The sequence below is a fragment of the Oryzias latipes genome, chromosome 13 (assembly GCF_053564925.1).
Source record: "Oryzias latipes strain Hd-rR chromosome 13, Olatipes_Hd-rR_3.1".
In the NCBI taxonomy this organism is placed as follows: domain Eukaryota; kingdom Metazoa; phylum Chordata; class Actinopteri; order Beloniformes; family Adrianichthyidae; genus Oryzias; species Oryzias latipes.
Genome location: NC_136249.1, coordinates 27233861 through 27694467, shown reverse-complemented (window position 1 = coordinate 27694467; position 460607 = coordinate 27233861). Strand labels below are relative to the sequence as shown.

Here is a 460607-nt window from a genome sequence, read left to right as displayed (position 1 = left end):
CCACCCCCTCACCCTAATATGAGGTTATATAAGGAAGGGGGTAAGTTGGGGACAGCTGGTAGACTGTCCCCCGGTGGTCAAACAGCCGTCCCCCAGCCCACCCCCAGCAAAGGGGCCAGGGCCACCCAGCCCAGGGGCCCACCCCCGGAGGCGCCGACACCCCAGGCCCGGCACCACCCACCCCACACAGAGAGAGAGGAGCCAGAAAGCGTCGCCCCCCCCCGGAGCAAGCCCAGGCCCCCACCCCCAGACGCCGGCCCTAGAAGAGCTCTGGTCAGGCCTCGACGGGACCGAGGAGGCCAACCGGCCGAGGCAACCACTGATTGCCTCAGCGGAGACCCCGACCCGCTAGCCCCCCCGACCCGTACTAATAATGGGCCCCCCCTCCCCCCCAGAACGCCCCCCACAGGACAGGGCCGACAAGCCCCCCACCCCACCCCACCCCAGACCCCGCAGCCGAAGCGGGTGACACCCAGAGCGACCGGGGGCCCCGAGAGGGCTGTCCCGTCCCGCCCCAGAGCCAGGGAAGGGCCGATCCCAGCCCCAGGTGCAGATGGGCAGCCCATCCGGCGCCGCTGGGCCCCCCCCACCCGAGCAGGGCCCCCCGCCAACCCCCCCCAGCACAGGCAAAGGGACCACCCCCCCAAGCCAAGCCAGACCACCACCCCACCCCCCCACCACGCACCCCCACACCCAAGCCCAGAGGACCACGCAGCGCCCCAGCCCGCCCCACCCAGGCACCGGACCCGACCCCCCGACCAACGGAGCCCCCCACCGCCCCCGCCAGGCACCGGAAGCCCCGACCCCCACCCCATACCACGGCAGAAGGGCAAGGAGCAGCGACGACCAAGCCCCCCACCCCCTAAGTCATGGAGTCAACCACAGGAGACCAGAGAGACTGAATTCTTTCAAAGTTACTTGAGATTTGGGCTGACATTTTTTCCAAGCTGATATGATCAAACAGCAGATTTCTGTGTTGACTTATGTTTATATTTTTCTTGTTTTTCCAATTTATTAAAATAGTTTTTTTGGCAATACAAAGAGTTATGAAAATGATAGATGCTAATCCTTCTTCTATATCGATGGCACTCATGTCACCAAGCACACAAAGTGACGGTGAGGCAGTGATTGAAACCTTAAGCCAGACTGATAAATCGGCACATACCTGCTGCCAGAGAGCCTGGACAGGAGTGCAGAACCACAGTGCATGCATGTAGCTGTCGGGTAGATTATTATCACAGTGCTCGCAAATGTCTGAGTTACTGAGACCCATCTTGAACATCCTCTGTCCAGTGTAGTAAATTCTGTGAAGAGTTTTGAGATGGATTAGCTGCAGATTTGGACTTTTTGTCAGTTTAAAGGTGTTTAGACAAAGTTCTGACCAGAAGCTTTCATCTGTGCTGATGCTCAAATCTGCATCCCATTTTTTTGTTGGAAGGGCAATATTGTTATCTAAATTACATAAAAGTTTGTATATTTTGGAGAGAGTTCTATACATTGAAAAATTAATCAGAGTGGTAACTACATCTGGTAGCTTTAAATCGTCGTCTTTAATTTTATACTTTTTAGTAATACTTGATTTAAGTTGCTGATATTCCAAGAATTTATTTATTCCATGTTTGTCCTGAAGTTCCTGGGGGGTTATGAATCTTCTATCAATAATTACGTGCTCTAGTTGTTTTATGCCCCCTGCTTGCCAAGCTGGGAAGTGAATCATTTTTTTGTTAATAAGGATGTCCGGGTTGTTCCAGATGGGTGTCATTTTGCACGGTTGAATTGATGATTTTGATATTTTGAGAAATTCCCACCAGGCTGTTAAGGTGGCATTTATATTAATGCTTTTGAAACAATCCTGTTTTTTAACTGTTTGGCTAATAAATGGTAGCTGTGACAGGTTGATCTTTCCACATAACGCCTGTTCCAAGTCTAACCATGAGTTGGTTTCTGGATTATTTTTTAACCATTTTAAGATGTATTGTAATCTATTTGCAAGAAAGTATTTGTGGAAGTTAGGTAATTCTAATCCTCCACAGTTTTTTGCAGATTTTAAAGTTTTTAGACTAATTCTTGCAGGTTTGTTGTTCCATAGAAAGCTTGATATGGATGAGTCTAATGTTTTGAACCATTTTAATGGCGGTTGTGTGGGAATCATTGAGAAGAGATAATTAACCTTGGGTAAGATTTTCATTTTAACCGTGGCTACCTTGCCCATAAGGGACAAAGGCAGGTTGGTCCAGCGTGTTAGATCGTCCTGTATGCTTTTCAGTAATGGGGTGTGGTTTAGCTGCACCAGTTCTGATAGTTTGGGGGAAAAGTAGATACCCAGATATTTGATATTTCCTGTTTTAACTGGAATTGTGAGTCTTTGTTCCATATTCCTGTTGAGTGGTAATAAAACAGACTTATTCCAATTAATGGAATAGTCTGATATGGAGGAGAATTCATTTATGATCATTGCTGTTTCATTTACAGAATGTAAATTCCTTAAAAACAGTAATATGTCATCCGCATAAAGACTAATTTTATGATGGCTGTGTTTGGTTTTTATTCCTATAATGCTCTCATTCTGTCTTATTGCTGCAGCTAAAGGCTCAATGAATATAGCAAAAAGAGAAGGAGAGAGTGGGCAGCCCTGTCTGGTTCCTCTTCCAAGAAAAAACCTGTTTGAAGTCTGTTTATTAGTTCTAACTGATGCATTGGGGTTGTGATATAATATTTTGATCCAATTGATGAATGCTTCTCCAAAACCAAACTTCTGGAGGGCAGCAATAAGGAACTTCCAATTAACTCTGTCAAAGGCTTTTTCAGCATCCAGCGATAGTACCGTCATTTCCTGGTTTTTAATGGTGGCAAAGTCTATTATATTAACTAGTCTACGGACATTATCATCCGAGTGTCTGCCTTTGATGAATCCAGTCTGGTCGAAGTGAATTATGTGAGGAGTGATTTTTTCTATTCTCTGTGCTAGTGCTTTGCAGATAATTTTTACATCTGCATTGATTAGAGAAATAGGGCGATAGCTTGAAGGACTAGTGGGATCTTTGTCTGGTTTTAGAAGAAGAATTATGTTGGCTGAGTTCATGTTAGGTGGCATTGATTGGCTCTCATTAATAGATGTGACAGTTTTATAAAATGTTGGTGCCAGTTGTTCCCAGAATTCTTTATAAAACTCAGCAGGAAAGCCGTCAGGCCCTGGTGCTTTACCATTGGGCATAAGTAACAGAGCTTCATGAAGTTCAGACAACGAGAGCGGAGAGTCTAAATTTGTGATTTGATCCTCATTTAGCCTGGGTAGGTTTACATTATTAAGAAATGAGTCAATACTTTGCTCTGACGGATTGATCTGCGGTGTGTACAGGTTTTTATAAAAGTTTTCAAATGCGTTATTAATTTTGACCGGGTCATGGGTGACATTTCCTGTTTGGTCCATAATAGAGGTGATTGATGATTTTTCTCTGTTAATTTTAAGCTGATTAGCCAGAAATTTGCCAGATTTATTAGAGTTTTCAAATCTTTCAAGTCGTAGCCTTTGTATTTGAAATTGTGTTTGTTTATTAATGATGTCATTTAACTGCAGCTTTAAATTTTTCAGATCTCTCAGAATGTGTTCCTGTGCAGAAGCAGCATAAGCATTCTCCAGGGTTTTGATTTTATTTTCTAATTCTAATAAATCTGCTTTCTCTTTGCGTTTTTTGTGCGTTGAATAAGAAATGATTTTCCCTCTCATGACTGCCTCTGCTGCTTCCCAAAGAACGCACGGTGGGATGTCTGGAGTATTGTTGAAGTCTAAGAAGGTTGCCCACTCTTTTTTAAAGAATTCAAGAAATTCCTGGTCCTTTAACAGAGACGTATTAAACCTCCAGGTTGTACCAGAGGGTGTGGATTTTTCCCTAGAAATGTTTACAGAGACTGGTGCATGATCACTGATAATAATTGGATGGATATTGGAGCTTTGAATATTTTTTAAAAGAGAGTTACTGATTAATAAATAGTCTAAACGGGAGTGTGAATAGTGAACTGGAGAAAAAAAGGTGAACCCTTTAGTGTTTGGGTGACATGAGCGCCACGCGTCGCAGAGACCCAGATCATTCATGTACTGCTTGAGAATACTTGCAGATCGCCATGTACGCTGATTTGCTGCTGTGCTGAGTCTGTCAAGTTCAGGGTCCAAAACAAGGTTGAAGTCTCCTCCTATAATGATTGTGGAGTCAGAGTGGACTGAGAGTGAGGTGAAGAATCTGTGAAAGAAGGAAGAGTCGTCAACATTAGGACCATAAACACTCACTATACAATAGTCCTTATTCTGAATGGATATATTAATGATTACAAATCTGCCTTCTGGGTCAGTAACTGTATCCTTATGAGTAAAATTAAGATTTTTATTAATTAAAACAGCAACTCCTCGTTGTTTGGAGTTGTAACTGGCAGAGTATATAACTGGAAATTGTAAGCAGCACATAAGGTGATCCAAAGAATTTGATAAATGGGTCTCCTGCAGTAGAGCTATATCTGCTTTTAGACCATCCAGGTGATTTAACACTTTCAGTCTCTTTGGCTCAGAGCCAAGTCCACGCACATTCCAGCTAACGATGTTAAGACTGTTCATAACTGCTCTGACTGAAAAGGTGTAGAGTTAAGTAGTGCTTGTGTACCAGTCCGTGTGCGCGTGCCCGTATTGAGAAGCGCTGTGCGCGTGAACGTTTTCTGGCTATGTGAGCTGCGTGTCGCGTGCGTCCTATGAGAGCCTGTGTGAGGTGATTGCAGTATGTCGGCGTGTGTGTGCGGGATCGCATGTGCACGCCCCTGTGTGCGCTTGTGTGTGCGCGCGCCCGTTCCGTGCATAAATAAATACTTACCGAGGATGAGTTGCTTCCAGGTGATTTACATATAATGAGGGGGGAGAGGGGGGGGGGAGAGTAAAGGAAAGAAAAAAAGAGATAGAATGGAAAACGAAAACAACAACAAAACAACAATAGAAACATCAGTGGGACTGAGGTGACGAAAAAAAAAAAAAAGACTGTTTTCCTGAGATCGAGGTGTGGATTATTGATGATCCTGTTTTCCATTCATTGAGGTAAATTTAGCGGGTTTCTTCTGGGCAGCGCAGATGTTCTCAGCGCGGATCTGAAAGCCTTCAGCACAGCCAGGGGGTGATCTCCGGGTCCCGGAACAGCCGGCCGTCCACGTAAAGTTTGTCAACGGCCACAATCGCTCTCGAACCAGCAGCAAGATGCTTCCTCCTCAGCGGGAACAGGATCTTCCTTCTACGGAGGATTTCTGCCGGGAACTGGTCATTAACGCTGTAATGCGTGCCTCTCAGTTCCCGTCCGCGGCCCTTCACCAACTCCTTCTGTTTGAAATGTTCGAATTTAGCCACAATGGGACGCGGGCGCTGGTGGTCGGACCTTCTTCCTCCGAGGCGGTGAACCCTGTGGAAGGAGATCTTCTGCACCTCCTCCTTGGGGAGCTTCAGGTGGACCTGTAAAAAGGATCTGACGGTGGCCTCGGGGTCTTCTCCTACCTCCTCTGGAACCCCCGCGACCACTAGATTGTCCCTCATGCTCCTCGACTGAAGATCCAGGAGGGTTTCCTTTATGGATCGGTTCTCCTCGGAGAGACGGGCGGTGTCATTGCTCAGGGTCTTCACGGTCTCTCTGAGGGCCTGGTTCTCCGCTGCAAGCTCCCGCACCTGCTGCTGGCTGAATTCCAGAGACTCCCGCAGACCTTGAAATTCTCTATGGAGGATCTCCAGCAAATTGAGGCGGCCATCAAAGCTGGAGAGCTTTTTGTCAATCGAATCCAGGATATCGCTCATTCCGCTGCCCGGAGAGGACACAGCCCCGGGAGAGTCCTCAGGCCGTTCACGCTTGGCGGAGGGGGTGGTGGTGGCGGTTCTGGGCTTCACCATGTTGCAGGTATTAAAACACTCGTCAATGAAATTCTCCAGGTCCTCCAGGCTGACAGAAGCTTAATACTCTTAACAGGTTGTGTTAGTTAGCAGGAAATATTTTAATATGGCGGAAAAATGAAACAAGATCGAAAATGTTTGTTCAAATGCTTACGCGCCGCCAAGTCGACTCACCACACTCGTCTCGCTGGGTCTCGCGATACTACAGCATCACACTCTCGATGACCAAGTTTTAAAATCGGCAACACGTAGCGGTCAAATCTTGTTATGTCTTCAAAGAGCCCAGAGTCTTTGTCTGTCTGTCCTGTAAATGTTTTCCAAAATGTCACCAATTTTGCAATTACCATGCAAACTGTAACTTCTATGCATTGTGTGAGATGAAATACAGAAGGAGAAATCTGCTTCCATGTTTCAGTGTACCATTTTAATGGTAGTTTGTGGATTTTACAAAAATTATGTTTGTTTTCATTGATAAAAATGTATATAAATATAATTTAAATATTAAAAAATCTTAAAACACAGTAGACTCCCAACCTGTTGTATTATACACTGAAACAAAGACATGACATGCCTGTTGAATATACATGTTAGGTTACAGACTATAACATATTTTTTAGTAAAACAATAAAATTGAATTAGGAATTCCCCCCCCAACCACATGTTGAGACACACGCATTTTTAAACATTTATAAGAAAGAAGATTTTGCAAAAAATTGCAAGATGAATGGAAATGATTGCCTGTAGCTCTGAATGATGTCAGCTTATTGTAATAACAATAAATGGGGGGTGCAATAGCTATTCTAACCTGCTCTGCTGAATAAATAAAAGTTTAATTTGCAGATTTGTTTTCGTAAGTGTTGCATGAAACTGAACTCATACTGGTTATACGTTTGGGCACTTTTAGGAGCCATTTGAGAATTTGGGCCTCCAAGGATGTGCCTGGTTGGACAAAACAACATGCACATATTTAGATGTCATCCTGCAGCTGCACTTGGACTTTTGACTTGAGTCACGGAGGTAAGATTATTCCAAAGACAGTCTGATTTACTCAATCTTTGTGTTAACAAGAGAGAACAAAAAAGTATTTGAATAAACTGGATAAATAATTTACAACTGCACAATTTTTCTGTTAGATTTGACGATCCATTTACAGTACAGCAAAAATGCAATTTAACCTAGTTCACTGGTTACAGTGGTGTTAAAAAATAACTTCATTATTCTTTAGTTTTTGTGGATCATTTTAATTGATAAAAAAGCAGAATATCTGGCTTTAATACAAATAAAAAACGTCTTTATTTGAAATAAAAAAATAGATATATTCCAAATTGTTGACTTGAACCAAAAGCAGTGTGACTCGTTTCACTTTAAGACTGGTACATAGATCTGCATGTTTTACTCCTTTGCAGGAAAGCTGTGCAACAGCAAGAATGGCATTACTGATCATTCCAAACATTTCAAGGACAGAAAGCTTCCACATCCTCGGATTCCCCGGACTTTCCCCGCAGTACTACGCACCCGTGTCAGCTTTGTTTTTTTTCATCTACCTCACCACTGCAACAGGGAGTGTTTTCATTTTAGCATTGGTCATCTGTGAGAAGTCACTTCAAAAACCCTCATACCTTGTCTTTTGTCACTTGGCATTGAACGACTTGACTTTCAGCACTTTCACCATCCCAAAAATCATAGCAAAGTATTGGTTTGCCGACAGCGACATTTCATTCAACTCCTGTTTTACGCAAATGTTTATGGTCCATTATTTAGGATCCGTGATGTCGTTCCTGTTGTTGGTGATGGCTTTGGATCGATTCATTGCCGTGTGTATTCCACTGCGATATCCTGTGCTAATCACAAACAACATCATATCTGTGCTCTGTGGATTCGCCTGGTTCATCCCCGCACCTTTGATGATGACGATTGTGCTCCACGCTCTCACTTTATCCTACTGTAAATCAAACATCATCGCTCAGTGCTACTGTGACCACATTTCTTTAACAAATCAGGGATGTGGTGGAAATCTAAGGGAGGTTCAGGTCACGGCTCTCTGCATTGCCATGTTATGTCTTTTGCTGCCTCTGGCATTCATATTGTTTTCTTACGTGTCTATTATTGTGGTTATTTTGAAAATGTCCAGCTCTTCAGGCCGCAAAAAAACCATATCCACCTGCACCCCACAAATCTTCATTACTTGTCTTTTCTACCTCCCTCGGTGCTTCGTTTATGTTGCCAGCACTGTTGGATTCTCTTTTAGTTTAGATATTCGTATTTTGTTGATACTGCTGTACAGCCTTCTTCCTCCTGCACTGAATCCACTCATATACTGTTTCAAAACCAGAGATATTAAACTGACTTTACTGAGGAAACTGAAAATGTATAGGGTTGCAATAGAGATTCAAATGTTTGCAAAGTAAGCTAGGTTTTAAAAAAAAGTAACTTGAAGAAATGGAACAAAAATGTGTTTTTCTTAGAATTTCTTATTGCTATATAGACAAAATTAGAAAGAAAAATGTTTTAAAGTGGCACAAATTTATGCCTAATTCTTATTCAATAATTCTAATGTATTTTTTGTCAATTTATAGTATAAAATCAAGGGACCACTGGTGAGTTTCTTTATCTAAATTTGTTGACAAGGACTAAAATGGTTGATGCGTGTACACATAGAAGATGTTTTTAAATTTGTGCAAGTATCGTTTTGCCACATCCACTACAAAGTACACACGTTTTGAAACTCTTTTTGTGTGTGCAGCAAAAAACGGAAACCATGACAAATATTTCTAACCTTGACTTTTTTTTTCATTATTTGTGTGTTACACCTTTGATTGAGGAAGGAAACATAATAAATTCAAGGACTAAAAGCTGATCATATCTTTTTGGCAAAGAAGACCTGAAAAAGAAGGCTGTGGTTTTTTGACATGTGATCGTGCATTAAACAGCAGTGTGAGGTGGTGCTTTCTGTTTATAAAAGGGTATTATTTTACAGATTTACTTTTTAAACAGCTTTTATGATCTCTTGTAAAACAGTTTTCCTTCTAACATGTAGTGCCTTTATCTGCTGTTTTCCATTGTAGCATCTGAAAATGACTGGGTTGTTTTTAGAAGCTGATGAGTGATTTTTTTTTTTTTCCTGTGAAAAAATGTTTGAGTGGAACCAAGTTATTTGCCGTACCTTCACCTACTGCTATTTGCTAGATAATAAATCTGAGAACTCACTTTACCTTTCAATGTTTTATCCTTCCAACAATGTTAAACATGTAAAAAATTAAAAATTAAAAAATCAAAAACGTGCTTTTACATCAATCAACCACTCAAAATATGCAGCAGACCAATAGAAGTAACGTGAAATTAATATTCTGACAAAACAAATAGCTGACTCCTGACTTTGGAACAAAGTTTCAGATGTTTAAACTTAACAAACTTCTTTATTTTGTAGGAATGATTAACTCAGGGCTTCTTTGTGTGAAAGCACATGACATATTTGCAGACGAAAAGACAATTTATGTGTTTAAGGTAAAATTGGTTGAAAATAAAAATACTTTTTCAAAGACTGACTTTTTTTTTTAATCTTTAGAATTCCAGCAGTACGTTTAGAAGGGAAAAATGTTGAGATATTATTTAAATAAATAATGGTATGATAATGAGCTTCATTGGTGACTTAGCTTTTTCTGAAATGTGAACCCTTTTCACTTAGAAAACTTAATTGACTTTACCATAAAGTAGTCTAATTAAATTCATAAATAAATAAAAAACAGTTCTTATTTAAAGGCCTTGGTATCCATACCTATTCAGAACGTGTGCTTCTTGTAGGAAGCTATAAGATAAAATTCTGACTCCATGAACAGATGTTAGTTAAAATGTTAAAAATTAGTCAACCATTACGGCCTAATGCAAAAATGTAAAGGCACACTTGCAGTTAATTATGTGCTACTGATTATTTTTCTCCATAATTTGCTCCCATAAGCACTCCTTCAGGTCTTTAGCCTACAGACCATAAATTACTAGCTTCACCACAGGAGGACCAAGATGACAACAATCACACACTTAAAAAAAAACTCCAACTGATAATGGACATATGTTAGGGCTGTGGCCGTATTTGCTTTTGTTTTGTTTGTTTGTTCTGTGTTTTGTGTATTATTTCTGTATCAGAGTGGGACTTGTGTTTTTTGTGGATCTTTGTGTCTGTTGTCTGATTATTTTCAGGTGTGGTGGAAAGGGTGTGGCCTCCCATTGGACCAGCTGGTGGAGGCAGCCTTTAAAGCCACCATTCCGACATCCAGTCGGTGGGGGAAGGGAGCCTTGCTGCAACAGTCTCCACTGCAGCTTGGCCCGCTTCTCCGCTTGGTTTTATGTCTTCTCCGCTTGGTTTTATGTCTTCTCCACTTGTTTTAGTTTGTGTTGCACTTTGTAGTTCTTTGTAGTTTGTAGTTTTGTCTGTGCCCACTCTGTTTAGTCCTTTGGTTTATAGTTATGTTTTAAGTGAAGCTGTAGGGGTGAACTGCCATTTTGTTTAGTACATGTTTTCTCCTGTTTTTGTTAGGTTAGGGAGGTTAGAGTTTTGTCTTTGATTTCCCTTTTCTTTTGTTGCAGGTAAGATTATATGTTTCAGTTAGTTGGGGTTTTGTTTGTTATTTTGGCCTTGGTTCACCCTGAAGCCTTTTAGCTTCACTTTTAGTTATTGTTGGATTGTTTGTTTATTTGTAAATAAAATTTGGGTATATTTTTATGGAGACATTCGTTTGGTGCTTTTTGTTACAGTTCATTTATTAGTTAAATCTTTACTTTTTTTTATGTTATGCCTTCCTAGGTACCCCTAGACACAAAGGGGGCGTAACATAATTGGGGGCTCGTCCGGTCCGGGATTGTTTGGAGACTTTGGTTAACAGTTTTTCTTTCTCCTTTTTGGCGAAGACCTTGGCATTTGATGTTTGTGACCTGTTTGGCTGTGAAGGCCAACGGCATTTGCAAAGAGCAGTTGTCTGAGCTGGAGTGCTCCAACTCTCAGGCAGACCTCGGCTGGAGGCATCGGTTGGAGGTGGTGTAGGCGACAGTGTAGGAGTGGAGGCTGCTGCAGATGTTGCTAATGCTACTAACCCCGCCCGGGCGGAGGCGGGTGCGGAGGTTCCTGTTGCCGTAGCCGGTTAAGGAGGGGGGCCAGACCCAACTGTATTCTTCCAGACTGGGGTTGCCACAGAGGATGTCCACTGCTCCAGAAGGGTTGTGAGTAAATCCCTTGCTCTTACAGAAGTCAACAAACCGGCATAGTTTGTAACAGCACTTTTGTGTGCATTGGGGTTTCTTTGGTTTAGCCAAAATTTGTGAGGTTGGTGCATTAAGCACATTAATAACATTTTGTGGGACAAAAAAAACTGTTAACCAAACTTGCGTTAAATTTTGTTTGGTGCAACACTTTTGTTTTGTTTGGCTAATTTTGAGTTAGTTTTGTGTGACTAGTTTTGATGACTGGTCTTGACGGGTGCGTGTCTTGCGGGGCGCGCACCCCGAGTTGACGGGTGCGTGTCTTGCGGGGCGCGCACCCCGGGTTGACGGGTGCGTGTCTTGCGGGGCGCGCACCCCGAGTTGACGGGTGCGTGTCTTGCGGGGCGCGCACCCCGAGTTGACGGGTGCGTGTCTTGCGGGGCGCGCACCCCGAGTTGACGGGTGCGTGTCTTGCGGGGCGCGCACCCCGAGTTGACGGGTGCGTGTCTTGCGGGGCGCGCACCCCGAGTTGACGGGTGCGTGTCTTGCGGGGCGCGCACCCCGAGTTGACGGGTGCGTGTCTTGCGGGGCGCGCACCCCGAGTTGACGGGTGCGTGTTCTGCGGGGCGCGCACCCCGAGTTGACGGGTGCGTGTCTTGCGGGGCGCGCACCCCGAGTTGACGGGTGCGTGTCTTGCGGGACGCGCGCCCCGAGTTGACGGGTGCGTGTCTTGCGGGGCGCGCGCCCCGAGTTTGACAGTCGCGTGCCCAGAGGGATGCGCGTCCTGTGTTTCGGTGGTGTGTCTTGTGTAGTGCCTTAGGTTTGTGTGGTACATCTTGTGTTTGTGTGGTGTGCTCTGTGAGAGCTACCGCTTTGTGTGTGCTCCACTTAGGGTAAAACTTCTTTTTGAAGAAGTTTTATTTTGGGTAGGGGGGTGTTAGGGCTGTGGCCGTATTTGCTTTTGTTTTGTTTGTTTGTTCTGTGTATTATTTCTGTATCAGAGTGGGACTTGTGTTTTTTGTGGATCTTTGTGTCTGTTGTCTGATTATTTTCAGGTGTGGTGGAAAGGGTGTGGCCTCCCATTGGACCAGCTGGTGGAGGCAGCCTTTAAAGCCACCATTTCGACATCCAGTCGGTGGGGGAAGGGAGCCTTGCTGCAACAGTCTCCACTGCAGCTTGGCCCTCTTCTCCGCTTGGTTTTATGTCTTCTCCACTTGGTTTTATGTCTTCTCCACTTGTTTTAGTTTGTGTTGCACTTTGTAGTTCTTTGTAGTTTGTAGTTTTGTCTGTGCCCACTCTGTTTAGTCCTTTGGTTTATAGTTATGTTTTAAGTGAAGCTGTAGGGGTGAACTGCCATTTTGTTTAGTACATGTTTTCTCCTGTTTTTGTTAGGTTAGGGAGGTTAGAGTTTTGTCTTTGATTTCCCTTTTCTTTTGTTGCAGGTAAGATTATATGTTTCAGTTAGTTGGGGTTTTGTTTGTTATTTTGGCCTTGGTTCACCCTGAAGCCTTTTAGCTTCACTTTTAGTTATTGTTGGATTGTTTGTTTATTTGTAAATAAAATTTGGGTATATTTTTATGGAGACATTCGTTTGGTGCTTTTTGTTACAGTGCATTTATTAGTTAAATCTTTACTTTTTTTTATGTTATGCCTTCCTAGGTACCCCTAGACACAAAGGGGGCGTAACAACATACAAAACACCTGGGGAGACAGTAGATAGTAGAGCTGAGCTGTACATGCAGCGGAGTGCTGCATGTACAGAGATGTTTGACAGTTCTTTGAGCCTGCTATCTTACTGCTCAAAAAATGCCAGCTGGGCTATCATTGCACTCACAAAAGCAGGAAATCAAAGGGGGCCAATCAATGAAGGTAAGCAATTTAGAATTAGTAAATATCTGAGAGCGTAACTGCTAAATGCTGCTTGAAGGCCATTAAGGGTCCAAGTATTGGTCCCCCCTGTGCCGGTCCCAACCCCACCAATACCTGTTTGGGTCCACTTTGATACAAAGGGGCTGTGGTATTTTATCTGTGGTAAAGTTTTTGCCCTCTTTAACATCACAAATGGATCCTGTAAAGCTGCAAATGGCTCTTTGTGCAAGTCCCACATCAACTTGCACTAATTTAGCTTTTTTTGTTTGTTTGGTCAAATTCACATCAAATGATTGCAGCACATGAGCAATGCTGTTCATGGGGAGAAAAGGACACTCACTTCACAGTGGCTGAGAGGAAAAGGCTCTAATGAAATAATGCTAATGCATTATACATCTCAGAGGACTAAACAGCTCCACTTAAAAAACACCCCTTTGAGCACTTTAATTGATTCAGAGCAGAGTGTGTTAATATCCCCTGTGTTTAATGGAGGTCTCAATGCCCTTGTTTAATTTTATCAGAGTTACTTTTTTTGCAGGGTAGAAAAAACACCTAATTTTGGATGCAAATGACGAGACTTTGCTTCATTTATTCAGAAAGTGTGTTTTAAAATAAAAAAAGGATAAAGACAGAGAAGGTAAATGACCTGCAAGAGATGAATGCTGTTGTAATTTGTAGAATAGCAAAAGGATATTTTGTACCTTGTAAGTTTAATTGAAGCAAGCATTTAAATATTAACAATACTTTTGTTTGAGTAAGATATAAGAATAAAGTTCTAATTCTTAAATAGAATATTAAATTAATATTTATTTCTTTTGTTAGTGACCATGGTATAAGCGAAGTGTGCATTATCAGAAATTGACGAACTTCGCTGAAGCAACCTTCCAATGTGAAATGCACACTTCGTCAGCCATTATCCCTTACTTAATATAACAATTTTTTATATTAGTCAAGTCAAGTCAAGTCAACTTTATTTATAAAGCACTTTTATAAACACTGTTAAGCACCAAAGTGCTTAACAATGCAGAATAATAACAAAACAACAAACTAAAACAAACAGAATAAAATCAATAAAAAGCGATACATTAAATAAAAATACATAAAACCAATAAAAATAAATTTATAAAACCAATAAAACCAATAAAAACATCAACTCATACTGAGTTAAAAGCCAGGGAGAAAAAGTGAGTTTTTAACTTGGATTTAAAATCATTCAGTGAACGGGCCCGCCTAACCTGCATAGGGAGTGCATTCCACAAGCTGGGGCCAGCAACGGCAAATGCTCTATCCTTATTAGTTAGGTTTAAATCAATTTAAGCTTCTTTGCCAATATAGGGCTACGTTTTGAATGTATATTTTAAAGTAAATCAATCAGTTTAGCATTGTGTTTTAAAAAAAAACACAGAAAGATGCAAATATTTTAGGAAACGGCTGAACCATGCATTGAATGTTCATGCAAATCAAAATATTCTACAATTTTTTAGATTCCGAGTGTGTTGTGTTTTTATCACTTTGAACATAAAACTTCCCTCAAATGTTTTTAAATGCACTTTATAGCTTAACGTATCACAAATACAAGATTACAAATCTTATTACACTTCTTTAAGATACTTGCATTAACTTGATTTAAGTTTTCTGCCATCTAGGTACAAAATTATTTTTTTCAAAAAAACAGCTTGTAAAAGTTACATTTTACAACATATTTTATATCAATTGAACTATGTAATTCTTTTTAGTCCGGACACAAGTTTACACAAGGGTTCTATTGTTCCATTCTTCTTATTTTTTTTTTTTTTTGCTTGTTTACCAACTTTGATTAGTTAAAAGTATATATTTAAGTCCATTATTAACTTATAACTGTCATGGTTTGAGTTTGTTGTGTCTTGTTTTTTCATTTTAGTTCTTGTTCTGTCTTGTTTGGTTCTGTTTCCTGTTTTATTTTGAAAGGTTTCCTGTCTTGTCTTGTTTCTTGTGCTTTACTTCCTTTGGTCCCCATCTGCCCTGATCGTGTTCACCTGTGTCTTGTCTGCCCTGTCTGTATTTAAGTCTTGTCTCTGCCTTCCTCCTGTGCTGGTCCATTAACTTCTGGTCGTGTGTTTAACGTCTTCATGTGTCTTCGTCAGTTCATGCCATGTTTCATGCCACGCCACAGTGAGTTTTTGTTTTGTCATCCTGCTCTGCAGCGCCTTTTGTTTGTTGTTTATTAAACCCCCTGGCCTTGGAACTGTTTGCCTCCCGCCTCTGCGTCTGGGTCCTACCGGCTCTCGAGCCACCCCCCGCACGTGACAATAACGAGGAGAGACTTTGTGTTTATCTTCAAAAAATAACAGATGTTGGTATTAGCAATAACACGTTTGATAGTTTTGGCAGGTTAAACATTATTTAAAACATTGTGAGCAAAATCAAGTTTTCCAAATTTCATCTACCTTTTTTAATTTAATGTCAAATGTAAAAATTTGTAAATCACTTTTTAGTTTTATGTTTGCTTGGTTTCATATGTTTTTGAACTTCAAAAGTACAGCTTAAACTGTTATTTAAGCAGTTTTGTCCTTGTTTTTTCTGGATGTTACTCTTACTCCTATCTATGTATTTTTTTTCTCCTTACCTCTGTTTACTTATCCAACCTTTACCAAACATTAAACGTAACAAAGAAATTGAAAAATAACATTTTGTACAAAAAGTATACTTTACAATCAGATTCTATGAAAGCAACTACAATCTCTGCAACAGGTTCATCTCCAGTCCCTGACAAAAGTCTTGTCGCTTATCCATTTTGTAGAAACAAAAGCGTATAACCTCACTTTTAATGAATCCATTGGTTTTAGAAATGTCTCATATGAAAGCTAAAACCCACCCAGATTATGTTCAATATACTAAAATAAAATTGCTTCACTGAAGAAAGATTGATCATTTAATGAACACAGGTCACATTTTGGCAAGACAAAAGTTTAGTCGGCTTGTCATATGATACACCCAATCCTGGATTACAGCCTCACCTGTGATCAATTACTGATCAATTAGTGGGTGTGTATAAAAAACACACCAGGCCTTCACATCAACTGCAACTTGACCTCTGACAACATGCCTAAGATTCACCCTGAGACCAAAGCGTTGATTATCAAGAGGCTGAAGACCAGATCCACTGTTGAGGTGGCTGACACCTTCAATGTGTCTCAGCGTCAAGTACGAAGAATAAGAAACAGATTTGAAGAGACTGGAGATGTTTTTGACAAGCCCAGGTCCGGCAGACCCTGCAAGACAACTGCTCGGGAGGACCGTTTGTTGGTTGGAAAATCCAAGGCCAGCCCCTTTTCCACAGCAGCAGAGTTCCACCAGGCCTGGTCACCTCAAGTCCCTGTGTCAACCAGAACAGTTTGTAGAATTCTGTCTCAAAATGGCCTCCATGGTCGAATCAGTGCCCAGAAACCAGCACTAAACAAAAGGCAATTGAAAAAACGTGTGGCATTTGCCAAGGCCCACAGCCTGCTAAAAGGATGGATGCTGGAAAAGTGGCAGAAGGTGGATTTCTCAGATGAGTCTTCAGTTGAATTACATCACAGCCGCCTCAAATATTGCAGGAGACCAACTAGAGCCCGCATGGACCCAAGATTCACCCAGAAAACAGTTAAGTTTGGTGGCGGAAAAATCATGGTCTGGGGTTACATCCAGTATGGGGGTGTGGGAAACATTTGCAGGGTGGAAGGCAATATCAATAGCCTAAAATATCAAGAAGTATTAGCTATCTCTTACATTCCCAACCATAAAAGGGGTCAAATTCTGCAGCAGGATGGTGCTCCATCGCATACTTCCATCTCTACATCAGAGTTCCTCAAGGAGAAGAAGATCAAGGTGCTCCAGGACTGGCCAGCCCAGTCACCAGACATGAACATCATTGAGCATGTCTGGGGTAGAATGAAAGAGGAAGCATGGAAGACGAAACCAAAGAATCTTGATGAACTCCGGGAGGCATGCGAGACTGCTTTCTTTGCTATTCCTGATGACTTCATCGATAAATTGTATGAATCATTGTCAAACCGCATGGATGCTGTCCTTCAAGCTCATGGAAGTCATACAAGACATTAAATATGGATCTCACAGTAGCACTACTTAATTCACTGATGTTATGCAACATATTTTTGTTTTTGAAGTAAATTATTTGTTAAATTTTCTCATTACTCTCTGTAGGCAACAAAGCTTTAGTCTTGCCAAAATGTGACCTTTCTGTGTTCATTAAATGATCAATCTTTCTTCAGGGAAGCACTTTTATTTTAGTACATTGAACATAATTTGGGAGGGTTTTAGCTTTCAAATGAGACATTTCTAAAACCAATGGATTCATTAAAAGTGAGGTTATATGTTTTTGTTTCTACAAAATGGATAAGCGACAAGACTTTTGTCAGGGACTGATGCTTTTGACACAAATATAAGGTACTATGACTGCAGCATGTATTGACCCTTGTGCTATCCTAGGCACTTTAACATTGGGAGTTGGGTCATCTAGACCCACTAGACAGTGCTCTGAACCTTTTTTCTTCAATGATTTGTGATCTTCACTGGTGTCCATGGATTACATGAAATCTTTCCACCTTTATCCACCTTTGTCATGGTAGGGAGAACAAGTCAATGTAAAGGTGGGGTCATCTAAGATAGCACAAGGGTTAAGCCTTATTGTAAGCACAATGTGGGATTGCAGCACCATCTGTTGGTCAGTCATTTGACTCAACAGAAGTGGGCTTTGGGCGTAACAAAACATATGTATTGTCACACAATTCAGATAGAACTTTTATTGAACGCACAATGAGGAAATTGTGTCATGTTCTGCTTGTGATTTGTTCATTCTCAGTCTTTTTCTTTGGCTTCTGTGCAGGTTGGAGGTGACTCCGCCCTTTCTCCAGTGGAACCTGTTAAGCAGTCACAGTTGCCTGCACTTTAGTAATTAACCACTGTGCATTTAAAGAACTCTGCCAGAGCCTTCAGTATTGGCTTGTTCTGCCTCCTGTCTAGTTTGTGTTACACTTTGTTTGAGTATGTAATTTGTGATTAAATCCTTTGGATGTTTCTACAAACAAGCGTGTGGCTCTTGCTTGCTCCTAGGCTTTCTCCTGCTTGCCAAGCTGTGACATACTGAAGTTAAATTGTCACATCACTGCCGCAGTTGAAGCTTTCACGACTTTAGCAGCTGACCTGGAAAGAGCCACAAATTTTCTCTACACTGACACATATCAAATGAAGGCCACCATTTAAATGAACTATATTCTGGAATAAATGTATATTCTGAATGGCACATAACCATACATATATGCTCATTGGATTATCTGACAGGTGTAATACCAAGACATAAAATTGATCAATTATACTTGTTTTATTCGGAATTTTGTCTGATTTTAAGATTTTATTCTGGCAAGTGAAAAAAAGTGAAAGAGGCACACTCACTGTAATTTCTGATGCTTTTATGGCAGTTGATCGACATAAATGGTAAATAATTTCTTTTTAAATTTTGAACTCTAAACTTCAGTCCAAATTTAGTTAGTCCGAATGGGGGACACCAAACCCATTTTTAATAAATTACAGACAGAACCATAAGTACAATGCACAAAACTTAACAGAACCACAATAAATTGTTTTCTTTCATTGTCCAAATCAGTGGAAAAATTGAGTATATACTAGATATATTATTTTATGGTACATATGGAAGTACAGTAGGCCTCCTCCCTGGATTCTGTCTTTTGGCTCTGGAAGCAGAACCAGTCAAACGTGGGGCAAGCATGTATTTATTTGTCTGTTTTTTTTGATCATTCTAATTTAACAGATACAAAACTTAGATACATTTTTAAAGAAATATATTTTTACTCCAGTTCAGAAAGAATCTACATATTTTGAACATGTTAGATGAAAATGTAATCCAAAGACGTTTGCTTCCTGTGTGGATGAAATGAAATCCACTAACTTAAACAGAAAATAGAACAGAACATAAGATATTTGGTGCAGATATAGTTATAGCTCATTTAAAATTATAAAATGGGTGTGGCAGTGATTAATACCATCACAGGAACAAAATCATGTCAAGAGAAGAGCAGCCAGCATACTCCAAGGGGCAGACTTTACTCAGAATCTAACACAGCAAGGGTCAAAAACAAGCAGCCTAGGAACATGAACAAGGCTAGGCCTTCATCAGAGAGCACCACAATCTGCCAGAAAAGAAGACAAAGTGGTGAGCTTAACCCTTGTGCTATACTAGGCACTTTAACATTGGGAGTTGGGTCATCTAGACCCACTAGACAGTGCCCTGAACCTTTTTTCTTCAATGATTTGTGAACCTCACTGGTGTCCATGGATTACATGAAATCCTCTTCACCTTTATCCACCTTTGTCATGGTAGGGAGAACACGTCAATGGAAGGGTGGGGTCATCTAAGATAGCACAAGGGTTACATAGAGCAGGCTCTAGCTGCACTAAAGAGTGTAATTGGACAGAATCAGGTGAGAAGTGAGCAGGAGTAGGGCATGTGTGTCACAAACCCAGGTGTGTGTTACAGAACCTGACAATTACAGTGTCCAAGATTTGTGACTAATGTGGCCTAGTGGAGCCTGATGTGACACAGGCAGACCCTGTTGTAACAGTGTGTAATGGGGTGGAGCTTGTGAAAAAACTGTTTTTTTTGGATGTGTAGCAGTGATAGAGTAGAGCTTTATTTTTTACTTGCCCTCCATACTAATGTTTTACAAGTTAAATTAAATAGTGTTTCCTCGGAACGTAAGAGTGAAAGTTAAAAAAAATAAGGTAAAAGACTAAAATGCTAGATTAAAATAATTAATAATAAAATACAAGTAAAACAACAATAAATCACAGAACTCTCCTGACCCCCAAATACTTTAACCAGTCAACATGCCTGTATCTAAATGTCCAGTTAAAAGTGAAAGAAGTGATAACCTATTGTGTCATTGGTGAGACCAAATGATTGGGTTGAAAACAGAGGCTGTGGCAAACTAGTGTGACAGCGGTAGCTCTTCTAGCCAAAGTTTGTCTCTAAAAGAGACCAAACTGTAACTTCGTGTAAGGGAGGGAGCTGTGACAAATTAGTGTAATGTTGCAAATTAGTGACCCAGCAACATAGTGTTACAATCAATCAATCAACCAACCAACCAACCGACCAACCAACCAACCAACCAACCCAACCAACCAACCAACCTCAGTCAGTCAGGCAGTCCGTCCGTCCCTCCGTCCGTCAATCAACCAACCAACCAATCAACCAATCAAACTTTATTCATAAAATAGCCCTTCTCATGCAGCTCGAAGTGCTTTACATTTAAAAACAGAAAACACACAATGTTGCAGTAAAAACCCAACCCACTGCCCTCCGTTAAAACAAATGACCCATGGCCCCCACGTACAAAGAATAATGACTATGTAACTGTAAATAAATGAATGCATAAATAAATAAAGAAGCAAGGGCTTTGAAAACAGCTAGCAAAACAGCAGATGACCCTTTAAAAATGTGTGGTGGTAGAGTTATTGGCTGTGACAAACTAATGTGAGATTAATCCAGACACAACTAGTGCTACAAAGGTGGGTTCTATAGCCAAAAGCAGAACTGTTGGAACATATCGTAAAAGGGGTGGAGCCTGTAACAAAATTGGTGTAAAACTATTTTCACACAAGCATTTCACGGGCATTTAGCCCATGTTGTTCACACTGGACAAGCAGGGAGGGCTTTTTCTTCTTTTTCTACTGTTTATTGGCACATGTCCGCTGTCCGCAATTTGAAGGCACTTGGTGCAAAAAGTTGAAGCAGTGCAAATCTTGGGAGTTGGGCATGAAAAGGAAACAGTTCTGTTCATTGCTAGCGTCCTTACAATGGCGGACATAGATAACCATCATGTCAGGAGAATTGACTTAGTTTATCTTATTAAAAAAACAAACACAGATGTTGTCAGGCTCATCACTGTGTCTGGGTTCACCAGATAAACCAACTACTCACTGAGTTTGGTGAGTTTCCAAATCCTTGAATGGTTAAAGTTTGACAGTATGTTCAATGGGCATGTGTTTTGTACGCAAAGCCCAAAAACGGTCAACCCTTCAACACTGTGGATGTCGCCGGCAATACCTAAATAACACATGCTCTTTGACATACTGTTACTCCTTGACTATTCACGCCATTAACGTCAATCAGCTATGTCATGGAAAGCGCAAAGCTGCTCTTCTATGCGACAATATCCACTGGATTTATCTTAATTGCTCAATGGTTGGGGAGTTACGGTAATCAAAGGAATGAAGGGTTAAAATGAAGACAAACCTGGTTAAAAAAAAAAAGTTGCAACCTCATCTCATGGAGGTTGAGGCAATGTTTGACTATCCTAACTGTGAAGGAGAATGTGACAAATTTGTGCGTCAGAGGCATAGGCTGTTAGAAAGCGATGTAACCGAGGTGAACTTTGTGAAAAACTCATGGGATGAGGGAAGTGAGGTTTTGACAATCTGGTTTACCTGTAATTAAGTTTTGTAGGGGAGCATGTGACTCAACAGATGCTTGGGTGCAAAAGTGAAACAGCAGTGGAACTTGTAACAGATGTGACCAGAGTTTGTAGTAGCACGGTTTACAATAAAGGCTACCGGTTGCACCACTACATTTGTCAGCTAATATAATTAACTATTGATTTCGTTCTTACTATTACAGAATGTTAAACGGGATCTGTTACCATGAACTAATTAAATGAACTGTCCAAACCAAGGGCATCAATAGGTGGGGGACAAGAGGATAAGCAATTATAATTGGCTTAGTGTTATTTTTTCTTACTAGGTCAGTTCCATTGTGAATAAACTAGTGAATAACTAATTACTATGTTAAAGCAATGTTCCCAACACTAGATGAAGTAAAAACAGTGGTAACTTGGTGTTAAAATTTCTGTTCCTGTTACTATGTGTTCCAAGTGTGGCAGAGTTTGTGTCCAAATTTTGTGACAGAGTGAGAGCGCGTGGCTAACTGTCGTGACAGAGGTTAAGCCTGTGACTGAATGCTGTAATAAAAGCGATTTCCGTGAAAACTTACTGTGAAAGCACTTTGTACAAAAAAGTAAAGATTAATTTGCTGGGTATTACTTTGGCAAGCACCACATTAATACCATGTAATCATGTTACTACCATCTAATATCCATGTGATAATCCTCTTCTTCCTATCCTTTCGGCTTTTCCCATTAAGGGTCACCACAGCGAATCAACTTCCTTCATTTAATCTTTCCTCTAACACGAGCTACCTTCATGTCTTTGTTCTCTGCATCCATAAATCTCCTCTTTGGTGTTCCTCATGACCTCTTGCCTAGCAGCTCTAGACTCATCACCCTTCTACCAAAATATTCACTGTCTCTCCTCTGGAAAAGTCCAAACCATCTCAGTCTAGCCTTTAACTTTATCCCCAAAACCTCTAACCTGTGCTGTCCCTGTGATGTGCTCATTCCTGATCCTACCCATCCTGGTCACTCCCAAAGAGAACCTCAGCATCTTCATCTCTGCTACCTCCAGCTCTGCTTCCTGTCTTTTGCCACTGTCTCTATAGGCCAAACAGCATGACTGGTCTAATCACAGTTTTGTGCACCTTTATTTTCATTTGAGCTGAAGCTCCTTTCACACCGTACACTTTTCTCCACCCATTCCAACCTGCTTGCACCCGTGTTTGATTTCTTTTTCCATACTGTTGACCCTGGATACGTCAAATCCTCCACCTTTCGTCTCTTCTCCCTGTAACCTCTCCCTTTTCCACTTGGTCCCTCTCATTCACACAGATGTTCTCCATCTTGCTGTAGCAGCAACGTGATAAATGGCTTAAGGAAAAAAGTAATGACATTTCTAAATTGAAGGTTGTAGTTGCAGATCATGAATGTCCTCATACGTCTTCTGTTTTATGGCACAGAAAAGGATTCAAGCAAAGGACCACGTTTCCATTGTTGGATCATATTTAGTTTTATTATACAACTGCACATTATTTGAAGGGCTGTTTTTTTTTATTCTAATGTATATCTAAAATCAACAACAGTCTAAAGCTGGAGATGTGCATGCCTGTTAGTTAACATTTATGAACTTGAGCAAATGACTGATGTCACTGATGGCATTAGAAAGCATCCTTCGACAACACAGTCCGTATTACTAGTCAAAATCAAAGTTTAGGAGAGAAAAAAGAGCTTTGTAACTCTAGAAAAGTCATCAGTCATATGCATTGCATGGTGTCAAAACACTAGCTGTTTACAGCATCATGAGTCAAAGCCCTGCGAGGTTCATTACCAGAGTGAGAGAGGTTTGAAAATTCCTCTGGGGACCTGGTTGTGACACATCTTAACTGTCAACACGCTGTAAACAGAGGGATCATTAAACTAATGAGTAAAGTTTAAAAAACACAGTAACCATCTTTTGGTAACCATAACACAGTAAAGTGTTGTCTTTGCAAAGTTACAAAGTTCAGTTTGGCATTGGATCCTCTGATGGGTGATGTCAAACTGGCAGCAAAGCTGTCATTTAGATGTAAACATCAATGTTAATTAAGGATAATTCTGTGTTTTACAAATTTTGTATACATACATTTAAAAAAAAACTGTAGATGACGCTGAATCACCTTTAACTTGGACAGGCAAAACCTTGTCACACAAAGTCTCTTTTAAAAACCCACTCTAATGATAATAGTGTTTTTGATGTTTTTAAATATCTTCTTGTGGCATTTTTCTCATGATGGAGGGCATATATTAAGAACATTAAGCAGAAAATTGCACTTTTCAGTGCAATTGCATAATTTTCAATCACACAGAATTTCTTTCTACAAATTGGTGTGTATCAGGAGCAAATTAAAAAAAATATCTATAAAAATAATTTGCATTAATTAGAAAATATGCTGGGCGGGACCAAAGCTCCCTGCTCCGCTCCATTCTGAGTAGACGACTATATACATGTATGTCTTGTTTTCCTCGTCTGAGGTGACATCTGGCTCAATACTGTACAACTGGATAGCATCAATATTGCTTGCTATTTTTGTTGGACTGGTAACGTTGGGTTGGGGTTATGACAGGCTGCAAGCTGTAAACAGAGAGCTCTCAGTCATGGGAAAAGAAAGGAAAGGAAGGGGGGGGTGCTCCTCACCAACGGTCACAACTCACATGAATTTCTATTGAAGGCTACAGAAACTATTTCCCTTTTTTCATTTTGGCTAAAAATGGCATAATCATAATTTAAATCCCACAGGCAAAGCTTTTTAAAATAGATCAAACGATGATCGAAGTGAGTCTTTAAACCACAAACAAGAAAATGCAGTGGTAAAAACAAATATTTGACTCAAACAATATAATGACTCAAACAAAAATATTGAGCTCACAATTAACAATGTAATGGAAATCAATCCAACTGTTCTAACTAACGAATTTAACCATTTTTTCATTAACTCAGTTAGGGGGATAACAGAAATGTTTAAAGCACCCACTCTTACTGCCAGACCTATTGATCCTGCAGAACCTGTTTTGTCTCTACGAGAAATCACAGAGCTGGATGTTGCTAAAATCATTGGCTCATTAAAAAATTTGAAGGATGTCCATGGGCTGGACACAAATACCATCAAACTATGCAAAGAATCCTTATTTTACCAATAACACATATGGTCAATTTATCATTTAAACAAAAATGTGTGCCATGGTCTTGGAAAATGGCTACTGTCACCCCAATTTTTAAGTCTGGTGATAGTTCAAACATAGCCAACTATCGGCCGATCAGTATCCTTCCTGTGGTCTCTAAAGTTGCTAAAAAGTGGGTAACAAAACTGATAAATGAGCATTTAAATAAAGACCATTCTCTTTTACATCCAATGCAATTTGGTTTTCGTGAATATCACTCAACCGAGTTTGCAAACTGTCTATTTATAGAAAAGATCAAACGCATGTTGGATTCTAATCCTTGCGTCGGCACTATATTTCTCGATCTAAAAAAGGAATTTGACACAGTGAATCATGAGATTCTTTTGTCTAAATTAACATACTTTAACTTTTCTATGGATGCAATTCAGTGGATAAAATCATATCTAGAATTCAGAAAACAGTGTTTTTGTATTAACAGTGTCAAATCAACTCTCTTAGATGTCCCTGTTGTACGGTGGCCCAGAAGGGTCACAACACAACACATTAACTTTACACACAACACATTAACTTTACACACAACACATTCACTTAACACACAACACATTAACTCTACACACAACACATTAACTTAACATACAACACATTAACTCACAACACAACACAATAACTCACAACACAACACATTAACTCACAACACAACACATTAACTCACAACACAACACAATAACTCACAACAAAACACATTAACTCACAACACAAAACATTAACTCACAACACAACACATTAACTCACAACACAACACATTAACTCACAACACAACACATTAACTCACAACACAACACATTAACTCATGGCCCAGAAGGGTCACAACACAACACATGAACTTACCTCACAACACTTTAACTCACAACGGAAGTAAAGCAGCAATTGAGGTGCTTTTATCATGAAATTTCCACTGGGCTGAGCGGCTAACTACCTATAAGAAAGTAATGTCACAGTGAACTGTGGAGGGAGCATGATTTTTCTACAAGAGAACCTAGCAGCAGTGTTGCCAGATTGGGCGGTTTTGGTTCTAAATTTGTGGGGTAAAAATGGCTTTAGCCGGGTTTTCATAATTTGGGCGGTTTTAGGGTCGGTTCTGCGTTTTCCCCCCCTCATGAATATATAATAGCGGACTACGTTAGGCCGTGTGGCTGTGAACTTCTATGTACTGAAGCTCAGTAAACGCACCAGGCAGAGATGCTTAACGGGCTCTGTCATCTAACCTGTTGTTGGGGGGGTGCAACGCCCCGCCTCTTAAAAATTGTGTTCTTTAAAGCCTGACACTGCGGCTGCGTGTGGGATGACCCACCTGCTAAATTTATGGTCTGATCGCTACATGGATCGGTGTCTGTATTTATCAATCCTTTTATTATTAGTCTGAACTATCTTTTATTTTGAAAAATCATCGGATCGGGTGCTAAATCAGTCCAGTAGGGGGGAAAACTCAACGAAAGCTGTGTATACTTCTTTCTCCTGATCTAATAAAAGGAGGACAGTATTGAATATTTCTTCAGCGGACCGGCCTTCTTTCATTCATTGTGTGTGTGTGCGTGCGTGCGCGCGCCCGCCCGCCCGTGTGTGTGTTTGTTGGGGACCGCACGTGCATGTGTGAGGGGAGGGAGCGGAAGAAAGGAGAGGAGCGTGCGTGCAGCGACAGAGAGGGGTGGGAGGGAGGAGTGTGCATTCATATTGTGTGTGTTCAGAGGAAGCAGAATCGTAATAAAGAGAAAGTTTCTGGCAACACTGCTGCTAGCTTCTCTTGTAGCAATAACATGCTCCCTCCACAGCTCACTGTGACATTAACTTCTGTTAGGTAGTTAGCCGCTCAGCCCAGTGGACATTTCAGAATAAAAGCACTTCAATTGCTGCTTTACTTCCGTTGTGAGTTAAAGTGTTGTGAGGTAAGTTAATGTGTTGTGTTGTGACCCTTCTGGGCCATGAGTTAATGTGTTGTGTTGTGAGTTAATGTGTTGTGTTGTGAGTTAATGTGTTGTGTTGTGAGTTAATGTGTTGTGAGTTAATGTGTTGTGTGTAAAGTTAATGTGTTGTGTTGTGAGTTAATGTGTTGTGTGTTAAGTTAATGTGTTGTGTGTAAAGTTAATGTGTTGTGTTGTGAGTTAATGTGTTGTGTGTTAAGTTAATGTGTTGTGTGTAAAGTTAATGTGTTGTGTTGTGACCCTTCTGGGCCACCGTACTGTTGGTCTACCACAGGGATCAATACTGGGGCCTTTATTGTTTACTATGTATAATAATGATCTGCCAAACACATGTGGTAATGTTGAATTTCAAATTTATGCTGATGATGCTGTCATCTTCACTAGCGCAAAAATATTCAAGAAGCAGCCTCTATTCTTACCTCAGCTCTGGTTCCTGTAAATTAATGACTTTCTAAATCTTGCTTTCTGTTAAATACAACTAAAACTGTTTGTATGATGTTCACTAAGCAACCATTGGACATCACATATTCAGGTATATTTTTGGAAGGACAGGAACTAGAAATTGTATCTTGGTGTGACACTTGATTCAACTCTGAGCTTCAAGAGCCATATTAAAAAATTATCGAATACAGTAAAATTCAAATTGAATAATTTTCAACAAATACGACCATTCATAACACTTGGAGCTGCTAGAATGTTTTTGAATTCAATTCCATCACATATTGAATACTGTATTACATGTTGGTCCTTGACAGGTGTACGAGCAAACGAGCAAAACCATAGAATCACTTTATAAAAAATCACTTAAGGTCTTAGATAGAAAACCAATGTCATTCCATGTTTGTAATATCTTGAAAAAGTACAAGTTGTTAAGCTTTGAGAATTTTAAAAAATTTAAATTGGCTTGTTTGACGTACAAGGCGTTACATGGACTTTTTCCGCTTCCCGTGTCTGACTTTTTTTTTAAAAAGGGCTCACAGCGCTCTCAGGACTAGGGCCTCGTCTCGAAGGGACTGTGAGGTTCCATACAGAAAAACAGCCTTTGGACAAAATGCTCTTTCTGTAAAGGCCAGTAAACTCTGGAACAGTCTTCCACTGTACATAAGGGAGTGTCAAACATTATTGACCTTCAAAACACAGCTCAAGCGGTGGCTGAAAGCAAACCAGTCCTGTAGCCACTGACTTTTGACTCTCATATTGTAACTGTGACTCTGTCTTTTGTTTTGTCTTGTTTTATGTTTCCTGCCTAAGGATTATGGATGCAAATTAGCATCATTGCTATAATCCAGCATGTTTACGCCTATCATTGTTTGGTAGATGTTCATTAATGTGCACTGTCCCAATTAAATGAAGCTTAAATAAATAAAAAATAAATATTTACACTTTCCCTGGTTTGTGTTTTAATGATCAAGTGACGCAACAATAAAAATGAAAAATTTAGTACATTCTTTTCACATCTACTGCAAACATTTAAATTTAAATTTGATACATGTTGCCATATGCAGGTGTATTCCTGCTTTTTTGAACAACAAGTGTAACCACAGAAAAAAACCTGATGTGGGAACTTGATCTTAAGGCTCAGATTTGAGTATTCATTGTTGAGTGTCACACGCAGCTACTCAAGACTGGATTTGAGACTTGTGAACAGTGTTCGTTTATTGACTCTGTTTTCAACACAGGTGTAAATAATCTCCATAATCTCCATAATCTTTGTCTGTTAGTCTCTGGGCCAGTGATATCCTGTGTGCTTAGGAAAAGCTCAGCCCAATGATTAATAAACCCCTGAGTCTAGAGACGCTGATGCTGGTTAATGGCAAAATCATTCATCCATCCATCCATCCATCCATCCATCCATCCATCCATCCATCCATCCATCCATTTTCACATCTCGCCATATCTCTTTTTTAGTCACTGGGTTGCTGGAGCCTGTCCTGGCCACTGTCGGGCAACAGCGGAGTACACCCTGAACAGGTCGCCAGTCTACTGCAGGACACACAATAGCTCACACACACACACTCGCACATGCATTCTTAGGGACAATTTAGAGTAAGCAAGTAACCTATAAAGCATGTTTTTGGACTGTGGGAGGAAGCTAGAGTGCTTGGGGAAAACCCAAGCATGCACAGGGAGATCATGCAAACTCTACACAGAAAGGCCCCAGCCAAGATTCCAGCTAGAGCCTTCTTGCTGTGAAGCAGTTCAATTCAGTTTTATTTATATAGGCCAATATTACAACAAAAGCTTTCTCAAAGGACTTCATACTCGTAATTGTATATTAAACATAAATCATGAAGTCATTGAATTCAATAGGTAATGGCTAAACAAACTAAACAGACTAAAACTAAACTGGGCACTCCTGCCCTTAGACCCTCCTTCTCAGGTAAGGAAAAAATCCTAAAAAAATAAAAATAAACCCCAGGGATATCCTCTCCAAGGACAGACATGCGATGTAACAGAGAAGAACTCTTTAGAGCAAAAGTGCTCAAAATTAGGTGGGGTATATCAAAATTAAGAACAGAGCAATAAACCAGTACAATTATGGAATACAGACAGAAACTTAATGAAATGATTCGACTGAAGTGTTTACCTCCATATTTTAATTAGAAGAAAGGTAGTTTTTATTTTTTTTAACTTGTCCTGTCCAACAGCTGGGCAAGCAGATTAGAACTGAGGGCCTCTTGTGTTGGACATATTTTACTTTAACAACAGGGGTTATTAATCTTCAGACAAACCAAAGGTATGTCTGAATAAACCCCTTTTGTAATTGAGTCATTCAATGATGTTTGAAAACTTTGGTGTTGGACCGGACGGAAAAGGAAAGAAGGGAAAAGGAGAGAGGGATGTTAGAGAGGGGGGGTAGGAGGGTGATAATAGGAGAGGGGGGGGGGGTAAGACCATGAAGCAGCATACAGCAACAAGTTTACTGGTTGTTTATCATTACGGTAAGGTTCAAATGTAGTACAAAAAGGGCGGCGCCTGTCCACACACTCAAATGTTATAAACACACCTGCTAGCTGGAAAAATGTCCACATGTTAACATGTACACAAAACAGATAGTGTTCACACGCATACTTATGCCTTTCAACCAACTAGTGTGAGATATTTCATTCAATCACGCAAACTGTTAGTGCAAAGGTGAGCTAACACCTGTGCTCAGGTGAGTGTTTATGTTCTTCTAAAATGGATGGTGGAATGTGAAAAGAAGGTGGGGCAGTGCCCAGCCATCCGCACACCAAGGCCCCCGCCGCAGCAGCAAAGAGAGCGCCGCCCCAGCCCAAACAGGAGAGCAGCCCCCCCGCCGCGCCGGGAGAGCCCATAGCAGGGCCCCACCCGAGAAGGGCGCCCACAGCCCCAGACGAGTACCCCATCACCACCCAGGAGTTCTGGGCATCCCCCCGCCCCAACCCCAGGTACGAGCCAGGAACCCCCAAGGGAGACCCACTCCGCCCTCCAGGCAGCTACCCACCCGGCCCACGGTTGGTCCAGGGAGGTTTTTGTGGATTAACAGCTTGTAATATTTAACCTTTTTTAATGCAAATAAATTACCAACCTTAACATATTTTTTAATTTTAGTTTTTTAATTAATGCACAACATCAACACAAAATCTTGACCTTTACACTTTTAAAGTTATTTTTGTTCTTAAAGAAATGAAGTATTCCATTTCTCTCTTCAGTTTATTGTATGTTTTCACAGTGAATTTGTAAAGTGTCTACATTTTAATTCTACTCATTAACTTCATCTGTCGCCCTGGGGCAGTTTAAATGTCACAGTAGAGCAGCACGACATGTAGAGTAGTTTTATTACTTGCTTGTGCTCACACTTGGGCTGTGTCTGAATTCCCAAGCTACCCCCTAACTACAAAAAAACGATATAGTGCGAGACTATGTAATGCCCTGGATTTAAAAGCAATTCGGACACCATGCTCACTTCTTTTTTTTTTCCTTTAAGCAGCAAATATGACGTCATGGATTTCACAAAGTAAAAATCTTACTGATATGAGCATTTTGCAACAACTGTTTATGAGTGCACTGAGTTCTGAAGATGAAAATGTTGATAGCTTATAAAAAAAAAAAACATTTAAATACGTTTTTTTTGCAAAAATTGGCCAAACGCAATGCATTGTGGTTAACATTCGCCAATGTAGTGAGCATCGATGCTCACTGGTTTTTCACAGAGACCTCTGGGAAATTTCTAAGGCACTCGATTTTGGAATTGTAGATTAGGACAGCACTACAAAATGGCAAACGCCCTATATAGTGCACTATGTAGTGAGTAGTGAAGGAATTCAGACATAGTCTAGTTTCTGTTCATTCAGGTGTGTCCATTAAGGTAATTAGTGTCCTGACTGTAGCCACTTTCTCCCAAATCTTCCAATTTGTCTGTCATCACTGGTTTCCATCAGTGCCTTTTGTTGATGTAGACATTACTTTTTGTTTCTTATTCTCAGTTTCGATTTTTCTTTTTATCATTTAATTATGCTAAATTTTGTTTTTTTGAAAGCTGGTATTGTCAAGGTAAAGCAGAACACCTTTATGAACCTTAAATAGCAAGAATTAAACAAATTCACAGTTTCTTTACTTTAAGTGTGGTCGAAATGGATGCTAGAGTAAACACTGAATAAACGATAAACAAACAAAAAATGATAAAAAGAAGTGCAATCCCCCTAGATGTAATGAAATGAAAGGGTTAAATAGCATCAATTATAAGCCCAAATGTAATCTTTTCAAAGCTCTAAAAGTTATTTTATGTCAATTACTCCTGAATGACAATTATTAGGTCTTTAAAAAACTGCTTAACTAAATTGTTGCTGCTCAACCTTTTTTTGTTGTTGATATTTTTAAAAAGTGAGCCGCCCACCAAAAGCTTTAGAGAAAAAAAATACTGTATGATCACACACGTTTTTATTTCAAGAAGCCTTTCAATAAATATCATGACACAGTTTTTACATCGTTTACACATACAGAAACAAATATGATTAAAATGAAAAACATCTCCTTTCGTTCTAAAAACTCTGAATTCAGGAATGGCTGGACTAGAGTTCTTCACTGGTTACTTCTTTTAGAAAAAAAATCCTTCTGATATTAAAAAAAAATAGTATTTTTATTACTTTTTATGGATTAAAGATGGCAATAAAGTCAAAATAAAAAAGCAGGCAAAACCCATCGCTTAACATTTGTGTAGATGGCGCCCTCTTGTGTCGATATTGATTTTGGTCAAAATGAAAATGTTTTTGTACTTTGCATTGTAAGGTCCACATAGTAATTCATAAGTACATTTAGTATAACAGGGGATGGTTTGTGTTTGTTTATTCAGTTACAAAATATATAGAGACCTACGCAAAAAAGAAATAAGAACAATAATAAAAAGGTAATGATAACGAACTATAACTACTGCACACATTAACTAGAGAACATTTCCAAAAAATAGAGATTTTTTCAAAGAGAATGCAGTATTTGTCTTTGATTTTATTATTTTTATTCCAATAATAATAAAAAAAAAGAATTTGGACATTTGAACTTTTACAAAAAAAAGGCAAACAAGAGAAAAATAGCATATTTTGCAAAGATATTACATCAAGAGAACATTGGTTTCAAAGGATGCACCCCAATCCTAAAAAACTGCAAAATCTTTTCTCTGATTTCTTTGGTTTTTAGGCCGTAGATGATTGGATTTAGAGTTGGTGGGAAAATCAATGTAGACAACCCCATGAATCTTCTTAAATGAGGAGAAATATTTTGCAGCCTGTGTGATATAATGGTGAAAAGGCCTAAACACTCTAACAAGAGAAAAACAACTAGATGTGTGGCACACGTCTGCAAAGCCTTGGCTCTGGTGTCCGACTGTTTGGATCGGAAGCATGCAATGAGGACGCGGAGATATGTATAAAAAACAATTCCATTTGCCACCGCTTGTGAAAGAGCACTGATGAAAAGCCCATAAATATTATTAATGGTTGTGTCACCACAAACCAAACTCAAAAGGTTTGGGTTATCGCAGTAGGGGTTACTCATTTCGGAGCGGCAGTTGTTGAGACGCAAAAGCAGGATGAACAACACACCTATTAAAACTAAAGAAGATGACCACACAAGAGCAATCAGTTTCATTATGTGAGCGTTCGTCATGACAGTGTTGTACTGCAAAGGGTAACATATGGCGAGGAATCTATCATAGGCCATGGCAGACAGATGGAACACAGTACCTGCCGCATAGACGTGGATAAAGAAAGCTTGAGCCACACACGCCGAGTATTGAATCCTTCTGCTGTTGGTCAGGATTTCTTTGATGAGCTGAGGAAATAGTGCTGAAGAACCGATGAGGTCATTGATGGGAAGGTTCAGCAGAATGAGATGCATGGGCTGATGCAGAGATTTATTGAGCACAATGGTGAGAATCAGAGTGAGGTTACAAAACAGAATAACCATGTAGCTCAGAGTTGCAAAAAGAAATGCAGGGACAACACTTTCTGCGGTCAGATTAAACCCACTGAAATGTATAACGGAGGAGGCGTTCATTTTTTTGTCAACACAAGTCAAATGCAACTTACAGCATTATAACCTGGACACACATAATAATTTTACCCAGCGTATAACAGTAAACAACAACACATCAAGATATCATATGCGTCATGTACAGCACATTGTACATACCTCAGACAAAAAAATACTTTGAACAACGTCTTCATCAAGGATAAATAGTGACCAGTTCTGTTGCAGACAACAAAAAACTGGTAATTTCAACTAGGAATGACCTCCTTTATATATGTCACCTTTTTTCCCTGACAGCCTGCTCCTCTCTTGAGTATTTTAAGCTCCATCTTCCACGTGCTACAGTTGATGATTTCCCTTTTTTTTTTAGGAATACTGTACATACTGATGACATGGGGCAAAAAACAACATTAATTGTGGCCACAAAATATATGAAACAATGTGAACGAAATAGTCATTTGTGGCCATGAAATTGATAAATCATACATACGAAATACCCAAACAGATCAGTGCACCTTTTAGCACATCAATTTTTCTTTCAAAAATAACACAAATTGAAAGTAATCTGTTTATTTGTGGGGGGGGGGTTTCAATAGAAATTTGAAAAAAAAAGTAAGTTATTCAAGTTTATTTCTATTTCATTTTGTTTGACAGGGAAAATCAAAACATTATCAGATATCTTGCTCACAAACCTGTAACCAACCAGAATCTGGATTCCGCACTTTTCGGCACTCATAATACCATATATCCTGACAATGGTTTTCAAAAAACACTAAAAATGTGATTTTACTGATGACAAAAAAATGACCAGCTGATGAGTCTTCCAATGTTGCTGCACATTGAGGAAACAAGTACTCAAGTATTCAGGCAATGAAAAAACATTGATTTTATAAATTTGCGAATGTCATTTTGTCTTCATTTATAACACAAGATAAAAACAGTATAATTATTTTTTATTCTATTACAAAATTGTAACCTAACCAACTTGTTTTTATGAAAGACATGGACAGAAATACCAATGATGATAGTAATACTGCTTGTCTCTAGACATCTGGGTGATAATATCAAGCCCACCTTTGGCTGTATAGCAACTGGCTCTTAATATCTTGTTTTCGTGGGTTAAAGGAGGATATTTTTTTAAACTAAACTGATGTATATTTGACACATTGTGCTTTGCAAGGATTGGTTGTGACCCTTCCCTAATGCCACACATGCTCACTACACTTCTACATCTGTAAGACCTGTTAGGACCAGTTTGCGACACAGACTGGTTCTTAGTAATTTGGCAAACATTCACACAGCCTTAGAAGAGGCCTAGGCCTCAAATTTTAACACTTTTGCGGCAACAGTTTATTTAATATTTGCACCGTGTGACCGGACAGGCTTCGTAAGCATAACCCAACAGACAGATGGGGCCACTTCTGGCCAAATTGCAGCAAGGCTGGCATTTGTCTGGGCCAGACAAAGTAAAACGTGTCTTAAATGCTTTTCTGTGTCTCTTTACGCGGCATGCGCAGTGACATCTGCATCTGAGTTACACACGTTATAAAGCACACACGGCACGTCTCCTTGCAGCATGCCTCCGCCGTACCAAAGTAACAAGTAAAAAGTGTTGTTACCGACCTTCAAAACTGATAATCGAAAAAAAAAGTTTTACAAGTTACCTGTCCCAATATGGATTGTAAAGTGCAGCACTAAGTGAGATCCAAATTCAATAACTCCTTCAAATAAGTATGTGCGTGGGAACGTTAGATGTATTATGTCCATTATTATGTATTATGTTTTGACTTTATTATTGGAGCCAAAAGGTATATTTGTAACATTTGAATGTGTGTATGGACAGGCCCCGCCCCTTTTAGATTTGTTTTACATCTAAACCTGATGTCATAGTTATAAACTTGAATCCGGTCCAACAAAAAAACTGTATAATTAATATAAATAAAGTTTAGTCTAAATTACAAAAGGGGTTTATTCAAATATACATCTGGTGTGTCAGACGATTTATAACTCCATGTTGTAAAAGTAAAATATGTCCAATGCAAGGGGCCTTCAGCGCTCATCTGTTTGCTCAGCTTTTGAACAGAACAAGTTAAAAAAATAAAAAGAAAGAAATTGAATTGAATGTACATATTGCATCTTGTTGACGACAATATATTTTAAATTTCCATTGTTGAAATTGGACGTCTTGGCTTGCTTGCACATCTGGAGTTTTAAGATATAAAATTTGGATCACCCTATGGAAATTAGTTACACAGTGAAAGTGCATTATGACTTTTGACAGTGTAAAAAACATTTATTTTTTCTTTGGGGCTTTTTGCTGAGTATTTACAAACAGTATGGATGATTTTAAATACTTTCCAACATCATACACATACACAAAATTAATTTAAAGAAACCACAACTTTATTTTTATTTTTGATAAATCAAAAGCCAAATGATGCCCAAGGGTGGCTATGACAACCAAAAGAAGGAAACAAATATCAAACTCTTACGTGTGTAGTAACAAGTGTGACTTGAACTTTGAAGTTAACTTTATCAAACCCTTATAGTTTACTTCCTAGGTTTTAATTTATGTATAAATGTGTATAATTGGGAGAGTTCCGTCATAATTTTGAATCACTTTTTTTTTCTTTCTTTTCTGCAAACCATTTTGTAACAAACACATTATGCTGTTTTTAACAAAATCCGATCTATTTATGAATGTATGTCTGTTTCTAGAAATATTGAAATACAAATTTTGGTCAAAAAGCATTTCATTTGTTTAATTATTTATTTTTATTTTATTATGGAAACACCATTCAGGATGGCTGTAATAAAACGACTACTTTGTGAAGCTAAAGTTTCTTTTTAAAAACACTACCATACACTGCCTCAGTTCCCTGGTTCTCAGACCATATATTAACGGGTCCAAGAAAGGTGGAAAAATTAATACAGAGACTCCCAAAGCCCTTCTCAGGAACGGAGAAGCATTTTCAAAACGATGAGAGATTAATGTGAAGGTTGTATTGACTTGTAAGACAAGAAAAACAACTAAATGTGTGCTACAGGTCTGAATGGCTTTTTTCCTGCCATTTGTATTATTCGTTTTAACACATGTGAACAGGATCTGCGCATACGTGTACAATATTAAAATCAGCGGAGCTCCCATATCAAGAATTATAGTAAAAAGCCCATAATAGTTGTTCAATGTGATGTCACTGCAAACCAGTTTAAGCAATGATGGATTGTTACAGTACCAATCTGCAATGTTTGTGCGGCAAAATTTAAAGCGGGCTAGAAGCATAAACAAGGTAAACATCAATGCAAAATTAAGGAACCAAATTAGACAAATTATTCTTAACAAGTTTTGGGAGTTCATAACTGCATTGTATTTTAGAGGAGAACATATAGCCATGTATCTGTCATACGCCATCGCAGTCAGAAACATCAAGTTTCCTGTGCCGTAGAAATGAACAAAAAAAGCCTGAGTGATACATGCCTCAGAGGAGATGAGTCTATTCTGTGTCAAGATGCTAAAAACAAGGTGAGGAAAAAAAGCTGTTGCTCCCACAATGTCACTGACTGGTAAACTAAACAGCAGAATAAACATAGGTTTATGGAGCTTTTTACTCACAGCAATGGTTGTTAATACCAGCAGATTGCAAAAAACAATAATCAGATAGAAAAGAGTCCCAAACACAAATGCTGGATAAATATATATGGATGAAAAACCCAGTGAAGACAGAGTCAGCAAAGTCTCAGAAGAAAAGTTTGAAAACATGACGATCCAGTCTGACTGCTTTTCTTGATGAAAGAAAGTAGCTGAAAAAAAAGAGGAAATGTTTGTTAATTTATTTTGATTGGGGTTTAGTTTATAAAGTGTTCCAATAAATAAAAAAAAAGAAGTGTAAAAAAAACTACATGTACTTGGCTGCGCTCAGAGCATCTGTGAAGTCTTGTGGCAGCGCAATTGATCATGCTCACCCATGCTATAATTTATCCCATTAAAATATTTTCTATATAAAGGACTGAGGTGACCCATGAGATGTGAGATTCTGTCCTTTGCTTTTCCCAAAAGGGTTAAATAACAAGTGATGTAATCACCAAAGCTTGTCCAACTTAACTACGTAAGCTGCAGCAAACCCACTTTGACAAGGGTGAACAATTTTGTCTGACCTATGAAACAACAATTTATAAAAATTGTGCTACAATCAGAAGTAAAACTTTTCCAACCTCATCCTGTCTGTGCAACTGCAATATGGATTGCTTTTAACTTTTTTATTTGATGTAATCAAATACTATCAGGGGTGTCAAACTAATTTTCACCGAGGGCCACATCAGCATAGTGGTTGTCCTCAAAGGGCCAGACATAACTTATACATGTAACTAAATCTAATGAAAAATATATATAACTACTCCTTAATGTTAAATAACTCATTATTTACTAATTATAACTTTTCAAAGTGACAATTACAGTTGCGTAGAAAACATATGTTTGCTTGTTACTCTAGCATAAATCCTTTTAGATTTTGTCCGCTTATTAAAACCCACAATAAAACTGTCCAAGTGAATGAAGAAAAATAACAAAAAACTGAGCTAGAAAGAACACGTAGTACATGTGTTACATTTTACAAAAAAAGGCCTTGCATCCAACTGATTGTTTGAACAATTTCTCTGCATTCACACATAAGACCTGCAAACACTGAATAATTAAAACTGCAGCTACTCATAAATAACATGTAACCAACAAAAAAAAATTAAATTAAAACTTTTATGCTTTCGCGGGCCACATAAAGTGACATGGTGGGCCACATTTGGCCCCCGGGCCTTGAGTTTGACACATGTGAAATACTTGATCATTTTTCACGTACATGTCAAAGGTTTCTTGTGTTTTTCGCGATCTTTGTTGCTTCTGTTCGGGCACAGCTATTTTTAATTTATCTTCAATATTTAAACAGCTGTCAGGATCACTGGTGTTAAAGGGATCTATTTGTTTCCTGTGTGTCAAGCTGGCCTCTGATAATGATAATGTCAGGTGTCGGGGCCGCCCTCGGACACCTGCCAAACGATTGGGTCATGCACACCTGTTCTGCATCTCATCAGACAACCTATTTCAGTCCATCCACGCCCTCCAGCCATTGTCAGTTCGTCTGTGGAAGAATACACACATCTCTGCTGTTGCCTTGCTGGAGCCAAGTCAAGCCAAGCCAAGCCACAATAAGCCAAATTAAGCCAAGTCAACTCAAGCTAAGCCAAACTCAGCCACACCAAAATCTTTTGGATTCTTCTCCTCTACGCTATCAACCTCCCCTAGGTAGAACTGCTCTGGAGCTAACCACCTCCCAGTTTCTGCTTCATCTGATCAGCCATCCACGAGCATTGCCAACCAGTTCCTCCATTTTTATGTTCAATAAACTGCACAACTTCTAACCAAATCTCTGTCTGCTATTGGGTCCAGCGGTCCAGCTTATTCAAAACATAATTGATAAAGCGTTTTGTGGAATCTGACCTTCCTGCATGCCCCCCCCCCCCCTTTTTTATTATTATTTTCGTCACATTCTTCATACATATATTTTTTGTGCTGGGTCACCGTAAAACTGGCTTTTAAGGTTGTGTGGATTACATGCCACTCTAATCCAGAATAATACTTCTATCTTTTTTACCTTCTTTTTTAACTAATTTGGACAATATGTTTTAAGATGCATGCCTTTTGTCTTATTGTTCTAAATTTACTGTTCTCCACATTCAGTAATTAAAGACTGTCTTTTGTATCAAAATTGGTCAATACAATATTATACTCACTTTTAATATATACATTAAGGAGGGATTTTTTTCTCATCAACCATAGTCTTCATTTCTCAGGAGGATCTTGAGTGCAGTTATCTCCAACCTTTTTATCAACATGAACTAATTTTTCAGGTAGCAATACTTTTACAGACAAATTAATGTAAAAGAATACGCCTTACCATTTTACTGATTTAAATGGTAAATGGCGCATAGCCTGCGTGTTTTTGAATGGTGTGAACGCAGCTTAAGAGCTATGTTTGTGATGCTGCAGAAAGTCATCCTTCACAAATAGGTTGTTGGTACTTGATCTCATGACCAGTGATTTTTTTAGACAGAAGGATTAACATATCGTTTTATTTTTTCAATAAAAACACATTTTTATATTGACAATAGAAATAGTTTTTATTGTGGTTTCCGTGCAATCAATACCAAAGGATGAACAGATTCCTTTATTAATATTAACAATTACTGTATGTTTTGTATTTTTGCTTATTAAATGCCTCCCTGCTGAACCACAGCTGTAAGTATTACATTACCATCAGAGTTAACTATATTTAATTTAATATGAAAAAGCATTTTATATAAATGATCTTGTTAAAGATGCGTCAGTTTTTAAGTGGGTAAAAACAACTACAAAAAATGACTCAAGTTTATGAATAGATAAAACAATACTCTACTGAAGACACATCTTTATTCAAAAACAGACTTTTTCTATCAAATAAATTAAACACAACAAAGTTTGAGTCCTAAACACAGCATTCAGCTATCACCTTACTTATGTGAAAGATATACAGTATTTCCCGCACAATAAGTGGCTCCGGAGTAGAAGTGGCAAAAGCTAAAAAATGCAAAATACAGAAGAAGAAAAAAACTTAAATAGGCTGAACTGCAGTATGTCTCACTTCTGGGTAAAATTCATTTAATGAAATGAGGGACTAAAAATTGACATTTCATCATGAAAGGCAATTTATTAAATTAGAATTGAGAACAAAAGACTGAATATGTATACAACTTGCTAATGTAACACATTTATGCTTATTAATCTACAAGAATCACAAATTCACAAGTTAGGTGCATAAACATGCTCATAATTCAACCTTTACCAGTCTAAACTCAGTCACCACATACATAATGCAGACATAAAAAAAGCCATAACAGGGTTTAGGAATACCTATTTAACAATTGGAGAAATCAGCAATGAAAAAGTTTTGGTTGAACGCTTTATAGCTAACATATTCACTGTGTAAAGGAGATGGTGGTCGATATTAGCTCACAAAGAACAACAACAGAAAAAGACATTAAAAAGGGGCTACTTTGTTGAACCCGCATTTCTTCTCAGAAACATTATTATACATTGTCTCAGTTCTCTGGTATTCAGTCCATAAATTAAAGGGTCTAAAAAGGGAGGGAAAAGTATAACAGAGAATCCAAAAGCCTTTCTTAAAACTGTTAGTTTACTTTGACTTCGATGAAGGATGTAAGCAGCATTTGAATTGATCTGCAACACAAGAAACACGAGCACATGTGTACAACATGTTTGAAGGGCTTTTCTCCTGCCATCTGGGTTATTTGTCATCATACATGTGACCAAGATCTGTACATAGGTGTACAATATAATCATCAATGGAACCCCCATGATAACAATTAAAGTAAACAGCCCATAGTTGTTGTTCAAAGTGATGTCACCGCATACTAGTTTGAGCACTGATGGATAGTTACAAAATAAATCTACAACATCCGCCCTACAAATTTTGAATCGAAACAATAGCATGAACAAGGTGAGTATCATTGACACATTAAGAAACCATACCAAAAAGATGATTCTCATTAAATTCTGGGAAGTCAATATTGAATTATAGTTTAAAGGACAACATATAGCGATGTATCTGTCAAATGCCATCGCACTGAGGATTATCAGATTACCTGTGCCATAGATATGAATGAAAAAAGCCTGGGTGATACATGCCTCAGAAGAAATGAGTCTGCTCTCAGTAATAATGCTGAAAAGAAAGTGAGGGAAAAGGGCCGTTGCACCCACAATGTCACTGATTGGCAGATTTAACAGCAGAATAAACATAGGTTTGTGGAGCTTTTTACTCACAGCAATGGTTAACAATACCAGCAGATTGCAAAAGACAGTAATCAGATAAAGAAGAGTTCCAAACACAAATGATGGGTAAATATATGTAGGTTGAAGGTCTAGCGATGACAATGTCAATATGTCCACAGAAGAAGAGTTTGAAAGCATAATTCTGCAGTTTATCCTGTAGCTTCTTCTTCAGCAAAAAAGCCAAGTGTCAAGTTTATCAAGTACCTTTTGATGAGCAATCTTTACCTAAAACAAAAGTTTAGTAAACAAGAACCTGTGGAAAGAAAATGTGTTCAATAAAAAAACTGTTGAGTGTTTGTAATCTTGTAAAGGAAACCTCAAGCCAAATGTTTCACATTTATGACAGTTAATTGTCAGAGTACCAGTGGGTTCTCACCTGTGGCAGTTTGCTGTCTAGTTCACACCAACACTGACTGACTCACTTTGAAACATGCTTTTATACTGGACAAAGTTGACCCTTGAGACTTTATGTGTGAGGTCACTGAGTAGCCCACCCCAGAAAAACATCTATACATTTAATGTAATTAACAATTATATTTGTAAAGCATATTTTACTTTCAAAAGTCTACATATATTCACTCAAGTCATGGAGCACTATTTTTTGTATAACATTCAAACTAATAAACATGAATTTCAGGAACAGCACAAACAGGAATAATTAGCTTGTTGTTTATGTTGGTTTTGGAGTTCACTTGCTGATCACATCAAACAACCAAAATAAAAACAGCCAAATCTGAGTTCCTGCATGGTTGAAGCAATGCCAAAGTTTTCCCTAAATCAGAATATTAGTGTTAGATTAGCACACTTTCAAAAACTCACCGCTGCTTACAAATTTTAGGCCTTACCCTCAAATCATGGACCTCTCTCCACTTCCTCTCGTTTACTTAACAATACAACTGGATGCCTCCGACGTGCACATCCTATTTAATGTGAATGCAGCATAAGTTTTATGTTCTTTATTCATCCACATCAGTCAGGAATCACCATTGTCTGTATATGAAAACTGGACTGAGTGACCCCTCCCACTCACGAGTAGACCTATGCACTTCAACCAAAAAGCTAAAATCCAACTGACTTCAATTGAGAAATGAGCAGCTCAGTAATTTTATTTGTCAGAATAACCTTTCCTGGTCTGCTACTTTTTTGTAACATATTCTTTTTTTTGTAACATATTCCTGCTAATCCTATTAATTTTTCTTTAGAGCAAGTTACACGTAACCCTTGTGGTATCTTAGGCACTTTAACATTGGGAGTTGGGTCATCTAGATCCACTAGACAGTGCTCTGAACCATTTTTCTTCAATGATTTGTGATCTTCACTGGTGTGCATGGATAACATGAAATCTTTCCACCTTTATCCACCTTTGTCATGGTAGGAATAACACGTCAAAGTAAGGGTGGGGTCATCTAAGATAGCACAAGGGTTAAACAAAACAGATGCGTCAAAATATATCGGTGGTCTCCCTCCAACATTTGATTGATGTGTTCTCCTGAGCTGGCTTTCTGATGGTAGAGGTGTGGTCTTCCAACTCAACCCTGATTGGCGAGAGTGGTTGCCACAGAAACAATGATTCAAACCAACTGCTTACTGACGATTTCTAGTGCCAATGTTGTGACGTTAGTATCACAAAAACATGCCAACTGACTGGACTTCATTTCGTTTGAACCAGAAGCAAGTCAAAATGTTACTGGTGAAACCACACTCGCTCGATCCAATTCTCAAATTCAGTAAATGACAAAAACAACCAACATCAAAGGTCACTGCTTAAGTGCCTCAGTGACTTTTATTTACCGTGTTTTTCTAAGTAGAGGTTGCGTTTATTTGGCTGCTCCGACTTTAACTCTGGAGCAACTTGTGATCTGGAAAATACAGTAACCATGGCATGCCAAAAAGGACACAACAGTTCATTGCATTTGACCCCTTTTTTTTATTGAAAGTTACTTACATGAAAATGCTTGCATCACATTAAATGGAATTTCTGACTGTCTGAAGAAAAATACTTTTTTAAGATAAAGAAAATAGAAATATAGAATAATTTTGGGAAATTTGCTTTAAGCACAAACACCCTTCATCTCACACAGAACATTAAAAAATAGCGGGTCGGGGTCTCCGCTGAGGCAATCGGTGGTTGCCTCGGCCGGTTGGCCTCCTCGGTCCCGTCGAGGCCTGACCAGAGCTCCTCTAGGGCCGGCGTCTGGGGGTGGGGGCCTGGGCTTGCTCCGGGGGGGGCGACGCTTTCTGGCTCCTCTCTCTCTGTGTGGGGTGGGTGGTGCCGGGCTTGGGGTGTCGGCGCCTCCGGGGGTGGGGCCCCTGGGCTGGGTGGCCCCGGCCCCTTTGCTGGGGGGGGGGCTGGGGGACAGCTGTTTGACCACAGGGGCACAGTCGACCAGCTGTCCCCAACTTACCCCCTTCCTCATATAACCTCATATTAGGGTGAGGGGGTGGGGGGTCTAGCCTGCGATGCGCCTTGGGGGGGGGGTTACTTGGCAGTGGCCCCCCTCCTATGGTTGCCGTATGGAGTGGGCCCCCCTTTTTTCGGTTTTATTTGCACCTTAGACATGTAGGGTCCTTGGTAGGGGGGGTGCTTGGACATCACTGCAAGCAAGCAGCAGATATCCTCCTGGCACCCTACCCCCCAATTTTAACCGCACCTTAGACATTTAGGGCCCCTTGGTGGGGAGGGTGGGGGGACATCACTGTGAGTAATCAGGAGATGTCCCCTTAGTGCCCTACTCGCCAATTTTAACTGCACCCCCCTTAGTACACACACCCCTCCCCCTTCAATATATACATTCCAACATAAACACACACACATGCACACACACACCCTCTCAAACACACATACACGCACACACATTTTGCAAGGAAGGGGGGGACCTTGGTCCATCTGTCCCCTACCCCTTCCCTGGTGAGGGGTGCGGGCCCCTTGGCGATGGTGGTCGTGTCCCTTGGGTGCCGGCTCCCTGGGCCCGGCGGTGCTCTCTCCGCACGGTGGGGGGGTTATATTACACCTGAGCCGGGGGTGTTCGTGTCCCTGGGGGGTGGGTCCTGGTCCTTGCCCCTGAGCGCTGGGCCCCGCCAAACTTCCAACATGGCCGAGCCTGGTCGGGCCATATTTATAACACCCCTTGTGGGCCACCCTTTTTTCCCCGGGCGGCGGGCCCCTGCCTTGCTCCTCCCTGGACCAACCGTGGGCCGGGTGGGTGGCTGCCTGGAGTGCGGAGCGGGTCTCCCTTGGGGGGTCCTGGCTCGTACCTGGGGTTGGGGCGGGGGGATGCCCGGAACTCCTGGGTGGTGGTGGGGTGCTCGTCTGGGGCTGTGGGCATCCTTCTCCGGTGGGGCCCTGCGTTGGGCTCTTCCGGCGCGGCGGGGGGGCTGCCGCTCCTCCTCCTTCTTTTCACATTCCACCATCCATTTTAGAAGAACATAAACACTCACCTGAGCACAGGTGTTACCTCACCTTTGCACTTATAGTTTGCATGATTGAATGAATGAAAGATTTCACACTAGTTGGTTTAAAGGCATAAGTATGCGTGTGTGAACACTATGTTTTGTGTACATGTTGACATGTGAACATTTCTTGCAGCTAGCAGGTGTGTTGATAATATTTGAGTGTGTGTGAACAGGCCCCGCCCTTTTTGTACTACATTTGAACTGTACCGTAACGATAAACAACCAGTAAACCTGTCTGCTCTATGCTGCTTCATGGTCTTACCCCCCCCTCTCACTATCACCCCCTCTGACATCCCTCCCTCTTCTTCCCTTCTTTCCTTTTCCGTCCGGTCCAACACCAAAGATTTTCAATCATGGTTGAAATGAATAAAGTTTGGCCTCAATTACAAAAGGGGTTTGTTCAGTCACACCTTTGGTTTGTCTGAAGATTAATAACCCCTCTTGTTAAAGTAAAATATGTCCAACACAAGAGGCCCTCAGCTCTCATCTGCCTGCCTAGCTGTTGGACAGGACAAGTTAAAAAAAAAAAAAAAATAAAATAAAAAAAAAAAAAAAAATGTAACAGAATCAATATTCAGTCATATCATGCTGACTTATCGGTAATATTGCTGTGTTTATCAGGGTCAGGTTAGGGTCTGGTCCAGTGGTGATCTTTTGTGAGAATGACGCAGAATCGGTCCTTACGTTCCCCGGCACAAAGACCCCTGTCATGTCAGTAACTGTCTGGTCACCAACAAGTTTGACTTTCTATCCTTGAACTTCGGTTGGTTCCTGCGATGTCGCAGTCGTTCTGTCTACTTTAGGTTGCAGTTGATTTCTGTTTCATCTGAGAACTTCTCCTTTACTTCTGAGAACTGTCATGGTGAATTGGACGAGGCAAACCCAGGCGCTGAAAACCCCCGGAAGGAAACTCAGGCGAGTAGCGATAAGCAAAGTGTCTTTAATTTCCAAGCAGGTAATAAACAGTTCAGGTTGTTTGATACTTCTTTTTAGCTTGGAGATCTGGAGGGGTGTCGGTGTAGCAGCAGCTCGTAGCGTCTTGGGAGCTAGGCTGAGAGCGTGGCATGGCTGGAGCGGACCGAGACGTGCGGTGATGATCACTGCGCACTGCCTGATGTCTTGGGACCCGTGGCGAGCGAGGAACGTGGCGAGACTTGAGGCGTGACCGGAGCGGAGCGAGCTGAAGATCTACCAGGTGAACACTCATGGATTTGGAAACCTGAAGGCGGATCGATAAGCAGGGTAAGTAAAAGGCCAGAACATGAATCAGAGCAAGAACTGCGGTTCAGACATGCACCGAGGTAAGCAACGGACTGGCGATGGATGCTGGGCTGGATCTCCTTATGAAGGCAGAGAGGTGATGAGCAGAGTGTCCACAGCTGGTTCCAATCTTCAGGTGCGCAGAGAGGGGGGAGGGGAGGAGCACTGACAGGCCACCATGACAAGAACTTCTCCTTCTCCTGACTTTAAGGGATATTGGACCTGGAATGATGACTCCAGAAACCCACCTGGGTCACCTACCTGTAGTGCCATGCTAGTACACCAGTTCAATCAAGATTAAGCAGGTTAAAGATTAAAGTCCAGTCACGTTTAAACGTGTCGTTTTAGGAAGAGGTCAGCAGAGGAAAGCCCTATCTCAGAGCAGGGTGTGGTGCAATGTTCAATTCATTCAATTCAATTTTATTTGTATAGCCCAAAATCACAACAACAGTAAACTTCAATTCAATGTTTTTTCTTTTTTTACTTCAATTTTTTTTTTCTTCAATGGCCCTGTAGGGGCTCCGTAGAATTCAATAGAAGAATATTAAACTTTAACTAAACAAACTAAACTAAACTGGCATCCCTGCCCTTAGACCCTCCTGCGTGGTAAGGAAATCTCCTAAAAAAAAACGGATTCCAGAAAAAACGAATAAACTTCAGGGGTGCCCACATGCAGGAGAGATCCTCCCCCAGGACGGACAGGCGATGTTCCAGAACTCATAGAGAAGTATTAACTTATCCAATTCTACAACTACTGTAAATACTTAAAGTCCAGCAGAGGAGTTTCATCCAGATGAAGTATTATTAGAAGTAATATTACAGCAAAAACAAACCACAGGTCTCCCAGCTTCTTCACAGGCTGTCTTTAAATCTGTAGATCTTTCATCCAGACCTGCAGTAAATGGGTTTTGTGGACACTATTTGGTACTTTGTGTTCAGGAAGACCTTGAGCTGAACAATGTGAAAATGGGTTTGTCCAGTAAAAATGTGTACCAAATAATAGTAAATAAGGATTTTGTGACTTAACAACGCAATGTAGTGAGTTATTGAATCATTCAATGCAGGTATACAAGGCTGGCTCCCCTAAAATGAACGTTGTAAATTAGGACCAGTCCTTTGTAGGTTTACTCATTTGTTGCTGTTTACTCAGCAATTCCAAAAGGAATCTGACGATTAAAACCAGGAGGTGAACAGTCAAGTCAAAAAATAATTCAAAAAGTCACTTGATAAGTTGTTTATAGTTTAATGGAATGCACAACTATGACTAAACATTCACATCAACTTTTGATTTGATTTGATTGGGTTAGTTTTAGCCTTGACAACAACACAGTACAACTAATTCACTGAGATATATTACACTCATTACAGAAATAAAGAAATACATTGATTAAAAAACAAATATAAACAAAAAAAATTACATAGATGTAAAAAGAAAATATATGTGTCTCATAATCATAAATAACGTCAATGTTTTTATTGAAAGTGTTCACAGCTAATTCTAGTTTTTTAAACTCAGGTACAGCCATGCATTTTTGTGAATGAAAAAAGACAATTTTAAATTAAATGTTATAATGGACATGGTTTTTTACACAAAGTGCAAAAAAGTGCAAAAAATGATTTCTGACTAATTTCTGTAGTAAAATAACGTACATTACATTATTGCATTACATTACTTCAGAGATGTGAATTGTAATTACATAAAAAAATTAAGGCTGGAAATCTTAGATTACTCTATTCTTAAAGACTCCCAGAAGGGTTTTTCTTATTTCGCTTGTGTAAAGTCCATATACTAGTGGATTCAGAAGTGGAGGAACAAGAAATATCAGCATCCCCATTATCTTTTGCAGGTCTGCTGAGACATCTTTGAACCTATGGGATAAAATTGTGAAAGTTCCAACAACTTCAAAAATAACCAGAATGACTAACTGTGCCACACAGGTGTGGACAGCTTTGGTTTTGGCTTCAGATGTCCGTGTGGCCAAACATGTGATAAGTATTTTGACATAGGAGTACACCTGAATGGATATACTTATGGCTTGTATGACGGCTGTGTTAAACAGTCCTGTGATATTCTGAACTGCTGTGTTGACACATGTCAGCTTAAGGAGGGATGGATTGTCACAGAAAACATTCCTGATGAGAGCTGTGCACCTCGGAAGCCTTGCTTGCAGGGAGAAGAGTAACAAAATCAAGACAAAATCGAGGCCCCAAACTAGAGTAACAATACCAGTGACCATTCTTAAGGTCATAATGGAGCTGTAGCGTAATGGCATACAGATGGCAACGTAACGATCAAAGGACATCGCTGCAAGAATAAACAAAACGGCACCACCATACATGTGAAGCAGGAATGCTTGTAAGACACACAGAGGATAGTAAACATCATTCGTCTCTGTAACAATGTCTGAGAGCACTTTTGGCATCATTGCAGTTATACCGATCAGATCGTTGAGGGGTAGACTGAACAGGATGAAATACATCGGCTTGTGAAGGTTCTTCTTCAGAATAATCAAAGTCAGCAGCGTCAGGTTGCAGGACATTCCAAACAAATAAATTGCAATGCCAAGAAGAATTATGGGATACTTTCCTCCAGCTGGAATAAAAAATGTATCCATGGTTAATTTAGAATAGAACCCAAAAGAACTGTTTTCCATTTTCATTTAGCTTCATAAAAAGGAAAAAAAATCAAAATAGACATTACTGAAAATGTTTATAGCCTTCGCAGAAACAACATCTACTGTTTCTGTCCATGCAATGTTGGCCAAAGTGATGAGCGCTGCTCTGGCCATCTAGCTTTATGCCATTTTGATTCCCATGATCATTGGCCTCTGGGATTATCAACCAGTAAGAAAAACAAGACAAGTCAAATTAGTCTTAAGAATCAAACTTTTGTTTCATTAGTTTAAGTCTTTTATATTGTGTGCATAGTTTTACATTATTTCCAGAAGTATTTATTTAAATTAGGAATATTGCATTATTATTAATATAAATATTATCATTATTATTACATGCAGGACACATTTAATCATTGCAAATTTGCTTATTCAAAGTCACATAGTCAGTATTTCATCCAAAGTCCTTAAAGCCAAAGAGCAATTACATTTTGGCCTCCTTAAACTTTTCCCCACATGATACTGACATTTGGGTTCATTTCTTCTGAAAGTAGTTTAAGAAATATCTTCTTATAACTAAAAATAAATGAGCTTGATCTAAAGTTGATTGTTTCGGACCACAAAGGAGGGACAGTTCTGTGCAGGTTAGTAAGACAGAGAAGGTACGGATGTGCAACAGGTTAGGGTTCAAGGACAGGAGGGACACATGCCGACAGAGTGACGGAAAGAGCTGATGAATCAGGAAAATGTTATAGAGCACAATTGAAAAAAGGTGACTGGTGGGGAGGAGGAAGTAGCAAAGGTCAGTAAGGATGAAGGGAGGAAGACAGTGAAGAGGATGAAAAGTGGAAAGGCTGTGGGTCCTGACAACATACCCGTGGAGTTCTGGAAGGGTTTAGGTGGGTTGGTTGTGAAGTTTCTGACAGTCCTCTTTACAATAGATCTTGGAGAGTGAGAAGATACCTGAGGAATAGAGGAGATGAGTTTTGGTGCCCCTTTTTAAGAGGGATGCAGAGGTACGCAGCATTGTGAAATAAAATGGATAAATCACAGATTGAGGTTATGGAAAAAAGTGGTGGAAGAAAAAGCTGCATTGTCTCTTTGTAGATGTATAGAAAGTTTACAAAAGGGTACCAAGATAGAGAGAAAAGCCATGTTTTCTTTGTTGATATGATTCATTGATTAAATGATTTACTGAAATGGACATGTAAGAGCAGTACAGTAAATATGGTAATAAACTGAAGCTGAGGTTAGAGCTGCCAAAATGGAGCCCTCTATGGAGACCAAAGAGGAAATTCCATTGACTGTATGTAGAGAACTGGACCGAGCAAGTGTGACATAACCCATTGAAAAAGACTTGTCTCTGGCTTCAGCGCAATGAAGCCAATTCAGTTGCTATCTCTCCGTGATACGGACATCACCGTGTTTTAGCCAGACTACAGTGATTGGTGTGAGTTGGTCTGAGTCAACGTTTCAATGGCAACTGCTGTCTCCAATCAGGAGTTTGTCAATCAAATGTCTGAGGTGGGGGCCAGAGGGCACCACATACTTTTACTGAGGCATCTGATTGGTCAGTTTATCACTCGAATAATTTACGATAAAGAAAAAAAAAGTTAGTATTAGCAACAAGATGTTTAAAAAAGTATCAGAACAAGAATGGTTATTTTGACAAGTGTAATGACTGGGTAATAGCTGTTTATTTTTCAATAGAAGTCTATGGGATTTTGGCTTCTTGGAACCAGCTGGTAGTTCCTGTTTGGAACACGAGGCAGGAAGGGTTAAACAGACCAGTTTTCATATGCAGTCAATGTGAGATTCATTGGAGGTCGTAAAGGAGGAAATGAGGATAGTTAGTGTGAATTACAAGGATGCAAAAGGTGACTAGCTGCTAGGTGAAGACGGACGGTTTGCTGTGGCAGCGCCTAAATGGAGCAACTAAAAAAACCTCAGCTTTACTGTCAAAACACTGAAAATTTCTGCATCAGCTTCTACTCAGTAAGCATCCTTGATGTCAGCTGCATTGGTCAAAAGTTGGCAACGTTGGCTTTTTAAGGCAATCGCTCATTTTAATGACGAAAATAAATGAAACAAGCAATGGTGCTTGGGAAAAGGAGAAAAACCTCATTGAAAAAACTGCAGAGTAAGGTAGAGTCTTACGTTCTTGAAAAAGCAGATAAATGTTGTTCAGAATAATTAAACTAAGATAAGTGTCCTAAGTTAAACAAATAAAGAAAAGAAGAGTCTTATAAAAGTGTGGGTTATGCAATAGCAGTTAAGCCAGAAAAACTTGCTTACATTTTGCAAACCTAGTTGCAGTTTTTCAGAATTAATTCACCAAAGTTTTGAAAGTGACATTATATATGACTCTCCTAAACTAGATGTGAGTTTTGTGTTTTAAAATTGCACTTGAAAGACAAAGGATTACATCAGCCTAATGTCACATTATTTTGCAAGAACGCTGATAATAATGAGCCCCTTTGAGATGGCCTTAGATAACTGCTAATAAGTGTTTCACATTTTAATTAATCCCTTGACAAATAGCAGTCCTCCAGTTGATATTGTTGCTCCGTAATACTCTTTGGGGAGAAACAAATGTTTACAGGGCCAGTGCAGTTTTAAATAACACAAAAATAAAAAATAAATGAAAAAATTCACCCACATTTAAAGTTAACTTTTGTAAGTAAAAGATTTTTTGTTTTACTTGATGGTTTGTCTTGAATGTCTTAAAACACAAAGATCAACATTATTTTCAGTTTAAACTGTACTATTTCAAATAACATGTTAACTTATGACCGGCAGGCAGAAATAATTTCAAAAAAGAGCAGTCAGTGGTCAAGGCAGACCTCTGGGACACTTCCACAGAGAACAGTTATGCTAATAAAAACTAATGACCCCCCTGTGAGAAATGGACATAGGGAGACATTAATCTGAAATCCTAATTGTTTTGGATTGTTTGTGTGTGTTGCTCTGTCCTTAAATGGTGTGTTTGGGGCCTTTTCCATTGTGTTCAATAAGCTCAAGTGTCATTTTAATTCTGTTTCTACAAAAGCAAAAAAAAACAAAAAGCTTTAGACTCCACTAAATTATTTACTACCATTTCAATATCATAAAATTATTTACTGCCATTTCAATCTTACACGTAAATCTTCATACAGCTTTTATGATGTTGGTCTAAATATTACTCTTTTGCTTGACCCAGTTTGAAACTATTGTGGCAGGTTTAGCTCTTCCTTTATTTGACACATGGAGAGTGGCTTTCTAAGCATAAGATTGTTCATGATTTTTTTGTTGGGTTTATTCAGTAAAATAGCAACATTAAAAAAAAAAATAGCATTAAGGCAGCTTGCATTTAAAGTTAACTAAAAAATAGCTAATTTGCACATGGATTTAATGATTTTTGAGGTCTTTACTTAATCACTACAGCCATTTATTAAAAAGGACATGGGGAAAAAAACTTTACTTTTTTTTAAAGATTTTTTACACTTAAGTAAATTTTAGATTCTGAAAGCAGCAAATAATAAGAAGCAGTTGTTTTGTATTTCAGGAAATCCAAAATATCCAATGGGATATTTGGGATGGTTCAGAAATCTGCATTGTTTAAACCAAATTACATTTAATCTATACATAAATATGACAGATAGGCAGGGAGTAGATTTGTCCCAGTTTACATTTGACAAAATTATTTTATTGTTAAAAGTTTTTCATGTTGAGTTTAGTCCCTTCACTTTTTGTGTCCCAATCCTTTTTTAAATATTTTTGTGCATAACTATATTCCATCTAACTATAAGAAACTGTCTAAGCAGCATCCCAAGAATTTGAAATGAAACTAGGTAAGTGTATTTGTACACACATTATTTATGAACACATGTTGTCGAAAGTCTGATTGAAAAAGTCGCTGATTTTCAATATAATTTTATGCAATTAACTATTAATAACTTTGACTTAGTTTTAAATGAAAAATAACTGGCTTTAATTGTTTTTCCTTTCTGATTAGTCACTAAACCCAATTTATTATGATCCTATAATCAACTGCCTTCTGCCAGAAAATATAATAACTTCACTAGCTTTAATCTTACAACCTATCTTATCCTATAGATATCACACATTTTGAATTATTTATATTTAAAAAAAACAGTCTTGTTTCATTTTTACAAATCAACAACTTTATACTGGAAATGTATTTGCTGCTTTATTATCTATGCTAAAAACCACTAAATACATAAATGTTCAGCCTTAATCATGGGACAGACTTTAAAAAGTCTGTTTGTTAAGATCTCAAAGGTTCTCTCTTGTAAAAAAAAAAAAAAAAAAAGGAAAGGAAACCAGAATCTGACTGGTAACGCAGGAATCCCTCCTTCATTGGAATGCTATATAACCGTACTGACGCTCAACACAGAGGCTTTGTTCTCGGTGTTGTTGACTCCATGCACACATGTTCAAAGAAAAGGTGCGTGCGATCTATAACAAACCTTTTTACTATAGTCAAAGTGGGGCAGGCAGGATTTGAATTTCCGCTGCCAACAACTTGCAAATGAGAAAAAGACATCAGTTTTATTTTAAAATAATCAGCTTGTGTTTAAGTGAACTTGTTTTTAGCATTTTTGTCTGTATTCCATACTTGAGAAGACTCTTTATTTTTTCTTTTGCAGATATTTTAACCAACGAAAAAACAATGGAGGAAAACACATCCGTTGTGGGAGACACTTTGGAGATCCAGGGCTTTGACATTTCTCCAGAGTTGACGTTTCCTCTGTTTTTCCTCCTTCTGTTTGTTTACTGCTCTTTGCTTTTGTCTAACCTCGGCGTTCTGGCAGTCATCATCTCTGAAAAGAGCTTGCACCAGCCCATGTACCTTCTTTTTTGCAACCTGTCAGTCAATGACCTGATCGGTAACACAGTCCTGCTGCCTCAGTTGATGGCTCATATCCTCTCTACAGAGCGCTTCATCACATATAGCCAGTGTGTGGTTCAAGCTTTCTACAGCCACACCTTTGGATCTGCATCACACATGATCCTTGTCATCATGGCCATTGACAGATATGTGGCCATCTGTCACCCACTGAGGTACAGCTCGATAATGACTACCAGAGCTGTTATTGGCCTGTCGGTGGTTGCATGGGGGTTTTCTTTGGTGCTCGTGTCTGTGCTGATAGGTCTCACCGTGAGGTTGACCCGTTGCAGGTCAGTTTTGCAAAACGCCTATTGTGACAATGCTTCTTTGTTCAAGCTCTCCTGCGAGAACGTGTCCGTCAACAACATCTATGGACTCTTTTTCACTGTACTGCTGTTCACGTGTTCTATGGGAGGAATACTTCTCACATATGTTAGGATAGCTGTCATTTGTTGGATGAGGAAAAACAAAGAGTTGAACAGTCGAGCGCTGCAAACCTGTGCAAGCCACCTGGTTCTTTATCTAATCATGCTGTGGTCAGGGTTTCTGACCATCATCCTTCACCGTTTCCCAAATTATCCGGATCTAAGGAAGATTGCCTACATTTTATTTCATGTTGTTCCTGGCAACCTAAATCCTATTATTTATGGAATGCAGACAACATCATTGAGGCAAAAAATTACTCAGCTACTAAGGAAAATGGTTTTTACTTTTTAGTTTTCTGACAAATACACGAACAGCATCCCTGAAGTCATCTTCACGCAGTGCACTGAGTTAAAAAAAACAAACGGTTTCTTCAAAGTCCCGTTTAGAATGTATTTAGGATGCCACAATTGCCAATAAAAGAACTGAACCTTATGTTATGTTATTGAACCCAATCATGGAAAAAGTGAATTGTTGCCTTTTTCAGGCCACAGACCGGTTTAATGTCAGACAATATATTCACAGACCGTTATAAACCGGGCCAAAGTTTGCGTTTCATCTTTTTAGGCTTCCAGTTTCTAAAAAAGAAAAAAAAGAAAAACTGCTTTTCAAATTGAAATGCTACTACAAGAAATTTAGTATAAAAATTTCGGAAAAAGTTAGTAGATTTTTTTTTTACAGATGACAAAGATTCAATGAAAAAGAGTTGTTTGTGATTTGTAAAAAAAATCCATAAAAGCATTATTACAGGTTTTTTTTCCAAAGAACACCATTATAAAACTGAAAACCTTAACTCAAGTCTCAGATAATCTTTCAGGGCAAAATGATTTATCATGTTTGCTTTTTACATAAATCCCAATTGACTGTCTATTTTTAACAGAGGAATTTTTTTTTCCAAGTTTCTTAACAGATGTCTGCATATAATTATCCCTTGCTGTAGAAAAATTCATAAATGTCCTTTTTACAAGTTTCCACACATCAGAAACAACTTTATCTGATTGAATCTTCATTCACTGCGGCCCAGTACCAAGTGGCTCACAGACCGGTACCACTGAATTCTTGCACCGGTACATATGTAAACACATTTTTACATTAAAATATGTATGTTGTGCTAAATTTAAGAAGAACTTGTATTGTTTTATTACATTACAATTAAAGTTTTTTGTCATTCTTACTTGCCTATTATCAAATTAAAATAAAAGATTATTCGGAATTATTTATTTTTCATTGTTGTTTTGTAAAACACATCATATATCAAAACCCAAACAAAACTGTGACCAAAAATAATTGAGGTTTTAATAAAGTCCTAGGGAAAGTAAATTGTTGCATTCCTAATATTTATGCAGAGTAATGAATAATTTAACAGACTGAAAAAAATACCTGGTAAATGCTTGTTGTCATATTATTGATGAACTTGATGCCAGATATTTTTCCTTTAATGTAGTTTTATGCGATGGCAATAGAGCCGGTTGCTGTTTTATCTCATTCATCTTCTTCCGTTTGTTCCCTTTCGGGGTCACAGGGCTGCTGGAGCCTATCCTGGCCACTTGTGGGCAAAGGCTGTTGCAGGGTAGAGTGTCCACAATCACACACCCACACACTCTCACATTCACACCTAGGGACAATTTAGATTAACCAATTAACCTATGAAGCATGTTTTTGGATGGTGGGAGAAAACCCACGCATGAACGGGGAGAACATGCAAACTCCACACAGAAAGGTCCCCTGTTGATGTTCTGGTTCAGGTCCCCCAGCTTGAACTGAGGGCCTTCTTGCTGTAAGGCAAGAGCGCTAACCACTGCGCCACCGTGCAGCCCTGTTTTATTTTTATTTATTAAAACCAGAAAACACTTTCAGACAACCAAGTTAAGGAAAACTTTATTGATTAGACAATAGATTTTTAAATGCTGGGAAAACAATGTTCTTCATGTTGATTAATCACTTTTTATAACACCGTTATAACCGTTTATAACACTATTAGCCTGATTATGAAATGAGAATTTAGACAGCCTTTCCCATGATGAGAAGGCTCATAAAAAATACTAATATAAAAAACATCCACATGAAGAAACGATCTAGCACTTTGGCTACTTTTTTCCATTCCCCTGTCCTTTTCTGCGTGGCCCTCTGGTCTCTATAGTAGTTGGCAATGTATTCAATATCACGCAGCAGCAGATGCTCGTCACTGTGTCTTCTGCAGAACACATCTCCATCTTTTTTCTCTTCGTCGCTCACTCCCCCTTTCCTGCGTCTCGTGTGAGCACCTGAATCTTCACAGTCTAGACTCATGAAGACGCCACTCTGCCAAGGACAGTTGTTGGTTTGGTTCTTCCTAACTGAGCTTGATAGACTGGTTAACTGATCGAGATCTTCCTTTCCTTCAGTGATGATGGAACCTGCTGTCTCCTGGCCTCCATCTGCTTTGGAAACGCTCTCCTCCCTGCCTGACCCCACCTGCCCATTCATGGGGCTGTTTTTTGCACACGGAGCTTCATGCTTCTCCGGCTGTGACATCATGCAGTTTTCACCAACTTCATACACAAAGCACACCCTGGCCATGTACTGCAAAATAACCTTTTTGGCCCACTTGGGAACAGGCTTTGCGTCGGGCCCACAGTGGTGAATATTCATGATGAAGATGGTCAGAGCTGTGGAGGCTGTGATCATGGTCATCGTGGCAATGTAGTATTTCCCTGTTGAAGTACATGAGTCAGAAATTAAGCAGAACATGAAATCAGTAACAGAAATGTCTGCTTTTTCAATTCTCACCAATAAGCGGAACATTCTCTGAAGGTGGCATGATCTCTGCAACCAACAGTTGAAAAACGGTGAGTGCCAGCATTACGGTGACACCCAAAGATACCTTCTCCCCGGAGTCAGCTGGTAGGTAGAAGCCCAATGGAGCCAGAAAAGAGATCATTACACACGGTATCAGAAGGTTGAAAACATAAAAGGAGGCCCGTCTCTTTAGTTTTAATGTAAAGGTCACATCTGGGTACGGGTCAGCACAGCAGCCATACAGAACAATGTTCTTCTTCGCCGGCATGCCAAGCACCTCCCACTCCACATTCTCCACCAAGTCAGCCAGGTCAGCACTCTCCATGGCGTTCTGGATGTCGAGCTGGTTACCGTTGTATGTCCAGGAGCCGTAAGTAAATCTACACTGCTGGGCGTCAAATGGAAAGAAAGATACGTCCACTTTGCATGAACTCTTGGTGATATATGGAGAATCCCACATCATCTGGCCGTCGTGCCGGATTACCACGTTAGTGTCCATGGGACCGGTGAAGCGATCATCTGCACTGAACAAGACAGACAACCGGTTTCACAAAACTACATTAGCCTCACGGCAAATCTCCGTCCGTTGGCATGCCCATGCAACCTTAACCCATTACTTCAAAGAAATGAGAGGAACAGGAGAGGAACTGTAGAAAAAACATGACAGCTTACAAGGGAAACACTCTCCACCTGTGTGCAAAATGAACCATCAAGGAACCTTACATGAGATAAATTGAAGATGAATGGATAATGTAATAATAAACCTAGAGTTATTCTTCATGTCACTTTTGTGCCATGATGAGACATTTAGCCTCAAAGAAGTTAACCAAGTAACACAGCCAGCTTAAGGGTTAAATGTAACTAACTTTACTTTCTTTTCCAACTATTCTCTTGGCTGAGTAGCTCGGTTGGTAAGGTGATGGACTAAAGGCCCGTACACACCGGGACAAATATTCGCCAGCCGTTATTCGCCAGCGTTTTTCAAGACGTTTTTGTGTTCACACCCAGGTGATTTTCGCTGACGATGAGCTGAGCGAACATGCAATTTCATTCCCTGACATTAGATGGCGCTTAATGTAAAACAGAAATACCCCTGTACACAAGGTGGCGCTGCGCAACTTTACGCTTCTTAAAGTCGCTTTTCACTCAGAAGAAGAGAGCAGGTATTTACGCGTTTGTCAGAATCAAACAAAGAAAACAAGAATATTTCCAGCACCAGTAGCTCCAGTTCCAGCGATGAAGAAATTATTGTTCTGTTGAATGATGAAAGACGCCGGAAAAGACGTCGATTTTGGTGACATCCCATAGTTACGAGAAGAAAAGAACATGGGGAGTTTTATCGACTGGTACAAGAGCTGAAAATGTATCATGAGCGTTTTCGGGGATATTGTAGAATGTCCATCAGTGAGTGCATCTTCTTCGTCTTATTTCTTCGCGGCAGTGTAGACGCTACTTGGCGTATATCTTCTTCGCCGTGACGTATGTGTCCTCAGCAAGACAGTTTTGTGTTTGAGCGCCCCCAAGTTGTGTTTTACTGTAACTTCAGAAGCTCCAGACACGTGTGCAAAAGCGCCATTCTCATTGGTCGTATAGTTTTCGACGCAGCGCGTCAAACCAAAAAAATGAACCCGAGGTGTTTTTTAAAAAATGAGGCTTTTACGCGTGGCGTTTTTTGCGTCGGTGTGCACACTCACATTGGTGCACTTTGTTTAGTCACGAGGCGTTAAACGTCGGCGAATATCACGCGCGAAATTCGTCCCGGTGTGTTCGGACCTTAACACGCAGGAAACCAGGGTTAGATTCTTGGAGGGCAATGAACAATGGCAAATACAATGGCAATTACCATATAAATGCAATTACATATCTTCTGATTTTGCATATCAATGGCGGGCAAATAACATCACCCAGTGAGGGCCCTTGGGCAAGACCCTTAATGCTACTGCCTTCCGGGCGTGGGTCTCCTGCAGCTCACTGGGTCAAATGCGGAGAACAAATTTTGCACACCTAGGTGTGTGACAGCTAGTGGGACTTTAACTTGACTTTAACTTTAAAAAATGTGATGCAGATGCTGTGTGGTTCCTCATCTCCTACAGTAGGTCTCCTCTGTCTGACTCCTACTATTGAACAAAAATAACAAAGGATATGAGTATGGATATATTTATACTTTCATAATTTAAAAAAAATGATCAAGCAAATTAATTTCAGAGATTTTTTCTAAATCCCTCAGTAAAATTCAAGTAACACAACAACCATTGTTTTATTTATATGATTCTCTTGAAAAAAAAATTCTGTTTTTAATTGAAATCAAGAGGCATACTTATTTTTTTTAAAGACCCACAGAAAAAATAATAAAACCAACAGTTCCATGGATAAGGAAGCCTAACAAGATAGCCGTTAAAAAAAAAAAATCCATGGAATGATTGGTTATTGTATATTTTTAAAGCTGATTTAAGACACGGGTCGAAACCAACCATTGTTTTATTTATATGATTCTCTTGAAATTACTTTTTTTCTGTTTTTAATTGAAATCAAGAGGCATACTTATTTTTTTTAAAGACCCACAGAAAAAATAATAAAACCAACATTTCCATGGATAAGGAAGCCTAACAAGATAGCCGTTAAATAAAAAAATACATTGAATGATTGGTTATTGTATATTTTTAAAGCTGATTTAAGACACGGGTCGAAACCGGCCTGTTAACATTGTGTATGGTAACAGAAAGCTAACACAGGAGGAAGGTTAAGGAATATTCAGCTCATAACTTCAGAGGAAATTTTAAACAATGGCTGGAAAACAAACTAACCCAAATGAGACCTACCTGTTATACAGAACTATATCTGGTCTCCACACGTAGCTACCTGGTATACGGATGGTATCAAGCCCATCGAAATCCTCTTTATTCCACTTGAGATGGGCATCAAACCAAACTTGCCGAATCCATAAATATGCAGTCAAGATTTGGTTTCTCTCATCCTGAAAAAGACAAAAAAAGTCTTAATATAATAGAACAGGAAACTAGACAGGAAGATGTCATTTTGATGTGAATGACTGCATCAACTTTTGCATGGATTTGCGTGTGCTGTGGTGTTACCATGTCAATGATTTGTGAGAGTGTGACCTGCAAGGTCACGTTAAGGATGATGTTTGTGTCCTCCACAGGTATGAGTGCCTTAGTGTAGTTTGACATCAGATCAGTCAGGAGCTTCTTAGCATATTTTGCACGTGCACACCAACAGGCTACAACCACAAGAGAAGAAATACATGTAGTCATGTTAAACAAATGGACACATAAACGTTTAGTGTTCAAGTCATTAAAAAAAATGTTGCTTTTCTTGACCGCAGAGCCAGAGTAGAGGGTCCTGCAGAGTTGGGTTAGGTAGAAATGTGACACAAACAGTGAAAAGCATGACAGATGGCAGGGAGAAAAAATAAAACACAAATCTCTGAGAAGAGATCATCTGCCTGTGACACAAGCTGCTGTGTATGTGCTGGGTAACATGTTCGCTTTGAGTGATGGGCGGAAACACAGACAATGTCAATCAAATGAACTGAAACACTGAGTTCAATCATCTGAAAGCAAATTAAACAGGGATTATAATCCATGAACAGTGTATTACATCATATGATCTATTAATTCCATCTTGTTTTTTTTTAACAAATTAAGTTAGGATTTTGTACTTGTGTTCATAGTTTTGTCACACAAATTCAGTCTGAACATTTTTTTTTCAAAGAAGCTAGAATTTAAATCATTGCGATCACTACGCCTACTAAACAAAATTGAATGTTTAGCAGTTAAATAATGCTCACATCTTCTTTTCTTCTTCTCATTTTTTCATTGAGCGTCCTTTCAGCTGTGGATGTGTAAAGCCCAGATGTTATACTCTAATAATTGTAGTCACTGGGCATGGGGATGGGGCGGGCATGCCTGTGGGATCAGAGGAAAATCCCAAAACAAGTGCATGGTCATAAGTGTACAGATCCTCTGCAACAGTCTCTGTGAATGAGCAAACTGAGAACAATGTGGAATCTATTCAGTTCACATTCAATGAACTGGGGAAGTGTGACTCTCACAACCAGTTAAAGAAAAGAAAAGAAAAAACTTAACTTAAGTTTTGGTCATTATTTCAAACATTAAATAAAGATATAAACTTACTCGGCATGACAATGACGCACAGAAACCAGCAAAACACAATTGTCCATCTTCTCATTTTTATGCAGCAAAGCATTTTATTTTACAAAAAGCAATGGATTTACAGAATCAACCCGTGTATAGGAAAGAATGTGCTGCAAGAGTGTACGGACGTCTGATCCCATCGAACGCGTTGACGGGGGGAAATGGGCGGGGCTTTGGGACGACGGTGCGCGCTTTAAGACTGTCATTACGCACGCAAGCATGCCATTACTATACCCAACAATAAAACAGCAATACAATACATATATAAGGTATTTATGATTGAATGATACAACTCTAGCTTTTGTTTCAGCACCAAGGAGAGCGCGCGGCTTCAGACAGACACGTGGTCTTTGCGCTCTCATCCCGCAGTTAACGGGTCTTCAATAGCTTGCGTGTCTTATTTTGCACTTGAGCTATGTGTTGTAAAGTTTATGAGTCCCTGCAACATCATTACTCATAACTGTACATTATTTTTCTTCCAGGTGCTTGGATCACCCCCTCCCCCCCTCCATCCTCCTCCTCTTCCTCCGCCTCCTCCTCTTCCTCCGCATCCGCATTTTGTCATCAGCTGATTCCATTCCCCTTAAAAAAATGTTGACGATCTGAAGATCTCGGAAAAATGGAACAATTCGTTTTCTCTTCACTAATCCTGCAGGATCTGGAATATTCTAATAGACGATGCATTGATTCGGCGTTTTCGTTGTAAAGAACGCGCGGCTGGGGTTCACAGCAAACTGGGTGAGATAAGCAGACTAGGTTCGCATTTCTTACTTCCAAACACCCTTGATCTGTATAACAAACTTGATTTAGAAATATTTTCTGCCTTTCAGTCAAAAATGCTTCAAGGCTCGGGTGTTTTGCTGCAGGAGAGGCCTCTGGACATCAAGGTGTCATTTAGTGCATGTGCTTTGGGAACTGTGTCCCTGCCACTGCTTGGACTAATAGCATGTGTTGTCATATCCTCCATCTTTCATTTTGAAGATGCTACCGGCACACATTGCCAGGTAATTTACAAGAAAAACCCCAAAGCTCTGAAGACATGATTTTCATGGAGATTTGGTCGACTGTAGCTGTTTTTTTCTGTAAAGGTTTCATTCTTTTTGATTTTTGCCATAGTTTATACATGTATACAGTTTCCCATTCTTGTATTTTCCAGGTTCCCAACTACCTGCCATCTATCAGTGCGGCAATAAGCTTAAGTCCTGAGTGTTACATTTGGCGTTTCTGCATTGGACTTCACTCAGCACCAAGGCTCATGGTGGCCTTCACCTATTTCAGATTTTACAAGATCTGCTTTGACACCAGGTTCCCTGAGAGCCCACTGAGCTGCTTGAACCTGGCCTTTTCCATCTTCGAGAACATCGGTCTCCTGCTCCTCACTTATGTGTCATCCAGTGAGACGTACTGTGAGTCATCAGGATTGTCTTCACATCCTTGGAGAGTAGAAGAATTTGGGAATTTTAGATACTAGCTGATGAGTGATGATGAGTTTTGGATATATAATTTGCTAATTTCCCATGCAAAATCTTGATCACCAATTTGGAAAAATCAGGAACTGTAAAGTGTGGACTAACTTAGAAGTCGGCGGATTGATTTCAAAAGTTTTCTTTAATGTTTTAAAACATATTTATTAAAATACTTTTGATGATATAGTATTCTATCTTATAGTGTGGTGGTCTTTCAGGAATGCTGTTTCAGAGTGGGATGGATCTCCAGGTCCACCACATATAGTATACGAAAAAGTAAAAATTTATAATTACTAAAAATAATTGGCTTTTACTTTTACTGGTCTTTCCCAACATAAAGGTTTGTTGTAAATTTCTGTTTTTTGCAAACTTTATTGAGTTTTGTCAAATAAATTTGTTCTTTATTTCTGGGTTAAAATAATTTTAAAACAGTAGGGTTTTTGAGATATCTCCTGTATTCTGATAAGTGCAGTTTTGGATGAAAGCAAAACACAGTAGACTTCAAAGAGCAAAGATATGCAGGAAGATTCAGGCTTGTTTCATTTTTTTTTTTTACTTCTTCATTCTTTAGGAAAATGATTAATTGATGAAATTAAAATAATTTGTAAATACTTCCTTAAAAGCATTAAGTGTCATTATACCTTTTTATAATTGGTAATTAATTTCAATTTGTGAATGGCAGACATAAAATAAAAAAGAATTGCCACGTTTTTTTTCCTTATCAAATGATAAAAACTCAATCCAAACAAACAACGAAAGGAGAATGTTCAGACTGTTATCTCCAACAAGTGAAGAGTGTATGCAGCCATGCAGATTTTTATCACATATGTTTTTGAGTCAGCGAGCCCTCAGAGAGAGCGGTAGAATTATAAGACAAGCACATGTCACCTTTGAGATATCATCTGAACATGAACTTGAACAAACAGCACCAAAACAAACCACCATTGTGATGTGTGAAAGAAACTACAAAAAAGGTTTTTGGCAAGAAGTCATCCAACCTTGTATAGAGTTTGATATGGGCTGGTCATGGTAAAATATGTATGGTTTTGAGTTTGCTATGTCCACAATGAAAGAAAAAGTTGTTTGCATGTGAACTGTTAAAACTGTTCATTTTGATTAGATAAATATCGCTAACAACGCTGATCTGAGCATGTTTTCTACTTTCTGTTTGTCTGATTTGCTTTTCAGTTGTGCACAAAGAAGGCTTTGTCCTGTTCATTGTGAGTTCCCTCACCTACATGCTGATAACCTGCCGTTTATGGAAGTCTGTTAAGAGGTATTCCTTAAATCCTGAGGTAAGACATAACACATAAATATATTCAACTGAAAACTGCCCTTAGACCGTTTAAATGTATTATTTCTTTGTTACAGGATGCAAAATCCCACCACTGGAAAGTACGTCTGCTGCTTCTCAACCTCTGCTTCTATGGCTTTGCTGGATTTTTTTACTGGAAGCACAATGTGTACTGTGAGTCAGGAAGTGAGTACCATCTCAGTTCTTTTATAAGCCCCATGACCTTAAATTTATGGGACAAAGTCCTACTCCATGCAAAACTTTTATACATGTCTCCTTGTGTTGGCAGGTTACACTTTTTTTGCCCTGTTTGAATATCTGGTGGTCATCTCCAACATGGCCTTCCACCTTACGGCTATGTGGGACTTTAAGAGCCAGGAGATTGTGATTGTTTCCTCGTCAGATAACAAAAACTTCTGACCAAAGCCCAGTAGGCTGGATGCTCGGTATCCAGCTGCTGAGTCACCTGATCACAGCAACTGCTCAGCTCAAGAAGAGGAGGATGGGAAGGAAGACCTGTTCCACATATCTCCATGACAGCACGCTTCTCTTGATGCTTGTCAGGACACATGAATAACACATACACTTGTTGGATGTTTTTAAATTCAATGCAATAATTTGCAGCACATGCAAATAACGATGTGAACTATTATAGGAGTATTAAATGTAAGCCCATGGCTGATAGTGGAAAGTCGGTCAAGCAGCAGGACATTTGCCTGAAGCACCAAAAAAATCTGCATCCTCATAGATCTTCGTGTGATTTAGCCTTTGGAAACCATGCATTCATAGTTTGGACTTCAGTAAAATGTTGAGAGGCAAATGTTTTGCAGAGGCGCGCACAAAGCTGAGAAGCCTTATTGTGAAGAAAAATGGGTAAAAAAAAAAACAATGAGTGGAGGATGCATGATGAGGAGAAGTGTGACCACATGACCAGATGTGTGTTAGAAATTACATTGAGATACTTTAGATATGAGCATTTAATTGTGATCAATTGTTTTTTTCTATTACTAAATTGCATTACATGTTAAATGTAACCTAGAAATTCATACATGTATTTACAAAATCACAATTACAAAATACATTTTCAAGTTTAATTGAAAATTCAAGTTTCAAAGGGTTGAAGACAGAAAATGACCACAAAAATAGTTTATTCTGTTTTTTTAAAAAAAGATTGAAATATGATTCAAATTCAAATTTAAAATATGATTTTCCAATGGTTCTATCTTCTTGTTATTATTTATTTATCTTTTTGTGAGAAAATCTGGGTCCTGAACCATCAAACCAGGTGACCAGCTCAGTGGCCTCGAGGTAGAGTGTCCGCTCTGAGACTGGTTGGCCAGCAGTTCAAATCAAATCCAGAAAATGGGATCCATTTGGGACAGTCAGCAAAGTTGGATTGGAGGGGGGGGGGGGGGGGGTTAAACCACCAAAAGGTTCCTGGCTGTGTCTGTAGCTCACCTCTCCCCCAGTGGTCAAATGCAGAGAACACAGCTGATGAGACATTAAGTTTTCTGTGTGTATTTGTTTGTAATAATGGATTGGATTTATCTGTGCTTTTCCAGACGCTCAAAGCGCTTACAGTGTGTCCATTATTCATTCACTCCTCATTCATACTTGGGGATGGTAAGCTACTGATGTAGCTACAGCTGCCCTGGGGCAGACTGACAGAGGCGTGACTGCCAGTTCACGCCTACGGCCCCTCTGACCATTCATGCACATTTACACACCAGTGGAGCCACACTGGAGGCAAGGATGGTGAAGTGTCTTGCCCAAGGACACAACGACAGTTGGCTGGGGGGAGCGGGGATGGAACCACCGACCCTTTGGACGACCTGCTCAACCGCCTGAGCCACAAACTAACTACTGTTAGTTTAGCAAAATGAACAAACTTATAATTGCAAACTTTAACCTGGTCAAAATGTTTATTGTCATTAAAAAAAAAACTCACTGTCATTATCAAATGTATCGCTGGAGCTTTTTTAAGGTGGATCTGCTGACATAAATGTGGTTCTTAATATTGCTGATATTTTTTTTTCTTTGTGCCCACACCTTTAGTGATAACCAATAGCAAGAAGAAAATGCTAAATGTTGTTCATTAAGTATCAAGTCTGATGATTTAATAAGCCATTCCAGCGAACATTTTACTGTGTTTATACACAATTAAATGCTGTATTAAATGATTAGTTAAAAAACTGTGCACTCCTTTCTCGTCTTTTTTATTTTTCACACATTAATTGCTTTTTTTAGTTTAATTTTTTTCACTATGGATTCATGAGAATTTCTGTTTTTATATTATAAGACTTGTCTTCTGCTTCTACTTTGACATGGTGCAATAAATTGAATGTCAAAAGGCTTATGTTAAAAGTTTCAATATGTTTCTTGGTTTTGCTGCATTTAAAGATCTGAAAATTGGTCACTTTGGGAATGGTTACTAGAGCTAAACTTACATTAACAGCACAGGATGATTGTGTGCTCCTATGCTGTTCTCAGCAGATTGTTAGCAAAGAAGCTTGCTTTAATTTATTATGAAATGTTGAACATTTGTATTCATTTGAATTAAATCAAATTTTTTGTGCCTTTTCAATCATAAAGTCTAACAAAAGAATGATGGTGCAATGGATTGAAACAATAAAACAACTTTTGTTTCTCGATTGACGTGTTGTCTGGGCTCTTCAATTCAGTCATCTTAAATTGAGATTGCCTAAAAAAGTCCATAAACAAATGTGTGTTTTGTGTTGGTATTTCCAGCTGGAAAACTAGTAATTTAAATAAAATTAAAATAAAAAAAAGTAACAGCAACTGGACAATTCAGAAGCCAGTTTAACAAAAATTGTCTTGCTTAGGGATGCTAATCTTGTGTAAATGTTCTGAGTAGATGTCCTGTTTACTTTGTGTGTCTCTGTTTTTAAACACTTAAAAAAATTAACACGTTTTTAAGTCCTATTTTATTTGCTTTTTTGTAAACTGCTTTGTGCTTCATGTGAATGAAAGGCGCTATATCAATAAAAAAGTTTGAAGTTGTAGATAAGATGTGAATAAGGGTGATGCCCAATCTTTTTGTACTGTACGTTCTACTTCTTGTCCATTTAAAAGCACAGTCAGATGCATATAAATTATTGTTTTGCAAAGCTGAGAAGCAACTATTTCACAAGTCACAAATAATGTACATTATCGAGTTTTGGCATGGTGGCATAGTTACTAATCATAAAAGAAAGTATTATTTTCAATGGCTAAACAGTTGAACAAAGTATTTTTGGAATTTTCTTTAAAACTTTAACATTTTTGGATTTACACAATCTTTTATTTAAATATTGTCATTTTAAGGAATTATTGCTACTACTAGCACTTATTTCATTAGTTTAAAATAATTAATTCAGGCCATCATTAATGATTTGTTTTTTGGACCGTTGCTTTAAATTATCTACAGTAACCATTATTGAAAGTCTGTGTTGAGAAGGTTCTACTCTGAATACAACCAAGTAAATGACCGTGTACATCCACTAGAGAGCTCACTTCAGCTCTTATTTTGGTGAGTTCCAGTACTCATTCCAAACGATAGGGGGCAGCATCGGCGAATGACGAGCACTGACTCTAACGTAGAGCAAGACGCGCTCGCTGCGGCTTTTTCGGTTGGATCTGCTGGTCGGCTGTTGGGACTTCGTACGGTAGGTGGAGTTCGCTTTGCTTTCTGCTCCGCGGGACCAGGCTTCTGCTGCGATGTTGAATCGGAGCTGAAATAACATACTTCCTGACTTGGATACATCAAAGGTAACGTTTCCCCTCGTGTTATTACAATTATTTGGTAACGTTACCCGTATACCGTTAGCCTAGCAGAAACGACAATTCATTCTTAATCCTGACTAGCTGCAAGCCAGTGGATAGAAATTTTGGGTCAGAAAATGCTTTTTTGATGGCTGAAACACGAAAAACTAAAGGCCTTATAGAAATGTGATTTTTTTTTTTTAAGTTTCTATCATATTCCCTAAAATTTTGTCACTATTTTGCTGACATCCTGGCATTTAGCTAGCTAGCTTTTGCCGATACTTGAAAGCACACGTTTTGGATGGACCGGGCTTTTCTTATCAGTTTCTTATAGTTTCACACATTGAACTGACATGTCTTTTCAGGCCTGTATTTTTTTATATTTTATTTTTTTTAGCGCTTGCGGACAATTAAAATGTAAGACTTTTCATCTGGGAGTCAGCAAGCTAACGGCACTGTGCGGCGGTTTTTGTCCAGGAAGAGAGAGCGAGGGTAGACTGAAAAGTGATCTTTATGTAACAATTTTTTTTCTTCGACGGAACACCGACATATTTTCTTCTGCCAGCTTTTGATTAAGGACAACAGCTTTCTCCAACTTTAAGCCTTGTTATTGCCCGCTTACACGAATATATTAAAAGTGTTTACACCTGGTCATGTACTTTAGATCAACAAGTAAAGTTGCTAGTGTTTTAACCCTTGTGCTATCATGGGCTCCAGCCAGGTGACCCGATCCTTACATTGACGCGTTATCCCTACCATGACAAAGGTAGATAAAGGTGGAGAGAATTTCATGTAATGGACACCACCAGTGAAGATCACATATCATTGAAGAAAAAAGGTTTAGCACACTGTCTTCTTGTGGGGTCTAGATGACCCCACACCCAATGCTATAGTGTCTAGGATAGCACCAAGGGATAAAGACAGACGGACACAGAAAGAAATATTATAATAGATTCATAGATGTAATTGTTTTTGGAGATGCTGTCATTTAAACTATAGGCTTTACACATGAATACTGACACTAGTGGGTGGCAACTGTTATTGTTATTTCCTTTTCCTGAGTCAGCTGGTGCAAAAAAGCTAATCTACTCACCATCTCAAAGATTATAAGAAGGTCTGTCTTAATTAATGTGAAAATATAATTCATGTTTTTATCTATTTTACCCTTCAGCTCATTCTTAATGGTCACATAATGTTCTTTCTGTCACTCTAGGCATGGAGCTCCACAAATCTGTGACCTTGTGGGTGTTTTTTTTGTGCTTGATTGGAGAAAGCAGGACTGAAAAACAAGTGGACGGTCAGACATCTGATAATGGTTTGTCAGGTAAGTCGAAAACTCTTAGTTTTATTTTATCATTTTTATTATTTAGTTATTATTTTTTTATTTGATTTAGTACACTGTACTACACTGTATTTATTGACAGAGTACTACAGTCTCTGTCACATCTTTGTGATTGTACAGGCACTAAATCGAGCCGCGCTGAGAATAGTACAGCTGGCATTTGCCAATAAGCCCTTGTGCTTCAGCTTGGAGCAAGCCACCAAGTCCAGCTGAACTGGTGTTTATTCCACCCAATCATATCAAGTTTGTCTGGTAGTAATAACAGGATTTCATTAAAAAGAAAAGGTTATAGTGACGTTTTTATCAATGTAATGGCACCTTTTTGTTTTTAAACCTAACTCCTTTGGCTAAATACCGAACATTTTTTGGCAATGTAAAGATTTTTATTTTCAGATTTGTCCTCAATGGTATGTGAAACAAATCTTTGTTGAAATGCGGATAAATAATTCCATTTTTCAACGTATTGACAGTGACAGATAGAAGTTAAACTCACTCATCAGTCAAGATTTACATGTTTGGATGATTTAAATCCTTTTCCAGCAAGGCAGTAATTGACTTTATTTGTTTTCTGGACTTTACAGTTAACATTGAAGGTGCAAAAAAGAGAAGTCTTAAAAAAAAACAGTAAACCAAGCATTTACCTTTTGAGTTTTACTTGAGCAGTGGTTCTTGTTGTAAGCTACGTTACTATTAGTTCTTGCACGTTTGCTCAACGTTATTATTAGTATTTGTTAGCGTTGAAACTCCATCTGAGCCACTTCTGCAGAGTAGTCAAAGAAAACCTCAAAATCTGGGGTCATGAGTCTGAATAAGATGTGCTTTAAGTTTTGCCGAGTATGAAGCTGTACATTATTGTTAACTAACTTCAGCTAATCACAACTACTAAGTCATGATTTGGTCTCATTTACTTGATGTTCACGGGTTTTCATAAGGAAAGGGCTTTTATAACTCCTGCTTTAAAAAAAAAGAAGAATTGCTAGTAGGTAAATTTCTTATCTTGCATCATCAGAGGTTTTCAAGCCAAATATAAAAAGGTTTATTTTCGATTATGAGACTGTTGCAGGTGGTTAATTTTACACCCATTTTTTTAGTTGTAAGCATGTAAAGTGAGCAAGTCATTGCTTTTGTGGTATGTGGCTTTGCTGGTTTGCTAAAGCTCAAAAGGCTTGCATGAAAGAAAAAAAGAAAAATTGCCTTTTGCTACACGGAAGTTCAGGGTGTGTTCAGCTTTTCCCGGTTTTGGTTTAGTAGGTTTGCTTAAAGCTCAATTGAAATGTTTAGACGGAAAATGTTTGACTTGTTTTATTACTGAATGAAAGTAAAAGGTTTTGACGTTACAATCCGACACCGTACATCCTGTTTTGCCATTTTAACTCTCGTAGTCCAAAGTTTTTTTAGGTAATCAGTTGGAAGAAACATCACACTTTAAACTTTCAGTTTAATACAAACCAAATTGTTTCAATTTTTGAGCGGTTGGTAGTGATCATCTGCAGCTAATAGTCGGTATCTGCAGTGGTTTTGTGCATCAAGGCTTAATCATTCATGAAAAGGGAAGTGGAGTTACATTGAAACAGAAGTAGACTAACTGTTGTGATGGATTTCATTGTGTTCATAAAAAGCATTTACTTGGGAGGTTCTTGTGCTTGAGTTTTAACATCAATTCTTTTTAATGCTTTAATACATACTTCCATGGCATAATAAACCATAATCACTTCATATGTCTAATACAGCTAATTTGTCAAGGATTTTTTAATTATTACATATACCGTATGTATATGTAAAGTGTGGTTTTAAAATGTAAAAAAAATTAACATTTCGATGGGAAAAAAAACGAACTTTAAAAAATTAAGGTCATAGAAGTTAGACCTGATTTCCTATCATCATATATATATATAAAATTTCATGACATATTTAGTATTTTGAAAGGGGGAAAAATTTGTTTTTGTAAATAAAATACCTAAATGTGCTATTTAGTTGCAGGGAGCTTCTGATACAAAGTGATGCGTTGGGGAAAAACCTGAAATGAAAGATTTCCTTCTAAGGGGAGTGACACTTTTATTTTTGATATGCTTTGTCAGGAAGTTCTGCTAATAATAAACATTAGATAGGAAAGCACCTAAAGAGGAGGTACCCGCTGAATTTTAGAATCAACTGTCAAATTTGAATCATTCTCACTAAGAAATTGTAAATACATCCAATTCACCAGTTTTTTCTTTTGTCATTTTTGCAGAGAAAATGAATCAAATTATTAGCAAGTCGTAAAGCAAACAAAATCTTAACATTTCTATACATTTAAAGAGGATTTCATCTAAAAACAATATATAATTTAGTCTTTCCTTAAAGTCCCACTCCGTTCATCTTTTGAGCTATTTTAGAAGCGTTCCCGGTGGTCTGTCGGGGTGTATTCAGACCGGACACATTTGGTCAGCTTAAAGTGAACCAGAGTGTGTTTTTCCCGATAATGCAGAACACATTTTCAGTCTGAATACTCCAAGTGGACCTGGTCCGGGACCAAGAATCTCTCTGATCCATCTTTCCAGGTGGTCTCAGTTCGTTTTCAATCGGACTGAGCTTCTTTTCGCTCTGAGATTCCTCAGTCTTAATACAATCCAACAACTGAACCAAAACAGCCACCATAGCCGACATAAATGGATTAGGAAAGAAGCAACCAATGAGCCACAGACGAATATAAAGCAATGATCATCGTGCTATTAAAGAGAGAAAAGGGTCCAACTGTTTATTTGTTATAACGTTTATTTATTTTAACACAGCTGAAAATGCTTCTTACATGCTTTTCTGTCTCTCATTACACAGCATGCGGCCGTGACGTCATCCTAAAGGCTACCTTGTAGTTCCTTATCAGGATCTTCTTAAAAATGATACCCTAACACCACGGCGATGAGACACAGCCACTCATTAAAGTGTCATCGGATGAATGCAGGCTTACCAAAGCAGCTTTTATCATGATATATGAATAAATGTATTAGAAATGAAATTTTGAGTTTCTTAAATATGTCCTCCATCATCACAAGAACATGTTAAAAACACAAAATGTCCCCTTAATATGCATTGTAAGGTTAGACTTGGAATGTTACTAACATCAGATTTTTGGGTGAAATCGTTTTTTTTTTTATTTTATTTTAACAGCAAGAAAATTGCAGTCAGGGAGGCTCCACAAAGGACTGCTGCGAAACAAAGGCGACTTAAAGACCACAAGCTTCGATTGATTTAGTCAAATTGTTTTCAAAACAAAGGAGATTCAATCCCAAACTGAGTGACACATGGGAGACGAACTCTAGGAGTGTTTTCCTCTTTTTTTTTTTGGAATGCATGACATATTCATCACTTCAGCAACCTGTTGCCTGGTAGGAATCCCTGATGTCCTTTTTTTTTCTTCTGCAGATTTTTGCCGCTTCGACGAGCTGCTGTGCAAAGACGAAAATGCTCGCCTAAGCTTCGAGGCCATCCGCAGCATTCATAAGCAGATGGATGATGACGCTAACGGCAACGTAGACATAGTGGAGACAGACGGCGTAAGTACCAACCTTTATAAACTAAGGCTGAGCATAGGCTGCCTCGATGTATATCATTTAGCCTCAAAGTCCTGACTTATTATTTTGATGATCCAAACATCATCTGGATGTAATCTCATAAACTTCTTGTATTTGGTTGATTTTTTTTCTTTTTTCTTCCCTGTTACTGCTTTACTCCCTCTTTTGCTGAGCTGTTTTGTCAAATAATTAACCAAGTTCTCATTAACTCTAGTTGTGAGTGGTGTTCATTTTCCATGTTATTTCCGTGAAGGGTAGACATTGAATGTAGTGTTTTCAGTGTGCTATTTTACAACAAAAAGAAAACATTTGTGTTTGCGTTAGGCTCTCGGACAACAGGTGAGAACGTGTTAAAGGCCCTTCAGTCTCTTTCTTTCCTCCTTTAGTGGGCATTTTCTTTGGTTTAATTTTTGTCATGAGGTCCAGGCCAGACCAAAACAGAAAACACTATCACTGCAGGTGCAAGGCTTTTATTGGAAACGGTTAAGAACAAACATTCGGCAAACACAGAAATTATGTTTGCTGTAATAAATACATATTTGAGGGAAAACCCTGAAAAGATGAAGCTCATTTTGTCACCTTATGACAACGCTGCATTTCCAAAGGATACAAGCTGATTCTGATGCAAGTTAATTTTCTCTAGTTCTTTATCAAAATGTCTAGGGGAGAGTGTAGTTGACGTCAGTTCATTGTTAAAAAAACAAATGACAGGAGCTCCAGTCATGAAATGCGTCCGTACCTGAATAGTTGCTGTGGTCTCAGGTGTCTGAGAATTGAGGCGTCATCCAGAAAAATATCGGCGGTTTAGAAATTAAGATTGCAAAATGTGCTGGTCTCTCAAAACTATGCAGCATGAATGCATATTTGAGATTACATCGCTGCAAAACAATTGAGTGCAGATCTGCGGATATGCCAGGAAACAAGTTATGGTTTTAAGGAGTCAGTCATGTGTCTGCATTTGCAGCATAACCCAGAAGGCTGAAGGCAGAATGACCTGAATGAAAAGCTACCAAACAAAAGAAAGCGTGGTTGTGTTGCAAATGTTTCAGGAGTTGGTTTGAGTCAGCTTTTCCATTAAATGATTAAACATTTTCACCTAACGGTTTCCCTTGTAAGGTAATGACCCTGTCATACGCACCAGGAGGAACCGCAATGTTTTGATGACTGTCACAAAACCAGTCATTTGATTTGTTCATTTTGAGTATTTTTGTGTTCCCTCATTGAATGCGAGGGTTATGTTCTAAAAATAACTTGCGGTTAGTGAAGTCTGAGAATGAGCATTACAGAGGATTTAAGGCTGAAAAACTCCTCACTACACACTTCTTGTTTAGACTTTCAAAGTTCAAACATTCAAAGAAAAATAAGTCCAGGATTGTAGAATAAAAATCAAAGATCTGCTCACATTTAATCATTTATGTAGATTTGGCAAAGTGAACGGATTCTGTATAGGAGTGGTCCCCAACCTCGTTAACGCCACGGACCTGTATGACATCACACAACGTTTTCACAGACCATTCTTTAAGATGTAGGCGGATGATTATTGTAGCAACGCTACGCTGACAGAGGAACAGAAACATGTCAAGACGAACACTGAGCTTTTATTTTGACATGCATGACATTGTACATCGCACAGGTGTCATCATCCTCTACCCCAGTGTTTTTCAACCAGTGTGCCGCGGCACACTAGTGTGCCGTGGGAGATGGTCAAGTGTGCCGTGGGAAATTGCCCTCATTAACTGATCTAAAAACATTTCCCATCTCCAGGATTTCAGCTCTGTGTTTATCCAAACAGGCCCTGATAAAACACTGAGGAGTTAGGACTATAGAAGATCGTAAAATACTTTTTCTTTGCGTTTATTTTATTTTATTAAAGACATTTTGATAAGAATGACGTACCGCGATTCAGCTGTAGCTTCGGCTGTATTTTGGAAAAGTCCCGTCCCTTTAACTGTCTCCACCAATCATTCTTGGGGAGCTTAATCACATGTCATCAGTCTGACCAATCAGAAGTGGTTAAAGTCTTCACTTCCTTGTCCCGATTTAGCTCATAAAGTCGCTCAGTTCTAACAAAAATACCAGCTAAAGCTCGTCTTTAGCGGTGTAGCTTTCCACAGAATCCGGTGTCAGACCGTGGAACAAGTGAACAAAACAATGAAGCTCAGAGACGCGATCTTCGGCCGTTTTATGCACTACATCTCCCATGATGCATTGGGTTGTGAGCACAAGGAGATCTGTTGTTAAACGTCTTGAAACCAACGAACACACTTCAAACAGTTTTTAAATCTTCTAACTTAACTTTTATTGCATCTTTTAGAAAAAAACAGCTGCAGTTTCCAGCTTTTTCTGCAACAATTATCTCAAAAATGCATGTGAGACTGTGGGGGGGCTGTAGATCAATACAGACTATGAGTTTCTCCTTTTTTTTTTTTTAATTTTTGGATGCTGGTGTGCCGCGGGATTTTTTTTAAGGTTAAAGTGTGCCGTGGCTCAGAAAAGGTTGAAAAACACTGCTCTACCCTTCCCACACTCGTGGTGCCAAAAAGAAGTACTGTCTATTAAAAGTAGCTTTCTTTTTTTTGAAAGTCGAAGGCTCCTCTTCTCTCTCCTGGCTGGGCATTTTCCCCTTGGGAAAGAAACTCTCCAAAGACGTTTGTTTTTTACTTGTTAAAGCTTCTGGGTTTTATTTTAGCGGTAACCTGTCACGTGACCGAGAAGAGCGCCTTAGCCTGCATCAAGAGTGACGGGTGCTACAGAGAATCGGGCAATTTTTCAAAATAAAAAATCTTTCAGATTCCAAAATAAATAAAACAGAAGTAATAGAAGTTATTTATTCTTTCTGTGCGGCCCGGTACCAAATGACCCACAACCCGAGTGTTTGGGATCGCTGCTGTATAGGACACACGGCATGGAGGAGAAAAGAGCGAGGGAACACTGTATGTCCATACCAATGACCATATTCTCCAAACTGCATCAAAACAGTCTATGTATTTGTGTCATTATTCTTAAGCAAAGTCATGTGGAAAATGTTCACCCTTTTTGTCTTCATTGTTCCTGTGTTTTTTGTGTAACAAAACCTTATTTACCGTTTCCAATGCCTCCATCTTGTAGTTCCTCAGAGAGGATCTGAACTACCATGACCCCAAGGCGAAGCACAACACCTTCCATGGTGATGACCAGTTCATCAGTGTAGAAGACCTGTGGAATGCATGGAAAGGTTCTGAAGGTAAGCCGGATAAGCAGAGAGCTTCTTCTTCTTCCTAAGTATTAGCTTTAAACCACTAGATTTCCTTTCATTCTTCACATTGCAAGGATGAAATCAACCAGTCTCTTGTATTTGAGTGACTGTCTTAAAATGCAACAGTTTAATTGTTTGGATCTTCTCGTGCCATAGATATATATATATAAGATTAATTTATATTCTGTTGTTTCCATTTACTATTATTTTCACATCATTACCATTATTATAACTATTTTTGCACATACACTGGTATTGCATGTATATTTACCAACTCTTTACCTCAAAACCACAAAACCATTTACCAGTTCCGTTTTAAAAAACACCACAGGGTCTGATTTTCCTTTTTTGTGTCACAAACGTAGCCTGTGTTCCAACTCATAGTCGCTCCAGTTGCACATATCTGCATGCTGCAACTTCTCACTCTGCCATCAACAGCATACGGCCGCGGACTCCATGTAGTGCAAAGAGTCGTTTATCAGCTGCAGATAGCTGCTGAGAGGAGGTCATTGAGTCTGTCGACACAAAATTCACAGCCACACTCCTTCTTTTGACTCGACCAGTTTGTTCTGTTGTTTTGTTCACAGGAGCTCTGCTGTATCTGGCACATGTGTCCTTTCACGCTCTTTCAACCAACGACTTTGCCTCCACATTGCCTGTTGTGCTAACCCACTCTTCTTTGCAGTGTCATGGTGAAACTCTAGGGGTTTTACAAAAGCTGAAAAACAGATTTTCTTTCTTCAGTGGTCACATTTGATTTATGTGGGTGTTTTTTGTTTTTTTTTTTACTTAAAAAGCAACGGTAGAGGTGAGGCTCCATGCTAAACAGGCTTTCCAGTCTCATTTGCATTTGAGTTATTGTGCGTTATATCAGTATTGTGTTCATGTTTACGTCTAATTTATAGTATATTCATATACTTTGATTTGACAGATTTTTATCGTAACCATTGATAAACGTCCTATAAATTTGAAGCAGCTGAGTACTTGTGTAAACATAAAAAACATAAACAGAAAATCAGTCATAAAATGCAATAGCTGATTGCTAAACTAAATTAAACGGACTAAGCAAAACTTGGCATCCCTGCCCTTAGACCCTCCTTCTGGGTGAGCAAAAACTCACAGAGAAGGTAACTGCAGGTCACTTGCTGCTGGATCACAAAAAGAGGACAGAAAGTGCACAGGGTTTTAATGTTAAACTCTTTATTGGTATGAGACTGTTCTGTACATCTGGTAAGCAAATACTATTAGACTTGATTTGTGTTCATCATAAATAATTAAAACAAACTGCTTGCTGCAGTTTTTCTCACTGCACTGTAACTTCAGTAAGATTCTTTTGTTTTGAAATGGTCAACATTCTTACTTGTGTCCCCTGATCAGTTTCTTTATTTTCCCATAGTGTATAACTGGACAGTGGATGAAATGGTGAAATGGCTCATCACTTGCGTGGAACTACCACAATATGTGGATGCATTTCGGAAGATGAATTTTAATGGAAGTACCATGCCAAGGTAAGATTCAACTTTCCTTAAGTAGTTGCATTTTCATTCTTTTTGATTGCCTTCACTTTGCCTCATGAGCAGGCATGTCCAAAGTCCGGACCGTGGGCCCAATTTTTACCGGCCCACAGGCTTCTGTCATAAAAACGATAACATGCAGCCCCCAGCACTTTCAAAAACTGTGTACAATTTCTTGAATCTGATGGGCCAAGTTGTTATAAGATAATGTAAACTTGTGGCAACAGCCTGTGGCTACTTGACCTTCAGAGCCTTACAGGTCAAACGAGAAAAACAGATTGGTGTTCAGGGCTCGACATAGCCATTTGCATGCTGGCCTGGTCCTGTTTCTCGAGCAGTACGGACCACAAGACTTTATTTTTCACTTGTCCGCTCAGGCCACTAAAATATCTAATGGCTAATATATTTTTCACCTTTTTCAATAAAGCATATTTTGCGAAAACGTGTAGATTTGAAAGTTTTGGGGTCGCAGTGTGTGCGGTTTCAGGCCAGTAACTTTCAGGCAGGACCAGTAACTTTCAAAAACTACTGGCCCTGTGGGCCAGTGCAAATTTCTGGGCTATGTCAACCCCTGGTGTTTTTGCGATCAAAACCAAAGTGGGTTGTACTTCTGGAGAAGTTAACTGATTGTGTTGTTTTCCTGTGATGATGATATACAGTGAGCATTTATTAGTGAAGAATATGTAACATTTTATATGAACCAATATTTCATGTTGACAAAAGGTTTTTTTCCCCAAGCCCGACCACTCGTTGGAATTAGAGGATGTATCACGTAATGACCTTACACACATATAGTGACACAGAAGTAAAGATTGATTGCACCACTTGCTACTTTCTTCATACTTCCTGTAAAATGAACACACATTTGTTCTCTTTCAGGCTTGCTGTAAAAAACACCACCCTGACACTGTCTATTCTGAAGATTTTGGATCGCAGCCATGTCCAAAAATTACAGCTAAAAGCCTTAGACACCGTGCTTTTTGGAGCGCCCTTGAGTAAGTAAAAATACACAGTTATCAGTTTTGCCCTTCTGACATTTTTATGTCCTCTTTGTCTTAATTCAAATAATCAAGTCTTCAAATCCTATTTGGTTTATGTATTTAAAAAAAGATATAATTTTAATATAGGCTGTTATCAGTACAGTTTGAAATTTGACATCTATGGCTATGTTCACACTGCAGGGCTTAATACTCAATTCCGATTTTTGAAAGAATCCGATTTTTTTGCAAGGCCGTTCACATTTCCAATTAAACCCGAACTTTTGTGATCTCCTGTGTGACCGTGAAATGATCCAGAAGTGACCCGCAGAATAGTACTTAACGGTGAACGACATCACTCGTTGTTTGTGGAAGTAGCTAATGTTAACAATGGATGTAACAACAGTGTGTCAACAGCGGCGATCTTTTTGCATTATTACATTTATTTTCACAAAGGAGCCAACACTATTACAATCTTCCCATTTTAAGAAGGCATTGGAGCCAGGATCGTCTGTACCCACTGTTGTGGAATAGGGATGTTTATTTGCTGGGGCCGCGCACACGTGTGTTTAAGAGAGAGGAGAGAGCGCGTGGATGAGGGGGGGGGGCAGCGGAAGTGTGTTGGGGGCGCACATTCATGTTGTGTTACGAAAGAAGGAGAACGGTAAAAATAGAAGGAGGAACTGCTATTGACTCTTTATTAACCTGCTCCGGGGAATCTGAGGGTCCGAACGGGGAAGTGAACCCTGGAGGAGGATCCGCCTTCAGCACTGGAGAAGGTCTCCCCCACGCTCCTGACCACGGTCGGAAAGGGAAAAAAGTTAACGCGGGAAAGGTTCAACACCACGGTCGGCCATTTCGCTGGAAATTTTTTCAAAAATCGCCGAGTTGCGATAAGAGCCCTTGAGTTTGGCCTGAATAGAGCTGTCACCCCAAATGTGAGTCATATCAGTGACCTTGCTTCCCTTCCACTAACTGGTCTCAGCAGCATCGTCCGCCAAGGTTGATGTTTATGTTCCCGTTTCCGCCTACTTCAGCGCAGAATTATAGCGTTTGTAGCGTATCAATGACGTACGAGTCGGGTTTTTTGTGGAGAGAATAGTGGCTGATCCACAACCAAAATCTGTTCTGCAGTTGAACCCATTAATAAGAATTCTTGTGATACGCGGTGAGAGAAGCTTTTAGTTAAAGACCATTTTTAGTCCCGAAATTTAATTTAGTCATTTGGCTTAAAAATAAGCAGTTCATGTCTAATTTTAGTCTTTTCAGTGCAAACGAAAACACAGCTTTAGAATGAAACGAGCAAATGTTCATAGATTTTTCTCCTGTTTATGATTAATGAGCAGTCTGTAATGTCTCGACAGCAGATCAAATGTTGGTGACTTTGTTCCTATTCTAAAAAGTTACCGTTGACGTTTTAGTCCCAGCTTGTTGGTTGGCAAACATCCAAAATGACCTGCATCAACAAGAGAAACACAATTGCTCACAATGGGGGTTTTTGGCTGATACAAGGAAGCTTTCAAACTCAAATGGTGCGCCACCACTTCCATCCACAGCAAATCATTTGCCGTTAAAGAATGTTCACTTAAGTTCACTGGAATAGCCTGTGTGGAACTATTCTTTTATTTTCTTTAGACATAAATTTAAAAACATCTTGATTTATTCTCAATGAATTCCATTTGATTGTCTCTTATTTCCATCAAAAAAAGGATTCAGCTTCAGTTCGTCTGCGCTGTTCTGTATTCCTGACGCATCCCTCTGCACTCTGAGACAAGCAAACACTCCTCTTGCTCTATCTCTGCACCACGTCTGCATTCACTTGCTGGTAAAGATTAACAGCCCAATGAATCTGCTGTGTTTCTACACTTGAACTTTTATTCTCTTATAGTAACTTACAGTTTTATCATGACTTGCCTTTGATTTTTTTTTGACGAATACTTCACAAAATATTTGACTTGAAAGACTAACAGAATAATTTAGGAATCATTTTAAGATATGTTTTTATCTGCTGTGTTGCTGCTTTTTGACCTTATTACATTTTAAGTACATTACAAAAATGTATTTATTTAGTAGGTGAAAAAAAAAGTCCTCCAGTTTTTTGATTAAGCAAAACGAGATTGAATGACCCTTTATAGATAGTAGGCACTTACACTAGAATAAGAGTGACACACCTTGTAGCCATCTGTATTTGACGTGTGCTCTTGTGGAGACTTGTTAAAAAACATCCAAACAGCCACATTAGTCTGGTCCTGACAGCTTTTCAAAGTAAGAGCTTCTTATAAATCATAAGGGTAGTTAACAGATGACTCAGAAGAACAGCCTTTTGAGACATCTGTGACATTATGTTGAACCTAAAATACCAGACTGTTGTAGTTTGGTTTATCTAAACATATTCACAGTCTGAAAATGACAGGTTTTATGGCCAATGAAACGTTTTTCTGCACTTTTGTGGCTGTTATTGTAAATTACATAATAGGTGAATATTGTTGATGGAATATCTTAAAAAGGAACTTTGAGAGCTGTCGCCCTTTTTTTTTGACGGATATAAAGCAGATCTCCAATAAATGCATTTTTGCATCTCTACTTGTACCAAGAGCACTTAACAAAAGCACTTTGATACTTACACAAAACAATGATACTAATTGCAATTGAATTGACATATTTGCCTTCCTTTTTGGACCTCAGTTAAATTGTTGTAATTTTAGTACAAAAGGGGAGTTTTACAGCTTTATCTTGAAGAGTTTATTTATTTATTTATTTGATTTTATTTGTATAGCCCAAATTCACAACAAGCTTTGTAACGATAATTGAAAAAGTAAAACATAAAATCATAAATAAATACTCGCAAGAGTAAAACATGTCAAATGTGTTGGGGTTTTTTAAGTCATATTTTGTATATCTGTAATTTCTGTGTTCAAGTCATCTTTTTAAATAATGCTAAAGCAAATCATTGATTCCTTTCTGTTGATAACTGAATTTCAAGTTGGTAAATACATTTTGTTGGTGTTCTTTAGTTGTTTGCTAAAGACTACATGTCCCTTTAACAGTGAAATCAATGGGACTTTTCTTCACAAAGAACCCCATACTCTTGCTATTCTCGATATATTATTATTTTTTTTTATACTTTATTTTCACTCTTTCTCTCTTAATGAATGATTGGTACAGGTCTGTTCACATGAACTGACACCAGTATTTGCTCTACCGTCACTATTTGCAAACCTCACGGGTATCGGCTTGCTGTCCCTCCTGTAGCTTTGGTCAATATTGTTCTAAGAAAACAAACGTGAAGGATATTTCTGTGCTGCAATCAAACAAGCAAGGAAAACTGTTGGCTAACGTGTCACACTAAGTTCTGACTGAAAATATAGGAAATTTAGAACTAATATTATCAGATATATAGAGGACATACTATAACTTAACACTGCAGAATTAACTTGATCATTACTTGATTTTGGCAACATGATGGAGATATAATTATTAAAAATCCATTTTATAAACAATCGTTTACTGATGCATATAATTTGACTGAACTTTCTTTGGTACCAGCCAGATCGAAACAAATACTAGTTTTTATACCTTTTTATGACTTATTCAGTTCTTTATTCGAAACTGTTGCTTGCTTTGAAACATAATTGTTTATTGTGTACTATTTATTTATTTTTCTTCTTCAGTGAACAGGCACAACCACTTGAAGGACTTCATGCTGGTTGTGTCAATAGTAATTGGAATGGGAGGCTGCTGGTTTGCCTACATACAGAACCGCTACTCAAAAGACCACATGAAGAAGATGATGAAAGATCTGGAGGGCCTGCAGAGAGCTGAGCAGAGTTTGCATGACCTACAGCAGAAGTGAGTTCTATTTTTTTTTTTTTGTCACGCATGGCAGTTGCAAGGGTTGAACTGTTTTCAGTTGGAATTTCTAATTCTCTCAGTCTTAAGCTAAATTCACATCCCACTCGGTAACACTCGTCAGGCAGCCACCTTCAATGAGAAGTCTATTTCAATGTGTTTTGGGCTAGTGCCATCAAAATTCTCCCATTTATGTGTCACTACGCAAGTTTCTACAACCCAAAACGTGTGGCCATTTAACACGCGTTGAAAGTTAAACCAGGTTGAACTTTGATCTATCAGGGACTCGGATTTGGTAGTGACATGTGGATGGTGTCCCTATTATGATTCATGGAAATTCCAACCGTTTGAAAATTGATCATGGAGAAGAAATGAATAATTGCGGTTAATAATTGTCCGGCCGGAATTCTATGACACCAAGTATGTGAAAGAAAAAATCTGGAGCAAAAGAATTTGCACCATTTTGTACCAAGCCTCTTCCAATTGTAGTGGTGAACACGACCTAGTAAACCGTAGACAAGAAGTAGAAGCCATAGTATCTGGTAGCGCTAGTCCAGTGTGAACAGTAATTGCTAAATGTTCATTCAAGAGTGCGCGTTTAACACGCTATTGCATCACATGCCGGGTGTGAACGTCTCATTAGCCACACTGCTTTAGCAACATATTTATTTATAAACACCTTGTCTTTTATCGGATGGACAGTAAGACTTATATGAATGAATGAAAGAAATGAAAAGGAGAGTGGAACGTCACGCTTGGCAGTCAAGTTGAAATTGGAACAAAACGACTGGGGGGCTTTGGCAGCAGGAGAGCTCCTGAAGTGGCCCCATGGAAAGACTTGAACCTCTGGAAATGTCATGTTTTGTTATATTAAAAACAAGTGAGAGGCCCTTTCACTGTCCAGGGAGGGAGCAGCCATAGGCTTTCCAATATGACTGTGACATTCTTGGCAAGCCTCCTTGACTCTCCTGAGGGAGAAGTGTGCCATTACTCTTATTGCTTTTATCTGGCACATGGCTTAATGTTTATATTCAGTAATGCTACAGGAGAGAATATTATAGAGAAGACTTTTCAACCTGATGAGCTCTGATGGGCAGTTATACTCCAGTGTTTTAGTTCCACCCCATCTGATCGCTTATTCCTAATACCTGATTATCAAATCAGGAAGTACTTTGTGAACTGGGTCAGTGTTCCTCTGTTCACATATTTACTTATAGCAGAGCTGCATGAAAGACTTGATTAAATGATTTAAACTGTGTTGTGGTTGTTGTCAATTTGCTGAGGAGAGCAGAAACTCGATTCTGCTGATCCCCATCAACTTTTAGCTTTTTGTAGAGCGTTGCAGTGCCGTTTATCTGCACCGGTGTCATTTCACTGCATTTGAATGTTTGAATCTGCCCAAAGGTGGAGGCTCAGAGACGAACATGAGCTTTGTTTTCCTCAGACAAGGTGCAGCATGATATAGAAAAAGAGTGGGATCATTTCTTGGTGCAGTTTTTTTTTCTTCTTTTGAGTCAGCAAAGGATCCTACTGACATCCGTCAAGCCTGCTGCTGGAAGCAGATGGTGCTTATCTGATCAGTCTTGTTGCAAATATGTCTTGTTCCTGTTCATCAGATTTGTGTGTCTTAAAGGTTGCAGTTGTGGTTCTGATGCTGCAGTCAAATGTAGGTCACAGGTTAGCATGAAGAGACCTGTATCTCTTTCCAGCCTGTGTGTTTTGGAGCCCGAGTGGAAAAAGATCTGTCTTCAGTGTGAGGCAGAACCTTTCTTCCTGATCCCTCCGACCAGCTGCTCTCTTTCCATACCACGGAGCTGAGCCTGTGGTGGCATCGAGTAGCCTGGCTCAGACATGGCTTCCGTGTTGGGGAAGGTGGGAGGAGGCTTTGACGAGGACTTTCTAAGGCGCCCGATGCAACTCTGACACATTGACATTGTGAGGAAATGGCGATAACTGTGGCTGCTCAACACGTCAGCTGTACAGCTAATTCTACCACATCTGGATTTCCTGATAAAGGCTGATGACACGCAACAGTTGGAAAGCATTTTGGTCAAATGATTTTTACAGGAAATCAGCCTTTTTTTCACTGTATCTCTAAATTGCTAGTGAAATAACAAATATTTCTCTCTTAAAAATACCCAAACATCAGAGGACAAAGTTGAAGGCATGTTGTCTGGATTGTCCTTTCTTCTGTTACCTGTGCTGCATTAGTATGACTGGTGGAAAGTGCTGCCCCCTAGTGACTAGTTAGTGGTATTAGTTTGAGCTTATTTTTTATGTGAAATTAAAAAATGATTCTGTCCAGTAGCAGGCAACATAACATTCCAGTTAGTTATGGTCTCGCTCGTTAGGCCTTCTTTCAGTTCTAATAATAGCGGGTCTGCTCCAGTGACAATAATAATACCGGGCTTGTGTAAAAATATCTCTGTTAGAAAGGCACACACATGCTGCGGATGCTACACAAGCACAGAGAAGCACAGGGTGCTGTTCTAAAGTTACACACTGACAGCTGCTTCTGTTCTTGGCTTGAGTTGATTGTGACATGTCAAGCAAGTGACCGCGGTTCTTGCTTTCTGCGCGGTGGCCATTGTTTCCGGTGATTCGTGGCTGATTTATTCCACCAGTGGCACACACATGCTTGAAAACGTAATGTCTGTCTGTAGGATTTTAAACTGTCAGTGTAGCTTTGTTTATTTATGTAACACCACTTAAGACCCACTGTCTTGTATATTGGATTTTTTTTGGGTGTTTTTAGCAAGTTTAACATTGCATTTCTGAGTATGTATTTACTCAAATCGTTGTGAACCAGGATCAGAAAAAAATACAGTTTGAAAAGAGATTGTATTTGTTATTATGGAAAATACAGTGGGGGCCATAAGCTCTCTGCTCTGTTCCATTCTGATGCATGCACTTGTAGCTGAGGGGCTGTAAGCTAGTAGGAGAGTGTGTACACGAATGGGTGACGGGAAGAGGAGACAGGGTTGCTCTGCTACAACGGTTCAGCCCACGACTCAAAGGCAAATTTCTATATAAGTACTGCCGCTCTGCAGACTCTGTCGGTCTTTAATAAAGACCTGCATTTCGAGACAAAACTCACAGGAATGGTGGAATACCAGTTTTAACTTTGTGCCTCGCCCTCTTCTAAGGCTGCAGATTGCACAAGAGGAGCATCGGACAGTCGAAGTGGAGAAGGTAAACCTGGAACAAAAGCTGAGGGATGAGATAAACGCTGCTAAGCAGGAGGCTTCACGACTGAGGGAACTGAGAGAAGGGACCGTAAATGAGTTGAGTCGCCAAAAGTATGCGGAGGAGGAGCTCGAACAGGTAATTTTCATACAACATATATATATATATATATATATAAATATATATATATATATAAACTGAGTGAATTTGGCCCAATGCCTCTCTATAACAACCTTTTCATCAAACATGTTCTTTTCAGTTTTTACTACAGATATCATTAGCACTCCCACTGAGGTCAGTCAGAGCTTGAAAACCACAACAAAGCCCACACCAGTTGGCAAAGCTCATCTGTTTTTGGTTGCAGAATTATCATGCTCATCAAATTCAAATATTTTCATCCTTGAGATTTTTCAGACAGAAGCAAACTTGATGTCTAGAATTGTATCATATTTTACAGGGATCATAAGTTCCCCAAATAACGATAAAAGAAGTCAGTGGAATTACCTCAATGAAACTCTTATTTTTCATGCACGTTTATATATATTAACCTTAAAGGACTTTTTATAATTTCCTTCCTGTTGATTACAAAAGGAGGTTTGCTGTATTTTGTGATAGTGCTGGTTTCTATTTTCTGTTCTTTGAATGATTGTTTGTAAATTCTTTCAGGTGCGTATGGCCCTGAAAAAGGCAGAGAAGGAGCTGGAGTCCCGCTGTAGCTGGTCACCACCCGAGTCTCTCCAAAAGTGGCTGCAGCTCACCCATGAGGTGGAGGTGCAGTACTACAACATCAAGAAGCAAAGTGCAGAACGGCAGCTTCTCATGGCCAAAGAAGGGGTGAGTGTGCTCATCTAGTGGACTGATGATGTTGACGCATTGACTGTATGACCTAGTTGTAAACATTTTCAAAGCATTTAAGGATCATTGTACAAAACAGATCCGGTACATATCAACTAGTATAAGAAAGTAAAAGTTTTCTCTTGTTCTCTATAGGCAGAGAAGATAAAGAAAAAGAGGAACACTCTCTTCGGGACCTTCCACGTGGCTCATAGCTCTTCACTGGATGACGTGGACCACAAAATCTTGGCAGCAAAGTAGGTCAAAACAAACAATTTTACAGTATATAGCCGTGGTTCAAATGTATGTTCCGTTCTCACTTCTTTTCCCTCAACTCTCTCCTGCTTTCTAGACAATCCCTTGGTGAAGTGACAGCCGCTCTGCGAGAGAGGCTGCAGCGCTGGCACCAGATAGAGTTCCTGACGGGCTTCGCCATCGTCAACAACCCCGGGCTTTCTTCGCTGATCGCGGCCCTCAACCTTGATCCCACCTTTATGGGCGGCAGGGCCACACCTCAGCACTTCCCCATGTCCGACGACATGGATGAGCTGGATGATTGCGTCATGCCTGGAATTCTACAATGTAAGAGTTCACCAGAACCTGTGGGCCACTATGTTGGGATAAACAAACAAACGTATAAACATTCGAAGACTATGCTGGAAAAATAATCTCAAATAACAAGTAAATAAAAGCACACTTGAAAATGTTCTAGCTTCACTGGTAATGGGGGCTGCACAGGTTACAATTGTAAAATAATTACGCATTTGTTTAATTCCAATTGCCAAAGTGTCTTTATCTTACTGATGCAATTTTTAATGAGTTCCTTTTTTTTTTTTTTTGTTATTTTGTTTTTTGATACAAATGTTTTGAGTCTGCTGAGACTGAAGTTTTCTGTGACTTTACCTTTGAGATTAAAATGTCAAGACAAATGCATCTTAATGACAATATATTTTTGCAGAAATGTTCAGGTTTTTGTCGCATTCTTTACAAAAGTTCTCCATCTGCTTTCATAACAACCTGCAGAAAAAGAAATGTCAATTTAAAACCTCCTAATCAGGTTTACTATAAGCCATTATGCACAAAAACGGCCATTGAATCGTAAACGCAAAATTTCAAATCTAAACATTGAGGGAAAAAAATCATGTCTTCAAGATTTGTTGTACAAAATCTGAATTATTTCCATAACAAACCTGACTCACTAGGTCGTAGTTTGACTAACTGGAGGTGGAAATGGTGCTACAGAATCCTTTTCCAGCTGGAATAGTGAGTGAGCCTTTTAATCAACATTAATTCCACCTCCTATCTCACTCCCCTCTCCTCCTCCTCCACCACCATTTTGCATTTTGGCTCCCAACACTGTCTCACCGGACTAACCACAGATGGCGGCCAACATCTGGAGCGGCGAGCCAGTGACTTGTGGTCCACTGCTTCAGACTGTACCTACATAAGGAAATATCGTGGTTGGCTTTTTATTTCATGCCCTACTTCTATCCTTAGTCTGTCTCTCCTATAACTAAGCTTCACAGAACTCTAACATTTGGTAACTCTCCAAAAGCCACAGGAGCAACCAAAAACAAATGAGGTTTCTACATGTAGAGGGGAAAAAAGGAGATTTTTTATCTTGGTACTTGGACCTTTACCACACATCCTTCTTCCTTTGTATCTTTTTAGAACCCAGTACATTGTACCCACACTAATTTTCTTCACTTTAATGTAACTTTTCTCAAAAGCGCATGCTCTTTTTCTTTTAGTTTAGGATTGAGTTTATTCATGTGGTAGACTTTTTCTGTAGTGATTGTAGTACAGTATCAGTAGATATAAATGAGTCTTTTTATTATTACAAAATTAGGTTTAAAATTAGACAAATTAACTTCTAGGATCTAGACCTTCTCCTACGCTATGTCCCAATTTCCTCACTACTCCTGAACTCCTGAAAGACTATCTAGTGCCCTGGTTACTTTGGACACATGCTCACTACGGTGTTTTGTCACCCATTCCCCAAAGTAAAAACCTTCTAAATATTAATGTTTTACAAAGTATATTCATGGATCCATTGATTTTTATTCATTTATTTATATTTTTCAGTTGACAAATTGTTCAAGCGCAATGCATTGTGGTCCATATTCCCTTATCTAGTGAGCATCGATGCACACTTTTATGTAACGTATTTAACTTCTGGGAAATTTCTAGGACACTGGATTTTGGAATTGTAGATTTGGGCACCCCCCCAAAAATGGCAAACACCCCACATAGTGCTGTGAGTAGTGAAGGAATTCGGACACAACCCTAGTCATCCTTTCCTCGGTCCTCCCATATCACAGACGTCCCTCAAGTGGTTGGTAATGTTTTCGTTTTGTGCCAACAGCTCCCAGTATGGTGTCTCTGCGGAAACCCCACATTGATCCCCAGCTGGCCGCGGGCTCCCAAAGGTTGGTAGAGAGTTCCCTGTTGGGAGGGCATCATGGAGAGGGTACCCCCTATCTTTCCCGGGCTAAAAGCACCTTCAGACAGACGCGCAGCCAATCCTTCGGGCATGCAGAATGCCTTCCTCTGACTCCTCTCTCCTCGGCTGTTTCTCATCCATTGGTCATCTGTGCTTCCAGCCCAAACCCTCAGTCTGTGCCATCTTTGTCCTCTTCCTGCTCGCACAGCTCTGCTGTTAGCGGCGCCGTCTTTCATTCCTCCCACATGCATCATGCTTCTTTCCAGCCCATGGACCGCATTCCCGATTTCACGTTTTCAGACGTGTCCAAAGAGCAGTCCTCATGCAACGACAGTTTCGGGTATTCTCATCTCGCCTCATACTTTGCATGTGGGTGCTTTTTCACTCCATCCTTTTTCCTTCTATGAACTGTTACACTTTGCAAGCTGCTGACTTTTAACTTCAGCATGTTTGGAGCATTTCTGATGTTTGCCTTCAAAATTAACAAGTGTGGAGTTCCACTATCCAGACTGAGCTGATGGAATTTGTGGCTGATTGTGGACGACATAGAGCATGATTGGCCTTTGTCATGACGATAAAATTGATATCTTTCATCTGTGTATGTTTCCCCCTCACAGAGACCTAAATCGCTCCGACTCCGATTCCTCACTTTCCCTCTCCCATTTTGGTGAACGGTTGTCCTCCGCCAGTTCCAGAGGCCACCACGTCAAACCCGTTTCTTTCATGCACGGCCATGCAGACGACACTGTGTCACTGCACTCCTTGAGTCACAACGGAGGAAACCGCATTCTGGAGGAAGCCGCCAAAGAGACACTCTGCGACAGTCCAATTCTCATGAAGAAATTTTACGACATGGAGGAGTCGCCCAGCCTGGGGGACATTCACAGCTTTTCAGAGTCGTCCCGCTCTTTCAGTCCTAACTCTACCGATCCTGATACACCATCGCCATCAGGAGGGCAGATCGGGATCATAGGGGCCAAAGGCAGCACCCGCATCCCACAGTTATCCTCCAAGAAGAGTCCTCTGGAGGAGGACAGCGCCTCAACGGGAGATGACACAGATTCCAATGCTAGTCGCAAGAAACTCCCCTTCAAGATCTTTAAGAAACCAAGAAATAAGAACTAAACTCTATGAACTAAGGGATGTCAGAGCTGCTTGACTGTATTTCCTGTCTAGTCTGTTGGTGTCTTGAAGTCTCGGACGTCAGTTTTGGTCAAATGGTGGCACACATTGTTACCATTGCGTTCAGTTGTAGGTTACACCTGCTTTGTGGGAGCAACCAGCTGTTCTTCTCGAGCTGCTTATGGGGGTTATTGTTGAGTTTGAGGACAGGGAGCAGAACTGTACATTTGAATGAATGTAAAGTATTATTTATTCCTGCAGATTCCAGTCTGAACAGTTTTCCCTCCGTTTTTTCTTTCTCATTCTGAAAGCTATAGCAATTTTTTGCATGTCTTTCACTTTGGTTTGACTGCTATGCCAATGCTCGTGGTGTTTTGTTTTTTCGTTGTTTTTTTTGGTCGATAACCTGCTTAGAAAAACACTTGATGTTACTTTAATGTGTACTACCTATTCTACAAAACCGAACTGTACGTGTACTTCCCGCTTTCCCCCTTCCTTTTTTTCTTCTTTGATGGGTACAAGTTTATGTTTCTTTGTGTTTGCAAAAAAAACAAAAATTCAGGGGAACTTTAAACAGAGCAGTGATGGTTAAACACACACACACACACACACACACACTTAACTGTAAAAGTATTATTTCAATATTGGCTTTTTAGCATATCGGTAATCTAAAAAGCACACCATTTTGTAAAGATGAAAGCAGAACAATCAAACAGAAGATTTCCTTTTTTTATTCTACGATTTTAATTGTTTTTTATTTCATTAGCTATTTTTACATTTACCAACTGCATTGAATGATGTACAACTCTTATGTAAAAAGGTACATTTGAAATAATGGATATGGAAATGGATAAATAAGTAATCAAGGATGTCCTTTTATTACTAAAAGAAAAAAGAGAGATAATGACATAGTTTTTGTTTTATTATCCCCCCACATTTTTCAGTTTGTGCAAAATGTTGAAAGTCAAATTAGCCTCTTCTCTCCCTTGTGTAGCTGTTTGCGCTTTACTTTTAAGTCATAGGTGGGTATTAAAAGCTGCACAGCAGGTTGTCGGTAAGGGCTACAGTTACAGAGAAAATCTTTTGTGCAAGTTAGAACTATTCAAGTTTAAACCACTTCAGTTTTCTTAGAAGTTAGGAAAGGAAAAAAACAATTAACAACAAAAAAATAAAGTGCCAAATTCCCGCCTTTGTCAGAGGCCTTTCTATTTGTCGTGTGTCAACCCCCTTGAGCCAATTTTAAAAAGTGCAACATGGCCAGTACTGTAAACTTCATTGCCGAATGTTCTATGGTATTTTTTTTTTTTCCTGTAATGGTATCGTCAGTAAAGCTTGTTTTCATGTGTTGCAGATGATTCCTATCTTTGGGTTTCAAAAGAAAAAGGATCTTGTGCCAGTTTTTATTGAGTTGCTTAATTTAAGCACAAAACTATGCATATGTAGTTCTAGGCTATGTAGTAGGGACGCCAGTACTTTTAGGGTGCTCCTGGTAAATGAACAACCAAAAAGTGCTGCAGAAGACACAGTCGTCTCCACATTGCATCATAATGTAACAGGTGGTCAGAATGTAACAGACATTTAAGAAACCAGCGAAAAAAGAAAAAAAAAAGACAAGTGTCCTACTACTTTTTTTAAACTCCTTTGTACCATATTCGCACGACGGCTGTAACACAGTGTGTGTGTGTGTGAGAGGGCGTGAGTGACGGTCTCCTCCCGGTATAATGCACTGTAATGTTGATGCATGTCAACTGTCCTAATGAAACCTGTCGCGGGTTCAAAATGGAGTTGAAGGCTCTTTGACTTTTTGCTTCTTTCCGAGCTTCTATTTAAAGATACAAGCAAGTATATTTGTACAGAGAAAGTAATTTTGCATCTACTGTGGTGGTTTGGACTTTAATGGCACTCCTGCATGAAAGCAATAAACTATTTTGAATGAAAGATGGACCCGTTTGTTTTCTATTAAACATGCAGTTTAATGCTTTGACTGCACATTTGGTTGGATCTGTAATGCAGCAATTCTGTCTGCTCATTGTCTCCTTCCTGATCTGTCTATGTGGTAAGTGGGTGTAGTGTTGTCTAATATTTACTTATGATTTACTGTAAAGGAAGTGGAGCAGGACCTTCAGGATCTGTTTCAGTGAAACCCGAATACCTTCACAGGTGTAAGGGAACACTCTGATCATGGCTCCTGATGCAGATTTCAAAAACATCTGGCTGGTTTGCCTCTGGATGCAGGTCGGAGGAGATCTGGTTTATCATCTCATCTGTTTTCGACAGATTAGCAACCGCTTGCATGTCTTCCTTCTGTTGCAGGTTGTTTGGAGTTTAGATGAAGTGGTTCTTCTGAATCCTCCAGAGGAGCCTCTCCCAGATTATCTGTTACAGATACTTTACTCCTGTGATGAACCTGCAGCAGTGCAACTGGATTGTATTGTATCTTTTGAAATTGGCACCGTCTCCACATTCTTGCTAAGGAATTGGAGTTGCGTCCCCGGAGAACGCGTGATAAAGACAACGAGGCTCAACCTGCCGGACTGGTTGGTGTATCAAGCGGATGGAGTGGTTCCAGATTCCCAGTGGGTGCTGAGCTGCATCCTTCGCGCCTCCGTCAGGAGCAGAGGACTGAGCGATTCTGAGAGGTCTATCAGGGCTCAGGATGTGGCATCTGTGCAGCCTAAGCCCTTCTTCAGCCGACCATGTAAACGCCACAAGCTCTGCTTCGCATGGTGCAAACAAATGCTGCAATTAACTCCAAAGTTTTTACAAAGGCAGTGTCCTTTTGAGCAAGGTAAGGCTGTGGAGGTTAACCTAAAGCTGCACATGGGTCAAAATGAAGTTTTGAAAGAACACCTAAAAGATTTAAAGACCCACTCCAATACATTTTTTACGTTTTAACATGTTTTTTGTAGCATTGCACCAGTAATGTTAGGGTGGGGCTGTGAGGGGCTTTAGCAGGAAAGTGTAACAAAGGGATGATGGAAAATGAATATAGGCTTCCTTTGTGCCAACTCCTCATAAATCGGAGGCGAATTTCTAATGAATTACCGCCACTCTGTAGAAACCCTGTCCTAGAAAACAAATCAGGTTATTTTTTTTATTTTCAGCTCAAATCTGCATGGTTAAGATCAAAAGATGATTGGAGTGGGTCAGAAAAAAAGCATGTTAATGAATAAAAACTAACACAAACATTGTCATAGAAACAGTTCAAATCCTGACTACCATCTTTGCCTCAACTGGAGAAAACTTTGGGGTAACAAAGACGCTGGAGCCCTTCAGGAACGAATTCCTGGAATACGTTCGACTTAAGAATAACTTGTTTCCATGGTAGGAAAAACAAAAGTGTATGTAGTAGTGCAGAAGTCATTGTCTAACTTTCTTTTTTTTAATTACTTTGCAGGTGTATGATTTCCTTTTGGATTTTTCTGACAAGTCACTGCAAGCAAAACCTTTGTGGTCTGTTTTACCATATAGATTCCCAAAACAACTATGTCACACCAACAGTTTTACTCAAACAAACAGGTAGAAATGCAACTTTAATTTGACTTTTTTAAGATGTATGGGCCAATTATCCATAATACTATATAAAACTGAGACGCATTGTCTCATTCGCTACACAAATCCAGGCCATTTACACATCCAGATGAATGGGGAGAGTGAGGAATCATCCGCGTTTCTCTCCTTGTTCACTGTGCCTTTAAACCAGTGGTGCCAAATCAGTTTGATGTTGGAGGGAAGGAAAGTGAGTTTCTACAATTTTGCTTAAACACCTGACACGTGTCGGATATCAATAGAAATGCTGTCGTTTCAGGTGAAAGTTTCCATGGCGTGCTTGAACAGAACCATTCAAGTATCAGAACATGTGTAAGTGGATTTTTCCTGTAAGAGTGACTCAGCTGTTATCAGGAAAAGAAAATCCCCCCACCCTGATGTTTGGACATTCTCCCTAACAGGTTTGGGCATGCCATCTTGTTTGATGACACAGAAGGATACTTTGTCGTGGGTGGAGGGAAGTTTATTCAGGGTGCAGAGGGCTATTTTGGACCAGTTGTTTACAATCGTAACAAAATATCGGCCCAGAAACAGGTAATACTTCAAATATTTTCACTTTTTCTTCTGTCTTTTAGTTTTGTAAGTGGTTGCATATTTTCTCCTGTAGTCTGAGACAGTTATTCCAGATGTGATAAAGAGTTTGAACCTGACTGGATGGCTTCAGAGCTGTCAAGAATTTCGAGAGGAAATGGTGACCAAGATTAAAGGCTTTTTACTGAAGAAAAAGCAGAGAATAGGTTTGGGTAAAAGGTTTAGATGTCTACTTGATATCGGTGAAGTTATTATATCAAAAGATTGTGACTCTTTTAATTTTTCAGAGACTGGTTTTGATATTTCTCATCCATGGATGGGAAAGAAAGAACTTCCACCAAACTCACAGTGTGAGCCATGGGAGAAAACCGCTCCTCACAGAAAAAAAGCTGTTGATCTGGCCATGTTATTGGTTTTTAAATATGGTAAAGCCAACTAAACAGCTTGAATTTGTAAAGTCAGCTGCCTCTTGTTCCATTTGACTGTAAAATCTGCAATTACAGGAGAAAAAGTGAGCCTGGAAGCTGTCAGCAAAGCCCTGTACTCCTTATCAGTTCAGAGGCTGAGCAGAGCAAGCAGCATTGCAGTGGTCAGCAGAATGTTACCACTGCTGCTCCAAGCCGGCTGCTTGGGTGATAACGGAGCTCTACACATGTCATCTGTGCTCTACAGTGCGGGACTGGGAGTCCAGAAGCAACCCGTGAAGGTTTGTTTCACTGAGTCAGCAGAAGGTTCCCTCTGCCTGCAGTGAACTTGTGCCGTTCATTATCACATGTCTCTACGTTTCAGGCTTGGCTGCTCGCTCTGCTGGCTGCCCAGAAAGATGACCGGCTGGCACTGCTGCATCTTGGGTACATGCATCACCAGGGGCGGCACGGTCTCCCAAAGGACCCTGATCTGGCCTATGCCTATTATTCAAATATTGCAAAACAGACCACTTTGGACCGCCATAATCACACACTACAGCAGGTAAACCCAGAGTCTGACGTTTTGTGGAATTCCTCCTATATGAAGCTAAGAGGCGTTAGAGCACAAGACGTAACAAACTGGGTCAGAACGAATTAAAAATTATTGTTCAACTTATAAAAGACTATTTCATAATCATTTAGTTAGTCTTTCTTATTGTTTTGTTATTGCCTGATCACATAAATACTTAGTGCTTTAAGATTTGTGCACTTTTGTCTGAGAATTATGAAGTTTCATGTTTGAAACATGTTTGTACCTTGCAAAAAAAAAAGTCCAAATTTCTCATCATAACTATTCCCTTTAAAAAAAAGTTCATGAATTCTGTCATTTATTACACCAGTCAGTCACATCCTGTCAGTCAGTCTGTCTGTCTCTGTCTGTCTGTCATTACTGTAGAAGGAATAATGTTGACCTTTTCTCTCTACATATATTTCTTTTTTTTAAAGTCATTTGTTGAGGCTGTTTATTTGAACAATGAAGAGGCCCTGAACCTCCAGACCAGAGAAGACCATCATATTTTTCAGTGGCTAAAGCATCAGGCTCAGAGAGGAGCAGCTGACGCCGAGGTACCAATTGTCTCATCCAGTGACTATTTCTATTTTTTAAAACTCTCAAGATATACCTTCTGCAACTGTCTTAAAACGTTTTAAAATGTTGCTGTGTTAAGATCAAATGTGCTTTTACATTTTTGCCAGCATTAAGCAACAAAGACAGTACGGTAATTCAATATACTGGTTATTTTAGTTAACTGTGTCTAAAAAGCCTTTTACATGGGCATAATCTTTAAATGCTACTCTAATATACGAGGTTAACTGTGGTCAAATATATTCATTTCACACTGAAACCTTTTGTAATAATTCAAATTTATGGCAAATTTGCACTCAAATGATGGTAAAAAGATCTTATTTGTGTTTTAGCAAACAATTGCCCGGATGCTGTTTTGGGGTCAGCAAGGACTGTCTCCAAACATCCAGGAAGCGGTGAAGCACTACAGAAGAGGAGCTGTCCAGCTGGAGGACCCCGTGTCAATGTACGATTATGGGATCGTGCTCCTGCAGGTTAGATTTCATAATGTTTACACTGAGGACACACACCTTTGTAAACAGTCTGAGTAGAATAATGTTTAGGGATGCGGCGATATCATTTTTTTCCGTCCAATACCAAGAACCGATATTTCCCCTGCAACTGTGGCCGATATTTGCAGATACCAATACATAAGTGTCTACAGTAACACAAAGTTTAGATTTCCTTCTTGTTTCTTTATTAGAAATTCACACCTTTACTTTTACTGGTCAATCACATTGTATTTGACCTTTTTAACACACAGCAAAGGATCTCATAGGAACAAGTATCACTTTAAAACTTTCATATAAATATATATGAAAGAATTCAGACCATTTATTGAATGTTGGACATAACTGTAAACCATAAGCTCCCCATTGCCAGGGATCTATTAGGAACAACATGTGTCCCTATCAAAAATAACATTTACTTGAAAACAGGCAATTACTGGCAATCACTGTAAACACAAGCTTCCCAATCCATATGGAACAAGTACCGGTATTTATTTAAAAAATAAAGTGTTTCTGAAAACAGTCAGAAAAATATAGGTAGATTTTTTTTTATATTGGACAAACTCAAATTATGCAAATATCGGCCGACACTGATACTTGATATATCGCCCATCTCTAATAATGTTCCTATTTTGGTATGTAGGGTCATGGAGTTGACAAAGACATCCAAAAAGGGCTCACTTTTTTAAAGAAATCCATGGACCAGGTAGGGTTGTGCTTGGATAGTTTAAAGCTTTATTGAGAGTTTCACTGTAAACTGATGCTGAATGTTTTGTGCAATCCTTTTTTCTGAAAGGGTTTTGTTCCTGCAATCACTGCCTTAGCTTGGTACTACGAACAGTATGAACATGACTACAGGAAGGCGGTGCAGCTGTGGGAGAAGGCTGATCTGCTCGGGTGTCCCGATGCTGCTCTGAATCTGGGTGTCATTCATTCACTGGGTCTGTTCCCGGGGAAACCTGCTAGTCAGGTTAGCTCAACTGTCAAATTAATTTGGACTTCACTGTGCCTCACAAACTAGTCTTTAGTTTTGGCGATTCAACTATAACTTATGGTTTCCACAGTATATGGCGTACACATACTATCTGAAGTCTGCAAACAGAGGACAGATCAGAGGAGCAGTTCACCTGGCTGAAGTCTGGGCCACTGGGATACCCGGCAATGTGACCAGACGGCCGTCTGATGCAGTTTTGTTAGCCGCTTGCCTTTTTACAAAGTCCTTATATGCATTTTTGTTTTAGTTGGAGCTATAGTCTTTTTTTTCTCTTTCACTGACTGCAGGTGGGTTAAATGGGCAGCAGAACAAAATGGATATTTGGGCAGAATCTTACGGAAAGCACTTGATTCCTATCTTTTGAGTGACATGTATGTTTTTATTGTATTTTGTTTTTCCATTCATAATGCTAAAATGTGGATGTTGCATTAAAATGACTCTTGGATGTCCTCCACAGGTTTAGCTCTCTTCTGTATTACGTGATAGCAGCTGAATCAGGATATGCGCCAGCCCAGTTTAATGTTGCATACCTTTGTGAGCAAAATGCGGTGAGTTAAAGACATGAAGATCTTAAAAACATACAATTGGACACTTTTTTCTACCTAGTTTTCTATGTGTTGCCTTTAGGGGCGTTTTCTGGATCCTGCTTTTGCAAAACATTGTATGTGGACTTATTACAACTTCACAATCCAAAGTGAAAACTCTGACACCTATGGTAAGCCTCAAGCTACGGACACACCGGGCATAAAACACACATTGAAGAACGTGCTACACACGGGTTCTTGAACTTGAGTATAGCCCATGATTTTACACTGCACAAAAAGGGAGGGGCTTCTTCTTGTTTTTCTACTGTTCATTAGCATGTCTGCCACAACAGTTGGGAGAGGCTTGGTGTGAAATGTCAAAGCAAATCTTGCTCCAGGATTTTTATTTCACAGCCCTATTACAATATATAAAAGTCTTCTGGCGGGGCACGAACCGCAATTATTCATTTCGCTTTTGTGATGGATTTTCAAATAGTTGGCATTTCCAGGAATTAAAACAGGACGCCATCCATAAATCACTGCCAAATACAAGTTCCTGATTAGTCAAAGTTTGAACTGGTTTAGCTTACAACACTCATTCAATGAGTGCTTTTTGTTCTTAGGGCCTCAAAATGGTCGTAAAAAACTTGCTATGTGTGAACACAAGAGTTCTGAACATGGAAGCCACAAATGTGCATTTTGTGTTATACTTTTATATGAAAAGTGCTTTATAAATAAAGTTTGATTTGATTTGATTTACGTGCGTTTGCATACATTTTTCAATGGAAGTGGCCGCTTGAACGCAAGTTGAATGAAACTTTAAGCTTCAGTCAGTTTTTTATGAACGTGAAGGCACTCTAAGTGATTTTTATTTTCCTGTTATCTCTAGCGCTCATTAGAATGGGAGACCTGTTGTATGAGGGACATGGCAGCAGAGGGAGAGACCTGTTCTTTGCAGCACAAATGTACACACAGGCAGCCCTAAAGGGAAACCCACAGGTCTGCTCATGGCTGGGTTTGTTGTTTATTTCAAATTTGTGTTTAAACCAGAACCACAAGCAACTACCCAAGTCATACTTTTTTCTTTACCTCCAGGGCTGGTACAGCCTTGGCCTGCTTGCTGAGGACGTGTACAGGCTGCCCCTTTCAATACTTTCTAAACTTGGCCTGTCAAAGTTATACATGGCAGACAACAGTTTACTTCAAACCGCTTTGTTTCAAAGGTGAGAATCAATATCTTTGGTGTCTGTGCTTCAAATGATTTTAGTAATTAATTATGTATGAAATAAGGGAATCATTTCTTTTTTAAAGGTGCAGAGACTCCGACATTGCAGATTCATATCTGCCTTGCAGCCTGGCCCTCTTCAAAGTGTTTTTACAGTCGTTCCAAAAGGAGTACAGTGATTCTTTTAAGGTATAACTCCTCAGTAACAATTCCTCTAAATAATATCCTCCATAGCTAATGGGAATATACCCTACCAATATTCATCTTAACAGGCATGTCAGTACAGAATGTAAAAAGCTGAGATTGTTTGTGTTTTTTTCGGCAGTTCTTGGCTGCTGTTGCCGTTGTCGCTGGTCCAACAGTACTCGTGATCATTGGAGCGCTCAGGAGACGTGTTTTGTCTCTTAACTAGAACAAATAATGGCATCCCAGTGTGTGAAAAAAGCCTACTGTTATGTATTTTTTTTTTGTAGGAGTTAATAAAAAAAAAAGCTTGTTCTCGGAAGAAAAAAAATGTCTCTAGTTAATTCAAATGTCAAAAGTTTGAGGTATTTTTGTTTGTCATTTTATTTCTTTAACGTATGATAGAAGATGTTCACTAAAACACAAATAATGTAGGATATTAGGTGAGCCCTTTAAATTTATAATTAGTCAATCTGGCTTTTCTAAATGCAGCTGACAACAGTCATTGCATTGTTTGGTGACATGATGAGTTTCCAGACTGAACAGAGATTAGATGAATATCCTAGACCAGAATGTTAAGGTAAAGATCAGAACGATTATGAGCACCTTGAAGTTCCAGTGAATACAACTACTGTGATTTTTCCAAAAGTTCCACAGAACTATAATTAACCTCCATGGATGTGGCTGCAAAGATTTGTTTAGAGATCAAGAGAACAAGCCCTTTTTTTTCTCAGCTTTTTCAGTCTGAGCATCTGTGGCGGTCATTGAAGTTGTTGGCAGAAGGTGGAGCTGGTCTTATCAACAGCTGTTTGGTAAGAATCAATTTGGATGGCAAAGATGAGAGAGATAGCTGCTTGTGAATGGTGTTTGCTTGCCTGCTAAGTATATAATTACCTGCCATAAAAATACAGTGTGGACTGTGGAGGGAGATAAAGAAATGTGTTTGGGTTTTATTGCAATGCTCTCTCAAAAAGGGAATTACAAAGCTGGGGTGCAGTGGAGCATATTCATTTAATTGCACGTTTATTAGCTCCCTTTCTTTTCTTGCAACAGAGATATTGTAATTGGGTGAGTCCGTTTTTTAAAAACAAGAGGACCAACAGAGAGATTGCTTTGCAGGAACAACCTCAGAAATGTATTGGAAAAGTGAAAAGAAGAGATTAAAGAAGAAGATTTAAAAAATCCTTCATGTGACAGTTAAATAGAATAAAAAAAAATGTGTATTGTATATTTATGAAAATGCTTCAATCCCTTTGAGTTTGTTGGAGTTTATACAAGTGTACTCCCACAGTGAAGCCTTCAGCCTCAAGCATTTTATGGGGCTCAAAGCATGTTGTCCCAGTGACAACAACAAAAATTGAAATTTGACGCTATTGTCTCAAAACATTGGGGTTATTTTTTTCAATCCAATTATTTGGTTTTTCATGTTAGTATAAATTTTTGGCTTACTTTTTGGAACAATAATATTTATTTGGGTTGTTTTGCTTTCATTTTAACCCAATTTATTTATGTTTAACCCAATTTATTTTGTTTTTTCCCCTGAGTTTTTCTTCTTATCCCTAGTTAAAATAATGCTTTCAATACTTGGGGTTTTTTAACTATGGAGTATTTAGCTGGAAGTCTCAAACCAATATCCAACAAAATGCATCACTATATTGTTTTTTTCTTCTCAGCAAGGCACTCAGATATTCAGAGACAGCAGTCTGAAACAGCCAGTAAATAATCGTGGAATTTGGATGAATTGGTGAGGGATGTAGCATCTTATGGTCTGTTCATTTGAAACAGTTTGCATGATTCAAATCAATGAACAAAAGAGCGAACATGAAAAATCTTTGCAGGATAGCAGATTTGCCTTCTTTCCAAATGAAACTGAAATGTGGTGTTTACATTCAGCCTGTGGTTTGGTTGATGCAGACTCTCCTGGAAGACATCCAACAGGATGTCAGGATTAGCTGCTCCGGACCATTAATTTATCTAGTTACCCATTGACTGAATGTCCATTGAGAATGGGAGTCGTATTGATACTCATCCCTGAAATCATGTGTCTTTTTACCACTGAATTCCCCTAATAAGTATTAACGTTTCTTTTTATCGTTGAGTTGTGGCCAGCTGGGTTATTGATCTTTTTGTAGCTTTTATTTTAAAAAAAACTGGGGAAAATATATATTTTTTCCTACCTGTTGGTTTTTATATTATATTCTTTTAAATTTGCTGAAACACCACATATCAAAACATGTTTGGTTGCATGAATGCATTAATTAAATGTCCTATTTTTCATGATTTAGTTATTTGTGCATAAAATTGCAGGAACACAAGTGCAACAGGGAATATTAATAAAAATCTTTTCTTGCAAGAAGTTTCTTTTGATAGTGTTTTTGCTTTTCTTCATGCATAGCTTTTCTTCATATTTTGCATACATATATGTGTACAAAATTTTATTCTGTGATCTTAAGATCTATTTTTTCCCCAGCGATCTCCTAAACCAGGGGTCTGCAACCTGAGGCCGCGGCGCCACATGCGGGCGGCTCTTTTATCCCTTCATTGTGGCTCTTTGGCTTAAGAGGAAAATGTTAATATAAAAAAAATTAGCCAGTTAGGTTAAGCACATTCAAATTTAGGCTGCACAACAGCTTGAGTGACAAGGATGATGGTGCACTAAAGTCATTAGAATAGAACATTTCATCATTTACTTGTTTTTTTCCTGCATTTCAAATTCAAGTAAAGCAGCTGTGGCAGGAAGATCTTATTGGGCAAAGGATGTATTTTATTTTAAAAGGATCTTGCGTGTGCTGCTGTCAAATGTAGAGAAGTTTAAAATCAAATAGTTTTGTAATTTAGTTTTTGTAAATATTTAAAATCTCAATTTTATGATTGTATTGGCTACATAAAAATAAAAGGTCAGGTGGGAGGTGGCAGATCACGCTGGACTTTGGTCGAACTGGCCCAACTGGCTCTTTTAGTGGTAAAGATTGCAGACCCCTGCCCTAAACTAAGTTTTCAACAGAGCCTCCTATAACAAATACCCAATGTAGATTAACATCCCAGTAAAAATTTAAGATTGAAACTTTAGTGAGCGCACTTCATAACCAATGGAAAAGGTCAGAAACGAAATTAGGTAAAATTACACCAGAGGTGAGATTAAAGAGTGTAAGAACAGGAATTTAAGGAAAGTTAATTAAGCATTAAAACAAAGGATTCTCCTGCTGCAAACCTAAAAATGACAAACATTTTAAATGTTGCCCATTTTTCAGGTGTAAGATGTAGGAATTGGTGGTTTAGAGGACCCAAATACAAGAGATAATGACCTCTGGGCTGGAACTGAATTTAATATGGAAACATGACAAAAAGCAAAACTTGAATCTAGGCATAATAAATCAAAATCCCAAATCGAGGCTGGATTTAAAAAAAAAGGGTTAAATAGAAAAGGATCTCAAAGGGACAATGGCTCAAATAATGAGGAGTAATTAACAAAGTGAAAGCAGCTGTGATGAAGGGCAACTAAAGCATGATGGAGGAAGTTCAGGAGCAGAAAACTAAACAGCAAAATACATGAGCAGAAATTAGCCCAATTAAAACAAAAAGGATACAAAACTTCATGTACCTTTGCATATAAATGTAAGTACAAGTAGTTTTTTCCTCTTCTCTTAAAATAAATTTGCATTTCCTCCAATCTTTCCTTTTAAAAAAGCCGGGAGAAAACAATTAGTAAAACGCTTTAGTTCACCTTTTGCTGAAACTTTGTTGAAATCATGATCAACATTTATTTCACCTGTTGTCACTAGAGCCTAAAACTCAACTAAATTAGCTCCTATTAATGTTTTTATTTTATTTTTTAAAGCTTCTCTCATGTTTCAGTGTAAGAATTGAGCCCTGAACATCGCAGATCAGCATGAGCTATTTTGCTGCCTTTGGGTCTTGGCCTGTTTTAAATTGATTACATTAGAGTACAGTAACTTAAAAATAGTGTTTGGATAAAAATCTCTGTCTTTTTAGTGAGATTTTGTAAGGTACTTCCTGTTCTCTTTCTTGAATGCAATGTTTCAGTGGGTCAATAAAGATGTTTTTTTTTTTATTTCAAATTATTTTGTTATCTGCAGGAATAATGTGACAGGTGCTACTCTGCTTTGACACTAACAGACTAGCTTATTTCTAATAATATGTAAAAATAATTATATTTGTAACAAATAATCCTTGAGTGTGTTTAAGATAGGTGTTGGGTAATATTTTTACATCCAAGTTGATTCTCCTGCAATATTTTTTTACTCGAAACTAAAAAATAATTGGCTTTAAAAATCATTGAAAGCTCTAAAAGACAAGATATAATTTGATTTTAAAGCCATTTATGTGTTACAGTTAGCAGTTATTCATGGAGGAGCTTTAAAAATCTCTTGTGCCTTAAAAGTCAGACATTTATTCACTTCCTTGATACACTAGATGGCAGTATTACTTTGTTTTAAGATTTCCCTTTTAACTAGATTGTATCTTGAATGTATCAAATAAATCCATGGATCATTTCAAAGGGATGTTTTTATAGTATGATATATTTTAACGTTGGCTAAAATCTGTAAAATGTGTTTAACTTAACTGTCTTCATCTCCTATTTTTGAGAAGTTGCACATATCACTTGTGTCACATGTTTTTTTCCAAACATGAATAAGGTCCAGTTTTTATTATCATGAAACCAAAAAATCTGATTATTCTTCATGGGCTTGAAGAATCCTCCCATTCTCATCTGAACCCTCATTCCAGTGGTGTTTCCTTTTTTTTATTTTTATGAAAGGCTAGTCTTCAAGTCCTTTAAGTTTCATTAGTTCAGACACGTCTGTAGTCAGCTGAAAACACCCAAAACACAGCAGGCTGCAGCTCCATTACTGCACAAGCGACATCAGACAGCCATTTTATGAAAACCCCCCCATTTCAGTGACTTAATTTGGGACGCCCAGTTGCACTTGTTTCTTTTGTCAACCTTTATGCCACGATAGGAAAAAAGAGAGATTTTGTGACGGTGTTTATGTCAGACTGGTGCTGCAGGTCTGAATTTTATCTGATTTCCCAACGTAAAGGGTCACCAAATATACCAGAGGGCCATAAAATCTATGGAAGGCTGTTAAAAGCCACAGTACATTTATTACTACGTTCAGCACGAAGCGGGTGAAGCCTCACTGGACTATGTCAGTGTCTCACCCTCCACACACACCGCAGGGCTCATTAAGTTAACTATCTGCTTTTATCCTTCTACTAGCTGCACCTATTTCAAAAGTACCATCACTGTGATGTTAATATTTACTTACAGAAAAATATGTCTGAAAAATATATATTTGGTGAGTGAAGTCTTTGAGTTTAAGAACTTAAGTTTGTCGTTTAGAGGGAATTTGAAATGCAGCATCCAAAATGACTTCATCATTTTCACACAAACCTAGGGGTTATGGCTAAACCAGGGGTCTGCAACCTGAAGCTCCTGAGCCACATGCGGGCTGGTCTTTCATCCCTCCATAGTGGCTTTTTGGTTTTGAAAAGAAATGCAAACAATAGAAAATTAAAAGTTTGTAGTATTGGTTAATTTTTATTTTTTTCGCTTAGATTTTTCAGATAACAGTAAAATTATGGTAAATTTCTAATCTGCTGTCAGAGGTTTATTGTTAAAATACCATCATCTCATATCATTTTCATGGAGAGATTTTTTAAGAATTGAATTTTATTTACGATTAACCATTTGTTTTCCACACAACCAGAATGCAGAGTCCACATTGATCCTGAAGACCCACAGTGTGAACGCAGCATTAATTCGAATCATAAACGTCATATGAAGGTGTGTTCTTGTTTAGGTTGCACGATGTATGAATCCAAGAGGTACAATTTCAAGTTGACCAATGGTCTAATCATAAAGAATTAATTCTACTATCAACACCATAAGGAGAAAAATATTGATGTTGCAGTTTTGGATTAACACGTGGGTGAACCCATAAGGACTTAAGAGAGCTTCAAGCTCTACCTTGTCCCGCCTAACTGGCATTTGTGAAACTGTGCTGAGTCGAGCAGCATTTGCCCCAGTCCATCTGTGTTTCTGTACATGGAATGGGGGAGATGGGCCAATAAAAACACAGTTGACAGGGTAGTTAACCATGAAGGCATGACCTGGCTTGTGGCACAGGCAGGTCAAACTGCACCAACCCTCCCTGTAGCACTACAATGAAAAAAAGATATGGTAGTACCCAGCTATGTCTGTGGCTCTCTTTGGATCCCAAGATTCAGATGCAGGAGAATGTCAGGGGGCCAGAGGCCAGGCAAATCAAAGGATAACTGGAAATGGATGAGGTGGAGAACGAGTTTAACTGCACTGTGGCGTGATTGCAGCTGACAGTAACCATTTGGCTCTCAATTTGGAGTCAAACCGGAAGCAGCTGTCTCTTCTAGTGTTTGTAGGATGTTGCAGTCTGCTTTTTTTCTTTCAGTTGACATATCCAGGAGAATTGATGTTGTTTTGAAAATATGTTGTAATTTGAAGTTAATATTGGACAAGGAGAGGAGTATAGAATTTTAAAATTGACTTTGTTTAAGCTCTATGTTCACTTTTTTTTGTTTTGGTTGAGTGATTTTGCTCTGCTGCTGAAGTAGGGCTGGAGGTGACCTTGTATTCACGTAGGTCGTCCAGTGTTTTGAAAATGGGCGTGGCTTCATGAGTGGTCTGCCGCCTTGACGTTGGCACTTTTGCTGTTCTTTCAAATGACGACTGTGGGAGGGCCTTTTGGCGAATGTGCCAGTTTCATCAAGTGTGTTGCAGGCTGCCCAGATTAATGGGGCCAAGAGGTGATTATGCAGGGCTGTACATCATGTCTGTCTTCCTGTCTGCTGCTGTTCCTCCTGCCAGTGATTCACCATAATAGTGTATCTTTCAAAGAATTTATCAGAAAAGATCACTCTGTTCTTCGGCATGAAAGACATCTGTGCTTCCTCTATATTTGTGCAATCTGAGTAATTTTTCATTGGATTAAGTAAGAGTTTGGTTAAAAATATCCTAAATGTTCTGGATGCCAACTTTACTAACGGAAAATTTATATTTTTAATCTAAGCCATATTTCTGCTTGTTTTTACAAGTGTTTGCAAAACTGTGGCAGGGTTTTTTTAAAAAAAAAAAAAAAAGAAAACACAGCAACACAAATGCAAATATTCCTTTATGTTTACAATGATGCTACATTTAGCACAGTTCTAAAACATTGTCATATCAATCAATAATTCAAACGTAAAATAACAAACTGCATGTCTGTTCAGCCATCCAGATGCATTGGGTTTTGCTTTCTGAGCTGATGCATTAAGCTAGGTTAACACCAGCCATGTGACGGGGATTTCAGAACATGTTAAACACGCGTTCTTTAGCCTGTGGTGTTCACACTGGACGGGCCAGGAGGGGTTCATTTTTCTTTCTACTTTTTACTAGCGCATGTCCGTCATCTACAGCTCTCTTCCGAAAACATTGTTGGAAGAACCCAAAAGTCTTGATAACTAACATTATTTAAAATAAAGTAGTGTTTGTTACAATACGAAAGACTTGATGTCATATATTGCGGCTAGAATATATAAACTAAATAAATCTATAAATTCCATAAATCAAAAGGGATGCCGTCCATACGTCACATCAGAGTCCCTGATTGGTCAAAATTTGACCTGGTTTAACCTTCAAAGCCCGTTCACTGGACGTGTTATTGAGCTCGATAACATTCTTAAAAATGTGCGTAGTTAGACGTGAACGCTGACGTTTTGATCGCAGAAGCCCGAAATGTGCATTTATGCACAAATACATAGACCTTTCATTGGAAGTGTGTGCGTGAAAGCGTGTTGCAGAGGGCGATGGAATTACAGCTTCAGGGAAATTGACAAAAAAAGGAAGATTTCCTGCAGTGCACAAAGCTTGATCAAGTTTTAGACTTTCTCTATTTCCTTTCTCAAAAACAAACTCTGGTTAATTTCAATCTGGTCACTTGCATTTTTGCTTATTCTTTTCTTTGAAAAAAATCTAAACTGTTCGCCGATCACTGACTTTAATCATTTCAGAACAGACCATGAAACAACTGTCTGTAGCATTACACAAAATGAACCACAAACGCATGCACAGCCTCCCTGTCTGCTGTATAGTTTTGTGTTTTTCCTCCTCTACCAGACCCTCCCTTCCTTTTCACCATGGCGCAAAGAAAGAGACTGAAGTGCATCTGCTTCGGCACAGACCAGAGAAGCCAACATGCAGCTTCTGTTCGGTCTGGGTGGCGTGCTAAAAGAAGAGCTTTTTAACAAGGACATGTTTTTTAATGCAGTATGTGGCAGCTGGTGTGTGAAAAGAGCTGCTTGGAGTGTGGTGGATTCTTGAGAAAGAACCTGTAGAATTTGGCCCAACAGCACAAGAATTGTGCAAAAATAAAACAACTTAATAATAAAATGAGCAGATTCACTTTGAACTAAAGTATGAGTTTTGCAGCTTGTGATTAGATTCCAAGAGTGTGGTTGATGCTAAGGTCTTTAAAGCTATATTTCTATAAAATATATAGTTAATATATAGTTGCTATCTTGGCAACGGAACTGTTAAATTCTAAAACCAGAATTAATACTTTTATTGCACAGGTTTTTTTTTTTTTTTGAGTTGTGCTGTTTTCTAGCAACAACTTTTAAAGTCCAACAGAAGTGAAACTTGTAATCTCCAAATTGTGTATTTCATTTCTGTTGGTCTCAGCTGCATACAGCTGCCTACCTGCAAAATATTTCTGCTGCTGCATGCTGCGAGCCCAGCCAATGTGGGGGACATATTAATCTTCCCAGCAAATCATCGAATGCGCTGCCTTGTTTGGAAACGGACGATGAATCGCGCTTGTCACAGCAGCTGCGCACCTGCTCTGAGTAGGTTAAGAATAACAAAAGATGAAAAGTTGGATTTTCCTATGGAAAAAGAAGGCAGAGTACAGGTTGACGATGTTTAAGGAAAATATTAAGAGGTCTAGTAAATATACTAGATCTGAAGACAATTTTCCAGCTTGTACAACTGCTAATAATGTATTTAGGACAAAAAAATATTTAATCAACGATTTGTATTGAAATAATTTAAAGATTTGCAGAACTGTCAGTAATGTTGGGCATTTTAATGCAATATAAGGATAGTTCAACACATACTATAACCTGTAGCATCTTTTTACCCTTTCTGAACTACACTATTTAAAGTGTTCTTGGGGATTTCATGTGGTGATATTATTAATTGAATTATTCAAGTGCATTTAAGCCTTGCATTAATGCATTTTTTAGGAACAATAAAATTGAAATTCCAAGTAGTATTGTGTAGCTATGTCTATTTTTTTTTTTTATGAAAACAGTGCTTCAGCTATGTTTCTCAGGTCTCTGTTTTTCTCTCCACAGTCACAAATATCAACTACTTTGTTATTCCCAACCTTAGGTTTGCCATGACTAGAAACAGTTTTCTATATGACCACCAGGGGGAGCTTACACTCTTGACATTAGTCTGCAAAAGCCCCTTTTCTGTCATTTTGCTGCACATCTTTCTTCATGTTCCCCCAGATAGCCCTTTTATAGGCTTTATTTTAATCTCTGCCTTAAAAGGTCATGCTCTGTGCGCTATATTATCATTGCTTTTCTCTGTTTTGTCACATTAGTTGTAAATGGTTTACTAGGCTCAGACATCAGTGATTAGTTTGCTTCGGCACAGAGTCACTGAAAATAATGGTTTTGCTGAACAAGACCATCAACAGCAGTTGTCAATTGAATTTCACTACATATCCTACTCCATCTTCACTCTGGGCATTCTCGTCTCTGTCTTTTCACTCACTCCATCCTGGTTTCCTGCTCCAACTCTTACCCACCACCACCCCCACTCCCCACCCTGGCTGTTCTCATGCATTTTCATCCCCAGAGGTGAAGAGCTGAGTCTTGTAATTACCCAAGTGTCTGTGAAATGAATCATTGGGCGACTGATTGAGCTGCATGATGGGAAACATCCATCCTGAGTAGTTTGACAGAGTGTTCTCAGCCCACTGCCCCATGCCTCTGCTGATGCCCAGGGCTGGCATGAGTGCATACTCAATAACACTGCTGAGAAAAGCGAGGTGCGGTCTGCAACTGCTACATGCTGCCAAAGCCAAAGCAAAAGTCTTCAAACACCAGGATTATCCTGTTTTTTTCTTTTTTGTAGTCTTGCTTCAAAAGACATTTTTAATGTATTTGCAAGTGTGTGACCAATATAATGAGCTTAGTCTGATTAATCCCTTTACTTTCTAAATATCTTTTTAGTTTATTATTTTACAAACACCAGGTTTTCTTTATGAAGCTTATTGTTTTTTTTTGGGACACCCTCTCCCAAAAATAAGATAATGATCTTTAAGAAAATGAATACCAGCTTTTTAATCATTAGTCCAGTTATGTCTGGCCTCTAAAGAGGAACTATAGTGTCTGAGAAGTGGCTTGTTTCATTCCTGTTGTTGGCCAGTCTGACTACAGTCTTTATTTACCATGAGTGACTAATCTACATGACCTCACAGGAGTAAAAAATCCCAATTATTTGCATGAAATCAATATTTCTCCATATTTTCACAAAACCACATTGTGTTAGTAAATTATCTTCTATCACAAATGAACTAGGACACAACCAAGAAACAGAATAATAAAAATACAAAAACAAAATTACTCTCACTGTCTTAACCTAAATGTTTTGCGTTGCTCAAGCTGTTTTGCATAAAAAAAGTTCCAGAGTTCAGAAAGCTGGAATTGTTTCCTAATCAAAAGAAAAAGATACTAATTTGTTTGTGTACAAAATCTGTCTCCTTCCATTTTTTACTACCCAACCTTAAAAAAAAAAAAAAGATGCACATGCATTCTAGCTAACAAAAAATTCTTTTGCAAAAAAACAAAAAACAAGAAACGGGCCAAGTATCAAACAACAGCTAATAGAATTCTGCCTCAAGGTCAATGCTCTCTTAAAATGAATTGGGCGAAATTGACTTTACATGCGAGAGTAATATTTATTTAATATTTATTTTATTACAGATGAGCATAATCTCTGACACTTCTGTGTGACATTAGACCTGAATTTGTGAAGTGAGATCTAGCACCCTGAGGAAAATCTATTTTTTGATAAATCTTTGCTTGTGGCTGTTGAATATTAGCAAACGTTTAGGTGGCAGGAGATGATTCTATAATTGTAAATTCAATGTATAGTGTATTTAAAAGGATTTAACATGCATGTAAACAAATTGAACAAAACCAATGGTCTAAAAGATGGCCTTCAAAAAATATATATTTGTATGGATTATATAAAAAAAAAAGAAAAATAACTAAACCAAACGCAATTTTATTAATGTATAAAATCCTTGTGTGTGCTCCTTGAGAGGCTCATGAGATTCATGCCCTGCTTTCAAAAGTGCAAGTGTCATAAATGAAGAATAGACTTGTCTCATTCATTTTCCAGTTGATTTATTAACCAATAGATCTTGAACATCACTGTCAAGACAACACCACACATGCAACAAAACATTATAAATGATCATAAACAGCATGATAGTTTGCTTGGGGAAACTAACAATTTTGACTTCCTTACATCTATGCAGGTAATAGTTTGCCTTGCACAGTGCCGACTCCGTTTAGACTTAGTCTCATAAACTGGTAAATCATTGAACAGTATGCAAGCAAATCGCAATACCTTTCTCCAGCTGTAATTATCACAGTGTGTCACTTCCAGAACTTTAGATTTGAAGGATCTTTTTTTTCTTTAAATGAATTATTGTGCACTTCTTTGCAAAACTTTACACTTGTAATTCATTTTTTATTTCAGAGCCATTTACTTACTTTTTACTAAAGTTTTGTATGAAACAAGGCTGATCATACACATCAGCATTGCATGTGTAAAAAGCTAAAGGGAAATTTAAATCATTTTACAAAAATTACAAAATTATATAAGCTTTTTGTTTACACATTTTTAACAAATAAGCTGTCAAAACTTAATGGGCTAATCTCTACTTTTATTACTCAAATTGTGGTTTGTTTGTTTTTTCTTCCTCCACTATAGTTTCTGTACCAAAATATTTGGAACCGGAACAAAAATGTAATCTGCATGGGAATGGAAAAATTCAAAACACTATTCAAATAGTGCAACAGCATAAATTGTAACAATGTTGTGAATTCTATGTGTAGGATGGCTGTATATGTTCCAAACAGAACTTTTTATTTCCAGGTGAATGCGTACCTGCATTTTTGTTTCTTAAATCGCAGGTACGCATTATATTTATTTAATTTCATGGATGGTAAATTAGGGTTATTTTGGAGCTGAAGTGGTTTAATGCGCGTTTGCATCTATAGGCATCAAGAAGTTAACTTGAACCTTTTAGAACTTGAAACCATCATATTCCATGACTTTTTATTGGAATTTAAACCACATAGTGCCATCTTGATGTATTCATTTTAACCAATCTTTTCTGTTTGATTCATGTGCAAAAATGAATGCTAAAATGCATCAATTAAGGTGCAGGAGAAAAGCAATATGGAGAAGTAGACATTTTAAATAGTTTGTACATCCAGTTGCTTTTGGAATATGGTCAATAGCATGGACAAACTTGAAGGAAAATGTACCAATTGTGCTTTTTTTTTGTACAAATGATTTCAAGCCACTTTTAGAGATGGAACTGTACTATCCATTTCAGTCATATCTGTGCTCCTCTGCCAAGCCTAAACTCTGCTTTTAAAGCTTTTATGATCTCAAAGCTCAGTCCTCTGGTGCTTTGATGCTAGCTGTTCACAGAAGTAAGGACTGAGAGACAGACATAGAATGACAAGAGCTCCACTTTCTGACTGGCAGAAGATCAGAGGCTTCATTCTAGGGAGAACATGAGTGTGTGACCGTCATTAGGACAGGGGAAATATGGCTGCATGCGCTTGATTGTTTAATTAATCTTTGCTTTGTGGCTAGCCAAGCCAAACGGACAAAAACAAAACAAACAAAAAAAAGCTTGGGGACAAAAGTTTATGCTCTTGGCTGGAATTCACTCTCAGATAAGTTTCCAGCTCATGAGATGCTGCTTAGTTTCTGTCACTGTTTTCTTTGTTAAACCAGTCTGTCCAAAGCTGAAATTTATCAGAGGCACAAAAACGCAACATTTCTTTTTAGAATTACATTTTTAAGCAAATAACTCATGCAGTGTGCACCGAACATCCCAGCAGCAATGTTTTGTGATGCTCTCTCGACGGTTGCTTTTTTTTCATCACGTTGCTTTCTATTGAAAGTAGAGATCATGATTCAAGGCAGCACTGGACTATCACTAAAAGAAAAGTTTGGCGGAACATGGGCCAGTACACTTAAATAACATATTTCAAATACAAGTGGTATTGTGCTTAGTGGTCTGCATTTTTCTATATGTGTGACTCTTTAGCGGGTACTTTAATTTCCTCCCACAGTCCAAAGACATGCATTGAAGATTAACTCTGGAAAACATATATGGAAATTGCAGAAACACGTTAGATCAGCAGCAAAGTTGTTCTCCCTGCTAAACAAAACAAAACTGCAGTTAAAGTCGTGATCCTCTTTTGATCTATTTTAAAATAGTTTCCAGTGGTCTTTTGATCATGATTATGCAGATTTTAGCCCAATTTAAAAGCAAACTGTATTGTAGGACTTAGTTTCTGCAGAGCGGCAGTAGTTCAGAGTTGTAGGCGGGACTGTTGGTGTGGAGTAAGCCCACCTTTACTTTCTGTCATCCTTTTAACAGCTCTCACAAACCCAAGCTAACAATAACGGTGCAACAAAAATGTCGAGCAATGTTGAAGCTATTCAGCTGCACAGTTCTGAGCCAGACGTCAGCTCAGACGAGGAAAACAAAGACGTACACGGATCTACTGGTCTGCAAGTGAATGCGTTAGAATGGAATGAAGCAGGGAGCTTGTGGTCCATTGATTGTAGCTACAACCTTTTTCAATGGCATTTTTTTAATTTGCACCGGACCACGATTTGAAAACAGAAATACCCAGAAATGCACTTTTCCATTTAAGTTTCTTGAACTATGTCCTCCACTATGGGAAAAGTGCCACTAGAACATGTTAAAAACACCAAAAAACATCTGATTTTCATCAGACTGGGTCTGTAAATCTCAAGTTTTCACACCTGAAGGGAGAATTTCTTCTTTGCATCTGACAGTTCCAAGAGGGGAAATGATGTGCTCCATATTTAGAATTTGTACTAGGGTCCCAAAAATGACAACTACCGGTAGATAGTTTGATATTGTATCAAGACGGTTTTGATATCCAGAACCTATGCATACCTTTTTCAAAAACAAACCAGTGAAATCTGACCTAGTCCTCCTAGTCCAATAAAGTTTACATATTTACCCTGACAAACGGAGACAGATTTCTTTTTCATTTCTTTTTTTTCCCTGACAGTTTCATAACCTCCCTATGTCTGCAGCTTCTTAAACTTTAAGGTTTTAGTGGCTTATTGTGGGCAGTGGATTATTTAAATTCCAGTCAGCTGGACCTTTATATAAATAGGCTGCCATGAGCATGGTACCATGTTAGACTGGTTATATTCTGTAAATTGTAGCTTATGTGTGAGCTGTATGTTATCTGACTTTAACTTGCAAAAAGCTAAAGTCACATAACTGCGACATTCAGTTTATGCTGTGATCTCTGAAATGTTCCACCCTGTCAAAGCCTTCATTAGGAAGTAAGACATGCAGATTTACTGTCTGTATCTTAACTTTTTTTTGTTTAATCTTAAGGAAATTGTTTATGGAGTTGATGTTGTGCATCTCTTAGCCTTTGTTCTAATGTGTGATCATGCATAAGACGCACCTGAATTTGGACACATTTGAAAAATGGCCAACCATTGGTTTTTAAGGTCTTCTCCATGGCAGTCATTTGGAATCTGGAGCTCTTTTCTGCCTTCTTCCGCCTTTGCAGCATCTTTGTTGCGATTCTTTTCTGTTGTGTGAAATGACGTAATGTTTTGTTCTTTCACACCTCTTTTCACACAGCTGAATTGGAGGTGGAACAGGTGCTATATGAAAGAGTAAGACATGATGTTGTAGCAGATGTGTGATGCTGCTATGGCAAATGATGCTGCCTAGATTCCCTGTAAAAGATGTAGATATGTAGAAATGTTACAGACGGTCATTGAGCAGATTTAGCAGTACACTGCTTTTTTTAATGTTTGTGTAAGTGGATGAGGCATTTCTCCAAAGTAAGACACATGGAGGGAGGGAGGGAGGGAGAGAGAGAGATTTTCTTCAAGCTGTTTATGAACTGTTTCAACTTAAAAATGAATTAGACATTTTTTAAGTAAAAAAACATTTCATTGTTGCTGGGTTTTTTTCATCACAGCAGGTTTTCTTTTGTTACCAACTTGTTTTGAGCAGCAATTTGGTAAAACATGAATAAAAAAATTAGAAAAGAACCTTCTTTATACCCAGGAGATTTGATTGACTGCCCCTGTATGAAACACATTATTAGTAATGATTATCAGAATTGTACCACCAGATTGATTGGAAAGAGAAACTGCAATTCATTTAAAAGTAATGGTCTACTTTTGGCTATACTGCAGATAAAGATGAAGCTGACGTGTTCTCTGCAATCCTTCTGATTGGTGGGATCAGATCTACAAAGAGTAAAAAAAAACAGGTTCCTGGGTAGAACTTACGTAATTGTGTACAAAGAGGGCTCTTTGACTCAATTGTTTTTCGTCTTTACACAAACATTTTTTATCTTTACAGTTTTGACCCAAAGCTAGGGAAAGGCTAAAAATGTTAGTGTGAAGGTTCACAATTAGTCAATGGACAAAAATAGGTGTTTCTTGCAAGATCTTTTAATATTGTTTTTTTTTTGTAGTTTTTTTCTTTTTAAAGAAAGATAAAAAAGGTACAAAAACAGAAAAGTTTCAAAACTGAAGTAATTTGGGCCCAACTGAAAACATAACTAAATTAAACAAAACAAGTGGGACTAAACTGAACAGGCCTGACCAGACTTGGCCATTACACTGACACACTGGGGAAGCTTTATAGACAGGGACAAACCATACTAGACACATGAGGGAGGGGAAACTAACTTATTAAACATTCAAACTAATTAATCTGATTACAAAACAGAGAAACAGAAACCAAACAAAATTCATATGATGCAAAAGTATTCTTCAACAAAAAGTGGACTAAATCATTTCATTTAAATAAGCTAAATAAAGTCCATGAGGAGAGTTGGCAACCCCTGCAGTTCCCCAGTGGAATTTCCCAATCTCCTCTGCTGATTACTATGGATGGGCTCACCTGAGATGGAAACTCAGAAAACAAACAAAAGTGAATAAACTACTTTTTCTCACTTAAAACAAATTAATCAAATGTGTGCACCCATTGTTAATTTATTTTAAGTAAACAAAGTAAAAAATGAATGTTTTGAATTTAAAGAAAAATAAAGCAATACTCACACCTATGTGGTGGTTTGAGGTTGAACCACCACAGTTAGGGTAAATCAAAACATCTGAGTTAGAAAATCCACTTCCAAAGGCACAAGCCACAACTTATCAAAAACATGAATTAGTTGGCAATTCAGGCAAAGCCAGAGACTACGGTTTGTGGGATTGTAAACTACTGTACACAGTAAATAAGGCTGCATTAAAAGTGTTGGCAGGCACTTGGCCTAATTTGCACTGACATCTCTGGACTTTCAGTTCAAAGACAATTATTTATTGTCAGCAATAATTAACAACATTTAACAAATAAACGCTCCGCTTTTTTATTTTTTACTTTTTACTTTTTATTGCAAATGGCAGCTAATTTGAGAATGATTCCCAGTGATCTTGATAAATTAGCAGCACAGGGATGTTGAACTCTCTTTCCTGTCACACGCTGCAATCCAGTGCTTTTGAATGTATCAGCATTCTGGCAGCAAAAAGGTCTGGCCATGCCAGAGAGATGACTATGTGATGGATATACCTGACTGTTGTCACACCTGAACCTCCTTCCAAACACTTTCAACAGTTTTTGATACATTAGGTGCAGAAAACATAAAAGTATAAAAAAAACGTCTTTGGTAAACTTTCTTCTTTTGAAACTTGATATTTTCTCTTCTGCAAATGTTCATTTTTCTCTAGATTACATTTTTGGTGACTGAAAATGATTAAAAAAAAGAAAAATTTGTTTCTCATTTTAATTATGAAGCTTCTGATGATTATTAGATGCAATATTTCTTTGCACAAGATGAGCTACACATGACATTTTTCATATCGACTTTGTTTCCAGGCAAACAAAACATATTGTCCACAATGCATTGGTTCTTGAAGTGCTTATGAGGTCAGATAAGATCTGTGATATGTCCCACAGAGTGTAATATCACCACTGCACCATTGCTTGAGTAGCCACAGACAGAGATTGGAGCAAAACGCCTGGAAGGATAAGCCTCACAAGACAGTTTGAGACTTCCAATGTCACAGAATTGGTACCAATATATTGAATTTTCAATAGGAAAAGAAACAAAACAGAAAGTAATAAACACCATAGGCTATGTTCCTATAAGCCAGTATATATGACTTGTTCCCCTCAACAAGAGCTGAGGGCACATGTGTGTACATTTGTCTGTAGGCTATGTAGTAATTATAACCTGGGAGAGGCTAGTCCTGCTGCATCAAAAAATGTCTCTAGGTTTGCATTTATTCTGATATAAGTATAAATTATTTTCCCCCTTTTTTTTTTCCTCACTGGTTTTAGATTTACGTGTGTTTTATTTTTGTTTTTTTTAACCACAGCAAAATGCTAAAATGAGGCCCTAAACATCCTTTGGTGTATAAATTTGTGTAAATTAAATGAGCATAAATGAGTGGGAGTAGCTTTAATGCAGAGTGCAAATGTTCTTCCTCACAACAGTCACTTTTGCCCGGGCTTGTCAGTGTAGGGTTAATGAAATCCTGATATCAAATATCACAAAAAAATTAAGGGCATTATTTAGCCCACTTGGTTTTCATTTAATAAGCAGATTTCTGAATAAATAAATAAACCTTAGAACTGCGAGCAAAGACATTAAAAGCTGTATTTAGACCCAAAATGATTGGCCTTGAGAAAAGACAAATGTGAAATATCCTGCTTAATTTGAGATTTTCTTAAAGTATCTTAAAACAAGCTAAGGCTTAGTTACCATGTGACCAACACATATATGCTGCCACATCAAGATGGGTTGGAAAAAAATGCATAGTTTTAATTGAGTCAACTAAACAAGGGTTCAAATCTCCCAGGTGACCCCTCACTGGAAAAAAAAACTGACCCCTTCCAAGTCCCATCATGACACTTCTTACTTGTATTTAACTTTTTTGGGGGAGGTGTATGTGGTTTCTAATTCTAAAGCCTCATTATTGCTGCCATTGTTTCATGCTGTTTCAACATAATTCATTTTACTGCTCTATGCTTATGGGCTTGGAATGTTCCTAGGTTTTCTAAATTAAATGCACTATATTAATTTTCTAAATTAAATTATTTACTTTTAATGTGCTTTTGTTTTTACTAGTTTTGTTGTGATTCATGTTTTATCTGAACATCCAGTCTGGATGGTGTTTGCAAGGCTTTGTTTTCCTGGATAATTTCATGCTTTAATTAAAATTCAATTACAATTATAATAGAATTAGGAATTTACAGATTTTTTTTTTTTTTACTGTTTTATTCAATTTATGTGATGTTCAGATGTTTCATTTTGCTTTAGGGAAAACAGTAAATGCCTTTTACCATTGATTAAACTGAATCCATTGATACTGATGATGAATGGACAACATTGATAAGGAGTGTGTTGTCAGTCATGCTAATGCCTTGTATCAGAATTAACACCCAAAGCTTTAGTCTGCTTCTCAAGACTTTATAGAATAATGATATCATATACACTTAAACACAGTTTGTTTTTATTATTCAACAGAGCTTTTAAAATGTCAAACTCATCACAATGCTGTCTGTATCAGAAAAAAAAACAGATTATTCAGTCCAACAAGACTTTATTGTAACTTGACGAGCTCTTTTCAAATAATTATTTAGATTGTATTGAAGTCAATGGGATTAGATATCTGAGAGACCAAAATATTGCAAAAGTAGCATAATAGCACCGCTTTCATGCTTCAGTAGCTGTATAAAACACCACACTATCTTGTGCTAAACAAGTAGAGAATGATTTTTGTATCACAGTAAATATAACTATGGAGTTTTTAGTTTAGTTCTTAATACATCTAGGTGAATGTTAACAGAAAACCAAAGTCCCAATAGGGCCAGATTACTTGTTTGTTTTTTTTTGGCTTTAAGACAAACTTGAGCGGATTTGGGCTGCATGAAGCCATGCTGATCTGTAGTAATATCAATGCTCTGTGAATGTGTAACCCCCCCCCCCCCCCCACACACACACACATGAGATTTTAAAGGCACTGATTTATAGCCTTAGATAGATGATTATCACATTTTTGCTCTAACCAACTTTCTCAAATATTACACATGTTCTGGTGGGAAAGAACAAAAAGAATCCAAAGGGAGTGTAGAGGTGGAAGTAGAATAACATTACTCTCTGAAAGGAGCCCCTGTAAATGGAGAGCATTAACACAGCAATGATGTAGGTGCACTAAACATTTAAAGCACTTTGTATTCTGAACTAGATTATTTTTATTTGCACATTTCAAAATCAGTCCTCCAACCCTATATTGAGAAAGGAATTGATGTTTAAGTACTTGAATATTGTTATGCCCCCAATGCCCCCCATCTACTGGCCCAAAGAGGACGCACCGCATAAATAAGGCCCTCCACTCTCAAAAGACAGCACACTTAAAGCAGGTTAAGAGATTTGATTTTGATTGAACCCATAAGAGCTAGAGTACTTACTTCAGAGTGGACCAAGACCAAAATAACAAACAAAAATTGGCCCACCTAACAAGAACCCAAATCTTGCAAACAAACCAAAAGACAATCGCTTGCCTCCCTAACATAACAAAAAAAAAGCGAAAATAAAATAAAATTCAAAATAAATGGTAGTCCACTCCTACAACTCTAAACTCCATAGAGTTGGTTTTAAGAGAGGTGGGAGATGTCAAATGAGCCTCCTTGGGTCTCCTTCCTGGTTCCATTTATAGCAGGTGTGACTTCCGGCAGCCACTCCACTCCTGGTGCTGAACCACCGCACCAATCGCAGCCCGGCACCTGCACACTGACATTTGCACAGAGGAAAAAAAAGGAAACCACAAAACGGAAAACGTCCTGGGACATAACATGTATGCATCTAGTTAAAGGAGACCCTCTTTTTTTTTCTTCTTCTAAATTTAAAGTTTTATTTATTTTTTTTAAATTTCGTTTAAATGTCAAAACCTGAATTTTCAGGTGGTATTGCAGTAAATAAAGGGAGTTCACAGACCCTGGAAAATTTGGGTGTCTGTACTATTTTGGGGTAGTATTCAGATATAAAGTGCAGCAAAACCTTTTCAAATTTTTCAACATTACTTCAATGAGACATTAGAGCGGCTGGATGGCTCCGTTGACTGCGTGCAGGACTGGAGCATTGGAAACCAGGACTTATTTCCCGTGAACGCGATGAGCTGTGCCGGTCCCCAGCCCAGATAAAATGCAGGGTTCTGTCAGGAAGGGCATCTGGCATAAAACTCTCTGCCAAACTGAGTGTGCAATTCAGTGACAGCTGATCCACTGTGGCAACCCCTGAAGGGACATGACAAAAGGTGAACAACAACTTATAAGAGACATTAACGGAAGCAGTTAACTTTTTCACCCTCATGAAAGACATTGTCTTATTTAACTTTGTCTAAATCATTTTAGTAGGAATTAGTGTGCAATTAAGAAAAAAATATGTGAATACAAAATCTAAAAAAAGGAAGTTGAGTCTCTTTACTTTTCTCATGTAGCCTAATGCTAATGCTCTGCCGTTTGTCAATGGTGGCTGGTTTCACCTCTAAGCAGTGAGTCAATTACAAGGCAGCACTCGCTTCTCTCTTTGTCTGACTCATTAAATCAAGCTTTTTAATTGAATACTAGTGTAAAGGTATAACATATTAAGATAAAATGATCTTACAACTGAACCATGCGTTTTTTTTCAAAGTTCAAGCATTTGTTGCATGGTTTAGTTGAAGATCTTTTTATTTTTCTTGCTCCTGTCCTTTATGTGATCTTTGCACTCCTTTCAAACAAATGGTAACTCAGGTGCGTCTCCATCTTAGAGCTCAGATTGTTTTGGCAACCCCACAGTTCATAACCTCGTGTTAAGGTGGGGACTTCACACCACAGATATCCTGAGGCGACCGAGAGGATAGGTTTCAGCTGCCAATCAAGGCAGACAACACAAAATAGAATTTTGGGATCCATGATTTCTGTCTAGATTTTCTTTGGGATCAAGTCTTTACTGTTCCTGTTTTTTCTTGAGGAGGAAGTAGATGTTTCTTTAGTCCAGATGAGTTAAATTGGATTAGTTGAGCTACAAGCATGAAGTGAGTGTTCAAAATGATTAAGACTAAATTATAATGGTTACCGCAGTTTTGGCAAACAGCAACTGCAGTGTAATTTTGCAAATGAAAACACCAACATGGATCTCTAGGTCTCAATCAGCATAAGACTCATAATAACCGCTTAAGACCTGAAATACAAATGTGTAAAAGTAAAATAATCAAGAATGAAGGATCTTTATTTCTATAGTATTTTACATTAGCACACCAAAGTGCTTTATATTAAGAAGAAAAGTAAAAGTTGATCAAATTAAGCAGAAAACTTTAAAACTGACAGCAAAAATATAGGACAATAAATTACATTTAATGCAGATAAAAAGTAAAAACAGATTAATATATTCCATCCTAAAAAATGTTTTTGTTAAGGTTTTCCCTTATGTCTTAAGTTGTGTGGGCACGCACACATACACACACACACACACCCACCCACACACCTACGCACAGTCAGAGACACACCCCTACAGACACAGACACACACACACCTACACACACACACACACATATATATATACGTACGTACACGTAACAATACATATGTTCCAACTACTGATTTTCCCTTTAGTTTGTAAGCAGAAAATATAATAGTTTAGTATTGTAAACATCATAAACAGTCAGTGGTTTAAGAGTTAGAAGAAAAATCCTAATTTCCACCCTCCAATCTTACATTATTTTTATGCATTAAATATTTAATTATTATTCACATAAACACAGAAGATATGATAAAATAATTAAAGAAAAAAAGTGGCAATGTATCAATAATATCATGAATTAATAATTGTTCATACATTGTTCCATTAGGCTTCTCCCTGTTCTAATTTCCAAAATTTTCTACCTATTTCAATATTTTACATTTTAAGGTAAGTGAAATACAATTCTTTATGTAATTTGCTCCCATACAAATCTCTTTAAGTGTGAACTCTGTCTATACAAAAACTGCAGATATGTAGATCTGGGATTTATAGACTTACTAAAAACGGTTTTGGCATTTAAACCCCATTCCTGACCTCTTGCTCTTGTGCAAAATGTGCCCCATGCCAAAATCCAAGATGGCACACGACTGCAGGATCATTTGATCTGAGGCAGTGACGCACATGTCAGGTATCTGCTGTGCATCCTATGATGTTAGCATAGATGCTCAAATGAAAATGACATCATCTCACACTATGCAGCTCGTGTGAGTTTGTCCTTACTCTGCTGGTGACCGTCCTCCATTATTTAATTCCATATTCAGTTATATAATATGACTTCTTTTTGAAAATGTAGCTTACAAGCTGAAATAACATTAAATATAGCTCACGTTTTTTTTTCCTACACTTTAAATTATATTTAACGACATGTCCACAAAACATACACAGTAATTAACATTTGAAAAAAAATAATCTTAAAACAAAGACGGAATGCATATATTTGTTTGTTTGGAGTCTCAGCAGGATTCTTTATGACCGCGAGGCACTTAACTTTGTGTAAATGTCTACAGAATCATCACTTTTACTTGCTCATTAATTGCCTAATTACCTCCCAACTGTCTTTGTTTTAAATAATGACTTTCTGACCAAGAAGGGCAAATCTCCCGGCTGCTTTCTAAAAACAACTATCCATTTTTCGCTCAAGCATATATAAGATTCATGGTATTAGCAGCTCATTTAACCCTAGTTATAAGCTGAGCTTTGTTTGTTGCACTCTATTGTTCCACTTTGTAGGCCTGTCTAATGTCCTTGAATTAATTTTGGCTGATTTGTCACTATGCAATGCTGTTTAATTAAAATAAAAAGTTCTCTGTATTGAATAGGATCCTGTATTCAAAGTTGAACTTTACCATGAACAGGACATTTTTTTAAAGACCCACTCTGATTAAATTTATTTTAAACATGTTCTTGTGGCATTTTTCTCATGATTGGGGAAATTGTTAAAGAAAATTAAACTTAAAATTGAATTTCTGTGTTGTTTTTATTCTAATTGTTGCAAATCAGGCACAGACAAAAAAAAGAGTATCGGTGACATGGAGAGCTTTCTGCTCCACTCCATTCTGATTCAACCGCTTGCAGATGACTAGATCCATACATTTTTGTTTTCCTCGTCCTGACTTTCATCTGGCTCTAAACTTGAACGGCTGGATAGCTCCAATACTGCTGGCCATTTTTGTTGCACTGGTAATGTTGGGTTGGGGCTGTAAGCTAACTGTAGATCACGTAAACGGAGAACTGAGGAACAGGGGATGGGGTTGCTCTGTGCCAAGAGTTGCTCCTGTCCACAACTCAGAGGTGAAACGCCTAATAAACCCCTGTGCAGAAACAAGTTTTTTTTGTGACTAAACTGCACATTTATAATTTAAAAGACACTTAAAAAATAGCTTCAAAGATGATCGATATGAGACTTTAAGAGGCCAAATAAATATACATATTTAAATTTTTTAATGCCAAAAACTATAGAAAAAGCAAGACTGATTTCAATGTCTGTTGATTTTACAGGGAGATCCTCACTTTTTCTTCATTTGTGTTTAACCCAGACAAGGACACGCAGAGAACAACAGAGCAGAGAGACAGCAGTTTGATCATTATTCCAATTCTGTCATTTGCTGGTGTCGATTCACCCACCTTCTAATGGATGCAGCCCAAAGTACCCCCCAGTGATAGCCTGTTCAGTGTGCCAATCCATACACTACATCTGAGAAGGTTAAATAGCATTCTTGAAACTGTTACCATTGTTAACTGAAAAAATTCAATTATATTGCCCACTCATATGGAACTGCATGAGTAATTCTAACGATGCTCATACAAAAAAAAGTTGCCTCGGAGCAGACAGGGCAGCAATTTGAGAGAAGCTTCTTGTGAAACAATAATCACAATGTCCTTGTGACCTCTGTGTTTGTCACCTGCTAATCATTAAAGCTTTTTACTTTGGAGCCAGGCCCCAGCTGCACACATGTGGCTCGATGCAGGGATCCTCCTGTCCTTTCTTGTGTTTGACACATAAGCTCTGTTGGTGCCAGATGAGCTCTCACTGAAAGCTGGAAGTAGGTCCGGTCAATCCTCACGAGTTCACCTGTCAGCCTCCGTTTCTTTCTACCATCTAAAGCAATGCTGACACTTCCTCTATTCCTCTCCTCTACTACTCTATCAGTCTTTCTTCTGTCCTTCACATCCTCACTGACTTGTATTACCAGTACACGAGTAATGATGGAGCAGAAACAAGATCCACTGAAACTATTTACCAATTATTTTCCCCTGAACTTTGTGGCTCTAAATTAAGAATATTGTTATTTTAGACTTGGCACTTCTAACTACAGCCATGTCATGCCTACTGACAGGAAGGGCCACATTATGAAACTGCTGTCATAGTTGTTTTCATTCTGAGACATGGCACATTGGACTTTTTTCTTTAACCTAAAATTGAGTAAATATTACTGCTGCTTCCGAATTGGAAAAAATGATTTTATATTTTTCAATATTGCGGGAGAAATATTTTTTTTAAATTTTTTTTTTTTAAACAAAGCAATCTTTAGGGACTCTCTAAGTTTAGGTCCCACTCCGATCATCTTTTGATCCACTCTAAAAGAGTTCTCAGTGGTCTTTTAATTTTGATTGTCATTTTTAGGAACCCTGTCTTGTTTTCTAGGACATGGGGGTAAGCTCTAATATAAAATTAGTTTGTTGTTTTATATGAGTTATCTTGTTGTACAGCAATTTGTGTCACCATGTATGAAAAGTGCTACACAAATTAAGATCGATTGATTGAAAGTAACAAAAAAAAGAAAAAGGTGAGCCCGAACATCACAGGCTCACACAGTTAAAAGCCGGCAAACAAGAATAAACTTTAAATGCAACAGCAGTATATCTTTAATTGACCTAAAATGTGTTTCACTTTATAAATGCAAAAGGAACATCGTTTTATAGGACAGTGTACATATTTAAGCTACTATAATACATAGTAATTAATCAGCTCAGGCTTTTTTGAGTTGGCTTTTGGGAGAGAAATTTATAATTGAATTAGCCTTTACATGAGTGTGCGATTCATCACAAAAACATAATATTGGTATATCAGTTTATTTATTACTAGGATGAGGATTATTAGTCAGAAATTGAATTTAGGAATAAAAATATATATATATATATTTAATGTTGATAATTATACATATACATCATAAATTATGGGCTACGCAAAAGAATCATTGCACTTTACAGTGAATATTAGGAAATTACTTCTTTGTGTACGTGTGTAAATGAGAAACATGGAGCTTTGCCATTTAATTGGTCAACAACTTTTCACTTGATTTATGTGTGCTGTAAGAACCGGTATCCTTTTAGACCTAGAACAATCTAAGGTGGCAATTCAGTAAAAGATAGCATAGCTATTTATAACGTGCATGTTTCATAGGTATTCTGCTTCGGTCTTCCAAACCCATCTTGGACATCCTATCTTAAGCCACTTGTTAATGCTAATAGCTTGCTGTTTCAGTGATTACTACCCTGAGTTGACTTTGTCTCATGTAAAACCCCATCTCAAGGATTGACCAAGGAAGATTTAGTAAAGAGCAAAGCGGTCTTTAAAATGAGTGAGTGTTGGAAATGTGAAGACATATCTCTACACTCAGCCATTTGGCCTGGGACTGGAGAAAGGTGAACTCTGGGGTCCTGTCCATTTGGAAGACTGACAGCATAATCAGAGTGATCTTAATCACATCTGGCTGTCTAATTAATCAAAAGAAGTGCTATCGTTAAATTGCATCCCCCTGTCCATCAGTGCTTCAGTACATTTGTGTTATTAATTTGGATAACCTTCAAAGAAAATTCTTTCAGCAAAAACGGTTTCCAATTGATCTATTCTAGGTTTAAGTTTCAAAACACTTTATCGTACAAAAAGTGTATCTGACTCTGATAGAAAAAAACAGTTTTTTGACGGTATGCCAACAATTCTGTAAAGGCTTTGTGCTTTGGATTAAATTAGATAATTTAGGCATATTTTGGCATGTGTCCCCATTTTTACTTCTCTTTTTTGCTTACTCTTGTTTCGGATGGATCGATCCGAACTAAGTCTTAGAACTGAATGCCTCTTTGGTTTCTGTTTAAACCTATGTGTTGACGAGGCCATTTTTTAGCCATTTTTGGGTTGTTTGAAGGTTTTTCAGTTTTACTTCGGAACATTTCTGGGAGCTAATTGAGTTTTTTTTCAACAACACGAGATTCTCCTAATTAATATTTATTAATTGTTTTTCTCTAAATGTTTTTCTTTAGCATTTAAACAAATTGTTAGAGCTCAAGTTTGAAATTTTACCATAAATATTTTTTTTCTTTCCCCGCAAATGAATATTGGCCAAAAGTATTACCGGTAGTTATCTGCCTCTTTCACTACTATTAATAGCTATCAATATAGATCCTAAAAAAGCACATCAGTCACCCCATTTTTATGCATTGTATTTATTGGGAATTTGAGAATAAATCTTGATTATAAATTAAAATGTAGACTTCTTGTGGAAAAAATATTTCAGTTGATTATTGTATTAAAGAACTTGATAAATGCTGATGAGGCACCCCCTGTCTCATTTTCTTCTCTACGAATTTCAGCTTTACATCTTCATCCTCACTTGCAATCTTCCTCCTGAACAATACCAAGAAGGAGGGTCTAAGGGTAGAGATGCCCAGTTTAGCTTATGTTATCATAAAATTAATAAAATCAAAAATAAAAACAAAAACCAGCTATATTACATTTCAGCTTTTAACTACTGGTATGTAAAACTTTGGGGATGAAAATCCCAACATATCAGCAGTTTCTGAAATGCTCAGATCACCCGGTCTGACCCTAAAGTTAAGTTAAAGTTGAAGTCCCACTAACTGTCACACACCTAGGTGTGCAAAATTTGTTCTCCGCATTTGACCTATCCCCTGGGGGAGCGGTGAGCTGCAGACACGCGTCCAACCCCTTAATGTTGGCGTTGGGTACCATTTTTAAAGTCTTTGGTATGACTCGGCCTGGGTAGGAACCCACGACCTTCAAGTTACAGGGCGGACACTCTAACCACAAGGCCACTGAGCTGGTCTTACAACCATGTCATGCTCAGTCACTTCAATCACCTTTCTTCTCCATTCGGATGCTCAGTTTGAACTTCATCATTTTGACCATGTCTACATGTTGCATCGAGTTGCTGCCATGTGATTGGCTCTTTAGATATTTTTATAAACGAGCAGTTTGACAAGTGTCAGTGAGTGTAAGTTAATCTAGTCAACTCATTCAAAGTAGTTCACAATATTGTTTAGTATTAGCATAAAACAAAGCTGCAACTTTTTTAGTTTGTTGAAGCAGAGTACACATCACTTCTTGAGGCTGCGGCGCACGGTCGCCAGAATGCTTTGATGGTGCGGCTTTGTGCTAAACCAAGTTGAAGCATTTTGACACTTTTTCTTTAACATAAAATTGGTTCAAGGTCAGTTAGCATTTTTTTGCTGATAAAACACTAAAAATAATGAAAAATAAAACCTCTTAATCTGCTAATAATCAAGTAACATGGACAACATTTCAGTTGGCTCACTAAGCCTGGCATAATAAAACAATAAATAATAAAACCTTCTTAATTTAGTACAACACGTGGTTGACCCTTTCAAAGTAATCATAATGGTATGCAGGAGGGATGCAACGATTCACTTTCTCCACGATTCAGTTCAACGGTTTAACATACAAATGATTTTTAATCCAGAATCTTGGCATCACTACTAAAATGCCCCAACTTTAAATAGGGCTCTAAATACAGATAGGCCTACGTAACCAGTAATACCTAGCTTATAAAATTTCTTTTGTTTGCTAATCTTGTAGTAAAGTCATATTTAATAAAATAATTGTCTTGCTTTGGCAGTTGATATCACATAATACCTACATTTAAATTAAAAATGTTTTTAAAATTATTTATTACAATTTACTGCATTGAAGTAAGACACATTCTAGTTCAGAAAATAATGTTGAGCTCAGCCTTTCACCCTTCAGCTTCCAACTGCATTAACACAATACACTAATATTATGCTGTTGGAGAAAATGTTTTTTTTTTTTTTTCAACTAGTGTTGACAGGTTAGTGCTGTGGAAAGAGGTTCAGCCAAGGACAAACACACAGCAGGCTCACTGATGAGCGTAGGCTTGCTGCCAGAAATGACCATGTGATCAGAACCTAATCTTCAACATCCTATTCAGCACCACATCACCGCAGCCATCTAGGTTATGAAACGACAATGCCCAGTTTTGTCTGATTTATACTAAATGGCATTAAAAGTACATTGCTGTAGCTTAAACAGAAAAGGTCTGCAGCTATAAAAGAGATAAACTACAGTCCAATGAGCAGCTATAATAGTAAGTATGCAAGTTAACAAACTTTTTGCAACCTTCAAGTTAAACTCATAAATGCCAGCTAACTGTCACTCGTGTCAGCACAGCCCAGGAGGTGGACGATATATGTCATCCCAACAAAATTTAAAATGTGTTTTGAGGCCCCCTAGTTGAGTGCCTGCCATTCTTTCTCATCCCCAGGCAGATTTAATGTCCAGCACTACTCCCAAGAGCAATGAGCCACCCCAGCACATCAGGGCCACGCTCACTCAGTCTCTCTGTCTTTTCTGTCTGTGTGACTGGACCCAGGTGGGGGTACTGTAGAGCTGAACCTTGAATTTCGCTAAGAACATTTCTGTAGGTCAGTGCTTTGACCTTGCTTTCCTGTTGAAGGCATCCGAATGGGAATACTATTTAAGGATCCACTGCTGTATGTACAACAATGCTGTTTAAAGTAAACAATATGCTCCATTTCCTTAATAGTCATACTGAATATCCTTATTTAATATTCATAGATTTTATTTTCCATTAGTTTATTTACTTTAGAGAAACATTTAACCTGCAGGTTCATAAAGATTGGTCTACCAAATATTTGATGTATGTTTAAAAAAAAACACCTGTCACTTCTAACATTTTTCAAAGTGAATACATATCTAACAATGCATATGATGGCATTTTAATAGGAAAATTTTTTGTAGAAAATGAGCTTCTAGTGTATTTAGAAGTACAGTAAGTATTGCCCTTCTTTAGCTAGACTTGAAGCATAACCTAAAGACAATTTGTTTTATCCCATTATGTTATGAATAGACTTGAAACATAAAATGGGATTTTGAATTGGCAGCCTAGCACTTTGCACATACTGTTTCATAACTATAATCATGTAAAATGACTTGAATTGATAGCATATCTTGTTTAATCTCATAATTTCCAGCATAATAATTTATTTCATGCTGTGCATCATTAAAAGTGAGTATATTTTGATTACAAACTGACTGGTTGCAGGCTGTTTTCTTTCTTTTACGACAACCAATCTTTAAGAAGAAAAAAAAGATTCCACAAAAAACATTATGGAAGAATCTGGATTTGATCCCAAAATGCTTCCCTCCTGCCGTTTTTATGAAGTCATGTTTTGAACCGGATGTAGGGGGTAAATTTCACATTGACTGCTGATTGAGCTCATTCAATTTGCAGTGGTAAAAAAGGCTGAGCTGTAAACATGAGAGACTGTATGGATGCTGGGCTGGCAGCAGCAGTGGAGCCTTACAGAACTCAAATATACCTGTAATTCTCTGGAAGGTGATGGGAATGTTGCTGATGATATAAATTAATGGTTGTGAAGAATTTGGAGCCTGCTAGTCTTTGCAGGCAGTGGAGGAGGATCTCCATTTGAAGACTCCTCCAAGTAATTGTGTTGGATTTCATTCCATGTATGCACTAAGTAATGCAATGGCAAAGCTTTGCGTAAGTTTTCTTAACAAAAGCTTTCTTTGCTGATCACCTTTAGCATTTTCACCATTTGTATTTGAGAGTAAATTATTGCAGTACAGCTACTTCATGTTGTAAGAGCAGGCATGTCTTTGGACTGTATACAGCTGATGATCGATTGGGCAGCTGTCTAATAGTTTGCAAATGTACAGTATTCAAATGAATGAGACTGTGCAGCAGCCTGAAGCGAAACCAAGCTAATGATTTATGTATAGTTGCACATTGATTTCAGTCCAGCCCATTTCTCACTTTTCCATAACATTACCTACCATAATTTCTTCTTGATCAATCCTGGGATTGGAAGGATTGTATGGGAGGGATGAAGCTGTTCACATGCACTGCATAAAAGTAATGGAAGAAAAGACAATCGTAATGTATGTAAAATTGTGAGTTAAATCAGGGAAATGTTGAGGTAAAAAATAAACGGCAAAGACATTTAATCCCACATAATGATTTTTAATTCAATGTTGGCCTCATTTAAAAGCTACCGACACGCATCAGGAATTTGATATCCATTCTTTAACGCACTTTTGGCCCATGGTGCTCACATTGGACGCACAGGGAGGGGCTTCTTCTTTTTCTTTTGCTACTGTTCCTTAGCACATGTCCTCCACATCCCTCCTTTGCTTGGTGCAAAATGTGAAGCGATGCAAATCCCGCAAATCTTGCTCCCAGCTTTTTCTTTCCCAGTTCTATGCCAAAACATTCTGGCGGTGCATAAACCTCCAGCAGAAAACCGCAATTCATATTTTTCTCCTCCGTGATCAATTCTCAACTGATAGCACTTCCGTGAATTATTGTAATATTGAGCTATGCAAATAAAATTGAAATTGTTTTTGAAACTTGAGCAGCTAGTCGTAAAATTGAGTTTTTAATGTGGAAGCTCGAAATGTGCATTTACATAGACTTTTCATTGGATGTGGCTGCTTGAACATGCATTGGTGAGGGCAGAGTGATCGTAGCTCAAAAGTTTAAAAGGAATATAATTTAGAAAATGGCAACATTTCCATTAGTTTCAAATTTGCGTAAATAAGAAAATCGCAATGTGCAAGGGGAGCAGCGGAATGGTCACTGCATGTTGTCATTTAACATTCAATTGTGTCTAGCAGTTTCTAACAGTGACTTTTATTTTAAGATTGTGGAATCATAGTGACCTTTATTTGCAGTGAGAAATTTTAGTAGTTTTGTGTAAAAGGGTATATTCTTCTGTTTGCTACAACAAACAGATACTTTTGCAAACAGAAGTAATACTGTGCTAGCTAGACCAGAACATCTATGCAGGTGCTCACTATACTTTAATATTGACATAGTATTTTTATGTACTGTCTGAAGTGAAATATTGTTTGCTTTTAAAGACTCTTTAGAGACAGGCTTTTGGTGGCTTTGTTTGGTGTCAGGGAAGATTAGGAATTCTCACCCCATTACCAGTAATGGTTTAGTTTGGTCCAAGACATCCAGTAAAGCTTCAGGGTGGGGTTTCGCTCCCTCTAGAAAACTATATAAGCATAATGCTGTTGCTTTTTAGTGCCTGCATTCCAGTTTGCAATGCTCTATTAGACAAAACATCCATCTGCCAACATATTAAAAATGCTCCATGCAGGTTATTAACATGCCCTTGGCGAAATAAAGGTTTAGCTCTGCGAGGCAAGCATCCCCATAAATCGCAGAAGAGACATTTTTATTACAGGGTGTAAATAGAAGTTCGTGCCATATTTATGACAAGCATCACTAACTCATTCTGATTCTTATTACTTTTCACTTCCTTGACTTGTGAGGCCATTCCCGACACATTCTGTGTACAAGTTTACGCTGAGTTAAGGATTGATTGTAAAGGAAATTCTTCATGTAATTGCCCCTTCAGCCTTCAATTCTTTGGTTATTCTCTAAGAAAATGCCCCTCTCATCTAATTTAGTGTGATGTTTTATAGAAATGAATTGCCTAATAGACTTGTTAAACTAATTGATAAATGTTTTCTTTCATATGTTTTAATGGTTGACTGTAATTAATGTCTTATTATTTTGATAAATTGTGCAATAGTTTATCTAAAGATATTTATGTAATATAATGCACTAATGTGATGGGAATTCAAAATAAATAGGAGATATTTTTATGTTTTGCTTTAGCAACAGTGACTTTTATATTAATATGGGGCCTGTTAAAATCTTTTTTTTTTTTACTTTAAATTGTATAATAATGTACATTCCTCACAAAAAATACCTAAAAGAGGTATTTTTGTTCCGTTCACACATTTCTGAATATTCCTCTAAAAACCTGATTTCTGAGCATCAGCCACTCCCAATCCACAAAAACGAGCGGATTCTCACGTTCATACGTACGAAAATGAGGAAGAACCCCTTTCAGGAAGAGTCTGGACTGCCAACACCGCCCCCAGGGTAACACACACCCACTCTCTCCAGGGAGCTAGCGGTGAGCGGCAAAACATTCTTTTTATACGCACAACATGCACAGCCATTTTTGCAAAAGTTCGGATGTTGTTTGTTTTCATGGGCGAAACGCAGACACACTGCAAAGGCCGACTCTAGGTTGACCTCATGAAACGGGCGGCACCCACACGGAGCGAAAGGCGGTGCCTCAGATCGAGCTTTCTTACTTTTGGATTGGAAAAAGGGCTCATATTTCATTTAAGAAATTGGAGGAAATATATTATGATATAAATGGTTGTAGTTTACTCTGAAAGGCTTAAAAAAACCTGCATTTTTAAGGACTGATGTATTTAAATCAGTGGAGATAGGTTATAAGAATTATTAACCAAATCAAATTATTTTTTTTTTAAAATGATGTATAATGATAGATTAAACAGAATTTATATACATGGTATCTTAAATTAGCGATATCAAGTATTGTATACAAAATATAAAGTAATTTCTTGTCTTTCTTTCATTCAAGTTGCCCTGTGTTGGTAAACGCTGTTATTTATTAACATCCCAAATGGGTTTTTAGAATGGAAATAGACAAAGAATAAGTCAAATGTTTTAAATATTCTAGGTTAAAATCATGAACTTATGATTTTCATCCACTTTGAAATGTGACATTTATACTTGATTCAAAAAGCAGATATTGTTCTGCTTAAAGAAAAAAAGGCTTCTTCTTTAAATCTTAAATATTACCTTTTTGCAACAAAAAAATGATCAAGCCATCATTGCGGTCCAATGTTTAAAAATACTTTGAATTCTGCAAGGCCGTGTGACCACACAGTGTGGTGGAATGGTCTAATAATGTTCTGTTTGCATTATTTTAATGTGGAAAAACGGTGGGCTTAACTTTAGGGAATTGAAATGTAGTAGGATTTACCATCAATTCTTGTTTACTTGTTTGTTTATTCATATATGTATCTGAAACTTGATTATCCTGCAAAAAATTTGAGGAATCTGGAAAACTTTACCTACAATGTTCATTAAGCAGTTATTTATCTGGGTGGATTTTTGGGCTAAAGAATTCCTAGATTCATTTTTTTTCTGTTTAGCGAATTGTTCAAAATCCACTATGAATCATAACAGAAACTAGTTATGATATAGATGAAGTTGTATAGTTTACATGAATTGTTACACCCCTTATATAGAAAACATTTAAGCTGGTTTTAATGTAGTCTTAAAACAAAACCGAAACAACACTTGACTTGTAAAACTGAAAACTTTTTACTTTGCTTCTGGTTTTTCTGGTGACAAATTAGTGCGCTAAATCCAATAACTCTGTACCTTGTCAAACATTTTATACACATTTAACACGTCGCATTGCTTTTTTCTTATACAGTGTGGTTGAGATTCACACATTTTCTCCTTTTCAGGTTATTTAAAGTCCTACTTCAGCATTTCAATAGATTGAAGCCTAGAACTCGACAGCACATTGATTACTTTCTGTTTGAGGCACTCTGCTGAAGATTAGCTGATGCACTTCAGATTGTTCTCCTTCTACTTGACCCAATTTCAGCTAAATGTTTCTAGAGTTTAATGTGACTCTAGAATTATTTAGTCTGCAGTGGAGCTCATGCCAAACTTTACGGTGAGGTTCTTGACAAGTCGAAATCTTTTTTTTTTTTCATTGATCACATCAGGGTTTGTCTTGATAAGAATATATTTTTACTATGACTCAATGGTTTACATAGTCCCATTGATTCAAAATTTGGTCACTCATATTTTTTCCAACCTCAACCTTATTGCCATGCTGTTTTTGTGGATGAAAGACTTTTTTTTTTTTTTTTTTTTTTTCTTTTTTCAAATAATACATTTTTTATGATCGAGGGTTAAAATTGATGCTCAGTCTTGGGGAAAATAACAATCCTCTATTACTGGACTCCACTTCCCAGATTGACTGGTAAACAAAAGAGGTGTTATTATGATGAGTTATCCACAATTTTCTCATTCGTATTTGCCACCATTTCGGCTTTTACAGTGTTTTTCACACATGAAGACGATCATTTTGCTAGCTTAGTGGCTTAGTGATACTGTCTGTTCCTCTCATGGAACATTATTATCACTAATTGTTTCCTACTAGTTACCCTTTTTCTAGTCTTTCTTATTTACTTATTTGAATTGGCTGGAAAAGTCATAATCAGCTTATACTTTTCAACGTTTAGTTGCCAGAAGCCTCTTAAGGGATGACGATCCATTTCATCTAAAATGCCCCAGAGTCATTTTCTTAGAAGTGCATGAAAGCCTTGAATTGGCAAAGTAAAGTGTGTCAGTTCTGTTGTTTGTTTTGTCTTTAATTGTTCTTTTTATTATTATGTTTTTCTCCCATCTTCTTCATGTCATGCAGAATTTTGGGTCAGGAATAATTCTGCCAAATTTTACCAAATGGATTAACTTGATTCAACAATTCAGAAAAAGATTAGTGTTACTGTTCACTGTATTTGACTGATGCTTTGACAGTTGTTCTCATTTTAGTGAATCATCATTTGAATGTTGGTAACTAGAGGGCAGCTTCACAAACGTCATTTCAAGAGACAGAAAAACCATGAATGCTTCTCCATAGCTGACTTTCTAACTATGCCCTTGTTTTGTCCTGGGACACACATGGGCAGAGTAAATGGGGATGGATGGTTGGATTAGGAATGCCGGCAGCGTGTAGATTATCCAGTATCTGGGCAGGCAGATGCGCAGAGAAGAAAATGACTACAAAAAGAGCCAGATCTCCATCAGGGGATCAATTCATGGTGCTTGGTCTGTCACTTCCTGTGAAAAAGCAAATTTCATGGTCTGTTTTCGAGAGGCTGTCGTCGGAAAAACATCAACAACACACTTTCTCTGTGCGTTTGGCTCTTTTCCATCATCCTTTCCTCCCTATTATCCTGTCTTTTTTCCTCAGCATCCACATCCGTACTTTCAGGGAAGCTAAAGTAAGATGTGCAATGAAATGTGTGCACATGCAGCTGTACTTATGACACACGACCACACGCATGAAATAACCTATATTTGCTGAGTATGTTGAATGTCTGTGTGTAAATTTTTTAAGAGGTTTAGCAGACAAGAGCTGGAATGAGCACTGCCGTTGGCCAAGTTTCCCAGCCTCGGGCCTCTTGCCTCATTCCCACATTTTGCCCAGTGGATCTTCATCCTTATCACTGTCCTGCACCCTGTCACTGGTGAAACTGGGCTCCTCTCCTGCTTGACCACATTTATCCAGGGGGTTCTTGTCTGGAAGTGATAAGCTGACAGACTTACCAGTATGGATGTTGGGGTTCCCGCTTCCTCTCCTTCCCCCAACTCTCTTCCTCTTCACCCCTGCCACATCAGTGTGTGGATTGTTTTGGGGATAGAATTCAACTATGTGCCTTTTCTGCAAGTCTGACTTCACATTCAAGTTGCACAAATCGCCACCCACACCTTTTGGTCTCGACTTCTCTTTTTGAATTTAGGGCTGCATTAAATGAACAGATGTGCAAAGAAAAAGCTTGAAAAAGTGATGAGAGTGGTCTCTTTGGGATTCAGGCAAGACAAGCTGGATGCTATTTTCAGGTATACCTCGCCAGATTCTATGAACTAATTTTACAAGAGAAAAAGCAGAAGTCGCACTCTGCTCCTTCTTTCAACAGATGACTGTGCTATTTATAGGTATTTTTTTTAGTCTGGTTTCATCTTTGGATGATTAATATTTCGTCAGTTTTCCGCTTATGAAGGAGTTTGTATTACTTGTTAGCTAGAGATTTATTTTCATGGAAAAATGGACATCAATAGTATTTCATTTGGAAGGAAAATGACCGTCCTGATGTCACAATTAGCATAAAATAAAAAAAAAAAACTGTTGTCATATCATCATATTTTCTTTTTGCCTTTATTTTTCAATAGTTTAAACCAAATTTGCTTAGTTGCAATGATGGACTTTATAATATTCATCATAAACGTACACTGCTGTGCCTGGGAGTCTCATCAGAATGGACTGCCATACCTTTGTAACAGTAAGAGGGAATGGTTGTTTATCTGTAATTGGAACTGGGTACTGCAGACGTATGCTAATATCTTAAATAATGCATACAGGTCTTTTGAGTTTATGCTGAAGATTAAATAAAACAATAAGGAAATGATCAACATAGAAAGTTGGTTGGGTATTAAATGGGTAAATTCAAAAACATTTTTAGAATTAAAAAAAACTGCACTGTGTATTAAAATATATTGAATTTTGTTTTGTTTTAGATCTCGAAGAAAATATGAGTAAGGTATAAGAGGCAGAATTATATCACTTAAAAATATTTCTTAGTTGCATTTTAATTTGGCTGGGGTTTGTTGTATTAGTTTCTGATTAACAACATTTGATTAAATATCAATTTGTTTGACAGATTTTTATTTTAAGTTAATTTTGTTTGGTTACAAACGTGTTTTTAAAATAACCAGAGACTTTAACTAAACAAAGGTTGAACTTGAGGGATTAAAATGACAAATTCCCACAAAATAAACTAACAGTAAAACATTATTAAAAAAAATATTAAAACTATTGTTATTTAATAATTTAATGCCTGACTTTTATTAAAATATATAAAAATATTTCCAATGTTTTTTTTGGTTGAAGGTGTTAATTTTAGCAGTCCTGGATTTCATGGTACACTGCAAATTAGCGGCATACGGCATGATGGGTTAAAAATGAATGAATGATGTATTTGATGAATCAATACATTTGATGAATTTTTTTTTTAGAGCCATCCTTATTTCTGAATTGAAACCTTTTCTTTAATTGGACTTTCACAAAACCGTTGCTCTGGTGCAACTGTAAAATGGTCAACCTTTGATCTGAGGATTGCAGGTTCGGATTCTGCCTTGCCTGTTCATGTTTTGTAGTGTCCTTGGGCAAGACACTGAACCCCACATTGGTACTGGTGGTCACAGGTTGGCATCAAATTGTTATATGTATGTAATGAGACAGTGAATGGGAAATGTTCTCGGCTTTAAAGACCCACTCTGATCATCTTTTGATCTATTTTTAAAGTGTTCCCGGTGGTCTTTTAATTATAACTGTGCCACTTCTTAGCCTAAATAAAAAAATGTCTAGGACATAGTTGCTGCAGAGCGGAAGAAGCTCATTTGAAATTCCTCTCTGGGTTCTGTGTGGGACTGTTGGTGTAGATTAAGCCCACCCCCTTCCCATCACCTGCATGTTTATATGCTCTCCCGCTTGCTTACAGCCCCTTGCAACTCCAACCTAACCGGTGCAACAAAAATGGCAACCGGTATTTGAGGTATTTAGCCGTTGCAATTTTGAGCCAGATGACTGCTGAGTAACACAAAGACGTACACGGATCTACAAGTGGATGCATCAGAATAGTTGCCATTTTAAGCTTAATGTTCTTCATATATGATGAGAAAAATTCCACAAGAACATGTTAGAAATACCAAAAGCACAATTTTCATCAGAGTGGGTCTTTAGTTAAGAATGAAAAGCACTTTGAGTAAAGGCCATTTACCATTTATTAGGTTAAAAAAGGTAAAATTCTAAAAAAATGTTAAAGTAAATTTGCTTTACTTGTCAGAGCAGCTTTGTTTGTACTGTTATCAACTTTTTATAGCACATATGTGTCTAGTTTTTTATTGTAAAAAGTATCCAGGGACTCTTGGAACATTTTTTGACTTCTTTAAGCGGGAAAGGTTGCATTTTATAAGAGCTTTTTTATTTGTTTCCTTTTCTTTTCCCCACTTGTTCCAGTTTTCTCTGGTCTTTCTCTAAACTCTTAAATTCTCAAGTGTAACACATCCCAGTGCAAATTCCCTGCTGAGAGAAAAAACAATACATTTTTCCAGATATGCTCTTGTATTTTTTCCCTTTTCTTACCAGGTGCCATTTACACCGACTTCCCTCTCAGCTAGTCTATACTGGTTGACAGACTCGGTCCACCACACCTATAAAAACTCTTTTCCAGAGTGCTGGCGGTGGAGTGTGCTTCCACCTCTTATCTCATCAGTGATGTGCAGCTGTAAGCAAGACGGGGCGCAAAGGAATGAATTCCCAAAGAAACCTCGAGTGAGGAGAGCAGGAAATAATTCAGCAGCCGCTCCAGCAGGAGCAGCATCAGAAGGGGTGGCAGCAGTGAGCGTGAGAGAGATGGAGAAAGGAGAATGTGTGTGAGAGAGAGGATGCCTGTGGGAGAGCGAGTTCCAATGCACTGTGGCGAATGTAGCTGAGCTGTGCCGTCGCATGGCGAGCTGTGTGTTCCCGTCTGCTTACTGCGCGCTCTGGTGAGGCAGAGCTTACAGGAGGAGAGATGCCGCTTCCCTCGGATCACCAGCATCAGTGAAAACCAGCACCTGACCGGGGTATCACAATGCACCATGGTAGGTCGAGGGACCCCTTGCTGACACCAGCGTGACTGATTATGACAGCCCACGCGTGGGTTACCAGGCGCCCCAGTCGCGCCGCTGTAGAAGGAAACAGAGCCATGTGAAAGTGACTTGGCTGCCAGCAACTCTTGGACATGTTTTCCAGGGCAAACTCTGGATTTTTCTCTGTGTTTGAACTTGTTTTTTTACTTTTGGTGCTCTCTGGATGCCCCAAACTCACCTGTCAGGCGAGGAATAAAGGCAGATGGAACAAGGGGGGTAAGTAATTATTGACAACCACTATTTACAATTTCATAATTCATTTCTTGTCATTAAATCTTTGCTTATCACAGCACCTAGAGGTTTATATGGATTTATGCATTTTGTTTTCTTCCTTTTATGAGCTTTCTTTGTATGATTTAAAGTATTTTTTCTAAAAACCTATGTGCAGAAAGTTTTTCTGACCTTGCAAAGAGATGAGTTGTCTTCAAATTTGACTTTTCAAAGTTACTTTATTTCTTTTTCTGTCAAATAACAATAATTTTGAAAGAAATTTTCAAATGTGTTTATTTTGCTTCAATCTTGGTGTCCTGTTGCCGTGTTTTGGTAGGTCAAGATCTAAGTTAAATTCTCGCTCTGTCTGCCAGATTTATAGCAAAAGAATATATTCATCTTTGCTTCCTGGATTCTTCGACTGATTGTTTGTCGGTTAGACATGCCAGCAGTGTTTGTGAACTGTGTTTTTATGTGTAACACACTAATCATCATTCTTGAAGGGAGGTGTAAATAATTCATCTCAGCACCTCCGTGGGAGCGGCCCTCTCTCCTCTCTTGTAGCATTTAATCCCCTTTGTCGGATTAAAGGAACCTCTAATCTTGGAGCCTGTGCTCAGTGAGAAGGCTGAGATACTCCCTGCAGCCTATCGGTATTGTTAGCACTTAAGGCTAACACTCAGTGGGATGTGTGTGTCTTCAAAGAAGCAGTGTCACCACCTTGATCTTATTTAATGATTCCTCCCTACTTTGCTCCTGTGCTTCGTCTCCTACTGTCCACTTTGAATTTCTTCTCTTACATTTGTCTCATTTTTATGTATAACAGAAGAGTTGCATCCAAAGCAACCACTTGAATGTACTCTCAAAAATCTTAAATTATTTACTAAATCTTCGTAAAAGTCAACATTAGAGATATTTAATTTTTGTGGTCTTTCAGGTTTGGTTAAACTAATGTGAATATCATGTAGTGATGGTTTTATAATTGTTTTTGCAAAACTATCCATAAACCATTAAAAGATATGGAAAAAATAGGATTAAAACAGGATGTTACTGTAATGCATTTTCAGTCTAAGCTGAAATCAACATTTTTATAAAATGGAGGCCAATGAACCTTATCAAATAAATGAAGCCATAAAATGTGTCCAAATGTGTTTTCATCTAAGCAAGTCCCTGTAGCATCATATTTTAAATTGAATTGGTTCAGTTAATTATATTTTTTTGTGTAAATATGTGTTTCACATTAAGACAAGATCTGTATAAGTTTCACAAACATATCGGTATTTAAAAAGTGATTTTTGCAACAGCACAGTGACACAGAACCTTTTTCACCAATGACATTTTTTCATACACACATAATTGTTAATATATTTTGTAATTTGCCATTTTTATGTGTTTCTTATCAGGCACTGGCCAGCTAAATTTAGATGCATGAGACATCTGTGTGTGCCAAACAGTACAGTGCATAGTGTAGCGGAGCTTTAGGACCGAAGCCTTACAGTGCTGAACTGTACATTCTATTCCATGAGAAAGTGTTAGCCTTGCACAGAACCAAGAAGCCTTTCGCAATGATGATCAAAAACCCATATGAACAGTCCACAGACATTTTCCAAACAGCGATGTTGTGCAGCCATAACCCATCCAAAAATCTATCTTGGGATGATCAAACACCAACTCTGGCGGCTAACAAGCCCATCTAGAAAAGGATTTACTTCATCACAGAGAATGAAAGAAAAGGCATTGATTTACGTAACATCGCCCTAAAGATTTAAAAAAAAACTTTAAAAAGGGGACTTTTTGAAGAAAACAGTTCTTAAAACTTCTTTTGCCATGTAGTACAAAAAAAACCTCTGAATGTAAAATTAATATTTGGTCTAACAATACTTAAGTCTGAAGTTTGAGGAAAGCGATTAGAATTACGAGTACACCATGGAAGCATAATTTGAAATGACTTTTATTGTTTATATCTGTTGGAAATTAAACTTTATTCTACTTAACTGAGATATAACATTTTGGTTTACATGTGTTTACACTAACCAGCCACTTTTTTTAGGCATACTTGTCAAATTGCTCATTAATGCAAATTTCTAATCTGTCAATCACTTGGTAGCCACTCGATGCATTTAGGGGGCCAAACATGGTCAAGACGGTCTGCTGCAGTTCAAACCGAGCATCGAAATGGGACACTGTAAACAAATGGGCTCCACAGTCTGCAGATCTCAACCCATTAGAGGGTCTTTGGGATGTGGTGGAATGGGAGATTGGCATCATGGACGTGCACCAGATAAATCTGCAGCAACTGCATGATCCCATCATGTCAATATAGACCAACCTCTCTGAGGAACGTTTCCAATACCTTGTTGAATCTATGCCACCTGAAGGCAAAAGGGGTCCAACGCGGTACTAGCAAGGTGTACCTAATAAAGTGGCCAGTGAGTGTATATGTGCAGATAGAGGTAATGACCGTTGAATCTTGAGTCTTTAGTCCAGGGGTGGAGAAATGGGACTGAAAGGTGTTGGAAAACTAACAAAATCTGTCTTATTTAAGCTGTCTTGAGTAGCTTTATCTGTATAATGTTTCTCTGAGCCAAACTAATAACTTAGATTTGGTAAAAGTTAAACTCTTGTAATCCTTCTAAATTTACAGAATTTGACCTTACTAATTGTCTTACAATGTAAACAAATCCAGCTAATCAACTCTTTTGCCTGTTTTTTTTTTCTTGGTTAAATCCTAGATAATTTCTTTTTCATATTTTCATCCCACCCTACAGAGAAAGCCTCCACAGCTAATATCACACAAGCGTCCAGATCATGTGCAGCAGAGATGCAAGCGAACAACAATAGGGGAGAAATTCAATTGCTTGTATTACGATCCCATCTAACAGCAGTGAATGGTAATATGGAGACTGTACCTGGTGAGGAGGAGCCAGGGCTGTTTTAATACATAACTATGAAGACAAATGATACTTGGACTGGCACTGCTTTAGAAGCAGTGCCGCTTTTGCAATGGTTTCAAAAAAGCGGATTTACTAAACAAACTCCCGCTGTGGCAGTTGTCATTAGAGTAATGGTAAAAAGAAGAGAGCAGCACCTCAAACAGAAATAAAGCTCTTATTTCAGTCTTGCCAGCAACTGAGTTTCTGGCTATCAGAGATATGAATCAGACCAGGACAAAAAGAGGAATTAATCACTTCCTACTCGCAGAGAAAACGTGTAGTTTACCTCAGACTCAGACTGTTCACATTAAAAGTGCATCTTCCTATACTAAAAACTAAAATTACACAAAACATCAGGAAATAAAATGAAATCATCCCTTTTGACTGAGTGGTTGGCCAAATCATAAAATTGTAAAAAAAAAAAAACTAAGAATAAAAAAATAAATGTGAATGGTTCAAATGGTGCATGTGAAGTTGGGAAGCCTGAATCTGACATATGCTGCAAACATGCACTCAAGACGCCAGTGCATGCCATAGATTTCAATTTTACTCTCTACCTGAACATTATTTCAACTTCCAGATGAAAACTTAAAGCTATTCCCCAAAAATGTAGAGAATGTCATAATGCAGACTTACTTTAGCACTGATACTTAAAACGTGCATTCTTATAGGAGGATGACTTCACTGAAAATGGGGCCTAAAAAAGGTTCAGACACAATGTTAAAAAAAGTATCTTGCTATTGCTGGCACTTTTGTTGGATGCACATCTTTGATGCACATTTCTTTTTATCCACCAGCTCACAAAGGTTTAGGTTTAGAGTTTGGCTTTTTTTTTTTCAAGGTCATTTGTCATTATTGATGTATATCAGAACACCTACATTTAGGCTTTTCAACACATGAGTGCTAACACTTTAGAAAAGTTAATAAATACTTGTGAATTTTTTTTGTTCAAGAGCAGGGAGACTTTTGTTGAGAATCAATGTCACCAGGCCAAAAGTTAAACCGTCTCTTGAAAGAGACAAATATGCTGACATTTGTAAGTATTTCTGGAAAAGCCAACACTGCACTTTTGCCAAGTGCTAAGAGATGAATTGGGTCAAAACCTTTGCAATGGCAGAGCAAGACTTTTTCTTTATTTCTTTTATTTTTATTTTTTTGTTATTCAAATATGAATGTAAACATGAATCCTTTAAAGGTTGATGCTGACCTGGCTTCTGACAAACCAGATCTTTTTACAGAAGACATTGTGGAGTTTGGGCATTTAAGGTCAAAGTCCAAGACATTGACTTGGACCCAATAATCAATATATTTATCAAACTTTGTGGTACAGTTTGGAAGGAAATAATTGTGGTTTGACATTAACTTGAATATTCACGTTTTGTGTATGTCTGGTCCATTGTGGCAAAAAACCTTTACCTTTAAGCTCAGGTGCTTCAGAGAAACTTGAATGTGGAAGCAAAATTTGTTGGGGCTGTATTATTCCTTCAGTTTAAAGGAGATTTCTGCTGAGTGCCCAGACTTCCAAAATAAAACTACTTTTTACCTGCATTTAAAAAAAGTGTATTTAAAAAATTGAAAAAGTTATGAGTCAAATTCATTATTTTGAAAATTATTTTCTTGCATATTTTTCAGATAAATGAAGATTCAGTTTCTGTTTATATTTCCTAATTTACATTTAAGTTAAAGTTCCATCTTTGTTTAGTTTAAATCAAAGTTAAATGTTTTTAATGATCAAACAAAATGCATGTTAGAATGAACCTCGAAGTTTGACATTTATATATTTGAATCAAATAGTGTTAATTGGAAAAGTCAATAAATTTGGCATCTGAATAAAAACAAATGTTTGTATTTTAGCAATAAACCCAGCTGTATATGACATAATGAAGCTTTATAGCTGTATTTTTTCCAGCAAGAAAATCCTCTGAATTGCGCCGAAACTTTTTGAAGCACAACAATTTCATGCTCCTGGAGTGGCTCTGTTATAACTCAGCTGTAAGACCTTTTCAGAATCTGTAGAGTAAGCTCAATGTTAATGTCAACGCCCACATACACTTGTGGTTTTTCCAAGAAAAAGTTGGATGTTAAATTGCATTGTTTAATGTGCTGTATCATTTAAAAAAAATGTATATAATGTTCTCAACATCATAGACCAAATATTGTAAACACGTGTTTTTTTTAATGTTAAGAAAAACACTTTTATAAATAAAATTGTGGTAGTGCATCAACAAGGTCATCTAGTGACTAAAGTAGCTTTTCAATTACAATGTAATCACCACACAAAAGGAAAGCAACTTGTCAGCATGTAGTTTCCAGTCCAATTAGGTAATTAGACTTTTTGCCACTTTGCAAATTGAGGAGAGTATTATGAAATGTACTTGCCCTATATACGCCTACACCAAGTTAGATTAAAAGCAATATCTCCAGATTGGAATGTGTGGGTGAGAACATAGCTACTGCTATGAGGCTACATTAAGATAGACTAAATATTTCTGCTCTGCAATTTAACATACTGCAATTCTGTTATTGCAATAAACACTACTTTGACATTACACACTCTAATAAGTAATGTGTTCATTTTAGCTTTGATTTTTAGCTTTTCTTTTTTTCAGGGCTCTCCGTCTAGTTGGCATTGTTTTGTTGTGTAATTCAAACTCAAACGGTTTTCTTTTTCTACAATCTCAACCCAAATCAAGACTTTTGTTTAATAATAATCAACAGCTGTTAGGAATATTTATATTTATATGTTGTGATTATCTGTACATATTAATCTTTTGTGAAAAGTAGTTATTAGGCATAATAATGATATAATAAAGATCATAATAGTTTATAAATTAAAGAGGATATTTGATTCTAGAAGTCTTGTTTGTGATGATCACACTAATAATTACTGACCAGGCAAATGACTTGATTAGGCACATGTTTAGTTGGTTAACTGTGTGTTCATTAATTCCTTTATTTTACTTGCTGCCAGATTCTGATCTATTTTTTTTCTTCACGATATGCACAATTTAATTTTAGCATGTCATTTGTATACATACCTGGAGGAGTCAAATTGACAATGAAAATGTGATAATCAGAAAGAAAGCTGGTCCATATGGTACACTCTTATCTGGTTTATATTTAAAAACTATATATATGGTTTGTAATGAAGTTACTTTTAAACTTCCTGTAATTTTAAAAATCTGACCTGGTTTGTTTTTTGTGAACATGATAGTGCAGCAATTGTGGCATTTGTTTTGCTTATGTGGGAACTAATATCAGCTATATCTAATAGTACTCCATAAAGAAGAAACAACAGTTTTCTTATGCAATTATTCCATGTGCTTGCTTAGTTTATACCTGGCAGTTGTAAAACTATAACATATATCTGGTCAAGGTAGCCACAGCATAGAAGGTTTCAGCTTTTCAAGGAGGAATCAACTGTTGATTCAATATTTCATTATAAGACAACTTCTGTTGGATTAAATATATCCAATTATCACATCTACCTCTCATTTTCAAAAATCAGCATTTGATTGAGATGGAAAAAAGCAATTTTAGCTGCAATCTTAGTGAGCACTGAATCTTAGGTTTGACTCTCCCTTGAAACCAAAACATCTTAGCTTACATTTTTGACTATTTTGTCTACTATATAGGTCCGATCTTCAGTTACTCATTTCCTTCTTGTTTCCAAAAACTATAATTTCTGTTTTGTTGTTTAACTGAAGAAAGTTTGATTACATTCAGGGGTTTACCTGCTCTAATCAAGAACAGAGTCTATCCTCAGCTATTAAGCTGAGTGTTGTCTGATCAACTGTCTAAACCTTATTTGCATTGAGCATGTATGGGCATTGCATGAAACAGCATAGGCCCAAAAGTAGAACGCTGAGGGACTCCACGTGACATGGATACACTCTCCAATTTATGATCACCAATGGAAACAACTTAACCCTTACCTTTACAGAGCTGACCTGACCAAACAGTAGACTGGACCTGGTAATCCCACCTGCTGTTCCAGCTTGTCAAGAACGGTTATATGGTATCACAAACACAGATAAAGGGACACATCAGCTCATCTTCGTCTCGACTCAGTTTAATGTCATTTAGCACTTTAACAAATGCCATTTTGGTAATGTGGTGATGAGTTGGGCAAAAATTTGTTTTAGAGACTGTTTTTTCTTTAGAAAAGGAAGATTGGAATTTGGCCTGAACTACGTCCGATCCAAGCTGCTTTTCTTCAAAGAGGATTTAGAGTTTTTTTTTTTTTTTTTTTTAAATAAATACTTGACTGAAGCAAATAGTTAAACATTTTCAGAGCTAGTTTTCTTCAACAATTACATTTTTTTTAAAGGAATTTGGTTGACAAATTTTCCAACTAGCATGGCGAGGAGGTTTTGCTTAAAAATCCTCAAGTGTTTTAGCACTCATTCCAGTCAGTACTGATATTTTCACCAGATTATCCCCGCCAATATGCAGCTGATGTCTGGTTACCTTGTTTGTGGTGGATAATTATGTAGGAATTTCCCTGGTGGACAAGAGAACACGACCTCCTGCTCTCCTTACAGGTCTCACTCGAATCGTTTGTTGCTGAGTGTAAAGCAGCTGGGATGAGAATTAGCACCTTCACGTCTAAACCCATAGTTCTCAGCTGAAAAATAGGTGGAATGCTCTCTCCAGGTTAGGAATGAGTCACTTCCCCAGGTGGAGTAGTTTAAAGTATGCTTTGTTCAAAAGTGAGACTGGGCGATGGATTGGTGTGGTAGCTGCACTAATGCAGAAAAAAAACCCTGAAAACATTGCTTTCAATTTTCTGGTAAATGTATATTTTATCATGACCTATGGTCACAAGCTGTGGATTTGTACAAGCTGTCATGTGGCCATGGATACAGGTAGCAAAAATAATATTCCTTTGGCGGGTGATTGGGGTCTCCCTTTGAAAAAAAAAATGTTTGAAAGCTCAGCCTTGTGAGAGGAATTCATCTGAGCTGGTACTCCTCCACACCAAGAAGAGCCCGTTGAGATGGTTTAGGGTTAGAGGATGCCACGTCGACACCTTAATATTGCATGTGGGCTTTATTTTATTTCTTTATTTTTGCACATCTCTGTTACTCAGGTGAGGATTGCTGCCGTGATGACTGTGGTGGAATTCTACCTCAATAAATGTTTCATGTAGAAACAGCTGATGCGGCACAGATCCGATCTAGATTCCAGAGGACACTGACATTTCCTTTTAAGCATTCAGTGTTTATTTTGGAGAAAATCTAAATTATTTTACAGCCTAGGAAAGAGTACGATCCTGTGCCTACTATTTTTTTCTGCTGTTGCCAGGAAGATGACGCTGTCGTGGTCAGGAATGGCGAGCCTTCATGAAACATGGCAGAACTACGTCCCAGGAAGCTTTTTTAACTTATCTCTGACTCTGCCACACTCTTGCTCCCTTTTTCTCTCCATATACCTTCTTACCTCTCTTTGCTCTCAGCAATAAAAATTTAAAGAGATAAGAAGCTTTTTTCTATTTCAGGGTCACCATTAGCTTGAATAATGCATTTACAAGAAAAGAGTAGCTTGAGTTCTGTGGCGGATAGAAGCACAGTCTTCAATTAAATTATACATCATTATCACAGCTGGCAAGCCTAGTGCGACGGGACCTTCTCCATCCTACTCTAAATGTTCCATGTTTCTGTCTTGTCCAATATTGTGTGTCAAGCAACAATCTCACCATGTGCCAGCATAGAGGTGGGATGCAGATAGTACCAGTCATGCTAGATGTGGCACACTCCCCATATGGGAGCATTCTACGGGGACACATTCTCCAGATAACTGAATATTTCTGCCTCTGATAGTCACATTCCTCCAATATAATACATGTTTCTTTACAAAAAGACACATATAATTATTATTAATTCCTGAGGTGTATTACAGAAGACATGCTGTTAAGGAATGGAATTTGCATCGGCATTTAAAAAATAATATGTTTTCTGATTGCCAACTGGTCAACAGTTCACCTGAAAATAATTTTTAAAATGTATTTTTCTGGGATAAACAGTATCATGGCATTTACACATTTGCATCTGGATCACATTTCCTCTAATCTTTCCAATTTAACTTTGTTGTACCAGACTACACTTGTTTGAAAGTTTTATCCCAGAACAATTACATCCTAGTCTGGCTAATTTTGCTTTATATGAACTGTCTGGATCAAACTAAAACTGTAACAGTCTTAAATTATTTAAGTGAACAACCCTTTAGAAATGAACAAAAACGTATGACTTTTCCACAGAAAGGACTTTATCGCATAACAAAAACAGTAGTTTGCATCTTATGTAGACTCTCTATTTCTAGACAAAGAGGACCAAGCATAACGAATGACTGTGTAAAACAACTCCAATACATCCTAATGTCTTAGTCACGTGCACCCATATGTGGGTTGACCGACACGGGTGCTGTGGCCTTTTGGGTTGCCCGGCCTACAGAGGGAGGAGCGCAGGTGTGTCTTGCAGTTTCCTTGAGGCTAGTGCGGCCACCTCAAGAGACACCATGAAAATGGAAAGTATCAGTGATGCTATACGGTGCCTCTTCACGCAACACACTAATTTCTAACAACCAGGCTGCCACTATGGAGTGCCCACTTACCACCTGAACAGCACGAATGGGTTTAGGTGGCGAAAAAAAAAATCTTCATGAGCTCATGGGCTCATTGAGTGATCTACGACTTTGGTATTTCATGCGGGACACCTGCGTGCCCCGGATAGATTTGCCTGCAGGCAGCCTCTTTCTACCTGTGTTGTGACTAAAGCATAAGTTGATAGTAATAGTTAATTTTACAAAAACATGTTAAGATGTACTGTCTGCCATAGCAAGAATAAAAAAAAAAAAAACAACTTCTGAAATAAGTAAACGGTATTTAAAAAAAATAAATACATATACAGGCCTTAACAAAGTCAGCAGAAACTACAGATTTGAACCTGAATTTCTTAATGTATCTAAACAAACAACATATTTCCCAAATATGAAGAAAAATGTTCATTCATTAAAGACAAATGTTCCCCAAAAAAAGCGTCTATTTTTAGAAAGTTGCTTTTAGAAGTAAGAACAAAATGTTCCATGCGATGTGGGTGTTTCCACTGATTACGAGACCAGCTCAGTTCTTTCTCATAGCTGCAGGCATGGGAATTGAAAGTGGGCTGCAGTTTGCCTGCATGGATGTCCAAGCAAATGCTGAATGTCACTTTTGGCCTCAGGAAAGAAGCAAGAAGCTTTTGCTTTGTGTGGACTACTTGAGTGCAGTATTTATATAAAGCTCTGGATTTTAAATGCTGGATTAAGGTATCTACAAAGGCAGACTTTACGTTCTGCTTAAAGATGTGTGCTATGCTGATTCTGCCTGTTGCCCTTATTAAGATGTCACTGAAATACCAGATGGCAGAAGTTATATTTAAATATTTTACTTTAAAAAACTTCTTGACCATTTAAAGAACTGGTTTTAGAATATTGCGTGTATTCCGAAAGTGTTTGGGTTTACTTGGCCTAACACAATAGTACCACAAAACATTACTACATATCCCCCATAGTCCACAAAAATTGCTCTCTTCAAGCTAAAGCAGAGCGCATATTGCATTGGTTCATGCAATGACACATGAGTATTTCCATTTCAAATGTATGTTTAAAATCTAAGGTCTGAAAAAAGATTGTTTTAATTATCTATTGCAATTTAAATTAAATACTTAGCAGCTACCATTTCAATGATAGGTCATGAGTTTCGAACTAGTTTACCTTTTTTATTTCATAAAATGGTATCTCATCGTGTAAATGGATAATCTAGTTTATCTGCTGAGGTGTTTTCTGCAGAAGCATATTGAATTAGGAAACAAAAAAAGACAATGTTATTTGCACAAACATGTGACCAATCACAAAACCTGATGAGAATTCATGTTGGCCACATGTAACATGAGCAGCCAAGATGCACATTGCTGCATTGCCCATACGTATTCTAACCTCAACTCTAACAGCAATCTGACCCTGACCCTGCTTTAACTATGTGCAAATAGTCACTTCCAATTACATGGGAATTTTCACTTATAAAAAATACATACACTGGTGGTTTTTATTCTCATTTTTGTGTTTTTCTTCATTTTTTCAGGTTTTTCGTGCTAATTTTTTTACAAACTAAAAAACCAGAGAGCTGCAAACGGACTGAAGAATAAACTCATCTGCTAATGAAAACTATGAGATGAACTGCATTTAAAAGTTGAAAAGCCACAATGTTATCTCATTTCAGGGTCGAAGATTCACTTCTATTTTCACTTTCCTCTAAATCTGATACAGGACTGCTGTCCCAATCACATCTTTTCTTATCATGGAGTTGTTAGTCTCTTTTACTGGAAGGTAGATGTTAAAAGTTTCAATGCTTGAATAGACTGATGTCGCCCCGTGACACCCAGCTGGAAACTTTAAGGTGTGTGTAGAAATAGATTAAAGAATGAGTGAAAAAACTAGAACAGTCGAGCTACATCCTCTGTCTTCTGCCAAAAGCTTTAAGCTGGAGTTTAAAGGACAATCTCTAGTGTTATTACCTGCCCTATATTAGTGCTGCGTTATTAACATTGTCCTTAGCCCACTAGTTAATTAACCCCAAAGACCCTAATTTACTGACGAATAATGCATAACAATGGATTAACGTTCTATTTTCATTACTAAGAGTGACTGATTAAAATCACAGCTGTGTTATCAGTCATGTTTGAATATTATAATATTATCAGTGACTTGCCATTGTTGAAGTATTACTTTAGGTGAACTCTAACTTTCAGTAATTTTTCTATCACTGACAGAGCAGAAACATGAATTAGATTTGAAATTATAAAACTTTAAGCCTCCATGTTGTCTCTGCACATTTGAGAAGTTGAATGGTGTCTCTTTATTTTTATTGCTGTGCATGAAAGAAAAAATCAGTGTTTTAGCCAAAGTTCCTAAATTTTACGCAAACCAGCCATTCTAAAAGATGACCTGGTGAAACGTGGCCGCTTGCAGCAGGGAGTAATTTCCTGTTGTAAAATGTAAGATTTTGTTGAAAAACCAAACATTTACTGTCTGGTTTCGGGGATCTTTGAAAAGTATATTGCTTGAACTCATATGTATGACAACTGTGGGGGTGGGTTGGGTCAACTTGGAATTTTTAACAGCGTAGACACAACAGAGCTGTAACTTTTACTTTGAAATTCCTAATAGTGTGTTGCCTTATTGAGTTGGGCAAAGCAAACGCTAGTTTCAATTTCTTGTTAGGATTTTTTTTCCATTCAGAATTAAATGGAAGGCTTTAGAGATTTCACAACCATTGTGTGTTGATGATCTTAACACTGTCAACACAAAAACATGGCGGAAAATCTTCAAAAAAATATATTGCAACGGTTGTTATAGTTAAAAGCCATATACAGTCCTCTTTAAAAACAAATGCTAACTGTTTGGACGTGCATAAACATCTTCAATGTTCCTTCAGTTAAAAGAAAAGGGGATTGTATAGCACTTGCATGTGTTGGTTGCTGTGATGGCCATATTTTCTTTGCTACTTTGCTGTGCATCTTGTTATTGTGAAGTCACATGTTGTTTGCCATTATTTCTTTTTGTGTTGTTGCATTAGTGAGTTTATTGTCCAATTTATCATGTTGAGCCCGCCTGCCACGGAAAATCTGCTTCTCTGAATATGCAATGGCTCTACTTTGCCAATACAGTGAGCCGAATATTAACAAGTGGTCTATGCAATCTTCCAGCTGATGCCCCGCTAAGGTTCTCGAGCACGATTTCCTGCAGAGATCAAAATAATTTGTAGGATATTAACCCAAAGGCATTGAGCATAAAACAAAGAGATTCACAGGATATTGCTTTACCTGCCACAGTCCTTTCTGATTAAGTCTATAATATGTGTGAAATAAGAAAATGTTGAATCGCTGTGAACTTCAAACTAAGGTTTCTTTTGTGAGGTAAATGCTCCAGCTGAGGTTTCTTGCATTTTGCTTTCTGTGGGGTAGGTGGCTGTAATGTAGTAGCAGAGTAAAGGCAGTGGATGCTTTGAAAGATGAGTTGAGGGTCTACACACATTGAGGTTGGATTAGGAGTTTAATGGCTGGTAAAATTGTGGCATTTTGCCCAAGGTGACCCCTGTGGAGAAGTGATCATGGCAAAGCAAGATGAAAAGTGAAGGAATCTCTTCTTCCTCATTTTCAGATAGTTGTCACCAGCAAAGGCTCTGCCTCCAAAGCCCAGGGCATGTAATCACACTTTCATTGGCTCTTGGAGGACTGGATCATTCACTTAAAGAATTATCTCATGTGCAACGCCAACCATAGTGTGGAGAGACCTGCATTAAAACTTGAACTTCTGCCTTGCTTTGGCTTGAAAATCCCTTTTGTGTATATTTTTTTTAAAATAAGTTTGATCTGAAGTATATAATGTGCAGCCAGCATTCAAATACCAGATTATTTAAAAGTGAAGTCCAGCGCATTCCCACTTGTGTAAGTTGCAGAACAAGGCCGTGAAAGAGTGACAGCATCAGCATGCTAGTGTCTAGGTATACTGCCAAGCAGCCTTGACATCATTAGCTCAAGTGACACATTAAGGTTCTGTTTGCCTTGTAATTTGTTTTGTCTGTCACTTTGATGGATGTCTTGTTTGCCGGCACTTCCTCACACTGTGGAAAATGGAGGCTCGAGGACATTGTTAAACGAACTTCAGAAAAGAAGGCAGAGGGCATTTGTTTTCTTCAAACAGGTTGTTTGGGTTAATGGGTGTGAATGCAACTTTTTATTCACTTTTCCCCATTTTAGCCATTGGATAATTGAAGGTGTAAACGAACTTGAAGAGCGGATCAGGGCACCTCCACAACTATAAGTGACCTGGAAATGTAGATCTGGGTGACGTTTTTTAACAAAAAATGACTCCCACTTTATTAGCTGCTATTTGAAGCCTTCAAAACCAAATGTGCCTTTTTTTTCCCCAAGAGAATGCATGTTGGAAATGTCAGGCAGTACCCCCCAAAACCATTTATTCATACTAGAGATTAAACAGACAAAAATCAGGTAAGTGCATTTTGTCACACTTAAGGACGTTTAGAGGTGTGCCAGAGCACAACCTTGACTGCCTCTACTCAGACAGGTCACACTAATGGCAGTATGGGACAGCTGGAAATTTCATTGTCTGACCACTCAACCTAAGCTGTACCTATAGAAACCCACCCAAGTCAAGTAAAGAAGCATTTCTGCTCTATTACCAACTTAGCCTTATGAGGCACGTCATCGGTACAACACCTGTAATCTCAGTGTGTCTGAGGGAGCAGAGGGGCAATCAACACGCTTTATTTTGCTCTCAAGTCAAAGATTTCCCCACAATGAGAATGTGTAGCAGTCAGTTGACTGCCAGGCTTGAATTACCATGGCCTCGAGATTTTGATTTTGAAATCAGCAAAGGGTGTGATGAAATTTTACCAATTGAGGTTATTATTAGTCAGTAAGATCATTACAATGCAGCATTTCTCAAAGTATGCGTTTATCCTTGAGGGACAATCAACCAATTAGTGCCTTTAACACCATCATCCCACAACAGCTGCTGGAGAAGCTGAGGCTACTAGGCGTGGACACGGCAACCTGCAACTAGACACTCAGCTACCTGACAGACCGGCTGCAGACAGTCAACATCGGCAGACACACATCCAGGCACATCTCAGTAAGCACGGGCACACCTCAGGGGTGCGTCCTGAGCCCACTGCTCACGCATGACTGCACAGCTCGATACAGCACCAACCACATTGTTAAGTTAGTAGACAACACAACAGTGATCGGTCTCATACGCGACAATGACGAGTCTGCTTACAAAATGGAGGAGGAGCAGCTAGCAGCGTGGTGTAAATCCCATAACCTCCAGATCAATGTGGACAAAACTAAAGAAATGGTGATTGACTTCAGGACATCTAGCAATCACCCCCACTCACATCTAACCATAAACGGTGTGGCAGTGGATAAGGTCGACAGCGTCAAGTTCCTGTGGGTGCACCTCACTAACGAACTGTCTTCCTCCACCAACTCCACAATGGTCATCAAAAAAGCACAGAAGCGTCTCCATCCCCTCCGGAGACTCGGGGAGGCTGGAGTTCCAACACCTCACCTCATCACCTTCTAGAAGGGCACCATTGAGAACATCCTGACACAGAGCTTCACATCCTGGTTTGGCAGCTGCAAGGTTCAGGAAAAACAATGTCTCAGAAGGATTGTCCGGACTGCAAGCAGGATTGTTGGTGCACCTCTCCCGATCCTGGAGGAGTTATACGAGCAGCGCTGCCTACGCAGAACAACCTCCATCATGGACTGTTCATCCCTCATCATGGACTGTTCTCCCTCATTCCATCTGGGAGGAGGTTCAGGAGTATCAGCTGCAGATCCAGCAGGATGCTAAAAAGCTTCTTCCCACAGGCTGAACGGACTGTCCTCCTCATGCATTCATGCTCTCACAAACTCCACTCTGCAATAAGATCCAAGGATTACCCCCAACCCCCCACAAAACCCGAAGACTAATTACATGGACACAGACTCTAGCAACCCCCCCACAAACAAGACTGCTGTTAAAAGCACAGTCACTTTCACACTGAATGCTGGTCTCTATTCTATTTTATTTTATATTTTTTTTATCTTATTCATTTCACTTAATTTTTTTATTCATCTTATTTTTTAATCTTGGATTGTTATTTTTTTTTTATTATTGCTTCTTTTTTGCACTGTCATGCTAGTGAGAAACATCTCGTCTCACCTGTATATTTCTCTGCAAATACTGTGTGGAATGACGTTAAACAAATCTTGAGTCTTGAATCTTGAATTGGCACTAAAATACATACAAAGCATCAGCTTTGAAATAAAAATATTCTAAAATGTTCTCTTTCAAAAATATTTATTTTCAATCAAAATTTAAGCACGTTTTCATCCAGATTCCATATTATTTCATGTTATTCCAAATAAACTAATATGAGAGTAGTATTTCTCTTTTTTTCTACTTTATTATTCTGTCTGTGTTTTGTGTTCTTTTGCTTGACTTTTTCTGAACACGCAACTGTAAGGACACTTCTGAAATTTTGGTTGTGCATGTAACATGTTACTTTGACAATAAAGCCCATTCTTATTCTTCTTTCTCTTATGAGATGAATTACCAAAATACGCCTGCCTGGAGTGCGGAGCGGGTCACCCTTGGGGGGTCCTGGCTCGTACCTGGGGTTGGGGCGGGGGGATACCCGGAACTCCTGGGTGGTGGTGGGGTGCTCGTCTGGGGCTGTGGGCGTCCTTCTCCGGTAGGGCCCTGCGTTGGGCTCTTCCGGCGCGGCGGGGGGGCTGCTTTCCTGGTTGGGCTGGGGCGGCGCTCTCTTTCCCTCCGCGCCTCCCTGCTCTCTGGCTCTGGGGGCCTTGCGGCGGTCCTGCTGGCTCTGGCCTGGGTGGCGGTCTTGGTCGCCCGGGGGGCGGTTGTTCCCTGCCTGTTCCCGTGTGGCGTTGGGGGGATTCCGGCTGCCGCTGCTGCTGCGGCGGGGGTCTGGGTGTGGGGGTGGCTGGGTGCTCCTCCTCCTTCTTTTCACATTCCACCATCCATTTTAGAAGAACTAATAGTTTGCATGATTGAATGAATGAAAGATTTCACACTAGTTGGTTTAAAGGCATAGGTATGCGTTTGTGAACACTATCTGTTTTGTGTACATGTTGACATGCGGACATTTTTGCAGCTAGCAGGTGTGTTGATAACATTTGAGTGTGTGCGGACAGGCCCCGCCCTTTTTGTACTACATTTGAACCGTACTGTAATGATAAACAACCAGTAAACCTGTCTGCTCTATGCTGCTTCATGGTCTTACCCCCCCCCCCCCCCCCCCTTCTCTAACATCTCTCTCTCTTCTTCCCTTCTTTCCTTTTCCGTCCGGTCCAACACCAAAGATTTTCAATCATGGTTGAAATGAATAAAGTTTGGCCTCAATTACAAAAGGGTTTTTTTCAGTCATGCCTTTGGTTAGTCTGAAGATTAACAACCCCTCTTGTTAAAGTAAAATATGTCCAACACAAGAGGCCCTCAGCTCTCATCTGCCTGCCTAGCTGTTGGACAGGACAAGTTAAAAAAAAAAAAATACGCCATGCATCTGCTCCTGGTCTGGCCCTTCTGTTAACTTTCAGAACTCTTCGTGGCCCATGAGTCAAAATGTTCGCCCTTCCCTGGATTAAACATAGTCTAGAATTTTAAATGAGACTTCATAAACACACTCAATCACAACAAAAAATACTACTTTAATGCCAATGCTTTCGGAGGAAGGCTTTAAAGTTCAGGTGAAAGGACTATTGCTTGGGTTGAGGTGGAATCCTAACTTTGAAATGTCCTATGTTCTTACACACTTTAGAGAAAAGTTGTGAAAGACTAGAAAGCTCAAGATTTACCAAAACGCACTGTCAGGTGAGTTTCACTGAGCTCATTCATGTGGACGCCAAATATCTGATCACTGTCTGGTTTATTGAGATCTTATTTTTCAAATGACATGTCAACAGGACAGTCCTTTGTCGTAGTTGTACATGTGTAAAGGTATTGAATGACACAATGAACATTTTTGGACTTCCTTTAGGCCTCTGTGCTGATAGCAACAACCTCAGTATCTTTTATCAAAATAGTCACAGTCCCGCTTCTTAATTTGATCAAACTTTAACATCAAACCTGAGCTATTCATCAGATGTATTATTTTCCGGTTTTATCCATCCTCGTCGCACATTGGGAGTGACAAAAAGGGCTAAGTTTTCCAGTCTAACATGGAAGAGGAAGTATGATAGTATGGAGTCATTTTTGCTGGATCTAAGGTTGTTGACTTGTACGGCATGAAAGGAACTGTGAACTGTGAGTGTTTAGCTGTTACATCTTTAAAAGGTAATTAGTTTAATTAAACAAAGCATTGCTTTGTTTTTTAAATATATTGCAGTGTCACAAAACACTTAACTGGTAAAGAATGACAGTTGTTTTTAGTGTCAAACTTTGATTCAGCAACTGTTCTCATGTATATTCACATTTTATCCAACAAAATATGATAAATAAAATCTAAACTCTCCAATTCAAAGGCTGTCATGCCATTGAATGTCCGATGTGATTAAATACATTTAAGCCTACACAACTTCATCTGTGATCATTGGGAACCTAACATACTGCGTCATTTTTGATAATTTGTGGTTCAAGTTGATATTTTTGTAACTTTCGGAGGTTTGGTTCCCTCCTTGCCCGTCCATGTGTCAAAGTGTCCTTGACCAAGACACTGAAGCCTACATTGCTCCTGGTGGTTTTAGGTTGGCGCCAGTGTTTGGTAGTGGAGCCGCCATCAGTGAATGAATGGGTGAATGGGACTGTGACTGTAAAGCGCTTTGGGCTTTCTGAGAAGGTAGTAAAGCAGTATATAAGTATAGCACATTTACATTTAGTAATAGTCACTTTTTATTTAGTAATTGAGCACTTTTCACCTAAAACAAGTTGTTTTGCTTGTTACTGAGCAGAATATAGAAAAATAAAGATGCCAAAGTATCAACATGGAAAATGTTGGTTTAAAAAATAAAAACCTTACAACTGTGAAAAATGTACCTTAAAAACACCTGTAGTGGAAAGCCTATTTTTTGTCCATTATAACTAAACATGATTATGTATAATTCAACCTCCTGTCTCTGGGAAATCGTGGTAAGGTGTTAAGAAAAACCTTTCCTTCAGCTTCACTGCAAGAAAAAAGGTGCGACTGTTTGAAGATCCATAATAAGGGGACACTTGAACAAAAATGAGCTGCATGGTTGGGTGGCCAGAAAAAAAAGACATCTCATTATATTCCTTATTGCTACATTTTGTTTAATGACTCCACAGTTCTGTAAAGGCTTTTGCTGTTATTTGAATCCCATTAAAGCAAAGGTAACGTGTCTTGCCTGATCAGTCAAACGTAAAAATGTTCAAAGTTCAAACAGGTTATATGAAATTTTGTGCACAATTGTAGGTGCCTTAAAGGTGCAAAAAAATCAGCTCTGCTTTCTATTTTCTTATGATCCATTTGCAAAAGTGGGAAAAGACTAACCTTACAGAGGAAGCGGAAAGCTCAGAGAAATGTTAAGAAAATATTTGTGTTTTTTTTTTTCAGGATAACCTCTATGGAACCTTTCAGAGAAAAAAAAAGAGGTGGAAACATGTTGAGATTATCCTGTTGTGATTCATACAATAGCACATTTAAAACTCACCATTGTGAATCATCAAACTAATTTCTCCCAAAACCATATCAGACATCTTTTGTACTAGCTCCTCAGTCCTCACAAGCCGTCTTTTGCCATTTTTATTTTTATTTTATTTTTTTAATGTATGCACTTCTCAGCGGAGCGGACAAATGGCAGGAAATCGAACTGGTCTTTTGATGGTCCCCTTATTTTGTGACACTTAAAAGCACTTTGCCCACTTCAACACATTCAGCCACCTAGTTTTCCTAAATCTTGAAACAGTAGCGCACTACAACAGTGTAGTTAAACCCTCATGCTTCTCTGTTAGCCACTAAATAAAAAGACAAACTTCCAAGATGCTCTCCTTCATTGCAACTTCAATTCAATTAAATTTTAAAGCACCCTTTTACAACCGAGGTTGTCTCAAGGCACTACACATTCCTTATGGTGTGTCATTCATTCCAATAAGACCAAATTGTCCTTACTGGATTTCATTAACGACCTGTAAAAGTGTCCAACAGATTGGACTGAAGGTTTTTTTGCTGATGTAACCCCCAAAGACCCTCTCCAATGGAAATTGTGTTTTGGTGTTTTTAAATATGTTCTTGTAGCAGTTTTTTCATTTTTAAACAAATGGGATGTGTCTAAATCGTGTGTGTGGGTGTGCGTGTGTGTGTGTGTGTATGTGTGTGTGTATATATATATATATATATATATATATATATATATATATATATATATATATATATATATATATATATATATGAGCTTAAAATTAAATTTCTGAGTATTTTTCTCAAATCATTGTGAAACAGGATCAGACAAAAAAAAAGTCATGGTGGAAAAAGTTTGTATGTGTGACGTCAAAGCCACTATGAAAAGCTGCAAGTTGTATGCTCTGCCCCATTCTGATGCAACCACTGGCAGACAAATACAATCATGTACGTCTTTGTTCTCCTTGTCTGAGTGATATCTGGCTCTATACGGCTCAATAGCTCCAATATTCTAGTTGTATGTAGGTTAAGTCATTTACTGATATCAGTAAATGTCGTATAATAGTTTTATATTATGAGTGAATTTACAGAGATCCTGTAAATATCCTACCCTGTCTTTAATTTGTTTTATTTAACCTTTTGGCATCCGGAGCAGAGTAAGCATCTCATTGTACATGGAAACCTGTTTACTAACTGTACATATGACAACAATCCTTTGAAAACAGTTCCACCCACAACTCAGGTGAATTGCTAATGAACTACTGCCGTTCTGCAGAAACGATGTCCCAGAAAACTATCGTTTTTTTTTTTTTTTTGGGCTAAATACGAGATAATCATAATTACCCATGGAAATGGATGAAACGAGGATCAGAGTGGGACTTGTGTGTATGGACACACCGGGCATGTGAAGCATTCAAGAACACGCTGCATACGTTTGCATAGACTTTCAAGGGCGTTGTGAGCATAGCTTCATTGTGAGCAAACAATGGTTTACATTATTTTAAGATTCTGCATTATTGTTATTTTCCTTTGTTTACAAAGTCGACCTGCAAATTGGTACATTTACCTTTAATCCCAAAGAAAGTACAGACACAATAACTCTAAGGGGGGAAAACAAAAGTAGCTGATAATTCAAATCCATAGCAGAATACCTTAAGATATTTTTAGCTGAAGTTGGAAAATGATATTGTAGACGATGAAAACTACGATCATTGAAGCCAGTGGTACAGAGCTGTGAACTGCTGTGTCTCATTGCTCCTCACATCTCTCCTGCAAAGCTTTTTCTTTTTCACAATAGACCATGAAACTTGACAGACTGTGTGAAAAGCACTGAACAACCGCAACAAAGTATATCAATCTGATACCTGGGTTTTTTTTCCCCCCACATGTGGAGAACATGGTATGTTACAGCTGATTCTTTTCACCTTTCTAATCCATGAAAGAGAAGATGGAATCTTATTTAGAGATCAGAACCAGAGCCTCACTGCCATGATAGCAACAATGTGCAAGTCTGCAATCGCATTTTTTAAGAGTATTACAGTGCTGGAGTGAATCAGTCAGCAGAAATACTTCTTGGCTTTTTTTTTTTTCACCCAGAACTGAAACAGCTGGTAAGGCTTTGATACAGAAAAAGTTATTTGTTGATGTCCATACACATTCAGTCTTATACATTAGATATGTGGGCTTGTATTGTTTTGGCCAATAGTTTGAGCCTCTGGAAAAAAATCAAAGCCAAAAGCTTGGCAAATGAGCTCTGCTATTGTAAATCGGTTTCTTTTTGGTCCTTTTCATTCTGAAGCAAAAGCATCTTTTTTGAAGGATATCAGAATTCAGAAGAATGGCTGTCTGGCTCTGGGAGAAGAACTTCTTATTCTGCTGCTTTGAGGCTAAATAGAGCTGGATGAAATAAATGCAAGCTGTTTGAGCAACACAATCATACCCTCAGCTAGCGATTAAAGAGTTTGAATTCTCTGTTCTGCTGATGCTTTCAAGAACTTCCTTAAAAATAGCACATATGTGTAATCCAGGAGTGGCAAAGCTGTACCTGTCAGGGCTGATTTTAGATTTTGATGAGGTAGCGCGTGTTTTGTTGACACCTGCTTGCACAAAGTTCATGTCATGCAGAGTCACTGGAGGGCAAACTCTCTGTGCTGATCCACTTCTTAGAAAATAAGAAGTTTTCAGACAACCGTGTAAAACTAGAGATGTGTCATAGCTTACATGCAAGAAACTGATTGTTTTTTAAAATGTTACCATCTTGGAAAAAGTCACGTAATGAAATTAAGGAAGTAAGTACTTCTGGATCAACAATCATCAATTATTTTTTTTATCAGCAAGTTCATTTTTAAGCAATGTTTCCAGTTAATAAAGATTAATTCATCCATGCCCACACATGTTCCATATTTGTGCTTGCTAGCAGAAAGTACCTATTACTGAGAAATAGAATTGATTAAGAGTAATTGAATATGTGAGCTGACAAAAGTGGAATCAAAGGGTTCACATCCAACCACCTAATTATTAGATTTATTTTTACGTTTAATTTTCATAAATAATAATACTTTTTTTTTTAAAAGCGCCTTTCAAAACACCCAAGGACACCCGAGATCCATAGTAATGGACACAGATCCATTACTATATTTTTTCCAACAAAGCAAAGTATAAATGAGATCTGGTCTTCTACCAGAGGCTTGGGAGTTTGAGGGTCCTGTACAGTATCTTTAGCCTTGTTTCCACTGAGCGGTAAGGTTTTGGTCCGATTTAGAACGGCAATTCAAGTGAGCGTTTTCACTCAAAGTTGGACCATCATGGCACATGCTGGGTTCAGCTAACAACAACAACAGAGGTCATCCAGCAGCTAATTTTTTCCGCTTGGCTTTTGGTACCTGTATATTTACAAAAGATTTCTTGTTGTTTGAGAGAAGACTGCAGGCGCTAAAGTAGCTCCCCCCTAAGTGGTCCGTTTAAGTTTTTTATGGACTTACAACCAACAGGGGCCCAAAAATGGTACAGTCCGGCTTAATGGGCTCATTTTATAATAGAAACGCTCAATATACTGCAATATACACCACTACAGTGTCTAGTCCGCCTCACCATTCTGTCAGTATGTGTGTGAAAGTTGTTCAAATAAGTGTTCAGCTCTGTCTAATAGGTGTTCATGAGTATGTGTGATGAGCAAAGGCAGCTAAGCATATGCGTAATTAAAACTTCATTGCATATGCACAGTAGTTATTTCTGGAATCATGTTCACATACAGTACATGCTGATATGCATTTACAGATTTAGCAGTTGTGCCCCTTTTTTGCACATGATTTTTGAACCATGCTGCTTTTACAAAACGTTATCATACATCATTTTAGATGTATTCCCGTATTTTACAATCATCGCATGTTCATGACCGCATTTGTTTAAGGGTTTGAGCCGTATATATTCCCCCTTTTTCATGTATTAAATATGTTTGCTTAGACAATGAGGTACTGTTGCATACTTGGTCATCAAATTTATACTTTGATAGGCTTGTGATATGGAAAAATTGAAGGTTAAATGAACCAAATTGTAAATTTGCTTCAAGAAACTGTTCTCCACCAATGGTAATATGGCGTGTTTTTACGTGATGACATATGTTATGTGTTGAAAAATGTTTGTACCAAAACTGAGATCTTAAATATAAAAGATGAAAAGAGTGTATGTTCCCAAATAATATCTAAATCGGGCTAGATACTGCAACCCTTTTACACCTTTCAAATAAAAACATTTCCAAGGGTGATAAAATCATCAGCGGAAAAAAAGTTTATTTTTCTCATGCTCCGAAAAGAGACAAAAAAGGAACGGGTTGGCTTTTTCTTACTCTGTCCTATTGGGACGCCACACTTTCTTTGTTATCTTATACTCAACATAAAAACTCTTGATCCCAATCAAAGCATTTTTTTTATCTGTCCGTGCTCTGAAAGCACTCCACTCACCCACGTCACCCCAGCAGCTTCAGCGCCGCACAGATTAGAGAACTTGCTAGCTCTCAGCTTTATCTACTATTGTGGCCCACCAAATAAAATTGGCTCCAGCAGAGAGTGGGAAAAAGAATCACAAGGAGGCAAGACAGGCTAGCCTTATCTTAATCAACTGCAGATATTAAAAAGTTACACAGAATTAGTTTTCTTCTTGCTCATCTCTGACTAGGGCCATTAGGGTTAACTTAGTACGAAGAGATGGCATGTAGAAGATATTTGTCTCACTTTGTTCTTACTTAGAGTACAAGGTTTCAAGGACAATTGTTAATTTAATCCAGTTGGTAAAACAAGGGGGGATAAGCTCAGAAAGAATCAATAATGATGCTTAACAGCAGTTTCTGCTTTGGTTCAGGTGTCAAAGAGCTCCTGAGGGAGGCCTGCTGTGTTATGAGTTTTTTCTATTATAACATGTCAGTTTTATAACTTGGAAAGTTAGTTTTGCTCATGCTCTTCTTGCGTCTTGTGTGGGTGGGGAAGCTTTTGTTCTAAGATGTTTTTTTCTTTTCTCAGTCTCACAGCACATGACAGGCCAACTGTGAAGCAGACAGTGCAAACAGAAGATGCAGACACTAAATAGAAAAGACACTCTGGCAAAAGGAGAAAGTTACTCCTTCCTTTTCTCTTTCAGTGAACTTCTTATAAACGTGCAAATTTGTCATCATCGCTGTAAGGATTCTATAAATCCTTATCAAATATTGCATTGTTAACTATAGGGTCTGGAACCATTGAGGCCAGCGATAAGGCCATATGGAGTGTTTTTAATTTGACAGATGAAGTCAAATGTTGCAAACCTGTTGAATGGGCACCCCAGTCTGTGAAGAACGAGTAAAAAGGTCACCTTAATTTGACTCTATACTGGACTGTTTTGCTGTTTGGAAAACAGACTGCACATCAAGATATAAAAGATTAATGTGGTCTAGTTTAAGTTTTTTTATTTGCATGGAAATGTATGTATATTTATCATTGGTAAACAATTCACCTGCTTTAGTCAAACCCATCATCTTACTTAGATGTGTTGGAAAAAAAATGGTGAAGGCTATAGTGGCCCTGAAGCGCCAAAAAGTCACTCTGTGCAAATGCATACTTGAAATCAAAGCAATTAAAAAAGCAAAACAAATACTAAAGAAAAAAAGAGACAAATCAAAAAAAAAAAATTCCAGAAACCAATATATACACTGACCAAAAATATAAACGCAACACTTTTGTTATTGCTCCCATTTTTTTATGGTATGAACTCAAAGATGTGAAACATTTTCCAGATACACAAAATAACCAGTTCTCTGAAATAGTGTTCACAAATCTGTCTAAATCTGTGATAGTGAGCACTTCTCCTTTGCCAAGACAATCCATCCCACCTCACAGGTGTGCCATATCAAGATGCTGATTAGACAGCATGATTATTGCACAGGTGTGCCTTAGACTGGCCACAAGAAAAGGCCACTCTGAAATCTTCAGTTTTGTTTTATTCTTTTCACAACTCAAATTTACATATTTATCCAACTAAATGTCATTTTACTCCAATTCAATTAAATGTTTTTCCATCCAAATTTATTGTACTTCTTGAACTTTCTTCTGTCCAAGTTTAAGCCTGCAGAAATACTCATTTTTATGACCATAACGTGAATGATACAACATGGATTTGCAATAAGAAACAATATGTCATTTATCATTTCTCTGACTTTAACATTGCACTAATAAGCAGTAAGGGTGGTAAATAAACTCATCTTCCTCTCCGTCCCTCTCACTCATGGTGCAGAAATAATTAAACATAACAGGACAAATAAGTAGACAATACATAGTAAAACAGCTAAACAAACCAACACTTAAACCCAAATCCGTCCAGACATGCAAAGGGAATGGTATCCCACAATTCCTTGCGGTGCCGACCTAACAGCAGCACCAAAGTTATACCTACTCAATTGAATTAATTTGAATAAAAGCAAAACAACTGTCTGATAAATACGTGTAATTTTTAAGCTGACTTTACTAAAAACAGATTTATCTTAACTGAAGCAAATAATTAAGTTATATTAATGTGTAAAGGTTTATTTTTCCAACATCCATATGTGGTCTTTTCACCCTCTCACGGTGGAAAAAGTATTATCTGAGTTTCTTCATCCACCTAATCATCTTCAAATGGACACGCCATACTGCTTCACCTCTCTGAAAACAAACTAACCTTCAACTAAACGTGCTCCAGATCAGGTTATGTTCAGAGCATGAGTTGCTATGGGAACTAAGCAGACCCTGAAACATACCTCCATTTTAGGAACCGAAAGCTGAGGTTATCCGCTTCCTTAGCCTTAAACTTACCGTGGTAACCAGCATAACCTGCTTTCTGGAACACCCCCCAGGTCACCGGTGGGAGCCGTCCCCAGAGTTCTAGCCACACTTTATTTCCCACCAACCCCAGCGCACACTTCCTGCATGCTGCACACCTGACTCTCATTCATTTAATCAACCATAGCATACATAAGCTCTGCACTCAGTGAAGTGCAGTGCCAAGTATTGTTTGTGCAACTCTGCCGTGGTTAAAGAGCGGTTTATTTGGACCTGATCTTTTATCTCCTGACTCTGTTCGGCTGGATCTTGACTACCCCCGTCTCTCATCTGATGATCTGATGCCTGTTATCAACTCCTTCCTGCCTGACCCTGATTTACCTTTGTGGACTTTTAGCTGACTAAACCTGCTGCACTTGGAGCCAGCCGTCTGCCTGTTCTTGTGAAATTGAATTGACATTTGAAAATTTTAAATTCAAATTGACATTTGAAAAAACTCAAAGGTCAAAAATCAATAGTCATTATCCAATTAGTGATGTCTCATAGTACCTGCCTTTTTTTGCGTTTCCTTTTTTAAATTACTGGAAATTACTTTTGTTTCTGAAACATTTCATTTTCATTTCCTTTCTTTTTGGATTGTTTTGGTTTCTGAAATTTTGTTTTGACAACCCAATAAAATGTTGTTTATTTGTTTTGCTTTAATTGTCATTGTCATCTTTGAAATATTTTTACATCAGGTGCTATGTGATTTGAACTTCAGGGCCACCATAGGAAAGAGTAAAAAGGTCACCTTAATTTTCCTCTATACTGTTCTTTTTTTGCAATTTGGAAAACAGACTTCAGAGCGTAGCATAAAATATGAACGTCATTTAGTTTCAGTTGTTTTGTTTGCATGGAAACACATATATATATATATATACGTATATATATTATTGGTAAACAATTTGCTTGCCTGTCAGCTTTTGTCAAAATTATAATCTTTATAAGATATCTTATTGAAAAAAAATGGTTTGCATATAAAAGTGAATAGAATGGATCAAAGCTGTAGGTAATAAAAAGGATAAACAAAATCTGATGTGATTTATTAGATGAAGCTATTTTATGCAAGTGTCACTCAATCGTACTGAACATACTGTATCCATAGGTTGTCTTATTCATCAGTTTACATTGGGGAGATTCATTTGAGAATTGTTTAGTCATGGAAAGAAATGTAATTTAAATGAAGATGAATTTAGTAGTGAATCGTAAAAAAATCACAACATTGTACTTTTCTTCTCTTACTGTAACTGACATAACATTAAGATGGGGTAGAGTCCCAGTTTTTAGGACTGACTTTTTTGTTCAACAATGCAGTTTTTGATAGACCTAACAAAACGAACAAGTTTGCTCAATTCCGCTTTTGTCTATAGTTGCAGTTTAACTAATGAAATTACACCAATTTTCGTGTGTGCAGCCCTGGGTTCCTCTCTTTGTTCTGAAGCTGCTAACCCAATGTTTTAATCAATGTTCCTCCATCCCACAGATTGAGAAGATGTCCTACATTTTTTGCTTTTTGCTTCTGATATTTTTCATTCACCACACTGTGCAGTTCATCAATTCATGCCAGTTAAGCATTAAACTTGTGCACTTGTCTCAGGGCTTACAATTACAAATAAGATCATGTAATATCTATAATAGAAGGATGTTATTTATTTAAGGTGATGATGGCATTATGCATGTAATTATAGTATGTAAGGCCCAATATCAATTTTGAAATTAGTTTAAGTTGAATTTATGCTTGAAATTAAACGTTATTTAACAAACTTATTGTTTGTTAAATCACATTTCTACATCCCTGTTGTATTGATGATTTAACCGTTAATTTTAAATTCCTTAACATCATTTTACAGATTTAAAAATGTTCCCCAAAGATCTGTCAAAAACTAGCATTTGTGGGAGGTTGCTGTTTTTAACGGAGCACAGCTCATGACACTTCCAGAGCTGAAACTCCCGATTTCCCTGTGGCCAATTTCACAAAAAGATTGACTTCAAACATGACAGGAAGGGGGCAGGGGTTATGGACAAACCAAGTCCCTCATCAGAGGTTTGATTGAAACCATAAGACAGTGACAGATTCTCTGTGACCTTGACCTAAGCTGACATGACCAGGGTGAGGCAGTCAAACAGTTCACTATGACAAGTAAGTTTTCCCCAATCCTGAATTTGCTGATTTTGCTGAATGGTCTCTGTTGGTAATTAACCAAGACCTAGTCTATTCGGGTCTCCTTGACTCATCCTTCATATCTCCCCTCTTTATAAACTTTCACATCAGGGTTCCCATTTGGCCTAATGTTCCCATGAGCTGGGAGTATTAATAAAGGCTAAGACCTGATTGACAGCAGTTATCACCAGTAAATCAGTTCAGCTCTGCCTGTCATGCCCTTTCCGCCAAACTGGGAGACTATCAGAGCTTCTGATATCTCTTGCCCCTGCAGCTAGTGTCTACCATGAAGAAGGGCTGTCTACTTCTGTGGCTTCCCCTTATCTCTTTCATTTTTAAACTTTGCACATTAAGAGTGCTTGTTGTGTTTCCTAGCTAATTGCTGGAGAATAAAAAGTTGGAGTTAAATCCTCTCCTAGTGCCTTCATCATCAATCAATGGTAATGACTCACAGAAGATAACTAATAATGCTTCATTGCCACCTCTTTTGATCCTATGACTGCAGCTGTGTGCACCATTTTTCCCAGTGTGGAGTGACCTACTTTGAATACCTAAAACACATTTAACAAACAAAATAATCAGAATGATTCCAAGTGCCAACAGACTGCACTCTGTCAGCCAGATTGGAAATTTGCATCCCTGTGTCAGAGCTGGAGTTCTCATTTAAAGATATTGGTCTTTCTCATTGCCCCAATTTACAGGATTACTATCGTTTTATTATGAGCTGGTTATGTTAAACCAGATTTTCTGTATTTAAACAGATGGCAAAAGGGGGTGTCAATTTTGCATGAAAGGATTAGGCTCATTTCACCATTTGGGTGTCTTTTGAAAAGGAGCTGAATATTAAAACATAACATTAAAAAGATGCTTTTATGCAGTCTTGCTGAGTGCAACACTAAGGAGTTCTAATTACTGAGGATACACCCATGGCCCTAATAATGTAAGGCTTAATTATTCTTTGAAAAAGAAATGTTGCCTTTGGGTAACCCCTGAGCTTGACTTCAGCATTTCATCTGAGCCTTATCTAAATTCCAATAGTCTTTTAGTGCCTCAGTGTGAGCATTTGTAAGCATTCTGATATTAAACAACACTGTCCTACTGAGAACCACATTTTTATTGGGATCAGGACATTATTTCATAATTACAAATAATTTTGATTGACAGTTTAGTTATTACCCCTTTTGAAACCAGTACACAATATTTTGGATTATCTATTTTTTCTTTTTACAAAGTACAGAAATGCATTTTACATGGCTTTAACTCTTGCTTTTCCCTCATTTTGTCAATGACATATGAACATCTGTGCCTAAACTACAATCAAAACTGTAGCGTCTGAATATTTCTATATAATCAAATTATAGCTGGTTTCAAGTGGCAATAATTGTGATTAGCATGAACTTCGCTTTTCTGCATTGGTCTATGGGATATTTCCGACTTCAGAAAAGCTTCCATTATTATTTGACTGACATCAACAAATCATTTTTCCATGCAGATTGCTAAAGTTTAATTTCATGTAAACATAGGTATAATTCCTAATTTGTGTATTATTATATTTTATTATTGTAATTATGTATATATTTTTACATTTTTAAATAAAAATCCTTATGAGCGCGGGTAAAATTGCATTTGCACTTAGGGGCATACTATGAAAGAAACAACAATTATATATCATCAAATATCACTTACTTTAGCATTAATGACTATGTTATTTGTGTGTTTTTTTTCAAACATAAGTCAATCAAATCTATACATTTATGTATTGAAAATCACAATAGTCACAATAATACTTCCATAATTGCTAATAGTGAAGGAGGTGTAAAGAAACTATACTTTTCCTATTTTTCCAACAGATTCACCAAATACTTGTCAACACATCTTGAACATGAATATAAATTGAAAGGTGGTCGAGAGACTATAGCGGGATCAAAATGAATAAGACATTGTTCCCTTCTGCCATCCTTAAACATTCTGTCAATTGAATGATTGATACATAAATGACACAAGTACATTTTCAGGACTTCAACTTTAAAAATTTGCTAGATTTAATGTATTAACACAAATGTAATTTAAACAAAATGCTGTACCTTGTCATGTTGGGATTTATCTGTTGCAATGTCTTAAGTCTTCATCCTTATCATTCATCTGTCCCTCCTGCTTCCTTTTTTGTCCTATGGGTGCTAATTAATGTGTGTAGGAGGCTGAAAAGTTAACCAGTAGAGAATTTGGGAGCATCTTTATATCTTTTTGCACCTCTAAGGACATGAGATCTAACTTTGATGCCACTCTGCACAGGCAGATACTGATATTCACTGCTGAGTCCCTAACAATCTGATGTCTATTCAAATTTCCTGTGAAATTGAAAATCCCACCTTGTATAAGGTAGCTCATAGGAACACTACAAAACATGTATTAAATGGCAGTATACCAGCTGCAGCTGACATTTATAATGGGGCCGTGCATTATGTTTCTCAAAAATATTCTCTTTTCTGCTGTGTCTCTGCCTTAAATTAGTCCTTGTCTGGCCAGAATAGTAACAGCAGCACTTGGGGACTTGTGTGATAAATCTGTAACCTCTTTTCATAACAAATATGCTACAACATCTACTTTTAAAATTATTTTACAGCCTAAACATTCATATTCAAGAAAATTATTTCCAGTTGGAATGCAGATTGCTTACATAGGACATCAACTAACTTTATGCATTTGGTATTTGTCAAGGAGGTAATGCCGACATACTTATGTCCCAGTTATGTCTGCAATGAACTTATTAAAGCTAAAATGTTAAACCAATTGACTTTGCCTTTTTTGGATCCTATCTGACATATTTTTGAACAAACTAAACAAAAATATGATACTTAAAAGTAATGGAATAAAACATACAGTAATTGATAATAAAACCCAAAGTAGAAGGGTTTACATTTTAATTTTATTTACCTCAATAACTGTCATTTTTATTTAGAAAAGTATAAATATAGCCATTATTGATCATTTTTACGAATACAAAATTGCAATTTTTTTCTAATAATTAATCAAGAACACTGCACATAAATGACAGATTTTCCATACATTGAGAACTGTCACTGTTTTGTTTGACAGCTTCAAACATTATGAAATAATTCATTAAGAATTTGGCATCTTTTTCAGGAAATTGTTTGCTGAAGTGTAAGTACAGATAGTTTTGGATAAATAGAAGTTTTACAAATTTAAATGACTTTATGGCCATCAAAATTATTTTGACCTTAAAAGCAGTGCACATGATTCTTACTTACCTAAAGCCTTTAAAATGTTTTAATTAAAACATGTACTCATGAATGCTTTTTCACTTTGTTCATAATGCAAATAATGCAGATGTTTCCTCCTTGTTTTCTCTTGTAAGGATTTTCCCACAGTATTAATCAAACATTGCATGAAAAAAATAATCCCAGAATTTCAGGGTTATTTATGCATCTTTCACACATTAATCTTTCATGATTTGGAAATCAACATTCTTAAATATTCAAAGCTGCAAAATGTATTAAAAGTTAAATGTTGAAAAGGCTGAACAGATGAATACAGGGATAAGCTAAACCCAATGTACACGGAGGGCGGTTTGCAGCACAGTTTCTTTCAACAAACTCATCATGAAGTCAGAAATGTGCAGGTTTGGCTGGTTTAATTATCTGATAAAATTTTAATGCAGGGCAGGAAACGGATTGGTCCGTCTGTTGCAGAGGAGAACTTTGACTACAGCTGCAATCACAGACCACACGGGAGAGAGAGTCCTATTAGAGCCCTTTGTTGGGTCAAAGTGAGAATCAGTTTAAATGAAGCGTGTAGTTAAGTGTGTTTCCCTGTTTGAAATCTTATTTGATCAGAGAAGTTTTTTCTCTGCAGGTTATGAAACGATTTAAAATATTTGAAATGTAAAAATCTTTCATTTTAGTCCCATGTGCTGTGCAGTCTTTTGTTTTGTTTTTCATCATTTTGTGTAAATAAATTACAAACAAACTCTGTTTCTTTGTGCAGGGCTTTGAGCTTTGCGTGTTTGTGCATATAAATGTTCAAGGTCCTTTGGAAGCACAGTGGAACACTGACCTGTACCTCCAAAATCTTTCGCACCCTGACAGCCATTGTGAAATCCTCTACCCTTAGAGAGAGCTGCTACTGTGGCTGGAGGTCAACTCTGCAGGTCTGTTGGGATGGCACAAGGGCTCCCAGCATGTTTTCAAGCAACTGCTGCTTTCAGTATGAGCCACCAAAACAAAGACAGTTGCTCGAGCCAGTACTTGGGCTTTGCTCTTTTCTCTCTCTTTGGCCCTTGAATGCAGTTATGTACATGTGCACTTGGATGCTCGTGCATACACTCTTCGCTGTGCAAAGGCCCCCCATAAGGGTCTTGGCCTGTCATCTGACAGGGCCTAACAATAGCAGGGAGCAGATGCCTGGGTTCTGGGGCCAGATGGATGAGCCAAGCAGCTTTGGATAAAGATCACCTTCCTAACCCATAAAGGCAGCTTGGGGTTCTGGCTGTCAGAGTGTTATGTTTTTAGATAAATTAGCACTGTAAGGGGTAAAACAGTGGGCTTTGCAGAAGTCCAGGAACAGCTTGCTGAAGGGTAGGCAAAAAAAGAAGCTCACTCATGGCTGAGAACCCAACCCAGGACAACCTTTATCCATGCTTGGGAAGGCCAGAAGGAAGGTCTGGTGTCCCTACACGAGAGACTGAAATATTAAAGCATTTGAAACCATTGCCATAGCTCGTGTCAACATGATCCCAGCAGGGTTTAGATTGGGTTTTAGATGTAGTATTCAAAAGACAGCGCAACACTATCTGGATAATTCAAGTAAAGGCTTAGCACTATCTGAATTCAACGTTTGGAAAGTTTGGCTATAACTTCTTCAGCTGTGCTTTTAAATTTTCGGTTTATCTCATATTTTTAAGTCACTGCTGGGTCAATTGAAACTTCTTGACTTCAAAGTAGGCGTTAGATGTGCCACTGATCTTATGATATGAAATGTGACCTGTGTTGTGTAACTTGAGGAGGGGAGTTGCTGGCTTTCTGACCTCTAGATTGTCTGGCAACCCTTGCAGGGCTCATAAAATTTAAAGTCTTGTACCCAAACAAGGAGGGAGGGGTGTGTAATGTAATGGCCTTGAGTGGAGTGGGAATAGATGCTTAGCCAGGGTAATTTAAGAATAGGACATAAGGATTGAACAAGGCACAGAGAAGTTGTGATTAAGAGGAGAGCCGTTTAAACACAGCAATGGAACCTGCCACTGTGATAGTAGAGGCGAGAAAGAAGGGGAACCAACCTTATTGCAACTTCCAAAACCCCAGGGGTGCTGACCGTCGAGTTTTGGGATTTTATATTCAATGCGTTCCTGTGAAGACCTCATGACACGCTGATCATGCTGTTTGTTAAAATGCATATAGGATTGCAGGCTGCTAGGGTCAGTGAAAAATGTCCATGTGGTCAGCAATGCGTGATAACTATTTTCCCAAAAGACAACAATACGGAAACATAAACTAGAAGAAAAGTATTGTAATGGAACACTGCAGCATCAGGATCTGTGCACAGAAGTTTAAAGAAAAAGCAAGACTCAACACACTGTGAAACTGCAATGTTACCAAATTAACACTCAGAGGTTGAAGAGGTCACCGGTGATAAGGTAGAGAAAACAGTAACAGTTTGCATATTTAGTACTGGATTGCAAAATGTTGTGGAGCTATCAACCCAAGGAATGAATACAGAATGCTAACAGTCCTTATGGCCTCTGGCTCCTATTTATCTGACAGTAAAGCATAAATGGGAGGCTGAAAATGGCATTCAGCACCTGCATGCTGCACTTGCCTGTTGGAACATTAAGTGTAATGAAAGCAACATGTCTCCTGTCTGGACGGTTGGAAATGATGCAGCTCAAATGAACCTGCCTTGCAGTTAAATGTTTTCACATGTCACAGTCCATTATGGTGGTGCTGATGTGAGCTGCTCCAGGTGAGCAGCAGGGATGAAGGCAGTCAGCGAAGCAAGAGGAGCTGCTCTCCTTAGGAGTAGGAGTAAGAAATGAGAATGGGCATAGCTCATTGGAAGCAGACGGCTACAGACGGGACATGGAACAAGTCTCATTAGGTATGGACCTCTGCACTTCTGTTCTGAGCAGCATGCAAATGTGGAGAAAACAAGGCAGAAAGGCCCTAAAGGATAGCTGGAGAAACACAGGAAAGAGGTTGCCTTTAGGTTCAAAAAACGGAACACACACTTAGAACCAGTAATTGTGATCCAGCCTGTGATCCATGATCCAACTTTATGTCCATTTACAGCCAAAATGCATCAACATTCTGGTACGTTGCCTAAGATTTAAAGGGAACATTTACATACAGGACTACATGATTGATTCCAATAGTTAATGGGAAAAAAGTCTTGGATCATATATACTCTGACCACTAAAGCCAGTGAACCTTGATGGAGATTGAAGGAGAATGAAAACCTTTATCATACTAATGAGGGATATTAGCCATACTCTCCAAGCTTCAATGACATTGACAATTTTACACTTGACATTAATTGCCTATCTCAACTACTGAAAATCTTTTTGAACCTCAAGTGTGCCATTCCACGTGGTTGAGTTAAAAAACAGAGGAGGCTGGTAATGAATGTGGACACCAGCCTGCCAAACATATTCTATTTACAAGGAAGTAATGTCAAGGCTTCAGTGATGGCATTTATCACCTCAACAAAAAACACACAGCTGGATGCCTGTAAACAATTGGTCCACATTTAATGCTGGCGGTTAAAATGTTTGGAACCGCATAAATGAGGGCTCATTTGCTCTCAACTTTTTTTTTTCTTGTCTTGTTAAAGAAGACTAATTAAATGCTTGAGGTTACATGTGATTAAATAACATGCCACTCTTACAATTAAATGTCATATGCAATTACTGTGAGAGGAGTGACCGATCTTCATGTCATGCAACCCCTTTTTCTTGTCTCTAGATCGTTCTGCCGTCTATTACTAAGTTGGTTCAAGACTTTAAATGAATAAAAAAAAACATTATACAAAAAGTTGTGCAAATATATTAACTACAATACGTTCCGCACAATAATTTTTCACTTAAAAGCCTTAATCTTTCTCAAAGAACATAAGTGGACCTTATAATCTAGAGTGACTAATGTAAGGACTCATTCTGGTTGTGCAGACTGATGTTAAAGCGATTTTGAGAGGTACACGGGGCTCTGTCAAAATGTCAGTCTTTTATTTATTTTTCATTTTTTTACAAGTTTTAAACAAGGTTCGGTGTTATTGTCAATATGTTAACATGACTAATGTGTAGCGATGTTTCACCATGTTTTTATATATGGCTCCAAGAGATTTTGGCCATGCTTGTTCTCTGGCATCTCTTGTTCCGGCTCTCCGGGCTGCCCGGGCCTGGTGTGCCCATGTTGGGTGCACTGGGCCTGGGGGTTGGGGGTCTCTGGGGCGGGGGTGCTGGGGATGAGTTGTGCTTGTGCTGCATAGATGCGCACACCCCGGCCAACAGGAGGACAGGGCGGACGGCGCCTTCTGGGTTCTCTTTTCTTAAGCTCTGTCATTTCTCTTTTACTTGTGCTTGTTTTGTGTATTTTATTATGAGGGGCTTATTTAATTATTTTATTACATGTGTGGAGATTGGTTTCATTGTATTTTTGTTTGTTTTTTTATGGAAAGCACCTTGAGCTGTCTGTTGGACATGAAAGGTGCTTTATAAATAAAATTAATTTGAATTTGAATTTGAATATGTAACTAATGCGTTTTTTTTTACGATATCGGTCTCTGTTTTACAGCTTGCAAACAATGTTGGGGGGTACAGGTATTGTGAATGTGTTAACGCAGCTGACGCTTCTAATGTGGCTTATGTGTAGTATCTGGAGTTACTGTAAACACAGTGTAAAAAACCTGACTGGTATGTAGCTATGTTCACACCGGTCATGGCAACACACAATCTTGTGGCCCCTTGCGATGAATATCACACGTAAACGCCCATAAACCCAGGCTTTGGCGTTCAAAGCCCCTGAGTTTATGCGTCACTTTGCAAGTTATTAGTTTTAATTCATCAGCCAATTTACTAATCCTGCCATTTTCTTTTTTTTTGCAAGTAATTAAAAAAAAAGAGAAAAAAAACTATAAGAAATCTATGCATATCTCTTTATAGTTCTATGATTTGAAAGTTTCTTTTCCTTTTTTGTTTTTCTTTTGTTGTAGTTTTGGCAGATAATCCAGTCCCTCCGAACAGGTGTCCCACTTTATTCAACTTTGGGAGGAAGGGTTCCCTCTAGGCCAGACTCCCACTCACAAAAAGATGAAGAATAACAACTGAAAAAAAAAAGGAAGAAAAAAGTCCCTTTACAATCTGCTTTGAGACTTGCAAGTGTTGTGCAGAGTTCTTACTATTTTTGCTTGTTGCTCACCTGCACTGATTTATGGGGGAGTTTCAGCTATTTTCTTTGCTATATTTTGTTTTTAGGGCATTTCAGTTGTCTCTTGTAGCAGCAGGTACAGTCTAACCTCAGGGGTGCAAACACCTGGAACAATAGCAGATCTCTTATTTGGTAAATTATTCAACTGACGGAATTGTTTGATTATGTGATATTTTTAAACCCAGTTCAAAATATGTAGGCTGGCCATTCCTTTTAGCATTTTTCCCAATGCAACCTTTTTCACTGTGATTGGTCAACAATTTTTGTATTGTCTACATGTTGTGTGGGTTGTGCTAAGTTTCATCTCTGAATCTCAAGGAGGGGCTGCTTTCCTCTAGAGTAATCTCGATTTACTCCTCCGTGGAGCCCGCAAACTACCGCCTTGGTGGCTGTGGAGTCGTAAGATTCCGTTAAATCCACCGTACTTTTCCGCTCGCTCACACATCTCACACTCTCTTCATCTGTTTCCAGAGGTGAGATTTGGAATCTTGTGGGAGTGTGTCCAATGGCATTAGCCCACTGTGGAGCTTGAATCATAGATTAAAGCTGTATTAGAACTGTGCAGAGTAATGCTGGGTGGGAGGTGAGGTAGTGGCAAGAGGGAAGTTTTGAGGCCTGGCATGGGTGGACAGCTCCTATAAGGGCTTGGAGGGATGGAGGAAGAATGCAGAGAGGTGGGGCTTGAAATCCAGAAGGGATATGTGTAAATCGTCTGCTGTTGAGATGGAGCTCTGGGCCTAATGAAGGATTCTCTTGAGGAAAGAAAATGGAAACTCTACAGTCTTGAATATTTGTAGTGTCCCTGCTGGTGCCAGAATAAAGCATTTTTTATCATCTTTGTTCCCTCTGAAAGCTGCCACAGACACGTGGGAGGAAAACTTTCTCTCATTGCACTTGATGTCAAAAGCCTGACTGCATGTTCATAAACGAGGCTCTTTCAAGTAGCTATTAATTGTCATATTGATTGTTTGAAAAACACTCCAACTTTTCAAGTTTTCTTTTTGTTGGCATATTTAGTGCTTCCATTAGCATTGTTTAATTATACATAAACAATTGGAAACAAGAGGCTTCAAGGCTTTTTTTTGGTTGTATTTTAATCCTCCTTGTATTGTAGTCTTTCATATATAAAAAAGGTTTTGTTGGATTGTTTTTAGCAATAACAGTTGATTGACACTGAAATTTAGATGGGCCCTTAGTAATACTTAAGGTAAATTACTTGGGCAAAAAATTATCATCAGAAATGTGAATTTGTTCAGAGTGTGAGTTATCTTTTTTGTTTATTGTTTAGATAGTTTGGCCGGGAGTGCAATAAATTAATAGCAACAACCACTAGAGGGCACTGCAGGTGAGTGTCTCAGTATTTGCAATGTAGAAGAAGATGTCCTGCTCAGTCTTACAGATGAAACAAACGGGTCTAAAATGTTAAAAGGTTTTTTTTCCCATTTATGTGGCAACAATAACAAAGGAATGCTTTGTTTAGTTTGTCAAACATTCATCAGTAACACACTGGTGGATTGCAGAGACTTGACCCGCCAATTCAAATGCATAGGTCTGATTGTACTGCAGCTGCTTTGATTCGGTTATTTACGTCCTGACTTTATGCATTATCTTATGAGTGAAAAATGCTTTTCTTTAATTGTCATTCATGAAATGGCCGAAAGCTCGCAATTATTTTTTTTAACCTAAAGCATTTCTTTTCAGCATTTAATTTCCTTTTTTATTGAAAAGCACAATTAATCGGTGGAATTACTTATTGTAGTAGTCAATTAGCTTTGCAGTTTTTTTAGTGATCGCTGCATTTGTGAAAGACGTCTGTTTTTTTTTTGTTTTTTTAAAAAGCTGACAAAAAGATTAAAAACGTTGAAATGTTGCAACCTGCCTACATTTTTAAGCAAGGCTATTTAGAGCCCAGTGGCAACTTCTGAGAAGGCCAGACCACAAACAATAATAACAGAAAATATTTTTTTGGGGGGAAAAAAGCAGTTTTCTACGACGGAGTTTTAGGGCCACGGTGAGGAAAAAAAATTCTGGCCAACGTGGCGAGATTAAAGTCGTCACGTCGACTTTAATCTCATCATGACGAGAAAAAACTCGACACAAAGTTTCGAGAAAAAACTCGTCTTGTCGAGATTAAAGTCGTCACGTCGACTTTAATCTCGTCATGACGAGAAAAAACTCGACACAAAGTTTCGAGAAAAAACTCGTCTTGTCGAGATTAAAGTCGAAATAAAGTTTCGAGATTAAAGTCGCAATGTTGCGCGCGAGCGAAAAAAACTCATAAATTTACGAGATTATTGTGGAAGTGAGCATGCAGAGCAGCAGGTGAACGCCGTGCAGCAGCAGAGCAGACCGACTAAACTTTGTTGAACAGGTGAGCTGAATGTTAATTGATAACGTTCCAAATGTCTGGAAGCTCATTTGTTTGATTTAGAAGTTATTAAAGTTTTATTTATTGATGGTTGGTTTGCAGGATCACTGCAGCTCGATGAAGCCATCATCGGTTGTCCCTGCAGCTGTTTGCTTGAATCCTTTCTTCCTCCACCAGAGACCAGATCTCTACGTTTGTGTGACGCTTCCGTCTGAGGAGGAGAAGCACTTTTTGCCTTTTTCAACGTTGTAATGCTAATATAACAGACTATTTTCAATCATCTTTGTTTTTTAATGATCAAACGGGTCGCTTCATCTGCCGGAGGGGGCGTATGTAACACTGTTTACTTCCGCATTGGTGATCGGATGACAGATTCATGACGTAATGTGACAGATGAACTTCAGGTTATGTGAATGAAAAGGAGAATAAAGGCTGCAGCGGTCCTCTACACCCAAACGTGTCTCTGAGCTCCTTATTTTACATATAAAAGTCCGCTTTACTGACACCGAACCCTGGAAAGACTGCTACACGGAAACTAATCTGATTTTGAGTCGCCAAAAGACTCAGAATCTCTTTGTTTTAAACCTATAATAATCCGGAAATAAAGCTTCACAAAAGGCTCCACATATTTCATCTTCAATCGATGCTCCGATAAACAGACAACTTCGGGGTTTTCTCCTTGTTAATCTATGACTTTTTTCCCGTAAATTTACGAGTTTTTATCTCCTAATAAAATTTCTTTTTTTGGTGGCCATAAAACTCTGTCGTCAACTCTTAAATACAAAGCCACTAGCTCACTAACATTAGCCATAACACTGAATATTCCTGAAAGACTCAGCTTCACTGCTCTCGCTCAACATTGCGACTTTAATCTCGAAACTTTATTTCGACTTTTATCTCGACAAGACGAGTTTTTTCTCGAAACTTTGTGTCGACTTTTTTCTCGTCATGACGAGATTAAAGTCGACATGACGACTTTAATCTCGTCATGTTGGCCAGAATTTTTTTTCCTCACCGTGGCCCTAAAACTCCGTCGTAGTTTTCTGCATCCTGTTTGACACGTTTAGTCCACGAATGCAACATGTCAAGTGATTTTTGCAAAAACTCACCTAAAATCCATGCTATATTTTCTTCAGTTTTAACAAATGCGAGGATTCTGTTAGCCTTGTGTCATTTAATGTCTTTAGGAGCGTACTGTAAAACCCCAGAGGAAAGATTTTCTATCCTGCAATCTTTCATGTAGATTTCAAAACTGGAAAGTCCACAGATGAAATTCTATATTTCAGTTTATAGTGTATTAGCTTTTATTTCAATGCTAATTTATGAACATTTACTGCATATTTAAAATATTACACTTGTTAAAATGACACTTTATACAAATCTAAAAAGCAAGACAAAAAAACAGAAGATTGTCTTTTTGCTTGCTATCCATCTTGCAGTGTTTTAAAAACAGAACGATTCGTTTTCTAAAAAAACAAAAATGTTTACACTTTTTTTATTTGTAAAGAAAATACATGTTGTATTGGATTTGCCCTCTTCACATTCTCTCTTATCAGCATTAAAAACAGTAGAACCTTAAGGTGTAACCTGTCTATTGAATAAGTGCAGAAATCAGGACAGCTATCCACCAGCCAGTTATTTACACTGTGCTTAGCCAAGTAGGGATTATTATGCAAATGCATTCAATGGAAAAAGTGGGGGAAGAGTGGTCTTATGAAGATGAGGAATTGCAGATAATTAGCGGGAAGGCATTTTGTTTGAACCAAGCCACTTCCACTTGGGATGCTTAGTGAAGGTTGGGTGATAAACAAGCATTGCAAAACACAAGGGGGAAGAGAAAAAAAGACTGTCAGCCCTTTCATCTAAACCCTCACAGAGATAAGTCTGAGGAATAATCAACTGTTGTGTTGCTAAATGTTGTGCATATCCACATTTGTGGAATTTACTACCTCCAGTCTGATTGTTCCCAGCTCTCGATTTGGTACCGTAGATACATTTATCTCTGAAGTCTTTGGGCAACAGAAGTCTTGGGTCTGGCTATCTAACTGCCTCTGTCTAAATGGCTTTCTCTGTCGATGAAACGAGACTGTGGCAGCAAAGCTGATGTGATGTTGGTTCTTGCTGTTTGGATGTCTGCCTGCTTGTTGTTCACTATAGGTATCATTGTTTCCATTCCATTTCACAGCAATCGGCCTTGGTGAGGCAAAAGTGCTTTTCTACCCCTGAGCTGTGTCTTTGTCATATCAAGGCCTCTGGGTTGAACCGCAGATTCCCATCGCATAAGCCTGAGACTGCATGTGTTTATGCCCATAGTTATAGTGGTTTAACTTCATATTGTGTGTTTTTATGATGCGTGTGAGCGAGAAATCTGAAATGTTTAAGTGAAGATGTGTTTGGGAGCAGTGAAAATGTTGAGAATATGGAGGGATCTGTTTTAGGCTAAAGGAGAAAAAGAAAGAAATTACATTAGGATGACAGCAGATTTGAAAAGGCTTGTTGAGGCTGGAATAATCTATCAAATCCAAACCAGCATGTTTTTTTAAATAATAAAAAGCAAAGACTTCTTTTTTTTTTCTAAACTGGCAAAAACATTTTTGCAGCTGTATTTTTTTTATTATTATTATCAAGTTCCTTTCTTTGAGAGATTCATTTTCATGCTCTGAGAGTACAAGTGGATTTGAGTTTGTCCTTAAAAAGCCAAGCAGACACATTTGTGTTACAAAACTACCATCAGTAAAACCTTATTATTTCAATTTAAATTGCATTCTGATAAGGCAGGTGGAATTATGGCCAAAGTAATTAATCAAACACACTTTCTTTGTCAGGACATTTAAAGCATACAAGTAGGCGCAGATGCTTTCACACAAGGCTGCGGCAAAGCGATCAGTCAACCTGCAAACACACCATCATTCTCTCAGTGGCTGCCTTTATCAACAGGCTAATTTGTCTGCCTCTGCACCACAAACATTATGAGTCCTCACACATTTAGCCCCACACCTTTTCCTTTTATCTGCCTACCTACCACTTAATAGACGATTAGAGAGCTGTGGAGGTTGCAGCTTCCGATTAACTCTTGGCAGCTCAGAATAGTTGTCACCTCACAAACTGTAACCTGTGGACTGCTGCTGTATCAGCTCCAATGCCAGGAGACAAGGCAATATCTACCTCAGCCTTCTTTTGCTCTCCCTGCTTCTGCTTTTCATAACACTTTGGGCAGGTTTTCTCATTAAATTATTTCTCACATGGAAGTCTCATCTATCTTCCTGTATGCAATTCCTCCACCTCATGCATTCTAACTGCGCTGATAAAGCAATAAGTGTGACTGTAGCAAGTAGGTAAACGCGTTATTGTTGCATCTGTGCTTTATAGCTGTCTATACCCTACTTTTGCTGGTGTCTTTCCCACAAACGCTTACTCTTCCCTCTTTTATGTGCTCTCCTGTTCTTGTTCCTCCTTCATCCTGCAATCTTTCATGTAGATTTCAAAACTGGAAAGTCTACAGATGAAAAGTGGAGTAGAGTCGGTGCAAGAGAGCCAATTTCATCGTCTCTCGTGTAGATTAGCTTGAGCTTATTGGAACGTATGCTTTGTGTTAAAGAGCCTGCCAAATGACAGAACACGGTTGGGGAATTCATAATTATCTTTTTATTACTCTGCGTGTATAATGACTGGCCCCATTATAAAACTCAAGACGATGTGCATTATTATATTATCCCAGACAACACTGAAACAGGTGCATTCATTACAGTTTATGTATTTTTAATAATGCCTATTTTTTAGTGGGTTTGCTTTCATTTTTTTTTTTTTAATGAACAAAATGTGATCAGAGAAATTGTTCCAAATATGCAGGATTTAAGACCTTAATCGGCACAACCACACCTTGATTGTACGTTTGCGGAAATATGAGGGAAGAAATCTGTTTGCAGTGTTTGTCATATTACCCACATAAAATTGAAGTCTAAAAAAAGTGACACCTTTTGGTGAATATAATATGAAAAGCTCACGACAAAGCATCTGTTATGTGAGTAGCCCGAGGACACGGAGGGTTATAAAATATTACTATACCACATGTATTGCCTTCATTTCCGGTTTAAGAGTTATTTCAGTAATATTTAAAATGAGGTCTGAAATATTATGCGCATTTGGCTTGAATGAAAGCTTAGGGTTTGCTGAATCCTGAGCAAAAAAGGGTAATATTACAAAAGCCAAAGCAGAGTCCATGTGTCAGCACTGTATGGAGAGCTTTTGCAGTCCTTGCACATGTCATTTCCTCATTTTTCCCCACACAATCTCAGATTAAATGGCTCTTGTTCTAAAATTCATCCTGTTTTTTCCCTTTAATGTCACTTTCAAACTTTGAGCATGTGTGCGTGCAGCTGCCCTTTAAGTGAATCTGTGCACAAGGTACTGTCAGTTGCACCAAAGACTACGGATACCAGAAAGGGTTTATGGGTTTTTGAACGAGGATGGGAAAGAACAAATGGGTGGTTTGGTTTAAGTGTTTCTGTCATCTCAACACAAACGGAACAGGAATGCAGGGTTGTGAATAAACTCTGTTATTAACCTCATAAATCACTGGAGCACTGAAGGATGCCACATGTGAGACAATGCATCAGATTTTCACCATCTTTTTCTCCTTAGCAGTACTCCGTGGTAGCAGCACTGAAGCACCGTTCACCCACAACAGCATACTTAACGTTTCACTCCAATCATCTTTTGTCTGTTCACCTGTTTAAAAGTGATTTTTGTCATTTTAAGCCAGAATCAAAATAACCTTCATTTTCAAAGACATAGTTTCTGCAGAGCGGTAGCAGTCCGTTAGAAATTAATTAATTAATTAATTAAATACAGTGATAATTAACTGAGGTATAAGTAGAGTTTGATTTATTGCTTGAAAAGGAGTGGGAAGAAGCAAGCTTATATAATTCACCTTTAAATAGTGGGCGGGCGGGACTGTTGCCCCCATTTCTCATCATCCCTTTGTGTAAACTCTCTCTCACTAGTTTACAGCCCCTCCTAACCCCAATCTAGCATTACAGGTGCAACAAAAATGGCAAACAACTTTAGGGCAATCCAACTGAAAACATTTGAGCCAGATTCCAGCTCAGGTGAGGAGAACAAAGAGGTACATGGATCCACGTATTTGTCTGGAGGTGGACACATCAGAATAGAGCGGAGCAGGGAGCTTGTGGCCTGTCGATTGTAATTTGTATGTAGAGCTTGTACAAGCTTTTTCAAACAACAATTTTTTTCATCTGCTCCTGATTCACGGCGATTTGAATAAAGAAATACTTGGAAAAGCAGTTTTTCTAATTATACTTTATTATCTTTTCAAGACAAGAACACAACACAAACCAGCACAGCACAGCAGATATCTAACTAGTTAAAGGTGCACACAAAATCTAGGTTAGAATAACATGTTGGGATAGTTTCCTAAAGTAGTTCCTAAATACTTTAAAATAGAAAATGTGAGCCTACTTTACAAAGTATATCAGCTATTTCTTGAGGAAGGTGATCCAGATAAGGCTGCCATGTCTTGTAGAAAATGTCGGAGTAACCCTTTATAAGGGGAATGAGGCATTCTATTGGAAAAACTTTTAAAGTCTCTCTGTACCATTGAGTAATGGATGGGGGTTGTGTTTATCCATTGTAGCAATGTACATCTCCTAGCCAGGTGTTAATGTTTTTGGAGCAACCTCATCTGTCCAGGTAACACAGGCAACAGCCCTGACTGGCCTAAAAGAAACCAAATAGGGTCCAGGGCAAAAGATCTATGAAAATTAAGCGGACCTTTGTGGAAACAAAGTTTTAATCTTGAATTTCTTTTTGTCCTCCATCAAGAGAAAAATGCAACAAGAACATGTTAAAAACACAATTTTCATTAGAGTGGGTCCTAAAAGAATTTGAGCATCTGGACAAAACATCAAACCATCATGTTTTGCATTTTCCTGCACTGATGAAGAGGATTTCAAACACTTCCAAAATTTGAAACATATTTGGCACCTTGAAACGTGGAAACTCTAAAAGAAAAAGATAATCTCTCCATGAATAATCCTGGTGATTCTCTGGATTCCACTGAAAAAAAGAATAGTTGATAAGATTATAGGTAATGAAGAGGAATGGATTGAGGCAAAGCAGATGGAAGTAGGAGAGAGTCTTAACTCCATGACCAGCAGCTTTGTGATAGTGATTTAGGAGGTCAGAGAAGGAAGATAAAGGCTTCTGCATTATTAATGCTGAAAGGATCTAAGTGGATGTGACTGGAAGTTTTTGGTGGGGTTCCTGAGATAGTAAAATGAAAATTCATCAAAGTGTGTTATCACTGTTTCATGAAATGATGTGTGTGTGTGTGTCCAATTTGGTCTTTTTAGTATAAAAACGTAGCAAAGTGGAGCTATTTTTTTGACTGGTTGCTGTTTTTCTGGATAAAGGTATTCATGAAAGGAACTAAATGCATGAGAATGAAATTTTAAACTCAATTGTGCATAAGGTGGGTTTCATTTCTCTGCTGCCATGGCTTCATGAAACCATTTCTTTGGTGTTTGAAAAGATAGATGATGTTTATTTGGAGGAGAAGAAAGTTTGCTTAGAGCAGGCTGGCGAGTTGGGCAGCCGTGCCAGTCAGGTTCACATGTATGTGGATTGGGTTCTGTGACTGTGTACACTGTACATATTTGTTCATGCATGTTTGTGTGTGAGATTGTGTGTAGGTTTGAGGTCTGCCGTCGCCCCCAGTGCAGATTGATGGCTTTTGGACAGGTAATTTATGACCTCTCTGTGGCAGGCAGTGAGAAGGGTGATGTGTGACTTTCCCTGCAGATAAACAAGCACTGCTCCGGAGGCCCACATTACCTCACCCATACATGTTTGTGAAGAAACAGATTTAGCCCTGGCTTCATATTATATATTTATTTTGTCCAAGCAGCTCAGAATTTTCTGGTCGTCTTATCATCACACACTTTATTCAGTCAACGTCCTCTCTTTGTCTAATGATCTCCTGAAAGGAGTATGGCTACTAAAATAAATAAAAAATCCCTCTCCGATCATCTTTTGGTCCCTTTTAAAAGTGTTCCTAGTGGTCTTTTTGTCACTGCTACAAGCTTTTTCAAACAGCATTTATTTTTCGACTGCTCCCGATTCAAAAAGACTTGGATGAAGAAATACTCAGAAATGCAATTTTAGTATTAATTTTCTTTTCTATATGTCCTTCATCTTGAGAAAACCGCCACAAGAACATGTTAAGACCATCAAAAACACGATTTTCCTCCGAGGGTCTTTGGGACAATATAATTTGTAGAAAATGTGGACTCCACTCAGCTGTACACGGTAGCTTTCGCTACGCCTCTACGGTGGCTTGCATTTCATTTTTTTTGTTTTTGTTTACAGTTGCTATTCTTTTTTTGCTTCTTTCTTCTTTTTTTGGGTGGTTCTCGGCCACTGTATTTAGCTCCTATGTTGACATTCTTCTAACTGCCATAACTCATCAATCGTTTTTGCAATTTGTAATTCCAGCTGATTCTGAAGTGGAGAAAAACAGCTTTGCAAGCTGTCCAACACTTTCCTAATGTACAATGTTGCCTTACGGTAAGTGTCAGATATTGGTGCAAAACCATTTCTCTTTTTCAGAATTAGCTGAATTGCCTTGGTCATGTGAACGGTGGAAGAGTTGCAGTAGGTCAACAAGTCTGTTATTTATCTCCACTGTTAAAGGGTTAGATCAACATGTTTCAGAGTTAGCTTCATAAGTCTAAAAAAACCTTTAGATATTTCGTTGGCAAAACCTGGCCTCTGACTTGCATTAGAACCAAAAGAGCTCATCTTTAAATTGTCAGACTGCTACGTCATTACTTTGATCTCTAAATTGGTCTTCTTAAGAACCAAAAGTCTGGCTGGCAGTTCTGTGCCGGATTCAGTCTTCATCGACACAAATATACCAGTCCGCAAAGGTCATGATGTTGTGGGCTACCAGAACACCCCCCTGAAGGACTTTAATACTTGTTCCCATTTAAACACCATGCATTCACTTAATTAGAGAATCCATGTGACACAGATTATCTGTCTGCATATCTGGCATTTTGACATTGGGGACCTGTTCAAGATTCCTGAATAGAGCTGGAACTGACTTGTGTGAGCAATGGGAATCTGGCTAAAATACAACCAGGCATAGAAAGAAAGTGGAAAAATGGAAATGAATTGATCTACCATTAACTTTTAGCATTCTTGAAACTCACCACATGGGCGTGAAAACCATGTAGCTTCTACACCTTTCTCCTCTGTTTGGCTCCAGCTGCTAGTTGGCTTTTTTCACACCTTTTTCAATGTAAGGCGGGGACTTCTGACATGCCAGCCATCATTTACAGTAATATAGTGTAAAATCGATCTCATGGAGGACTGGGCAGAAACAGTAAATTTGGAAAGAGATGGAGGGCTGGAGATTAATTTCAAGGTCGTTTTGGGGAAACATATGGTCTATCTGAAACTGGGAGTGCACGTGAAGGTGTGATATGATATTGTAATTAATCATGTGGCTGTGGTCTCTGCTGTCTGTTCGTTCCTGCCAGATTGAAGGTACTAGATGGTCACATTTTAGCTAAAATAAACATCAAATGCTAGTCCAACTCAATCAGTGCCTTTGATTGTCCAAGTAATTCTTTCCCTGAGAGAAAAGATAGTGAATTAGACAAAAGTGGGAAGGAAAGGTGTGAATGAAGTTGAACTGATGGTTAGGGAAATTGTCACCTCACTGGGAGGAAGTTTAATTTATTGCCAGTTTTCTTTCTTAATCTCTTGTTTCTTTTATAATTGTCATCACAGAACCAATGCTTGGTCAAACAGCTTCCTGCAATATAATTTTCTGTCTATAGAAAATACACAGTCAAGCAAGGTCTCCTGCAGATTCTTTATTAAATAAAATTAAAAAAAAGATCAACTTCACTCGTGAATTTCTTCTGTCTTTGTGAACTAAAAAGAACAAAATCCAGTCAATGTTTGTTAAAGCTAAAATAATTTAGATCAAAGTGAACTCAACACTATCAATGTAGTAACAATGTACTATTACACACTATTGCCAATTTTTCAGTTCAAGGTGGTTAAATCGAATACAAATCTTTAAATTTCTGGTGTGTTGCCAGAGGTTTACCAAAAGTTAGGTTACGTAAAAAACTGAAAAAAAGAAAACTGTAATTTTCAAAACATTCCAAAAATGTCCTTTCCAGGAAAAATGAACTAGTTTAACACATTATCAAGCCTCGAGTCATTTATACAAGTGTTCTAACTTTTCTTTAGACTTTCCATCTTCTTTGTTTGCAGAAAAGCAGTGCAGGAATGCACTGTTGCATCAAATATTCACAAAGTTGTTTTTTTTTTTTTTCTTCTTTGCCTTTTGGGGGTTGGCACAGCAAATCCTCTGCCTCCATTGAACCCTATTCTGCATCACTCAGACCAATTACCCACATGTCCTCCTTCACTTTATCCATCACTAACAATGGAATAGAGGACAGACCAGCAAAAAATAAAACATAAAACTAATCGTTCTTACAGAGACATTTCAAAGAGATGGGGTCAGAAAATAGGGTAAACTAACAAGAAGAGGTCTAGCAAAGTCCACAGTGAATTACAGGACAAGTTTCCAAGAAGCAACACTTGCACGATCTGTCTCTACAATAAGAAGCCTCCAATGTCAATTAAACCTTAATACATATTTTTACACTTGAAATAACTTCAGAAGGGTTCAAAAGGGAGAGAAAAAAAGAATAATGTTATCTGCCATTTTTCAGGAACTGTTAGCTTCAAAAAAAAAAAAGCAGGGGGCAATTCTAGAAACTTGAACGGTATCTATTCTTCTTCCAAAGAAGATAAAATTAAATCACATTTCGTGAAGATCCACTTTTTTGATGTTTTTGATATGTTATTATGGCATTTTTTTCTCATATATAATGAGTATTCAGCTCAAATTTGCATTTCTGAGTTTTTCTGTATCCAAATTGTTGTGAATCAAGAGCAGACGCAAAAATGCAGTTTGAAAAAGCTGTGACGTCAAAGCTAAAACAGCAAGCCGCAAGCTCCCTGCTCCGCTCCATTTTGATGCATTCACTTGTAGATGACGAGATCCATCTATGCCCTATTTTTCTATGTCTCCAATGGTGCTTGCCTTTTTTATTGCACCTGTGATATTAGGTAGGGGTTGTGCGCTGCTGTAAGTTAGCGGGAGAGAGTGTAAACAAAGGGATGTTGGGAAGTAATGGTGGGCTTATTCTGTGCCAACAATCTCACCCACAACTCAGAGTTGAATTTCTAATGACTCACCTCTGCTTTGCAGAAACTAGGTACCAGAAAACAACAGTTTTAATTTTATTAATTGTTTTAATTTGCAGAAGAATGGCATACTCCTTATCAAAACCACTGGAAACACTTTTACAATTGAACATCAAATTGATCAAATTGATCAAAAGGTGAATGGAGTGGGTCTTTAACTACGGAATTGATGACTAAAGAGAAGCTGGACACTTTGAATTTAATTACTCTGCAACCTGGAAACAATAAAGCTGCAGATGGACAGTTATACACTGTGCAGACGGAGCCAATTTTAACTTTTTGTCTAAGGACATTGGCAATTTAGCAATGCCTGCTCCCGATGCTCTACAGAGCCTTGCTCCTCTTTGTTGTCCTATTTTTCATAACACCACTTTCTTGCAGTGCTAAACAATAACAGGAGGGAGGGACTTTAATAAGCCTCCATCTCAGCCCTGTGCAGCTCAGGGGCTTGTGGCAACAGTAAATGTGTGTATTTATTATTGATGGCGAGCACCTTGGTCCCGTGTTTGCAGTGGAGGAATGGAACAGAAGAAAAACCAGGTCATCTGCTGCACTGAGGAGAAAGTGCCAGAGGCCCAGCTGACTCACCCAACCAACATTATTGCATTATTATTGCATTTCTTTTATTACTGCTGTTATTTGCCTTTTCAAACTTCTGAGTTTTCCTTATTTTGGGCTAGTGCTCATGCCATGGACACACATTGTACATGAAGGGTCACACTTTCTGGATCGTCTTGATTCTGTCCCCTCAACTCAAAGTGGTTTTCTTTTACCAACATTTTTCCCGCTTCCATTTTAGAGAGTTTAATTTCTCCTCTTTGAAGAACACCGATAACAGTTTGCTTTTCATTCGCCTATGTTAAGACGCCCTAAGGTATAATTTGCTGAATTAAAAAGACGTGTTTTGCTACAAAGGCATAAACTATGCTTTCAGTCTGGGGTAATATTTCTCTCCTGGCAGAAGATTTTTTTTTTTCTGTTTAACAGCTGATTTTAAATACACCTCTGTGCTGGGGGTGCAATTAGGATGGACTGCACACTCTTGTAGAAAATTACGTTTTGAGGTCAAAGACACAGTAAACAACTAAGATTTATTATTGCGACCCTTTTATGATGGTGTTTGTGCATGTAAAAGTGTGTGTGAGTCCAGTAGAGAATAGGGTGCTTTGTTCATTTTTGCTTCAGATATTCAAACACATTACATGCAACACCCACATGTTAAACGTGAAATTTTCATAATTTATGCTTGAAAGAAAGCCAGAGTCTAGAATCATTTTCATTGCTGGTCAGGCCTCCTCTGAGCAGTCTGGATGGGTTTCTACTTCCTATTGGTAAGCTACAAAGGTAAGGTTATTTGGGGAAGAAAAAAACCCCAAAAAACAAGCTGGATAGCTAGCCTTAAGGACTGCTGTTTGACACCTGACCATCACATTGAAATAATTTCAGTTCAACACCTCTTATTTGTTTCAAGTTCATGACATACTTTGTAGATTCATCTGGTGTCAGATTTCATTCACTGATTTGACTCCTTGGACTTTTGTTCTCCCATTCTATTGTAGTTCTTCACATATGTCCCTGACATTTGTAATTCTGATGATTTAATGCAATTTTAGTGTGATAACATTTAAGAATGCTCACCCAGTATTTATTTTTAAAATGTTCTTTTGGCACTTCTCTGATAATGAATTCCATATACAAAGAATATTAAGCTTAAGCTGAATCAGGAGCAGATGAAAAAAATGCTTGTGGATATGATGTAGGTGCTATCGGTGGGCCAGAGGGCTCTCTGCTCTGCTCCATTCCAATGTTTCCACCTATACCAAATGTATGTCTTAATTTTTCTTTCAAGAACTGAAGCTCAGTCCAACTGGAAACAAATTGGGACTACTTTAAAGATCGATCCGAAAAAGCAGTTCCTCATTGTCCGCTTGGGTGTATTTAGACTGAAAATGTGTTCCGGATTATCAGGGAAAAAGAACTCTGATTCACTTAAAGCGGACCAAATGTGTCCAGTCTGAATACCCTTAGTGTCCAAGATACCTTTAGGTGTTTGTTATTTGGCAACATGTTGACCACCTTTTTTTTTTATTTGCACTCAAAATGGGTCTGGCTGGGTCTCATAAATTGTGTCTGGCCTTATTATATATAAAAGGTTTAGAGGTCATTTAAGGCCAGAGCTAACCAGTGGCCTCGCATTTCTTGGGTCAGTCATAATTAGCCAGCTTGCTGCCGGAGGGCTTCATAAAAATGAAACCTGTCGAGAAGATTCATTTTTCTTCCTGGTCTTGACTGAGTCGGTCTTAAAGCAGTTTTGTTGGTCTCAAAATCAGAAGTGTAAGGATGGGATTTACAATGCGTCCTTACAATAACTAGAAGTGAAAAATAGATGCATTTACAGTAGCATTCTTTTTACATTAATACTCATTGGCCTTGTTAACTAAGCAGTTCTCTGCTATGAGGTTTTAAGAAAAAAAATCTATATTCAGTAGTATGACAAACTTGTCAAACTATGTCAAACTTCTAAAGAAATTCAAAGACTTCTGTGAATCTGTAAAGATGCATTTAACTGTCTCAGTAGTGTGCGGTCAATAAAAAATCCCATGTAACTGTGGAGATTCATTAAAGATTAATAATAATTCAGTTAGGCGTAATCTCCTGTATTGGTTCAATGTTGCGTTTGACCTGAACCCTTTCAATAAGTTTTTTTCCCATCTGCATGTTATTCACCAAGTGTGCACCATTGTTTATTTGGTTGTGTACTTCATCCTACATTTTCACTTGTAAAACTGGCTCCACAGCAGGTTTAGAACTCATGCACAGCACAGATCTGCTCCTTTGTTGTCAGCTTTTCCGAATTTGGCTTCCATACTTCTACCCCAACAGATAATTGCACATAAACCGCTCATTTCAAGACAGAATTGCAAAAAACTGCAGCAATATTATGCAAACTTTGAAGAACCTAAGCTCCTTTAAAAAGAACAGTCTGCTCTGCCCTCTTTTGTAAACAATTTTCAGTTTATGGTGCAGCTGAAGCCCCATTTATCTGTAGTTCTTCCAGGATGGAAATGCTCTTGAAATTAATCTCACATCCCCTGAAATCTTTAATCATCTCTTTTGTCTTTTTGACATTCAATAATAGCATCCACTCTGAGTTGTGCAGCAAATGATGGTAGCAAATAAGCACTCTGACGCCTTTCATGGTCAGTTAAGTGCTGAGAGACACCTTGTTTTGCATTTTCAATCATTAAATGATGAGCTCAGTGCAGAGAGGGGCTTTTTATTGTTTTCATTTACCATGGGAAAGATGGAAAATATTTGATGCTGTGCAAAAAAAGTGACTAAGACTTAGTCTTTGAAATGGAAGATGCTTTTGTGTGCTTTTTTTTAAATTTAGAAAACATTTTTTTAAGTTTTTATCATCTGTGCAGTAACTTAATCATAAAATTATCAATGAAATGTACCGATATTTTTCCCCCAGACTTTGCATTATATATTAATTTAAAACGGATTTGTAGTCCAGTGAATCCTTTTCATATGCTCAGCTTGTTGTTTTTTTTTTTAATCTATTAACCGTCCCTCCAAAAGCTGTTACAGCTTCTGTGCTCTTCAGGCTCCTGTAACATTCAGACAGGGATTTCTTTAATGACTATTATTAGAAATGGTGTGTGTCTTCAGAAGCTCACATGACGATGTGACTGTTCCCTTGGGTACCCTTTCATATCAAGGTTAACTTGTAGTGATTAGGATGAGAAGACGAGTGGTTGCCATGGGGATGGTAGAAACTACAGAGAAGATGGCCGTAAATTCTGAGTGACAGAGGTCTGATGTCTCACTGTTTAGATTGGAGCTAATCTAAATGTCATTCACATGTACTCTTCCCTTTACTTCCTATTTGTTGTTTGGGAAGATGTGAGAACAAATGGTGTGATAAAATGGCAAACCGTGTCTTCATGTTACGACTCAGTACTTGAAAACAGTCCAGTATTTCAATTCTGTCCTTGATGTTGTCTTTAGCACTTGCTTTATTTAATCTTTTGCTTGGACATTTGATACCAATCACATTCCTAATCACAATGTTTTCCACTCAGTGATGAGTGATGTTTGGCCATTTGAATTAATTGCTTTGTTAATCTCGCCATCTGTTATTGAGGGAAAAAAAGAGAAGAATTGTGGATTAATTTTGTCCTAAATGAGTCTTGATGATGAAAAGTACTTTAAATTTGTAAACAAATAAAAAAGGGAAAAACCTAAACCCTTTGTTAGATAAGAATTTGTCATTGTTTGCTCATTGCTGGAAATGTGAAAGAGTCTTTGCAGTAAATCCCCTTAAATCATAAACCCACAGGATTCAGAACTCAAATCTCAATCTGTTACCATCAAATGGGTCACTTAGTTACACTAGAAATGTGTGTATTTTCATTGGAGATTGCTTAAAATTTTGCAGCAATTATTTTTACAAATATAATAAGATAACCTTTTTCTTTTCACAATACTGATTTGCAGGCTGGGTAAACTCTGTCATGGCCCCTTTTCCCCTGGTTAGCCAAAAATCTTCCTCTGCACATGTTTCCCATGGCACTTCCTTAAACACTGCATGGATAATCCTTGGTGGAGTGGGCTAATGCCCAGGGATCACCCCCATGAGAGCCCCTATCCTTGCATCCCTAATGGAGAGCTCTCTCTTCTCCCCGGCTCCATCCCTAGCAACACAATAATTAATCAGCTCAACCACCCTATCACTGTGGAAACCTCCCTCCACAATCTCAATTATCCTCAGCATGCAATGATAATTTGACTTACGTAGGTGCTAATTTCATATAAGTTAAAAGGTAATTAGGAAAATGTGTCTTTTTGACGGGCACAGGGATTAAGGCTAAGCTGTGATGCCACTAGTCTTTGGGGGCCGCAGGCTTATACTGGTGATGAAGGCCCGTGCTTGGCAACATCATTATCGGTCATCACATTAATAAACCCATATTTCACATCTCCATTTAATGTGCAACATTTAATTAAAGTGCAAGGGTGTGTGACGAATTAATGCCTAATTGGAAAGCACCTTTTGAACATTCCCTTTGCCCTATACAAGTTGTTAGTTATGGGATAGAGAAGTTGCATTATATATTACCCAAAGCTAAATCTAATCCTTACGGATCAAACCAAATTGCTTTCTTGCTATCCACTTCATCATCGCGCAGTCCCATTAAATGTTATGTTTTGCTAAAAATACAAACATATAAATATCAGATCAGCACAACTATCCCAAAAAGTCAAAGTTTGCTAGTGCACCTGAGGAATTTTACCCCTAAACCTGTAGTTACCTTATACTGTAGTCCTTTGCCTTCATGAACCTTCTCCTAAGACTTTCTGACTGACATTCCATTCATATTTATTCTCCACAACTGACCCATCCTCTGATGGAGGGGTATGCAGAAGTTGAAGCTACCATTTGGTGATTTGTCCCCACAAATACCAAGCAGGGAAGTCATATGCTCCTTTCTTGGAGTATTTGTTAAGAGCCAACTGAAGATGACAAATTACTGTGACTAGACCAACTCCCAACCTTGTTGGTAACAAGTAAACAAAACAATCTGATACTGTTAAAGCAAATATGAGTGTGCTTATTCTCAAACCTGTTCGTAACATGTAAAAAAAAATAACACAATCAGACAACGCCACATGTCATAGTTACATAGTTACAATAACATCCAAACTTGTTTGCAATTCATAGCAAACTCACTGACATTTTGACAGACCGTGGTGTAACTCTCAAAACTGCTTCAACATCAGAAAGCGCATCCTGAATTAATCAATTTATAAAGGTTATATAAGGATTATAAGATGCGCTGTCGATTTTTGAAAATGACTGCTTTTCAAGTCTTATAGTGCAGAAGATAAGGTTAGTCCTAATTTATGTATCTTGTGTTTTTTGGATGAGCAGTGATGTATGCAGTAAAACAAGAGGTCTTTTTTGCATACCTGTGAAGCAAAAATTCTAGTGTTTGTAAATGCCAAGACCTGCAGTGGCTTTTTGACCACCTGCCTCCACAGAAATATGGTGAAAGGCGGTGGACGTTTCCTCCCTCTGCAACATACAGATAGTGCTGCCACTGTTGCTTTGTGACAAGCTGTTCTTTTACTGGGTCTCTTGGGTCCAGGGCATGTTTGTGCTGACTTTTCTTAAAATATCACCTTTGCCAGTCCATGAACTTAAAGTGTCGAATTGTTTATTTAACATGGATATTAAACAAAGATAGGTAAATAATTTAAATACTTTTGCAGGCAAAATTAAGCCTTATGTCACACAGGGGTCAGTAGGACTGCTAGCCACCTCTACTATACCGCAGTTCAGATAAGGGCAAATAACCAGGTTTGTTGGAGGGGAGAAAAGAACAGTTTGTTTTGTGGGCAATACAGAGGCTCAAAAGCACTTCCGCAATTGGAGTCCAACGCTCTGTCCAACAGGAGGAGTTCTTAGTCCATAAAAGAAAACTAGGGGCCTGAGTAAAAGCAAATGATAAAAAGGAGAAACTTCGATAAAAGTTCTACACATGCAAAAAACATAAAACACACTCTGGAATTACTCCTAGCAGTTCTAAACAATGCTACTCAAACAGTCCTCAGCTTGATGTCAGGAAGGACAAGAAAGGGGTACTTAGCTCCAAGAGGGGTGTATCATGACTCGACTCAACACTGCCTCTCTGGGGGGCACGGCGTCCAATTCTCACGACTCCCGGTCAATGTCATGGGTACAGGGGGAGGATCGCTCCCGAATCCTGCAGGAAAGGCGTTGGACAACTTCCTGAGGTCTTTCTTTCCTCCCGTCTCTGTTCCACGCCTGATGCTCTTATATAAGCACAGCTGGTGCCCATTTGCTCATTGCATCCGTGAGGAGTTTAACTTAGTCGGAATTCTTGCTCACGGCGTACAGTCCAACATAAGGAGCACAGAAATGGATAGATTAAAAGGCACACCCCATCACACTTACAATTTTCTAAATTTGGGATTTAAAGTTTTTGATTTTTCTTCAGGTTTTAATTTGTTTAAACAGGACAACTATGTTTAAAATGACTTACTTTGGTGGACCAAAAAACTTTTTTAACACGCATACAATACATTATATTCCATACTTATATTTGTTATATTGTAATACAGACCAAAATAAACTCCTGGCTTACTAGACTGTGGTGGTAAAAGACAAGGAAGTAACAAAAAGTAAGTTCTGCCTATAATATGACATAATGAGGGAGACTCATGGGGCCAGGTCAACTAGACTGTTGTTAGCTTGCAGGTGCAAGGTTTAAAACTACAGCTTATAATAAATGAACGCACAACAAGCTCATTCCATTAATGAGCAAAGCTGTCAAACTGGGAGCTGAGCAGACTAGTGACCGGGATATAAGGAGGTTTGGGAACCAGTATGTTTATTCTGAAGATTTTTAAAACCTTTATTCTGAGGAAGAATACATCTATGTACAACATTTAACCAAATTATAAAAGAAAATTACTTTTCTGTTTTGCACTTTGAGCATAACCACTGTCTAAACTCACTACTGACATTGTCAGTCAAGTAATTATATTTCCATTTAAACATGCAAAACAGAAGATTTTAAAATTTTTAAATGTCATAGTTTGTCTAATCACTAATAGTGGAGTTCTAGTATTTTTATACCAATAAAATCTTTAAATTTTCACTGACTTGAAAGCGTAGCCAGCCTTTTGTTTCCAGCTTAAATAAATGAGTAAATAAAAAAAAATAAAAATGCAGACCATCAAGGAATAGATAATTGTGCCCTTGAAGTTCCTATTTTCATTTTTGAAAATGAGTTTTTAAACTATAGAAGACTTTTATTCTAGGTGCAACAAAAAATGTAATTGTTCCCAATTATGTTAGGTGAATGTTTTGTCTTTTTTGTCTTTTTTTAAACTTTCAACGCGTTCTGTAAATTCACAGTCCATGTAGCACTCATCTAAATCTGCCAATTGTGTGAGAAAATATTTGTACAAGTTCCCGATGTTTCTCAAAACTGTTTATTTCTGATGCATTGATTTCTCTCTTTGAAGGCTGGAGATTTGGAATTAAAGCTAATCTCTCATTTCATGCATCTTTGCCTATTTTGGGAGTATTCACTGAAATATTTGTTTTCCTCGTCATTCTCATATTGGTAAAGAGATGATCATTCCAGATTTGTGGAGAATGGATGTTAATGAGTTTACAGTAACACTGTTTGGAGGCTATAAAGCAATTTCAACCCAGGCAACAAGCTCACAGGATATGGAAATATGGTAAATGCTCTGTAGAGATTTTGTTTTTCAATTCCCATATTTCATTTCACCCACTACTCTGCTTCAGTTCCCGATGCTAAGACTCTTTTCCTGTAGGTTCTGCTCTGATGGAGACCTAACAAACTAAATTTGTTTAGAGGCAGCAGACAAGCTGAGTATATTACTAACAAGTTAGCCTCATTTACACTCTTGGCCGCTTCAAAACTAAAGCTCTGGAGTTTTACTGTTTGTCTCTTAGTGATCAGAAAGCCATGTTTTTGTTGTATGGTTGTTGCTGTCCCAAACTGCTTTTGTGCTGTCTTTTATTAATCATGCACTGTGGTAAAATCTCATTTGAGCTTGACTTTTAGATTCATGAACACCACAGACATTCATTAAATTGCAATGATGTTAAACTGTCTTCTTTGTTTTATAACACAATGTACGCTGCTATAAATGATTCAACTCGTCATCCAATGTTAATTCTTTTTTTTCTATGCATAATTTTTCAGTTAAAATACTTCTATGAAAAGTCCTGCTGTGTGGTGAGCTATAACGATTGCTTTTGTTACGTTTTGTAAATTATGCTTAAGTGCAAAGGACACTGGGAAAACACAGAAAGTTACTGAGTTTATACAAAAAAAGTGGATTGCATAATAAATAAATAAAAAAGTGAAGTCAAACATAAATAAAAAAAATGAGAAAAAAAAACATGTTGTGACAAGCAGGAACAGAGATGGAATGACTGCCAGAATGGGAACCGGTATGTTGATTGGTATCCTTAACATAAAAAAATAAAAAGACAGTTGCCTCTTTTATATATTGAAAATGTCATTGGGCTAAACACAGAATGCCACATTGCTATCAGTGGAGCATGTCAGCTTTGTCTCTACTGATTCATGTGTGTGAATTTGACTGTGACTCCAAAGCCCTTTGGCCTTTGATCCAATTTTACCAAATAAAATCTTGTATCAAATATTTAGATTAAAATGGGAAGAATCATCAGAAAAGTTTGCAGTAAGGAAGAAGGAGTAATAAGTCTAAGGAAAGTCTGAAGGAATGAGAAAGTGTTTGCTGATGATGGTAGACATTGAAAAAAGGGTAGTTCTTCAGTTCAAACCAAATGAGGGTATAAATACAGATGTAGAAAGTTTGGGTTTTAATTTTTTGAAAAAAAGGTAATCTATTCATCCATTTTCTTACAACTATCCGGGGTCTGGATTTTTAGAAGAGCGCTCAAGCAAAGATCTCTAGACTTTTCTCTCTTCAGCCACTTCCTCCAGCGCGTCCATGGGAATCCCAGGGTGTTCCCAGGCCAGTCGAGAGACATAGCCTCTCCAGTGTGCCCTGGGTCTTCCCTGGGGTCTTTACTTTCTGTTTTTTTTTTAACACAACAGAGCTGTACAAGACAGCATGGCAGCAGATCCCGTACCAATAACAAGCTTCAATCTTCCCTCACTTTTGAACAACACCCCAGGATACTTGAACTCCTCCCACTGGGCCAGCAACTCTCCACCCAGAAAGGGCAAACTATCTTTCTCCAGTCTTGAAGGGGTGCTGACCATGGTGCTGATGAAGACAACAAGTTAACATCCCCTCTAAAAAGCACAAATATGATCCTGTACTCCCCAAAACAGATTTTTTCCTTGGCTCAACCTGATAATTCTGTCCATGAAGCACAGAACCAATGATGGAGGGCAGCCCTGTCAGGGTCCAAAACACTGGGAACAGGTCCAACTTACAGCCATTTGAAATGATAAAAGTGATGAAAAGAGTAAAAAATAATTAAGAAACAGAAAAGCTATGCATAAATAAGCCACAATTTAAATGTTTACCTAATTATTCCCATTTTTTTTCCATCTTTTTGGTCATTGGTTTTGATAATACAGTATGCCAAGTAAACACAAAGATAATTGTGGGGGAGTTTTGATGTTTTTTAGGTTTGACTTAAGGTGTGGATGGCATGTCGGAAAAGTTCCTGTTATGTACTTTTCATTGATGATTTAGTTCAGAGGAACAAAGCCAATCTGTAATCTCATGAATTTGTGCTTAGTTTGGTTGAAATTTCCCTCATTTAGGATGACAAATAATTGTAAGATTAAAAGAAAATTTGCTTTACTTTTGAGAGATTGAAAACCATTTCAGTGATTTATTTTACCTTATATTCATCACCTGTAAATCTCATATAATAATTACCTTTTATGTGTAGGTATAAAAGGCACGTATATACGTTTTTGTTTTTAAAAGAACAGTTACATGCATGTGGGATTACTTGTTTGCATGCCAACAAAAAGTTGTCCGTAAAAGAATGTAAGTGGAAATTATCAACATCAAGCACAACTATTTGGAAAGAGTCTCGTGTTTCAAGTCTTCCATGATTTTATCTCTCCGTGAGTCAGCTGATCCACTTTCTAACTCACAGCAAAGGACAACATTTTCCACTCTCACTACTTTCTCTCTTATAAACCATCTCTTCACAATAGCTATAAAAATCACACACAGACACTTGCCCACCCCCACACTTTTACGACACACACGCCATTTCTGGGTACTGGGATTATGAACTGTGTCCCAAAGCATCCATATTTCAAAATTCTATCTCTAGTGTCAATCTACATCTTGTCTGAGGAAGCAACATGGAGGATCCAGCTCATGTTTAAGCTTGTTTATGTTCCTGACCCAGTTACTGGGTTCTAGCTGCATTGTTAAGAGGGTGGGGCGAAATATAGGCATCATTTGTTTCAATTTAGCTCTCCACTGTTAAGTATGTATACACACAGCAAGACGTTCAATAACACAAATGCAGACTGTGTGCACATTTCACCTCAAGGGGCCATGGAATAGACCAAGAGACCAATCCGTAAGTTTGGATATAGTACAAATGAGCTTGCAACGAGTGGGTCATTAAAGATCTGAACAGTGTGCAGAGCATGGTCAGATAACCAGAAGAACACGGTTTTACGCTGAGCACTTTGGCGTTTCATTTAAAATCCTGGGTGTTCAATAATGCAAAGAGACCTCTGAAAGCTGGGTTGACTGTTCAAGCACAGAGGTTACCAACAAAGCTGGCAAACTTAGCCCTGTGACTTGTGTTTGCAGTGAGTTTAAAAGTCTGCCTGTGAGAGAGACACACACAGACATGTTTGTGTGGGAGCGTGGTCATGTGTGCTGTCAGATGTTCTGATGTAATGATGCGTAACACTAATATGTAATCTTTTTTTCATGTATATTTCTTGGAACTTTTTCTGACATTTCTTTTGGAGCAGCTACAATGGGTTTAAAGTGATGAATTGTGTCAGCTTTGCCAGATCTGCTTCTCCTCCCTCAGATATGCAGTCAGCCTGTCATTTAAGCAGCAGGGGTGAAGTTGCACAGCCTGCTCTGAAAGAGTCCCCATCAGTTCTCCGGCTTTTATTTCGTTACACAGTTTTATTTCATTCTATATATGTGCAGGAGTTGTTTGGGTTTCTGTGAGGGGTGTTAACTATTGCCATTTTGCATGTTGTTATAATATTTGCATAGAATTGCACATGGCAGTTGAACAATGTGGCTACCATGCAAAAAATAGGCTGTTATGCAACCATTTTGCACCCTCTTTATTCTTCTGCTACTCTAAATATTGAAAACAAGTTGTCGGTTGTGTTATGCCTAAAAAATGATGTCTGTCTGAAACAAATACATTTTTTTTTGTTATAGTCATGGTTGCCCTTTTACTTTTTTCATCCATCAAGTCGTCTTTACTAATATTGATTTAAAATCCAACAGTGACAATACAGATATTCATTTCTATATCAGGAGCAGATTGGAAAAAATAAGTGATAAGGTCTGTAATGTTCATTATAGATATTCTTCAACTGTAAAAGACAGAATATTAAAGAAGAATCCCGAAATGTGGTGTGTTTTTAAAAGAATACATTCATTAATAGTGCAGAAAATACATATGTGATCAATAACAAAACTCACCTCAAAACTTTGCATGGAGCCCTGAATGGCAATGGCAGGGGTCAAAGGTTTCTGTTTGGTCTATACTGCATTTTTGGCTAATACTTCATGCAGATCTTCTGAAGAGATGTGATGTTTTGGGGTTGTTGATGAGCAACATGAATTTCTGTCTCCCTTTATAGATTTTATGAGATTAATATACATGTACTGTAAATAGTAAGACACTCACAGGCCATTTTGTTAGGCACACCTGTCCAACTGCTCATTAATGCAAATTTCTAATCAGGCAATCACATGACAACAACTCAGTGCATTTAGGCATGAAGACATGGTCAAGACGATCTGCTGTTTTTCAAACCGAGCATCAGAATTGGGAAGAAAGATAATTAAAGTGACTTTGAGCGTGACATAGTTGTTGGTTCCATACAGGGTACCGGTAATCTGAGTATTTCAGAAACTGCTGATTTACAGGATTTTTCACCCACAACCATCTCTAGAGTTTACAGAGAAAGGTCGGAAAAAGAGCAAATATGCAGTGAGCAGCAGTTTTGTGAGCAGAAATGCCTTGTTGATCAGAGGTCAGTCAGAGGAGAATTGCCAAACTGCTTCAGGTGAAAGAAAGGAAACAGTAACTCAACTAACTACTGGTTACAACTGAGGTCTGCACATGAGCGTCTCTGAACACACAACACGTTCAATCTTGAGGCAGGTGGGCTGCAGCAGCAGAAGACCACACTGGGCTTTGGGATGTGATGAAACCTTTGGGATGTGGTAGCATCATGGATGTGCACCAGACAAATCTGTAGCAACTGCGTGATCCTATCATGTCAATATGGATTTAACTCTCTGAGGAATGTTTCCAGTACCTTGTTGAATCTATGTCACCAAGGAGCAAGGACGTTCTGAAGGCAAAAGGGGTCCAACCTGGTACTAGCAAGGTGCACTTAATAGAGTGGCTGGTAAGTGTATATTTATCTTTTAACCAATTTTACCCATACACTGATTTTTTGCTCTCTACAGCTATAGGCTACCTGCCCTGAGTTCTAACCTTTAGTGCTGTTATTCTGTTTAAGGACCACTCATTTAAATCACATTTCTTGTCGATAACAAAATGTAAACCATGCAGTCTACACCTGCATGCCATTGCTGATCAAAAGATACATTTTGGTAATGTTTGGTTCAATTTTAAAGTATTACATACTTATTGCCATACTAAGTCCAGAACAGTTTTTAAATCGTTGTTAAGAGAATCATAATATAATAATAATATTAATATGTGATTTTACTTTTGTTCATACACATCCACACAGGTAAATACTAAATGGCAAAAGCTGCTTCCATTCCCCTTGGTCTGTGAGACAACACACCATCTGTCAGTCCTTGATAATTCAGCTGTCAGTGAACATGTGACTCGTCTATGCTGCATAGCTGCTTGCTTTGACAGTGTTAAGAGATTGATGTTTTGACAAACCTTTACTGATAGCTCGCTTGTGTCTCTCATGCTAAGCTGTGCATCTGAGCCTGTAGGAGGTAAAAATGTGAAGAATAACACTTTCATGGCTGAGCTGTGCCTCTGAGGCATTTGTCAAATTCCCGTTGGTCTCTGTGGTAATAGTCATGATTTTCTCTTTCCAAAACTAATCAGACAGCTGAATGAACTGACCAGTTCTGTGCCCGTCTGCTCTCATGATGGTGCTGTCCCTCTGTTTGCTCTGAGCCTAGAGCAGAGGAGACAAAGCTTGTAATGCTGGAATTTGAAAGTGAACACAATGTGCACCCCTTGTCTTAAATAGACAGATACACTCCATTAATCTTTCCCATATACGTAAGATTGTGAACCAGATGCTGCACCAGCTGCTCCCCACACTTTGGATTTTGGTAAATTGCTTTGCTACTTTGTTAGAAAGAGAAGGCCTGATTGTAACCGAACAAGATTTTTTAGGTCAAGATACCCCTTTGATCAAATAAAATAATGAAATAATAAAAATTACAAAATAATCAGAAAAAAATTATTAAATTATCAAAATGGGGAAAAAAAAGGTTTAAACCTGTCTGATCCATTGTGAGAACCTAATAACTGGTTGTGGGAAGACCTGCAATCAGGCGTTTGTAATAAGTGGCACTGAGATTCTGTTTTTGCAGTGTCTGTGTAGGAGTTTTTTGCTCACACTTTTTTTTTTTTAATTGTTCAAGTCCAGACACATACAGTCTCCTGAATTAGGAACACACAGAGCATGTGATTGCACTGAATTTAAAGCTGGATTTTGGCTAACTCTGGTTAAAACCTGCCCCAGACCATTACATTATCACCCCGTTTGACTGTTGCCCTGTTTCCCATAATAAAATAATGAGTTAGTTTCATATCAGAGGTGACAGAACCTCTTTTCCTTAAATTTGCATTTGAGTTTCGTCTGAACCACAGTTTTTGATTTATTCTTTTTAGCCATCTTTTTTTTCAGTTAAGTCTAAAACTTTCTCAATTTTTTCAGATTTTTTTTTTTTTTAGATATACAGTATTGTTTAGATTCTACTGTCAACGTTTTTTTTAACAATTTATCAAGATTCTGTTTAGTAATTTACTATTTGCTTGCAACAATTATTTAATAAAGCTAAGAATAACGGCTGTTGACCACAGTTGATGTAAGGATATTTTCCGAAAATGTTTTTATATAAATTATCTTTAACTTTAGTTTTGATGTTCTTGTTAATCACCTGGAAAATGTTCACCCTTTTTTGGGTATCTCGCTTAATGTATGTACCATGCAAGTTTATTATGCCCATATAAAGTGGAAACAGTAGTACAAAACTATAACCAAACTAATGCAATTTCTTGTTATATTAAAACATGTATCTGGTTAAAATAGGTTTTACAGTGAAAATTATTATTTAATTCCCATTTTAGGATTCCTTTAAAGCTGATAAATAAAAAGATTTAGCATTTTTAAAAAAAATCTTGCCACAGGGACAACGGCTCCTGCAGAGTTATATCACCATGTTTAAATGATCTGTGCACAGTTTTGTGACCACTTTGGTTCACTGGACATCAGTGGACGCAGACCGAGTTATCTGGTACTCCGCTGTTTTGCCATTGCAGCGTGTTGAGGTAGCTGAAGAGCTTCTGGGATGTGGTTGTTTTCTTTTTTTTCACTTCATGCTTTGATAGCCACGGCTTTGTTGACCGGGATCGGCTGGTGTGTGTACTTTGGGCATGACATTAGGACAGGGATGGAACAGTAGAAAAATCAGTGGAACAGAACTTGACAAGAGAACATGAAGGTTCTCTCTGGAGAATTTTGACGGAAAAATATTGTGTTTTTTCTCTGTTGAAGCCCCTTTTTTTTTGTTCTGTTGAACTACTTCTGTTGTTCACTTTGGCTTGGATGAAATCTCACACTCAAGAGCAAAAAATATCTAAAGTGATCAGGACAAATAGGATTTCATTCAGATCACTTTGTAAGTTCAACTAAATCAGATCAATAAAGATATTAAATATGTATCTCAAATGTACAATGTTAAACAGCAGTTCCAAAAACAGGGGTGGAGTTAAAAAATGTTCACTACACTTGGCTCCCAATTTTTAGTCAATACTATTATTATTGACAAAGATTAACAAATCATCAACACAACTTTCTTTCATCATTGCAAAAATAACCATTTTCTTTTTTATACTGATATTTAGGGCCCCTCTGATTATTTCCTTCACCCCTGTCCTGTATTCTGGCTGATCTGGGCCCCTTTATCTAAAATCTGCAAAAATGCATTAATATTAACTTGTCAATAATAAAAAAGTTTGAAATACGTATTTTTGATCCTTTCATTTGTTATGGCCTTCCACTCCGCTGTTCTCAATGCCACCCTTCCAATAAAATGTTCAAGGTCAGACAACATTGGCTTGTAATTAAAGATGTTTACATATTGTTTTCATGATGTCAACATTAGATTTTAATGTGTTTTTTGCTAACAAAATGTGACAATATTTTCTTGAAATGCCATGAGGGTTTTCATCTAAAAAGTTTCCAATTTGAGATATATGTTAGTAACTTGCATTCAGGGTAAAGTTTTCTGCTGTGTTCTGTGTGCAGGAGCAGTGTGAACATCAATGTTTGTGTACATATAATCTACTTTGGGAATGCAGATTTGTCACTTGGCTGCAAGATCCCTTGCACGGCTGGCAGTGTCACTGTTTGAGATGGCTGCTGTGGTGATGGATAGTTGGTTGTGGCTCATATGACTGCCAGCACCCTCAATCAACATCCACAGCTAAAGGGATGAGGTTGAGGGGTGTTTATTTGTGCCGGGATTCTGTAAAAACCGGTGTGGAGACATAAACCCCATGCCTTGCCTCTTACTCTAGCTCAGCTTCCTCTGATTTCTGTCTCTCTGGCTCCATCTTTAATACTTAATCTCATTCTTTCCCTGTCAGCTTTCTGCTCTGCTTCCCCTTCCTCAGTCTTTCCCGCTTCAGTCAGAAATGTTTATGAGCCAAGCTTGAAATCATGACCAAAGCCACCCTGCCCCATGTCTCCGTCACCTGATGTATTTTTCTCTGATCTCCTGTCTCTGTGCCTGAGTCAAATTGGCCAACCCTGAGGATCTCCGGCAGCCCGACCAGACAACCTCCTTTCTCTCCCCTAGCTCAGTTCAAGCTGGTCTGCCGGTCTGCCAGTCTGCGGTGCTGCTCTGTGCTCTGCACGCTCCAGTGCGCTGTCGGCTGGTGACAGGCTATTTGGGATTTACCCACTGCTGCTGTGCCTGTCTCTTCATCTGCAGCCTTTCATGGCTGTAAAAAGCAGTCGTTCCTCCCCCTTATCCTTTTCCCTCCTCCAACCCCCCACCCTCAGCTCAACTCATGTTCTCCTGCACCCGCGCACACCCTTCTATTCCTACTCTAATCCCATCTTCCTAAAGACTGTAATTGAGCAGTGCTACATTTAGGGATTAGAAGCGTGTTTGGGGGTCTTACCATTACTGGGGGAAATTTGGGAAAAAGTCTGAGTTCATTTGCTGAGATCGGAACATATGGTGTGGGACCCTTTGGGGTGCATGAAAGGATAGGCCAGGGGGAGCTGCCATCACTGGACCCTGGTTCTGACAAGTTTGATCCTCAGGTCAGGGCTGGAATCAAACAAAATGACAGGAAATCCATGAAACCATCACACTTAAACAATAAAAACATCAGGTCCTACAGGACAAAATGATATCAGATCACTGAACAGTGATGGACATAGAAAACCCTCCATAGTATCTTACATTTGGAATTCCATTTCAGGAGACCTATGAGGGGCCATTTTAGTGATGGATTGCTTTGATAACAGTCAATATGAATCCATGGCAGGCCATTTGATCTGATATGTGTTTAGAAGAACTTATAACCTGGTCTGACCTGCTCTTTAATACAGGTTCAGTGGCTGTGCAGATCCGATCTTTAAGGTGGAATCTTGTTCTTGCTCATTTTTTCTTTTAAGGTGTTTAAGTGATTTAGAGGAACCCAAATTACTATTGATTCCTAATGGGAGCTTGGTAGCATGAGTTGGTAAATCAGGCCACTTAGCACTTAGAAAAAATGGGGACTTGCTGTTAATGGAAAAAGAAAAACCTTTATAGTTTAATCTACACCATGAAGGAAACTGCATTTGCATAGGAGTTGTTTTTTTTATCAGTCAAGTTGTCATTTGGCCAGCATGAGGTGGAATGCATATTTAAACTCTTTAGGATTTTAAAACTATCACAAACTGCTGTGGAATCAAGTTTATTTCGTTGTACTTTGTAAGCTGCTTAAGTCTAGTGCCAGCTTAGCATTGCCATATTACCATCAGCCAGCGAGACAGCTCTGACAAGCTCCCTTCCTCCACAGTTGCCTGCTGCTCCAGCTGCCTGAATGGCACTGTGAAAAACGACATGTCTTAAAGAAACATGTTATGAACTGACACACATGGCCATGTTAATATATATAAAAACACAAGTTTTGCTGACTTTAGGCAGACTTAACTTTTGCCCTCATAATGCTAAGAACACTCCTGCCAGCAGAAATTCTTTACCCAAAAAGTTTTTTTTCTTGTGAAATGAAGTGTAGCTGAGGCATGAGATGAGGTGACTGACTTAAGCTTAATACCATTTTACCAGACGAACATCGCCATTTGCCCGCCCTTATGTCCCTAGCAGGATTCCCTGTGTTCACACTTCCATTCTGGTACTTATGTCCCTGTTTTAAATAAAGTGATATGTGAAGGTTAGACACACAGTAAGAAAAACAAGTGAACACATCACAATTTAGAGTATGAGGTGACTATTTTGGATTCCATCAACCGTAAACAATGAAGCGAACAACCCTTTGAGTGTGCAGGTTAAGTTAGTTGGTGGACAGTCACCCTGTTTCTTTGTCTGGTATAATATTGTAGTTTTAGATTCAATGCTACAAACACTGCAAAAACAGACCCCTGAGAAATTAGTCAAGGATTCTTAAAGGGTCTATTTCATGCAAAATCTTTTTTTTTTAGCTTTAAAGTGTATTATGATGTGAATTCCTCATGAAAAACAACCCCAAAGCTGCATTTTGCATCTCTAAGTATTCCTCTGCTCTATAAGCACCAGATTCTCCCAAATCACGAAAAACAAGCATGTCCTCACATTGTGACGTCATAAAGGGTGGAACAACCCCTTCCAGGAAGAGTCTGCCAGCACCGCCCACCCACACACCCACTTTGCCCGTGGAGCTACGATATACGGGGAAAACATTTTCATTTCATATGCATTATCCATATTCTCAAAGGTTTGGGTGTTGTTGGTTTTTGTGGGCAAAACGCGTATACGCTGCCAAGGCCGACTCATGAAATGGGCGGCACCCATAAGGAGGGAAAGGTGGTGCCTCAGAGATCGAGTCGTCTTACTTCCAGATAGCAAGATGAGCTCTTGAAAATGACTTATATTTTCTTATATTTCAATATCATACCAATGGAAACAGTTTACTCTAAAAGGCTTAAGAAATGCATGATATAGGCATTTAAAGCTTAAAAAAACCTTTAATAAGCAAAGAATCTACAAAAAGGGTAAGCAAATTTGGTACCAAGAAAAAACTTCTAGTCACACAGACATTTAAAAAAAAAAAAAGATTATTTTACCTTTTTGAAAAAAAAATTGACAAGATCATTTTTCTAGTAAGACAGAATATTTGCCAATTTTTCCTTAAAAAGAAGGGTATTTTTTTTATTTATCAAAAGTCAGTTTGGGTGATTGGGAATTTAAAAAAGAAAAATCTTTAAAAATCATGCTTGTATTGGTTCAGTGCATGTTTTACATGAACGCTGTGTTTGAAAATGAAAATCACAATATAGAATAGATTTATGAGAAGACCTAAGAGCTAAGTTAAGCTGTTTTTAGGTGCAATTACAGCACATGCTAAGTGTCAATGTAAGAAGGCTGTAAGAGAAATGTAAACCTTATTAATTGGGTCTTTTTCTGTCAGATTTTGTTTCCCAGGGAGTTTAAATCCAATAAACATTTATATTTCATTTGTTGTGTCGAAAACCCCACCCCGATTTCTGATAATTCCTTTGCTCTGAACCATTTTAAAAACATTAAAAAAGCTTTAGCTCATGACAGGTCCAGCTTTTTGTCTCCCATCCTGTCTTGAGTAAATTTAACACACATAAGCCTCTTACTCCTGCAGCAGCAAACAAGACAGACTTTTATTGGTTTTGTACAAAAACAAAAGTAATCATTTCTTGAAGAAATGCGCTTACAAATATGTTTGCCTGTCAAAATGATTTCTCCAGCAGTGCAAAACAATACATTTGGAAAGTGGAAATCTATTCATGATATTCTCCGTTCCTCATTCTTGTTGCGTTTATAATTTTTTTTTTTTTTTCCTGTGGGGTCTCTCCCACTTCAAAGCTTTCAGTTTTCATAATAAAGACATCCATTATGGAATAAGAACACTCAACATTTTCTTCCACCTTCTATGAACAAGCTGCCTCTCGCACCGTATACATTGGCCACATTTTAGCATAAGCTACAAATTCAGGACAGCTTTTTCTCAGTGAATGATGGCTGATCCAATGGAACCCAGGGTTAGAGCATAATTTATAAAATAGAAGGTATGATTTTTCTACGTAATGAGAACAGAGGTCTTATAAGCTGTTGCACCCCTACCCCCATGCACCCTCTGTGATTAGTCCTCGCCAAAATAAACTCTAGAATTCATGCTTCCTTAATGCCCCAAGCCTCAAGTTGCAATATTAACCTAGTTACTTTACATTCATCTATTCCACTTCTTGTGGGCTGGGGTTACAGTGAGGTGTGGCCAGTGTGATCCTTTCCTCTGCCTTCTTCACCTCCGAAGCAGCGAGAGCATGTCAGAGAAAGACCACAGGGTGGGGTAGGAGGGCACAGGCAGCCATGTGTCTTCACTCTGCTGTTGCTGTTTTTAAAATAACACAAAGCCCTCGTTTGTTATTCTCTGCTCTTAAGGACCCACTTCAATGAAAATTGTGTTTTTGGTGTTTTTAACATGTTCTTGTGGCATTTGTCTGTTGATGGAGGAGATACATAAAGAAAATTAGGCTTAAAATTGCATTTCTGAGTATGTCCTCATTCAAATCATTGTGAATCAATAGCAGATGAAAATATTCAGTTGGAAAAATCTTGTAGATGTGACGTAGGACCTTCAATGGCAAGCTAAAATATCCCTGCTCTGCTCCATTCTGATGCATCTGCTTGTAATCGACTAGATGCATGTATGTCTCGACATTCCTTGTCTGAACTGGCATCTGGCTCAGAACTTACAGCTGGATTGCCCCAATATTATCAGTAATTTTTGTTACATTTTTGTTAGATTTGGGTTGTAAATTGCTTTAAGCTACCAGGAGAGTGGGTAAACAAAGGGAAGATGGGAATTGGGGAGGACTTACTGCCACTCTGCAGAAAATGTGTCCTAGACCAGCGGTCCTTGACCTTTTCTGCGCCACGGACCAGTTTGAAGTTAAACACAATTTTGCGGACCGGCCCTTACGATGTGGCTGATGAATATTGTAGCAACGCAACGATGAAGGAGGGGGATAAACGTAATAAGACGGATTCTGGGCTTTTATTTTGTCACGCGTGACATTGTACATCCCTCAGGTATCATCATCCTCACCCCTTCCCAGACTCATGGTGCAAAAAAAGAAGTACTGTCTATTAAATGTAGCTTTCTTTTTTTTGAAAGTGGAAGACTCCTCTTCTGTCTTCTGGCTGGGCGTTTTCCCCTTAGCAAAGAAACTTTCCAAAGACATTTGTTTTTTACTTGTTTTGCTAGCTCCTGGGTTTTATTTTAGCGGTAACCTGTCACGTGACCGAGAAGAGCGCCTTGGCCTGCGTCAAGAGTGACGGATGTTACGGAGAATCGAGCAACTTTTCAAAATAAAACATCTTTCAGATTTTGAAATAAATAAAACGGAAGTAATGTAACTTATTTATTCTTTCTGTGCGGCCCGGTTTATTATTTTGGCTAAAAATGGCATTGTCATAATTTAAGGACCGCTGGGATTGCTTTTATAATTCAGAAGATGATCGGAGTGGGGATTTAAAGGCAGTCTGAAAGAAAGTGTAGCTTTGCCACATGTTAATCTTTTGGAATCAAGGACAGACATTTATGGAACACTGTGTGTTTTGTCTTGCATTACCATGTAATGTAAAATTACTGTTTGTCTTAAGTGTCCATAAAATAAAGAGAGACATGTTAATGCAGCTTCCCACAGCTTTTATGTGAGGGGGAAGCGAAAGGGACAGAAATACTCACGTGCAGGCACAGAGAGGGATGTAAGAGGCGTTTTCCTCTATGAGCGTGCCACATTAATGCAATTTAGAGATGAGTAACGGTGAGAAACAGACAGCATATTATCAACTAATGGCTTTGGTGTTGCCATTTGTCTGAAAGCAAATATGCATGCTGATATAAATAACATTACAAACGGTGCCTGGGGAAAAAAAACAACATGTATATTCACTGCAAAAATAACAGTGGGGTTTGGGTAAAAAATCTGGGTTGATAATCAAAAGGGCTTTTGTGAAGGCTGGCGTGAAAAGCAGCTGCTGAGTGTGTGACATGGCTAACATCGAACCCAGAAAAGTATAACAAGGTTTTTGAGTGTCTCTCGACAACAACCAGATTTATCAATCAGCCATAAAGATCCCTCTGGGTTTCCTGAGTGACATGTTTTATTGCTCTCCTTCTGCAAGTTTCCTTTCCCCCCAGATCATCAAATATCACTGTCAAACACTGGTGGTTACTTATCTAGATCAAAGATGGATATCTGACTAGTAGCAGCTATGTAATTTAAGGGGTTGTTGCTGTGATTAGAAATCAGGGATTATTTGGAAAACGGCTCTAAAGTAATTTCTAAAACTTTTTATGGTTTAACAGATTCAAAAACTGTTTGCTTTTTATTTAAAACTGGATATGGAGAAAAATCTGTCTCAGTAAGGAATTTTATGTTACTATAGGTTAAATTCCCTTTCAGAAAGTAAATAAAATTCAAAATTCTGTGTTTGGGTTTTCACTTAACAGACTTCAGTGCTATCCTTTCTTATAAAAGACCCACTCTGATTATTGTTGGATCGATCTTTTAAAGTGTTCCCAGTGACCTTTTTAATTATGATTATGCTGTTTTCAGCCCAAATCCAAAAGCCTGTGTCGTTTTCTAGGAGATAGTTTTTGCAGAGCAGCAGTAGGTCACTTGAAATTTGCCTCGGAGCTGTGGAAGGGACCGTTGGTGCAGAGCAACTCGGCCACCATCTTCACTGGGGACAGCTCTCTGTTTACACGCTCTCCAGCTAGCTTACAGCCCCTCATATCCCTAACCTAAGAACATAAACACTTTTTGTTGGCTCACCTTTGCACAAATAGTTCTTGTGATTGAATGAAATATCTCACACTAGTTGGTTTGAAGGCACAAGTATTCGTGTGTGAACACTATCTGTATGATGTACATGTTGACGTGGACATTTTTGCAGCCAACAGGTATGTTTATAACATTCATTTGAGTGTGTGTGTGGACAGGCCCCGCCCCTTCTAGATTTACATAGATTACATCTGAACCTCACTGTAATGATAAACATCCAGAAACTCGTTGGCTTATGCTGCTTCATGATTTACCCCCCCTATAATCACCGTCCTACCCCCCCCTCTCTAATATCCCTCTTTCTTCCTCCCTCCTTTCCTTTTCCGTCCGGTCCAACACAAAAGATTTTCAAATACGATTAAAATGAATAAAGTTTGGCCTCGATTACAAAAGGGGTTTATTCAGACATACCTCTGGTTTGTCAGAAGATTCATAACCCTTGTTGTTAAAGTAAAATATGTCCAACACAAGAGGCCTTCAGCTCTCATCTCTTTGCCCAGCTGTTGGAAGCTATACAGCCACACAGTTTGGAGTTTGGCCCACCCATTGTATTTTCTACATGACAAATATGATCTTTTTCAAGTGACATTTTTGCTCTTGATTCACAATATTTTAGATAAAATAATAGTCAGGGATGCAATTTTTTTTTTTTTGTTTATGTTCTCTATCAACAGAAAAATGCCACAACAGCACATTAAAAACACCAAAAGTACAATTTTATTCAAAGTGGGAAATCAGTTGCTAATTCACGGTGTGGGCTAAGAATTTTCCCAACTTGGTCTAAGCCTGGAGCAGTGAGCATTCCTGGCTCCTCTCAGGGTGGGAGATGGTGCAAGAAGCTGCCGAGAGGTACAGAGACACTAACAGGATTAACAACTCCCTCCCTCATTTTGGCCCTCACATGAGCATATTATCGGCCATTTCTATGCTAATGCACTGTTTATATGAATGTAAAGAAATGTGCAATATGACATTTTAGCAATAAACCCATGTGACAAATTGTGTGTTTCCTCTCCTTAAACAGATTCCTATCAGCTTTGCTCTTGTTTTGGCTCTCCATTAGTAAACAAATTGATGTCTACCGGCTTGATAAAACAGACCCTGAGGATAGTAAATACGTGGAGTGCAATCTCACTCTGGTGGCAGGAAGCAGGATCTGACTCCATTACGGCAGCTTTGCATTCATTCATGTTTTCCTTCCTGTTTTCCGGCTGCAGTCATCTTTTAAATGCTTTTTGGTACATGAGTCACGGCACATTATTAGTAGCACTATTTGTGGCTTTGATTATGTTGATGACTATTCACACAATCAGCAGCCAGAGCTGCATATGATACACTGTGGTTACATATCTGGTACACATTGATGAGCAGGGGCATCAAAAAAAAAAAATAAATAAACCATCAGGGTGCACACTGCTTTTGCACAAGCTGAACTGGTCTAAAATAACACTGGAGCTAGTCCTAATATTAGGTTCTTTTGTTTTTTGACATGCTTAGACAAACTGCTAATATTTCATGTGTATTAAAAACGTGTCTATGCAATCTGTGCTGATGTTTTAGAATTTAGGTTAGCAATCATAAAGTTGTTTGCTTTTTTTTATGAAAGCCTTAACTCATGTATTACTGTTTCTAAAGATTTGCATCAGTTAACAACCAAACTGTGTTTGTGAAACAAACTCAAGGGGTTAAACAGGTTGGCATCGCTCCACATTGTTGAGTCGGCTGCTGTCATGTCTGCTAATAAAGACATGACATCCATTGGGCACGTGTGCTCACGTCCTTGGTTGGCATGACAAATAATGCCATTAACCCTACCTCCCAAAGCAGCCATTTTGATTGATGTGCAAGCGAACGTGAATGATTCATGCGCGCTTGTTTAAATCGGCACCGGTCTTCATTGCTGTGACCGTTCCGGTCTGTACAGCTGGTCACCATTCCAATTAAAGTTGGTGATGCTCCATGCATTACCCCTGTACACCGAAGGCTCAGTCACAACACTGTAGTGTGTGTAAAGTCCAGATATGCCAGACAGCTTTAGTGCATGCATGTGGGATGTGCGTAATATATCACCAGGTGGCAGCATTTCTGTACAGAATGAGCCAGAGCTGCAGTGCATTTGATCTCCTGCACTCAATTCCCCCCATACAACTCTCCAACATTTTTATGAGAATCCAAATTTTCATCTTCTTTCAGAAGATAAAATATGCCAATATCCCATAATTAAAAAATGGAAGACATTTAATGTAGATAAAAATTTAATGATTCATTCATAATTCACAAGAACAGATGGGCATTCTGGCACATGGGATTGGATGCATGAGAAATGCCGTCATTTTTCAGAGGAGATTGTGTACTTTGTATGATTATAAAGCTATTGCTTCATTTGTATTGTTTACCAAGGAATTCATCTATGTTTGTGGCAAATAGGAAGTCTTTGGATGAGGAAATATGTACATGTGCTGAAGGTCATTGGACATTTCTGAATCAATTCTCACCTTTCTGTACCAAAAAGTGAAAATGAGGTTTCAGTGCTTTTCATTTTTGGTGAAAGGCAGGTTTTTCTCTCTGTATGACCCGTGCTTTCTGCAGTTGAACTTCTCTCCTGACAGCTTGAAGGAAAATTTGGGTTGGATGTCAGATGTCCTTGTAAAACTGTTGAACTCTTGGCAGATCACACGTGAGCACTGACCCAATGCACTCATGTTTCTGTGAATTGTGAGCACTTGTGGTCTTTCAGAGCAATATGGGTTCCCATCAAAGCTATCATTACTCAGATGGCCAATTAACATAGCAAATTTAACCCCACAACATCTCAGAAAGCTCTCTGTCCACCCACTAAGACTGCTCTTCGGTCAGGAAACAATGTATGATGTTGTGAACAGAAACAAAGGTCTTCCCATCTTAATGAATTAAATTGCAGTCAAAACACTTTGGACCAAAATCCGATTTCACTGATTATGATTTCCAGTAAGGCTTGCAACAAAGTCTTTGTGCTTGGTGCAGCACGAATGTGTGTGAAGGGGGTTTGCTTGCAAACACCCGTAGATGTGTGTGCTATTTGTTGGCTTGATTGCATTAGGTGCTAGAAGTTAGTCCCCATGGAGGAGCCACATGCTCATTGTACCCCAGCTGTAGCTGAGATCTAATATTCCTCCAACTGCACCATTATGTCCTTGATGGGCCAAACCCAATCTTCTGCTTCTTTGTGTCTGTCTGGCAGGGTGGAAAGCAGACAAAGTGTGGGCAACTATTGCATGCAGCATTTGTGTTGTAGAAGACATGCAAGAGTAGCTGTAAGGCAATTTCAGTGCGATTTTTCTCAAGCTAAAACTATTTTGTTTTCTGAGCTGGAGGAAGGGTCATCAGCAGTCTGATGAGAGACACTTTTAAAGACTAGTGAACCAGTGACTAAAGGCAACTTTATTTAATGGCCTCAGTGAAAGCTTTCAGCCGACCGCATTCACGGAACTCTCAATGTCTCTATCTTCTCAAACAACAGCCCCGACAAACAGTTATGCGCCATCCTCTGAGTGCATTATTCAATTTCAGCCTGCCCATTTTGTCTCAGTTTTAATATGCTCCACCATGCCAGATGGCCTAAGTGCAAGCTACGTTCCCCATTTACGATTAATTCTACAGCTGTTGTGTTTGTTTAGCGTATAATGAAAATCCTGTCTGTTCTAACCGCCGCTGCACATTCTCCTTCCTCTACAGTCTTCTGCTGCAGAGAAGAAATCAACCTTTTCCTTCTGTAACCCCATCCCATTGTCTCGGCTGATTGCCTTTAATGTCATCAATTCATAAGCGGTTACGGAGGTGCCATGTTAGATTGACAGTAGGAAGTGGAAAGGCAATTAACTTAAACAGCTGGATAGAGAGCAGACAGGGACCGTCATCCATGAGGGACAAAGGGAAGAGCATTAACTTTGTCATACTGATGCTGCAGATAAGAGGATACAAAGGCCTTTTTTATTTAGCAAATTCTCTTTTATAAAGTGAACACATTTAATTTAAGGCAATCTTACGATATGTACTTCCCCTAATGTCTTAAAAATCTGTTTCTGAACCACACTGCGACAGATCGAGAGCTTTGAGATGATATTTCGTTGATGTGAGAACCTTATGAAGTTGGAAAACTGTGCAAATGCCTCAGGAATAGTAAATCCTGAGTAAACACAAAAGTAGCTGAGTACATGAAAACTTAGTGTTTATTTAAAACTGGGCAACTTCTTCATCAGCAGAATCGTTCATTCACTTTGATCTCATATGTGATTAGTGTTGATTTCATTTGATGGTACAAGAGTTCATTTATATCCAGAAACTGTACCATCATTGCTAGTCGCATTAAATCAGGAGATTTACATTTTCTCTTAATTGTTTTTGCTTGTGTTGCCACGGAAACACAAATTTGCCATTGCCTTTTGTTTTCCTTTCTTTCTCACTTTAGAAGATGTGATTAAAGACCAATTCCAATCAAAATAATCTTTTTTTTGGTGATGTTAACATGTTCTCATTGAAATAATTTCTCATGAAGGAGGACACATATTAAAGAAGTTAATCATACAAAAGCCTTTTTGAATATTTCTGTGTTCAAATCGTTGTGAATCAGGAGAAGGCGAAAAAATGGAGTTTGAAAGAGTGTGTTTGTGACGGATAGGTACTACAATCAGTGGGCCACGACCTTCCTGCTCCGCTTCAATCTCATGCATCTACTTGCAGACAAACAGATCCATGTACGTCTTTGTTTTCCTCATCTGAGCTGGCATCTGGCTCAAAACTCTGTGGCTGCACAGCTCCAATATTCCTCGCCTTTTTTATTGCACTAGTAATGATAGGTTAGGATTGTAAAGGGCTTTCAGCTAGCGGGAAAGCGCATGGATGATAGGTAAATGGGCGGGCTTAAAGTGTTTTGATATTGTCCAAAAATGGCATACTCATAATTAAAAGACCACTAGGAATACTTAAACAATAGATCAAAAGATGATTGGAGTGGGATTTTCAAATATTTCTTTTGTTATGTACTTAGATGCAGATTCTTGTCATCACTGACCTGCAGTGTTTGCCTTGTCGAGCTCTCAGACAGCTGTTGCAGAAGAGCGTCCCTGACAAAGTACCATGAACCTAATCCAGGACATCTGCCAACTCACCAGCAGGTGACTGCATAAACAAGTGGACCCAGAAAAAAGCCTGATGTAATAAATCAAGATTTAAATGTTTTGGATTGTGGCCATCCTGATTGTACACCCTTAAAGGGCATGGCGCTATTTGAAGGTCATGTAACCTCAATGGGTCCAAAATTCTCTGTTATGTGCCAATATAATGGAGATAGCATTTTACACTTTTGTAGATATACCTTGCATATATTCACTTCTCTGTGTATCATTTCTCCTTCTTCTGTTAAAAGGCAAAAGGCAAATACTGTTACGCATTCTAAAGCCCTGTGTAATAATACTAAAGCATCAGGCTGCTCTATAAATTTCTTATGACCTCTAATTATGGAACGTGATTACACATTGTGCTGCCAACACACACAAACACACATAATTTGGTTAAATTACACTGAAATTTATCAGAGCTTTAGTTTGTCCCTCCTTCAGGACACAAATGAACTCATTGTGATAATGGTGAAATGGAAATTAGAGAAAATAGTAGTTTGTGACTTTTTCTAGATGATCTTTTTGTCACCTCTGTTTGCTATCAGCCACATCTTCACTGAGGTGAAAGCTAATTTCATTAAGACATGGGAGGGGGTGTTTTATGTTTGCCTCACATAATGTATTTGTAGACTTCATCAGTGCTTCAAAGGAAAAAGGAAAGCTAATGCTTTATTCGTGCTAACTACAAAATCATGCCTTGCTAAAGTGAAATGATGCATTCATGATTCAAGGACGGACGCTGTGAGCCTCTCCAGTTCATCAGTTCTGTTAATGTAGAACCGGAAACTCTTGAAGAGTCTCTGCTTTCTTTAATCTACTTTCTGCCTCTCACTCTCTGTCGTTGTGCTGCCAGCTCTTGGGTGAGCAGCGCAAGGTAGATTGGAAGAGGAAAGCACTCAGAACATGACTTTATCTCTTTGGACCAGCTGCTCTCTGCTCCCATCTACAGAGCGAGCAGGAGAGGGGAGTTTAATACCCTGCTTTGCTGCTGTTGCACTACTAACTCAGAAAACAACAATGGAACCTGGGGGCTTAATACAAACCAATAATTAGGGCTTACCTTTGCTGTGGAACACTCAACAGGGCTGTGAGTCTGGCTTAAGTTCCATTCTTTGGAAGTGGGCGCCTGCTCTGTATCAATTTTTACATTTTTTACTTTGGGAAAAAAAATACTAATCAGGCATTACATTCAATCCAGCCACACATGAGTGACACTGATAACAGCTGAGTTAGTTAATTTACAAACATATAAAATTGTTGAACTAAAAATGATTATAATGTAATTTGAAATAGTTGTGCACTCTAAAAAAGCCATTCCATTTTAATCTAAAAAAAATGTCTATATTTCTGTTGACCACTTTGCACAAAAAGTGACAAGTGTAACTTAATTATGATTAAATAATTAAATATTTGACTGTGTGTGTAAAATCATTTAAGTGCGTCTGTGGAGGACCCTGAGGAGGAGGGCTGCTCTGGTGCCCTCTGCTTTTCCAAGTCAACATGTTAATTAAAGAATGATTAGCAATGCTCCACACAGAGTTGCACACTGGCGATAAAAAGGAAATATTGTGTTCCGTCTTCTTTCTTCTTCTCTGTGAGACTTCTGATGTAAAAATTAAAGCTTTGCTATCATTTAAATTCCGCTTCTGCTGACATAAGTGCATCTCATTTGCATACAGACTTTGACAGTTCCAAGTTTACAGAAAAACCTCTTTGTCTGGGTATATGTGCCATTTATAGGAATGAGGATGGACAGCAAACTTTGACATCATGTTCAAGAACTCATTAACCTTCCTTTGCCTGAGTCTTGGATTATTTTCAGGGGAAAATGGAAACGACTACAGCCAAAGTGCTTTCTTATCAAACGAAAACATTTCTTTTTTTTAATCAAAGCAAATTGTACCACTTGTATGAGGGTACTTTTAAACATGTTAGTTAACCAGCTCCCTTTTTCCTATTGTGTGTTTGAAAAAAGATTCAGCAAAAATGGATTTAGTGAGTTTTATTAGAGCTTTGCCTTCACAGGAGTTTTCGACCTACGGTAAATACAGGATTAGTGTTGAGAAATGTCAGCAACCTGAAGAAGCTTCCTGGAATGCTATCACTTACAAAACATTGTGTTGTGCACCTTTAGCTGGTGAGAGTCCAAAGACAAAGAGATACACCTCTGTGTTTTGATTCCACGGGCACTTTAGTCCACACATGCCTTTATATCTATGTTATATCTTTGTTGAGACTGGGCAGCCTTTCTGTCTTCTGGCTCACACACAAACAGTGGCTATTTCTCAGGACACACTATGACTCATTCAGTTCACATCCTTCACTGCTCAAACACCTCCTCAGGCCCTTCACCCTTTTCACAGGTTACCAAGCTGAAATCTCTAAGTATCGGGAAGGAACACACACTGTGCCAGAGTCAAAATGTATGTTTTCTGGTGGCACAACAGTTTCAAGTTACAGTTTTGAAGATCCACATATCAGGAATTGATTTTATCGATATTGGAAAATAAAATTTGGATTGAGGAACATAAGATGTATTTTACAATAACATAAAAGGGACCGAGTGCCATCACAGCAGACACTTGACTATCCTGCAAGAAATATGTGGAATCTGGAAAACTTCACCTTCACTGTTCATTACCCAGGTATTTATTTCTGAGTCACTCTGGTGGAATTTTTGACTAAAGATTTCCTGGGTCGATTTTAGGTCAGTGAGTCAGATCATTCAAAATGACCCAATATCGACAATGAATCTCATCATCAACCATATCTTATGATATGAATCTAACATTGTGAAAACGGATCAGTACACCCCTAGTATCCAATGTGTCCGCTAAGTTGTGTTTTTTTATGATTACCGGTAAACATGTTCCCTTGCTGAAGGTTCATCAACCAAAACTACTGACCAAATCAGTGTTTATAGATGGATAGAGGGTTTGGTGCAATCACCTGTTCTGCTGATTTGGAGCCCTTTTACAGCTTTAGTGGGTAAAGGTGCTTCTAAATTCTAGAAAATGACGATCAAACAAAGATAATTGTTGGAACTTTCTAGTGAATTTGTTCTAGAGCTAAAGATTTGACCGTCACTTGTCATGACAGATGATTTTTATTAAAATATGTTGCATTTTTTGTATGTATTGCTTTGACACTATTTAAACGGATAATGTGCATGATTGTATAGTATTAAAATTGGATAGAAAAGCAAGTGTAGCCACCATTGTTATTGCTATATCACACAATCGGGGGGATAATTTGATTGAGTGCACCTGTTCATCTGCAAGTTTTGTCTTTTGTGGTGGTTTGTGTATGAACAGGGCGAGCAGGTCCTGGAATTTTTGTTAGGCGCTTCATTTAACACTTTCACCTAGGATGATTTTGGAATCCTCAATAATGAGTTTTAGGTTACACATATTTTACGCTGAAGAATAAACACAAGAACGTTGTTGGCCAAAGAGTATTCCACTTTTGGTATTTTACGTTTGCGTCACAAACAATGGACCTGCCTCAGCAAGAAGTCATTGCAAATGGAACTTGAGGCTTAACCATTGTAAATCTTGGTTGAGACGTAGCTAGAGAAAAAACAAAAAAGGTAGGTATGAAGATTAAAAATAGGATAGGATATTTCCTGTTTAATACTAAGGTTCAGTCACTTCCAAGTAAAAACATCTGAACGTATTCAGCAGTTCCTTTGTCAGAGATTAAAATAAAAAGCATCATCTCCCCATAAGTGAGCTTCTAAATATTGTATTTAAAAATATTTTTCTACCTACAGCAAAATGGTTTCAATTTGCACAAAGGTTTTTATGTTCTTCTAATATAATGATTAATACTCAAAATACAGTCCTTTCACTTGAGGTTGTTTTTGATTTATTGTTTGATTGGTTTATTTCTAACAATTTTCCGCAATAAAACAAAGGAAAAAAACAAAGATAAAAATACACACAGTAGATATATCAAATCTATTCAAGATGATTCATAAAGTGATAAGAAAATAAAGAAAAATGATTGATTGATTTTGTTTGTTTGTATCTTACTCACAGAAAAAAAAAAAATTGCAACAGTCATCACACACAAGACCCCTATTAAAAACAAACCAAAAAAGGCATGTAATGAAGAAGCAATCAAGAAAACCATCCAGACGAGTGCCTGTGTTGTTTAGGAAGCTGCAGGGATTTTGTGACAATAAGCAGATGTTATTGCATCCCCCAGTTTCTAAAAGATCCAGAGGTTATTCAAACAAACCTTTAAAGAAGCCAAACATAAAGCTCTGTTTTGGTTTTTAGTGCTGTTAATGCTGTGTTATTTAGTGCCACAGGCCCACAGGGAGCAGGGTTCATCTACGGGGTGAATATTCATTTGGGGCTGACACCTGAGACTCGCATGCCTCCTGCTGAACATGTTTTCATTCTTCAGCACACGTGTGTAATGGATTCAGATAACTGATTGCATTGTTTCAAATATCTGCAACATGCAGCAGACCTTATTATTTTCTGAGTTAATTCCACACTGATGTGTGTTGCTTTGAAAAAGATTTGCTTAATAAAACAGAAATAATGTTGACTTAGAAATTCAACGTAGTTTCATGTTTAGGTTAAATGTTAACATTCATAGATAAACAGTAAAGCTGAGTTACAACAGTCAGTGTGATGCTGTGTTTGGCATTAACAGCATCATTTTCCCTTCATGACAGTGTACTGGGAACAGAATTGCAGTGACCAACACCTTTAGAGCACCCCCAGTTTTCCCTTTGTGTGAAAAATAATGAAAGCTTTGAGTGCTTTATGAAATCCATTTCCCCCCTAGATCAATCTGCCCTAATGTCATCTGTCTCATTCACGTCTAACTGCCTGGGACTGTATTAATAATTGCATCGGCTGTATTGATTTCTATCGACTGTCAGGGCCGGCTGTGTGAAACGTTGTGCTCTTCCAGCTCCCTGACCCTAAATCAAGTGACACCTCATTAGTGCAGACTGTGGCTTTTAAACAGATCTTTTTGCTGCTCTAAAAAGGGAAATGGAGAACGCTCATGGATGTAAAAGAATAAAATTTCTTTATTATTTGCTTATATGTCATCTTTTGTGTAAGTCACTGCATGCTCCCTTGATTACACAGATACAGTCTCAATCTTTCAGTGACCAGGTCATGTTAGATTCCACTTATTTCTGCCTGTACACATTGGAGATGGCCCTAAATATTTACAATCTTTCCAATGTTGATTTGCAAAGTTTTTTATCTTCCTTTTATTTCCTTTCCCATTGGGATTAAAAAAATAAGATTGAATTGAAAAGCAATGTGGTACAAAACAGGTTTTGATAACAAAATTGGTTTCTGACAGAACTTTGACGAAAACAAATCAATAGTTAATAGAATTGTGTTGAATCACAAATTAAACTGGATTGCGAACTAGCAAATTAAAATAGAAGCAAATCAGGAGAGACACCAAGCTCTGCTGCTTGGTTAGATCTTTGCAGCGCTCTAGAATAATAAAACACCATCAACACAATTAACATAATTAAACACGTGAAATTGTTCGACTTTTTTTTAAATATCGATCTATGAATGTTGCCTTTATTCAAATTTTGTAACTGACATAATAATTAAGCTAGATTCACACCGCCCTTGGCAACGCATTTTCAAGTGGCCACTTCCAACAAAAGGTCTTTGAAAATGCGCATTTCTGCCTTTCATGCTCAAAATTCTCACGTTCACGTATAGATAAGCAACTTTTTACAATCGTCTTCGGACTCTGTGTACAAAACATGCGGCCACTGAACACACATCTAACCAGGTCAAACGTTGACCAATCAGGGACTCGGGTTTTAGTAGTGACTTATGGATCTGGTGAACGTAGACATGCCGACCAGCATAACCACGTCTGTGTTTGTTGTTCAAATAAAGATTAACCAAGGACACTCTCCCGACATGACGGTAATCCACACTGTAAAAAAAAGTTTGGGCTTTTAGTTCTTTCAACTTATTTTTGTGCGTCAGGTCAACTAAAAAGTGGATTCAACTAGAAATATTAGGTTTTGATCCCTCTATCAAAAAAAATAGTACAGTCTACTTCAAAGTTTCATTTTGTTCAACTTGTACAATAGTGTGATGGGTTTTGCACATGCTCAGTACACTGCCCCTGCACAGTGTCCTTGGCTGCCCCTGTGCACATCCGCTACTGCAGGGATGCTAGCAATGGATTGAAGCATTTCCATTTTTTTCCCAAATCACGAAATTTTCACCACTTTGACATTTCACACTTCTGCTCTCCTAATAGGTGGCAAACATGAGCTTGTAAAAAGTACAAAAAGAAAAAGAAGCCCCTCCCTGTTTGTCCAATCTGAACACCATGGGCTTTTCCTAAGCATAGAAGAAACTGCAGGCTAATATTTCATGTCATGAACTGACAGAATATATTGCACACATGCTTTTAGAAGAACATGGCTCCCTTTTCCTTTACCTTAAAACTTCAATATATAGATTTGCTCCCAAATGCTTGTCTGTCTGTAGTTGTGTGCTTTGAAGTGACACACTAGTGAAGGCCGATTTGCAAACTGAAATTCTTGCAACTAAAGTTTTCAGATTATCTGTCATGCCAACGTGAACATGCCTAGAGATGGAGCTAATGTTGCACTGGCATGAAATCAAATGTGCTTGGCACACAGTGCACACCGCCTAAACAAACAAACATAAGCTTCTAAAATTCCTCCGAGATATCTTTTGAAACAGTTTGTATATGTGAGTCTGTGAATCTGTTTACTGAGAATGCATTAGAAAAATGATGGCTTGGGTAGTGTTTTGGTACATGACTGTATTTAGTTAAAGGAAAAAAAAAAAAAAGGAAAAACAGTGTCACCACTTCAAACCACAACTGTTGATTTTCTTTTAAAGCATATTTTGTTGTAACATTCTGTTTTCCAATATTATTGATAAAATAGTTTGAATTTAGATCATTCAATGTGACATGATGTCATTGAATGACTTTCTAAGGGTCTCCTAAAACATAAACAACTTAGAATGGACTTTGATGTCACTTCACAATGTAGCATACAAATTATATGCTTACACTCCATGTTAAGCTAAGGACTTATACATATACATTATTGTTTGGACTAGAAGTTGCTCCAGGATATAAGTCGCAGCAGCCAAAAACTGCATAGAGGGGCAAAAAAAATTAAGTCAGCCACCAATTTTTCAAGTTCTCCCATTTAAAAAAAAAATGAGAGAGGCCTGTACTTTTCATCAAGGTATACTATGAAAACGTTTGTGTAGCATCGCCCCGCCTCCCCCGTTGAAATGCTAACTGGAATTGGCTTATGCTACACCTTTGCAGGGTGGATGTGAAAACGAAAATACAATACAATACAACATTTTCATTTTAATTATGACAGAAAATAAGCGTTTTTTAAGTAGAAAATGAAAAAGCATTTTGAAGGATTGATTTTTTATTTTATTTTTGAGTCACTTGATGCAGTTATTGTGAAAATGAAAAAGCATTTCCGGTATTGATTTTTATTTTTAATTATGCTACACAGATTCCTCCATAGTATACCTAGACTATGAAAAACATCACAAAACATTTATTTTATTTGTAAATGATGGTGGAAAATAAGTATTTGGTCACATATAAATCAAGCAAGATAACTAGCTCTCGTACATCTGTAACTTCTTCTGTAAGAGGATCCTCTGCCCCCCCCCCATTACCTGTATTAATAGCACCTGTTTGTGTTATATATATATATATATATATATATATATATATATATATATATATATATATATATATATATATATATATATATATATATAAAAGACACCTTTTCACAACCTGAAACAGTCACGCTCCAAACGCCACTATTGCCAAGACAAAAGAGCTGTCTAAGGACACCAGAAACAGAATTGTTGACCTACACCTGGCTAGGAAGACTAAATCTGCAACAGGTAAGCAGCTTGGTGTGTAGAAATCAACTGTGGGAGCAATTATTAGGAAATGCAAGACATACTGATAATCCCCTTATCTGGGGCTCCCCGCAAGATCTCACCCCGTGGGGTCATAATGATCACAAGAACAGTGTGCAAATATCCCAGAACCACACGGGGGGACCTAGTAAATGGCCTGCAGAGAGCTGAGAACACAGTAACAAAGGTTGCCATCAGTAACACACTACCCAGCCAGAGACTCAAATCCTGCAGTGCCAGACGTGTCCCCCTGCTAAAGCCAGTACATGTGCTGACCCATCTAAAGTTTACTAGCGAGCGTTTGAATGATCTAGAAAAGGATTGGGAGAATGTCCTATGGTCAGAAGAAACCAAAATAGAACTTTTTGATAAGAACTCTATACTTAACGACATTTCTTCTTCATTACTGTCAGTAGCAAATACTGATGCACACACCTGGTTGTTGCTACTTATTTGAAAAAAAATCTCACATGAGCACAAGAGGATAAGTCACCCCCTCGGCTAAACTATGAAAAAAACGTAACTTATACTATCAAAAAATACAGTGACATAAAATACGATTTTGCAGAGATTTCACGCGACAACATGATTGTTTGAAGAGTGTCAAACAATTCCCCTCAGTAAATCACACTCCTACTAAATTTCTGTTTATAACTACCTTTTTTCGGTTCAAAAACTGATACTCTTGCTTTTTTCCTTAAAACTCTGTGAATCTTAGGCAAGGTTTTATAAAAAATATGTGTTACTACATAATCTCTTTTAGGCTAAATTCCTGTAAGAAAAAATGAAGGAAGTCAGTTCATCAGATTTCAGAGAAAAAAGAAGGACATGAGCTTTTAAGAAACTGACATGAAAATACTTGGTCTAAAGAGCTGCTTCCCAATTGCTTGAATCATAGGTCATTGTCACAGGCTGCTGGCTACTATTTTTTTAGGTGTTTATTTCACAAACTCTCAAGAAACAAATCCAGAGTGGCTTCCTGGGTTTATTTTTTAATGGCTTTGTCATCGGACACCTTCATTGGATCTAATAAATGTGTAGCATCCAAAAATACTTAAACCCCTGAAATGCGTTTGGATAAAAGAATATCTCCCCCAATACCACTAAAGGAACATTGAGCACTGAGAGATGATCTCAAGCACTCAGCCAAGTTTTACAGTTCAGCTCAAACCAGCTGAAAGGAAAATCTGCTCCTGAATCTGGTGCTAAATTAGTGGTTTATGATTCGCTGCTGCTCTCTCAAGGCTGAGCTTTATTCAGTAATGAGGTCGTAATAAAATTTAGCTTGGTGGGTGCAGGGTAATGTGGCTAAGCAATGCGCTGGGGGTCCATCCATGGTGTATGCTCATTTGCTTCTGGGGCCTTGGCTCTGAAATCCCCTCAGGTTTTAATATTAGACTGAAGGCTAGTATGGGGGAGTTGGGATAAGGCAGTCTTATTGCCTTCTGATAAGAGAATATTGACAAGAGACAGGCATTTTCCACATATTGCCAGGGTTACATCAACTGTATGATTAATAAATAATGAGATAAGTAACCTATACCATGCCTTTGTAATAATTCTCCTTATTTTAACATTATGTCCACGCGGTGTCCTATCTTACCTTTCTCCCATTTCTCATTTACTCCCCAATCTTTCCATCAGACTGTTCTGCTGAAAGCAGCAAAATGGAAACCATTATTTAAAACTTTAATTGTCATTAGATTTGTCACAAAGTGACAGCTTCATGGATTCAGAAAGCTCTTTTATTGTCTTAGCTTGCTAAGCCCAGTAAATTCTTTCCAGTCTTTCCAAATGCAAAACATCAATTACACTATGTGGTTTAGATCAGTGATAAATCTGCCTCGTGAAAGTGTGCAGTTGGTTTAGAAGCAAATAGTTGTTGCATTTATCCCTAAAGCTTCATGCATTTTAATGATAGTCTTGCCCTGTTGTCACCATCTGATTGTATTTGTATCAGTTTTACTATTTTCACGAGTGTGAGTACCTCACAACAGTCGTCGGACACATTTAATCCACTTTGCGGTTGCATGCCTTTGTGGTTCGTGGTGACACTGGACATGTATACAACACATGACCACATAAAGGCTGTACACATCTAAGAGGAAGAGGAGCCCCGGTAATCATCACTTTAGACAGCTAGATGGAAAGAACACAGTAGAGAGAATAGATACTAAGAGTGAAGCTTAGCTGACCCAATGTGGCCCCTTGGGGTTTAGACCTCGACCACTTTTAGCAGTTGCGCTGTCTTGGCTTCAGATGCAATGCTTTTCCTTTGTTCCAACAATGTCACAAAAATATGGATTTAGTAATACCGTGTAATTCAAGTGCCACTAACTATACACTCTTAGGGTTTTCTGTGAAATCCATTTAAAACGGTTTGATGCAATTATAACCCTTGTGAAATGTCAAATGTGAAAAAAAAGGTTTTTGGTCACGCAAATGCCGAAGTTGTAGTTTTTCACTCTCCCTTTGGATGGATGGAATACTCAGATTCGTTTTTGCCACTAAATTTACTTTATCAAAGAAAGTGGTAGAGATGAGGATTTCGTTTCCACAAAGTCCACACATGAAGTCCATGAGACAGAGTTTTCCTAATCTTCTGTCCAGCAGGACTCCCACGTTTAACGCGGATAAGCAATCCGTTTTAGCACAATAGCCATAGCGCACATCATCACCACCTGCCATTTAGCTGCAAACCCAATTCTGCTCTCTGTCATTGTAATTACCCTGTTTGCTTTCATATTGCTGTGTATCCACCATGCTGACAGGCATATCCCAAGATGATAGCTGCCATTGATTTTTCCAAGGGTTCCACAGAAATAATGGCAAATGCTATTTTCCGATATCTGGATTTTTTCATGTATCCAAGTTTTATCTTGACATGAAACCAGTTAAGAAGTCTTTTCATTTGTGATCATATTTAATTTAAGATGCAAAAAAATATCTTTAAATAAAAAGAAAGCCTTTTTTTTTATAAATCTACAACAGCAACATGTTAACTTCAGACTTTTTCATAAACACAAAGGAGCTGGATTTGCGTGTGGAAAGTGGGCGTTTTCCGCAATGGAAGTGGAAAATAAGGAGTAAAACAAAAGAAACAGCTGTTTAAAGACTCTAAAAGCTTCTAAATGTATCTTTTACTCTTGATAATGATAACCCTGGATCTTAATGCACCAAATTCAAGGAGTCAACAGCCATGCCTTGCAATTTCGAAGCAGGATACTCCAGTCTTTAATGAGAGGGTGCTGGTCTATAGTACACGCAACATCCAAAAGAGATACAGGAACTCGTGGTCACACCACAAACATGCTGACCTCAACATAACCAACAAAAGTGTTGATAATAATAGCGGTTAGGAACTGGTCATCTATAAAATGTGTGGTTGGATGTGTAGACAAGTGTTTTGGACTAGACATCCTAAAAAAACAACTCATAAGCTCTTCTCTGTGGTTAAACTATTATGTGTAGTCCTGGATTTTGGACAGGCAGAGATGGTTGGTGTGTAGCTTTTGTCATCACTCAAATATAAGCAGGATTTCCTCCTTCAAAAAACTTTGTCCATTTTCTCACCGAAATTTTTAAATTGTGCTGAATTTGCAGAAACAAAACCATCAAGCTCTCGTAGTTGACTCAGAACAATCCAATGCCGTTGGCTTCTTGTTGTCAGAGCAGGAGAAGTTTTTACTCGTTGGAGACATTGTCTATTTAAGCGAATGGAATCCTGAGTTTCTCATTGTGTGGTTTAAAAGCCTGTCAGCTTTAGTGTGACTCAAAGTTTCATATTGAAAGCAAACATGTTATATTACAGCATTAATAATGAGTCCAATAAAAGTGATTTTTACAAACAATCTCACCCCCAGGAGAGATATCCCTTAAACAGTAACATTTGGCAATGCACGGCACACGGTATCACAATGTTGTCAGTAGGACAGACTTGTTTTTTTAACCCAAGGGTGAGGAGAATGGGTCTCTGATGAATTTCAAAACTAATTTACTGTCTGTTGCCAATTTTGACAGATGGAGAAAGCTGATATTGAGCTCCCCAAAGACTAGACAAATGAAATGTGTTTGGGTCACTGATGAGCTCCTGTGACTAAATTAACACCATCTTCTACATAATTGCTCTACAGTATCAGTCGCAGGTTTCAGCATGATATACATTACCAACATGTGCATCTAAATTAAGTTTGACTCTCACCCCCTATAGCTGTAATTCACAGCAGAATTACAGTTCTCCTCTTGCTTCTGGAAAATATTTCTAGATGCAGCCAGCATCCACACACAGTTGATAACACAGTTTATTAAACACCACCACAGTGTGTTTGGAGTGGAGGTCATATAGGAGACTCAAACCTGTGTCATCTATAATTCATTGTCAGAATATGCTCTTCTTAGTGGGATTAAAATTTAATAACTAGACAGGCTCTGTAAATACCAGTTTGTGCCGAGCTAGTGTCTTGCCTTGTGAAGGGACTAGATGGTGTGCTGTGCAGGGGGGTGGGAGAGATGGGGAGTATCTTTTGTGGGAGAAAAAGTGGACTAAGCCCGGGTTAAGCCCAAAGAGCCCACCGTCAGCAGGTTGGTCCTGCATGAGGACAGGCCCAGCTGAAATTGAGTTTCCCTGCAGATAAGGTCCAGTGCTGAATGAGGGCATGGATGAGATGTGGCCCCTATCTGTTATGATTCTTATTGTGTGGGCAAGTGATTAGGTTAGGAGAAATGTAATACCTCTGTGAAAGAGTTTTGCTTCATATCAACCTTCTGTGGTTAGTTGTGATGAGGTTAGAACGGGTTGAGGACATGTGCAGATGTTGAAATTAAAGTTTTATTGTTGTATTTTCATGGCAACAAATTCGTGAAAACCACACAATGCAACTTTGTGAAACCTTGGCATCTACCTTTATGTGGCGGTAAAAAAAAGAGCTTTTTTTATTTTTGTTTTTATGCTGCGTTGAAAGTACAATTACACCAATCATTCTATCAGAGCAGTTTGACTTTGCGGACTCTTTTGGTGTCTTTACAGCCAAAAAGTGCACCCATCTGCCCATAATTCATTGCCTGTTCAAAATCTCAGCTTTCTGCAGCATTAAAACACATTTTCTACTGCATTTTGACTACTACGTTTGAATGTTTAAATACCAATTAAATGTAGTCACCTTTTCTTCTAATGACTGTTACTGTGTTTATTAGAGTTAGAGTTAGAGTAAGTTGGCAATGTGTCATTTAGCAGTGGATATGTCTATTATTACAAGCCCATGATAGAGTTCTTTGGTCTGCTTAGCATCAAGACCGCTAACTACGCTCCCTTTCTGACAAAAAAAAGGCAAATAATGATAACACACAGGAGGGTGTGAGGCTGTAATTTTATTTAATTTCTAGCATGGCTTGAACTCTGTTGAAAGTTAACGGTGTGTTGATGCACATTGGCCGTTTCCTTGCTTGGCGCTCCAACTCTTTCAGGTTTATAAGGCACAGTATTGTCTAATTATTTTAAGGGGGTCACGCTTGTAAACCAAACCTGCTGTGGCGGTCCTTAGAACACACTCTTACTTCAAAGAAGAAACCGCCATGAATCCAGTCCTACTTATTTACTGTGGGGAGGAGGTGAACAGAAGAGATTCCCCTCATGCTCCCCTTACTGATGTAAACACTAGATTGCAATTACTCATGATGGACGGGTTAGATAAGCTGTTTGATTCTTCCTACAAGTCATTTCAACTCTATTCCATTGTTGCATTTTTCATGCAAGTAATGTGAATGTATGTGTGCCTGTGTGTCTTGTGGTGATTTTGTGATTTAACCAATGAAAGCAACTTGTATTCTGAGTCTCTCGGGGGCTGATCCCTTGACACTGAATAAATTAAACAATGGGGGAGAAGCTTTTTGTGCTCCATTGGACAAATGGGTAAGTGGTACACGAGTCAGGTGTTGGTAAAGTAATGCATTCCCATCACAATCTTTTACAGTCTTGGCTATACGACTAAAAGCTGCAGTTGAGCTCTGAGTGAAAGCTAATTCAGTCAGAGCTGAGAATTTGTTTTAAAAAAGCTTTCTGAAAGTTGACAGTTTTCTGCCTCTGTGTTTATAGGAAGAACCGAACTGGCACTTTCGCTTGATCAAATGAGTTTGGCAAAGTGTGTAAAGCTGATGCAACATGTGCTTCTCTCAAGGCTGTGTGCAAAACCACACATTAGAACATTTGTTTGTATGTGGGTAAAAGCATGATAAAAATCTCATCTCAGTGGATTTTGTATCTAAATAAACAAAACTATGTTTGTTTGTTTTTTGTTGTGTTGTAGATATTTTTTTAACACAAATGAGACAAAAATACTTGTCAAACACCAACATTACCTTGAACTAATCATGTTCTGTAAAATTTGCTTGGTCTTGCCACATTGTTCTTAAAGAATTGTGCAGTTTTTCTTCATTGCATTGCTTCAGTTAAGTCAGAGTTTTGCTATTTGCTAATGAAGAGCCCTATTTTGGTCCTGCAACAGCATTTTAACCCATTAACACCAGAGATGTCACCAGTGACACCTAAATAACACACGCTTGACATATCAGAACTCCTACCCCTGATTCTGACGTTGAGAGATCTTTGTCGATATGCTAGGCCAATAAAGTTTACTTTATACTAGTAAACGCAACACTTTATTGTTGCACAGCCACTTTCTTCTGTGACAGAATCAGCTGATCAACAAGGATTGCATAATCACTTCACTACTATAAAGTGTTACATATCAGCGCAACATATTACATTATTGTGTAAATGGTTGAAGAGCTACGATCGTCAAAAGATTATCAACACTGGAGCTAAAGCTCCAGAATGGATGGATTTAACTGATTCTCTGTCTGAATATGGTTTTGGCTTCTTTCTTTTGGATAATTTTTCTTAGGCTGAATAATACTGTTGTTTGTCTTAGATTTCATTTTGTTATTCCAAATTATAAACTTTTTGAAAATCCAAATGTTTGTAACCGATTTAGACTTGGAAGATCTATATTAAGAGTTAAGCAGTAATCAGGAATGAAGCCATGTGAGAAGTACATTGTCTTGAAGATTTTTGCCTTGAACAGGTCATGACCAAAATTAATACAAAAGAAACATCAATACTCCAAAGTTTAAATATAATGAATCCCCTTTGGACTATAACACATAGCCTACGTCTACGTCTGCTCCTTTTGCTGCAGACTGGGTGATAGCTTTGTCCAAAATATTGACTGCTCATTTGTCTTCATTCAGTGAACAATTGCTGCATAGTCATGGGACTTCTTGTCTCTATTGTTTCCGGCATCCACGTTCATTTCTCAAATGCAAGATCATTACTCCCCACTGGACAAACACGCAGGTATTCTGTCTAGAATATCTTATCTAAAAAACAAAAGGAAAAATACTTCACATGCATTTAGTTAGTTCCTCTGATATGTGCAATTAGAATAGGATTTGCTTTCTAATTCAAATATACTGCTATCACAATCCAGTAGAGGGCATGTTTTGCTTACAAGTTTGTCTTTTGACACATAAGTCAGTTCTTTGGTTTCCTTTAAATCTCTTCTTCTTTTTGTAACACGTATACATCCTGAAAGCTTTTCAGGACACCCATATAAGTGAGGCTTTTCTTTTGCGGTTTCCTTTTAGATTCTTTGTTGCTTTTTATTCTAGAGGAATGTAACTTCAGGTTCATGTCACTCAAAGTTCATGGCATCCATTAGAGGAGCCTTGCATGGCTTTCTCTATAGATGTTTGTGGGAAGCTGCTTGTTGCAGTAAAAATGCTGCAGCTCAACAGCGACAGACAGACACTGTACATGTCTGCAAAGTGAACCTGCTATTGAATTTTTTTACTCTCTGTTTTACATCCAATTATTTTACAAATTGTTCTTCAACTAGTTTTATTTTATTTTCCACTTTTACTGTAAGTGATAAGAAAGCTTAACGTCCATTTGAAATGAATCAAAATTGAATTAATCTATAAGCAAATAGACAAAATACAATATGGAACTTTAAAATTATGTTTTTATTGTGAATATATATCACCTTAAAATAAAATCATCTAAGAACAATATTTTTCTATACAATTCGAAATAAAGTTTGGCATGAGGGGTTAAAGCACCTGCTATAGAGTCAGTGCTATGTTAATCAGATTTATCTCTATAAATATTAACAAATACTGGTCTAGGTATGTTAAACCGTTTGACCTCAATAAGCTATTACTAGAATAGATGTTTGCATTGTGAACTGTACTAGGAACAATTTTAACTGCAATGCTGTTCTTTTCTTTACTTTAAAAACACAGCACTAAAACTCTAGTAATTTTAATGTTTTAAACTGTTTTGCATGGAATCAAAGCATAAAATGTGGACAGTATACATGCAAAGGAAAATTAAAACATTTTGGTTTTTTATAAAATGTTTTTGTGATAGACATTCAAAAACACTGGTTTACTTCAGATCTGAAATTTCTGAAGTTTAGAGAAAATATTAGAACTTGACTGCTTTTATATTCAGTCAGTTTATTTTAATTCTTTTAAACTCCATTAGCTATTATTTCATATCGGTATGCACAGGATAATTAAATTGAAGCCATTCAACAGCTTGCCACGGTGAACAGTTTTTCATTTTCTTTTTATCTTCCCTGAACGTCAGCCACGTTACTCTGTCTTGTAATCCATAATCACAACATGTATCAGATCATGACGTTACAACCGCTCTCTTCACTTTACAGTTACAACATCCACACTTTTCAGCACTTGATTATATTCTTAGGATGGATCAGACACTGACCACCTTCCTGCCGCAAACTAATCAGCTCCAAAAAATTACTTATTGATCCCAGGCCAGAGGAAAGTGGGGGATTTAGTGATCAGGTCAGTGGGAGGGGCTGTGGAGGTTGATTGCCAGCCAGACCTTTTTTTTTTAATCAAAACACACTCAGATTAATAAAACAAAGATTTATTTAAGAATTATCTTAATGTGTTATAAATGTTATCTTCCCCCAAAATGATTAACTCACAACCCAACCATGAAGCTTGGATGGGTTTGTTTCTCACAGGAGAATGTCAAAGATACTAGCTTTGTGCTCTCTGGGCTCAGTCACTGTTTCCCTTCTGTTGTGTTTTTTTTTTTTTGTAAATACACACAGTGCATGTAATTTAGCTGGAAAATGACATGATGGAACTGGAATCAAACAATCATCTTCTGTAGGAATCCTCAATGCGGAAGCCTGTTGACTTGTGAAATCTCTCACAGACAGAGCTCCGACATGCACTGAAGTGACATCATTTAATCTGTGTCTTCTATTACTTTTGCATGACTGTAAACATGCTATTTATAGTGTGAAGTTGAATTTCAGCCCCTTTCAAGCAGTGTTGTATCAATAATTTTGTTTTTAAAATGCTTGCAGCTTCGACTGCAGCGTGGTCTACATATTTTCCCTGTGCTAATCCCCTGGCATGAAAGCTCTTATCCCAGACAGCATTTATCGGATCTTTTAGAGATGAATGGATTAATTACAGCCTGTGAGAGGAGACGAATACAGTTTGGCGTGGGGACGAATGGAACTGAGAGCTGGGATTGAAAAATCCATTAAGGGAAATTGAGGGCATTAATGACTGTACCACTGCCAGGGGGCCCCAGTGGCTCACCCTTATCCATGGCACCATGGCTCGATAATGGCTTTCTCGGCTGCTCTTTCCAGCCGTTTGTTGAGCAGTGGCTGTGCGGGTGACATGGTGCTTTTTTTCTGTAGCTTAGAGACTTTTTGAGGTCTCAGAAAAGCCACTACCAGAGGCCACAGGAACCTCCTGCCCCATTGTGTTTATGCAGGATGCAACTGTTCAAAAACATAAAAGTGAGTTTTATTGTGAAAGAGTGAACAAAAGATACAAAAAAAACATAATAACTTAAATCAAAACAAATCATCAAAGTATTAAGTAGACTACAAGCATACCTGGAATGCGATGCGCAATCAAGAGCGTGCTTTACGCAGTTTGTTGAACACACATTTAGCCCAATGTGTTTACACTGGAAAGCAGAGAGGTTTTTTTCTGTATTTTTTGTTACTGTTTATTAGCGCATGTCCGCAATGGAGGAGGCTTGGTGCAAAACTGAACCAGTGTAAATTTTGTGTATCTTCCTCCAGGATTTTTCTTTCACTGCTCTGTTATGATCTATGAAATACTTAGTGTCACATAATTCCAACTGGACACAAACTGCAATTATTAATTTCTTCTCCATGATCAGTCTTCAAACTGTTGACACTTCGGTGAATGAAGATGGACACCATCCATACGCCACTACCAAACCCAAGTGCCTTGTCACAGTTAAGCCTGGCTTAACTTTCAACATATGTTTAATGGTTGTGTGTTTTGTACATAGAGCCCATGGGTAAATTGTGTATAGCTACTCATGAATGCAGGTGTTAAATAAGGAAGCCTGAAACTCACTTTAACGCACGTTAAAATAGACTGTTCATTGGAACTGGATGCTTAAACCCGTGTGGCCGAGGGCGGTGTGACGTAGCTTTAGGCTATTGGAGAGGGATCTGGCTGAGGACAAGAAGGCACCTGACATCATCTGCTGGAAGTAGAAATTATACAACTGGCCCTAAACCTTACCTTGACATACCCTTATCCTAACCCTAACCCAAGATTTTTTTTTCGAATTTTAGAAAAACCTTTATTGAAGCTTAAAACGGGTAGGGTTTTTCTTTTTTTTTTTTTGCGCAATATTGGGGTAATTCTGGAACCAGAATGTGGAGGACTGCCGGTCCTGGACGTTGATGTCTGCAGCCAGGTCCGTTTGGACTTTTGCCTTCTAGCCATTCATGTGTAAAACAGCCATCCATCCATCTTTAAAACCCACTGAATCCGTTTTAGGGCCAAGGGCTTGCTGGAGCCGGGCCATTTGCTGGTGGACAAAGGTGGGATACACCCTTAAAAATGGTCGCAAATTTGTTATATTGCCATGCAATCGCACACACATTCTCAAACCAAGGGGCAATTTAAAGATACCAATTAACCTATGAAGCATGGTTTTGGACTCAAAGAGGAAGCCACATACTTGAGGTGAACATGCAAATTCCACACAACAGGATCTCAACTGAGTTTCAAACCAGGGACTCCTTACTGTAAGGCGATAGTAGTAACGACTACCCCACTGTGCAGCGCATGCGTAGAACAATAATTTAAAAAAATGCAAAATGATTTCATTTTTCATTAGGTTGTTAAAATTTAATACAAAGAACTAATGGTCCCGGTTTGAATTTAGATGTTAAACTTATCATGCAGTCACACTGTAGAACAAATAATGGTAGCATCCAGAAAATGATCTACTTTTAAATAACAGTTGAAAGTCGGTGTGCATTATGTTCGCATTAAAGATTATGCACATAAACTCCAACAGTATATTGAAGTAGCGATCAATATTAATAAAAACAATAATTATAATCATCATGGCCTTTTTTCTTCTCTCTGTTCCTCCCTTGTAAATTTGCTTCACCCCTTTTCTAAGCGTCTAGGCTGTTTAAATCTAATCTTGCCGAGCATATTACTCCATTCACACGGCCCCCAGCTGAATGTAGCAACTCATAAAAGCCCAATATTTCAGCCATATTGATTCCTCTGGTAAAATTGGTTTGAGCTATGAATGTGCTGCAGCACTGTACACTAAAATGTTTTGCAGCCCTGAGGGTAAAAAAAAGTGAGGGTGACCTTGAATGTTTCCCCCTTCCCCTCCTACTTTTATATCAAGGTTTTTTTTTTGCTCATTCTGCCTTTGAGCGCTGCTCCGCAGTTCTGCTGATATTCTTACATGAACTGTGACTGAGTGACCGGCCGTACCACATTCACATTCTCTCAACCTGACTTACACCGTCTATTCATGCCTTCACAAAGAGGAAAATATTTTGATTTCTTCCTTTGATTGAGGAAATGACATGAAGTAGCTTCTGTTTGATCTCAGGTTCAGATGATTTGTGTGACCGTTTCTCTGCCTCCTTTCATCTCTTTAGCTCTTTCAGCATGAGCTCAGTCAGATGGAAAGTATGTTATGTGCTTGTATGTGATCTCTGAACAGGGTTTCAATGGTATCCTGCTGCATTTCTGTTACTCTGGAACAGGGTGCTCTAGGGTGTTGTAATGGGAAATGCAACAAAGATATTTTGCAAAAACATTAGCTTTTCAGCTCTAAATAAAAATGCAACATTGGATATGCATGTTAGTGCATTATTAACATTAATAGTGGCTTTAATTATCATGTTAACTTAATGCTTTTTTTTTTTAATCTTGACTTTAGAAAATAATGAATTGATGGCAGTTTCTGGCAGATAATGTAACGTTTTACCTAGATAAACATCCATTTTACAAAGAGACACAGCTGTGGTGTACAGCTGTTAATGCCTTGATCACATGAACCCATACAGGTTCTGACGGTCTTTGGTTTGCCAGGGCCTATGGAGGGTTGTAGAGAGGCACGGCCAGATCTTAAAGGCAGAAACAAGTTACAAAATAAATACATTTTCACAGCTTGGGGCAGATAAAGTTGCCAAAATAGAGATGAAGGTGTGTCTAGTTCAAGGAAGCAACATTTAAATTGAGAAATATGGACTTACTATTTATTATGTTGAGTCTGGGCTGCACAGTGGTTGGTGCTCTTGCCTTAAAGTGAGAAGGGCCTGGTTTAAATCCCGGCTGGGACCTTTCTGTGTGGAGTTTGTTTGCATGCTTTCCATGTGCATGCAATAGTTTTCTCTGCGTACTCCAGCTTCCTCCCACGGTCCAAAAATGTTCTTGATAGGTTAATTGATTACTCTTAAGTGTCCCCTGGTTTGCATGTGAGAGTGTGTGACCGTGTGACAGACTGGCATTCCTCACCTTTGCCCAACAGTAGCCAGAATGGGGTCCGGCTACCCATGACCCCAAAAGGACATGGATGAGTGTATTAAATCTCCAGTGGTTGCTTGGGGAACTTCACTCAACTCCAGCGACTTTTTGTGTTTTACAAGCTTAAGTTCAGAATGCAAAAGATTGGTCCTTGGCTTCCATAGTAGTGATCAACCCTGATTTTCATCATTTCAATCATTTTTGTTTTATTTAGGCACGATAAGGCTCCACCAAACTGTAACCTTTTGAAAAAAAGAAAAGAAGTGTGGCCATCAATGAAACATGACTGACACTTTGATATTCACCTCTAATTAAAATCCTAGTCTGACCATCTTTTATGATCTAGTGTAAAGGTGTTTCTAGTGGTCTTCAAAATTATCATTATAAATATAACTTATTTTTTATATATTTCCTCCATCATGGAAAAAAATGTTGCAAGAACATGTTAAAAACCCCACAAACAATTTTCATTGGAGTTGGTCTTTAAATACTATTGCCCCTGCTTATGCTCATTTTCAAGGTTAGGCAGTAGTCCAAGCATATTGAATTAATGAAAGTCAGTCTCTCTGACAGTTGTCATGAACATAAAATAAAGCAACAAAGACAAAAACATGTTTTGCCCTTCTCCAATTCACAGAAAATAAAATTTTTTAGACTCTTATAAACATTTCCAATCTATCAACCTGTCTGATTAAATTTCTCAATAAAGGTCCCTTTATTGCTCCTAATATCTTAAAACAATATGAAGGTACTCTGAGTGAATTTTAAGTGAGATGAAAAGAGATCACTTGAAAAGAAAGTGCAATGGATCAGCAACCCACTGCATTGGCTTCCCTGCAGATGGCCATGTTTGTCAAGTCAGCCAATCAGATACAAAAAGTGTGACGGATTTCTAACTGCACTGAAACCTTCACACAAGGTGCGATCCTAACAGTAGTTGGTATAGACTTACAAACCAACCTGTTTGCAAACTAACATTTATTTGCATTGAGCCGCTGAGTTTGGATCACACCTTTGACAAATCGTTATAAAACTGCTGTCTGAGACCTAAACTCGGCTGAAGCAAAGGGCAGGAAGTAAAACAAAGTGAGTGCCAGGATCCTAAGCAGCAGGTCAGTGGAGAAATTGTACAGCTCCGAAAAAAGTTCTTCCTGATGGAAATAAAGTGGCTAGGAGAGTCAGAGCTGAGATGGAGTCTCTAAAGACAGACCCGGCTTCTAAATGGCTCAATTTAGCTTTTGTGGAAGCCAGGAACCAGAGTGGGTCACTGCCCCACAACTCCACACAGTAAAAATCAATAGGTAGTTTCAGAACAAGGAGCCTTATTAAAACAGATCCCTTTCCAGTGAGGTGTTTGGATGACACCGTCTCACAGAAATCATTACACTCGGCTCAAACGACTCACTGTGTTTAAATTGTTGCAGTCCCTTTTGAACTGCACATGCTCCTTTGCTTTACCTTATGTCCTCTTTCTGATCACTAAGATACTACTGCAATTGCAATCAACTCTCCTTTCAAACCAGAGACTGTTGTTTTTTGTTATTTATTTATTTATTTTTTACACACAAAACTAACCCATCTGTACCACTGATTCTAAAACCAGTGTTATACAAAATCCTGCTTTAAAAAAAATCCTTTCTTTGCTTAGTGTTTTTATAACTTCCTGTCCTCTATAGTTACTCTTGTTTCATTTTGCATTCTTTAAAACTCTTTTTTTCTTTCTCTCCAACACCTAATTAGTCCAGTTTGATGGCCTTTCTACAGGACATTTCTCTGAAATTTAAAAATCTAATCCAGTCCAAAAGAAAAAAAGTGTGCAAACATAGTGAATATAAATAAAGTTTATCCTCAAATATAAAAGGGGTTTATACAAATATACACCTTGTGTGTCTGAAGACTCATCACTTGGGGTGGCTGTGGTGCAGAGTGAAGCGGTCAATCTCTGATTAGAAGATCGCAAGCTTACTTCCCACCTTGCCCACCCATGTGTCAACGTATCCTTGGGCAAGACATTGAACCCCCACATTGCTCCTGGTGGTTATAGACTGGCGCCAGTGTAAGGCAGCCGAGCCGTCATCAGTGTGTCAATGAGTGTGTGAATGGGACTGTGACTGTTGAACCTTCTAGAAAGGAAGTGACGTGCTAAATTAACATCATTTACCAATTGGCAATTGCACAAATCTTGTGTTTTTTTATATATTTTCAAATATTGTATATAACAAAAGAGAGGAAGCTGTATATGTCTAAACAGGCTTAGGGTGTATTTTCAAGAGTTCTGACCTCTTTTAGTCATGGCTAAAACCTCCCATACAAACTGCTATCAACACAAAATAAATATGCTTAAATACATAAAGTGTGATCAAACAATAAAGCTTTGAACAAGTGTTCATCTCAGCTTTATATGTACAGTTACATTTCACCTCTATTAGTTTGAGTAAAACTGTTGTTTCAGCGTGCAGTATCACTGTGTACACATTCAGAGAATCCGAGGTAGTTCATTTCCATTAATTTACTTTGAAACAGCTGCCAGAATGAAGGGTCATAGTATCCTAGTTTTATCTGCGCTTCAAGAAAAGATGTTCCAACTTCAACTCCTGACAGCACATAGAAGTTTAACAGGGCAATGTTGCTGTACACACTAATCCACAAGGTCTATGCAAATATGGGATCATTTGGTTTCTTTGTTGTCTTTGCCAGCAGTCAGCAGGCATTGAGAAATGCATATGACTGTGAGTGGGTGGAGGTCAGAATGTGAAGAAAGGAAGGCCATGGTTACTCAACTATGCCAGAAACAAAATGCTTTAGGGTTGAGTTTATGTTTTAACAAAAGAGTTATTAAGAAAGCCAGCATATTATTTCATTAGTCCAGATGTAGCAGACTTGTGCTGTAACAGCAGATGCTGCACAGCATTTAGCTGATGGTTTCATTCAAATTGACTTTCTGGTTTATTACGATGTGAGGCAACCTGGAGTTTAGTGACTTGCCCAAGGACAAACTGGTCATCAACGTAGACATTGAGCCTATGACCAACCAATTGGGCAATGGCTGTTCCCTCTAGCCACTTACAGCTACCACACAGTTGTGTTTATTTGTGTATGTTTTCAAATATAATTTGCTTTCATCTCATTATTTCTACTAACTCACTGGAATACAGTGACATATCTAATCCCAAAACGTGTCAAACGATCTTAGATAGATCTTTGTCTTTTTCATGGATTTACTTTGACTACTTTTTGACATAGGAAAAGACACAATAGAAAACTATCTGCCGGTACCACTGATAAAGTCTACAATCAGGCGCAGGTATATTGAGGAAACATTGGAGACATCATTTTGCTATGGAGCTGATATTTTGAGAAAGTAATTATTTATGGTTTTGTCGTACCATGTTATAAATTTGGAAAAAAAGTTGCGTTCTCTTAGTGAGAAATCAGAAAGTGAGCCAGATTTTACAACAATGGCCATTATTTCTTTGTTTTTGCTACTCCAATATAGATAATAGAGGTGGAAAATAAAGACTTTTGAAGACTGCTTTTAAATTTGATGATAGCCGGATAGTGTTGTTTTTTGTTAAAACAGTGATTAGGGAAAAATATGTCCTTAGATGGTTGTGAGCTTCAAGCAGACATCTCTCTTTGTTGGCTTCTGTTTGGCCTCATTCTGTCACCTATTTCTGTTCTCTGCCATGCAAATAAATTAGAGCACAGACAAGAAGAATTGCAATTTTTCCCCCCTTCATTTTAGTATAGAAATGCACTTTTTGAAAAATATGTTTTGTTTTTGTTTAGCAGGAAACCCATTTGCTGCACACCAGACCCCATTTTCTGTATTACCGTCAATGATAAAATAATGTGTTCAGTAATATTTTATGTAATTTTAATGCATAAAAAGCACCATAAATAAAGTGAAACTGTGTTAAACAAAGATGTATAGTACTGTGAATATCAGAACCGCATTTTTTATGCTGATGACATCTGAGATTTATAGGCGTCTGTGGAGCTTTTCTGTATTCATAGCTTTCAGGCCTGTTTGGCTTAATGTCCCAGAGCTTCAGCAGTATTTGTGGCACAGTGCGAAACCTGACTTCTTAAGTGCTTAGACTATAGGCTTGTAATAGCTCTGTTGGGACAAAAAAGTGCTTCTTCAGCTCCCTTTAATGGAGCAAATTGAACAGGTTTCCCAGTCTTGCTTTGTAATGAGGGCCTCCCACTTTTTTTTCTCCTCTCACTGCCCACTCGCTACCACCTTTAGTGTCATTCCAGTCTATTGTTCAAATACAGTTCGGGTCAAAGCTGCCAAACAGTAATTGTATCACAGTGATCGTCTATTGGTTTTTATTTTGTTACAGAGAGCTGCTCTTTATTGGGTGCAGGCCAGCCTCAGGTTGTAAAAGCAGGAGTCCTCCTCCCTTACCTTGGGACAGGAGCACTGCCTGTGTGCCTGTGATCAATATGCCAATGTCGTTAACTGGATTTGTTGCTGTGGCACTTGCTTATGAGCCAGCAATTAGAATGTGAAATGGCAAGGCCAGGGTGTGAGGTTTCAGTCGAATGAGCCATGGCCCTGAGGGAGGGAAATGTCGGGAGCACAAACTTGGTTTTATGAAGGCCATGATACAAACTGAGTGTCCTGAATCTGTAGGAAACTGCAGATGTATCATTTTTTCATGTATTTTTTAAGGTGTCTTACACTGATGTTGGGCTTTTTGAGATATACCTTTGTAAGATTCATTGGTGAAGTCTTTTTCCGCAGCTTTTTGTTCGAGAGTCGTATTTTAGTGAGTGTTCAAATGATTGTCATACAACAATTATCTGCCTATGTGATCCAGCTTTAACTATGTCACACCATCATTCAGCTCAGATCGGTGAGGCTTTTTTAGTGGTTGGGGTAGCCGAAGGCACTTAGATCTAGACATTTCTACTCCCCCAAAGGGGATCACGTGTTTCTCAATCAAGCCTAGGAATGGGGAGCCTCCTGTGCATCATTTGATATCCACTCTGACCCAAGGCTTTAAATCAGGCTCCATTTTGGGGTTCAATTAAGTTTGAACCTCCGATGTGTTCAGCCTTCACTGATTCTGTCGAAAGCACTCAGCAAATAGGGGTGGGGCAGTCTGCATGAGTGGAATACCCCTCTGGAATTGATGGGTTTTGTTCGCTTTATTTACACAGTCCACAAATATTGATTTGTAGCTCCAATTCAAATGATTGATCTGCACACTGGATGGGCATTATCATAGAAAGTCTGACTCAATTTATTTGCAAGGATCTTTTTTGTTTATTTTTTGTTTTGGGGGTTACCAAATTTGCCCATTGGTGCATTATAACATTTTTAAAGTCAACAAAATTGCAGATCTTTTATTTTTCCTGATTAAAAATATATGTCCACTTTTCAGCTGTCTGGCACAATAGTAACTGAGGAATCCAATTTTCAATTCAGTATCTTTCATAATTTTCTGTTAATTCTTTCCCTTTTTACAACATCAAAGCAGATGAGAAAGTATACTCTACAAAAGGCATTTTCACTGAGTGTCTTGTGTAAGTGTCCTGATGTGTAACCTGTTATTTCCTCATAACTGCTCAAAAAGAAAAAAAGGTTTCTCAAAAAAATAAAGTCTGCATTTTTAAAGTCTGCTTATTTGTGGAAACAAATCTTCCATTTTTTTTTTTCCTTTTTAAAGATTGACTGCAGTGCTAATAAATACTAAACTCTAATGTACTTTAGCAAACTGTGTTTTCTATTTGTCAAATAGAAAAAGATTTCGTATTAATCTCCAAGTTTTGGAACACATTAAACTCTTGTAACTTGGAGAACAAATCCCCCTCAAGGCCAATGGTCAACAATTTTCTACTAAACTCTTGTAAAAATGATTTTATTTTCTACTTTACCCAAAGTTTATCTTTTCTCCAACTGTAGAAAATCTTCCACTGGATGGAGTTTTGGAAAATTGTTACTCACAGATTTGCAGACGCCAATGCAAAACATTACGTCTCCCCACGATACTGCCCGATTAGCAGAAGCAATTAAACACATCATTTCAATCAAATTAATCATAGAGATAATAATGAGTGGACCATATTTGCAACGTAAATTCCACAAATTACCCATCAGTAATTGGGTGTTTGATGGTACAGTAGATACAAGCCCTGAAAAAGTGTGTCTTGACTGAAGAAGCTCTGCCATTGAATGCACCAATGTTATACAGAAAAAATGTTTTGTGGAGACCCCGAATTAACCCATTTGTTTTATCATGTTGAGTGTTTATTACACCAGCTGTGTCTCTTTTAGTCTTCTGCAGTGCAATGAATGACAGAGCCAGATAAGACTGGCACATTGTAAACCAGTCTTACAAGTTTTTATTGTGTGGTCAATAGTGCGCAGCAAAGGGATTTACAATCAGAGGGGAATTCCAGAGATCTGCTAGGGGGGAGGTCTAGAAGTTGTGCGTTTTGTGGAGGAGGACTGGACTGAAGAGAGGAAGGAGAATGTCCTTGCTGATAAGCAGGCTGGATAGATACTCCAACAGCTTTCCCTTCCTCTTGCTTCCTCTTGTCTGACTCTTCATAGTTTAAACATTCACCCCTCACTCATTAGCGGCTGCTGCCCATCGCTCACCAGACCAAACTGTTTACCCTGTCCCGTCATGACAGTGACGACCACTCGCTTATCAAGTCCTGCCTTAGGAGTGGAATGACAGCCGTGATATGTTTCCAGAGGCAGATTAAGCAACAGTGTTCAGGAAGAAAAAAAATAGGCCAGCTAATTAGCTGCGGCTCTCAGGACCCTGCGAGTGGGCTGTTTTTCACCTTGACAGTAAAAATTCCATAAATGACAGGAATGTAGTTGAAGAACCATAGTGGGAACATTTAATAAGAGCAGAAGGAGAAGCTGTCATAAAATGGAGAAAAGGGTGGATGGACATGGATCATTTCAAAAGGTTTGCAGCAAATTTTTTGCACCTGAACTTCCTTTATGCTACAGATTCCAGTTTGACATGTCAATTTGGTAAAACAAAAAAAGGCAGTTTTACATCCCCATTACAGGTTTAAGAAATTGTTGGAAGATATCTTTGACTTAGGGTTATATCTGAAATGTGTTTTAAGACAACAGTCTTATAAAGCAATTAAAATGGGTTATCTGACTAATTTTTGTTGTTTTTGCAGAAACCATTTTTCCAGTTTCTGTTTTAATTTTCATTATCAGAGTGAGACCAGAGATCCTGTTTTCGTTTTTACAGCTACACACCAGTTGCTTCATGACTCTTGTCTTCAGTCAGCTGTGAAATTGTGCAGACAAGAAGAAAATGTTTAGGAGTGGTCCAAGTTTTTGACAAATGTGTTGCTCAACAAAGTCCGCAATCATAACTGCATTGTTTTGTTTTTAAGTGAAGCAGATGCATAAAATTTCCTTGAAGGCTAAAGAGACAGTGCCATCTTTACAAGGTTATGTGGTGTGTGGTTGGCCGTACTGTTGACATGAAATAAGCCCACACCCTTCCCATTATCTATCTGTTTACATGCTCTCCACTATAGCTTACAGCCCCTTACAATCATAAACTAACATTAGCGATGCAACGAAAATGGTGTGCAATGTTGGAGCTATCCGGTCGAACAGTTCTCAACCAGATGCCAGCTCGGACGAGGAAAATGAAGACTTACATGGATCTATTTGTCTACAAGTGGATGCATCAGAGTGGAGCAGGGCAGGGAACTTGTCGACTACCGTAGTAGCTTCTATATCACAACTACAACCTTTTTCAAATTGCATTTTTATGTCTCCTCCTAATTCACAATAATTTAAATAAAGAAATACTTAGAACTGCAATGTTGAGCCTACATTTCTTTACATATGTCTTTCATAATTAGAAAAATGCCACAAGAACATGTTAAAAACAACACAAATCTGATTTTATGTGAGTGGGTTTTCTAGCCATAGGGTAATATGTGGTCTTTTTCATAATGACTTTAAGATATATTCATAAAAATATATATATTATTGGCTTCGGATTCATCAAAAGCCTTAAAAAAAATTTATTTGATTCGGTTAATTAATACCTGATTTTGTTCCTTGCTTGCAGCTTGTTTGTTCATAAATATTTAATACAAAACATTTAAAAGTTTACACTGAGTTTTTAGGGGATTTCTTTATTATTTTCAGGTCATAAAATTTTTTTCCCCAAGCAATTTTTTAGAACACACTTAGGTCCACATGTTGAAACTGGATTTTAAACCGGCTTTTAGTTTATTGAACAGGATTCCTGAAGATAAAGGGAGTGGAGCCAGGAGAAACAAAGGAGCCCAACTGAATCTGAAAAGATGCGGCTGCTTTAAAGGAGTCTGCAGTTTAGCAACATTTGATATGGCTGCTGTATCTCCCTTCCTGTGCCTCTGAGTGGATGCAGAGGAAGAGCAGGCGGTGCATTACATACATGCTTTGTGTCCTGCTGATGGGAGCCCCTCTCCACACTGAGCTCAGGTGTCTTACTTATCATTGGTGCTCTCTTCATCCGTTTGGACTCTTCCTCCTCTCAGTGGGAGTATCACAGTGTACAGGTTTTCCACATGGTTCATGCCGGCCTCTATTCAAGGTTGTGTTATTTTAGAGTAGGATCAGGCTAAAAGTTATCCCAGCAGTTGATCCTAGCACAATGCTAAACAAATTTTGCTCTGAATCTTTGCTCATATCTCGCTAAGTCTAAGTTTCTATCTCAATGCCAAGACCGACATTTTGCATTGTTGAGCGACACATCCATGGAGAGAGGTCTGTTCCTTTTTTCTGCATAATGGAAAACTGGTGCATCAAAGAGCAGAAGGGTAGGAAGAAACAGAGATATCTCATAGATGTGTGGACTCTTTGTCATGCTGGAATGAATCGGTTAAAACTACGCAGAGCAGAGAGCGATATTTCAGCAGATGTTAATGCACATGCAGTGATGTGTTTAAGAATTATGCCTATGCTGTGTGGCTCTCTGCCATGTGTTTGTCACTGTATTGTACAGAAATATGCCAGTGTGTGCCTGTGTGGGTGTTATTGGCGAAGCCGGAGCAGAGCCCAGCTTAATATCTGTGTTTGACACAGAGGCCCATTAATAAGGGCCTGATCCGAGCCCAGTGACAGGACTGCTGACAGAGGAGGATCATGGGGAAGAATCATGCCCTGCTGAGGGGGTCTGGGCTGAAGGTAGATACCCGTTCTTCCTTCCCCAGGTGTCATTATGGATGCTGGGGAGAGAGCAGAGGAGGGAGGGTTGGCTACTGACATCTACATTAATCACCCCTCTACACATCATACCCCCCCTCCAGCTCCTAATCATTCCCCACGCAGAGACCCAAACTCAGTAAGGGGATACTCAGCCATGAAAGATATCCAGCTAAGAGCTCCCCAAATACCCTTCTGAGCCGATTGTGAGTAATGTCGCTATCTGAACCCATGACCTGCCGCACAATTAAAAACACTTTTTTCTTTCTACCACAGACACGTGAGACAGGTTTATCTGCTAAAACTACATGTTTTGTCAGTGTTGGCCTAAGATTCACAATTTTTTTTGGTTTTTGTTCAAATTGCTCCTTGGATACATGCAATTATTCTGCTGCACACACCACAACCTCAGTGTGATTTCTGCAACTACACTGCTTTGCTGCTGTGATACACAATCCAGGTAGCTACGTACACATCAGGCATGTGATGTGTTCAAAAACGTGCTGAATGCGCTTTTAGCATACAGTGTTCACGCTAGACTGTTGCTACCTGATCCTAGCGCATGTACTCACAGGAAGAGGTTTGGTGTACAAAACTCGCTCCTGGCCTTTTTCTTTTACAGATCTATTCCGATATATGAAAGACTTGGTGTCATATAATTCTAGCTGGGCACAAACCGCAATTATTAATTTCTCTTTCATGATCAATTGTCAAATAATTGGTGCCTCAATGTTTTGTAAAGGATGCTACCCATATGTTACTACTAAATCCGATTATCTGATTGGTTATAGTTTAACTTTAACTTTCAATGTTTTGTACCTAGAGCCTGAAAACAGGTTAAAAAACTTGTGTAGTGACATGTGCACGCGAGAATTCTGAATGCAGAAGCCCAAAACGTTCGTATATATGCCTTTACTTTTCATTGAATGCACATTTCAAAGCCTAGTGTGAATGTAGCATCACAGATAGCAAAGTTTTTACTTTGGGATCTTTCTATTGAAATGTTTTTGCTATTGAAAAAAAAAGAGCTCCACTTACAAAACCTTTCCTGTATTTGCGTCCTTGTTCTTGTTTTGCAAAAAAAAATTTCTTTTTAATTTTGTCATTAAAAAATATATAAGAATCCCAAGTTGTGGAACCTTATAATGTTAAGTTATGAAACCTTAATTTGTTTTATATACCAGTATCTGCCTAACAGTGAACTTGATCGCCAAAGTTCAAGTCACTTTGGTCATTTTGAATGAATACTGGTCATCCAAACAACGTTCCCAATGCACGATTCCAGCTGGGATCCAGCAGTGAGCAGGTGTTTGAACAATAATAGGAGATCATTTAATTGATTATTAGCCTTGATACAATCAAAAACACATAAATGCACAAAACATGACAGTAATTGTGACATTATTAGTTTAGATTAAAACAAATGATGTCTTTCAGCATCTGCTTGTCTCTTGTTTCTGTCTCCAAATGAAGAAATATTTGCAAGAATGCTTTTTATAAATGCTTTCCAGGATATTGCTTCTGGTCTCTGCTTTTCCAGATCAAACTCATTTGTTTATGTTTACACCTTTACTGCATTCAATTTTTAAAACACCTCAACTTATCAATCCTATAAAAGCTTTCAGGATGTTTCCCCAGCAAGTTCGTAGCGTTTCTCTAATAATATACTAAACACACATTTTGTTGGTCCTTACTTATCAGCCCATTGCCAAGCCTCTTCATCTCATTTTAATGTAACGTGCAATGTCCTGAGTAAACACTGCCTCCAGTTTAATTAAAATAAATCCACTGTGAACTGATATTTCGAAATGTGCAGAATATCGCTGGCTCTGCAACAGATAAAGTGATTGAGCGTTGGGAATAAAAGGCCTGGCTTGAGGGAGAATTACACTCTACTTCCTTTCCCATCAATGAATCCACCATTGTTTATGTTTGAAGTGGGCTTTTCTTCTTAGTAAATGGCCTCTTTCCAATTCGCTTTTGTTTTCTCTATCATTTGCTTTGAGCCCTCACCAAAGCTGATGATACAATAAATTTTGGTTTGGCTCTTAAAGTGTGTTGATGGCTGCACGGGCTGCAGGAGAATCCAGAATACTGTGCAGATACAGAGAAGACAGCATTTGCATGCAGCTCACAAACATGTAAAATATGAAGACAAATCACTGCGTCTGACCAGCTGACAAAGCAGCCTGTGATGACAGCCAGCAAACAAACTTACAACATGCGGCTGTTCCGTGGAGGCCATTTACTGGGCAAGCATCAGCATGCAGCACAGTAAACAAACAGGGAAAAAGCTAGGAGGAGTCAAAGCTACAATTAAAAGCATTTGAAGTGTCTCCCTTTGCCAAAGTCTTCTAGCCATGCTGGCCTTTGCATCGTTCAAAGGCATCTTCTGAGGGACAAACTTAGACTTTGTTGTCAGGCTGTTTTTGATGCAACACAGTGAAGAGCGCTTAAGTTCCCTTCTGCCAGCTTTGTGTCTATTTTGGGAAAAAGAAAAAGGATCAAGATTTGTTAGATCTTTCTTTTTTTTGCAAGAACGCACTCATCCTTGTATCTTTTTCTTTGTATAAAATAATTCAATAGGTTATTTGGATAAACCATAGTGAAAAAAAAACATGCTTTTGTTATGCGTTTATGTCAATAGGTGCATTACTTTTGCGCTGCTATTCATGCACAGTGTAAGTCTTATTTTAATCCAACCCAGATTTTAACCTGTTCTTCTCTATGGGTCCCACCCATGGGACAAAAATAAACTTAATTACTTTTGGAACCCTAATCTGCAAGTTTTTCAAAATTCAGCAAATGGGAAGAAACTCGGCTGATGGGTTGTAAGAAGAATTGCTATCATGCAAAAGACCAGAAAAACTCTAAGTTCTTATTCCAAATAGTAAACATGCAGAGAGAACAATGCATACAGTATTTGCCTCAATTCTTTTTTATACCTTCAAAATATGAACTTAAACATGGTCTCATTTGAAAGACAATTCTCCACAGGTTTTGAACATACCTCTACAAATTCAATGAGAATAAACCTCTGGGAATTCTGGGCAAAATAGTAGCATAAAGAAAATATTGCAGGAGGGGGGAGACGTTATTGACTAAACACAACCTAATAACACACTTCTATAAGTCCAAACATGTCAACAAAGATTCACAAACAAATAAACTAAACATATTTCACTGGCACTTCAAGGTTTCCATGCATGTAAATCTTAATACTGTAAGATTACAGCTGGGCCGGTTATGAGCTAACATAGTAGCTGGAAAATGTGACTGTCAAACCTTTCTACTTTACCTTTGATATTTTCTGGTGGAAATATACACTCACTGGCCACTTTGTTAAGGTACACCTGTTCAATTGTTCATTAATGCAATTAATGCATTTATTTTCAGCCAATCACATGGCAGCAACTCGAGGCATTTAGGCAAGTAGACATGGTCAAGACGATCTGCTGAAGTTCAAACCAAGCATCAGAATGGGGAAGAAAAGTGATTGAAGTGACTTTGAATGTGGCATGGTTGTTGGTGCCAGATAAGCTGGTCTGAGTATTTCAGAAACTGCTGATCTACTGGGTTTTTCACCCAGAGAATGGTCAGAAAAAGAGCAAACATCCAGTAAGCAGCAGTTTTGGGAGCGAAAATGCCTTGTTGATCAGAAGTCAGAGGAGAGTGCCCAGACTGGTTCCAGCTGATAGAAACGCAACAGTAACTCAACTAACCATTGGTTACAACCGAGGTCTGCAGAAGAGCATTTATGAACTCACAACACATCCAACCTTGAGGCAGTTGGACTACAGCTGAAGAAGACCACAACAGGTGCCACTCCTGTCTGCTAAGAACAGGAAACTGAGGCTACAGTTCACACAGACTCACCAAAGTTGGACAATAAAAGATTGGAAAAACATTGGTGGTGGTGGTGTTATGGTGTGGGTATATTTTCTAGGCACACTTTGGACCCCTTAGTACCAACTGAGCATGGTTACAACACCACAGCCTACCTGAATATTGTTGCTCACCATGTCCATCCCTTTCTGACCACACTGTACCCTTCTCTTCTAATGGCCACGTCCAGCAGGATAACACATCATAGAACTGGAAGCATCCCAGACTGATTTCTTGAACATGACAGTAAGTTCAAATGGCCTCCACAGTCAACAGATCTCAACCCAATAAAGCACCTTTGGGATGTGGTGTGGAACGGGAGATTGGCATCATGGATGTACAGCTGACAAATTTGCAGCAACTGCGTGATGCTGTCATGTCAACATACACCAGACTCTCTTAGGAACGTTTCCAGTACCACCAAGGATTAAGGCAGTTCTGAAGGCAAAAGAGGTCCAACCCGATACTAGCAAGGTGTACCTAATAAAGTGGCTGGTAAGTGTATATTGTAGGTTCAAAAACACAGTGGAAATTTCTACATGTTCTACAAATTTCTACATTCTACATTTCTACACTTACCTCTTTAATGATCTATGCTATCAAACTGCAGCTAGCATGCTTTCTGCTGATTTCAGCAGTTATTAACAGGAGAAACTAAGCTTTTGATTCTTACTGTAATGCAGCCCAACAAACTGTTTGCTCCACTAATACTGTTCATCCGATCTCCCCTGACCTCTAATAGGTTATTAAACTTCCTATTTTTCATAACTGACCCATAGATTTACTGAGAACACAGCTAACACCTTGGAAGGGCAAACAAAGTGACCAAAGTAGCAGTATTTTGATGGATTTAATAGAATCCATTAGTAGAAAATTTGTTATATTTAATATATACATATATATTATGTGTGTATATATATGTGTGTGTGTAACCCACCAACGCCAACAGAGTCTGGGTAGGCTCCAGCAAACCCTTGACCCCAAATGGGAATACCGGGCTTAAAAGATGGATGGATGGAACGTAATTTGGTCATGAGCCACATAAATAATTTTTGATACCAACATTTTAATAGAAACACGAAATAACTTTTTTTTTAATTACCTATGTTAAATGGATATTTAAGATGGGGTAAGATGTATTCTTTTTTATGTCTAATCTTTCTTCACTAATATTATTCATTGGGGCCTTAAGGTTGTGATACATGTTCAGGTACATTTAATTTAGTGTTTTTAGGCTCGCCAGAACCTAGACATTGATACTTTGTTTTCAGTAGTATTTAAGTCACATTTGCTTCACAGAATTGTTTTTAGTCCTGGATTTGTATCTGCTAGTCTCTATTTCTCTTTATTCCAACCTGAACAGTTGTCATTTGTTGCATCTGACACCAGTAGGGGGAGCTCACAGCTCAGCCTTTGTCAAGCTGGAGCCCATGGGCTGGACAGGACTGCTGGCAGCTCACACCACACCAACCACCCTGTCATCTCAGAACATAAACATTTACATCTGTGATTTTACATTATCACTCGTATTGTCCACATAATGTTTTATGATTGAAAACTTTATTTTAGTTGAATTCCGGCCTCCAGGTGCCGTATCCAGTAGATTTCACACTGAAGATTTATGTCTTAATTGTTAATAGGGAGAATGTCTGTCCTGTTTTCTACAGGAGGTTGGTCATTGATTTCTGATGTGATACAGATCATATTTGTTCATCTTCTCTATCTCAGCTCCACAATCCGGATTATTTTTCGTCATTTGTGGAGGCAGCATATTCTGGGATTATAGCTCCATTACACGCGTAACTTTCTAATTATTTCCTTATCTTGATCTGCCTTCTCTGGCTCTGCATCTTCTTGTTTTCGTTTTCATAGCTTGAAGGTGTTAATGTTACACCTAGCAGAGTTTCACAGTAAATAAAGTTAATCTGTGGATTTTTTTAGATAACTGCCTGTAATCTTAATGAGTTTAGTGCTCATATTGTGTGGTGAACAATGGCCTCATGCGCTCACCATTCAGCCTGTGCGCAGCCTAAATGATATGTAAACATGCAAATGGCTTTTTATGGGTTTGCTCTGCGCTGCGTCCCCGTCTGGGATAGAAGTCTTTATTATCACAGCCTTGGGGAGATTTGGACTGAGATCCAATCTCCCCCTGTGAGTTCAGATCGCTTCACACTGCCACCCCCCCCCCCCCTCCCGTTTTTGTCCTGGGGATCGGACCCGTGTTTCGAAGCAGCAGGTCTAGTGGTTTCCGCGCAGTGTGCCGGGCTGTGCCGTTGCGCAGAGACCGTGCGCTCCTAGTGGCCGAGCTGCTTTTAACCCAGAAACAAATGTCATGTAGCAGATTATTTTTTTTAACGCTATGCGTTTTCCAGGAGCCGGTTCTCGTCTTAGAGAAGCAACTTTTGGTGTCTCTGTTGGAAGTTTAAGGCGGACTCTCACTTTAGCTGTCGTCTGAACTATGGAGAAATCACAGAAGATCTAAAGGTGCCAGAGGCGCTTCTTTTAGGAAAGACAGGACCTGCGGAGAAGTGCAGAGCTCGTGCGCTGCCTTTTACGCGCGTGGACTTGAGTATCTCTCTTCTCAGACTCAGTGGGCTTTTGCTCGTTCAGTGGGTCATATCAGGAAAAAAACAGCACAGATTGCGGATGAGCTGGCGGCGCGAAGAGGGATAATACTCCAAAGCGCGAGAGTTTGGATTTAAGCTTCGGATGTTCACACCCCGAGCAGCTTCGGGTTGAACTGCTGTTAAATGGATCCTGTCTGTTTTTGGACATTTAAACTGGCTTTTGTCAGCAAGTAGGGCAGTCCAGCACTTGCCCATCACTCCCGGAGACGCGGAGTGGACCTGACCGTCATTTGGACACATCTCCCACGCAGAGAATTGGAGATTTTCTGCGCCCGCCGTGGATGTTTTAATATGCTAGTATGGGTCCACTAGCATTCATCCTTGTTAGTGGATTCCTATATTCACAAGTTGATGGTAAGTTGCCAGACACGTGTTTTTGCGGTAAACTTCACTTTTAATTGAATGGAAATTAATAATTTTGCACAGATTGGATACTTTTCTGTACTTTTTCATACCGGAGTATAGTGGCATAAATTAATAAGTTACCAGAAATAGTTTTCGTCAAAAAATGTACTAATGAAGTCAAGATTTACACATTTTGATCACAGATGAGTTATTTGTATGATTTGTTCAGTTAACAAATTCAGAGACATAACCAAACCAGCTAAGATCAACAGCTCCTTCATGCAGAGATACAATGCTGATTTCTGCGGTTTTTAAAAATCATGATTTTCTCCACTTAGAACTATTAACCATCATGCATATTTTGACAAAAAAGATAACTTTATTAAACAATATTTTTTTTTCAAATATTATAAGGATATTGTTATTGTATGGGGCTCTTATGCCAAACAAGTTTATTATAAATGTCATAATTAGTGCAAAAACAAACAAACAAAAAGTTAATGACGAAAGTAAATTTACTCATTACCCTATTAAATGTGTTTTTGGTACAAGTTTTCACTTCAAAAATTAGAGCTTGAAACACAGTCTGATTTTACTTAAATCAGTGTCATATTACTGCATTCTGGTCATTTCTATTTCCTGATTTGCATTTAAAATTTGGGTCAAACTGACCAATGACATGGACCCTAATTCTCTGCTGCACCCAAAAGTCTGAGCCCGTCTTCCCCCAAATGCCTCGTCAGCATGGTAATAGTGTGAAGTGTCGGTTCTGTGAGCCTACAGCAGGTCTAGTTACAAGGTGGAATTTCAAAATCAGTTCCTTTACAGCGCTGACTCACAAGCAGCACTCATTAAATGGGACAGATAAGGGGACAGAAAGCATAACAGGGATGGGCCTAACCTCTCTGACTTGTGGAATGAAAATCCAGCCTGACGTGCTTTGCTCTCCAAAACTGCTGGTTTGCTGTCATTTTAGAGCTACTTCCATAGTGTTGTTACACTCCAAGCTTGCAGACAATAAGAGCCTTGTTGTCATTGCATGAGAAAAGGCCAGTGTTGACAAATCGCATGCTGGGACATTAAATCATCATTTGAGGGCGATGATTCAAGTGTGTGTTTGCTTTGTGTAGTTTGTTTTGCTTAGGTGTATGTAAGGAAGGGATTGTGTTATCTTTGGATGAAAAGGCCTGTAAAGTCCCATATTTTCTTTTCTTTCACCTGTCAGCTCTTGCTTTTGTTCTTCTTCACAGCTGCAAGTTTAGTTCAGTGTTGAAGCCTCCTGCAATCAGCAAATCAAGTCTCTTTTTTTGCTGGGATTTTGCTTCCTTTATCTGCTACTTTTCTTCACGTCTCTCTCTGTTCAGCCAAAGCCACAGTTGCTAAGCAGTGGCGGATGGCATTGCAAGCTGGCCACAAGGAAAGATTGCAGATCTCCCCGAGGGCAGTTGATCTTCCCAGTCATTAGCCTGTCACCCTCCTTCCCCCTTTCCTTTGCTCTTCACCTACATCCCAGCAAAGCTCACCCATCACTCAGCTTTTTAAGAGGTAATCTGAAGGTCCTCGGAGAGGGAGGAGCTTCTTCTAACAGTCTGCTCTGGCACACAAAAAAGGCCTGAAGTTGTATTCACTGGGCAGCACAGGCAACAAAAGCCAAGCTTTGTGAATGGCGTCAGTCACTGTTTAGTGCTCTGTGATTAATACAAGCAGCAGGAATGAGAGGAAAGAAGAGGTTATATTATACTGACAGAGACAGAAACTGGGCTTAGATAGAGATGTTTTATGAAGTGACCTGAAAACAGGGTGGCTTGTAAGCAAAGGGTGGTTTGGAGTGGAAAACATTTCCAAGAATACCACACCTGGAAGCTGCCCAGTTATCCCAAACTCCTCAGTTCTGAGTTTAACAGTGGATTAAAGCGTGCTCTGCATAGTGAACATGCACTCCTGACCTTCTGCTATTCATAGGTCTCCTACATGTTGGTGGGTGATGTAGGGGCTGGTGACATCACATCCATCCTGGGTGCTGAAACATGGCCCAACTTCAAGCTGTCGATGGGACAGAAGAGACGTGAAAGGGCACATAGTGAGCGGTCCTTCATCCGCCTGCTGGGCATGTGGTTTCACTAATGCTGAGTCAAAAGAAACTCAAACCTGGACTGTGTGTGTGTGTGTGTGTGTGTGTGTGGGTGTGTGTGTGTGTGGGTGTGTGTGTGTGTGTGTGTGTGTGTGTGTGTGTGTGTGTGTGTGTGTGTGTGTAAAACCAGTGGTAGGGAGAAAGGGAACAAGTTCCATAAAGTAAAAAAAAAGAGAGGGAATAGTATTTAAACAGTCTTTTAAAGAAAGATGGCATCAGTGATGTTTATTACCATCCGACGCGGAAGCAGGGCAGCTTGTTTGATGAGTATGATTAAATGAAAAGGGGTTTAAAGCACTGGCCTATAATGGAAAGTAAGCTTGGATTAAAATAGTCTAAGTGAGCGATGAGGCGAGCTGAGGTCATTGTGTAAGAAGAGTCGTCGTGATGTCTCAACCCAAATGTGATTGTTCTGCTTGAGCTGGCACCGTTTAGGGAATGTTATTGTAATTGTGCTTCATTTTCTGGAATAGGGTTCCTATAATGGTGAAGCTTCATCTGAGATGTATGAGACGCTCCTCTTCACTGCCTCGCATGGTCTCATCACTGTCAGAGAAGTCATTTTCCTCTGCAGCACTCAGCACTGCTGCTTATAATGTGATTAACATCAAAAACAATGTAAGACTTGGAGGCGGCTATCATAACAGGAAGTGAATGAGCAGGAAAAAGAGGAGTAGGGGGGTTTGGAAGTATGTAAATGATGAGTGAAACTTGATCAGCGATGTGGCCTGTCAGCTCCTGTATGTCATAAGTGTAGCCTAACCACTCTGCATCAGAGCAGTCACTCCACTCCTACAGAACAGCCCAAAGTAGAATTTGAGATGTCGTTGCTTTCATTCAGTCAGTGTGATAACTCAGAGAAGCAGCCATTGCAGCTGTATTAACCAATTCTGACCTGACGTGCCCCTTTTTTTCACCACATGTTAATGATTTAGATTAAGCAAATGGTGTACTCTTAAATTCCAACTCCAATCATCTTTTGATCTATTTTAAAGCATTCCCAGTGGTCTTTTAATCATGAATATGCAATTTTTAGCCAAAATCAAAGAACCTGTGTCGTTTTCTAGGACATCGTTTCTGCAAAGCGGCAGTAGTTCATCATCAGAAATTTGCCTCTGAGATTAGTGCAGGGCTGTTGGCACAGAGTAAGCCTGCTCCTACTTCCCGATATCCATTTGTTTACACTCTACCACAAGCTTATACCCACTCGCAACCCCAACCTAACAATATCGGTGCAACAAAAGTGGGAAGCAATATTGGAGCTAGCTAGCCGTACAGCCGTACAAGGAAAACAAAGACGCACATGGATCTATCTGTTTACAACTGGATGCATCAGAATAGAGTGGAGGCTTGCTGTAGTAGTCTACATCACACCTACAAACTTTTTCCAATGGGATTTTTGGGTCTGCTCCTGGCTTACAATTTAAATAAAGGAATACTTAGAAATGCATTTTAAGCTTAATTGTTTTTATATATGTCCTAACTCATGAAAGCAGAAATAACATGTTAAAACACAATTTTCTCTTAGGTCTTTAACATTTGCTGAAAACAAAATCTGTTAGAGAGAGCAGATTTAATGGAAACTGATACCATCATCACTCAAGCAGGACTGGATCATTTACAGAGCTGAACAATAGAATTTGCTCTGATGTGTTTTGCCTTCAGGGGGAAAAAAAGCAAGTGTGAGAGATTATAACAAGGAAAAACAGGTTCATTTCAAATAAATAGCTGCCATGTATCTTTCCTTATATTATTTTTATGCTCTTGAACTTCTCAACCCTATCTCCCTTCCTGTGTCCCATGTACCCACACACTATCTCGGTGCAAGAATCTTGTCCTTGTTGCTGTCAATGAGGGTGGAATTCAAACACCGAATGGGAGGGGGCTACACCTGTGATGGGGCTGTATAGTGAAAAATTATAAGGGGGGAAGGGGGAGGAGTGGTTGCATGAATTGAGCAAACTGACTCTTGGTGAAAGCCATTTCTAAGTGCCTTCACCTGTCTCACACACCTGTACATGGATAGGACACACCTGTTCTTTCCATTAGAGTTCACAGGGTATGGATATAATCTATTCTCTGTTTTTCCCAGAGCCGCTGTTTCCAAAACACTTGTGAGAGGCCAGCAAAAAGTCCAACTACCTTTATTTAGTCCTCGATGATTTGACTGTAGTAAACGAACCCATCATTGCTATTTGTGAAACCGACTGTGCATCAATGGGATACGTGTCTTTTTCCATGCACACGTTTAGTGAAGAACAGGACTGAACAGAACACAAGCAAGCTTTTAAACCTTTTAGAGGGATGACATGTTTGTCTTATCTGTGTGTTCATGTTGCACTCTGCTCTGAAATGTTGTCCTGGGAAGTGTTTGTGTAAAGTGTTTTCAGTTGCCCTCGCATCTGCCTCATGTCACCTGTGTCAGGGTTACCTCAGATAAGGCAGAAAAGATGTCAAGGTTGAGTGACTTGCAGAGCATGCAGCTAGATGATTTAAACTGATGCTTGCAAGGCCAAACTTTGTAAACACACCGAGAAGCATCCCACGGTGAGAAAAGTGAGAGAAAATTGGAACTGTAGTTTACACCGGACACATTTATTTCAATAGAATTTTCGAGTCTTGAGTAAATATACTTTCAGCATTATTGTCTCATGTTGGGCTGCACAGTTGGCACTCTCGCTTAGTAACAAAAGGCCCTGGTTCGAATCCTGGCTGGGATTTTGTGTGAAGTTTGCATGTTCTTCTTGTGGGCTTCCTCCGGACGCTTTCTCCCACTGTCCTAAAACATCCTTCATAAGTCACTTGGTGGCTTTAAATTGTCCTTATGGGAACGTGTGTGGGTATATGGCCTGCACAATAAATCACACATTTATCGTTATCATAATATCAGCCAGTGGGATATGCTTATTGGAAAAGACGGCTTAAACTTTGATAAACTGTTGACTTAAATGTTTCCACACATGATGGAACAATCTCATGGCGGCTTGAAGTATTTAACAAATCAAATAGAGCCCTTTAGACATTTGATTAATCGGATGGAGCCCTTTTATGTGAAATGCCTGGCTCCTATGTTGACGATATTGATCACAGAAATTGGACGTTGCAAGCTTTACTCATATTATGCAGCACTAGCATGTGTGTGATTATGTTGCACAACAATAGTCTGGTGACCTGTCCAGGGTGTACACCTGGACAGGTCACCAGACTGTAGTCGGAACTCGGGACAGGCTCTGGCAGCCCTGCAACCTCAAAATGGATTCACTAGGATCATGAAATAGATGGATGAATTTCTCATGAGTTTTTATCTTCTCAGTCATGTGGCGGATGTGGTGCAGATGTAGAGTGGTTGACCTCTGATCGAAATATTGCAGGGATGGTTGCAATATTGCTCCACCTTGCTTGCCCATCTGTCAGTGTCCTTGGGCAAAACACTGAATCCCACATTTGCTCCTGGTGGTTATAGTTGGCGACAGTGTTTGGGTGAATGGGAGTGTGACTGTAAAAGGCACAGGGGCTTTTAAGAAGGAAGTAAAGCACAACATAACTATACTCTAATTACCATTTAATGTACAGCTGTTGTTCAGGCTAACCGTTTAGGAAAGAGTTACATTTAAAAAAGATTTCTCTCCTGAGTCTTGAATGGACAATAGCTGAGCTCTCTCAGTGAAACCATGTGACCATACCTATCATACAGATGTGATTCAGTACAGCAGCAACGTTTTCAGAGTTTTTTGCACTGAAAGAAAATATTCCTCCACCTTCATCCCAGGCTCAGTCCAAAGATCTGTTCTACTATGTTTCTCCTGTAACCAACTAAACATCCAATTCTATTTTGTGTTCAGACTCAATATATTGATGTCAAACTGCCACCTGACTGCAAGACTTACTACTGTGAATCTTCTTCCAGGAACTAGGAATGTTTTTTATTCTTCGTTTTACTTGCAAATGTAAAAAAAAAAAAAAAAAACTATCCCTCTCCACCTCCCCCAAAAAACACTTCTTCCTACTGACTTTTTATCTAAGCCACCATGACACATGGGGAGTTGATTTACTGTGTTTAATGACTCCTGGTGAGACTTGCTTTGCGTCAAAGTCTCAGTGTGGAACGGAGCATCAGCCAGGTGTCACAAATGTTGTGCCTGATAGGGAAAAAAGCAATCACACCCCAAATGTCTGAACAGTTTCTGTGAGCTTCCAGTTGGGTGATGGTTTTATTTTTATTTATTTTTTTGCAGGGGAGTTGCTTATAACCATTTGTTATTGAGGAACCCAACAGCACAGACCTGCTTTAAAACTACTTAATGTAGTGAGTGCACATGAGCGAACACTTGGGAAAAACTATTAATAACATCAAAGACTTGTTTTGTGTTTGTGTGGGTTTATGGGCCTTGGTGAATTGAATGAGTCTTTCAAGAAATTATTGCTCAAACCTTCAACCCGAGAGCCCTATGCAGGACCAGATGAAGTGTCCCGTAGCATTGAAATTTAATAAATCTCGTCTTGACCCCCTTTGTGGTTCCTTGAAAAACAAAACCCGTATTTTGTAAAAGCAATTTAATTATATAGCTGTGTTGTGTTAGTCCATCATCCTGGTGGAGTGTGCTCATATTCCTCATGTTCACACATGGACTGGAGGACTGTTTGAGTGACTGGAGGTGTTGACTGCAAAGACGACTGCTGTGTGGTCACTAAAGGTCAGCACTCATGGCACACCCTCAATTATCACCTCTCAGCACAGAGTATTATAAGCACCTGAAGGCTTTCTTCTCCTCCCCAGTGATAGAGCTTCTTTTTTTTACATCAGTTCAATCTGCAGCGGCAACACAGCAATGCAGGTAAAAGGATTACAATGCTTGAGGGAGAATCAATTGATACCATTCATTTCTTTGTACTTCCCTTAGTACAAGGTGTTCAGAGGTGCCCACAGTTGAACGTAATCTAATTTTGGAGCCAGCTGTGTTTACATTCATGTACACATAACAGAGAAACTGGTGTATCTTGCAGGGAGCAACAAAATCACCCTTTTGCTTATTTAATCTAACGCACATTCATCGAGTTGCGATGAGAAACCTGCCCGACTATCATATGTTTTCTTCAAAAATAGTGCAATAGTGATTTTTATCGCAATATCTGGTGATATGGGGAATCATTCATGTTACACAACTGTTCATGTTGAGAATAAAGTGTGGAGAAGAAAAAAACAACAACAACAAAGTCCATAAAAGGTTGTAGAGGGAAAGAGAAAGTGATGAACTTGTAGCTGAGTGGTCCTGTCGTCAGGAATCATTTAATCTGCATCACACACTAACGATTTAACATGCATCCTAACAGACCCACAGAGGCAGCCTTACTGTATGTAATAATCGTGCCAAATATGACTCATCATTTTTATATTACTATGAGCTCTTAACTGATTGTTAACATACTATTTCTGATTCAATATTTTGCTCAAATCTTTTGAAAGATTTGGTCAAATCTTTACTCTTAGTCGATGATAGCAGGATAGAAATGGAAAATTCTGAAAAGTGCTGTTTGTTAAAAAATGAAGCACAAACTTAAGCAAATCATCTTTTTTTTCCAGCAAATCAGATATCCTCTTTCCCACAGTTATCTATTTATATTTTTCTTTCTGTATGAAGGAGGGGGAGGGCAAATATCCAGATGCAAAGTCAATACGACCCCCTCCTTGCACTGCCCAAAATACACTCAAGAGTGGAATTCTATCTGATATTTGTTGGAGTCAAGCATGGATGCATTGAGAGGAGCTCATAGAATTACCCCTCTGTTTGCTTTCTGAGTATAGATCTTAAGCAGGAGAAAGGAGGTGGCAGTATGCAGAGCACTGAGGTGGAACAGAGCCCATCAGTATGAGCTTGGGAGCTAACTACCCAAAATTCTCCAAGTACCGTAATTTTTTTTTTACCACCGGTTGAAGTGGAAGCAAATTCACCTGCAAACACTTTTCACTTCACCTTCTGTCTGGCTGTGAAGATTGTGTGGTTGGTAGGGTACACCCTGGTGTTGGGGTTGATTTGAACTCATGCTGTCCTCTGTCACTGACACTCTGGAGTAAAGAAGATGGATTTCGGGTGCAGATCCAACTGCTTGAAGGTGTCCTGGCAGACCAGTGCTGAGGCGTGAACTACCATTAACATCATTCTTTCACCACCCTCAGTTTGCCTTGCTGTTCTCTTAGATTTCCCTTCAGATGGCATGACAGATATGCTTCTGTCAGCCGAATGCTGAGTGAAGAAGAGAGGATGGAGAGCAAGTGTAATAGACATAGATACGGTTTGCAAAAAGCTCTATATACTAAAGCCTTAATCACATGCACCCTTATGGGGGTTGATCTAGATGGGTGCTGGAGGTTTTTGGGTTATCCTGGCCCTTGGAGGGTCATAGACAGATGTGGCCACATGATAATAGGAGCGTAGGTGTTTCTTGCTGTTCCCTTGTCGCTCATGCAGGCACCTCAATGGACGTCATAAAAATGGTCATTGTATCATTGTCATGCGTGTGGTAAATGTATCGTGAAGTATTTGTAAGGGAAACTTATGTTTCATGCATTTATGACAAACAGGTAATGCTGTTGTACAGTGCCCTTACGCCACTCTCTAGTCTCCTGATCTATTTAGAAATGGTTGGCACTTCCATGAATTAAAAGGAACGCTACCCATACATCCCTAATAAAGTTAAAGTCCTCAATTGGTCAAAGTTCAACTGGTTTAACTTTCAAAACATATTCAGTGGCCACACATTCTTGAACCCGAAAACTGACTTAAAAATCTGCACAGTTTTGCATGAACGCAACACTTTCTGAGCCCAGTGTGAATGTAGCATTAGTGCCAGGTTGCGTTTAAGGAGCACGCAAGGGGTGTGCACTTATCACTTGCGCAGCACTGATGGACTTTCAACACTGTGCACAGGATTTTGGGGTGTTGAAATAATGAAAAGTTTGCCCATTTTTCCCCTGCAGACAGCACATATCCCCCCGTAAGGGCAGTTGCAGCTAAGGCTTAAGAAACAAATCAAGATGGAAGAAGCTAACTAAGGCTACGTTCACACTGCACGGCTTAATGACCAATTCAGATTTTTTTTTTTTGCAAGGCCGTTCACATTTCCAATTAAATGCGAACTTTTGTGATCTCATGTGTGACCGTGAAATGACCCAGAAGTGACCCGCATGCGCAGAAGCGTACTCGACGGTGAACTACGTCACTCGTTGTTTGCGGAAGTAGCTAACGTTAACAATGGATGTCAACAACAGTGTTGTCAACAGCGGAGCTCTTTTTGCATTATTAAATTCATTTTCACAAAGGAGCCATCACTATTGCAATCTTCTAAATTTAAGAAGGCATTGGAGCAAGGATTGTCTGTACCCACTGTTGTGGAATGGGGATGTGTATGTGCTGGGGCCACACACGTGTGTGTGTAAGAGAGAGGAGAGAGCGTATGCAGCGCCCAACAGAACTGCTATTGACTCTTTATTAACCTGCTCTGGAGAATCTGAGGGTCCGAACGGGGAAGTGAACCCCGAAGGAGGATCCGCCTTCTGTCCCCCGCGCTTCTGACCAGGCCTGAATAGAGCTGTCACCCCAAATATTAATCCAATCGGTGACCTCACTTCCCTTCCACTGACTGGTCTCAGCACCATCGTCCACCATGGTTGATGTTTATGTTCTCGTTCCCGCCTACTTCAACGCAGAATTATGACGTTTGTAGCGTATCGATGACATACGGGTCGGATACATGTGGTCTGGCCGTTCAGACGGAGTTCGCATTTTAAAAGATCGGATACCATTCCCAAGTAGCCTGGGTCGCACTTGAAAAGATCGGATTTGTGTCGTTTAGACAGTCATGAAAAGATTAGATACAGGTCGCATATGGGCAAAAAAATCGGAATTGGGTCGTTCCTGCCTGCAGTGTGAACATAGCCTAAGTGGATGATATTCCTCTGTACAATATGTCTATAATTTATTTTGTGTTCTTGTTAAGCTGTCTGTTTTTTGCTGGGTTTTGTGTTTATTTAAAAAAATGAAGTGTAAATGCATATCAGCGTGGATCTTGGTTTTCATGTTTGATTCTTCCTTCTTAATGAAACTGCAGCGACTGGAACATCCTGCCTTGCTCTGAGGTTGCTGTTGGTTACCTGTGATCAGCACATGCCTGTTAGCAGAATAACTAATATCTCATTTGGGAGCCGTTCCTTTTTATGTCCTGCTTCTGACTACTGTGGGTATTGATTTGGTTGGTGGGCTAGAATTTCTCAGGGGAGCTAATAAAAATAATTACAAAAAGATCATCAAAGGACTGACCTTGCTCACGTGTGTAAAAATGTGACACCTATAATACAAAATACCACCTCCAGGTGGGTAGTCTGTTCAAAATACATGAGTCAAATACTAAATAAAGTTACATTTTATTGTATGGTAATATGTTTGTAACTGTTGTAAAACTTAAACTTTGCATGAGGAAAATTTGAAAATAAAATTGCACAAAGGTTGCTGCTTCTGGCTCGGTTACCTCTCAGATTTCAGCCATGTCTGGACGCTTACATGTTTGCTTATTCTCCAGTTGCCTCCGAGAGAGAATGACTGTGCTGCAGTAGGGAAAAGTGATGGTGATGTTATTGCAAACAGGGGGAAATGCAGCGTTTTGATTGGAGCGTGTGCCCTGAGACCCAGTGAAGTGCACTCGCCTCAGCTCAGAGAGCACTTGATTACACAGCAGCAATGATCGCATTAAAAGGGCAACAGAAAGCCCATTTGCCGCAAAGAGAGTGGGAAAAGGTGCCTGATAGGAAACAAAAAAAAATTGACTTTGACTTTAGTGTTGGCTTTGTTTCTAACAAGCGGCTGTGTGATCTTACTGGATGGGGCACATTAGGGGTACCTATAGATTAGGCACTAAATTTGTACAAAAATAACATTTCATTGTGCACTTACAAAAGGGAAATGTCTTAAAAATGTCCACTATCAAGATTTATGAGGCAGCTTTATATTCCACATCTTATGGATCTGTGTTTAACTTTTACTACCTCCGTACAAGACAAATCTGAACTCAGGAAAATCACAAAGGAAGTCTGGCCCTCAGCTCACTAAACCTTAAGGTTTTTCTAGCACTAAGAACAACTGTTTTTTAGAAACATTTGCTGGGTTCATTTCCACTAGAAAAGGGCGACCAGATGGAGACTTGAGGTTTAAGTGATTAGAAGGCAGTAGATTGAAATACAAATTGGATTTAAAGAAATTAGACTGATATAAATCGAATGTAGTCACCACAATTTAGTGCTGTGCATGCACGTTTGCCTTAGTAGAAGGCCACCACAGGGCTTGTGGATTATTGGGGAAGCAGATGCTTCAGTGTGATAAGAAGAAATGTGCATTCGACACTCCATCAAAGCAGATAGGTGACTCCATGTCTGTTCTTTATCTTCCCATCCATATATCAATGTCACTGTTTTAATTACTGCTTCATTTTATAAGTCAAATTTTATTAAAATAAATTAAAAAAAACAAAAGAGGTCAAACAGGAAAAAAAAAACTGCATAATAGTCAGAGCAAGTGATTGTGTCTGTTAGTGCTTGCTGCATACCCTAGATGTTTATTCCAGGAGTGAACCTTCAGTTTTCCACATTATACTAGCAAGATTAGATCATGAACCCAGTGAAGATGGTGTCAGCTTCAACAGACCTCTGTCTGTGGCCCTGGTTAGCACAAGACACATGGCTGATCCCTAATCAATGACAAGGAAATAGAGGGAATTAGCCCAAATTAGGAAGTGGCCTTCTCCCAGTTCAATGGTCATTATGGCACTGTTTGATGCCTGATTCCTGACAGTTTTCTTGTACGTTTACTCAGAACCCCCACACGCCTCATTTAGAGGCCTTCTTTTGAGCTGATAAGTGGGTTTCTGCTGACTCTTGCTCTTTTGCCCATACGCTCACCAGCACAAACAAGCAGGGTAGAGCTTGTCCTTGTTTCCCCTGGGAGGTCCAATATAAAGTGGTGGTTGAACATGTGCAAAGCCAGCTGAATTAAGACCTGGAATTTTTGCTTTTTTTTGTGAATTTCTTGAAAGTTACTCTTAAGTTCAAAGGCCTGTGTGGCACTTTTATTTTTAACCCACTGCACAACTCTGCAGAAAGTCAAAGTCATCAGCTCAACCACACAAATAGCTCCAACATCACATTTTGAGGCAAAGAGTCCACCACTAAACTTACTACAACATTGGCTGGTAAGTGTTTGGCTGCCAGCAGAACCAGTTATTGATGAGCCATTTAATAAAGTTAAAAAGAAAAGCAATCAAGAACGGTTGGCCTTATATCCTTCTTCCCTGCTCTGGGTATTTGATCATGTGCTGCAGGTTCAAATTATTTGATTGCTGCATTGTTCCCACTGCCATTGTGATGTTAATGAATTTGGCCTACAGCATCTTATCTCCATGAGTAAGACACGGTCAGAGACACACAGAGGACTCTGACTCAGGGAGCATTATCTTAGCCACCAGACTCACAGAGCTCCTCTGCAAGCACTAATAAAAAGTGGGGTCCACGGTTTCAGCCACAGGGAATTAGTGTTTAACACCAGTCTGAACCACAGTTTTTAAACTGCATTAAACCAGAGCACATGAAACAGTTTTCTGTGTTCTTCAAGTGTTAGCTGTCTGTATCTCCGTTCACTGCTCAGGCATAAGCTCCCACTATTATCAGAGCAGATGGCTGGTTTTTGTTTTTTCTGAGTTATGTGTGGCTTAATGTGTTTCTTGCATGCTCTATCTTACAAGCTTCAGCCCATTAAACAAAGTGAAATCATAAACTAGTTTTTGTGGGGGTTTTACCTTGTGGGGCTGGGGATTTTCAGGGTTCTGATATAAGTAAAAATGCTATACCTTCTCCCGTCGAGCCAGAAGTCAAAAATGGTTCAATAGTCTAGTTTTTACACAAGGGAGTTTTATTTACAAGGCCTTGCCTCTTGCAAATGTTCCTGCAAAGTATTATCACAGACAAAATGCCTTCCTCTTAAATTTAGAACATTATTACAATCTAAATTGAGTTGAGTGAAATTATGACCTTTTAGGACCTGTTCATGTGGGTAGGCATGTACAAGACGTTTCAATTCAATTCAATTCAATTTTATTTGTATAGCCCAAAATCACAACAACAGTCGTCTCGATGGGCTTCGAAGTAAAACATGAAATCAAAAGGATCACGAATACAAAGAGTTCAATAGAAAAATACTAAAATGAACTAACAAACTGACTAAGCTATACTGGCATCCCTGCCCTTAGACCCCCCTTCGCGGTAAGGAAAAACTCCCAAAAAAACCGGATTCCGGAAAAAACGAAGAAACCTCAGGGGTGCCCACATGAAGGAGGGATCCTCCCCCAGGACGGACAGGCGATTTACCAGAAATCTTAGAGAAGAATTAACTTATCTAAATCTACAACTACATATATAAAAGTCCAGCAGACGAGCTTCATCCACGTTTGATTTGGTGTGTTTTCCCTGTTCTGATTGGTGGATCTTTTATCTTTCCAGAATTAATCAGCATCTTGGTTAACTGTAATAAAGCCAGTTTTTTCCTGTTTAGACAGTGTCCATTATAATTCATATTCGCTGATACAGGCATCTTACTGAAAGATAAACACTTGTAAAAAAACAAAAAACTGACGTTTTGTGTGCTGTGGCACCCATTAAACAGGGTCTTGGCGATGAAGTTTTATGCCTCAGAGTTGTTTAAGTGTTAAAACGCAAACATCTTAGTGCTTACCTGTTATAGATAGTAGGGCTGGGTATCATTACAAAACTTGAGATATTGATGCTGATACCTTGAATTCAGTACGAGTTCCTGAATGTTACAATTTAAGATGTTGATTATGGTATAAGAAATAACTTTTTTAAATAACACATGATTTTAGAAACTTTTTATTTTTATTTTTACTTTATTTAGGTTGAGTCTTATCATTGAGCTCATTGGCTCATATATTGGGCTCTTAGACCAGTATGCAAAAAATAAGCACATAAGGAACAGAATGAAGCTTCGTGGCACTGAATATCTCCTGAAGCAAGCACGCCATTTTCACTACCCCACTCACATTGACCAAATGATTCCCTTTGGTATCCAAATTGGTTATTGAATCAAAATCATTCTTTTGATGATAGTTTTCAGACCATTTGGCTGGTACTCCAAAAGTATGTAATTTGATACGCATACCTACTAGGTAGCCATGATAGGGAGCCATCAAACATACCCCACACTGTCATCAGTGTTGCATTTGAGTGTCCTTTTTAACATTTTTTTCTAACTTCAAGTCTGATGGTAAAATGTAGACATGTTTTGCTAGCACAGTGCTCCATTATGTTTCCTTCCTTCCTTTTGAGTGTTTTATTTGATTTAGCTATAGCACAGTTTTTCTCTTTATTTCACTAGAATGTTTCTATTGAGTTTGACAAAGCACATATTGATTATCTAAATATCAGTCTTTCATCTTAGTTTTTAACAAGTGTTCTTAAGCCAGGTTTCACAGATCATTCACTGGAGCAAAATTTTCCCAGACTCAATAGATCATTCACTCATAAAGGGGTATTGAGAAAGCGTGCTTAATAAAATTAATCAAACTAAAGCCATTGTCAGTTTATTATGTATTGCCTCCTTCATTATCCTTTTCCCTCTTTCAGGATCCCGTCTACGCCAAGAGGATTCCCCACCCAGGATAGTGGAGCATCCCTCAGACTTGATTGTATCCAAAGGGGAACCCGCCACACTCAACTGCAAAGCAGAGGGGCGGCCGCCCCCAACAGTGGAGTGGTACAAGGATGGGGAGCGGGTAGAAACGGACAAAGATGACCCACGTTCACACCGTATGCTGCTTCCTACTGGCTCGCTATTCTTCCTTCGCATTGTTCACGGACGACGGAGCAAACCGGATGAGGGATCGTATGTCTGCGTGGCCCGGAACTACCTGGGAGAAGCTGTCAGCCGCAACGCATCTCTAGAAGTAGCATGTAAGCTAAGACTCAGTTTTCTCCCTTCTCTTTGCTGGAGTACAGAAGTGATTTTACTTTTAGGTTACTAGCTGAATAGAGAAATGGTCAATCTTGCTGCAGATGGGAAAAATAATTATTTTGCTCTCAGCTCAAGACAATTCAATCTTTTTTTTAATAATAATGGAAAATTGCACTCAATGTACTCAAGGAAATTATAGAAAACAAAACAACAAATCGTCTTTGAGACAGCTGTAATTACACTGTTTTTATAGTTCACCTAATCTTGCTTTCAGTGCAGTCTGTTTGCCAATACTAATAATGTCCTGGGGTTCAGCAATTGACCTGTTGGGTAGGGTAATGATTTAAAGAGAATTGGGTTTCATCCATGGTGGATTTTATACAGGCTTTGCTCAGGGGCAAGTGGTTTGAAGTTGTCTGCAGACCTTTAAGTTGGACACAAAGCTGCTGTCAGTCCATGAGAAGGACATGATGGCCTGGCAGACACAGGTCCCCCACAGGTGAGTGGGGGTAGAATGACAGACATGGCTCCTGATGGACATTTAGCTCAAGCTGTCTGGAGTGAGTTGGTGGACGGTGACAGGCAGAACCTGAGCTGGAGATCAAATTACCTTTGAAGATGATCCTACTACTCCCCCCACAGCGGGCTTAGGATGGGCTTCGAACTGTGGCTCCCAGACACTCCATGCTGCTCAGTGTGAAGGGGAAAGTCTCTGTGGCATTTTGTTGTTTAGATGTTTTTTTTCTTTCTTTCTGCAGTAAAAAGCTGTCTTTTCCAAATAAGCACAGGTTGTGTGGTTAGGTTTAATGATTGATACATCATGGAGCAATTTTCAAGATCTCATCAAAAAAGTAACAGACTTTTGCATGGGGCAACTGCCAGATCTTAGTGGCAATTTATCAAATGCTGAGTTATGCTCCATTTTCAACTTACCATCTGATATTTTCTTGAGTAGAACAGACATATTTTCTTTCCAAGCGACTGCACTGTAAATGTATTTGTGAAGTGATTGCAATAGGTTGTGATACTTGGCAAATGGAAAATGGTGTGTGTATGTATGTGGGGGTGGGTTTGTTTTCTGCCTCGGTTCCAGTGCTCTGTAGTCTAGAAGGCCTTCCAGCAACCTCCAGGTGCTAACTGTGTGACAGCAACTTGATCTATTGATTGCTGTCAAAGGGTTCTCCCTGCCTAAATGAAAATGTATGAAAAATTGATGAATTTTCCAGACTATTTTATTTTCCTCTTTACGCACAATTTCTCTGTCTTCCCTTTCACTGCTCTCGCCTTCTCTGTCATGTAGAAAGGGATGGTAGCACGGGGGGTTAAATTGAGGCATTTCCCTCTCCGATGGCTTAAAGGTGAGGGGTCAGGGGGCCAGCAGAGGAGAGGATATGACGGTGAGAAAGTGATGGGTAATACCAGAGATGCAGATTAGGGTTAAACCTCTTGAAAGGTACAGATTCAGAAAAAAAAATACATAAATAAAGCTCACCAGGTTTGTAAGCATAAATGTTGTTCATGAAAAAAATGTGCATCATTAGGCTATACATTTAAAAAACTAAAGATGAACTATCTGGGTGAACTTAAATCTAAATGTTTAGTTTTGGAAGTTTTACATATATTAAACATTGAAGCTTCCAAGATTTATGTGTGATCCTCTACCCAATGTACCCATCCAACAAATACCAGATTTAGTAACTGATTGTGTGAGGTGATACCTTGGGTGCAGCTGATTCCACAGTGTTGAGGAGGCTCCTCTTCAATTCAATCATTTTCTTTTAATAATTCATTCAACTGGCATTTGTAATTTCTATGGCTAAAGCTCACAGGACTTTACATGTTAAACTGCTCTGACATTTTAAGACCAACTATATTGACACAAAATGGGAACAAAGTAGATTTAAAAAAAGAAATGGAAAAAAAAACTGAAAACATACTTGAAAAGACCAGCTCCCCGCTGCTGTAAAATTATCCCTCTAGGTGGTTTAAGACAAACCTTTGCTAATCTTTTTCTTTTTTTTTTGTACTTCATTGAAATTTTGTTAAAGGGGAATAATTTGGGTAAAAATATTTGATTATACTATCTTTCTTAGCCAGGTTCTTTAAACCTGAGATGAAGAAAAGAAGATTGCAAATGAAGGTAATACATTATCACGGGACTTTAATGACTTGCTGCAGATTTAATGGCAGGTAATCCAAGGAAAATTTAGTTTGAAAGTCCTGAAGTCATTCTGCAGGATTGGTGTTTAAACTAATCAAATTTCTTGCTAAAGGCAACAAAATGATCATTTTCGGTTTCTCTTATATCCCATCTTCATGGCTACTTTGCCATCACACTTTTATTGCTTCACTTTTGTCTTTTAAATATATTTAACATGTTATACAGACTTCCTTCTCACTCTTAATAAAATATTCAGTATGCTTTTTAGGTGTGTCCAAACTTTCCACAGTGGGGTCAGTGGATGCCCAGAGGTTTCCTGCTTTCTGCAGAATTAATCACTACAGACTTCCAACCTTCATTTGGCTCTTAGTTTAGGTCAAGAACAATGCTTAGAAAGCTTAATGGAATGAGTAACTGAGACCAAACAGCTGTGCCCAAGCCATACATCACCAAGTGCGATGCAAAGCATCGGATACAGTGCTTTACTGCTGCCCTACCTTGACCTTAGAGCAGGGAAGACATGACTTGCGTGACTACATTGTACCAATGTGCAGTGTTGGGGATATTTTTCAGGACCCCATCTTTGGCACTTAGTTCCAAGTACCAAGATATTTTGATCATACCTATGTTACTGACTTTGTGGAGACAGCTGTTATTGTTTCAACCAGACTTTGCAACACTGGATGAGCCAGTTTGGTGGCGAAGGTCTTGGCTGGCCTGAGCACCCACAAATGCACTTTGCTCATAGCTTGTTTTGGCTCCTGGCTTACGTCGGCTTATACTTACTCTATTTCAGCCAGATTTTTAAGGGGGGCCAAAGGAGAAAGGGTGGGAGGGGGTAAATCCCACCACATAATCTTTACTGCAGTGATTAGCTTTATCAGGTCCTGACATCCGTTCGCTGATTGTAAAGCCAAAGCTAATCGCACCAGTAGAAGCAGCATTTAAATAACCACGTTGAGCTGGGTTTATGATCTATTTTTTTAACTCCTAGTGCCCCCACCCTACCTTCTTCGTCTTCTGCCTCTCTTTCCTGCTCAGTGGTATCGAACACACCTTTGGCCCATCCTCCGTTCACGAGTGGTTGAGCAGGACCCTGGTGAGATAATTGAATTGGAGCTCTGAAGCAGATTGAACTCAGTGTCCAGTGAGTGAAGGGGCACTGCAGCATGCTGGACCTCAAGCTGGGCAGTACCCACCACTTTCACTATGGTGGAGTAAAGGCGAAGAGGGAGGGGATGAGTCTCAGAGAGTTGCCTCTGCATTATTAATAGAGGCCAGATTGAAGAGTCTTTACTGTCTTTACTAGACTAAATCCTTCAACTGTGTCAGCTTAAAGTGTCTAAGTAGATGTTGAGCACATATTGCTCATGAATGATCAAAGAATGATCAAAGAAATACATGAACAGCACGAGCCTCCCCATAAGAAATATGAACCTGCATGCGTTGACTCAATGGTGTTGCATTTCTAGGAATATTTAAAGCATTTTATTTACCATTCTGAAATATTTTTCATGAGAAAACTTGCACACAATATACCAAATCTGAGAAGTCTATGATCATATCTGGCTAAAAAAGTGACTGAAAGCTGTCTGTGTTGAACAGAAATATGTCAGTGTTACATGTGAGTGTGCTCCATTTTTCTCTTTTCCGAATGAACTGGGTCAATGAGCAGGTTCATAAATCATTGTAAAAATTGTGTCAGAGGCTCTAGCTGCAGCCTCTCCTGCTGAATAAATTGCTGAACTGAGAATATCTGTGTTTATGTAAGTGTGACAAGGCACACCTGGGATCCCAAGGAAAATGTTAATTAGCCCCATCTTTACAGGTGCACGAGTGGCGCTCAAACACCATGCTCCAGATATGATCATGAACTATAAATGGAACATGTATAGTTTTAATTGGATGTCAAATGTATTGCAGGCCTTGACATACTGTATGCTGCTACATGTTTACAGTCTTTCAGGGGCAGGAGCGTTCAGATGAATAAGACGTAAAATCCTAAGGTGTAACTCCATGTTCTTGCAGCTTTGTTCAGTTTTTAACCTTTAAAAATGCAAATGACTCTGAAATGAAACAGATGTCTAGGTTTTGTTGTAAATGTTGCCGGAAAATGGGATTGTATGACTTTTAAAAAGGTCCTCCGATATCATCTAATGCACCACTTTTGCAATTAAGTGAATCGTTAGGTAGCATTTGGTACTCGTACAACAAGATAATTAGCAGGGAAATAGGATCGGGAAAGGTGTGAGTGGTAAAGAGAGGAGGAGGGCACCAAGCTGTTCCCGTTGTGTCCAGCATGAGGAAACGCTAATAAAGGGAGAGGCCAGGAGGAGCTGGCCAGGTGGGGAGTGAGGCTGAGCTGCACTGTGTAGCCTTTCACAGTCTAATATAGACTCATTATTCCAGTTCAGAAATTAGAAATTGGAGTGACATGAGCACACGAACAACAGACTATCACACAATCCCAGACACGTGTACACAAACACCTGCCCACATGCTCGCATAAACCCCGGTGGGCTGAGGATTAATCTGCACTGAAGTCCTTGAGAAATAATGAAGGGTAATGAAGGAAGCTGCAACAATGCAGTCATTACAGTGCATCATGATGCATGCCTTAGTTAGGAAAGAAAAGATGGTTACAGAAAAGTGATCTTGTTTTTATAATAACATCTGTGTTACACCCCCATGGAGACTTTTGCTTTTTGGAGAAAATGGTGATCAAGTATTTAGAGGGAGAAACAATTTTGCACTAATATTCTTTTTCACCATCTGCTGTGTGATTCAAAGAGGAGAAGATTGATTGTATCATTTCAAGTATTTGGTATGTTTTATTCTGCCTTACATTTAATGACAAAGAAAAAACCCAACACTAACACATTGCACACTGTAGATATGTGGACCAGAATCTATCAAGATTCTATTTGCTCTGAGAATTGTTGAGTAGAACTAATTCCAGTTAAACCAATAATACACTCATGCAAAAACACTTAATCATTTGATTCTGAATGCTCATCAACCCACCCATACAAGAGATCACTCTCCGGTCCTGACTGGATATTACATGGATTTTGTAGAAATACTCTCAGAAACAGGGTTTCAAAGGAGGGGTTGCTCTACGCCAACAGCTCTGCCCACAATTTAGAGGGAAATTTCTAATGAACTGCTGCCACCCCGCAAAAACAATGTTCTAGAAAACAACACAGCTTTATTTAATTTTGGCTAAAAACTGCTAAATCAATTAACAGACCACTATAGGAATACTTTTCACAGTAGATCAAACGATGATCAGAGTTTTTCGGAGGCCTCAGATCTTAAGCTTTACTTCCTTCCACTTTCGGCTTCTCCCATCAGGGGTCGCCACAGCGAACGAGTCGCATGGTGAATTTGGCAATGTTTTATGCCGGATGCCCTTCCTGACGCAACCTTCTCAAACCGGGCTTGGAACCGGCAGATGTAGAGAAGGGAACAGGGAGCAGCCCGGAGTCGAACCCGGGTTTCACGGACGGAAGGCGCCGCAAACCAGCACGAGCTAAACTGGCTCTAGATCTTAAGCTTTACTGCTTACATGAATAATTGCCATTTGAATGGTCTGTATAAATGGTTAGGTTAGTTAAAGTGTAAATGTAGCAAACATGTAAACTTTTGTTTCTGGGTTTTCACAGCACAGTTTTGAGCTTTAAAGTTTATCCATCAGTGGGCATATCTTGCTTCTCTATTGGCACTATTATTGACCATATTTTGCATTTTTTGAGCTTTGCTTTTGTCCAGATCAATACCAAACTCTGGTGCGAAGCAAAAGCTAAAGTCTGTGGATGACCCTTCTGAAGGGGAGATGTGTTTTTTTAAACATTAATCATGGAACGATACATCATAGGAGTTCGCTGTGGTCACTGCAACCTTAAAAAATTCCCACACTCCGAATGTCCTGAGACGACATTTTTGCTTTCCTCAGAGGATTCAAACCTGCTGAGCTCTAACAAGGGACATAGATCGCCTTTGTTGCATCTGTCAGACAAAATAAATACTGTGCTCAAGAACAAGAAATGCTGCACAACCATACGTATCATTTTGCTGAGTAATGACAACAGTAATGGAGTAACGGAGCAAAAGCTGAGGACAAAGATGGACAACGTGCTGAGGAAGTTCAGGGAGGTGGAAAATAGATGGAGCACTTAATAAGATCCAAGTTCAAGATGACCTTTGGCTGTGTTTCTCAGCTCCTTATCAGTCTTTTTGTACTCTTTTCTTTTATTCTTCACTACTTATACCACTGTGTCACTTTTAAGTACTCTAACCACATTAAACAAGTATGTGGTGCTTTGCTAAGGATGCCATGGCCCGTCAGCAGAGAGTGAGCTGTCAAGCACAGAATGCTGAACCAGCCACTTCTCACGTCCATTAGTGCCCTGCAAGATGAAGCACCCGTCTCACCAGGTTTTGTTGTGTTTCCTTTATACACCCTTCTCCCGCTCCTTCACACGCTCCCTTTTCCTCTCTTTATAATGACACATTTATTGATGGCCTCTCCGCTCTGACAATGCAGGTCTATTGCTTTGTCTCCTCAGTCTGCCTGGGTTTTGCCTCAATTTTTCTCCCTCCACATCTGTGCGCCTCATCATCCGTGCTGTAAGGGTGTTCGGCCTGCTGGAATTGAAAGAATAAATCTGCATCGCTATTGGCTCTGTAAATTCTTCAATACTGCAAAGGCTCCTCTATCATACATGTGCACTTTACAAGAAGACACCCTTGCCGCTCCATCTCCTCTTGTCAGACAGTTGTAGATGCAGACTGAGCTGTTTAAATTATTGAAATATGTCTGAAGGCTAATTATTGATTATCTATAGAATGAGAGGGGGGTTTGCTTTCATGGCTGGATTGCACTTTGATTTCTGTTTTGATATTGATTTACATGTATGGCTTAAATTTATTCAAGACTTGTGGTGTTTTCTGTTATTCAATAATTGATTCATTATGATGATTATCAGATATATCCTCCTATGCACTTTACCAGTTTATTTCATCTTTCAACAGCCTGTGTTTGTTGATAACACACTTCATTCTAGCTTAAATTGTTGCACAAGTCCACTGTCCTCTAGGATTTAGATAATTATGTGTGATACCACCTTACTGGTTGACAAGAGGACGAAGGGATAAGTGAGTGATAATAATATTAATCAAAAGCGTGACCCTGTGTTAAATGCCTGTAGATGGCTGTAAACTGGGGTGTGCTGCATTGAATGTGGCTGGGAATAGCTCCTTTGACCCCTCAAAGACCTTTTGCCCTTTCCTATCCAATCCAGATCTCTGTCATACCATAATTCCTTAACCTAGCGCTCCCTTCCAATGAATGCGTCCCTGTTGTGAGTGACCTCTCCCACCCACCTCCCTCTCTCTCTGTGACCCTTTGAGACTGCCAGAGATGGTGATCCATCATATGGAGCCGGGGAGGAGGTGACAGCCAGGAGGGCTGAAGTTCAGGCACGAGCTGATGTGGGTTTGCATCAAATGTCGTTGGGATTGATTCACCGTCCGGTGTGTGGAATGCTGTGAATCCCACACCTACGTTCTAGGTCCAAATGCCAGTTATTTGGCTGGTGATGTTCATCACACACCCTTAAAGCACACAATCTGTCATATGTGTCCATGCCTTTCCACAACTTTGCACGTTGCAGAGCGCTGCCTCGGCTCTATCTTTTGGACAGGTCAGGCCTAAGCCAAGCCCATGATTCAAGCCAGTTTTTATTTTGGGCTCCAACTGTCAGACTGCACACCGATGGATCTCTGGCAATGAAGACTGTTCTGCACACAGATTTATACAAGACTCAAAAATAGCTTAGAGAAAACCTCTTTTCTGGCTGTTGCTCTGGTGCAAACATTCCTCCTTTCGCTAACGTGGAAGACGCTGCCTTTCAGTCCCATTAGATTTTGGATTCAACTGTGACAACAGGAAGGAAATTGGGGGAGGGGAGGACAAATGAAAGAGAACACAAACTTCAAACTGACGAGGTAGCTGAGTGTCGATTTTATGGTTGTTCAATTACTTTGCAAGCACAATGGCTTGGTTATATCCATTGAATAATTGTGTAATTATATTTAAAATATTTTATTTTGTTTATCTTTGTACGCAGACACTGACCATAGTTGACACCAAACATTTTTGTAATCCTCTAAGTTACATCAGGGTAACTTTGGGACCAAATGTGTTGGTATGATTGTTGATCCGTCTTTGGCACAGACAGATATTGTGTTTGGCTTGGATTACGTTTGCTGTAAGAGACACCTAACAGGGAGCAGAGCCCTCAACAGCTGCAGGCCAGAGATGAAACCTAATCATACCGCTGTCTCTCCCTCTTCCCTCTCTCATCTGCCCTTTTTTTCTCCTTCCCTTTTTCCACAACCCCCCTCATTTCCTTTCCTGCTGTTTGAAAGTGATACTCAAAGTTTTTTAGTCAGTGAGGTGAGGTACCTTTAAAAATGTAAAGGTGGAGTTCTTAACACAGCTGTGATTTCATTCCACTTTATGGCTTCCCTCTGCCATGCTACGTCCAGAAATTCTTCTGCTAACTTAGGCGACCTGTCCAGGGTACCTCGGCTTTGCCCAACAAAAGCTGGGACAGGGCAACCATGTGACCCCAAAAGGGATGTAGTGGGTTAAAAAATGGATGGATGGACAGATGCTTTTGTAGGCTTTAAAAATAAGGGGTTCCCCTTTTCATATGTTAGGAATTTTTGCCTCTACTAGTTAAAATGTTTTATTGTCATTAGGAGACTTTGTCAAAGTAAAACATGAACCTTTGATGCTGTTCAAAACAATTTTTATCTATGTAGGTATCACAACCTAGCTACTAACTCAATTTGATTTAGATTTGATTTATGATACATTGCTAATCTTAAACCAATTTTATTTTGTTTCAAAATCCATTTTTACACAGCTTGTGACTTAAATCAAATATTTTGTTGTTAAAAGTATGATTTCTGACATTAAAAACTGCCACAAAAGCTATTTTCACCTGATAAACACTAGAAATTGTTTTCTAAGGCATTTGATCACATGAAAGTGCATTAAACGTTGATCCATTCAGTTTCATCCATTCATTTTCTAAATCTCTCAATCCCTTTTCGGATCACATGGATGCCGGGGCCTATCCCAACCACTGTTGGGTTAAGGCAGGATACAGCCTGGTCAGTTCGCCACTCCACTGCAGGGCCACTCAGTTTCAATTATTGGTTATTATATGTTTGACCTAGTGTTATTTTAACAATATGAGGTAAGTTCTTCAGCTTTCAGATACATATCAATACTTTTTAAAGGTGACATCTCCAACTTCTGTTTGTGTTGTGTCCACAGCCAATAAGATGACGTAACGTGCAGAATTAAACTGTGGTGTGTGACCACCTGCTTTTACAGCTGGGAGCATGATTAGCAAGCCAGGCTGATTATTAACCAGGCAGACAGACAGAACAAGACATTGACAGACACTGCACACTGCCAGATATGAGCTTTCACATTGGTTGGCATAGTGAAGACCAGACAGACTTGCCCAGACCACTTAAGCAGTTCTATGGCTAAAGGCCAGTCGAACAGAAATGTGAACTCTCTATTCAAATGCTAAGCAGAATCTTATCTCTGTGCCTCTTGCTGTTTTGTCCTCGTGCTTTACACTGTACAGGGCAAAGCTATTAACAAAAAATACCCGGGCTGTCTTTGTTTATCTCTGCTTTAGTCTTTGTGTTTGGATTGCTGTATGGTCATGGGTGTGTGTGTCATCGTCTCTGCTGTCACAGCAAAGTTACCTTCTATGTTACAAGTAGTATTGTTTCTTTTCAATACATCTTCTTGATGTATTTTCTCTGACTTGTTAATGCCATTTGCAAACATATACACCACCCAGCGAGGCAGAAATAAAGGCGGTGGATCATCTTAAGCACAGTTCTAATTGAAGGGATTTGTCTTGTATCCACTAAGATCTTCTTATTCCACAGGAAATGAAATCTAATGACACTAAGTGATCACCGAGGGGTGTGTGACTAACTGACAAGTGCTCTCATATGACTTTGCTAATCTTTAAAAACCATTAATGTTCTCCTGTTTCATGCACAGATTCCCTTCTAACACACGCACACACACAAATGTAAAGACAGTGCTTGGATGTTTTAAACTCACACAGTCACAGACACACATGCCTGCATCCATAAACTGCAGCAGGCTCCAAGCTCCCAGTCTCTTTTCCAGCTGGCACAGTCGACGTTTACCCATTGGTGGCCTAATGGCACTGTAAGAGAAAAATAGACCCCCAGACTCTTCATTGTAATAGAGCTGAAAGAACAGCTTCATTTACCAAGATGAGCCAGTTTAGCATAAGATAATTTACAGTAGAGTTTTGTAGAACCCATGTTTTACATAAATGCATTTGACAATTTAGACTTTCACATAAATGTTCTTTTATTTTTGCTGTGCAGAAAAATGAGGTTTGTTTCGTGTTGGGGAGATGCTCATTGATCCCTGAATGCCTTAACTTATTCATCAGTGGTGAATTGTTGGATCCAGCTCGTATAAGAATCTTTGAGCTTAAGGGAGATGATTTAGTTTCTTTTCTAGTAGGCCAGTTGTACTTTCGACTCCTGATAGACTGACCTTTTGCCAGCTCTGGAAGTGACCTCCCATTGATTGACCATCATCTGACCCCGTGGCTTGAAAACAGAACAGCATGCAGGTCCATTTGGCAGTCTTGAGAGTATCGCAAGCATAGACTGCTAATACAGTTATGTTAGTCTTATTGGAAGATGTATGAAGGGAGGCATAGCTGGGGAAGGCAGGGTTATTTCTGTGTCAGAGGAAGAAGAAACACAATTCGATTACATTGGAAGGGATATGAGCATCTGTCAGTTTATTCATTACTCTGTTGTCAACATTTTGTAAACTTATTTTGGAGTGAAAGAGCCTAGAGCTTAATCTTCTTACTTACTCTATAACCTTTTTATATGAGAAAAAAAAGTCTTGATAAAGGTTTTTAAACACCTAATCCTGAGTAGCAACTGTTATATTTTCTCTGTCACTTTTGGTTTCCAACACCCATCAACTCAGAAAGTCTCCCTTTTTCCCAGATTTTCTAATATTTTTTCATTTAAAAATGAATGAATATATAAAAAGGTGAAATAGAGCTTATAAAAGAAAACAAGAGAATGTTCATCTCAGGAAAGCAGTTTTGAAAATTTCATCCCCATACCATCTCTCCACACTACCTCACAACAGCACTTCCATCTCTGGCTGAGGTTTATTCTCACACACACAGCAGGCGGATGGTTGGCCCATAAGTGTGACATCATTAACTTTCTTTTTTTTTTTCTTTTTTTTTGAGTGGCAGCCGTTAGACGTGTGGAAGGCTGTCCAGCCCCAACCTCCTGCTGATTGTCTCTCAACCCCCATCACGTCCCTCAGTCATCACTCCTCACTTCTTGCTTCTTCTCCCCCAAAAAAGCCATCCACAGATCATACACTTGGTGCTCAGTAGAGCATAAAGGAGAGAATATCTCAAGGGATGTGGTTCCTTTATTAACATCAGGCATGTGGAAAATGGCTATTTGTGTTTCAAAATAAAATTCAATTCTATGTTTGCACAGAAATGTATTTTGCTGTAGAAGTACATTTTTCCTATTTATTATCACTGTTACTGGTACGGTTGACGTGTTGTGACATTCTCTTTAAAGGTCCAATACTACACACTGTGTCAAGACTTTTGGTTGTCATCACCAGCATAGCACGTGCTGCTCCGCTGCTGGAGGCATAACGCCCTCTCTCATTAATCAAAAGACCTGCACCTCCGGAAGCCTCGGCAACCCACAACCTGGTGGCATACACCCCCCGCCCCCCTCCCCCAAAGTACGTTAGGATGACTGCACCATTATTAGCTGACAATAGAAGACAACACAGGAACAACAGCTGCTGGTGGTCATTTGAACCAACCCCCTATTCCACTTCGAACTCCTCCTTTCTCTTACCCCCCACCGTGGTTTTTTTGCTTTTGCTTGTGTCGAGTTCACAAGTTTTGAAGAGCCAGGGCAGAGGTCAGTGTAAATTCCAGTTCGTCACAGCAGCACCCAACAGCATCAGATGTCAAGAGAGTTGGCCGACCATGACGGAGGCAGGCAGAGGGATCTGCTTGGCAAACCACTTCCTTCTGGCCAACAGAGGAAGCAAGAGAGAAGCACGAGAAAAAGGGGGGAGAATCTTTTGTGTGGCATTCTCTCCAATTCTTCTTTGGCTGTGGTCTATGTCTGAAAGTGGGTGTTGGCTAAAAAGGGTTATTTCCACTTTTATGCGCCACATATGAAGAGGTTGTTGGGGTCCAACTCAGGCTTGTTTTAAGGGGTGGTGGAGCTCAAAGAGATTTTGTGGTCTAGTTGTGTCACGACCATGTAGCTGAGCTGTCACTTGTCCCTAATTGGCTTAGCCTACCCTATTAGAGGCTCAAAGCTCACTGACCCACCCTCTTTTGTTTCCTTCTTTTTTCTATCTTTTTCTTATGTTTGTTGTTAATAGTTTTCTGATGCAAAAGAAAAACATTGTTCTTTAACTTTATAAAACTGTGGACTAAAAGTGTTTTGACTTTTCAAGAAACAGGTTTTTGTGTGAAACTGGCCATAGGAATGATGAGCTACCAATGGCAGCTTCATCTAATCCTGATTGGAAACTGGATTGATCTGAACCTTGGGGTCATCATAGGGTCAATACATGGACTGATGATAACATGATAACTAGATAATGTGCTCTATCTATGGGGATTATACCTTTTCAGCACATTCACGTTCCATTACACCTCAAATCTGCCCTAACAACAATTCGTCTCTGACATCCCAACACAGATGCATCCCAGATTTCAATTTTCCAGAGATGCAGTTAACCATTTTGAATCTTGTCAGACAAGGTCTTCTTTTTGGACAGTAAGATATTTACGATGTGCAACAAAGGTTCAGAGAATGACTTTGGAGTGTGCATCTCTGATGAGCTTCTAATTGGATGGTTTGACCTTTTTTCATTGCAATTTTGAAGCATCCTTTGGGGCTGAAAAAGATTAAAACACAGTATGGGTGGTCTAATTAATGTATGGTGCAATTGCTGTCGTTGTAGATGGATAGCGATCAGTAGAAGGACAGTTATATCTGAGCCCAGTCAGATGTAAAGACATCTGCACAGACTGATACATCATAGGTGACAACACCAAGCATGTTCGATTGCTATCTTCTAGTAAATAAGCCCTTGTAGAAGCTCCGAAGCCAATGCATGATCAGGATTAGAGTAGGTCAAGATTAATGTGTGTGTTTATGAAATAATAAAATGTATGGGGCTTTTTATTTTTATTTTCTTTGCACTTGAACATAAACTGTTGGAAATTTGTTAACACTGACAAACTATGAATGTTTTGGCAACTTATTGTATCTCCATTATGTATGACACACGTTTGGTAAAGAAGTTGGGTGTAAGTTTTTACTAAAGCAAAATATTATTTGTGCATGCATGAGCATGTGTGTGTGTGTTGGCCTTCTTTATTTTTGTGTTCAGAGTGACTTAAGATGTCATGAATTCCACATAGAGGCTGGAACTAATTCATGCTTGTATTTATATAGATCAGTTTAAGAAAGCTAAGCACTAACCCTACTTAAAATTCCAGATTACTTAAAGTAATATTACAACTACTTTGTAAAGCTTCTGGAATATTTGGGGTAAAAGAAAAAGCAGACTGGCAGAATTTTTCTTCTGACGTGAGCATTGAAGCTTGCATGTAGCTCCTCTCCTCTCTTCATCTTTTATTGTTTAATCATAGGGTAAATCCAGCAGCTTTTGTTAACTGTACACTACAAAGGAAATAATCCACTCAATGAAAAGAGATTATGTATGATCTCCAATACATCCTACTCATCTTAATTATTTTTGTACCTTTGCCTTTTCAGCTCATCTTTATAGCTCGGTTATTTGCATGGTAAGATAGTGCTAATGCATTATGCACAGTGTGTAATTGCTTGTCATTCAGTTGTGACATCACTGACATCTGTCAAGCCTTGAGAATATGAGTTTTTATAAGTGTTTTTTGGACTTAATTTGAGAGGATGAACTTTATCGTCTCAGCAAATATTTATGAAAAGATTTGCCCAAAAAAAGGACCTCAACCTTGTGTATAACAGATGTTGTATTTCACTGTATTTCTCCTCGTTTATGCTTAACAGTCCCACATTTTGTGTGTGTATTTCTCGGTGGTTGAAACTCCACCATAACGATGAGCTGGCCGCAGCAGGGGGGCTGCAGTCAACCCTGTGCCATGCGGGAGCTGCGGGGAGCGGTCTAACAAGGTGTCCAGGCAGCTGACAGCTTTGTTCCGCTGCTTGCAAACGGCAATGGCACAATGAGGGTCCTGCAGAGAGTCCTGTCTGTTCTTTGTGTCTGCTTTTCTCTTCTGCCCATGACTTTGAGCTACAAAAGGTAGTGGCGCGAGAAAGCATCAGGTGGATGAGAACCAACACCTGTACCATTCTTCCCTCCTCCCCTTGCATATCCTCTTTAGAACACAAACCATGGTTGGAATGGATTTTAGAATTTTTTTTCATTTATGTTATCTTCTTTTTTACAAAGCTGCATCAAGTGTCCATTTTAAAAAGTCTTTTTATTTATTTATTTAATTATCATCATGTATTTTTTCTCTGTCCTTGTGTCATGTTTTCCAGAGCTTTCTGACCCAGTAAGCAGGCAGTTCTCTGTCTGCTTTGCTGGCTGTATTTGCTCAGTCTACCATCTTATTTTCTTTGCTCTTGTCTCTAATTTATGAACTGCCACACTTGAGTGGGCCTAGTGCCTATTAAAACCAGCACACTGCCCGTGTTTGTCCTGGCCTTTTCTGCTCCACAGGAGGTTTATGGAAAGCCTTTAGAACTTAATGCAACTGCAGGAGGCAAGAAAGCAACACAGGCACATGCCTACTGGTGAAGAGCTTTGACACTTCTTTTAAAAAGCCAAGCCCTTTGTCTTGTGTGAGTGTTTATAAATATATACAACATTTTTTTATTATTTTTTTATTGATTAAATCTTTTTTCTTATTTTTTTTTTTTGCATAGTTTGACCAAGGGTGTGACTTATATGTGATTTTTTTTTTTTTTAATTCCATAGCAGCAACCACCAGAGGGCACTTTAGGCGTGTGTACCAGAATTTGCTCCTGACATCAGTGCAGAAGAAGAAGCGCCGCTCAGTCTTACCCTGGGCTCAGAAGCAGCACAGACGATGAAGAATTCAATGGATTTAGTGATTTGAAGTGATATAAAGAATTTAGTTGACTTGTTAGCATGTCTTTTGCGGCATGGTTATCTGAATAATTGTTGACATGTTGCCCTTTTATACAAGACCCTTATTTAGTTCCTCCTACGTTTCATGAAGCTAAATCAGCCTCTCTGTGTTACGATAGTGAAGTGTGCAGATCTGCACACTTCACTATCGTAACAGACAGTTATTCAGTAAATTATCGTTATGTATTCTGTTAGTTTAATTTGTATTTCTAGATGAAATACCCATTCTTGTTCCCGTATTTTGTTAAATAAATCTCTCCCAAAAGTGCAAAGTATACTCCAGTGCGACTTATACAGGATTTTTTTTCTTCTGTATTATACATATTTTTGGCTGTTGCAACTAATACGCCGGGCGACTCGTAGTGCGGAAAATACGGTGTATAATTATTTTACCTCGCTTTTTGCGTTAGGTCACTGGATGGCATTGCTATAAGCCACATTCCCCCCAATTTGTTGTCCAACCCTTGCAGTTTAAATTTAATGCATGATTATATTTAATATTTTAAATAATTGCTACTTTACATAGTTAGTTGCCATTTCTTAGTCAGATTTGCCAAACTCCAACTCTTGATTCTTTGACCTTCTTCTGGTTCTTCTAAAATAGTCAAAAGAGCCTAGTCTCACAGTCTACTTTTATATTTTTTCTTTGCAACAACAGACTTCACTAAAAAAACACACACACCATTAGTACAATGTTTTATATGCCAATGACACTCGCTGGCTAAACTGTTCACCCAAGTGTGTCAGCACTGTTGAAATAATCAGATTTAAAATATGAGAAAACAAGGCCAGACTTCCAAGAGAGAAGCAGGAAAGTCATCAGAGAAAGGTTAGGAAAGGATCCCTAAGGACTACAAATCCCTTCTCTGAAATCTTATTGTTTGGAAAGCATGAAACTGGATTTCTGTAACAAGTCTCTGATCAGTGGAGCCACTACCCAAAGGACTCAATTATACCAGAGCAGACCTTTTCTGAACAGACCTTTATTTTTCCTCCATTCTACTCCCAGCATGGCACTGTCTCTGCAGACAGAGCTTTTTAATTCTCTGCATTGGGAGCATGGCCATGTGGTAGACTGAGCACCGGCATTGCTGATCCTTTTCCCCTCTCATTACACACCAGCATCATAAATCCATACCAGAATGTGTGCATGCATGCATATGTACACTGCTTCCCAGTAAACATGTGGCACTCCCCTTAACTTACTGTTTTAATTGCAAGCACACAGTAAACATGTATTAAAAACACTCACAGAAAATAGCAGTTACTGAAATGTCCCTGTTGTCAAAGGCAATAATCCAGAATTTAATTTCAGTCATTTTACCTTTCTTCACTTATGATTAGAGCGAATTATGATCATTTCTTGATTATGGTTTGGACCCTGCCTGTGAGGACACCACTTGCTGGAGCACAGCAGACGATGGAAAGCCACTGAAGTATGGTGTTTAAGCCTTTCTTTAGAAAATCCATAAACATGGGCTGTGCTTGGTGTTGTGCTTCTCTTCCCTTTTTATTTTCGAACGCCTGTTTATGTGAAGTTACAAATACATACTCCCATTCTGATTAGTGTAATTTTTTTATGTGTAGTTTAGCAGAAGACATTTGTAAGCTCCACTCAATTTTTTTTGAACAGTGCAATAGAAGGAGTAAAAGAAGGAGCTTGTCCATCAATATAGGAAAAGTGGTTAATGTATGTTAATGAGTATGGCCATAAAACACAAAGGAACATCAGCAGTCCGGTTTGTAATCTTCCTCAATGAGCTTCCAAGCTCCAGAAACACAGTGATGCATCACAAATTCATTCAATCAGCGATTCAGATGATACAAGGAGGATCAGCCACATTGCTTTCATCACACGAAAGTCAATTAGAGCGCCATTTAAAAAGCAAAATTAGTTGTTATAGATTTAATAAGTGACCTGGACTGTGGCAGACTGGGCAGAGCCTGAGAGACAGTGGTTGGAGGTCTGTAGGGAAATGAGGACCACATCTCCAAAGCCCACTCATAATGACTACGGTTTAGTCTTGATAATGTCTACTAATTAGTTAATCAAAGACAATGGCCCTCTACATAACACCTCCCACCTTAGCAGCTTCTGCTTGCTTCGTTAAACAACAGCTCAGTGTGTAAAGCCTTGAAATCCCTTTTCAGTCTCATCACTGGCGGACACACCTGGTTGGGCTCAGTGTATGCCTGCAGGAAAATGTTCAACACGTACATTTGCTAAATTCATGTAAATGGATGCCTGAGTTAAAATGACAATAGACAGTGTCATAAAACATGTAAGAGGATAATGAAATATTATACAAGTAATTTACTGCATCCCCATCTTAGTCTCTAAGCTGGTGAGAAGCTCGATAGAAAGAGCCCCTGGGTTGGGCAGACTGGGAAAACAGAGCATTGACAAAGTGTCTCAGCACCCCCTTGGTGCTGCCTTCATGGGGTGAGTAATACTCTGTTTTCTCCATAATCAATTAGTAAGCCTTCATTAGCTAGGCCATTCATTATGTTAGCACGTCAGGGACGGGACACGGTGCAGCGGTTGCCCCTGGAATGGGCGCGTCCGAGGGTGCTGATACATGACGGGGCTTTCACAATCGCTCTTGCATCTAAAGAGGATGGTGCTTTTATTTATTTATTTTTGCTTCACATTAAAGTAAGCAACAGCACCATGATTTTGGATCAGCACTGCTTTGTTGTTACACAGCCAACCAGTAAAAACATACTTATTTTAATTGGACAGCAAAGTAAGCATCATCTGATTCTCTCACAGCTATATTTTCATTCCACTATATTTTATAACCAATTTGCAGTCATTCATTGTTCCACAAATACCTTGCATTTTCTACTAACTGCCATGATTCTCATCACCTACTGTTTGAATTTAAAGTTTCATCTTGGAGAGTGTTAATTGTTGTACTGATAACTTTTAGTTTAATACTACACGGCTACACATCCTGAACACATCCCAAGTACTTTGGGTTCTCATCCCTCTTGTAAATATTACAGTATCTGGTAAGCTGTGCAAGGAATCATTAATATAAAACAGATGTTGGGGGCATTCCCTGGTGCCCCAGCTCTGCTTGCAGGAGTCTCCGTCTCTCCAGCATCAGCTGTTCTAGTTTAGATCCATATCTGCTGGAAACATGGTGGATCAATAAATGGTGAGAGGGAAATATAGACATTTCTTTTGTATATCAAACTTTTTCACTGATGCTGTGTACTGTATATAAGTCTAAGTACATGTGCGAATGAATTAAAGAGGCTAGTAGCACTGTTTGAGTGCTTTCCCCTTGTCTAATGGCCTGTGCTGCAGAAATATGATGAAGGGCAGACAAAGATTAAAAGACTTAGATATTGAATGGCCTGAAGATGGATGGGAGCTGTTTGGAAATCAATTAAACAATAAGAAATTAATGTGGTCAGCAACATGTTCATTAGAGACTTGGAGAAAGGAGCCAAGGGGGAGAAAGCAATGAATCATTACTTCTTTTTAAATCACCCTTGAACCTGATTTTTTTTTTTCAATTACATTTTTTTTTGGTTATACAAAGCCTTGCCTTATGGTTTCTTTACATGTACCTAATGTGACAGTAGATTTTCTACACTGCCATTCTCTAGAGCCTTTCTGCACGTGTCCCATGCTGCTGACCTTGCTTAAATGCCTCCGTTAAAAGCTTCTTTCTGGCTTGACGTGCAAGAAAGCCATCAGGCTTGGTCTCCATGGAGGAGTTGTGTTTGTCTTGCCCACTGCAGCAAGATTTGGCAAAGAAGAGAAAGAAAGTCAACTAATTATGGGCAAAGCTCATATAAAGGAGTCACTGAGCGCTGCAGAAATGGGAGCCGACAGATGTGTGTAACATCTGCCATGTTGACTGTCAACCTTCTAGCTTCTGTCATTTTCTGTTTGTCCTGTGCACGGGTAAATAACGTGTCGACTTAATTCATTTGCCTCCACTTGCAACAGCCGGAGCGTAATAGATTCTAATATTAAACATGATCCTGTTCCAGTCTGCAATTAGTGTGTAGCTCCACCTATTAACACACATGCATTAACAATGTCTCCCAGGCTTTGCTTGAATGGTGGTTGTGGGCCTAGTTATTGTCAGTTTAGGACTCATCAGTTGGCAAATGCCAGCAGTTTGGCACCCATCATCTTTTCTGCCAGTAGAGGCACTATGGAAATTCTGTGGTGCTTTGGCAGGACCGGCCTCCTCCTTTTCCAAGGGGAACAATATCCTGATGTGCTGGCTAAAGGGCTGAACACACAGACGGACAGGCAGGGACTGTTGCCAGGTGGGGCCAGGCGTTCTCAGTGCGCAGTCTGTCCGTGTGTGCAAATTTCTGTGTGGGGCATTTTGATGTGGATGGACTACTAAGTGGAGGGATAGTGTGGGGGTGTGGCTGCTAAGTGATCGAAGGTACATCGCATGGGGGTTGTAACGTTTTCCTGCTGAACAGATGTTTTAGGGGTGTATGTTTGTCTTGGGGGTGTGACATGGTCAGTGAAGGGCAGTCAAGGGACCACAGAGAGGACATTTGTTGTTGGGCCTGCTGTTCTTCAGTAACTGTTCATCCAAGAATGCTTAATGTTGGGAAGTGAATTTGCCCTTCATTTGATATCAAGTCATGTTCAGGATCTCTACTAATGTTTCGATCAACAATGTCCATACACTAACCTAGGTCAGAACGACTGTGTTAATGTGGCCATCAGTTATAAAAATGATGCACATTCTCTATTTTGCCCATTTTGAAGAACCGTTGAAGTGGTGGATCAATCATAGCCCCTTTTTCATCCCAGTCCGTCTGTCTCTCTGTCTCGGTGGCATGCGTGCATGTGATGTACAGCAGCAAAAACAGATTGGTTTTCATTTGGGCAGAAAAAACGTCAGATTCTTCTATTTAAACACCAGTCTAAAAAAAAACCATGAATTGCTATTTTTTTCAGCAGTAATTCTTTCACCTGTAATTGAAGCAATGGGTTCTAAGTTCTTCTACATGCATTGTTCTGGATTTGTGAAGCTTTCCTTCAGTGTTGGATAGAAACTGTTCTTGGAGTTTGGATCGTGACTTGGTAATGACTCCCACCATGTGTATGGGTGTGAGTGTGGGTTGTAGACCAGTTCTGAATGGGAATGAGATGAATGGTGGGTGGAAATGAATTTCTAAAGGCCATGGTGCTTCATCACTAGCCCAGCACTGCCCATCCCACTCCTGCCTGAATAACACCAGAATTATCACTCAGAGGGAGGAGAGAGCGATGAATACTTCCAGCTACTACACCCTTGGGACTCTGGTACCCCCTCCCATTCGCAAACCTTTCTCCTCCACACACACACACAGATGCTCTGCACGCTCACACAGGTAGCAATTGGGAGAGGGGCTAACATTATGCACTAATGGTGTAGGCCATTAATCATACAATGATGAAGGCCATTTCCTTTATTTAATTGGCTGCCAGTATCTCTGAGTCTTTGTTGCATGTCATTTTAGACTCTCACTGCCAATATGCTTGTGTGTGTTCCACTCTTGAAGCTCGCAGAGTGCAGTATCAGGGCATTGCCGAGAGCTCTACAGAGATGCATCAAACAAGTGTCTTTTGTGTGAGTTCATGACAAGCCACTAATAGACAGAACAAACAGCCAAAACAAACCCATATCTCTTCCAAACAGCATTTTCACAAAAAAAATGTTGTGGTTAGTTTGTTTAATTCTGTTTTTACACTAATTGTCATTATTTAGAGTAAAAGAGAAAAATCAGTTTGAACCATGGGTTACCTTTTTTTAGATTCATACTTTTAAACATATGGAATTGAGGTTGTTTTATATGTTTCAATATTTTTTTTGTACAGCCGGAAGTTTTTCCTGTACAGCAGTGCCTTACCGAATTGATGTCACAGGAAGCTATTTGCAGTAGTATCCTGTCACATTTATCATGGCGCCTCCCAAGCACCACCTCCTTATGTAAGATAACAATAAAACAAAGGAACTGCAATTGGAGGTGCCAAAGTTCCAATGTTAAAAGGTTAACTGATGTTTTAAAACTGTGTCCAGAAGTAAATTAGATCCCATCTTAAAGACTTACTTTTGAGGTTTGAGCAAAAAACTAAGCAAGTGAGACTGAAGATTAATCAATAACAGACTGATAGCAATGGTTCAAACAAGCCCAGGCAAGTTCAGCACTTACGAGAAAGTGCTTAAGCTTTTCAATACCATCATATGACAATAGGAGTCAGTGCAGGTACTCTGTAGTAAGGGTCCATTGTAATTAATAAACAATTACAATTTTTTTTTCAGAAATTAGGACATATTTGTTATTGATTTTTGCTCAAAATCACATACCATTTGCCATATTATTTTCAAAACAATTTTCTGAACTGTTATGAGTCTGTAAATAATTAAGATGGAGCTTTTTGGTGATATGGTTTAAGAGGAGAAGCGGTTTTATCTACTTTTGTAATAATTTAGTCCGTGTGAAGTACTCAAGAGTGGATAGAGCCTCACAGGCTCGGACAGTGGGCAAAGATTTCTCAGATTGGAGGATTGGGAAGGATTTTATATGGATGAGCTAGGTTAACTGTTACTGATAACACATTTCTGCTTTAAAGCTTTTATGTAAAATTGTCTTTCTTATCCGTTCTTTCCCTCGTTGTGTTCTCCAAACTGCTTTCTAGCACAGCTGAATGCATTCAAACTTCACCAATCAATAACTCTATCAACGTTTGAATTTTTCGTTGCAAAATTCAGCGTTTGATTCTCATTTAGGCCTCAGCAGTACAATAAAAAATTATTGCGTGATTAATATTTTAGTTATAGGAGTAACTCCTTTCACTTGTAACTAACTATAATGTTAAAACATGCACACTTGTGACCAATATCTATTAAAATGTATTTGTTGTGGTTTTACCATGTTGAGAATTTCTCATAGCTGTGTTTATTTTATTCAGAGTTTTGTCCTATAGTCTTAAGACTACCTACACGTTAAGTGACAGAGTTAATTAAAAGAAAGTAACATTAGAAAAAACGTTTTTTTTACAATTTGGTTATTTTTTCTGGTTTCATTAATACAAATCTAAAGTATTTTCCAAACAGCGAATTCTGTTGCTAATAGTTTGACCACACAGCTTTCTCTTCGCAGCAACAAAGAAAACGTCCAGTGTCCAGTTCTGTGCTTCTTGCGAAATGTTTTACATTTCACACAACACAGCAGCTGCACACGAGCTTGTCTATAACCATGAGGAGTACAGCTTTTTTCGCACTGCAGCGAGTGGAGTGAAAAGGCAGAATGTTTCGGTTGGCTTGTTTTTCTCTTTGAAGACTGAAGAAGGGCATGGCAATATTTACTGAGAGTGCCTACCCCCCCACCCTCTGCCCCACCCTGCTAGGCTGACGTTTGAGCTTCACAGCCAGGGGTTGTGTTTTGCACCAGTTTGTCTCTTCTCCCTTCCCCTTCCCCCCGAAACCCCATACACTGCAAGCCCTCCATGGACACGGTGCATAGGGACACCCACTTCCTCATTAAAAAACCAACAGCCATTAATGTTAGATGAGGGCAAGAGGAGCTGCAGGAGAAAGAGGGAGGTGTTTTCCCCTTGATCGACTCCTAAGGATGCATGATGAATCCTCACAGACACACGAGCCGACATGCTGAGAGAAGGGAGAGATAAGAGGCTGGAGACATTTTTGGCCAAAGTAAGACTGACGTAAAACATTCGCATAAATCGTGACCTCAGGATCTTATTGGAAATGCAGTTTCACTAAATGCATCAAAGTTCAAAGTCATTTTAAAGTGAAGTATTATTGCAAACACCCTACCTTTGCAAAAGCTGAGTGAACATAGAGGCTAGCCGCTGTATGCATTGTTAATATCTAATAAATTCCTGCTGTGAAACCTGAAATTGGTAGGCACCCTGAGGTGGAAAGAAGTGGCAGGGGAAAGTGTGTGTGTGGGGGGGGGGCACCATTTCAAATTAAATTTTGGGTCAAACTGATAAGATGGCTTTAGATTCATCAGAACCAAGCAAACATTTGCAAATCTCCCACATCACCTTGTGTTTTTCTGCGATAAGGATGCAAGGAGGTTGTCACACTTGAACTAGTCCCGTTCCGTCTGGTCATTGACCCTATTATTAGTCCCCCATCAATATTTGCAATAGAGATAGACACTTTATAACTGTAATCAAGTTCATCTATTTTAAATTCACCAGAATTTGAGTCTAGAAAGATATAAAAACAAAGAATCAGAGCACAACCGCAAACAGATATTTCCAGAACTCAAATTTATGGATTCAATTCAGTTTTTCTTTGCTACAGTCTTAGGATCATCCCAAAAGCAACACGGTTGAATCAGACTGCATGTCTAGTGTTCAAATTTATGTGGATTCCTACTTATCCTCTCTCATATTCATGTATTCAGCAATATTGGGGTTGCATGGAGGATTGTAGAACTCCTAAGTTGAAGTTGGGGGGTTGCTGCAAAACTGTAACCCTTTGGCTGTGGCGGGTCTGCAGGGAGCTTTCTATGAATGTGTCTGCAGGCCTTTTCTGGGAGCACAGAACTGAGAAAACACATTAGAATTGAGAAGGCACCCACAGCTAGCTGACTGTGTAATGAATTTACTCCTGCAGCACTCTTCAAAGCATAATTGCTCTCATCAAAGCCAGGAAGACTAAATACAGGCTGAAACGAAAGTAGCAAAATTCAAATAAAATATTTCCATACAAACTACACACTAGAAAATAGGATATCCTTTGTTTTATGTTTTATGCATTAATTTAACTTTTGGTCACAGAGTTGATTTTGTCCATTGTTCCAATCTGAGTATCTGCCCTCCCTTATAATATGATCACAGTTTATATGTCCACTCTGCTTGACTCTAATCTCAAATTCAACCTCACATCCTCCAACAACAACTGTCCACATCCCGTGTCTGACCTTGATCTCCCTTTTCACCTGCTATTTCTGCTTTAAAAGGTCAAGGTTGTAAGTGAGCACAAGGTTAGGTGCAGCCACACAAGCCTGTGTGTGGTCAGCATACAGAGGGAGCATGTAACAGCAGTAATTCCTGTTGGTAATGAGAGACATGAGAAAATGTATTCTAGCTCCAAAATAAGGAAATGTTATTTCATGACCAAAATCCAAAAACAATTTTTAAACAGCTATATTTAAACGAAGCTTTTTCTTGTCCCAAACAAAACAAAACAAATTTTCTGTGTTTATTCAGTCATCATAAACACAGAAAGCAAGAAAAATCAGACTTAGAGTCCAGCTGTTTAGGAGAGCTTTGCCAATGAAGCCGAGCCACCATTTTTCTATTCGGATATCAAAATTCAGATTTATTTTGTTTGTGGAATAGAGAACAGAATGTAGCTGTTTATTAATACATTGTAAAGATGAAAAAAAAATGAACTTTTTTAGTTCTAATAATTGAAAAGTATTTCTTACATTTGAGTCAAACATGGTTTGACTTAAACTGTCAAAAAGGTTTATCTGTTCATGACAAGTATTGCTTTCCATGAATTTTTCATTTTGAAAAGAGTTTTTCACTTTTCAGTCCTTTTTCACTCTGTTTGACCATATTGCTTGTATTCTTTTATTGTTCCATCTGCTTTACAAATCTTCCCCATTCATGGTGAGGATTTCTTCGTCCGCATAATCAATTATGTGAACTAATTGTTGCAATGCTTGTTTCTGGAAAGCGCTTAGCAAACTCAACTGCTGACTACATAAAGGGCGTGCTTGTTTGTTGTTGTAGTGAAATAGTTGTGTCTTTGGAGTCAATGATGCAAAAATCTGCCCGTTAAAATGAAAAATGGCTACCACTGCACCAAAATGCACATCAGCCGACCGTATTTATCCCGAGGATGGATGTGGCTGACAACTGTGAAAATAGCGCTACTGTCAGCTCTTTAGAAAAGTCCATCTTTTACAAAAGTCACTTCTCCAGATAACTGATACTGTTATTATAGTTTTCAATATCATTATTGGCCACCGTAACATGTGACATGTGCTGATAGAGAAAAGTCAATATGAGCTAGTCTTTCTTAGTCCCACATATGTGCACAGGATTTATACAGTGTTGACTTTTTAGAGTGAATCACAGTAAAGGAACAAGGCTGTCATGAGCTAGAAATGTGCCATAAAGCAATAAAACCTTTGCTTTGAACTTTATCTAATCTTTAAGAACCAGAGTAAAGGTAATGCCTTGATTTTGTGTGCTTTTGTTTAACGTGACATGTTTGTGCAGGGTGTGCTTTGTGCCATTACTTTGGTTTTCTTGCTTTTTCTCCACCATTTTTCTTTTAATTTAGATAAACGTGTGTCCTCCGCCCTTCTCAATCTTTCACCAAGTAAATGCGGAAAAAAAAAAACAATTGCTGTGTTTTGTTTTCCCTCTCTGCTGCACGGTGGCGCAGTGGTTAGCGCTCTTGCCTCACAGCAAGAAGGCCCCCGGTTCAAGTCCCGGCTGGGGGACATGAAAAACACAACATCAATGGGGGACCTTTCTGTGTGGAGTTTGCATGTTCTCCCCGTGCATGCGTAGGTTTTCTCCGGGATCTCCGGCTTCCTCCCACCGTCCAAAAACATGCTACATAGGTTGATTGGCAACTCTAAATTGTCCATAGGTGTGAGAGTGAATGGATGTGTGATTGAGGATATTCCACCCTGCGACAGACTGGCGACCAGTCCAGGGTATCCCTTGCCTTCGCCCAAGTGGCCGGGATAGGCTCCGGCAACCCCGTGACCCCGAAAGGGAATAAACGGTTAAGAAAATGAATGAATGAATGAATGAATGTTTTCCCTCTGTAAGGCATGTGTGTCCCCTGAGTATTTATTATTCGCCTACAGTATTTTGGGGGAGTCCTAATTCCCCCCTCCTTTGCCATTTGATTACTACCAGCTAATTAAACAGAGATGATGCCAAGCAGGTGACAGAAAGACAGAGTACTCTGGTAGCAGCTAAGTAAAAGCTTGCCTTTTATTGTAATTTTTTTTTTGATTGCTTCAAATGCATGTCGTTTGAATATTATACCTATCCTTGCATATATATATTTTTTTAATTATAAATTTTTGGTACTTATTCAGCAGATTTATTTTTATCGAACACCCAATTTCTGTATCTGGTCCTGGATTTTTGATACCCATAGAGTACTTCAAATTCTTTAACTGTTCTCCTTCACATTTCAACTTTTTTTCAGGAGCAGGAACAAATCTTCTAGTGTTTGGTGTGACACCTTGCCACCCACGAGGTCGTTTTGTTTGAGGAGTGAAATCCTTGCATGCAGATATGAAGGGCGCGGCGATAAATGTCATCGGTGACAATGAGTTTGTCAGAACCCAGCGATGCCCTTTTCCCTGGTCCCCTGGCGCAGATGCTCTCTTCACCGATCTCAATCCCTTGTCAAGTGGTTGAACCTGGACATCCATATGTATGCTGCTACACATGAAACAAAAAAACATCTGCTTGTCGTACTCCGCGGCTGCCCTGGTAGACAGCCGCAGAGGATGTTCTTGGCTCTGAACTCACCCAGACAACGAGCGATAGGCTGACCAGTAGACAGAGGTCACAAAGATCCTCGGCCCGGATGATGCACTTTGACTGTGGGTGAGCTTTTATGTAGAAATGACAGATTAGACTGGTGTGGGCTGAGCATAATTTTAGGAAACCTGCTAGCAAAACAACAATTCACACTTGAAATCCACCAGCGGTAGTTTTCATATCATTTTGCTGAAATGTATGTGAAAATATCCAAATATTAAGGAGAGAATATGTCTGTCTCTATATTCAAGGATCGTTGAATAACAGTACCATTACCCTGTTTGATATTTCAGTAGGTAAGTGGGAAAAATAAGTCAGTGCAAGGTTAAACTTTTGCAAAAAATTGGCATTAAAATAACCTGTTTTCTATTTTCTGTGTACTAAACATTTGACATGTTTACACCACTTATATTCCTTGCACTCGGGTTGCCTTCTGCTCTTAGGCCTCTGTTTAATCATGGTTGTACTCACCTGTCAAAACTTAGATTGGTGTTCATTAATCATTTGGGATAATGGTATATCTTTTTAGAGGTACTATCTTGAAATGGTTGATTTATTGGCTAATGGTGTGAGCATTTTCTGTTGTTAGTCCAAAGAAATACCTTTTAAATTATGTATTTGTATGGTTTAATTTGGTGCCAAAATGATAAAGGAGAAACTGATAGAAAGTGTAACAACAACACTTAATGAATCCTAATTGCTTTAGAAAAGCCATTATGGAGAATCAGCTCATTTTTTCCCCAAATTAATCGCTCTAATAATATTGCATTAAACCATTTTTTCCTTTTCTCTACTGGTGTGATGAAATGTACTTTTTTATGCTATCTATTCCTTATCCACTCTGTTCCACCACACTTTTCTCTCCAGCTGAGGAAAAGCTTTCGGAGCCTGCCAGAGCAAACCCGTCATCTGCTGGCAGTCTATTTGCTGTTGTTGGTGGGGGATGAGTAATTGCATCACCACTGTCCTTATCGCTGGTCCACACACCTGCACTCCTGCTTGCATCACACACTTAATTGCCCCCCAAATCATACCACCTCCCCTGCTTTCAGGTCTGGATATCTGCTTATGCTCAACATTCCTGGATAGAGGCCGCATGTCCGTTAGTTTCTATGATTTCTGGGGATTTATTGCTGTGCTAAACCTAAAAAGCCAGAAATCAACATTACTGGCATGATAGGGCAAAGAGTGCTGTCAACTTGATTTGCAAAATTTTTTTTTCTTCCAAACCAAGGAACCACATCGTTATAGCCTCTTTCAAAGTGAACGGGCTGAGGGAGAAGGACTGGTGACATTTGCTTCAGATTTTTTAGGCCTGACAGATCTCCAGTCCTTAGGGTCACACATGGCAGACCTTTGAGGAGGACAGGGAAAACATGCAACAAATAATAGATGCCCTGAACTTGCTCTGAACTTGCTCTGAACATGCACAGATGATTTGTCTACTTAGTAGGTTATATAAGGATGGTGGCTAGTTTAAAACAAGAATCGTATTAGGTTTAATGGTTAGAGAACATTGATCCTTCACATGATGACTAATTGGAAAAAAGGGTTTGAATTAAAAAAAAGTATTAATAAAATGATTTGTGGTTATGTAGTTTTAACAAAATTGGCCCGACATGTTATGATTTACGATTTTACTTATAGAAATGTGCACATTTTAAATTAAATTACCTACCGATAGAATTGCTGCTTAATAGTTGTTGGCTTTTGTTGAGATTTTACCAATGCAACATAACTTTGGGCTGTTAAAAGGTTAATGGGAACATCTAGTTATGGATTCCCTAGATCTACACCTCCTCAGACAGGCCTGTAATAGCCTTGTCCCTCAGACAACAAGAGGAATGAGTGGAAACCAATTCAATTCTAGAAACCATGTGAGAAAGGCTCACAATCTATCTATGAGAAACAGGCTCTCTCATTAAACAAACAAAAAAACAAACAACATTTTTTTTCTTCTACCGGCCCAGGAATGGCCTACATATATCTCGATGATGTTGCTAATATTGTTAATTCATTATTTTTTTCCATATTTCTTTTTCCTTTTCTGACTTGCAACGTTAGAAGAGGACTAAAGAAAAAAACTGTAGTGATGCCGATTGTAGACACTGCAATATGCACTGTCAAATAGTATCAGGTTCAGCTGTATTGCCACCCTATAAATTCAGCAGCAACAGCTTTAGTATCCACTGAAAAGTATCCAATCCATTTCCACCAACACCCTTGAGATCATCTCCATTAGGGCTCCAGCTGGTGTAACCAGAAGCAAAAGTTACTCTCTTGTCCTCCATGGTCAGAAGGGCACTAAGAGGCTCCCACTGGCAAGCAACCCCTCCCCGGTGATAAATATCCACCAGCCGACTGGATGACACCAAATTTTTCATCATTAATCTGGGCTATTATGAGGCTGTTTCCCCAGCATTGATCTCTAGACCAGTCCAGCTGACGCAGCCACACCAGGTTAGATATAGGAGGTTGGTATAGGGGCTAGTAGAAGTGGGAGACAGCAAAGTTACCCAGTTAAGTATAAACTAAAAAAACTGTGTAGTTGCAAATGTGAAGTGTATGTACATTATGTGTGCTTTACATTTCTCAAAGCATTTGGACATATCCATATACAGTATGTACTTCAAGATCTGAGTATTACTTTATAGACCCAACCAATGACAATCACGTTTTTGCTGTTTTTAACATGTTCTTGTGGCATTTTTCTCATGATGGAGAACATTTATAAAGACAACTAAGCTTAAAATTGTGTTTCATAGTTTTTCTTCATTTAAATTGTTCTGAATCAGAACCAGCCAAAAAATGCAGTTGAAAAAACTTGTGCCAGTAACACAGATGCTGCAATTAGCGGGCCACAAGCTCCCTTCTCCGCTCCATTCGGATGCATTCATTTGCAGACATATAGATCCATGTGCGTCTTAATCTTCCTCATCCAAGCTGGTATCTGGCACAAAACTGCATGGCTGGCCAGCTCCAATATTGCTCAGCATTTTTGTTGCACAGGTAATGTAAGGTTGTGGTTGTAAGGGGCTGTAAGCTAGTGGGAGAGCATGAAAACAGATGTGTGATGTTAAGTAGGGGCAGGCTTACTTTGCACCAACAGTGTCACCCAATGCTCAGAGGCAAGGTCCCTAAGAACTCCTGGCGCTCTGCAGAGAGTATGCTCTGTTTTTTGTTTTTTTTTTGGCTAAAGACAGCACAATCATAATTAAAAGAGCACTGAGAACACTTTTAAATAAATGTAAACATGATTGGAGTGGGAGTTCAATGTTTTTCATGTAGATACAAGAACAAGATGTATTTCTGTCAGGAAAGGCTAGGGACAGATATCCAGGTGTTTGCTGAAAGTTAAGCCTTAATTATATTCATGCGGGTTAAGGCTTGTTGGCTCTTGTCATGGTTTGTGATCACACACTGTACATAGACCCAACGGTGTGCTCACAGGGATGGATGCTCAACTTCTGCCCCGATTTCATTGCTGACTTTCCCTCAATTTGCTCGCCTTTACTTTTCCTGTCTAGCCCAATTGAGATTGGTCTGCTGTTGCACACTCTTAGTATTCCAGAAAATGAGATGAACAGAATGCATTAAATCCCACTGGGGAGAGATGTAGAGCAGGGAGATTTGCCTTCTTTTCTTACAAATGATATCAAATCAGGGAAAGGAAAGTCTTTCAGCTGTGAAATTACTCATCATCCGGGTCTTTTTTTTGTTTCTGCTCACTGAGACCGCTGTGGGGAAGCTATACAGGCAACGAATATGGGATATATTTGGCTCAGCATGTGTTCTTCTCTTTTTTTCCCCGTTTCTCTGGTGTGAGGTGTTGAGAAGTGGCTTTCTGCCCACTATCACTGTTGGGAGTCAAAAAGTTTTCATTGGGGTTGCAAAGATTCACTGAGTTATTTCCCCAAAGCTGACAACGAGCTGTTTGTCAGCCATTCTTTAATGAGCACCACCCGTCAGTAGATGCAGATCTCGTGATTATTATGGTCCCAACCATCACCCCTTGTAATTGGGTAATGATTTTCTCCGGACATTTAGACATAGTTTTAGAGGGAATGCTTTACAAAGCTGCATGCGGTGGTATGATCCTTAAATCTCTCGCAGAACAGTCATCACAGCTGCTGTGACACCTAGTTCACTCACAGCGGTGTGGTAGTGTTGTGTCTGAAGGGAGGGGGTCAGATGGACGAGGTAATTACTCGGATCAGTGAGCATGAAGGTGGGGCCACCGACCGCTGTCATCACCAGGTTAACAGCTGGAGGCAAAAGCCCCTTCAACAGCTGGGTGATTACATGCACACTCATGCACAGTCAAACACACACAAACACATGCGGACAGTCCACAAGAATTACTGTCCACTATACTGAAAAGAAACAAGTGCTGTAATAATTAATGCTGCAGCCAGGCAACAATCTCACTCTTTCTTTTGTGTGTTGTGATCAAAACAGTCAACTTACAAAATCCCACAGTTCATTCTGTCAGGCTTGTATGGGAACGTGAAACCTCCCATATACTGATGCCGTCCAGTGTTTTTTGAGCTGTTGACATCCTCATCTTGCTCTTTTATCCAGCTGCCTGAGAAAAATAGAGACATTAATGAAGCGGGGAATCCTACTGTGTGAGTTATTACTCCGCTCTTTCCCTAATGGAGAAAAATTTAATTATCAGCTAATTTGCTGTGTTGTCTCTGGTGACACGAAGTTCCCCATAGTGTCGGCTTCCATTAAATGCTTTGCATTGACTCCTTTATTCAGACACTGGGAGTGAGAAATTAAGATAGGCACCAATGCTTTTTTTTTTACCTTTTGTCTTTCATGACTGTGCACACTTCCCACAAAAAGACAAGTAGTTGTAATATTTCGTTGAGAAAAAGAAAACGTCTTTACAGCAACATCTCTGTTTCCTCTTTCAACTCCTAACAAATGAGTACAACTTAGAAGTACAAAGGAAAACACTGAATCTCTAAAATAATTGTTTAATCTTCTTTGCAAACCAAATGCAGGGATGTCTTTAAAACAAAAAAGATCTGCATTAAACCTATACATAGTCACTCTTATAATTATCCTCAAAGTGCTCCATTTATCTGTCTGACTCTGCCTGTAACCAATGGGTGTAATAATAGTCAAGGAAGAAGCTGTCTTTTCCCCACATATTACGTGGATGTCATCCAGTAGGGCCATTAAAACAATGTGTTGCAGTTGGGTGTCTTGAGCAGTGAAAGGGATTGATTTCCATTTACCCCCCATTAAATCCTCTGACATCTGGCGTATCTTTGTCAGCACGCTTTGCACGTGCCTCGTTTTTGTTTTCTTTTAAAATATTCACGAGTGCCTCCTGCTAGATGCTCCAACTACCTCTCTGTCAAAATACCCTCAACTTAATTCATGAGTTTATTTGTTTCCAGACATCTGTATCCACTTTAGTGGTTTTCCTCGTAATCCATTTTAAGATGAGTTGAAATCATCTGATGAGAGGATACTGCTTTGCCACTGAAGTGTGTTTTATTTCTATATACCTAAGAGCATGAGCTGGCTAAGAATGATCAAGCCTGTGTAGAAACAGTGGTGTGTCTGTGCAGATGTGAATGTGAGGTTGAGAGGATATTAGTGTTTGTGCTGTTGTAGATTTGACACACAGGCCAAGCGTAAAGACTCAGACAGCACATGAAAAATTCATTATGATCATCCCACCATCACACACATAAAATGTACAGTAAATGTAAAGACTGTTTTAGGTCATTCCAACACTATATTATGTTTTCTTCAAAACAAAAGAGATCCGTGCATGACGGATATCAAGGATTTCATGAGTAAAAAAAGTAAGATATTGCCTTTTTTCCCCAAGATTTTATTCTTTTTACTAATAATGGTGCTCCACTTTCGCTAACTTCAATCTGAATATTTTAGTAGCTGTTATTGAATTTTGCTTGGGGCTGTGCCAAAGTGGGATAAATTTATGGGTCAGAAGTGATAAGAAGTTTGGCCACCCCCATCTTTTCCCTGTCAACCCTTAGAACAAACATCACACTGCTGTTTACCCATGCATACCTCGACAGCAACACAATATCTTATCAGCAGAGAATCCACAGCAGCCAAATCAATTAGACTGTGAATATCTATGGATCAGTGCTGTGAATGCATCAGCTTCCTCCCAGCTTCTCCAGAGAATGACCAAATTAATAACTCTAAGTGGATAATGCCTTTGCTCCTATCGACATCAAAATTAAATTTTTGCAAACAGCTGAAATAGAGACAGGGCATGCATGATGAACTGGTGTAGTCAGGAAAGGAGGTCTTTCTTTTGATAGCTACACATCTTGGAGTCTGGAAACCAAAATACCCAAAAGCATTTTTTTAACATTTAATTGGCAAAAGGTGTTTCATAAAATAGTATTCCTGGAGCCATATTTTCTCAGAAATGTAGTGTTAAGCAATTTTTTCTTCTCCTTTTAAACCAGGAAATTATCATTCACACATACGGTTCACACGCGCACACACAACATGCAAAAAAAGTTATTGTACTGGAAGAATAAACGACTGAGGCAATGAAAATAATTTACATTTAAACTGGAGGATATAATCACAGGCCAAACTGAGGCTTTTACTTCAAGATGTTTTGGTCTTTAAACGATTTACAGCTTCTTTGAATGTGGTTAATTAAGCCACCTGCCTTGGATTCATCTGGCTGTTCCTCACCGAGGGAGATTCATAAGGGATCCTTACAAGAACTTCAAACTTTGAGAAGGCAAAAGACTACACTAAATACATTTTCAGCTTATGTATTTTATGATTAATTTTCTTGAAAAAAAATATTTTGATTGCAAAATAAGAATTTTTCCAAATTGCCTATGTTTTGTCTGTTCATAAAAACAAAGAAAATGTTGCAGTGAAAACTGGCACACAAAAAGATTGTCCATTATGGTACAGTGTAAACAGGCTAAACAAAAGTCATGTCTACAGACCAGCTGTGAGACTTAGAGCTCTTACGGAGGAAAACCACTGGAGATTTTAAAAAGGAAAAGTGGGAAAAGGACGGCATAAGTGCCTTTACATAATGCATAGTTACATGAGTGCCAGGGCTCTTCTTCTTCCTGAATGCCCACTGAACGTTGAGATCTCATTGCAGTCTCTTATCTGTGCTGTTTAACCACCACAGGTCACCCACACTGCCAGAAGCACTGTTATACTCTCATTCAGAATGTCCTTGTGCTGGCACCACTTGGACTTTCTCACTGAAGTTGTCTACGATAGGCTTCTGGATAAAGATGTATCTTTATATTCAGGAAGAAAAGGTTTTTTTTTTTTGGCTAACGTTGTCAATGGAGTTTAGAGCAGCAGTGAATCAACATCTGAGCTGTTTTCTCTGGAGATTATTAAAGTTTAACTGGCTCAGATTACCTTTCTTAATGAGACAATGCAGTTCTCTCTGGAGTGGTTTATTACTTTCTTCCTTAAATGAAGCTCCACTGTGACAGATTCAGTAAGTCTTTGGTCATTCGCAGACTTGCTTGTCCATTCTCTTTTATTAACATTCAGCGTTGTTCCCTCATCATTATCGGTCTTCAAGTCTCTTTGTCCTTCTTCATTTTACTTGTCTTTTGACTCCTTTATCATAAGAGGATGGTCAAGTTAAGTAGTTCTTGTCTTTGTGTTCCTTCACTAGGTCATCCACAATGGCCCTCGAAAGTGCAGAGACAGCTTGACAAAATGGTCCTTTCACTTCTTTAGAAGACGTAGTGTAATTCTCATTCAATGTCAGGCAGAAGAGCAGTGGGATGTAAGTGGCCCAAAAAAAATTCAAACATGTACAAACGAGTATAAATTTCTAAGCCAAATGGGTGAGGATTCATGTTACTTACTGACCATGTAGTCTAAAATAAATATATATTAACTATGCTATTGAATTATTATTAACCAATTCTGCTGTTAAATTCAACTGGTTTTGGGGTGTGTAATTAGTCGACTTAATCGATGAATCGACTTATATTTTTAAGATCCAACCAGATCGATTTGTCTGTGGCAAGTTCTTTATCGAATGGACTTAAACCAATATAAAATAGTTTCAAAATAAAATTAATTGGTAGGTTTACTTTTGTAAATGTACCGTGCCTTAATTCATATGGTACGGTAGGTTTATTTTAGTAAATTTAAAAACGACCGAGTGCCTTCAGAGCAGACAACACACGATGGCAGCAAGAAAATGATCAAGCCGTCATTACAGTGTGAAAACACTTTAAATCTTTAAAAAGACATGTTCTAATAAATGTTCTTAGAATTTCCCATTTTTATTATGTTTATGTGGAAAAACAACATTGGACTGTTTTATCATTATTTCTTGTTTACTTGTTTGCTTTTTGTTTGTACAAAGATATACTTTATATTTGATTATCTTGCAAGAAATACAAGGAATTCAGAAAACTGCACCTGCACTGTTCAGTGTCCAAGTTTTTTATCTCTAAGTCACACTGGTTGAATTTTTGGCTAAAGATGTCCTGGATCAATTTTAGTTCAGTGAACTGGATGGTTGAAAATGAACCAATATAAATTAAATCAGCATCCACAAATTATGACGTGAATCCAATCATTGCTAAAAATTAATCGTTACACCCCTAAACTGGTTTGATTTTCTCATTTTTACTAGTTATTGTCAATAATGCTATCACTTCTTTCCCACAAACAGGCCAAATCATGAGTATTTTCTCTTTTGTCTTTCACATTCAAGAATAGATCATAAAGTTACGGCTCTCCACTGTCAACTGTCTTATGGGGTCAGGTAATCCACTGGCCTACTTGCAAGCATTCTTTCATGCTAGACTGATTTCCAATAAATAAGAAATGTTGTCTCGCTCTCCAATATAATATTAACTTGATCTCCCCCCGTGGAGAGATGTGGGTGGGGGTACCTGTTGGCTTAGTGGCAGCAGAAAGGCCCCCAGGCCACACTGCTAATGGATAAGCACGCACACAGTGTTTGAGGATTAGATGAAAACCCACCAAGGGGGAATATAGCCCAGCAAAGCAAAGGGGAGGAGTGAAGGCATCTCATTTAATCTAATTTCAACAGCAAGTCACCATCAGTTCTTAACTTGGTGGTCCAGACTACCTAATGGAATCTATATTTTCCACCAAGAATATTCTATAGAAACGTGCAAATCTTCTGAAAAAGAGACAGTTTAAACTCAAATGCAGTTTTTTGTCGAGCCTAATTTACATTGTCTCTAAGTGACAATTTACTGGTCTTATTCATGCCTCAAATGCTAAACTCTGCTGCAAATCACAAGTATTAAAGCCATTTTTGTTTAAAGTCTGTCCTTTACGCTAACCGTTAGTTCAGATGATTCAAATCTTTTTGAGGATTACACAAGATAAAATATTGTGCCAGAGACACAAAGAGTAATTGCTAATGGTAGCTTTAGAATGGCCTCATTCTGGAAATGACAATGAGGGTGACAGTGAATATTTCAATTCTTTATCTAGACCTTTTATTAATGCAAGTTGAATGGAAAGGATGCCCGGAGAGGAATGTTAATTATCGCCATTCATTTTTCACTCAGTGTAATGCTCTGGATGGTTTCCCCGTAACAAAGATGACTTGTTTTTCACATAATCTCTGCTTTTTTAAAGATTCATCAAATGGGCGCTTTATGGTAATGTTCCATTTAAATCCCACCCTTTGAAGGTAAATTCAATTTTATTTTTGTGTAGGTAACTCAATGTTACTTTTTTAAGCCTTTGGTCAACCAATACTTATAAACAATGTTGCACTAGATTGTAAAAAAAAAGAGGCAACAACACCTAAACTATGAATCTTTTATATGTATATCTGCTGGGAGTTGATGCAAGAGAAAATCATCAGTTTATCTTGTGCTCTGCGGAGGAATGCAGATGCATTGCTGAATGCTGAGTGGATACACCATTGTTCACCAGGTGGAGTTCGTGTATAATTTACAGGGTCTCTCCCCCATCTCTCACAATAATGGATATGGGTGTCTGCTTGTACAATGAAAGGGCTAGAGGATTGCCTCTTGAAGACCCGCGTCTACCCCCTGCAGCAAATAAAGATAGCCCAATTCAATTTGGTGCTTGTCTGGTCCCAGCAAAAGCTTACCAAAGGTACGAGGACAAATCCTGAGTGCAGACTGATGGTTTGAGGTGGAACACATCTCATAAGAGAATATATTTGTTGGAGGGTTGATGGCGGAACCAAGCGCAAGGGTGTCCAATGTGGATTGTACACAGATCATTACCATCGCCTGTAGCTCCCGGGCTTGTCGTGCTGAAGGAAGGCAGATTGAAAGGACTAATAGGAGCTGGGCTGATGCTGTGTGAAGTAATTTAGAGCAGGAGGAGGTGTGCCGGTTGAGAGAAGTCTGAGGGAAAAGGAGCCTAGTCTTTAGCCATGAAAAAATACAGACAGGCTGTTTCACCTCAGTGTGCGGCAGTCCTGATACATTTAGGATGGGTGCTCAGCCCGGAGAATGATGGAGGTCACAGCAGCCCCCAGGCTACGCTGAAATGACTGTTCATCAGAAGCTGACTTTCTAATTCTATGTTGTGTAAGCTTAAAAGGGGACAGCCTTTGTTGTTTTCCTGTTGAAAACCTTTGACACCAAATGTGAGTGTCATCTAAAGGGAGGAGATTTGCTGCTGAGAGGTTGGAATGGAATGACCTGGGTAGAAATACTCTGTGAAGTTTCTTTCTTTCATGATGGCTGGACTGGAATTTGGGCTGAAGATTTAGCAAGGCTGTACAGAGACTTTAAGATGAGGAATTTGCTGGTTCCTGCTGATCTGATTCCATTACGATACAGACGGCAACAAATGTCAATCTAGCTTTGGTTGTATTTGTTTATTTTGATTTTGAATTTGTTGGCTTTTTAAGTAGAACTTCAAAGAAAGCATGAAAGAAGGCGTAAAAAACACATTCTTCATTTGTTTTTATTATTTATCAATGTGTTATTTGATGGTCTAACTCCACAAGTGGCTAACTAGGGTTGTAACGATTACAGCAATCAAATAAATCGATGATTTGAGAATTATTCCTATGATCCAACCAGATTGATCTGTCTGAGGCAAGTTGTTAATCAAATCGACCTATACATTATAAAACCATTTTAAAATGAAACATATTGATTTTACCAATATTGAAAACACCAGTTCGATTGAGGAATGGTAGGTTTATTTTACTGTGATGACAGCAAAAAATGATCAAGCCTTCATTACAGTTCAATGTATGGAAACACTGAATTTTGCATGGACATGTGACCCAAGCAGAGTTATCTAATAACATTATCTAATAATGTTAAGTTTGTGTTATTTTTATGTGGAAAAACAACAATGGGACAAACTTTATTAAACTAAAATGTGAACGGATTTACCATCAATTGTTGTTTACTTGTTTGTACACATATTAATTTACACTTGATTATCTTGCAAGAAATGGAAGCGATCTGAAAAACTTCACCACCACTATTTTGAACACAATAGTATTTATTTTTGGCTAAAGATGTTCTGGATTTATTTTCGGTCAGTAAATCGGATCATTCAAAATTAACCCATGTCAACTATGAATCGTATCGGCAACCACAAATTATGATATGAATTGAATTGTGGTTAAAGTGAATCATTACATTCCTATGGCTGACGTTAAAAAGCAGAAGCTTTTTGTCTTCTGCCAGCAAAGAAAGTGTCAGGAGTCAGGGTCTCCATCCACATAGCTTTGGACAGATCTGTGTGATGAGAGACTGATGAAATCATTGTTTGAATCTGAATGACACAGGAGAAGCTGTCAGAAACAGTTAAAATCAGTTTATTATGTGCTTTGGGATCAAAGTCAAGCCTGTGGGCTGCTCAGTATTTTTAGTGCTGCCTTTAAAGCCATCAGTCATTTTCAATTCTGATTAATTTATGGAAAGCACTAGCTATTTTTGAGGTGTTAATTCTCATTAGGTTGTTGATGGATAATGACTGATGCCTAAGCCCACTGATGTTGACTCTACTGATTTAGACTACATTAATGTTTGTTTATTTGCAACACATTTTATATCTTTAAAAATATTGTTTTACATCCAGCAACAGAGCTGTACATCAATATATGATGAACGTACTGTAAACCTCTGAGGTCTATGTTTAGCAGTGGTTTTGGCAGTGGTTTCATTTTCAAAAGAACTCATTAATTGTTTAGTTTGATTCATAAGAAGTTGGCAAAAGTGGCACGCACCCCCAAAAACACCTACAACTTTCCTGATCTTGCATTTTGTAGGTCATGTGGTGTAAACTGGGAGCAGTGTTTTTAGAAGGTCAGATGGGGTGTCTGGGTTGTTGAGAGGTTGCCTTAGGACACATTTTTCCAGTCTGAGTGTGAATGCCTTCCTCTGGACTGAATGACTGATTTAATTTCCATCTTCTTTGTTAAAGACCAGAAGCATCATTGAGTGTGTGCCTAAATCCAAAGGATGTACTCGTATAATAATGTTTACAGAAGAGAGTGAACCCACTCTAGAGCACCTGGGCTATGGGATCATTTCCAAGCAGGAAGTTTAAAACAATACCGCACTGTTTAGTGGAAATCAGTCTACCTTTGTAGTGAGGCTTTCTTTGGTCAAGAGAAAATAAATGTGCTTCTTTGTTTTATTTATTTATTTTTTGGAGGAAAAGTAATTTTTGTAGACAAATTGAACTTCGGGGAAATTTTGGAGCAAATGGTTCCTTTTGGAGCCATTTTTGTCTTTTGCTATGCGCATTTAAATTTCACACTTTCATTTAAAATTAAAGCAAATTGTAGGGTGAATGCTACAATTCTGTTGACCCGTGAGCTCGTCTTGGGGTTCACGCCTGGATATGCAATCTTTCCTCAGATTACCCCTCTTGGCTTTTTTTTTCTTCTTCCTCCCTTTTGTTCTCAGACGGATAAATTCTGCCTGGCTGCTCTTCTGTCAAAGGAAAAACCCAGCGGTGAGGGACACAGACAGAGCGAGAGCAAGGATAGCGTACAAAGAGACATAGACTGTGAAACAGCACTCCCAAAGAATGGAAAGCATAAAAGCGTTTGACAGTGAAGTCTAGAACATGTCTGGCATGTTTGTTAACTGAAGCCCTAAACAGATTTTTGTATGCTAAATTTTAAAATCAGAACAAGGCATGTCTGCTGATACTTTTTGGTGTTTATAACATGTTCTTTTAGTATTTTTCCTATGATGGAGGGCATATAGAAAGAAAATAAAGATTAAAACTGCATTTCTGAGTATTTCCTTATTAAAATCACTGTAAATCAGGAGCAAATGAAACAAATGCTATTGGAAAAAGCCTTTAGCTATGATGCAGCTGCTAAAGCTGGCGGACCACAAGTTCCCTTCTCCCCTCCATTCCAATGCATCCACTTGCAGACAAATAGATCCGTGTACTGTATGTCTTTGTTTTCCTGACGTCTGGCTCAAAACTTTACAGCTAGATAGCTCCAATATTGCTCGCCATTTTTGTTCATGACAAAATGACCGTTTTTAGTTTTTAGTTTTTTTGATTTGGTTGAAAACTGTATAGCTAATCAAAATAAAAAGACCAATGGGAGCAATTTTACAATAGATCAAAAGATGATTAGAGTGGGACTTTGTCTGCCACTATGTCTATATTTATATTTGCTCAGTTGTTAACAATATGGTGGGGCTGCTGTCATGTAACCATGAAGCAGAGCTTTGTATTTATTTATGTTTCTTGATTCTGCTCACATTTTCTCACTGTCACAAACTCAGTTTCATTTGTATGAGGTCATTTTGTTGTTGGGGAAAAGGTCAATGTGTCTGCCTACCCAGTTCCCTGTTTCTCCTGGTCTCCTCAAACACCGTCCACTTGACCCTCTGGATCCATCAGTTTTGCCGTGCTTCCTTCCTTTCCTGAGCTGAGGAAAAATAAAATGTTCATGACATCCAAGGAGGCCCAGTCAATTCTTTGAGATTCTTTGAGAATATGCAGACAGTGCTGTTACCGCTGTTTAGTAGTCTCCATAGGGAGTGACTGTCAGGTCCCCTCATCTCCGACAGGCCCGTTGACAGAGTCTGTACACATGTGGGAGTGTGTGTGCAAACTCTCTCAGCACCTCTCAGCACCCAGCCTTGGACACATGGCCTCATGCCTTCAATTTGCACAACGCAGGCTTACAAATGTATTTTCATCACCCCATTTGTGTGTCTATGCACACCTGCTTCGTTAGAACCACACAACCTGAAGACACATGCATGTGCACGATTTTTTCTTTCATAGAAAACCATGGTAGCATCAAAACACATATGATGCTTTTCTAATAGAGTTCTCCCTCATAAATGCAGATAAACACTTGTGTCTTTTTTTAAACCAATGGCAGGTAGAAGAATGTTAGCTACAAAACAGGAAATTCTATTCAACCAAAAGCAATTTCATATTCCTTTTGCTCCACCACCACCACACACACACACTCAGTCTTTTTCTGCCCTGACCGTCATCTCTCCATGGACCTGTACCCCCAGAAGCAGTGGTCAATAATTTCCAACATGATGCAGTGCTTCAAAAAGCTTCAGCTTAACTCCCCGCTTAGGCCAAACATCATGAATAACAATTAACACTAAAAATGGCAGCAACCCCTGACAGCTCTGCTCTAAGTTGCACCTGGAGTGCATTTGCATGAATGATTTTTTTTCAGATTCCTTCTTTTTTTAGGTCTCCTCAGGATTGCCCCTCATGTGATATAGTTAAAGCGTTTTTGTTCTTTGAGTATCGTTTTTTACAATATAAGCCAGATATTGTTCCGATAGTATTACTAAGATGATTATTAGTACTATATGTTCCCTGGCATTTGGCAAACCCATTTTAGGCACGTTTTAGTTAGTAAATGGTTTAAAATATGGTTTTACATGTACATAAATTTAAGTAAGCCACATAGCCAAGCAAAAATAATATTCTCACCAAAACTTTTTGACAATCGAGGTATTCTGCGTTGATAATTTTTACACTGTATTCTTTGTTGAAACATTGTCACATGACTTGAAGAACTGTATGTGTCTTAATGTAGATAGAAAGTACTGAAAGCTTTATTTAATGGGCTTCTTTTTTTCTTTTTTCTTTATGCTCTCCTCTCTGCCTCCTGTAATTCCTACTCGATGATGCTGTTCTAATGGCCCTCCCATCATTCAGGTAAGTAATGTTCTTAAGCCTATTTAGCCGTTTAATATTAGTTCTGGAAGAAAAACATTTTGGATATAATTTCCATTTGAGCTTTTTATTAACACGATTGGACACTGCTGAGCAAGATGTCCTCTTTTCTGTGCTTATTTTTAAACTGTGACGGCTTTAGATAATTTAAAGATTCATTTTATCAAAAAAGGCACAAATTCCAATTGTACCATTTAGATGTACAAGTTAAAAATAGTTGTGCTGGAATCATTTCCTGCAGTTTTTTTTTTTTGTCTAGAACAGAAAAATACAGAAAACATCCCTGTTTTCATAAGAGACTTGTATTCATCATTTGGAAAAGCAGAAATACAGTTTCAAAAGCAATGCCTTCTTATAATAAAAGGGAAAAAAAAACTTTCAAAATACAATCTGGGATGCACGGTGGCCCAGTGGTTAGTGTTCTTGCTTCACAGCGAGTAGGTTTAAGTCCCAGCTGGGCCTTTTCTATGTGGAGTTTGCATATTCTCTCTGCATGCGTAGGGTTTCTCTGGGCATTCCTCCGTCAGTCCAAAACGTCCTTCATATAGGTTGATTGACTACTCTAGATTGTCCGTAGGTGTGACTGTGAGTTTGTGTGATTGTGTGGCCCTGTGACAGGCTGGCAAACCCTGGCAAACCCCATCTTTGCCCAACAGTAGCCAGGTTAGGCTCTGCCAGCCCTGTGACCCTGAAAGAGATAAATCAGGTTAAGAAAATTTATGGAAAACAAAGATTTTTTAAGTTTAATGAACAGTGCAGAACAGTGGAATAACAAAGTTGGACAAATATGAAATAATAACTCTACATTTACTAACAGAATTTTTTTTTTTTTTCTATAAAGTTTAGAAATTATAATAATTGTTGTTCCAATAATGTTACAACACTAAATATGTAGTAGTAAAGAGAGACCATGAAGTACTTGTTAACCTTGTTTATCAGGTCGCTATAAATAAAACTGCGCATTAGGGCTGCACGATATGAGGAAAACTTGCGACATTAGTGATCAATATTGCGATGACGATATAACTTGCGATAAATGAATAACTAGCAAAAACAACAAAAACATTTCCATTTCACTACAAAAGTTTAATTTAAATAAGAGTATAAAATACCTTAAATTATTCTCCAAGTTACCCTCATCTAATTAGGAGGGCAACTTCTAACGTAAGAGTGCCATCTGATTGGTCAACAACGTAAAGGGCTCCATCTGATTGGTCAAATGCATAAAGGGATTTATTCAGTTTATTAAATAGTTCAAGTTGCCATAAGATTGTTTTAGCACATTTAAGGTTTACCGTTTATTGCAATTTTCACTGACTTTTGCGATATGGATATTGCACAGCTTGAAATCGCGATAACGATAAATTTGTGATTAATTGTGCAGGCCTACTGCGCATCTACTAGTTTTTCATTTGACATCTCACTCAAATTGGAATCAGCCAGCAGCAGGATTGTGCCGTTGTAACTCATGACAGTTGGCATCTGGACTCCAAAACAAAAAACGTAGTCACACATCTCAGCGTGTTAAATTTGTCCTTCTTATTTTACCCATACCGCGGGGAGCAGTGAGATGTAGTCACAGACCATTGCAGGTATGCGATGAACCAGTATGTTCTAAGTGTCAAGCAGGGGGACATTTGATCCTATTCTTAATTTATAGTATGACCGGTCTGCGGATTTCAACCCACAGACGCTTAGTCTCAGGGCGGACACTACCACTAGCCCATTGAGCTAAATCTCATCTGTGCACAGAAGGTTCTCTTCTCAAAAATAAATGTTCGGCTGGAGGATGGTTTGAGCCAATAACATAGAGACAGTCATCAATTTCAAATGCTTGCCCTTTTATCTTCATCTTTTGTTCTGTTTTAAAAATGTTCCCAGTGGTCTTTTAATAATGATATTTAGGCAAAATAAAAATAAAAAACCTGTGTCGTTTTAGTTTCTGCAAAGCGCTAGGAGTTCATTAGAAATGTGCCATCTCAGATGAGAAAAATGAAGGTGTCTACAAGTCGTCTACAAGTGGATGCATCACAATGGAGAAGCATAGGGAGCTTGTGGCTTGCCATTGTAGGTTCTAGAGAACAGCTACAAGCTTTTCCATTAGCATTTTTTCAACTGCTCCTGATCCACCACGATTTAAATAAATAAATACTCAGAAATGCTATATTAAGCACAATTGTCTTTATATGTGTCCAACAAAAATCCCACAAGAACATGTTAAAAACACAATTTTCATTGGATTGGGTCTTTAATGCTTCTCCAATATAATAGGAGTAGTCCTCTGTAGTTGTTTTGCATTCATTCAGTTTCACAAAGGTAAAAAACACAATAATAAGAAGCCTCAATGCAGACGCAAGGTTCACCTAAACCCGTTAAGGCCTTTTAAATAAATACCTGAAAATGTACCTGCATATCCACCCTTTTGAAGCTGTTCTTTTAAAGCTCCTTCAGAACAAAAGCATCAGGCTTCCAGCCACTCTTGGTATGTTGTTGTGTACTCAAATAAAAGCGACTGTATTTTGAAGAGTTTTTTGCAGTGCACTCCACTTCGTTGTTTCATCAACTTTGCACATGCATGTGTACTACCTCCTTTGCCCTCCTCGTTCTCTTACATTTCTTTTTCTCCTGCCTGCAGCATCTCATTTCTACCCCTGTTCTTGTTTCCATTTTTCTTTTTTCGTTTTTGCTTACATGTCTCCATTTCTCATACTTCCTCCACTCCTCCTCCCTCCCTCCATCCATGTCTCCATATGCAGTGTCTGGGTCGTTTACATGGCTGGAGGAAAGGAAAGGAGAGGATCCAGCTAGTCTGAATTATACATGCAGCCCTGATGCACAAATTCAAGTGGGACCCACCGCATGCTTGCCCTGCGGATTCTCTGCTTTTGTCTCGGTTGCCTCTCTTTACATGTAGTCTTCTCTGTTGTCTGTGTGGGTTTTCATGTTTATTCTTATTTCATGATTTTCCATTTTCCACAGTATGTATGTACAAAAAGGACATTTGTCATCGGAGAATAGCACGCTTTTTTCTGCACTTGAATCAACAAAACAGCACAGGATTAAGCTGAGCTTGCTTATAATTTGCTTCCTGTTATAAATGTCTCCATATTTATGTTTTAGATACGCTTTAACCTAAGCTTTTTTCCTGGGTGGGTTTCTAGGTTAGTGGCTCAAATTTCTATGTTGGGATCATCTAAGACCCCCCTCCAAGTGGGTATGTCTACAACATATGTGGGTCCATATGTACCTGTATGTGTGACAGGGAGATTTACATGCTCTAATGATGAGGGATCAGGCTGAGGACAGGTCCTGTCAGCACCCCTAATGAGAGAAGGCCTGCCTGTAGCCCAAGGCCACGCTAAAGAATTGGTAAGGAATAGGGGTGGGGGTTGCGGTGTGCAGAAAGAGGGGGACCTATAGGTGATAGAGGCTGGCATCTGTCTTCAGTGACACTGTCCTCATCGGTAATTCACAGCATCTTTCATGAATTCCTTTGTATAATAATGATGTGGAATGAAAAAAAAAATAGGTGTCTTTGTCCTGCTTAAGGGGGGTTGCTGTTAGACTGTAGTGGGCGATGGCTTTTACTTGGGCACACAGTGTCATCCTGATGTCTCATGTCTCATAAATTATGCTGCTCATTGATTTGGGATCTCGTTTTAAAAGCGTAAAACTAGAACACCTTCAGACCCGAAAAGTAAGAAGAATCTGAAGTGACATCTAATAACTGATCAGTACTTATTTCTCACAAACAGATGCAGACAATACATACTTTTTCCATTATGGAAATCAATTTTTTTAATTGTTCATAACAAATTGAGTGAAAAAAGTTATTTGAGTTAGCTAAAGTTCTTTTTTTCACTCAACCTGCACCAGAGGGCTTTCTCAGGTTGTCAGCTCTGCATTAGTGTTGGGTGTTGGTGTAAAAATCACACCTATTTCCCCACCTGAGGCGTTCGAGATTAATGTGTTTAAATCAGGAAAAGGCTAGACTGACCTCTCAGTTTTTTCTTTTTGAGGATAAACGCCTTCTTTCACTGAGCTAAACTACACACTACTTGCACAAACGTAAAGAAAAATGGACTTTTCATAGTCGAGTGGCTACCATTTTATCTGTACTTTTCTTCGGTTAATATTTAGCTTTTCCTTTGTTGTCAGCGACAATCTCTGAATGGTCAAAACTCTCCCTAATACCTTTAATGACAAAGTTGACAATAAATAGTGCATTAATGCAAGCCATTGACTTGACCTCTGACATTAGCAACATCCTCCAGGCATGTACTGGCTGTTTGGAGACCTCCCATGACACACTGCTCTGCTCTGTGTCCTCTCGCTTTGCAGAACGGCTTTGCTGAGGCCAATAATAATTCAGCTAATGAGTGCAAGTGGATGACCAGGATTAACCCTCTTTAGCACCCCACTGTATTCCTGCCTGCCTGGATCTGCCTCACTGAGCTGCAAAAACGACAATCGATGGCCTAAAATATGCTTCACTCTGCCTTGGATTTAACCGACTACTAGATGCATTTTTGGTTCGAGAGTTCATGAAGTCTGCAAACAAAATTATGTGTGCAGTTTTCATGGATTGCCAATTATCGCAGCATACATAATACAGTATAGAGGTCCCTGTGGTGGTCTTAGTTTGAGGATAGAGGTTTGAACGCTTTTTGCAGAAAGCAGCCCAGTGTTGCCACATGCAGGAGGCACAGCCCTGTTCAAGGAAATGTTCTCCGCCTGGCTTTACCACATCAGTTGAGGTGGCCTTATCCAGCAACCCTGCCTCCTAGTTTCTCTCCACCTCCGACCAAACCCAGGCCCAGCCTCCATGGCTCTAATTATAATGGGAGCTCCACAATCTGTAATTTATAAGACCAAAACACTATAATTAGCTGCAGCCTTTATAGGAACTCATAAATGATGCCAGACAATTTCTTTTAGTTTATTTCTCTGCTTTGCTTTTTCTTGTACTGCTCTCAGTTTGTTTGAGGGTGTCTTAGGCAGGTCTTCAGTAATTATTCATACCTCCCACCGTATACATCCTTGAACCATTCTACTCATTCCGAAATCTCAAAAGGGTTTTCTTTTTCTTCTCTTTTTTGCGACCGGTGTGGGGGCTTCATAGGGTTAACCCACCAAAGTCATGTCAAAATACAGCTTAGTTTGGTTCAGTTTTAGAAACTTAGACTCTGGGGCTTTGGCCATTGACGGACATCCTAATGTACCAATAGTGTTCCTGGAAATGTTTGCGGTGAGAGATCCTGATGAATGATCATGGTGTACTTGCCTTTAGAACAGTGATGTAATTAATGACTCTAACAGTGGAACACCCAAAACCACATAAGGCAGACAAATGTTACCATATGGCTGAAGATTTCTCCATAACGCTCTAACGGAAATTGGACTGAAAGAGGGTATGAAAACGCACACACAAAGTTTACAAGTTAACAGCTAAGATAAAAGAATCACTTGAAGGCCACCTGATACCAATGTTTAGGCTCAGCAATAAAATTTTGAAAAGTTTTTTTCAAGTTTAATGACCCCAAAAAGACCCACTCCAATTAAAATCATGTTTTTTTGTGTGTTTTTAACATGTTCTCTTTTTTATATAAAGAAAATTAATATCAAAATAGCTTTTCTGAGTATTTATGTATTCATATTGTTGTGAAGCAGACAAAAGAATACCATATTAAAAAGCTTGTAGTTGTGAGGCATCCAATCCATCTTATTTATGTAGCACATTTCCCAAACAGTTTGCAAAGGGCTGTACAATGACTAAAATGTATTAAAATTAGTAAACAAAATAAGAAAAAAGGAAAATACAACAATAAATAAAATGAAAAAAAAAAAAAAAAAAAGATAAAAACACAGAGAACCACACAACTCACGTGATGTTAAAAGCCAGAGAATGAAGATGGGTTTTCAGACGAGACTCCACAGAGGGCGCTGTTCTTACTTGAGGAGGCATGTAGAACCTAATCGCCTTAATCAGTGGGTCACAAGCTCCCTACTCCGCTCCATTCTGATGGATTCCCTTGTAGACAAATAGATCCATTTACGTCTTCATTTTCGTCGTCTGAGCTGGAATCTGGCTCAAACTTGTTAGGCTGGATAGCCTTGATATTGCTCGTCATTTTTGTTGCACAGCTAATGTTAGGTTGGGATTCTGAGGATCTGTAGACCCGCAGAAGAGCGAGTCAACAAAGGGATGATGGAAAATATAGGAAGGCTTAATCTGCGCCAACAGTCCCACCTGCCAGTTAGATGTGAATTTCTGATTTACTACTCCTGCTCTGCAGAAGCTATGTCCCACAATACTATGCGTTTTTTTAATTTATTTTTTTATTATTATTTTTGGCTGAAAACGTCATAACCATAATTAAAACAGTTTGATAAGAGCTCAAAAGCTTATTGGGGTGGTCCTTTAAGGACTGGAATATTTACATGGCACAAGATGCCAACTGTGAGTTATTTTACAAGTACATCTTGTTTTATCATTCCTTATGTCCATCCCTACTTGGGGTTTAATGTAATTTGCTGCACAGCTTAGTTATCTTAAACTGGTTTCTTGAGCCCATTAGAGGGTGACGGGACTCATTTGTGGTGGACAGTCATCACATATAAATAAAATGCCATTGGGATGTGACAAAAGGATGGGATTTGAATAAAATATGTTTAGAAGACAAAATATGCAGTAATTGTTTGATGTTTCTTTGTCAATTTGGAACGGAACTTTCAATATTTTCTCTTTTTGCTACATCTAAGCTACTAAGAATTATAGGTTCCTTGGGAAACCAGCACCATACCATAAGGAGTTTTCCTCTCTACTTTATTGGTTGACTGGCAGTTTATGTTATGGACGTTAAACTGAGTCTTGGGTCGAAGGTGTCCAGATTGGCACTGGGAATTCTCTTCTTGTTTCCAGCCTCCAGAAAATGAGAATTGGAAAATACTTTTACTAGCTCAATTCAAAAACAAAAGATTTAAAAAAAAAAGTGAAATCTAAGGGGAACTATAAAAGGTTACAGAATATATAGTAAAAAAAAAATACCAGTCTGTTGATAAGCAAAGCTCTTTGCACCTAGTCCCCAGGACTCAACAGACAATAGTCCATCTGCCGGAGACACTAGGGTGCTTTTAGTCTGCAGAAAAGCCCCCTCGTTTGAATTCATCCTCCATGTATCATTCACTCCCCCTCCCTTTCGACCACCCAGACACTGCTGCCGTTCCATCTTCCCACTGTTGCACATCACACATATGTAGGAGATGATTATAGTCCTCCTCGTCTTACGGCGCAGCCTTTAGTTTTTTTTTTTTTTTTTTTAGTATACACTGGAGAGAGATCCTACTGATAGTTCAAGGCAGACTGAAGCTCCTTGCTGCTGCTTCTTAAATCCCTATTTAACAGACTTTTCAACTTGGAATCAATTAAACTGAAGTCAGATCGGTAAAACAGCCTGCAGGAATGGTTGTTTTGTTGAAACCAATGCTTTGAGCTTTGTTTAAAAAAATGAAAGCAGAGAATTTAGTTCGAGATGTTAAAAAAGATGCTCATAGAATACTGATCCTGAATCATTGTCTCGACTGAAAAACACTCCTTAAAAATGAATAAAAGCTTTTTTTTTCTGTTCTATTTTTGAAAATGTGGGTAATTAATATGCACACGTCTGTCTGCTCAGTAGTCTATCATCCTGTTGTTTGTTTGGTGCTCTGTCTGAGCAGTGCTGTGACTTAAACTGAATGCCGTCCTCCGTGGAGCAGTTGGGTCTCTTGAGATGTGGCTTTGGGGTTTCCTGTGCTCCCTTGCTATGCCATGGTCTTTAATGACAATATGGTGGCCCAGGCAGTGGTAAATCCTTTGAGACAGAAAGAGGAGGAGGTAGAGCACAGCAGGGGCTGATTAGCAAAAAAGCCAAAGATGTTTACCAGGCTTTGCTGCTCAGTGTTTAAACCCCTATCAGCCACTCCGCTGAGATTAGTCTTTCATTTGAACTCCAGCAGAGAGCGTGCAGCTTATGTTGTTTATCTTTCACCACCTTCACCGATTCCTGTCCTGTTATAAAAATAATTCAACTTGAGCTTTTGAGTTTTTGTTAAATTATAAAATAGGATATTATTGTCTTTAAGATACTAATTTTAAAGCAGCTTCATCATTTATTTTTATTTTAAGGCATACACCAGGCTCTGCAGAAATCCTGGGATGTACTTTCTCGGTTTTAGTGGGTTTTCAAAATGGTTTTAGTTTTACAATGATTGGCATGTTGCAGCTGGGTCCACATTGGTTCTACTGAGGATCACTAAAGTATTTGTGTGTGCATGCCTGTGTCCGATGGTCTCTTCCTGTGGATATTTCAGCTCCAAAACTCTTGAAGTGAAGTAGATTTTAATCCTCCCTCTAACTAAGCTGCAAGCTCTTGAGTATAATTTGAACCCATCCAATCCAGACCTCAGCATGCCTCTTCACCAAGGGGGATGCTGTGGGATACAGCTTCTGTCTGTGCATAGCAGCTTTTCTCTGATGACATAATGCTTTGACCCTCCTTGTTTTCCATGCATCTGGCTTTTGGTCCTTGGCTCACATAATCCGAAAAGGAGTAAGTGGCATGGAGTGGGGATGTTCTCTTTAAAGCTTAACTATCGGACTACAGTGATGAAAGGTTTCAGTGCCCGGGATAAGGGGAGCTCACTGAGACCCTGTGGTCTTGTTCCTACCCCATCCACTTTTTAGGAATGGACAAAACTGGCACTTTTGCAGGACTCTTGCTGTCCCACCTCTGTGCACATTAGAGACATCATCTAATCATCATTAGAGACCCCCTTTGACAACACATGAATATTGTACTTGTGAGGCTACATACCCACCAGGCATGTGACGCGCATTCAAGAACGCGATTCTTAAACATGCTTTTAGCATACCTTGTTCACACTAGACTGTTGCTACCCGATACTAGTACATATACCTACAGTTGAAAAAGGCTTATTGCAAAATGTTGAAGCGGTGCAAATCTCACAAATTATCCTCCAGGCTTTTTCTTGGTGTCGTATAATTCCATTTTAAGCACAAATTATTAATTTCTCCTCCATGATTAATTTTTAGGTGGTTGGGACTGCGACGAACGAAAAAAGAATGTTACCAAACCCCAAGTCGCTGATTATTCTAAACTTCAAGTGTTTTAGCTTTCAACGTGCGTTCAATGGGTGCGCATTTTGTACGTAAAGTCTGCAAACAGACCTAAAAACTTGCGTAGCGATTTGTGAAGACTAGAGTTTTGATTGCATAGACTTTTCGTTGGAAGTGGTCACCAGCATTACCAAGTCTGGTGTGAACATAGCATCAGAAAGGCAAAACAAGGTCCCAATTGCCACTTTTAATAATGTCATTTTCTTAATGAAAATTAACATTTACTCCTTATTTTCTAATGAACAAAATTGCATAGTTTTAACAATCTTGCAGCATCTATCATAGGGTATCATTTCTACCCCACCCGGTGATGCTGCAGGTTCTATGTAAAATAATTATAATGAAATCAATAACTGACGTTCTAGCTGTGCAGACTAGGCGTTAATAACAGAAGTCTTAAAACAGTGCTGAAGAAAGACTAGATTATTATTTATTTGCTGAGGAAATTGCTGTCACAGCAGCAGTGCTCTTAGCTCTTTGCGTGTTGCCCAGTAGGCCAATTAGACCAGCTTCTAATCCGAGGTATAACACCTAACTATGTCTCTAGAGACTTGCAGCATACACAACACAGACCTGCTGCTGCCACACACATTTCAGGCACAGATACCTGTTTGTCTTTTTTGTGTTGCCAACCACCCCTTTCTTATCTCAGGTTCTCTGCCCCAGTTGAACCCTTCTCGCCATGGGCCAATCAAACAGGATGGCAGCATGGTCGTAAACGTATGGTTGCTGCCATGCTCAGGTGATTAGGCCTCATTATGAAGACATTTGTGCTTCACTAATTAATGAGCCTGTTGTGTTGCCTCTTTGCCTCTTTGCCTCTTCTCATTTTCCTTCGTCTGTCCCTGCTTAAGTTTAGACAAACTCACCTGATTTGGAGTCTGATGTTTGCCCTTGCACTCTAGCAGCAAGCAGATTGCACTCTTCACAGTTTCTCTCTCCTTCACCAGGTGTTGACAATTTGATTTGATTTAACCTTCATCAAGAGCTGCAATAAATAAATGATGATGCCACTTTTGTCACAAGAGAAATTGAGTGTTGAACACAGATGTTCAGGTTTGACATTTTTATAAAAAAGAAAAGAAAATGAACTCTATCCTTTAGTTCTCTGTACCCAAGCCATATATGGTGCAATCCAGAAGAAAAGACGAGGTCTGTTATGTCCGTTTGGGCCATGGGGTCCAAAAGGCATTCAACAGAAGGCTCCTAATGTTCTGCTGTTGCTACAGGCCTTCATTGACAGTAGCACTATTAGCAACTGGTGTCATGGCGAGGGCAGATCTGGGCAAGAGCGGATGGTGCCCAAGGGGAAGACGAGAAGCTCTCGTGGCTGAAGAAGAAGGGGGTTGGTGTCATATTGCAAGTCATCAAACAAAGCAATGAGATTACCGCCAGTCACTGGTTTTAATATCGGAGCTCAGGATATTGCCAGAAACCCCGCTGTGTTAACTTAAAAATGTCAAACATGATTTAAAAGGTTATTAAACTGCCGAAAGAAAAGGAAGAGACATGTTCTTCTGCCTTCACAGTTTTTATCTTGCTTAATTTTACAATACATCTCTTGATATATTGTGCACTTTAGCCATCCTTTCTCAATTTCACAGGTGTACGTACATAAAAGCTATTAAGAAGACACACATTATCGTTAAATCATAGAGACATATATGTCAGTCAGAGCACTTCCAAACAAGAAAAACAATACATTAGCATGCAACGATCTTATCCAGGAGCCTTTGTAGTTTTATTTTTGGCTCTTGTCATGATTGCAGCCCATTGTGTCAACTGTGTGGCTACACTGTGATCTAAATTCAGGGGGACCCCCTTATCTTGTTGTTTCACCATGTTGTTGCCGAGGGGGTCCCTGCTGGAGTTGGCCTTTCCAAGGGCAGGCCTTTGATAATACCAGGCGCCATTATATGTCTTCTTCAAGCACATTAGTTCCACTGTTGACTGGGGACAACTCCCATAGACTGGGGCACACTCTACCTTGAAGCTTGTTTTTGGAAAATCTTCACTAAACCCAAGAGCCAGACTGCTTGATGTAGCTTGAGCTAAAGTCGGAAAGGTTTCATTTCACTTTCCTTCCCATCTTTCATATGCTGTCCCAGTTGAATACGTTTTTTTTTTTCCTTAAGTCATTCCTTGCTGTTTATATCTGAGTATCATACATATGCAATGATTTAGAATTCCCATGCACCTGCTCTTCTTCCTCACTGCTTCCATGTATCTGGACCCTTGGGGAAAGAATAAAACTGATATTCTTGACACCCCACCCTACACCAACCAGACATTTTCTTTTCCCCAATGATTTCTGCTTTCTTTCGGGAGGCTGTATGTTGAGACATGTTTGCAGAAAAACAAAGAAAAAAAAGAACTGTTAGTCATTCAACCTGCTTATTTATGATTCCATATGCAACTTAAAATAGTAAGAATTTTAAACTTTAATATTTTGGTTATACATATGACTAATAGCATACTACTCAAAACTTTAAGCTAAGCTGCTATTAATTGCTTCCATCTTAAATTGGTTTTAGTAAAGAATAGCATTATACATGTGAGTTTTGCAGCCTCACCTAGAGATGAATATTCACAGTAAATCTTTTAGTCAAGCCAGGTGCCGATGTGTGGCTTACACTGCTCCTTTTTGTCTCTTTCATCAGCAGGTTTGTGGTGTGGCATGTGCAAGTGGTGCATGCTCATTTGCAAATTTGTTTGCATAAATCATTGGCTTTCTTTTTGGTAGATGTAAAGAGCAAACTGCCATTGAGAGAGAAAAAAAGTGCTCCCTAAGTACTCCCAGCTGCTCAGCTATCCCACCAATGTGCTATCCTCCTCATGCAGTAGTGAGAACTGAGGCAGTGCAAATTGAACCAATCCATCAAAAAGGCTGCCATTTATTTAACCTTCCCATGTCGAATATTTAACATCTCTGTTAAATGAAGAAAAAATGCCTTATGTAGAGTTTTAACTACCTTAACAGTCATACACATCCCTAAAAATGCAGACGTTCATGCTATATACATACCCACTCAATTCATACGACTTCAAATAGATTAGAAAAGTGCCCTAGGAAATGCAAAAGACATGAACTTAAGACAACACAGGAGAAATGACATAAACTGAAAATTTAGGAAGACATGGAATAATAAAACTGCTTTCTGGCGGGCAGCCAATCAAAGTGTGAGGGCAGGGTTCAGATAAAATGAGGAAAAGGAGACTTGGACGTAAGCCAGAGAGATCTCAGTTCTTCTTTTTGTGCTCCGTTCTCTCCTCCCTCTGCTTACTGTTGATGCCAAAAAGAAGAGGAGCCAAAATGTAATAGAAACTCCCTTTTACATGGGTTTCCAGTTGTGGAGCACAGGAGCAAGTTTCTTCAAAAAACCCATTTGCATTGAAACTAGGTGTAGTTAGCATAAATGGTAAATTCTCATTCTTTTGTGTGTTTTTTTTTTTTTTGTAAATTTAGCAGTTCAACTTACCAAAATAACTTCATCCTGACAGTTATTTCTTTATCTGATATTCAGATAGGGTTTTAAAATATATTCTTTTCAGTCCTGAAATAAGAAAAGAAAATCCTTTGGAAAGTCACTGAAGAACTGCAAGGTTCCCATTGTGCTCCTTTAATATTTCTCCAAATATGAGTGCAAAAGTTTCTGAATCATTTTCCAAAACCATCCCTGAGGCTTAACTCCCAGCTGGAGAGCCTCTCTGTGACAAAGGTTTTGTAGTCAGAAAAACTTAATGCGAAAGTTTTATCATAAGAAAGGAAGACCCCAAAGAAAGGCTTCAGTAATTGACTTAGTGCACATAAACAATGACAGAAATGCAGAAGCCTACTTGTGCAAATCCTCTGAAAAAACACAATTTAATCATGAGACTCAAACTCTTGACACCCATTTTCCATCCTCGCTACCCCCCATGGCCTGAAGGTTTGTCTGAGTGCTGGGAGGAAAATGCTGACACTGAGGGCTGCTGCTGCTCCTCGTTATTGCTGTACACATCTCAGAGCTGTCAGGAGCTGCCTGGTGGTGACATGAGGAAATTGGACTTACTGCTTTGTCCTGTACTGAAATATGAGAGCAAAGCTAATACTCAGTGGACCATCTACCTACCTCTGAGCTTACAGAAACAGTAGCAATCCTGCTTCAAGTAGAGGCAACGTTACTCATTGTTAGAATTGAAATGTTAGTTAGGTATAAAGGCACATACCTCCCCCCTTTTCTTCTAAATGGTATCGGCGAAGCATGTTCAAGCAACCACTTCCAATGAAAAGTCTTTGTAAATGTAGACTTTGGTCTTCCGCGTTCACACGTCGCTACGCACGTACTTAAGTCCTTCTTCAGGCTGTACACACAATGCACGGCCATTGAACGCGCATTAACAATAACACTAATTAAACTTTGACCAGAAGGTACTCGGATTTGGTAGAGACATTTGGGTAGCAACCTTTGTAATTCAAGAAAGTGCCAACCGTTTGAAAAGTCATCATGGAAGAGAAGTGAATAATTGCAGTTTGTGCCCGGTTCAGAATTATATGAGACTAAGTCTGAAGAGAGAAGAGAGATGTGAAAGAAAATCCTGGAGCAAGATTTGCACCGCTTCAACAATTTTCACCAAGCCTCTTCCAACTGTGAGTTCATGCGCTAGTATCAAGTAGACCGTCCAGTGTGAACACTAATGCTAAGAGCGGGTTCTTAAACGCACATCACATGCTTGGTATGGATGTAGCATTAGAGGGAGTTTATCAGCGATTAGCAGATTATTGGACAAACTAATCCTTTGGAACTACTTCCCCGCTTACCATTCTGCTTTCCTTAGGAAACACCAACCCTTGTCTGTTGTGCAAATAAAAATGGGCATACTTACTCTTAAAAAATACAAATTTTAAGTAATAAAAAAGATTTGTTCACCGAAAGGATGATACTTTCAATGCAAATGTATTCAAATAAACTTTTGTGCAGACATGTACACTGATGCAGTACCCACCAAATCCTTCTCCACCACCTGCTAACCCAAATCCACAATGTTTCCTTCTCCCCCGCGGCTCATCAGGGATTAGGGAAATTGCCTGGAATGAAAGAAATATGTTCTTTGATGGCCCTCTTTTTCATGCATATGGTGGCACCAGACACAGCTGGAAGTTTTCACTGCCGCCAAAAACAGACTTCAGCTAAATAAAATGGCAAAAGCAAGAAAAAAAAGAGAAGAAAAAATAACCCAGAACGTAATGGATAGCCTTTCCTTTTTCCCAAACATTGTTTTAAGACATTTATAGGCAGTTTGGCTTCCTTTAATATTCTCTGGTGTTTGCCGTGTAGAATTTTATATTTACTGTGCAGATGTATTCTGACATCCTGTAACCGCTCTTTCCTTCCTGTCTGTTTGGCTCTACTTGCAAATCTGCTCGAGTTTTTTTCTATGCCCCTTTTCAAGTAAAGCACATGGCCTTGATTTCAATGCATATTGGCATTACTGCACTTGGCCACGCTTCCTGATGGTAAGGGTAAGAGGTAATGACCCTTTGAGCTGGCGTGGGTGTGGCTGAGAAGGCAGGCGAGCATGTAGTTGTCTGTAATTGTGCCCACTGTGACTACATGTTGGGGTTTCATCCCTTGTTGATGTGAAAGCTGCACATCCTGTTGGGGGCGTTGGAGGCTGAGGAGTTAATTGAATGGCTTTAGCAAAGACTGCCACTTAACCATGGAAGTTCAGGTTTATCGCCACAGGAGCAAACTGCACGACATCTTTATGGTGAGTGAAAGTCAGGAAAATCTGTGAAACCCAACACGGACTCTTTGGAATCTTTGGAATAAAAAGACTGCTGTTTCATATGGACAATCTAATGCGACTCAATGTCAGAGTTCATTTTGATATTGTCTCTTTCATTTTTACAGTATTCACAGTTATAAAGGTGTTAATTATGTTATTTCTTGCTTAGCAGCCTCTGTGAGTCACTCCCGGTTCTTCTTGGTCAGATCAATCCATTAGGATTTTCTGACTAGTATTTTATTTACTTTTATCCATTTATTCAGGCTCTCACCTCTGACATCTATATAGCCATTGGTGTTAATGTTGCGTTAGCATGAAAAACATGCCAGTTCTGTGCACACTGATGGAAAGGGCACAGCAACTGTGGGTGTTCTGGTCATCATCTCAATATTTTTGAGAGTAGTTTTCATAAATCTTCTCAATTTGGAGTTAATAAAATAAAAAGTCTGTCCCCAGTTTTTCCAAAGAAATTAATGGAAAGATGGAAAAAAAAAAGGCTCCCTTTAAATTGAGTCAAAGCCTGGGACCAAAGACTTTGTCCAAAAGCCACAAGCAGATTGGAGTTGCTCCTCTGTGGTCCTTCCCAAGCCCTTTAATAATTAAAACAGACCAGTAGTTCAGAAATAACAGCATATATATATATATATATATATATATATATATATATATATATATATATATATATATATATATATATATATATATATATATATATATATATATATATATATATATATATATATGTTTTGTTGTTTCCCAAATAAATCTGCTTACCATGATGGTTCAGTGGTTTATGAAAAAGGAATGAAAATGGCAACAACATAAAAACAAAACAAAAAAAAACATTAATCTTGAGAATGTCATAAAAAACCTTCTAAAGCCTGTCATTTCCTAGTTTTGTCTAATTTGTCTTTTACAACTTGTGGCCAGTTTGCAGGCCACACCAATGCCTGATAAATGTCACAGTTCTATGCATATGACATGGGTTCTATAAAAGACGTCTTTGATAAGTTTCTGTAACTGTGGATTAAAAATAAGGATATTTTCTAAACAAACACAAAAAAAATTGGTTTAGGTGATTATCCAACTGTCTAGTGAGATGTGTTTTCTTGTCCCTTTAATTTCTGGAATTTCAGACACACAGGTACATGTGCATCAGTTACACTGAATCCACAGCTTCTATGGGGCTAATGGAGGGGATCATATCTTCTTAGTCCCTCAGGATTATGTGTTGAAAAACCTTTCTATTGTGTGACCAATCCCTAGTTTATAGGCTAGAGAACATCTCCTCAATCCCAACTGCCCCCTAAAAACCCTCCCACAAAGCACTTAGGGTCATATCTTTAGCAATTAACTGAGCAAAGCCTCGCACTTGAGCTGCCTTCTTCAAGGCAGTGGGAGGCAGAAAGACGCCACTTTCCTCTGGTCCTGGGATGGTGACTGCCTTGGGGGGTATTACAATTGATTGGCTACCCTTACTTAGGAATGACTGAGCTTTTCTAAGCGCTTAGCATTCTGACCTCACAAAGATTAGGTTAGTGTCCTCTTGGCAATTTCCTCACCAATCCACCATAGTTTTTTTTTTTTTTTTCATTCCTAGCACCACATTTAACTTTGGTAGACAGTTTGTGTTATGGTAGATCTATGAAATGCACAGATAGAAGTGCATTGTTTGGGTGTTCTTTGTTTCCCTTTAATATTCACTTGCTGTGCAGAGTAATGCACACACCTTTATCACAGCAGCAGCAGCAATATACAATATATATCTACCTAAAGTTGTAAAATGTCTCTAAACCTTTGTCTTGCTAATGTTAGCAAAGTACTGGGTGGTGTTGAACAAAATCTAGTGTACATTCAAAAAAAAAAAAAAACTTTTACATTTGTTGGTTAATACTTCTAAGACTTAATTTGAATCAGGTTAAATATTTCTATATCCCATCAGTTGTAGTTGTAGGAAGTATCAAAACTCATTGTGTTTTATACCAGTTTTAATTATTAGATTATGTATTTTGTTCCTTTGGCTATAGGCACTACTAATGACCATATAATTATGTCCTTAATGTGCACAAGTATGCCTATTTTATTCCCTAAACCTTTGAGTGTGGGTTCAACTTTCTGAACAAAAAAAAGAAGGAAATTTGAGAAACAATTGTGTGAATGATTTTGAGCGTCAAACTGTTAATTATTAAAAATTAGCCTAAAAGAAATCCTCAATTCATTCCACATGTTTTTGCCTCTAGTCATAGCAAAACCTACACACCACATGTAAGTATCTTGCTGGAACTATTCATATGTAAATGCCGACTGCCTGTTGGTATTAAATAATGTAATTGCCACAAATGTGTACTGGGAGTGTGGCCGATGTCTTTGACAGCCATTAAATATGAGTTGAATAGTGAATTTCTGTCACGCTAAAGGCAACTTACCCACTGTACTTAGCTTTTGATAAGGCTTAGCAAAAAACCTTTCCAGCCAGACCATCAGTCCATGGACTGAACAGCCGACAGCCAGTCATCCCAATACCCCCACTGCCTTTGCCCTGCAACAGAATGTCAGTTCAAGGGAATTTAAATTGTTTTTCTTGGCCTCAAACAATGGAATGATAATGGCGAACCATCAGGCATAAAGGGAGAAAAAAGAAAGAAAATGGTCAAGGTTGAGGGAGTAAATTTCTTGGGGTCAGAGGTCAGGGGATTAGCAGATGTTAGAAAGAAAGTTGGAAGGATGGGGAGGAGCGAGGGTGTTGGTGTTGAGAATAGACGACATATAGATGTGCGGTAAGGAAAGGGATAGCAGCCTCCAACAATAAATGTGGGTCATGTTTGCTTCCTTATAGACCTACCAGAAATGTGTATAACACTTCTTTTTGTACCTCACAGTAATGGATTCCTTTCTTTCTTTTTCATGTCTGATCCTGACACTCCTGTTTGTGTTGGTTTCCTTCTGACATCTTGCCCTCTGTAGGTGAGTATAACATACTATAGTACTGATATTTTGTCTAATAGAAAAAACTTATGTTTTCATGCAATACAGACATCAACAGTACAACTAATTAACTGATTGAGACACAGTTAGAGTGACAGCTAGTAAAATCCCTAGAAATGCAATCCCTACATCTTGAACTAATGCCTTTAACAGGATTTTTGGCATATGTTTTCATGCCCCAAATGACACACTTAAACAAGGATTCTACTCCGTCCTCTTAAGCTGACAGTTAATATTTGTTCTAAGGACCCGGCTGTGTGTATTTTTTAGCCAGCTGGGATCCTGGTGAGCGTTGGGGGAGTGAAAAAGGAATGCTGAAGAGAAAATAAAATCTACAAAATCAGCCTAATTGGTTTAAATTAAAACAGCATTGGAGAAATTGAAGCGGATGGAGTGTGAGGTTATCTTGCATGTGTGTGTGTGTGTGTGTGTGTCTGGGTGAGAGTGAAAGCACTAAAGCCAGTTGCATGCTTTCCTTCCTCTGAGTTGCTCGGCACCAGATGGCCTCCCAGAGTGCACAGCAGCTGAGGAGTTAGACGAGCCCTCATGAGACTTTGTGCAGAGATGTGAGAGAAGTCCCGCCTTCCTTGCACACCCACTGTCCCACTCCACAGCTGGTTCTGCCTATTCATGGTCCCAAGAAGGCCACAAGATGAGCCATAAAGCACACATCACTACACAAAATAATTTCAGCTGATTTTTTATGGATAAACTTTTTGTTTTTCCGTAATAACCTACTTTGGCTTCATTCCACCTTCCCTACAGTTACATTTATTCCAATTTGTTTTTTGCAGAGGGCAAGTAAAGGTCTTCTCTGTCTCATTGTTGACTGTGTCTCCCTTTCATAACTATGACCTGCATTCCTCCTGAGGTTGGTGTTATCTCCTCAGGGTCACTGTTAGAGGAGAAGGGAAGTGAGGTAATCCAGATGGGCTTCATCTTGTTGAACTTCAGTTACATTGCAATTGAGGGCATCTTTGGTTACAATGAGGTTTTTTTGTTTGGAGAAGGTTTAAATGTTAGAGACAGGTGGTGTTAAAATAATTGGAATAGAAATAAAAATGTTTTTTTTATTATTAATTCATATTGACATGTTTTCCTTTTTTTGTTCTTTTTCTGAAAAGAGAATACATGTGCAACAAATAAACACATTCCTGGCATCTTAATACATCCAAAACGAACCATAAGAGACACTTACTGTTGACAAAACATGTAGGTTAGAGGTCAATAAAATATCAGAACAATTCAATCTTGTTTTTGAAGTTTAAAGATGCACTAGAAAATAAGATTGTGCATTTTTATGTGAGAAAGAATGAAAAAGTTTGTGCAAAAACAAAATCTGGATGAAACGAAGCAAATGCAAAATAAAGTACAAAAATAAAACCACACAGACATTTACAAAAACAGCTTTCTTTGCAGTTTACAGGCAAAAGTTGCAGAAGAACAAAAGTCTTGAGTTCGACGCCAAACTTTGTTTATACTTGCTGTGTTTGATTAGTGTAGACTATTACTTTAGGTTAAGTGCTTTTTATCAGAAGGAAACAGTGAAGTTTAAGGAAGTGCTTGTATTCAGAACATCTTACATGCTGACAGTTTACTGATAAAAGTAAGCAATATAGTGATCCAGCTGAGCAGTGCAGACACATTTGTGACCCACTGAAGGTTTAAATTATGAGAACCTGGCTTCCGTGAGTTGCAACAGTGCTTGCAGGATGTACTCTTTAATATCTTAAGCAGATCCAAAAATCCACAAACATATGATGGTTTAAAATTCATCATTGAGTAGACTAATAAAAACACAATTTCAGCAAAACAGCTTGAAGCCGAGCGCAATAAAAAAAAAAGAAGCCTTTGCAGACTGTTTGCTGAGACACTTGATGACACAAGCAGAGTGAGGAAGATAAAGAGGGAGGAAATGACCATCCATAAAGATGACATGCTTCATCTGTGATATTGCGATTATGGGAAAAAGCAAACTCGGTAGCCTGGACAACAACTTTAATAGTTGTCTCTGTCTATTTACTGTGGATTTGTAGGCGAACAGAGAGCTGCATCAGGAAAACATAAACATGTAAGCCAGAAATACCTTTTTATTGTCTAAAAATTCTTTATGTATCGGTTTATTTCTTTTAAGTTTGCCTTTAGACACCGGATACATATATGATGAAACACACTGTTCCCATTGGAGTGGTACATTTAAACACTTTTATGTGTTAGTTGGAACTTTTTTTTTTAAGTCCTGTTTTGTATTCCTGTAATTAATCTCATAAGTCATGCCCATAAACCTTGAATTCTAATGTTCACCTCTTTAAATTCACATTCCTTACCACTCGAAATGCTTTTTTTCCCCTCAGAATTAGATGTGTCAAATCAATTCAAAAGTCATTTACCATTATTGTTTGATTATAACCTTTTTATGTTGGAATAAAATTAGCAAACCTCCTGAATGTCCAATTCAGGCTTCCATGTTGCTTTAATTCAATGCATAAAAAATGCACAAAGATTGGAAGAGATTGTTTTTTTTTTTTTTACCAAGATCCATCAGGCAGCACAGCCAGGTAACAACCACTGTCAGGTGGAGATCTTGGAATAAGACATGAGGCTGATTTAAGCATCCCCCCTGCATGAACTCTTTTTGCTAAAAGCCGCAGGCTTAGTCTTGTGGTATGCTGACACATGAGACTTAGGAGGTAACATTCCTGATATTGTTGCCTTTGCCAATTAGAGGTAAATGTTTTTTGTTTTTTTTCGAGTCTTCCAAAGCTTCCTCTTGGAGTTGTTTAAAAAATAAATCGGGATGAGCAGCTTATCTGTAAAAAACCCTGGTGACATATAGAGCTTCTAGAATAAGTGCAGACTTTAGTTGAGGATTTTTATTTTATTTTCTTTATAGTGAAGCCCACTGGGCATGTGTAGTGCACACTGAACAAGGGTTTTCTCTCAGGTCTGTCACTACCTGAGACTACTACCTCCACAGTTGGAAGAGGCTTGGTGCGAAAATGTTGAAGTTATGGAAACTTTTTGAATCTTACTCCAAGCTTTTCCTTTTACAGATCTATTGTGATATATGAAAGAATTGGTGTCATATACTGTATTTCTGGCTGGGCACAACCCGCAATTATTCATTTCTCCTTCATGATCAGTTTTAGTGGTTTTTACATCCTTGTTTTGAAAAAGACGCCACACTTGCGTCACTCCAAAATCCGAATCCCTGATTGGTCAAAGTCAAACTTGTTTAATTTTCAATGCGTCTTCAACTGCCACACATAGATCCCAAAAACAGACAAAACAACTTACATAGTGACACGTGAACGCGAGAGATTTGAAAATGCGCATATTTACTTAGACTTTTCATTGGAAGCTGATTCTTGAACGCATGTTTCTGAGCCCGGTGTGAAAGTAGCATTAGACAAATCATCTCCTGACCTAAAAGGTGGACCAGCTTCCCCCACTGACACAGTAGACTTCTATGTTACGTTGAGTTTAACATGTAAAGTAATAGGAAAACAGAGAAATCAGCAAAGTAGTATGAACAAACATTGAATTGCCACACTTCTGCAATGGTTAACTAAACTTACCCCTCTGACTTTTCTTCTTGTGCACATAGAATGTCAGTGTGTGGAAGTAAAAACATAAAAGACTGTTTACCCATCAAACAGACTATGCAGAGTGGGAGATGTTTACTTGGCCCTAGGCTCTCATTCAGCTAATAGGCCGGGCTTCACTTCTGATGAATTGTCAAAAAGAAAGTGCTGAATTCCTCCTCTTATGGCACTTTGAGAGTGTTATTGCTTTGCGATTGCTTTCCTCCCTTAATGAGTTCATGGTAACCCTATTACCAGAAGGGGCAATCAGCTTTCATCTTCGCACCACATTTCAGCCAGAATATTATTACTCTTCATTAGGCTAGAGCTGCAGAGCTAGTGAGAAACTTCAGTAGGCAAGAATTCTTACAAAAGGACATGATCAGAGTTTAGTTAATCATGTGGTATCGCCTAATAATGCACCGAAAGAGGCACATGCATCCATTCTCTTTTAGTCTTCCTTCTTTAAGGATGCATCACAGGGAGCTTCGCTGTGAGGAGTGTTTGTTTAAGCAGCGGCTCTCAGAAGGAGTCTGATGTAGGACTGTTGAAACAGGGCTCTGTGTTTTTGTTGGCACTGAGAGGAGTTTGGGTCAGGCGGAGACCTGCCAACTCTGCTGTTTAAGTACACACAACATTATTGGGTTACTCCAGCACAGTTGGGAGTAGACTAAGTGGGCTTGGATTCATATGGGGCCAGAGAGCAGACAGGCGGGCATTTATGGTGGCAAAGGATTGAGTCAGGCAAGTGTTGATGTGTGTGTCTGACAGAAGGGCTCAAAGGGAGAAAGTGAAGCAGAGTCTGTGCTGCTCAAACATCCTTCTCTGCTCCATTTCTATGTTTAAGTCATCAGTGTAAACTGGTAAATGCCACCTCCATGGGAAGGGACTTCAGGTGAAAACCAGGGTCTATCACCTCTTTTTCCCTCACCAGTGGTTCACTACATCTCCCAGGCTACTGATCCAGAGCTTGCCCATTGCTTAAAGTCCAACTCCAATCATCTTTTGTAAAAATGTTCCCAATGGTCTTTTAATAATGATTTTGGAGTTTTTAGGCAAAATCAGAACACAGTTTCTGCAGAATGGAAGTAGTTAATCAGAAATGTACCTCTGATTTGCAGGCAAAACTGTTGGGGCGGAGTAAGCCTGGCCTTATTTCCTGTCATCCATCTGTTTACAGTCTCTCCCGCCAGATTACAACCCCTAACAACCCCAACCTAACATTACTGGTACAGCCGAAATGGTGAGCATTGGAACTATCCAACTGTACAGTTTGAGCCAGATAGCAGCTCGGACGAGGAAAACAAAGACATAAATGGATCTATTTGTCTGCAAGTAAATGCATTCGAATGGAGTGAAGCAGGAAGCCTGTGGCCCGCCGACCGTAGCACCTACGTCCCTGCTGAGCTTTTTCCAACTGCAATTTTTTGGCTGCTCCTGATTCACTCAAATTGAATAGAGAAATACTCAGCAATGCAATTCAAATCTTACATGTATTTATATTGTGGGAAAAATGCTACAAGAACATGCTAAAAACACCCAAAACACAATTTTTACCGGAGTAAGTCTTGAACTAACTCTCTGACACAGAACGCAGCCAAGAGTAATTGTTGTAAAAGGTTGAACTCTAGGCAGCTATCTCCACACACAAAACTTCTCAAATGTTGGCCACCACAGTCTTCTCTCCTTTAATTATCCACTTACTCATCCATTAACTCACATACCCTTCTTTTTCCCTCTGATGCTTCATCAAATTTGCTGTGTAGTTTATAACACCTGTGTCCATTTAGACATTTTAGGTCATTCTTATCCCACTTTTATTTTTTTGCATGATACCCTATTAATGTTTTTTTTTTCTATCCAACTTTGCCATTTGCTGATGCCCTGACAATTTGGGCCATGCATGCTGACCTCTTTGATATTTTAGATGCCTGAACGAGGCATTTTGAGGTAATTGCGTTTTTTTTTTGTTTGAAATGAACAGAGCCTCACTGAACTGACTCCAGAGGCTGTCAGCTCACTCAAAGAACACTAGACTGGCAAAGATTCATACAAATGACAGTTTTTTTTTTTAATATCAATTTCTGTTAACTGCTTCTTTATCTAAAATCTTGTGTATTTACTCCAATTTGTTTGGCAGAGGTCAAATAATAGTCTTCTCTGTCTTGTTGTTGAGACAGAGAATTAATATGTATATATATATGCTGCTCGATTTTGAGACAAACGACATACTCCATGATGATTTAAGCACAATTAGCTTTTTAGACGGAATCACAAATAAGCTGCCAGGAAATCAAAAACAACAGAAAGAAATCGCTCTAAAATAAATGGAGAGAGTATTCACTCCCCTTGTGACAGCAGTATTTAGTAATGTCACCTGGGGCAAGTGGGGAGGGAGGGCAAGGGGTCGAAAATGGACCCATCTAACCTTCACAATCGTTCATCTTGATGGCTGGTTTAAGGGAGGAAGGAGGAAGAAAGGGAGGCTGGACTGAAGAGGAGGACAGTTTGAGAACAGGATACTGTGGCCAAGAATTCTTTTTATGATGGATGGAGGACTTTTAAAGAGAATATTATAGACCTGATACTTGTTACTTCAGAGCAAGAGAGTAAAAGGAGGAGGCTGAATAAAATGATTCGTCACCCGGGAAAGGATATTAGCCTAAATAAAGGACTAGTAAAGAGTGAAAAGAAAGCAACGGTCCAGGGGAGTAACATAATCTTAGAGAGTAAAGGTGAAAATATGGTAAAAGAAGGAATTAAACCAACATATGGAGAGTTTTCCAGACACTGTTAAATAATCATGCTGAGTCTAAAGACAGCCTGGAGACATGGGTTCTGTTTTGTCTTATCCCTTGCCTTGAGAGTTTCCTTTTATTTTTTTCTGCTGTCTGTCTCTTGGTGGGTCATGGGTGTGACGAGGATTATGAGTTTTGCGAGGCAGAGCGGGGTTAAGATGAATGGTTGTTCTTTTGGATCCAAGATGGTCATTATCATTTCCACATGGTGCTACCAGATAAAACCCCTGAAGCCTATTGGATTCACATGGTTTTGTGGTGCATGCCATTTTCCTTTTGTTTCTTTGTTTTCAAAGTGAATGCGGCTCTGCTTTACACCTCTTTTTGCAGCAGCATCTTTTCAATGTTTAGGCCATGCTTATTGCAATCACTGCTGAAGAATCAATTTACAAATTATTTTTGAAATTATTCTTGGTAAGCAATTATAACAGTTTTGGTCATTATTTGGTACTTCTTAGAGATGTTTTAAAGATACCAAACCTTGGCTTAAACAATGGAAATGAAGTATGTGCACTATCAGGGGTTGCATACTATGGCTTTGTAATTCTTGACATAGATGGTCTTGGCCACCCATTATGTTTGTCCGTAGTTAGACCCAACAATAAATGTGTTTCCATCTGTTGCCTTGGTAGCAAATAACAGGGTTTTAAGCCATTTCTCACATGGATTCCCCCAATTGTTACCTCTTTCTCTTTCTTCTCCAATCAGTGACTGGTGTGATTAGCCATGTCAGTCACTGGTAAAAGCCCTACAAACATAGTAACACTCGAGTTTGCTGTCTGAATAGATATGGGTGGAAACTCTCCAGTGGCTGTCTGGACTCTGCAGCCATTCACATTCATGTCAGCTTTTGTTGTCACTTCAATATTGCAGTATGAAGAAACATGTTGACATTCCTCTCCACAGGATTATTGTCAGTCTGTTAAAGCCCAGTCCATTAAGGCCAAGCTGTGCATTATTCTCTGCAAATAATAATACATCCAAACCCACTAAAAGATTCTCTTGGATGGAAAGGGGTTTTAACTGAAAGGAAGATAGATGTCTCACTGTCTGGCCAGCTCCCTGCAAATGCAGTGAGTTTGGTCAAATTCACTTGATGAAACATGTATATAAACCACAGAACTAACTAGAAGAGTGTGAGTATAAAATATTGGTTTAGTGCAGAACTCTGAATTTTTACTCTGTATTTGCTCCAACAGTATTTATTGATAATACATTTACTCAGTAGCACAGTTTTCTTTGAGTTTTGTTTTTGCATGTTGCCTATAAGCTGAAATGTCAGCAGGCAACAAACAATACTTTGAATAATGCAATTTAGCCACAATCAAAGTAAATAATTATTTTAACAAAATGAGCTTCTTTATCTGGAACTCAATCTTTCAACATTTAAGACTTGAACACAACACTAAAATTAGTCCTACAGTAATCAAAAATGTTTGCAGCATCCATACATCCAACTATTGATTCATTTCTCCATCCATCCATCCATCCATCCATCCATCCATCCATCCATCCATCCATCCATCCATCTATACATCTATCCAACTATTCAACTACCAATGCATATGTTCATGCATCCATCAACCTACCTGTTAAGTCAGCCATCCAACCATCAACCCACCTGTTCATTATCTAAACCCACTTTTAGAGCATACCGTTCAAATTCCAAGTTTGTTTTTGTTACTGTGCACTTCAAACAAAAAAGAAATGTCCTGCAACTCATAAGACACACTACAAAAAGCAATACATAGATATAATATACAAGAGTGAATGTTAAAAAATGTTGCTGTAACAGGCAATTCTATTAAATCTAAAGAAAAGTTATGTGCAGAGCCTACTGTTTTTAAAAATTAGACAACCATATGGCATACATTTTCAAAAAGAAGTCAAAAAGAATGACAGCATTTTTTATTTTTCAGGTTAGATCTGATTCTGTCCCAAATTAAAAGAATGCTACACTTAAATGGATGTGTCATATTCTGGGAGAGGAAGGTGCCAAACTGTCAGTATACAATTAATGACAGCATTTAAGCAACTACTTGTTTAGTCATTTTCAGAAGTGGCTAAAGGAATTGTTAAATTCTACAGTTGCTTTGTTTTAGCAAGCTATAAGCAGCATTGATCCAAACTTTCAGCTATAAGAAAATATACTCTAAATATAATTTTTTTATTAGACTTTTACCTACTGTTTGAATACAATCCCATCTCTTCACTCCTTTTTTGAGTGTGACAAACAGAAGATGCATTGCTTGCTACCTCTCCCCCGGCAGATCACTTGATCTCTGACCTTTGGTCAGGATGGATTGACATTCAAGCCACTCAGTCAGGGGAGAGCCCCTCCTGGCCCATCTCCAACCCTGGCGGTCTCCAATTAAGCTACACGTCCCTCATCCATTCAGCCATCCCAAACCACGTTTTCCTGTAGATGATAGCCTGCCACAGGGAGACCATATTGGGGTTGTTCATTTATCTTCATCAGACGCTATAACAGTGGAAGCCTGCTGAGCCCCAAAGGGGGCCCCCTGTCTCACTCACTGCTCTTAACTTTTTCTGAGAGGTCCATGTATATTCTCATCAGCCCTTACCTTGAGAAGCACCTTGATGGTCAGTAGAATGGCATGCCATTAGGATGAAGCAGTTATGTTTTTATCATGGCAATGAGGAATGGGAATTGGGGTGAAAGCTCAGAACTGGATTTCAGTGAGTTTAGTCTGACTGTAGTGCACTGGAGCATAGAGGGCTTCCCAGTTGAAGACCCTTTTTTCACAGAGGTTTTAACTAAACTAAGACAAAAGCTAGATTCTTGTTAAAACAATTTGCTTTAATTTTGCTGTCATTGAATCATCTTCTGTGTTATCTGCCAATGTTGGTATATGTGGTTGATGTTATGTTCCATTATTGGGTTGCTTGGATGTCAGCCACTCAGACTTTATATCTATTCCAATATCGGAGGACTGTACAGTCATTGTTGACACTCAAGGATAGTAACTGGTCATGTCCTTTGGTTCCTTTAGTAAAGGCCCATTTTCCCCCATTTTGTTTGACACATAGTGACACTTAGGTTGCAGCACAGTCACCTTGGTACACATTCTTTACAAAAAGCAATGGTAAAGCTAGAGTTAAGAACAACATACTTAGAGTCACATGCCCATTCAATCTGACAGGTGGAGCTTGTTTTTTTTTTTTTTTAAAGATTTTTGGTGTCAACCCTCCAAATAGAATTGTCCAAAGTCAATCACTTTAATTGCAGTCTGAGTGATGTTGCATTTACCTATATTTTTTCATCCAAAGAGAATTGTTTTGTTGACAGCAAAGGTATCTTAAGTGCTCAAGAGGTACCTTGTTTGAAAGTCACAGGCAAGACTATATATATATATTCTTATGGTCCTTATTTTAAGATCTACACATTTTTTAGGAATTCAAGGTTTTACCTTTAGATCATCTTCTCTGAGTGATCTGTCAAGTACCATCAACATGGTCTTCATGTTATGTATTTTCTCATCTTTGGCACTTAATATCAGTTGGTACTTGATTTATTTATTCAACAACAAAGCTGTCCATAAAAAAAATACAAATTTATATGTTTCCGATTCTTTTTAAATAGGAAATACAGATTTAATTTCAACTTTATTATAGAGAACGTTTATGCTACAGAGCACCTCAAAGTGCTTAGGGAAGTTGTTTTTATTTTCCTTTTTTTTTTTAGCTTTAACATTTCTCTGCTTTCCTTTGATTGTCATTGCAAGTCATCCTTTAGCATCTTCTCCAGTGGGGCTTAAATGTTTTAAAGATTTTTTTTTTTCCTGTCAGTTTTTCTCTTTGTTTACCTGTTTATTTCAAGCCAATCTTCTGTATTTAACATATCTTTTTTTTTTGCCTTTTTTTGTCTCTTTGATGATTTCTGTTCCTTAATAAAACTTGATCAAACAGATTAAAAATACACAGGGAGAAAAGGAAGCCATATACATTTGGTTAAAGCCATTGCCTTCTTTCAGTTTTGCTTTTAGTGAGTCTCGTGATAGTTTATATAAAATCTTGTTGTCCTTGTAGATTTAACCGCTTTAATTTGTGCCGGCCCATAAAGGTTGTTTGGATTCACGACTGATAATTTAGTGCGTGGCCACAAGTGGAGTGGACAAACCCTGGTTTGTGGTCATTAAAGGCAGGATTGTGACAGAGAGAAAGTGGAAAGTCCTCCAGACTCCATTGATTCACTGTCTCTGTGTTGCATACTAATGTGAGCTGCTCTGCCTTGTGCTTTTGTTTACCAGGCGTTGTGAGGGGAGATTCAGATAGGAAAGCAGACAAAACACTCAGTTGGTTTTGGCACAGGTTACAGTTTTTTGGTGAAGGGTGCTGCTCCTTCCCATTCTTCTGACACCACTTCTCTCAGGGTACATGAATGCGGCATTGAAAATCCGCCTTCAGCGACTCTAAATCATGCTGTTTTGTCAAGTGGTCAGTTGTGGGTTTAGTCAAACAGCTTTAAAACAAAGACGTGCATTACAGGTGCCCCCAACATGCAATGTATTCCTTGTCCTTGTAGTGCGTTTGTTGAGTGAGTCATGACAAAGACTAATGGCTCATTAACTTGCACTAAATCACTGCTGATGTTCAGTGAAAACAGTCGTGACCCTCGTTGCCCAGTCAAACATTGAGGTCTGAGGCAACTTAACCCTGAGGGGTGAAAGGTTGACTGAAACAGTTAACAGGGCACCTAACCTGGCCGTGCTGTGACCCATGAGTTGAAGATTGGCCACCACTTCCAGTTAATCTGTCAGCCCTCACACTGGCACAGCACTCTCGGGCATGTAGGTGGTCAAGGAGCGCTATGGAGGAAATGTGAAAAGACTGACACCCTGAACAAGCTGAATTATTTCAGTGCAATTTGTTTAGTGGTTTCTTTAATTCATTTTTGCTTTAGGCAAATTTTTTGTAAGTAAATAATGGCAGATAACTTCAACAGATTAATTAAGGTGGAGGAACATGTGCATATGTTTGGTTTAGAGGCCCCTTTCTTCTCCAGCGAAGACTTTTCTGCTGCCAGCTTTGTTGCTTTGTGCTGCAGTATGGTGGCTGTGCGTCTGGTTACCCTACATGTCAAAGCTGCTGAGGCCCTGTCTCCTCTCCAGGGAGTATCCCTCCACTTGCTCACTTCATCCTCCTGCTGTTGCTGCCTTGTGAGACACAGAGACACACACAGAGCCCAGATTGAGCCACTCTAGCTTGGCCCAGCTCCATTTCTGCAACAACGCTAATTACATCTGAAATGGTAATAGATGAGGCCTCATTAGCAGCTCTCCATCCCTTAAAAGATTCACAAACATTCATCAGAAGGGCCACGATCGGTCTGAGCTCCTTCCTTCAAAGGCTGGACTTCACAGACGGCTCCGGGGCCTGATTCATTAATTACTCGTGCAGTTCCACACCGCTACCCCGCACACTTCTTGAACGGAGCCCACAGATCTGCTCTCATCACCAGCACTACTTAGATCCACGCCTGTTCTCAAATCCAGGCCAAACCTCATAGGCGTGCTAAATCTAAGATTTAATGATCACATTTTTTTTTCTTCTTGTTCAGTCTCCCCATAAACCAGCTGTTAATGTGATGACACTGCAGAAAGCTTTTCTGCTCGGTCAGTTTTGACCTCTTTTCTGAAAATTTTGCAACGTTAGAAAATAGATTCATCAAAAATATACATATTGAACTTATCATTTGTGACATCCACCCAAAATTAGCTAAATCAGGCATGTGTTTGTAATAAGAGGATGCATCTATAGCATATGTCATTGTGAGTGGAAGATATTAGAAATGTAATCTTCTGCAGGGATTCAGTTAATTTGATGAAAGCAGAGATGTAAATCAGACTGTGTTCAGTCAGGTGTACAATCACTATCTCATCTGGATTGGAGCCTGTAAATGTTAGGGTACGCGTGGAGAATGTAATTGTCTTTCTATGCTTTTCCGTCTGAACATTCAAACACGCTTTTCTGTGTATAGCATTTTATTTTTGCTTTTATTCTTCAAAACCTGTCAGTGCAAAAGGGTATAAACAAAGACATGTGTATGCGAGCATGTATAGTATTGATTTCTTCATAACTCTTTGTGGCTATTTTCTCTTTATCATTTAAGTGATTTAATTTCCATAGAATCCCATTAAATTTCATTATCATTTGTGTTTCATTTGCTTGCAGTTGTCAAGGAGATCAAGTCAACAAGGGGATTAGGTGTTCCTCTAATTGTGGCTTACAGTGGGTCTGTATTGATCTGTCGTAAGAAATAATAATAAAATGAAAGTAAAGCGTTCCAGGGAAGGAAAAAGCGGCAAATGAGCAGAGCCCTGTTGCTGAAGGAATGACGTATTGATTGCGTCTGACAGGGAGCTGCGCACTGATCAATCCTGATGGGCACAAGGAGCCTATTAGGAGATTCTCCTGGGCCAACAGGGTCGCTCAGAAAACGAGCAATGGGAGAGAAATTAACTCATCAAGAAACGGGGATATATGAGATGGATGTGTGCATTAATAATCAAGAGAAACAATGGTAGAGGAACTAAAAAAAAAAGGACAAAATCTTAAGTGTGGTCGTGCACAGGCAGGATTTAATTTAGTTTGATGGAATTTCATGTTTAAGTTTTACAATGTTTAAGTTTTACGAGTTTTTACGTTTTGCAATAAGAATGCAAGCCATATAATATTTAAGTTGCCTCCTACAAGAACAGATTTTTTTTAAATAAAAATTTGCAGAATTATTTTAAATCCAAAAAAGGGGAAATTGTTTTTTTTAGCCACTGTGATAGCTTAAGAAAAGAGCCTCCAAATAAGGTGACAGGATTAACTTTTTAACTTGGTCACTCCTGTTCTCTAGGCAAATGCTTTGAAGATAATTGTTTGAACATTATGCCCTTACTCAGATATTATCTCAGCCTTTATGGATAAAGAAAATGAGTAACACAACACAGAAAACTGTTGAACTAAAGATGCATCAGTACACTTTCTTCAGGATTTGGTTCAAACCTCATTGTTTGGGTTTTGCTTCGGTTCAATTTAGGATTTGTAGATTACAACACAATAACTAAAAAAATCAGAATTTCAGGGGAAAAAAATGTGTTTGTTAAAATGTAAGTAACAATGAAGAAAAACCTTTTAGTTGGCCTATAATGAGCCTTGTGTAATATATTAAAGCAATAAAAAAAATTTCTTCTTGGATTCTGCGCAATATGTGTTAGACATTCGAAAATGTAGACCTAAATGCATGCAGTAGGGATGCAATGATACACTTTCTCTATGATTTAGGTCTTAAATTGAGAATTGTGGCAGCCATAGTATATGTGAAATGTCTCTGATGTAAAAACAGTTTTTTGTTCTTTAACAGATGTCTAAGCAGAATTTCATGCACCATTCTTGACAGCTCCAAAGCCACTTGATATTTTTTACTTTTATTTCATTTGGAGCAGAGCTTCTTCTGTTGCTAACCCTTGAATTTTTTTGTCTGACAGTTCTGTAAGTGAGTGATCTACAGCAAGGCACACTCTGAAAGGAAATCTGTGATGGTGTGGAGTAAAAAAGCCTTTGCTTGTCAGGAAAGCATTCACTGTTAACTTGGAATTAATCAATTTTCACACTGGAATTACCTCCTTAAATTAGCCGGCAAGCTTTTTTTCATTTTTATTTTCTTCACTGGTAGAAACTGGAGTCACGTCTTCCTCCTTAATTGCTTGGTCAAAATTCCAAAGGGATTAAATCTGATGAAGGCTGGATTTGTTTGTTTTGAATCTTGCTTTAGATGAGTGTGGCACTCTGGTACTTCATTTACATTAGGACCGCATAATTGGTGACATTAACAGCACATACGCTCGCAAAGTATTGTCAGCTACAAAGCGATTATGGTAATCAGCCGATGAGTTTGAAAGGGCCATTTTAGACCGCTGTGTTTATTTCTCGAATGATTTGATCGACTCCAATCATCTGTGCAGGGCAGAGGAGCGACTGTCAATTATTTGTGCTAATGACAGGTTTTTCAGGCAGACGGCGCAGGTTCCTCCCTGACATGGCCGCAGAGAGATACGGCCTGTTTGTTGCATGTTTGTTAGCAGGCCGTTGCAGCAGAGCCATATTAATGTAAAACATGAAACAATTACCTGGTGGGATTAGACTCCTGTGGATAGAGATAAGTGCTGGTTGTCACTGTGGCATGGTGAGGTCAGGGGTCCCTTTCCACAGTAGAGTGCTCACATGCCACCTCTCTGCTATTTAAACTGAGATCCCCCCCCCCCCCCCCCCCCCAACTTCATATTTTATTCAGTAGTAGCCGGTAGAGCAGAACTATTGCAAAATGATTGACTTTTCTAAAGAGCTTTTATTTTTGACCCTTTGTTAATGGTACCTTTAATAACAGTGATTCTGCTATTGATCAGAATAACATACATATGGGCACACTCTTAGACACCTTCATGTGTCCTTTCACCTAGAAAAAGGGAGAACGGAGTCTTCACTAAAATGGAGGAATAGTCACGGATGAGGGGAGCGCCTTGCTCCTAATTTTACAACCATTTTTTAAAGGAGAATGAGGATGCTTTCTTCTGGCTGGTTATGCTTCCTTCATATTTGACCATATTTCATGATAAAACAGCCTCCATTTGTCGTGCTGCAGATTCATTTATTCAGTTATTCATGGCTTGAGGCTGAAAAATGAAAGGTGATGTGGGGGGAGACCCACTTCACTCAGTTCCTCTCTCTGGTTCCCCTTACGTCTCTTGACTGCATTGATACTTAGTTCTGAACTCCTGTTGAGCCGGAGCACCTCCAGCACCAGCAAAATCAATGATGTTGGAAGAAAATTCACTACAGTAGCTTTAAAAACTCAATAATGTTAATGAAATTGAAAAATTAATAGATGATCTTTTAGTCTAAACATTGGAATGTAACACACAAAAAACAAAGAACTGAATTTCATGTGTGTCCATGTGCGATTCCTCAGAATGCAGAATCATATTTACTGTACAGTATTTTTTATGCCTGCAGTGTATTTGGCAGGAGGTAGAATTTCGACAATGATCCATGCCATCAAAGAGCTAGGAGTGAATACAGAATACAGAAGCAGCTCTTTGGCGGCTGCAGTGGAGCAGAGGCTTGCACAGCTCGGCGTGTGCGATTGCCACCACTCTGTTCTGCTCTTTCATGAGCCTGGGAGAGATAGTGCTGTTTGAAGACAGGGATAAGACTTGTGTTGTGATGCTGCCTGCCACACTTTTATGCCGTAGCTGCAACCATAAGGAGGAAGTGAGCAGTGAGGGGCGTAGGAAGAAAACAGCTGTAATCTTTGTTTAATTACATGTAACATGGTGGAGAGACATTTTCGCTGCATCATATGGGATCCGAGTGAATTATTATTTATGATGACTGAAAATTAATCAGCACGTCGTTGCTGTTACAGCATGCATTTCCTTTGTTTGTGAATGTGAATCATCATGAATTTTCCTCAGCAAAACAGAAAGATCTTTTCCTAACTGCATCTCATATGGCTAACAAGTTACCCAAATGCACATGATCATACTTATTTAAACACCTCCCCTAAAAAAAGATACATATTGTGTACACGTTAATGATGGTGTGTGTCCAGCAGGGGGCAGAAAATCAAACAAAGCACGATCTTCTGAACGCTGTTGCTCTGACTGAGACATGAAGCAAACACGCACACATACACCCATGCACGCAGACACACACTAATTGGGTTTTACAACAACCACAGACTCACAATGCTCTTTCATTACCCGAGGGACGGACTGTCTGTGTTCATACAGGGGGCTTGCTTCATGTATGTGTGGGTTTGTGTGAGTGCTCCTGTTTCGTGTAATGTTTGTAAACCGGCACCGCTGATATGACGCCCACTTCTCATATGCAATCACAGGCTCCAGAAATAAATAAATAAACACATGAATATCTTTAAGATGCGTTTAAAAAAGTCCAATGAACACTTACTTTAATGGCTATCCCAAACTATGCTTTTTTGTGCTTGATATGTTGGTGATCTTAAATGCCACTATGACCTTTGAAAGACCCAGGATTAATCAAAGAAAAGAAGAAGTGCACTCTGTCATAAATGGCACTGACAGTCACCTTTGATCCAAGCATTACATTGAAAGGTTTTCCGAAATGAACCAGTTTTATGACTCATGTTCTTTGGATGTGGCCAATTGTTTTGATGTATTTACCCTGATAGCATTCCCTTACATAGGAGGCATGCATTTATGGGTTCTAGAAAAGTAGTTATTTAACTCTTTTAGGGGTGTAACGATTAATTGACTTAATTGATAAATAGATTGATAGTCCTACAAACGTGAAAATAAACTTGAATGAATTCTACCGTGCCTGTTTGTTTGTACACATATTTCATTTACACTTGATCATCTTGCAGGAAATACAAGGAATCTGGAAAACCTAACCTGTATTGTTCAGTACCAGGGTATTTGTCTCTGAGTGAAGGCTGATTTCCCCTGTCTCAGTTCCGTTGTGTAGAATGTTCATTAATCAAGATTCAAGATCAACTTTATTAATCCCCGAAGGGAAATTTGGTCAATGGGAATGTTTAAATTGCCTCCGCCATGTCTGCGTCTCATTGCAGATAACATTGGTGTCAATTTTTGGCATGAACGACAAAAGTTTATTTTACAAAAAAAACACAAACAGTACAAAAACACATCTGTTATGACAAAAAACATGCATTTTACAAGGACTTAGTGAGGCTTGGGGCCTGATTGCCAAATTTTGGGATGAGCAGGATGAAGTACTCATCACAGAGGTGGCTGGACAAACCACTCCTCCTGGAGCCAGGGGGGCAAAGGGGGGAAGGACTGGAGAAGCAACAGAGATACACCGCAGATGGACCAGTGTAAAACCGGGGTCACACTGGTCAAATTTTTGCCTAAAGATGTCCTAAATCGATTTCAGGTCATTAACTCGGATCAAATCAGATCGTTCAAAATGAACCAATATCGATTTTGAATTTAATCAGCAACACAAATTATGATATGAATCAAATCCTTAAGATGTATTGTTACACCCCTAAAATCTTTTCATCAAATCATTCAGTTCATCAGTATTCATTAATGGAGTCATGATATTGGAGAAACACCGATGTTGTTGACATTCTCTATTCCATACAGAAATATAGCGTTCCAGCTATAGTCACAGCCCCCATGACCCGCCTTCTCTCTTAAGCAGTTCTGGCTCAGTAGGTCTACCTCATTGAATTATTAGCCAATTGCCAGGTGAATCTTTATTGATTGTGTGTTGCCCTGCAGCAAGTGGTAATTGGGAGAGGTGGATTGGTGTGCTGGATTTTTCTACTGGGTCGTATGAAAACTGGGGACTGTAATGATAAAGGACACTGCGTGGGTGGAAGTGGGAATGTTAGCTCATGCACACACAGACACACATGCAGTATCTCTTCACTGTTCTGTCTCCACTGCAGAATCTTTGCCCTGGAGACTTGTGGGATCACTGTGTTGCGCTGCCGTTGAGCTGCTGTCTTGTCCTTGCTATGTAGGTCACTGGTGCCCTCCAACGATATCTTATACATCTGCAGCGAAGTCAATACTGTTGACAGAACTCCAAAAAGCTTTAGATTAAAAGATGCTTCATTAGCCATCTTTCTTTGCTTAAATAATTAGCATTACATCTAGAGCTTGCTGATAGCACCAACGCAGTATAAAATATTTCTATTTCAGCTAGCTTTTTGATGCAGTGCCTGTGAAAATGGAAGAGGAAGGATAAACCAGGGGGAGAGAAATGGAGAGATTTCAGAAAAAAGGGGGAAGGCAAGGGCCAGAACAGAAATGGTTTAGACACAGTGCTCTGCACTGATCCTGAGGCACGGCAGCCAGTGGTCTGTTTCAGATTGTTTTCCATTTGCATGATAATAAAGGCATGAATTGACACACGCACACCCCTGCACATGCACACAGGCACATACAAGCTTTATTACATACAGGGTAATGGCTTCAACAGGCCAGATTACCTGAATGACTATCCCAGATTTTATACCCTGCCCTGAAATGAATTAAATTTCCCACATTAGCACACCAGTTACATAAGCCTGACGCTCAGGTGTAGCCGGCCGCAAAGCCAAGGGAGGAAGCTGATTACAGAATCTAGGTTTCAAGATATTGCTATTGAGTTCTATTAGTTTGTAGAATAAACACTGTGATTAAAGACACACTCATTATGCCGTTTTTAGCCAAAATGTAAAAAAACCTGTGTCCTTTTATAGGACAAAGTTTCTGCAGAGCAGCAGTAGTTCATTAGAAATTTGCCATCTGAGTTGTGGGTGGAAACACCCCTGCAGAGCAACCTCTCCGCGGTGCTGAGAGCTCTCTGTTTACACACTCTACCGCTATCTTTACAGCCCCTCAGACCCCTAACCTTACATTATCAGTCCAAACTCAATTGGGAGCAATATTGGAGCTATCCAGTCGTACAGTTTTGAGCCAGAGACCAGCTCAGACTAGTTAAATTAAGACATACATGGATCTATGTGCCTACAAATGGATGCATCAGGATGAAACGGAGCAGGGAGTTCGTGTTGCGCCCATTGTATATACACGTACAGTATCTTCTACATCAAAAACATACTCTTTTTGAATCTGCACATTTTTGTCTGCCCCTGATTCACAAAGATTTTAATTAATAAATAATCAGAAGACCAATTTAAGCTTAATTTTTTTAATCTTGGTCATCATGATAAAAATGCCACAAGAATATGCAAAAAAGACCAAAAATATAATTCTAACAGAGTGGGTCTTTAATTTTCTTTTGTTTGTTTAAATGCCTCTATAAAATAATGTTCAAGCTTCTTAGCATGGTCTTATAGTTTAAAATGATAATCTCACACAAAATGGTAATGCTATGACTCTTACTGTAAGTAGGTTCCATGTCTTATAGCTTTTTGTTTTTACTTTAATGAGCAGGTGCATAAGCATCTGCATGAGTGCAATCACTGCCTTCTCAGTGACTTACAGAGTGATCGGAATGTTATCGGTGCTGTTGGTGAGCTGTTTGGCCATGTACCAGCCAACTGCTGCCAATACAGCCTGACATACTGCAAATCCACTTTAAATGACAACGTGTGTCTATTAGATCGTGGTACTTAGGTGAGCCTAATGTAGCAGTGACTTGCTGAGCAGGCAGAAGCACTGCTGCAATTTATTTACACTATTTAGATGTTATGTGTCACATTTGTTCTCGCCTCAGCAGACACACATAAAGTGGGGTGCATTTGTGAAATAATGGTTTGGAAGGGAGTCTTTGAACACACTGTTTAACTTAATAGTAAATTGTGTTTTTACCTGCAGTCATAAAAAGTTTACACAAACTATAAAGAATAAAGACATGGAGCTGATAGCAAAAACGTCTGTGTGCCAAGCAGTATCTGCTTTTAATTTTATCATTCTGTAAGAGGACTGAACTGGAGGTTCTGCCTCTAGCATTTTGAAGTAGCAACTGGTCAGATTTAAACATTTGATAGACATCAGAAGAAGTTCAAAGTTCTCTGTGAAGTTTTATTCCGGAACCACTGGGTGATGCTTGCTATGAGAAATATGTCACCTCTCATCTGCAGTGGGGAACAAAGTGTCCTTAGGTGTGGGATTCTTCCTTTCAGGCAGTATTGATTGAAGGACAGATGATCTGAAGAGGCCATTAGGACGATTGAAGAGAGGGCATGGCAAGGAATGGCAGTGAAAACAGCCTTCTAATCATTTGCTACATACAGGGTTGCCTGCAGCATCAGCCTCACATTCAAATTCATGCAACATTACCGTGGGGATTGTGCAGAATTTACTGCAGCTATATGTGAGAGATCTAATGTTATTTTTTTGTATTCAGATTCTTATTTGTACACACTCGCTGCAGGGTCCAGCTCTGTATCTGCACCAACACACTCAACTGCACACCACTGATGGGTGGGGCTCTGTCATAATGAGCACACTGAAACAGCGATGGCACACACACATGCACAGACACTCTGAATGCTTGTAATATTTTGTCTTTTCTTGCGGTTTGAACTTTAGTGTGATGTCCTTTCCTTCCACTACTCGTCCAGCAGGCAAATGTGAAACCCACCTACACGTGGGGCTCATCAGACCAACTGTAGAAAATAACCGCTCAGCTCCAACCGAGAGCTTAATTAAAACAGGACTTCCATTGCAGAGTGGCACCCTTTACAGGCTCCTAAAGACTGACTGTTTTCTGTTACTGCCAATCCAATTATAGAGCAAAACAATAAAACAGAGACAGAGGAATCTGCCGCAAACAGGCTGACACATAAAAAAGGAAGTGAAGCTGTTAAAGATTATATAAAGATTTGCTCAGTGGAGTGCAGAAATTGGCTGTAGAGGTTTAATTTTTACCAGAGATGCCTTTGTGATTATGCCACATGGATATAAAATCTCTGCTTCTGTGTGCATGCTTGAGTGTACATTTGTGCACCCTCTGGGGAAGTCTGGGAGAAAGCACTGACACACTTGAACAGCATCCTGAGGATTATATTTCCCTGCGGAAGGACACTTCCTCAATGTCATGAGGCCAGGACACACACAAACAGCCCAAACAGTGTTTTTGTAGCTGGATCCAGCACTTTTATGCTACGTTCACGATGGGCAAGTGATGCTAAACGTGGATTCTTGAACTTGAGTTTAACTCATGTTCAAACTGGACAAGCAGGGAGAAACAACTTTTTCTTTTAATTTTTCTACTGTTTACTAGCGCATGTCCACCACCCACAGTTGAAGGAGGCTTGGTGCATATGTTGAAGTGGTGTAAATCTGGCGAATCTTGCTCCAGGCTTTTTATTTCAGAGGTCTATTCCGATATATGAAAAACTTGGTGTCCAGCCAGGCACAAACCACAAAATGTTAGGTTCTCCTCCATGATTCATTTTCAAACAGTTGGCACTTCTGTCAATGAAAAGGGATGCCATCCATACATCACTACCAAATCTGAGTCTCTAATTGGTTAAAGTTTAGCCTGGTTTACCTTGCAACCAGCGTTCAATGGATGAGCGTTTTATACGTAGAGCCCAAAAACAGTAGCAGAAACCTGCGAAAGTTTTGAACCCAGAAGCCCGCATTTACGCACATTTATGAAGACTTTATATTGAAAGTGGTTGCTTGAGCGTGCATAGCAGAGGGCGGTGTGAACGTAGCTTTAAACTGACAAGTTGTGCTACAACTGGCCTTTCCACGTCTGTAATTTATAAATGACTACATTAGAAATTCCTCTGCATTTAGTCCTGTTCGAGAGTAAACAGAAAACAGTAGATAAACCATCTTCATCCAACTATTTAGTACCATTGGAGAAGTTCTGATGTTAGTATATTGAAAAAAGGTAAGTTTAACAAAATAGAAACTACAACCCTAAGAAAAAAAAAAAGAATTATTCTAAAAGATTAAGGGGGCTGCTGAATTGTTCTTTCAAAATTTATGAGTTATCTCCAGTGCACCATTTTAGCTCCATGTCCCTTGCAGTCAGACTTAAGCACCCTCCTTCCTGTTATCTGTCTAGTTTAGATAAGACTGATGCTGTAAGAGACAAAAACACACTAACAACTGATGTTTCCCTGAGTGTATTACTTCCTTCTCCTCTTCCAACTCTGGTTCCACTCCTTATTCACCTGATATAGGAAGCAGATCCACCTTCTCCATCATGATGCCTCACTGCCTCTGTTCATGCAGCCTCAGTGCTGGAATTGGCAGAAAATCAATACGGCTCTGATCTGCAAACAACCCCCCCCCCTCCATTTACATCTTACTCCCCCTTCCGGCTGTGAAGTGTACGCCCTGGATGGAGCACAAGAATCGGGTCTTATCAGAGCCACCACAAAAGCCCATGTGCACATTGTTCATTAGTATCAGCCAGCTCCAGTTTCAGCGCCCGTCTGCAGCTGCCAGGCGCCCAGAGCACATTCATGATCGTGAACAGGCCAACAGAAGAAGCCTTGAGTCGTCACCAAAAAATTCTCAGGCTACATAAATATTCGATTGTGCTGTTTGTTAATTACAGTTAGCTGTGAGATTGAAGAAAGATACAAAGGAGGATAGAGACACGTCATCGTTTATTATGCAAATGCATTCCATTTTAGACACAATTAAGTGATTAGGAAGCGTCGCTCTCTGTCGTTTTTCTTCTCCTTGTCCTTACTTGTCTTTTTCTTTGCTTTTCACTGTATTACTGTAATGACGCCAGTCCTCCTTCAAGTAAATTTTAATGACTTTTTAAATAGAGTTTTAATGAGATATACATTACCATAAAGCACGTATTAGGCTAAATTGATTTGCGTTTGTGTGTGTGTGTTAATGTGAGTCTTCTGTACAGTATGCCTGTGCTAAAGGGGAGCTAGAAAAGCTGTTCATTAGGAGTCAATAGTATTGTTTCTCAGTAGCAACAGCATACATTTCATCCTCGGCCCACAGAGTGGTTTGCCGCGCTCCCACTGTCATTACTGTGCTGATCTACAGCTTGTTAGGTCAAATTAAGGGCGCTATTTAAAAAAAAAAAGAGCATTGTGTAGGACTGCTTTCTAAATAAAGAGGTTTGTTTAGTTATATCTATTTAATCAACAGTGGAGGCGCAGTATGAACAATGAGTCATAAAATGCATTTCATTTCAGTCCTATCAATTCAAATCTTTGTATTTTTCTCCACCTCTTCAGTTTGACCTTGATCAGGCCCCCCTCTCTTCATCCCCTGTTGCGTACCTTATGTCTAGCTTCCTTTTCCTCCTGTTTTTCACCAAAATACTAAAGCCTCATTTTTTTATTTTGTTCCCTCTGAGGACCCATTTAAGATGCACATTTCATATATTACCACCTGCGATCCTTCCCCAAGACCACCATCACTTACCTTTATATCACTGCCAGCCATATGATTCTCTTAACTTTCACTATATTCCATATTTCCTTTACCCTATCCGTAAAAGTGACGTTGTTATTTACAATCCGTTGTCTCGGGATGCACAGATAAGGCGAGTGGTGGTGGAGATCATATCAAGCACGGCCACGGTTTGTGGAGGATGCCATGTGCTGCGTGTGTGCTGTGTGGCTTCATCAGCTGAAGCTCATCTGCAGTCAGGGCAAACACAGCTCTAACAATCAAGTGGAAGTGAGTGGAGGGGGCTTAGTGTAACGCGCGGGACGATGCTGTGGGCTTGGAAAATAATGATTAACTGAGAAGATGGAGGGAAAAAGATAGACAAGGAATGACCCTTGATGATGGTGAGGATGAATTGCGCTAATGATGGCAGGATGAGCCTCTCTCTTCAGCTCTTTGCAGCTCTCAGAGGAGGTACAGCCTTGGGCACTGCCAGATGGACATATTTTTGCAGCTGTTTCTCTGGTCTGACCTGCAACCCCTCTGAGAGGGAATGTGGGGGGATCAGTGTGACGCTGCTGCCTGCCTACCTGCTGAGGGGGTAATTTCTACATCTGGATGAGGGGCAGAGGTTAGCTTTGGCCGATGGGAGGGCAATCATTCAGTAATAGGCGGAAAAGCTTGCATCTAGACAAATAAGGCATATCTGCTGTCACTATTGTACAGCTGAGCTTTATCCTCTCTTGCCTTCAGCAAAAGCAGTAACACGAGACATTAATGGTGGAACACACAGGTTTGGAGTGGTTTGTCACATAGTGACACATACAGTATATTGTCTCTCTTCTCTAAGGGTGGAAATGAAAATGGTTCCAATATAATAGCAGTTTGTTGGGTAAAGGGCAAAACGCACTTGAATGAAAGGATATTATAGCTCGAAGCAACTTCTGTGCTACCCTTCCAGTCTGTGCATGCACGGTTTATTATATTTTGTGTGTAAGGTGATGGAACAGGGCCCCAAGCTGCTGAATGTTTCACTCTTTTTTGCTTTCTTAGCCTCTGACCTAAAAAAAACAAAGTCCATTCAAGAAAAAGGGTTTTTGTTTTGCAGGAAGCATGGAGAAAAAAAACAACAAAAAAACCATCACATTCAGAAAAAGCCACACTGGGTGTGTTACAAAAAGGTTCAAACCCTTGCAGCCTTGAAAACTGCAATGTGTCAAGTTTAGTCGTGTCAGTGTTTTATGGGTGTTTGTGGCGAGCGTCTATCAAAGTGATGCAAATGTCAGAAATTGCTTTCAGACGTGTGTGCTGTTGAGGCAACGGGAGCAGCTTACCAAAGCAAGGTGTGCTCCTGTAGGTGAATATGTTTGTCAGCAGCTATCTCGGTGTGCAGGCCGGACACCTCAGTGAAGCCTCAGCACTAATCTTTCCGACAAGCAGTGTCACCCTTTAGTGAGAAATATCTACGATTTGAAGGAAAGGGCGACGAAAGATAACAAATATCATTCCTCCTCTCTTGTGAGCTGGCCACTTCTCTGCTTTGATGCTGCACGTTTGTGCTGGCATGTGTCTGGCTATATTTTCTGTATTCCATACCTCACACATACAGGCTAACTGTGAACAACCTAATTAAAAGTAACCATGGCATCCTTCTTTTTATTTCTGTTTTGGCAAAGAACTCCACTCTCAACCCCTGGGTTGTTTCACAGCTTGCAGCTTCATTCCCTTTCCTTAAAGTCTGAAGTGTTGAAACAGAGCCAGCTGAAACAACTGCATATTTTTCCGTGCTTTGCTCGCCTCCTGATGCTCCTTCATTTACTCCTCTGATATTTAGGGAATAAATAAATAGGTTTGAGAGGCATATTCATATTTTTCAGACACAGGTTTCTTTTTACCCTGCAGCTGGATTGACAGATGCAGGACTTGTAGCAGAGGGGGTGGATATGTAAAAATATATAAATATTAATAAGCAAGTACGCAAGACAGCACGGTTTTGAGCCTGCTGTAGCTCCATGGGAGGTAAGATGCCTTTCTGCGAAAGAAGAAGCTAGATATTTCATGGACACGGAAAGTCAATTACTTTTTGTTTGTTGGGCAATGAGGGTCTGAATGCCTGCAGGGCCTCAAAGCCGGAGCCACAGTTCATGTTCTGACAGCAAATCGTATTCAAGCGAAACCCCACATCAGATGCCTCTCATGTTAGCTAAGTGACGAAAGAGAAAACACACACGCTTGTGTTATGATGCTAATATAAAAGCTTTTACTTGCCTTATGATTTCCAGCATCGAGCCACTCAGGGAGGTGCCTTCAGGCGACCACAGCGCTTTGGAAGAGATGCATGCTCACACTGTTACTGGAGCAATGCAAACGTAAATGAGATGTGTTTGTGCTTCACCTTCAGGGCCATCGCGACCTTCATAACTCTGGCATTCTTGTTAGGTTAGGTGCTGATGTAGAGTGTGTCTCCATTGGCTCTCATTGAGACTCATTTACTTTCTATCTGGTGGGTGTTATCGGCTTTACAAGCCCTAATCTCCCATTGGCTGTTGAGATTTTGTATTAGGTTGTTTGTGAACAGGTGTTTTGGTTTTGGTTGAGGCACGCTGAGGCTCTGGTTGACTCATTTGTTTTTTTGCCTTCATGTTTCTAGGTGTATTCATTTAGATTGTAAGTCACGGAGACCACTGTGTTCAGCCTTAAATTAGATTAGACAGTGTGGTACAAGAACCACAATGACACACCTCATGTGTTTTGTTTTTGTCACTGCTCTGATTCAACCCAGAGCGATTCTGATTGACTCCCGTGGGTGCCATCACCCACAAACGGAAAGCTGCAATTAAAGCTAACATGATCCTGAAAACAACAGGCTGTGTTTGGTCCAAACCAGGCTATGATTTTAGACCACAGGACCTCCGTTTGTAATGCAAATACACACAGCCCAGCGGAGGTCCCTGTTCTGCTCCAACAGGCTTGGGGGTCCGGCAGGCTGAAGCTGGCTAATTACCTCAGCTCTTTAGATTAGGGGGCAGGCCTGCATTAGAAAGGAAAAACCTCAATCTCCACCTCTTCTGTATTCTCTTCCATTACTCCAGTGTAAAGGTTTCATTTGAATTCATGTCACACAAAGTCCCACTCTGTGCCCTGTGCATCCCCAGGATAATTGGGTTGAAAGCTTCCTCCCTTCCTCCACTCTGCAGCCTCTTGGTCTAAATAAATAAATAAGGAGACAATGGATCTGCGGCTGTCTGTGGAGAGGGTAGGAAGAGTGAATGAAAAGATGAGAGAATCTAGGAGCGCAGGGACCAGTTATTCCCTCCCATAATCCCAGTCCTCCCGACGTTTGTCTCTACATGGAATTTACATAAGAACCTGTGGTGTTGCCCTTAATTTAGCCCCTTTAAGCACCTTAAAACAAGCTCAGTCCTTTCTATCCATCACAGGATACTTATGTCCTTTGCTATGTCATTGATGGACACACAGCTGGATCAAACATTTCTTAAAAGTGCTACAAAGATTAGATTTATTATAGATTTAATGGAGAAAAATCTGTTTGAGCGCACCCAGCAGGAGAGTGTGCGCGAGCTCCAAACTAAACCGTTAAGCCCTTTGTTGGCTACATGTGGCATTTTCTAAGTGTCCTCATTGGTATGAAAGTCGTTTCTCGCCCTGGAATTGACTCAGGATTAAATTTCTTACTGGCAGTTTGCCGGCTTGATGTGATTTTGCATTTGCATTTGCGTGTGTGTGCTCACCGGCGTGTGTCCGTGTGACAGGAGCTCTCCTTGTTCGATAATGAGCCGGTGTTGTGTGTTTCTCCGAACACTGCACAGGGTGAGAGGTTATCTCTGTGATGAAAGGCCTACCTGAGGGTGATTAGATACAAGGAGGCGCAGTTGTTCATCAGGCCACCTGCTGGTTTTTGTTTGTTAGCCTGCATCTGGTTGTACGTCAGAGTGTGTGCGTACATGCCACCCAGTGTTGTAACCCTGTGAGCTCTCACAAGTGAGTGACACCAGGCTTCAGGGCATTCTGACTCTGTTTGTTCTTCTACCTCCACAGGGACCTCCATTAGCTCCAATTAGCTTTCGCCTTACTTGCACATTACATTCAAATAGCCTACACAAACGGTGCTAATACTCACTTCACACAATTTCTTTCTATACCAGTTTTCAGGAAAGACAATCGTTCAAACCTTAAAACATGTCTTTATCTATGTTTTACAGTACTACTCCTAAAACAACTTCCTTTTTCTTTCCTCAGTGCTGCGAGACGATTTCAGACAAAATCCCATTGACGTGGTGGTGGCAGCAGCAGAGCCAGCCATTCTGGAATGCGTTCCTCCCAGAGGCCATCCTGAACCCACCATCTACTGGAAGAAGGACAAAGTGCGAATTGACGACAAGGATGACAGAATCACTGTGAGTGCTGCCACGGCATAGTTTAAAGAGAAATCTTGAATTTTTTTAGACACAAGATTTAGTATTTCTTAGGTGTTTAATGATTCATGTTAAAAATTAATTTTGTCGTTGGTGATACAATTTATAGTAAATTTTGGTTAATTTTGAATGATCTGATTCACTGCCCTAAAATCGATCCAGGATATCTTTAGACAAAACTTCATCCATTTTGACTCACAGATAAACACCTGGGTTCTGAACTGTTCAGGTGAAGTTTTCCAGATTGATTGTATTTCTTAAAAGATTATCAAGTATAAATTGTATTTGTATACAAACAAACAAGTAAACAAGAATAGATGGGAAACCCATTCACATTTTATTTTCAAAAATAAAATGTGAATGGGTTTGACTTTAACCAAACTGATTTCAGAGTGCACAACTGGAAAGTGGGGAAAATGTTAAAAAAATAATCATCTTGAAAACTGTTTTTCTTTTAAGATTCGTGGAGGGAAGCTCATGATCTCCAACACCAAAAAGACTGATGCTGGCATGTACATCTGTGTGGGTACCAATATGGTTGGAGAGCGAGAAAGTGAGACTGCTCAGCTGACTGTGTTTGGTATGCATCGCTTTTCTAAGTAATGAAACATGTGTGAACTTAATGCAATCAATGCAGGCCTAAAATGATTAACTATTGTTGGAAAATCCATGATTTTCGATTCCGACAATTTGCATATGGAGCTACTGTACATTCTAATTGCAACAACTCGACTTCTTAATTGCTATAAAGTTTTTTGGATTGAACACTGGTGATTTGGAATGAGCAGAATCTAAGAAATAGCAGGATGAAAGTGCATACTTCTCCATCCTGCAGAGCGACCGACCTTCATTCGAAGGCCGATCAACCAGGTGGTCCTGGAGGACGAAATGGTTGAGTTCCGCTGCCAGGTGCAAGGAGACCCCCAACCGAATGTTCGCTGGAGAAAAGATGACGTTGATGTTCCTCGAGGGAGGTTTGTGCTTTCACGTGAATGTCTTCAGAAACAAATAAACCTTGAAACGGACCGAGTCATCTTCTGCCTGTCTGTGTTAAGGATTGTGTGACAAGGGTCAAAAAGATAATGATGTAAGTTTGTGTCAGTCTTTGTAGGAAATAGGTCTTACCTCCAGATCACAGATGGTGGGAGAAGACAAATACTGTACAAAGCATTAAAGTCTGATAGATGATTTGATGTGTCAGTAAATAGGCTTAAAAGCAGAAAAACAAACTCTGTGTCGGACATCTATAGCTGACTAATATCCACACAAGGAAAGAGGATGAAAACGTGCCAGGCTTATAATCAGAGGGATGAAAACAAAGATAGAATGACTCAAAATCCGATGAGACATAGTATTCCATTGACATGATCCTTAAGTGTTTGTCCACAGGTGCAGCTGCCTCAGACACCTCCAAAACCTGCTAGATGGTCACCACCTCCCTGAACATTTAACCTCATTCAGTCTGCATGTTCTCACAGACATGAGAAGCGCATTCGGTCACAAGTGCAGAAACAGAAACTGACGTAAGAGAGAATCCGCACAAGTCTGTAATTTGAGGAGGAAGATATGCGCCAAAGCCAGATACAGCATGCCTCGCTGGCTGCTGATAACATAGCGATACTGCAGTTACTGCTCCCTGTTTGTGTCAACCTATTGCTTCACTATGAGTCACTTGACTCGCGGTCAGCAGTGGTGTCATTGACTTCAAAGAGGCGAGTGTTCTGTCTCCAGCCAGCAGGCTGGTCGCACGCTGCTTGGATCACCTCATAAAACATACACTCAGTGGACCTGACATCTCCCAAGGCTAGCTGCAAAGCCGAGCGTAGGCGGGTTGTTTGTGTCTGATAAGGATTCAGTTTACTGGGCAGCGGGATAGGAGCGCTGCGCCAAAGCAAGCACATACAAGTATTTGAATGAAGTCTTTGATATTGAGTTGGCTGTAAAAAAATAAATTAAAAAAATTCATTTCGTACACTAATTAACAGATTTATTACAGAGCTGGATGAGTGTCATGCACCATGTCCTTGCTAACTGTAACGGTGCTTTCAAGTCTGGCCTTATTCAGTTCCATGTCTGCTGGAAGATGCTGCGAATGGGAATAAATGATAATTATTGCATTGAGTCTAATAAAAAGATCTAAGAACTCTTTTGTTTTTGCTCAAAAAGACAATTCCTTATATTGGAATATGCTTCTTGTAATTATCCAGTGAACACGAAAAAGGATCTGTTTCTGTCACTTGGCAGAGGACTTTAAAACATCAAAACATGAGTTTGAGAACTGGCATGGAAAAAATAAATAAAATGAGCACCAATGATGTCCCACTTTGGGCCTTGTCAGAATAAAAGCCTGAAGAGGTTTATAGAGTCCTGAATGCAGTGGGAAGTGGTCTTCATTTTCTACTTATCTGAAAAGGTAACACTGTCCTTCTTAATATGATAACCGGTAAAAAAAAAAAAAAGAGTTTTATTATGGTGGCTATTTTTTAACACTTTTTTAACTTGTCTTTGCTGGCTCTTCTGCATACCCAGGTTTCTCTGTGAACTTTTATATGGGGAATTTTTTTATGGCAAAAATGAAAATGGAGCCTCAGCTGAGTAAACAGGTTGTTAATATGCTTAGAGTCTCCAGCCGCCTTACAGGCAAACACACACCAACACTGGCACATACATTGGAGACAGGAAGCAGCAAGATGGCAGTGGCGACGGTCTCTACGGGATAGAGGAAAAGATAGAGACAGAACAGGAACGCTTTCAATTAGTGGACTCAGACAATAATGTTGTTTTAGGTTTCATCTGCTCAAAGTATGTCAAAATAATGTGAATTTTGAATCAGCAAACAATCTGCCTTGAGATTTTAGCCATCACGCTTTTTTAGTACAAAAATGTAATAATAAATTCTCTAATTTAATTTACATACTGTTAATTGAAACCTCATGAAACTCCCTGTCAGACAATTAATGACCCACTCAAATGAAAATTGTGTTTTTTGGTGTTTTTAACAGGCCAATTTGGTATTTTGCTAATGATAAAGGAAATGTTAAAAAAATTAAGCTTTTTATTGTGTTTCTGATTATTTCTTTATTCAAATCGTTGTGAATCAGGAGCAGACGGAAAAATGTAATTTCAAAAAGATACAGTTGTGACGTAGAACCTACAATGGCAACCCAGAAGCTATCTGCTCTGCTCCTTTCTGATGCATCCACTTGCAGATGATTAGATCCATGTACGTCTTTGTTTTCCTTGTCAGAGCTGGTATCCGGCTATAAATGTCTGGATAGCTCCGATATTGCATTCTTTTTGCACCATTAATGTTCGGTTGGGGATGTAAGGAGCTGTAACTAGTGGTATAAAGTGTAAACAGATGAATAATGGGCAATGAGGGTTACTCCGCCCCAACAGTCCCACCCACAAATCAGAGTCGAATTTGTAATGAACTGCCGAAACTCTGTCCTAGAAAAACGACTCTTTTTAGGAAAAAAAAATGGCTAAAAACAGCGTAATCATAATTAACAAAACACATGGGAATGCTTCTACAATTGACACATGATTGGAGTGGGACTTTAAACTAAATTACTGTAGTGAAGTTTAATGTCAGGGGGATTACAAAAATATGATATAGCATATCAAATATGTGTGTTGCCATTTTCTTGGGATAAAATGGCAACAGAAATGTTCATGACTTTACATTTAGGGATCGTAAACTATTCAAACAAACTGACTGTAATAAGGCAGGGGTTACCTCATAGATGTCATAATCAATATCAACATGGAGCTTACAAAAAAATTCCACATAAATCGAGACAGATTTGGGACTAAACAAACCCAACAAACACAAATGCGTCTCCTATAAGAAATGCCAAGTTCTGGACATTTAGCAACAGTAAATCTGGTTTTAATTATTACAACAGTAGTGGAAGAGTAAAACCACCTTGTGTTACTGTGTGTAAATAAAATCACTTACCATTGCATGTAAAATGAAAATCACCCGACCACTCGTTTTAAAAATGAGGTTGGAATGAAGGCGTATTCTTTATAACATGATATTGGTTTGCCAACCCCCTTGTTTTTGCATGAGTTTAAAATATTGTCATAATTTCTGCCGACTCAAGTGTGGCATTAATGTTCACCTGTAATAAGGCTAAATAAGAAAGGAGAATGAAAAAATAATGCTGACCAAAACATGTTCTTGGTGCGTATTCCACACAGTGAGGGAATTATTTATCTGCCCCTACAGGCTCTGTGGGGAAGCATGTGTTCTCTTTGGAATTGTGCCATCCCTTCGTTTGCCCTGGACCTTTGTGCCCTCACCTGGGCTTTATCAGACCCTGTTTGGTCTTTGTATTCAGGTTCTTGTCCCTGTTGACCTGCACACTGCGGCCTTTGCATTCAACATTCAGCACAAAAACCTTTCTTTCTGACTCAATTCCTGCGGGATGTGTATGTGTGAGTGTGTGTGTGTGTGTGTGTGGGGGGGGGTGTCTTTCTGTAAACTTGAGGTGTGTGGGTTAGTCTGTTTGAGAGAGCTGTTAAAGCCAGTATGACAGGAGAGCTTGTGTTATGCTGACCATCCCCTTCTGCTGATTTCTCCAATCTGCAAGTCAGCAGAATGAAAAGATGACAAGCTACGGTTTCTGTCTTCAATAGTTCACTTGATTTATTACAGGATACATCTGATATTTAGGAAATAAAAGCCTTTTTGGAACCAATTTTTACTAACAAATAATCAAAATGCCACTATTTTATTTTTTTCAATTTAATTAATAAACATCCACTTTTGGGCTTTCCTTAAACCTTGCTCTAATTTTACTAAGTTTTGTGTTTTCATGTCTTACCTATTTAGATTTAAGCCACGTTCACACCGCCCTCAGCACTGCATGTTCAACGAACCACTTTCAGTGAAAGTCTATATAAAGACAATATGCCCATTTTGGGCTTTCGCGTTCAAAACTTCTGCGTTCACACGTCACTATAGAAGTTTCTACACTGTTTTCAGGCTCTGCGTACAAAATGTGTGTCCATTGCACACTTATTGCAATTTTTATCAGGCAGAACTATGACCAATCAGGGACTTGGATTTGGTAGTCACGAATGGATGGTGTCCCCTTAAACTCACGGAATTGCCAACTGTTTAAAAATTGATCATGGAGGAAAAATTAATGATTCCAGGTTGTGTGGATTCAGAGATTTGAATTGTATGACACCAAGGAAGAGAGCTGTGCAAGAACTAGTCTGGAGCAAGAATTTCGAGAATGGCACCGCTTTGACATTTTGCATCAAGCTTCTTCCAACTATAGGTGACAGACATACACTAGCTTAGCACGTTTAAGCACGTTTAAAAACGTGCGTCACATGCCTGGTGTGAATGAGGCATTAGGTTAGAGATAGAGATTTATTTTTGGACCTGTGGTGCTGTTCTTTTCATCGTCAGAGATGGTTAATAATCTGTGCAACAACAAAAAATAAAATAAAACTCCTACTAAGTTCCAACCTAATCACTAAGGTTTAAATGCTGCCATTGTGTTTTGTGGTTAATGTAGGGTGAGGTGATGATTGTTGGCAGACAGAAGTGCCAGAAACTAGATAAAGGCCTTGATTGTTATACAATGAAAAGTGGTGGTAAGTGATCGATTCCCTGTTACAGGTGAAGTGGCCTGGACATGAAGACTTTATCTTCACTTAGGAAGGAGGAGAGTTTGAAACTAGCAGAAAAGCAACTGTCTGAGCAGCTGGCAAGTGCACAAACTGAATCAGTCTGCTAATGTATATTTTTCTGACTATTACACAGAGTTGGCAGCTTATGCCACTAAGCAGATCTGTTCATGTGTATTTACAAAGGTGTAGCAGATAAGATGATCTGCTATAGAGGAATTGGCAGTGGCATCAAGGTCAAACACAGGTGATTGAGTTCCTGACAGACCCTTTTGAGACAAATCCTCTTAAATAATTTCCAGTTATTTTAAGATGTCCCGCTTTTAAAGTGTGGAGTCTAAATGTTCTTTTCACTGTGCCATCTCATTCTGAAAACTATTTAAGCTGACACCAAGGAAAATGTTGCTTTGTTTTGGCATTTCCTTACATTCCCATCACTCCTCATCCATCCACATGAGTGAAACAGGCTCTGCATACAGAATTTGTACATATTATCTCCTGCAGAGTCTACTTTGTTTTGCGTATCATCCCTTCTTGACATGATGAGATAGTTCAGGAAGGTAAACTTGGCTCTCCTGTATTTTCCACAGCCCTCTACTTGTGCAGTTACATTCCTCCTCTAATAGAGAACAGTGCTCTCCCTGAGTTCAGTTGCAATAAAGAGCTACTGTTCCCTGGTTGTGTGCATATCTGCCTTTGGGGCCAAAACCTCCTCTTATCCCTAAGTATTTCCACTCATGTTGTCATCCAGGCCGATTCCATATGGGAAGTTGATTATGGATTGATTGCCCTCATATCCTTTCAGAAGGTTATGGACCAGCCTTTAGTTCTGTCTTGAGAAACTGACAGAACCAAGACGGAGAACAATGTGATACTTGTCCAGTGTAAATTTACCTGCTTTTTTTCCACTCTGCAAACGATTCTTGAAGACCAGAGAGCTGAACAAATCCATCCATCTACAGCATTGCAACTGAACTCATGACAGTGTTGACCAGTGTTATCAAAACTTGTGGTGTATGGACCTGCACATATTCACCAGCATATAGGAACATGGATGTGGCTAAATCCCATAGCTGAGATTTAAAATAGGCAATTCTTGGCAAAATGTCTTGATCCATGGTCATATTTTATGAAATATATACATGTATTAGGTTTCTGCGACAGACTGGCGACCTGTCCAGGGTGCCCCCTGCCTTCGCCAACAAGTGGCCAGGATAGGCTCCGGCAGCCCTGTGTCCCCAAAAGGGAATAAACGGAAGAAAATTAATATTAGATACAGCTGAGACAGTTAAAAAAAGATTACCATAAAATTTTTTGAACTAAATTTTGTCTGTGCCATTATTTGCTGCATGTATTAAATTTTGGTCCAGACAGGTCAGATTTTGTTGATCGGCAGTCTTCATCTCCTTTTACTTTTTTTTCCCCTCATAGAATGCTGCAATCAGCGCTGAAATGCATGCAAAAAACTTCTGACACTCCAGATTTGAACCAAATAATCCTCTAGACACAGTTTCTTTCCTGAAAGAGAAGGCCCCATAAATACATATAGTGTAGGGTTAATCATAAAAGTCAGTGTGCACACTTCTTTCAGGCACTGGTATGCCACTCTGTAAGGATAGAAAAAGGTACTCCATTTTAAAAAGAGTTTGTTGTTGCAAAGTAGTAAGAAGTCTTACACTTAGTCTTACAATTTCTGTATCTTTAAAAAGTACATCCATAGATGTGCTGCTACGTTCACAACAGGCATGGGATGGGCGTTTAGCCTCAATGTTCACACTGGACTGTCACTACCCGATTCTAGTGCATGTCCACCACCTACAGTTGGAAATAAAATGTCAAAGCAGTGCAAATCTCGCAAATCTTGCTCCAGGGCCTTTCTTTCACAGCTTTATTCCAATATATAAAAGAAAAAAACACAATTACTAATTTCTCCCTCATGATCAATTTTCAAATGGTTGGCATTTCCATGAAGTGTCTATTTGTCTCTACCAAATCCAAGTCCCTATTTGGTCAAAGTTAACCCCTGTGCTATCCTAGGCACTTTAACATTGGGAGTGGGGTCACAAGATAAGTGCGCTGAACTTTTTTCTTCAATGATTTGTGATCTTTACTGGTGTCCATGGATTACATGAAATCCTCTCCACCTTTATCCACCTTTGTCATGGTAGGGATGACACGTCAATGGTCATCTTGACCCCATAGGATAGCACAAGGGTTAAGCCTGGCTGAGCTATTAACACATAGTCATTTGCTGTGCGTTTTTTGAGTAGAGTCCGAAAATGGTTGGAGAAACTGTAGTATCGACACGTGAACACGATAGTTTTGAACGCGGAAGCCTGCAGACGTTCTTTTGGAAATGATCACTTGCACCCACTTCGACAAGGGGCATGTGAACATAGCTTCAGATTATGCCAGAATACACATTTTGACCCCGTCAGGATAAATGTGGACATACTTTTTTCAAGTTTATTTCTAAAAACACAAGACATCATTACCTGTATGATAAGGGGGCATTGTTTGGATTAATGCTTTTTTAAGAAGCTTGTTTTTTTATTTGACGATGTGGTTGCCCCATTCCCTTAGTTGCAACTCACCTGGATTCAACAATAAAGCCTTTATCTGCTCCCTTCACCATTACCTGTTCTGTATGTCCCCTTTCGGTAGAAAAAGCGTTCAGTCATGAGTCACTCTTATAATCATTATGTTTTTTTAAGTGCCTGTGTGGAGGGGTGGAACTGGCAGTCATAGTTGAGGAATGTGCTGCAGTAAAATTACCTTTCAACATTTTTTTTTCTTTTCAGGAAGTGTCATAACAGCTACAAAGAAAAGAAAAAAAAAAAGACATGGATAGACAGGATAAATTTGTTTTGGAGCTGCCAGTGGCAAACAGCCATTTGTGCAGCTGATAGTTCAGCGGAGAGGTTTTTCTCACTCTGAAGGAAATGGACCATGGCTGACTGTTTCCCCACAGTCACTTTAGAAAGTATCACTCTAAATCATAGTGTGTTATGATATCCAATTGTTCTAGGCTTTATCCATTATAAACTTTTTTATTCTTTTTATTATCCACAATTAACACATTTAAAAAAAGGATTCTTTCAAAGGTTTAATGTGATAAAAGTAAATATTTAGAAAATTGCGGCAGAGATTAGCGTGTGCTTTATTCAGATCCATTGTAATCCAAATCCTATTTAAACACACAAAAGCAGTGCACTGTTGCTCAGAGTAAGTTTTTTTTTCATTTGAAATCTTTTTTTTTGGTTAGTTACATAACAACTTATTCATTTTTGGAAGACTTGTTTTGTGTCACTTCAGGCAGATGTTGATGTCAGATTTTTTTGATGGTACATGAAAATATGCTGTAACAGGAGTTATAGTATCAAGTCTTCTTTTTTCCCCTCAAAGCCTTTTACAAGGATTTTTTGGCTTTTGGCCTCAAAGTAATACATTTTGGGTTATTTTTAGTGTCTACAAATAAAGAAATTTCGTCTGTATTCATTTTTATTCGTCTGCAATCTAACAATCAGTACAGTCTTTAAAATGGGAATCTTGTTTTAAGCCTTAGTACAGCAGTTCTTTATCTCTTTATCTCAACCTTGTAATCCTTGACTGGGTCAGACAGCAGAGGGTTCTTAGGGTGGACAGACCGCTCGTACACAGCATCACTTACACTGTGCTTACATCCTCCAAAACCAGAATCTATTTCAGTGACACACTGAAACACGAAACAAAACTAGCACGAGACACATGTAAAGGGATCATGCATTCACATGTGCAAATAAAGAGGAACAGTTTGAGACATTATTCTACTTTAATCATGATGTCTCAGTTTAAATGGAGCTCCAGACAGTATTCACAGTCATAAATCTGTTTGCGTTGTAGACATACACATACCGATTAATGAATAATGAATGGGCTTGGAGTTTTTTCTTTTCTGTGAACGGTGAATCACTTTTTAATTATACATCAAACCCCAGAAGTTTATGAGAGAGACTCTTCTTCTTATGTTTCGTTCTTGTTTCCAGATACGATATCAAGTATGACAAGGACGACTATGTGCTGAGAGTGAAGAAGGCTTCCGTTAGCGATGAAGGCACATTCACCTGTGTAGCAGAAAACCGTGTTGGCAAGCTGGAAGCCGCTGCCAGTCTTACAGTCAGAGGTATGAAATCTTATTTGTTTGGTGGTTTCTTGTGTTGTTGTCTTTTTCCCGCAATGTGATGCATAGAAGTCATGGAATAGTTGGCTCCTGTATACTAATACAAAGTTAAAAAATTCTGTTTGCTCTTGCTTTTGTTATTTTAATTTTGTTGCAGTTTTCAGGCTTCAGCAGCAAACAGAAATGTCGACAGTCTATGAATCTATTAAATTATTTACATTTCCAAGAGCAGCATCGACACACTATCACTCCTCTCCCTCCGCTTCTACTGTAACCATCCAGTCAGCAAAGCCATTTCACAGATTACTGGTGCACACCGTTTGCACCACACCTGGGGTTTCAAAGGTTAATAAAAACATTCTGAATATAATTTACCCTATTCCAGCCAGTCATCTTCCCATTACACCCAAGGGTTTACAGTCTCTGCGGAGCGATTTAGACCAATGCAGAGTTTCAGAAGGAGGTACAACAAGGCCCGGGATGTATAAACCTTTTACCTTTCTGGAGGCTAGATTATAGCAAGATTTTTACAGTGAAGCCACAGGGAAATTCTAAGGGAACTCCACATTCTCCAATTTTTTCTTTGAGGTCTTTAGAAAAAGAGATTTTTCTTTGGAGCAAGCAGCCTGAATTAAGAGGGCTTGGCCCTCTTTTCTTTCTTTGCTCTGTCCATATGCAGTTGCAGTAAACACATCTTTGCCTTGCTGTTGCAGCACACACCACCCCATAGAATTGCAGATTTCACTAATGCAGACATGGACGGACCAGTAGCATTTAAGTCTTAAGTTTATTACCCAAAGGGGAATTCGTAGTGCATCTGGAAACCACAAGTTCTTGTTTACACCAGACTGCTTTGACCATTCAAAGCTCTGAGAAACAGATGCTTTCCATTAATCTGCAAACTGTCCGGTGGACAAAAGCTACTGGCTCATCTGTGTCGCGCTTAAACTGTGCCAGAAGTGTGTCGGCCCCGGCTCAACGTGTCATTCACTCTGATTTTGATTTATTTTGGTCTTATTTGATTATGTCTGTTGTGTTCTTCTTTTTGTTTTATTCGTTTGTGTCTTATTTTGTTTGTTTTTGTTTCCACTCCACCTGTGTTGTGTCTCCAGCTCGCCCTGTTGGTAAGTACCCATCCCTCTGATTTGATCCCATTCTGCATGCTCTCTCACTTTTCATCCACCCATCTCTGCATTTGGCCGCCTGACTAAGTTTGCTTCCTTTTGACACATCTGAATGTGACGAACTCTGACATTTAAAATTATTTTTGTTTTTGTATAAGTTTAGACATGTAGATCCATTATTAAGTAGGTAACCTAATCAACTGATGCGTGTTTGCAGCAACTTCACAAGGTCAATGCAGATATTTCAAACAATGCAACTTTCTTGAACTTAGTGAGGCTCCACAAAAAAGTTCAGTAACAAAGATCTATTTTATCAATAAAAGTTTCTTCCTTTTTTTCAATCCAATTAAAATAATGTTTTTGGTGTTTTGCAACATGTTCTTGTGGCATTTTCCTCATGATGGAGGACAAATAGAAAGAAAATTAATATTAAAATTGCGTTTTGCGTTCTGATGCTCTGCAGAAACTATGTTCTAGACTACACGTTTTTTTTATTATTATTTTAGCTAAAAACATCATAATCATAAATAATTGACTACTAAAAGCTTTTACAATAGATCAAAATATGATTGGAGTGGGACTTTAAAGGAAATATCAAATGTGAAATAAACAACTTCCTCTGGAACAGGAGAGCTTAGCATTTTTCGAGAATGCAACTCTGCTATTATTGAATCTCAGAATCTTTACTTGTTTTCAGTCTGACCTCTTAAGGTCAATTGTTAAAGCTTCAAATGTCTAGTTCATTGATATGACTTAAAGATGTTGTAATGTTTGCAAAACAAAGCAGAGACCTCATTTTAGGTAAGCTGCTTCCCTACAGAGCTATGCCATGCAAAGATGGGAGTCTCAATATATTTCCATATTGGTAAATCTAAATTACATTTGCTTAAAATATCACATTGACACAGTTGACATCCAGGAGATGCATGTCTCTTATGCTGGAGACTAAAGAATGCAGCATAAATAAGCATGCAGTGTGATGAAGAATGGAAAGGAAGAGAATACTAGAAGGGTTTTTTAAGACGAGCTGGAGCAGTAGAATTAAAAATAAATAAATAAAATAGACGCTGCCTCTTCAGTTGCCAAAACAGCAGTAGCTGTTCAGCGATTGTCAAACTGTCAACTTCCTGGAAGATGGAGGAAATTACACATTCAGTCTGCCTGTGGGAAGAGACAGTAATTGCTGTCAACTTTTGAATAAAATATGATTGAACACAGGTTTTTAAAGGAGGAGGAAATGTTTGTGACTGCCAGTGCTGAATGGATCTCTGTCTCTTTGTCCATTTGTACTTTTCACCCTGACTTGACTGCTGTCATATGTGGAGCACTTTCCAAACCAGCCAGATGTGGCTTACTATGAATTAAATATGGGCCAATAATCATGTGTTCCTGTAGGAGTGGATAGGAAAAGGGCTGCTCATGTGTCATTAAGGGTCTCTAAATTGAAGCAGACCAAGTGTGAGTTAGTCCAGAGCCAAGCTATGAAACCGTCACTCACTGACCTAAAGTAGATTTGACAGAAAATGTTTATCTATGTTCCTCAGTGGGGCTTTCTGCACATATTTGGGTTCACACCAACTACAGTACCCTTACTAATCATTTTTGAAAGCTGCAAAAATGGGTTCTGGTTGCAGGAAGCATGTTTCTAGCTATTAAAAATAAGTTTTCAAAATACAATTTCTGCCAAAGAAAAGTCATAAACCTAGATACTTATGTATAACTGTGGCCTTTTTGACAGCGTGCTATGTAGTAAATGTACTCTACAAGTAAACTGATTCCCACTGCTGAATTTTTTTCTTCTTTCACATTTTGCACATAACATCAGGGGTAGTTAATAAAGACTATGTGTGGAGGTACAGAGCTTGGCAGCCCAATAATAGCAACCATTCCGTAAAGTGTGAAACAATATTCTTAGTAAGGTGGTGTATGGAATGAAGCAGAGTAGAGAATGAAAAAGGAGTAAACAGTGTCCTTGCCAGAGCATGATTTAGGAGCTGGGTATCAGGCCCAGCCTTATAAGAGCCACGAGATATTCAAGCTGCAGAAGGCCAAACGGGGAGGCAGTAAATCTGTTGCCATCTGTACCATACCCAACTGTGTGTGTCTTTGACAAACACACACCCCCAAAAAGGGATTACATGAAGGAGCCAGCCAAATGGGAAGAGTTTGGTCTTACTGGAACCAGCTGGCTTATCTACGGACGCCGGACTTACGCGGAAATCAAAAGAAACAGAGATGCTGCAACTTACTGCACTGCAACAATTGACAATTTTTTGGCACCGAATTTTCAACATCTCTACAAATTCTTATTCGAAAGACAACATATTTTTTTAATCTATAATACAAAATTTGCATTTACACAGGTGTAGATTTAGTTCTTAGATTGCAAATGAGTCACTGTTCCTCCTGTAAGAAACAGTTGGTGTCCTATTTTAGCAAACACAATACTTGGCAACATGATGTCCAGAGACAATCACAGGGGGAAAAAAAAACAAAGGTTGCTAAACTAATTATCTTTCCCCTCAGTATGTGGGTTGTGAAATAATTACTTCAGTTTGTATTCTTTGGATGCAAGACAGACAAAGCCAGTATAACATTACCAATTGATTTAATTTTTGTTCATTTTAAGTCTTGTGCACACATTTTTTTAATGGATTTGTATTTTTTAAAGCCTAATGTAATTAGTGGCAGGATAATCTGATAAAAAGTTTGTGGTTTTTGTGGATTCTAGTATATCCACCTCAAATCTTGCCTGCTTTTCCCATAGCATTTTACAAACAAAAAGTCTAATTCGTATATTACAAGTGCAAATCAAGATGTTTTCTTATTGAAGTCTTCTCAGTCTAACCTTTTAAGAAAGCCTTTGTTTTGGGTTCTATTAAAGCAGCTAAAATGTACAAGGAAAATTGTGTGTTAAATTTCATGGAAAGAAACAGTCAATACAAAAGACTTAAAGCTCTAATCTAATCTCTATTACCCAACTTCTAACATCAGTCATGTTAGAACTTTCTGCTGCAGCTGAGTCTGTGACAATTGGTCAGGCTGTTGATGATGTAGAGAATATAAAACCTGTACAGCAGTTTCTGAGCTTTTTCTCTTTTCAGTCGGGGTGTTAGCTTGATATGTGAGACCCATAGAAATGGCCTTCTGTCTATCACTTCTTTTAGAGCTTTGATCAGGTCCTCCAAACTCACCACATACTGACTTTTATATGAGAAGAGCTCCCATGTGGAGTCAATTCTACATATGGAAAGTCAGACACAATCAGCTGTGTATGTTTGGAAATGTATTCTCTCAGATCTCTTTGCCATTGTGACTTGGGCACTTCCTCTTGTGCCTCTGTGGCTGTCATTCATTCATCTCGGGCTTAATCTAGATGAATGAACTGTGTGATTAATATGATCGTCCCTATGATAAAGAAAACTGCATGGCAGCTCTATGAAACACTCCCATCTTGATTTGACCATGTGATATATTGCCTGCTTTTGCTTGAAGATCTTTAGCCCTTAACTGTTGTTGCACTCTGTACCTCTCACCATATGACCATGTCTCTTGGTTTCTGTAATTGTAGCTCCACCTCAGTTTGTCATTCGCCCAAGAGACCAAATTGTGGCACAAGACCGTAATGCCACATTTCCATGTGAAGCCAAAGGAAATCCACAACCTGCTGTCTTCTGGCAAAAGGAGGGGAGTCAGGTATAGACAGAATGTTTTTAATTTATATATATTTGTTTTTACAGTGTGCTTTCTAGAGCTATGTTCATACCCTCTACAATGTCCATTCAAGCAGCCACTTCCAATGGAAAGTCTACGTAAATGCGCATAAATGGGCGTTTTGGGATTCCACGTTCAAAACTTGCATTTACGCCTCACTACACACATTTTTAAGTACATTTTTGGAATCTACATTGCAAACGCATAGCCACTGAACACGTGTTCAAAGTTACACCGAGCTGAACTTTGACCAATCGAGGACTCTGATTTGGTAGTGACGAATGGATGGCATCTCCTTTAAATCACGGATGTGACAGAACAGTTTGAAAATTGATATGGTGGTGAAATTAATTTTAGCGGTTTGTGCCCGGAAATTATATGGCACCAAGTCTATCTTAGACCGGAACAGAGCCGTGAAAGAAAAAACCTGGAGCAGAATTCATGAGATTTGCACCGCTTTAACATTTGGCACCAAGCCTCTTCCTAGTATAGGTCAGCGAACAAGCGCTAGCAATATTAGCGACAGTCCAATGTGAACACCATGTAAACCCACGTTCAAGAATGAGTTTTACAGCATGCGTCACACGCCCAGTGTGAACGTATTTTCAGAAGGCAGTGTTGAATCTTTGGCACTGTCAACAAACAGACTGCATAAATTATGTTTCTTGTATGTTCAACAAACCCACACTTAAAATACTATCTCCCATCGATATCTTTACTACAGACACAGATACACCTTTCTTCTTAGGAGCTGTCAAACAGCAGCACACCTGGAAAAGTGCTAATCGGTTTTCTTTGACCCCGAACTGATAAGAACAATCTTATCCATCACTTAACAGATAACCTCCGTCAAATACCTGGATGTCCTCATAATGCTCAACAACGGTGCCAATTAGCAGCCTGTTGGGGCTTGTAGATGAGCCAGAGATATTACTCAGCTTTGGCTAGGTGGAAACACATGCACCTATCTGTTGCCCGCAGCCCAAAATTATGACACAGTTTTCTTCAAACAGATAAACGTGGTGTTTACGTGTTCACACAAACATTCATGTGGCCCAGAGCATAAAAGTCACCACTGTTGATAGCTAATAGCTCACTTCTGTGTTTTATTGTTACTAAAATATACTTTAAAAAAAAAGCTATGCAGGCGCAACTTTACCCTAATTGTATGAAGAGACAGTATTTGTTTGGAAGTTAAATTTAAACTCATAAAGAGCAAAAAAAAAGATTTGTTTTTCTGTCATTTGAGAACCACAAAGTCAACATTTGAAAGTGTTTTAATTTGCAGAGGCCATCTGTATCATACAACTATATTTTACCACAGAGAAATCAGCATTGATTAAAAAGAGCCTCCCCTCCAGGAAAAAATTGACTAAATTCAAGATTAGTTGGCTCTTCCTTTTTGTGTTTAAATGTCAACAGATGTAAACATGAAGATAAAAACAAAGGCATGAACCTAAAACTGAGAGGACAGATGTCATAGACCCCACAAGAGCAAACACCCAGCACATTTTATAGGCCTCGCACAGGGAAGTGTGTGAAGCACAAATCAAAAAGAGTGTTCATTGTTTGCAGTTTGTCAGGTTGGTTAACCATGTGATAGATGAAATTGCTCATACTGCGGCTGTTACAGTCTAATTTACTTGTTTGGGAGTGTGCATAGTGAGTGTGTGAGTTTGGTGGAAGTGTGTGGGTGTGTGATTTTGTGATTTGTCCTGGTTGCACTTGTTCCTTGTTCTCATTAATTAGCTGTTTGTTCCACTTCCTGCAGAATTTGCTGTTTCCCAACCAGCCCAACAGTCGCTTCTCAGTGTCGCCCAGCGGAGAGCTCACCATCACTTCAGTGCAGCGGTCAGATGCTGGTTACTATATTTGCCAGGCCCTGACCGTTGCAGGCAGCATCCTTGCCAAGGCTCAGCTGGAGGTCACAGATGGTGAGGGAAAACTAACATGTCTTCTAACTCTGCTCACTGCTGCTCACTGCTGCACATTAGATAACACCCAAACATCCCTGCAAACACAATGAAACGGTTGGGCCAACAGCCAGACTGTGCGAACAGGAATTTTAGAAATCTCGTTTATTTGACGTTTTAGATGTGGCATCTTTCTTGCTTTAACGTTTAGTAAGAAGCTGGCCTTCGATGGAAATTTTTGTTTTTGTCTGTACAGCTTTCACTTAAAAAATGTCAGTACCTCCATGACCTTCATCTCTGTTTTTTGCACGATGTTCTTCGGATTTTTTTTTTTTCTTTCTGGAAGAATTTAATTAAAACGTATTCTCTCTTTGTAAAGGAAATAAAGCATTGTCCTTGAGTTCTTTCAAGTTTAATGGCAAGCGTTTGCACGAAGGAGAAGTATGTGTGTGAGGGCGGCGAGCAAGTGAAAGAGACAGAGAGAGAGGGGTGACAATAGCTTCCTGTGGAATGAATTATGCGGTCTTCCTAAGTGTGGAAGCATCTAATCTGCTTGGCTGTGGTGATGCCAAGATGGACAGCTACCCATATGTCTGCTGAAGTACCTGCTAGCACAAAGATTAAAATCGCCGCAGGAACCCCTTCTGTGTGTCTGTGTGTGTGTTTATATATATTTCCTATCACTAGTAAAAACAGTTAAATAAACTGTCTATTTAACAAGAATGTTTAGCTAGAATGATTTTATTGAAATTTCACTGTTCTTTTCATGTAATTTTCTTAACTTTTATTTGTATTTTTTATCAGGCTCAAATTGTGTCAGGGTTTTTACACTTAGCAGGCTGTTCTGAATGACGCGCAGGCATGAAGGGTGCCTCATGAGTTGAAGACGGGATGAGTGATAGTAGGATGCAGTTAAGGAGGGTCTGGGTAAGGTCATGGCCACACCTGCTACAGTCCATGTGTGATTTACAGCTCCTAGTCCCGCCAGCAGAATGTGAGGTTCAAGGAGATCTGTAATGAGAAATTCCTGATCTAGAGACACAAGGCCAAGTCTAGCTCTGCGTCCTCCCTTTGTCACCCCTAAATGACATATCAGATGCATCAAATTCTTGGGCAAAACACATATCTTTGGCATTGCACTCGCTTTTAGTAAAAGTAGTTTGCCTTATAGTTGCATATCACTTAAAAATGTGATGTATGAAATTTAAGATATTGTTTCAAAAAATCCCTGATAAAACATCCACGTATTCACTAATTCGTGTTTTATAATCGGGTGAGAATAAAAACGTTAAAAACCCACCTCGATGATCTGTTGATATATTGTAAAAGCGTTACTAGTGGTCTTTTAATTATGATTTTGCAGTTTTTAGTAAAAATAAAAAGCTTTGTATTATTTTTTAGGACATAGTTTCTGCAAAACAGCAGTTGTTTATAAGAAATTTGCCTCTGAGTTGTGGTGGGATCGTAGGTGTGAAGCAACACCCCCCCTCCCGTCATCCATAAATGTGAGCTATCTGTTGAAACACTCCTGCTATCATACAGCCCCTAACAACTTAAACCAAAATTAGTGATGCAGCAAAAATGGTGAGCAACATTGGATTTAACCACAAAGAAAAATTAAGACAAGTTGATCCATCAGAATAAAGTTCCCCATCATCTAAAATCCATGAAAACACATTATAAACACTGAAAACACAATTTGTATTGGAGTGGGTTTTTAAATCTTCACTGTAAACCCAAACAAGTTACCAGAACTTAAAAAAATTAAGGCAATCATTTGCCACAATTTTTTTGAGTTGATTAACTAAAAAGTCTGAGTTTTCCATAACATAAAAGATTTAATTGTGTGCTACTTGTATTTCTTTATAACAGTTAAATTAAAAGTGTCAATTCGTGCAAGTCAAATATTGGCATTAAATATAACTTACATTTACACATTAAGACAACTTAATTGTCATCAGTTACTATGACTCACAGTTTTGAGTTTTAAAGCCACAGGAATAAGTTTGCATAACTTAAAAAAATAGGAAAAAACAACAATTTTATCCTAACAGAACTCGATATATATCAGTTACCTTCTTGTACAGGGATAATCAATTTGTTTGAGTCAGTAAACTCAAAACCATGCTTTTCAAAACTTATTTTCTTTAGGCAAATGATTGCCTAAAAAATAGAGTAACGGTAACTTAAAACACTCTAAAAAGAAAAAAAGTTGATCCAACTTAATTGAATTACTTCAGTTGTTAACACCTAATTGAATTGAGTTTATGCAACTTAGTTTTTTATGGCACATTAACTCAAATTGATAAGTTGGTCTAACTGAAAAAAACATATTATAAATTTTGCTTCAACAATTTACATTGGCACATTTTTCTAAAGTTTCAACTACTGGACCTGGAATTATTCACATCAAAGACATGAATGACCCAGCAATGTCTCATAGTTCAAGACAGGAGCTCGGGTGTTGAGAACTCGGTCTTCAATTATGGGACATACCATGTTTTCTGCTCTACGGGGTTGCTGATCATCCTCTACCAAACTCTAATTTATGGTGCAGAAAGAAATAAAAATAATAGTTTAATTTACTAGTTAAAACAGAGTAAAACAGCTACACAACAAAAACCATGGACAAAAATGCACACTTAAACCCCAATCTGCCCAGATTGGCAAAGAAAATGGTATCCCATAATTCCTTGCGCCGCCTTACGTTATGACATCATGGTGCATTTACACCAAAGTTACACCAACTTAATTCAATTAAGTTGATTGAAAGTGAAATAACAACATCAGACAACTACGTGTTATTTTTAAGTTGAATGAACTCAAAAAAAATGATTTATTTTCACCAAACCAAATAATTAAGATAGAACAACGGAAAAAAGTTTATCTTTCCAACAAAATGTTGTAAACACCTGCCTAACAATATTAATGACTCACTTCTTTCTGTGCAATGCCTAAATAAAACTAATGAGAGTACTTTTCTCTATATTTATGAATTTAAAAAAGGAATACACTTCTAAATTCATATGTAAATTTTACTCTTACAAGAAGTATATTTTTAAACAATATGTTTTATTGTACAAAGGAACCTTCACATCTGCCTACTTCTTCTACTTATTTGAACACACACAAACAGCCAAACAGCATGCATGTGACTTCTGCTTCCAGCCCTCTCACTCATGGTTTTCACACCAAGATTTCCCACTTCCCATGAGTCTTAGGGGCTGAAGGCGGGGCTGCAGGTTGCTACAATATTTAGAAAAATAAAAATAAAAATTTGAGAGCATGCGGGGCAAGGAATTGTTTAATCCACCTGAAACAAGAGAGATAAGAAATCCAGGATGCAATACTTAAATCTATATATTACACTTTAATTATGTTTTAAGTTTAATTTACTTAATTTAAACATATCTTATTTTAAATTAAAAATTATTAGTTACATATACTCAAAACAGGCGATGTGTTAAACAAGCTTTATATGATTGAGTTAGAAGACCTTTTTTGAAAACTTTGAGTATTAGCTACTAATTATTTTTAATTACTTTGCACGTTCGGGTTTACAGTTTGCAATACTTAAATCTATATATTACACTTGAATTATGTTTTTAAGTTTAATTTACTTAATTTAAACATATTTTATTTTAAATTAAAAATTATTAGTTACATATACTCAAAACAGGGAATGTGTTGAACAAACTTTATATGATTGAGTTAGGAGAGTTATTTTAAAATTTTGAGTATTAGCTACTCATTATATTTAATTACTCTGAACGTTCGGGTTTACAGTGTTGGTGAATTTATTAGTTCCCAAGTCTTTTGGCAAATATCAGTGAGTTCCCGGCTAAAAGGCAGGTCCTTTAAACTTGAAATACTTTTTTCTCTTTTGATTCATGTATGCGGATATGCACTAAAACAGATAAGTCCACTAATATGCCACATTTTTCTCATTGCAGAGGGTAAAACTGGCATCTCCACTGTTTTTCACTAGTGTTTTAGATGAACCCCTAAGCAAAGGGTGACCATATCACCTGAAAAATAAATTACCTGGAGTTTCTTCATTTGGTCAGATGTAAATGTGGAAGAGAAAATAGGGTTGAAACCAGGGATGTAATAATGTGTTGAAAGGTTACTGAGGTAGACTAGGTAATTAGCCCCCACAGGTCTGACATCATTAATCCATACTTTCTAATTAATGTAGGTTCTGCGATGCCAGGGGGACTCCACATTATTCAAGTTTAAATTATAAACTGTCTATGTGGTGGAGTGCTAAATCTCTAGAAGACCACCTTTGTCTTACCCAGTGCTTCACAGGAAAAACCCAAAGGCTTTTTCTGCACTTCTATAAATGGAAATGATCAAAGTATGGAAGCTGGACTGAAATGTAAAAGTCATTTCCCTACTTTTCTTGTAATGTAAAAGAAATTATAGTTTTGGTAACGTTTAGTAATTCCGTCACCTTTTATTGGGGATATAGTTAAACATTTATCCTCATCACACTGAGTTCTTTGGTCATGAGTTTTACCCCCTAAGTGTACCACAGAGTTGAGTGCAGCCTGTAAAAATAAGGCAGAAGCCTACAGGAAACTGTCCCTCAGCCACAACAGAGAAACTAGAACACATTACTCAGCTGTTCTTTAACTGAGTTCTGGAATACATGATATTCTTGTTCTTTGGCAAAGTTACCAGACATTTAGAGAAATAGCCAACTTTATGACAAATACCCACATCCAGCTTTTGTGTCTTTCATGTTTTAAATACTCATTTAGTATTTTTTATTTTAGGATATCAAGCTTAAAGACATTTGTCTCTAAAAACAGTCCCCATTATTTTTCTCTCTCTCTTTTTTTTCTTTTTCTTTTTTTGTCTTAGTGCTCGCAGACAGACCCCCACCTATTATTCGTCAAGGCCCATCCAATCAGACACTCGGGGTGGACAGAGTGGCCTTACTGAAGTGTCAGGCATCAGGTGAGCCCATCCCGTCCATCAGCTGGCTGAAAGATGGGTTCAGTCTTCTGGGAAAGGACCCACGCATGTCCCTGCAGGCGCCGGGCAGCTTGCAGATCAAAAACATCAAGGTAACAACCCTTAGAGATTTACCTAAGCAAGACTAAGGTAGAATGTCTACTTACAGTAAAGCTTTTGTATTTTTATCATCACTGTATTTCTCAAGCTGGTTTGACAATTATATGGACTTTTCTTTGCATGTTAGATTGAAGGCTTTTAAAATCATGCAAAAAAAGCATATTGCCTTAAATAAATGTATAGTCAGTGGGGATATTATATTTTTGTTCGATGGTATTACTTAGCAGTGTGGGAACTCCAGCTGGACTCAGCTGTAAATGGGGTGGATGGACCCCAGCCATAGGAAAGAATGAATACTCCATCACTGGTGTATACACACATGTGTAAGCACGTGCACATTTAGAGTAGATTAAATTTAAAAAGACTCACATCTTCCTTTACCCTATCAGAGGCCTCTGTGGAATACCTATTACGCTTGACAAAGTTGCCGACCACTGACATGTTATTTAATAAATGGAAAAAAGGCGCAGGGACAAAAACCAACAAACAACCAAAGTTCCTCAGAGAGATGGAGAGACAAGCCAGCTGTCATCGGTCCAGGGGTTCTATCAGCCCACCTTAAATTAATTAGCCTGGCTTTCTGTGGTGGGCAATGCAGTGGGGAAATAAGGGGAGGGAGTGGGAAATTGATGGGAGGGTGGTGAGTAGAAAATGGAATTCATTAGAAAATTAGCGTCAGCACTTTGAGGCTTTCACAAATGATAGTTTGCCCAGCACAAGACATCCATGTCAAGCCTTCCCATCATCTTTTTAGTGTTATATCTATAATAAAAACCACATGGAGTGGGTAGATATGTAACTAAAGTGGCACTTTCACTAAAAGTGTGGTTCTATGTTGATGATCTGTGCTGATGCTGCTGCTTCTTATTTGTGCTTACTCTTTCTTTATGGCAGCTTTCTGACTCGGGGGTCTACACATGTGTTGCTACTAGTTCAAGTGGGGAGACATCGTGGAGTGCTTTCTTGGAAGTGAAAGGTAGGTCAAGTCTCAAGACGTTGAGCCATTTCTTAAGGTACATTAGGATCCAAAACAAAAGACTTCTAGATCACATGAGAATTGAAAAAACCTTTTAGATAACTGATGAAACGTTTTCAACTTTAAAAATCTAGTCTAGATGACAACTTTTAAACCTACTACGTCGATGGAATCAACCTGGATGTATGAGAGTCTTGACAGACACTGCTTGAAAATGTATCTCAGTGTAAAAGTTTACTAAATAAAGTGTTGAAAATCTGATCCTTTATGGCACATATGTCAAACTCAAGGCCCGGGGGCCAAATGTGGCCCTCCATGTCATTTTATGTGGCCCCCGACAGCATAAAAGTTTTTGATTTCTTAAAATAAAATAAAAAATTGGTGTGTATTTATTCATATCTAGGGGAATCTGCCTTGAAATATCGGATTGGGCAACTATACATTATGACTCAAACACTGTCCATATAACCTAACCTGACAGAATCTAATTTAAAAGGATTTATGCTAGAATAACAAGCAAACATATGTTTTCTATGCAACTGTAATTGTCACTTTCAAAAGTTATAATAAATAAATAAATTAGTTGTTTAACATTAAAGAGTAGTTACATGTATGTTTCATTACATTTAGTTACATGTATAAGTTATATCCGGCCCTTTGAGGACAGCCGCTATACTGATGTGGCCCTCGGTGGAAATGATTTTGACACCCCTGCTTTATGGTGTCCAACATCATCAAAAGAGAAATCTCTGTGAACAATGGACAAAGTCTTAAGCTTTTGCTTGATACTTTTAGTTCTCAGATCTTCCGGCAACATTGCATCACTTTTTTGCATAATTGTCTCAGCAAAATCACTGTACAGGTCCGGAAGTACTACCACAAATATAATCTGTCAAACATAATCTGCCTTGCTGTCTGCAGATGCCAACGTAAGATCTATCACAAAAAATTAAGTCACATTTGAAAATGTTCCAGAAGCTTTGAATTTCTATTACATTATGTAATACAAGACCAACTCAGGCATTGTGTATAAAATGAACCTGTTTGGTTATCTATGTTCTGTTGTGAATAAAATGTTTGTTTTTGTGATTGAAACATATTTTAGTCATTATTCAAGTCGTCTTTACAACCTCTTCAATAATTTGGGTTGAATAGCACTTGTAATTTTTCTAAAACAAATCAAAATATTCTGAATTGTCTGTTCATTTTTCAGACCCCGGTTCAGTAATAATCAATGAAAAGGATGAGAATAAACTTCCTGGGCCGCCATCTAAACCTCAGGTCATTGATGTCACAAGGAACAGTGTGTCCTTGTCTTGGCAGTCTGGAATGGCTGGAGAGTCTCCAGTCACCTCCTATGTCATTGAAGCGTTCAGGTTGGCCTTTCCACTATCACGTTGCATTGATTTGCTATAAATAAAATAACCATGAATGCCAAAACACCTTTTTTTTTCTTTTGTTACAGCCAATCAGTGAGTAACAGCTGGCAAACAGTGGCAGACCATCTCAAAACCACACAGTTTACTGTCAAAAGTCTCCGTCCCAACACCATCTACCTATTTATGGTCCGAGCAGTCAATAGCCATGGCCTGAGTGATCCAAGTCCCATTTCTGATCCTGTCAGAACACAAGGTATCTTAATTACTGCTATCTTTGCTTTCTTTTTTTCTCCGCATTACTTAGAACGTCATGTCAAAGCTGCAGCAATCTACAGCCAAAAACTCGAAATTTTCAGAATGATGCAAAGGTTAGACTCATGAGCCCAGCTTAGCTCATTACAGATGCACTTAGAAAATTATGTAAAGTAAGCATGTCTACTTTTGGAAGGTCTAACAAAGTTAATGCTGTTCCTGCAATTTTAATCATCTTAGGTGGAGAATATGACCATCTGCAAAGCATATTAGAAATGAAATCAACACTGCTTTATTAAGCAGTAAAATGGAGAATCCGTGACATAAGTAAAAAAAAAAGTCTTATTTTCTTATATAAAAGATACAAAAATCTTCTAAAAAATTAAATTAGCTAACACCTCAGACGAGAAGATCTTAAGGTGATAAATTGTTTATTTTTTCCTTCTCTCCAATAAGTGTGCTTGTTCTGGTAAAATATTGTTTTATCGAAATAAATCTAAGTGTTGACCTTTCATGACAGACCTGTCATTAAAGCAGACGTAGTTGCTATTTTTTTAAATAGGTTGCAAAAACCTAGTGTATGTCTTCTTTATATCATTTCCTGATTGTGCAATCTTTGTCGTCTCATAGATATAAGCCCTCCAGCTCAGGGTGTGGACCACCGGCACGTACAGAAAGAGCTTGGCGAGGTCATAGTTCGGTTGCATAACCCAGTTGTCTTAAGTCCCACAACCATTCAGGTCACTTGGACAGTAAGTGCATCCTGCTTTTTTGATAACATAATATCAAGTTAATCATTTTTGGCTTGTTCATCTTGTGATGCTTTCTTTTCAGGATTTTTTTTAATTCTTTGTTCTTCTGGTTTTTCCTGCCATAAAGTCATAGTAAAGATGCCAATAAAGATGCCTCTTTGAAGCTGCTCCTAGAGGCGACGATTTGTTTTATGCCAGGAATTTTTAGTTCAGGTTGTTTCCTATGAGTTCAGCTTTGAAATACGGTAATTGATGACTTAAAAGTAACCAAACATCAAATGGCAAGAAAACGATTTCCTTAACCACAGTGAACATCAAATAAAATGTCACACACCTGGTTGTTCATCAATTTCCATTTATATCTTTATCTGCTTTCCTCTTAAAACAAAGGCTGCTCACATGAAAGTGTAATTAAAATTTATGCATGTTGTTGGGATTGCAGTTTTTCCAGCTGCTGTGAGGGGAATTTATCTTTTTATAAACAGTGAGAACAGCCAGTTCTTGATTTAGGAGGCCTTTCAGAAACATGAAAATAGATACAGTGTAGTTTCTATTTAATGAGAACAAAAAGCCAATCCCCATCACTCAAGACTGCGGTGCTTATTCATTACATGTGCTGATTCTTTTTTGATTATGGTACTGTGAACCACTGTTGCAAGAATGGTGCCAGTTTATATTTTCGAATGGACCACGTTAGCAGTTTTTCCTGTTGACGTGTTTATTGACCCCTGTAGTAAGTCACACTATAGGGCCTAGCAACTAATTTAATGCTAGGCCATAACCTTTTGATTGCAGCATACAGCCAACTAAAAAGTGGTTCCCTAATCAATCAAGGGCCATTTTAGTAAACAAAGGGACTGCTTTATTTTCCCAAATCATTCCATTAATATAAGTCACCCCACCAACCGAGGAATCCATTTTGTTGATTTACTCAGACCACACTGGTGAAAAACAGCTGCTTAATATCCCACATGAAAGCTGTACTCACTTACTCCACTGTTAACAAGCCATTACAGTGAGTTATATGCTTACTCTTCCTCTGCATAAATTTGGTGTTTTCTGTTTTACTGAATAGCCCAAGGTTTGAAGGAAGAGCCTTTTGTGGATTCCAAAGTGCACACTGTAAATTCGGTCTCCTCCCTTTTTTTTCCTCCTATGGGACGTGTCTGCAGATATTGCCTCCTGGGTGTATTCCCTAGAGTGTCTTTATTTGTGGCTGCATGACATTCTCATAGTAACAAACCATTTCAAAGGCACTAAGACCTGCTTTAAGGTGTCAATAATTTTGAATTTATCACACATGCAAGACATGCATGTGTCCTGTGTGGTGGCATTATGGAGATTTTTTTTAATGGAGGGTGCAGAATGATAGGCTCAGAGCTGAAGGTATGAGGTAATATTAGGGTGCTAATTGAGCAAAGTGTGGCATAGTTTGGGGATAAAAGCCCCATTAAACTAGTAACAGCTTCTAAAGTGTCAAGTATGCAGTCTTGTAAAGCACTGCACAGGAAAATGTGTGTTATCCAGCATTAATCTTAATGCAGTTTCAACCAATATCCTGGACCGGCTATAAAATATGGCTGTAATTCTGTCTTTGTGTTCATTCTCAGGTGGATCGGCAATCCCAGTTTATACAGGGTTACAGAGTTCTCTACAGGCAAACATCAGGACTGCCTTCCCCAGGACAGTGGCAAACCCAGGATGTAAAGATCCCTTCCGAGCGCAGTGTTAAACTTTCATCACTTAGGAAAGGAATTGTTTATGAGATCAAGGTGCGCCCTTACTTCAACGAGTTTCAAGGCATGGACAGTGAATCCAGAACGTCACGCACCTTTGAGGAAGGTGAGATGGAAACTCTTTCCTCAATTCATAGATTATCTAAGAAAAAGCCACTGAAAAACAAATCTATTCAATTTTGGCCAAACTGCTGAAAACATCCCCCTTTTTTTTGTATCTCGCACTGTTGCCCTCTAATAACAAGAAAACGGATATTGAGAACTATAAGTTCAACATAACTTTTTGCCTCTGATTTTCTCTCAGACCTTCATGCTGTTGATGCTCTTTCATTCACTGTATCACACACCAGCCAAAAAGAATTGGACAACACATACAAACACATCCTGGTGGTCTGTCAGCCAAAACCTCAACCAGAGCTTTAGCTCCAGTGTTTACATTATTTGACTGCCGTCAACCATGCAGTTCACAAAATTACAGCGGAATCTGGATCAGAGAAAAGCGGCCTTGCACTGATATGCATGTGCTTAGCAATCGATGTAATTCAGCTGATTCGGATTTTGCGCCACATTATGCAACACATCACTAACGTAAAGTGTTGAATAATGCCGCAAAAGCGCAGTGAAAAGTTGCGTTTCCATTTATGAGAAATTTGCTTATTCACGTTGATCTGCTGAACGGTCAAGGAGTTACAGTATGTAAGAGATGGTGTTATTCAGGTGTTGCCTGTGCCATCTCTGGTGTTAAAGGGTTAGTAAAAGTTCTTCAAGGCCATAGTGCAATGTGGCTCCAAATCCCACACATCTGCTATTGAATAAACTTGCTTTTTTTGCCTATGTCAGAACAACAGCTGTATCACTCAGCAATGCTTCAGTCTTTCGGTGAAAGAAACTGAATGAAATTATTAGTTCCCGTCAGATGTAACTTAGTACATCCACACAACTACAGGGAAAGACAAATGCAGACTCTTTGAGACAAAGCCTGTCTTTCCTTAGTACACTCAGGCGACCATGTATTGGAGACAGTTCACATCCTGTTGAGTTGACAGGCTCATTTATTTTCCTTTTCCCAGGGGGTCGTATCTCCTGTGGCCAGCTAGTTTATGCAGGCCAGCCACAGGAGTGGAACTACCATCACATTACAGCACACAAACACTTATAAAGTGAACATATACATGACAACACACCTCTTCTCCCTTAGGGCTCCAGAGCTACACGTCCCTGCTATTACTAGCACTGATATCACACACACACACACACACACACACACCCACCTGTCTTCTGACTGCAAATTCTCATCCACTTTCTTTTTATTTTATAACCCCGCTGGAGTGGAGGTCTTAGCTAAAAGACACTTTGCTGGACTCTTCAGAGACCTTGAGAGTACTGTGGGGGATGGGGAGATGGATAGTGAAATCTAGTTCAAGGGGTGATTAAAATTAGGGTTATCTATTAAGTAACACGATCAAAGAATCCCCTGAGTATACCATAGAGCATGTCCAGCGCTCTAACCATCCATTCACCTATCATCCTAACATATTCTCTTTATCCCCATATGGACAATAATGTTTTGGCTATTAAATGAAGTTTAGCCATCATTTCGCAAATGCCAAACAAATCTAAGAAATAGCTCTGGTGGGTCATTTTTTTGTGCATGATAATGCTTATTTGGGGAGAAAGAGATTAGTGATGTTTGCTGAAATGTTCATTTATGGACTAATTGTCCACACCAATCTCTGAGGGGATCCCAAGCCACCAATTTCTTGTCATTAGCCATTGGCTACTTTTCGGTAATGATATGATGTGTTTACATTCCGTCATCGTTCAGCACAGCATGCCACGCACATACAAGACAGGGGGTCACATTTCAGCCTCCCATGCATCAGTTTGCTAATGGCCCTATTAGCCCAGCCTCAGAGGCCTCTAATGACAAATGTGTGTTGTTTAGCACAAATATGCATGATAATAAGCTGCTAAATCATTCATAACATTAACTTTGAACGACTTTGTCTCTGATGGCTTCTATGCACAAAACCATCTCCCTGATGTAATGCATCACTGGAAAGCCCTGATTATGATGGCTGATCAGATGCTCTCTTGCCGAATTGTTTCCAATCTGGCCAAGGTGTTGGACTGATCACTTAACCCATTCATCTTCCCCCATGCCAGGGCCTTCTGGCTCTCGGGGGGTTGGTGTGGCCAATTGCACTGAGGGATGAGCACAGATTTACGGGGTGACACGTGCCATTTTGGATGGAGGTAAGGGTAGGGGGATGCAGCCCAGGAGTAATTGACCTGTCAGTATTCTGCTGTGGTGCCGTGCCACTGCCAGACACTGCGGAAATGAGAAAACATTATTTTTAAAACCTTACTTCCAGTTGGTCAAGCTGTTACTTATATTTTCTCTTACTCCATTAAGGATCAGACGACTGTTGCCATCAGAATAACAACAGAAGTTTGGGAAACATTAGACTTGTCTTGTTTCTTCTTTTCCCTGGTTGCCTGTGGATAGAGCCAATTCACATAGAAATGCCTCCCACAAAAGTATCCCTAAATCCACACCTAGACTGGCTTTAGTTTCATCCAGCTGATCGATAGACTCAGTCAATATGTTTACTGACAACCCGTTTCCCTCTTAAATGTATTTTTTCATATTTCTTATTGCCTGCTCTTCATCTGTGTAAGCCTGTTGACCCGTGTGCCAAACTGACCAATGTCTGAGTCTTAGCGCGACTGAAGGCGCTTGACTGTGCCAGCCCATCACTCCGTAAATCAATACCAGTATACTCAGTGCGAATCTACAAAGCCAGAGTAGAGACAAAGTCGAGGATGATATATTAAATCATAGTGAAATGTCAAAGACATGTGATGGTGCGGTAAATCTACTCTGTGTTTTATCTTGATATCTTATTGTCGTTTGTTCCATCCCTAATAGGTATCATTCCTCATCAAATTATGTAGACAAATGTTTCTAATTTAGTATTTTGCACTTTTCTTAAAAGAAAAACAAATTGTATTAAAAAAATTCATGACTGATGGCCCAATTGTTTACCGAGCTCTAAACCCTGGTTCTATTGTACTTTTTCTTTCAGCTCCAAGCGCTCCCCCTCAACAGGTTACAGTTCTGACTGTGGGAAACCAGAACAGCACTTCTATTAGCATCTCTTGGGACCCTCCTCCACCAGACCACCAGAATGGCATCATTCAAGAGTACAAGGTTTGATACAAAGAACCAGTGTGAATTTTGAGATAGATTTTATAAAGCTAAACACGATCAAAAGCACCTCTCTCTGCTTTTCTTTCCCTTTCCTCAGATCTGGTGTCTCGGAAATGAGACACGATTCCATGTAAATAAGACTGTGGATGCAGCCATACGCTCTGTGGTGGTGGGCGGGCTGCAGGTGGGAGTGGTGTATCATGTGGAAGTGGCAGCCAGTACAAGTGCGGGAGTTGGAGTCAAGAGTGAACCTCAACCAATTGTCATTGGTAAGACTTATGTATATAAAAAAATAATAATAAGATTTACTGACATTTACGCATTTGCTATTTGCTTGTTCAAGTCTTTACAAAATGAAATCAAAAAATACAAAGAAACAAAGTATTTTAGCGCTGTGGGAAGTGATCACAGGAAAATCTAGGAAGTCAACAGTTGGATAACATGGAATAAACAGTTTTTCTAAAGCAACGCCTGGCTGGAAATGATTTATATGGAGCTGTGATAGATTTTGCCTGATTTGAACCATAACGGATGGCTTAGCCTGCAGCGTGTTCTTATTTCCCCTGTGTCACTCACATAATCCATCTCTGAGAGAACAGCACAAGCTTCTAAAATGTTATCTTTGTTTATATATATAAATGTTGTAACATTTTAAAAGTTGTAATATTTTTGTGTTGAACGGAATATAGATCAAAAGCAATTGTTTACATGGGTGCATGTCATTTTTGATTCGTCTTTGATGTCTTTGTTTTTTTTCTGAAATGTTTGGGAACCGAAGCATGTACTTTTATTGGAGCTTTAAGTCTTAGATATGCTGACGTGTGATCAGAGATCAATACAGACTATTGCACTCCTCTGTCATTCCAAAAGGTGTGTTTGACCAGCAGAGAAGTGAACTAGAGGCTGAGCAAAGCAAACAGCTGCATCACCAGGGATTTTATCATAAGCTTTCAGGCTTTGTATTTTTGCAATGTCCACTTTATGTTTCACTGCTGGCTGAAACGTCTTGTACCTTGCTTCTTCAAAAACCCACTCCAGTTATTTATTGTAATAATGTTCTCAGTAGTATTTTAATTATAATTATGCAGTTGTTAAAATGCTGTCATTTTCTAAGACATAGTTTCTGCAGAGAGGAGTTCCTTACAAATTCGCCTGGTTTGTGGGTGGGTCTGTTGGTACAGAGTAAGCCCACCCCTACTTCCGACATCCTGCTGTTTACATTCTCTTCCGCTAGCTTGCAACCACTCACACATTCAACAAAACTGGTGAGCAATATTGGAGCTATCCAGCCGTACAGTTTTAAGCTACATGCCAGCTCAGACGAAGAAAATGACGTACATGAATCTACAACATGAACCTACTATGGCAAGCTAGAAGCTATTTCAAATGCTGTTTTTGCATCTGCTCCTGATTCACAACAAAATTAAAATAATTGACTTTTTACATGTCCACTATCATGAGAAAAAAAAAAACACAAGAACATGCTAAATACACCACACTCACTATTTTCATCTGCTTTGATCTTTAAAGAGGTTGTATCAGACAGTTTTATTCTAAGTCATGTGTATCTCCACTAATTACATTTTCTGCTTTGGATCAAAAAGGTTATTTATCTATTAAAGTGATCCATGTTCCTCTACTTGTGCCTCTTCCTGTCTTTCCCGAGTAGTTGCGATTATTACAGTTCACAAAGTGATGCCATATCTCATCTTATCTCTACTTTGAACCCAGCCCAACATCTCACTGTGTACTGTTTTTTTCATTGGCTTACTGTTCAGAGGTGACACCCATGAGCATCACCATTCAAAGAAAACCAAACAGTATGGTGAGGTTTGCAATCAGACATAGATACAAAGAGAGAGGCTCTGCAGCTTCAAGCAAAGCTATTTCACTTCCTGTTACATATCACTGTTGAGTTATTTGTGTTTATTTTGGTCTTAAGTAATCCCAGCATAACACCTTCATTACAAATGGATATACAGGTTTCTACAAACAGAGAGAGTACAAACACAGACTTTTGTCAGCAGAAGACTAGCCAGTAAAAACACTCATTTGTTTTAAAAGCAGCTTAGCAGGGAAAATATTTAAACCAAAAGCTGTCCTGGATGAAACATTTTCGAGAACAAATGTTAGACCACTTAAGTTTTGTCAAAACTGTCTAGCCAAAATCATAGTAAGTATCTTGTAAATGTACGAAATCCATTTGTTAGTTCTTTTAGGCACATTTCACCATGGATGATTGACCTTAATTTGTTTATATAAACCTGCTTGGTTGATCTCGAACCAAGTTTTCCTGACATCAGAATTTAAATTATATGGTTTCTAATAAAAATGTGTCAAATTAAAAAAAAGTCATTTGGAAGGTTGGAGGGAGATCAGTCAAATGCAAGAGCACAGAAAATATAAAATACAAATAATTTAGTATGTACTAAAATATTATCACAAAAAGATAAATATGAACAAAAGGATCTCCTTTAAAGCCTTTTTAAATCATGTCTGCAAATGTGCAATGTGTGCGAGCCCTTTGGTATTATACAAGTAAATATGTTAGATTGTAACCTTGAAGAATCAAAGGATACAAAGTGACATAAATAATTCTTGTTTTTCTCCTTTAACCATCTCCCACACATCACTTTTTTCTGTTGTCTTGTTGTTGGTCCCTCAGGGAAAGAATTCCAGGAAGTGATTATTCATGGAAACCGGAACAACAGCATCACAGAGCAGATCACCGACGTGGTGAAACAGCCTGCATTTATTGCTGGTATCGGAGGTGCCTGCTGGGTCATCCTTATGGGTTTCAGCATCTGGCTGTACTGGAGGAGGAAGAAGAGAAAGGGTCTGAGCAACTACGCAGGTTAGCACAATTAATAAAATATTCATTCAACAGTGAACGTCATGTTGCATCTCAACGGGGAATCAGATGTTAGCCTGGTTCATTCTAAGACAGCTGCAGCTTTTGTCAAACCCACCCACCATGTTTTGAGAATACAGTAAAGCGACGAAGCTGAGTAGGCAGACTGGACTTGCTGCTGGACACTGAAGCTTGAGTTTGTCCACTTCTCCACCCACACACTGAACCCTACACCCTTCTAAGTGACCCCTAGTCAGTACAGCAAGCAACTGAACCACCAGATTCACAAGGTTTCATTACAGAGATGAAAATGGTAATGAGCTGACAGCAGTGTTGTGTATTTTCATATTTTGCCTTTCCGATAAAAAGAGATTAGCAAAACATATTCCTGACAACATGTTTGCTTATTTTTTCATGAATACAAGAAGTGTAGGTTTGTTGTCAGAAGCTGCTGCTTTATTTATTTTTCATTGTACATTGTACATGTATACGTCCATATGTTTGTGTTTTGTTTGTGCCACCGCTTCTGCACCTCTGAGCTGGCTGCTTTCCTGGCTTTTGCTCTTCACATTGGGCATCACTGGGGTTTCATATCCCTGTCTCACCTTTCAGCTTAGCACCATCCCTAGCGTGCAGAAACCCCTAAAGCACCGCTTACCTCTGCAGGCTTTTAACGCACAACTTCTCTGTCTTCTTGTTTTGCAGTTCAGTCCTTCACCTTCACCCCTGCAGGTACTGTTCATTTGTCCCGTCTCCTCACGCCCACCTAAACGCTGCTTCATCTCCTGTCCGCTTTTAATAAACAAGCTTGGACTTTCAGATATACGGTCATGGCTGTTTAATATTAAAAGTTTCAAGACTAAAAAATTGGGTATCATCAATGACCTGGTCCATGCCGTGCATACAACCCCCCTGCCCAATCTCCAGCCATTTTCCATGTTGTTCTGTGTTTGTGTTTGCTTGGTTTTGCTCACTTTAAGAGAAGTATCATCCTTCTTTTCCATCAATTTTTAGATTCAGGGCAAGACAGTCGATTTTATTTCTCTTCCTAAAACTCTATCAGTTTGCTTTGCAAAATTCACTTTATCTATGTACATTTTTATTTCTATTCTGATATTTATGTGGTCTTCTCCTCTTAGTTTGTTTGCTGTGTAGCACTTTTTCTACATGGTTGTGTCAGCTTTGTTTTATTTTCTTTAAGGCTGGCTATATTAGATTTAGATTTTATCAAAGTAATTATTTTTAATGTATTCTTTAAGTGGAGGTTAAGGAACATCAAGGTACACAGATTATCCCATTTTAAGACTGAAGTGTTTCTTTTTCTACAATAACATTTCCAGCATCATAAAACAAATATAAAGATTAATTTAACCCCTTGATGCCAGAATTTTTTTCTAGCTATGAAAAAAGAAAAAGAAAAAAGAGAATCACTTATGTTTTGGCTTTCGGGTAGATGCTAAGATTAAAGACCCACTTAAATGAAAATTGCGTTTCTTGAGTTTTAAACAAATTCTTGTAGCATTTTTCTCACGATGTAGGACAAATATAAAGAAATTTAAGCTTAAAACTGCATCTCTGAGTACCGGTATTTCAAAAGTTGTGAATCAGGAGTAGACGCAAAAATACCATTTGAAAAAGCTTGCAAGTGTAACGTACAAGTCACTATGGCAAGCCACAAGCTTGTAGACCACTAGATCTGACACGTGACTTAAAACTGTTCAACTGGATAACTCCAATATTGGAGTAAACTAGCAGGAGAACATGCAAACTAATGGTTGATGGGAAGGGGGCAGGCTTAATCTGGGCCAACAGTCCCACCCACAACTCAGAGGCGAATTTCTAACGAATTACTGCCTCTCTGCAGAAACTATGTCCTAGAAATTGACACAGGTTTTTTGATTGGTAAACCGGTAAGCGTCAAGGGGTTAGAAACACCTATTATACACTCCCTACACTCCCTAGAGCTATACATATTTTCTCTCTGAGTTTTCCCTTAAAATTAACAGATTCAATTATAAATCTAAATGTGTCTGTAAATCCTTTTTCCACACAATCCACTTCAGTTCAGCCTTTTTAAATCTTATTTTAAAGTTTACGCAGCCAGTAGAATCTAGACAGGAGAGTAATTTCTTAGTTTTTTGACTGCCCCCACATTTTAAGGTTGGCTACAGCATAGATTATGCAGTTAGAGTGAAGTGATCTATATTGAACATGAGTCAGAGTGCTGCTGAAAAGTTTTACACCACTGCTCTTCTCTGTATTGACAACACGTTGATGTATTGAGTGTCCTGTCTAAGCCTCCTAAAGCTGTCAGTACAGAAGAGGTAAATCACAACACTGTTGAGGCACACTGCCAGCAAGAATTAGATTTGATGGAATTTTTATATGCTGATTACACCCCTCCAGCCCCCACCCCCCGGCCAATGCTTATTAAAGGGGATTAATCTGTATTCATATTGGAGAAAGTGCTTATCTTGGAGACGGAGGCTAGAAGCACAGCTCAGCCGTGTCACTCTGGCAAACACAAAAGTGTTCTGCAGCCGTCCAGAAATGTGCCTGAGCGCAGATAGAGACTTCAGAGGCCTTCCCTCGGCGTAGCCTGCGCTCGCCTCCGCCTGCTTCTTCCGTCAGTCCTCACTCAGGCAACAGAGTATGCTGAAATGTTCGTTTGGTGCTGAGACTGCAAAAAGAGATATAGCTCTCAAAGATGGAAAAAAAAGTTCTCAAAGCCCTATTTTTTTCTAATAAAGCTAGAACATTGTCAAGACCTCATACAGGGCCTTTAGCTGCACTATCTTTAATGAAAGTAAAAATCAAAGCTGTCTTTGTCATGATCTTAAAACTTGTAGTGGGAGTTTCCTCTGACTGATGCTACGTCACCCTTGTAAACCCCCCTGTCTTGACTTGTGGACTTGAATGAAACTGGAAAAAAAAATGGGAGGGACTGTTCATCCTCCTGCTCTCTGTAATCTCCATCTGTGAAGTAAATACGCCAAATTACTAACAGCTTTCCTTCCTTCTCTTTAGTGAACTAGCTCCCTTTATTTCCTCCATTTTTTTTTTTTTGTTTTAGCTCTTTGGAATGAGGTGATTTCCCAAAGTCTTCCTGTATTTTCTGTAATTCCTTCAACCCCTGTAGTTCTCTGATCTTCCTTTTGCTTTTTCAACACACCAGAGATGAAATGGATTCCTGATGCTTAACATTGAGGTTTAACAAGCTGCCAAAAAAAGAGCTGCCCTTTATATATATATATATATATATATATATATATATATATATATATATATATATATATATATATAGATATATAGATATATAGATATATCTATATCTATATCTATATATATATATATCTATATCTATATATATCTATATATATATATATATAGATATATATATATATATATATATATATATATATATATATATATATGTCATTACACCTTTGTAATGGAAAAGTGGAAAAGACCACATGCACAGTTTCTGGGGAGCCCTGCCAAGCTAAACACCGGTAACTTCAGCCTCCATACTTGTAGGTAGAAAACTCAAAATGATTAATGAGCCCTTCTGCCTTGTCTAATCATTTCTTGGCTGAAATTTAATCACAAATCTGATAATAACTCAGCAGCAGAATCAGAAAGATGAAATGAGCTTTCTTTCTCATCAGGCGTCTTGTCCTTGAGGAACACATGACATCTCCACTTATGCAAATCAAAGCAATATACAATCCTCCTCATGCCTTTAAAAAGAAAAAAGGCCCTCGAAGTCAATGGATGCAGAGAGACATTCGGACGCAAAAGTGAATCAATCAACAAACTGCTATGAAATGGATGACATTATATTTTGTAGCATAGACAATGCCAAAATTAAAGGGTCTCAAGATTAAACTACATCGAAAACCGAACTGCAATGTTTATTTTTTTAAAGTAATGTTTTTGGTATTTCTCTTTTTCTTTTATAACTTTAGTGACGTTCCAGAGAGTCGATGGTGGCCTGATGAGCAATGGAAGGTGAGTGCCAGAAATATCACTATCCCCTACAAAATAAAAGCTTCTCCTTGTTGCTTATTTTCATTTCCAACTTGTAAAACCTCTTCCTCTGTTTATGATTCTAACACTGATAAATGACTGATATTGCTGTTGAATGCCAGTGTCTGTAATGCGCCTGCCATGCAAACAGACATGCAAATATATATTTCCACCACATCTTCATTTATGCATCGATAGATGAACTCATAAATCTCTTCAACAGAATTAACAGAAACAATTTAAGCAGAGAGTGCTTTTATTTTGTCATTTATCTTCTGCTGCTGGCTACAGGCAACCCCGAAGCCCTCTGGAGTGATAAATTTGCCTGTCACCTTCTGTGGGCGGCTTGGATCTAAAGCACATGTAATAATGTAAAAATAATTACCCAGGGGAGAGGTGTGTGCGTGCACGGAGGCACCCCCTTGCACCTCCACACAGCCCGCTCCATTTCAGTGGATGTTAGTGAAAGCAGATGGACTACAGTGAATCAGGCACATCTCAATGACACCAGTTACTCAGTCTTTGTGGGTATTCAAGAAAGTCTCATGAGAGTCAGAATCTCTGTCCATCCACTGCTCAGGGCACCTTAATAGGAAAAAGCACCAAGACCCAGTAAGAGACCACGGCTAAATGTGATCTGTCCATCTTTTGGGGCTTTTGGGAATGAGTTTGTGCAGCAGTCATGTGGCAACATCTTTATAGCATCTCCCATGCATATAACTGAATGCAACAATGGACACATTTTTCCTGTTCAGCTCTGAGCTGCCAGCAATCTCTTAATGAATTAGCCATGCTGGTCTCCATCCCATTTCTCATCTACCTTCTGCTACTGTGTTTTTTCCTTTAATTTTCCACATAACTGGTTCTGATTTTCAGTCCACCAAGTGGAATTTCAAATGTCTGCATTTTTGCTGCTCTGTATTTGTCAAATCTTTCGTCAGCAGCAGCAACTCTCCATATTTTCATAACAGACGAATGGGATGAAGCTTTGAGCTGCGGGACAGGCCCCTGATCCATTAGTCACTCCAGTGCCATCATATTCCAGATGTTGCCAATTTCCCCTCCCGCCCTGGGAGGGAGAACATGGGAATATCTCGCAAAAATGTGCTTCTCGGTTGCTCAAAAATGTTTATTGCATTAATTAGAAAAGTGGCAAATGAAGCCGCGTCTGTTTTCGGTTTTTATTGGCTACTACTAAATTGCTCTGACTGAACAATTATATTTAATCGATTTCAAAATGAATGAATCATGGAAGATGAATAGGCTGAACATTTTAGACCTGGACAATTTGACTTTGGCTGCTCAATTGAAATTGATAAAATCTGATAAAAATTCATTCCTTATCCACCTGCCAATATGGATATGGTAATTAGCAGGAAGTAATAGCTTCCTATCTCAGCACAGATCAATGTATAAGCAAAACAGGCAGGGAGTCTGCCTTGAACATTGCAGAGGGCACATGTGACTTAAACTGAAATTCTTTTGCATCCCATCCCACAAAACAACTTTTTTGTTGTTGTTAATCTATGAAGTAATTTGTGTTTTCCATAGATCTTAATGTTAGCTAATGTTAAGAGCTTTATTTCTAGTTCAATTTACCAGTGCATGGAGCCATAAACACTAGATTTATGAGTTTGGTTTGGAAATAATTTCTCACTTGGCTTATTTATGTGAGTTTCATTCGGGCATCTTCCTTTAGAATTTATGGCTTCTGTCTTTCTCATTGCAAGTAACTGAAATGTTCATTGGAAGAAAAAAAAAAACATTCCAAATCAGATTTTTATCTTCCAAGATTACCATTTATACTAGCTTGGACAAGGATTAAAGACCCACTCCAATGAAACATGTGTTTTTACGTGGTGTTTGTAACATGTTATTGTGACTTTTTTTTTTTTAAATTATGAAGGAAAATATATAAAATGTGGCTTGATTTTGCCTAAAAATGGCATAATCGTAATTTTAAAAAAAACTCTCGGAATGCTTTTACAAAAGGGAAATACTTTTAAAAAAGATTGAAAGATAAATGTTCGTTAGCCTTGCCCCCACCCTAGCCTTTTTCTACCACACATATATATTTAGCAAACTTCCTTAGTAAAAATCAGTTTTATTATAATTTTATGTAGCAGAAGTACTTCTGTCTGATAGATGCAAGGACGATGCACCCATTTCTGCTGTCAGGTCCTTGTCTCTCAAATAGTCTTTTCATGTGGGCGGGGGGATGACTTGCCGGAAAGCAAAAATTAAATATAACCAGGGATGAACCAAAGTCTTGCTCTTTTACTTCAGACGCTGCATTTTTGACTTAGACATGCTGGAGTTTACAAAAGAGAAAGAAACTTCATATTTTTCAGTTTGAAACTTTCAGCCTGACAGCTGACAGGAAAAAAAAACACACACAGAAGACAAGGATGAAAGAGGAGGAGGGGCTGTGCGAGGCAAAGAAAAAAATAAAGGGAAAATAGGGAAATATGGTATGGCAAAAGAGAGTGATGGCTGTGGTGCACCGCGGCTGCCAAAATCAGAGGTACAAGGACATTGGGAGATGTATTACCCCATAAAAGTGCATGTGTCTGATGCACAGCCATCAATATGAATGACTTTGCTCCCCCGAGGGCCTGTTTTGGCATTCAGAAACCGCAGCAAGGGCTCTTGGCCTGCCAGTTCATTTGGACTCCTCCCTCTGTGGAACAGCTCTTCTCATTAGACCCAGTAGCTGGAGCAGAGAGTGACTGTAGCACACCCATTACCTGCCCTTGTCCTCGGGGCTTGACTCCGTCCTAGTCCCTCAGAGCCAGCCCATCAACCTGCTGGAGCCCACATTCTAATCTACATCAGACAGCATGGAAGGAAAGAGTAGTTTTAAAGCACACCCACACTGGACAGTAGCAGAAGGAGCTTATTGGGCCCCTCACCTCCTGAAATAAACAAGTGACTCCTGTTCACACACGTATTATTATTCGCTTGCAAATGCTCTGTTAATGAACAAACACAAACAAAGCTGTGTAACTACCCCCTCGACTCTCATTTGATTTGTTCTGGGTCACTCGTGGCAATGAGCCTCAGACAACATTGTACAGTAAAGGGTCCCTTTTGCCACCACCCCCCCCACCCCCAAGCAGTCACCCATGACAGCTTAAAGTCTTCATGGCTGCTTTTATGGTTCTGCCAGCTCAGGAAGGGAAACAACACCTGTTAAACAAAGGTGCCCACTCCCACCTGCAGGCACTTCCACCAGCATCATGGTGGGGCCATGCCTGCGGTTTGATTCACCGCCACATAAAGATTTGTTCAGACATCTCCACAAGGGGTTAATGGGCAAACACATCACAGGGTACTAGATGTTAATGAAGGATGCATCATATACATGTGTGCAGATAGCAGACGCATGCACCAGAGTCTACAATTCTTTCAGCACCATTATTTAATGAATGTGACAAATGCACAGCAGGAGAAAAGGAGAAACAAAGAGCTGCATTTGCCAGCAGGCATTGCATTTTTGCAAGAGAAGAAAAACATCTGTATGTATTTTTTTCTGCCTCACAAGTGTCTCTCTTACTTCAAAGGCCTTTAGAAAGCTAATCTCTTACATGCATACACAGAGCACAGTGACATTTAAGCAAATGCTTGTTTTCGGTTGCTTTATTCTCTTGTATTTATATCCAGTTAAATTCTCAAAAGTTTAGCAAAAGCTATTATAATGTAATGAAAGGGTTTTGTAATGTCATTTCACAGCCGGCTTTGTCATCTCCTTTTTTCAGCCGGCCGGGCCTGCTGAATGCCACTGACCCAGGCTACCCCTGGTTAGCGGACTCTTGGCCAACAACCAGCCTGCCTGTCAACAGCAATTCCGGGGGGCCAAATGACCTGAGTAACTTTAGTCGAGGAGGTGAGTCCTCTCGTCATGTTTTAGTTGCTCAGAGGAGGCGACCATACCAGGTGACTGATGATGGTCTTGTATTCGTTTCAGCTCCTGTTGTTTGTCATGTGCACATGAGCATATAGAATATTAGCATATATGCGTATTTCACGTGTGTGCAGACAGATATTTATATGTCACGTCAGAAGGCTTTCCCAGCGATAACAGCAAAGACTATGCTGTCTTCATGCTGAGTGATGGCAGAGAGTCCAGCATGGTGTCACAGCCCATACGTCAGAGCATGAGAATGCAAGTCGGGCAGCAGGCAGCGGAGCAGAGGGTGGGTGTTTGAAAGGATGGTCTTGAGCAGCCAGTCGTGAAGGACAGGCGCAGCTCTACTGGCACAGATGTGGACACTTCCGCCATGGCTTTACATCATTTCCCCTTCAGTGGGCACGCAAACCATGTGCTGCTCTCTCCCAGTCAGCACACACACATGCAAAGCAGAAGCCTTACGCTTTATGCGCACAAGCAGAGAAGGGAGGGCATTCAGAGATCCAGAAGATGAAGAAGAAAGCAGAGCACCTTGCTTACAAAGTTGTCCTAGAAAGATTTTAAAACTTTTTTTGACACAATGTCTCGTGTATTTAACACAAATTTAAAACCAAATCCATTAACAGCCATTTTTGGGGTTGTGGAGGACCAAGCTGTTTCAGGTACTGCCAAAAAACACTGTATAGCCTTTGCATCACTCCTGGCACGACGTGCTATAATGCTTAAATGGAAATATACCTCTCCCCCGTCTTATTCACAGTGGCTACAGGATATCATGTCCTGTTTAAAACTGGAGAAAATTAGGTGTTCACTCAAAAAGTCTCCTGATATGTTTGAAGAATTATGGGGTCCCTTTTTGAGAACATTTCCAGCTCTTTAGTCATATAAGCCTACAGCAGCTTAGCTGCATGTGGTAGCATATAGTACAGGTCATGCGTGATGGAGTGATGGTTTGACTGTGGCAGTGACAGGGAATGGTATGGTTTTTTTTTTTTGTTGTTTCTTTTTGTTTTCTTTCCTTAGCTTTATTATAAACACTTCTTGTAGTAATTTGTCTTTCAGACTAACAGAACTCTGTAATTGTGTTTGTATAATGTAAAACTCAATAAAAATACTGGGTTTTAAAAGAAAGATTTAAAACTTCATTTTATATTTATTCTGAACAAAGTGATATCTTTTTAAAGTCCAGAATTTTATGAGACCATGCTCATTGATACAAACAGGCAAAACTTTCACTTCCAGTTCGAGGCAGGTTTTAAAATCCAACTCAACTGGTGCCAGGTTCGTTTTGTAGGTGACCTCTATTTGGCTTGTTATTTTAGCAAGTCAGGTCCTCATCGTTCCAATGTTAAATAGTCAAACTTTACAGCAGGAATAACAATATGTAGAGTTTTGTTCCAAACCTTTTGGCTTCTGTTTTCAGATATAAAACCCAAGAAAACTAATAACAAAGGATTTTGTTTAATCCTTCAAACAGGGACAGAACTCTAAAGCCTTGTCTCCACTGAGCGGTCCAGTCCGGTATTTTGAGCGTTTCCATTATAAAATGGATCCATTAACCCGGACTGAACTGCACTATTTCAGGGCCCTCGTTTGTTGTAGGTCCATAGCAAAAGAATGGACCAGTTGGGGCGGAGCTACTGTTGAAACCCGTTGACTGGCTGACGGTCATTACGACAAAAGAAACCGCCAAGAAAGCTGAAGTCCTCATTCTCTGCATGTCCAACTTTGAGTGGAAATGCTCATCTGAATTGCCTGGACCATTCTAAACCAGACCGGACCGCTCAATGGAAATTAGGCTTAACTGACTTGACACTATCAGACCTTCAGGAGGCCTTCATAAGTGTTTTCCTTCATTCAGGGTGCTTATCCCCATTTTGGCTACTTTTGGAAAAGCCAGAGTTTGCTGGTGTCAATAATTAAAAAATATTGTTCTCAGATGGACCCAATGAAAACCATTGGGTCCTGTGAGCATGCACCTTGTCCATTCTTAATAGCCGTTGGGTCACATATCATCTTGTTTCCCTAAGAATTATGGAAGCTGTATCTCATAGAAAGGCAGAGCTGACAGATAAGTCACAGCAGTGATGGCAATTGTTAAATCTAAAATATAGTCTATATGTTTTGAAAAAAAAAAAAAGAGAAAGAAATTCAATTGTAAATCAAGAATTTAGGGGAGTGGCAAGAAATCAACTGTAAAACTATAAAAAGAAATAGAATAAATCGACATTTAACCCTAAAAAAAACATAATTGTGTTAATATGTATTAAACATTAAAACTATCACGAGAGAAAAAAGAAAGTGAAAAGGTGTCTTTAAAATTGTAAGAGTGTATTGCAAGACAAACATTATTTATCAATCATCCATTGTTATAGATAAATGGACGATTTATCATTTATCATTGTCCTTCAAGTTTTAAAGCCAAAAAATATTCTTTGAATATCCCATTACTTTCCTTTCCTCTTTTTTTTCAGATCTCCCCACTGGACAGGGAGAAAAGACAGGCACCATGCTTTCTGATGGAGCTATCTACAGCAGTATTGATTTTACCACCAAAGCCAGCTACAACAGTCCTGGTCAAACATCTCAAGCCACTCCATATGCCACCACTCAGATTCTCCACTCCAGCAGCATCCACGAGCTGGCTGTGGACCTTCCCGAGGCCCAGTGGAAGACCTCACTGCAGGCCAAGCAGGAAATGGCCAACCTGGGCTACTCCCTGGTCGACAAGAACTCCTCCCTTGTTGACAAGAGCTCCTGCAACAACAGTAAGACGGCAAAATTGCTTTTCTTATGTTTGGGACTTTCAGCAACTTTTTAACATAATATGGTTATATGTTTATCATGCAGCATTTACCGCAGAGCCTCCTCATTATAATGTAAAGTAGATCATATGGTTGCTCTGTTGCTAAGAAACGGCCTTTTGATGTATAAACTTTTCCACCAAGACTTTCTTACTCCGCTGTGGTGCGGCTCGGCTGTCTTAAAAATAACGCTTTTTTCCACCAGTAGTCATCATTTTAGCTGCTCTTTAAGCCTGAGTAAACATCCCATGAAGAGGTGGTAGAGTTAAGTCATCCATCCATTTCCTGCTGGCTCCTCATCATTTCTCCATTCCTCCCTCAGTTTTAGACTAATTGCTAATCTATTTTATCTTTGCTAACACTGGAGACGTTGATCCAAATTAATTACTGATTTAGGGTGGATTTTTTTTCTTGTTTCTTTTTAAGATGACTCAAACTTCGTACATTGTCGCTGTAGTCTAATACATATTTATGATCTCATCAGCCAACAGTCGAAAAAAGAAAAATTATACTTTGCACTTGGTCCCCTCATGAGCCAAATCTTCATAAACTGATGATCAGAAGTGATTATATCTCACTAAAGGGGAGAAAATGTTAAAGTAATCTGTTCTGCTGCCTCATTGATCAGTTCTGTGAATTAGAAAACCGTAATGACCGCTAATTCAAATCATACGAATAAAAGTCTGAGCAGTTTATTATCTTTTGATTGCTTATATATGAAAATAAACTGTTAGATAGTGATGAGTTCTTAAGTCTGTGAATCCTGAATTTATCCTGCTTGCTTGATGCTTTAATCGCATGCCTGCATGTGCTTACTGCCTGTCACCTGATTCCACTGTAATTTTTGCCCTTTAACCTCCACTGTAGCCCTCCTTTTCATTCCTGACTACCGATTGGCCGAAGGATTGTCTCATAGAATACCACACAACCAATCACAAGATTTCAGCACCACCAGCTCTCACAACAGCTCAGAGCGAAGCGGCAGTCTCTCAGGTTGGTTTATGCAGCGGAGAATAAAGCAGAGTGGGACACTTTGCTCCCCAACCCAATTTCATGATTGATTTAGGCCTGAATTTCTTTATTTATCTGTTTTTTGCATGTGCACATTTTTATAAACGCATTCCTCCCCCCTCATTAAAAAGCCTTCTACTCAATTGCCCCTTTTTCTTCCTGTTAATCTGGCGTATATGCAACATTACATTTTCCTTGTTGGATTGGGTCTTTTTACCTCTTTTCCTCTGCATGTTGTCGTTTTGTGATATAAGATAGCAGATGACAGCCTGTTGAAGCATAAAGACACAGTTTCACAATCTCCTCATAGACTACTGGTGTAAGAGCCAAAGCTGGGCTTCTGCCACCACTGCAGAGCCTTCTAATGGCTTTGTTTCTGGCTGTTAGAGTGAGCAGACACGAGTAGGGGCAGAGGGATTCTTTCAGACAGAGTGGACTACACACACACATTTACACACACACACACACACACACACACCATTAGAGATGCTTGGCTGGGTAAAGTGGCAAAAATACCTCCCTTTTTCCCTTGTCCCCTAATGGTGGCCGGCTACACTAAAACCCATGTTCAGAGAATTACAATGTCATTTATAGGACACCGAGGCAGCTCAGCGCCTGCTTCCCTTCCACTTTTCTCTTTTATCTTGTTACAAGCCACTGCCTTAACTGGTCTCTAATTCAATGCTGTGGCACACCGTAGGCTGAAGAGAAGGATGGGAAGTGGCCATGCCTCACAGGCAGATTCCTCCAATAGACATGCAGGTTACTGAGGGCTGCAGCCATGCTTGACACACGCCGTTACTATTTCATGAGATGAGGAGGCACAGTAATGGGGAAAAATAAAATCTTTAACTTTTTCCACTACAAAGTGTAGAACAAAGTGTGTATTTTAAAACGTAATTTAAAGAAAAAAAACTGTTTTCACACATTTTAAACGCATAAACTGAGGGGATTGATTCATTTTTTCCACTTGACTTTTTAAATCGCTCAATAATGTTTTTTACATTTGTGGTAACTTACATGCTTGGTTGCCAGACTTACTTAGAAAGTTTCCTTTCTAGTTGATAATCCAAGAAAAACATAACCAGAAATATTTTTCCTTAATAAAAACACTTTCAAATATTATATTAATAATTCAGAGATTTTAGGTTAAGGAAAAATATATTTTTGCAAAGATTCTTACTGAAAAAAACAAATCCGGAACATTTTATAAGTAAGTAAAACATAAGTAAATTAAAGTAATTAAAAGCAAACTGTATACAATATGATGTCAAAGTAAAAAAATATTTAAAGCCTTTTATTATGGGATTAGACATAACTAATTATAATATGAGACGGAAAAAGACGTTTTCTTTAGATGTAATGATGCAACCAAACTGAATTATTTACTGAAACATTTCCAGTGTGCTGGAACTTGCAACTGCAATGGAAATATGAATCAGAACAGGCTAAGACTTGAAACAGACTTCAACCAAAGTAAACTCAGGATTTGAAAGATGGGGAGTCCACGTTCTACTGCCTTTTTCGCCCTCTAAGGAGAGGGAAGGAATAATGAATGTAAGGTCTGAAGGAGAAAAGCGGGATGAAAAGGAGCAGAAATAGAGCAACTTTCATGACAGCAGGAATCTCCACTGGGGACAGAAAGGTGCTCATTAAAACCTTTCTTGGCGTTGAGGAGAGGAGGTAACTGGTGTTTTCTGTAGCAGTTAGAGACCCCGAATACTCCACACTCCCCCACACTCACCCAGCCTGCCTCTCAAGCAATGGTGTCTTGTAACAACCATGATTTTGTGTGACCTGTTGTGCTTCTGCAGTCATTTTTTATGTTGCCTCCAACCTCATATTTAAAAAATGTCTGATTTCTAAATGATAAGAAAACACAGTTTCAACTCTGAAATGTATTTGTAAGAATATTAAACAAAACATCATCTGCTACTTCATAGGTAGAAAATGTGGATGTTTATATTTTTTAGGCAAAACTATAGCCTCCTCTAAAGTTATTTATTTATTTATTTTTTTAAGAAAATTTGGAAAAATTCATATAAAGGCTAAATGGCAAATTACATCTGAGAAATGTAACTTCTAAACTTTAGAACCTGTTGAAAAAATGATAGAAAAGTCAAAACGTTTAGACCAATGTTTCCCAACGCTGGTCCTCGAGGCACACTGTCCTGCATTTTTTCAATCCAACCCTGCTCAAACACACCTGCCTTTGATGACTGTCAGTGTCAGGCTTCTACAGAACCTGCTGATGAACTAAATCAGGTGTGCATAAACAAGGCAACATGGAAAACATGCAGATTTTGATTTGGTGTTGCTTTTGTGGATGCATCCCTTTGCACTTTGCACCCTAAATGACCAACAATCTTGTTTAAGTCACAAAAACATGAGTTATCTAGAATCGAATATGAGGTCAACTTTTACCTTCGATTTAATGATAATATGAAAGATGTGATCGTGTGGCACGTTGTATTCTAAAGCAGTGTTTCTCAGCTTTGTTCCTCAAAGCACCCTGTTCTGGATGTTTTTAATGCAACTCTGTTCAAAACACACCCAAGTCAGGATATCAAACCTTACACCGATGGTCATTGAAGCCTGGCACGTTTGAGTACGGTGGGATTGAAAAACAGCAGGACAAAAGGCTGTGGGGCCCAGGGTTAAAAAAAACACTTTTAGAATATTGCCGTTTTTGTTTGATGTGACACCAAGGAACTTTCTGAAAACAGACAAGTAAGCAAGACTTTTAGGTTGGAACATTCCCACTTAGAGTTGTTACTGAGCTGAGCGTTTTTGCCAACTTCAAATAATTTTTACTTTTGTTGCAAACCAATGTGAGCCAATATATATTAGTGTAAATAGTGACTAAGTTGCTTGAGCAACAGACTGCCAGTTAGGGAACTTACTTTCATTTCAAATGTGTTTCAAGTTTGAATTAACTGCATTGTGACTTTTTTAGAGCCTGCCTCAACTCGGCTCAAAAAACCAATCAAAAATCTAAGGAAAAATAGGAAATCATCTTTTGGCTTAAAAAGACAAAGAACTTAGCAGGAAGATATTTGATGTCTAGACCTCAATCCAGCTGAAGTGCAGTGTTCAAACCCAAGGGGAACTTTGGATCAAAGTAGAAAAGTTGCATTTGTATAAATAAATTTTAAAGAACACATAACATTGATGGATAATTCTATATTTATACCAAATTTCTGCGTAATAGTGCTTCAAGACAAAAAATTATAGAGTAGTATAGAGTTTGTAGTTTGTAGTTGCTGTTTTTTTTTTTTTTTTTTTTTTTTTTAAATTTAAATTGTTTGATTACAAACACATTTGCATGCCATGTCATTTTTACCCAAATCTAAGACCTGGTAAAAGCAGATTATGTTTTAATAAGTGCACAGTATTTAAATTTTAGCATTGAAACATTCTCTATCTGTGTAACTATACTTTGTTATTCATGCTTTATTTTTGACTCTGCAGTCCACCAGAATCCTTGCTCTGCGGCTTTCCCCCTCAGCACTGAGGCACCCAGTGAAAACAAAGCAAGCTCAAGGTTTCGCAGCCACAGTTATAATCTGGGAGTGTCCAAACCTTGGGTATAAATACTCAAAGCTGAATCTAAGTTTAGCCCTGGACCTTCTTTGAACAGAGGTCCGGTTTTGTGGAAGGACAAGCGTTTGGCTGTAATTCCTGTACAGCTCCTGGCCACAGGCTCTGTACATTTTTTATGTTTCGGTTGAGCTGTTGCAATTGCAATGCCAGACCATCTTTCCCTTGAAGAGGCTTATTTACAATATTGATGCCTGGTCTTGTGTTGTGGGACTGAGAATGATTGAATAATCACGTCAGCTCACCATTTATTAGTAAAAGTCAAGGGTTGCCCATAGGCGCGATTAGAAAACCCAATTACTCTCAGACTATACTTAGGCTCTGGTGCTACCTGCCTTGGGCTTACAGTTGTTTCTTTTATTACTTCCATTCTTTATTAATTTTGCACTGTTTCTACTCTCCACTCCAGCATTATTTATTTTCTTCCAAGCTTCTATACCAGGTTCATTTTTTGAATTATTTAAAAAATCCTGCAGGAGGAATAAAAGATTTTTTCAGCAACACTGTCAGATTTTCAAGAAAATACTGCTCAGAGCTTCTTATTTTGTTACCATCTAAAAGTTAAAGAAACCAATCACAGTACACAGGGATTTTTCCACTAATTTCTTAGGATCAAACCGATTTATGTTTCTCTTTTTAAGTCAAATTACTTCAAAATTTGCAGTGGGTGCAGTATAGGGTCCTTTTGGGCACTTCAGAAAAGACTAAGACAGGACAGAAATGATAGAAAAGTAAACTAAAGTATATAAAAAGTATTATCCCAAACATTTTTAGCAAAAGAATATATTTAATCATGCAATACATGAAGCTTTTTTCTTTTTTTATTATAATGCCTTAAAATAAACTTAATTCGCAATGATTCTTGACATGACGAGTTATGTATGAAAAAAAGTAAAACTTACGTTTTAAAGAATGTCTTAGTTTGAAATTGTTCATTCAAATTTTAATGTTAAACAATTAAACAAAAAAGACAATTTTAAAGCAAATTTAATTGCAAGACATCAATGTTTGATAAGGATGAACTTTATTTTGTTACAAAAGATGCAAACCTTTTTTCTTTTATCATTTTATCTAAACCCTAAATATGTTAGAGAAAGTAAAAGGAAGAAACAAAATGCAGCATGTGTGCAGCTCCAACATATTCTGTGTCTGAAGTGCAATAGAATGTTTTTAGTTTTTGGAGTTAATGTTTTAATCAATAAAAAACTGGAAGTGGAACCACAACTTCCCAAGTGCATCATTTTATCGTTTAGCAAGTGCAAGTAACACCAGAAACTGCTTTTCTTCTATGAATCTGCATTGATATTTAAGTAAAAACAGATGATTGTGTGATAAACTGGATAATCTGACACTAATCTAATGTATTTCACAATCAGTACAGTTTATGGTTTAGACATGTGTTTTTGCTCTTCACTTGAACTAAAACCAGATTTGAGATTAAAGTCAAACGTCTTAAAGTTAGAAATAAAAGAATGTTTCTTCCAGTGTGACCGAATCGTATAAAACTTAGTATTGACCTGACTGGCAGATTTATAAAGATGGATGTGACAGAGGAGAATCTGGTGTTGGAGGGTTATGAGTGGAAATAGATGGGGTTAGCGGTTCTCTGGTGTAATAAAAGAAATGAAAGTAGTAATAGACTCTCAGTGAATTCCATTAGGGACACACTGAGACTACACAAGCCATTCATTATAATGATGCTGTGAAGTGAGATATTTCATTGTGGGACCCAAAGCCCAATGTGAAAGGGCACACTGAGGGATGGGTGGAGCTCAAAGGTCTCCCTCAGCCGCGTTTAGTGCCGTTCTCCACTGTTTCTATGGAGATTTGAGGCTTTTCAGCCAATCAATCAATAGAAGCATGCTTTTCATCAAGAAACCTTGAGGTTTTCTATGAAAGTGGTGACAGGAATGAGCCCATTGAAATTCCGTGTTTGGAGCTGTGCGTGGCTTTGCTGTTGAAATGGAGCGCAAATGGAGTTGTAATTTAAGCAGTAATGTTTGCACAAAATCGAGTATCTTTATGATACACATTTGTCACGTGGCAAAAGCAGCTACTGCAATTTGCAATGCTATCCCACTTTTGCATTAGATTTTAATTGATTTTCTGATACAATCTGATTTGCAGTGACCAAGTCTCCTGAATGAATCATTTTCTTTCTCTAGGCGGGAAGGGAGGCAAGAAGAAGAAAACTAAAGCAGCCTCTAAATCGGCTAAAGCCAATGGGTCCAACTGGGCCAACGTCCCCCTCCCCCCTCCCCCGGTTCACCCTCTGCCTGGCACTGAGATGGACCTTTATCCCAATGAGCACCATGATGGAGGAGGGTAGGTCTACCATCATTTTTTCGAACCCAGGTTTACTTAAGTAATGATAGGTTTTTTTAAAAATGCGCATCTTTCTGATAATTGTCAAGATTCTAGAATTTTGGTTCAACAGAGCAAAGCTCATATCAAAACCAGTTGGGAGGAAAAAAACAGTCTCCTGATCAGCAACCCCAGGGGGAGTTTCTTTGTTTTCAAAAAAAGGAAATACAAATGTCTAAAATGTTTGTGGTTTGAAGACACATTTTATTTATTTAGTTAATTCTGAGGAACTCAATGGGTTTTGTGGTAGGTGTCATGTCCTCACACCCATTTTCAGTCTGGGAGAGTCGTCTGCTTTAATAGGCTATCTGGCAAATGAAAAGTCCCTTGCACTGTAAATCTGAGACTGCTCTTAATGGCAGCAGATTAAAACAGTTATGTCCTATGAAGTGTGCACCGACAAATTTCTTTAATGAACATTTTCTTTATGACTCGTATTATTTCAGCATATATAGGCGCAGCTCTGAGCGAGTGGAGCCTGACAGCCTCTATAATTTAACTCAGAACTGTCATTTACTAAATTCTTATAAAAGTTTGACAAGGTCACAAGAGTCTCACTGTAGTTTTTGATTTACTCTCAATTGTTAGTTTACATCTGTTCATATTAAATGTGCCATACACTTGCTAAGGTAAGCTTTTCATAGAATAAACTGTGTGAATTGTCTATGCTAAAATTTTGTATAATTGGATTTATAAGTCTGCGTGAGTGTGTAAATGTGTGTGCTTACATTTATAGTGTCAACTAATATATACTGCTCCCAATATGGAGTTCTGAATGGCTGCCATTAACCTCCATAATCAAAGTCTGTGCCCTGACTTCAGGTATGATAGTGACGGCTGGGGAACAGCCATGCCTGTGCAGACGTACCTTCACCAGGGCATGGAAGATGAGCTGGAAGAAGAGGAAGAGAGGGTCCCCACTCCACCCATCCGGGGGGTGGCCTCCTCCCCAGCTGCGGTGTCATTCGGACAGCAGTCCACCGCCACCCTTACCCCCTCTCCACGGGACGAGATGCAGCCAATGCTGCAGGCTCATTTGGAAGAGCTGACCAGAGCTTACCAACTGGACATTGCTAAACAGACATGGTAAATTGAACCATGCATAGGTTAAGTGTACAATTTATATTCTTGCATTGTTGTCATATTATGCTTACATCCTCTTTTTCTTTTTGCTGGATTTTGCTCAGTCGAACTCCTCACATATACTGTGTGTGCAGCAGAGATAAACCCATTAATCATTCAATTTTAATGGGCCCATGCTACCACTTAGGAAAGCACTGGATTTTGCTCACTCTGAGAGACACAATTTTGTACCCATGGTTGTTTACTCCCTCTACACACATACAATCCACATTCCATTGTTGTTGTGCTCATGCAAGTCAGATGAAGGCCATGCTTCATTCTGTCAGCGACGTAGAGAGAATGAGAGACTGGCATTCATTCATAATAGTGAAGTAGGTAGTGGTGGTTGGGGGAGGGGGGGGGGTCATCTTGTCAGGAAGGAGATGTCGTGTTACAGAGTAATGACTATGTTGGCTTGAGAGCATCTCTGACAGCACCAGAGGGCCAGTAATTACAACCAATTCCCACTGCAAACTACGTCAAAGACTTTGCACTCCTCTATCAAACTGGGCTGCCAGAGAAGCCTGCTGCCGCTGAGGTGACAGCCGGGTGTCGACAGCCCTGGAGAGCTTGTCTGTGCACCATCCTTAGCAACAATTAGCATGTCATTGTGTTAGCAGCACTTTAGAATTAGCCAAATTGTCAAAATCATTCCCACTCCACATATTTCAACACAGTTTTTTTTTTTCTAAAAATGCTAAACTAACAAATTAAACTTCCTTCATATTTGCTGCCTCCACATTTGCAAATTTGTCCCTTTTTTGTTCTTGTCAGGCACATTCAGGGAGGCTCTCTTCCTCCACATGCTCCAGCTCCTCCAGTAGGCTACGTGTCGAGCACAATGGTTTCTGACCCGGAGACCGATCTGCCTGATGAGGATTTGGATGAGGAGGAAGATGAGGAGGATGAGGGGTACGGAGCCAGGCATCACCGTGGCATCGATCACACACCAGGATCTAGTATGGACAACCTGGATAGCTCTTTAACAGGTAAGACCCTCAGCATTTACCTTTTGTCTTTATCTATCAAAAGATTTAGTAGATACACTTAAAAACGTTGAAAATTCTTTAACTTTATGGTTGTTTTCTGAAAGTTTTAAAAGTGTCTGATTGCTGGATAAAGCATTTTCAAATGCCTAAAAGTCACAAAGAAAAAATATATATTAAGAACTTAAATTATGAAATGATTCACTTAGATGAACAAGGCCAACATTTTCTTCATCTTGATGCTGCTGTAAACTGTTTTTATCCTCCTTTGAAATGCAATTCAGAATAAATATATACTTTTGAAAAGGTAAAAGTTATTACTGTGGCTTAAAAAGTGTTGGAAAAATACTTTAATCCTATATAACCACTTAAATAATTTGTAATGCGCACATTTCTGAGACCATTATCTCGTTAGTGACTCTTACCTAATCAAAACTTCCCTTAAAAACCCCTTGTGCTGTATAAAAAAGTGGTCCATGTTTTCTGCTCTGTAGTTCACCGTCATTCCACTAGAGGCAGTAGAAGAGGTTTTTTTTCCTGCTCATTTCAAAATGGCTGCTTCCGTGAAATCTCAAAAACAATGTTGGTGGGAAATGTTTTGCTAATTTTCAAAGATTTCAAAGAAATCTTTGAAAAGGAGATTTTTCAAAGAAAACTATTGTTTATTCACTTGCTGTATTGAAAGAATGTAAAATTTGTTGATAATAAATTCTTTAGAATTTAGTTAAACCACATTAAAAAAGTGTTTCAAATTTGAGAGCCTGGGTAAATAAGGTACCCTTTTACTGAACACCCATGTCAAAATGTTTGGATCTAAAACTAACAATTTTTTGTGAAAAAAAACTTAACAAATCACTCAACTTATCATAATTGATAATCTAATAAAAAATGCTATTGCAATTTTTTGGTGGATTTCATCAAAGGGTTTAAAAAAACATCCTAATTTAAAAAAAACATTTTTTTTTTGGTCAAATATTTGATGAAGTGGGTTTTGTAGGGTTAAAAATGCTTGAGAGATTAATTTATTTTAGAAAAAAATTAACGTCTCTGGGTCTCACCTTGTTTTGTAGTACCGGGATTATTGCACATCAGATGTCCCTCGTGTTCCTCAATTTGCTCAGGAAATGTTCCTCAGTCACGTTTTTTTGGGGCATTTTTGACAGACTCTGGGGAATTATAATCATCATTTCTAAAAAAGCGATAAGAAAGTCCATGAATTTTAAACAGGCGACTGAGAGGGGAAATTAAAAGGAAGGAGAGGCAAGGCAAGCAGGGGAGAATAGCTGTGATTTTACTGGCACACGGCTCTGGACTCAGCCCCACCCACATCCTCCCAAGGAGATTTGAAGTAAATTTCACGTGCAGCATTTTCTATTCCAGACCAGAGGTACCATTTCCATTTTTACAACTCACTGAAAACTTTTATGGCCGTCTGTCGGAGAGACATATGAAGGGCATGACATTGCAGTGGCAGTGCCGGGTTCAGGACTGCTGCTCTCGTACCGACAAGGAGTTACCATCTCTGAGTTGAAAAATCGTTTCTGACGAATTCATGGCGTTTGTGTGGAAAAGGTTTGGAGAAAAAGCTGTTATTTTTGATTGTGTGCTTCTCAGATGCTGGCCAAGAAAATGCAGGTAGGCAGCAGAAAACAAAAAAAAAAAAAAGGAGCTGATCCATTTAAGAAAGAGCAAAAGAAATGAGTGGACTCTGTCAGTGGCAGCTTTAAAGTGTAGTTTGCCCGGGGATGATGGAACAGGGGATTTGGTGGCGCTGACACTTGCTACCACTGATGTATTTATAGGAATATAAGGCATAAACTGAGCCCTAATCTTCTGCATCTCTCCTCCACTGTATTGCTACGCAGACAGCACCATTCCTTTTTATCTCTCTGCAAGTCTGCTTCTCACCCTATCGTTTGACAGCACACACATGGACCCGTCTTCTGGGTTAGCCGGGGAGGAGGGGAAAGATGGGGAAATATGCCAAGATTTATTGCGGCCACCATTTTGAGGCTACACAAATACGTGAGCAAGAGTCTTGACAAGAGCGGTTTGATGGATTTGTCATTGTTTCAATAATGTGAAAATATGTCTGTTTTCTAAATGTTGCACCAAAGGCAAATCAATCAAATGTTGTTACTGATGCCTTTGTCGCACAGGCTGCTTTTAACCAGCAGTTTGTCTTTCCAGAATCTTAATGTTACACATTTACAAAGATCTTTCTTGCCTGTTGGAAAAATGTAGGAATTACTTGGCTTTATATAATTCTGGTAACATATAGATGTTAAAGCTGCAAAGCTGTTTTGGTCGATTACTCTCCCATAAAGCCCTAGCGGGCTCATGAGGGCCCAGGTTCCATCCTCTGACTGCAGATAGACGCCTGCTCGTCAGGGGGAATGATTTCCCCGCTTAACGACATGCAGATTACGTTTCGCATTGGTGTAAATCAGTTTTAGTGGCAGGAGAGAGCCAGCATGAGTTTTACTACCCCCCCATTTCACAACCATCTAGTGTTTACCATCCTTGCTCTGTCAGAGTGTGGAGAATGAAACCTGTAAGCTGAGGATTTTTAGAGAGCATAACCACTGCTCTGATTCAAAGATTTCATATCATTACTATATATATATATATATATATATATATATATATATATATATATATATATATATATATATAAAACTTTGTGAGTTCAACCAATGATAAGAAAACTTGATGGGCTTTTTTTTTCAAACTACATTACAATTATCTGGGTTTGATTGGAGTGATGTTTCTGAGAATAGAAGTGCTCCAGAGGTTGTGCTGTTGAAAGCTGGTGTAACTGCGGAAAAGTCATTGTAAATGTGATCTGCTGAGGCTGTGCTTCTTCGCTGAGCCGGAGGACTTGGAAGCTTCAGTGCTTTAGCTGGCACTGCCTATACTTCATTATCTGCTCTATTCTATGTGGGAGGATTGGACCCAGTGGAATTGCTATCTTTCTTTTTCCAAGAGAAACCTCTTAAAATAAGAATTTCAAAGAAAATAGCAAGTAAAGATGGAGGGCTCGAAGCAGCTACTGCTCCATGCTGCAGTTGCAGTTGTAATAATGGGCTGTCTTAAATGGATACACAACCTTATGCAAGTCTATATTTTATGGAAGTCTTCATTAATCTTAGAGCATTTTCCTGCAATAGGAATGGAAAGCTGGTGCAACCTGTGCTGGTGGAGGTGCAATCCATCGACTTAGAAAGCCTCCTCTGGAGAAGAGGAGACGCACAGATGGGGAAGTTGGAAAACTGTCAGGGGGATTTCCCATTGTGTCTGCATGCATGAACCACTTTCAGAATTTTTCTGTGCACCTTTAAAAGTCTTACATTGAATTTCAAAGAGAAATGCCATCTAGCAGGCAAGACTGTAAAGCTTTTTTTCTTTTTTTTGTGACATGTTCACTGGAAAACCAGTCTCTGGCCACTTTGCCCAGGATTCTGCCACCTTTTAAATCACAGTAACCCCTTTAATGAATCCTGCTGCTAAATATTGTCCCTCTCTCTTTGTCTCAACAACCTTTACCCTCAGTCCTCCCCACTTCCCTGATACCAGTCTGTTCAATCACATCTCTCTGTGTGTTGGAGAGTGTGGGAGCTTGGGTTCATGCCACTTTCAGCAAAGTCTGCCAAAGCAGTCCCAGTGAAAGCTGTCACATTAGCCGACTGTTCTCTGGGTTTTTGGTTGCCAAAATGGCATATTTTTATTGGCAGAGTGATGCTTCGATGTGGAATTGCTGGTCTGCCTATTTACTTGTAGGCTAAATCAAAGACATACAACAGCAGAATAGTCAAAAGTCCCAATCTCACATCATGTTTAAAATAAACACTATACATAATTCTATATTGTTAATAGCTAGAAGATAATCCAAGCTATTAATCTCAAATGTTACAGAGATACTGTAGTTTTTGTAGAGGAATAAGTCACTTATTTCTCCTTTTAGTTAGAATTAATCCACTGCATGCGGGGGGATTTGCAGGAAGTAAAATAAAATATGTAATTCAATTCTTTTAATGTTTTCTTTTGAATGTATTATTTACATGTGCACGTTCAAACCTGTAAAAATATAAGGGGTCTGTTCTGTTCTTTTTGTAAAAATGATTTGAGGTTTGCAGACAGTGGTGGCTGTGCTCTCTGGATTCATAAAACTTGTGCAAACCACCAGGTGTTTGATTCAGTTCACTGTTTAGTGAGAAGTCACCTGAGGCCCTGCTGTGGCTCTGCACAGGTGCTCTCATTGTTCGGTTTCAAAAGAGGTGCAAAAACAGTTGATGACAGTCCTGCTGTTACACTGGGTGCATTCTTCTGCATGTGTGTGTGTGTGTTTAGCTTAAGTGTGTTGCAGATGAAAGAGGGCAGGCCAGAACAGAATGACTACACAACAGAACTCCTTCAAGAAAAGAAATCCCCTGCAGCAAATATGGAGTCATTTAAGTGAAGGATCTTAATATTTTCCCCTTTTCTAAGATCACTCAGTACTTTCATCCATCTGTATGTAGAATCACAGCACAGGTGTTCAGACTCTCAGATCATTTTTCCATAAAGGACATGGCTGTTGAGTTTCAGATGAAAACGTAAATTCCACACACAGCCTCCCACTGACGCACACACCTCTGTTGAAACCTGCGGTGTTCCACAGGGTCCATGGTGAATGGGTGGGGTTCGGCCTCTGAGGATGAGCGTAATTTCTCCAGCCACAGGTCCAGTCTGGACAGTTCCTCTGATGGCTCCGTCTTTACCCACTGCAGCTTTTCCCAGGCCCTGGTGGCTGCTGCAGACAAGGCAGGCTACCGCCTTGAGGGCACTAGCCTCAGCAAGAGAGGTTGGTGTGCGGAGACTGGAGCGTCTATCAGTGGAACGCTGTTACTCACTTCTATAAATATTCCTGCTCTCCTCCACTGGCTGATATTTTCCTGTGTGCCGTCAGTTTGTTCTTTCGGCTGTTTGGGGAGTTTGCACACAGGTTGTGCATGGTATCTGCTTCATGGGGCTTTCCTGCAGGTCTCTCCTTGACTTTTTGTTTAACTCATTTACTCTCTGACTCTACTATCTCTGCTCTTTGGTTTTCTTGGGTTGTGTGCATAAAAAGTGGATATTCCATGGTTGCAAGCTTCGACTGATCTCCTTTTGGTTCATTCTCTGCTAATGAAAGCCATTGTTTTCTCAAAGGTTTACACCTCATGATTGATTGTCTTTCCTGGTGGCAGTCTGAGTCCCACAGTGTGGGTGTTGGCTCTTTAAAGTCTATTAACCAGCTGCCCTTTGGTCTTTCATCCCTCTTGCAGGTAAAGGCTTGTCCCACAGGCCCCGGCCCAGCAGTCCATTTTCAACAGATGGCAGCACAGTCGGCACACACAGTTTAGGCCACCAGAGGGCCGCCAGGCCAATTCGCAAACCCCGAAATCAGGGCACAACACCCCACCGGAGAGATGCTGATGCAGACGGTGAGGCAGCCACTGGGTTGTCATCCACAATCATTCTGTAAAAAATGTTTTAACAAGTCTTTTATTACTTGGCAATTAATATTTGTTTATCTTTCAACAAAGACCTACCTCCTCCCCCCGAGCCCCCTCCCAGTCAGGGGCATGGCCGGATCCAGGGGGCCCGCAGCATTGGCAGCATGGCACCACAGGCAGACAGGAAGGCTTCTTCTCTGGAGCGCACACCCATGTCAGGACCTCTGTGTGGGCCGGACGACATTAAGAGTTCCATGGACAGACACCTGAGAACTTCTCTGGAGCATCACCGCCAGATTCAAGAGAGACTCGGTTCTATGGAGCGAGCTGAGGATGGGCAGCGCGGGCACAAAACAGGTACAGCTGGGACAGCACATGTAACCAACCTATGGTGTTAATCCCTACAATGTTTATTTCCCTGATATGTTTTCAAAGGGCTTTTTTCCTCAAATTACATTTGACCTATTTATATTATAAAATTTGGGAACTCTTTAGCCATGTTCCCATGTTTTATTTGTTTTTAATCCACTCAGGTCATTAAGTTACCAATATGAAGCAAACATTTAAACTATAGTATTTTTCCCACTATAAGGCACACTGGATTATAAGGCACACTGTCAATGAATGGTTTGTTTAAGAAATAAGACAAATTAAGATAAAGATAAGTCCAGACATCAGTCAGATTTATTAACTATGTTCACAGTGACTCTATGTCTATGTCCAAATTCCCTCCCCACTCCCTAACTACAAATGAAACTATCTAGTGTGGGACTATGTATTGCCGTGGACTTTAAAAGCAATTCTCATACCATGCACGTTTTTTATTTTTATTTTTTTAAACAGCACTTATGATTTCACAGATTTCTCGAAGTAAAAACCTCATCAATACATTAATATGAACATGTGAGGTTCTGATGATGATAAGATGGATGGTTCATAAGCGACATAAAGCAAAATAATTTTTTTCGCAAAATTGTTTTAACGGATTGCATGGTGGTCTATTTTTGCTGCTCTACTAAGTAATCGATGCACACTGGTTTTTCACAGAGACTTCTGGGAAATATTTTAGGACACTCTATTTTGGAATTGTAGATTCGGAGAGCACTACAAAATGGCAAACGCACTACCTAGTGCACTATGTAGTGCGTAGTGAAGGAATTTGGACACAACCTAACGCTTCTAACGTTAGTCACGTTAGAAGTCACGTTAGAAGCTGCTATATCATATTCACATAATAGCTTAGAACTTCCAACCTTGCTTGCAACATGTAAAAACTAGACTGATACTGCTAAAACGAACATTTCTGTACATTGGCAAACTCCTACCTTTGTTAGTAACAAATAAAAAATACAGTCTGACACCACTACACCTTACGTTTGCGTATTCACAAAACCTGAAACTACCAACTTGTTTGTAACATGTAAAAAATCAGACCCATGCCTCTAAAACAACCGTTACTGTGACTGCGTAAACTCCCAACCTTGTTAGTAGCCTTTAAATATAAACACAGTCTGACGCTGCTACATATTAGCCACGTTAACAAAGTCACATTAACTTGTAAAAAAAAAGACAAACTGACATTTTAACAGAGCGCTGTGTTGCTCTCAAAATCATTTCAACATAGGATCATTTCAACAAAATGTTTTTTTGTTAATTTTCTTTTTTTTTATCAATTTTTTTTTAATTAAGGCTTTTGCGTGCGCCTTATAGTGCGGAATATATTTTCATGCCAGAGGTTGTTTTTAATTGAATCTCAATTTCTAAAAAAATTAACATCTTCTGATTCCATTCAGATAAAATAGTTCTTCTACCTTTATCCCTTGTGCTATCTTGGATGACCCCACCCTTACTTTGACGTGTTCTCCCTACCATGACAAAGGTGGATAAAGGTGGAAAGATTTCATGTAATCCATGGACACCAGTGAGGTTCACAAATCATTGAAGAAAAAAGGTTCAGAGCACTGTCTAGTGGGTCTAGATGACCCAACTCCCAACGTTAACATGCCTAGGATAGCACAAGGGTTAAGCAGCGCTTTACCAAAGTGAGCTTCATGCGGTCATTAGCAGTGTAGAGTGGAAGAGAAATATTTTTAGATCATATTCATTTAAAAAAAGGAACAAAGGAGTGCAGCTGCACTCACGTCATTTTCTCTCAAAGTTCTTGTGTTGAATCAAGATTTCCTGCTGCTTTGAGTCTGGCCTCTCATGAACAGATTGGACCGTCTGCCACTTCCCCTGTGTTCCAGCATGCACCCCCCTCCCAAGCCCTCGCTCAGCCTCCTCATTGCCCCTGTAACTGTTGCCAGTATCGGCGCGCTTCGCTCCAAATGAGGCAGGAGGCCTCAGCAACTGAAATGCACTCTAATCGCTTTCTCACACAAACAACGGCCACTCTGCGCCCCATCTGTGTGCTTGAGTGTTTGTGTGCGTGTGTGCGTGTTAGCACCCGTGCATGTGGTGCGAGATGCACTTTACTGTCTCATTTTCTCTGTGAAACAAAGGAAGGTCCCGCAGTCAGCATCTTTATACAAAGATCTGTGGTGCAGGTGACTCCCATCTGTGTTTCTGCTCAGTAATGTACAGTACACTTCATTTGAGTCTGGCCCAGCCTCGATTTCAGTCATTAGCACACCAGTGGGAAGCAGTTTGATGAGGTTTCACGCAAAGATGTAACCTGCTGAGGGTCAGTGTTGTGCTGATATGCAGCGGGAGGGGGACCGCACCATCCTCTGGTCCCTCTGATGTTGAATTAACCCCCTCAAAAGGCTGAATGCTAAAAGCCCAAAGGTTCTCTTTCTGCTGCTCCTTGGCAAAGCCAGTGTGCAGGTATCAGGAGGACTAAGATTGCTTTCCGCACACAACAGATGTTGGTTATCAATCAAGTCAACCTTTGGTTTGGTTACTTCTTTTTTTTTTCAGAGGATGGATGCTTGCCATACAGTAAGCCATCATTCCCCTCCCCTGGGGGCCACAGTTCTTCTGGTACAGCTTCGTCCAAGGGCTCGACGGGGCCACGCAAGACCGAGGGCCCACGGCAACCACAGCAGTGGACCGCCTCGGAGCACGCAGAATTCCTAGGAACTAACGGGCAAGGACAGTACACGGGAGAGTTATGTGAGTAAAAAAAAGCTGGACTTTGGTTAACTCTGTACTCCATGTTTAACTGACCTTTCCTTTTTTCTTTTTTACCGCTCTTCTCTCCACAGAGTGTTTTTCCGGGTGTGAAGCAGAGCTGCTGGACTTTGTCCTCACCTGTGAGTTCTCAGAGGGAACCACAGACAGAAGCAGTTTTACAGAACTGTAAATGTGATGTAAAGATACTGACATGTCACTATGGTTTTGTCCCCAAAACAATATTTTCCACCTACTGTAATGTTCTTTTTGTTAAAAAAATTCAAGTTAAAAAACAAACAAAACATCTGAAAACAGATTTATTTGGGGGAAAGAGAATTTTTATTTCCTGTAAATATTTTCTTTGACTTGTTGCATTGCTATGCAAACCTGATTGAGTTTGAGCTTTTTATTTCCATTACCAGAAACATTTGAGTTTTTTCTGGTTATTTGTATTATATGTGAATTGAGTGGCTTTTGTGCCAAAAAAGATTATTGTTTTATAATCCTGAGTTTGTTGATAGTCACTTTTAATTATTATTATTTTTATTATCATTATTATTATTTTTTAATGATTCTTTTTGCACTGCAAATTTTGGTGATAAGCACAAAAACATAGCTCCTGCTGACATGAAGAACCGGAAGAATATGTGAAGAGGAGTTTCTGTACTGTAAAGTAAAGAGTAGATTATATACTAATGTACAGAGAGATATTAAAGAGGAACGCTTGGTTCCGACAGCCACAAGTGAGGTGCTGGTTTCCACGGTTTCAGATAAAACAAGGTCCCTGAAGGTGTAAAGTGCAGACACGAGATCAGAGGACGGAGAGGAAGGGTTCAGTGTTGCCGGGGTTTATTTACGTCTTGAGTTCCCGGTCCCCCAAAAACAGAAGCAGTAAGCCTGCAATGATTTAGAAATACTTTGAGGGGAATTTTTAATTTTTTTTTAGTTTGTTCAGTGAAGCAGCAAATGTTCAAGAAAACATACATACGAGCGCTCCAATCAGGGCAGATTTGCATTCCTGTTAAGGCCTTAAAGCATACAAACATCTACTAAAGAATAGTTATTATTCTTACTTGCAACATCAAATCTAGACCCTCTAAAATCAGCGATGGAGCGATGGTGATTGTTTACATGTTTAATTTTTTTATGTGTTTTAGTTCCAGCCATTGCTTTATAAAGCACTTAGTTTTGTTTGACAGTTTTTTTTTTTCTAATACTCCCCAGGAAGGAACAAAACTTGGCCCTGTTCAAACCAGCTGAGAGCTGTCTGTGTGATTTATCAAAGTTGCCATAGAAGTTGTTGCCTCAGATATTGAAACAATTAGCACAGTCTCATGTCAGAAAGAAGGATGAGTGAGAGTTATGACAAACACGATGGAGCTTTTTGAGTGGAGGTGGTGACGGAGAAAGGCCTCATCCCGAGACTTCCACTGCCTCCCTGTCTGCAGACACAGCGTGGAGCAGAACACTTTCTTACTGCCTGACTGCCACAAAATACACTGATCATCTGCCGCGTTAAAAATGTTCACTCTGATTTTTCATTTTTGTCTTATTCATTTTTTTTTTACAACGTCCCTCTTTTGAGAAGCTTCTGTCTTCGTACGCCTTTTACTCCAAAACGCTGCTTAAAACAATGTTTTAAATTGTAATATTCAGGATTTTTGTGGTTCAATGACTGTTTGTCTTTTGTTTTTCTTCTTTTTGTACTACTAATGTTGATAAATGGGGTGGGAAGCTAAAGGCCATCAGATGCTGTTGTACTGTTGTTGTTTTTCCATCTATTTTTTTTTTTTTTTAATTTTTTAACCATCCATCTAGTGGCCAGTGTTCTGGAAATGAGGTGCAGAGAGTATCTCAGGTTATTTTACATTCTGGCGCTGTTCATGTATGTATATATGTGTATAAATATCCATATACATCTCCACTTGATGATGCCATTTCAATGTTATCAATGCAAACCTCCCACTCATGTCAGATTTCTGTCGTTTCCCCTTTTTTTTCTTTCTGCTGTGGACTTAATGTGCTGGTTGATCCATCTTTGGACAAGATGTCAGTAAGAGAACAAGCCAAATTAAGATTGATATTTCTAACGTCTATTGCTTTTTAGTGTCTCTTTATTACCCATTGTTTTCTTTTGAACTCACAGTGTCGTTTTGTATTTATTAAAAAGATAATAAAGGTATATTGTGAAATATGCATAAAGATTTGTGAGATATAAAATGTGTTTTTCCGTTCCTTGTAAAGTTTGATGTTGGAGCCAAGCAGCCAGGCCATAAGGAGACGTGCTCCCGGTGCGGTTGGAGAACCGGGTCAGCTGCCGTCCGAGTCACTCTTCGTCTTGCATGTTCACTGCACTGCTCTTCTCATGTCAGAGCTAGAGACTTTTCCACACAAGGAGTACGAACGTTCAGTTTGCTTGTGAAGACAAAGAAATCGTCTTTTTAAAAGGATGAAAGTGCTTTACCCTCTTTTGTTCATTTTTTCAATATTGTTGGTTCTTTGTAGCCTATCTGTATGTTGCATTTTTGCTATAAAAGAGGATTAAAAAGACAAAAAGAGAAAGTTGTTGGGTGAAGTTTTTTTTTTTTTTTTCTGTACAGCTCAGGGTGAGGCAACACCCCATATCAAATACCATTTCTACAATACAGTACATGCTCCTTTTATTCCTTTGTGCACCACCTTCTGTACTTACATGCATGTCCATGTCAAAAGAGTGAATCTAGAAAAGAAAAAAAAATCTTTTGCAGTCTCTCTACCTGTAAAATAAAACCAATGCTTTAATTTCCTTGTACCTGGATCAATCTCTAATAAAATATTTTTCAAAAATGGATGACGACCTTAATTTTGTTTTCTGTGCTGGAAAACTGATGTTTTAATCAATTGTAACCCTTGTGCCATCATAGGCACTGTAACCCTTGTGCTATCCTAGGCACTTTAACATTGGGATGTGGGTCATCTAGACCCCACAAGACAGTGCTCTGAACCTTTTTTCTTCAATGATTTGTGATCTTCACTGGTTTCCATGGATTACATGAAATCCTCTCCACCTTTATCCACCTTTGTCATGGTAGGGATAACACGTCAATAAGGGTGGGGTCATAGGATAGCACAAACGTAAAGATCAGAAGAAACTGTGACACGCACTATTTTTCCTGCTTGTTGTGCAAAACATCTCCACAGCCTCTGATTCACAGAGAACAATTTTGTTTGTGTGCTTGTGCACTCTCGTGCACCTTAAATATTTTGAGCTTTATTTATGTCTTCAAAAAGTTTCAGACTCAGCTAGGTGTTTTTTGACAAAGCAATCCATGCCTGATCCGTTTAGAGGAGCTGCTTCAAATGGAAAGCTCCTAAATCACAGGTCAGCAGCTTTCCTTCAACTTCTAGAATTCAGGCTAAAATAACACAAAACTTTACACAAAGTAAAGCAAAAAAAATTTAAAAAAAAACTAAGCAAGCTTAGAGGACATTGTACTTTTAAAAAACATCCACCAAAACATATTCAATAACTGTCAACTGCTACATAAGAGAGTGACAGAAATATTTTAATATTTTATAATTTTCAAAAGTTTTTAGCCTTATCGCTACAAAGGAGCATTGATTGCATATCTCATTTACAATGTATGAAAAACACAGATCATGTTGAGAGATAAGGATTATTTATCTTGAAGAGCTCTGCAAAAACATTGGTAAACACATCTCCATAGTTCACAAGATAATTCAGTCCAGGAAGGTTCACTATCCACAGGAGCTGTGACTGACAACTTGCTATCCGGCATTACTCCTAGGAGGGAAAAACTAAAATTATCCACCTTTGTCATGGTAGGAATAACACGTCAATGCAAGGGTGGGGTCATCTAAGATGGCACAAGGGTTATGAACGAAATTAGTTGATCTTTTTATTGTTGTGTCAGTGGAAAAAAGTACAAATATTAAAAAGCTAGAAAAGACTGGAACGATCAGATTCTCTTCCATGTTGGTTTTGGAACTCCACCCGCTGATCTAGTCATAAACACGTCACGGGCCAAAGCCGAGTCCTTAATTTGTTGACAGGACGCATCTTTCTTTAAGTTCTTAAGTTCGCATTTTTTAACTCTCGATAAGCTGTGACACCAAAATTGCACCATGCCTGATGCTCAAATCCCAACCCTTGGATGAAATCCTCAAAAAAAATTGCAACATCTTTTTTTATTAGATACGGATAGTCGTAATTAAGAATGATACAATGGGTGATGCGGTAATGAATTCCTCATAACAATTTTAGCTTGAGAAGCAAAAATATTAACATGATTGTTCAGGTAGAAAAGTCTCCTTAATTACCCCCTGTATCAAATTTGATCCACACAATTTTAACATGGTGTAAATCAACTATAAAGAATTCACTATCAAGTTTTTTTTTTTTAATTATCTTAATTCAACAAGCAGTTTTTAAGAAACGGATAGATGAGCTATTATCACTCAAAGGTTTGAAAATCAGCAAAATCTTTCCCACCAAAAGTGTTTTTGAGTTTTCATGGAAACAGCCATTTTGAAATGAGCAAGAAAAGCCCTTCTACTGCCTCTAGTGGAATGATGAACTACAGGACAGAAAACATGGACCAGTTTCATACTTATCGGGATCATACTAACGAGATAGGATGTCTCAGGAATACATGTATCAAATATGATATTATTGGTAATAAAAGGTTAAAGCACTCTTTGAAGAAATGTTTTCTATGCTGTATCACAGTTTTATACGTAAAGTGTAAATATATAATGACTCAAATACCTTGCAATATTATCAATACCTTGAATTGATAATATATGTTTTTTGTGCATTGTAAGTGAAAAATCCTTTGCTATGTGTTGTTTTTTTAAGAAATCTGTACTTTTTTTTGCAGTGATACTTATGAAGAGATTCACCAATTTATCTTAACCCCTTTAAACAAACCCACTGGCGCAGACGGGGAGTCGTCTGCTGCTGGTTCTCACTTCTTCCTCTGCCTCCTGTACCACAAGTAATGACAGCTCTGCTCTTTGCCAACGAAGCAACTTTCCCCCCATCCAGCTTCATCTTTTATTTCCAGCTGCTTACCGGTATGTCATCCTCCTCCTTCAATTTTTTCTCCACCTGAACTACCCCCAAACATCCACTTTACAGTGGCATACCTGTTCATTTGTGCTGTCCTAAAAAAATGTACTTCCACTTGGCTGTGTTCCTGCAGAAAGCTGTTCAGTGAAGGTCTGTGGAAAGCAAAAACTGGTTAGCCTGGCAAAAAGAAATAAGCTTGGTCAGCAAACACTGACTCCGGATAGGATCCAAGCTATCAGGGTTTGATAACAGAGGTGAGTGTGCATTTGAATGTGTGTGCTCTGCTGTGTACAGCAGTGTGTTTGTGCTGGGGGAGTTGGAGGGGTGAGCTTGCACATATCTGTGTTTGTAAGCTGATGAAAGGAAACATCTACTGCTTGTGCTGCAGGATGTTTTTTTCCCCTTGCTTTTCTTCTCCCCTTCATCTTTGGACCGGTGACAACGAGTTGAGGTGAGAGGGCAGCAGCACCGAGGCAACACCATTCATCACACACGTCAAACAGTTACCGCAGCTGTGTGGGACAAACGGCAAAAATTTGAATTTCATTCGTCTCCCCTCGCTCAGACTGTCTTCCATCACGGCTCCACATGTGATAAATGACTTCTGAAGACGTGCAATTTTCCAGCTGTTTGGATAAAAACATGCTGTTATTGACCTGTACTTTCCATATATTGAGCTTTGTGTTTGCGCCATCAGTGCAGCTGGTATTTTATTATATGATCATCCTGATGCTTCGAATCAGTCAAATAATTTTACTGTTTTTTGTATTTTAAAGAACACACATGTAAAAATGTCTGAGCGTCAAGAACAGCTATTGCAAGATTGGTCGCATCTTTGTACCAGATGGCAAAATATTAAAGCTTATTCCTATCAGTGGAGATGCAACACTTTCAATAACCCTGCTGAGAAGCGTGTCGAGCTGCACATAAGCTCTAAAAAAGTCAATACAAAAAAGCAGTGATCCTCAACATCCAGATCCCCAGATGGGCAGCAAAATATTGTCTGGGGACTATCAGATGGTTGTATAGCAAATATAAAATATCACATATACGTTGTGCTGGTTTGTACATAAAATATTTTCTGCCGGTGATATATTTTGAAGTAGAATATATTCTTAAAGAATTTGTATAGCAAATTCAACTTTGCACTTGTTTTGGTGATGCTAGCAGATCCAGAATTATTTTCTGAATAAATCTGAAGAATGTTTTAACCCTTGTGCTATCCTAGGCACTTTGACCCCACTGAACCCCTTCTGAACCTTTTTTCTTCAATGATTTGTGATCCTCACTAGTGTCCATGGATTACATGAAATCTTTCCACCTTTATCCACCTTTGTCATGGTAGAAATAACACATCAATGTAAGGGTGGGGTCATCTAAGATAGCACAAGGGTTAAATTGAAATTTTTAACATTCTGCAGCTTTAATACTGATGTCTCTGGATCAATACAGATCCGGCTCATTGGTTTGTGTTAGAAGAAATCCAAAACAGAAATGGCCTAGATGAAGAAATTTGAAAAATAAATTAACAAACTCTGGTGTAAAGTTTTCTTTTTTAATTTTCTTCTTCAATTAACTTTCATGTTTCTCTCTTTTTAATCTTGAATCCAAAATAAACCAATGAACGACAAGAGACTGTCTTACTCGTTTGAATGGCTCTGTAGAGGTGACAACGATGCCATCCTTACCAATGATGGTAAAACAACCATTTGGCTCCGCCGTCCACTCATTTATCTACAAATTCACCAGCAGCACATTGCATCATAAAAACCAAACATTTCCTGTCTTAGAACGGAAGTTACTGACTTCAAAATAAAAGCATAAATTGTTCTTTAAATTTAAATTATAACATTGCTGGCAATAAACTATAAATGTGTCACATAAATGGCATTTATACCTAGATTACGCTACAAATAGACAGTGTTGGGGGTAACAGAGCTGCAGCTTTTGAGGTTTTCTGAAGGAATCATAGAATCCTAAGATAATACTTGAGAGGAATAGCTCATGAAAGATGTTTTGAGATAAATGCAGTCAGTTTGGAATTGTTTGAGAAGGTAGAGAGGTGACACAGTGGTTGTGTTGATGAAAGAGTGCTGAGGTTAGAGCCACCAGGAAAGAAGCCCAAAGGAGGTTTCCTAGATGTAGTGAAGGTGGTTGTTATTAACCAGAAGGATGTAGAGGATGGATAAAATGGAAGCGGATAACTCACTATGGCAACAACAAAAGAGATCAGCCAAAAGAGGAAAAATTAGACTAGATAATTGTCTCTGGTCCATAACCCCTGCGAATACAGGGAAATACTGTATTTCTCAATACACGTCTATGGGATTTTTATTCTTCTTGGAGCCAGCGGGTACTTCCTATTTGGAACACGAGGGGTCACTCAGTCCAGTTGTCCCATACAGTCAATGGTCGTAAAAAAAAAAAAAAAAAGATCTGTGTATATATCCTCATAGGGCCATTTTCTCGACCTATCAACCTTTTCTCAAGGTTGATATAGTAATGCTGAAACCATCTGTTGTGTAAAACATTTCTGAAAATCAACTAACGTTATCCAAAAACAGGTAGTACAGGGGTGCTAAAACTGTCAAAGAGCATACCGATTTTCACTGCTAAAGAATAAAGTCGGAGAAGAAATATGAGAGACGTTCAATTTTTCATGGTATAGTAATAATTACTACGATTATACTAAAAGCAAATAGTTGTGCCTCCACTGATTTGCTTGTTTTTTTAGTTGGACACATCCATTTCTTTAAATACAAACAAACACATTTCTCATACCGCAAAACTCCACTGAGAGCTCGAAAAATTCTCTGTCTTCATGTCACAGCGGTAGCTGTTGTATTAGTGTTTCTCTGTCATTTATTAGCTCTAAGTTGCGCTGATTATCACTGCTAATGAGTAAGATGACAATAGTTGGTAAACAAGTAGTTTTCTATCAGACGATTTTTCATCTGATGCAACAGTTTCCTTTCCAGTTTGTCAACTTCCGTTTTTTTCTGCCTATTCTTTAGTACAGCCAGATTAATGAAAATAAATAAATAAATGAAAAAACTTCTGCAGGTAGATGACACCTTCAACTTGCAGCCTTAACATTTTTTTTCATCCCTTCTTTTTCTTAACCAAACTCAATATTTGGCTGGGAATCAGCGGTGAAGCTTGAACATTTTAGACGGGGGTGTGGGAGGGGGGCAGAAGTGAATAGCCATTAGAACTGAAAAGATCTAAAATACACATTTCAAATTGTTTTATTATTGTTACAGTTGTTAATATTAAAACAGCAGTTCTTTTAGCTGAGGATCTATTCCGTAAAGAAGCTTATATTGATGACTTTTGCAGAGCAAAACAAGAGGCTTGTAGGCCAATCATTTTATTTTCTACATCACAAATAAGCTATTTTTCCAACTGTATTTATATAATCACTATTCCACTTGAATATATATTTAAATGTTACTTTTATACTATTTTCATTAATCATCTTAATTGCATTTGGAATGTGTGCCGCATTAATAATGTGAAGTTTCAATTGCTCACTGTTTCATTACAGCTTGTGTCTTAAATCACAAATAAATTGGAGTTAATGCGTTTTATAGAAGAGTCAATCCCTTTCGCACACTCTGTAACCCTTGTGCTATCCAAGGCATTTTAACATTGGGAGTTGGGTCATCTAGACCCACTAAACAGTGCGCTGAACCTTTTTTTCTTCAATGATTTGTGATCTTCACTGGTGTCCATGGATTATATGAAATCTTTCCACCTTTATCCACCTTTGTCATGGTAGGAAGAACACGTCAATGTAAGGGTGGGGTCATCAAAGATAGCACAAGGGATAATGGAGACATTGTCACGCTAAATATAAAACACCAAAGTTCTCTCTCAGCACCCTTCATTCTCCCTGTATTTACTAAAAATGCTGCTTTCTTCATAGAGGTTATTTCTCACTGTAAATTCATGATCAACTTGTAAGAAAACTGTATCCATTTCCCAGCATGCCAATGCTCACCAGAGAACCAACCAGTTAAAACAAACACTTACTGAACCCCAATTGAGAAGCCTTTTGCATTTAACCCTTGTGCCATCTCAGATGACCCCACCCTTGCATTGACGTGTTCTCCCTACCATGACAAAGGTGGATAAAGGTGGAAAGATTTCATGTAATCCATGGACACCAGTGAAGACAAGGGTTACAGTCCCACTTCAATCATATTTTGATCTATTGTAAAAGCGTTTTCTAAAAAGGATTATGCAGTTTTAACCCTTGTGCTATCCTAGACACTTTAACATTGGGAGTTGGGTCATCTGGACCCACTAGACAGTGCACTGAACCTTTTTTCTTCAATGATTTGTGATCTTCACTGGTGTCTATGTATTACATGAAATCCTCTTCACATTTTATCCACCTTTGTCATGATAGGGAGAACACGTCAAAGTAATGGTGGGGTCATAAGACAGCACACGGGTTATAGCTAAAAAAAAGACTGTTGTTGTCTAGGACATAGCTTCTGCAGAGCGGCAGGAGTTCATTAGAGATTTGCCTCTGAGTTGTGGGGGGACTGTTGGCGTAGAGTAAGCCTTGCCTCATTTCCCATCATTCCTCTGTTTACACTTTCTCCCACTAGCAAAAATAGGATAGCACAAGGGTTACATAGAACTAAACATCTAGTTGCACTTGTATGTGGCCTATGTTGCAAATAGGACTAGGTGTTACAATCCCTAACGTTACCACTTTCAATTTCAGGAGCTCTTGAGGTTCTTGAACTTCCGTTTATTGCTAGCGAGACACATCATCAGTTGTGCACCCCAACATCTTAGGGTGTTTCGGCCATTTATCACAATACACCCTCCGCTGAGGTAGGCCCACCACAGGTTGATCAAGCCTGGGTGTGTGTCTCACTGCTAGTTGGTCATTTTTGTCCATGTGATGTCACTTCTCCTCAGCCACAGCCAAATGCTCGCCCTCTCAGCGGTGTTGGTCAGTTCTTTTAAAGCCTGTCTGTGTGCCCGCCCTCTGACTCCAACTTCCCTTAAGAGGTTAGTAGTCGTACTGGCGACAAAGCCCCTGCATCCCACCTCCACTGGGCGCACCCTGATGTTCCAGCCTCTATCCTCTGCCTCAGCAGCTAAGTTGGAATAACGAAGTTTCTTACGCTCATAAGCTTCGTCAAGGGAGTCGTCCCAGGGGACTGTCAGCTCTATGATGTAGGCAAGTCGGCATGAATTAGACCAGAGGACAAGGTCTGGACGCAGCGTGGTTGCCGCAATCTCTGAGGGGAAGATAAGCCTCTGGTTAAGGTCGACTCGCATTTGCCAGTCCCCGGCTGCATTCAGAGGGGTCAGCTCAGGGAGGGAGGGATTACTCCTTGGTTTCTCTCCTTCTCGGACAAATGGTGGTGGGTGTCGGCGCACATCCAGGTTGCTGCTGGGTTGGGCGTTGATAAAAACCCTCCTGCACTCAAGTGTATTGGCAAGACATTTCAGGACCTGGTTGTGTCTCCATGTATATCTGCCTTGCGTGAGGCTGGTCCCACAGCCCACTAGGATGTGCTTTAGCGTTGCAGTTGCAGAGCAAAGGGGGCAGGATGGATCTTTCCCAAGCCAAAGCTGCAGGTTTGTGGGGGAGGGCAACACATCGTAGGTGGCTCGTAAAAGGAAGCTTAGCCTATTGGATTCCATGCTCCAAAGTTCGCTCCATGTGAGTTTCCTCCTTTCTACTCCCTCCCACCTTACCCATCGGCCCTGTTTTGCTTGAGCGACAGCCGTGGATCGTCTGCCCGCTTCTTCCAGTTGACGTACCTCCTCCACCACCATTGTTCGACGTTCTGCTGCAGATGCCTTTTGCCAGAGAGGTTTTACCACCCCCAACCCAAAGCCTCCTCTGCCTTGTTGGACGTGGCCCACTATGTCACGATGGTGCAGAGCAGACTTTGCCTGTAGCACTGCTACAGCAGGGGTCCACTTCTTCCCTGTTGCTAGGACTGGAGCTGCACTTCTCACCATCGGGTCTCGGGAGTCGGAGAGTGACATGTCAAGCCTCACCTTGGCGCATTTAAATTCTTCCACTAGGCTAGAGACTGGTAGTGACAGGACTCCATCATTGTAGAGTCCAACACTGCTGAGGCAGTTGGGAACTCCAAGCCACTTCCTCAGGTAAGAGTTCACAAGCCTTTCCAGACGGTGGACATGGCTAATTGAGACCTCATACATAGTTAAGGGCCACATAAGTCTGGGTAGTAGCCCAAACTCGTAGCACCAGAGCTTCAGTTTTCCTGGGAGTGACGTGTTGTCAATTTTCTTCAGGCAGCTGGCTGTGTTCTGCCAGAGTTGCTCGACTTGCTTGTTGTCCTTCAGATCTGCATTGTACCATCGCCCCAGGCTCTTGATGGGTTTCTCTAGAATTGTTGGAATTGGTTGCTCATTGATGTAGAACTGCTCCCTTACTAACTGGCCTTTAATGATGGAGATGGTACGCGACTTGGTTGGCTTGAATTCCATCCTCGCCCACTGAATGTTCTCTTGCAGTTTCTGAAGCAATCGCTTAGTGCATGGTTTTGTTGTTGTGATGATGGTCATATCATCCATGTAAGCTCTTATTGGTGGGAGACGCAGGCCACTATTGGTCTTCTCACCTCCCACTACCCATCGGGATGCCCGTATAACCAGTTCCATTGCCATAACGAATGCCAGAGGGGAGATTGTACATCCTGCCATAATACCAATCTCCAGGTGCTGCCAAACCGTCGTGGAGTTCTCATGGGTGACGCAGAACTGGAGATCATGAAAGTAGGTCCTGACTAACTTTGTGATTTGGAGTGGTACATTGAAATAGTTAAAAGCTGTCCACAGGATGTTGTGTGGAACTGAGCCAAATGCATTAGCTAAGTCTAAGAAAACAACATGTAGATCTCTCTTTTCCTTTTTGGCAGTTTGTATCTGGTGCCAGATGATGTTGACGTGCTCCAGGCATCCTGAAAATCCTTGAATTCCGGCCTTCTGTACAGATGAGTCAACAAAGTTGTTTCTCTGTAGGAATGTCGAGAGCCTTTGGGCCAGGACACTAAAGAAAATCTTACACTCTACATTCAAGAGATTGATCTGGCGGAACTGGCTAATGGCTGATGAGTCTTTTTCTTTGGGAATCAGGATCCCCCCTGCTCTTCTCCATGGTTTTGGAATGTCCCCTTTTTTCCACACCACCTTCATCAGCCTCCAGAGATAAGTAATAACTTTGAGGGTGTTCTTATAGAGCCTGTACGGAATACCATTAGGCCCAGGTGCTGAAGCTGCTCTCGCCTTCCGTACCGTCTTCTCCACCTCACTCAGTGTAGGGGGCCTTGTGTCCATTTGATGTTTAGGTGCATGGAGTGGTGGTATATCTTTTGGGATGATGACTGGTTCGTGCTTCTGAGGATCAGAGTAGGTCTTCTTCAAGTGATTTTCTAGCTCTTTTATGGGTGTTATGAATCTGCCACTCTTTTCTTGCTCAAAGAGGCCTTTCACAAAGCTGTAAAGATTGCTGTAAAAGAGGGATCTTGTCTTTTCTTTCCTTTTCCGTTGTCGCCTGAGATATTCTGACCTTCGCAGCTTTGTCAATTGCTTCTTTATGTCATCCTGCAAATTTTCTAGTCCCACTCTTTCCACCTCTGTGGCATTTTTCCACTGCTTTCTAAGCTGCCGTCTTTCTTTCACCAACCTTTCAACTTCCCGTTGCCTTCTAGATTTTGACTGGATGGGAGATTCTTTCGCCTGCCTTTGCCTTTTGTTCTTTGTTCCAAATCTCTCTGCCCCGTAGTTGTAAATAATGGATCCCATGTTCTCCAGTTTTCTCACCGCTGGTCCTTTCAGCTGCTCTAACAGGAGGGCGAGATCTTGATCAACTGTCTCCCATTTTCTTTTCTCGCTGGATTTGGGCCACTGAATCTGGGGTTTCCTTCCTTCCATCCTCCGCTCGATTGCTGAAGGTGGGAAAGGCTGGCTGAGTGCTAAGCTGGGGTCTGATTGCTCGCTAGGCTCTGGACTAGCCTCTGTTGCTGGCTGTGGTTGGCTGGGGTCTGAGCTGGGGCCTGTTGCTGGTTGTGATTGGATGGGCTTCTGGCTAAGGACTGGGTTTTGCAGATTTGCTTCTGGGCAGAAGACCTGTTCTAGCTCTGCCTGACTGAATTCTGGGCTGGAACCTGTTTGAGGGTCTATGCGGTGCTGCGCTTCAGTTGGGGTGCTGATACCCTGAGGACTGTGGGGTTTCTCCTGCCTCTGAGCTTCACTCGACTGATTTGGCCGTCTTCGTAAGAAGTGTTGGTCAATGCGAGGCCCCTTGCTGAGCTTGCTGAGGCATTTCTTTAAGCCTTGGTGGATTTTAAGGCCCCTCACCGTTGTTAATTTTGACCAGCCACAGATACAGCTCTGCAATTCTCGTCTTCCTAGTGTTGATATTCCATCCATTCCGGTGGTAACTGTGCTATTCATTATCTGTTCCGTTCCATGGTCTGTAGCCGTAAAATCCGTCCGTGATGGGTCATCTTCCGCCCCCGCTCTCGCAGACCCAAGGGGTATTTTCTCCTTTGAGTTTTTTGTAGCAATGGTGGGTGGACCCAGAAACGCTCACTAGCGCTGGACCCTGCCGGTGTGGGTTGCTAACCCACACTAGCCCCGTTGGGGTCTATTCCCTCCAGTCACTGAACATCTAGTTGCACTTGTATGTGGCCTAAATTGAATACGTTCTGACAAGTGAAGACAAAGTACTGCACGTAGCTATATCTGTTTCACTTGTTAGAACATCTGCAGAGCTTTCCTTACAATAGACCCGTGCTAAAATAGGCCAGCATGGTTCAATCACTCATCATTCCCAAACCACAGTCCTAATCAGCCAACAGCTGTAATGTGGCACAGATGATTTGCACCCACTGGGGGACCACTTCTCTGTTTTATGTGGCTTTTACTTGCTTTTTAATCTGCTGATTGCTAGTTCTTGCTTAAATAATCCTAACTAGCAATCAAACTAATGGAAATCTACAACAGCAGAAGTATTTGTAATTATGCTGAAAGTTTCAAATTATTTCCCGATTGTTCAACTTCTTTCAAGTTTGCTTGCTACGTGTGGCTCGCTGACAGACGAATGTACAGACTTTCTGAGTTGTTTCTGTTCTGACCCTGAGGTTATCTATCCTTTGGAACTCTTCTGGCTCAATTTTCCTCTCACTCTCATCTTTTCACATTCATCATCATTCCGTTCCCTTTACTTCTCCGCTCTCCTTGAGATCTGTGGTTCAGTTAGCTATTGAGTGGGAGGGGGGCGTTACATTTCACCTCGTCTTTTCAAAAAGGGGCTATTCAAGCCGGCTGAGAGCAGAGATGTTCGTGAAAGCTGAGCGATGATTTTTATTCAAAAGAGAAGAAAAGGGAGAAAGTCTGACAGCTGAAAGAGCAGAACTTGGTTGTCATGTATTGTAATGGCATCCAGAGAAGCTAAAAGCTGTTGAAAAGAAATCGTGTGTTATTTTACTTTGATAACTTGAATATTGTTGTGTATGTGTTGGCAGACGATATTTGACTTCATGCACCTGACGCTTGTCACATGGGTGCTGCAATGCTTAGGAGCCTATTCTTTTCCTGTCAGCTTTAGACTGACTGTTAGTGGGATACTTTGATGAACAATCTCTTAATCAGAGTCTAATTGTCTAGCATGATCCTGTGTGACCTGCTCAATGGAACCACCCCTCCCTTGATTAATGATGTGTGTTAACAAACACAGTGGGAGACACCCCAAAACATTATGGAACCCCTTTTAATTAAAGGGCGAATTTAACATATCTGAGGATGGATTATACAATACAATTTAAATTCACGATTGATACAAACTGATAGTTTGCCTCCTTGCTGTTTGACATTTTTCAACCAACGTTCTCCTTTATTAGGGATGAAAGAAAAGAAGAACCAAGGACAGGTTTTTATCTGTGGCTGAATGAAGCTGGGCGGCAACGTGAATAAAACACACACACGATAGCTTGTTCCTGCTCACCGCACACCAACCCTGAACAAAAAAGAAAAGTTTCTCAGTCACAAGTGTTTGCAGACAACTCACATAAGAGAGCATCACTTTTAATTTCATCAAGGTTCTCTTTTTCAATGCCGTTGGAGAGCGAACGACTGATTTTACTCAGGGTAAGCTTTGGAATAAATGTAATATGTGCACTGAAAATCAAAAGAAAACATTTAAATTGACGGTAATCTTTATGCTTCTCCTGCTGTTTATGTGATGATGTGTCCACTGTGGAAGCTGAGCTTGAATGTCACCACTCTCTGAAGCATAAGCTGTTAATCACTCCCACAGATCGGTAAGGTCACGCACGCTGTCCCTCCACTTATCTTCTGCCATACAGCAGAACAGGAGAAAGCAAAAGGGAAAAAGATTCAGGAGATTGTTAAAAATTGAGATTTTGTAAAGACCAACTCCAATTAAAATTGTGTTTTTGGTGTTTTTAACATGTCATCGTAGCATTATTCTCAGGATCAAGAATTTATACAAAGAAAATTAGAATTGAACCTGCATTTCTAAGTATTTTTTTATTCAGATTGTGGTAAATAAGGAGCAGATTAAAAACAAATACAGTTTGAAAAAAAAGCATGTTTGTGATCAGTAGGCCACAAGTTTCCTGCTCCACTCCATCCTGATGCATCCACATAAAGACAATCTTTGTTTTCTTCATCTGAGCTGGGATCAGGCTCAAAACTGTATGGCTGGATAGCTCCAATGTTGCTCCCCATTTTTGTTGCACTGCTAACATTAGATGGGGGTGTGAGGGGCTGTAAGCTAGCGGGAGAGCATGTAAACAAATAGGATGATGGCTTACCCTTCCTTGAACAGTCCCATCCACAACTTAGTGACGAAATACTCCTGCCGCTCTGCAGAAACTATGTCCTAGAAAATGACAAAGGCTTTTTTTTTAAATAGATCAAATGATGACTGGAGCGGTACTTCAACCGTATTTGTCACATGTTCTTCCAGTTAATCTACCAAAATGCTTTAAGGGTCATGCGTATTATGGCCTGCATGCCTTAAAGCATTTCCATCAAGTCGAAAGATGTTTGTGCAACCTTGCACCTCCTCAGTATTCCTCTTAGACTCAGTTTTCCACTCATTACTTTGGTCACGGACAATAGCAGATGGTGCAGATGCTGGTTTAATTGTCTTTATTACCAAAGCATCTGCTTTCTGAGTTCTTTTTTATTCTACAGCACTTGACATCATCTAGCCAGTCAAGGCAGTATTTTGTAATTAGAAAACAAATAAAAACAAAGAAAAGCCTGTTCCTCCCACAGACTGGTAGCAGCTCTCTTGTGAGTCAGCGTGTTCCAGCGCGCCATATGTGCTGCATGGACATTTGTCGCACCGTTTTTAAAACCACAATGGAAATGGTCTTAAACCTTTTAGTATGGGATGGCTTGTGCTTTGCCATCTGGCTCACATGTGTTGCATCTGCTTGAAAGTTTGCAAATGAGAAAAAGGAGCACAAATCCTTGCGGCTCTGTTAACTTCTAGAGCTGCCTGGGTGTGTTGCACCGAGCTGCAGCTGAGGGAGACAACAGCAGATGTTTGTCTCTGACAATTCCTCCGCGTAGGATCTGCAACAACAGAGCAGCAGAGAGAAAATGTCAGCCTCACATCATCCCCGTCGGCCCCGTATGAATGAATAATACCTCTTCTTTGACTCAGGTCAGGAAAAAGAAGGCAAAGAAAACACCAAACCCTCTTACCTTGAATCTCTGTCAGAGGAGGAGCCCTGTATCATGACATGTGATAAGACTTTGAGGAGGATTCATAGGCTGAGATCCATTGGAAATAAAAATAGTTTTTTTGTTGTGCCAAACGACTCGGGGAAATGAAATGACTCACCCCAGCAACTCAGTACGTGCTCTTCCTCAAAAAAAAGATGAGATGGGGTTCATCTGAGGAGTGGGAAGGGGGAGGGAAATTATTGGAGGGTTGGCTTGCTGTGTTGAGCTCACTGCAGTCGTGTCAGGAAGGAAGCGAGGGTTTAGAAAATGCATCATTGTCACCATTATGCTTAATAATTTGAATGACATGTCAGTGCATGACTCAAAGGCACTTGTATGGGGGCTGGCGGGGTTATTAGAAATGACTCCCCCAATGATGCGTGTCACTGAAGCAGCAAATTAACACGAGGAGATGGAGGCATGTTAAAAGCGGCAGAGAAAAGGAGGGGAGGAGGGGGTAGAAGAACGGGGATGGATGCAGAGGAAGATGCACCTATTTTGATTTTCTTTATAAAGCTGAGATGCTAAGGCGGTGGTATTTCCAGCTCCCGCTCTGCTAAAGCTTTTCTTCAGCACCAGGTGCTCCTATTATCATAAATGATACTCAACTGAGTCTAACAATGGCTGAGGCAAGCAGACAGATCATGCAGTTCCTCCATGAACTTAGTGAATTTTGCTAGAGGTTATGTGTCATGCTTTCAAACAGCAGGACTTAAGGCTACTTTTGCTTCCTCTTTACCATACTATCCTTATAAGATATGACAGACTCAAAGGATTTATGTTTTTGCCTATTTTCTGACTATTGTCTCATCCACCCCATTTCCTTTTTCCAAATGCGTTGCTTCTTTCCTCCTCTCAAAACCTTCCTTCCTCTTTCTCTGCTCCCGTGGTTTCCTTTGTTCCCCCGCCTCCTGCTCCTGACAGCAGCCGAGGCTTGATACACGTACGGTGCCTCAACCTTTTTACGCCCAGTAATTTATGCTGTCAGGTGTTTTACCATGTTTGGATGGCCAGCCGTTCATGTGGGTGTGCAGAGCATTGTCTTTGAGTGTCAAAACATTCCCTGCTTGTGTTCGGCATTTGACTGCGGCTGTTTATTGATGGACTGTTGGTGCCACAGACTCACAACATGAAGAAGGACAAACCTAGCCGGTTTTTAAAGAGTCAGAGCAAAAGCTCGCCACTGAAGACATGAGTTTTTTGAAGATCACTGAGCTCCAACTAATGCAGTCTAATAGCTCCCTTCAGACACAAAATGACAATGTTTCTCCTTCGCTGGGAAAAGTCATTACTTCCGATGTGATGCACCACTCATTGCTGCTCTGTGGATTGGTGAGAGGTGCGGCATAGCAACGGGTAAGCCAGCATTTAGCCAGAATGTCAAAGTTCAACCTGGCCGTTCAGGCCCTGCAGACATAAATGGAGGTATAAGCAACCATAAAGATGAGCACATGCATACACGCAAACACAAAAAACAGTGTTCCCCAAACATACAAAACAACTCCTATGCTTGATGCCATGGAAACTATTGATTAGCAAAATTATTCCTCCCCCAGTTTGTACTCTATAGTGAAAGCAATTTATGACAGTGAGCTGTAGTGAAAACGATATTTTTTTAACGCACAGACAAACCAATAAGCATCAATTATAAAATGTTGCAGACTAAGTTAAACTGGGGTTCCACTGAGTGTCCTGTGTTCCGGAGCTCAGTCAACGCACCAGGCAGGGATGCATGTTGGCTCTGGGATCTGTCATTCAAGGTGTTGTTGGGGGTTCAGATTTATGGGGTTTAGTTATTTATATATTTATTTTTTTACTTGTCCTGTCCAACAGCTGAGTAAACAGATGAGAGCTGAAAACATCTCGTGTTAGCCATATTTTACTGTTACAACAGGGGTTATGGGGTTCAGTTATTGGCTGGATAAGGGAATTTTGTGAGGGATCTTGTGTAGGGAATTGAGACTTTTGGGGAGCGTTCTTCTATTTCTAAGTGTGTTGGTGTAAGCTGTTTGGTCTTATGGCCTACAGCAGAGGTCTACAACCGGGTGCTCTGGAGGCACATGTGGCTCTTTTAGCCCTCTATTTTGGCTCTCTAGTTAAAGAAAAATAAAATTTTTGTAACTTTTCACAGCATTAGGCACATTAAGCCAAACTAAACAGCCAGATAAGTCAGACTTTATTCGACTCATTGACAAACAGTTTAAGCATAGTATGTTATTCCATGAATCAAGCAGTGCGGCTTTTCAGTTTACCAAAGTCGTACTAAAAAATGTTTAAAGATTTTTGAGTGTGAGAGAAAATCGATTTCTGTGGATTTTCGATTTTTTTTAAAGAAAAAAAAGTTTGAGGATTTTAGGTGTGCCATATGGTTTGAAAAACCAGGTAAGATAATATTTAACCCTGATGCTATCCTTTGACTCCACCCTTACATTGACGTGTTCTCCCTACCATGACAAATGTGGATAAAGGTGGAAAGATTTCATGTAATCCATGGACACCAGTGAAGATCACAAATCATTGAAGAAAAAAGGTTCAGTGCACTGTCTAGTGGGTCTAGATGATCCAACTCCCAATGGTAAAGTGCCTATGATAGCATAAGGGATAATATATATTATAATTATAAAAAGGAACCTAAACCAGATTGCAGTTCAGCATCTGTGGGAAAGGGACACTACACTATAGAGATACATATAGACATTTTTGCTAAAACTTTTCGGGATTTTTTTATTTAAGACTCCATGTCAATTTAATTCAATTTAAGTTGAAATTTTTTAATCAATTAACCCTTTGATGATAATAATTCCCACCAGTTGGTCATTTAGGTCATTAAGCTAAATTGATCATCTTCTTGAAATGGGAATCTGTGCTCCTTTAATGAATGTGCCTGGGGTGACTGAGCTCAACAATGTCATTGTACTACTTAAAACTGACAGAAAAATGTAATATTGTGTAAATTTATGAATGGAAAACAACATATATCACAGATAATTATGTTCTATAATATATGATTTCGCTACTGTACTAAATATTTAAACAGTCCTTCTGATGTTGGCACAACATCTACAGCTCATCCTTCTCAATGCATCAGTTCTCCCACTCATTTCCTTCCCCAGCCAAATAATAGTCCTTTTCAGTATTCAGGCAGAGATACTGACCAGAATTCTGCACAAATGATAAAACTCCATTTATCAGCTGGAAGCTCCCACAGCCTGTGGATATATCCAATCTCTGCTTTGGGGTCACACTTGTCTGGTTTTGACGTTTGTACTGAACCCCTGGTTGTGAACTGCTTAAGATTTATTTACCATCTGGCATTTCCTGCTAATGAATATGTTTTTAATCATGTAATTTGTTCATTGACGCATATCTTTGGATAGATGAGCATAAAACGTCTATTCTCTTTCAAAGTAAGATTATGCTTTGAGACGTTTTTTATTTCATTTGTAAGTTTTTTTTCTAATAAAAATTGTAGGTTTTTTTTTTTCAACAAATTCTAGTGGCCTTTTCTCATGACAGAGGACATTTTTCAAGAAAAAACAAGCTCAAAATTGCATTTCTGATAATTTCTTTATTCAAATCATAGTGAATCAGGAGCAGATGAAAAAATGCAGTGGGAAAAAGCTTGTAGGTGTGACATAGAAGCTACAACGGAAACTCCCAAGCTCCCTGCTCTGCTCCATTCTGATGCATCTGCTTGTTGACTTGTTGACTAGATCCAAGTGCGTCTTTGTTTTCCTTGTCCAAACTGGCATCTGGCTCAAAAGTGATAGCAAGTGGATAGCTCCCATATAGCTTGCCATTTTTGTTAGGTTGGGGTTGTGAGGGGGTGTAAGCTAGTAGGAGAGTGTCTAACCCTTGTGCTATCCTAGGCACTTCAACGTTGGGAGTTGGGTCATCTAGACCCACTAGACAGTGCTCTGAACCTTTTTTCTTCAATGATTTGTGATCTTCACTGGTGTCCATGGATTACATGAAATCTTTCCACCTTTATCCACCTTTGTCATGGTGGGGAGAACACGTCAAAGTAAGGGTGGGGTCATCTAAAATAGCACAAGGGTTAAACAGATGCATGTGGTAAGGGAGGGAGGGCTTACTCTGCACCAATGGTCCCGCTCACAATTTAGCAGTGAATTTCTGATAAACATTTGTCATTCTACAGAAACTATTTCCTTGAAAAGGGCAAAAAAAGAATAATCATAATTAAAAGACCACTGGGAATTCTTTCGAGACAGATCAAAAGATGATTGTAGTGGAATTTTAAAGCGTTATACTTAAAATAGTGTTGAAGAAAAGAAGAAGAAAAAAAATCACCCTTTAAAAGCAGCTAAAACAAAGCCAAATTATAGTTGACTGTAGGCTTCTAATGGTGTTTTTCACCTTTCAGTTGGCTACTGGACCTTTTAGCCATGGCAAAATGCCAGCAGAGCTTTGTTTTAATAGCTTTGCAGACATCATCTCATATGTTTAAAAATCTCATGAAGCTTAGACGCAAATGTTCTCCACACACCAATTACTTTCATGGTCCACTTCTTAAGTAATACAGAAGGGCCGGATAATCTGTTGGATGTCTGGAGGCTGCATACCGTAATTACAAACACAAATTAGAAAAATGCAACTTATAAAAAAGAAGTAAAAAATACAATACATACCGGTAGTTACTTTTTCTAAAAACGAATATAAATGTTACAATATTTGTCTTTAGTTTAGTGTCCTCACTGATAAAACTGGTGTTTGAGGATAATTATGCTTAAATGTATTAAGTACAGACATTCGGATCTTTTCATTGGTCTGATAATCAGATAAAGCTGTAGTTTGGATGTACTGTGTCTAATTGGGTTGATGTATAATTAATCCAAACAGTGGTACCAGTGCAGCTCATTACATGACTGATTAAGAGGATATAGAGAGAACATCATTTCATCAAATTTGGTGTCAGTGCTTTAAGAAGATGTGTTAAAGCTACAAAGACTGAAGACTGTATAAAAAAAGCTTCATTTGCATAGTTAGGAAGGCTATAATCCAGCAGTTACTGGCTGCTCCGCTTCACTTGATCTTGTTTTGCCTTTTATTTCTGCAGCACAAGCTCACTGTACTTTTCTGTTTCCACTGACTGCACATGTCTCATGCGTGAACTCACAGAAAACACACAGCAAGAAAGTCAAGGCCGCTGGTGCTGGTGGTGTTACTGTTGCATAGCGATAATGCAAGAGAACTTTGGGGCACATTTACTGGGTACTTTGTGCTTAATACAGATTAAAATTTAAGGAAATGTCCAATTTAAAAGGGTCTGAATCAGACACTGGCACATTTAACCCTTGTGCTATCTTAGGTGACCCCACCCTTGCATTGACGTGTTCTCCCTACCATGACAAACGTGCATAAAGATAGAAAGATTTCATGTAATCCATGGACACCAGTGAAGATCACAAATCATTGAAGAAAAAAGGTTCAGAGCACTGTCTAGTGGGTCTAGATGACCCAACTCCCAACGTTAAAGTGCCTAGGATAGCACAAGGGTTACAGAAATCTATTCCATTTTAAATGCTGCATGGATGCACATGCCTGGACCAAACTGTAAACACTTTTTTTTAAATAAGGAATAGTTTTAGACATTTTTTTCTTGTCATTTCTTTCAAATCGTTCATTTAGCATCAATACCTTTGAGCCCTCCTCCTTGCTGAGGCCTGTCACACTGATGTTTGAAGATTTGGTGACACTCCTCCAGTTTTACACAACTGCCTTCCCATCTGCCAGACACAAAGTAAACTCTCATGTGGCAAATATGCTCAGACGGAGCCACACAGAGCCCATGGCTGCAGGTATGCCTGTGAGCACAATCAGGGAAGCGAATTGTGGGGAGAGCTACAACTTCCCAGCCTTCAAGGAGATAGATGCGCTCTGCCACCATATAAATTGGCTGTCGGAAATATTTTACAAGGAAAAACGACAGTTGCTGGGAAGTTAGAGCCTCAGTGACATTGATGGAGAGATGAAAAGGTGAGGTGGGTAGAATGGCAGAAGCAGTGAGGTAAAAATTAGGAAAGAGTCAAGGTTATTGTCAAATTATCTCCAAAATGGCTGGCAAAGTTCTATTTGAATATCAATCCCGCAGGAATGAGACAACAAATTAAGAAAAGAACTAAACAAGATTTGAATGTAGAAGAAAGCTGCTGCATAGTCAACACTGAACTCAAACAACTGTCATCATTATCACATCATAATGACTGAGTTATTGTTCTCTATGCCCGCAGTGAATTACCTGTGTATTAAACATAAACACTGCTGCAACCTCAGAGCCGAGCCATGACTAGATTAAATTCAGAGTAATAAAGGAGAAAGCCACACTGTAGAATAGCAATTATTCAAACAATCTGGCAGGTCTGATAAAATGAATGAAACCTTCTGACTTGGCAAACCAGCTTCATGGTTAATGCAGGACTTCGTGATGGAGTTGGAAGTTATTGGAGAATTGTTTCCCCATGGGATGGTGGAGTGATTTGGTCACATATAGGAAAACGGGGAGATAGTGACTGTCTGCTGCAGGATGGATGAGAAGAGGAAATGAGAGGGAACCAGACAATGGGCTGGCCAATGGCAACTCTGCAAATGACAATATCAAAGCAGTGATGCCAAGAACATTGAGGAGTAAAGATGAAGCGATTATGTCTTCATTTTTTCCAGGGGCTACAACTGTTAAGATCACATCCAGACATGTTAGAAAAATCACCTGATAAAGTTGGAAGATATGGTGTCCTCGTAATTGCTTGAACTTTTCCAGTGAAGATACTAAAGGATCACATGACCCTGAGAGGTTTTATGTTTAGGCTCCATCATGGATCATAGATTAGATATTGACAGCCTGCAGTAATGACCTACCTTAGACCATGCAGCTTCACGCAGAGTAATCACGACCCATGTTTGCCTGCCAGAAGCTGCCTTTCTTTTCATTGATGCAATTACTGCAGTGAGGAACAATCGGCTAAGTCTCTGTCTGAAGAACCCAGAAGATATCAGCTCAGTCCTTCTTCGCTGTGTGTCAGCGTTACCACCGAATCAGGGATTGTGTAAAAAGCTGCAAAGATAATTGGCTAATCTTGAAGTACACTCACCAGCCACTTTATTAGGTGCACCTTGCGAACACTGCGTTGGACCTGCTTTTGTCATAAGAACTGTCTCAACAGAACTGCCTCATTCATGGAATATATTCATCAAGGTACAGGTGACTGTGTAGGCCATTTGAGGACACTGAACTCATTGTCATGTTCAAAAAACCAGTCTGAGATAATTCCAGCTTTATGACCTGGCTTCTTATCCTGCTGGAAGTAGCCATCCGAAGATGTTACACTGTGGTCATAAAGGGATGGACATGGTCAGCAACAATACTGAGGTGCGCTGTGGTGTTGTAACCGTGCTCAGTTCGCACTAAGCGGCCCAAAGTGTGCCAAGAAAATATACCCCACACCATAACTGTTGGAATAATGCATATAAGTTATCTCATATTCGCTTTTATGCATTACCTAGCTATATGGGTGATATAATCATGTTTGCAGAAGCGTGTGTGTCCAACTCTGTTTCACGGGAAGGTGGAGGTGAAACCCTTTGGGGGAAACTATCTTTGCGTCTTCCCAGCATTAGCATGAGAACTTGCGTGTTAGCTGTGTCTAGACCTGAATCGAAGGACGCTCTGTCTTAGTTTTGCGTGAGAAAAGGCTTTGCAGGTCCGAAGATGATGTGGGAAGGCTGTGAAAAGACAGACGTGTCACAATTAATGTTTCTGATCGCCCTGCAGCTGTGCTTTCTGTTTCCCTCTCCCTTTAGAGCACAGCACATGTGTAACTTAGGGAAAACCCAACAAACTTAATAAAGGAGGAAGCAACAGAATATGCGCCAGAGTGGAGAGAGATTGTTGCTGGATATTATCTCTGTTCCTTCTCCTCATATAACCCTTGTGCTATCCTAGGCATTTTAACATTGGGAGTTGGGTCATCTAGACCCGCTTTACAGTGCAATGAACCTTTTTTCTACAATGATTTGTGATCTTCACTGGTGTCCATGGATTACATGAAATCCTCTTCACCTTTATCCACATTTTTCATGGTAGGGAGAACACGTCAATGTAAGGGTGGAGTCATAGGATAGCACAAGGGTTAAAGGTACCTTTGGTCTGTTGTCTTTCTTTCCTTATGATGTTATTCTGTTGTTGCAGGTTGTTTTAACCCAACAATAACACCACCACCACCAGCCTGAACCATTTTTACAAGCAGGATCGATCCATGCTTTCAAGCTGTTAACGCCAAATTCGGACCCTAACGTCTGAATGTTGCAGCAGAAATGGAGACTCATCAGACCAGACAACGTTCTTCCAATCTTTTATTCAATTTTGGTGACTCTATATGAAATGTAGCTTCAGTTTCCTGTTCTGACAAGAGTGACACCCGGTGTGTTCTTCTGCTGCAGTAGCCAAACTGCCTCAAGGTTGGACATGTTGTGCGTTCAGAGATGTTCTTTTGCAGACCTCGGATGCTCTTTTTTGGACCACTCTATGTAAACCCTAGAGATGGTTGTTGGCAAAAACCCCAGTATCCCTTGTGCTATCCTAGGCACTTTAACGTTTGGAGTTGGGTCATCTAGACCCACTAGACAGTGCGCTTAACCTTTTTTCTTCAATGATTTGTGATCTTCACTGGTGTCCATGGATAACATGAAATCTTTCCACCTTTATCCACATTTGTCATGGTAGGAATAACACATGAACATAAGGGTGGGGTCATCTAAGATAGCAGAAGGGTTGCATCACCAGTTTCTGAAACACTCAGACCAGCTTGTCAGGAACCAAAAACCATGCCACGCTCAAAGTCACTTCAGTCACCTTTCGTCGCCATTCTGATGCCCATTTTCAACTACAGCAGATCATGTAGACCATGTCTACATGTATAAATGCACTGAGTTGCTGTCATGTAATTGGCTGATTAGAGGTTTGCATTAACAGACAGTTGGGTGAGCCTAATAAAGTGGAAAGTGGGTGTAGAAAAAGTTGTTTTTCTCACAAGTCATTGTGAGAAAAACATTATGATAAATGTCATGTGTGTTGAACTACAGCATATGAAAAATAAGATGACAAAACAGGTAATTTCCCCTTTCCTGTGAGATGGTGAGTAATTTTGTGAACTAAAGTATGGATGAACTATTTTCTTACATAAAGGCTTGAATTTACTGTAATTATACAGTTGGTTTAAAATATATAGCTAGACAAGGAAATCACACCAATTATCCCGAGCTGGTTAAATGCCAGGGTGCTCCAGGAACAAAAGAGGAGTCAAGATACAGGTGTTGAGCACACATATTGGACGTCCACTGAAATGTGTCTTTTGAAAGGCTGACAGTAGAGTTTCCCTTTTCTGCTGCCAAGCTGAGAAGTTGCAACATGGAGTTTGATGGTCTGGTGCATAAAGGGCTCTGCTCTCGACGAAAGGGAAACATGTTGCGCTGAATTCTTGTCACTTCCTAATGAAGATTGATCAATGTTGCTCATTTACAGACAACTGCTCAGCACAGCCTGTCTCCCACAGCATTTCTGAGGAGTGGCAAGGATCAACGCTCGGCATCTGGAGACCATGACCACTGGAGGAAAACCAGGAGACAAAGGAAGTATGAAGGAAGAATAAAAGAGAAATGAGAGAGAGGGAGATCACAAATAGGGAGGATTGGAGTGAAAAGGGCAAGACATTTGTCACCCTCCTTTAAAGGACCATAGGAAGAAAGAACAATATCATTAATCTCCTGACATTTCAATATTGTATTAACCTTTCTGGCGGAATTCTGTGGGCTCATTAGTCTTTTTTGAGAGGGAGAAAAATAATAATCAATGGAACAAGCTCTGGACACAATCTAGAAATACGCCTCTGTCAAATAACATATAACCCTGAGGCAGACACATGACATCGCCTGTCTTCAGCGATCATCAGCATGATCTGCTTTAAATTATTTGGTTAAAAAACAAACACATGACATATGGATACTAATGGAGGCAAAAGAGCTCACATTCAACTAGGTCGCTGTCATAAGAGAAAAATAGCCATGCTGTAAAACAGCAGCTTAAGATGGCAACGCGACCACAATCGCAATCCTATGTGTGGAGAAAAAAAAAAGCTCGAGGCCACACAAAGCGTGATGAACCCATGTCTCATCTTCACCACTCAGCCTGTCAGCGAGGGACAGAGAGAAGAAAGAAGAAAATGAAGCTTGAACCCGAAGGTGCCTAATCGGCGATGTTCTTCCCCTCCCTGTTGTACCTCTGAAGCCTGCTCACCCATGTCCTCACCTTTCATCTATCAATGCTTTAGACACACCTGTCATTAAAAAACACCAGCCCTCCACAAAGGCATTTTGACTTTAAAAAAAACACAACACCATAATTTATTCCCATTATGGTCCTTCTCCACACATCAACACTGCCACTTCTTTTGTCTGTGATATTTGCATCAAACCACCATGATTTGTCCTGCCAGAGCTTTGTTTGCCACATTCAATCGTTGTGTTTGGATAACCATTTTCTTTTCAGCTGCTGTGATTGCATGTTTACATTAGGGATGCCTAAACATGGGGACGGGCCCTGCAATCTTGAGAGCTCTTTCCGTTATTGGAAGTCATAGGACCCCCCCCAAAAAATAAAATAAAAAATGAAATAAAATAAAAATAATCATTATATAAAAGCAATTTGTGAAATTACCTTAATTCATTCAACATGGATTAGTTTGTGGCAGATTCTTACAATTTGTTTTGTCATAATGAGGAAAAGCAATAATATTACAGTCATACTAATTTTACATTTTAAGCAGAAGAGCATCTACTGCTAGTAGACATTTGTGTTGATTATTACCAATTTGACAATTACTTAAAAAACACTAACTTTGTGCATTCAGAAACAAGAATCACATTTTGAGCAACAAAAAGTGAGGTGTGAAACATCTGTCAAACCAGAATAATATGATTCTGAAAGCAGAAATTCTAACAATGCCTCAAAGAGATGCAAATGTAAGAGGTGAGGGAACGAAAGAAAGCCAAACCGAAAGCACATAGATTGATTAGAATCACTATAAAGAGGAAACAAAATAACAATCTGGCGGTGAATATCAGAAATGCTGAGCTAACGACAAAACCATGAGTGGGTGTCACCACATTTGTCCAAGTTATTTCTCAACTGTAATACATTACTTGTCTAATGAGTCACTCCCAATACTGGGTGTGGTAATTATCATCAGGCAGGTGTAAGTAATTGGTAAAACAAATCTAAAAAAACAGGAATTCAATGATTAAACCGAGGAAAGTTTTCTTTGAAGCAAACATTTAATCATTGAAAGATTTTAAGTTTACCGGTACACGAGTTAGTGGATGCAAACGCAAAACTAGCAGCTAAGAAGCTTTGTGTTGATGTACCGGTACATACTGCTGTTATAGCATGTGAGGAAGTTGCCTCACAGGTTGCAGGACAGTGCCTAAACACCAGTCTAAATTGTTTCTGTTTTTTTTGTCTCTTTTCTCCCAGCCCAGTAGCAGTTTATAGTTTTACCTGACACATGCACACACCCAGGCAAACAAATCCTTCACATTTCATATTGTGTTTAATTCTAAGGGTGCACACCTTTTAACCCTTGTGCTATCTTAGATGACCCCACCCTTACATTGACGTGTTCTCCCTACCATGACAAAATGCTTAGGATAGCACAAGGGTTAAACAGAATCTTACTCACCATCTAAGTTTCCCTCCACAAACAGCCAAACCAGAGCGTTGTACACATAAGCATACATATCCACAGGAAACAGGAAGTGACTTTACATGTCAAAATTATTATTATTATTATTATTTTTTTTTTTTTTTATCTTTGTTTCCACTTTTGTCTAAGTGATTTTGTTTCAAATTTATATCTGTATTTCAATTGTTATGTTTTTTTTTTTTTTTTTGTTAAATAATTGACATTTTGGAGTTATGTTTAAGAATCCTCCAGGAATTTGTTTTAAGGAAGTTTGGTTAATTGACCTGTGAGGGGGGCTAAGCCTTTATTTGGGGTGACTTTTCCCAGTTGAGGAAGAGCAGTCTTGGTTGCAGTAGTGGCAACAGGCTCTCCCAGAAACTTCTTATTCTTTCTTTGATTATTGTTTTGGGAATAATAAAATCACATTGTTTGGAATTTGGAGTCTGCTGGCTTGGTCATCTTATTTTAGAGTGATTTATTTATTCACTGCTAAGTAGAACCCTGTCACACAGCAAAAAAAGAGGTGAAAAGTTTAGTGAAGGAAAAATTATTAGACAGATGGCAAAGATGTTGGGAGGGGGCAATAAAGGAAGGTGGTATTACGGCATACAGAGGGTTGTTGGGAAGATGGGACTTGTGAAAAACAGTGTGACTTAAAGTGGTGTTTGTGACCGTGTGTGAAATGTGTGTAAATGATCCTAGACTCCAGTACAGTGGGTGGTAGAAATGCACCTAAATCACAAGATACCACCTGCCTGAAAACTAAACAAAGAAGATCATTTAATGTGTTTCACACAGCAGTTTTGAGTTCTCTGACATTGCCAGGAGAAATTGATGTAAGACTGTAGTAAAAATGGTCCAAATCACTTATTCAGTCTTCGTGATATTCTTCTCTGTTCTCATTTGGAACTAATCTTGTAATAACCCCAGACAGTTTGTAACACTTGGGCGGTCAATTTAAACAGCAAAGAAATAAGCAATTGGAGAAATCTCAATTTGAGAACAGCAAATGTCAACTTACTAAGTACATTCCTGTCAGGGAACTGTAGGGTATTACCAATGGTTTGGTCAGGATTATTTTTTACAGGAGCGGTACAGCTGGGACCATGCTATGTGTTTCTAACCACACTAGTCCTATGCAACAGCATTAAGTCAACTGTACCATCCCCTAACCCACCTCGGTACAATTCTATGAGACAAAATTTCCATAAAACTTTTGGGTAATAACTAACCCCAACACCAAAGCTCATCAAGGTTGAAAAGAATGTAAGTGTTCAATCAGTGTGTAATAAGATGAAGCGTGTTTCGGAGGCATTCCATATTCAAACTTACAAGTGTGACTGCTATGTCTGCTAGATCGTAGGGCTGCTCCCGTTCGAGTACAGCGCCACGAAGGGTACACACTATCCAGTGGATCTGTTATGTGTGAACCGGCACCTTGATCATAGGGCCGCTTCCGTTCGAGTACAGCCCCAAGAATGGAACACATTCTCTAGTGGATCTGCTATGTGTGAACCGGCACCTTTGACCGCTGGGCCACTCCCATTTGAGTACAGTGCCACGAAGGGAACACACTGTCAAGTGGATCTGCTATGTGTGACCCGGCACCTTTGACCGTAGGGCTGCTCCCGTTCGAGTACAGCGCCACGAAGGGAACACATTCTCTAGTGGATCTGCTATGTGTGACCTGGCACCTTTGACCATTGGGCTGCTCCCGTTCAAGTACAGCGCCACGAAGGGAACACACTATCTAGTGGATCTGCTATGTGTGACCCGGCACCTTTGACCATCGGGCCGCTCCCCTTTGAGTACAGCGCCACGAAGGAAACACAATATCTAGTGGATCTGCTATGTGTGACCCGGCACCTTTGACCATTGGGCCGCTCCCATTCAAGTACAGCGCCACGAAGGGAACACACTATCTAGTGGATCTGCTATGTGTGACCCGGCACCTTTGACCGTTGGGCCGCTCCCATTTGAGGACAGCGCCACGAATAACATGAAATCTTTCCACCTTTATCCACCTTTGTCATGGTAGGGAGAACATGTCAATGTAAGGGTGGGGTCATAGGATAGCACAATGGTTATTGGAACGCAGAAACATAGTTGTTGCTGCACCACATCAAGGAGTGCAGGGGCAACAATCTGCAGGGAAACTGCAGGACGAGTAGAGACTGTGGAACTTGGAAGCCAGCCAACTTTGTCGAGAGTTTTACATCATCCGCCAGAAACGGAAGTGCTGACCAGGGGGTAAAAGGACGCAGGCTCAGGAAGCGATGCATAGATAAAGACAAAAGCAGTATCAGTCTTGGCAATGAATATAAAATTACTTAGAACTGATCAGTGTTTTAGAATGCTTGAGATAAAGGGAATAAAATTGCTTTTAAAGAACAAATCTGAGAAAGTGAAATCAAGTAGTAAGTTTAAGGAGAAGGTCCTATTGGTGTATTCATTGCACCATAGAAAGCCACCAGAAGCACGGATTCCGACAGTGAATCCACAGTGAAATATGGAACTTGCACGTAATCTTAACACCAAAAATTTTATGTGCACCAATGGTAAGAGAGAAGTAACCTTTGTCATTTCCGGAGGGACGCACCTTCAGAAGGCCATCGAGGAGCAGGTGAATAGAAGGATATCCAAGAACCAGGTAAATTACGTCGATGAGGAAGATCGACATCTCACGTAGCAATGGATGGCAGCTCAGCTGGATTTGACACTTTGCACTTGATATCAGTGGTTATCAAATAGATGAACAACAAAAGCAGAGATAACTTAACTATTAATTAGCAAAGGGATGTCTGGATACTGCAAATGAACAACAATTTGAGATCGATGAGGGATCGTAGGTTTCGATAATATTTTAGCTGGGCTGAACCTCATTTGAAATTTGATTTGATTTGATTTGAAATGGTTTATTTCAAGCAATTAAGTAGAAATAATACACAACAGCAATATAATCATCAGTTATACATTAATACAGTAACTAATCAAACTTAGGATAATTAGACATATTAATAAATATTGCTTGAAAGGGAGTGGAAGGAAGCGAACTTATATCATCCCACCCCGTTATACTATAACCATTTTATTACATGATTTATCAATATCCGGTTCCCAGTTTTTATCAGACAGAATTAAAAATCATAAGATATCGATAAAGCACATGACAAAGATGAATTACTTAAGTATTACGTCAAAAATAACTATTTTAGAAATCAACATGACAAATGCAGATCAGTCATCTGAAATATATGCAGATTATGTTACTTATAAAAGCCATTCATATGAATAAAACATAATACTATATCAGTAAAGTAGACACAACATTGTTTCAGAAATTTTTATAGCAAAATTTCATCAAGTATCAAAAGTTAAAAACATGTGCAAAATTATGCTACATTAGGAAAGATTTTTGAATCAATTTATCAATTTTTGGAGAAAGTGAAGTAATATCATTAAAAGTCAATCAATTTAACAATTTTCAATAAGTGATTAATCATTTGTTTTACTTTTTTTAATATTTTTTTTGTATATATTTTTTTTTTTTTATAAAGTAATGCTGTAGGGGAAAAGTAAAAAGGGTCCATAACTGTCGATTGTCCAAGGTTGGTATTTCTTCTTTTACTGATAACAGCCGTTCTTCTGGGTTCAAAACAGAGTTAATAGTTCTCTTCGATGTTATGACTGCAGACATTAGATTCAGGTCCATATCCTTCTTCAGCTGATATCAGCAACGGTGAAAGTTGAGGTCAACTTGTCTGCAGGTCAGAACTCTGCTGTTATTCAGTTTACGTCAGACATACAGAGAAAGTGATGAATCCACGTGTCATATTTCTTGAAATTATTTGGCTCTTTGGTTTATTACTCCATGTTGTTTCAGACGACCGTGATTAAACACTTTTCAAAGTCTTTCATGGTGTTCACAACCAGAACCTTGGACCGGTCCTCTGGACCGAGCGGTTTGACGTAAATCCTGCAGCCTTTAACCCAAGTGTTCTCAATCTGCTTACGCTTCCTGAGAAGCCGTGCATGTTTTGAGATTTCAGCCTTCCTTCTGGTCAGATGGTCGTTCAGGTAAGCAGCCGAACCTTTCAGGTGTTTCCTTTGGGTCATCAAAGCTAGCTTGTGTTTGTGATTCACAAACCTGATGAGGATCGCTGGTTTATCCGTCTCCTTTCTCCTGGGGAGCAGGTGGCAGGTCTCGATGGTATTGATATCCAGGGAAATCCCTTTAGATGTGAGAAATGAATGTATTTGCTGCTCCAAAGACTCTGCACCGATATCCGTAGCACTGCTAGCTATGCTAGCGCTAGCATTAGCAGTGCTGGCTCCTGCTGCATTCAGCTTTGCTCGAGACTTGATTGGTACTCCAGTGAGAATGACATTATTCATCCTTACTTGCTGTTCCACATCATCCAGTCTTTTCTCCAGAATCTCGACCCGGTTTTCTCGCTGCTTGTTTTGAGCCCGAAATCTTCGGAACTCTTCCATCATTTCCCAAAGTGGCGTTAGCCTAGCCGACACTTGTTCCATAAAACTTTTCAGCGTTTCTTCAATAATGTCAAGAGTCTTTTTGAGGTCTTCGTATTCCTGGGGTTTCTTCTGGGGCATGGTCAGCTCTCTTTTTTGGGGAAATCAACCTTTTAAGTATTTTGAAGATAGTAGTATTCGCAGAAAGGCACGCCACGCGTCCTGCTGTGTAACCCGGAACCGGAATCGGAATTTTCATGCATTTTAGAGGCGGATGACAACAAGTCTCTAAATGGAGATACTCTTAGTAGAGTGTCATCTGCTTGAAGCAGGGCAGACTGAGGATTGGCTTGTGACACAAATTTTAACTCTTGGAACTGAAGTTAGAGAGCGTCAGTGATATAGTTTCTACAGCCAGGATCAAATTAGCTTGTAATGTAAAGTTATGTAAACACTGAACCATGTCAAATAATGACGCATTAACTATTTATCATCGCACTTCTTAAAAACAGCCTTTGTAATAATCTCCACGGCTGAATTCTCTAAGAAACACATGATCCGTGAATGGACCATTAGAGCTGTGGATTTGGGTTTAACGTCCTAAAATTCATGCAGCAGGACATTCTTAAACCAGGCTTCATGAATGTTCCCCTCAAAACAAACAGAGGGCGCAGCCTCAGAAAACAAGTGGAGGGAGACCGAAGACCTGAAACAGTCATCATCATAACAAAACCACTCCAAGCATCGAGAATGAGAGACCAGAAATGCAAGACAGAAACATCCAGAACAATAGAAACACGGGGGTCCAGGACTGAACTACCCAGAACAAGAAAACAAGATGAACGGATGACTGTGGGGAAAAATGCACATAGCAAAATTCAGGTGGCCCAACAGTGACAAATTAGTATTTATACAACCAAAGATTGAATAAACGATGTGCTGCACAAATGTGAGGGATGACATAGTGGCAGAGAGGCATGCATCAATAAACCAGAAATCCACGGCAGAAAATAAATCCAGATGGGCGGAGGACCATACGTCTTACTTAGATAAAGCGGAAACCTAGATTCGAAAACGAGTCGCAACCACGGAGTCGCAAAAGATCGGTGACAATGAGGAAAATTACACCAAGTCCAGCACAGGACTTCTGAGAAATGTTGTCGAAAACATGACTGATACGACAGCCGAAAGGTAAACCGATACATAACACTTCGAGCGCCACCTAAAGCCAGAAGATGCCACTGGGAGGGATGGAGAGCCAGAACAGTGAGAACATCAGCAATATCCGCCATCCCCAGCCATGCACTGCGTCCGGTGGAATTAATCATGGAAATAGCAAGGTCAGCCGAGGTGCAAAAAACTAAACAAAACCGGAAGGATCACGAGGAATTAGGCTGCTGATGCCCAAAATGGATTAACCGCGAGGCGCCGAGAGTTCGCACATAATCGTGTCAAACATAAAAACTTCTTAGTGGCCACCTTAGGGCTGACTGGAAAACGGGAAAAATGGGGCCCTGGAAAGAGCCCATCGTAAAGCCCCCCACAAACCAGCCAGAAATCCCTATACCAACCAGAGAGAGAAATTAACAAAACATCTGTTAGGTTGAGAAGATAGGGCCACGTAAAAAACGGACACATTCATAATGGGGCTGATGTTAGTTCCCTGAAGGCTAGGGCTGGACTCCCGGGGAATATAGAGCGGGGTGGCTGTCCACAAACTAGCTGGCCCTAAGGGAGAAACAGTGGAGCAGAACCAGAGATCTGAGCATGCAGTCGTGACGACACAAGGATCACTATTTCCGGACCAAGCGAATTAATATGAGAAAGGATCCAAAGATTCTGCATAAAAAGACCAATGACAAGTAAAATGTCCACAGATGAGACAGGTCCATGGATGGACCAATCCAAACTGCAGGCTAAACTATCGAATGTACACAGCTTTAACTGAAAAGAAACAAGAGAGATAGCCACCACAACAAAGCCAGCACAGACTGATGGCCAAAAGTCACGTCCGGCTCCTGAACAACACACAGCAATAGAGAATATGCCAAAAACCACAACAAATTCAGCCAGCATGAGAAACTCGTACAGGCGAGGACCGCCAGCCTTCATAAATGGAAAAAGACTCCACGACCCCGAAACGACACCAGGACGACGCAGAGACACACAGCAGTATCCGAACCAGGAGCACATCATTACTGTTAAGAAAAAGAACTGCAAATCCCAGGGTCTTTAGGGGTGTAACGTCACTGGCGACCCGATAAAACACAGAACCAGAAAGACCCGAGAGCGAGGAAAAGCCTCAACACAGAAACGCAGAGAAAAAGCCAGCATGCACGCTCACCATACCGGTGATCACAGCGTCCAGTGGGGCCCGACGAGCGCCACCGACAACCCGAACACCGCAGGACGCAACCCCCGCAGACACATGCCTGAGACGCGTGGCGCTGCTGCGCCGAATGACGGAGGAGCCGCACGACCCCACATCTGAGGAACGGGAACCATCAAATCCGAAAAGGAATAGGGAGAAAACCATGACGCCGAGAAAATGAAAAGGAGAACGGCAAGCATGGAGAACCGACAAAGAACGCAGCAGTAAAGGGGAATTAACAACTTACACACCTGGACTTAAATAGGACGCTGAACAGGTGAGTTGATTACTGAACCACCCTAGGGGAGTAACCGAGTACAACTCTGCTAGAGTAGTCTGCCTGAAAGGCGCCCAAGGTCGCTCATTTTAATCCAAAGAACTGCCTTTTGAAATAATCAGCTTCATTTGTATTAAAAAAAAATTTTCTCTGACATTGTCGTAATTATTACTGTACAAATTCATGTTAAGCTTTTGCGTCTCAGTAAAGCACTTTGAACAGCCATTGCATGTGAAAGGTGCTAAACAAATAAAATGACCCTGCCATGTCCCAGAATCCAACAGGAGAGAATAAGGATACTAAACAGAGCAATGAGATGCAAGTTGAGTTCTTATTTGGTCCAATAAATTGTAACTGGTTAAAATAACCCAAATAAATTGTTAAGCAGAAATGGTAAATTATAGAATTCCGATAAATCTTAAGTTATAAGTTATAAACCTGGAAAGTAGAGCAAAGTCCTATTTTATTAACTTCCTCTTGTTTATTTTTTTAATATTACTCATTTTTTATTTAGGCAAGCATAATCTTCCCAGTGACATATTTTATTAGTTAAATTATTGTTCAAGTCAATCACAGAAGAAAAGTTCAACTTGACAAAATGATACCTTCTTTATTTAAGTGTATCCTGCTAATATTGGGTTGTACTTATATCTATCATAAACATTTTTTACAGAGAACATGATTTATTGGTTGTAATAAAGTTTTAAATGGTGAGATCATCTTCCAGATTGCAAAGTAGAAGTTGCTGGGGATAAAAGCTGAGGGTGGAATTCGGAGGATGGGATGATAAGCCATACTTAAGGTAATTGTGCAGATACTACAGGCACTAAATAAGGATGGTTAATGACTGGCAAAGTGACAAATGGATGCTCAATTAATCAAAGCTTCATTTCCGTTATCAAAATTTCTGGCTCTGTTTGGCTGCCTTCCACACTGTCAGTGGTGATGTCTGGAACACTTCTTTTAATGTGTTTAGAGGGATAAACAAACTTTCTAACTCGGTAATCGGAACTGATTTTTTAACACAGACAAAAAAATAATGAATAAAACTAACACGTACTTCCTGATTGTCTGAAGAGGCAGCGTTTGACCTGCAGCTGTAGTGTAAATGGGTGTGGAGAGGCGCTGGTAAGTTTTCTAAATACTGTGCACCTGCACTGACGAGCTTCACGCTGCCGTTCCCGCAGAGGATTGCAACTGTAAGATGAGTTGTCAGACAGTGCACAGCTGTTCACTTAATTACCTCCTAGCATGGGAAGGGGGTTAATGAAGCATTTTGGTGATCAGAAATGAGAGACAGCCTGAATGTGCACAAAAGAAATTAGTTTTTGGCTGCTGTGACACCAGTGAAAGCAACAAGCAGTTTAAAATATTGATTGCAAAAACTGAAACATTGCAGGAATCTGGAAAGTGGGAAGTTAGAAAAGAACAGGGTGACGTGCTTTTTGCATTTGTACGCGATTTACATATTTCTCTTTGGAGCAATTAGCCCCATCCTGAGTTTAGTGTATTATTCAGTCTTTTGTCTTCAAATGCAAATTGTTTGAAATTACTTAAAAAATTAAATGTACTTTATTTTCTTTGATTGGGTTATTGGCATGCCCCTGTAACCTCCTAATTGAGCCTTGTAGTCATCTTGTCACGAGAAAGGTAGATCATTTTGCACATGAAGTATTGCTGGTCTACTTAGTCCTATTATTTTTTTCAGTCTGTTATCGTCTGTATTGTTGTTGTAGGTCAAAAAATCTCTGACTCTATCTGAATCACATAGGTTAATGTAAAATAGATTTTTGCACATTAAGACATCTTTTAGAATATAAGTATTGTAAATAAATAAATATTACATGAATAAATATTAACTAACTGTTTAGAAATAAATGATTATTGTATATAAATATTATAACAATACAATACAGCACTAATTTATGCGTACATTCACGTATTGATTGTTTCCAACTTTATACATTTTTACTAACATTTAGAATGAACTTGTTCTGCAGAGATCTCCAAGTTGGAAAACATGCCGACCATCATTTCCATTGCCTTCACCAACTCGTAAAATAACATTTAAAGCTGGACTCCTCCTTCAGAGCTAAAAACAGTTGAGCTTGTTTACAGACTGCTTTATATTATTTTCCTCTAGAGACTCAATACAGTTCCACACTGCAAGATGCAGGTTTTACTCCCCAAGTCTGTGGTGGAGAGTCCATTTTTTACATGCAATCATCTGTTGGGGCAGCAGCCCTAGAGCCAGCGCCTCAAACAAACTGATAAAGAAGACTGGCTACACACTGGGGAGTGCTGTTAAGAGTAGGAGCTCATTGTGGAAGGATGATACACAGGCTGCTAGATGGAACAACGTACTGATTAAACAAGTATCTTTGGAAACTGAGTTCTTCAGTTCATCTGTAATAAGAAGGAAGGGATAAAGTAATTTCTGACCACTACAACAGCCTTTTATTGGTGCTCCCTGGGCTGCAAGGAAACACTTTTAAATCAAATGTCTGGTTATAAAAAAACTGCAAGTTTCCTTTTTTTGTCCACAAACCACAGAAGTGCAAAATCTCTTTATAGATTTTTTTTTCTGTAGTTGGGTGATGTTTTACATCCTTCATTTTTCTGAACATGCAAACCATTGTGTTGCATTTTATGTTTTTTTTTTAGATCAGCTCAAATGTGCAAAAATGTTCTACTAAAATGGAAAAAGATTTTTACAGAGATTTTACACGCAGTTAATTGCCACAAAATAATATATCCGCACAACCCTAATTCCAGTTCTTATTGAGAGATTTTAAAGTGATAAAAATGAGAGTAGTTCAGAGGCATGCAGAAGCCCTGATTGCATTAGGAACCCTTTGACAGCTGTGATGGCAAAAATGAAAGCTTTTCAAAATTACTCACAGTCACTTGGTCACTAATGGCAAATTATTTTTGTGAAGAGGAAAAGAAAGGGCCACATGTATTGTTAAAATTTCTGCAACAGTAGCAAATCATTTTTATGAAAGTATTTTGAAAAAAAAAGTATTGTTGCAAATCAACTTTGCAATGGAAGTGAGTGATTGAATTGGATATTGGCAATGCTTTTTTCTTTTATTATTTTAAAGGGCCTGTATCATAAAAAAAAATCAACTTTTTGAGCTTTTCTGTGTATTATATTGTTCATTTATTATTATAAACAACCTCAAAGCTGTATTTTGTTCCATACACATATTTGTGAGTATTCCTCTTAAAAACCTGGGCTCTGAGCACCAGCCCCTCCCATTTCACAAAGCACATTATGATAGATAAGTGGGGAACAACCGCTTCTTGGAAGAGTCTGTGGTGCCAGCACCACCCCCAAGCTAAAACACACACCCAGTCTTTCCATGAAGCTAGCAGTAATTGGCTAAACGCTTTTATCCTATATGAAAATCAATCTTTGAAAAAGTTCTAATGTTGTTTGTTTTTCATGGGTGGAACACAGACACGTTGTCGAGGCCGGCTCTAGGTTGATGTCATGAAATGGGTTGCACCAACATGAGTGAAAGCTGGTGCCTCAGAGATAGTCGTCTTACTTCCAAGTAGGAAAATAAACTGTGAAACTAACTCGTATTTCACTAAAGAAAATTGTTCTTTAATGTGCCAAAGGTAATATATTATCATATTTGTGGATATAGTTTACTCTGAAAGGCTTAAGAAAATCATGATATAGGACCCTTTAATGCTTTTCTTAATAACTTTGCGGTAAAAAAACCTCCATTGTGAATTGAAGCTTTATAACTTGCATGCAATTAAGACAATACGTCATTTATGTTCCATCTGTTGCTCAGTACTTGAATGTCACTTTCTCCAGTTACTTTTATACTTGAGTAACTCTTAAGTGCACTTTTTACCTAAACTTGATTAGTATGCTGAAGTAATGTCCATTTTTACTTAATGACCATTTTTGGATATCTTCACTGCCTCTGCTGACATCTGTTCCAGGGAATAGCCCCCAGACTCTGGAATGCCCTCCCTCTGTCCCTTCGTGTGGCCGACACCGTCGATTCTTTTACAAGTCAACTGAAGACACTTTTATTCAAAAATGCTTTTAGCTGACTGGTTTTATTGTTACTTTTATTCTATGTTTATTATTCTTCAATTTAGTTTTGCTTACATTATATTTAATTGATTGTTTTTCTGCTTTTACTGGGTTGTATATTGTTTATTGTTCAGCGCTTTGTGATTTTATCTGTGAAAGGCGCTATATAAATAAAACTTACTTACTTACTTACTTACATTACTCTTAAGACATCAAAGGTCTATGTGTTAATGCTTTAATCACAAGCACTCATACAGGGGTTGATCTATACCAGTGCAACAGGGTTTTTGGTTGTCCAGGCCTGTGGAGGGTCATAGATAAAATCTTAAGTGTAGTGCAGGTGTGTCACGCAGTTCCCCTTAAGGTTCGTGCGGCGACCTCAAGGGATGTCATAAAAATGGAACGTACTATTGTTGTGCGTGTGTTAAGTGTATCTGGAAGTAGTTGTAAAGATATTGTAAGTTGTGTGCAATTTTGAAGTATGGAGGATGCTTTCATACGGTGCCTTTTACGCAGCACTCTAATTGTTAGTAAGGTGTACTGGCTCCTTAGTGACCACCAGAAAATGCTGCAAGGTGTTCAGGTGATTAGCAAGGACACCCATCGGATGTCCACACAAACTACGCTCTGATTGTCTAATTTCCTAACTTCTAACGCCCAGGCTGCTCACAAGAAGCGCTCATCTGTCACTTGAACAGCACTACTACACTACTACTACTACTACTACTACTACTTCACCTTAACTTACTCTAACGTGTTGTTTAACCCCTGTGCTATCTTAGATGACCCCACCCTTACATTGACGTGTTCTCCCTACCATGACAAAGGTGGGTAAAGGTGGAAAGATTTCATGTAATCCATGGACACCAGTGAAGATCACAAATCATTGAAGAAAAAAAGGTTCAGTGCACTGTCTAGTGGGTCTAGATGACCCAACTCCAAATGTCAAAGTGCCTAGGATAGCACAAGGGTTAAGTATTTGCTATGATCTGTTGCCTGCAGCATGCCTATGGAAAACTTATTTTGGGTTCACAGAGCGACCTAATACCTTAATATTTGCTGTGGGCCATAAACCCGTAAAGGCAGTTGTGTCTAAGGCATACGTTTCCTAGCTTGCTAACAACTAAATGCACCAACCTAAATAAGTACACAGAGGAATATTTTTCTATGACACCAGTCTTCAGGTAAAGACCTATCAGCACACCACCAGCATCTTCCTCTCAGAAGCAATATGAAGCAGACAAAAACATGTCTGCATTTATCTGTGAATATTCATGCCACTATAGGATGAATAACCCTTACTGCAAGTGTATCCGCTTAATATCCTTAATCACCGGCATCTCACTGAGGGACCAGGACACACCTCCACTCATTAAAATGATGGATGGAGGCATAAGGGAACGCTCCCTCCTGTTTCAAATTTGTTCTTGTTTAGAAAGGTGCCTATTAGAGAACACCTGAGGGAATGGAGGGGGAAGGGAGCTCTGAGAGCAGCTGAGGAGGAGGAGGAGGTAGAAGAGGAAGGCGGTGGATGTTGGGAGGCTACATCTGTAATTTTAAAAACCATTACTGACTTCTACAGATATGTATCTAATTGTAATTTGTCTCAGTTAAAACGGACTGTCAAAGCGAATCCTGTTATTCTTGTTCCAAGGAGAATGTGCCAAAGAAATTCAATTATTGTGCTGATTTAAAAGCTCAAATGATGTCTTCACATCAAAGAAAATCCATCAGCTGCCACAGCGTTTGAGAAGAACTTGTTGAACCATCTATTCCTTTTAAAAAACACCTCACAGTGGTCTCGAGCTGGGCACAACAGCAGGTCGAGGCGGGCAGTGATGCTCATTAGATTGGGACTCGGTTGGGAAAACAAATGGTAGGAATTATTTCTTGTTTCTTCATCATAGCTGTTTGAGTAAACCAGACAGACAGTGGATGAAATAAAAGACTCCCATAGGCCAGATTACTGTCTCAGTGAGAATAAGCAGTCGGCAGGTTAGATGAAAGAACTGGAACAAATGTATTTTGGGCTCCCGTTAGGTTAGGATAAGCCTGTGTTTCGGGTTATTCTGTGGCAACATATGTGTCACATCATCAGCTATCCAATCAGAGCCGGGCTCATCTGAATAAGACGAGCACTCTGTTGGCCTGCTTACGTAACCTCATTGAAGCCTCCTTATACCTAATTGGCAGCAATCTAGCCCTGTCAAATTGAATATAATCCCTTCACTGTTGGTTTAAGGCCCCCCTCAACCTCCTCCATGGCTTTAAATGTCTTTACTGAGTGACACTGCATGCTGATATTGTGAGTAATGAGGAAAGCTAATGAAAATGGCATTAAGTGAAACACGTGAAGAGCTGCATCGGAAACAAAAATTACTCTATTGCCAATAAGCCTAAAAAATACAGCTTTTATCTTTAACTTTGTTGTTTAAGTACATACTTCTGCTAAAGCCCTGTTCAAATGAGTCCATAGCCTAAAAGACAAACATCATAACACTGATAATGATAACACTGTATAATTAATATTGAATATTGTTACGTGCCGAGTCTTTCGGGGTGGATGAGCTTTCTTCTTGTTTTGGATTATTAGTTATGTTAATTGAACGCGGTGGTATCTGGGAGGCGATCGGCCCATCTCCTTTCTTCTAGGTTGGACGTCATTGCCTCGTCGTCCTGGTTGGCCTGTCACTCCATCTACAGCGTCGGCCCCGCCCCTCTGCGCTGGAGGCACGGACACATAAGCTGACGTGGCCCAAGCACCAGGGCGGCTGACTCTTCAGCTCGCCATTTGTGTTCTGTGCACTTATTTGTGTTTCGTTTCGGTTCTTGACACATTAGAATGATTTCTACTTATCCTTGCCATGTCTGAATGCTTCTTTTTACGGGCATGTGTTCTTTGATTATTGTCAACTGTGTCTACATCACGTTGTGATCCCATGTGGGAGGATATCTGTGTGACAGAACCAGTTGTAGCTTACTGCTCCGAATAAATCAGTTAATACGGATCTGTTGTATTGCTGATTCCCTTTTCCCTCCCACACCCCGGGGTCGTAACAAATATGATCTTTTTTTCACATTTATTTTACAAAATACTAAAATATGGCTTTCAAGTATAGTTAAAAATCTATAATTTAAATCTTCTATTCCCTACAATGGACTGGTGACCTACCCCTGCGTACCCAAGTTGCCCAGCAGTGGGGTAGGCTCCAGTATCCCCTTGATCCTGGAAAATGCCTGAAAAAATCTATAGATCTTTTAAGAAAATAAGGGGAAAATAGGAAAATGCCAAAAAGGATGTCAATCAAACTGTTGTAAAGATGCTCGGTTTGTATTAATGAGCTGTTTTGATGTCACAACGGCCCAGTAGCACATGAGCTCCCTGATCTGCCCCGTCCAGGATTAACAAGGTGCGGCAGAAGAGAAGATGACACATTGCTGCATTTCCTGCACATATTTAAAGTGCGTCCAACTAAGGCTGGATTTTGTTGTTGGCCACACGTATTTAAAATTAAACTTAAAGTTGAACTTTCATCAAATGTGTTCTCCATATTGGTGTTCTTGCTTTGACCTAGTTTGAAGGCATGCTGTCCCGCATTAACCAAAGAGGGTAAAAATAAAGAATAAAGTAAAATCAGGGGACCTTTTATAACATCGCCTCGAAGAAAAGTATAAAAATATAAAGTTCAAGTGGCCGGAGCAGGCTGGCTCCCCATCCCGCAGCAGGTCTCTGGCCACCGTCTTGCCTCCAAGGAGCCAGCATAGTAATCGGGATTGCTTCAGCTCTATCCGCCCTGCGACAGACTGTCCAGGGTGTACCCGCCTTTGCCCAACAGTAATCGGGCGATTTAGTTCAGAAGATTACCAAATTGTGCTGCTGCCAGACCTTTGCGCCGCAGCCGTCGCTCAAATCTGGACTTCAGATCGCGTCTTTACCCTTCCTCTGGGTCCATGTGGCCAAGACAAAAAGTTCAGCACTGGCCACAAGTATTTGGAAAATTAAGTGCGAAAAGTCACTGTCTTTCTGGCATTTCATTTTATTTGCTGTAAAAGTTAATTTAACAATGTTCACTGTTTCTGAGACTGTCAGTCAGTGTTGTTTGTGTCAAGCTTGTTACTCATGCAAGACGCATCAAGGGCAGAGCTACTTAGTTCAGCACCAATGACCACGCCCATGTGGAAGAGATTTTGGTAGTTAAACATGAAAAATGACTTTTTAAGACATTTAGGTTGAGGGATTTTGGTTTATAACTTCAAAATCATAATTAAAACACCCCTGGGAACGTTTTTATTTTAAAAAAGTTGTCATGGGGGACATTAAAAAGATTTTTTTTTTGCCAAAATTGTTCAAATGCAATGCATTGTGGTCTACATTCACCAATTTAGTGAGCATCGATGCTCACTAGTTTTTCGCAGACTTCTGGGAGATTCCTAGGGGACTTGATTTTAAAATTGTAGATTCGGACAGCACTAAAAAGTGGCAGACGCGAACATGCTAAATAGTGCACCGTGTACATAGTAGTGAAGGAATTTGGACATATCCATGGACCCCTTGCTCTGGATTACTGTATGTAACATTTTTTCTGTATATGGTAACATAAGCAATTGGTAAATGAAAGTCACCCCAGATATTGACAGGTTTTCTCTCAATATTTGAGGGAAATTGTTATTTCAATTTTCAGTTCTTTGAGTTCATCTCATAGGAAATGGAAGTGAAAACAAAAGTTGTCCAATTATACGTTTGATACATCTTTGTATGACTGTAGGAATGTTGATTGTATTGTTTTGTGCATTATTCTTGCTTTGATTGCCTGAAATATACAATTTCAAATCAAAATTCAAA

At 39.1% G+C, this 460607-nt stretch overlaps 11 protein-coding genes across 35 annotated transcripts; 6 read left to right on the top strand and 5 right to left on the bottom strand.

Moving 5' to 3' along the window:
- The first annotated feature begins 7301 nt into the window (after nucleotides 1–7301).
- LOC101157311 (olfactory receptor 2AT4-like) lies at nucleotides 7302–9119 on the top strand. Its single transcript, XM_023961835.2, has one exon. The coding sequence runs from the start codon at nucleotides 7336–7338 to the stop codon at nucleotides 8314–8316; it is 981 nt and encodes a 326-aa protein (XP_023817603.2). The 5' UTR covers nucleotides 7302–7335; the 3' UTR covers nucleotides 8317–9119.
- A 22488-nt stretch (nucleotides 9120–31607) lies between these two features.
- Nucleotides 31608–33308, bottom strand: LOC101157553 (olfactory receptor 52E4-like). The gene has a single exon (XM_004075549.4). It carries the CDS (start codon nucleotides 33060–33062, stop codon nucleotides 32124–32126), a length of 939 nt encoding a protein of 312 aa, XP_004075597.4. The 5' UTR covers nucleotides 33063–33308; the 3' UTR covers nucleotides 31608–32123.
- Nucleotides 33309–35487: 2179 nt separating this feature from the next.
- On the bottom strand, nucleotides 35488–37790 carry LOC101157796 (olfactory receptor 52B2-like). The gene has a single exon (XM_004075550.4). It carries the CDS (start codon nucleotides 36793–36795, stop codon nucleotides 35857–35859), a length of 939 nt encoding a protein of 312 aa, XP_004075598.1. The 5' UTR covers nucleotides 36796–37790; the 3' UTR covers nucleotides 35488–35856.
- Nucleotides 37791–40016: 2226 nt separating this feature from the next.
- On the bottom strand, nucleotides 40017–41177 carry LOC101158043 (olfactory receptor 10A3-like). The gene has a single exon (XM_004075551.3). The coding sequence runs from the start codon at nucleotides 41047–41049 to the stop codon at nucleotides 40111–40113; it is 939 nt and encodes a 312-aa protein (XP_004075599.1). The 5' UTR covers nucleotides 41050–41177; the 3' UTR covers nucleotides 40017–40110.
- Nucleotides 41178–46851: 5674 nt separating this feature from the next.
- LOC101158295 (olfactory receptor 52J3-like) lies at nucleotides 46852–48383 on the bottom strand. Its single transcript, XM_004075552.3, has one exon. It carries the CDS (start codon nucleotides 48282–48284, stop codon nucleotides 47346–47348), a length of 939 nt encoding a protein of 312 aa, XP_004075600.2. The 5' UTR covers nucleotides 48285–48383; the 3' UTR covers nucleotides 46852–47345.
- Nucleotides 48384–52198: 3815 nt separating this feature from the next.
- Nucleotides 52199–54117, top strand: LOC101158547 (olfactory receptor 8G17-like). The gene has a single exon (XM_004075553.3). The coding sequence runs from the start codon at nucleotides 52768–52770 to the stop codon at nucleotides 53842–53844; it is 1077 nt and encodes a 358-aa protein (XP_004075601.2). The 5' UTR covers nucleotides 52199–52767; the 3' UTR covers nucleotides 53845–54117.
- Nucleotides 54118–55401: 1284 nt separating this feature from the next.
- On the bottom strand, nucleotides 55402–60635 carry chrna10a (cholinergic receptor, nicotinic, alpha 10a). The gene is made up of 5 exons (XM_004075554.5): nucleotides 60483–60635; nucleotides 59421–59566; nucleotides 59148–59302; nucleotides 56320–56852; nucleotides 55402–56243 (listed from the first exon to the last, which is right to left on the bottom strand). Exons 1-5 carry the CDS (start codon nucleotides 60553–60555, stop codon nucleotides 55552–55554), a joined length of 1599 nt encoding a protein of 532 aa, XP_004075602.2. The 5' UTR covers nucleotides 60556–60635; the 3' UTR covers nucleotides 55402–55551.
- Nucleotides 60636–61026: 391 nt separating this feature from the next.
- LOC101159033 (acyltransferase PGAP2) lies at nucleotides 61027–65914 on the top strand. The gene is made up of 6 exons (XM_004075555.5): nucleotides 61027–61241; nucleotides 61334–61507; nucleotides 61660–61909; nucleotides 63158–63264; nucleotides 63341–63449; nucleotides 63553–65914. Exons 2-6 carry the CDS (start codon nucleotides 61340–61342, stop codon nucleotides 63681–63683), a joined length of 765 nt encoding a protein of 254 aa, XP_004075603.1. The 5' UTR covers nucleotides 61027–61241; nucleotides 61334–61339; the 3' UTR covers nucleotides 63684–65914.
- Nucleotides 65915–66813: 899 nt separating this feature from the next.
- Nucleotides 66814–91016, top strand: stim1a (stromal interaction molecule 1a). 6 transcript variants are annotated; one of them, XR_013647227.1, is made up of 15 exons: nucleotides 66814–67031; nucleotides 68239–68349; nucleotides 71770–71900; nucleotides 75027–75141; nucleotides 76550–76661; nucleotides 77547–77662; nucleotides 81316–81493; nucleotides 84640–84817; nucleotides 85346–85513; nucleotides 85670–85770; nucleotides 85866–86095; nucleotides 86716–86776; nucleotides 87879–87942; nucleotides 88223–88296; nucleotides 88574–90251. XR_013647227.1 is itself a non-coding variant. In XM_011482356.4 (15 exons), exons 2-15 carry the CDS (start codon nucleotides 68241–68243, stop codon nucleotides 88579–88581), a joined length of 1665 nt encoding a protein of 554 aa, XP_011480658.1. In that variant the 5' UTR covers nucleotides 66814–67031; nucleotides 68239–68240; the 3' UTR covers nucleotides 88582–90251. The 6 variants fall into 6 exon arrangements, 5 of the variants coding, with proteins under 5 accessions (XP_011480658.1, XP_011480657.1, XP_078786003.1 ...); XM_011482356.4 differs by lacking the exon at nucleotides 86716–86776 and adding an exon at nucleotides 86893–86973; XM_011482355.4 differs by lacking the exons at nucleotides 86716–86776; nucleotides 88223–88296 and adding an exon at nucleotides 86893–86973 and having other exon boundaries at nucleotides 88574–91016.
- A 140-nt stretch (nucleotides 91017–91156) lies between these two features.
- si:dkey-24p1.6 (protein sel-1 homolog 3) lies at nucleotides 91157–98454 on the top strand. Of its 3 annotated transcripts, none has more exons than XM_011482703.4 (23): nucleotides 91157–91313; nucleotides 91392–91866; nucleotides 92276–92402; nucleotides 92476–92597; nucleotides 92702–92817; nucleotides 92887–92939; nucleotides 93029–93161; nucleotides 93235–93370; nucleotides 93446–93583; nucleotides 93662–93864; nucleotides 93948–94127; nucleotides 94571–94690; nucleotides 95042–95182; nucleotides 95841–95903; nucleotides 95994–96167; nucleotides 96262–96389; nucleotides 96479–96562; nucleotides 96649–96739; nucleotides 96819–96906; nucleotides 97605–97714; nucleotides 97811–97938; nucleotides 98027–98129; nucleotides 98266–98454. In XM_011482703.4, the coding sequence occupies exons 1-23, from the start codon at nucleotides 91260–91262 to the stop codon at nucleotides 98350–98352; spliced, it is 3054 nt and encodes a 1017-aa protein (XP_011481005.1). In that variant the 5' UTR covers nucleotides 91157–91259; the 3' UTR covers nucleotides 98353–98454. The 3 variants fall into 3 exon arrangements, with proteins under 3 accessions (XP_011481005.1, XP_020563797.1, XP_020563798.1); XM_020708139.3 differs by having other exon boundaries at nucleotides 91158–91313; nucleotides 93235–93364; XM_020708138.3 differs by having other exon boundaries at nucleotides 93235–93583.
- Nucleotides 98455–136903: 38449 nt separating this feature from the next.
- Nucleotides 136904–418820, top strand: robo2 (roundabout, axon guidance receptor, homolog 2 (Drosophila)). Of its 18 annotated transcripts, none has more exons than XM_078929635.1 (31): nucleotides 136904–137434; nucleotides 266608–266934; nucleotides 354597–354754; nucleotides 355232–355352; nucleotides 355608–355746; nucleotides 364447–364583; nucleotides 365693–365704; nucleotides 369276–369400; nucleotides 371190–371352; nucleotides 376201–376406; nucleotides 377308–377389; nucleotides 378603–378765; nucleotides 378855–379021; nucleotides 379651–379772; nucleotides 381383–381614; nucleotides 384598–384722; nucleotides 384820–384991; nucleotides 387388–387576; nucleotides 388279–388305; nucleotides 391542–391584; nucleotides 395361–395488; nucleotides 397987–398280; nucleotides 399184–399309; nucleotides 405093–405252; nucleotides 406114–406377; nucleotides 407188–407402; nucleotides 412060–412242; nucleotides 412706–412864; nucleotides 412967–413233; nucleotides 415796–415990; nucleotides 416083–418820. In XM_078929635.1, coding segments are annotated over exons 1-31 (4827 nt in total). In that variant the 5' UTR covers nucleotides 136904–137310; the 3' UTR covers nucleotides 416085–418820. The 18 variants fall into 18 exon arrangements, with proteins under 18 accessions (XP_078785761.1, XP_078785762.1, XP_078785763.1 ...); XM_023961234.2 differs by lacking the exon at nucleotides 136904–137434 and adding an exon at nucleotides 250915–251806; XM_078929636.1 differs by lacking the exon at nucleotides 365693–365704.
- Nucleotides 418821–460607: the final 41787 nt, after the last annotated feature.

Bases quoted from the DNA above. Each gene is read 5' to 3' on its own strand.
- LOC101157796 (XM_004075550.4), bottom strand. From the start codon at position 36,795: ATGTTTTCAAACTTTTCTTCTGAGACTTTGCTGACTCTGTCTTCACTG.
- LOC101158295 (XM_004075552.3), bottom strand. From the start codon at position 48,284: ATGAAAATGGAAAACAGTTCTTTTGGGTTCTATTCTAAATTAACCATG.
- LOC101157311 (XM_023961835.2), top strand. From the start codon at position 7,336: ATGGCATTACTGATCATTCCAAACATTTCAAGGACAGAAAGCTTCCAC.
- LOC101158547 (XM_004075553.3), top strand. From the start codon at position 52,768: ATGAGAAAAAGACATCAGTTTTATTTTAAAATAATCAGCTTGTGTTTA.
- LOC101159033 (XM_004075555.5), top strand. From the start codon at position 61,340: ATGCTTCAAGGCTCGGGTGTTTTGCTGCAGGAGAGGCCTCTGGACATC. The intron at 61,508-61,659 runs GTAATTTACAAG...TGTATTTTCCAG, and splicing joins CTACCGGCACACATTGCCAG to GTTCCCAACTACCTGCCATC. The intron at 61,910-63,157 runs GTGAGTCATCAG...TTTGCTTTTCAG, and splicing joins GTCATCCAGTGAGACGTACT to TTGTGCACAAAGAAGGCTTT.
- LOC101157553 (XM_004075549.4), bottom strand. From the start codon at position 33,062: ATGAACGCCTCCTCCGTTATACATTTCAGTGGGTTTAATCTGACCGCA.
- si:dkey-24p1.6 (XM_020708138.3), top strand. From the start codon at position 91,260: ATGGCTCCTGATGCAGATTTCAAAAACATCTGGCTGGTTTGCCTCTGG. The intron at 92,403-92,475 runs GTAGGAAAAACA...ATTACTTTGCAG, and splicing joins AAGAATAACTTGTTTCCATG to GTGTATGATTTCCTTTTGGA. The intron at 92,598-92,701 runs GTAGAAATGCAA...ACACAAATCCAG, and splicing joins AGTTTTACTCAAACAAACAG to GCCATTTACACATCCAGATG.
- LOC101158043 (XM_004075551.3), bottom strand. From the start codon at position 41,049: ATGCTTTCAAACTCTTCTTCTGTGGACATATTGACATTGTCATCGCTA.
- robo2 (XM_078929635.1), top strand. From the start codon at position 137,311: ATGTTTTCCAGGGCAAACTCTGGATTTTTCTCTGTGTTTGAACTTGTT. The intron at 354,755-355,231 runs GTGAGTGCTGCC...TTTTCTTTTAAG, and splicing joins ACAAGGATGACAGAATCACT to ATTCGTGGAGGGAAGCTCAT. The intron at 412,243-412,705 runs GTTGGTGTGCGG...TCCCTCTTGCAG, and splicing joins CACTAGCCTCAGCAAGAGAG to GTAAAGGCTTGTCCCACAGG.
- stim1a (XM_011482355.4), top strand. From the start codon at position 68,241: ATGGAGCTCCACAAATCTGTGACCTTGTGGGTGTTTTTTTTGTGCTTG. The intron at 76,662-77,546 runs GTAAGATTCAAC...GTTCTCTTTCAG, and splicing joins AATGGAAGTACCATGCCAAG to GCTTGCTGTAAAAAACACCA. The intron at 84,818-85,345 runs GTAATTTTCATA...AAATTCTTTCAG, and splicing joins CGGAGGAGGAGCTCGAACAG to GTGCGTATGGCCCTGAAAAA.
- chrna10a (XM_004075554.5), bottom strand. From the start codon at position 60,555: ATGCTTTGCTGCATAAAAATGAGAAGATGGACAATTGTGTTTTGCTGG. The intron at 59,303-59,420 runs GTAACACCACAG...TGTCTTTTTCAG, and splicing joins TCTCACAAATCATTGACATG to GATGAGAGAAACCAAATCTT. The intron at 56,853-59,147 runs GTAGGTCTCATT...TGTCTTGTTCAG, and splicing joins GATATAGTTCTGTATAACAG to TGCAGATGATCGCTTCACCG.